Raw genomic sequence first — 571715 nt, 5'->3', positions numbered from 1 at the left:
TTAAATGATTTCTTTCTGCGTCATTAGCCGAAATAGCGTCAGATCAGAGAAAATAGTAATAGCACTTTTGCACTGTAACCTCCAGTAACCACGCCGAGGCTCCAGTTTGACCAACCTCACTAACACAAAAGCTTTCATTTACGTCTGATTGTCACAGTTGTATTTCAATGACCTCAATAGCTCCTTGTCCACAGTTAAAGGCTTTGCTTTATTTGGCCTTCAACTTAGCGGTGATATAAATGATCCACAGCCTCTCAAAAACAAGGCAATAAAAGTCTGTATTAGGGTTTGATTGTGCTGCACACGTAAATGTACACCCTGAATGCGAATTACTCAAAGTGCATGCCAAGGCAATTTTTTTTTTTTTTCAAAAATTGCTAGAGTTCAGTGTTTGCTGTGTTTTTGTCCCCCTCACTTGTTCATTCATTGTACATTGCTCAGGCACACCTTCCCCTGTGAGTAATTTGCCTCTGGATCGGTCTTGTTTTCTGGTGCAGAGCGAACTGTTCATCATTCTGTCACCAGCTACTGCAGGATAATGCTTCAGCGTCAAGCAGTTTTTAAAATTCAGACAGCACCGTTCCCTGCAAGGAGTAGAGCTTCATGGGCGGAAACAAGAATGGTAAAACAAACAAACAAAATAAAAAAAAAAAAATCTTCATTTTGCTTTTATTGTAACACATTAAAAGGATAATTCTTACAAAAAAAATGCAGATGACATTGATGACATGATAATGTGAATAGGCTCTAGTGTATAGTAATACTGGCATTGTTCAACAAGCAAAACAGCTCATGAATGGACAGTAAAGCTTCTCAAATACATAAAATATCATGTATAGCGTGTTGAAGTGGGTAGAGCCACACATATTATCCCAATTATCCCTCCCCTTTTGGAATTTTACTTTTTTACAATAACTGTACTCTTGGCAGAATTACTTGAGTCTCCTGGATAAATAAACAATATCCAGGGTTATGTTATGGCCTATTATCTGTTAAACTGTTTAAATGTTACAAATCACATTTTTCTGTCAGTTGCTACTAAATAGAACATTACCCATGAGCCTCAGCACCCACATTACTATGGAAAAGACGAGAGCTAAAGCCACAAAATATATTCTAATATATTCAGTATCATGTTATTTTGTATTCTAGATCGGTGATTGCGATTGGAAACAAAACATCGTAGCTGCTGAAGCCACAAAACTGAATTTTGACAGAAAGAGCAACACAATCTGAAGCTCATCGGCTCCATTGTTTCTTGAGATAACCGTCTATAAGACGTGTAGTTCATTTATTTCCCGAAATGACGTAAACCGTTTTGTACCTTGGGCTTTTGTCAATGAACTATTGAAACCCAGTCGTTATTTATTTGTTCTGAGGTTCACGCCAAACCATTTGTTGGAAATGCTCACATAACATGGCAATTGGAAAAATAAACAGGAATTTTCCTTCTGGAACTCTGGGTTTCCCATACAACCCTGCCGGCACTGCAACTCCGTTCTCTTGTGGATAGTATTTTGATGATGTTGTTGTTGTATTTGTTGTGGTTTAATTTTTTTTTTCTTTGTTAAATCTGTTTACTGTTGCTATTCAAAGCCGGCCAGCAGATCTCCAACCAGAAGACTCACTGCTTGAGTTTCTGTCCTTGCAACCATATCACCACTGGTCAGTAATTCATGACATAAACCTCATGTGAGAATATCCAAGCTATCCCTCACACATGTGATACTGACACAGTCGGCCTCACTTGCCCTCAATCATTCGCCCTATCGAACACTGAGTCGGCGTGGCACTCGATCCTTGCAGGAAATAGCAGTCAGTCCGTTGAGCGGTAAGTCGGTATACAGTATCACCCGGTGCCATTCCAGCTCAGACGAATCATTTCTCCCGTTAACTCGGGTGGTATCCCTGCAATGAGCTGTCGAGGATATCGACAGGGGTGCAATTTGTGGGTGATGATGCTTGATAATGTGTTGACACCTAGATTTCTACTGCAAGACGCCCTGCCTGGCTGGGAGCGTGATAAGGCCTCCGGTTGGCAAGGTGACAGACGGCGTGTCTTGACCCCCCCTTAGCTCTGTCTGATTGGAAAGCTCCGTGTGTGTTTGTGTGTGTGTGTTTGTGCACATGGCCGGTGTGCGTTTAGTGTGTATGCCGCATGTGATAAGGGGATATGTGAGTACATGCTGCTTTAATTACGACACTAATCCCACAGTGCTTTGAAGCAGCACCATTGTTAGTGTAACGCCGAGAGTGAAACAAGACACCTAAAGCTCATCTAAGGGCAATAAAGTTGTTTTTTAAGTGTGTGTGTGCACGCTTGAACACGTGTACTCGCATCGCTGTGTTTGTGTGCATTATTTCCAAATTATTCCGTGTCATGCTCCATCGCCTGACTTCATGAACTGCGAGGTGATCAGACTCTTTTCTCTTGACAAAAGGCATAACATGGCATGGCATATTATGTCAACACATTCTGATATTATAGATTTAGGATTAAATGCATAGGCATGTCACTTTAATCACATTTTCTCCCCCGCTATTTAGTGATATCCACTTTTTTTTTTTTTTTTTAACCCAGAGGCATGCCAAAGAAGTATCTGCCTGTGTGATGGATCCAGCACATTTGGACAGCTACTTTCAGAGAGAGGAGCGTCCAGCGCTTTGAAACAAAGCATGGAGAGAAAAACATAGTGGTTTTGGCTAAGCTCTGCTGGTTATTTATGGAGGGGATCCATCCATCCTTTGTGCTCTGTGGGCAGGGGCGATGCGGGTGGGAATTCTGGGAAGTGGGATCTATAAATGAGGCAACCCCCCTACAACGGTGGACGATGTGGACAGTGAAGACAGCCTGTGCCTCTGGCTTTGGAAATACACAAGCAGAAGCAGACACACACACATAAGCACACAGACATGTGCACAAGCATGTGTGTGTTGCAAGCACACACATACACACACACACACACACATGCTCATCTGCAGCACACACACAGAGACAAGAAACACCATTTAAATAGTAATTCTTGACCCCAGCCTCCACCTCCACTCCTGCCACTCTCCATTTTCTTGCAAGAAAAGGAGCCCTCTGCCAAGTGACCTACTTTCTGCCTCTTTTGCCTGCACTGTACACATTAACCTTTTCTCCCTCTCTCTTGCTTTATTTAGCCAGCACTTCTCATGTTCCCTATATGGCTTTGCTCCCCCGAGGTCGTACCTGCATGTGCGTAAACCCCGGGCATGTTTTGTTAACTTAATCTTACCAAAACACTCGGGACAAAGCACAATCACACACAAGAGCTCCGGCAAATGCCTGAAAATGTGGGAAGGAAAGTGCAGTGATACAATGCACGCCATCCGTTGCGGGAGTCATTGTGTGTGTGTGTGTGTGTGTGTGTGTGTGTGTGTGGCTGTCATAGGGCTGGCAGCTCTCTGGAAATGGGTCTCTGGTTTCCTGCATAGCCTGTGACTGAGATGAATGGGTGTAGTGTGGGTAGCTTCTTAATGAACTCATAGCAGGGTGTAGTCTGGACTGGCAGAGAGGAGCGCCTATTGCTCAACACCAAGTCTGGACCGAAACGCTGCAAATCTAATTGTGGCTCTCGAGAAGGGGTCTGACTGATTGCTTTCTGGTTGCTGTTGTCAGGACACAGAGCTCGGCTGCCTGGGCCAACATTTGGCTCACATCTGGCTTTGGTGGAGGGCCGAGGGCGGAGGACACATGATGAGACAATGGTGAGGCGAGGGACATCCCTGTGTTACTGATGCAGTGATTTATCTGTGCGAGGACTTGAGTAAACAGATGACATCAACTGGGTTTGAGCAGAGGCTTTGCAGTTGCGTCACAAATCGCCTAGCAACCACGTCTGGTCATCACGGAGGCCCAGTGGAGAGTTAGGTGTGTGCAAAATAATGACCATATATGTAACAACCAGGCTACAAATGGAAAAGTGCCTGAAAAAAAAAAACAGGCTGCCAGGAAACCCAAACTCAAAGCAATAAAAGATGTCGCCTGAGAAAAGCTATCTCAGTTAACCTACGGTTTTGGGAGCTGTTAGCTTTCCAACTTGCCACCAGACCAATTTAGCAAATGCCTGATTCAGAGTCCATCCCCAAAGCCATATGTTTCCTCCATCTAATGAAAACAGCCCTATATCCCAATAACACTGCAATATTAAAATATCAAATGTTTGTATCCTATAAATAATATCTGGAATGGTATAATAGTCAAGCTGCTTCCAAAGATATTGTCTTATTCACACCTTCGTTATTAACATTACAAAGCATTAAAGTGGTAGTCAGGCTCTTGCCCACATAGAGACATTTGTTACTTCATGTGAGTGAAGTATCTGACCCATCAAGTCCTTCCCTCTTACGAGAACAAACATTTTACTGGGACTGTCCTTCTCCAAAATGAATGAAGTGGATTTGGCCCAGCCAACAACATAATTTTGTGGGGCGACCCAAAGCCAAAAAAAAAAAAAAAAAGTTTTTAAGAATGCACAACAACACAATGTTTGTTTGGGATTCTTTATCAACACTCTTTCCAAGTCCCTCACTTCCAAATTGGTGGAGCCTTCCTGGAACTGCCACTGGATCACCACAGAGGGACACTACCTCCTGTATTCATGCATTTTTATGTAAACACACCAGTCAGGTGAATAAAGTGTTTGGTGTACCAGAGTCACTTGCACTTATTTTAGAGAATACTCCTGATGAAGCGCCCATTCTTCCAACAGGGAAGGAGTTGACAGGTCAAACATGGTAGATCTATTAAGATTTGCAAATAGCACCGGCCCAAGCTATCACTTCAACAACATTAGCCACATATACACGGTGTAGTGTAACATTAGCAACATATACATGCTATGTTTCCTAAACATTAGAAGAATAATGTCCATAATGTCTGCATCCTCCAGCGTATTAACAAAAACACATAATCCGGTGGCTCATGCTCAGGAAATAACATCTGAAATGGGGTTTGAAAATGGAGTATACAGAAAAAATACTTTTGGAGAACAAACTGTTGGTCCCTATTGGAACAAAGATACACTGAAACCCAGTGTGTGTAGTAGCCACAACTAATATTAACACTTTCCTCTACTCCATACATTAGCAGGAACATAAATCAGATTAAACAAGGTCACAATCATCAGATGTATCAGGGAGGAACTTATATTTCCATTATTAAAACAGTACAGGGATTAACTATATCTTTTTTTAATTATTATTTTTAGACAGCCAGGTGAATATTGTGTGATTAGAGATGCAATCAGCTATGAAGCTCCTGAAGTCTGAGGACCTCCAATATGTCCGCCACGTCACCTGAAACCCCTCTATTTATATTTTGCTCTCTCTGTCTGCCTCTTTCAGTCTCTCCAGCACACACACACACACACACACACACACAAACAAACACACAGCCAACTTGTGGTGAGCACTTTAACTCAGTTACTGCTCCTGGCCATCCGGAGTGGTTTCGTCTCAGTGCCATGTTCCAGTACGGCCAGAGTCAATCACCGAATAGAACCGGCTGCGACTCCACTTGCACTGTTACACACGGGCCCTCGGGTGCTTGCAGGGTGGAGTTCACTTGTTAATGAAGCTACCAGCCTTCATATTTCAATTCTGCTATTTGCAACCTGTTAAAGGGAGAAGCATCCATTTATGCAATTCAACGGCTGTCTCGGCCACCATCACGACAGACAAACACAATTACAAAATACTGTAAATCTTTAAATTTGATTTACCGGGAATCTAAAAAATGCAGTGTGGGCTGCTGGTGTGTTTAATGCTTTTTTTTTTTTTTTTCTTCCTTCACTCGGACCGGCCTCTCTGGGTGTGTGTTAAGCACTATAGACACGAGATCGCTGAAATCCTGAAATGCTATTCAGTGAAAATATTGATGCAGTCTGTTTGGTCTACTGAGCTGGAAAGAAACACAGTGTCATCGAGTGTTATTGGAAAAAAAAAAAAGAAGAAGTAGGAGATACAACATGAGGCGAGGGCTGTCGTTTTGCACTGTGCAGAGTTTAGTGTGTAGGACATTTGTTTATCCTGTTGCAAGACTCTCCTTCCCCCCAAAAAATACACAACTCTCTGACGTCTTTCTTATCAGATGTAATAAATACATATGGTGGTTCTTAGCAAGATATTTCTCTTCTTGGTCTCCCTGTTTTCACTGCAGGGCTGCCCAAGGCTTCCTCATAATTCATATCTCTTCATTTCTACCCAGAGCAAAAAGTAATTCCACTCCTTTCTCATCTCGTTGCCCCCACAGATGACTGTTAATTAGTATTTTTAGAGTGTCAAATCAGAAAACACCACCATCAATATTGTGTTATACAGCAGTAGATGTGTAGCTGGACATGTTTAGACGTGCCATGGAAACAGGGCCATTGATTTCTATGATTTATGGATATGTGTTTAATTTCATTACTGTGTGAAACACAGGCCGCATGTGAAATGGATAGAATTAAATCATTAATTTTGGTGCTTTTCACTTTTTTTTTTTTTTAATATGATGAATAATTTTAATTTCACTATGGTCCAGGAGACCCACTCCCATCAAAGTCATTCAGAATGAAAAATTCATGATTGCCATTCTGAACATTGAAAAATGCTTAACAATGCCAGCTTTCAACCACATTCTTTTCATTTCTCTACTTTATAATACTTTTTTTTATTTACAATGGTAAGGCTGATCAGGGTTGTGTACTCTGACATCACGGGAGCGTTTCCAGAAATCTCTGCTGGACCTCAGGCCGAGTCTGTGTTGAGATTTCCATGTAAGAGAAGCAACCGTTGCAGTGGATTATAAAAACATTTGCAAAAGAATGCACATAAGGCTTGGTGCCTGAGTAAACCAGCCATTTGTTTTTGCTTTCGAGTTCATCTGGGCACAGGAACCTTATGTGATATTTATATTTGTGTTCCTTCTGGCTCAGAGGATCAGATTAGAGTTTTGTAGGCGAGTGAGAAATGTGTCTCATTGCAAATCATTTGGTATTCCTAGTCATGGACGAAGCAACTGTAACTTGAGTCAGGGATGTGGTCTTTTATTTTCCCGGGAAATGATGCTTTGTAGTGTTATTCTTGCATGAAATGGGGTGCATGGAAATTTCTATCACATGCCATTCGGTGCGCAGTTTATCCAGAGCTCATTTCAGTGGCGTGTGCATGAAATGAAGCTCCAGTGAATAGCGCTGTCCACGCGCACACCAAAACACACACCTGATTATGTTTCTGGGATGTATAACATATTAACTGAGCAGAGGAAACATAAATCCATCATTTTAACTATACCATTCCATTAAAAAAAGATCCTGTAGTATCAGTCACTTAATTCATTTTAAAGGTCCCTTATCCAAACAGAAACAAAAGGATCTAGCTCACAGAACAGACTGGAAATTACTTTTACATCCTCAAATTAACACACAAGACTCTGGCAGAAGCTGGCAACAACTTCAATAGGCAGTTAAAATTTGTATATGGATGTGTTGTGTTCTATTATTTGTAAATATTGATCAAAAAATAATATTTTGCATAAATAATGATGCAAAAGGCTAACCTTCCATCCAGGATCTATGCACTTCAGGTTTCGACACTTTGGTGAGGTTATTCCTCAGAACAGCAGTGCAGATTTCCCTATTTAGCTGAAAATATGGATCCCTTATCCTGCACTACCTGGGGCTAAACTAATTCCACAGGAGCTGCTCCCCGAGCAGACGGCTGGTAGAGAGAGCCGGAATGAAAACAGGGCAGGATAGCGGCTCCAGGGCCGCTGGGCATCCTGCTCCGTCCTGACCTGATGTAACCCGCCTGCCTGCTCACAGCTCCCCTGCGGCCTCGCTGCTCCTCCACCGCTCCTGAACTCTGCCCGCCAGCCATCCCATATCTCCCCTCACCCATTTACCCAGGACCACACTTGATCTCATTATACACCTAAACTCAGTGAAGGCCAGAGGACAGCCACGGTACCTTTAAGCTGGGAGAAAATAGAAAACTGTGTGTGCCTGTTTGTGAGCGATAAGTCTTGAAGGGGTTGGTGGTGAACTCCCTAGAGGACCGTTAGATGTTCAGATTTAAAAGACTAGAATAGAAAGTATTCATGTGGTTTATTTGATCGCATGATCAATTCTGTTGATGGATTAACTCTCAGAAACTGTTTCTTAGCGTGTCAAGGTCCTATTGTGACCTCTTGCGAACAATCACGCTAATATTTCTCCGTCACATATCACAAATACAGAGCATGCTTTGGTTTGGTAGCGTAGAAGTCAAGGCTAAAATGGGAAAAAACTGCATGCATAGGTCATTCCATCTTGTGAAGTCTTGGCCAGGATGTACTTTCACTGAAACTACAGTAAAGCCATTGAAATTTGTGTATTAAAGGAGCTTTTCCCCCCCAGATGCATTCAAATTCTGCTCAGTGTCTCTCTTTGGCTTTGTTATGAGTGGACCTCAGGAACGTGAAGGTCAAACTATTAACCGAAAGCTGCACCACACAACAAGGAAACTAGAAATAGAGCGAGTGTTTGCTATTGAGGCATGCACCTAAACTAAGCAGCCAAACAAGCTCCAGCAAGGCCACTAACATCTCACCGGAGCATCAGGAGTTAACAACAAGTGATCCCAAGAACCTCTTCCAGCTTTGAACGCAGAGCACATTTGTTATTACTGTAATGCTTGAATTTTGTGCGATTATGATAGAGTAAAACAGTAATTTTAGCTGACACACGTGCAGGCCAGGTATTCACAAGAATGAATTACCCGTGTGTAGCAACTTTGAAGTTTCCCAGAGCAGTTTTTCACATTTTTTTCTAACATGAATGGGCATGAATTTGGGTATATTCACCTTTACTAACCAATATTTGCAATATTTGGCGAGATATGATCGTGACTGCTGCCGAGAAGTCAAAATATGACTGGTATGGTCCATTAAGTCATCTCTTTTATAAACCTAAAAAAAAATAAAATAAAATAGTATTTTCATTTATCCGCTTGTCTTCATACATCAGGAATGTAAACCATGGTCATAATAAATTCCTCAACACTTATCTCACTCCTGAAATGCCACACAAGTGACACTGTCGCCTTTGCTGTTGCTATTACGTGTATTTCATGATATCAGTGTTGTTTGGGCTAAGCGGCGGACAAGCCCATCTTGTATTTACGTCTTTTCTCTGCCAGGCACACTGGAACAATAGAGAGTTTATCAGCAGAATTTCCCATACGCATATTATGCAATTCTGGCCCTGGGTGCGCGCCAAGTCGAGCCACAAATGGCCACGTCCTCTTGTAATAACAAGTCTGGCACTCTCACATATCAATGCCAAACACCCCCCCGACCCCGCCTAGCTGTTTTCAGCCTGCAGGGGCGCGTATATCATTGTCGTGTTGAGGCTGGATTTGTCTGCCATTTGGGATACAACATTCTCATTATGAAATGACCCGATTTCATTCAGAGCTCTGAATATGATTTAATAAGCTTGTCAACCGCAGGCCCTTGTTGTCTGCCCAAACACTGAGCAATAATCCATGAGGTGGTTTCCTGACAAAACAATACATTACTGCACTGTAATGCTGCAACCTTTATATACAGTTATGTACATTGCAGATTTATTGCTCCCATCCTCCTCTCTCACTGTCCCGTCAGCCTCTTTTGGTGCTTTGCGCTCGTCTTTCTGTTGACTTTTGCACAACATGGAAGCCGCTGCATTTCAACCTGGCAGCTCTGTCGAGGTATGTTTCAGTAATACCACCACACCCTGCAGTTAGCACGGCCCCGCACAACAAAAGACCTCCGTTTGGAGATTATACTGTACAGGATGTAGTTGACTCAAAACAACAGGGTTAGTCTTTCACTCTCTTTGTTTACTTGCCATACTATCGCTGCGAGTGCATGGACACAGAGGGCAACATGAGCCGTTTTATGACCCTGAGCTCCAACGCGTCGTCTGAGTGCTATAATGTATCTCTGAGAGGAGATTGTGAGTGTGTTTCTGAGGCGGTGTAAGTCCTTAACCTAGATTGTAAGACATCGCACAGACAAAACCATCTGTTGGAGTTTAGCCCGGCTCCTGTTCCATGTCTGCTCAGCCCATTTCAGAGACAAGTGACCGGTGTCTGTACCGGCAGCAGAGAAGTGGGTCATGGCAGCTCTTTCTTCACCAGGAGAAGGCGAGTTTGTCTCGGCGAGGCCCGGGCCAGACTGCAGCCGTCCCACCGGCACGACAACCTCGGGCCTTTTCCACCGTTCAGGTTGGAGCTCGCAGGACGTGATCTCTTTCAAATCTGCTGCCTACCTTGTCACAGAAATTGGAAAAATCAATGAAATATTGGTCAGCGTTTGAGCAGAGGAGAGCAGACGGAGTCCGCAGAGGCCCGCTGGAATTCATACCTGCTCCCCTGCTGTTCTCAGATCCGTCTCTCTCTCCGACAGCAGAACAGATGCAGCTTTATTTCACAGAGCTGTCAGGATGTCTCCGTATCAGACAGAAAATTTCAAGGGTTATTTTTCAGCTGCAGCCTGTTTACTACCGTCTTCGTCTGCCTTACAGTTCCCCCAGTCGCTTTGCAATGCATGCAGCATGTAATTAGATTTGCAGCTCATGCACCCTTTTTTTTATTTTTTTAGATAAAAACTTTACAGTGTCAAACCTTGCTTGAAATTAACTGTCCTGACTAACAATGACGCCCCAATAAAACGACACGGACGTGACAGTAAAGCTTGCAAGGCGACGTGTCTCTGAAGGATTATTTCCTGGATGAGACTCCCATTTCTTCTCGTGGCCGTCAGGTGATTTACAGCTAGTGGAGCGAAACACAGTGATACGAAATGCGCGGCGGTGAAAACACTCAACTCGTGCACAATGAAATAACGATTAAGCACAAACTTTGACAAAAACAAATTGAATCGTCATGTTTGCTGTGATGGATTATCTCGCTCTGTGGAAGTTGTTTTTCATACTGAATGCATGGCAGCAAGTGGTTTCCTCTGACGGAAGGAAAACAACACCCTGATATCCTCCAACTTTTATGCCAATTGAGTTTTTTTTTTTTTTTATTAAGTTGCCTCTTTAAACACAAAACAAACAGACAACACAAGATCAAGAAAACAATACTACAACATGAAACACACCCGCTCACATTTCAGTCTATACGTTATAAATTCTACAATTTCTCTGGGTTCAAATCAACCTCAGAGAAACTCAGATGGGTCATAAACATCATCATGTTAATTTTATGTTTGTTTACTTTATGTTTGTCCCCATTAAATTAGGAATTTAATGGGGACAAACATTAAACACTGAATGGGGTCAAATAGCCCTCAGAGATAATAGTGAGGTTAAAAAAAAAAGAAAACACACCTGTATTATCATTTAAAATGATGTTAAATTGACTAGTTTGACTTGCTGGAGTGATGACATTTAGGGTCAGAAGGCACCAGACATCATGTTCGACTAATTTGTTCGTGCTCATCTTTATTTTCATTTCCTGATGCTGGCAGATGTGGTCTGTCTGTCTACAGTTTCTGTGTGTGTGTGTGTGTGTGTGTGTGTGTGTGTGTGTGTGTGCGCTCAATGAGGCGCACCATACACTGGGAAATCCCAGCAGCCTCGGGCCCACGGCTGAGGTCAGTGACCCTGCTTTCCTGCTGCACAGTCGACTGTAACAGACAAACATGAAGAGGGCCGAGGGGAGAGAAAAGTGGCCAACAAATACTCGAAGCCGCACGTTTTCTCTGTCAGCAGACACCGGCTGAGAGGACGCGGCTTCATGTCTCTTTGATTTAACATACACACTGCTGCTGATTTGAACATTTACCAAGAATTTCCAGCCCATTTGGCGTCACAACTCTGGGATTAATTGTTCATTGATGCAACCGGCTCAGTGCATCTGTTTTCTGCCTCTGGATTAAACTGAGAGCTCATCTGTCAGTGACGAAGCCAAGCCGCCATGTCAGGGCAACAGGTGCGCCCCGCCCCGACCGAGGTGGCGGAGGAAGCGTCTGTCCCCGTCGTGCCTGCGGCGCCTCTCCAACCTGCGCGTGTTATTTAGGAAACACACAGTGTTTGCACTGACGCAGTGTTCAGGTAAACTGCAGGCGTCCTGTTTCTGTCTGAGTCCTCCCGACCCTCAGCTGACCTTGGCCTTTCCATCCGAGCGTGTCCAGAAACTAAACAGTGTTTTCGTCGCTGCACCTTCCCCTCAGTGTTTTAGAATTAATGTCACAAACTGTGCAGCTTCTTATCTATGAACGTACTTGGTATTTAACAGATTATGAAGAAAATACTAAACTTTTCTAATACTTTTTGATATAAGTTTACTCATGTTTGTTTACCACTCACTATCAGCTTAAAAGTGTAATCCTCAAGTTTAATTTTGTTTTGTTTTGATGTTATTTTTTTCCTAAGCCATCATTATTGTGGTGCGTCTGCACTGCTCTTCACAGAGATTAACTGTCTGTCATTGTGGCCACTGACTATGACTTGCTTATTGTTGTTTATTTATGTACTTGGTTTTATTTATGTATGTATTTAATTGATTTTCTGCTGCTGCAGCACTCTTTTATGTATCTGTTCAGCCATGGTGGCTATCAATATTTGTGCGACCCACTGATTTCTCCCACTTGTGTGAAACAAATTACTGTTGCTGCTGCCAGAGAGGTAAAACACATCACCTCATGTGCAGCAAAATTATTTTTAACTTTGAAGGCTTAGGTGATGAAGAGTGTGACGTACAAGTGGTTCAGCTTCTGTGGACAAAAGTGTCTGCTAAAAAACATAAAATTAATTAATTTTATGGAAATGTTGCAGATTATTACTTGAGTGTTGAATGGCTGAACAGCAGTTAATGTTTTGGACAAAACATCCTTTTTCCAACTTATCTAGACTGAGACAAGACGATCGATACCATTTTCACCTCTGTACGTCCAGTAGTTCGGGTCCTTTGGGTAGCATTTCATGTTAGCTTAGCATAAAGACTTGAAGTCTATGGGAGTCGTTAGCCTAGCTCTGTCAAAGTGAAAAAATAAACCTTGCAGCAACTCTGAGGCCCGAGACTTGTTCACAAACTCATGAAATCACAAATTCACAAAATATGGATTATTCACAATTCATAACTGATAACTAAGCAACAGTTAACAGCTCATTTGACAATGCATCAAATCAGAAAACACACACACACACACACACACACACACACACACACACACACACACACACACACAAAAGAGCCGGTACAATATGTCCTCAGTCCTGGTTATCATCTGAGGTTTAACTCAGGCTGTCAATATTCACTCACAGTGTGAAGAATGTCCTTCATTCACCGGTCGGGTTTATTGCATAACAAAGCCAAAGAGTAACCCGCTGGTTTTGTTTTCATCCCCTTTTGTCATGTTGGTGAAGCCCATAGAAATCCTGCAGCAAGATGAATTAACAAGCTCGTTTCCCACGTACTACTCTTTCTAGCCAGGAGCCCATTAGCAGGACTAAGTAAAGCAGCTCTTAGGGAGGAAACCTGGGGATCCCTGCATTAATCTGGAGCTGGTTCACTGTAAAAAAAAAAAAAAAAAAAAAAAAAAAAAACAGTTTCTAAACTGAAGTTGTAATCCAAGGAATTCGCCTGGCACATGGCGGTGGGAATGTGGGGTGTTTTTGTTTTTGTAGAAAGAGGAAATTATGGGGGAGTGCCCCGCTGATTAACTGAAGCCTCAAAATGTTTGATCTGTGATGTTCTGCAGATGTGATGTGTTGCTGCAAGATTTCAGAGTAAATGTTACACAGAATTAAAGCTAAAATCACTTTGCAGTGGCTGGACCATTATTTCTCTACGGACAGAGCAGCGGCACTCAACCCTGCAGCAGTGCTAATTTTTTCTTTTTAACCAAACCCTTATCTGTCTGTGTCTCAGCTGAAAAATTAAACATCATTCATGCTGAACCATACAATTCCTGCTTTATAGTAAAAGACCAAAATGTAGGTGCAATGCCTCGCTGCATTTTCATCTTTTGACTTTGATGAAGATGCAGCCAGCATCGAACTGTTAGTCACATTGTTTTTGCACCTTTGTCACAAATAAAGGCTTAGAAAGTTCGTGCTGCTCCAGTTATTCTCCTTTTAGCCTCTCCTGCTGTCAAGTGATGCACCAATCTGCGTTTTTCTAAGAGGCTGATGCATGGTGGAATTACTTGATGTTTAAGATTTTGTTTTTTAATCTGTTAGGAAGCACTCATATTAATGACGTGAAGGTAGAAACCATAACAAACACGAACCCATGCACGCTGACGATGGCTCATTGTTCATTGACGTTTCTCAGTCTATGCATCAAAAGACCATTTCCCACATTATTCATGAGTGCTGGTAATAATTTCCTTCTGAAATTTTCATTAAGATAAACTTTTGGTCAAGCAGCTGGACTTGTGCATCCACCTTCTTTATTTCTCAGCACTGACCCTGTTTGCTGCTGACCTTTCAGAGGCACGAACAGCAGGAAAGGAGCAGAGTGAGGCCTAACCTAGACTTTATAACAACATTAAAATCAAATCCTGACGCAGGACGAAATAGCACAGCGAGGCAACATGTCAGCAGCCGACAGGGCTACCAGACAGTTAGCGATGATGTTTCAAACACAGCTAAGAAATAATCTGCACAACAAATGAAATTTTAGCCTAAACAACAAAATATTACCAACATAACAGCATCACTTTTTGTCTTTACAGGCAGAGGTGATTGCATTGGGCAGGTAAGGCAGGCAGCTGCTTGGGACCACCATTTTTCAGTTGCCCCTGACAATTATCGGCATTTTTAAAAGTCATTGCTTAAAAAAGCATGAGGAGCTCTGACATATTAATAGGGGATTTGCTCCTTTACAGCAACCATTTACATTTTCATTAAAGTTTGAAAGGCACTGATATGGGGAAGTAAAATGTGTGCTGTTTGCAAAATTTATTTGCTGCATGATTACTTAAATATGAGTTGTGCATAACATCGTGGCAGTGCATGGCTCTCAGAAGGGCCTGATGGGTTTTTTTCTGCCTGGGGCCCCAACAGAGCCTAGGATTACCTCTGATTACAGGTTAAACTAACGGATAACATGAAGACAACATCATGCACGAGGCTGCAAGAGCTGAAGGCCGATCATCTGCAAAGGAAGTCACACAGGCTGGACTGGTAAGTAGCTGGTTAAAAGATGGGCAGATTTTTTCTTCTTTTGAAAACCATTGAAGAATTCTGCAGTACTATGGCACGATAAAAACGTTGAGAGTGGCTTTTGAAATTGCTTCCATTGTGGGAATCGATGTAAAAAGATACATAAATTATGAACACTCTGGGTCTGACAGAGGATTATGTCACAGGGCCAGCAGCCGAGGTCAGCTCCATGTGAGAGCCAGTGTGTGTTTGACTGGAATCGCTCTGACATGTGACAGTAACTCACGCTGAGGTCAGGACTTAGAAAGACAGAGCAGCCAGTCAGACAGTCGGGGTGAATGTCGCATAACCGTGTGAGAAATCCACTTCCATAACAGTGGCTGGTTTGTTGCCTTGTACCAACACCTGCTATTGCATGTGCACACATGCACACACACAAAACCCACTTACCTAACCCTTATCTGTCTGTGTCTCTGCTGAAAAATAAAACATCTCATTTGTGCTGAAGCATAAAATTCCTGCTTTACAATAAGAACCAAAGTGTGAGGGTTCTGCCAAGTGCTTATTAGCTCTCTATTCACCTCACAAACAAAGGAAGAACGGAGGTTGTAAATCCCCTTCATAAAGCACAGGCAGAGATGTTGTGGAAAATAAAAAGGCAGTCAGTGTTTATCATAAGCTAAGCACCCACATATATAAGGAAAAATCAAGTACATTTTTTCCCCTTTAAAAGCCTGTCCTAACCCACCATCCTCATTCAACAGTTATTCCATTTTAATGCTACTTACTACAATATATATTACAAACTCAGGCCATAAACATTTTTGTCAGCTGAAAAAAAAAGCGGGTGAGCTGTGTTTAGTTGGTTTTCCTCGCCACCGCATTGCTGAATGTAGGTTTTTAAAGGCTTCAGAAAAACTGTTCTCAAAGGCAGAAGCCCTGATCCACAGCTATTTATATCATTTACAGCACTGCGATCCAGACGCAGTTGTCCTCCAGGAGAATTCAGGATTGGTCATGGGTGAAAAATATCGCTGTTGAGGTTTCTGTCTGTCATTTGGCTATGTGGAGCTCCATCCTGCCCAAGTAGGCTATAGTTGACTGTATAGTCTCAGCAGAAAGAGACTCAATCTGGGTTTTCGTTGACGATGAAACGCTGAGACGGAAATATCTGATGGCAAAAACACCTGCTGAGCCGTGATGGGCTGCGGTGAACTGAGCTGAAGGCCAGATGCATCAAATAAAAAGTCCTGTCCACTTGCACCCGCTTTGACCGGGTTTTATTTGGCGGTTTTTAAGAAGATCACCTCGCACACCTATTTCAGGAGACAGGTGTTTAAGAGAGGGATGAGTTGCAAATATGGTTATTATTAGCTATTAGCTAGTGAACAGGAGTCTGTTGGTTTTTGAAATGGTCTGCAAATTATTTGACTTTTAATCAAAATCCCAGCAAAAAACAAAGCATGAATTGAATTTGATATGATTTAAATCTGAAGTATGCTTTACATTTACATAATTTGACGCTCGGAGTTATGCATACATTACAAGGCTCCCGAGCAGCAATTCCCGAGGTGTTTTCACTTGAACAACAGTAAACAAATTACTACATTAAAGGGGTAATAACAGAACTGGAAACTCATTTCAGCTATGTACATGAATAAGCCTCATTCCTGAACCAAGAAAGCAATGACAGAGCATTATTTTTTATTCTAGTATTTTGCATGTGGCTCTATTACATCTTCTCCACATATTTCTGCTCATTTTTGGTGGATTACTTCACTCTGTCATCTTGCAGTTTGTCTTACATGCCACCACAGGCTTTTGCTGGAGGTGTACTACAGTGTGTAAGAGACAAGTTAGTTTTTGTACCTCCTGCTGCCATTTGATTGACAGCCTTCAGCTGCACCTGTTATTAACTGCACCTGCTATTAACTCGGCAATTTCCTGGATGTAAAACCACCAATTTACTGAGGATTATTTTACCAGTCTAAAATTATATCAGAAGAGGCTAAGGCTAGCAAAGCACTCCAGTCCAGGCCTTTTAGCAACTGGGAGGGTGCACCATTGATGGGGGACAGTTTACTTGTTTAAAGGCTATTGGTATCAGTCGAGATGCTGCTTCTACTGCTGCCACTGTTACACAATCAAGGCAGGGTGAAAAATGCAGTGTAAGTGCATTCTGGTAGAGACGTTTTCAAGAAAACAATCCTAATGTCCCTTTAAACTATTTCAGCCGCTACAACTGAGGCCAGTGCTTCACTCGGTACGCACAGAAGGAGGTGATAAGTCTCATTCGGCACGGCACTTTCAGGTGAACCCGCTCTCAGACATGGGAGCGGAAAGACGATATGCTTGCGTGCTCCGATCTCCTCAGCCTGGATCCTGGAGAAGAGTCTCTGGTTTCCAATGTCCCAACCAGGACAACGAGGGAATATGGCTTCTCCGCACTGAGGTTCTGTGGGAAAACTGGGAACAATGTGCAAGCACCTCACCCCCAGCAGAGACTGCAACCTGAGAGTGAACCACTTAAAGCACAAGGGAGATCAGGTATCCAGCACCTTGTTAAAAGAAGGCCCATGGGCTCCCCGGGGAGGGTGGTGGGGACGCACAAACAATAAGCATGACATATGCCACTGTGGAGCTCAATGAGCTGCTGACACGTGTGGCCCAAAGGGAGAGAGGGGGTTGTTCAGTTGTGGTGAGGAACATGGCGGTTTGTCGTGCAAAAAGCTGCAGCCACTGAATACACTGTGTGTCTTTTATGACGCATTTACAGAGAAAAACAGACATACGGCCATTCTTATGAATCATGGGAAGCTCTGAGGCGCTCGTGCAACATGATACTCTGAACGCGGTCCAGCTTCACGGTCTGTGTCATGGACTTCTTTCCAGCATCTCTGGCATCAAGATCTGACCACAGGAAGAATATCAACACTGGTGGATGAAAACCCCGTAACTACAGTGCTGGTGATTTTCATGATTTCTGTCAGTAGTTTTCAAACTGGGGCTCAGGGACCCACGAGGACCTTGACAGGGCACCAGGGGATCCTCAGCAAAACAAGGAATAGATTCAAAGAATGCATGAATATCTTAACATTGTTTTATTCTCATGACTTTGCCTATGACAGCTATACTTAACACAAAACAAATCATCTTCGGAAATCACTTCAAACATGGGGTTCATGGCTCAATGAGAATCATCTTTGGGGTATGGAACATGAATACATTTGAAAACCCCTCATTTACTTCAGCTGCAGAATGACATTCTCCTTTTTGATTCTACAATTTGTACGTCTTTTCAAAAGCAGTCACGACAGGCCATGTCATGTGACAGCGGCGATATTCTTCATTACTCGTCTGCAAACACTGAAAACAGCAATGGCATTATGAATGAGGGCACTCTGTGTCCATGTATAGATATGAGTGCATGCATTTTCAACAAGTTTGGGTGTGTTTAACAGGTCGCTCTCCAGCCATCTGTGTGTTTGTGTGACTAAACGTGTGACGTCTGAGGCGGCGCAGGTACAGGCATCGTTTAAAGTCACAGTGAAATGACACATGACTCACCTCGTTAGCTCATTTTCCATGACATAATATGCACCTAAGTAACAATAAATGCAAAAAAGGGTACAAACTTCATATTTTCTGGTAGTTTAATGTCAAAATCTCATTACTCCTGGAAAGTGGTGGGTCTTAAGTGACTTCTTGGTCATGTACCAGCAGGAGTACATAATGATTCCAGCCAATAATACCAAAATAAAAGTCCCTGAAAGGTTATCTACTTTAATTGGTTTAGAATTTTTAATGATCTGCTTGTTCATAATGTCTGAGCACAGCTTCATGTCTCAACAGGAAATACATCAAGTTACAAAATCGAAATGTGTGTGTGTGTGTGTGTGTGTGTGTGTGTGTGTGTGTGTGTGTATGTGTGTGTGTGTGTGTGTGTGTCTGTGTGTGTGTGTGTGTGTCTGTGTATGTGACTTAAAGTTTATACAAGCTGTGGACTTCCTGTGAAAGTCACACTTCACTGCAGAATGCTCATCTACAAACCCTGCAGGCCCCTGACCTCCAGACCTATGCACTCAGCACCTCTCTCTCTCTCTCTCTCTCTCTCTCTCTCTCCCTCCCTCTCTCTCTCCCTCCCTCTCTCTCTCTCTCTCTCTCTCTCTCTCTCTCTCTCTCTCTCTCTCTCTCCTCTTCTGTCCTCTGAAGCGACCCTTGGGACCAATCAGCAGAAAGACGGACGGCACAACCTTTTCTCAGAGCTGCTGTGGGACCTGATACAAACCTGAGCTGATAGCGCAGCTCTAGGAGAATATTTTCTTAAAGGGATATGCCACCCATTTAAAAACAAACAAACAAACAAACATGTATGTTATTCCTCTGCCCCTGGATGGTTCAGTCAATAAACTGGAGAAACTGGCAGAGCTGACCCCTTGGAATCTGGTTCTGCTCTATAGACACTCAATGGGACACCAACTTTGTTGACCCATACAATCTAATGAGTTCTTATGCACAAATTTACTTTAAATTGTGGTTCAGACCTGTTAGGGATCATCCCTCATTTAATGGGGTGGAAATGCTAGTTCAAAAAGAGGGAGCCATTATTTTTTTCTCTCATGCAACTCATTTTTTTTTTTTTTTTTTTTTTTGCCTGCACAGGACATTTTGTGATGGTTTATGGTCTGTGTTGGTCCTCAGGTTTGCACACAGATTTTGGAAAACCTCACAGCCAGTAAAGTCTGATTATTATTTTGCTTTCTCTCGTTAAATTGTCTTTAATGTTAAATACTGGTTATTCCAAAAAAAAAAAAAAAAAAAAAAAAAAATTGCATGTTAAAAAAATAATAAAATTATCTGTAAAATACTGTGAAAGTGAAAAAACATGCATTCTGTATTTTTTTTATTCAAAGTGACACATTAATTTAATTTAATTTTTTTAAATAAATGTATATAAAACACAGGGGAGGACAGGATATGTGCAATTCTCTGTATGCTATTTTTTATTTTGCATGTCTGTCTGTTTTTTAAACGCTTGGTGGAAGTCAAAAGTGCTCAAAATATACACAATATTGAGGAATGATTACAGCGGCGGTTTGAGCCCATCTGGTGATCGTCAATGCAAAAAAACTTCATTATTTTGCACTTTTTTTTTTTTAAAGCGCTTTTTGCACTGATTAGAGAACTCGTTTTGCCATCTCAGCTTCCTGATTTTCCATTTTGAGGCGTTTTTATGTCCTGGCGCATCAGTGTGTAATCATATTCCTGCGCCGTCTCACGTTGTCATCCCTCAGCGATCACACACACTCACTCAGCAGATGTTACCATGACGACAAGGTGTTTTAACATTTAATAGCTACGTTTGACTATCCGGGACTGACATTACAGATATCACCGTCATTTTGTGCTCAGTCAGAAGTTTCATTCAAGATATCTGTAACGTCATTCTCACGAGTCAAAACAACAGTTAGAGGTAATTTAATGTCATTTCAGCAACCCTGTCTCCTAAAAATAACATCATCCTTCCCAGGACAAATGATGCCACTTTTGCCAATCATGTGTGTTGGGCTTTCAATTTCAGATATCCACAGTTCAGCTGAAGATTTCTGCAGTAACTGAATTACGACTCAATCATAATTCCCCTTCAAGATATGTACAACATCACTCTGACTAGTTAAAAGTTAATTTTACATATCTGAAAAGGACACATCTTGAATTGAGGGGAATTAAAGATATCCTGAACTGGAATCCTGAACTGAATTATAACAAGTCACATATCTGAAACTGGGATTTCGCCTAGTCCTTATTCAGTTCACATTGCAGATATCTGAAACTGAAATGTTGATATCTTTAATGAGAAACCCCATATACATAAAAGGCAATAATGATGTCATTTGTCATAACAAGGATGACGTTGTAGATATCTAAAATGTCCTGTTTAGGAATAACTATCTGTAATACATGCCCAGTCTACATGCAGTCTAGCTATTATATGTTAGAATGGCTTGCCATACTACAATAACGGTGCAGACATGCATTCCCTCATCCTGCAGCCTTTGGTCACAGACTACCACTTATCTTTCTCGCTGTCTCCTTCACGCCACTCGCGGGGCAGTTTGTTTCTCCAGGAGACGTTACACACGTGTGCGATTTATCATTCGGCAAGAGGCAGGCCACTCCTTCACCGTGAGATGTCTAAGATTAGTCATGAGGGACAGATCACTGCCCAGGATGTGCGTGGAAACAGGGTGGGGGGAAAAAAAATACATGAACCTCGCAGGATAACGGATGGAAACTCTCAGAGGTGGAGGTGGGGAAGGAAACGCACAAAAGAGAAAAAACTGATTAGAGGAAGACTTTTTTTTTTTTTTTTCCTGGCTGTGTTATGGTCCTGAGCACTGATGGAGGTGAAGCACCTGATTTGTAACAAAGAGCATCTGAAATGTGAACCAGCCAACCTGTCACTCAGAAGCATCAGCGTTTCATTATTGATGTTTGTGGTTTAGCGCTGGAAAGTGAATACAGATTGGTGGTCAGACAGACGGTGACTGATACAGGGAGAGGGAGAGAGAGAGAGAGAGAGAGAGAGAGAGAGAGAGAGAGAGAGAAGCTGTTTGTTGATTCATAAGACCCCTGGTTTCGTGGAAAGCGAGAGGTTGTTGACCATCAAGACCACCCACGGGTTTGTGTCATCACAGCGGCTTTTTAGAGGGGATTATCTAGCTTCACCGATGAGTGTCTCTCTCTCTCTGTGTGTGTGTGTGTGTGTGTGTGTGTCAGAGAGAGAGAGAGAGAGAGAGAGAGAGACAAACAGCTTGCAGACAGTCAGGAGAAACAGACAAAGAGAGAGTGCATGTGTGTGTTTATGTCATTAGGAGGGATAAACTCTCCTGTCTAGCACATCTCCCTCTGCACAGAGAGAGCCAATCAGAGGCCCTTAAGTTAGAATTTGACCATATATACGAATATTGGCAAATTATTGGCAACAGTAACAGCCATCCAAAAACGTTCAAAAGTCAATAAACTTGCAGCAGGTTTAGGTAAGATCATTTTCTGTAGGATGCAGTGGGATTACTATCTGCATAGTCGGCTACAGTACTATAGGACTATAACCAAATAGCCTACATATCTGTATAAATTTTTGTAATTGTTTTAGTAATCAATCTATCAATATATGGTGTGATGATAATGCATAGATGGGTGGAGAATATGGCAGTGCTTTATCCTGTCTGAATAGGTCAAACGCATTACAAAGGTCCTGTGATAATTATTACTTTACTGACATTGTCGTGAACCCTGATCCTGTCTGAATAGGCCTTTGGTGCACAGGTAACCTAAATGAAATAACTGGGTACTGATTGTTCCAGGTTTAAATGTCATCTCTCAACCAAGACCGTAACCGGGATAAGGCTCGTATTCAGAACATGAATATGCATGCAAATGGCAGACAAATGGTAATTTCACATAGCTGCAGTCAGGAAGGATCCTCTGGCATACTGAAGGTGGACAACAATGACTGGCCAACATCCAATGAAAGCCCCGGTATCAGCGAGCCGATATATCGGTCCACTGACTCTCATGTCAAGCTGCAGCGGGGCGGGAGAAGAGGGAGCAGCGGTGGGTGGAGGGACCGAGGCCGCCGTCTGTGTCTGACCTGAGCAACTGTCTGTGGTTCCACCTGAAAAAGCAAAAAGCCAGCCATCACAATTACAGCCCGAGCGTCTGTCAGCCTCCGGGACGAGCCTGACTAAACACGGACACAGGTTCGTCTTTGTCAGCGGCTGGACCTGCGTGGGACACAAACACAGACACACACACACACGACACAGCTGGTAATCCATATTTAAGGAAGCAGTCGAGACAGTAGTGGCTAATATCCATAATACACAACTGTAAGTGAATCCATACCTGTAAGCAGCCTAATTCATACTCTTGCAGTAACATGCTGAAGTTATCAGTAGTGCACCACATTACCACATCAAAGTTTAGTTTAATTACTTTTATTGTTTTGTTTTTAATTATTTTTACTGTTGCAATAGCTTATGGTCGCCGTGAATACTTGACTGTGATTGGCTGGAGGATATCTGTTACTAAGACTCACTAAGGGTCTCATACATTCAGCTCATGTAAAACTTATTATAACCATAACAACAATAAACCAGACCAGTTGCATTATGTTAGGGTAACTATGCTGATGACTACCTACTACATGAACTTGGCCCCATTTTTAAAATCCTGATTATTTCAAAACGATTATGACTATTTTCCATCAGTCAGCATTGGTGTAACATTAACAAGAAAACTGAGGAAGTTGAGCCATTTTTGTATATGTGCCATATTTCCTGCAATTCCATGTTTTCAATTTGAATCACCAAAATAGTACAAAAAAGTAGAAATAGTCTTTTTCACACCATAAATGAATTATTTCTCCTTTTTAAAGCAGTTGGCAAATGGACAAGGGGCAAGTGTAATAATGCACAGCATGCCATTTTTTCCCCCATTAATTGCTATTCTATTTATGTGCTTATACTCTCTTTTCTTTTTTGCTGATTCTTATTACTTTTTCTGCTGCAGTGACCTCATATCCTCCTGACTGTGGGTACCAGTGAAGTTTGATACTGTAGCAGGGCGTACACCCTCCAAAGTATCTTTTGCACAGTCTCTTTTTGTAGTTAAGATCTTATTTTCTTTGTTGCATGGATGCCAGTGAGTGCTATAAAAGTGTGAATTGTTAAAATGTCACCGAATCAACGACATTAAGGCAAATTCCTGTACATTTCTGGGACTTGGTGATTACAGCGAGTGCGATTAACATACGTTTGTGCTTCAGGGCTTTCGCTGTGGAGGAAGAATTAGGCTGGGGATATGTCTGTTTGGAAACTGAGATTACTCTCACACCAATCTGCTAAAAACCACATGGATCTGAGTCACATTCACCAGTGGTTTACTTTAACAAAGACAGGCTAATTGCTAGTTAATGAACTTTTCTCTTAGGGGCAAACAATTCATCAGAGGCAGAGACAGAAAAAAGGAGAGACAGAGAGACGGAGAGAAAGAGATTTTATAGATTAATAAAAAATAATGTCCCATCCTATTTGTTCTGGATGGTGCCATTAGTATGCAGATGGAGTCGATATGCCACCGTGCGGCAAATTTCTTCCAAGGCTTAATTATATCGGAGATTTGCATTTTAAATTCAATTTCCTCTCACGGAAGACAGATTACTTTTGCTTCTTTTTTTTTTTTCCTTGTCATAAATAATTCCACATTTAGTTTCACAGACAGCAGTATAATGACATGTAAATGAGTTCATCTGACTGGGGAAAAAAAAAACGATGATGAGGAACAGATAGGAGAAATTTCGTCTTCGCACGACTGATAATTTGGGAGACTCATGAGTTTATTTTACTCCGATTGATTGAGTCAAATGAATTTCAATGAGCTTCATTCCAAAACGCAGCATGTCCACTCTGAAAAAAGGACAATTCCAGTGGATATTTCAAAAGCACCGATTGTTCCCTCTTCAGAAACGTAATTATTTCACGAGCAAAGGTCTGATAATGACTTTTAACTTCATAATGTGCTGCACTTTCATGACGGCACTCGCTTTGTAAAAGTAATTATCGCCACTTTTAAATGGTGGGATACCTTATAAAGAAACTCTTCAAACACATTTTGGTCTTCTGACTCAGAGGGTCTCCCTCAAATTACCCAGAATGCACTTCAAAGCGTCCGGCCCCAGCTCTGATGTGCATGATGTGGTGCACATGTCCCTTGGCTTTCCACGCACCACTATTACATGAAGAAGTTCTTAAAATGTCACGACACACACACACAAACACACACACACACATACACACCAGAGAGCAGTGCATTGACGATCTCAGCATCCCCACCAACTGCAGCCTCACAACAGGAACTAAAACACTAATGCGTATTGATTTGCTTTAATTGAGGGGATGAAATGAGAGTGTCCTGGCCGAGGACACGCTCGGGTTAGAAGGTGAACGACTTCTAGCCCCTCCGCAAACACACGACCCACTTTGCTGTAACTCAAGTCACCCACTCATTGTCGTCGAAAATAGCTCAGGCAGGCAGGGTGGGCTGGATAATTAGGCCTGTTTTTAATAAACAGAGCCGAGGATGTCACCGCTGCTGCCTGGCCTACTCTACATGAATAAACGTCCTTTTCCATCTTCTGTAAAACTGCTGGCCCGTCGTGACTTCCAGACACACAGGAACAGAATGTGCCTTGCAGATCCCCCCCCCTCCACTACCACCACCACCACCATCAAAAAAAAAAAAAAAAAACACTCACACACACACACACACACACACAGCGGCTGCCTAACCTCACTGCCTGCCTCTCGTCACATCACCGCCGGGCCCTGATTAAACTGGTTTTGAGGCTTTGCCGTATGTTTATCCAATCATATTCCTGTGCCATGACCGCAAAGCCGGGCTTCCTCGTCGTGTCCAGTTTGATTTTTTTTTTTTCCACGGGGGCTCGCTGGTGAAAGCTCTGCGGCTTCGGGTTCAGAAGTGTCATGGAGTTAAGATGTGCTGCCTGGCTGGTGAGCTGTGAGGGTGGATCCCTCACTGAAGGGAGGGGGTGGGGGTGAGGGGGGTAAAGAGGAGTGATTTACAATGGGAACCCTGTTATTATGGGCATCTGGCTCACTAGTTATAGTGTTGGTGCTGTATTAAACATATTGCTGTCGCTGTGTGGAAACCTCCTAACTCCACATTTCAGTTTGTCGTGGGAGTTTTTGCTTGGCTGTCTCTCCGATAGGTGCCGTTTTTTCATTAACTGTGTTTTAATATGCCAAATGTAGACCAGTGATCTGATTAGCTAGACAGATACACCTGATTCAGGGATCCACATGTTCTCACTTTAACTAAACGGCCTTCATGGTTTGAGGAAACTCTCCAACCTCCTCGTCTGATGAAACCCTTTCAAAAGGCCATTGGACAAACTCAGAAATGGAATTGAATTAAGTATTTTTTCTCAAATTCACTTGAGTAAGTAAGTGCAATTTTGAGGTACTGAAGGTTTGCTCGAGTATTATCACTTTATGAGACTTTTTACTTTTTATCAACTATATTATATTATTGTATGACATCACATTTATCTGATGGCTGCAGATACATGTTACTTTGCAGAAGAGGCTTTTCCATGCAAAACATCAGAGGTGATTGTGCATTGTTAGAGGATAGGGAGCAGTTACAGCTATGACATTAAAATACTTCTTACAGGTTAATGCATCAATAAATTAATACTCTGTGAAAAGGAGGGTTGTGTTCTTGGATGCTCACAGTCTTCAGGTTTGCAGAGTGCAGAAACCGGGACATTTCAGGTGGGGTTGGTTTGTTGAACTGGTCTGCAAAAACGGCAGACGCCTGTCCAAATAACCTCACCCAGCTGTGCCAAACAATTACTCTCAAAATTACATGTCGCCATTCGCTGGATAGTAAATGGCGTTCAGTGGTTTCCGTCGGCCTTTTTACACTCTAAAAGGAGTCATTCTTCACCACTATTCATACTTAACCACATTTTACTGCAAATACTTTAATACATTTACTTTAGCAACACTTTGAAAGCAGGACATTTAATGGAGTACTTTTCCATTGTGGCATTACTAAGCTTTTACTTTTACTTACTTTTGCTTACTTTTACTTTTGCTTTTACTTAAGCCGAAGAATTTAGGACTTTTTCCACCACTGGATAAACTCATAAATGCGTTTCTGTCAAGCTGAAAACAAACAGCATCTTGTCTCAAGCTGACATTTTGGAGATGCAAGGTTTTTAAGTCTGACCAAATACACATCTCAATGAGTTTTTTTTTTTTTTTTTTTTTCTATTGGACCTGCTTTTCTTCAGCTGACAAAAGCGAACGGTTCTGCCACTTTCACCAATGATTACAGGAAAAGATAAGTGCCTTGGCGGCTTGCAGGGAGATTTGTGGACTGTATCCCACCAGCTGAGGTCTTGCTCTGTGAGGAGGCATAAAGACGGGCTCATACCTCAGAACCTGACTCACTCCTTGACGGGCCGGTGCCGTCGGCCCTGTCTGGGTACCTCGGGTCCTGACTCAGACGGGCAGCCAGGCAGAATAATCACTCAAACCAGCAGACACACACACACAGAGGTATGCATGCAAGCACACTTCTCAATCAGTCAGTCACTTTCTGTGCTTTCTGACAGTGTGTTCACGCACACACACTCAGCTGGGCGGTGTCCTCATCAGTTTTTGAGCCTGCATGGTGACCCTGGGATCAAGGCCTGCATGCCTTCCCCTTGAGCTCAGCCTAGATCAAGAAAATACCCGGCATTCTGGGGGCTTTGAGGTAGGGCAACTCTGCTAAACATATCAGATGGTGAAGCGGGACGTTTCATGCCTTGGAATGTCTCTGTTCTTACACACAAAAACCATTTTCCTACACAGTTTTGGCCAAACGGGCCCGCCGTGCCTGACCAGAAGGTTTCTAATACTCTCTGAGGGAGAGCAGGAGGGCTCAGACTGCAGAGAGAGTAGCAGGCTTCATCCTTTATGTTTGATCCCATTCTGTTACACAGAGCCGGTTTGGGGATCCATGGGCACTTTGTGCTCTTAAAGACACCGAGGGGCTGTAAGTGAGAGTGCAGCCACCATTTCAAGGCCCCAGAGCTGCAGGTAATGGCAGATGGAGGAAGCAGCCATCCTCGCCATCTCCTCCTTTCCTCCTCATTTGAAGCTGCACCGCTGAACTGTGACACATCAAGCCGCTCAGCCGAGATGCATAAGGACCCTCCTGTTGGTCCCCGCCACATGCACACAAAAATAACGGCGAAATGAGAAGGGGGCATCTGCTGTTACCTGATCCCTCGTTAAATATTTGAAAGGAGAGCGGCAAAAAAAAGGAGTAAAAATAGAGGGTTGTGAGAACGCTGAATCACAAAGATCCCATTTTGCCTTGAGACAGTTATTTTGACTGGACACTGTGTGCGATTGTGCAGTTTGGTGTTATGCGGCTTAAGGAAGCACATGGCAAGTGTTTTGAGAACATTGGATTAATGTGGGTCATCTGCCTCAGGTCAGAAAGAGAAGTTGATCTTATGCGCTGTAATTAGTACAGGCCTGTTAAGAAAAACTGAATTATCCCACGTATTCAGTTTAAGTGTCACTCACATGCACAAGTTCATATGAAAATTTAAATTGCACATAACAAGTGTTTAAAGAGCAATAACTGCCTTAGACCAAAACGGAGTGAAATGGAGAAATGTTACATCATTATCTCCTGCCCTAAAAAAATGTATTCAGTCTACAAAAATGGATCATAATTGTTTAGCAGCAAACACGGCTCTACTTTCAGTCAAAACAAAATCTAAATTTGAGATGAGAAGAAGGTCTGGTTTGACCTTTAAAGACCTCTTAATCCCCGTGAGGCAGAGTTTTCCTCATCACTGAGGTTTTCCATATAAAATGTTTTAGCTCAGTTCTCCCATTCTCAGAAAACACACGCACACACACACACACACGGGCATAAGTCACGCCTTAAATATTCTGGCTATTACTTATTTATTATGAAGCATTAATACAACTATCTGCATGAGCCTCCATTACTTAGTTTGATCATGTTGATTAAATTCTGAATTTGGCAGGTTATTTAATAATCATTTAATAACTTATGACTTTATCCACTTCAGACACTGACTCTACTGTGCAGGAGAAGTGCGAGCAGATCGTCACTGTTTGTTTGTTTGTTTGTCCACACAGTGTATCCATGTTAGCGAGTGTTGCTGGCGACTGCCCTGTAATTTTCAACTGCGCCGCCGCTTGGTGGCTGGCAGGCCGGCACCGCTCGGCTTCCATGACATCAGCTCTCCGGGCATGCTCGAGAAACCCAAGGAAACAATGTTTACCCAGAGCCCTTTCATTGAACACGACACAGGCAGATGCACCAGCCCAGTTTTACATGTTTCGGATGGTTCCTGCGAAGGGGGGGAGGAAATAACCAGAATGTGCTCCAAGTTTGACTCTCTGAGTGTTTGTGCAGGTATGAGGCAGTTGTGGTGTGCGCTGGGTTATGCAAGAACGCTAATATAGAGGCCTTATATGGAGCTGACTCGGCCCTAAGGTGCTGGTCTAGTTAGTACATATCCAACAGTTCCCGCAAATTATTAAAAAAAAAAAGGTAACTTGGAAATCTGGTGATGAAGGAACCAATGAGGCCCTGAAGACACATCATCTGAAACTTTATATGCCCTCGTTTCATAACTTCAGGTAAAACAGTGTGCACTTTTACCAGAGAACTAGATTTATTTCCCAATAACAACCGACATAGTTTCTGCTCTACCATGTACGCCAGGGAGAAAAAAACATCACCCTCTGTGGTTCGTAAGCCTCACAATCCTCCTTTCACTCTCAATTTTCTTCTAAAGATTAATAACGGCTTTTCCGTGAAGTCAATAGGTTTCGTGCTTTTTGCAAAATCAAGATCGATGTGTTTGTGTGTCGAGCGCTCGAGCGTGATAAGCTGCATGTTACACTAAGAAAAAAAGGCAACGTGACTGTGTTTATTCTTTTTTTTTTTTTTTTTTTAACCCGGTTATACTTTAATGCACGTGCTCATGATTATATCAGCGAGAAGTCATTACCCCCAACTATCTGCTTCCGCGTCTTCTATACAATATTCAACTGCTTTTAATAATTGACAGACGTGCTTGCTTTAGCTTTTTCCCTGTGTGTCTCCACTGTTTGAACAAGTCCTCGTCTCACCTGGAATGAAAAGCTGCACCTGCCCGAGGCTTCCTGTCTGATTCGACTGGCCTGGCATGAAACGAAAGCCCATCAGAAGTTTGTAATGAGAAAAAGAAATTAAATCAATCCGGGTAATGTTTCACCACCAGCACGTCTGTGTAGGCGCACAAATAGTAGTGGAATTCAATCCGAGCGGGAAGTGCATTGTGCTTTTCTGAGACATTCACAAGCTGTGTGAAATGACGTGGGCAGATTTTTTTTTTTTTTTTGAAAGATAGCCGGGAAGTATCGCATTGTGTGACTGGTTTTATTTTTTTTGTCAAGTGGGTTCACAGAGGTGAAGGCAAGAAAATGCTCAGATGAACTGGCTCGTTGTGGCCATACAGTAAAAAAAAAAAAAACTCAGTAAGTCATTTAGTTTCATATTGAGTCTTAAATCTTGTTTTTCTTCAGCTAAGTGAAAAAAAATCCACCAGTGGAATGAGGTAATCCCATTTTCCCAATTAACTTCTTTCCAGCCTTCTCTTGAATCCAGTGTCATTTTCCTGATGCCAGTGGGCTGACCTGCTGTATTCTGCCTTGTTTCAACATATTTTGCTTGCTTCCCAGAAAAATTCCTGAAATAAGTGAAACTGTACTGGAAACAAGTGGGATTACCTCATCCCACTGTTAGTTTTTTTCCACTTGTTTAAAAAAAAACAAAAAAAAAACACTATTTTTTAAGAGTGAAAATGAGAGTAAAGGACTTGTTAAGACGGATATTTTTTTGGAATGTGTGTCTTAGTACAGAGAACGAGAAAAGAGAAACAAGAACTAGGACTGGAGGATACAGGCCCTCATGAATGACATCAGCGTCCAAAGTGGCTGAGACTTTGTTTAGTCTGTCCATTACTAACCTAAAGGCTGGAGCAGCCTGGGTTTTATGTGGTAATAGACTCAGAGGGAAACTTACTGTTTGATTCAGAATAAATATCTCCATGGAGACAGATACAGTTTTACCCTGCGTGTCAGGTATGTAGGCTGCATGTAGCCTGTATGTATCACATCCACTCAGACCAAAACAAAACCTGCAGACAGGAAGTCGACTGCAGGACAGTGTCTCACTCTGTCACAGCCGCTCTGACAGACAGACAGACATCTGTGAAGATGGGATCGCTGAGCCACAAGCAGAGACTGATGGAGTGATGAGACAGAGTGAAATACCTCCCTGTCACATCTCCTAATCTGTCAGATTAGCAAGATTAGCAAGGTCTGAGTCTGTTTTGCAAACAGTTAACAGTGTTTTTACAAAAGCAACAAAAACGAGCGGCGTTGTTTCATGATAACGAAATGTAAACAATATTCTACAGTGGCCTTATTCTCCTATGTTAGCCTGTGCATTAACCCATTGAGTTAACTACCTTTGCACTTACATATCTTAATTTCATACAAATACAATTTAAAGTGTTTTACACAGATGCAGCAGTTGTAGTGAAAATGATAAAAGCACATATAATAGAAGGATCACTAATTAATTAGGATCATTATAAAAAAAAATCATAATAAAAAAGATGAAAGATGGAAAGAGCAGTATTTCCCTCTGGGAGGTAAATAGCAAACCTGTATTCTGTGTATTAGTTGCATTTCTCTCTTCTGCCCCCATGTAATTCTGCATTATGTGTTATTCACATGAGCCAACATGCAGTTTGTTGTTGATCAGTAGGACTCAAATTGATTAATTTAGAATAATAAATCAGAGCAGCAGTCTGAAATATCCACGTGTGGAATTGGGTTATATTGACATAAGCAAAGTAGTAATCCAGCCCGCATGAGGTCTCATTTGAATGAATGTGGCCCACTATACCTAACATGTCTCTGACACCGCTACAGCCATGACAGCAGGTCTGGATATTGGCAAGAACCTCACGAAACAATATTACAATACATGGGCCATGATATGATTTGTATCATGATACATTACAAAACCTCACAGCAAAGACTGAGAATTTATAAATAGCGTAAAGAGCGTAAAATACAGAATACTGTGTAACATCTGGGTAGACTAATAAACTATACAACATATGACAAACTGGGTGACACACTCACTCAAAACAATTTAATTCAATGTACATGTTATGACATAAGAACATAAATAATATACATATCAATACAGTATTCTGAAAAGGTTTTTTTTTTTGTTATTGAAACAGATACGTATATTAGGTGGTATAATTATTGTGTACATCCACTTTATATATATATACAGTACAGGCCAAAGTTTGGACACACCTTCTCATTCAATGTGGACTGACTGACCTTCATTTCTTAAAGTAATGATGGCCACTCGTTTTTCTTTAGTTAGCTGATTGGTTCTTGCCATAATATGAATTTTAACAGTTGTCCAATAGGGCTGTCGGCTGTGTAGTAACCTGACTTCTGCACAACACAACTGATGGTCCCAACCCCATTGATAAAGCAAGAAATTCCACTAATTAACCCTGATAAGGCACACCTGTGAAGTGAAAACCATTTCAGGTGACCACCTCTTGAAGCTCATGGAGAGAATGCCAAGAGTGTGCAAAGCAGTAATCAGAGCAAAGGGTGGCTATTTTGAAGAAACTAGAATATAAAACATGTTTTCAGTTATTTCACCTTTTTTTGTTAAGTACATAACTCCACATGTGTTCATTCATAGTTTTGATGCCTTCAGTGAGAATCTACAATGTAAATAGTCATGAAAATAAAGAAAACGCATTGAATGAGAAGGTGTGTCCAAACTTTTGGCCTGTACTGTATATATATGTATATATATGTATATATGTGTGTGTATATATATATATATATATATATATAATACACAGGAATAATTGAAGAGTGCTATCCAAAACACTGCTGAATACTTTTTCACAGGTGGTAAGAAATTCGTTGTGTTTTCAGCATTAGTGACTGGCGACAAGTCAGAATTTGAAGGGCTACTTGGACAGCCGGTCTGGGTTTTGGCAAGGACCCCAAGACAGGGCTAAAGCGAGTTTACACCTCCTAAGAGTGCATTAGTGGCATAATAACTAACCTAATTACAGACATAATCACTCACTGGTGTTAAATCCAGACGCTTGTGTGTGTGTGAGTTAATGAAGTTTCAGTGTGATGTGGAGCGCTGCACCCTCCCATCACTCACCTCTGACTGCCTCTGTTTGTTTAATGCTCAGTGGAGTCTATCCCAGAGTCTATCGATAAGACTCTGACACATTCTTAGTGAGTGATGTGCGCACTGCTGAGGTATCCCGCCACCTAAATCACACTCATCTCCTGTCCTCCTGTCCGCCAGCCTCCAGGTAAACATGAGGGCCCTTATCTCTGTCTTCGCTGTTGATTCAAGAGCCTTTTGTCACAGACAATGGACACCCAATCAGTGGAAACCGTGCCCGCCTCGGTGTTGCTGAGGCTGCGTTTAGTGCCACTGGTGTTAAAACCGACACAGCCCACCGCCTTTCATTTCTCATACCCTGGACTTCCCTGACTTTGAAAAGGCCTGCGAGTGAAAAAGCCCAGAGCCTTGATAGCCTGAGCTTAATCTACGCAGCAGTTTTATATGGGTCATTGTGTCCCCTCACTCCTGGATCTCGAAGGCCAGATCCCAGACGCTGATAGGCCTGTTGGGGCTTGATGGTTTCGGCTGCTTGCGGGAACATTGACTCGCAATGTGCCGGGAATTTTTATGCTTCTGGAAATCACGGTGTAAAGATCGTCTTCATTACACACATACCGCATGCCTCAGTACCTTCTCCTTGCTCAGGTGATTTACAGTGACCCTTGCACGGATAGAGGCTTCAAACAGAAAGTTAAAATAAAGGGATTTGCATTGTTTCACTGGATGTACTTAAAAGGGGACCCATGACCAAACCACAGGCTGCAATGCTTTATAGCACCTTAAAGTAAAATATGAGAGACCTTTCATCTTCACTGTATGATAGTATGCACTGGTAATCAACACAACAGTCAAACAGTCCTTCCCCTTTTCCCTGCCGTAACAACTGTTCCTTTGAAATCGAAAGCATCAGAGTAAAACATCATTAAGAGCGTAAATTACAAGCCTCCAGGAATGGCTAAGCCACTGGCATTGACAAAGACAGAAATCTGTGCCCTGAGGAGCAGTTTGTTCACGGATAGACCGGATCCTCCCACGTGCAGGAACATGAAGCAGCGTGCCCCCCCATCACCATAACGACACACCCTCTGCTGGAGCCTCGGCCCCTTGCGAAACAACGCTAGCTTTAGCTAAAGATGAGCTGCTTTTCCCTGGAAATGCAGTGGCAGCTTTCTGGAGCTGGATCTCAGTGCAGGTTTCCAAGGTAAAACATCTAAACTCTGAACTCTGCCAGCTTCTGTCACCCAGCTTTTCCAGTAAAGCCTTAGAAATCAGTTGCATCATTTTAAGACTTAACAATGACTGGCAGAGAGTTTATTTTCATGTGCCATGACACATTTTGAAGTAATAACATTACATCTTTCCTGACAAAAAAATAAAATAAAATAAACACAGTGTATTGCATCTTTAAACATTATTTGGATGGCCTTCATGCAGTTGGATAGTTTAATTAAGCCGCTTGAAGCTTTCATCTTCTGTCGATTTGAACCTCCGAATTGCCGCTTCTGGCTTTATTCACTAACTAATTTGTATGAACTGTATATATGTGGTATGTATGTTTTTTTGTATTTATGTATAATGCTGTCTCTTGGTGCCCAAGACAAATTTCTCCTTGGAGACAATAAAGGCTAATTGAATTGAATTGAATAGAATTATTATAAGCAATAGTTACAACTTTATAATAGACAGTCAAATAATGTTTATACACTATTTGCAAACCATTTATTACCCACTGACAAAGTGTTATAAAATATCTGTTTCATATATCTATGTAATGTTTGTAGATGTATAACAAAACATTTCTTAAAGGCTTACAAATTATTAGGTAATAATTAACAAATACTAAATATTGTGTCTAAAATGTCACAGTGGGTGCAACAATAAACCACTAGTAGGTAAACATTATTAATTATCATTTCATGGTTTGTTAATTGTAACATAACTATTAACTAAAGTTTAATTAACCATCAATTTAGCATTTATTTATGATGGTTATTACCATAAACAGAGTATTTGGCTTGGAGGTGAGACTATGATGAGACTTTTAAAGGGACCAAACGCCGTTACAGGGTTTGTTTGTGGGAGACAGACAGGAGCGTCCTGAGGGCAGACAGGTGTGGCCGCTGATTGTGGTCAAGCGCTGGTCTCCCTCAGGTGCAGCCATTTTCATGTAGAAGCCAAAGAGAGATCAAAACCCGGCTCAGTCCCTCGGTTTAACCCGCGCTACATCAAACAAAGTCCTGCTTTAAACTGTGATGGCGAACACCTGCCTTTAGTGAACCATCAAAGGTGAGCTAAACATCGCTGCTTGTGATCTCATGGGAACTGCTTGTTCTCCCCACAAAGGGATGTGGAGTACCTGCCCTGGTGAACTTTGCCTGACTTTGTTTAACTTTGCACTCGTTTGCACAAAACACAGTTGAGTTTGTGTGCTTTCATCAGGTATACACACAGTTTTAATCTATTTCTGTAAGTTTCCGTCGTGATGTAATTTAACAATAGATTTTTTTTTTAAGGCGAATGAAAACAGCTCAGAAAGGATTGCATGTCTTGGTGCAATAGTAAGGCAGCGATGTCTTGAGTCATCACACAGCCGGTCGGTTCCTGTTTGTCTTCTTGTGTCTGTGACAGGGATGTTAGCCAGATGAGGGGGCTCTGCTGATGACTCACCTGAGCCGTGGCCATCTGCCTGAAGGGGGCAGAGGCGTAAGAAAAAAAAACAAAAAAACAGAGAGGACGGGAAGAAACAATGGCAGACAGAGCACAGCACCCACAGATGAATAGGTTCAAGGGAGTGAAAGCATTTGAGGTGATATCTCAGCTCGCAGATTCAGTTACAGTGACGGGGGAGGGTGTGGGGAAAAAACAGAGAGGGAGATCAAAACAACTGCAGATAATAGGTCCAAAACGCTGCAGGTCCATGCAGAACCCCAGGCTGCGTTTGTGGGCGAGCACAATGCCAGCGAGGATCCGCGCGGGATACAGTGACTTCTCATGTTGCCCCCAAAAATCCCCGTTTCAAACAAAAACATTTGTCAAGGCCACTCATCGCGGGGGAGAGGGGGATTCACACTCACGGCTTTGCAGATTTCAAAAGGTGAGATTGACTGCTCTGAAGTCTGTAATGATAGATGCACCAAAGCCTTTACATGGTGATGACTAACAAGAACATGAAGAAAAAATATGACAGCATTAAAAAACAGCTGGTTAGTCCAAAAGTCCTAAATCAACATTTGTCACCAAACAAGTTGGGGGTGAAAAAAACCCCATAAGAAATAGATGCTAATATTAGAGTAACCGTGTAACCCCACCTTCACCTTTTGTTGTAGACATATAAGTATGTTCATGACTGCCAGAAACACCATCCCAGCTCCATTATGGAAAACTACAAGCTGGGAGAGAAGTGAGAAAAGTGGAGAGAGGAATCCACCTGCTGGACAACGCAGGGAAACATCAACTCGAGAGAGCAGGCAATTTTCAAGGGAAAGAGGAAAGAGGTGACATTTTAATCTGCCGGCTGCCCTATTCAGCAGGTCTCATTAATTATGTTTCTGACCTAATTCTTGTATGACCTTTATTTCAGCATTCAGCCAGTGGTTCATTAAATCTACAGAAGGGGAAAAAAACAAAACAATCTGACTGCATTTGATATGCTAATAACTTGTTTGGCTCCCATGTACTGAAAATTCTTGCCTCAATAAACAAAGTTGAATTCCTTTGAGGATTAAAAAAATAAACATCAAAAAGGGAATATATATCTTGAGATGAATACATTCAATAAATTATCTTTCACAGCTGCTATTAGTGGTAATTTGCTGACAGTCAACTAAAAGACAAACAGTCCCGCAAAGTAAATTAATCTCTTGTTCTCGCCTCCATTAGGGTTTTGCTGTGCGCAGATGGCTCGGATCAATTCAAAGACGCAGCAAGCTGTGGGAAAGTCAAAGGACTCTTTCATCCCACTGCCATGACCATTGATGTGTCTGCTCCTTCATCTTCACCACCCACGTAGCTCCGCAGCTCTCGCCACATTTCATTTTACCCTGACGGACCCTCCAGATCAGCTGACGCCAGGGAGCAAAGAACAACTTCCCAAATTAAATGATACACTCCAATAGAGAACAGCTGATCAAAGAGGGTCAGGGGGTGAAGTAAAGGAGCTGTGAACTTTAGCAAAAAAGTTAGAAATCCTCTGTTAGGTTGAGTGCATGGTGGATAAAACACAACAACATGTTTTAACTGAGCAGGGTCACAATGTAAAGTGAGGAAAGATATTTTCCTCCAGGAAGTAGACAACAAAGTCCAACAAATAAACATATGAAATTTAAAAAAAGTTAAATAAACCTATTAAATCCAATCATTTCACTGCTAAACCACCACTAAATGATTACTGGTCCCTTTCCTAATTAATCTAAATGTTGAGGCTGTGGTGTTGGTTAAGGTTAGTGTAAAAGTTAAGTCAGATTAAGGTTAAGGTTAAGGTTAACATAACATGTGGGACCAGTGTCAACAGGCAACTTCATCAAGGAGTGAAAGTAAAACACTGGATTATCTGTCATTTTGGGTTATCTGTTACCTTTCATTCAGGAGCCCCTCTTAACAAAATTTATTTTATTTATTTTTTATTTAATTTATTATTGATTTCATTATTTATTACTTATTTATTATTGTTTCTGGGGTAATCTTTTAGTAAATTTAGGGCAATTTAATTTAAAATGTATATTTAGAATAATTATAACTAGTTCTAATTTTTTGCTTATTTAGTGGTAATGTTTTTTTTTTGGTATTTTTTAAAGTTTTTTTGCGAACTTTCTGGTCCTTTTTTGTTCATTGTCCTCTTTTTTTTTTTTTTTTTTTACTCAATTCTGCCCTCTAAGATGCAGCCCTTCACATTATGCTCATTAAACCACTGACATCCTTATCTGAACTGTAACACTGATGCTGACCTTGATACATTCAAGATCAACACTTGATGATATTTTTATTACGTGGCAAAATCTTCACTGCTGAAAATCAACACTATGCAGGTGTTTCTATAAGTTCATTTAACACTTTTTGATAACTCTGAAGAATATTTCAGAGTCATGTCAGCTCTGCGATTAAACAAACACCTCTCCGGTCAGCACTTGCCAACTTGAAATTGCTGCCATTGAAAAAGCATAAAAAAACTGCTGTGTCCATGACTTTTTAAACTTATTACAGCGACAATTTGGGATCATGACTTTGATTTTCAAGATTGGACCAATTCCAAAAAAAAAAAAAAAAAAAATGTCATGGTGGACAGTTGAGCTTTGGTGAATTTTGTTTTAAATGTCAAGCTTTAATAGATAGACACCTTTTATTTTTGGAAACCAAAAGACGACTTTGTAGCCTTTTTTCTCTCTGTGCCAAAGCATTCAGTGCTCACACAAAAATTCTTGAGAACAGCATGATATAGCGCATAAAAAAATGCCAGGACCTCAACATTTAAAAACTGTCTTTTATGGTTACCAATCTCTGTAGGCCCCTTAGGTCAGAGTTTGCAGCTGATACGTGCAGGAAATAAAATTTCAAAGTTGGAATGAAACAGAATGGATGAAGGCTTTGAGGGGAAGCAAGTACTTCATCATTTTTGACCACACTTTGCATCACAATGGTCTTATCTCAGTGTATAAACCAATGCAAAGCACCATAAGAGCCCAATATTACAATCTAAATAGACTACATGAGAAAAAAACACTACCAAGTCCATAATATACATTTTTGTGTGTTTTATGCTTGCGTTTTCATTTCAAAACAAGATTATCATTGCACTTACAATGCTTTTCCACAGGTTGTTGCTGACACATTGCAGTGCCAAAAATTTCTATCAATTTACTGCCTTTCTGAAAGTAATAGCTGCACTTAGGAATCTGTGATGGACTCCCCCATGAATGCTTCCCCTGTCAGTGAGCAGGTCTATTAAATCTTATGCAGCCACCTTTTACATCTGGAGGGAAAAAAAACACATGCAAAACGCAAAAGATGTCAAATGTCAGATGTTTTCTCACCCTCATACCTCTGAACTGGGACACGTCTTAAAATACTGCACTCCTTGGAGGATTGTGCCAGAACATTCAGAGTCTACATAACAGTCTCCCTCCCTCCCTCCCTCTCTCCTCCAACTATATGACGCTCAACGTGTGAGAAAAGATGTCAAGACTCTAAAAGCTCTTTCACACCATTCAAAATAGATTTCATCTGTTCCCAGAATCTGTCTTGATCCAGTTAAATATAGGCTGTTTGTATAGGCTTAGGTGTGCAGGACTGTGTTCAAGTCCTCCTCAGCACCCCCTCAAAAAAGTTGATTTATGTCTACATTCAGGCTTGTTGTGCTCACACACACACACACACACACACACACACACACACAAACATCCTATCATATAATTTCAGTTGTCAGGCGTTTTGGGGTGACGCGGCAGGAGCGAATCAGCACCGCGGACAGCTCCTGCATCCATCCGTCGTCACGGGTAACGCCCCGGTAGTAGACTGGCACTTATGAATGGCTTTTTTGCCTTTATTTTTATTTATTTATTTATTATTTTTAACAACATGTGCATTTTTTATTGTATAGATATTAACATAACAATATTTAAAAAAGAAAAAAGAAAAAAAAACGTATACTACGGTTGTGATTGGCTGAGTCACGTTCGAAACCGTTGTTTGAAAAAAAAAAAAAAAAAAAAAAAAAAAGGTCATAACACACCTTTGACCGCATAACACCTCATGTAAGTATGTAAATATTAATGCGCCGCCTGAGATTCTACACTTAGGCGTCGCTTAGCAACCACGTTGTTTGGCTGCTGGTCAAGAACTATTTTGCTTGGCGGAAAACAACAACAAAAATATCTCGGTTATTCTTTATAAAATGAGCGATTTCCTCAACAGTTGTCTTTTTTTTTTTTTTTTTTTGAATCACAAATTGCGTTTCGCTTTAGTTTTATCAAATCATAATGTACATAGCGACTGTGTTGTCGTTTAACAGTTTTTATGCCGGACAGTGCCCAAATGATTACGCACATTTTCTGCGCAAACGCCACCGCCTGATCATATCTTTTGTCTCCCATTCATAAGCGGCTACGGTAGCGGCAGGATTCAGTGGGACAGCTCGTCTCTGTAAACTGTAAACTCTTCCGTTTAGAAAGCAGGCGACGGGCCCTTTAAGGGTTATGTAGCGAGGTTGGCCGATGTAGGACGACCGTGCGCGCCGCGATCCCGCTGCCATCCCCATCATGGCCTCCTCACAGCCGCCGACACCACCGAGGATGAACCGACCAGCCGGTGGCCCTTCCCTTCCCGGAGCGGAGACGGACGTCAAGCCGAAGCAGAGGCACCGGTAGAGGCGAGCCGCGCCGGGGAGAAGCCGCCTCGCCTCACATGCCACCCCGGTCTCCTCCATGTCTTCGTCTAAAGCCACGTACAGCTATCTGATAAAGAGGGGTGCGAACCCGGGCAGCGGCGGCGGCGGCGGCAGCGGCGGCAGAAACATGAACACGAACAGGGATTATTCTATTAATCTATCGGTGCAGCAAGTGCTGAGCCTTTGGGTGCAAGGCACAACGCTGCAGCACTTCACAGGTATGCAGAATAACGGGGGTGCTCGTTGCTGCCGGTATGCTACTGTTTTCATGTGTTTCACCAGAAGTCATCATCAGCATCTACGGTAGAGTTGTAGCCTATCGCCCGTAACGGTGTCTGTGGGGCAGCTCTGCGCGTCCATTTTAAAGGAGAATAACCGGGATATTACACCCCCCCCCCCAAACCCTAAGGTGTTATCGGTAAAGGACAACAGGCATCCGTATCACCTCAGCCTCCCTCCACTTGTGAATTATTGTAGGAGAATGTGATGCTGGGCCACAACAAAAATGCCACGCCTCTGACCATGCGTGCGGAGTCAGTGGACGACATGAATAACATCATAACATGCAGCTAATTAATCTTTCCTGTGCGATGAAGGCTGTGTAGTAAATAGAAGTGTTGTCATATCTGTTCCAGTCATAGCCGTCACCATCCTCCCCTTCTTGCCCCCCTTCCTTTGTCTCGCAGGGCAGTTTGAGGCATCATCCTCACCTTTGGGACAGGGCATCTTGTCTGGGATGGTCCAGACTCTGGAGGTAGTGATGTGAATATGGAGGTACAGCTGGAGACCTGCTGATTATGGGTGTGCTTGTGCTTCTCTAATGGTTATTATAGAAAGTCCCATCACAAAAATGCTGTTGGAACATATTTAATGATGCACTGATAGCGAGTGTCAGCTCTTGCTGCAGAAAACAGGGTGTTAAGGTGATTGCTCAACAAGCAGGCCATACTTTTTCCTCATTAAGAACTTGTCACAACATTTTTTTTGAGTCATTTTCATGCTGTTGCTACCAAATGGTTGGAAATGCTGAGAGATATTAACGCAGTTAGAACAACAGGGATTGGTGTGTTGTATAAACAAAAGATAAAGAACTACTTGTCTTTAATTCCTCCCTGCAAAGTGAAGAGGAACATAGCTGACATGGCACAGAGCCATTTTATGAAATGGAGCTGACATCCTGTGTTGAGAAACACATCAAGCAAAAAAAAAAAAAAAAAAAAAAAAAAAAAAAAAAGACACAAGAGGTAGTTAATGGTGCTGAGTCAGCAGCAGGAAGCTGATGCACATGTAGAAGTTTGCGGAAGCAGAGTTGCAGAAGCGAAAAAAGAAAAGAGTTTGAGTTGACACAGGGACGTTGGCAGGGCGCACAAAACTGCCATCCGATCCTCTCAACCTCACAGTTCAGCAGCCAGGTGAAAAATGACCTCCTGAGATATTGGATAGGGTCAGTGGACAGTGATGTGAGCCTCGATCAACATGAGCAGTAGATCCCTGAAGCAGATTTTTAAGAAACAACAGCCCTCAGCCCCTTTTTCTTTCAGGCCCCACAGGGTTGCTTTAAACAAATGGATTTCCTGTTTGTGTTTCACTTCTCATTTCCGCAAGTTCAATTTCTCAGCAAACCACAAGAACAAGATGTTTGCACATAGGAGGAGATAGTCAGAAACATGCTGTGCTGTCCTGAACACAGTACGCTACCACAGCTATATTTGCACGCTCTGCATTTCTTGTAGGTCAGATATTTAAAAAAAAAAACACATACATCTTCAAACTTTGCCTTCAAACTACTGGGCTTCATTGTTGTAACTTTGACTTGTCAGAGATCTATTTTTGTAGCGTCCTCTCAGGCTTACTTCACTTTCAGAGTGCTGGCTTTAACATCATGTCACACACACACATACAGACATGCTTGTAGGGGCATGCTCTCACTGGTAACTTTAAAGAAGATTCACCTCATATTTGCTGCACCTGGCATGGTGCAGAATCTTCATTTCCTGGGGGTTTAATACAAGACAGCATCACTGGTTTTGCTGCTAGCCAGCCATATCCTTCCTCTCTTTCTCTGTGCCCTCCATGTTTGGAAGAGGACCATCAATTTTCCCTCCTGAGGGGTGAAGGCCGAGCTTCACCAGCTCAGCACCCCTGCCGGTCCTCCTCTCTCCGGTGCGGTGCTTTGGGACTTTGTGGCCTTGCTCCTTTTGACTGTTTTTGTTCTGCAGCAGCCTGTGTGGTTGTGTTAAAACTTTGACCTCTTATCACAGGACCAGAAACATAATTCCCTGCTCCATTTTTTGTGGTTCATGTTGACACGCGGGCCCTAAAGCTGCCGTGCTGTCAAAGACTCGGGTCCGTGGCAGGGGATTAGCAGAAATTAATGCTGTGCTCTTGACTGTGGGCCTGTGCTCGGTAGTATCTCTGAACATGACACAGCACTTGAGCTACAGACTTCTCTCACCCTCGGTCCTATTTCTGAAATGTGATCGTGTTCACACACACCCACACACACTCATACAGTACATATGTGCAAAGGTGTCAGAACATGCATATGCTTGTTTTTTCTGCTGTCTCATCGCCCAAAAAAGTACCTACCAAGAGTCATTTTCAACATCTTAAATAATCAATATTACTTTTTCACATCACCTACACCATCCTCGTCGCTATTTCATATGGGGATGCTCTGATAACACTTTTTCAGTGCTGATACTCAGTACAAAACTTACTGTATTGATCGATCCATTTCTCAATAGTGTAGGCTTGAGCCATTAGTTTGAGGTCAGTGGACAAAAGAACTGATATAAAACCATTCTTTGTGTCAAAAATGCAGAAAATGAGGACTTCATGCCAGACATGTCAGAAATATCAATCTTGGGTTAAGTCTGCAATACTGATACTTCATTTTAGCCTGGTATCAGCACAGTGCATTCCTAATTTCATGTCTAGAATTACATACTGTGTGATCATTTGAAGCCTGATCACCCTCTCACACAATTTGTCAGGTCAGTAATTCATCATGAAGGAACCTCAGAAAGTCACCAGCCATCGTGGCAGGTGACACTTCTCATTGATTCATCCACCAAAGACAAATATGAGAGGCATTCGGTGCTTGATAGGTGTTCATTTAGGACCCTCGCCACATGTTGTTTAGGGCGTAGTGCCAGTCAAAGTGGTCATGGGATACGACAGAGGTGGGGGTCTGTGGGACGTGTCCTCCCGCGCCCCTGCTACCACCTATGGAGGGCATTCTGTAAATCCATCCAGGCTTAAGTTGGGTGACAGATACCCGGCCTGTGAAACTCAGACCCGGTGTGGAATCCTAATGGAGCTGGCTGGGATGCCGTCCACCCCCCACCCCCCTCGCCCATCTCCCTCTCTGCCTCTGTTTCTCTTTTACCCCGTCCCTGTCCCGTGTGAGACATCTCCCTCTCTCTCTCTCTCGGTCTCTGCTGGACGGGTGATGGCCGTAGTGGCGGATGGAACCGTGTGACCTCACTGGGCGTCGTAGCGGCCAGTCGGGCAGAACAAAGGGCCGTTGTGTCACCGTGCTGTCACGTCTCTCTCTGCCTGGCCTGACAGCTGATGGCTGGATCGATACTGGAGTGTGGGCAGCCAGTAGAGTGTGCAACAACGAGGTTAAACGGTTATGTTAAAGAGCTCCCCATGGGCTCAGCTTGTGCTGGAAAAAAAAAAAAAAAAAAAACTTTAGAGAAGAACGGGGCTTCAGATATTTCCATCGCACAACAACATTTCCTGTTTATGTCCCGGCATCCAAACAAAACATTCGGAGGCATTCCTCTGCTTCTCGCTGGTTAATGGTCATTCTTATCCCTCGACGTTCCCACTCCATCTCTTTTCTTCTAGAATAATCTCTCGGCCAACTGGCTTTTCCTTGCTCCTGCTGTGCCAGTGGGGCCGAGAGAGGCTCCTCGCTGGAAAGTGCGATGAGGCCCAGGGCTCTTTATGCAAAGCCCGTCTGTGAGAGCTGGTGGCCCACCAAAAGAGGGAGCGAGGGATGAGGAGGGAGAGCTTGAATGGAGCTCTCTCTGCAGCCTGACCTCCGATTTGGTCCTTGCTCCTCTGTAAAGCTGTTTACTGTTTTTTTTTTTTTTTGTTTGTTTTGTTTTGTTTTATTTATTTATTTTTTATATATGCCACAAAGCAGTTATTAAGGCAGAGCTGTCTACGCCCTGCAGGGATGCATGAATGGTATTTTCAGAGATAACAGTTGTGCATAATTTGTCGCTTTTGGGTTTAATTGAACAACTTAAGCATTTTTTCCCCGTATTACTCTAAAGAGCAGGGTAAGCGTGTGAGGACAGATTTAGAAATGCTGAATTGTTTATCTGTGCACTCACACTCCAACAAAAGGCTCATGTAAGGTGCATTGTTTTGCGCAAGATACTCCATTTAACAGGCTAATCTCTGGCTCCTCTGTGCTCCAGACAAAAATTTCACTGCAAGCGGTGTTATACATCTCACCTCAGGTCCATTACCATGCACGGCTGCCTCCTTGATGAGCCCTAACTTAGCTTGTGTCTGTGCTAGATTGAAATCCTCCCGGCCTTGCAGAGGTGAGGTGTGCAACTCCCATCTCTCTCTCTCTCTGTCCTGATCTGTAGCTGCTGTACGCTCTGAACCAAGGACTGTAATTTGTAAATCTGTAAACGGCTTCAGTAAATCTGCCAGTGGTCAACATAGTGGGGAGTTTTTTTCTGACCATGACAAGGACAGTGTACCTTCTTCGTTTCCTGCTGCAATAATCTGTGAGGATCAATCATTTTCACCCTGTCCTATCTCAGTCGTGTTTAGCCACCTACCAGTGTGTGGTGTAATTTACTGTATACTGCTTACAGGTTGTTGTTTTTTTTTTCACATATTGAATCTGTGCTGTCGAATCACCCATCTGTTCAGTCAGACACTCTTGAAAGACACTGACATTCTGCAGCCCTCTTTTGAATTTTTTTCTTTCAAAATTGCACTTGCTTCAGGCCGTATCTGATCCACCTGTCTGCATTCTCTGTGTTTCCTCTCTCTCCCCCCCTGTCAGAGATGTGGTACTGGGTGTTCCTGTGGTGTCTCTTCTCCTCGCTCTTTGTCCACGGGGCGGTGGGGCTGCTCATGTTAGTCATGCTGCAGCGCCACAAGAGGGGCCGCCTCATCACCCTGGTGCTGGTCAGTGTGGGTTTCCTGGCCTCCCTCTCTGGAGGGGTCATCACCAGTAAGTCTGCTTGCTCCCTTTTTGTTTTTTTTTTTTGTTTTTTTTTGTACCCGTTTTGCAGTGTGTTTTCTTTTTTTAGACTGACCTCACAGGGTTCACACCCGCTCAACCAGAAGAAGATGGGAGGTGACTGAAAGAGAGAGAGAGAGAGAGAGAGGGGGAGAGAAAGAGAGCAGGATGTGGGGACTTTGTGTGTCAACTCCTGTCAACCAGAGGAAGAAAGGATTTGACACAGAGAGACAAAGGAGGAGGGAGAGAGAAAGGAAGAGAAAGATGAAAGGTCCTGCCATTTCCGTGTTCAGCCGTTTTGTTTAGTGAAGGGAGTTACAGCCGGTATTATCCCCATCTGTATTTCTATGCCCTTAAGTCAGTGTCTAGCTGCACACAGGGTAACATTTATCTACCTGCTCCCTGTTAATACTCTCTGAGCATCTATTATTATTATTTTTTTATTCTTAATGTATACCACTATTTGTGTCTTTTTTATCTGAGAAAGGGAGAGAAAGGAAAAATGCCTGAAAAGAAAAAAAAAAAAAACAGACAACAAAACAAGACACAGTAATGCAAAATAAACAACTGTAACTTAAAGTGACAGTTAACCTTAAAACATTTGACCCGTGAAACATCTCCATCCAGACACTGCAGGTCACACAGATAGTTTTTAACCACCAAGGTCCATGCAAAAAACATGAGATCCACGGAGGAGGAATTTCTGGACTTTACTGCATCTTTTGACGCAAACAAGGGACGAACAGGCGTCTCGTACTTTCTAGAAGAATTCCACTGGGCGGAGGGCGGTAGTGCAACCCTAAAAATAAATCGTGTGCACGTTGTGTAGGAGAGTGAGACCTATATCATATAAATGCAATATTAGAATTTTGAATCATAGAATTGTATGGTATGGCGTTTTTAATTGATGTATATTTTATATTGTACTGCAATGTTGTGAGTGGGTGAGAGTTTTATGTTATATAATGCAATATTAGATTGTTGAATTGTATGCTTTGTATATTTTGTATTGTACTCCAATGTTGTGGAAGAGCCCAACCGGGGACTGGAGTTGAGAATTAGCACTAGCTATAAACTCTATATGCATCACATCAGCTGCAAGCCTGTAACTATGTTTGACTGCATTTTCGCTGTCCAATAAATGAAAAAAAAAAAAAAAAAAAAAAAATCCAGATGTATGACTCTCAAACTCTTACAATCCAATTTGTTTCCCCCACTTCATAAACATTTAATGCTGTATTAGGTTACAAAGACATAGGGTTTCCAATTCAACACTGGTTATGAGCTGAAGAGAGTATCTTTAGTCTCAGCTGAAAAAAAATTGTGGAATAAGCAGATAATCTATCAGTCATGAAATGTATTTCAAGTTCAAGTCTAACCAGGCCTCATTTTGATTGACCTTTTGCAGTTTTGCATCATTTACCTCTAAAACTAAAATACATTTCTATCCAGAATAAATGCAAATATACACAAAATTGCATACAATCACGTACACAAGAAAAAATTCTCACAATTTGTTTGAATTTTCCTATTATTTTCTGTTTGTTCCAGCGGAGTCCCTGTAACAACAGAGTGCGGTCAGAGGGTTTGTAAATAGACCTAAATCTCTCTCAGTGTATGACAGGAGCTCTTGAGGACATGCTGAATGAATCACTCTCAATCGCGGATGCAAGCCAGCCCCAAAATAGAAAGACACTTTATTATTAATGTGTAGCAAGCGGGGAGAGCAGACTATTGACTGTGTGCACCCCCCACCATGTGAAGACTAGATTGGCCCGAAACTCGCTGCTTGGCCTCAGCCGGGCAGACGTGAGGGAGAGGTGAGGCCTCAACATTTACAACCAAGCCCTATTAAGTATGCAGGGACCAAAATTAGGCCACTCGCTTTCGATCCCGAGATTATAGATTTGGAAGCAAAAAAAAAAAAAAAAAAAAAGTTTCCTTGCGATGCTCTGTTGCTGTCTGTTTCCATGGCGATGCTCCAAGCGGCATATTGTGAGGATAAGCGTGACAAATTCTCATAGGAAGAGTGTCGAGTCAACACAGTATGTGGGCAGACATTCAATAACACCCCCCACTAGCTGTGTGGAACCACAGATGAATACTGCTCATCTTTTAACGGTGCCGCCTTTTTAAATATGCACACACAGAACATTATTGGCTTTTGTGGGAAACGCTCGACTTCCTGCTGGGAGATGCGCAGATACGCAGAAAAGACGAGGAAGGAGAGATGTGTTTGTCCTTTGGTGTCATTATTGTAAACAGACAGTGTGGGGTAAATGTTGACAGGCCCTGACGGACAGGCGTGTTTGTATCCTCGCCCATCTGTTTACTCGCTGTGTGTTCATGCTCATGATGTGTGTGTTTTTCTCCTCCCAGGCGCGGCCGTAGCCGGGGTCTACCGCGTGGCGGCGAAGGACATGGCCCCCCTGGAGGCACTGGTGTTCGGGGTTGGCCAGACCACCCTGTCCGTCATCATCTCCTTCTCACGCATCCTGGCCACCCTGTGAAGGAAAAACACTCCACCGCACGGACAGATGAATCTGCAAGGACAGAGAGAGGAGAGGAGAGGAGAGGAGAGGGAACCGAGCCAATCAGAGACTTTACAGGTGTCGAAACGCGTGTTTGCAGGAAGAGAGAGAGAGCGGACGGAGGTGCTCTGTGGACTTTTGGAGGGGCTGAATGCCTCAGGGCGCCCCCCAGTGTCTCTGTGCTGTTACTGCCACAATCACAAGAGCCCCTTCACTGCAGTTCAGAGGGAACTCAATGCAGGCCTGCTGTCTTCATGTCAAAGAGGCGACAACAAGGCAGCACCAACCATCCTCAGCTTCTGTCAAGCAACGCCACATTTTGGACTGAAAGCCATGTTTTGGGTGTTTTCCAGAGTTCTATCAGTTTTCTGTGCCAACGGCCCTCTCTGGGACATCCGGATGCCTTTGTGGCCACCTCCACTCACTGACTCTTGAAGGCTTTCTGTTTCTGCACTTGTGGGGAGATATTTTTTTTTTTTTTTTTTTTTTTGGATGAAGCAAAAGCGAAGCAACAGTGACGGCCTGTAACTTAACTGTGGTGATCGTTGGGTGATCGTAATGCACTTTAAGTGCCGCTGTGAGAACAAAAAGTCGAGCAATGAGAAGCGTTCATCAGCAAAAACAACTCTTTCAGTATTAAGATCAGCCTCGCCAACTAGGTCTCCTCCACTTTCGATTACAGATGATCATAATCATTCCTTTTTCTTGAGTGGTTTAACGACTGCTGCAGCGGCTGTTTCACCAACCTACTCAAAATAGCGAGATGCAGCTGTGAATTTGCACTTTCTAAATGTTGGAAATCCCCCTGCGCCTAAGACGCCTGAGTAGTGAAATCAATAGAAAATGAAGGAGGAGATAACGAGCATCCATGCTACATCGAGTTTGTCTTGTTGAAATTACTGTATCATTGTGTGCCAATAAGAACTCTGATCATTGATTTAAAAGAGACAGGGGAAAGCCAAGAAGTGAGGAAAAGGTTGAATTTTCCTTGAGCAGTTTCATTCAGGTCTGGGCGGTATTAGATCAGCGTTAGGTTTCTCATATTCAGGTTTATGGGACAGGGTGTTGGTATTACCTGTGGTGAAAATGAATGCAGTCCCCTGCTTGTTTGTTGTCGAGAGCTCTGACATATTTTCAGACAAACTATTCTGTGTCCGTGAGTGATCGTGCAGATTTACTGTATGAGGTTGGAATCCGTCCCTCCTTGGCCCGCCATAGTGTTAATAACTTTGTCTGCACTGCTGTAAATTTCCCAAGGAAAGCCATCTCTCCCTGGAGAAGGTCAGACAGATTCTGCTGCTCAAATAGCCGTTTTTTATGGCTCCCTCTTCCTTTTTTTGCTCAACCCATGTTCCTTAAGTTTAACTTTGCGTATTGCACTGGAATTAATCTGCCTTGTTTTAACACAGTGTGCGATGATAGATGCTCTTCTGGTGGGTGACCCCTAATGAATCCAGTGAACATACCTAATCTGCACAGGAACCTGTGATTACATTTTGCTTCAGAGAGGTTTTTTTTTCAGTCTCAGAGGACTGCATTGCCAATACCATTTGGTAAAGCATTCTGTGACGAATGTGGTTGAAACTACTGTATTAACAAGCTCCATTGGAAGTAATGTTGCTGATACACTGAAGAAAAGGAAGGTACATTGACTCCTTACCTTACTATTTATTCACCTTAAATGCCCACTACTTGTTTAATTGGCCCATAAATCCTCCCAGCACTAAAGCAGTTTCCCCATCTGGGCCATGATAAATTAGTATACTGCACCAGACCCGGGGTGGGAAGTGTTAGATTGTAATGCCAAAGTATCTCTCACATTCTAGCTTTATTTGTTGTCTTCTCCTAGTTTGATTATTGCCATTGCCAAGAATTATTCATCTGAATTTTGTTCAGTTGTAGAAACATTTGCACAACGGCATGGGTATCAAGTCGCCCTTAGACCTGTGGTACAAGTTCACAAGACTGTAGTTGGGATGAACTGATATCATATTTGTGATAAATGTGTGAGCTTTGAGATTTTGTAGCTCTAAAAGGTAATTTTTTTTAAAAGGTAAGAGTTTTTTTTTTTTTTTTTTTTTTTTTTCCAGTTATGTAATTGACACAACTCACCTTCAGTACCAGCTTAGCACACATGAGGGCAATATTGCACAGAAATAAGATAGTAACAGTAGCCTGAGAGGAGAGTTGATTGTGGACTTGAAAATGTTGAAAATTGCTACAGAGTGTTTTGATACCGTCATTTGACAAAGTATTTTCTAATCTTTTTGTTTCTTCACTGGACTGTTGAGCCTTTCCCCAAAATTAAAAGTATATAAGAGTCATTTCTTATATGGAAAGTCATCTGAAAGTCCCCTTTATCAACTGAATTGTCTGCACATAGCCCACACTACTCATTTGAATGTTTTTGCTCAATTTCAGGGACCAAAACCTGAGTTACTGGTGATGACTCACCCGCTGTCATGGCAGCGATATCTATGTGAAACTGCGTCCGTGCAAAACAGTTTCTGCTTATGTGGTTCATAGGACATGTGACATTTGAGTGTCGTTTTGCTGTATTTTGTGTAGGTCTGTGTGATTGTGCATGTGAGTACTACTAGTATAACATTACATTAATTTATTTTTGTTTCTCGTTAGGGGTCGGACACATTCCTTACCAGGCCTCTAAAGCGCTTTTGATCAAAAAGGGTAATTGTAAGTGACACTGTGTTCAGAGAGGCAGTCACAGCAGTTCACTGAGCAATGTCTTACATAATGTGTTTGGAAACCTTTTTTTTTTTTTTTTTTTATTTACCGTTACAAGGTATTAAGAACGACTTTTCTGCCAACAAAGTTCCAAGCACTGTTCGACTAATGACAGGCTGACGTCGTTAGATCAGTGCACTTACTTACTGTACATCCTGTACTGTATATAGCCATAGTGTACAAAGTCTTCACCGTGAGGGTAACCAGACAAGATGTAACCAACAGCTGACGTGATCAAATTAACCTTTCCAATAGCATTTTGATATTCACACACACACATGCGTTCGTCTGCTACAGTACAGTGACCGTGCTTTGGAGTATTAATGCTTGTTGGCTATGAGTTTGATGAGTGAGAGAGTTGGTTTTTCTGCTTCAGGCTCTGTGATTTGGCCTTCATCAAAGGGGGTGGATGAAACCATGTGTACTGCAATACCTAAGGAAACACCCGGCAACTAATAATCCTCCCTAGACTTTAAAATGCCATCGCACAGCAGCGAGATACGCAGCTCAATAATCCTGTCTCTCTCGTAGGCTTATAACTACTTCTGCCCCCTCAGTCCACTGTTGTACAAATGCCACATATTCTCCATGGATCCGTACTATGTACCCCCTGTGATTGCATGTGCAGTGCAACTCAGATAATGTGTGAATGGATTATGGACAATCCAACAAGAGACAATGTTGTACAAAAACCCAAAGTGGCACTTGTAGATAATGTACAATATGTTCTTTTTTTAATTTTGTACCAGCCACACAGCTGATGTTTATAACTATTGCCTATTTATGTACAAATTGTTCTCCTGTACATACTCAACAGTCAGTTGAAATAAAAAATGTTTTGCAGTATAAACACCCAGGGGTGCTGTTTCCATTTCCTCAGATGTATCGAGCAGGTTCTCTGCCGCTGCCATATATTCACCTTATCTCGTTATAAGTGCTGCAGCAGTGTCAGCCGAGCCTGTTTGTTCGCTTTCCACATCACTCTTATACACAGGAGCAGTCGAGAGGCTCCCTGGTGATAACATCCACAGAGTCCGTGGTGCTTTTTCCCCGCTCTCAGCCCTCCCTCCATCCATCTGCTGTCTAACCTCCTCTGTGCCCTTGCCATTACCATCACTCTCCCTCCAATCTCTCGCTGCCTTTCCACCTTCTCCTTCCAGGTTTTTGTCCTTTCCCCTCACTCCTCCTGTTTCCATTCATTACTTAGAGGTGGAAAGAGCATGGAAATATATCACTCAAGGAAAAAGTTTGTTCTCCTACTTCAGCTCGATTTCACTTCACGTCAGAGCACAACAAACTTTAACTGTGTTTAAAATCAGCACTTCTATAACTCCATACACATAAGAGGAACTTTTTGGTTGTTTTGAAGCCCCATCCAAGAACCATATCAGCTCTATGAGGGCTGCAAATTGGCTGTGTATTGTGGACTCAGTCCAGTATTGAAAATCAGCCGTGATGCCAAATGTGACTGTTATCAGCCTAAAAGTCATGCATTCATAAAATGTGGATTTTGCAGGGTCGATTATTTGGGGTTGTTGATGCTTCTTGATTTTCAGAACTGTTTGTCCCAGAGCCACATCAGTGTAAGTGGACAAACTGTTAGAAACTAAAAGTGTCAAAGCTGCAATGCTTGAAAGAACAGATATGAAGACAAAGGCTGACCTTAAGTCAACCTTTGGCAATTTTGGTTAAAGGTACTCAAAGTAGTTCTTATAAAAAAAAAAAAAATAATAACTTGGATTTGTTTGCATTCAAAATTTCTCACTAAAAGGCATTGTGTGTCTTATTGAGGCCTAATAAACATGTACTATGCACTTGCTACCTCAAAAAACATTTGCAAAGCCTTGTTTTGGAATATCTTGAAAGTTCCAGTGGGCTCCATCACGAATGGCATGATCGAAGTTACTAAACAAAATGGGACCCAGCAGCACCACTAGTGGTCACAAACTATTTTGGGAACCTTGAATGCAACTTTAAATTATCCCTCAAGAATATGGACTTAAAGAAAGCCGGGCATGGTGTTGATTTTATGACTCTGAAAATTAGAAAAAATTAGCTCTCACAGTTTTGTTTGAGTAGAAAGTTATTCAAGGTAAAAGAATAACTCAGTACAATACAGAAGCACTTAATTGCTTTTGCACACAAAAATAAAAAAACATTTCCCAAAGCTCCAATAGTTTCCAAAACCCCTAAAAAAAAAAAATTGTTCCTTTTGGCATGCTTCTTTGCAAATAATTTGATTGGTCATGAATCCAAACTCACTAAGGGACAACTGAAGTGAGGACCATTTACAATCAACTGACAAAGACGCGGAATAACTATGCAATATATCAGATAATGAAAACCATTAAATGCTTATTCCATTTTTTTTTTTTTTTTTTTTTTTTGCAGAGGCTTCATTTAAATCAACTCTTGACATTTTTGCACAATGGAGAGTCACAATAAAGTCCCACTAAAAATAGGGTTTCATGCAACTGCTCCATTTCACGTAAAAGTACAGTAACTACAGCAGATTTAGCTGGTCACACCCCTCTTCTATGAATAGCCCCCATGGAGAGGGAGTACCAGGCTGGCACTCTGACTCCTTTTGAGTCATTGTCCATTGTGCGTCTGTGTCTGCCCTGTTGTTCAGAGTCAGATCTCCATCCCCGGCCCGTCTCCTGGTGGCGCTCCGACCGGGGGTGGCCAGTCAGACGTGCATCCAGAGACCAGAGTCCACTGCTACTTATGCCCCTGCTGGCACAGCGGCAGGCCACTCTCGGTACGTGCTCTCCTGCAGCGACCAGTTCCACAGGAGAAGAAGATGTGTTGTGGCTACTCTTGATTTGAGGAAGCTGGCTGTTTTTATTGGAGGGTATAATATCCAGGAATAGCGTCCAGTACGTGATGCTCTGTCATTGTACTGACCAGGGCAGGACCTTCTAAAGGTTTATGAGCAGGGGCCGTGACTCCCTGACAGAACAAAACACAAGTCAGACCTGGGTACAATCGGTTATTCATACATCCGATTTGACATTTCATTGCTATTTGAGCCGTGTGATGTGCTCTCCCTCCCACCAGCCGGCTTTTTCAAGGCTGCATAACATTTCCACACCTCATTACAGTCAGTTGTCCATGCTGTTGAATGTAATGTGATTGTAGGATGGAAGGAGGGGGGGGTATCTATGAATCACAGTGATGGAATTTAATCAGCCTGCTTGTGGGTTCAAAAAGACAAAAGGTCGCGAGTTGTTATCACCATGTTTTTGTTATTTTTATTCTTTAATGGCGGAGAACAGCGTGCTGACCGTGCCTCTGGTTTCCACTCAGCCACTGTGAGGATTTCAGTTTTATAACCAATAAGAGAGCAGCTGAGCAGAGCTGATAAGGGGTCAGCGGCTGCTCCGTGGCTCGGTCAGGACAACGAGGGCAGGAAGTGTTTCATAAGAGCCTCTGACTTTATACATAATCTGACTATACAATGTATGGTAATCTGGATGACGAACAGATTAGTGTGTGTGTGCACTGTATAGTGGAAACAATGCTTTTTGTACACATAAATGTCCTTAAACCCACATTTAACATTTGCAATATGCAAATTGCTTTCTTGTTTTTACTCCACCTCTCCTGGAATCCAGAGTGGCCTGCAAATCAGAATCTGAATTCCTGGAAATATCAATTAGTGGACTTTTAATTTTCCAGGGGTATGTTTGTTATCCCGATGCTGGAAGTCATGTTTCTGTGATCGACTTCAAATAGACAGCTCGTGCACGACAAAAAGCCTGCAGACTGTTTTTCTGGATTCATACAGTTATGGGTCACAGCTCTCTAAAAGCCATGTGTTGTTATGTCATCATGGTCTCCAACTGCTCATTTGGCAGGGGGGCCTGATAATCATGACACACACACACACACACACACATAGAAGAAAACACAGGCAAACAGAGACCATTGCAATGCAAAAAAAAAAAAAAAAAAAAAAAAAAAAAAAAAAAGTACCACAGTCTCATACTGTGTCTGAAAATCTTTTTTCTTAAACCAAGTGGAATCAGCCTTGGAGATGGAATAATCACATTTGTTTCCAATGCAGTATCACATGGATTTTTTTTTTTTTTTTTTTTTTTTGAGAGCAAGTATAAATATGTTTAAACAAGGTGGAACAAGCCAGATCAGCCCATAGTTATTAAGAAAATTATTCTTTATTCAAGGAAATTCTGGAAACAAGTTGATTAGCATTGGAAACACGTGGAATTATCTCATCCCACAAGCAGTTTTTTTTTTTTTTTTTTTGACTTTTTGACTTTTTCTGCAAAAACAAGATTGTTAAGACTGAATACGACTTGTTAAGGTAGAGATTTTTGTGATTCCTAGGTAATCTAGTATACCATCCTCAGCGCATCAAAGTCCCCTTAGCTGAACCAACACTTCACCTCATCGGTCCAAAACAAGCTATCATAAAGTAAAGGCTCCTGACTCCTTAGAATAGCCGTCTCATTATGCTGACCACCAGGCCACTCGCTGCTATTGTCTTATTGTTTCCTCCGCAGGAAATACTCAAGAGTTGAGCATGAGTGCAGACAAGGGGATTGCATGCTTGCTTTGAAAAAAAGAAACACCGGTTGAACAATGGCTGGAGTCGGACCAAGTCTTTTGACCCGGCAGATCACTTCGCATTATTGACCTTGCTTTTGTGTTGGGTGACTCGACTCCAGTTGTTCAGAACGCATATTGAGTGTAGACAATAAGACAAACAGTTCATGAGTCCTGTCTCCAATCAGAGGCCGGGCCCGCTGTCACTGCAGCGCCTGTCGTCTGCACAGAGCTGCGATCTCTGCGTTGGTTCACTTTATGAAACTGAATTGAAAACAAAACACCAGTAAAAATGAATGAAAAATATAAAAACTATGATAACTCTGGTGTGGATACAATGCACTCGGGGCAAGGCTGGGGAGTGTATGTAGTTGGTTTACAGTCAACTGAATGCCAAAAAATTTCATGAGTCATTCTGAATTTAAGATTTGATGATGTGATTGCAATGGGCAGATCCTCTGTTCTGGTTAATAATGGCAGCATTTGCAAGGAAAAAATAGGTATTAATTGTTTGATGATTGAAAAAAGAGTTTGTGGCTATAAAGGTTAGCAGATGGTGGTAATAATAAACAGTGACATATTATTATCTAGATTTTGAGGAAATTTGATCTAAGTGAAGTAAAGTAAGTGAAAGCAATGATGAGATTATGCTTCTGAATCGGGGTAATTAAATTTCAGTTTAAGAGGAATCAGCAAACTGCAATGAAACTGAAGGACCTTGAGTCTTCCGTGGTGAAATTTTGTCTCTGGGACATTTTTAGAACGCCTGACGGTTTGTCTTCTAATATTACCAGATGATTTAAAAAATAGCTTCTTCCTTCAGCCCCATTGTTTCTATAAAAGCATCTCTCTGACACTCCCTTTCTTTTCTTTCTTGGCGTGAACAATGTGGGATCCTGGCCCCCTCTGGGCTTCCTCTACAGGGGATCCCTCCTTTTTTTTGATGATTAGCTCCTGATGAGGGACTATTGTCTGGACCAGCGGCGGTCGCGTGCGACAGACAGTACAGCCGACATCAGCCAACACCCCTGGGTTTGGCTCAGACAGCGACACAAGACAGGATTATCAACTTGCAGAATGACAGTAAGGCCTTATAAAACCTCTTGAAAATGAACAGATGACCTGTGAAGTATTTGATTTTTTTGTTCTTTTAAAACATAGCACCCAAATCCATCAGTATTCTTCAGCCTTCCGGGCCTTTCCTCCAGCCTCACGATATCAGATCTTGAGGAACAGCTCTGTGATGGATCATTTGAACAATTTCACCTTGATTTCTTGACTTGACAAGATCATGAACGAACCATGAGATGTCCATGATGCTTAATTTTGACCAGTTTCATGTCTTACCTCCAAGACATGCGAATATTACGAATTAAGAATTTCACCAAAGGCCTTGAAAGCTACTAAAAAGTCAAGTTTCATTTGATTTCCAGTTGAGTGTTGGAGTCTTAAATTATATTATCACTCGGTATGGAATGTGATATGGAAAACTGATTATAATGGATAGTTAAGTGGCTCTTACAGGAGTGGTAATTGTAGATAATGTAAATGATCAGATAGAGGCTCCATATGAAAATTATCTATGGACATTATTAAATCCCAGACAACACTTGAAAAAAACATTTACAACATGCAGAATGAGCAAATGAAGGTTTAGGATCCATGGTGGACACCCAGCAGATTTCACAGTTGTGTTTTTTTTTTTTTACCATTATAAATGGACTTGAGCAGCCTCAGTGCTTCATTGCTGTAGATGAAGTGTTATTCTCCATAAAAGCCACAAGAGAGCAGCATCACATTCTTCATTCTCTGCTTGTTGGCTCTCTGGCACCTACAGCTTCTCCCACTGGGATCCCCACAGTGATTCATCACCCTCAGAGGCACGGGGACTGATGACTGAGTCAAAGACCCCCATCACTCATTGGGCCAGTCAATAGTAAATCCAAGCAGTGATGATCTGGTGTAAATTGAAGCATTAGCCTTTCATTCACCTGTAGCAGAGTGGGAATGATGGACTGCTCCCAGATCTGGGCATCTGTTGAGACAGCTCCCTCTTACACACACGGTGTATCAGGATGACATGGAAGAATAATCAAGAAGGCGAATAGGAGAAGAGTCCTGTTAGTATACTGGCATTTTTTTTAAAACTTAATTTATCCAAGAAAAAATGGAGGATTAAGCACACATACTTGATTTCTACAGAAAAGGCGAGGTGACATGCAGCAGTTCAGTTAGTTATGTTAAAGGACCACAAAAACAAAAGATAGGACCATTTAAATCTTGTGTTTGCTGTGGGAACATGTTGTCGTGCCACGTGATTGGCTCACGTGGGGATGAGCTTGTATCACGTGGCAACATGATAATTAAATGGAATCACGCAATCTATTGCATGACAACGATATCTGTTAAGGCGCGGTCACAAATGCAGGATGCTATTCAAACTGGTGGCAACAAGATGCCAAGTTGAACGTGCAGTTTTGTGACTTTGTGCCAGGAATTTGCACTGAGACAGCTTCAGAAAGGAAAAGAACAACACACACCACATATCGATGAGGTGCCGGCTGACCGGTGTGATAGCACCTGAAATGGAGGCAGTCGATCGGAGCTAGAGCGTGCATCGACTCCCTCCTTTTCAATTTACACTGAGATGGAGCTTTTTTTTCCCTTAACTTAATGCTTATTTCAAATCACATATCCTACAACAGGCAATAGAAAATACACATTACATGGCACATTACACAGGTTAAAGAGAGAAAAACAAAACAAACAATAAAGACATAAGGTGGCACATGGTCATCTCTTCAGGTAAATTCTGCAAGCATGAAATAAAAGGGCACAGTAACAACATAACTGCATATGTTTGCGATAAGCAGACATCCCTTTTTGCACATGCATGCCTTTACTTGTGTTAGCAATGGAAATGATTGATATTACAATATTTCTTTCGGCATTTGAAGTGTATCTTCAAAGCATACAGTCTCCAAAGGCTCTTCTTGGATCAGTGCATTGTAATGAAAGTCACATGAGGTTGATCCATGCTTAATGTTGCCACAAGAAAGGATCCACTTTCCATGTGATAGGGCCATGCTCCCGTGTAAATTTTAAGTTGTGGGAGAAGTTAAGGATCACATTCCCACTATTTATCATTTTGAGGCCACAAGATAAATAAATAAAAAAAAAATAGTTCCCAACTTTTTAGCAACTAGAACTGCAAGGTATCCTCATCAGAGAGAATCTTGTGGCCATGAGGTGAGGATGTCATGGCCACATCTTTTATTTTGTGGCCCAAACATAACAAACTAAACTGCTCCATGTCACCTCTCCTCCTCTGTCGTTTTCAGCCAGGCCCTGATTCATATTCACACAGTTGTACACAAATCAAACGCCTGACGCTGATAGTTCAGAGCAAGCACTGGCATTAAATCTGTTTCCTTGGCCTTTTCCCATTTTCCCTCTGATTGAATCTGTTTTTATTATTTATTTTCGGTTGGACAAAAGCTATCCGAAGCATCACGATAAGAATCTCTGCTAGATGGGATCCGTGTCTGTGCGGATCACGGAGACACGTTTTGCTCAGTGTGATAAGGCAAGGCATGTCTCACAGCTGAGATAGCATCATGCTGCACAAACGTGTTGGATGCTTTTCCAGACACTAGACTAAAGGATTCCCCTCCTTCATCCATTTCAGTGCTCCGTTATGTAACGCTTTCACTTCACTGTAACACACACACACACAAAAAGTGTTTGGTGATTTCTTGATCCAAATGAGTTGTGCCATAAACGTGCGTCACCCACATCAATAATGGATGAAAACCAACATGAAAATGTTTGTCCACCCCCCCTCCCCGTCCCTCCGTTCCTCAAAATCAGCCTGCCTACCCTTCGTCCAGCTTGGGTAGTTATGTAACTCTGTGCTGGCAGACAGCTGAAATGCCACAGACAAGCAAGATGGCATTCTTCAAGATGGTGGGGACAATGGAGGACCCCTATCAGGTCCCCCCAGACCTGCTTGCCCGGTCCCCCCTGCTTTCCTGCTGGACCCGGCCCTGACATTTTGATTGAGTGCGCCGGGGCCTGTAGTAACAAGCCACTGCTGCGATGTCGCCGCTGATTTGAGCTGCGTCTGCCATCCTGTGACTTCCACAACAAGGGGAGACCATTTTTATCCCGGCCATTACTCTCAGTCCTCTGGCTGGGATGCTGACCTTTCCACCGGCGCTCATTGAAGAGTAAATGCCGATTAGTGTTGTTGTGCTGAACAGGAATGTGACAGTGACGGCTGGCAGGTGTGAGCTGAGGCAGCAGGTTGCTGTGGACCGGATGAGAGATTTCCAGGCAGGTGTGTTGTTATGTAATAAAACATAATGCTAGTTTATGCTGACTGCAGTCTGTGTAAATGGTGGCAGTGCACCAAATCTGGTCATTTTTTTCATCTTAATCCTCGTTAGAGCCCAGACGGGGGGAACAGGGTAAGCTGAGCCTGTGGATGAGATGAGCCAGCCCTTGTTTCTAGGCAACCATACACAAAATTAATCATGCGATTTCAGATATAACAAGAGGAATTCATTTGCCTCATTTTTGATAAAGCAGTTATAAACACTTAAATACTTGCTAAAACATTAACATTCATAACATAATGGAAAACACCTACAAGAATAAATGTATTATATAAAAGTGGCAAGTTTGCAACATTTTGCATCATTTGGCATGCTCTGCAAAACTGTGAATGCACTTTCTAAAACATGTTCTTAAAAACAGCATGTTACAGTGTGTTAGAAAGCATTTGTAAACTGGAGGTTAAAGTCAAGTGTTACTTATTTGTCAGTGTCAGATTGTTTTATTTATCAGCATAAAAAATATCTTGTATCTAAACAGAAGTGGACACATTTAATGCTTTATTTTGAACTTCCTCTACTTTTCTGCGAATGCCCAGAAATAATAATAATAAAAAAAAAAAAAGAAAATGCAAAGTGTCCCTATAAATACATATAACAAGACATTTAGCTGAGAACCTTGTAGCACATTTATTTCACTGACTTTTTCCTGTTGTTTGATTCTGTTCAGTTTTCTGTGATTTCTGAGATTTGATTCAACACAGTAGAGCCTTTAAAGCGCCCCAAACTAGGAAAAGAGCGATGTGTATGATCATTAAACTCGTCATGTATCTGGACAACACCAAGGTTTGCAGAGCTGAAATCTAATTGGTCCTTATACCTTTTTTGATTGCTAATATTTTACCCTGCAGCGCTTTAATGTGATAACATGGGCCTACAGGAGGCCAGTCAACCTTATGATATTCATTTGCAGCATCACACCAGAGCATATTTTCTTCTCAAGTAAATGTGAAAAACATCACCCTCAGCTTGAGAGAAAGTGGAGCTGTGACAACACTGTACAGTTGGGAAATGTCAAAGCTAATATTCTTTTTTTTTTTTTTTTTAATCTTTAGAAATAGGCGGTGGGTGGGTGGGCAGATTGTGGGGTAAAAATAAAGAGCAAAGGGAATGAGTCACCGTTCCCTCAATCCCAAGTCTGGATATAAATACACACACGTACACACATACGCTTTTCCACGCGTGGCTGACATTACATAAACTGGAGCGTGGGAGGTGCGATGCGAGGCATGTATAATTCATCGATGTGGGACTGAACTGAGGAGTCACTTTCACCCAAGCAGCCCCCAAACATCACCGATGTTTTGGTTGAATTTCGATGGTTGATTCATTGTGGACATACAGTACCACTTTACTATTAAATCAATCACTTTTGCATTGATATTAAAGTGCAAAGTGACAGATGGCCCAGAGGCATCCCAATGAATCTTAAAGCAGCTGTGAAACATGACAGAAAGTGAGGAGAAAGATCAGACTGTCATGATTGTGGGGCAAAGGTGAAAATAATAAGGCTTTCCTGCAGTAGGAGTGCTGTAACATCAGCTAAAATCCACCCAATTAACTTGCTTAGAAAATTAAACAAGTAAATACAGCAGCTAAGACTCCCTGGGTGGAGAGTTTTTGTGCATTTTCCAAAACTGCCATCGCAAAAAATTATGACTCTCATTGCCAGAGGCCTTGCAAAAAAGAAAAAAAAAAAAAAAAAAAAAAAAAAAAAAGATCAGCTCAAGGACTGGAGCTGCTCTCTTCTTTAGAGATATTTCGACAACACTGCATGGCAGCCAAAGTCCAAACTGGGTGTTTTACTATAAATGACAGATCTCATCACACTCACGACTTTTATTGCTTAAAATTGCAGCCTGCTCTATTAACAGTCAGAGTAAATACCTCTCATTCAGAAATTGAGCATTTCTCTCTCTCTCTCTCTCTTTTTGTCCACAGAGGGCGCAAGAGTGTGTGTAATCCTGTTCTGTGGGCTGCCGTGACTCTCCACTGCAGTTGTCTCCAAACAGCCAAGTAGAGTCCTTACCCACAAATGAAACAATATATATGATTTATACGATCCCCTCTTTATGTTGTGTCTTCTCGTCATCACTTTAAGACATATTCGCTCGAGTCGGAGGAGTTTGCGTTCAATATCAGTGTCTTTTTTTACTTGTCTGTCTATTAGAAAGAATTGAAAACACATGAAAGCCTGAGGAAACTGCCAGCTGCGGTATCGAGAGGGCAATAAAGACTTAAGAAAGCTGTGCTGGGGAATGCCTGCATTTGATTTTGATTACAACAAATATAAACATCCACTTAAAATCCCATGTCTCCACTTCACAATTTCAGATGTCAATGATTTATCACCAGTGAAACAAATATGGAGTGAAATATGATAGCACTTTTGTACATTTTAAGTTGACGTAAAAAGGAAATACGTTTTAACACTATAATTGCTCTCATATTTGACTGCCAAACTATCAAATGGATTACAGTCCATTAATCATGTGTGACCCTGAGAGTGAAGAGTGATTTCACACACAGAAGTCTCTTCAGGGAGAGATTTCAACAGCAGTGGCCTCGGCAGTTTCACTTCTCCCTATCAGATTACACCGAGGGTCGATGAAAAGGAAATAAAAGCAAAATAAACGAAACTATGTCAAACTAAACAAAACCAAAATAAAGCAAAACAAACTGTCACGTCAATTAAACCAAACGGAGCAAATCCACTTACACCAAGCCAAACCAAACCAAACCTAATCAAACTAAAGCAAACAAATTACACCAAAACAAAGCAAATTAAATCGGTTAACCCAGTCCAAGTCAAACTGAACGGAACCAAACCAGTTAAACCAATTAAACCAAGCCATGCTGAACCAAACAAAACAGGACCAAACCAAACCAAGCCAGGCCAAGCCAAAGGCACATCAAACCAATTAAATCAAATCAAAGAAAATCAAACTGGAGCAATCTGAACCAAACCAAACCAAACTAATTAAACCAAGCCAAGCCAATCCAAATTGAGCTGAGCCAAACCAAACCAAACCAATTAAAGGAAACCAAACAAATTAAACCAATTAAACCAAGCCGAGCTGAACTAAAGCAATCCAAACCAAACCAAATCAGATTCATCATTTTTTCTCAGTTCAGTCCAGCTCAGTTTGTCGGGCTCTCTGCTCATTTCTCTTGCGAAACTCCAACACATGCAACCTGAGGTATATTAAATCCTACGAGTTTGAGTGCCATGTCTCTCGTCTTACACCTCAAACGCCCGTCGGCGTGGAGCTGGGGGGGAAAGCTGCACTCCAGAGCGCTCTGCTCAGCCCTCAGGCACGACACGGCTACCTTCCAGCTCGCAGGGAACTCAATCAGGGATCAATAGAGTGTGTGGTGGTGGAGGAAACAACACAAACACAGTGACCTATAGGTCTCTTTCCTCTGCTTTAGGCGCGTTCTGCTCTGCCGCTCCCCTGGGCCGTGCACACAGGGACAGCGCAGCCATACATGACGGTTATTAAGTGCTATGTGTAAGCCATAAATCAGCTGATGTATCAACTACCAGGGGAACTGCGTCCGGCACCACCACTCCTCCCTGCAAACACAGCTTTTTTTTATTACCCCGAGCAAGCCAAGTGTTTCTGTGCGAGTGTTTTTCTCCTCTTTTTTTTTTTTTTTCCAGTGATGGGTATAAAAGAAGCAACGACACAGCCATAAGTTTTCATGACATGATTTTCCCCTGTTTTTTCCCCCCATAAATGCTTTCCAGTAAAACACACTGCAAGCGTTTCAACATGATGCACCAGCGCTGGGTTGGTTTCTCCAACATAAAATTAGGCACAGTGCAAACATGTGGAAAGTGCATGTGAGGACTGCGAAAGACATATGAGGACTTAAAATGAAAGATGAAATGGGGTGTTTTGAGTTTTGTGGCTTTAGAAATGCATCCTATTACACTTACCAGTTACCTCATCAAAACTGTGATCAGTAACACAATCCATATTGAATAATGCATGCTGATTACTTTCAAATTAATTTGCCATATGTGAGGTGTAACGATGCAGATTGTGGAAAATCCCAAAGATCAGGAAATTTCTGTGAGGTTTACATGCAAACACAAATTTTATAAAAGGATATAACACCTTCACTTTAAAATTACTCCCAGCAGTAATCCTTAAAAAAATTCACAAGTACCTGCACTGAGTATAAATCATTGTTTTAAGCAACATAATGGAATATAATTGCATTCTTTTTCTTTTTTTTAATTATGCAACAATAGAATAGTACAAGATAAGGACCCATCATTACAATGACCAGGATGAAACAAAACAAAACAAAACATAGCAAAAGAGGAATGAATTGATGGAACATAAAACACACACACACACACACACACACACACACACATGCATGCATACACACACACAATGACTACAGTATGGAACAAAGGGCACCAAATGTGAAATGTTGCCCATCATATGTGCTTACTTACAGTCTTTTTAAAATTTAGAATAAGTATTGTAATTCAAGTGTACTGTCTCTACCCAACTCTGTTTATGATATTATTGAACTTTTGCTCTGCACGTCTCTTCCCTGCTCTAAAAGCAGTTGATTAACAAGGAGCTGTCATCTATTTAGGCAGAAACTCTGTGCATTTTCCCTTATTAGCAGAGCCCGGTCTTCCGAAAGGCAGGGATTTTTCCCTCTGAGGTAATGTCACTGGAAACGTTGACACAGTATCAGGCTTCTCCCAAAACACTCGACTTTAGCATCCAGGGTTCCAGTCTCCTCTCCCTCATCCCACATCCTATTCAGCAGTGCTGTCGGGGTGTTGTCACAGCTCCAGTTTTCAGTGTCGTACCCTCGTCTGGCCGGCCTGCACTTCGGTGTCTGCAGCTGGATGGAAACACTGCACGACTGTAGTAATCCACTGGCACCGAGTCTGTGGCAGTGACTCTCAGCAGGAGGGGAACAGGAGCCCGGAGAAGTAGGCCACTTCCTTAAAAACCTGGCCATGCTTGAAAGGGCTGCTTTAAAAAATATAGATTTTTTTTCTCTTTCATTTTTTTCCTGACTATATGTAGGTCACATGAGGACACTGAAAAAGGAGGGATTTGTTTTTCCAAAAGGCTCATTTTGTGGGGCACTGGGAGCTGGATCGAGCCATCGGGGTCGAAGGGGGCACAGAAAGCGGGTTTACCACAGCCATACTTTTCCGGGAAATGCTGTGTTTAAAGCTGGCACTGGGCAAAGTCATTTTCTCACCAGGGATTAATGTAAGGCAGAGGAGTTTTTCCCTGCAGGCTGAACGACATCTCTCCTCTCCTGCTCTGCTGGTTCAAAGGAAAATCAAATCCACAAAGTTGGGCCTTACCCGTCCTATTTTGACTTCTCGTCAACAATTTTGATTATATCTGTCCATCACAAATATCAGTTGCATATGTGTGCAGAATATGCTTTGCAAGCTTATAAGACAACACTAATTTACCCGCAAATTCACTCCCATTCATGTTCAAAAAAATGTGGAAAATGCTCTATTAAACATTAAAGTTGCTACACATAGGTAATATCATTGTAAATACTTGGATGGCACATGTGTTTGATAAAAATTAAACTATTTTTTCCAGGGTAATTTTTCCATTGAAGGTTACTTGTGAGTGGTTGTGACTGACAGCTCGGGGAGCAGGCCAAAGAACAGTGGAGGTCAGTTATTGGCTGTAAGTTGTGCGTTTAAATTAAAAACCAGAAACAGAGCAAGCGCTTGCTATTCATTTACTGAGTGGCTAGCTCCAGCTTGGCCACTTATGTCTCATCAGTGCATCAGCAGTTGACAAGCGGACCCAGAAACCTCCTACAAAACACATGTGGTATATTTATATAAGATCTTTAAGTGATCATATTAAAGTAAAACAGTATTTTAGGGAACAAATGTGCTGACCAAGTATTCGGGGGATAGAATTACCCATGTGTGGCAACTTTAATGTAGTTTTTCACATTTTTTGAACATGAATGGGAGTGAATTGAGGTAAGTTAACTTTGACTTCTATATGCCAAAGCATATTCTGTGCACATGTAATGCAACCGGTATTTGTGATGGAGAGGTAGAGATATGATCAAGACTGTCGATGAGAAGTCAAAAGAGGACAGTTATGGGCCTTTTAAAGTGTATTTATGTCGAACAGATTTCATATGCAAACACAGTTTTCTTCCTGTTGCTCCATGCAGCTTGTTGAAGGAATATTTGGAGCACATTTCCAGGGTAGGAATAAAGGCAGATGCTGCTCACCGCCGTTCCATCATGTATTCACTGCACAGCTCCGAGCAACCTGCACGGCCATGATGGATGACATGGGGGTGCCATCAAATGTTTCCTCTATAAGGGCTAACATCGGGTCTTTGCATTCTGTCATTCTCTGTGTTTTTATCAATAAGAATCTCTGGATCCGTGCCTGGGAGCTTCAGGGCAATTTTTTACGATTTGTGCGTGCCAGAAAAACTGTAAAAGACCTTGACAGTCCATGGTTTTATTTATTTACGGTGTATGCGTGTGTGTGTGTGTGTGTGTATGTGTGTGAAGATGCTCTTTCTGCAATGCAACACATACCACACATTCTGTAAACATTACGCAAGTGTACGTTTCACTATGACAATTCATTCAGAGGCACTGTGCTTCGCCAGTATGGCCTTTTAAAGGTGCAGTATGCAAAATTTAAGGCTGATTAAAGTGAGGAACAGATCACCTGACAAAAACGGACAAAGCAACTAGTTTATCAGTGAATCAAGTGAGAACCATGTTGTCTCAACTATAAAAATCTGGGGTCTAAACAGTCCTGAACATTGGTAGTTTTGTATAATGCACCCTTAAGAGTGTGACCTGAGTAAAACGTTCCCTGTTTAGGAAAATGGTGAACCACAACAAATTTAAATCTCTAGCTCCTAAGATTTTCCTTTGCAACAAATTGCACTGAAAAATGTGACAGCCTCGCCATTATATATATCAAGGATGTGAGGAGGCAGCGCAGATGTCAACATTATTCGATGAGTGAACATTTGATTGCTGTTTTTGAAACTAGAGATGGGCGAAAATTGTCCAGGGGGGGAAAATGGCTTTTAATTGATTATTTCATTGACAGACAGAGCAGCGGGGGAATGCTTGGATATTGAAAACGAGGAAGTTTCTATTTCTGCCTAGACCAGCAGATGGTTCGATGGACGGTCACATGGCATGTGAATGGAGCTTTGAGACGGCGTCGAGAGCGAAGAGAGCACTCAGCGCTGCACCCTGCAACACAAAGAGACAGCTCTTGTGCGGGGATGACTGGTGTTGTTACTGTATGGCTCAGGATGGCAGGAGTGCCTCTCTGACCTTGAATTCATCTAGCGGAGCCGATTGCTCACACAAAGTAATGAAAACTGACTCACACTGCTGCCATTCAGCCATTGACAGCGTGGACATTGTGCGGCCCGGCCAAGAGCTCTCATCACATTTCATTGGTTTTCCTTAAAGGTATACAGGACGTGGCCATATTGTTGGGATAAGCAGCCATAAATAACTGGATTGTTTCGGGTTGCAGGTCGTAAAACGAGGTGAATGTTTAATTTGTGCATCAACAACACCGGTGTGAACCATCACTGTTGAGACGCTTGCCCTCCCGCTGTGTGTAAAGTACATTTCCGGACACCAGAGAGAAGCCATCTCATTAACAGCGTGCATCAGCAAGCATTAAATCAGCCAGTCAAGTCATGTGGGTGAGAGGTTGTGCGTGTGTGTATGTGTGTGCACGGAGGAGGACGAGGAGGAGGAGGTGGTGGTGGTGTTGTTGGCAGGGGGTGGGTGGGTGGGTGGAGTCAGAGCGTTACCAGGGCAACAGTCTCAGTTATGTAACATCATATGGTGCGGTGTAAACAAAGCATCCAGCAGTGTGTACACCCCGCCTTCCTTCACTGCCTTGGAGAATATATATGGAAACAGACGGCTCGAACTCAGCTACATTTAAAACAGCAGCCTGTCTCTGTACCACCTTTGGTGATAAAAAGAAACAAATTACACACAGAGACTGCAGTGGACATTATAGCCTCATAATTTACAGTTTACAACCAGGCACGGCACCTTTAATTGAAAATGCTGAAATACAGTTTGTTAGAGAACCCAGCAAGTGTTTGTTCTCTGGTTCTGGTTTCTATAATGATGTTTAAATGGAAAACTGTCCTGTGTGATATGTGTATATGTGTAGAGCTTATCTCTAGAGAACAGCTTGGATGCCAAAACCATTGGATTTATATAGGGTGTGTAAAGCCAGTTACTTTTGTATCTACGGCGATAGGAAATGTAAGGAGAAAGGAGATGAAAGGACACCATCCTATAAATACTTCAACAACATCAATCCTTCCCCAAAAGCTGAACCATGTGCCAAGAGAAATCGGACACAAACACATTCCCTTATGAATACTCTCTTTCTTTGGAAGGTCGCGTTCAATAAATATCTATTTTTGATACAAAGGAAAACAAAGATGGGGAAAAAAAGCACAAAAGCCTCATGAACATTGGCTGCAGAAGGCTCCAACCATAAGTGCCTTCCCTTCAACGCAGTGACATAAAAAGGCTATTGTTCAGGGGACAGTTCTGGTGGGCAGCTGTGCTTATTTTCTGTAACCACTCCAGGATATTTATAGTCTCGCTGCCATTCACTAACATTGTGGAAGCAAGCTGAGGAAGTCCCCTTCTTCAAACTGACCAAATCAAGATTAAATTGCTGCACTGACAAAAGTTTTACTGACATGGCAGAGTTTAGGAATGTTGGGGACTCCAAACAGAGCTGCCCTGCGGTCAAGAAAATCCCTCCAGAGCCTCAGAAACACAAGAAAGAAAGAAAAGGAGAGAATATGAGCCTCCAATCCAGCCCCAGTATTGTAAGTTGACACTATCTGCAAGAGGGTGAGGTGTTTGTCGAGGCAACCAGATCACCTCTTTCTCCCAGGGATTTCCATTAGGCTAAAGCTACAAACATGTGTTCAAAGCAATCCCACATTTCTGCTGAACTTAAAAGAGCCAACCAGCTCTGGAAATGGATCCAGTCCAGCTCTCACAGCAGAAAAACTCAGATTTGGCCTGTGTTTGCATTGACTTAAATGCATTGGCGCTGCCAGCAGAACAAACACACTGCACTTTTACTTATATCCTCTGCACATAATGATGTCAAGTTGTAATGTTTCAACCTGGTTGATGCTGACACTCTCGGGGAAATAGTACAGAATTGAGGCCCTCCACATGTTCCCTTGGCCAATTCCTACCTTCCTTTTTAAAACTATTTTTAATTCTGTCTCTCAAGACATCCATGCCATAGTAAATCACTCCCTACAGCTTGGTGTCTTCCCTATCTGTAGATGCCCACTCCTCCAAACAGTATGAAGTTACCTGTGGTGTGCCACAAGGATCAATTTTAGGACTGTTGCTTTTTAATCTGTACATGCTAATCCTGGGCAATGTCAACAGGAGGCACAACATCTCTCCACAGTGGTTTTGGATTCTGATTTTAATTCTAAGGGCCGTGGGTGGAGTGTCACAAAAACAGCATTTTATCATCTGCAGAATATCTCCAAAGTGAGGCCATTTCTCTCCCAGAGCAACACAAAGAGAGTGGTGCAAACTTTTTTTTTTTTTTTTTTTTATCCAGCAGAATAGACTATTGTAATGCTCTAATTTCTGGTGTACTGAAGAATGCAATAAATGTGTCACCATTCATTCACAATTCTGATTTTAAATTTTGGTATTATTTTATAAGGCACTACATGGCCTTGCACCAGACCACGTCCCAGAAATGCCTGTGGTTTATGAAACAGGAAGGCCCCTCAGATCCTCGGGTTTTTTTTTTTTTTTTTTTTTTTAATTTTATTTTAGCCGTTCCACAAAGCAGAGCAAAAACATTTGGTAATGCAACTTTCAAACATTACACTCCAAGCCACTGGAGCAGCCTTCCAGAGGATCTGAGAGGAGCTGAGAATATTGATATTTTTACTCTGAAAACCCATCTATCTAGTCTGGCTTTCATGTAGTGTTTAATAACTTTATGACTTCATTATTTATACTTATTTTATACTTATTTCATTATTATCATCATCATATTATTATTTTATTTATTCAATCAGTCATTTAGCTGTTGATCGTGATGATTTATTTTATTTTATTTTATGATTTTACTGTTTTACTAATCTATTTTGAGTAGTATTTCATATTTTTGCCCTTGTTTTTTTTTTTTTTTTTTTTTTTTGCTTGTACCATTGTTTTTTTTTTTTTAATATTTATCTTTTATTATCGTCACTACAAATATTTTATTTATTTATTATTTATTTTATTTATTTTTTTTTTAAGTTGTTTTGGTGTGCTTTAGTCTCAATATCCACTTTTAAAATTCTATGCTTCAGTCGCTTGCAAAGCATTTTGAATTGCGATTTAATTTGTTTCAACGTCACTATGTAAGTGGGGGCTCAATTCATAAAGAGCTGTTCCATCGCTGGCATTGCTCAAAGCAAATAAGCTGCCCTATCACGAGAAAAATAAATAAATAAAAATAAGACAAAAAAAAAAAAAAAAAATAGGGTTATGTAAAAAGTTTTCACATCACACTCTGCCTATTCTCACTTCACCCCCTCTTTGGCTTTCATCCTGCATAAAAAAACCCAAAACATCTTCTCTATGTGGGTGTGCAGACAAATGCAAATATAGCAGCCTCAGACAAAACCGAGAAACTTGTGTGACTGGCAGGGGTGCCGCCAGGGATTTTGGGCCCCATGAAAAGAAATCTTATTGGGCCCTTGTATAGCCGGCCAAACCTTTTTATTTCAGGCCTTTCGAGGGCCCCCTCCCCCATTGTGGCCCTGGGTAATCAGTCCCGCTTTTCCCCCCACTACGACGCCCCTGGTGACTGGCGGTGACCTCTTAAATTATTTTAATTGTCAAAAGCCTTGTGGTTGTGTTAGAGACACAAACTCCTCATTACGTCCTATGATTTTAAATGATTTTACTTGCATGAAGTCACTGGCACCTATTGTCCATTCATACAAAACAAATCCCCAACGCGGACAGAAATGCCGCATTGACTCCAATTCTGGCTGAGAAAAGACAACACCTCATTCCTACTCTCACAAAAAATGTTCCACTATTCAAATGTGCCATTTTAAGTTGTTGCAGTTGAAACAGGTGAGTCATAAAGCTCAACTGAGCCAGGAGTCCCACTCTGCAGTCTGCGGGAAGCCTGTGATATGATGGTGGGTGGCTGTCACACAATCACTTATTAATGGGTAGATTTGCCTCACTGCAGCAAAGTTTCTTTGGGTGACAGTGTGTTTCTCTGTAGCAGTTTGCAGCTACTGCAGCTATTGACTGGATATGAAAATTACAAACTGTTCAGGCTCTGGATCACTTCAGTATTCTAGGTCATCTGCTCTCACACACCGCAAACTCGAAGGAAAATATCCATTTGGTGTTATCTGCTCGTTATTATTTCATCCTGAATTAGTTCCGAATTAGTAGCTGTGTTTTTCCATTAATACAGCCAGCCAACGAGGTTGTACTGTAATGTTTTTTTCCCCTACACACACACATGTATATATATATACATATGTATATCATTTTGTAATCTTATGCCACTGTGAATAAACAATGTTGTATGTGAATGTTGCTGGGCGAAACATTTCCATTTATTCATGCATTTATCTGAGAGCTATTTCTATCTATATGGCAAAAAATAGCATGACCTTTTTCACTGGGTGATGTGTCACAGCTGAACCCACTCACACTCACGATGGTCATAATTCGAGGAATACAGACACAGGATAAAAATAACGACACCACGTCTTGGCACCAGACACACCACTGTGCCCAGCTCACTGCTGCAGCTTCTTTATCAGCCTGGGTTTCTTCACAATGCAGGCTAATGCCAGGCTGCAGGAACATAGAAATAGGAAGACTTTATTCCAAAATGACAATTAAAACTGATGCCCCTGCTGGCAAATTGACTGTTGTCATGAAGGTAAAGCATTATGAGCTACTATTAGATTTAGGAGCCACCTTAAGACCCTTTATTACAAATAGTTACACAGCCAAAAATATCCATCTCGACAACTCCTCCTCTACTGTCTTAAAATCTGCCTTTTCTACAACAGATGTAAAAATGTGCAAATGGGGCGAGATCATTTCACTTATTTCCATTGCAAATCAGCTCATTTTCAGTGCTATTAGTGATCTGCCTTTTTTGTCCAAAATATTGCTGAATCTCCTTACAAGTGAAACTGCTCTGGAAATGAAATTGTCCCACCTTGATGTTTTTTTTCACTTGTTTTAAGGAAAATAAAATTTTCAGATTACATGGTTTGTTAGTTGCTTTACTGTGTGTGCTTTTAAGGTTGGTGTAAGCTATTTTTTATTGACTGCACACATTTATCCATGTTTCTTCCAGGATGCACTGCATCACGCTGTATGGACTGGAATGAAAAGCTTCATATATCATTTGGCCACTATTGATTACAACTAGTGAGTGTTAGCTGGGTGTCAAGAAGGTAAAAAGGTGTTTAAAAAGGCACAGGCCCGTCTGAGCCACCATTAAGAGTTAAATTAAAAAGGATACTTCAAACATAACCTGCTTTATTACATCACGCCCATGTTGTTTGATTGTGATTATCAGTTCAGATTGTGGATCAAGGTTATCTAGTCTACCAAAGAGGAAAGTAAGCCCTACCCTAAATTTGACCCAGCAAATCCCTGTCCTTATCAGGGGTGTAGCTGAGGATAAGCCCACCTAAACCCACCTGAGTTTACCCACCTTTAAGCCTTTTAGGCTGGCCATTTTTATTTTATATAAATGAATAGAATCCATCAAGGTAAATATAGTCAACTCGGTGTGAATTATATAAGATGTGGAATTTTGCACAGAAAATACCATAAATTAAGGAGTATTATTGGTTTTTGTGTATACTGATGGTTGCATGCCTCACGACGAACACCCACTGGAGGTCACGGCTCGCTCACCTGTTCAATTTTATTTTTTTAATCACCACCACAAGCGCCGATCCTGGTGGAGAAAGAGCCTCAATTATATCCCTACAAGCGGGTATGTGCATGGGAAAGCCCAGTCGGTAGTGGTGGAGGGGCACAACGTGACCTGACAACAAGGAACCTCCGGGAAAACCGTCAGTCCTAAACTATGTGCAGCACAGAGGAGGAGGGGAGGAGTGGGGGCCGCCGAGGGGGGTTCACGACCAACGACACGGTCACGGCTCCTCAACGGGCGGCTAAGACGAGTCGTAATGAACTCCTGCCATGAAGGGAGGCGTAATTTAACAAACTCGTACTGACACCCGGGCGACTTCTCGCCTTTTCTGGATTGATAAAGCAAGATAAGCCGCAATTTAGCCATCCGTCGGAATCCCCCCTGGAGTTGACATCCCGCGGCAGGGAGGCGGAGACGGGACCCCCGCTGACGTCAGTGGGCCTGTCTGTTTCCTGCAATAGAAAGTGAGAGAGAAGGGTGAAGGGAGAAAATACAAGACCTCCCCCCCTCCTTACCCCAAAGGTGTGTTACAACAGAATGCCTGACAGTAGCTAAAACTGCACTTGTGAGTATGAATAAATTCAGCTTGGGTGTATATCTTTCTTTCTTTCTTTCTTGATTTGGTTTGCTTTCTTTAGCGGGGCTGCTAGAAGTGCTCAGTCAGTGGGGAGAGAGCAGTGATAGGTCGCTCTCGCTCGGCTGCATCGCCTGTCGGACATGAGTAAGGTGCTTTATCAGTGTCCTCACGGCTCGTCTTTCACTTGAAACCTGCTGTAAACTTTGCGACGCTGAAATGTCACGTTTCGGCCGTGCGTAAACACGGCGGAGAAGCTCGCTGGTTGTTTGGCGCATCGTTGTTTGGCCGTGGACTTGTGCAGCGCTCCGTGTGTCTGTGTCTGTGGCAACTTGAGCTCCTCTGCGCAACGTGTTAACCGACTCGTCTCCGCTCTTTTGTCGCTTTACCAGCCTCCTAGGTAAGCCACAAGCTACCCCCGTCCGCCTCGTAAATATCTGCCGTTGCTAATGTGGTGCTAAATCTGCGTTATGTAGAGGCTGCCTTGGGTTTTGTTCAACAGGGGAAGTGTCCCGTTCAGCGCTGTTGCAGAGACAGCGAGGGGTTTTCCCTGGCTCCTCCCTCCCTCACACAGCGTTCATGTGTTGCAACAGGCACAAAAAATACGCTATTCCCACGCATTGTTTTTGCCGATTGTATTTCCCGTCCAATTATCTGCAGCGGCTTAATTAATGTTTACTCTGCGGTGCCTGTTTTTTTTCTGCCTGCACTCGTTCACTGCAACGTGGGCAAATTACACGAACACCGCACCAAGTTATCTAAATATTATTTCATTATTTGTGATTTGTACGTGTTGAGAACTGTAACACACACACACACACACGGCTGTGGTAAACACATCGCTATCTCTACGCTGTGGTGTTTATTTATTTATTTTTTTATTTACATAAGGCTTATTGGGTCTTGTGTTCCTCCTCAGGTGTGAACGGACGGGAAGCATGACTCAGTCACCTGCCAGCGCATTCCTATCTGACAGCTTTAGGACATACCGTTACGGTGTGTAGCGCTGGCGTGAAGCATCGTTTTGCTTCCTCATGTCAGTATTAGGGTGTTTCCTCAAATATCTATGTGCTTACAGATAGAGAGTGAGAGAGGGAGAGACAGCAAGAGAGAGAGAAAAGAGAGGGAGAGAGAGAGAGGCAGGCAGGCAGGCAGGCAGGCAAGCAAGCAGGCGGACAGACACGCCAGACAAAAATGTGCATGTCTCTTTTCTCCACCTCATCCGCGCCGTCGGACGTGTAATGCCATTTTTGCATCATTTGCACCGGCCAGGTGAGAGCGTGTGCATGTTTAAAATCGTTTGGCTTTAGCCGTCCGTGTGTGTTTTGTGTGACCTGGTGCATGCGCTGTACATTCTACCGAAATCCACCGTGAGATGATGTCATTGCTCTAGCGCCACATGTAGCTACCACTGTATGCTGGAAAATCATCATCCAGTTGTAGTAAGTGTTATGTAATATTGGTGAGCGAGACAAAGGCTGGTTCCTGAAGCACCGCGTTCATTGCAACGTGCATTGGACTGGCAGTGGGGGTTTAGCACCCAGGGAGTATCTATGGAGAGTATGGATGATGTGGGGCGCAAAGATTGCATCCAGATGTAATAAAATAAGAGGGTAGTTTCATGATCAGATGCCCTCTTCTCATGTGTTCTGTCCAGGCAGAGGTGAGATGTTCTCCTGCGGATGATTATGCATATCAGGCAGCGTACAGAGGCATTTGCGGTGCTGTGGGTTTGAAAGGTCGAGGTCTTGGTAACATTTAACTTGAACAACCCCTTTTTTTTCCCACCCGATGTTGCCTTTACCAAACCAGAATTTGCATGCAGCCCTAAATTTAACCTCTAATCTTCCAGTGCAAAAAGGGCATCGAAAACCCGTACAGAGTGAAAACAGTGCTATTGCCTGGTTGAGTTCATGTTGCCCTTTTGATGTTTGCATAGACCTTATGGATTTGTCTGTGAGTGCTAACTTTTGCAAGGAGATTGGTCTGATAGTAACCTCTGTTATTGGCTGCCCAGGTAGCCCCGAGCATTCACGGCCCTCCACACACAGGACCTTATTGTTTGCACCTTTCGTCATCCGGACTGACAGTTGGCAAAGTGAAGGGCAGGCGCTCCGTATCAGATGCTGACATGTCAATCAGACGTTTCCCAAAAACAACAGCCATCTGTCTCCCCTTACCGTCTTTGTCGAGATCAGGATGGCTGATAGTGGCTGCTGCAGAGGTTATATTGATATGGAGAGAACATATTCACACCTCCTCCCACTGACAGCAGACAGTACCTCCAGCCGCACTGCACATTATTATAAAACTGCTCCGAGGAGAGAGGCTTGTATTTGGCCTGAAATGAGAAGTCAGACCGGGGCACCTGTTTGAGAGAGCAACTCAATCAACAGCAGTGTCCTGAGCTGCCAGACAGCTGCCAAGCGAGAGCAGGGGAGACTAGTACACACTTGGTGGGAGTTCTGCAAGGCCTGCATAGTGCTTATTGATCTGTGGCGTTTATGTTTAGCTGATGCTGACTCTCTCTCTGTGTGTGTGTGTGTGTTCTGTAGATGCACCCAGAGCGTGGAACAGGAGTCTGCTCTTCTTCTCAAGACCCAACCTTTGAATCTACTTTCCCCAAGATGCACCAGTGAACTCGGGCGGAAAGATGCCACGCACCAAGCAGAACAACCCGAAAAATTTAAAGGGTGAGTTGCGTAGTCTCTTGACTTATGATGGAGGCATCCTCGGGATTTACTCACATCCACAATGTGTTGTGAAAGCTCCTCTGAATCTATAATGCTGGTTGGATTTGTTGGTTTGGACAGTTGTGTAATGGCAACAACTGGAAGAGAATGGCCTCTTCAAATATGTCGCCAAATAACACAGGCCCTTATGTGTAACTACCGTAATGTAATTACTTCCTTATTATGCATGCTTTGAGATTACCACTAAAGGAAGAGATGAATCAGACTGTGCAGGGGACCAGACAGGTTTTTGCAAGAATTGGTGGTTGAGCTTTTGCAGACGAAATGTCCACTGAGTCTGCTGAGACTCTTGGTTTCCACCTCTGACATATTGCTAAATTTTTTTTTGCTTCACTGTAAGAGTCTTCCTCTCCTCATAGCAACACTGTTTACAACATTTTCCCCTCTTGAGTTCATCCGTGTGAACAGACAATCCTGGCTTTTATTCATCTCTACAAATGCATGCTTATTAATAAACAGCAGAGATTGTCTGTAGCTGCACTACTCGCCTTTGATCTCCCTCAATGGTTATCATGTGCTAATTCTTGTACGACTGCACCGGCACTGCAGCGATAGGCTGCAGGTCTGTTGTATTTAAAGACGTGGACTTGTGGTGTGTTTGAAGGTGTTGATATGAATGTAAAGTCCAAGTGTTGGATAAGGAAAAAAGCTCATTGAGATGAGATGAGGTGAAACTTTTATGATCCCCAAGGGGAAATTGCATCTCTGCAGCAGTGAAGACTTGCATATAAATTAGAATATAACAAATAAAACAACAGCACACACTGAAGACAACATAACAGACAGGACATGCTGAGGATATAGCAGCTTCCTGTGCTAATACAGGGCACCTATTTGCTTGAAGGATTTGGTGTAATGTTGACTATTGACAGATTTACATGTTAACAGATGTTTGCAGTTCACAGATCCACAAATTTACAGGATATATGCGGAGTGTGAAAATGTGCATCACTGCCATTCTCCATCAGTAGAATCACAGGGCAGATTTACTAATGTGTTTGAGTTGCCAGCCAGATTTTACTGTTTATTTATCATATAAACACTTCCTGCATGCGTTTTTTTTTTCATTGAACTTACTTGGCCAAACAACATAAATAATTAAGTTTTAGAACAGCACATTGCCCAGTAGATAGAAATCCCCGCCAAATTATACTTGATGCTATTTATATTCTATTCACTTTATTTTCTTAAAAAAATACTGCATCTGGTGCAGTGTTGCTGATTTATTTATTAATTTGTTAAGCTGATGATCTTTTGTTTGAGATGGCGGTTCTTAAATTGTGAACCAGTGTTGGAGGCACAGCTGCCGTTATATTTTGGAATTATTCTTGATTTTTCGGCTCTTATCAGGGTGTCTGCAGGTCCTGAGAACGTCTTAAAACGTCTTTACAGCATCTCAAATACTGTAAACCAAGGCATTTTGAGTCATAAACACAAGATGCCTTAAAAATGCTGTGGTTTTCTTGGTGCACTGTTTCCCCAATGAGAAATTGTCCCAGTGTGCAGATTTATATTCTGATAGGTATACGGATGTCTTCATTTTTGTTTATTTTTAAAGCCTGATTTAACTTGATCTCCACGTCCAGGCAGACTCCCACAAAAATTTCTCAATATTCTCCTGTGAATAAGACGTTTCCTCATCACCTCATAACTTGTTCAAACCATCTGTGTTGTTCCTTTTAACCCAGTTCATCATCTGTCCTCCAGGCCTCCACTAAAGGCGTTTCCTTCATCAGACAGGAAATGCTAATTGTGTGGCATGCTATCACATGCTTAGATTCTGCCGTGTCTTTCTCAGGAACTCGAAATATCCCCCCCCCCAATCCTCCCCGTCACCGCCTGAAGCAATCACATGATGATGCTTAGCGCTCAAAACAAAGATAAAGTGTTTCTTTAAAAAAAAAAAAAACATTCAACTTGAGGCTAAGTAACCCTTTAACCCCGCCATAAATATTTTCCCATTACTGTTATTTACCGAATAACTGCACAGTAATTACTCTTAGTGCACAGATAGTAATCGGCTCAGGTGACATTTAATTCTTGGCTGGTAGAGAGGAAGCCTGTGCCTCTCTCCTCTCTGCCTTGAAGTGCTTGGCAGCGATCTCGACTCTGACAATGTGGTAACCAGCGATCGTGTCAAAGGAAATACCTGCGCCGTTTCCCTCCCGGCCTTCTGAAAGGCGACTTCACACACTCTGCCCTGTCAAAAGATACAAAGAATGAATTGTTTCGTTGACACCGTCCCAGCCCAGCTGCATTTCTGACGCCTCTCCAGGTGCACTTGTGGCAAGGTGGAGAGTACTGTGTTTCTCAGTGTGTGTGTGTGTGTGTGTGTGTGTGTGGGCGGGTGCATGTGCATGGTTGCTGTCATTAAAGCTATAGCTCCATCTAAAATCAGCTGTAGGCCAGGGTAAGAAATTATTTTTTGCCCCATTGGTTTTTAAGCACATTTCAGTCCTTTTCAGGGGCAATTAGTTTTTCACTGCATATTGGCAACTCAATTTGCAGCTTCTACAATTTGTTTTATTTTAAATCATATTGCACAATCACATACTGTAGTGTAAACAAAATAACGAGTTATTGTCCATCTGCTTCAGACTGTGTGCTCACTTGTTTTCTGATCAAAAACTGCCTCATTTCTCTCCCCAGAGAGCAGTAAAATAATCCCCTGGCCATAAGCTCACATTAATCACTGACATTAGCTGTTTTGTCACACACATGCATGAATATTGCCAGTTCAATGCAAAAAATGTGAACAAGGTGAAATGCAAAAAGCGGGTTCTTCTAATTATTTTGGGCATTTTCTGCTTCTTGTTTTTTTTTTTTTTTAATTTCAAAGGCACTTCATAAACTATCAAGGAATGTTTTGCCCCAAGTTAATTCTGGCTTTGCTATGGGGCGCATTTGTGAGTGTGTACTCCATGAGCTCCGGTGTGTGTGTGTGTGTGTGTGTGTGTGTGTGTGTTCAGCATCAGGAATGATCCTATGACGCAGTTTGTGGGTAATAAGGCAGGAAGTTAGGAACTCCTGCCCCCCTCCTCCAAGTCCTTTGTTTACTTTTCTCAAACAGCTGGTCTCCAAGCAGCTCTGGCGGGATGTGCAGTAGTTTCCCCTACCTCCCGTTCCCCTTCAGAGACAGACTCGCTCTCTGTGGACATCTGCAGAAATATACAGCTCCTCGCTCGCTGGCAGGCAAACTTTGAAATAATAAAATTCGAGGGTTTCCTAATATAGGACAGTTATTGTTGTGTAGCGTAAGATGTGTGGCCTAGTTACTTGCAACGGAAAAGTCTAACCCAGAGTTTGATTTAAAAAAAAAAAAAAAAAAAATTTGGAAATGTTGGAATGGGTGTAATAACCTTTTCCACATTCTGTGTTTTTTTTTTTTTTTTTTTTTTTTTTTACTTCTCCCACTGGTGTAAGTGGGCTCCCAGTTTCATCGTGATAGTGCATTCATTGGTCACGCTGTGTTTGTCATCCGTCTGTGTGGCGCGTTTGGTTTTTCTCACCCGTCCCCCCCCCACCGCCTCCTACTCCAGCCTCGCGGCCCGCTCCTCCTCAAAGTGCCCCTGAAAATGCCCAGACTTGTTAGCAATAGCAATGTTTATAGAACCAACTCTGCATTCCTCTTGTCTTATAAAAGTCGCCTCGCACCAGAGCCCCGGTACGTCTGGTCTCCTGCTTTTTCGTGAAGACGGCGCGGTGTGATAAATGGTGAACAACTGCAGTGAAAGGGGCTACATTTAACAAGGTGGAAAATGTTTACCCTGTAAAGTCAAAGCAGGGAGAACGAGATGGAGTTTCCCTTCTCTCCAACATCCTTGTGCCGCTCTGCAGACACGGATGAAAATGCATTGTTATCCCGAGGCTTTTCTGTAGTTTTATTTTTCCTGTTGTGTTCTACTGGGTCAGGGATTATAGATTTTGCACTTTAAATGTAAGTTGGTCTGTTTTATGGTTTTACCCATCCATTATTTTAAGATTTCACTCCTTTTATTTAATTCATCTGCTCGTCCGTTTTATTCTGACCTGCGTTTTTGTGTCCTGTATCATTTTATTTTTTTATTTTTTCATGTACTTGGTTTTAATCAGCTCTATGCAAATAAACTTTATTGGCCTGACAGCAGATAACAGGTCAGATCTGTAATTTACACGGATGGAAAACGTGTTATCCTGTTAGCGAGGTTGTGTTTTCTGGCTTTGCATCAGGGGTGTCGTGATGCACCAATACTGACGATAACCGTGATCTTTAAAAAATGAAATATTGGTATTATGTTATTAATATGCATATGATGAAACTGTGTAAACAATCCAGCGCCTGTTAAATAATTTCTGCTTCTTTCGGTTCTCGCTTTGTCTCCCTCCATCTGATGCTACACACACACACACACACACACACACACCTGACGTGGTTACATACCCTCTCTCCACTTCCCTTGACTGACATTTAAGTGTAATTCATTTGCCAAAAAATAGACAAAGCACACAGTAAACAAAGGCAAAGATGAATTTGACTGATACCATTAGTACTGCTTTTTAAAATCTCACTAATATCGTTTTTAATGAATTATTTTGGCCTTGATAATCGTGTAGTGAAACTCTGATATTGTGGCAGCCCTACTTCACATGTGCAAAAATTGCCCTTTAATAGCCAGAAGGTTGAATGGAAGCAAAAAAGGAAATAGTGTAGATGACAGACAGGAGTCGAAACACCTTCAAGTTCAGATTCCTGTCTTTTAAATCAAGGGAACAGAGAAAAGAGTAAAGAAAAGCAGAGGCAGTGAGCACTCCGCTGAGCCCGTGGTGCGTCTCACCGCCTCGGTAATTTGCAACAAACAACAGTTTTTCTGTTAATGATCAACCATCAACTCTGACCTCATCTCTGGCTGCAGCTGAATATTCAGGGGTCAGAATAAACTGCTGCTATAGTCCTGTCTGATCAAAGTTGCATGGCGACGTAGAGATGGCCTGATACACACACACACACACACACACACACACACACTTATGGGCGTTTGTCTGTGGCTTTAAAGGTACAGCACAAGTTGGGACTTTCCTGGCATCAGCACCTTTTTTTTTTTTTTTTTTTTTTGCCCGTTCAGTGAAGTGAGCAGAGATGAATCTAACCTTGGCCCTGGCAAAGCTCGGCCCGTCAAGAAGGTGACAATGTTTCTGCCTTTTTGTGTCTTGCGAGTAAGGTCACAGATTAAGTGAGGTTACCGATGCAGCTGGTCTGGTGTCTGACCTGCTGTGACCTCCCTCCCGATCCTTTGTAATCCAGGCCACGGTCAGGATCTCCTACATACCACACTGCCCATGTTAAAAACCAAAATACAAATCATGAGCAGTTTTAGCCCTCCAGCTGCTAAATTTGGTACGGTAACAAGCATGCCTTGGTATAATTTATGCTAGAAAAACACATTTTGAGTTTGTTTATTGAAGGTTTGGAGAGGTGCAGAGAAAGAGTTAGCCTCCTGGCTCCGGCGAATTGGATTTTTACATGTTGTGTCATGCTTGGGCAGCCAAACCAGTATTTCCGTACTGTACCTTCAAATTACAGTGTGTGAACGCAACGAGATTCACACAAAGGGAACCTCTCTCCCGGAGGCAGGAATAAACCAGGGTTTTAGCAACAGTAACTACAACAGACAGGCTGAAACTAGCTTAGGGATGTCTGTTTAACTTAGTGGTAACCTCAGAGAAGCTTTCACTTTGAGAGAGAGAGAGAGAGAGAAAGAGAGAGAGAGAGAGAGGCAGGGAAGGAGCCGGGACAGGGAGGGACCAGGGAAGGAGGAATTTTTATGGCCATATTTTGTGTGAATGAAATTGAATATGGTGAAAAAAGAGGGCTGCTGCTCTCTTTGCCATCCTGAAATGTGGGTTAATGTCTATTCCTGCTTTTTAATGGAGGAAAAAACATATATTTAAGTCCTTGCTCGCTGTGTGCTGGCTTTTTATGGCAGGCAATTAGGCCTATAGTTCAGCAACTGTGAAAAATAGAATCTTGATGATGGAAAATATGATTATCAGGGAGCAGTTTCAGCTTGTCGCAATTTTAAAGTATCTTGTGCCCTTTTTCCATTTTGAGTGAACTGTAATTATTAGGTGTATCGCACAAATGGCAGTGTTTTTAATCACCCGGGGGCCTTTCCTAAGAGGAGGGCGGTCGGCCTCTGACACACCAGCAGGCCCTCAGGCCAACTCCACCACAGAGGTGAGGAGAACCTCCCCAACACCTGGGAACATCTGGTTTTGAGGAAACCAATTTGTCAGTCAGCTAATTTGCAAAGATCTCCGACAGCAGCTTGCTCAGGTAATGAGAGATTTTTTTTTGGCGTCAGAGTTTCCTAGGGTTGATGAGCTTTTGCCAGAAGCTGGATGTGAACCCCTTCCTCCTTCTCATGCAGGGCCACATTGAGTTGATTCTTATTCTGTATGTCGTTGTCTCTTCTTCCTCTCCGTCTGTGAGAGGCATACTTTTGGTTTTCTCCCTCCCACCTCGTCTCAACCCCTTTGCCCTACTAAGACTTTCAGTTTGAATGTCTGTCATGCCCTGACTGTTTATCAGACGGTGGTGACTAATACCGTAGCTAACACCGCCCGCCTGCTTCTTGTGCAGAAAAAGGTCTTGTGTTTGTCTTCATGTGTGTGTGTGTGCGCGCTCGTGTCTCTGCTCATTTGTTTGTCGTGTGTGTGTGTAATCTCATGCACTTCCCCGTGAAACAAAATGTTCTACAAATGATCAAGGCATCACTCATTAACAGGCTGCCAGAGCCGTTTACCTGTCGGCACTCAGACCTCCTGCGCAGAGGCAGATGTACGTTTGTCTCTTACCCACTCTGCCATTTACGCACAACCCCCTGATGATCGAGGACCTGAGTGTTTATAGCTTGTGTGTGTGTGTGTGTGTGTGTGTCTGCGTGGGTCAGCAACAAGGACCAAAGCCCAATCAGTCAAATTATTTGGCTTAAACTTTTCAAACTGAAGCATTAGTGAAGGGCTCAGGCGGGCCGACTTAAATTGGAACTAACGAACGGTGACCTTCTCGGACTTGTTAGCCTCACACACACACACACACACACATGCACGTACACATACACACATCTTTTCCTCCACAGGTGAGCTTTGCGGCCTGGGGTGCCACTTCCTGGAAAATTGGTTGAGCAGCACTGATGTTGGCAACTTAGAAAGGTGAGCGTTGGCGTTGCAGCGGGAATGATGAGGGGAAAAACAGGGTGGGGGCAGGCAGGATTTGCCTCTGCTGGCGTCAGCACACAAACTTAAAACGGTGGAAGCGAGCAATCCCCTGCGGTAGTGAAATGGACCCACGCCGCGGCTGGGTGTCACAGTATTTGGAGACATGCTCATGACACACTGAGGGGGCGGAGAGCTCCCGCATTGTATGTGTCGTGCAGAGAAATGCCTCAACAAAACCTGCCTCTGTTAGAAGGGGGACGCTTATTCCTGGGGTTCCTTTTTTACAACGGCGGGGGGGAAAATGTGACGATGGAGTTCGGGTTGAAAAAAAATGGCTTTGGAAAATCTGCTCAAGTCAAAAAAAAAAAAAAAAAAAAAAAAAAAAAACAACAACAACAAAAAGCAAAGAAGCAAAGCTAACGTCTGCCAGCCGGAAACCCTTAAAAGGGAGGCTGTGTGGGGGCGCTTTTCTGTTTGTGTTTAAGTATGTGCGCAGCTGCATGTGTGTGTGTGTGTGTGTGTGTGTGTGTGTGTGTGTGTGTGTGTGTGTGTGTGTGTGTGTGTGTATGTGCAGAGCTGGCATTGCTTAATGGTTTGCACAAGCAAAGCCCAATGTAGGGGTTGCCAGGGAAACAGAGCAGCATGAGTCTTGGTCTGCAGGTGCTGTTCCTTGTGTCCTACTGCTGGAACCTCCTACGACGATGGAGGGAGGGAAAAAAAAAAAAAAAAAAAAAAAGAGGAGGCAGACAGACGAGGGTAGGAAGGAGTTCTGGGAAAATCTCAGGAAAGCGGGCTGACAGATATAAAAATGTAAATAGCAGGGGAAGTTGGGTTTATTATGACAGTAACGTCAGATGACAAGAGGAAGGAGAGCGGGGAGATGGATCAAACGAGGCATGGGTGAAGGCAGAAGGATGGAGGAGGTTGATTTCATACCAAAGCAGCCCTCGAATGTAGCCCTGGACCTTGGCAGCCGTGCACTTTAGGGGACCGTAACCAAAGTCACACTCATGCTGTCAGAGGAGGTTAAGAGAGGGGGGGGTGAGAGAGGAAGAATAGCTGCAACAATGAGAGGCAACAATGCTGTCAATTCAGCCAGAGTCGCTGGCAAAGGACGGCCAATGAGGTTTGGTTAGGGAGAAGGCGAGCGCCTGCACTGATGGAGAAACGGGGGGTGGCGGCTCCATAACAATAGTGGGAATGTGTGGATGTCAGTTTAGATCCAGCGGCTGGAGGGAATGCCGCTGTCCCCCCTCCTCCCCCACCTCCCTCCCTTGTTTTCGTCCTGGCTCTGCTTGGGAGTGAGTGACAAGCCCGCAGGAAAATTCAGACATTCCTATCTGGTACGAAAACACGCCTCTCTCAGCCCTTGATTTCCCTCTGCTGGGCTGTGAATCCCCCTTTCTTCCCGTCATCCCTTTTTCCAGTCAACATTCGTCTGGTCCAGCAAGGCTCCACTTAGATCATGCATTGATTCATAGGGCGTTTTTTTGAGTGCTTACCGTCTGCTGACTGTGATTTTCCATACATCTGTTTGTGAAACCCGCGATTCCACCATTAGTATTAACGACGGCAGTCATTTGCAGCGACCTAATGGCTCAGCACATAATTCGGTGTCAGCGTCTTTATTCTGCACACCGCGCACACGTTAGACGGCATTCATCGCATGCCCGTGACATACATTAACCCTGCAGCATGCATTGTCTTGCACGCAGCACGGTGTGTGTACGCGGTGATGATTTACATTAAAGCTTCAGCCTGTCAGTCAGACGAGAGGTTACACACACACGCACACACTCAAGAGTCTTCAAGAGGCCCTGTCCTTGACTCAAAGCGACAGCTCTTTTGCCGGCATGTCCAGGCATCAGTAGGTGGCCTTTGCCCACCAGATGTTGAGGTGGAGGATAGGGCAGGTGGGCAGACGGGTGGGCAGATGGGTGGGAAGCTAGAGGTTATTCTGCGGTTTCCTTAAGGTCAGGCAGTGGGCTGTATTTATCAACACTGACACTTGCTGACTTGCCGCTGTGTGGGATGACTACCACCATCACTGCTGCACACCAGCCTATCAGGGCACAGCTGTGTTTGTCTATGAGGAGTCACACACGCACACGCGCACACACACATCAGGCCAGTGAGGGACTGACGATCAGGCCACATGGGAACGGAAGCTGTTGCTTTGCTACAGGCGACAAATGGCCCTGTGAAGCACCCCCACATTAAAACCCCGTCTAAAGACATGTCACTTTGCTTTTTTAAAAAACCGACCCACAACAATTCTCTGCTCCATTAGAGATTATGCCATCGCCTCGCCTCACTGGCTCTCTCCAGTTTTCACTTTTTTACACTTAGCAATCTTCTGGAAGGGAGGAGGGCAGTCTTTTTTTTTTCTTTTTTCTTTTTCTTTTTCTTTTCTTTTTTTTTTTTTTTTTGGAGCTCCGGCTTTAAGGAGGCTCTGCAATTAGCAGCACAACAAGCAATTTGACATGATTGGAGAAAATTGCACCGAGCCTGTTGTGGTGTGCAGAGAGGATGTTCCTCCAGCGTGTGTTTGTTGATACACAGCACTGTTAAGACAATAGTTGCCTCTGTTGGTGCCACTAAAAACATCCTGTCTGCTTTTACTTAAAGATGTTACTCTGCTCTGCGATGTGGCCTCACTTTGTCTAAGTGCTGGATTTGCGTTCACATAGATCTTCACTCATATAGATCCACATGAGCTCGAGGGCTGAACGATATGGTTAAAAAAATCATATTGTGATTGTTTTGACAGATTTTGTGATGGTGATATGATTCATGATTTTAGTGGAAATGAATGTTTGCATCACAGTTTTCATTTCTCACTGAGAAACTATTTAAATCATGTGATTTTTTTTTTTTTTTTGCTGGGGTCTGTACCAAACAAACCCATTTTCTTACATTTGTAGTTCAGGGCATGTAGTGTCACTCTGTGTATAATGGTGTTTGTCACACATTTTACCGTCATAAAAAAAACTGCCGCTCCTGCAATGTCGATAATATTTTGATACATTTTTCAGCCCTAATAGTTTTCCTGAGAACCGGGAGGAGGGCCAGCAATCTGCGGCGGTGTGTGGAAATCAGTGGAAAGTAGGCTGCTGAGTTAAGACCTGACAGCTCTATAACTCCATCATGCAGATTTGTGGGTGTTTTACTGGAAACAGCGGACCCTCCGCAGGTCAGAAAACAAGTCTCCTCTGTATGGTCTCTTTAAAAAGGCCCGGCTCCGCCTCTTTAATTCATTCATAAACACCGCACTTTGTTTTGATCTCTGCTCTCGGGGCGCAACTGCGTGTGTAGGCTGGTTTTTCGCCAGGAAATGCGTCATTTTATCTGTTTTTTTGTGCATTTTTTGTGCTTTGTGTGTATGTAGGGTATTGACTTGAGCGAGGAGGTGGAGGAGTGGGAGGAAAGGAGTGTGTATGCCCTGAAGTGTCTGTCGGTATTGGGGCGGTGAGGATGGGGGGGGGGCTATGTGTCGTCCTTGGCTGTCCAGTCCCGATGGATTCCAGCGGGTCGATGGTGAAAGATTGAAAGCCCCCAGCAGTGTGTGAGTCATCAGGAAGGTGTGTGTGGGGTCAGCGAGGTCAGATCAATATTTTAAGCATGCACACTTACACAAACACACACACAGAGCGGGGTCAGAGGTTTCCCGGCCTCAGAGTAGCCACCCTCCTCTCAGCGCAAACGTGGAGTGCGGTAGTGACAGGTGGCAGTCAGGTGTGAGGACTTGATGCATTGGCCGGGCGAGGGGTTTTATGATGGGAAAGTCACGCTCCATTCCGCTCAGCGGGTCAAGCGGTCACGTCGAGCGCCCCATCAAGCGATTGCATCAAGCACGCCATCAGGTCTGTTGACCGTAGAAATGGCTTTTTCAAATGGAAAAGCCGCTCAGCCGTGCAAGCGCCGCGTTTCTGCAGGCACGGCCGGAGATAAACGCCGCCCACCATCATCAACGCCGGCCAAGAGGCTCCACCTGTTGATGAGAGAGTGAACGGGGAGAAAATGAAACGACAAAGAGGGGATACGGCGGTGGAGAAAAGTGAGGGGGGAAAACGGGGCGGCGGCGGCCCGGGACAAGAAGAGAGAGGGTGTGAAAGAGAGCATGAAAGAGGTCAGGGAGGGATGTGGAGTTAAGAGAGCGATGCGGACAAATGTGAAGAGGGTTAAAGAGCGGAGGCTGTTGGAAATAGGCGAACGCGTTCGGGAGGAGAAGAGGGGGAAGAGAGTGGGGTGTGAAGAGGAGGAGGAAGGGAGGGAGGGGGGTGCCTGCCTGCCTGCTGGCAAAGCTTCATCCTCTTGCATAACAGGAGCCGTCTCTTCCTTTAGCCGCTGTTGCCATGGGGAGAGATGGTGAGGGGGTGGCGGGGTGGGTTTCTGAGCTCACCACGCCTCACAGGGGAGAGACTCTCTGGGGAACTCTAAGCTGCGACTATCCCCGGCCGACTTCCCTCTTCTGCAACAGCGCAGCACTCACAACGGAGGAAGAGCCGGAGGAGAAGAGGTGGTTTGGGAGCTTCTGGTTTCATTTTGAGGCTCGTATTTTTAGACAAAGAACCAAGAGGCTGATGGTCAACCAAAAAAAAAAACAAAAAAACAAACAAAAAAAAAAAACAAATTAAAACAGCGCTTGTGATTGCCGTTTGAATGTGCAAGAGAGACACCGTGTTTGTGGGAGTCGCTGGGATTGATGTGTGACTCAGCGCTCGCTCAGGTGTGCCCTGTAAAATAAAATCAAGGCATTGTGTGTAACTATGTGATGGGAGAGTGTGTGTGTGAGTGTGTGTGTGTGTGTGTGCACGCCCGGCATGACTAACGCTGAGCCTCGGCAAGACGTGCAGGTGTTGGTCAGGTGTTGTCAGTCACCGTGCGTCTGAGTGTGTGACTGTGTGTGTGTGTGTGTGTGTCTTACCCAGCAGTGCCCAGCAGCTACGAGGAGACAAACCAGTCTGCTATGAACAACAAGAGTACACTGTGTTCACATCCTCAGCACTCCCTTCTCTGTTTACTGGTGCTTGTGTGGGGGCGGCGACACACACACACACACACACACACACACACACACACACAGGCCCAGGTTAACTCCATGCGTCACATGTCTCTCCCTGTGTCCAACGACATGGTTTGTTTGTATCTTGTGCGCCTATTAGTGCCTTCATTAGTCCCGCCGCGTGTGTTGCGGCTGTCCCCGGGAATGGCGAGCCTGCCCTTCGCAGATAGGATCAATGTACAGAACGGATGGAGACGTATTTATAGCCGCTGTGGGGGCGTGGGAGGTTGCACACCACAAGTAGGTTAGCAGCTAATCTGATGTTGACAGCGCGTCACGTAGAGTTGTGTGTGTACGGCTGCGTGTGTGCGTGGCTCCTCAACACATGCAGAGGAATTAGCGACGGTGCTGTTTTTAGACGCTCCATCCTGCTTTGTTTTGCTTTTTCTGTTTTTGTTGCTTTTTTTGCAAGAGGGAGAAGGAGAGGGAGAGAGAGAGAGAGAGAGAGAGAGAGAGCAGTGCTGCTCAGCAAGGGGAAGTCAGCACAGAGGCAGGCAGGCAGGCAGGCAGGCAGGCAAGGAGGGCTTTCCCTGATTTAGAGTAGGGATTAAAAAAAAAAAAAAAAAAAAAAAAGGAGGACGAGGAGAGGGGAGGAGGAGGAGGAGGAGGGAGGAGGAACACGAAGGCAGGCAGGGAGGAGAAGCGTGGTTGCTACACCAACAGCGGAGAGGCAGAAGTGAGAAGTGAAAGCTCGGCTCTCAGCACCGAGTAGCAGACACAGCTCCTGTATGTGTGTATGTGTGTGTGTGTGTGTGTGAGTCTGTGCGTGTGTGTGTGTGTGAGTGTGTGCGCCCGTGTCTATCTATGAGTGTGTGAGGTTGACTGAGCTTGGAGACAGACAGCGGCCAGACGCTCAGCCTTTTTTGCTCTGCTGTGGCATTTCAGAGTTTTTTTGGGGGGGTGGTGGTGGTGGGGGGGGGGGGTCGGTGGGCCCAGGAATGTCAGCGGTTATTGGTCGGGAAAGTGTCTGTCTGGGTCGGGAATGTCAGGTGTTCCCCCCGTAAGCACGTCTGACGCCGGGGGGGAAAGCCAGCCACTCTGAAAAAGTGTCGACTTGAAAACCCAGCAGAGTTCTTTGGTCCTGCTCTCCTCACAGGTACAGTGCAGTGCAACCAGACCTCCTCTCTGTGTGTCTTCTTAATCTGTTTTTATTTTTCTTTTTACTGCAGCCTTTTGTTTCACTGCGGGCTCGATACGAGTAGCTCAGTTTCCTTGTTTATTTCCCTGTTTTTTTTTTGTTTTTGTTTTTTTTTTGCCTGGTTATTTCTTTCATTTTTTTTTTTTATTCCTCTTGTGCTGCTGCATTGTATCCTTTTGCCTTCATTTGTTTAACATGGACGCGCTCCCTTTGTTGTCTTTCTGATTTGAATGCATCTTCTGTTTGTTTGACCTTTCCTGTTTACCTGTTCCTGCACTAATGACGTTCTTTTTTTTTTTTTTTTTGGGAACATTTTAATTTTTACTTTAATTTCATTTCTAAACAGTTTTAACTGAAAAGAAAACAAAAAATGTGGAGCTGATGAGGAGTGTTTCCTTTTTAAAATTGCCACTTGTTTAAATGCTGTGCTGTCTATCCAATTTGGCACCGCCTGCCTATCTGCTCAGTCTGTTCTCCGACGGTTTTAGGTAATGACAATGTCGGTCAAGGGGTTAACAGCTTCGGCGACTCACTAACCCCGGCCCTAACGCGGCTCAGTGACTCAGGCTTGAACGCATGTATGTGTCTGTGGCTTGTTCCTCCACGGCTGGGGAGCTGACGTACCGCATGACAAGGACGACAGGATAAGCCTATGTACTGCGTCCGGGATGAGCTGGAGGTGTTATGCAACAGCCCGGTCCAGAGATAGAGCAGAGCCGAGCTTAGACACTCCTGACTTCTTCCACACACACACACCATGAGATCATCAGGCTCACTTAGCTTCCCTCCTGCTCGCGGCCCCCCCGCTGGGTGGCTTCATGCAAGAATAGACGTCCCTATTATAGAGGAGAAATATGACGAGGTCAGTCATGAATGCTGATGCGCGCACTCTGGGCTGTCTATTTATTTAGGATATCCTCTGCTAATTGCTTTGCCTTTGTCTTTCTGCTGTAATTTCATTAAGGTCTTTTAATTGCATCGTGATCTTATTAGCTCTCCTGGAAGCATCCACCTAAGTGCCAGCCTTGGTTAATCCCCTGTTCTGCTGGATTTCCTGGACATGCAGAGCTGTTTACCACATCCACTTATTGTCTTTGAGAAGTGGGTACTGGCATTGGCACTGGCACTTTGTGTTGAGATGGATGGATGGACGGTACAGCTGTGTAATGCTTTTATTACCGGATGAGCCGCGGTGGAGCGGTTCGGTGGTTTTATAAGACGTGGACACGATGTTCGTGACCACGTCTCTTTGTTCTGATTTTTTTTTTTTTTTTACTCTGATGAGATGGAAACGGAGGAGAGACGAGTGGGCAGCGGGGGGCTTGGAGGCAGAAGGGAGAAGGGGAAGAGGGGAGTAAAGAGGCAAAAGCAGAGGAGAGTGATGACGACAGAGGCAGAGGGTGGGGAAAGGGATGGCAAGGTGGGGGAAAAGTGGGAAACGAGAGGAGGAGGAGTAAGAGTGAGATAAAACGGGAACGGCATGTTTCTTCACTCCCATTTTCAGCAGCCTCGGCGTGGTTATGTAACATTACCTCCTGCTTATTGGTGATGGCAGAGGAAAGCACGGAGTAACAGCAGTGAATGGCGTGGAGGTGGGCGGCAACAACATCACAGAGGAAGAAGCAGCAAAGTGAAGCGAAGCCCCCTCCTCTTGTTCGTACGCAAAAAAATATCGAAAGTCAAAAACGCTTCAACTCCGGTTTGTGCTTTAAACCACCTGCGGATTCCTAACATCAAACTCGGCTGGGGCTTATAGCCGATTATATTGAATATCATGATATTTACAGCTTTATGTGATACTTCCTCAGTATAGAGCCAAGTTATTATTCTGAAACGTTTGTATCAATGGGTGAAAATCACATATGTCTGGTAATGGCAGGGTTTCCCCCAGACAAACAGGAGCTCTGTTGATGCTGTCCTGCCTGTAATTAGCGTGAGGTATCACTATAAAGGCTCTCTCAGAAGCTTCCTGCTTTACTCTCTGTAGCTTACACAATATGTACAGGACCATGAATGCATACCGTTTCAGTGCTGGTAGACCCGGTTGGAGTCAAACTGCTGAGCCTGGCAGTCTTAGTGCAACGCAGGATCCAACAAGCCACCAAGCACAGATACTTCTGAAAATTTGTCTTCGTTGTATTAATAAAAAAAGGTGACCTGTCACACTGGCCAGTAGGTTTTTGAGACAATAACAAGCCCCCGTTATTCATAGTCTTTGTTCGGAGCAGATTCTGATATGTTGTCACTGCTATAATTAGGGCTGCGTGATAAATTGTGATTATACTGCTAATGATACTGTAATAGGAGACTAGATGTCGTCTGAGATTTTGGATGCCACATGGTGATGCAGTATAAGTGTTGTTTTTTTTTTTTTCTTGGTTTTAATGGTTGCATGGCAGTAAAGAGATGTGATTTTCTGAACTGAAATTATGTAGCAGTTCTGTTATGTGTTTGCCTGGTCCTCCATTTCTAATGATTATTTATCAAATATCTCTTGTATGTAAATATGTTATGAAAGAAACAATAGTCATGCCTACAATATTGATAATGAGGCATTCAGCTAAAGACATGGTGATATTTGATTTGTCTGTCACCCGGCCCTACTGTATACTCTCTGTGATCCTATTTTATTAACAAGATGGCTCTGAAAATGATGTAAAATGACATGTTTCTGTACAAAAAAATGTGGTTATTATTAAATTTATTATTTTGGCTTGTAAAAATGAATCTTGGTATATTTTGAAGTTTTTGGCAGGCAAGCCAGCAGGTTAATTCTGCGACGCGGTGCCGTGCTTTACTGGTTGAACTACACAAGACTGTTTGTGGCCACTATTGAGGTGTTTCACCCGTGTTTACGTGGAGGACCAGTCATCGGTGTGTGAATGTGTGTATGCGCTAAATGAGGTATAAAAGCAGATGGTTGTCTGGCAGCATCCAGAGAGAGAAACAAGAGAGCAAGGAGAGTGAGAACCACAGAGCAGCTGCAGGAAAGCCCAGAGGGAGTCTACTGAGCCGGCCACCAGTCTCTCTGGGCAAACCCTCAGCGCACTGTAACAACACACTGCACAGGCACACAGGCCTAAATGAAGAGCTCCAGTCCACAACAAGCATCTATGAGGGGGGAAAAATACAATTACCTAACGCTCATCGTGCCTCAAAAATTCAGAAGATCTAGTCCTCTAGCCGTATCTTTGGTCATTGCTGTTGTTGACTTTGTTTCCCTTGCATTTCCTGTTGATAAAAATGAGTTTACGTAGGTGGAACTTTTTTTTTTTTTTTTCCTCTGCCTGCTTCGCCATGGTGGCTATCGCTGCTCATGCTACATTACCCAGTAATTCTTCGGTGTGTTCCAAACAATCTTTTGTCAGCGGTGCCAGAAACATGAAACACATCACTTCCTGTGACTCAGAGGATTTTTCCCAGGAACGACCTGCCACAAATTGGCCGTTATACAGTAGCAGCGAATTTAAAAGCTCAAATTAACTGGCCAAGTTTGCATCACCATTGACAGACAGTAGTAGAATGAACATTTACTGATATAAAAAATGTTTAGTTTTCAGTCATTTTGTGAGATAACACGTCTCAAACGATTCAAATAATCATTTCATTTGTTACAAGACTCTCCACATGCACTTACACCGAACACAACAGCACTAATTAACATGTTTAGCTCCTCCCTTGAGGCCCAGCTGTGGGAAGTAGAGGATGGTGGAAAGTGTGGTGGTTAGAGAGAGCCTTGTTTTGCAGTCTGAACAGAGGAAAGGAAGAGAGGGGAGAAAAGGGAATAGCGAGAAATGGGAGGAGAATGGATGAGAGAGAGAGAGAGAGAGAGAGCCAAGATTCAGTAGCTGGGACTGCGCGGGATCCGACAAGTGTTTGGTAACATGATCAAACCGTCCTCGTCTACCTTTAGACCCTCGCTGTGCCTCCTACATAGGCTCACTGCCTTTCTTGTACCCTGCGCCTGTCAGTGTGTGAAGAGCCTCATAAGCCCCAGGTCTAATTAAGAGCCGTCTCTTTCCTAGGAGGCCTGGCGGTTGCAGCAGCCTCTCCTCCTGTAGCGAGGATGGCACAGAGTCCCACTGTGATTAGACTCTGAAACACAAGAGCAACATCTGTCAACCAGATGAAACTCGCTGGCCAGCGCCGTGTTAGATTCCACCGACTGGACTCGAGTTTTTCACTTGTTCCCCTGGGTATTTGTGTCTCTGGATGGTAAGCGGTAATCTACACCCGTCTCTGTGAGCATTTATTGGAATGATGTGCTGTTATGAATCTCTGAGGATTTCTACCAAAGACGGTCTAAAATGGCCGGCCATTAGTGACCTTACTACTTTTAGACTGCGGTTTACCATTTCAGCCCTGATAAAAAAGTGCAAGCCTTGTGCCAAGAGGAGCTGCTCATTTCACATGCATAAAGACCATTTGAATGTGGTCTTTGTGTCGGGTTCAATGCGGTTCGGATCGCGACTGTATGCGTGAAAGTCTTGAGATGTGGCCAAGTGAAAAGGAGGTTGTGATGGGACCTTCCTGAATAGAGATGGAGATAAAAGAGTGCCTGACTCCCGGAATGAGCTTTGTTATTCATTGATCCTCCCTACGTGGTTTTGGATTGGCCTCAGATTGGCATTCAGAGTGGAGTACTAAGGGTTGGAGTGCGCTGCTTGTGTGCATGCAGAGAGGATTGAATATTGAAATTTTGGCAACACAGACGGTTCAATTGAAGCCGAAGGATTGTGAGGTTTTTGTGTCTGAGCCTGCGTGCGCAATCGCAGCCACTTGTGTGTGTGTGTGTGTGTAACCCTGATTATGTGTGTGTTTGTAGACATCTTTAACCTAATGGACACCCGGCACACAGAGGGCAGAGTATTAGAGGTTACTAGCTGGATTAGTTCATTCAGGCTGTTGCATTATCACCAGCTCAGCTGTCATTAACTCAGATGTTCCCACAGGGATGAAGAGGCGTCCTCCACTGCCCTCTTCACTTTTCTGCTAATGCACCCCATGTACACATAGGCACACACAGACATGTAAAAACACGCACAAGGCATACATTGTTTACAGAGCGAGCCTTGCCTCGGCCATTATATTTTTAAAAACAGTCGAGATTCTGTGCGGAGCCTTCAAAGTGACTCAGTGCTTATTTTTGCTTTCAACTCGCCAACACCAACTTTAGGCTGTTGGTTTAGCCAGCCTAATTACAGGCCGTGATGTTGATCCTGGAGATTTTGCCTGTGAAGTATTTATCAAATACACCCTGGCAGTGACATTGCAATAAGTGCCTGGTCGCGCTGTTTGTTGTCCCTGGCCTCGGTAAATATTTATCTGATTTGCTGAACCCATTTTGTGGCCAAACTGTAAAACCTTTTCGCAGCCCTCAGAATTCCCCTTAATGACTACTCCAAAAATAAAAGCAGAAGGAGCTTCCCCTTTTGAAGTGTCCTGAGCGGCGTCGGTACAGTACAGCGGGGCTAAGTGTACCAGCTAACGTCAGTCGGGGCAGAAGCTCTTGTCATTTAAAACCTCTCAGCTCGGCTTGCCGTGTTTATGTAACGCAGCGGGGCTTAGCTCTGGACGCTCTTGGCCCCAGCGTGCGCTTGTCACTCGTCTGCGTCGTGAATCCCCCTCCTTTTAAATGTTGACCCCTGCTCTGTTTTCCCAAGCTCATGGCCGGCCCGTCCAGAATAACCCGGAGACTGGATCTGTCTGAGACCCCGCGGCATTATCTCAGCCTGTCAGAGAGACGACATCTCCCCGTCAGCCGGTGTTTACCAGGCAGCTGATTACCACGCTACCACAATTCATGTTGAAGAAAACAAACAAACAGTATAAATCATCAAGATCCTGCAGTTTCATGGCCACTTTTCAGGTTTTTTTTTTACCCTACATGCAGCCTTGATAGTATTCTCCTAAAAGCAGAAAAAAGAGACCTGTTTAGCTGCTGGAGGTCTCCATTTTTCTCAGTCAAGACAAAGAGCAGCAGAGGTTTGCTGTTACTCAGAATCAAAATTGAAAGAGTTTGGTGAACCCTTCTACGAGGGTGGTGTGTGAGCTGTTGGGCAATCAGCAGTTGGCAGGACACATTCGTTTCCTCCCCCATCTGCCCCCCCCCTGGAAGTTCAGAGGGATGGGAGAGAGACACTGAGAGAGGCATAGAGAGAAAGAAAGAGAGAGAGAGAGAGAGAGAGAGAGAGAGAGAGAGAGAGAGAAGGATCCCCTGGAGAGTGCCAAAGCCGGTTTCAGTGACGTCACCCTCCCTGCTCTGTTTGGGCAGGCCCTCCCTCCCCCCCGCCTTCACCCCCCCCCCCCTCCTCTCTTCCTGGGCCTTACAGGAATTCCCCTCCTCGTCACATTATTCTGAGGAAACCGCTGGCAACGCCCCGGCCGCTGCAGAGCCAGCTGATAGGCCGGAAACGCAGACTTGTGACGGCTTGTGTTGACACAGGAGTGTGCAGTTGTTTTTCTGCTGCGAACAAAAGGAGTCGCTGAGTTGTTTGTCCCGCGATGAAAGATCCGCAAAGTCAGGGGTAAGAGGCGAACATTTTGTCCTGCACAGACTGTTGTGAATCACATACAGCACACACATGTAACTTCCTGTTTGACTGCGTGTTGTCAGGCTGCGAGGAAAAGCTCAGTGTTTGAGGGGACAGCAGCGTGGCAGAGGTCAGTGTGAGGTCGGGGTTGTGTGTACACAGCATGCAGCTCCAGTTTAGTGGGAACTCTTTGCTGTCAAGTGTTTCCCTCAGGCCTGTGTAAGGGAGAGGGGCCGGCCTGTACAGCCATGTGGGTTGGATTGGATGGGGTAGGGAGGTGGAGGGGTGGGGGGGGTGGGGGGGCAGAGGCAGGGCTGTGGAGGTTTGACTGCTGCTAAGTGCCACAGTCCACAGGAACATGTTTGACGAGAGCTGAACCGACAGGAAGCAGTCAGCGGGCTGTCACTCAACCTTGGCGCTACGGCAACAAGGCAGACAACAAGAAGCGGACAGTGGGACCGTCGGGGGGCCGAGGGAGCCACGCTGACGTGTGTTTTTTTTTTTTTTTTGAATGTGTTTTTTCCGTGTTGTTGTAAGTACAGTTCCTTTAACGGCAGGCAGTACCGCTTTCAGTTTTGATTTGACAGGCTCTGTGGGGAACAAGGCTGCTCTGTAGCAAAGCTGCAGCAGACGACTGATATTTAACTCCGGGATTTAACCTGGGCTGAAGTTTGATTTTGACTTCTGTTAAATTTAATAAGTACTTAGGCAGCCCCGTGTTCTCCAGTGTGAGTGGCAGACTCCTCTATTTTAATTGCCGTGGCTAATGGCTGTATTGATGAAGCTCTTAGCTTTTGTGCACAAAGGCAAGAAAAACCTCGGGCAAAGTGTTTTTAATTAATTAACATGATTAAGCAACACATGAAGGTTTTATTTGTGTCTGAGCGGGGTGCGACAACCCTCGCCCCGGCCACTCTTCCTCTCCTCCTTGGCCGATGCACAGAGCTTGTGTGTGCAAAGTTTGTTTTCACACTGGAGCTAATGAAACGTGCTTCCTGCCCCGGTAGGCCCCTGCGTCGTTTGACGACACGCTGGCCGTCACTCACTGGGCTCAGTTAAGTGGAACCGCCGGCTCGCTGTTAGTTCTGTGTCACAGCCTTTAGAACCCAGGGGGAACTTGAGACGCTGACTGGATGGAGTTTGACGTGCAGCTTGTTTTACTTCCAGTTTTTCACCCTCCGCAAAGAAAGATGTGGGTGTTTGTGTACAGCCCAGGCATTTCAATGACTGTTTCACGTCTTATCCGAAACAATTAGGCTCAAAAAGTGACAAAAATCAAAAGTGAAGAGTTTTTTCCTTTAAGTTACTCAAGTATTTTTTGCTGTTGCTGTTGTTTTATATTGTTGTTGCTCCCTGTATTTCACAATGACTTTATAACAGTGAATACCTGATTGCCCTCTTACTTTTTGTTGGCTTTTTTAAATGCTGACAGCGTAATACAACTTGTGATTTATTTTGCTAAAGGCTAAAACAGCCTTTACAGTCTTCGCACCCTGCATGATTTGTGACAGCAAGGGAAGGAAATGATTATTTAGCGTTTCTTGGCACCGCGAGTGTCCGCATTGTGCTGGAGCTCTGGCTCCTCTTTGTCTATTTTGGTGCAGGCCGGAGTTTTTGTGAGGTTAAATGTGCACGGTCTAAAAAAGATGGACGAGGTAATATTCACATTCACATTCATCTCCGCCTGCACCATTAAGTCCCCTTACGCACACATTCACACGCACACACACTCCTACCCACCCATTGGATTTCTCGTTATATCAGTTTTTCACAAGGGTGCCCACGCAGTCCCAACAATCAGTGGCCTCCAGTCTGCTGCTTCTTCCACCTACAGTTTCCTGCGGGGGCAGCAGTACTGTACAGATACCGCACCAAACCACTGTCTGTGTGTGTGTGTGTGTGTGTGTGTGTGTGTGTGTGTGTGTGCAGGGGAGTGAGTGTGATCAATATTTAATATATATATTTGTGGGCTGGGTGTTTGCAGGGTCGTCACGATTCGCGATGCGGCGCTCGAAGCAGTGACTGCGCCTCGTAACGCGTGTCTGCTAATTAGTGTCGGAACCGGGACAGGTAGCATCTGAATGCCTGTGCTGCACTGTTCGAGTTGTGTGTGTGTGTGTGTGTGTGTGTGATGATTTGCATTCAAAAGTCTGCCACTCCCCGTACACCATCTACACACACACTCTTCCCCCCTTTTTAGCCATACATTATTAAATGGTGCCTGCCCGAAGCTGTGGTTAAGGCTCCGTGTTTTTACTCACACCTGCCCTGGCAGCATCATTATCATTCTGCATGCTGCTTCATACCCCACACAAACAATCCCCCCCCCCCAGTCTTTCCCAATGGAGGGCAACAGCTAGACCGCCTCACTCAAACCGCTGCCTCACCTCGTCTCCAGCTCCCTCTTTTTACCTTGCCTCCCCCCAGTAGTGGGATGCTTAGTAGTCAGAAGCCGATCCCCAGGCTGCAGAGAGAGCAGGACTTGCTTCACTGCTTTGTTTATGCTGCGCCAAGCAATTGGGAACCCCGAACCCTTTCCTGTTTAAAGGAACAGTTCACCCGAAATGCAAAAAAAAAAAAGAAGAAAAAAATTTGTCCCATTTACCCCTTAGTGCAGTCTGTCCATCCATATAGTTACTGTGTGATCTTAGAAAGTTAATGTAGAAGGACTTCAGAAGAGCACACCTCGTTGTTAAAACCAGCACGTTTCTGCAGATAGCCTTTATCGGGAAGTTACCAGTATTACAACCAGTCATTCCCTGATGAAGGCTATCTGCCTAAATGTGTGGGTTTTCACAATGAAGTGTGTTCTTCTGAGTTTTTGCAAGTGGTGCTGGAATCCTTTTGTTCCTAATTTGGCAAGGTTTCCAGGCTGCCATGACTTTCTCCATCTCCCTTCTCTCTAATACAATGGGGCTGGATGGGCATTCTTTTTTTGGAGCGCAGACCGTCAAAAATTAATGTGAAAAACTCAACAGGAACAGTTCTTTCCAGAAACAATGACACGGATACCCGGCGAAATCCATAACCCTCGGGGGTGAAGAATTTTTTTGCCGGGCACTATTTCCAGCCAAGAACACCGGCAAACTGTATCTATTCATACTGAATTTGTACTCGTTGGGGATGGATACATACAGTTTGCCAGTGGCCTTTGGCCCAAAATATGTATCTGGAGGGAGAGATGGCGCTATGGGTAAGTGAGAAAATATCTTTTTTGGTCATTTTGGATGAGCTGTTTCTTTAATTCCACAAGAAGCCAGAACTCTCCCGTCTCTGTATTTCTGTCTTCCTTTCTCCCTCCCTCTGCCTCTGCCTTTTTATCTGCCAGTCTCTCCCTCTATCTCTGTCCCTCTGTGTATATTAGATTTGATAAAGAGCGAGCCACTCCAGTGCCCAGGCTGGCTAATGTGTGGAAGGAGAGAGAGGGAGGGAAGTCACTTTGCGCTCCTTTCTGGGCCGACTGATGATGATAGACTGCAGGGTAATGGGACACTCTCACTGTAGCAGGGGATTCCTCCGCTCCCATGGATCAGCCCTGACTGACTGTGTCATCCTCTGACCGTGAGCCGCAAGGGAGAGCACACTTCCTGTAACACTTGCCCTTTTGTGCGTGCGGCTGTGTGTGTTTCTGTGTGTGTTTTTGTCTCGACTCTCCATTCTGATTGGGTCATCTCTTGGAAGACCACTGGGAGTCTCTTTGTACGGGTGTGTCCGCAAAGATAAACCATGTGTCAAACACAGACAGTAGCTCTTATGGCCACTTATTGCATGGGTCAGCTGCTGAGGGCTGCAAAAACGCAACAGCTCATTCACAGACCGCAGGAAGAAAGCCCGGATAACATCAGCAGTCTTTCCTCAGTATGGCAGGAATTGTGCAATATTCATGTTACAGCTTGTCGGGATTATTGCAGCAGGATTTGTCTTTGTGTAACAGGTTAATCGCAATATTCTTATTTCGTATTTTGTTCACTGAGTGATGTTAAGGGGAATGCCGTTTACTAGGAAAGCAAGATCAGGCTTCATACAGTCATGAAAAACCTGGAAAAGTCAGTAAATCTGGAACTACATTTCCCAGTTCCTGTGAACGTTATGGAAAATAATCATTTTATAAAGGTGTTGGAACGGTCGTAGAAATTGGACTAAATCAGAATCACATCTTAATGAATTTAATGAAATAGCAGAGAGGTGGAACCATTGTTGTAGCACTTTACAATTTCTACTGTGTGTGTTTGTGCATTGTTTTGTCTCAGTCTGGTGAAGAAAGTTGAAAATAGCCTGTTTTACCTCTGTGGACTAAATACAATCAACATTTTTGGTCAAACCACAGATGCAGATTGCAGATTGTGAAATTAAAAAATGAGGAATCTCATCAGGCTGTAGGCTATGTCTCGTAATGAGTCATTCTAGAGAGGCTCATACACAGTACATTTCAAACATGGACCAATTTTCACAACATATACTGTTAAAATGTTTCTTCAGTAGCAGCTCTAAAAAATGCTTTATGGTTTGGTAAATTGTGCTAAAATTTATGGAGAAGTCCTGGAAAAGTAATGGAAAGCCACTGAGAAAAAAAAATGAAGCCTGTTGCTTTTAAATCTGTGATTACAAAAATCCAATCCGGTCCATATATGAAACAATAAATGAGCTGTTTATCGAAAGTGTTACATAACAGTGCCTAGTATTTGGCTGTAAACTGCCTTTTTCCTGTAACTTACAGAAACCGGATGGGCCCCTGGCAACCTGACAGCCTTTTGGTCTATTTCTCCTTCTCTGATCAGAGCAGGCAAAGCAAAAACACTGATAGTAAGAGCCATGCAGGGTTTTCAGCTACACCACTGCATTACAGGATGTGTCCAGCGTGTGTGTCTGTTTTGTTGAGGTGGATAATGTTTCTCTGTGTGACTGTTCTATATATGCATCAGGCTGCGTGAGTGTGTGTGTGTGTGTGTGTGTCTGTGTGTATGTTTGTACACAAGCGGGTGTGTGCAGCAGGCTGGTGGAGGTGCTCAAGTTACATAATCTCCATCTCCCTCCCGCACAGTGACAGGGAAGAGGGGGGCAGCTGCCGACTCCTATCTCATCTCCAGCCTGCTGAGGCATCTCTCCTCTCCTCTCCTCTCCTGTCCTCTCCTCACCACTCCTCTCCTCACCTCTCCTTTCCTCTCCTCTCCTCTCCTCAGCCTGATGAAACCCAGCTATGGCCTTGCTATGCTGCACAGTACAGCCATCATCCAGCTGGCAGTGCACCCATCCTTCTGTCCCCAGACATCAACCTGATATCATCCACACATCAAACCCAATCACCTACTGTTCCTATCTTTAGTGTGTGTGTGTGTGTGTGTGTGTGTCTGTTTCTGTTTTATCTCAACACGATCTATCACAGCTCAGTGTTTAAGAGCCTGCTACACACTATCAGGCAAATGACTTTAACCTTTCACCACCTACAATGCTATTTGTCATAATACAATATGTGGGTACATTAAACATGGTGTGACAAAGTAACTAGAGTTGCACCAAGAAGGGGATCCTCTCAGTGTCCCACTGTAATATGACTTATTACTGACATTTGACTTATTATTGGCTGTAGACGACCATCTGCCCACAGACTGTGGTTCACTGGCATTGTTATAGCTTGTTGTTGGTGTACTGGCATAGTGTCATGCATAGTGATCACACCACAACCTCGCAGATGCTGTTTTTGCAAAACAACTAGTGCTTTTCCCTAACACATATCTTTGATGCTCGAGGGAAAAGCAGCACCATTCTGAAGCCAAGCCATCAGAGCCATCTGAAACACATGAATGCCATGCATATGGACTCTGTGCACTGCCATGAAAAGCTGCCACTATGCCGCTGATGGGCGCCATTTGGCATAGTGAGGCCCAGCAGGGCAGGCTGTTGAGCAAAATATGAATGTGTTACAGGCTGGCAGTGAGGAGAGGTGGGTGTGCGGAGCCTGGGACTTATCTGACAGAGACGGCCAGCAGGCAGAGGGGGGCACTGCCTCTCTCAGGGAGAACCCAGTGCCAGCGCTATGCAGATGTGATGCCGCTCCATGTGGGCTGATGTTCCCAGTTCTTCATAGTGTAATATCGTTATTCATTATGCAGTCAGGGGCCTGGTTCCATGCAGGAAATTGGCTATATTAGGTCCGATTTCCAGAGGCGAGGCGCTGGTGCTCCACTCATTAGAATGTGTTTGGATCTACAGCTATTATGGCCATGTCTTGCATGATTATTGTCTGTCAAACACCTTAATGGAGTTTGGATGGGTTTCCCCACCTACGGAGCAATCCCTAGTCAGAGCCGGTGGGTCGTAAATTCACATCAGGTGTGTTTTGGAACTCAAAAGCATGCACATTTTCCCTGTGATGACGCCACTTTGGGCCTTAGGGGACTAGTAATCACATTTCCCACTCATCCAAGAAAGCGTAGAGACAGGGAGCACGGTGGATTTGGAGGGGGGGGGCGTTGTTGGAGGCTGCAGGGGGGCATATTAAAGATTCCTGGTTGTCATGACAGCAGCTACGAGAAGACTGACTCCCTGCCCACATATCCCTGCCTAATTGACATGCACCCCACCCACACCAGCCCCTCCCAACCTGATCCTTGCATATCCTTGGGTATCACGTTGCAAAGATCAAAGATGACATGAGTCGGCCACCTCGAGACGGAGGGCTTAGATCGGCCTCGGTTTGCATTTCACCGCCCTACCTTTGGCTTTGTCTGTCCAAAGCCCCATATTTGGAGGACTCTTGTCAAACAATACTGCATTAGAAGAGAAAGTTGTTTGGAGATGGGAAGACTCGGGGGGGGTCGGGGTTACAAGTCAGGAAGTGAAAGGAATGAAAGATTAGGAAGGAAATGCAGCCACCCCTCTGCAGCTGCTCTGTCTTCACTGAAGCGCTCGCTCTCATTTGGGACAGCCCCATGCCCAACACACCTGTCTGGCAGACAGCGGAGGATTTTCTAAGCAAATCCAGACATTTATGATGAACACCATCTCTCTTTTTTAACTGGCCTGCTGTTTATGGTAAACACTGCATGTAATGGTTATCAGATGCAGATCCATTTGTGTTGCAGTTTGGTTAAGTGTATCGATGGAGTGTCTTCCACATGTTTGTTACATTAGTAGGGCGTATTGATTGAGTGTATTGATTCATAGTGTATCAAATTATTGAATTATTTCTGGGAGCCAGTCAGAATCTTCATTTGCTTACAATACAGCCTGTGTCAGCATACCGAGCCCCTAAGGCGAAGGGTTCTGTGTGCTTTTATTGAGCCTCGGTCATTTTTGTGTCACTTACTGGTTGGAAATAGCTCTAACTCTGGCAAAGAGAATTACAGTGTGGGTTTTCAAAGGACCTGTCTGCAATATGTACAGTACCCTTAAAATGTTCAAGCATTCTATGAACTGGGGATTTTCTCTGTTTTGTTTAAGACCACACTTGTAAACAGCAGAGTTTTTGGCAGCAGTTTAAGCAGGGCCTCATGAGTTTAGTGCCCTCAATCAGTGTTTTCTCTCTCCGTCCTTGAATTCCACGGTCATGGAGATATTCCACAATGTCCTCTGGTTTTCATCATGGGCAACATGCAACATTTATTTGCATTCCTTTTTTTGTTTTCCCCTGAGTACAGGACAATTACACGCATCTGAGATGGCGCGCTCCGTGGACCAGATGCAGCAACATTCTCCTGAATTTGTCTTATATTTTCTCTTATTTTTCTCTTAAGAGTAAAAAAAAAGTCAACTCCAGATGCACCAAATGTTGTTTACCATCCAAATCTGCTCTTACCCAGGAGTCCCGAATGATGAATCCCACCTGTACGTAAACTGGAGGTGTGTGTCTGAGCGTTTGTTATTAGCATAAGGTAACATGCCAATACTCCGCCCAAGACTTGGAGATCCCTCCAAACAAGGCTGTGGGACGAAAACAAAGTTCAGCAGCTGAAATCAGAGTTGATTGTGATTGTGCGGTTTGTGCAGAGCCAAGTCAGTAAAGGTCTGAACTGAGCTTAACTAAAGTAAACTGAATTTCTGTTAAATGAACTTGAAAAAAAAAAGCAAATGTGATTTTTCCAGAGTGTTACTGGTGTTAAACAAAGTCTAAAGGCCAACAATGGAAAAAAAAAAAAGGCTGTTGAAATAAAATGAAAACGGTTCAATATTAAAATGCAAACCAAAAAACACTCTACCCATGCCGAGTGCTCCAAGGTGACAACTGCAGGAGGACAGGACAGTTTCTGCAGCCACGACACCGACAAAAACACAGTTTCTTTTTATAAACACTAAACACTAAATAAATGTATGCGTATATATATTTTTAATACCTGTTGTAGTCTGTAGGTTTTTTTTCCTGTTATTTTGCCAAACTCGAATCCTCATAATTGCTCTAAAACATAAAATAATCAAAATGTGATTATACATTCATATTAATTTAATGGATTTTTTTATGTTCTTCAGTTTTATCAATCCTAGTAAGAGTGCTCTTGACCACCAAATTTTACCTTATAGAAAAAGAAAAGCGTTAATGAGAAAATGTTGATGGATCACTAACAAAAGAACAAATTTTGCATACGAACAAAAAATAGGAAGAAATTTGCTGGTGTATCACTTCCTACATGTGACCCAGTGTCTTTGAGCCCAGCGGTGAAATATGCAGCTGTTGTCCCGGCCACCTCAGACCCCCTTCTAAACGCTGGCCCGTGTCCTTTCATAACAGCGGTGCAGTAATAACAACAGCAACCCCACCAGCCGTAATGAAGGAAACATGAACAGCCCTATAATCATTCCCTGCTGTCTTAATAACTCCGGCACGCTGACAGAATATTTTTGGTGCTCTCTAAGGCGAGGGATGGAGGGAATGCTGCCTCGTCTTCCCCTTTCCAGCCAGTTGGCCTGTTGATTCCCGGTGTTTCCTGTTCTTTTCCATGGTTGAGAGCTCGTAGCGCATTCAGATGTGGGCGTAGCATTCCTGACTTAATGGTTGTCATTCAGCATGAGGGGGTCCTGTTTGTGGTTTATTATGTAATAGCTGCAATCTGATATATAATAACTTATACCCCGGTCTCCTACCATACACAACCACTAATAAGATTTTTGTTGGGCAGTAATCACTTACGCTTAGGTTTGCCAGTGTGGTCTAATACAAGACATATGTATCAAGCTGTGCAAACAATAAAGCATATACCAGTGAAAATCTATCTCCAAATCTCCTAACCACTAAAATAAGCATTTATTATCTCAAATTGGGTTGCAATAACATCAACTTTTGCTTGAGGAAGCTGTGGGGTTGAGCCGTACAACACGGTAAATATTAATCTGAGGCGCGATGAGGGTTCAGATGCATCCTCTCTAAAAAGGTTACTGATCCTCTTCTTTTGGACACATATCAAAACGGTGTCTGTGCCAGGAAAACACAGCCTGCCCCGTTCCTCTGTCAGAGGGCGCGCTCAGTTCACATGGTCATTCATATGCAAACGCACACTCCATGCTCGAGATGATTTGATGCTAAATGATACGCACAGACAAAGAGGGACTCTCTCCCTCTCTGGCTACCTTTCTTGCACATGCATGCTCACATACAGAAACAAACACACTCTGCCCTCTCCCCATGTGCCTCGGTTGCTGTGTTTCTGCTGGCAGGGTGCCTTTGTTTTGCTCCACGGCCGTGCAGGGGTGGGGACGCATTATGTAATCTGTGGCGTGTGCCTGGGATAAGAGAGCGAGAGAGATGGAGCAGGGTGTGACAACAGTAACACACACTCACGATGACATAATCCACTGACCTCGTCCGTGGCCTGATTGTGCCCCCTCCCACGCACATACACACATACCCCACCCCCCTTCTCAGAGTATTCCCGGCATCGTGCTGTGATTTTGGAAACCACAGAAGAACATCCTCTTTCACCCTCAATTTGCATTTGTGCAATCTAGGACAAAATTGTTACCATGGGTGCTTGAGGCCTCTTTCTGCATGCTGGTGTAATGTGCAGGGCACAGAAATTGGTTTATTTTTCCATCAAGTTTCCATGGTCAGTGAGGGCAAAAACATGCTACAGCTTTGCTATGCTTCTCTAGTAACTATGTGTGTTTCCATGTGCTTATATGTGTGTGTGTGTGTGTGTGTGTGTGTGTGTGCACGCTCGTTTACACACTCTCAAGGTGTGCACGTGCCCTCTTGCCTCCTCCCACGTCCAGCCTGTGGAAGCTGCCCTGCGGGAGCGGGAAAACAGAGGGTTTACTCAGCCCTCTCCCTCTGTTACACTGCGAACACCCCATGCAGGCCACATTAAACCTGCTTATATAATTAAAATTGATTACAATAATACACAGTCGGTGCTCATGTGTCGCCTCCCACACATCCATATGGTGCATACTGAAACAGGTTCTTCACCTGCTGGATTGTAGGTGATGATGATTGTGACGTATATAAAAGGCCTGAATGGAATAAATTTGTCTCCCCCGGCGGGTGTAAGCAGCATTTGAATATGTAAATAGATCTGCGGGTAAGCACTTGCTTAGTAATAATGAGAATGAACCCACCTATATTTACTTGTTTGTGCACTTAAACCTCATATTCGTCATACATTTTTACACAGTGGTACTCCTGTAGGTGTGCGTGTGTGCGCACATGCACATGCACATACAAACACTGTGCAATGCCCTGTTTATGATTATGGTAGTTTCCATAATGCTCTGGTGCACTCCCTCTGCCATGGAAGAATATCTGTTTTTCATTAGAAAGACCTTCATCCTGCTGCAGCCGTGTGGGAAGCATCCCCAGTATCATTAGTTACATTCTGCATTGCCTTTGGTGTGGAGTATGCGTCTCCTTGCATCTGTACAGTGCTGTTTGCTCTGCTGAAAATGGTATCTGCCCTTGTTTTGCAGATAAAATCGAAGAGGCACAGAAAGAGCTCAAAGACCCTAAAAGCTCACAGAAAGGTAAGAGACCTTTTATCAAGACCTTGGATAAAAATCAGTGAGTTACATATTTTCAAAGGGGGAAGTGAGAATGCCTTCACTTTCAATAGGATTGAGGTTTTGTTAGGGAATTTCTCTCTTCCTCTTCACCACCTGGTAGACTGAAAAGAAGGCACTGTGTGATGCAACTTAAAATAATTATTTTATTGGAAGCGCACAAGGAGTTTAGTCCACAGATCTTAATTGGAAACCACTCACAGAAGTTAGTTTGTGTTTTGTACTAGCGGTCCAAAAATAATTTATGATATACTGTGTTTATTCTTGCACTGTTAGTTTGTCAAATAGTTCATATTTTTGTTTCCTGTATTTGTTTTTATTTAGCCATGATTTACTCTGTCCTCATTGTTGTTTTATTTATTTAACCGCATCAGTAAACTCTTTATTTATAGTTAAAGAATGTATCTCTGCAGTCCTGTTTGGCTAGTACTTCTACGTCAGAAGCAGATCCCATTGCTGTTTCAGATTGGTATTTTGCAGCTGCCCTAACACGCAAATATTTCTCCAGTGCTTCCTGTTTCAGTAAGATTCACTAAGACCATTTGTAATAGTTTCTGTTTGGTTTCTACATTCCTCAGTCAGTGTTTGACAATAGCAGAGCTTTAGATTAGTGGTCACAAAGTTTGTTTTTCATGCCACAGCCCTGAATATGCCGTTGTATTTCAACAGTGATTGCCCTAGAGATGGTTTTATGTTTGTGTTGTGAAACATTGAAATTAGGCCAACTGCATGATCACATGTGCTGGTGTGACAGATAAACGTATTAGAGCGATTGTGACCTTCATGTTACGTGGTAGAAAGATGGTCCGTTTTTGTCAAATGAAATTACATTTTTACATTTTTTTTTTTTATTTGATGTATGTTTACAGTTCTTATGAATGGCAATACCACTACAGTGACAGCATTGTTATTACACACAAAGAACATCTTGCTTAGCTGAGTGGCTTGTTATGTAACTACTTTCAGTCAGGAGAACAGGTTAGGTTAACCCATGACAGCTTTATGTTGCCTGTTTAAACTGTACCTGAGAAATAACCAGCTAAGCTTACCTCATCCTTACAACATGTGTCCTTTGGCGGGGAAAAAATACCCGGGCTATTTGCAGGACATGCACGTTTGTTTGTTTTTTTAAATCACCCGCTGCAAATGAGATTGGGTGGTGATGTGTTAAATAGAAAGGATTGACACCTAGTAAGAATATCTCCATCCCTTCCCAAAATACAGCAGGACTGATGTCAGTGTTTGCCAGAGGTTAATCTTTTTGACAAGCCACATTTAAAACAAGTGTATCCTATCAATAGCTGCTCTATTCTGGACTACCACAGCACAGGCGTTTTTCTGTTGCAAACTATATGGTTCCAGCAATCATGGATAAATCATGGAATTTCAATATTGTGTTTCCCAGGCCCAGAAGTTATGGAAAATGACCCGTCATGCAGTTTCCATGCAATTGGAATTGACTGGTTGGAAGTGTTTTGTTGCAGGGGAAAAATCAAGTCAATGTTAGCTACCAGTTGATACAGGCACCTTTGGAAGAAAAAAAAAAATCTCCTGATTCAATACGTTTCAGATGGTAGCGGAGTCCATTCAAAACAACCTTTTAGCAATAACAGTTACATTTGTACATAGATACTGGCAAATATTTGTTTATGGTGCATTTTTTGTGATGGAAAAGTCTTTAAGACGTCATGGAAATATAATTTGCAGACATGTTAAGGAACCCTCAAACTGACCCCTTTTCTATGCCTTTAAGTGACTCTGTTTTCCTCTGTGTACATACAAAGGTCTGTCTTTGTAATGCATGATTTAGTATGGTTTATTTCAGGAACATCATAGGGTCTGCCCAGAGAACAGGTTGTGTTGGCTGTATGCTGTTTTAAAGCTCTTTTTTAGTGCATGTTTGTGTGGAGAATGGATTAACTTATGTAAAGACAAGGCGTTCCTCAATCTAATTATGCCAGAGACCCAGAGGAATCCTGACCTCATCTTGGGAAATACCTACACAAGCCAGGAAACTGTGACAGGGCAATGCTACACTTACGCAATATGTCCTCAAAAACCACATGCCTCAATAACCATTGTAGGGCCAATATGACAAATTATAGGACACCCTGCTTTGGGTGCGGTTTGGGCGCTGTTTTATTATTGGAGCACAGTGTTTACAGCATGCAGATTCAGTGTGCCTGGAGCATGGTAGCATATAGCCAATATTATCAACTGCAGAAGGGTTTCTTTTTTGAACAGCCAAGCCTCCACAGCTCGACATTATTAGACAAGCATGAAAAGGAAGAAAGGACATTTTTCCATGTAATGAAGCGTGGGCCTCAGTGGCTTCAGACACATGGCAGAAGAGGAGAACGCTAAAGGGAGTGGCAATGGTGAACTTGTATCCGTATAAAAACTGTATCTTCAACGATTCCAAAAGGCCAGCTAGCAATGAAACACTGATGAAATGGCAGGGTACAGGCAATGGCCTTTGGTGAAGGGATTTTTAGATCCTTATGGAAGGTTATGCTCTTTAACTGATTTATAACACTTAAACGGCTGCAGAGCACAACATTTTTGTTATGTAACAGCCTTGAATGTTATAAATTCATTATGTAATGCACTAGTATTAAACTGATGTTTTTCTGCATGTATGTCTTTAGGAAAACCAGCAAATCAAATATGGTATTAGGCTGTAGCTGTGTAGTATTTTGTTAAAAAATTATGTAAACTAAACTTTTGTATTATTTTTTTAATAACTGATGAAACAGGAGGTCTTAGTAGTGAACATTTGGACACAAAGCAAAAGCAATCACAACAAGAATATTAATCCTCTTTCAGCCTTAAAAGGGCATAAAGTAATCTGTGGCTTTTAGCTGCTTCTATTGGCAACCAAGGCATTGCAAGATCGATAGATTTCTCGTGCAGCTTACAGTTGCCTGGAATTGACGTGAATAATAAAGCCACATTTCTGCATTATACATGACTAAGTTAGGCGTAATAAAGTGGAGGTAAAATCATGCAAAATACTGTAATAAACAGTGTTAGGGACAACATCTTACAAAGTAATGTGTTATTGCACATTACTTTTTCTATAGTGGTGTAAAGTAAGGATTTACTTATACACCATTGTATCTATCATTATTTAAAATACTTCTGTAAGCTTAGTAATTTAAGGTCTAAAACAAATGTATTGTTACAAGTAGTGTAATTAATTTAATAGTGTAGATAATTGTGTAATTAATTTTTGAGAGTAATTAGTACAGTAATTAAATACTTTGAAGGAAAGTAAAAGTAATTTATTACTTTTTTCCAGTAATGACCCCCACATTTGCAACAATAATTATGCTATTTTGTCATTTGCTTTTTTTGGTATGAGTACAAAAATGCACAAATGAAAAGTAACACTGCTGTGCCACAATTTGTATCGTCTAAAAAAATGTATTTCCAGGGTGGTATGTCCTCATTTTGTCCTGTTTGTTTTTCTTTAAACGCTGCACAAGGAAATTATACTAGGGGAAGTGCACTTAACAGATGACAAGTACACTAAACTTACTCTATGGGCTGATAATTTCCTTGCAGAATCAATGGATGCTTGTGGTTTCAGATAATAAGACACAAACAAGCACAATCCCAGTTCATTATGTAGGAATTAAAGCACACTACAGCATTCTAGTTCTGACCATAGTATTGACTTATAAACAGCAATGCTGAGTTAAATAAGAGGCGGGTCAACTATTCATTGATTAAACTGATCATTAGCAGACAAAGCAACCAAAAAATCATGTAAGGCTAAAAAGGTGGGTAAATTATATGTGCAAAATAAAAAGGTGTGTAAACTTAGACTTGGGTGTGTTAAGTTGGGAAAAAATGTGTTTGCTGTGTAGTGTTGATTCCAGTGCTTTTAGTTTCGTGAGTCCATAAGGAAGTTCAACCAGCACAGGAAATAAAATGTATTTTCCCACTAGTAAGATTTTGCTCACTCTGGCCATATTGTAGAGTGATTGGAAGGTATTGAAAAAAAGACAGCTTGATTGTGCACATTCCATTTTTCTTATTTTGAAATTGATATGTGAGGAATATTGTCTTTTTCATTTCACTGACACCACTTTATGCTTGACATGACATAACAGGTTATGAAATCATATTCTTGTATCTGTATCCACAGGGACATCTGAAAGCTGCCGAAGACATGCAGATAACATAAAAGGCCTTAAGAGGAAAAAGGTCGTTGGAGAGAATCAGCTCAAGAAAATTCCTAAATCGCCAGTGAAGAAGCCCCTCCAGTCAAAAACATCAGGAACTCCCCTCCAAGGAGCATCATCCAAGGAAACTACACCATCCTGCTCCTCATACTCAAACAGCCCTTCCCACAGTCCCTCTAGGTCACCCAGTGGGAACAGAGACCCAGAATATGCCCAAACAGTTTCAGCATCACCTAAAGATGAATCATCAGCCACTGGTCATGAAAGGTTGAATCAGGTAGAACCATCCTCTTCAAGGCCACCATCTCTTCATCCCATCAGTGGTGAAAAGGAGTGTTCAACTGCAGTTGAAGTGTCTCAGCCAAAAGACAGTGAGAGCAGCAACCCTAGTTTTGAGGGGGATTCCTACCACACCAGTGCCCCCCTTGAAGTTCTACTAAAGGCCATGGAGCAAGACTTTAGTACACTGGCTGAGAGGAAAAACTCCTTGCAAATTGCAGCTATTGGAAAACCAGCTTCCACCATCACTGCTCAGCCCGGTAGTGAAACAAAAGCGATGCCAGCTGTCAATTTTGGTCTCCAGACTCAACCGTCCCATATGCAGACTTACTATGTTGACAAACAAGGTAACTTCATTGGCATTGCAGCACCACTACAAGGAAATATACAGACATCTGCACATGGTGCTCCCTTGCAGCCTTCTCAGCATTCTGCACCACATTATATACCTGTTGCTTCGAATCAGGAAAAGCCCAGCTTGCACATGAGTTTCAGTGCCGGACCATCCACCATAACTCATGCCCCTGTCCCGTCAGGCTCCAATTCCTTGCCACAAAGTCAGCCACCAGTTGTGCACACTTGCCAGTCCCTCTCAGCCAGTGTTCCCAGCACCATTCAGGTCCCAGTTACACCAGGCTGTAACCAAGTTCAGATGGCAACAGTTATGAACTTTAGTGCTGAGCAGGTGGCTAAAGACCAGAAGCCCAAGAAGCCGGGGAAGTATGTGTGTGAGTATTGCAATCGTGCATGTGCAAAGCCCAGTGTGCTGCTCAAACATATAAGATCTCACACAGGAGAAAGACCGTACCCTTGTGTTACATGTGGTTTCTCATTCAAAACAAAGAGCAACTTGTACAAGCATAAGAAATCACATGCCCATGCTATAAAACTAGGTCTTGTGGCACGCTCCGAATCTAGTGGCGGGTCTCTCTCCCAAGAATCTGACAAAGCCCTTGGGACACATTCAGAGGCAGAGGACAGTGGGGACAGTGATGAGGATGGTAGCACTGCAGATTTGGACCCCGATTCATCACAAAGCAGTGTGACAGCTTTGTCTGAAAGTAGTTTGCATAGTGCAGGTACAGCCCAAGCAAGCCATGGAGAGGTGGATTTATCAGCTGTCATTGAGTCTATCAAACCAGCCTCTGGTCAGAGGAGTTATGAGCCCAAAGTGACAGCTGCACTTCCAAAGGTAGTTGTTTACCCAGTTAATGTCTCCCCTCTGAGGGCTGATAGTCCACGAGTGACAGATTCAGCACCTGAGCAAGCTGCTGCACAACGGCAACGAGAGTTCCAAACAGCCAATCTGAGATCCAGCATCACAGTCCTGTCATCTCTGAAAGAGGTAGACTGTACAAATCCCTCACTAGACACTGTGAGCGAAGACGAGGACCAGCACTGCAAGTCTCCGCTGATAGGTGGACATGCTCAGCTTCAGAGACAACAAGCAACAGACTTTTCCCAGCAGCAACAGGCAAAGTGCCTACTTAGCCCACGCAGTTTAGGAAGTACAGACTCTGGCTACTTTTCACGCTCTGAAAGTGCCGACCAGGCAATGAGTCCCCCTAGCCCATTTGTAAAGATAACTCCACCAGGAGACATAGATGTTTCCAAGAACACTCTACCCAATGTCCCTCCTGTGGTTGCCACAGTAATGCATGTAGCAGCTGAGGAAAAGCCAAGAGACACACAGGGACAGATGCGTCCACCACTGGAAGCAAAAACACTCTCACTGGAAGAGCGAATTTCAAAGTTGATATCTGACAATGAGGCAGTGGTTGACAACAAGCAGTTGGACAGTGTCAAGCCAAGAAGGACCTCTCTCTCAAGGAGAGGTAGCATAGACTCCCCTAAATCATACATATTCAAAGACTCTTTTCAGTTTGACTTAAAACCAATGGGAAGAAGGTCTAGCTCCAGCTCAGATATCCCCAAGTCCCCATTTACCCCCACAGATAAATCAAAGCCAGTATTTCTTCTCTCTGTACCTCCTCAATACCCACCAATGGATTGCTTGCCAATAACAAGGAGTAACTCTATGCCTACTACACCAGGACACTCTGCTCTTCCCATTAATGTTGCCCCCCAGCCACATCCTTTGCGAATTTGTCAGTCATTTGATGACAAAATTAGTTCATTTAATGATGATGTGTTTTCATCAGCCCCATCTACCCCAAATCCAGCAATACACTCTCGTACCTTAGTCAGGCAAGTAGCAGTGGAGGACTTTTCCACAAGTGAGGGGCATGGCCTCCCTTCTGTCCGCTCCATGGATGAGGGCTATCATGGTCCAATTAATTCCACAGAGATGATGCAAAGAAGCAGATCCTTTGAACATAGTCAGGACAGAAACAGAAAGCCTCTGCAGAGTAAAGGCACAATGTATGAATGTGAGACCTGTCGTAACCGGTACAGAAAATTAGAAAATTTTGAAAATCACAAGAAATTTTATTGCTCTGAGCTCCATGGTCCAAAAAACAAGCCAGTCCCTCTTAAAGAAACTGACCAAGATGTTTTTCAGAGTAACACACAGCAGCCCATAATTCACAGATCACCGGGCATTTCAGGAGTACTTGATAAACAGACATCAATTAGAAAGAGAAGGAAAATGAAGAGTGTTGGTGATGATGATGACCAGTCTCCAACTGACACCATTCCTCCTTGTTCTGTCAGTTTTGATTCATGTCAGCTACCAACAGCTTTGGCAGGTCGGGCATTTTCTCAGCATGCTGTCATGGTGGACATACAGCCTAAAAACAACCAGACAAACCTACCTCAGCCCCAACTTGTAGCAAGAGGTATAGACACTTCAGATTCCAGACTGTCACCAATAAGAGAAGCCCAGATCAGCACTTCTACAAAAGGAGACTTGCAGAGGCAAGGCAGCGGTACTTCAGTCATCAGACACACCAACTCTCTCAGCAGACCCAATTCATTTGAGACATCAGAATCTTTCGACAGGACCTCTCCTGTTGATAGTATGGAAAAGGATGCCCTCAACAAGGGCAAAACAGATGCTACGGCAAATGCTACAGTTGACAGCTACCATGACAAAATACCCAAGAGTGCTGACTATGGAAAACAAAGGATGGAACAGTGCACCGATGGCACACTAGCAGCAATTGGTGAAAACTGTACCCCCGTCCACCAGTCTCGTCTGGTTCGTCAAAATAACATCCAGGTTCCTGAAATTCTGGTCACAGAGGAGCCTGACAGAGAACATGAGACACAGACTGCTGAACCGGCAGATAAGCCAGCAGATCCATTCAACTGGCCTCAGAGAAGTGAGAGTTTGTCCAAGTTGCCAGCAGAAAAACTTCCTCCTAAAAAGAAGAGAATTCGTCTTGCTCAAATGGACCACTCCTCAGGTGAATCCAGTTTTGAGTCTAGCCTCTCACGAAGCCTCAGCAGGGACAGCAGTCTTTCTCGTTGCTCAAGTGTTTCAGCCTCTTTTGACAGAGATGAGCCAACCAGATCAGAGAGCCCTTCTAGAGGGGAGTGTGTCAGCAAGATTCCAGAGTCTCAAGGGTTACCAACTGCCTTCAATACACTTGGTGTACCTGGCATGATGAGGCGCGCTGCATCTGAACAGATCACTTGTACACCATCTGTGGAGATTTCATGTGACTACCGTAGCAAATCCTTTGATTGTGGAAATGTATCTCCCAGCAGATCCTTGTCCCCAGTTGCTCAGCCAAAAACTACACAAATGTCCCAAGTTGCCCAGGTGCCACTCATTGAGAGGCGACGGGGGCCATTAGTGCGCCAGATGTCTTTAAAGATAGGTCCAGAGAATCAGCAACCTGTCCGGAAAAATATCATCCCTCTGGAGAAACTTTCCATCACTAATGTAAGCTCTTTAATTCAAAACAGATCCCAACAGATTCATATTGCCAATAAGCCCACCATGGCCCAGTCTTTTGTCCTGCATTCTGGAGAAGCAGCCTTGCAGAAGAATGAGCAAATGGTGCAAAGTATTAATTTGGGTAGCCCAACTCAGCAGCCTCAAGTCCATGGCCTTCCACACCCTTGGCATCAAACATCAAGGGTTCAAATATGCCAAAAGATACAGCAACCTCTGAGCCAAATTTTGGTCCGTCGTGAAAATATCCAAAATAAGTCAGCTGACTCTGAAGAAAAGAAAAGTTTTGTGCCCAAATACCAGCTACAATGTCCTGCTCTGAGACCAGGCCAAACATTTTCATTCTCTAGCACCCAGGGGACTCAGATAGCCATGCCAGTTTTAACAATACCTATTGCCAATCAGATTTTGAGTGTTTCAAAGTCTTCTGATGTGCTCCAAAATGTCTATGTTGCTCAACAGAGTCATCAGGCTTCTGAGATTAAGACACAGAGTGTTGTTTTGCCAGGTGCACAACAAAGGGACCCATTTAATCAGGTCCAAGCAAGTGCTGCCCCACTGCCACAGATCCTGATAACCCATGAACAAATTAACCCTGCTCCCTCTGTGTCCAGTAAAAACAGCCTACCATCCATTCCTAGTGTAGATGGTGACATCCATCCTGCACCGACTGTAAGTAAGGATAGACCCCAAACTCAACGAGTCAGCACTTACAACCATACTGGAGAAAGATTACCTTCTCTTGGGTCTTTACATTGCACACAGAAACTGGCATCAGTGACCTTATGCCCACAGCAGGAACCAACTGCCTCCAGCAAAAGAATGCTATCCCCTGCTAATAGCTTAGACATCTACATGGAAAAACACCAAAAGCGGGCTAAGGATGAGCATGGTGTCGCATGTCTCACTGATGGCAGGTCAGTCAACTATCTCAACTCCAAGGTGGCAGAGGTGACTCGACAGCGGAAATTAACACTTGTCAGACAAATTTGCACCACTGAACCAGTAGACAGTCCCATTGAAACTGAGGCCCCACCACTACCCCAGGATAAACTAGACGGGGAGAGGGACTCAGAGGCTACTGATGACTGCAAACCTATGTCACCTGATAGCACTGGACTGGAAAAAGGCACAACTACTGTAGTTCCCCAGGTGCCAGTCTCTGTGCTGAATACACCAGGCAGCCATGGCACTTCCATCCAAGCTAACAACTCTCTGAAGCCTCAAGACAAAGCTGAGGAACTGAGATGGACTCCTGCCAAATCACCGATAAGGCCCTCCAGTTTCCATGGTGGTCAGGTGAAACTGACCTCATCTGTTTCTGTTTCTGTGGTTAACACAAAAGACAGTCATCGCTTGTCTTTTCCCAGCCTGAAGACTGCCACCACCTTCACATGGTGTTTCTTGATGAAAAGGAAACCTCTCCATGTTCCACAGACGGACCTGAAGATTTCAGCATATGCTGCCTGGACAGTAAGCCCCAACAACCCTAACCCACTTGGGTTGCCCACCAAGGTGTTCATGTCTCTTTTTGACTCCAAGCAGAGCTCCAAGAAAATACTCTACACCTCAGCGATAAGGACAAGTGGAAAATCTGATATATTGTCTTACTCAGGCAAGCTGAAAGACATCATGCCCAGGGTAAGAGTGTTATGTTGTGTTGTTGTGTTGATTCTTTAATCAAGGATACTGATAATTGCATGGTAATTGTGAATACATAACATATACTGCAGTAGATCCTTTATACTCTCTGCAGGTGCTAATAACCCAGAAGTCTATAACAGCTGAAAACCGAAGCAAAGTGCAACCAGAGACTCAGCCCAACAATGAGTCAGACAAAGACTTGTCATCCAAAACAGAACCAAGGCGGATCAAAATATTTGATGGCGGGTATGAAGATAAGCAATGAAGAAGTCTTACAAGATAATTACTCGCTGACCTATTTACTTGCTGAATTACATAGGCTATATATTCAAAATACAAATATGTACTTTTCTGTGCTTGTCTTCTGAATTTATATCTCCCTAATTCTTTTCACTAACTTTACAGATACAAATCTAATGAAGAGTATGTTTATGTGCGTGGACGTGGACGTGGTAAATACATCTGTGAGGAGTGTGGGATCCGCTGCAAGAAACCCAGCATGCTGCGCAAACACATCCGCACCCACTCCGATGTCCGGCCATACCACTGCGTCCACTGCAACTTCTCCTTCAAGACAAAAGGTTAGAGCTCAGTATGCCAGTATCCAGGCTGCAGTGTTTAAACACCATAAATCTGAAACCATGGCTGTATTAACACCGTGCATCAAGATAAATGTGTTTTTTATGGTTTCCCTATTGACCTCTGGGGAAATTTGCAAGTTAGAACCACTTGATTAATTAGCTTTTTTATGCAGAGGAGAGGGAGTGACTGTTAGTACTTAAACATTCACATCAGTCAATTACATGAAAAACAAAAAAGTCTGGAACGTCCAGTGAGATGTATTCACAGGTGTTAAAATTTATTTATGTTTAATAGATTGGATTTTTTTTCAAGCTTTAAACTTTTACAGAGCAATAGCTTTGGAGTGGAAAAAAAAATTGCATATAGTAAATAATTAATCTATTGAGAACCACAAGGTTCAGTCAAACTTCAAACATCTGCACTTTCAGTTTGCTAAATTTTCATAATCACAGTTGAAATTCTGGAGCTATTTTCTCTATCTTAAATTTTGTGAGTGACTTTTTTCCTGTTAAGAGCTATGGAATTAAAGATGTTGTTGCACCATCTCAGAAAACGAAGACAGTATGATTCACCAGTCTTTATCGAACTTGCCTACCCACGCGACACTGCAGAACAGTACTTGGTGTCAGAGCAACCCACGTTCCTTTAAAAATGTCTTTATCAGTTACTCACCCTTTACATACAGCTTGCCCAAAGACAGCATTCTCTTACATAAAGTCCTTCTGTGCTATTGTTCAAGTTTCACCCACCCTAAGAGTGTGTTGCCTCTCCTCTTGCAGGAAATCTGACCAAGCACATGAAATCCAAGGCCCACAGCAAGAAATGCATGGAGATGGGGGTGCCTGAGGGTCTCATTGAGGATCAGGATGCAGAGGATTCGGGTACAGTGTTTCACTGCTCACTCTTGACTTGGAGGGGAAATACACAGCAGATATTGTGCTTTGGAGCCATATCTACCAAATATAGAAAAAATGCTTGGAATCTAAAGTATTAAACGGGAATAAAGGCTTTTTGTATTAGTTCAGGGGTTTATTGCCAGTACATTGTTACATGCATAGTAGTGGGTGAACACTGCAGAATCTTGTTTACCCCATTTTCCTATAGAAACAAACAACAGGATTGTCCTTCTTTAAATAGTAAAGATGTGAAATGCGGATTGTCCCTGCTTGTGCTCTGTAGCTATGCCGATCAATAGCTGTGCCATGGTCTAATTACAAATTCTAAATGCAGCTTCTTCCCCTGTTAACTCAGAGTGCATGTGGGCGGCATGCACAGCGTTTAGAAAGAGGAAATTGCTGCGTCTAATTTTAGAAAAAAAAGAGAGAAGCTGCCTGAAAGCATTCTATGGTCCCAGTCTCTAAGAGCATATTTGTTTTTCCTTCTCTGCCTGTGATGGAGCTCAGGGGCTTGTGGTGGTCTAGGCTGTGAAACACCACTGCTGCAGCAGTACAACACATGAAATGTTATTCCAGAGTGGTAGATTTTTTCATTATGTCAGAGAAACAGATGAGAATATTGGATTTTTAATGAATGAAAGTGGTTTAAATGCTGCCTAATAGCTTATCTTTTATGCATTAGCACTGATGACGAAAATGTAGAATATAAAGACAGTCTTCCTACTTACTTTTTCTCTCAACTGCAGGAGACCGCAGTCAGGTGAGCAGTGCTGATCGTCCAGATTCAGACGGTGATGACTCTGATGGCCCTGACGATGAGGAGAATGATGATAACGAGGAGGAAGAGGAGGACAGCCAGGCAGAGTCGGGCCTGTCCACCAACCCCTCTGTCTCTGCCAGCCCTCAACACATCCCCTCCAACCAGGCCGAGGTCCCTCCTAGTGCTCTCCTAGCCCAGATGTCCATCAGTTCAGCTCCCCTCCCTCTGTCCCAACCTCCAATTCCTGACTCCTACACTTCAGACTTCGAGTCTGTACCCATGATGAGCCCCGTGTCCCTGTGCAAGCAGATGTCCATCTCTGGGTCTTGCTCCAGCCCAGGCCCCCTCCTTAGCTCTCCTCCGCCTGTTGTCCCCACCTCAGATTTCTACACCTCAGACACAGAGTCAGTGCACATGATGAGCCCTGTGTCACCATGCAGGCAGATGTCAATCGACTACCCTGACTTTGATGTGCCCCCTAGTCCCCCAGTACCGGGCAAGGGCTCAAAGCTCAGCCAGGTGAGACCCATGTATTCTCATTGTGTGTCTCTCCACCCCTCCCTGCCTGTCTCCCTTCGTTTTCTTTCCTATCCATACCCTTACCTTGATTCCCGCATGCAACACTCTTCCACAGAGCTCCTCTGAAAGCTCTGAAAAGGTGAATAGTCTTCTGGTAAATTTTTCTTAGCTTGGAGGCTTCGTTCAAATAGTATTGCGCTTCTCATCCCCTTCAAATCCTATGACTGGGATTTTGTTTAAGTCAAGAATGAAATTGATGATCCTTTTGCTCTCTTTCCTCTTACAGGACAGCTCATCCACCCTTCCCACTGTGTCGACAAGTGAGTCAGGAATACCAGTGGACCGCAGCACCCAGACCTCCTCCTATGCTTCCCAAGGTCCCATGCACTTTCCCCCACAGGGCCTATCCCATGCACCAGGAGCAGGGACCCAGACACATCTGTTTAGCCACCTGCCCCTGCACTCCCAGCAGCCTTCTCGTTCCCCCTACAACATGGTCCCGGTCGGGGGGATCCAGCTGGTTCCTGCTGGGCTGGCAGCTTACTCCACCTTTGTACCAATTCAGGCTGGCCCTGTCCAGCTCACCATCCCAGCAGTGAGTGTCATCCACAGGAACACCAGCCCGTTACCGGCTCCCAACACTTCACCCCAGCCAGAGAGCTCTCATGCCCAGCCCCTTGTGGTCCAGGAACCAATCAGTAGCGTTGTGCCCTGTTTCCCCCTTGGGCAGGTCGCTGGCCTGCAGGCTCAGACTCTGCAGCCTGTGGGTCTGGAGACACTTAACCTCATGGGGCTGACCAACACAGGCTTGGCATCCACCCAACTGCTTCCCCAGCAAGGGCTCACCCTCAATGCCACCCTGGGCCTGCAGGTTTTAGCTGCAAGCCCCACCTCCCAAAGCAGTATCGGCCCCCAGACACATATCCCTGGCCTGCAAATAGTCAACATCGCCTTGCCTGCTCTCATTCCCTCCCTCAGCCCTCTCTCCACCCTAAGTCCTCTCCCCGGGCCCTCAGAGAGGCAGAGCAGTCCAGAAGCTCTGGGAGCCCAGCCTTCTCAAACTGATCATGGACTTGGTCCCTCAAGGAGCTGCATGTCTGCTTCACCACCCATCCCTGTGATGGTCAGCAGCCCTCCAGAAGGGACATCAGGCAGTAGGTTGAGTCCAGGGAGTGAAAGCAGACCAGAGGTCACACAGACTGTGGAGAAGGAGGACAGGGGTACATCCCCACAGCACCACCCATCACTAGAACCTGAGAGTGGAGCAGACAATGTTAAGCAGTTACCAGTTGGGGTAGGCAGCGATCCTGCACCTCCAAGGCCGCCACTGGTGTCCTCCTGGCAGAAGGGAACTGATGACTATAATGAGGTGTCCAGTGATGATGAGGACAGACTGGTCATCGCCACCTGAATAGCCCCAGTTGGAAAGCTCTTCTTTGTTTTCTTTTTGTAATGCTTGTCACTTTGTAAGACTGAAAACACTTCTTCAGGGGTTTGTTTCTTTGCAAATCGCCTTTCAAAGCACAGATACTGACGTTCATATTGTATGTGCAATCATATGATGACTATGATTTTGATGATGACCAATCACTTTATTTTTACTTTTTTGTCAGCTCCAGACAGTTTCTTTTTTGTACATGTTGTACAGACAATTGTGCCTTTTTGGAGTTTCTTGTTTAGGAACCTGTACATAATACCTTAAAAATTCAGTAGTTGGTTGTGTTTATTTCAAAAATGAAAGTAGAAGGAGAGATGAAAATTGAGGATATCAGTTTTATTTTGGAGAATTTGTCATTCGTAAATTTATGGAAAAATAAATGTTGTACTGGTATATGTACATTTCTATGGATTTTGGGGCAATATTTCTGTGTACAGATGTTGTGTTCAAATATTTATTATATTCCATCTAGTGCCCATTACGATTCATAAGTCCATAGGTATGTGCATTATGGTAGCTTTACATTATGGTATCAATATTATTAACTGTATCAGTAAAAATTTATTTACAAACATTGAAGTGGTGTCAATCTATTTTGTTTTCCAAACACCAGAAAGCACATTTCCACCATATATTTTACAATGTTCTTTGGACTGTGTCCCAGTCAACATACCAAGGATGACAAATATTCATTCAAACTGTACAATCTCAAATTGTAGGCTGTCAGAAAATATTGTTTAACAGTCAGCAGACAAATTTAACCCAATAAAAGCATCTACTGTAAATGCAGTCAGTGGCATCACTGGGACAGTCATGTGAAATTGATTCTGTTTGATGTATCCTCATGAATTTCACATTAATTCAACTGATGAATATAAAGCAAGTGTGGACTGTCACCTATTGATTAAGTCTGACATTGCAGTTAACATGTGACATCGTCCTATAACATAAATTAAATTTGCCAAAGTCAGGTCTACCAGTTTTAGCTGAATTAATGTATAGACAAACATCCCTCCAGATGAGATTTGAAATAAATGGCACCTTCTCTGATGATGTGATTTATATAGGGCACTTTTTAATATATAGTGAGCAACCTAAGCATGAGGTTGACCAAAAAACACCACCACTTAACAGATTGGATGTGCTATAAGCTAGATCCCCCAGGAAAATGATTTGTAACATCTGAATAGCACTCAAATTATTCTCAAGTAAACAAAAAAAGTTTTATTTATTCATTTTTCTCCAATATATACAGTAACTGCATGGCATCTGGTCTATCGTTACCACCAGATTCTTGACATCCTCCTTTGAGATCCTCTGCTCAGCGCAAAATGAAGCTTCTTGCATAACAGTGAATCTCACAGGGATTTCAGCCGCCTGATGGACTTTCTTTTAAAATATGCTACTCTACTGAATGGCTGACTCTGTGATTGTCTCAATAAGAAAAATTGCTTTGCAAGCCAAAGACTCATCTGCTACTGCTTTGCCTGTGACAACACAGGGCTCCTTCAGCAGTGAGATCCTCACTAATTCAGTGGAAATATTGTGAACAGTTACGCAAAGATAATTTTTATTCACGTCGATCTTCTGGGGACATTGTAGTGATCCTCTCAGCGTCACAATAATACACTTCATTAAAATTACAATTTGTCAATTGAACCTATAGCGAGTGGCACTTGACCAAAAGATTTTATTTGTCCACTGTTTTTTTTTTTTTTAATATTTAATAGGGAAAATCATGATTGAGAGCTCTCGAAGGATCAGGGTCAAACATAGCAATCTGGCCTCAATGAGGAATACTTCACTTTCATCTCAATGAGGGAACTTCGCTCTCATCTCAAGAGGCTTACAGTGAAAACCTCCTCATTCCACCATTCAGAGGGTGAGTCATCCATCTACAGTACAGCAGCGTCTTCCCCCCCTCAGGTCTGCAACCTCTGGGGGAGGCTATAGTGAGCTAACAGAGACACCTAGAGGTCAAAAGCTGCCACTGCTGAGCACACAAGGAAAGGCTGGTGAAGAGGGCCAGAGCAAAATCAGCCTTCTTCCCAAACCTTTGCTTGTGTGACACCATGCACAATCACTGTAACATCACAGCGGCTCCACAGCCACATTGAAATCTTTAATGAAGACAAAGCTTGCTCTAATGCTGCACTACTGGCTACTGGGTTGCTGCTGTCCTGACTGGAGAGAGGCCAAATAGGTTTCTCCTGCCAGTAGTACAAGCTGTTCCCCAGGCCAATGGAAACTCTTAACACCAGTCTCTGATTAGGGACCTCAGAAGTATGTCAGGATGCTTTACCTAACGTTTTTCCACTTCAGGCATGCATACACATGCTTGCACACACTAACACAGCCAATATATGTTTTCCATCATTGCCTAAAGCACTACTATAGCACAACTCAGTGTATGGCAACTGGTGGTGGAGGGAAAACATTTGCATCAGCACACACTGTGGAGAACATGTTTGAACTTTCATGATCAGCGTCACTTCATTCACCAATTACAACACAGAGGGTCACTGGTGACGTGGAGCTTCATATTCATCAAACAAACAATGTAACACACAAGAAAACAGATATATAAATTGCTATTGAAATATACTTTAAGAATTCAGGCAGATTTGATGATCTATTGAGAAGACATTTCATCAAATGCTCCTTTATTAACCACTGCCAGCTAAACGTTTTACCTACAGCAAGAGAAAGTGATCATAGTCAAACAGTATTAAAGATAAAGATATTTGTACTTCTTATGTAATACTGGGTGTGGAGCTCAGTCTAAGTTTTAACTCTCTACAACGTTTATACAATTATATATTCATATCAAGACTTTTTAAATTATTTCAACATTTTGCCAATGCTCTGCAGTCATGCAGCTCATGCACACTGAGGGGACAAACACTAACAAGGCAACATTTTGTCTACAGCAGTCCAAATTATAGGATATGTTTGTTGAAATTTCAATCTGTAATATGAGACTTGATAAATGGTTTACAACTATGGTCATCCACTGAAATTAATTCCATGGTTTGCCCGGGTTATAATTTTTTTTTTTTTTTTTTTTTCCCATGAACGATTCACCATGAAACTCTCAAACTTGCCGCTTGACCGCCATCTGCTGTTTGATAAACGCAACTCCTCATCCAGGTTACTCCAATAAGAGTTTGGCACAGGTCGCAGTCACCCGGCGTCTCCTCCATCCCATACCTCGGAACCGAGGAATTTTCAAAGTCCTTATCTTGGCCTGCACGACTGCTTATCAGTGACTATTAACAAACAGCATTGTCTGGGAATCAGCCAGAGGACAAAACTGTTCAACACGGGACTGCAGGAGGAGGAGGGGAGGTGGGAAGCACTTGTATAAAGTCAAAGGGCTGCACATGTGGAGCCGCACTGTCAAACAGACTGCGTACTAATGTCTATGCGCGCTGGGGACGCAAACTGAAGCTCTGCTCTTTGGTTTCCCGCTGGAATTTGCCACTCGAGGATTATTGATTTTCGTGAACATTTTTAATCTAAAAGGATAAAGGAAATTTAAAATTAAAAAAGAAAAAAAATGGATTTACACTTTTTGCTTTCCATGTTGTCAGTGATGTATTCTGGGATTTTGCACACAGGTGAGTTCTGGCAAGGCTTACTTTTTAGTTGTCTGAACTGATCGACATGTTTTATCACTCGTGTGAAAACTTTTATAATTGAGTTATAAGAAACAGCTTAAAATTTGATTACTAGGCTACCTTTTCACAAGGATAATTATAAGACACAATATTGTTCATACCTATAGATGATCTCTGCGCCCAAATATCTACTCAACAAACGAAACCTAAAGGACTCTTTTTTGCTGATTTTATTTGCAGTCCTATCAGCACCAGCTGGCGAGACACCCGCTGCCCCCGCTGCCACCCCGGGGCGCCATGTGAGGACCAAGCGCTGCTCCTGCGCTACGTTCCTGGACAAGGAGTGTGTCTACTTCTGCCACCTGGACATCATCTGGGTCAACACACCTGAGTAAGCCCCCTTTACTGCATATAATTGTGATAATGTTAACTTTACTTCCCCAGCAGCAAGTATAGTTGCAGGAACTCAGTTTAGAATGACTATTTCAGTGTCATATCTACTCATAAAAGTCGTTACTTTGTAGGCGTTCCTTCTAAATATCATATGGAAGCTGATTTGTTTAGAGAGGCAAAAGGGGGTAAAGCCTGATTCCCCGGAGATGCCACTTACTAATTTAACCTGATTTATGAAGGGAAAGAGACCGATGGTCACTTTTTGGGGCGATGTAACGGGAAAGTAATTTACTGTCCATTGTGTAACGCGCCACTGCTTCCAGGGCTTGTAAGCCGCTGAGTTACTTTACACCGAGTGATGGATTACTTCTGAATACACAGCACAACGCTTTTTACATCGAAATATTGTCGGTCATTTCTTGCTTCTAATTTATTGTGTGTCCATTTCTTCTAGACGCGTGGTCTCTTACGGACTGGGAAACGCGCCGAGGATGAGGCGCGCGGTCGCCGACTCCATGGCAACCGACTCGGGGCTTCGCTGCAAGTGCCTCCGTGAAAACGACCAAACCTGCACCAGCTTCTGCCATGTGGAAAAGCCCCTCAGGTACAAATTATGTAATGTTGCATTTTATCTCAGTTCGAGCTTGTCCCACGCGCACTTTGGCTATTTGCATCCCGAGGAGCGCATGTGCCGGTAACACAACGCCTTGCGCCTGTTGTGTGCGCACTGTCAGTGAGCTACTTAGGCTGTCGTCTAATCCATCTTTCTCCTGCTCTCCCTCTCACACTCTCTTTTCACTCTGTTTCCACCACATGTGCAAACAAGCTTTGCTACTTAAATGCCCCTTAATGTTTCGAAACCACGGGCTGAATAATTGAAACATGACTCCATTCTCACGTCTTGTGCACTTTTGCCCACAGATATAAGACTTCGCCAGACAAGGTGATCCTCTCTGCCGAGGGCGATGATTGTGCTGAGGCGCAGTGCAAACACAGGCTGGCAGCCAAGGCGGGCTGGATTAAAAGGTAAGACAACCCGCTCAGACTGAAGAGGGCGAATACCACAGGTCTATTTGCAAAATAAATGGACACGATAATTATAACCTCACGCAACACAGAGATCTTTTGTGGGACAAAATATCTCAGGGCACATAATTTCTAAGTGAGTAAAACCAGTGAGCCTGCGAGATAAATGTAAATGGCACGTGTTGAGCAGGCATCCCACAGGCGCACAGTTCATGATTACCACCCCTCAAGCCATGAATTCTCCATATATTATGATGGAAGATTATTTTTCTTTCTGGGGCAGGGTAAACTCGTGACATTTTATGGAATTTCCCAAAAGCAAATTGTATCAATTTCCTTCACCGAGCTGTCAAAGTGATGTGGGTAATAGAGCCCTTCTCTGGCACAGCTCCACTCATGTACCATCACGTTTCAAAATCAAGCGCACTCACAGTGTGCGGCGCCGCGCATCTCCACTCTCTGACACATTAATGCATGGAAACATAAACTTCAATCTGCTGTGCCCACTCCAAAGGCTGTTGTGCATGACACTCAGCATGCTTGATGATTTGGGTTTGAGTGACTGGCAGCTTGAATCCGCCCTGCTGTATAGTCTTACCTTTTTACATAACCTGAGAAACTGATGGTCTGCATGTCAGAATGCTGACTGGCTTCCTTATCTGTCTCTGTCTGCAGGATGAAGAATGGCAGGAAGAGACCGCTGTCGCCTTCAGCGCTCAGGGCTGTGCTGAAAACACATCTGCTGCTGGAGAAGTGGAGGGTGAGACAGCGCCACAGGACAAGAGCCTGGGAGGGGGAGAGCACAGCTTCCTAGAGGAGACGGATGACCTGCACACCTTGTCAGACATAGAGGGAAGGGATTTCATGCAGCATGGAACCTCTCTCCAGCCATCTGCCATTAGGGGGCCATGTGCAGCGGCCCCTCAGAAAGGCATTGGACAGTCCACACAAGGCCAGCGAACTGAAACTCCATGTTGGCTTCAGCAGCTGTGGTGTTATGAAGTGTCTGCTGCTGGTAGTGCACAGTGCATTTTACCACCAAGCTGGTTTTGCACCCCAGAGAGATGACACCAGGTCAGAGACAATCCAGGGCGTTCAGGTGGGAGAGATAAGCTGAACTGAAGACTTGACCCTGGCTTACTAAACCAAGGACTTTCACTGGTCTTTTCAGGTGTCATGGTCATATGAGAGGCTCTCTGGTCAGTGTCTGTATGGCGTCACTCCTTCAAACCCAAAAGACCATCAAGTGGAATTTCACAACACTGACTTTCACTGGGAGAACTGACTAATTTTAATTCCTCTAAGCCTACTGCAGAAAATGAATCTCTGGCATGAATGGATGAGGCTGTTCTACTTACATTTCAACATACCAATATGCTCTCCTGTGCATTTGCATTGAGACACTGTCAGGCTGTCTATTGTATATGATTATGTGCTTTGTCATCGTCGTGCGCAAGTTGTTTTGTAATTGACTGAAACCAGTTACTGCATTTACATAACACAGGACACAGGTCACTGTAACTATGCAATAGCTCTTGGGAGTTTTTCTTGCTGACGTCAAACTCATCTATCATCACAGATTTCTCTACATATATTGTAATTTAATTCTTCACTAAATATTTTATGCACATTGTTGCAAGTATGTGCTTTGTTTTTATTTATTCATGTTTACTGGCCATATTGGTCCATTGTGTCATATTTTGCTTTGTCATTTCAATGAAATGTGTTCTCATCAAAATGCCAAATCCTGGCAAACCTATTGACAAATAAATTTTTACATGCTTATTTAAAAACACTGAATCAAACTCCTTCGTTCTTATTGTTTTGTATTCTCTGCAATGTTTCAAATGCACTGGATTTTTATCTTTGAAGCTGAAATAGGCCAGTGACCTTAGAAAGGCAATGTTTCAACAACTAAAGTGGGAGATAATTATCTTGGAATAGGGAAATGAGAACACCAGGAATAATCACCACGGAGGGGAAAAAAAAGCCCTAATCTTCACTAACACTGTCAACACACAGGTATCGCACAGACCAGTCATTTGTGAATAATGAGATACATGAATTATGTGCATAAAAAGGCAGCCTTTTGAGTTCACAGTGTTGGAAGATTTGAAGTAGGTCAAAACAGAGCAAAAGAAACAGTGAGAGAGGGAGAGAGAGACTCTGCGGGTGTGAGACAGTGAGATAGAGAGAGCCTCAGCCAGATGTGATGACTGCACAGTGTTGATGTGGAAGCCAGCAAGGCAAAGTGCAATAAAAACCCACTAACCCCTGCTTTTATCTCGGTGCCAAACCAATGTATACACTGCAATTTCTAAAGCATCTCAAAGTGGATTTTAAATTTCTTTCAGCCTAGGTGTTTTGGATTTCAAAGGAGTATCAAACACAATGTTCCCTTTCAGTGTTTTTTTTTTTTTTTTTTTTTTTAAAGACTTGATATCATCTATGCCAGTTGGTCCTCTCCAACCAAAACTCCTTTGGTTTTTGCTGACATGTGACTCAGCAAAAATCTAATGCCTGCCAGTCTCAATTAAAGCTGAGTCACTCTGAGGTTATTCTCTTTCCTATACCTGCCTCGTCCTTTAGAGATCCACCTTCCCTCTCCCCTCTGAAGATTATAGGTGATGAAGGCCATTATTTACCACTACTGCCCCTTGTTCACCCCATACTGTGCCTCAAGGATCTCATGTGTCGGTGTTTTTTTCTCTCACAATGCACCACAGCCTCCTGACAATTCTGCTTATATCCTCGATTTCATCTCCTTTCAATCAGCCACTACTATCCTCCCGTCTTGCTAGCCTTTCTGTGAAGACTGCCTTATTAAGACTTCAGCAAGGAGCTTGATTATAGTTCGAGGGACACAGTTTAGAAATTCACACTTAAACCATAAATCAGGAAGGCTGTACATTCCTTCATGCATGTGGATTTTGCTTGCATAAAGTATTGGAGACTTTAAATATTTCATCTAAATTGAACTGTTTATCAATAACCAGCAGCCCTCTGGTTATCAGGCATCACTGCAGCACATAGCAGAAGATGGCTCCCTGTTGCATTACAGCATAAAACACTGTTTATGGTATTGCAGCCAGGAGAAGGGAGTTTAGGGATTTAGTTCACATGCCAGACTATTTTAATTCCAACTTCAAAGTAGACAGTCCTTAAAAGTCATTCTTTATCACCTCAAGCATTTTTTTTTTTTTTTGAGTCATAAAGCAGAGATTAAGGCAGTGTGAATTCTTCGCTTCAGTCTGTCAAATTTGTCCATTTAAATCTCTCTTTGTGTGTGATGAATGTTATACAAGATGTCCTCTCAGTTCAAACATTTGTTTGTCTCAAACTTGCTCCCATCACTCATCGGAGAGCTGCTTGAGCTGGCAGCAGCCAACAGTCCAATACAAATTGGTTGAAAAGTCTTATCTAACCAGCCCATTTAGCAAACAAATCCATGGCAAATTTTCTGCCCCCGGTTTATTCTACAAAATAATCTCATGTCCTCCTGTGTGCAGAAGCCAATAACAATAGTGGTATAATATTTTCCAGACAGACCTACTTTATTTGCAGGGCAATTGTAAGACATGTGTGCCTCAGCAGATAGCATATAGACTAAAGACGGTGTTAAAATGGGAAAAAGTAGATATAACCTGCAACAAAAGGCGGAGGGCTGGATTTGAATCCATACTTCAGATCCATTAACATTATACTGAATTGAGCCATCAGGAATCCATGGACAAGCCCATAGATGGAATGAGATCAGCCTGATATCTAAATCTCTAGCGGAAAATGTTATCAAGTTGACAAGAAACCATGATATAGAAGCTTGATATAGCAGGTATTTGTTCAAAATATGTTACATAATGACAAAAGGTGAGTATATAACACTATGGTTGTCCAATTAGAATCGCTGTCTTTCAGCCTTTTAATCCATATATGGTCATCTGAGGACTATGGTCAATAGGATATGAGATGAAGTGATCCACTACATGTTTAAGTCCTTTGTCTTAGCAAACCTGCTGTGAATAACCATTTCTCTGCTGCCATTTAAACCATCTTTAGCTCTATAACCTCTTATCAGAACTCCTTTATTAAAGCGACAGCTGCATGTTTTTCTTTCATCTGGCTCCTCCTACAGTCTGCACTATTTTCAAATCATTATATGCCCTCTCTTGCATGAGTCACCGCTGGGCATATCAGGTCTTTAATCCTGCAGAATCAGTGCTAAACAGAAAGTTCTCCATGTACCTGGACCCTGAAGAGGTTAACAGCATGCAGACGGGCCAGGGGCCCCAGCACAATGGCACTAACCCTCTGAGCTGTGCAGCTCTATGCAGGGAACTCCCCTGAGACATTAGCTTTTGGCGTAACTCATTAGTCTATTGAATAGGCCCAGTGCTAACATAATAGCCCATTACACAGCAAGGAATCTCCTCGACTCGACAGGAATTCTCGAGCTCAGGAGCTGAACAATAGGACTATGTGAAAAAATTGTCTGGGAGGGGCGGACTGGCCTCAGCCTCTGACGTCTGACCAACGCCCTATGCTACCTCCACACACCCTGTTTTCCAACTAAAAGGCCTGCCCGTGCCAATGCATCTCACGAAACCCCGCCGTAGGTTGACTAGAGGGGATTAATTACATTGGGCTGGATGAATCAATCAAAGGATTTGGCTGGATAGGTGATCGGGAGTCACTGGGACAACTGAGCACCATGAGAAATCTGTCAGGAATGCTCGGGGGGTATTGTTGCCCTTTTAACCTTGTGAACTCTGATATTCCCTTAAAATTACCCTTAAGTAGTTTTTTTTTTCCCAATATTGAACAACAATGGCACATATATGTATATATTGTACCTGCTAGTTGCAGCACTTCATTGAGGAAACATCACACTTACACTGAGTGAAATATCCAAACCCAAGATGCCATTGTTGCATGGTTGCAGAATTACATGAAACAAAAATATCTAAATTTCCTGTTCATCATTTTATACACATTTCCCTGTAATTCAGCAGGACATGTTTGGTATCTTTGGAAACCCTGAGATCGCCACTAAAGTTTGAATTTAATTGTGTGGGTTTGAACAAAGGCAGGTCATGCAGCATGCATTTGTACTGACAAACCCAATGATGGGGCAAGCGGAGCTAGAAAGGTTTGGAGTAGACCTTGCCCCCATTCCCCCCATCTACCTCTGTTCTTCCTCAACCGTGAAATCTGTCGCAAGAGGCAACAGAGAGTCAGAATTAGGGCAGTTTCAGCCTGAAGTGATTCCCCTCTTTGGGTGAATCTGATTCATCCTCCCAGCTGAGTCAAGGAGATGACACACGTCTCAGAACGCTGATTATGGGAATCTGTGCAGGTATCTCTCAGCACTCTTGTCTGCCAGCACCACCCATCACCCAGCTACTCACTGCAGACAGTCATCTCAATCAGGGACATGACGACTGCTCAAGTATTGTGGGAATATCTGCTAATTTTTTTTTTTTTTTAATTCTTTGCTGACAGACATGAATGCGAAACCAGTCAAAGCTCTGTCTGCAGTCGAGCCTGTGCTCCTCCGTGACTGTACTTACCCTTACTGTAGCTCGAAATCAAAGCGAGTAGGAGCCCTGTCATCCATCGCTCATATGCACATTTGGAGGGAATGTTCAGAACGTTAGGAATTATACACCAGGTTTCACGAATATATCACAGAATAAGATATGTTCACCAACACAGGTTCACTCTAACATGTGGAGGATGATGTATGCAATAATGAATGCTCTGTAAAGCATGTGTCTATATGGAAATAAACATAACTATTTGCATTTTTGTTTTAGTGCTCAGCAGGTGTTAGTCTGAGAGCATTCCACATGAACTAATTCAGCTCTCTAAAGTTGCTCATTGCCTGACAAGGAAAAGCCCAGGGGCCTGCTATGCAGTGATAAATTTTTCTCTGAGTGAAAGCACCAAACAGAGGAATTAGCTGCAGGTAGTCGAATTTTTGGAACTGTGAGTTCACACCGTAAAACAGACTTAGTGTCACGCTCAGCATTTATAACAGAGGCCAAGTATGTTTACATGCAAATTCATTCTTATATAGAATTAAATTGGCACTTGACTTGATAAACATTTGTTATCACGACTGCAAAAACACTTCTCTACTGATGACCATGTGCTCCAGATAGAGCTGTCCTTGCATTTGTTTGAAATATCTTGACCCATATTTTTCTTACGGCCATATTTGTCAATACTCGGTCGAGATACTGGGCCTAGAATAAACATGTCATTATCTGAACCAACACTGCGAGCAAATAGGCTTCGACCTGAACCGGCTCTCCAAGGAAAATACACAGAGAAGTGTTTCATGCTCATTTACAGTGCCGTGCATGGCAACACTTTGTGGTAAAAGAGCTTCTGTGTTGCTGTTTGCTTTGCTCTCCTTTGCCGTCGTGTTTGCTTACATTGCTAGGCAGGTGGAGATTAAGCTCTTGATCTGTCATTCGTCCCTCTCTCTTCGCCTGTTTTGGCAAATAACTAAGTCTGATATCCCCGATGTTGTTTTTACCCCCGTCTTCTGCGCTTTTCTCCCCCCATTTTATCCTTGTCATCACTTTTATTGTTGTTTTTATCCCCTTTTATTTGTATTGTACTTTTTACTGCCATTTTATACTGCAAGGCACTTTGTAACTCTGTTTCAAAGCAAAAAGGTGCTTTATAAATGAAGATTATCATCACCGTCATCATCATTATTCTTAGTAATAGTTGTAGTAGTATTTAATATTTAGTATTTAGTTTTCAACCGTTGCCTTTCTCTCTCAGACCAACACATAAAGGTTAAATGAGGTCAGTAGTCGCAGTGTAAATTGAGCAGTAGACACTTGCTTCATAATAACAGTGTGTGTTGCAATCCCTGCACAATTGTTTGCTTATCAGTGATTTACACCGCTGTCACTTACGGCTTTATAATGCATGCAACATGTCAAATCTGCACCTCCGTCTTCAAAATAGGTTGGTTAAAAAACACATTTTATGCTCTGTGCTAAACAATCAAATTTGTACTTGCAGCAATGGGGTTGCATTCAAATTAATTTGAGGAAATATATCAACTAACAATTACCAGGTATCATTTTTCTGCCTTTCCCCTCCGGCATTTTGGAATCCAACCTGAAGAACAGTAGCATCCTTGTTTTAACAACAGCCTCACGCTGTTTACGAGGCTGTCATTGACCAAATAACATGCATCACTCAATCTGTTAATAAGGGCACAAACTGGGCATGCATTCACAGTCTTCTCTATCACGCTGCCAACAACAGCCAACCTGGGCTGGGACAACAGCAACACCAAGATCCCTGGGTTGTTGTTTTGACGGGACGGCTGCCAAGTGATAAACTTCTGGGTTAGACTCATTGTGTCATTTCTTTTTAATACTCCATCATCATCCTCTTCAGCACGGCCTTTCATTGTCTATGGTCCTGCCAAGATGATTGTTCATGTCGGAGCTTGGAATTTTGCGCGCCCCTCCTTTGTCAGTGAAACAATTTGTGGCTGCATCCAACATCATTCACAACCAAAACGATAAGAAAGGCCACCGATTTTACTGGGCAGAGACAGAATTCCTAATATCTGTGGATACAATTACTCAGACTCATAAATTCAGCGGTATTTTTTTGCACATTAGTGTTGATATTGCCTAAAGAAAAACAGTGCAATAGAGAATATTCTTGAATCATTCATCATGAAGTATTTGAGTGCTAATCCAGGGCCAATCTGATTACATGAAATGTTGACGCAGTTATGCTCATAATTAATGTTGTGTTAAGAGTCAGACCTCTTTCCAAGCCTTTGTTGCAACAAGAATAACACAGTCACAGGCTTGTTCTGGTGTTTGAAGCAGAATTCATAGAATGAGTTGACTAGCTGGTGCAGAATTAACAGAAATAAAAAATAAAAAAAAAAAAAAAGAAGCTGGCCAGTGTAGACTTCAACATGGTTGCAAGCTGAAATTTGTTTGACGTGCTCACTTGGCTCTGTGTAGTTCAGTGGAAGGTCATACATTTAATCCCATCCTGAGGCAGGGAAATATGGGAGCAACAACAATACGGGATGTGCAGTAGAATGGGCTCTCAAAATACGGGATCTCGCAGGAATGAGGGGATCGCTGACATGTAAGCACTGGCGCGGTGTGGATGCAACCGGGATGTAAACACCCAGCCTCTTTGAAGTGAGGAGCGGTGCAGGCCAACAGGTCCATGCAAAGTGCATTCACAAGAAAGAGCTGTGGCGCCTACAGGTGACGAGGCCCACGGTGCACACACAGCCTGTTGAAATTCAACTGTTTCCAAGGTGATTTGATGCAGAGAGAGACAGTCGTCGCTTTTGGGCCTAAAACATATCAACATGGAGGATTAATCTATGTTTGGACAATAGTTGCAAAGGCACGGCTCCTTCATACTTCTATATTTATTTCTAATGATTTCTCACCGTGATAGACAGAATAGGGAACATTCTTAAGAAGTAGTTTTCAAAGTGAGGTTTAGGTACCTGTAGGAGTCTTTGAAGGTTTTCATGGGGGTCCTCCGCAAACAGTTATCATTTAATTTCACTATAATTCAATTCTCTACAAATTAAGACATTTTTTTTCACATTTAATGTCACCACATTGAATCTATTTCTCAGTGTTCAAGTAAGACAATTGAACTATTTAGCACTTAACACACCAAAATCTCTTTTCACAGCATAGCATAGATCCCCGGAGCAAAATCACCTCGAAAGGGGCATTAGTGCTTTAACTTGGAAGTCCACAACATGAAAAGGTCCAAAACCCCCTGACTTAAGAGGGCCTGGGTTCAAACCCCCGTGGCGGACATCCATCTTGCTGAAGTGTCCTTTAGCAAGACACTGAACACCAACCAGCTGCAGGGATGCTGCTCTGCCGCTCAACCTGCATCCTGCTCTGCTGTGTTTGTGGTGCAGGAGGCATTAAAACAGAAAAGAAAATTTGGCTGCAGGGATCAACAAAAATTAATAACTAACTAACTAAATAAATAATATTACTAATGTTGTTGTTGTTTTTACTAATAATGCACTTTTTATTAAGAGCAAATCTTAAAGCAGAACAAGAAGTAAGAAAAAAAGGACAGTTATCAGACAGTTTTGCTCACTGAGGGCACTGTGCTGATCACACACATGAACCCAAATGCAGGGATTCTTACCAGTTTATGTGCACAACCACACACACACACACACACACACACACACACACACACACACACACACACACACACACACATACACATTAATATGCACTTTCCAAAGGATGAACCTCAATATTAGTGTCGAACAGATCCTCTAGAAAGGAATGGCTAATCCCATCTCGCTCTCTCTGTCTCTCTCTCTCTCTCTCTCTCACACACACACACACACACACATCTCATGGAAACCTCAAAATTATGACTAACCTTGGTGGTATTAATCGGCTTCACCGCGGTTTGTTGTAGGGAATTACTTTCCAAAACACGTTCTCAAGGATTCAGCATTACATAACTGCAACTTCCAACTGTGCAGAATATTTAATCTCAGACACATAACTCAAACCTGAAAATAAGCCACACCGAAGACATGACCTACAGCCTTGAACCCATTAAGCCTCCATTACTGTAGTCACTGTAAATGTATATAATGCAAACAGTCTGGCTAAGATCCTTGAAAATTATCTGCAAGGCTAAAGGGTCACTTAAATACTGATAAAAGGAGTAATTCCTGTACCTGTTACCTGATAACTTTTGTTATGAAAGTTGCTCTGCTCTCTATATCTGTCTCTGCTTATCTACCTGAGTAATGGCATATTCCCCAAATGAGATGCAACACATTCCAGACATATTTGTTTCTACCCTCTGTCCCATTTCCCAATCCGGCCGTCAGTCTCCACCTCGGCTCCCACATCCCCACTCGCATACCAGACAGACAGAATCACACGCATGTGGAGTGACGGGCACTAAATGAGAGATGTTTACATGTTCTGCCGTCACTCTGTCACGTCCAAGTCCAGCTCCGACCAGGGCGCAGTCTTTTGTCACTTTGCTCTGTGGCTGTGTCGTATGCTCTTTTCCACACTGCTTTATTTCTAACTGCCCGAACCAAAACAAGATTGTGTGCACCTGCGAAATGTCGTCCCCAAACAAAGAACTCTATCTGTGACAGTACAGAGTGAGTCAGCTGATCGCTGACACGTATCTGTCGCGAGTAACCCAAACAACATGGAGGATCACCACAACTCAACAAAGCAAAATCACCTCTGATGTCACACACGACTGTAGTGTATCTGTAAAACTGCAATACAATAATAAAATAATGCTGATACCGACACAACTACTTCTACTACTACTATGTATCCTATTGCTTCTACAACTACAGCTGTTACTGCTACTACTATAGCTGGGTGATATCAAGAAAATCAAATATCACAGTATGCAGTGGTGGAAAGAATACTACAAATTCTCGAGTAGAAGTACAGTTACTTTGCTGATATTTGACTGCAGTAGAAGTTGAGGTTGTGCCGTAAAAATCTACTGGAGAAAAAGTAAAAAGTGTCTCATTTAAAATGTCCTGCCAGTTTCTTTTTCCAAACAGTAACTGTGTTCGCTGTGATCTTTTGCATGCAGTTAGAAAAGGAGGAGAGAACACGCTGCAAACTACATGATTTAAAGGGGTATTACACTAAACTGAGCTGAGGAGCCTGTAGACTCAACTGACACATGTGGAATAAGTACGTAATTAAGATGGTTGAATCCACATGGCTCTCATCATCACACTAACTCACTAATATTATTCCACATTTTTTTGCCAGTTGAGTCTAAATGGCCCTAGCTGCAGATTTTCATTGTGCAGCTTTTAATGCGAAATTTGGAAAATGACCAAAAGTCAAGCCAACAAAGCAGAAGCAGATTCCTCTTCTCATCTCTGCTGACTGAGCTTTTATTGTGAAAGCTGCTAGAATCTGTCAATGGTCATTTGTTCCCTGTAATGGTAGTAAAATACTCAAGCAAAAATGTACTTCAATAAAAGTAAAATTACTGACTTAAGCACACAAATAAGCTCATCCATTACAGTAACATGAGTAAATGTAATTAGTTACTTCCACTTCTGACAGTGTTGAGGTATTTGGTCAAAGATCTAAAAAAAATAAAAAAATAAAGCCACACTATACTGACTTCTATTAAAAGTGAGCAACATGTTTCTCAGTGTGTGGTGTGAAATTGATGTGAAAGGATGACTACTGTTGCTTTCATAAGACCTTAAGACACAAGAGATTTCACAAAGTCAGAAAGTCACAGACCAAACAGGCAGAACAGCTACAAGTTCAGAAAACTGCGTCCTTTTATTAAATGAACGATATTGTGATATTCAAAATCCCAGACGATATCCAGTCTCATATCACACTATTGCTGTAATGTTGATACGTTACCCAGCCTTCACTACTCCTGCAACAGCAGGAGTAGTGAAGGCTGGCAAGAGTAAACATGTCGTCCTGCATATATCAGAGGCAGAAACCAGAGAAACAAACAACAACAAGATGCATTGTCCTTTCAAGTTTCACCAAAACAGGTAAACAACTGGCGACTGAGATATTGTGCACAAGAGATAGATGGACAAACAGCTGAGCCTGACCCAGAGCCCATGTTTATGACAAATGACGTTATACAATTCCTAAGAAGAGGCATGACCCGACAACACTAGGATGGTGAGTAACACACGTCCTTTGTCTCCTGGCTGTTAGTTTTAGGTGGGTTGCTTTATTTCAGGGGCCGTATTGCTCAACACTCAATTACTGTACATTTCAGTTTCACTGTTGACCATTATTCATTCCTTGATTCAACAATGACTGTTTCTCTCAATGACCTGAAAAACAATTTATCACTTTGCTACAGTTACCCGTTATGCTCAATACCATCACACTCTGATTTAAAGTTTTGCAGGTAAATTCAGTGCAGTGGATAGTAAACCCACTTACACTCTGTTCTGGAAGTGAAATTTTAGCCTGACATTAAAGTTTAAGACTAAAAGCTCTGGGTAGTAAATACTGTAATAAGTAGTAATGGGGGAAAAGCATGGATTAATGTCGCTGTAACAGTATAATTTTATATTGGTGCCATTTATTTACCAATACATGTCATTTTGGACCAAACTAAATTATTTCTATGATGCTGTAAAGCCAAATTTCTCAATCCTAAGAAGCAATGTAAACTCTGACACAGTCATGGGGGTAAGTTCCTTCCCAGCACAGCCAATCGTTTGGTTTTGGCTGTGAAATTGGCCACAAAACGATGGCATAACCTCCTGTTTCCTTTCAGGTCTGACTGACGGAGAGGAAGCAGCGCTCTCCCTCCAAGCTTTCATGCGCGGTGCGAGCTCAGCCTCGTCCGCCGGCCCCTGTCTCACTACCTGATCCCCTCTGGGGTCCTGAACCCACGGTGCCTTTATGAGGGCTATTTGGGATGCCATTCAGGCCTTGATGACCCTCCCTGCGGGGACACGCCTCAGGGCAGAGAGGGAGGTGCAGGGGAACAACAGGGTCAGCCTAATCCTCTGCTGCTCTGAATGGCCTCCAATCGTCAAACCTTCACTGGCGGTGGAGAAATATGGAGGGCGAGCTCTGGGACCGGAGGCGGGAGGGTAGCAATTGTGCTGCCGCTGCCCTTTAGAGACATTCAAACTTTAAAAGGCCACAATCGAGCTGTGTGGCAATATTTACAGGACCAAGTCACGTTCTGATAAAAGAGCAGCGTCTGGAGCGAAGGTGAAGCCTTACTGTATATCGGCTGGTGGGACGCAGCTGCGAGATACTGGAGCACCTGCGGTTTGTAGGTGCTAAGGTGACCCCACACGCTCTCTGAGACTATCTGACATGTCGCCGCCCGCAGATAAGGAATTAGACTCGGTTAGCTCTCTGGAAGTTTTTGTTTTGGTCTGCAATTCGGGTGCTGTAATAAAGCAAATTATTGGAGGAGCGTGGTGCTCTGATATAACATATTGTACCAAAACATGGCTCCTTTTGATGACTACTTCAAATAAAACTGTTGCTCTTCAACTGATCGTAAACACTGAGCGCCTTGTTCCATAACAGCTCACTTGCTCATGTCACCGTAGCACAGAAGTGTGTGCGTGTGTGTGTGTTTCAACTGTGAGGTTTTCAGCTGCATGTATGAGTGGCATACACCAGAGGTTCTCAATGTGAGGTCCAGGGGCCACTCATGGGTCCTTGAGGGGCCTCCAGGAGGCCCACTGAGCAAATGAGGAATGGATTAATTTCACTATACAAAATGTCTGAGTGATTATTTTGGCATTGTTTTAATTTCACTTCTTGAATCTACGACAGCGTATTAGGGCCATTGTGGGAGGAAAAAAATTACGGTGTTGGTTTATGAGAAAACGTTAAAGAAATATGAGCTCATGAGTAAAAAAGTTTTTAAATTAATTCATTTTAAAAAATCCCAAATTTCTGAGAAAAAAAACTCAAAATTCTGAGATTAAAAGTCAGAAATTTATGTGAAAAAAGTTTCTTTTTTTAAATATATATATTTATTTATTTTATTAATTAATTTATTTATCAATTTATTTATCGCTTCACTTTGCTGAATCTGGTTCTTGGTTCTTAGTATAGTATCATAAAAGTAGTATAAAAAAATAGAGACAATTTTTTCTGAGTTTTTTTCTCATAAATTTGTGACTTTTTAATATCAGAATTTTAGGGTTTTTTTCTCATAAATTTGTGAGATTTTTCTCATAAATTTACCACTTTAATATCAGAGATTATGTGAGTTTTTTTCTCATAAATTTACAACCTTAATCTCGGAAATTCAGAGTTTTTTTTTTTTTTCCTTGGAATATTTCCCAGCCTATGCTGCTGTAAAATTATGCCCTGTAAAACTACAAATCTGAAAATATTTGACTCTGACAAATAAACAAAAGAGATTAACCGCCTAATCCTGTCCAAAAATAGTAAAGCCCAAATTTATTTTATTGTCAGCTCTTTTGTCCAGTTTGTGTGGCTGAACGCAGAGCAGGTTGTGTGGCTCCGTGTCACCGAGAGTTTATTCAGCGATAACAACCATCACTGCTCTTTGTCTTCCTTTCAGTCCCTGTGCTTCTGTGTGTGACAGCAGCAAATCATGTGGCTCATCTGACAGCCAGCACACTAAAAAAACACTTCATCAACAGATGTCAAAGTTGTATTATGCTCGGTCCACCTGCAGTATTTCGTGCACTGGACGCCTAGCAACCACTGATATTTATGTCGCTTTCTCTTATGCAAACAAATAAAATGGCCAACATATGATGAAAATTAATTTGCCTCGCCCAGCGCTGCGGTAAATGATGATGCACTTCTCATGAAAAAGCAAACAAACTTGTCTGGCTGGTTGTGAATTACACGGCTCTGTGCCACATTATAGCAGATGGCCTCCCATGTCTGGTTATGCAGAGCATTTTATTAGCACGCTGATGTAATTTCTCTGATTTTGTCTTTGAAATGGCAATTTTAGCTCATCTGCTTTGTAATTAGACCTCGTTCAGGCATCAAAATTTTATAACTAACTCACAAGAAGACTGAACAGTGGCACCACTGACTTTTCACAATCTTGTTTTGACGTACTTAGTCCCCTTTTTTCTCTCATTTCGTCTCTGCTCAACACTACAGCCATCTAATAGGGTCGTATATTTGCCATTGTCATTCGAGAGCCGAGTAAGGCCTGTATAGTTCCTCCTGACCCCTAAATATCCACTCCTTTCCGCAAAGGTCATCACACTTTTGCCCCACAGAGAAACCTGTGTGGCAAAGAGCAGACCACCATCAGCGAAGTGGAGGAGGAAAAAAAACAGCGAAGGCCGAGCTGCGTAGGAAAACCTCCTCTGGTGGTCATCATGGAAGCATCCTTTGTTCACAACAGAAAGATGGCATGCCAAGTATTTCTACTGTAGTTTGATGAATGTGATAAGCGTGATCTTATCGGTGCTTTTCCTTTTTATACTCTCTGCTTTTATAGCGTTATAAACAGAGTCTTGGAAAGATTTCTTCAAAGGGCTTTTCCTGAACGAGGGGGGTAAATACATCAGTGAATAGAGGTCAGTCACAACATTGTGCTATTGTGTTGTATAGCGGTCGCTCCCAATACTCCAATCGGCTTTTTCTTTGAAGACTAGTACAGTATGGCCAGGCAGCACCAAATCTATGCGAGCAGGGTTCCCTCTCTGTGACATTTTCCGTGACCTCCCGTGACTGAAATGTAGAATTTCCAAGACCTACAGAAATGTAACATGACGTTTTTTATCCTTGACTTAAATTTAAAACATGTGGGAGTAGTGATGTGAACACAATGGCAAATAAATATTACATTTGGTGAAATACTAGTCACTGATTTTTTAACTTAAAGATGAAAAAATCCACAATTTGTCCCAGGAATTCATTAAATTCCCTAAATTCCTCTATCTGGAACTGATTTTTCAAATTTCCCTGACCTGTGGGAACCCTCAGTAACTATTAATGATAATCCAATTATAGTCTACCTGGATTTTATTTATTTTAAGTCTATTCGGAAGACCTTATTTTGTCCCGGGACACAATATCCTCAGTCACGCCAGCTCGGTTTTATTTAGGTCAAAAACAGGAAACAAAATTCACAACCCACCACATTTTTAAGAACTGAAGTTCACCGGCTGTCCAAAGGCCAAGCGTAACACAAAGACCTTCGTGTTATTACAGCAATAACCTAATGAGCCACATGTTTTTTGAACAATTTGACATACGTGCAGCATTTCAAAGATGCACATCGAGTTATGACACCGTTTGAGTTTGGAATTTCAAGATTGTAAGAGGGGCAGCGAGGTTGTGTTGTCCTCCGGCGTGAGTGGGAGTGATAGTGGCTCTGTGATACATTTATCAATGTGCGGGTCCTATTTGTTTAGCCGAGTGTATCCTGTCTCAACACATTTGCTGCCATTCAGTCCTGTTATGTTGTCGAGGCTGCCGTCTGCGGCTCGGCCCTTTTATCTCCTTAGCTAAACACCTCATATCAACATTCTGCTCGCGGCAATGCAGACATCCGGACAAAATCGACGTAAATTTCCCGTTCATGCTCATTTGCCAAAAAGTACAGACGAGGAGGACGCAGAGTGGCTGTGGTGTTGTGAATGAAGCTGAAGGACGGGCTGCTCTCTTCCCCCTCTCTCAGCCTCTTAGTTAACCACTTATCTGCCTCAGGAAGTGCACTGCCAGGATGATCCCGGCATGATGAAATAGCAGCTTTTAGACCAGGCTTTATCTGGACAACTTGTTTGTTATTCTTAATGAGGCGTCCATAGACCCAAAAAAGCAACAACTAATGTCCTTTGGCGGGATGGGAGTAATTTCTCCAGAATAAAAACAGCCCGAGGAACGTTGATGTCTCTCGTCACCTCAGTGGCTTGTTTCGTTTTAGGAGCAGCGGCGAATGAAAGAGAGCTGATGATGTGACAGTTTAAGGTGCAGTGGACGAGCTTCAGTCCCTACTCCTCTCCAAACCGTCTGCTCCGTGCACACACAGCTACAGCTTTTGTGACACCCAAGTCCCACATTTTCACTGCAGTTTTTGTGCTGCATCGCAACGACAAAACACCTGGAGGAAACCGATCAAACTTTACTCTCTTTTACTCTCTTTACATACAATCAGGGAACAAATGCCTCTTGTATAATTATCAGACTGATAAATCGATCAAACGGCCAGCTAGTTTGTTAGTTAGTTAATAGTTTATACTCCACATGTAATGAGTCAAAACCTAACTCAAATATCACTAACGCCCTCTCTCTACAAGAAGCATTTCAATATTTCAATCTATCATTTTTATTTTTCTGTATCTCTAAGTGCAGAAACAATCAGCCTGCTTTTAAATATTTCTTGGGTGTGTTTACACTTGTATTTTTCTGTGGTTGGATACAGCTGGATGGCTATCTGATGTACTTTGTTTGCCAACTGTGAACAGAGCGACTGATTAAAATTTTGATAACATAAATACCGGTATATAATAAAAAAAAACACTTTCTTTTTCAAACTGGTGAAGGTCTAGCACTCCCTGCATTTTGACCAAGTTGAAGCGTGTTTCTCAGACTCACACCGTTGTGTCTGATCCCCTCTGCTTGTTGGTTGCTGAACCTGAAACGAGCAGATTGCACTGAAAGGACGGTGAGGACAACAGTGCGGGACAAAAGACTGAAAGAAAGAGGGGAATGTAGTGAGCGAGGGAAGGAAAAAAAAAAAAAAAACTCGACCGCAGAGGTTATAGTGTTAAGTGCCAGCGTGGGGTCGAGTGAAAATCAAGTGAAGTGGGCTCACAGATGATCCTGTAAAAGTTCAGGCTCACAGTTCAGGAGCATGCTTGTTTAAATTTAAACTTTTGCTTATTATCATGATGTTATAACTGCTAATAACTGGATTCATAGTGGGCAATGTGTATAGTGATTTTAGCAAACTAAAACCATCAGGGTTCCCATTGCTTGTCAAATGTAGAATTCCTTGACTTTTCCATGACTTTCTAAAAAGCTGACTTTCCATGACCTTTACCATATTTTTTTTCTTTTATTTATTTTTCCCCCTTGCTCATCCAGCATTGTAGTTTATTATTTTGTTTCATTCTGCAGTTCTGCATTCTGCAAAATGCGAACACAGCAGAAAATATAAGCTTGATGGATGAGGCTGGTAAAATTCCATGAAGACCATGATTTGTATTTATCAAATTCCCTGACTTTCCCGAAATTCCAGGAGCCGTGGGAACCGTGCGCTTCCAAAGCACTCGACTGTCTGTTTGCCTGCAGCATTTTCTCCTTGGCAATGATTAGAGCACATCACTAACCTGTTATTATTTAAGCATTCAGTTTTTTAAACTGGCGCATGTCAACATTACCCCTTGTTTACAGTAACTACAGTGAGGTCTAACCCAGGTAATTAAAAAAATGCTTAAGATCCCAGCGGTGCACCAACAGTTTAGTGGAAAGTACATGCCACACGGTTTTGGTCGTCTCAGTATGCTCAGTGTTCACCGTAATATGCAGATTAGTGACTGATTGATTGATCATTAATAAGTAACAGACAGTTTAATCCTAAAGGCGACCTTGATTTTGATATCCTTCCTGACTCACTCATAAAACTGAATTTAAACAAGTTTGAGCAAAAATGTTCACAAAATTGTACGATTTTCCACCAAATGAACAGAGACACTCATAAATACATCTTAAAATGATCATGTTAATTATCGGTCTCGGGGGCTCCTAATAACACTCAGTGAATACATAAAAGGTACTCTGCAAAACTGACAAAGGTCTCTGGTCACGCCTCTGAATAAGCCATACGCTGCAAACTCCCAACACATGCAGGGAGTTCACACATTATTCTCTGTACAAATGGCTTAATTAGATAAAAATGAATTCATTGAGCTCAGCTTCACTCATGTTCTGACTCATTTGACTTGTTGAATGGCAGGCTGATGCAGGGCCTGCTCGATATGATTCACCTGCCAGTTATGACAAACAATTTCTGTTGCTAACCTCAATGCATTTTGTTTATTGGGTAACAGGAAGTTTTTAGATGTCCATACAAAGCTTACGGTAGAGCTGCTTTGATGTCAGTCTTAACAGCATGCAACTCAAGTGATTTTTTTTAATTGCGGGTGTCACATGAAAAACCTTAAGTTAAAGAATTTCGCACTCTTCTGTCATACTTTGCCTGGTGTAAACTTAAAGAATGATACAGTTGAGTATTGCAATATTATTTTTTTCAATACTGTGTCAATTCTTGGGATCATAATATCGATACGTATCATTTATGTACTTGATTATGCGCATTTTAGTGCACTGCCTCAAGTAAGTGCATTGCGCTAATTGTATTTTAATGAACTGGCATGTACATTTTCAATCAAATTGTGAGTCAGTTTGTTACCTTATTTATCATATGATATGATGTACATATTGTGTTAGTCTGCCCAGATGTTATGCAATAGGCTGCAGTTTATATATTTTCACTTGGTTCTGTGGAAGTGCATGGTATCGAGATATCAAACTGCATTGTGACCCATGTGTTGTGACATGTATTGCATTGTGAGGTACTTGCCAACAGCCACTTCCACTGAAAAATAAGGATTTTATCTTACAATATGTAATGTGGTTCTTTGCTGGAAACAGACACCTGCCAAATATCTTATAACTCCAGATGACTCAGTTTAGGCATTTGTTATTTTTAATTTTCTATGCAGGCAGATCCTTAAAAACACTGTTATCCACATTCTTCATCTCGGTCTGATGGTGGTATCACCGGCAGCACTCTTTCCCTCTCGCTCCCTCCCTGGAGATACGTGGGTAATGAGCTTCGGCAAAGCCTGGCCAAGCGTGAAATATTTTGGCAAGACGCTGGTTTCCCTGTCTGTTTGTGGAATGAGCCTAAACTCTCTGCTAATTCCCGAGCGGACCCTAAGAGACCCATGGCAACACGACCATGGATCAAAGCTAGGCCTTGAGGTCACAGAGTTCAGGCCCCTGGTGGGCTGATTACTGCATCAAAGACACTGCGGAAACAACTGCAACACACTCCCATCATAAACTTTATAGTTTCTCACTAGAACTGAAATATTCCTTCTTTTGCAGAGGGAATAAGTAGAGCCAATGGCTGCATTAAGGCTTCACCAACAATGAGGTCAGCCAGTCAACCCAAATATGAGGAAGCAGCCCCTTTGCTCTTCTGTCACGCTAATCCCAAAGCCGCGAGCCTGCAGCACCCCACGCCGCCTGACAGATACACACCTCAAAATACTCCTAACTGCTCCATTACCGTGCTGCCACAGGCCACAGGCGTCGACAGACAGCTTCTTACTGGCTAATCCTGCTGCTGACGGTGGGCTCAGCGCGATGAAGGGGTAAAAGAGTTTAGAGGGGTGGAGGAGATTTGGAGTGAAAGGAGCTGGAGGCTCCAGTGATGCCCAGAGGGAGCAGGGATGACTGACGCCCCTCAGCTCCTAACATCTGCTCCTCTTGTACAGGACTTATTTAATGATAATAACATAATGCAAGTCATTTTACGTAACACTCCAAAACAGAGCTGCCAAACAAAGGATAAAGAAAAAATCACTTAATGGAAGCGTTGAAAACAGTGTATGAGATGTAAAAGCATGGCAAGAGCCATAACAGAGGATTACGACATAAGCATAGGCGAATTAAAAAGATTTTTAAGAAGTGACTTAATTGATGATAAAGATTTAGGTATTTTCAAAGTCAAAAACTGCTAATGGCAAGAGCCTCCTCACCTCTTGTTTTTTAAATTACCTTTTGGAACAGCTAATAGGAACCTGTCCAGGACTTCAGGCTAAAATGTGGTGCAAAATGAGGTACACAGAGGTTACACCCACAGAGGTTATACAAAGTGCTGTACAGATAAAGGTTTGGGGAAAACAGATTTAAAAGATAAAAAGTATAAAATAAGACAAATCAAAGTACAGACAATTTTATACATGTTTAAAACCAAATTCATAAAATAAGTAAGTATCATAAGTACCATACAAACCAATTAATTAAAAGCACCGGAAAACAGAAGTCTTTAGTCGTTAACTTAATTTTAAAAGTGGCTGCAGGTGGGGGATATCTTCTGCTGATTCCAGCAGCATAGCAGCTAAAAGCCATTTCACAACATTTGCTCAAACTCCAGGCACCACAAACTGACCAGTCCATGCAAAGCTGAGAAACCTGCCCAGTTTGTGCACAGCAAAAATATTTGCAATATTTTTTGGGTCCAGACCATTGAGACACTTATAGTCAATAAGTAGGGACTTGAAATCAATCCTTTATGTGGACAATTTCACTAAGAGGAAACATGTAAAAGTTGAAAAGGAGGGGCCCAAGAACTGATCCTTGTGGGACTCCATACATCATGGCAGGGCTTTCACATTCATAATTACCAATACTGACTACATATCACCTGCTTTTTAAATATGGCCTGAACCACCTGAGGGCTGTTCTTAATAGCCCAGTTTATCTGGAAATATTTTATAATCCACAGTGTCAAATACTGCAGGAAGATCCAATAACACCAGGACTGTTAGACTCCTTGAATCATTTTTCAAGCAAATGCCATTTAAAATCGTTTTAGAGCAGCCTCAGTGGTATGATGTGGACGGAAACCTGAATGAATTAGTCCAGATTTGAGATGGGACTATAATTATTTAGTATTGAAGCATCCATGCTTCTCTTTCAGAAGGGGCCTGACAACTGCAGTGTCTAGCGATGCCGGAAAGATGCCTGAGAGTAGTGAACCATTTACAATGTGCAACAAATCCACTGCCAAAGACCTAAAGACCTCCCAATGACTGAGTCTAGTGTGTGACTTCTAATGTGATTTGGGTGAGTTACATGTTGTGACAGCTCACAAGTATAAGATAAGATACAAAGTTCTTTAGCTGTGCCGTCATTGGGAGTCATTAGAGTTAGAAAGTTGTCAATCCTCAATCAGTTGTCAGTCTTCATTTTGGTGCTTGATCTTACATTTGACAGACAGACAGAGATAATTAACCGCAGAGGAAATTTAGCCAACCAGTCACTCTGTAATGTAATCACGATATGATGAATACACTCAATACACATTGGTGATGCAATATCTGTAGCCTGTAACCGTAGTAATAAAAATGAGGCTGTAACAATAAGCATTAAATAATGAATGAAATGAAATGTGCGAATTAGACTATAACAATCAGCATAGACCTGCATGGCGAAAATTAGCCTGTAACAAAAAAAAAAAAAAAAGAAGAAGAATTATCCAGTAACCACAAATTAGCCTGAACAGTAAACTTTGGCCTGTACAATACAAATTAGCCTATAACAATTACTTGAAATGTTGAGAGAATGAAAAGAGGAGGAACAACATGAGAAGCAAAACCTAAAAATCAACCCAGCAACAAAGAGGTAGTAGGTAACGCACTTTGTTTTAGTTGGAGACAAAAGACAGACTTTTGACTGGAACAGGCTCAAATTACTTTTCTACAGTGTTGCTCCACTTGTGAGCTGAGAGGAAGAAGAAAAGGAGATGGGATTGAACAGCAGGAACCTTGGCAGTGCCTGGTTTGTGGACTGGAACTTGTGAGGTCCGCTCAGTGCAGATCGACACCACCTGGCATCATTCACTCACGACCACACCGCCAACAGCATCCCCTTCCTCAGCCCGCTGCCTGCCCCGGCTTCATGAGTTTGTTTGCTCACTAGACTGTTACAGATCGACCGACCTCCCCTGAGCTGCAACTTTCCATGAGCTGCTGCATTCAGGTGGAGCGAAATCAGCCGAAAAATGTGCACATTCTCTTGCATAACCGCATGTGTCAATCCACTTTTCAAGCACTCTGAACATTTTATGTTTCAGTTTCGGTGCAAACTGCCCCTCTGGAGGACTTTCAACATAGCAGGTGGGGTTAATGACCGGGCTGTTTTCCAATACTTTAGGAATCCACTTCAAAGGTGGCATCTGGCACACCCAAGAGAGTGTGGTACAAGTCACTCTGCTGTCTAACTCTGCTCGGCTTAATGTTTAGCACGCAGATACGCTGGGAGTCAGAGAGAACGCAGGTGAAGCAGACATGAAGGATGACATGAGTAAGAGTCGCACGGAGCCTCGCATGATATCAGGGGCGCCACAGTCCCCTCAGGAAGATTACATGTACAGTAAGTATGCTCGTAGGCACCTGCTAAGGATTTTGGAAAAAGAAATTCCTTGCATTCATGTTCTTCGTGCTCTGCAGTGACCCCTCAGTTCACACACCAGCATTCCAGAGGCGCTGGAGTAAGGAACGATAATTTCTTTCCAGCTTCGCTAATGCAACAAACCGCAGCCTTTGTCCTGTGCACATTCCACTGACACATGGAGCAGATTTGGAGAACGATGGCCTGACAGCTGATCTTAAGCTGATGATGTCTGGAGCCACAAGTGGGTCTTACAGATGTGGCAGACCGACACGCTGTCAGGTTCTGTAAACATAAGCAGTGCAGAGTTAACCAAATAACCAAGCAATATCATCTCTGATATGATCCTATTATAACAACATGAAGCACCCGAGGAGCCTAATGTCCCACCAAAATCATCATGAAATCAGGACTGGGTGATATGTCAAAATTTTCCCATCGGCCTGTCAATCAGTGACTGACAAGGTATTCACCTGGTGGGTGGGTGGGGTCATCATAATAATGATAATTCATGATTCATGCTATGAATTATCAACTTACTGTGTAGAAACACTATTACCAGCACTTACCAGTTTGTCAGAGCTTAAGATTCACTTCAATTTTCATAGCTTACAGCACATTGGTCTCTGTTGTGATAGAGAACATGAAGTAGAGTAGAGTAGAGTAGAGTAGAGTAAACTTTATTGTCCCTAATGGGAAATTTGTCTTGAGCACTGTGCTAAAACAAAAATCACAAAACCTCACAAAAACAGAAGAAACTTAAAAACATAAAACAGAGATTTAACTGTACCTTTGAGCCGTCCAACATGACAGCTTAACAAGAAACTGTAAGAATTAAAGCGCTTAAGTGCTTGTGTATTTATTACAAATTGCTCTGCTGCACTAAAGTTTAGCTTTAGAGTTCAGCAGCCTGATGGAGCCTGGAACAAAGGACAGCTTCAGCCGGTTTGATTTACACTCTGGGGCTCAGAGTCTTCTTCTTGACAGCAGAGGCTCATATCCAGTGAAGGGATGCACTCATCACACAACACGATGAGCAGCAATAGGGACTGATTTAGATCCACTCTATACTTCCATACGTTGACCAGCTTTTGGTGGCAATGCTGCAGATGACCCCACTTTTGGAAAACACTATAATTGCAATATTGTGGCAGCAGAAAATAAACTCTGTGGAGCTGCCACAATATAGTGCATTGATGGGAAACACCGAGGGCCTTGAAACCAGTGAAAAATAAATAAATAAATAAATAAATAAATCCACCAGCAGTGGATTGAACCCGTCATTCCTGATTTATTCATCCTATCCCCCGCCTACATGTTATGGTAACCTGCCAGTGAGGTCATCAGGTAAGCTAATAAATGCATTGAGTTACTAATATTTCTGTGTCAACATATACAGTCTATGTCTTCACTTAACACTTAACAATTAACATCTTGACAATTGTTATTGTGACAGTCAGATGATCATTCAAAATGCCATCAGTGTACCGGAGGATTTAATTTTTCACGCATGACCATGCAGCATTTTTGAGTGGTCAGGTCATTCTTTATGAAGGGCAAGAATGTGTGTGTGTGTGTGTGTGTGTGTGTGTGTGTGTGTGTGCCTGCCTACAGGAGGTCTCTGTGCTGTGACGGGGGTGACACCAGAGAGGCCCCACCTGGAAGTACTTCTCCTGAGGTCAAAGGTCAATGCTATTGAACCTGAGTGACAACGTCTACACATAAACAAAGACACACACACACACACACACACACACACACACACACACACACGCACACACACTGGTGTAACAGGAGAGACATTGGGTTCAAGGCAACAAAAGAAGATGTAGCCTCCCCTTGCTGGATAGTCTTTCAGCCTGTTTGTTTTTCCAAGAGAGTTTTTTTTTTTTTAAAGAATATACAACATAATGCAATGACAGTTAATCACCAATTTACATCTAAGATTTATCCCATTTTCATCTCACGATTACAAGAAATGATAATAGTAAGGGGGCTGAGTCTAGACTAAACAAATTATTCAGCGCTGCGGGAAACAATGTTGTGGTTGTGACTGGAAATGAAACAGTCGATCCATCAGTAATAATAATAATTTCTCTTGGTGGCAGTGACCTTGAAAGGGCGCTGATAGCTTGATAAAACCTGATTGTCATCCACAATAATAGGAAAATTTAATCTCCCATCTTTCAACCTGTTTGTTTTGCCAAGAGAGTTTTTAATTAATACAATACACAAATGACAGTCCATTCATTATTTTAACATCTAAGGTTCATTCTATTTTTATGTAACAATGACAAGAAATAATAGTCAAGGTAAATTTGTCATCAACGGATGCAGATGGATCCAGACTTGTCATATTATTCTACATGGGGGGATGAAAAATGGCACAGAAAAAAGAAAAAAATTGTTGATTGATGGCTTTAACTGGAAATAAAACAATTGATGTATCAATAACAAGGCGGGCCGCCCCTCTCTTGGTGGCAATGACCTTGGGAGAGCTTCAATAGCCTGATGAAACCCGATCGCGGTGCACAATAATAGGAAGCATTAAATAGTTTAATATCAGGACATGGCATCTCGCTTGACATTGTGCTGTAGGAGTTAAGGAGTCAAAAAGTGACAGCCACAGGAAGGCATCCGCCAGGGTGGCTCCCTCGCTCAAGCAGAGAAGAATAGGTGTCACCCTTTGTGTGGTAGGCCTGTTGTCAGGGTGTGGAGGATGCCGCCTAACCTCTACGACATAAAGTCCATGATAAACACACTACGCTTGGATGCCTTTTGTGCCTAAACAAGATCACGGGTTGATGCACTAAGAAAGGAGGACAGCCTTGTCGAACTAAGAACAACAACAAGTAGCGGCAGCAAGTGCTCTCAAAGCCTTTTCAAAACAACAACAGGACTCGTTCCAGCAGGTACAATACATCTTATTGTGTACTGTGTCTGCCGGTGGTGATAAGACACTTTCCAAGAAGCCTTGCTCTTTGCTTGTGTGCATTTCCAAAAACAAGAAGCCGAGATAACTCCAAGAACATGAATAGATAAAGCCCGGGATAGCGTAAAGTTTACATTGCATAAAAAAAAAAAAAAAAAACGGGTCATGCTCCTTTTTGAACTCGTTAGCCAAAATCATTAAGACACAGGCATCAACAGCACTTTGGCCCATATAGAGCATGAATCCAGATTCGAGCAAGGTCACCCCACCACCTCGGCGGGTCCACTTATTTAGTCTATTCGCCGATCGCTCCTCATAACATCCCTCGGGGGTTCGCAGTCTTCGTGTCTCTGCTTATCGTGGCATGCCAGACATTCTCTCCACTGTGTGTGTGTGTGTGTGTGTGTGTGTGTATGTGTGTGCGTGCATATACGGTTGTGTGTGTGTGTGTGTGCATGAATGCTTGTGTGCATGCATGCTCTGACCTGAGCGCAGACATGAGAATAACATGTGAATTCACCTCCTCAAAATTCCAAACACTTGTAGCACCCACGAGCCAAAACAAGGGGATGGTTTCCTGTTTTGTTCTCGGCCCTTTTGAAAGGAGAGACTCCCACCTTTCCACCACCCACCGGCCACCTAACACCCCCCCCCCCGTCCCCAACACACACACACACACACACACACACACACACCTCCCCTCTTCAGCCTCATAGAAAACGATGGAAAGTTTGGAGAGGAAAGTTGAAAAGCTTTCAAACTCTCCATCAGTGAGTACTTTTCCATCTCAGGCTGTTTCTCGTCCAGGGCAATTTCATTAACAAGCTTTTGTGTTTCTTTATCTTGCTTACAAAGGGTTACTCATCTATATGCTACCTGTTCCATAAACATTGCTTCCTGTTGTGCACTCTGACTTTCCAGAGATCGAGCAAAGCGATATTGCCTCTGTGGTTTTGTGATATTTAAAAAAAAAAAAAAAAAAAGGTGAAACAGGTACAGTAAATCACGCATGAATTTTCAAAATCCATTCAGATGCTTCTCGTCAACGGCTGGCAAAACCAGGAGCTTTTGTTCTGCTTGATTCCTACAAATTGCGATGATAGTGGCATTTCCCTTGTTCCCGTAAAACCATTCAATAAGGATCCAACTGTGGCATTTTTAGAGGAATCCTTGCTGTAAATAAACAGGGAAGGGAAGAGGGTGAGAGTGGAGAGGAGAGGAGAGGAGGGAGGACGGCTGGGGAGGGAAGGGGCTGTTTTATTGCAACATTTGATTGTTCTCCGAGTCAAAACAACGCACGCTCAAGCCACTGTGGACTGGCATTGTAATAACAAACAATCCTTATTTTCTGCCATCGACGTTTATACAATCTGAATTGTCAGGCGGTGAAAAAGGCTAGCAGGGTGACTGCAGCCAAAGTGGGTGCATGTATCTGCCTGCACAACATGGATCGCAATAACAGGAACCGCAGTGTAGCTCCTGCAGACCTGCAGATAAGAGCCACGCTGAATGAGGAGCTCGGGCTGTTCTAGCTGTCCACAGCCTCATAAAAACTTCCACTAATGACTGCCTCATAATAATAATGTACTATTTAAAACAATGCGCTGACTGGAATCGCCAGAACGAAGCCAAAATGTACAGCCCATTACACATCAAAATTACAATCACGTTGTGTCATTCCTGAATGTGAGCTTGGTTATTTAATGGGAACACTGGGAGCCAACTGGCATATCTACAGAAATGATTTTTTAAAATTTTTTCCCTTTAATGTTTCACAAATTTTCTGGCTTTTTTTTTTTTCTTGGTAATTTTCTATGTTCTTTATTCATTTTTGGTCATTTTCTGTTAACTTAATTTTCAATTTTGTTTAAATGTTTGTGAAAGGTTTTTATTCTTGCTACTTTTTGCTGTTTCGATCGTTTTACCTATCACCTTACTTCCCACGCGTTTAAAAGATATCAAGTTAGTTTGCACAAGACAACATGTGTTGTGGCTTGGAAGGACCTGTCCTGTCATGGCCATCAACTGCTGGCAAGGAGCCAAAAGAGAATGAAGGAAAAAAAAAAAAAAAAAAAGCTTTTGAGCTTTCTGTGTTTCTGATTAATTCAGCTTCCTCTATTTCTGTCCCATGAGGCCAGTTTCCTTCCATTAAAATGAACGCCAATGCTTATTTTTAGATTTTGGGGATGCAGTGAGATGGCAAAACTGCAGCCTGTTAGCTGGAGATGGGTGACATTTAACTGATAACATTAATTACTTTGTTTTTAGAAAGGAGGAGCAGATTCAAAAGCCCCTTCTGTGACAAGAAATCCTTACTGTTTTGGCTAAAAGTTGAATATTTATTGCAGGATAACGGGGATGTGGAAGACAACAGAGTGGAGGGCTGATGGAGGAAAGTGGAGTGAAGAGTGAAGGCAGGCTGAGCCGACAGACTGATTTCCAGTAAACTAGACAGGCAGGCAGAAGTGGCGTGGGCGAGCAGGGAGACACTGAGGAAGAGGGCACGAGGGATTCCTGGACACAATGAGACACAGACAGACAGACAGAAACCACAGGCATGAGGAAACACTCAAGGAAGTCGCTGTTGTGGAGTTACCCGGCACTAAAGCAGCTCCGGGTGCTGGTACCAGAGCAGACTGAACAATCAGGTGAGGAACAGACGGGGTGCCGGCGTTCCTACACAGCAGAGGTGATGAGAGGGTTGATTGAAGGCAGGTGAGGTGATGAAGCAGGAGCCGGGGAGAGAGTGAGCCACACCCACACACACACATACATGGGTATTTTTAAAAACAGAGACATTTCCCTTCGTTTGTGCCCTTCTTTTACACACAAACCTCTGAAAACGATTCTTTCTAAAAACTCCAGCCAGAGTGGAGATTTAGGAAAACTCCCGTTTCGCGTTTGCATGTAAACTGAGAAAAACAGAGAAAAACAGAGTTTTAGGCAGCCGACGGCACATTATGCGCCATCTGATTGGCTTGCATGGCTTTCTCCTTCTTCCTGCACTGCCGCCCATAGCCTTGGCGTAGTTATGATGACGCTCGACGGCGTATTTATGCGGGTTGATGTAAATGAAAACTTTTTTTGAAAACTATGCTGTGTGCACGATGTTATTTTGGAAAACAGAGGGAGGGAAATATCCGTTTCTCAAAATACCCGACTATGTGTAAACGTGGCCACAGACAAACAGGGCAGGAGGAGAACACAAGGGAAATAATACAAATAACACCAGATTTCTGCACATAAAATCAGTCATGCCTCACAGTTATTTAGGAAACATAAGAGACCATCACAGTCAATGAAACAGCTTAAAATCACCTTAAAACGGCACATTAGCATCAATATGTCCATGCAGATAAACATCCACATACTCCCACAGTGTTTAATTTCAGCATCAGGCAGCAAAAATCCCCTGTCTCATTAAAACAAAGATAAATAGCAATCTAGCTGTATAGATTTTATCATAACAAATGCAATACAAAATCGAGTTATTTTGGTCATTAGAAGTGATGGCTGTGCAGAAATACCAAGTATAGATCACAGTGTCACTAACCTTTGCCAAAACAACTAAATATGATCATTATCAAAGAGCTATTTTGGAGCTGAGAGAGCTGACTCTTATAAATGAGCTTAGCCAAAATGCTCTGACTCACCACACAGAGCTGTAATTATACCATTAATGCCAATCTTAGAAAAGGTACAGCCACTCGTGGAAACAAGAGGTTGCTCGGTTTCTTAATGAGGTAAGAAAATGACGTTGACATGTGTTTGACAAGATGTATTTGTCTCTCTAATTGAGTTTTCTCCCATACTGTATGCACCTCACATGGCTCTGAGGTAATGGAAAGCCATACGATGACACCAGCTATTGGAATGCCGCTCGCTTTAAATCCTTTTCTTGTATCTCCTTCTCCGCCCGAGCAAAGGCAAAACCTCAAAGGGCAATTACTGCGAATGTGGAGCAAAGGTGAAATAATGCGCCAGACCGATTTCCCGTTCCCCTCCGCCTGTTTCTGATTGTCTGTGTCTTCTGAACTGTGCTCTGTTTCGGTGAACTTCCAGGATGACTTCCAATTCATGTCAAATGTCTTGGTTGTTGGTCTCCCCGAGTGAAAATATTATGGCAATGCTCACCAGAATTTCAAAAACAAACAAGATGGTTATCAACTTTTATCATCACCAAGCAAAGGAGTTCTGAGGAAAAAGAGACAGAAGGGTAATGTCACTTTAATATAAAAAAGCCCTTTAAAAGTAGTCACTTTTAGGCCATGCAGTGCATATTTTTAACATACTGTTTGCTGTGTAATGCAGGTTGGAATGGATGGGACAAGCTCTTGATGACAAACTGGGGTGCTAAATGTTGACAGCGTGCGCCATGGTTACGAGCAGGGAAATGAAGCACGCCTGGCATAAACAAACCTGCGGTCTGCACCGACTTGCATCTCAACGCCTCGCGATCATCACTAACCTAGGCAAATTATTTCAAGCATAGACACCAGCTCTCACATGACGCTTTTCTCCTCTTGCCGGAGCCCCGCCAAAATAACACCGGTCGCATTCACTGAAAAAAAAAAAAAAAAGGGGCTGAGGATGAACTTGGCATCGTTTTGAAAATGCTGAAATGCGCTTACAAGCAATGCATTAAACTAAAATTCATGTTAAAACTGATTACTGTGGCCTGGAGGCTGTAATTCAGGTTGGCCATATTTATAGATACCCAACGCAGTGCGCAATGATGCTATAATGTGATGGGAGTAATTTCAACTGTCTTGTATGCGATTCAAGAAAGACAAACAAAGTACCTTTCCACTGAGTCAGTGCCAGTCAACAGCTTATTAGTGAGAATTCAATCTCGGTTAACTCCAGATGCCCTGCAGACTTTGGCACACATGCCAAAACCACATCACCACTCCTCATGAGCAGATCGCACCCAAGAAAAATAATAAAAACGTGTCAAGTGGGATGTGCAACTCACGAGGAAGAGGAAATAACAGGAGAGCACCCCTCAGACCGAGCACCTCAAAGAATTTGAGGGGAAAGAGAGTGAACGCGGGTCGACAGGCTGACAGTCAGCTGGCTTAGAGGAACGCCGCCTTCTTACACGCCACTTTCCTCACCCTGAAAAACATCTCAACCACATTTCTCCTCCCTCCCTCTTTCTCTCATTCTCTTTGCTCATTCGTGCCGGTGTTTACTGTTTGGTTGCTATTCAGGTTGTACAGGAACACTCTCACCCTGTGTGCCACTTTATCAAGGCATCTGCAACCAGCTACAAGGAAATGACCCATATTTTGACTGGCGGACAGACAGGTTCTGTTGGGTTTCAGGTCTGTGGTTACCACCAACTTCCAACCCAGTTTTATTCCTTTTTTGGTTTCGAAATGAGCAAGTGTGACGGTAAAAAAAAAAAAAAAAAAAAAATACAGCCATTTTTCTTTGGCTGGCTGGGCGGTGACAAAACATGAATTCAAATTTTAAACACGATATGGGACTCTCTCACAACACACTGAGCACCAGAGGTGAAGATTCACCTGCAAGCTGCTACATGTGCGCCACAGTTTGGACTGATCTCTATCAGTGGTGGAAAGCAAACTAAAATCCATCACTTAATTAAAAGTAGCAATATCATGATGGAAAAATACTGGAGTAAAAATAAAAGCCCTGCATTCAAAATGTTACTTAAGCAAAAGTCTAGACAAAGTAGTTGTTAAAAATGCTTAAGTATGAGAAGTAAACATCGTCATTGCAAAGAAAGACTTTTCAAAGTGTTAAAATTACTAATGCACGTCGGCTAGTTCACACAAAGGCTGAGAGTCTGCAGGTTTTATTCCAACCAAAACCTCCACCGGGTGATTTCACTGATTAGTCCCTCCTCTCTGCTTGAAGGTGAGGTGATCAGTGAAATCACCCGCTGGAGGTTTTGGTTGGAATAAAAACCTGCAGACTCTCAGACATGGTTTCCTACCCCTTGTTTGCACTCCAACAACATATCAGATCTGCTATTTTGTAAAAGCTTGTTCTGCAAAGTAACTACTTCCTACAGCCGTCAGATAAACGCACTGCAGTAAAAAGTAAAAGATTTCTGTCTGAAATCTGGCGCTGTAAAAGTAAAGAGTCTCATAATTGCATACACACACACACACACATACTGTGCCATGATGATCCTAGAGCTGCCCTCCTTATATTGTTGACCTTCTACTTGTTGTTTGAGTTTGTGTTCCCGGGTGAGGGGCTGGTCTTTGGACGTGATGTGGGACAACTGCTCCCCTGGGCTCAGGATTATTTAAGATGGCCACCAGACAATGCACCGCCTCCCTCACACACCCATGCTTCTCTCTGTGGACACCTCAGACCTGCCTTTCCCATTTATTTTTAGTTCTTACTTTCTATACATGCAACATACACTCACTCATACAGTCTTTGCACCACTGATCTTACTGATCCTTGTTGATTAGACTTTTGTTGCATCATGTTATTGGCAGAATAAAAACCCTTAAAGGTAAATTTGTGTGGGCTTCCTTTTTTGCCACTGAGCAAAATTGTAAATTGTTGATGCATGTCGGCTAGTTCAACCTCTATCAAAATATCACATTTGATGTTTTGCATGTAAAAGCGTTTTCTGCAGTGCAGTAAAAAGTACAAGATTTTTGTCTGAAATCTGGTGCTGCAAAAGAAAAAAAAAATCTCAAAAAACTGCAAAGTGCCAGCACCTTTTTTAAAATTGTATTTTAATTTAATTGAGTAAATGTACTTAGTTACTTGCCACATCTAATCCCCATACACATCTGCACTTCTGGTCAAAATACCTCCGGGAGGCCTGATTACACAAACCTCTTCCATGCAATGTCTGTTCCTCACGCTCTTCTGGTAAATACACACGCGCACACACACACACACACACACACACACACACACACACGGAGCTCTATTAATAACATTGCGTGTCGGCAGTTTCTCTCATGCCATGACATCACAGGGTTGAACATATTCGCAGAGTTACAGAGCAGCTCGCATTAACTCGGCCTGACAAACGGTGACATTAAGCAGCATTCCTTACATGCTGCCCTGTTGGGGAAAGCAGTTAGAGGATCACAGCATAGTTGAGTGAAGGTTGACGGGCGTGCAGAGCTGAGCAGAAGAAGCTTAACAGGATTTCACTGATGATGGTCGAAGCATATGAAAAGTGTCCCCTAAGTTCAGAGGAGCGGCAGATGTGGGGGGAAAAAAATCGCCGGATGGAGCCGAAGCAATAATGAAACGTTCAGTTTTTGGGTGTTTCAAAATCCCAGGTGTCGTGTCGGGATGCAAGGCACTGGGTCAGTGTGTTCGAAATCATTTTTCCCTGACATAATCGCGTCTAATTTTACAGCCGTTTGACTCGTGTCAAAGTGGTGAAACCCACAGGCAATAATGTCTGTAAGTACAACAGATGCATGCCAAAAATGTCTTCCACAAGGACTCAGACAGGCAGACAGGAAGGCAGACAGTCTCAGCTGACATCAGTGGAAATGTCAGAGGATTTCAGCACCATCTAAGATAAGAGATCACCCCCAATGATTGTCTACCTCCATAACTTAATTTGATATGGGGGGGGAAGATTTGATGCTGATTATCCACGATGAGGTAAGTAAAGACAAACAGAGTAAAATGTGGTGAAATATTCATCATCGAAAGCAACACCGCAAGCAATCAAGCCTCAGCTGTGAAAACCTGTCGCTACATTGCGATTGCCGTGTTTGTGGCTGTTTGTCACGCGTGGGATCGGTTGTATAGGGGCACTTGAGATAACAACCTGATCTCAAGTATATCCGAGGGTGAATACACCCCAGCCGAGTTGCATGCATCCGGTGTGCCACCTGATCACACTCAGTCCAGAGGGCGTGAAAAGTCCTCGGCATGACGAGATACGGGATGAATCCTCAGGGGAAAGTGTACAGTCACGAATACCCTCATCAAATTCCAGTTTCGTCCATATCTAGTGTCTCCTAGCTGAGCTCCCAGAGAATATCTAGGTATAGTATGTACCTTGAGACTGGAGCTGAATGATATGTTGGAAAAAAATACACACACACACACACACACACACACACACACACACACACACACAATCACAATCATATTGCAATTATTTTGATATACGTTGCAATTGCAGTATGATTCATTTTGCTAGGAATGACAACTTTTGCATTATTTTCATTTATTTTTTTTTACTGAAAATGATGATAATGCTGATCATTTTTTTTTTTTTTTTTTTTTTTTTACATCTGGAGAATCCAAACTGTAGGCTAGAACATCTCTGTAGCTTGTCTATGGATATTCTCATTTATCCAGGTCATTGTTCTCTTTGGGTAAATTGACTAGAAAGACCGATGCACATGAACTGATGAAGCCCCTTGGATAAGAGGCGAAACGTCTTCCTAAGACAAATACAAGTCCAGTTGCCTATGAATCACTTAGCCCAAAGAGATCTCTGTAGCTGTACAACGCTTCATTTTTTGGATATTTTACCTATTAAAAATTGCAACTCCTACAATTTAGATTCAGTTTTGTCTGTATTGTGATTTCAATAATCTTCCAAATAATTGCTCAGCCCTAAATTAGACCCAAGGCCAAGCTTTGGAGCTTTTGGAAATATTTTTTTTTTGAAAAACAAACAAAAATCCATTCGCATGTCAGCAATGATGTTACATAATGTGGACAATTAACTGGATCATTCAGGAGAAAGATGGGGCAATTAAATCGCCCCTTGAGAACTGAGAGAGCATTTTATTTGTTGTCCCAGAAGACAAGGATGAGGTGCAATGAGATGTTTCCTGAAAGCCTCTGGGAATTTGGCACTCAGACGTACTGTAGAAAGAGTTTCTTATGCCTCGTCGTCCCAAGTGGGTGCAGCCCAAGCCGCCGTCTGAATGATAAAACAAACTAAACAGAGTCTGAACATTCCTGCGCTAATGCAAGGAGAGGCGGCGTCAGGCGTGCGCTGCCTGCTGGCATGCAGGTTGACCTCAGCCGGAGGCGCGGCGTTTTCCCCCTCCTGACGCATGATGTCATGGACCGCCACCTCTGCCTGCTATCTCCGTCCATTCCAAATAACCGCTCATCCTCATCCCATCAGGGCATGAGGGCTTGTAACATCGCTCCTCTATTTACAAAGCCTGCGTTAAGTGACAGGAGGTTTGCAGGTGAGCTTCACATGGAATGACGGTTACAAACGGCCCAAAAATTCTCACACATGGTAATCTACGAAACCACAATGGAGCTCAATTTGCTGCCGACTAGCCTCTGAAACAGGGCCGATTTTATTGACCTGCTGCACGTCTCTTTAAATGGGCCTGCTGCCAGTCTTATTTCCCCTGCCTTGAGGACTCTTGGAAAGACACACCAGTGCAGGAAGTCAAACTGAATGCCTCTCCCCAGGGAGACAATATACCCAGGAGACATTGCTTTCTTTTTGCCCTCTCTTTCTCGCTCCCTGACAGAGAGGGATGAAAGTTTGGCCAGGAGTGCCATGCCTTAAGCTAAAAAATGAATGCCGGGCTGGCAGCAAGAATGTGATTATGAAACATCTATCCAAACACAGTGCAGAACTAGTCTAATGAAGCTTTAACATGGCACGTCACACACAGCACAAACACAAAATGCACAGACACACACGAGCCCAAGTATGTGCACCAGCATGTACACACAGGCGCACAGCACATGCTCATGTCGTCGGGAGAGTGACTGACAGGTGAAGTGTTAGTGTGCCGTGTAACCACAGAGCTCCAGCAGGCGAAAGACAACAAAAAGTGATACCTGCTCCAGTTGTGTGCATCAGGATTCCTGGCAGGATCAAACCAGGTCATAAAATAAGAATTATATAAACCATTATACTTCCTGTGACACACATTTACCTGCACTGTAATGTCAGATACCAAGCTACCAGGTCAATACCATTAACATTTTTAAAATTATTCTAATACAAGTGTGTTTTTTATGGAAATCCAAACTCATATGCAGTCTTTTTTTTTTTTTTTTTTTTTTTTTTTTTTTTCAGAGAACTTAATTCTGATCTCTTTTTTTTTTTTTTCTCCAATTGTGGTTTAATGATAATTTGGAGTATTTTTTTTCTTTTCTTTTATTGTAGCTGTAACTCAATAGTTGAGAATTGTGAGCTTGACTCATAAATGTGATTTTTTTTGTAATTATTATGAAGATGTTCATTGTTAAAAAATCTCAGTTGTGAGAAAAAAAACTCAATTCTTTTGCATTAAGTAATTCTCAATTCTGGCTTAAGTTACTATTGTAAGCCAGAATATCCATAATTCTGGGTTATTAAGTCTCAATTTTGAAAGCCAATAATTGTTAGTTATTAAATCACAAATGTGAGATAAAACCCAGCATTCAGCCCTTTTTTAAAAATCTTCCCATGTGGCTGGAGTGAGCTGCCACAGTTTTTTTTTTTTTTTTTTTTTTTTTTTTCATACCTGTGGTACTGACACAACTTGACACCTCACTCTGTAACTCAGTGCTCTTGTTCTAACGTAACCTGAATGTTTAAATAGTTGAAATGCTTAAAGCTATCGTCATGCCCACATGACTGTAAATCAAAAGTAGAGCGCATGATCACAACTTTATTTACTGTCACAGCAGGACATTTTCATACAGCTCCTCTCATATGAAATGACTATTCTGTTGGGCTTCTTTTTTTGGTTTTCTACTTGAGGGCTTCATGTAGCACTTGTGACGCAGTGATCTTATTCGAATGTAGCCTGTATGTTTCCATACTTGAAACACAAAGTTTTAATGTTTATTCAAAGTTTTTAAATAAAACAGTGTGTGCTGAACAGGATTTTTGTTTTTGCAGTGGTATCGCGGTATCGAGAATTATGGATTTTCACTGATACCGCTGCCAGCTACCAAAACCCTTGTATTACTGTATGTCACCCCTAAATTATACAACTAAAAATACAGGCTGAAGGGTTATGAAATTGCACAGGGAAGCCAGAATGCAAACTGATGCCACCGTGACCCAAGAGTGGAAGTCCTGCCAGACGAACTCATGCTGTATCTGTCTTTAAAAGCACAGCACAGCTTCTTCCCTTCACGATCATCTCAGCGTTATCTGCTGTCAGGCCTGTGGACCGCCGCGCTGCACAGCGGTCCAGTGTTTTCCAGTGGCCATGGCAACGAGGAAGACTGATTGAGCTCCATGAGCAGGAAGTCCTGCAAGGACAACAGGATGTGCCCTGGCTCCGCCGTCGAGGGTCTAAGAATTCTAGGAAGTTATTGTACTTTGTGGAATGGCCTCAGGAATGTAAGATGTCTGCCGTTTTTTGAGGTCCTGGCCGTATCACATGTTGGAGGCGACAGACTTTGAAGATAATGTGACTGTTTGATGCATGTGTGGCATTGTGCTGGCACAGGGATGTTTGTGGTCACCCACCTCTCCACCCCTATCCATTCTCCCGACAGCGAGAATGTTAAACAGACGAGAATAAAAATACCTTCGGCGCATATCTGGTCGGCGGTCACATGTCAGCAGCGCAAACTGACATTAATGTCACCTGAAGAAAAACAATGAATGACAAATACGGACCTTTATAACCTCCCTGTAAGGTGACTTTCAGCACAAATGAAAAGAATGGTGATAAAATTTAGTGAGCCGTCAAAAAGTGGTGCGTGCACAGTCCCTGATAAAACAAACATGGTTCAGTAAAAGCAGGAACCTTATAGGATTACACAGACTTTTTTTTTTTTTTTTTTGGCAGAGGAGCTTTTTGATTACCTTTAAAACTGTGCACTTAGAAGAACAACACCGTTTCCTGTGTGATAAACTTCAAAATAAAATTGTTACATTACATTCCTTTAAAATGTTTTATAGCTAATTCTTTAGCTTTTGTTTTTAGTTTTTTCAATTAAAATGTTTGCATTGAGCACAATTGTGTGTCATGATTAGAGCTATGCTAAAAAAAAAAAAAAAAAAAAAAAACAGCACTCTCAATATTCAGTATCTCAAAATTTTTGGCTGTATCTCTAATCCATTGTATTGTATATATTGTTTATCTTCATCATCTTCATTTTCAGATGATGGCATGCCATCGAAATTTTAGTGCAATGTGTTCAGTGCATTGTGCTGATTTGTTTTCATGAACTGGATTTTGAATTAAATTGTTCTTAGCTGTCCATCTGTCACCTGATTTACCATCTAATATGTTGCACATTTTATCAGTGTGCCCTGGTGTTATGCAGTAGGTGCATTTTTTAAGCTCTATACATTTTCAGTCAGTTTTGTACTGCAATGTATTATGATACAAATGGTGTCATATTTCATATATTTAAGTTCAAGTTCAGTTAACTTTATTTGTCCCAGTAAGGTGATTCACTTTTGCAGTCTGAGTATACATAAAACATAAAACAGCAACATCCAGGGCAGCATTCGGTGATATTTCAGATAATATAGCTGTACCAACATATGAAGGAAAAGAGTCAGTGTAGGATTTGTAAAAAAGAGACATCAGGGACCCGTCCACCTGAAATTTGGCTTGGTTTTCGGATGCCGTAAAATCACTGCTGAACTATCTTGCACGACATGCTTGTGTTACACTCAAAGATCAGTTCATTGTCGATCACAGTGCCAAAGTATTTGTAGTTCGCCACACTACTTGGCCCTCTATAGCGGCACTTTGGGATGGAGGTGACTGGCGCCGGAAGTCACTCACCAGCTCTTTTGTCTTTGCCATGAAAAACTCTGTTGCACCAGTTTGTGAAGAAGTCCACAACCGGCCCGTGACCAGCTTCATCACCCTGAAGGAGGCTGACTGTAACAGAGTTATCTGCAAACTTCAGCACACGGCTGTCCTTGATCTGACTACAGTCTTTATAGGGGATATAAACCTGTGGGGAGAGGAGAGCTGTTGTGATCCTGTCGAAGAGGAGGTCTCCACGCCTTCTGTGTCCTATTTGTGAGGAAGTCCAAGATGTTGTATCTTAAAATCTTTGGCAACACACAGCCCTAGTCACGATATCCCAAAAATCACCATATCTGCATGAAATCATTCTACTCAAAGACAATAAATGATCATTTTGAATTATTGCCCATCCCTACTGCTACCTATCATCTTGATGCTCAGCGGTAACACGACTAAAGATTTGTTTTTGCTGCAAAAATGAGGGACTGTTTGCATATCAAAACAGTGTGATCTTAATCAAGTTGTCAGTCATTCAGTCAGTTCACTGAACAGATCATTGGTTCTGAGAAGCCTTATGCAAGGTCAATCTCTTAATCCACAGGCTCCCCTCAGCCAGCGGTATCCACTCGCGCTTTTCCTCCAGACAGATAATGCATCCGGTGGCCTGCATTCTTAACAAGCGCGGTGCATTTGATCCCGCTCGAGCTACACCTACCCAGTTGTCCCCTCACTGCCTCACCCCCCGGCCCCCCTATCAGGCCGGCCCATGATCTGGATGTTTCCGCTGTGACAGCCCTTCTCCCTGACGCGTGGATGGAGCTGTCGTCCTGAGGGTCAAGGGGCACCGGGGTCATGGGTTAACACCACCGGCTGCTCTGCAATAACAAACAAATTGTCCAAAAATCCAAAAAAAAAAAAAACAGGGGGTGAAAGGCTGCACTATCTGGTGTGCCATAAATCCCCTTCCAACCTCAACACACAGCTAATGTCATTTACCTGTTACCACGCTGAAGTCGCAGCCTCGAATGTCTCTCGAATGTCTGACATGTTTTGGTAATTGATGATATTTTTTCAGAAGATAAATCTCAGGAGTTTTCCTCATGCTGCCATCACATCGACCCAGTCTATTCAGTCTGCACGCCAATGGAGTGAAACACGCTCAACTGATGGGGGATGAGGGTTTAACTGGGAGGGTGTGGGGGTGTGGGGGGGGGGGGTCGATCCCCTGACAGATTTACTGTTTACTCGGTGCTGAAAGGTACGTTCTGCCTGTGGGATCGGGGTGTCCGGTTGTGCGCCTTAGGTGTAGTGAACTGCATGTTGTCTCCGCCTGATGATGTGCTGTTCAATGGAGAGGTTAACAGCTTTGACCCCCACCCCGCTCCAGGTCAGGACTGTCATGAACAAAGGCACACAGGTAGGCCGAAACAGACACAAATGCGTACAGAAGGACACACACACACACACACACACACCTACACACAGAGAGAGTCATGAGGCAAGGCATCTAGAAACATAATGCCGAATTAAGAAATGCAAAGTCATCGTGAATATTTTAAAACCAGCTCTTTCTTATAGAAGACATACATCAGCACGTTTGAGGTGGTGTGTGTGTGTGTGTGTGTGTGTGTGTGTAATAGATCCCCATTAGACCCCAATGGAGACCCCAAGGAACATCATCTGAGAGGGCATTTAGTGTGTGACTGTGTGTTAGTGGAGTTCTTCAACTTCTCCAAGTCCTTTTTTTTTTTTTTTCCCCAAACCAAACACACATCAGGCTCTGGCCCCCATTTGATTAAATCCTTCCCATTTCGTCCTAAGCGTTGAATTGTGCAGCTGTCTACACCGTACTCAGGGAGATAGTAGTGTTCAGGAGCCCGAAGCCAAAAATTTAAATTGTCATGCTAATACTTTCTCCAGCCCGGGTAATTTAAGTGATTTATAATGATATTAAACTATTTCTGATTTTTGCAGGGGGATATGAACCCCTTGAACCGCCTCAAGGCTCCAGCTTTGGGAGACTTTGCATAGCAGTCAGTAATCATACAGCAGTATGTGGTGTGACTTTATCTATCTGCCCTTTCCTGCGCAGCCTCTTCTCATATAAACTATAATATATTGATGACTAACTTATAAAGTGTCATATAGTATGTGGGATATAATGTTGACGAAAGCTCTACTGGCAACAGAAAGTGTAGATGGGGACAGTTTCTGAACTTTACTACTGTTGTCATGCTCAGTGGGACTATAAAAACACACTTAATTTATAGCCTGTGTGTATTAAGTCCAAGATAAACAGGCACCTGAGGAATTCAAATAAATCAGCGCACAGAGCAGCAATGGCACACAGCCAAGGGAGTGAATCATTAAAAGTATCTAGCGCCCTCTAGTGTTTAGTCTCTCATGCTAAGTTGCTCTTGAAGGCCCAGGCTTCAGTTTTTTATCACTGTTAAGAGTCTACAGGGATCCACTCAAAGAGACGCATATCTTTTGACTTAAATAAAAGCTAAACAATGACAAAAGCACACATTTTAAGTCACAATTTAGGATTTGTCAGCCAAAGTGTTAAACTGCCTCAGGCTTCAAAAACAACTGCTCAGTATTTCTCATCACATTTTGCTCAGATTTTAGAAAGATTACTCCTTCCTAATCATTTTAAAAGTTCTTCCCTCTCTGGACAATTTCCATCCCTGTTAGAGCAGAATGCTTGAGCTGACCAGCTAACATTCATAATATCATGAAAAGCTGCAATCTTCATCTTTTCAGATTACATGGCATTACATATCATTTAAAGTAAATGATCAGCTTTGACTCTCCATAATAGGTAAAACCTGTGCTCTGTCCAGCATATAAAACCATTAGGAGTTAAAACATCTATTTTATAGAAAATAATGTTAAGCAGCTACAGAGTTTCCTGTTTTGGTGACAGATATCCAGCCTGTGCTGTTGCAGGGCAGTGACATGTAATGAAATAAAAAGTCATCATACCTAAAATAAAGTTTGCAAATAATAACTAAAAATTGAAAAAGGGCAAGACAGAAAGTTAATCAGGATAAATGAGAGTGGAGGTCATATAAAGAATCACAGTTTTCTTCTAAAATTGTAAAATATGAATTCAATCATATTTATCAACACAGCTATAATAAATTTAATAGAGTTGGTTGAGTCAAAATATAGTCCATGTTAACACTCAAATGTTACTACTGTAAAATTTAATCTTAATTAATGTTAATTTACAGAGCTCTTAGGCTGACATAAATATTTTTCATGGTTATATAGGACTATCTAATGCAGAGGGTTGGGAGGGGGAGGGGTTGACCTTTGTTTACAAATTGTTTGCCTTGATGATCATCACTGATTGGAGATCAAAATTTAGACAGGAGGGAGACTTAACCATGTTTTCACTGCTGCAGTGTTCAGTTCAGTCTTTTGCCAGTTTCAGTAAATCATTATTATAAACCATTTCCAACAGACATGAATGTTTATACGCAGAACCCACTTCTCTGCCCCTGTGTATTATGTTGCTGTACTGAGGAGAACAGGGATCTCACTTGACAGGCTATGGGCAGGAGCATTAATTTTGTATATGTGGACCCTATTTGATAACATAAATTGAATTACATTTGCTCATCATATTTATTCAAAACTCTGGATCCATTTGAAGGGCTGAAAAAAAAGCAAGGAAGCCCATAATGTGGACTTTCCCTTCTGATCAACTCGCACGCACTCAGAATCAGTCTAAATTATCTTTGTCATCATTGCAAGCCGAAGATTTGAACCACATCTGTCCTTATTGGACACGCATTTAGAAAGCATAGACATATATTGTCCACTAGAGTGCAATATCACCTCACGTGTGAGCAGAGCATTATCTCAGGCCGTGCACTGCATGCTCTTTGACTCAAGTTCAAACACGCAGTCAAGCCGCTACAGTAGAGTCTCAGAAACAGAATCAGAAATATTTTATTGATCCCTGAGGGGAAATAGAGTCAGTTGCAGTTGCTCAAATTCACAAGAGAAGAATTCAATTATAAGGAATAGAAAGAAAAGCAAAATGTAAAAATATTTGCCTTACAAATAGAGAGATATGAGCTAAAAGCAATATTTTCCCCCATCAGTTTCCAGTTAAATGGTGAATCATCTTAGTGTCTGGGTTTAACTACTGAGCCAACATGAATTACTCCTCATGCACAGTGAACATCCCCACATTCACAGAGGGATGAAAAATATTGATAAAATGGTGCAGCATTCGACCGATATGGCTTCTGAGGGTGAATACCAGTGCCAATATTTCTTAAATGCAAATGCTGGTGGTATTTTGCTGGGATGTTGTTGTTCAGTAATCTTAAATTTGAGTAATTTCATGATGAAATGTATTTATTCAGTGTTCCCCCAAAAAGCATTTAACATTTTGCAGCATTTAGACTATCACGGGACCCAAAGGTCTCCACTGAAACCCAGGCTCATTAAAGACCCAGACTACCAGCTCTTTAATGCACAGTGACCCGCCACTCCTACTCACTGGCAGGCATTTAAATGAAAAAATTATTTAACTAAAAACAGACTGTTTTTTGTGTAGCCGTGGTGAGAGAATCAGTCTAACCCTGCCGCTGTGTATTGTCTCTCTGCGCCCCGCACCGTCTGCTGCTCTGCGGGTCTTTAAGAGGGAGATTACAGTCTGGTCAGTCAGACAGACAGATGTGTCATCAGGTGAACCTGTCTGACTCCAGCGGCTACAGCTGAGCTTACTGTGCCCGTCTGTGCCCTCGTTCTCTCTCCCCATTATTCTCTCGTTCCCTTTCTATCCATCTTCTCTCTCCGGTCTGTCCTCTTTTTTCCCCCCTCACCATTTTTCCTGCTTTTCTCCATCTCGCTCACTCCATTTCCCTCTGTTTGTGTCCTCTTTTCATGTCTTTCACTCACTCCTTTCTGTTAAGTCACTGCCCTGGTTTTCTTGCTTTTCTCATTCCCCCTTATCCTCCCCGCATCCTTTTTCTTTCTTGTTCTCATTTTGATTACTGTTTTTCTGCTCTTGTAAATGCTGTGCATCATTTGTGTTTTGATGTGACTTTTTTTTGTGGCTCTCTCCAAAGAGCTGTGGGTAGACTCTTTGCCAACCTGATGTGCCCTGGTTGTTGCTGTGCATGAACTGACTGAAACCAAAGAGGCTGCAGCGATAAAGTCAAGACGAAAAGGTAGCAGTCAAGAAAACAGCATGGAGCTCAGCAGGGAACCAGGTGGTAACTTAACAAGACAGATAATTAACAGCTCAGTGGCCTTTACAACAGATATATTCAGCAATGTGCAATACACCTAGGTTTAATTTCAGTGAAATCATACTGCTCTGTTCCAAAAAAAAAAAAAAAAAAAAAAAAAAACACACTGGGTGAGTGGAAAAAAGGCAATACAGATCCACTGTGTATGTAGAAGTGAAGTGCTGCTGCTGTGCCTCATTTGCAAAAGCCACAGTGGTGCAAAAAAAAAAAAAAAAAGAAAAGAAAAGAAAAGGAATGCTGGAAAAACAAAGCACAAAACAGCTAGTTTCATTGATTGCACCAGTCTTTTCTCCTACAGCGAGATGCGGGACATGAACATGACAGCATAAATCGCAATTACACTGTGCAACTAGGTCAAACAACAGACAATTACACCAACTGATATCTTACCCAACATTAGAGTAAGAAACAAAAAATGCAAACTATCTTTGCAAAAACAGGGCAAGTTTACAGAAAAGCAAGAACAAAAAAAAAAAATTAAGACAAGTCCCTTCAAGGAAACAGTGGAAACATTATATTTCTCTTGATTCCATACATAGACATAATCCCAAGCCTGTGCATACACATTTAATCAAATGTGAAAAAATGTTATAGAATAGGAAGCTGACTCTATATGATATCAGCAGCCATCAACAGATACTCGCTCCTATTTCTATTTCCTGTGTTGGTGATGTTGTGGCTGGTGGTGGGGAGGGTGATGGTGATGTTTGTCTCTGGAGTGTATGTGTGTGTGTGTGTGTGTGTGTGTGTGTATGGAGTGTGTGGAGGGTGGGTGGGGGGTGGAGTTGTGGTGGGGTTTGGGGTGTCAGTGGACAACAACAGCCTCTTTTCATAGCTGTCAGTATCCGGGTCAGCTGTGCAGGAGACGCCGGGAGTGCTGCAGCTGTCGGAGGGAGAGAGGGGAGAGAAAAAGAGAGAGAAAGAGAGTAGGGTGGTGGGTGGGGGGTGAGGGGGGGGGGGGGGGGTAGTGGGTGCGTCTGGTGAATGAGGAGATCTCCCCTATACAACCCTGCTGGCCAATCAGCCAGCTCACACTGACATAAAACAAAATTGAGGAGTAAACAAAGATGGGTTTATGTCACGAGGGCATGCAAAAACTGCCTCTCTGCATCTTTCTCATGCTGGAGCTGGTCATGTTTCTGCACTGGCGTACGGGCATATGTCCCTCACACAGAATTACTAATGGCACAGTGGGTGGGGGTGGTGGGGGGTTAGGTAGATAAAAGTAAGGTTTCACTCTACCGGGGAGAGTCGGTAATGAATGCAGTGGACAGCTGTGGGTTTGACAGCACGTTTGAAATGCAGCTAAACAAGCTTTTAGACATACTCGACAAGGGCACGGAGTGAATCATGCTCAGTCATGTGACTCGCTTTAATCAACATGCTGTTGGCAAAAAGACCCTTAAGAAGTGCTTTGTTACGGCTGTCTTATTCACTGTTATGGTTGTTTTATTCGCTGTTTTTTTTTTTTTCTTTTTCTTTTTCTTTTTTTTTTTTTTTTTAGCTTTGGGAAAGAATGCCGGTTCATTCTGTTATTCATTTTCAGGATTTCTTAATGCTCTTCTCTCTCTCTTTTCTTCAGTATCTGCTTTTACTTTTTTTTTTTTTGCATTTCTTTTTGTTGCATTTTACCCTGCAAACTACTGGCTCTCTTATGTCCACTCCCTATTTTTATTAGTATTAACATTCAAATATAATTCCTCATCTACAGGGAATTTAACCATCCATAGTCAACCTCTACATGTCAAATTGCCCTTTATAGACTGTTGGAATTGATAACACAGAATTTAAATGAGTTTAATCACCAAATGCCATTTAAAAAAGGCACTTTGCCACTTTTTTACTGACTTCAAGACAACTTAGGTCACACAGCATCAACAGAACCTCAAAAGACAATGCAAGACAAGCTATGAACTGTAGACCGCATGTTACGAGATAATGTCTGAAGAAGAAATCTGAATGACGGCATATTTCAATTTCACTACTTCTGCCCCCACAGGAATAAGTGTTGCAGACAAATCCGGCGCTGCAGAGGAAGAAATGATTTGTTCATTGATATTTCATTGCCTGTGTGTTCCCAGTAGCTGTGATCCTCTTACTCACAGCTCAGGGAGTGTCATGGCCTACAATACAGGATGACCTTATCAGGATGGTTGCATAATCATACCTGACCTGCCACCATGTGAGGGAGGCTTATTCTCTCTAACATAAACAACCTGACACAGACGTGGGTTGAAGCTATTTACTGTCATTTTATCTTGATTTAACATTTTATTGTAATTTAATATTTGTGATTTGATGTTCCTATAATTCAATAAGAGCCCATGGTGTTACCACCCTATAGTTTCCAGGCTTGAGAAGGAATGTGATATAACTTTCAAAGCATAAAGGTTTTATTGTCCCGGGTAGCATATCACTGATAGTATCTATAGTTTATGTTGCCTATAGCATTTATTGTTAAACAAACTAATTGTTTAGTAAACAATGTGGAAATGCTACTTTGTGTAGCGCTGTCAGAATGATTTATGCAAGTGTGCCTAATTCATAAAAATAAAAATCTTACAAATTAGAGAGCCTGTACTATAATGTAAATCCTGTTAGTAGACATATGCTATTATTACTACCACTACTACTAACTACAACTACTATTAATACTCCTACTGTTACTATAATAATTATTACTACTAGAGAAGGAGAAGGACAACTAATAACTACCATTGCTATACTATACTATACTGTACTATACTATTACTACTAACTACGACTATTACTATCATTACTACTGTTGCTACTACTACCACTGCCAATACTGTAGTAGTAGTAGTAGTAGTAGTACTAGTGGTAGTAGTAGTTGTAGCAGTAGTAGTAGTAATAATAATAATAATATTGTTATTGTTATTATTATTATTATTAGTAGTAGTATTATTATTGTTATTATTATTATTATATTGTTGTTGTTGTTATTATTTAATTTTTACCTCTATTTTTTACCTCTTTAATAATAATCATCATCATCATCATCATTATCATTAGTATTGTAACAATTATTTATTATTATCATATAAATAATGTGATTTAAGGGAAAGCATTCATTTGGTCAAGTCAAGTCCTCTGGAGTTTGGCAGAAGGTGTGTGTTGTGTTTGTGTTTGTGCGTCAGGTGGCAGCTGAGCCCCGCTAGGAGGAGTCTGTGAGGGGAGGGGGCGGTGTGTGATGAGCTGCTCTGTGCGCTCACTGGCTGGAGAGCTTAATGTCTTAGAGCCGATACGGACGACCGGGACCGATCACCGGTTAGTAGGCTGCTGAAGCCTGCCACACGGGCTCCCAACTAAACGAGAGCGCTGGATTGGAGAGGCAAAAAAAAAAAAAAAGGGACTTTACGCACGGACCTCTGTGTTTGTGAGAAAAGAGATGGAATGCATTGAAAGGACTCAGATATTGCTGTGAAAGTTTGCATTTCGTCTTGAATCGCCGGCATGGAGACGCAGATGACAGGGGGAGATATCTCAATGTTTTCAACAGTCACTCTCGCCTGGGTTTAGGGTGCAGCGGAGGATGACACCTGCACCCCGCCTGGCGAGACCGACGCGTTATTCCACACTTGGCATCTCTGAGGAAGAGTAGGTCAGCCCGTCTACAAAGAGTGACTTTCTGCTTTTTAAATCTGCAGCCAGCTCATTCGCCATCTCAGCGACTGTCAGCGGCACACTTTGGTTTACAGCCTGCCGCATGAACGGTGCATTTGTTGCGCTTTATTGCATTTCTTCTACCTTTGCACCATCGCAGACTGCGGCAGTCGTCTCGTACCCGCACATCTCCCAGTAAACAGGTGAGCTTCAGAGCATCCCGCATCAGAAGACAATATTAAATGTGCGCATTTAATACTAATTAAGTTTCTTTTGTAACATCACAACTGTAGTAGTTTTCAACTGAAAATACGTATCGGGAATTGAAAGTAGACTTTTTTTTGTACTACATTTTATTACAGACAGAATTGCCTCTAGGTTTTTCTCCATTGCGCACTAAACTAAAGTAGTCTCCTTCTCGGTAAAAGCATCTTGCAGTTGATCAGCATGAGCAAGATATTCATCATTTTAATAGCTGAAACTTTACGAGTCCCACTAGAATAATATCACAAAATGGAAGTGCATTGCATAGATTTCCCTGGGCTGTAGAGTAATAGCTACTAGGAGATGTTATGTTTTGCAGGTTTGTTTTACTGCTCATGTATTAAAACTCCCCTTATTTGTGTTTCTGTTTTACAGGTAATGTCTGTGTTACCACAGTCATTTAAATTGTGTCTACCGTTCATCGTGGAGACCAGTCCAGCTTACCCTGACATGTCTGTACCACTCATCTTTTCAACCGGTTTTTCTGTTGTGATTTTACATCCTCTGGATTTTAAGAAATAAAAGAGGAGAGAGCTGTACCTCAAACATCCTCACCTCTCTCCAACGTCTTTTGCATAATCTCTGTAGCTCTGACTCACCATGGGCACTGTACTATCACTGTCGCCTGGCTCTCGGAAGTCAGGCTACTATGACAACCGGCCAGGCTCCCTCAGCCACTACCCGAGCCTCAGCAGCCGCTCTCTCAACACCCAGAAGGATCGCGGCCTGAAACGGGGGCAGTCGATCTTCCTCCCGGCACTGACATGGAAGAGACTGGTTGCCTCTACGAAGAAGAGAGGCAACTCCAAAAAAGGCCCGGGTGGCCCAGCGGCCCTCGGCGACCCGCTCAACAACAACAACAACATCAACATCTACCAAAAGGATGCTGTGCTGCACCTCAACCGTGAGAATGTGAAGAAGTCTCTGTCATGTGCCAACCTGTCCAGCTATGAGGGTCCAGCAGGACTGGGCCTGGGGCTCGGCTACGGGCTAGGGATTGGCCAGGGGCACGGCTATGGCTACAGCAAGTCCCAACAGCTTTCCTCTGTGAAGAAGGTTCCCCAAAGCACGGTGACCTCATCTCCCAAGCGTGTCATCGTCCAGGCCTCCACCAGCGAGCTCCTCCGTTGCCTGGGGGAGTTCCTGTGCGGCCGCTGCTACCGCCTGAAACACCTTTCCCCGGCCGACCCGGTGCTGTGGCTGCGGGCCGTGGACCGCTCGCTGCTGCTGCAGGGCTGGCAGGACCAGGCCTTCGTCACGCCGGCCAACGTGGTCTTTGTCTACATGCTGTGCCGGGACGTTGTAGACGGGGATTTGGTGGCATCAGAGCATGAGCTGCAGGCCACACTGCTCACCTGCCTCTACCTGTCCTACTCCTACATGGGCAATGAGATCTCCTACCCGCTCAAGCCCTTCCTGGTTGAGGCCGGCAAGGAGGCCTTCTGGGACCGCTGCCTCGCCATCATCGACGCCACCAGCGCCAAGATGCTGCGCATCAATGCAGACCCGCACTTTTTTACGCAGGTGTTCGCTGAACTCAAGAGTGAGGGTGGCTGTGGCCCTCAGGACTACAGCCGGGTGCTGGATCGGTGAGAGGAGGCGTAAACTTTTCCTCCAACACCCCTAGCCGACCGCATGCCTTTTTGTACACACACATACATGCACACACGTCTGTTTTGTCTCGTAGGAACACTTCTTCTCCCCCTTTTCACCGCTTCTGATGTTCTACAGGACAGCATAAGGACCTTAACAACCTGACAACCTATCTTGATAGAGTTGTGTACAGTCTTCAAATCATTCCATCAGATGTTTTGATGTCTCCACCATCCACCGAGAGACTTAAGGAATTCAAAGGTTTTTTCAAAACTATGATTACTGGCATATTTCACCAACACAGGGAGGCTTACAGCATGTTTATTTCCCCAACCTGTTTTTGTTCTGGAATACTCACCTGAGTTTACTTGAATTCGGGAGCCATTTGGTCCACCTGTCCCGTCCGATGTGACTGCCACCCCATACGTCTGGTTAGTCATCCCAGCTGCCCTGCTGCAGCTGCTAGATACATCCCGTCCCCCAGCCGGGTGTCCTAACATCCCCACCCACCTACCTGAATGTGATCAATCAGTGTGCGTGGGCCATCTTTACTCTCAGCTAAAAAGAAGCTGCCATCATCCCCGATGAAATGTCTCGGAGAAATTTTCCATGAAGACAATGGTTATTTACGATCAGCCAAATGGATTTCAAATGACATTTTCATCAATGCCATTGTTCCCGTGGAAGAAAATTTGTATCTTGGCTAGACAATGAGGCACAGACAACAACACATACACCAAGCAAGTATTTTCCTGGACAATGCGAGGAGAATTACTGACATTCAGTGCCGGGTAAGCCTGGTTTGCCAGCAATGAAAAGCAACTCAGACTGATGGGAACAGCTGAGAAATCCATGTTAGGTCCCTCTGGTCCTACTGTGTGCTTTGTAATCAGTACAGCAAAACAAAGGGTTTGTTTTGCAGCGCCTTTTGAGGGTCATCTGGCCTAAGGGGACAGTTGCCAGTTATTATCTTAACAGCTATTCACTCAAACCAGTCTGTGGGGTCCTCTGTGGTTTTCTCTATCTTATCTCATCTAAGGAGACTTACAAGGTGGAAGCGGAACACACCCTGCTTTAACTTTAATGTGTGTTTGAGTGAGAGCATGTGTGCGTGTGTGTTTATGTCGCATGCGAGTGTGTGCATTGTGCTGTGGGCAGCAGTGAGGGTCATCAGCTGTTTTACCCCAGCCTTTGTTTGCTGCCTCTTGTTGACAGGGCACCCACAGCCGGTGTATTAATGAGATTACCAGATTACTGCAGCCCCTCCCCTCCTTCAAACTCTGCCCCCTTCTTGTCCACTCCACAGCCGTGGAGAGCCTCTGTGGCTAATCCAGGCCAGGCTCGGACTGGACTGTGAGCACACATACCCATACATGCTCTTAAATACCTTATCGTATGCACTTTATTTTCTGAGGACAATGTGCTTGTGTGATGGCATGAATACGAGACTGTGTGCTGTCCCGGGTCAGAGGTAGAGATAGTAAGTGTGTCTCGGAGTGAGGGGGGCGGGGCGGTGGGGAAATGAAAGCTGAAGGGGCTTGTTGTTGAACTGCAGTTGTTTTTGAATTTGTCCCAGTTGCTCATTAGTCACCTGCGCATCCTCGTCTGCCATGAAAAGGCTTCTAGGGACAGACAGTTGTTTGTCTCTCTCTCTCTCTTTCTCTCTCTCACTCATGCACACCATATTATTTCTCTGAATGAAAACCTTGCCATTTGTGCACTCAAGCACTCTAATCTCTAATTCCCATGTGTTTTCATGTGTGTTTGTTCATGTCAGAGATAGGTCACAGATGAGCCCATAGTCTGCACTGTTATTCTGCCTCCCTCTTTCATGTTTTTTTTTTTTTCCATTTTGAAATCCAACGTACTTTTCCCCACTCCCTCCCCACTCTGTCTCTCTCTACTGGGGGTGCAATGCATACAAAACATGCATAGAGGTCAGTCCACTGCAGCCCGAGCATAACAAATATGATTTGACAAAGGAGCACGGTGAGCGTGGAATAAATACAAATCAGTCACCAAGGGGTCCAGTCAGCACAGTTGAATCCGCTGTGGCCCCTCGCTGACGACTCGGAGGCAAACAACTGGTCTCCGTTCAGCTACAGCAACCGCGGTGGAATGTGTTTCCTTGTCACATCTGCAGAGAGAAAGAGAGAGAGAAAGAGAGAGAGAGAGAGAAATGCCCGCTGTGTGGAGCGTTTCCACCAAGTCATTCATGTCAGAAAGGGTGACGGGTCAGGCTCCTGACAGGGGGGCTAATGTTCAATTTGTATGAGTCAGCTCACAGCCTGCTGTTAGTCGAGAGCGCCATTTCGGGCCTATGGACATCAATGCTCCAGTTCCACCAAGACGTGTGGCCCACAATACCATGTGGCAAAGCAGGTGGGCCTTAATCTTATTGTGTGGGCATCTGGAGGTTTGGGCATCTGACCTCCCTCCCCCGTGCGACAATCTTTTTTTTTTTTTACACCCTCTGCTTTGCCAGGATACCCACCCACACACACACGTCTTCTGTGTGATGAAGAAACAAGCACATTGGACGTTTTCACACATGCATATACACACCACACATTCACCCGTGGGTAATCCAGCCATAATCCACCAATGCACCAATCAAACAGAGAGAGGTAGCAAGGGATGAAAACACGGGGAAATACGTAAACGTTTCAGAATCCGATGAGATTTGGTGTCACACTTCCCCTGCAGTTTTGGCCCTGTAAGCTCAGCCCTAAAATCCGACCGCCGCAAACTCCTGTAACAACCTGGAGGCCTCTCAAAGCGAAGCGCAGCAGCTCACCCGGGCTTATTAGAGGCAAGCCAGTGGCAACTCTCTGCCTGAAGGATCTTGGATTAGTTTACGCCAGCCAACCAGAGAGGGAAGCGATGGGAGATAGAGCAGGAAGTGGGCACCGCTGTCTCTTTTTTGGCAGCTTTGATTGGCAGCCATGTTGGGCTCGTTCTTGCAGTCAGCGTCGCTTCACTGCAGCTCCGGCCAGGCCTGCTCTCACAAGGACACTTGTGTGTCGACTCCACCCCGCACCCCCCCCCCCCCTCATCCCCCCATCTCACTTTCCCCACACACTCAGCTGTTGTTCCCTGCCTGTTTCATTTGATTTGACACCCTGCAACCCTCCCCCAGCCATTGTGAGGAGAGGAGAGGAGAGAATAGGGTTGTTTGTTGGCATCAGATTTGCAGGCAAAGTGATGGGAGTGTTGTGTTGTGCATGTGTCGGAGTGAATGTGGGTCATAGTTCTGGGCGAGATCTGCTTCCACCATTAGTCTCCTAGGCCTGGACATTTGTTGTGTAATACCGCTAAGTTAAGAGATACTGTATATTAACTCATGGAGTGACGTGAATGACAATGAAGTGTGGAAAATCAGCAAATTCAAATTTCCTGCCAGATGCCAGAAGGATTCCATTTGTTGTACAGTTTGCCCATTGCTTTGTGGAAAACAAGTCTTATGTCATGCTGATTCCCCATCCTCATTTGTGGCAGAGACACGGAGGCCCCATGTATGTTTAAGCGTAATTGCCTATGAGTGCACGTGTCATAAACTGGTCTGTTTCCCCCACCGGGCTAAAAGACAGGTATTCTCTGATTCTGTGTTTGTGTCCAATCAGTCACCGAGCTGGATCATACTACTGTTCCTCCAATCATATCACAGAACGGAGTGGCTTCCGAGCCAATCAACGCGCATCTCAACCTCAGACCCTCCCCACCCATCGGCATGAATCCTGAACTCTGCCTGACTCAATGTACTTATTTGCAGCGGACAGACACATGATGCCTGTGAAAACCCTGTGGAAAATCCATGTGTCTGCTTATGTACAAATTGAGTCAATCCAAATATTGAAACAGCATTGAACATGGCATACAGTAAGACCTAGACAGTCAGACTTCACTCTGTGGACGGGACCTCATCTGGGACTTAAACAACTCTGCCATACAGAATATTTCAGATGGGCCAGGTGTTAGTTTGGCTGTGACGGGACACTTTTGGGTTTGGGCGAACAACGTGATGAAGGATTACATCACCACAACTCTGTGAGTTGTGCTAAGTTATTTTCAGTATGTTGCTGCTGCTGTAGGTTAATGTTTTGAAAGCGCACCTCGGACGACTTTAGTTTGGGGTTCGGACATGAGGAAAGTAGATATTGTTTGATGTAAATATGTTGATGTGTAACAAAAGGAGCCACCAAGAAAGAAAGAAACAACAAAAAGAATATGTCTTGCTGTGTAGTAGCATGCATGCCAGCCAGTTAGACTAGAAACCTTTTTTTTTTTTTTTTTTTTTTTTTTTTACCTCTGCTTTTGTTTGATTTGCTTTTTATATGTAATGTTTTCAATGAAAGATTACTTCCTTTGGTAACTTAAACCAGGATCTCACTGGATTGTTCCTTTTATGGGAAATCTGATGTCAACAGTATTGTCGAAGTCTCTGACGACTGCAAATGTAGCTATCACATCGTCACTGTGGTGGTTTGTTCATTTTTTTTTTAGAAACTACGGAGACAAAAAGAGTCTACTTTCATTTTCTCAGTCTTGAAATAGCAAAGCATGTGAACTCCAGCCGTGAGAGAATTATATCATTAAGACAACCCCCCCACTCACCCCCAGCAAACCTCTCTTACAGCTGTCTTATACCTGACTTTGTCACCTTGCCATGTTAGATATAGTCAGAGTGACGGCTGGAGGTTTTGTCACCAGGTTTTGGAACTGAATGCTAATCAGTTTTTACAGGAATGTATAATCTGACGTCTTGTAACACAACAAATAAAAGGGCAGTTCAATCTCACGGCCCACTCAAGAGTCAGAGAGGCGTTTTGTTGTGGCTGTAAGTGTAGAAATGATCAAATTAGCGGCGATCAATAGCCTTCCTCATCAATGCACCAGATGGTGACACAAAGGGGGCCATTGTGCGTGTCGTGTTTGTCCCAGGCGGCTCCAGCCCAGCCTGCATCCTCAGTGATTGTAGCTTCGCCTCCAAAGCAAAAACAGCTTCAGCTTTCCTCACGATGCTTGATATTTTACAGCTTCATTCTCCTCACAGCGGAAGTCGTCTCGCAACTTCCGTGCTGTCTTGTGTCAACACTGGTCACAGTGTTTAAAACAGAGATTAATCCACACTGCCTGTGACCCGTCCTTTTACTCCTGCCTGCTCCCATCTCGCCCCCCTCTCCCAGCCATCCCGAGTTTCCATGGTTACCTCCCTCAGCCGTCAATGTAACTGTCAGAACAAAATGAAGCGGCGTACCACCTTGACTGACTTTTGTAAAGCCACCTCAGATGTGTATGTAGCTCTAAAAAGTATAATACTGTTGTTGGGGAAAACTTGAAGATAAACAAATGTGACTGTTTTCATTTTTTCATGTTTTTTTTTCTCCTTTTTCATGATGATGATGATGATGATGTTGACTATGTTGATTATTTAATAAAGTATTGAGCTGAAATCCAAAATCTGCAGTGTGAATGCTGTTTGGGAGATGGCATTGGGTCATCTTTATATTATATATACTCTCTTTGTCTTTCATACAGAGACATAAACCCATGCAGGGCTGGGCGATATATTGATTTTACATCAATATTGTGATATGAGATTGTGTTGGATTTTGGATATTGTATTATCGTGATACAACATTGTCCTTTCCTGGTTTTAAAGGCAGCATTGCAGTAAATCAATACAATTTTATGAACTTAATAGACTATTGTAGCAGTTATAATATATGGCTGTACCCGCTTGTTCATCTAATACACATTACTATTGATCTCTAGTGTGTAAACATCTCATGAAAGCACCAACAGTGATTCCTACAGTCAGTCAAAGACATCATTTTATTTGATGTTGTCCATATGACCCAGCCCTACACACACATATATATACACACACACACATAAACATGCAGTTATCATACCCTCACCAGTCTTCCACACTTTAACATCCGCAAGCCTCACACTTCCTAAAACTGCCTTTGCTTCCTCCCCCCCGGTGCACACAAGATACTCTCTGCCCACAAACCGGCTAACTTAAGGCGAGCAGTAAATCCATGCAGGACATAAAATAGCTTAATGCACAGTCACACAATAGCCTGGCAGCGCAGATGGCCTTTTGGCTTTCTGTCAGGGGGGCTGCGCTCCATCTGAGCATGTCTCTGCAGTAAATCACCACCCACTGCTCTGAGCCCCAGCAGCCTGCATGACCACAGGTGGGACTGCTGTGATGCTGCCTCTGTTCGCTCACAGCAAGAGCCTCTTCCCAACCTGATATGGAAAACATGGACACAGTAATGGTACATGTACTGTATGATGACTGCAGAGTCCACGTGCTTTGTTTCATGAGTGTGTGTCTAATATGAGAGGCGGGGAGAGGAGAGCACAGCAGGTCTTGTGTGCAGATTTAGCACCAATGCAGTGGTCAGTGGAGCGGCTGCCTTAGGCCGCCTTGCTCTGTCACTGTGTATTACCACTGATCTGCACTGTCCCATGCTGATACACTGCAAAAAAAATCTACATCTCCATCTAAACAAGTCTCTTTTTCAGAATTAACATCTTGCCTCTCTTTAAACAAGAGAAAAATCTGCCACCCGGATCAGATAATCCCACTTATTTCCAATGTTAATCAGATTATTTCCAGAATTTTCTTAAGTGGAGCATTATCTTGATAGTTCATAATTCTGCCTTGCTTCATTATATTTATACTTGTTTCCAGAAAAATCCCTGAAACAAGTCAAACTGCACTGGAAACAAATGGGAGCATCTTATCTCACAGCAGCTATTATTTATTTATTTTTTTTCATTTGTTTTAATTAACAACAAAAAAAGATTTTAGCACTGACTATGATGCTACATTACTTGTTAAGATGGAGATTTTTTTTTGCAGTGTTGAGACAAACCTTTAAGCAACTGCGTGCACACACGCATACAAAGATGTATGCTTTAACTGGTCTTATCTTCCTGGAATCTGTCTTATCTCTACCTCTTTTTGTGTGCAAAAGTGACAGTAAACAAATACCACAATCACACCTGAATAGAAACGGAGGGTTTATAGTGCTTCATTTTTTATCAGATACATTACATCTGCCTCTGTTGGGTAACAGATGTCTGCCATAAAGCTGACTCTGAAAATAACTTTGCAGCCAATACGGTTTATTCGGTGACGCTCGACGTGTCCGTCTGGTCTGCCTGTGACGGTATTGTCAGATTATTTTTTTTTTTAAACATGTCATTTATAATCTGTTCACAATGCTGAGGTGAGAGGACAGCAGAGAAAAACCATATGGCTGTGGTCAGAGAGGGGGTCAGCGGCTGAGGCTGGCGAAACCTCTGGGGGCACGGAGGCCAGGACAAGGCCTTGATGAAGAAAGGGACAGAGTGAGAAGGACAGAGGAGAGGAGGCGAGGAGGCTTTGCTGCAGATGGCTGCTTCAGCTCAGGCGATTCCTCTGCAGCTTTCTCCTGTCCTCTCAGCACACAAATCACCCAGTGTTGGGTTTCTATTGTGCTGCTGTGTGTCCCCAGTGTCTCTCTGAAAGCCTGCGCTGCTGTTCTCTGCCCTTTATCAGCCCTCTGGGATCTCCCACTACCACGGTTTCTAATGGGGTAGGGCTCACAGACAATATCAAGTCAAATCATGTCTCAAATAACTACTAATGTCAGCTTACACTGCAAAAAAAAGCTCCATCTTAATTTTTTTTTTTCTCATATTCAGTGTTAAAAATAAGATAATCCTAGTTATTTCCAGTGCAGCTGTACTTGTTTCAGGAATGTTTCTGTGAACGTTTATAAATATGTTAAGGCAGAATACGGCAGATCAGCCCACTTATATCACAAATGTGACACTTGAGTCAATAAAATTCTGTAAAGACGCTGATCAGCTTTGGGAGCAAGTGGGATTATCTCATGCCACTTGCAGATATTTTGTTTGAAGTAAAAAAAAAAAAAAAAAAAAAAAAAAAGATTATAAGACTGAATATACTTTAAGACTAAATGCCTTGTTTAAATGGAGATTCTTTGCAGTGTATAACCTGACAAAACTGGGTCTTAATCATATATGCACATGCATTCACAGTCTTGGAATTTTATGTAGTTGTTGCCCTGCAGGATTTAATTCTTGATCTAATTGGCATAGATGCACTGTAATCTACATATGCATATATGAAACATTAATTTATCTACTTAGACTGCAAGTCTGGAATAGCTTCAACCACCAAGGTTATGAATAAAGGATTTTCTTAGGATTTTACTACTATGCGAGGAGTATGGATCATGTATCGCAGCTGAGATAAAAAGGAGCTATCATGTAATATCGGGGTCAGTCTCTGCAGTGAGTTGATTTACTGATCATGGTACAGTTTGGGACCCTGGGGAGCAGCAGCCTGGGGCAGGTCCTGACTGAATGAGCAGATGGTTCCCGCTCTATCAAGTATCAAAGCCATGCACCCATAAGTAGTGGGCTGAGGATAGTGCCAGGGGGGACTCCAGTGGAGCCCAAGGGGACTGTCAGGGAAGTCAAAATCTGTGAAGAGCCATCAGTCTGTCTGTGCAGCAAGGAACACTTTGATTCATCATGAATGGTGAACTACATGTTATAATTCAGTCATGCTCTTGCAAAATAGATGTTTCTGTGATTTCATAGTGCAGCCAATGGTTTGTCAAATATTTCCTGATTAGTAGGCAGTCAAGCTGATGGCATGTTGATTCAGAGCAACCCAAGCAAAAACCAATCTCCCCCTCATGTTACAGTAATCTCCAGCATGTGACCTCCCCTCGGGCTGATGGAGAGATGCTGGAAAACCTGCAGCACTCACCAAACCAGTGGCCGGCAAGCCCTGAGAGGATTTAGAGGTAAAAACACAGCGGCTCTGGGACACATATTATACTCCCACTAGTAAATCCTCTCCAACTCATTACCAAATCCTCACTGCAGGGTCGCTAATCTCTAAAGAGAGACCGGCCAGGTGCCAGTCATTTTGTAATGGAATTGCACGCCTCTTTAAGTGATTGCATCAACAATTGCCAGTCCTGATAAACTAGATTAGAATTAGAAGAATCCTATTTGTGCCGCACTGCAGAAAGAAACCAAGAACTTCATCAACATCGGATGAGAACCAACTAGGATTGACTTACATGTGTCAAAATTGTAACGCCGGAGTTGCTGCCACACGCGGGTGGCGGTAAAATCTAATACTGTGATTGTGTTTCCTTGTCATTCAGCAAATGGAACAGCGAGTCTGCTTTTCATTCTGAGTAACAACTCAGGCCTGTCACGCAGAGAAGGGGTGTGAACAAGTCTGCCAGCAATATATGTGAATGTGACGAGGAAACAATTGGAAAAATAATTGTTGCTCTGCTGTGGTTGGAAAAGCTGTCACAAATCTGAACTTTTCATAGTTTGTAAGGGAGAAAAACAATATAATGAATGCAATTTTGAGTTATTGTGAGTCTGAAAAAGAGTCTGCTTTGCTGGATCCAAATGTCCTTGTTTGATTGGAAGAATTATACTCGCCTATTATTAATCTGCTGTGAAAATTTCTATTTGTGCCAGACAGAAAGCCACAATCATCACCAATCAATGGTGGAGTGGATAGGCTTGAATTTATGTTTCTATAGATTGCTTTCTAACCTAATTTAGACAGCATGACTTGTACACCAGTGATTAAGAGATCCAATGAAAACAATTCAGTTATAGAATGAGCATCTGCTTTTCTGATTAAATATGACTTATAATGCGCAGTATAAATGAATGATTCATCTGATTGGCGGAGCTGTCACTGGGAACAGGAGTCCACCGGAGGAAAGCAGCAAGCTCCAGTTTATCAACAAGCAGCTGATGGTCCCAGCAGGAGAGAGACTCCAGATTAGCACAGAGAAATCTCGAGGACTCTGGATGGCTTCATTTGGCTCAGGAACGCAGAGCTTCCCCTGTAAGAGAAACCGGTCTGGGGCTGAGAGGATGAGACGACATTTGTGGTGTTTAAATAAACCCGGCTTTGCCATTTGCATGAGTAAGAGTTCCCTGTGCAGCTCCAGTGATATCAGCATTTGGATTTTCTCTTGTCTGTCAGTGAAAGTGAAGCCTCGGACGAGTTCGAGCGGCTGGCTCCCTGGCACCAGAGAGGTGTGAGCTCTCTGGCCGAGTCAGAGTTGAAACAAGAGTCACAATTAAGTTTGTTTGCCAGTAAACAGAATATACTGTCAAAATAGGACAAGAGAGGCGAGGGAGGGGAGTGTGTAGGATAGTTATTTCTGCTGCATGTTTACTTGCACTTTACTCTTGACTAATGAGATCTCAAAATAACTAAGCAAGCCAAAACTGCAGGAAAATGAATGTGTTTCTGCACGGCTGCTGACTTAGGTCACCTAGTTAATAGAACCCAAAGGCCTGGGGCATTGTGGGTAATGTTGAGCACTGTCCTGCCGCTGTGTCCTCTTCTTGGTGTTGCTGGAAAAAGTAGCTTATCAAGTGAAAAGAGACGAGAGAGGTAAAATCCATAGCAGTAGATACAACACACACACACAAGTAAAATGAACTGAAAAGACGTGGAAACAGAAACATAGATAAGGCAAACAGACAAAAAACCCACAGCACAGTAAACACAGACGGGCCCTCGTGTTTGCACAGACAGGTGTACACAGCAAAGTTTCCAGTGTTAAACGACCTAATTCACACGGCAGTCACGCTCCTCTCGACAGAAACTCGGCCTGGAAGAGCAGGTGTAGCTCAGCGAAGATGCACAAGATGCAGGGGGAAACAGGATCACTTCATTTTAATCATTCTAATCATTTTAATCTTAAAATATTCTTAACTGGATCCAGTAAATAAATAAATAAGAAATGGCTTTTGTGCATGGAGTAAGACATTTTGAATCCACCAAGAAAGTTTAATTTATGTGATTTTAAAAGGGTCACTCGCTCAGCTCCTGAAATAGTAAATGAAGTTATTAATTGCTCCTTGGTTTTTACCTTAGTTTGTTACATTTTGTAGAATTATTCCTGAGCTATCCTTGAAAAAACATTTAGAACATAAAAGCCCGAATTTACCCTTAAATGGAAGGTAACAGTTGCAGCATAATTAAATTAACTTAAAAATAAAAACTCGGTAACACTTTACAATAAGAGTACAACAATTAATGTTAGTTAATGCCATAATAAACATTAAGTAACAGGTAATAAACATTAAGTAACAGTTAAGTAACAGTTAACTATTGTAGCTATTGTAACTATTGTAGATATTATTAACATTAGGAAATGCCATAATAATCATTAACTAAGAGTTAATTAACCATTACGGCATTAACTAGCGTTAACTGACGTTAATTATTGTACTCTTATTGTAAAGTGTTACCAAAAACTCTTAAGTCCTGATATGCTATATTTAGGGATATTAAGCACTGAATGTCCCTTAAATTAAACTAAGATTGACATTCCCCTGAAATATGCCTTAAATTTGTAAAGTAAGTCCTCACTTATGTGAAATTAAAAGCCTTAAACTTAAAATTATGCACTTACCAGGGCGTGTGGTGCGTTTTCAAGTGAAGACTAAAAACTAAGGACATATTAAGGGTTTTGTGATTCATAGTGACGCAAACTTATATCATTTCACAGCTTTCCCAATGAAAAACACCACAAAGAATCGAGCGGGAAACAAGTTATTTGACTCATTATTGCTACCTGAGTTCAGCGTGGTAGCTAGTAGATATTAAATAATAAGGTAGCAATCTAACTTCCCTGTTTAGTTCAGTCAGTTATTTGTGATGCCCAAATTTATTTGCTAATTTGATGTTTGAAGTCTTCCCCTATGTGTTGTAGTCGCTCTAGTTTTGCTACTGTGTATATTTCCCACTCAGTGTGTTGAAAGTGGCCGCTGTGTGAATAAAATCAATAAGGTTTATTTTTGCAGAGAGAATTACTTGGAGTACTTTTCCCGCTCATGGAGCTGATGTGGCTCTGAGTGTTGAAAAAGAAATTGGTTTAAAATGGTTAAAGGAGAAGTTGATTTTTAACACTATTAACACTGATGACTGCTGTGATGTGGTGTGACTGCATTCGACACAATTCATCCTGTGTTTTCTCAGAATGGACACACACACACACACACAAACATCATATGGCAGTGAGAGCGGGGCAGTCTCAGCGGGGTTCATGTCACAGCGAGGCCAGGCCGTCACTGAGTCGCACATCAGGTCACTGCGCACAGAGACGGGATGAACTGGCAGAGGAAGAGAGAATTAAGCTCCCTCACTAAACTGTCTGACATATGAGGAGTTTCATTCCAAATTGAAATGTCTCCCATTTGGAAAATGTGCGATCTGCTGCTGCAAAATCATTGCTGCTGGTATTAAAGTAAAACTGGAGCCTGAATTCTGCCAAGGCTATTAGGCTACTTTTGACATACTGAGCAGATTAAACATGAAACATGAATAAATATAAAACGCTCTGTTTTAAAATAGATGCTTTAGAAGGAAAAACTAACTCTAGGCTTCAAAATAGTCCTTTCTGTTCATTGAGTGAACCTCTGCTGAGAATCTTTGCCTGTTTCCAAATGGCAGCAAAGACTTGGTCGTGTCTGGATGGTAAGTCTAGATTTGCAAAAGTGCCGCACACTCCTGCACATGTCCACTTGATTCTGTCTGTGGTAGCGATAAATGTCAGGTTTACTGGGAGCCACTTCATAATATCCCTGTCTCTCTAAGTTTATAGGTGAGGGGATTTTTCACATTTTGGGTGGTCATTTTGGACTGAAAAGTTCTGAGACATTTACAGTAAAACACTGGCAACCACAGCTGCCAGTGTTTTACAGTGACACAATGCAGTGACAATGTAAACGCCATTACAGTACGCTGTTTTGATAACCGTAAATTTCACAATCAAGAAGTATGGCTCCTCCACGGTAAATTACCATGATAACAGCAGATATACTGTAACCCTGTTTACAGTAACTCTCTTTAAAACCAACAGCTGTGATATAAACTTGTTTACAGTATATTACAGTATATATTTATGGTTTAGGTATGTTTTCACTGAATGGCGAAAGGTTTTATACTGCAAATTTACATGTACACATGAGCAAAATCTGTAAAGAATTTAGTGTATTATTTGAAATTATAGTATTTACCCACTAATTTTACCCAACGTGTTATATTTTCACAGTAAGAATGTGTGTTTTCTACACATTATGACAGTAATTAAAGAAATGTACTGTTTATTGCTTTAGGGTAATTTAATGTATCTACTTCGATGATATACTATTTGGATTTTATGGTCTTTTACTGTTGCTATTTGACATTTTTTTTATCATAATGATTTTTTTACAGTGTGGCTTATTGGTTAAGGTTAGGCACAAACTGGTTTTGGCTAACATTAGTGCACAAGTGTGGTGAATTTAAAAAAAAAAAAAAAAGAGATTCTTTTACCTTGCTTGGAGAAAAAAACCTCAGTAAGTGACAGAGTTTTTCTCATTGTGGGTGGTCATTTTGGCTTATTGGTTAAGGTTAGTGTTAGGGTAAGGTTTAGTTTACACACACTGACAAACCACACACACAATGAAGAAACAACGCATAAAAACACCCCACTTGTTTCACAAATGTAGCGTTACCATCTAGACGCGACCCAGAAACGTGTGTGTCGACACCCAGAAGTCGTGTAACATGGTGCTGGTGAGCTGCACACACTCCTGTCTGCCAGCTCTGCCTGTGATCACTCCACAGCAAACAGGATGAAGGAGGGTGCAGATGTGACGCTGGATGGAGCGTTGCTACTATTTCTGTTTAATGTTTTGCTCTGAAGTTGTGACTCATCATCAAGTCTTTGGGAGGACAAGTATCTACTCCTGATACACCTGACACTAAAATTTACTTCAGGCAAATGAGGCCAACTTACAGTGCAATATTTTTTCATATATATATATTTTTCATCTGCCATGAGAGGCACATTGCATTTTCAGAATCAGAAATACTTTCTTGATCCCTGAGGGGAAATTGGAAATTAATGTATGAAATATGCCATTAAAACAAAATAAACAAAACAAAACAAAAACAGATTAATTGATTGACTGATTGCAGCCACACTTTGTGATTTCAGGTAATAAGTCAGGTGTATTTTAATACAAAAATCTTGCCTCGGGCAGCTTTGTGTTCATCTACAGGAATGAATCAACACAACATACATTATGTGCACCGTGCGTTTCCAAGGCAAAGAGCTAACGGAGCAGGAATACGTGTCTACACGACAATTAAAGTAATTTATGACCCAGAAAGCGCCGGCCTCTTTCATCTTCTCCTATCTTCCTTCAGAGCAACACCAAATACATTGGAGAAGACTGTTATCAGTGTGTGATGTAGACTTTATTAGCGTCTGCAGCTACAGTTGAGATTACTGTATATTCATGTGGAAACGCATTAGGAAGAAATTCCCAACCACACAGAGAATGTGAGTACACTGTGAATAATTTATTTCATTCTACTTTTTTGTTTTTCTTTCTCCTCTTTATTACTTCTGACGTGCAGTAATTTTCACAGCCTTCCTTTTGCAGCCAGCAACGTGAGGCAGTGCATTAAAAATAGGAACTCGTTTTGCAAAGACAGTGAAATAATTCGGCTGGATGTACAAAAATATATATGTGAGATGTGCTGTCTTCTTCTGTGCTTTACAGTATTTCCTCATCACACACAGTAGCTTCACTCATTCATTCTATCACTCATTCTTTTTGAAAAATATTTTAAAAAAAAGTCTTCATGTTTAACAGCAAAAAATTATATGTAAAAGCAAAGACAATATTATGCATACTGCAACAGAGTCTCTTTTTGAAGCTAAAATCTTAAGCCGTGAGCCTCTGCACATAATAACCTGGTAATTCCTCTCAAATTTGCCTCCAAAACTATTCGGCGCTTTGCTTATTGTCCATGAAAATATTTTATTCCCGCAGCTCAGGATTAAAGAAAGCGCACAATGCCAGTAATTCTGCTCTGGGATAATACTTTAAAACCTCAATTTCTTTAAAAGTTTCAAACAATCCTTACAAGTAAGTCTTTTAAGGCAAAGCAGGAATGACAACGGCTTCCCGCCAGCTGAGAAAGACAATCGTGGAAGACAGCCGTGCATCCCTGCCCGGATTTATTCGCTGCGTACCTGAACCTCGCTGTGATCGCATTCATACGCCATGTTTTGAGAGGCACCGTTTTCAGAAAAGCTCGACCGGAGGTGCAGAGGTCTCAGGGAAACACCTTTTTAAACTCCTTAATTCCTCGGAGAAGCTCCTGGAAGCTGCGGCGACGGGCTAGCCGCCAACGCAGAGCCACGGCGGTCTCGTCCGAGGTCGTGAGGTAAGGCTGCTGCTGCTCGGGTGGATGGCCTCAGTTGGCGGGCAGCAGCAGCGTAAAGCCGTCCTTGCTCTTCTTGAAATCTGCGATGGTTTGGCCCGCCTTGGTTTCCACGGTGACAGTCTTGGGTTTACCCCGCATGTGTAGCTGGACGGCTGAACGGCACACCTTCACTGGAAAGGACGTCTTCCTTATACTGAAAGCAAATAAAGACAAACATTACTACACTGAGAGGGATCTTCACTAACTACATTCACTGCCAAACCCCCTATTTCTAACCTTATAGCATGGTTTATAGTGTAATTCCATTTTTCTGTTGGTAAAATCACCTTTACTCATTTTTTTAGGCTTTGACATTAAACCTGACAGCTAATATTTCTGTTTTAGATTCCTATTTATTTCCCTATTCAGTGATTCAGGGATTTAGCTTTTGTTTGACAGTCACAACAGAGACACTAAAGGTTCAGGGGAGAGAGAGGGGATGACATGCAGGACTCAGCCTTAACAAGTGGTACCCAGCCTCTTACCAGGTGAGCTACTGGGGCGCCCAGGTTCATTGTTTTTAACCCTAGAAGAATTGGCAGAAAATTCCAATTTTTTGAAACTGAAACCTTTATTTAGTCCTATAACAAAATATATATATATAAAAAAAATTTCAAAAAATAGGTTATTACACAACCTTTCTGGTGTATGATATATGATATGTACTTGAAGTGCCAATGGTATGGTCCAGGGTGAACAGGGGAAGTGTTCAAAGGTATACAACAGTATTTGGTATTGATTAAACTGAAAACGAAAAACAGAATTGAAAATGTGTATCATATATGATACAAATGGCTTTATAGGGTTAAATAGTGTTAATATTTTGTAGACTGGGTTTTCAGTGACTACTTCACTGCTACTAGATCCACAGCAGTGAACCTGGAAGCAGAAAGTAGGTCGTAGGATGTGCAGGAAGAGTTTATTTACAAATTCAGGAGGTCAGAAATCGCTTACTGCAGCTCTAAACCTTTTAACCTCAGCCTGTGAGACTTTGCACAAAGAACCCAGACAGAAGCTGAATTACCATGTCTGACAACCTGAAAGCACTAAAATTCGACTTCTTATGAAGCATACTAGGTATTTAAGGTTCTCACCACTGAAGCCAGCAGTGTGACTGTGCTATGTACAATCACAAATGAGTATATCGACATTTTAACAGAGCCTGGTTTGAAAGAGTCGGCGAAATGTCACCATGGCAGATTCTTCTCATCTTTTCATCCTCGTGTGGATGTTTGTTCCCACTTAAAGAGCACGCAGAACGATCGGGCCAAGTCAAGTCGACACGGAAATATCCAGTTTGTTATTCATCACCTAACACCTCACGCTGCCATATGACTGGTTTGAGTGACCGCCATCAGTCACATCCTGGGTGTAGGCGCTGTGGTGCCACACACCCAATCCCTTTGCTGACAGCTGGGACGAGGAAATGGCTCTGCCTTCCTGCCTGACTGCCTGACTGGCTGGCTGACTGGCTGACTGGCTGACTGGCTGCTGCACAGTCAGCTGAAGATGATCCTGTGTGAAGGCCGCGCTCATGCTCAGCCCTCAGGGATCCTGCAGCCTCAGCCCGGCCCCGGCGACCCCGCTGCGCTCCCTCTCCTCTGCCGAGCACACGCCGGACCGGCACATGGCTCGGTGACTGCAGCGCACACACAAAGAGCTCTCTGTCTCACAACGTCATCCACTCAGACCTGGGGGACCATGAGCTCATGGTTGATATTCACGCTCGTGCACATATTTATTTTTGTGTTTTTTATTTGCATATTGTTTTTCTATAAGTCGCTGCACTTTATTTGAACTCGAGAGGGAGGCTTTGGAAGGCAGATGCAGAACAATAATTGGAAACGCAGCCAAACAGCTACTGCAGTGCCTTTGAATGTAAATGGATCCAGCTCACATCCAGACAATAGAAACACAAATAAGTTTGCTGTGGTGTAAAAGAAGGCTCAAGCTCAGTTGGAAGGGGGAAATATTCATAAAGCCTATTTCCGAGGCTGGTTTGTACAGAAAGTGGGTCGAAGAGAAGTCAAGGAGTGACATTTTGAAAGCGGAGATACTTCAGGCCTAAAATTCAGGACAGCAGTTACTTGATGCTGCCAAATCGGCGGCTTGGCTTGTCGAGTGTTAAACAATTTGAACACAGGAAAGAGAGTAAGCCAGGACTTCTCCGTCACCCCTCACTCACGAAGCTGTGTTGTTGTTCATCATAAGCCACGGTAACAGGTGTAGCCTTGGTCTCCATTTTCCAAAGTCACACTCATCCACCTCCAGCCCCCCTAATGCCCCCCTCAGCCAGCTGTCTTCCCCTGCTGCGCTGGGGACAAACGCGTCCCCGAAACCCACTGACCCTCTCAGGGTTTTGATTCGCATACGATCCTGATCTCGACACAGTAACAACCGAAGTCCCGGTGAAACTCAACACCGGCAGAGCATGATCAGACTGAAGCCTCCGGCGATGCCTCAGGACAGATGATAATATGAGCTGCGATGGTCTGTGTGCAGCGATGTGCTGTGTTTTCTCCTGCGTACGTGCAGAGCCAAAGGCTGTGGTGGCCAAGGCTGTCTCAGTAAACCCCCATTTCCACAATTATGAACTATGAAGTTTTGATTGGGCCTGAAAATTTGGACCAACACAATATTTGCTCAAACGAGTCAAGTCAAACACTGTGCAAACCCAAACAGCATGTGCATTTTCTAAATCTGTATCTACAAGAAAAAAGCCAAATCAGCCAAACTGCGTGACTTTTCTCTCCGCCTTCTTATTTCTTTTTGGCGGTTTAACACTCGAAATGTGTCGCCACATCTCTAATAACCTATAACGCAGATGTTGCTTACGGCAAAAACATAGACAGACACGGTGTAGAAAATGCCAAATACTTGTAAGTAGCTTTGATTTGATTGGCTGGCGTCAAAGTAGGTACGGTGGACAGTGAAGGTACACATAAAAAAACAGCAATGTAAACCACGCCCTACACTGTATTTCCAAATTATTCACTGGCCATCTGGCTGGTGACTGCAATTTATTTAATCGCCAAACTGAAACTATACCCACATTTGGCAGGTAAATGGTGTTAATTTTGGGGCCTGTGTGTGTGTGTGTGAGAGTGTTTTGTGCGTAGAGGGACTCGGTAAATAAACATGGCCCACGGCCTGCTGTCTGCCAACCAGTCCTCATGCCGCAGTCGAATAATTCATCACCGTGGAGACGATGACGCAGACAGAACTGGGGCGCAACAGCAACAGCAGCTCCTGGAGGAGCATATGGACCCCCATCTCCCTCCTGTCTCCATCACCTCCTTCTCCATCTTCCCATCTCAACCTATAAAACACTTCTCCTCCGTCTTCTCTCGCCATTTTTCCCTGTCATCTCCTCGGTGTTGCCGGATGCTGCTAATCCAATGTGAACATATGCCTCTGGTGTCTCCATTATAGAGAATTATGGACCATTTTGTGTGCAGCTGTGAGTGTGTGTGTGTGTGTGTGTGTGTGTGGTAAGGCATTGCCAGCGAGTCCCGATGCCACACCGTGTTACCGAAGCGGCTGAGCTCGAGAGGCCGGCGCTGTTGGTCCCATTGTGTGGAAATCAAATCACCAGCAGGCCTGTGCAGAATCGCTCCTGGGGAATAATGTGCCATTGCAGATAAAAGATGTTTGCGCTGACACCATTACTTTGTTTGCGTACGTCTTTCTCTCCCGCTTGTAGGACTGTGCTTGGAATTTTCCCTCGATAAAATGAGAATGTGTGTGTTTATATGTGTGTGTGTTTGTGTGTTTCTCCTTTCTATTTCAGGATATCATCAGCCGTCCAAAAATCGCAGGCTTTCCCTCGGCGCTCACCTCGTTATCACGTCGTCTGGCTGACAGCTAAACAAAACAATGGCGGGGATCAAGGCGCGCTTTTTACGCCAAGTTGTTACATAACGAGCCGACGCATCCTTAATGATAAGTTAACGTATTATCACTCCTATTGTTCAAAGACAGAGAGACAGAAAACAGTCTGCGGGGATGACGACGTGTTTGTGAAAATGAGCCCTCCCTGTCCCATTAAAGCACACAGCCAAACGCTGCGTCCCAGTTTCCGACGAACAAACGAAGAATCACTTGTTGATGGAGTTCAGACAAAATCAGACATCAGTGCACCAGCCCGGCTGTCATCGCCGTCGCTGGATCTTAACGTCACTAACATGCACTTTTGACTTTACAGGTCCTGAAAGTGTTTTCCTTACTCCAAGAGCTCGGAAAACTCCATTAATCAGAATAGAAGCATGAAATCCTTCAGATGAATTTAAAGGTGCAGTATCCAAAACTGCCAAGAGTCGACTGAAGTTCGGACTCAGCTGATAAAGCAGATAATTTGATGGTCCCTCGTCATCACACCAGCTCATTGATAGATTATGTGCTTATTTCACGATTTTATCAGTCGAATCTAAAAATGTCCTCACTTGAGCTGACCCTCAGCAATTTTGCAACTTTACAACATGAAAGTTCAGGAAAGATGCCGTTGAGGTTTTCATGTGGCAGCAGCTTAGGGGCTGAAATGCAGCATTGCTATTGAAGCTTTTACCCTCGACTAATACCCGATACCAAAAGCCATGAGAAACATGACAGAAAGAGAAGCAACTGTTTTTATTTTCTGCATTTCTGACACACAGAATCCTGTATTTCTCCAACAGAAAAAGGGAAAAGAAGGATTTTCATTCCATTATTTTGCACAATGAAACCAGCCTACTGGTCCAAGCTGCGCTGTAAATATTCAAAGTTTTGTGCTCAGTATTAGCATATTTTTTCAAAAAAAAGTGTTATCGGTGTATCGGAAACAGCTTCTGACAGCACGATGGAGAAATCAAGCATTTGTAAGTAAATGTATAATTCTCAGATGCAAACGTTTTCCAGCAGAGGTCTGTCAGATTAGTTAACAGGCATGAGTGTGATGCCGCCTGTTCCAAATAATCCCACACATCCCAGACCAGCAGGACCAGAAAGCCACTGTCTAAAAAAAAACATGACTGGCTTCACTGACTCTCCACCAACATGTGCTGAGGCACACACACATGCAAGGAGACATAGTTTATATACAGTATAGACAAGTATGCACACACATATATCACACATTATGCAGAAACTTGCTCTCTCACACACACACACCACACACGCACACACACACACCCTTCAAACAACACTTTCAGTTTCTGAAGACGTGGCTATGAATAGACAAATGGCAAAGGAAGCAGCTTTGCACCTAAAACAGTATTAGTCATACAGTAGCACCTTCTCAGCATCAGACAGTGCATTAAAGAGACTGAGAGGCAGTTTAAAAAAAAAAAAAAAAAAGTGTCAGGGGTATTTCACAGCCAGACTCAAAGTTTTAGACTGTGCAAAAGGTCAAAGAAAGAAAGACAACGCATCAATTCAGTTCATCGCCCTGTCCTCCGATATCCCCTCATAACAATTCCTGAGCCAAACCTCAGCACCTCCCTCTTCACTCTCTCCCCTGCCTCTTCCTGACATCCCCTCTCCCTCTCCTCCATCCTCCGTCTCCATCAGCCTCTCCCGATTCAGGTATAATTGGGTCTCAGGAGGGGATCAAACAGCAGAGGTGCCAAAGACTGACAGAGCGGTGCAAAATCACAGAGAGGTCAGTGATCTCGGCACAGACCTCAGTCCCAACAGGAGACAGAGGGACAGACGAGAGAAAAGATGTAGTAGGAGGAGTTGAGGATGAACATGATGGACAATAATTGGAGAGGAATGAATTTGTCTCATGGCAAGAAAGCTGTACGATGGTCAGCTGGATTAAAGGAAACCAGACCTTGACTCTTTTCATAGCTTTATTACAGGTTACGTGTTTCTTACATAGCAAATGCAATTTCACCAGCTGACTCACATGCAATGCTGTGCAAAGCTGGGACTTGAGCTCAGTGTGAACATGTTAACCTGGCGTGTCAGCCCCATGCTCTGAACTCTGCAACTGTTCTAATTATCGACTTCCATCAGCAGAGATGTAAAAGGGTCACCCGCTAAGTTGCGAGCTGCATAGGCACAACAATACAGGACATCCTCTGCATGTAATGACGTGAAATTACTGACAAATTATCATATTTTGGATTGGGTTCTGACTTAAGTTCAGACTAAATGTAAAACCTAACTTATATTTACCTGGATCTTTCTGTCCATCATCTCCACATAGTCCTCTGTACTCCTGTCCACCCAACTCAAACCCCCCTCATCAACTCAAGCCCGCAATTTCCCCTGCAATCTTAACTGGCACTTCGTCAGCTGCCTGGCAACTATTGCTGAGGCAACAGCAGCATCTGCGGCCTGACAGTGTGCGGCCGAGGCTGTCTGAGCCCTCGGGTGTGAGGCTGGACAGTGTGGAGCGGGGGGGGGGCCGTGATCAGGCTGTCCGCTGCCTCCCGCAGCGTTACCACTGGCCTCAGCATGTTGATCATCACCGGCGTCATCCATTATAATTATCATCGTCGTCATCAGAAACAACGGGCCCCTCTCAACCAGCTGCGCTCTGCATCTTGAGTCTCCTCAGGGTACATTCTGGGAAAAACTGACTCATGCCAAAACAACAGAGCAATTATGGACTTCCATATCCACTGCAGCAATTATAGTATCAAAACTAACATTCTGTATTTGGTGGTCTTACAGAAGAAAACGTCTTGAATAATAAACAGTATACAGAGTAATAATGCTGGCTTTGATCATTTATCCTTGGAGTTGATCAATTCTGGAGAGAATCCACACGTTTTACACCTTACACATACACGTAATCGGCTCTAGATGGCTGCTATAGAGCCGATTATATTGGACCACATATCTGCTGGGTGACAAGAGTAGATACCACATGCACCAGCCCAAAACATATTCCTTCTAAAAAGATAAAAATATGCAATAGACAATATTTTACTACTGTCTGGTTGATGGTGATGAAACACGGAGCCTTGTGCGGAGCAGCCGTGGACTACAGCGAGAGGAGGTGGTTGAAAACGCTGCTGAGGAATCTATTTGTTTCAATCTGAAGTCGACTAAGTGAATCAGTAGATCAGTCACGTTAGAATCCACAAAGACGTCTTTTGATGCTGAGACACTTCTGAGGCCGGTCGCTGGCTCTGGGAATGCGCTCAAGAGGCTCCAACTGAAAGTCCCCAAGAATTAAAAGGACTGGGCGGGCTGCATAGTAAGAATGACTTTATTAAATCTGCTCCTCCAGGCCCGAGCTCTTTGATGTAAACTTGTGGGAACGTTCACGTTGGAAAGAGATGACAGAGCACTCACTCTCTTTGACTACCTCTCCTCTCGCCTCGCTCTCTCTCGCTCTCTCATTCTCTCTACACCTCTCTGGAAACTTTCAGAAGACACTTTCACAGCACAATCCATCGTTCACACCCGTCCCATGGCTCTGTCAAATCCCCCTCGTCTCCCTTTTGAATTTCTTCCATGAAATGTTCTCTTTTGCAACATTTTTCGTCTAGAACTTGTAATAGTATTGTCAAATCTATTACACCGAGGACATTAATTCCACTTTATGAACCTCAACACATATTTGCATACATATAGACAGCTCAAATACATACGCACAGTGTCTGAAATTAACTTACTTAAGAAATATTTAATAGAAATATGTCACCCTACCCATTTTAAATTGTGTATTAACTTCATTTGCTCATGGATATACTGTAAGAGATCATGCTAATAGTTTACAAACTGAGTTCAACTTGCAAGAGAGGATTTTAAAATCTTATGTTATTATCATAAGCCAGCATCAGAGAGCAAATTTGACTTGACTATACTGATTTATCGACATCCATACAGACACAAAGACCGAAAGACGTATATGCCTATTCACAGCAACAGTGTGCAGTTTTAGTCCCATGCTGTCAAGATACATTTCTCATTATATTTTTCCTCACACCTCATTATGGCTTGTGTACAGTAAAACTGTACCGATGGAGCACAAGGTCAACAGTCTGTTACCACTGTGTTGTTTTTTTTTTTTTTTTTTTTTTTTTTTACATCTCCAGCTGGTGGAAATAAACAGAGCACTAAACGGAAAGTCAGAGAAAGTTCAGAGACAACACATAAATAAACAACAGAAAATGGTGTCTACCTGTGTGTGTGTGTGTGTGTGTGTGTGTGTGTGTGTGGGAGGGGGTATCACTGAACGGTAAGCAAAAGAGTGCAGAATAATCGCAATGCCAATGTGTGCCATACAGAAGTGCTTTAAAAACTAAGTTGACTGAATATTTCATTTCATCATTTTAAACTAATGATAAAAAAAATATTTATGGATGTCCAGGAAATGATTAGACTACATTTGGTTTGAATGTGAAAGTTCAGTAGCTGCCTATATCTGCTGCTGTACACGACAAAAATAAAACATTACCTTGTACATCTGGAGCTGCATGTCAAGCATTCAACAATGTGATTCTCCTCAAGATTTAAATCTCCCTTCCCTTTTATTCCCAACAGCCAATGCTCTCAAACATATTTTAAAGGACAATAAAGACAGATGTAACCATGCATGTATTTGGGTCTATTTATGAATTGTTTAAATGTGTAATAAAGTATTGACTGCTTGGTCTACAATGGCAGAACTCTATTGAAATGATGCCGAGTGCTTAGTCGGTAACAAGAGGATGGGATTTGGGTCGGAAACACATTACACAATCAAATGTTGAAGGACATATCACACTTCCCAAGCTGCCAAATCCCATCCTGCAGCGCGAGTTTACACATTATACGACTCGACAACAAGAGGAGCGAGCCCTCGACGGTCTGGACTCACGGAACTAGACCCCGCAAGACGGAAAGCCAAATGGGTCATTAATGAAGAAGCTTGTGCCTTAGCGATCAATAAAGTCAAAAGCAATGATGCACTAAGTGACTGCAGTTTTTGTTTGTGCACGTGAAGACGGAAAGAAAAAGGCGACTCCTAGGGTTTGTGAAGTGTACATCAAAATTAAATCAAAATTACGATGTATGTATTTGCATTTGGCTGTGCTAAACAGAGGGATAGCATATAGAGCCTCAATGAAATTCATCAGTGTGACAAATCCACCCTCTAACGCTACAAGAACAACAACAAAAATTTCAAGCATGTTGGAAAATGATCAGGATGTCTGAGACGGCATCAAGAAACCGGGACACGATGTGCTGATCATTTCTCACTGTGAGCAGAAACATCGAGTTTGCACTGCCTAAATCAGCTGTGGTATTGTACGGCGTGCACCTGGACTTGGAAGGAAATGTCACCATTTACGCCCACCTACTGTTGGTTAAGAGCTACTACTGCAGTTGGAGGTTTGTGTTCTGGACAGGGTCCAATGTCATCAAAATTACAATCGAAAGCAGCAGGTGCCAATCCTACGCCAACCTGTTCGCTGGCCCAGCACAGGTTTGGCACAGACTTGGTGCAGTGGAGAGGCTGTCAGACAAAACGAGGGACGCAGTCAGCAAAAAGGGGGACAAGCTGACCGTGGAAAGTGTGCGGGACACAGGCTGCCTCTCCTGTTGCTCCGGCAGGCCGGGCCAGAACTGTCTGAGAAACGAGCACATTGAGGACAGCCACTGAGGGAGTGAGGGGATGAAAAAAGAGCAGAGGAAGAGCAACAGAAACAGAGGAGGCTATTTCAGGCAGGGCTGACGCCTTTCACGACCTAAAAAGCGAGCTGAGTTTAGAATAGAGCGGGCCGATTAGTCCTACAGTAACCGCCTGCACGGTGACTTCTGTCGTCCAACCGGGTCAAAAGAGAAAGTCAACAAGTCCTCTCACATCAGTGACAGGTCAGTACCTCTGTGTGTGGGTGTGTGTGTGGGTGTGTGTGGGTGTGTGTGTGTGCTGGTGGTGTTGAGACGCTCTCTGTTCATTAAAGCCACATCACCAGACCATGCACATATGCTTTGAGGTTAATGAAATCACTTTTTTTTCTGCTACAGTGAGAAGGGAGGGGTGACCCAGAAGACTGCTATTAATGCAACACCATCCCAGGTCTTTCCATATTCATAAATGAAACTGCTGATTTAGAAAGAAGAGCGCAGGAAACGCAGGAAAAAGACACAGAGGTTGGGCGAGAGTGAAGAGACTGAGCAAATGAAAGCAAATTAAAGGCAGATGAGGGGAAGACAATTGTAGAAAGAGAGCGAGAGAGAGGACAAAGAACAGGAAGATAAATAGAGATTTTAAATAAAGGCTCTACCGCATAAGAAGCCAGTCGTGGGACATCGAAACAGGGTTTTCAAATCCTTTATTTGAGTAACAGCAGCAATACCATAATGGGAAAACTGCTCTATTAAAAGTGAAGGTCTTACTTTAAAAATTTCACTTAGTCAGTAATAGGTAGTTACTGTGAAGAATGGTTCCCTCCAGAGAGTTAAATTATTGATGCGTCAATCTGTAAGAGGGATTTTAATGTAGCTCTAACTGCTCCATATACTGTAGACGAGTTTACACTCAAAGTCATATTAAATGTTTTTGCATGTGTAGCAGTAACTACAGCCGCCTGAAAAAAATACTTCTCTCTTAAACACAGTGCTGGGAAAGTCTCACTAAATTGAATTAGTCAAGTAAAGGCCCAGTAAATGTATTTAGTTACTATACATCCATGTAAGAATCTGAGTTTATTCATCATGAGAGGTTCCTCAAGTCTGTTTTTGAGATTTCTACTGCATTGTTGCTCCATTTAGTCAGACACATTGTAGTAGCTTTTTTTCATAGTAGGTTTTTATTGTTTGCATACATTAACAGTGCTACTGTTCACATCAAAGAGCTGCCGAAAAACCCGACCGGTGTAAAAACTTTCATTACGAGCTGAAAACTGTCTTTGGCAGTGAACAGTGAGACAATAAAACCCCCAAATTGCCTTTTAAGGATCAAATCCTCCTCAATCGTTTAAGGCTCGGCCAGATCATATCCTAAATCCCTCCTTCAGCCCAGTCATATTCTCCCAGCTGTCCCAGCAGATGGCCCATGAGTTTACCCCCTGCCCCCTCCCTCAGTGAGCGCACACACACTCACACTCACACACTCGCACACACATGCCAACGCACACGTACACATGCCTCATTCATGCTGACAGCTAAGATCCAGGTGACAGGAAGAGAAAAGCCAGCGAGCGAGATGAGAGAGGATGGAGGGAAGGAGGTGTGTGCAGGAAAGAGAGGCAGATGAAGGGGAGTGAGCGGAGGAAGGCGCTCTGTGGAGGGAGCCAGAGACGGATGTGAAATGACAGCGAACCAGACAGCCTGTCTTTGCTGTCCTCGCCGACGACGGGGAGCAACTTTGAAGTCAGATTTTACCTGGCGCTGCTAACGCTGCCTTCGCTGACCCAGTTTTGTACAACTCTCTGCACCTTTACCACCACGCACTCTCTCAACTACAAACACCCAAAGGCCCACTGATCCCTTCCTGATGCTTGGATCGGGGGTGATGAAGAGAGTCGGAGAGCGAGGTGAATGGGTGGGTGGGAGGGGGGGCAACCACAATCGCTCCATTGACCAAGTCCTTCTCCTATAACCTTCACATGCAGACTAAAATGAGTTGTGCGTGACTCTCATAGTCTTTGAACTAATTTCCCCACAGAAGGAAGGGGAAGAGGAGTGTGCGTCTGTGTGTGAGTGTGTGTTTGTGTACATCGTCATCCGCCATCCTCCTCACACATGCTCGCACACTTCCCACGCCACACTTACACAGCTCGCCCCTGACTTTGTCTCTGAAGCCCTGCTTTTGATGAGTCCCCTGTAGGGGTCACGACCCCCTTCATTCACCCCAGATGGTGGCACAAAGACAGGCGGAGGCCGGCGGAGGCAGACGGAGCGGCGAGATGTTCAGGCCCCTCTCCTCTCCCTGACGCCTGCCGCTCCCCTGCCAGAGCCGGGCAGCTGCTGCAGGGTCCCGGGTGACACGGACACCCTCCCCCAATCCAAACCCGCACCAAAAGTCTAAGACACACACGCTCATAAAATCCACAAAAGCCTCACCGGGGATCCAGGATCGACTGACCGATTCCACCCCCCCTTTAAAACGCACACAGACTCATAAAAGAGGGAACACACACCCTGTTGCGGCTGCAGTCTGCCTGGCCTCTGAGCTTCACCCCGGGGAGCTCAGCACCCGCTAATAAAACAAATGACTGAACACAAGACATCGCTCCACATTAACACGGGGGCGAGCTGCCCGTCCGCAAAAAAGCAAGTAATTCAGCCTCACACTCGGCATTAAAAACTTATTTTTCTTAAACCAAGCCGGTGGGATGAGACAGATCCAATTGTAGTTTTTCAAGAATTTTCCTGGTAACAAGTATGAATATGCTGAAATGAGGCAAAATAAGGCCAATCAGCCCACTAGTATCAAAAAAAAAATGACACATGATTCCAAGCTTGGGAAAACACGTGGGCTTATCTCATCCCACTGGCACTCGGTTTGAGAAAAACAAGATCTGAGCATTTGAATATGAGACGAACTAACCTCTTAGCATGGAGGCTTTTTAAGTGTCAGTCTGTGATACTGGAAATACAAAAAATAATGACTGCGCTATGAAAAAAAAGCTGATTTCACACTTGATGCTTGTAAGGACGGCGTTTTGCAAAACGTACAATGCATTTACACGGGAGACGAGCTCTGCTGTGTGTTTGTATTGTGCGTTAGTCAGTGTGGTCCTGCCTGGATTTAGGGGATTAAGACTTAGGGAAGCAATCAATTTAAACTGGGTGCTGTTTCAGCGGGCAGCACACACACACACACGCACACACACACACACACACACACACGGACACAGACAGACAGTCACACAATCAAAACAGTCTGCTCTGCGTGAACACTTGTGGGTTGTTGCCATTCAAACGCGTCTGGCAGAGATGAATGTTGCGTAGATGTGAATCAGATTTATAAACAGCGATGACAAATCAAGTTCCTACGTGGCAGTGATAAATGTCACCGTGACGGATTCATTTCATGGCACTTATTCAGAGCAGGACACAAACACAGACAACTATGACAGTGATGAATGCCAACAATCAGACTCAGCCGCATTGTTATGCCGTATTAATAGACGACGCGTTCGCCACGGTCTTCATCCGCGGACAACGAGTCGAATGCAGAGGTGTTCGATCATGTGGCCCAAAACGCACCGACCAATCATCACACCGGCTAATTTCCACTAATGAGCTCCTCCTCGCCATTTCTGGCTCCGTGCTAATTAGTAAAATAAATCGTTATAGCTCCTGGTGGGGAAGAAATCCTTACATGTTTTGGGTCTCGGTGTTGCGAGATGGAAACCCAGCGATCTAAAGTGTGAAATGTCACGGAGACGCGGTGAATAATTCTTGATTTGCGATGCTGTTCTCAGTTTCAGAATCATCCGTCCGCACCAGTGACGGAGGATCAGCGTGAGCGAGCACTGAAGCTTGGTAAACATGTTTTCATTGTGGTACCATTGGCTTTCTTCACTATTGCATCAGATAAAAGGTCTTTCCATATTCAAATGCAGTTTCTGAGTTTTGGTAAGCCCCTCTGGACTCCTAAAGACTCTGTACTGAAGATCTTTGGAAAGACTTGGGAGCATGAAAGGCTGTATGTCTTCTCCATCTGTACTCCCTTTTTAATGTATTTTAATGTATTTTTAACATATTTGTTTTTATTTTTCATGTGTGTGAAGCACTTGTGTGTTTAAAAAGTGCCGAATAAATAAAGCCTAACACTCTCTTACTTACTTGCTGTTGAGCGCTGTGGGCATTAATAAAAGTCAGCAGCAAAAGTACTCCCTGCATTGCAGCTGGCATTTTGTTTTGCTCCATTTAAAGCACCTTGGTAAGTATATTAAAGGAAAATTCCACCCTAATGCACATTAACACTGTCTAAAAATAGGGATTGGTTACTTGCGTTGCACGGCTGGTATGATTTCGGGGTTGCAATTCTGCTTCTCTGCTGGCAGATTTGCCAAATGTGATGCCCAGAGAGAGCAGCTGAAGCTACAGTGGAGCATGATGGGAGAAAGAAGGGAGCTCTCCCTCCTCTGTGCTGCAAAGAAGCCTCTGTTTTTTCATTTTTACGTGACCACACTGAAACCTCACAATTGAGTTTGTTTCTATTAAGCACCACTGTAGCTGTGCTGTGGATGTCTCTGAGTGACATAACTGGAATAACCTTTGGCTGGTCAACCGCAAAATAACAAGAACACAATATCAAACAACAAAATGACAACAGAAACACAAGATAAATTGCCAGTTAAAGGTTTTACATAGTGTTATAGTTGTGTGGCAGTAGCAGTAATAATATAATAGTATACAGTAACAGCATAAGAAGAAAAGTGTTCTGCTAAATCTACTATACTAGAGTGCTATTTCTGCTGTATAAAAAGAAGCAGTAGTTGTAGTAAGAAATGAGGTATTAGTATTTGAAATTAGTATCAACACAGAACACATTTATATTATGTCGAGCCACATCAACACCAAAGGGCAACCCACACTCTGACTGCATATGTGTGTGTGTGTGTGTGTGTGTGTGTGTGTGTGTGCACTGAGAGCTTCATAAAGACAGATCCCGCTGTGCGGTTCTGTTTCAGCGTCTCTCTGTGACATGTCTGATGTGGTCCGTGAGCCCTACAGCTCATTTTCACATCACGCATGCAGAGGGAAGCCACGGGAGAACGGACATAAATAAATAATAAATAAATAAATAAATAAATAAATAAATAAAAACAGCATCTCATTGTGACGGCGGAGCAGCACTGACCGTGTGAAGTGGTCGACCAGCTCGCCCACCAGCTCGCCCACCCGGTCCTGGTTGGGGTGCAGCTGCCCCCGCTGCAGGCACAGCAGGATGTCGTCCTGGTTGGACGTGTGTAGCGCCACCATCTGGTCCACCCCACTGGTCACACTCAGGCCTGTCAACTGTGGGGCAAAGCAAAACGCAAAAGTCAGGCGCCGACAAAAAAACACACTGTGGATAAAAAATAATGAGCAGGAATATCTGAGAGGGCATTTTTCACTTGAACACACAATCGCAGTGAAGCACACACTGGTGGGAATTCTTGTTCTTTGTGGATTTTATTATACAGCAGTTTTACTCTGCAGTTACCAAAGTATGAGCGACTGAAGCGTTTTCCTCCCAAGCAGTGCACACACAAAAAGTTTATAATGAAGAGGGTTATTATGGGCTGTTCAGGGTCTCCTAGTTAAGATGGAAGGGGCTGTAATTCAGAGTAACTGAATAATATTTTTACATTTATAATGTACTGTTAAGTATTCGCCAGTGTTCATTGCAACATTTATACAATATTAATACAATATACATATTTTTCTTTTGATATTTGTTTATGACTATTGCTGCCTACAGGATGGCTGTGTTCATAAAAGTTAATGTTTGCCAATTATCTTTTTCTATACTGAAGTATTTTATGATAACTCATGGTAAAATCATTGCTTTAATGCTGCACTTTCTCGAATTTGGAGGAATTGTCACTTTTCTGTTTAAGCCACGCCTACTCTGTGTCAAGCTCCACCCACTTCTGAATCAATCCAATCACAGATACACATAATTTGGTTCGCTGAAGAAATGCAACACAGATATAAACAGCAGTAACCCATCTCTGAGCGCCTCGTGTGCATATTCGTAAGATTAAAAAAACAAATTTTAAAAGTAAAGATTTCCAACTCGCTCCTGGTTTATCGATGTAGTTGGCAAAGCAGCTAATAAAGTTTGCAGTTGGAGCCGAGGAGTGTAACAAAAGACAGACGAGCCGGGGCAAAACGAGGCAAAAGGCAAAGCCAAGGTGAAGAGGGTGGAAGTGTATAATTTTCCAATTAGGCCGATTTGGCCGTGAAGCAAAACAATCATCAACAAACTGTCAGCTCCAATGAGGGGAGGACTTTCGCTGCTGAGTTTTATTAATGCTCACAGCGCTCCAGAGTTACTTTCCAAACAGGGCTATTTGGTTATTTGCATTAGCAGACCAATTATAAGAGTTACAAAAAAACCCCAAACAAACAAAAAACAATATTCTTATTAAGTCCCTCTGTGTAATTGTAAGGAAAGTCCTACTTGCAGTCGCTAAAACGACATATGATCAGCAGAGAAATTAGTCTCAAAAGAAAACAGTGCAGACGGTCATTTCAGGACAAAACAAAAAGCACAAACAACGTCATCTAATCTAATTGGTGATGCATGGCCGAGCTGTCAATCACTTGGCAAACACAACCTCAAACAACCTTGCGCGATATTTTATATCCATTTAATGGTGGAACTATTTTGCCTGGGACAGAGACCAGCAAGAGGAGTGACTGTATCAGCTTTCTGCATCCGTGTGTAGGCTGTGTGTCAGCACTGCATGGCGTCAAGAGACAAACAAAACAGACATTTACTTATATGGGAAAGTGTGAATTATTACTTTAAAGTGATAATCTGTGGTGTTTTTTTTAATGTTGTCAATATTGCTGGTGCATTTCCCAGAGACTACCTGTCAATCAAACCATGTGGGCGGTACTGTCATGTCTTTTTCCTTGGATTTTTTTTCCTGGAGATAAAATTTTAGTTTATATCATAGAGCTTGTTTATTTCTTCATTCAGCCACAGCAGTCATCGCTGCTCATGCTAAGTACCCGATTCTTCCTCTATTTTCTTCCGAGCCATCCAGAGTTTAATTTTCTGATGCAAAATCAATTTGCATTAGCTCGTGTTTCCCTGTGGAAGCTCTGCATTCGTTGTTTAAGGAAACACTTTCCGGCTGTGGGTCGAATCACTACTTCGTTATGTCCAGCAGCGACAGGGAGAGGCAAAGTGGACGTTCATAATTATGGAAATGTCACCCCTCATTACTTTAATGTACAGTGTAACACCTGCTAAGTTGATGCAGCAGAGTATATCCTGGATAGAAAATGCAGGCATAGTATGACGTCAGTGGATTATTTCTCGGCGGAGTATGTAGGGTGAGAGTAATTCTGCCTGCGGTGCACGTGTATGTACAGTGTAGGCATGTGTGTGTGTGTGTGTGTGTGTGTGTGGGTGGGTGGCTGGGTCGGGAGGGGTCAGGCATTGTGACCCACTTGGAATGATGTACAGAATTATTGTGGCTGAGGGGAATGAGAGCCAGAGAAGGGGAGGTAGGGTGAATGAGGGAGTAAGAAAACGAGGAAAAAAGGCAGAAAGAGAGTGAAAGTGGTAGAAAATGAGCACGAGTGAGAGAGAGAGAGGGGCAGATGGAGGAAGAAAGCCAGCAAGCGGGAAAGTGAGGTTTGCCACAGATTGCACAATGAGAGAATGGGAATGGGAGAGAGAGTGGACTAAGCCTCTTAGGCCCCCAGCAAACTCAGGTTAATCCAGCGGGGCCGCCGGTACGTGCACTGTCCTTGTGCTGTCAAGGCCGGATTCTGGTACAACCTGTCCTTCGGGCGGAGGGAACAGTGCTGAGGCTGATGTTACCGCGCTCGCCCCCCGTCATCACAGACAGCACCGTGCTGATGTACTGTACTCCGTCCGTCCACGTGGACCACAGCGAGAGGAAGAGCACAAACACCAACGCAAAGTACAGCAGCACCGGCAAACCCCGCCTGAGGCATGTGAGCCACTTTAATGCTCCACAGAAATGTCTTCACCTACCATAAGACTTTTGGCGAGCAATAAAATATTCTACACTCCATTTGATGCATTTTTTTAAAAAAAATTTCTAGGGCTGACTCGAGAAAAACATCTTGCATATTACAGTTTTTTTGCTGGCCGGCCAAGAACAGGCCCACCGTGCAAAAAACCTCCACAGTCTAACATGTCATGTACCTCATATTCAGGCTTATAATCTTGGTTTTTGTGAACAAATCTCCGAAAAAAATGGGTTCCACTGGGTTCCAGTGCTAATCAAACAGTATTTTCTTGAATCAAGTGTCATTTTCTTGATGGCAATGGTCTAATCTGCCTTATTCTACCTTGTTTCAGCACATTTGTACTTCTCCCCAGAAAATCTCCTGCCAGTGAACCTGCACTGGAAACAATTGGGGTTACCTCCGCCCACTGGCAGATTTGTGCACTTGTTTTACGAAAAACAAAGCTTTGAACGCTGAACAAGTCACTAAATGAGACTCGGCCACTGGTTGAAATGGAGGTTTTTGTGCAGCGTAACTAGTACGTCCCTAAAACAGTGAGTGAGTGACTGAAACACACACATAGGTAAATCCCAGGTGATGACCTAAATCGTAATTTCATTGAGTTAATAGCTCGGTGTGCATCTGCTTCTCCGTACGAATGTGTGACGCTTCAGTCACAGTATTTAACCTCGACCGTGTTGACGTTTTAAATCTTTAGCGATTGCTGTATTTGAAAGTAGGTTGTCTCACTGCAGAGAGACATTTGTGACTTTCTGACAAATAGTACACAGCGGGATCTTACAAGAATTATATGCTCGCTTAGACGCTTCTGAAAGACTTACAAGAATTATAAGGTTGATCCAGCATCACTGACTAATTTTCAGGGATTATTATTATTAGTAGTAGTAGTAGTAGTAGTAGTATTAGTCATACAAAATTTTTCTGGTTATCCTCTTGTAATTTTTAGCAATTTTTTTCTAATTTTCATTTTTTGCCTGTTTGCTAATTGCCTTTTTTCCCATGTTTTTGGAAAAAATAAAAAATAAAAACAACTAAATTTGCCTGACGTCGACCAAGCGTCTCTGAGCTGTTTGGCCTTGCGCAGCTTATCCAAAGTCTGCAAATTGAGTTTCTGTCTTCCACTTTTGTGGCAGGAAGTTACCAACCAAAACGGAAAACTTTACGCTTCTTCTAACCCAAGCTCTTTAAAGCGAAACGCCCTCCTGGACAAGCAGCGCAGGATTCTTGTGGTCTCGAGATAAAAACTACGAATCACAAGACGTCCCCTGGTGATATCAGCGGCGCACAGAGAGGCTTGGGATCTGGGGACGGGTCAAGCATTAAATCGGGGGAATGTCCCATTTTTGCTTATATCCGTTTGCTGAACTTCATAGCATAGATAACATCTAGCGTGGCTGATCCCAAACCAAATGACCAGTACATGCATGAGCAAACTGAGTACCTACAGTTCATCATCCTCGTAATAAAAGTAACTGTAAAGAGAAAAAAAATGAGTGGCTCAATAGTCATGTAATGGCCTACGCATCGTGATAGTAAAAAACAAAAAGTTAGTCATATTTTCCACTTAACTCCAACAGTTTTTGCTCTCATCCCGTGACCACAGTGACATTTCAGGCCTTATCTCCTCTGGTCAGACAGTCTGGACGCTGTTATAGCTCCTTGTTTTGCAGAGTCTTGTGAGACACGGAGAGAAAAGAGCCGCACTGTTTCTTTCAGCGCTCGGCTCTCTCTTTCTGACCTGAATGCAACTGAAATCCCTCATTTTGAGCAGCAGTGCTTAATGGTATCAGCTATCTTTAGCCTTTCCATTGCCGCATAATGACGGTTTTTAACCCTCTGGCGTGTTTGCGCTCTCTCTCCGAAACCTTTCCTGCGTGCCCAGCTGTTCTGTCTCATTATGTAAGGTGGGTGTAATTGGTCTTTATGCAAAGCTACGGTGGACTGCACAGAAAGTAGAGCTTCCCGTGTGTGGACAGGTAGAGCACTGACCCGCACCGGTGCAGCATCTGGATGAAACTGCGGCAAGAGCTGCAACAAAAATCTTAACAAGTCATTCAGTCTGTGTTATTTCCCCAAAAAGAGTCCTTTGGTTTGCACAGCTCAACACTTTTGATTTGATCCCAGCCTCGACATCCAGTTTCTACCAGAGCAGATGCACTAAAAAACTACCAGTGTGACTTAAACATGAGTTCTCAGCTGCAAATCGACTGGAAAACATACAGAATAAGCCTTTACTCCCACTGCATCTCACATCACACACACGCACTGTGTCTATAGGCAGAGAGCACAATGTGCTGATGAGTGGGTAAAAAAGGAAATTATAATTGGTGTAGCAATAATGAGTGGATGTGTGTGGCGGCGTAACTCTGAGTGTGAATCTTTGGCTTCACAGAGACTGAATTCAATCCTCAGTTCATTAGCTGGCAATTTAATTGAAGAACTTTTTTTTCTGTCTCTCCTCTAACAGAGCTGAGGAGTTTGTCTGTTTGCTTGTTTGTTTGGAGGATTTCTCTCAAAGTTCTCAACAGATTTGCACGAAATTCGGTGGAAATGTTGATCGCGTGGCAGCGATTCAGTTTCCACGTCGATGGGCCAAAGTGAGATGCGGCGGTGGGCGTCGTTAGCTTCTGACGAATATCCAACATGTGCAAATCTTGACAAGTGCACGGTGTTGGCGGAGGTATGTGCCCCACTGAGTGCTGTTTTCTACTGTAGGTTTGGAATGATTTCAATAAATTTGTGTATTTGTGAATTTGTGAATCAGTTGAGAGCATTTCCTCCTGTTGCAGGCTGAAGTCGCTCAGTTTATTTCTCTTATTAGGTCAGTGCAGTTGATTTGGCAGAATTTGTAACTGATGCAATGAGTGACCTGTTGACTCTCCAAGTTGTGGCCTAAATCACAAATCTCTCTCTCTCTCTCTCTCTCTCTCTCTCTCTCTCTCTCTCTCTCTCTCTCTCTCGTCCATACCAGCCGATATTCCTGTGAGATCGCTGATCCAATTCCTCAGATCAGGGCGTGAAATGAGGCAGGTTTGCCCCAGACGGCAGAGCCCTAATGCTAAGCCAGGCTATTGTAGTGCGACCAAAGGCGCACATACCAAGCAACACCACCCCCCCCAACACACACACACACACACACACCTCTGCTGTATACCACCGAGTCGCGGCGTACCACTCTTCTCCTTCACCGGCAACCAGGGAATGTAGGTCAGACACCTCGTACTTTCTCCCAGCGGCACATTCGCCCTCTCCCCCTCCCTCTCCTCCTTCCGTCTGTCCCGTCCTGTCATTTCTCCCTCAGTACCTCTCCCCTCGTTTCTGCCACCCCCACCCCACCTAGCGCCCCCCGTCTTCCTCGACCCGGGTCACTGCCGTCCGTCTTTGACGCGGCTGCTTTTCATGCGATGCCGCTGCAGTGAAGTGTTGCCAAAGGTGCGACTTCATTTTGACTCAGGGGGCATGACCCGTTTCATGGGACGAGCAGTCAGTGACAAACCAGCAGGGAGTTGGGTGAATCAGTGGGTCGTCAGTGTGTGTGTGTGTGTGTGTGTGTGTGAGAGAGAGAGAGAGAGAGAGAGAGAGAGAGATGTTTCATGGGACACAGAGTGAGTGACAAACTGGTAAAGAGCTGGTTGGGTTGAGTTGAGTGGAGGTCAGTTGGTGCATTTCTATGTGTGTGTGTGTGTGTGTGTGTGTGTGTCCATGAGTGTATACAGGCCTCAGGAGCCATGTCATCATTTCTTAGCACAGTTTTCAGATTTTTCATGTTCTGGACCCCCAAAGTTGACTTTCAGTAACCTAAGGACCCCTGAAGTCATTTTGCCCTCTAGAGATCCTTAAACTGTATCAAGAGACACTTTGATTTGTGTTTGCTATTAAATGTTCTTGATTTTTTTTTTTTTAACTCATGTTCCAGTAATTTTTTTGCCTTTTCCCCACCTTTTTGAAAGAAATCAAGTGAATTTGCTCAGGTTTCAAAGAGTTAAAATACTTCAGCACTGACAAAAAAGTGATGAGATTAAACCAGAAAGAGGAAAATTAGTTAAAATGTTCCTGTATATGTTTTCTGCATTGCAACATTTTCTAGTGAATTAAATTACAGTGAAATGAACCTACTCCTCATTCTGCTGAGGGCCCCTCGGAGGCCCCAGAGGAGCCACTTTGAAAACCACTGTGTTTGCATTTTTGAGACTTTGGATCAAAAAATGGACTGTCTATGGGCGAAGTGAATGAGGTTTTCCTAATTTTTTTTCAAAATAATTTATGAACTTTGTTTAAATACAAAAGTCGGTGCAGTTTTAAAAATCAATATGCCAACACATGACAAAAGTTAGCTACTCTTCTCCTTTTTAATATGTTTGTTGAACAAATATAACAAATTGGCCACAAAATGGACGCATTAACTAGCTGACCAGGTATTTCTAAAGCGTCAGCAGCAATTTAGAATAATTCTTACCATAAATTTATCTGGCAAAGTCGCTCACACAGCAGCAAGCTACTGATTTCTTATGAGGAACAGTATTAACCAACTTTATGTTTGCAAAATAATGATTTCGGCTGGGAAGCAGTGGCTTTAAAGATGAAACATGAAAAAGCATCTTAAATCACAGACTGGGACGTGGATGATGATTTCAAAATGCCACGTATTTCCTCCATAATTGGGTAAATGTTTGTAGTGAACATTGCATCTGACGTCTGAGGGCCATTTGAGTGTATCCAGGTGTGTGTGTGTGTGTGTGTCTCTGCAGCATGTGTGTCGAGGGAATAAGCAAGGCCTAAGACAGACAGTGTGTCGATGTGTGTGCCATCATTCATATCCATGTGTGTGTGAGCGGGAGTGTGTGTTGGTGCCGCGCTCTCCCAGGTGAGTACTTACCGAGTCTAAGGGAAGCCTCTTCAGAACCTTGTACTGCTTCTTCGGCTCTAATTTGTAGACGTGCTTGTCTGTGACGAGCAGGCCGCGGTCTGTGCTTTTGTTGAATCGGTTCACCTGAGAGCGCAGGGGAAACACAAGAGAGAGAGCAAGTAAAGCTTCGCATTGTGTTCGGCGTTCAGTTTTTTTCACATGTGTGTGTGTGTGTGTGTGTGTGTGTGGAAGTGTGTGTTTGCTTTCACTCATCTCACACAGCGGGATCTTTCGGGTTTGTCACCGCTCTCTGTTCAAAAAGAGGTTTTTCTAGTGGAGCGCCACATACAAAAAAAGAAAGAAAGAAAGAAAGAAAGGCAAGACAAATGCTCCGTTGGATCTATTAATGTAGGAGGTTCTTTTATTCAGCTCCTTATATCCTCAAACACACTTTGGCTGAAGCAGTTTCCGGAATTGAGCGGGAAAACCTTCTCTCTAAAATCCCCCGATAAGGAAAATACGGCCATTATTATCCGCCGCTGCACAGCAATGATAAGAGCAAGTTCAGCGCGAGGTAAAATGACGTGTGCGCGGTTTGAGTTTACTCCGTTTCAACTGATTCCACTTGAAATTGAAATCTCGGATGCTGAGAAGACTTTGGGAATACATTCAAATAATTTTTTTTTTTTTCATGAGTAATCTCTCTTTTTTTTTTTTTTTTTTTTTGTAACTCACACTTCTTAAGGGGTCATTTATGCTCCCTGTACGTATGACAATAAACACATCCATTTCAAACGAACGTGCATCCTTCATGTCGGCATGGATGTTAAGCAGTAAATCCACTAGAGGGCAGCTCAGAGTCAAACGTTTCGGAGGAGGTCGTCATAATGGACCAGCTAAAAAACGAGGCAAAAGCGGAGGCAGCAGTGTGAGGTGATTAAATACATCAAGACAGGAGGACGCAGAATTTTTTTTACTCTAACATCAGTTTTTAAAATTTCCTCTTCGTGTCTCGCTTTAAGCACTGACTACACTGCCTCTGCGATTTCCAATGGTGCCGATCCATTTCGTCCGCATCCGTAATTTTTCTGAAAACATGCACAAATCCGGATGAAATGAACGCAGATTACGGACAGAAGGCTCCATCTGTATCCATATCCGTATTTTACAAGTACAGTGGTCCCTTGTTAATCGCGGGAGTTACGTTCTAAAAATAACCCACAATAGGCGAAATCCGCGAAGTAGTCAGCTTTATTTTTTGCAATTATTATAGATGTTTTAACACTGTGAAACCCCTCACTACACACTTTATACACTTTTCTCAGACAGGCATTAACATTTTCTCACTTTTCTCTCTTGTTTAAACTCTCAAAGTTCAAAACTTCGTAGAAAAATAAGTCCAGTAAAAAAAAAAAAAGCATGCAAAATTGTACTAAAAAAAATCTGTGAAACTGCGAGGCCGCGAAAGGTGAACCGCGTTATAACGAGGGACAACTGTGCTTTCAGATGGGTGCATTCACAGTTGGAGCTAATAATCTTGAAAGATAAGGTGATGCTAATCCCGAACCCTGTAGGAGAAATTGTGAGGGAATGGCGAATGACAAAACAACCCAAGGCTGAGAGAAAACAGTAAAGACAGAAACTCCTCACAGCTACAAACAGACATGATCACGGGTTCCACGTGTTCTCTCCACACGTACCTTCCTGCAGGAGCCGGAGAACAGGACCTGCCCGAACTGATCTTTGTTCCTCAGCTCCTTGGAAACCCTGACGAAGCTGGTGCTGGTCTGGGGGCAGTCTCGCACCTGTGGAAATCAAAGGCCCATATTACATGAAGCCGGCTGGTGCCACCAGCTACAAGTTGGGGATGGGATTGTATCTCCTCATTAGTCATAAAACTCTCCATAACCTCTCTCAGGCTCTTTCAAGCCTTTTTATCGCTCTGATTCCACAAGCAGCAGATCAAAGCCGCGAGCCTCGGGCTGCTGTTACCAGACACGCTCTTTGACGCACCGACGGAGAGCGAGCAGGGGTGCTGATACCGGAGTCGCACTCCTTGATGAGAAATGCAGCGGGGGGCCGCGAAGAAGAGGGAAAGCTAAAACTGTGTCAAGCAAGACTCCAGCAGAGGGTTAACTCTCATGAAAGTGAGGAGTCGATAAGGATGGAGGGTGTTCAGATGGCTGCTGTGTTGATGACCCAGAGAGCGCGGGCTTCGTTACAGATAATCGTGTTGAACTCCCGGGCGAAAAAGGGAAATAATCGCCGCCCGGCAGATGGCCGAATGCCAAAGCGACATGTAATTTGATTTTGTTGTCAGTCATCTGCTCTTTCTTTATCTCAGCTGCACAATTAATAAGATCAAGCAAAACTGCAATAACCAAACTGCATGTGGCTTCTTTTTTTTTTTAAATCATACTTGTAGCTGTGGACTTAAGTTACTTCATAGTTTTTCATGACAGGAATTCGGGAATTGTTTCCGGCCAAATCTCACTGGAAAACTGTATCCATCCCCAACAAATACAAATTAGAGGAAGATTCATACAGCCAGAGTTCTTCAGCAGGAGTTTGTTAAATCTGTGTCCTCTTTTGTATTTTGAGTGAAGTGTTCCTTTAAAGCGCCAATAAAAAGATAGCCAAGGGACAACTTTAAGTGAACACCATATAGACTCAGCTGACAAACACGAGGAACAAAGCACATAATCCGACAGCGGAGTCTGTTCGTTCTCATCGTTCATCGTTTGGTCCGAGTCGCCGATAATTACGTCTTTATCCCAAACGTATGATTGTAGCTTTAAAATGTTTCTAGTTTGCTGAGGATCTGAATATTGAAAAATGTGTGTCCTTGTATTCATTGCATTTTATGTCACAGCTGAAATACAAAGCTAAAAAAATCCCAGCATGATCGTTTGGCCTCCATGTGATCCCAAATCAGATCACTGTTCTAATTTCAAAAAAATCAGTCCAATGTGAAAGTAATGAGTAAAAAGTGTGATATTGTTCCTGAATCACTTGACTGTGGGGAATTCTCATGTCCTGCATTCATTTCTCTCTCTCTCTTTCTCCCTCTGTGTCTCGTTCCTCTCCCCCCCTCCTCCTCGACACTCCCTCCGTCCTCTGATAAGTTCTTCAGCGTCTAAAAACCGCCGAGTCGAAGAGAAAGTCACGACTCATGCCGGCCACATACCACATCACACACACTTACAGCATCTGTAGGTCTTTGTTTAGGTGACCAACGATCACGTGTAGCTGGAGCCGGGGGGAGTCAAACGAGGCCCACAAGTCACGGGCCGCCCAACAAAGTGAGAGAGGAAGTGAATCAGGGTCGGCGGTAGTCATGCTCTCCGTCCCTCAAGGCGTCTTTCATGCCCCGAGCAGCCAAACAACCTCAGATTAGCAGCTAAATGAGCCGACTGTGGGATTCATTACAGAGGGGCTGTGTTTACAGGCGCCGTCCTGCAGCCCTCGGTCATACGGCTGCTGTTTACCGTGAGGCTCGTCACATGCGCCGTATAGATTCGGGACAATGGGTGATTTTCAGCAAGATCATCCTGCACAAGTCTCACATTCAGCGCTGATCTCTGGCTCTGCTTAAAATAAGTGAAAAATTCTGCCACCGGGGTGAAATAAATCTGCTTGTGTACAGTGCAGTTTTTAGAAACACGAGTCTGTATCTGACCCCAGTGGCAGATTTTTTTCCCACTAAAACTAAAACTATAGGAGTCAAAATTAGGTCAGTTAAAGGTGCAATATGCAAAACTGTCCAGTGTCAACTGAATTCAGCACCATGTAAACGCAGCTTCAACTCAGCTTTTTTATTTTTTCTCTTCATCAGGTGAGTCTAAAGGGTCCTTACCTTTGGCATTTTTAAATAGTGCACCTTTAAACTTAGTAAAATTAATATTCAAAAACAATATCAAAGAAACTCAGAAGTTAATGACGTTCTAATTTTGAAATGATTGACTTAAATGGACTGATTATCACAAGCTTCAGTTAAAGGTGCAATATGCAAAACTGTCGAGTGTCAACTCAATTGAGAACCATGTAAACTCAGTTTAAAGGTGTTTATTTCATGCTTTTTTATTTTTTCTCTTCATCAAGTGAGCCTAAAGGGTCTTTCATCTCGGCATTTTTGAATACTGCACCTTTAAACTTAGTAAAATCAATATTCAGAAACAATATCAAAGAAACTCAAAAGTTAATGACGTTCTAACTTTGAAATGATTGACTTAAAATGAACTGATTATCACAAGCTTCAGGTTATTAGGGAATTAAATATCACTTGTCATGTGTGAGGCATATCGTGCCTCTATAAAGAGTTAACAAGGGATTCATAGACTAATGCTGAGTGGTTGATCAGCCTGGAAATGCATTGCTGATCGAACACAAGGGCTGCATTTTGTTTGCGTGGTGCTGTGAGTCTTACGTTGGCCAGATAGTCTCTCTCCCAGGCCCGGCTGACGCCCCAGTCCTTCCTCTCCCCGCTCAGAGCACCAAGAGCCGCCACTTTGGCCCGAACCTCCGGCATGTCAGACGGAGGGATGTTCTTCACGATCTGCCTCGCCCACCACCTGACACGAAGCATTAAGGCACCAGAGGATGCCGAGTGGGAAGAGTGAGACATCAAAGGTGCAACAAAGACGTGCAGTGGGAGGTACGGCTTCCAGTTAACCTCCGCAAAGCTAAAAATAGATTTTATCTGCAGTGGCAAAACATTTCCCGGTCGACCTCTGCACCTCTAAACACAAACACTGCACCCCTAAAGTTCAAGATTTCTCTTAAATTAAGCCTCATTTTCTTGATGGAAGTGATCAGACCTCTGAGAAAAATATGGCTAAAAACAAATCTGTTTCTTAAGACTGAAGTTTGTGCGGTGCAGGGGTATTTTATCTGTGTGTTAAGTACTGCTCAAGGTCTAACCTGCGATGCAGCATGAAGGTGACGCTGTGAAACTGGGCCAGGGCAGCAGGGGGGGCCGGCCACTCCACACTCTTGCCGTAGTCGGCCGTGGTGCGCACGTTCGCGAACCGGCGCTCCACCTCCCAGAAGTGAGCCTTGACCTTGTAGCGCTTATAGCAGCCCATGATGGTGTAGATGGCCTTCATACGCCGGCACCTCATACGAGCCAGAGCCCCACGCCACACCTGCGGGTCGAGAGAGAGAGAGAGATGTAGAAAGAGTCAAGCGTGTAAAAAGACAGAAATCAAGGGGATGGAGATGAAAAGTTAAATGAGAGCGGCGTGAGAGAGAGGGTTGAAAAGTGTCGGTGAAGATTTCAGGCGACGTCTCGGGTGCAGACATGAGATCAACAGAGACTCGCGCTGAGCTGGAGACAAACTCGTGCTCCAGTTTGAGATCTCAGACCTCACTGCAGTGTCATGAAAAGTGGGTCACAGAAAAGAGAGGAGGGAGCAGGGTATACAGTTTATTCTTTTGTTTTAGTTTTTTTTTTTTTTTTTTCTGCATTGTGCTTTATTGCGAAAGTGACAGTGGAGAGAGGCAGGAAAGGCAGGAGAGAGAGGGGATTACATGCAGCAAAGCACCGCGGTGGCACAGACCTGATATGTGGCAAATCCTCCACCAGGTGGGCCACCGGGTGGAGCATTTCACACAACAAGTCGAATAATTCATTTGTATTTAACTGTGCTCTGGTGGCTTTAATTACCCCAGCATACAGCATATTATGATTCAAGCTGGCAGAAGAATAGCATTTGGACATATAGGAGGAGCTATTTCACGAGGGCTAGAGGAGCAAACCACAACTCATTCATAGAACAAGACACAGAAATAGAAATTTATTGAAGAAAGGGAAATGAATCTAATGTGCTCTACACAGCAACATTTCCTAAAAATACCACATAACTTGGAAGCTTTCCAGGGAACTGGAAATGAAACCCCGTCATTCAAATGCTTCAAGTGTTTTCCATCGTCTAAAACAGCCAAGCAAAAAACTCCAAGCTTTTAACCTGCATGCTGAAGCTGAGGGGGGGAAATTTGACGATGACGATGATGACCACCAGTGACTAAAGCGATATTGGTTCTACCTCCAAGGCAACCACACCTTCACACTGTCAGAGCAGCTCACCTTCTGCAGGAAAAGCACCAGGATGGGGATGAGCGCCGCCCTCTCCTGCTCCAGGGTGAACAGTGAGCGAGGCGTTCGGACAAACAGCTTGCTGTGCCCGTAGGCCACGTCGTCCTGGAAACCGTGCTGGGTGACGATGGCCTCCACAGCCTCCCTGTCCGAGGCCATCAGGTGGTTCGGCCACGTGTACTCACATGTCATTTTATACCTGAGATCATACAGGAAGCAGTCAAGCAGCTGATGAAAACATATTTTGTTTTGGAGGTAAAAAAAAAAGATTTTTTTAATCAGTTACTTTAATGTTTTTAGTTAAGTTTGTACTAAGCTATTTTTTAAATCAAACCCATTACACAGCACAAATGTGGTAGACTCCATTACATCAGAGACTGGTAAGTCGTAAATTGGCCAGATGTGGAGCCATTTGCAGCAAATAGCCAGTCAGCCGAGAAGAGAGGACTAATCTGGCTTCACTTTGATTTGTGCTTAAAACTCTGATCTCTGTCCTTTTGTCATTTTTTAACTCTATTGAAAATATCACATGCCTCAACATAGTCCTTCATAAAGAAAGTTAAAAATTCAACTTTTCAATTACTGTTAATTTTCACTTATGTAGCTTTTTTACACCGGTAATTTTACTTCCACTTAAATAAAACTTCAGCAGAGTAACATTACTTCCTCTGGAGCAAAACAGTTTGGTGTTTCTTTTCCACCTCTGAAGTAGAAGACAGAGGAAACACTCTTGTCTCAGCTTTTCCACAAAGCCACTCAAAGAGCTGAAACAGTGCAGCAGTCTTGCCTCAGCCGCTCTGTTTGACTGACAACACCGGCGGGGCGGTGAAGCTGCTCCTTACCGCTGCAGGAAGCGTGCGTACAGCTGCCGGTAGGCAAAGCCGGCCCTGCGCACCCTGACGTTCTCCAGCAGGCCGAGGTAGGCCACCTGGTGCTGGCAGCGGGCGTCGTCGAACAACATGGGGGACTTCATCTCATTGGGCTTTATGCATCGGACGTAGTACGGCTCCTGAAAGACAAGACACACGAGTTACAGGCCGCACTTCACTCGGTGGTGACTTTACTCCACTGTGAGCAGGGAGACGGGTGTTAGTAGGCCTCCACCTTTCAAGGACTTTTCAGCGGCAGTCAATTTGTCAGTGTTTCAGTGTTGGCTGGACTTATATAAGAGCTGGCAAACTGACAAACACTGGAGTCAAGCGAAAGAGTTATTTCCCCATAGGGATCGATAAACTTTCACACTAAATTATTATCACTGACATGTGCATCCACCTAGAGTAAAGTATAGTAAGTACACATGAAATCTCCTCCATACATCAACACAGGGATGGAACAAAACACTGGAGGTACAGTTTTTATTATTGTGTAGTGCTTTTTCACAGGTTGAAACAAAGTGTTGTATTTTTGAGGCGAGAGCTCTTCAAAGGGCCGCTTGTTTCTTCTCACCTGCTAAAATGTATAATTTCCCTCTCTTTTTTTGCATGCTGTTATCACTGTTTTAATCACGGTTTTAATCACTTCTGTTTCATCACTCTGCAAATAAACTGAGCTTGTAAACAGTGATAGATGGAGCTGCGGCCGCGCTGCGTAACTGGCAAAACCTTAATCAGACTTGCAAAACATTTCCGCTCCAGCTCCAGTGAGCTGTGCTTCGGATCCAGCGCATCCATTTATTAACAGCACATTTAACTACACATTAAAACTGTGCGGACCATAAAGCCCGCCCGTGCTGAGCGATGGTTGGATGTCTGCAGCTTGACGGGATCTTAGGGACACATTTATTTTTCTGTCAGAGTACAGGGACTCCTGTGCTTTCCCTGTTATTCACTCGCTGTCCCTGAAAAATGAAGAGGCCAGGACGACGTGAGCCCTCTCCGAGCGCCGCCTGGCATCACCGTCCATCACATCAATGATGCAGGTGCACGTGTGCCCCCGGTTTTAACTCAGCTCAGCGGAGATTTTAAAAAGAGTCAGATAAAGGAGGGGGATTTTCAAGCGGTCAGACTGGGCTCAGGTGAGGAAAGCATCCGTTCTTCCAGTGAGATTTGGAGGAAAAACGGGAAAAAAAACATCACCAGGGGAGTTTCCTTTCACTCCACCTCGTTCACTCTGAGACACAACTACAGTGCAACAGCAGGCCGTCCCAAAATAACTGCAATGTCAGACTTCAGTCAGTGAGCTGCGACCCGGAGAGGTGAGCAGTGTTGTACATCCGCCCTCCCCCCCGCCCCCCCCGCCCGCCCCTGCGCTCCAAACACAGCCGGTGAGGATGGCGGGATCGGCGACCTACTAAAACCGTTGGCTCTCTGACACAAAAAGAGCACATGTGTGTTCCCGTCAGGCCGCCACGTACTCTCACTTGATCATAATCCACGGCTCGTTCGCTTCCTTCCAAAAAGAGCAGACACATCGGGCCGCCTCAGAATACCCTGTGACTCAGATCGCCGTGACAGAGACCAGAACGCCGGGCGCGCGGCGTCTTCCGGATCATGACAGGAAAGTAAACCAAACGCGAGATCTGGGTCAGGGCTGGATTCCGAGCCGGACATGAAAAAATATACAAACAAAAAGGGAGGGAGCCTCGAGTGTCCTTGATTTGGCGCTCGTTGCCTGGAAACAGTGTTTGGTGTAAATCTCCTTCCCAAACTTTTAGAGGTGGAGGATGGAAAAAAAAAACTGTTCAGAGCTATTATCAGCAAACTTTTTTTTTTTTTTTTTTTTTTTTTTCAAAGTCATCAGTGTAATTTGTTTTGCTCCCTATCCTATCAGAATGAGAGAATGCACGGTGAATGTAAATGACGCTATAATCAGTCTGGGATTTGCAAATGACATTTACTGATGATTCCCCCCCCGGGGGGTCAAAGGGGAGCGAGCAGGAAGTGGGCGCCGAGCGGGAAACACGGACCTTGCAAGCCAGTTTATCCACCAAGGCCACGATCGAGTTCTTGAAGAGCGTGGCGGCGGTCAGGGGCCGCTTGGTGACTTCTGTGATGCTCAGCTGACCATCTGGCCACATTTCCGTCAGGACCGGGTTGGCACTGCGAGAGACAGAAACAGAAAGAGAGAGAGAGAGATAGAGAGGGATGAAGCAGATGAAACACATAAAGGAGGGCAGACAGCATAGAAAGGACATCGTTAACTAGGGTAGCAGAGGAGCGAGGGGGGAAACAGGGCAACGAGGAGCGTGATGCAAACTCATTTATACACTTAACCCAGTTGCAGAACTTCATCGTGCGCGGAGGGGGGGGTAAAAAACGGCGAGGGGAAAAATGCATTTTGGCACCTGTTGTACATGAGACGCTTGAAATCTTGGAAGAGCAGGTCCTTGTTCTTGTCCAAAAAGCCCTCGACAGAATATCTGAAATAGACACAGAAAGACAAAGTGAGTGTAAAAGAGAGAGAGAAGAGGGAAAAGTAAAATGTTGCACCCGCCAGCTATTTCCATCGTCAGCTCTGGACAAAAGTAAGCCACAGCTCTCCAAATGAGTTTAGCTGGTTGGACTTATTTCTTCTACCAATACAAGCACACAAGGCTTATTTGTTTGAGCAACATATTTAAAAAAAAAAACAAAAAAAAAAAACACATGATCCTAGCCACTATTTGACATGTTTCATTCACAATGTCCCTCTCAAGAATTAAAACAGCACATGCAATCATAAGCATGAAAAAGGCCGTTGTATTCAATCAAAATCTGTGTTTCAAACGTTTTCAAGGTGTCTGCAAGGACTAGAGAGCTCAATTTAAAGCTTCTCAAGGCCTCTTAAAGACAGAAACTAAATGTAACGCTGATTTTTGGCTTTGCTTTTGGATATATTTGCTCCAGTGCCGAGGTAGATACATGGTCCGTCATTAACTATAATAAGTTAAAGTAGGTTCTAATAGGATTCAAACTGAGTTAAAGACAAAAAAAAGGGATATAATATTCATAAACATGCTGTAAAACATTAGCGTGCAACAACAAGAATTTGAGGAAACGCGGAAAAAGTCTTTTTAATCTTCATAAGTGCGTTTCCCGGTTCCCTCGCCATGTTTCTACAGTGGCTCAAACAGGACAAATCACCCCAAAGCACCGTTTTGTTGATTTCTGCCTTGTAACAATTAGGCACCACTAAATACTGCACACTGTTTAAAAATGCTCACTCTAAGTTTATGTATGTTTATGTTTGAAATTAAATTTCAAACATTTTTGAGGTGATTACCAAGAAAGCTTTTTTGCCTTTGCCATCAGGAGGTCATGACAGTGTGGATACCGGACAGAAAATGACACTGAATCCACATTTTTTGCAAAGATTTGGGATTTTAAAGGCCGTGGTCTTAAACTTTTGATCAGCTGATGAACAGCCTTAAGATCTTAAGATCCAACAGTGCAAAATGTAAATTCTTGCAATTTCTCGACTGGTCTTAAGATTTTGATCGGGAGTGTATGTATGCAACACCGCCTGTTATTGAATTTATGCAAAACAACAGAGGCGTGTCCGCAGCATATGAATGGCAAACATTAGCTTTAGACCCGAGATCTGTGTTGGGCAGCAGCTACCTCCAACACTGCACCACACTGAAGACACTGCCAGTGACCAAAAGTAGTTCAGAGGAAGGGGGAGGCCTCACTGATGGAGCAGCGTGTCGAGAAAAGAGTCAAGACGCTGAAAAGACAGAGGAAGTTACATCCAGACGTGAAGTGACACAGAGCAGAAATGTGTCATCAAAGAGGTCCTCGTCGTCGTCGCTCCCGCCGGCTGACAGCACCCTGCACCTCTCTTCACTTCACGTCCAGCCCTCCTCTTCCGCACACGGCACCTCTGATCCAAATGAAGCAGCACGTCCTCAGGCAGGGGATTAGAAAAACGGTCACGCTGCTTAGTTGATTTACAAATTAGGCACACGGACAAATTTCCCTGCGGCTCATATTTGAGGGGGGGAAAAAAAGAAAAAACGTAACTGCCTGCTAACTGAATTGTCATCGTTCCTTCAAACTGCTCAGTGCAGCCGTGGGTTTTGGGGAAGCGCGGGAAGAAGAGAGAAAATCAAGGCCAGTTTACACAAACTATTCAAGCCTATCAGCTGCAGGAGGGCACGCGAGGTAAGAGACTGTGGTGGTGATACTCCTGAGTTAGTATCGCCTCAAATGAACCTTCCCTCTCTTTCCTCCCCCCCCCACGTTTCGCTCCCTCGCACATCTGCAATGCAAACCCAATACAAGCCTTACGATGCATATTTTGCACGCCGCACACCATCTACAAAAACAACTTATCCCCTTTTGGTCTTTTAAATTTCCCTTTTCTTTTTAGCGGTTTCAAAGGTAGACTTGTTTTCATATTGTACGACAACGTCTCATATATTCTGTATCTGCTGGTTTCAACGCTTCACTGAAGCTACATCACACTTTTATTGAGTGAAATATTCAAACCCAACATGCCATTGTTTTCTGGCTGCACCGTCACATCAAATAGAAAATATTTTGATGTCTTGTGCACCATTTTAGACGCATTCCCCTTTAAATGAAAAGGATATATTTGGTATTGTTGGAAACTTTGGGACTTTAAAATGAAATGCTGTGGGTTTGAACAAAACTCGGCCACAGAGCAATGATGAAGCCATCAGTGGAACCAGCAAGGCTGAAGAGGTTTATGCATCCATTTTTTTTTTTTTTTTTTTTTTTTTTTTGGTGAAATGCACACAAATATACATACAGCGGTGGAAAAAAAGTTTTGGGACACCCCATGCATTTGTGAAATATTGCATTAACAAATCACTGTTAGGTCTTCAAATGCAATTTCTTTTAGTACAGTCACAGCCAAAATACTAAACAAATCCTAGAAAAGGCATTAAAAACTTAAAATTGATTGGTTCCATAAAAATACATAAGACATTTTGAGTATTGGGTCATTTTGGTACCAGTGATGAAGGTCGTTCTTTTTCTTAAAAGACACAATTTTTGTTGCCAAGCTTGGTGTCTATATAAAGCCAGCACATTCAAAAGTTCTTCAGACACAAAAATGGCTAAAACAAGGAATCTAACGCAGGAAACACGCCTGAAGATAAAGATTAAACTGTCAAGAATTTAGTTTTGTTAGTTTTTCTTGTAAACAATAAACAAAAAAAAATATAATTTGTATTTGTTTGTATCTGTCTAATGCAGCCACACCTTTTGAAACACAAAAAAGATTTCATGATAATATTTGAGATTGTGTAAAATTTTAAGGGTGCCCGAAAACTTTTTTCCACCACTGTAGAAATTGTGCAAGCTTTAGCATTTCGATCTCACTGTATTACTAACGCACACTCTCGGCCCTAATTTCTATACTGGCTTTCTTTCTCTGTCTCACACAAACCAATCAGACACACAAACAAAGTCGCAGCTTGTCACATGTATTCTGCACGGCCCTGTGACTGTGTCCTCGGCTGTCACATCTGGAGGCAAAGGAGAGGAGGCTCGGTGTGACAGATGTGTCCCCTTGGCTCATGGGTGCTGAAACCACCTGACCAGACTCTGGGAAGCTCAACAAAGAGAAAGGGAGGGAGACAAACACACACACACACACACACACACATGCACAAACACAAAACCGAGGGCACACACTGTCACAGCACAGCGTTTACAAGGACAGCACAGTGTCGGACAGGACAGACAGGAGAGGACGCAGAGAGATAAAGACAGCGGCTCTCCAGAGACTGGAAAATGATTTAGAGGAAGGTATATTTAAGTATGAAGGTCAAGGTTGATGCAAGAGTAGAGCCCCCGTTACACAAGGTGAAATGCAGCGTGCAGCATTAGTATTGAGAGAGAGAGAGAGAGAGAGAGGCAGGGTGAGGATGGGCAATTTCTTGCAATATAAAGTTGTACGGTAAGGGAATTCGATATATCCTATGGCAGAGTTTACAAAGCGTACTGCTGTTCAAAGTGCTGCATGTGCAGGTTGAAATACTGCAGGGAATTAAAAATGTGGATGGCAAAGGGAGCCAGGTGAGGAGTGCGGCACAGGAGGAGGAGGAAAGAAAGTAGAGAGCGCGAGAGAGAGAGAGAGAGAGAAACCGGAATGAGGAAAGGGAAGGAGGAGGAGGGAGCGAAGTAGGTCAAAGCTTGTGATGGTGATGGTTTGGTGAGGAGGGGTGGCTGGGACAGGGGTATATTTAGCCTGAGTACGGACAGGCTCGGGTAGGATAGGATGGGATGGGACGGCGTAGGATGGGGGGGCGCTGTCACCCAGGAGGTGTGGGGACCTTACAAGGGGTGACAGCTCGGCCGCAGCGGCCCTGGGAAGCAGCCGAGGCCCGGTGACAGGGACGCAAAGTGACAGGGACAGCCATCTGTCATCATGACCGCAGGTCTGTCGCACCGCTGCACGCTCTTCTCCAGCCCGTCATGTCGGACGCTGCGCTGACATGAAAGAGGTGCTGCGGGGGGGGACGGGGGCAGGGCAGAGGTACAGGACAATAATTGCGTGTGAGAGCTGCTCTCAGGACTCAGCGATGGATGATTGCGGAGCGAGATTTATGCGTGTTCGACATCGTGTTAGCCTGGATTTCCCCGAGTCAAAGACCCTTGGTAAAAAACCGACTCCAGTTCTCCTTGATTACTGCTGCTGCTGCTTCATCCTGCAGAGCCAGAATAGTCTCATCAGCTGCCTCCATCCCTCCCTGTCCTCCTCCTTTCTTGTTCCCCTGACATGCTTAAAGTCCCTCCCCTCGCTGTATCGAGGGCAGTACACGTGAGCGATGTGAATCTCGTGAAAGCTAAGAGCCGAGACGGGCGACTGGCGGCCAGCGGGCCTCATCTGGCCACCGCGCTCAAACGCAGCGCCCGCGTTCGCTTCGCGCTGGCAGAGGAAGTGGAGCAGTGGCGCAGAGGCAAATCGAGACGTGGCTAGAGAAACAACAAAAATAAAAATAACATAATTACGTAAAAGAGCACGTCCTCATAAAACCATAAAGCCATCAGTTTGCTAATGGGTACTATGATGTTAGGAATTTATCTCGCCCCTGTGTCCCAGTGGCTCAGTTGGCCGGCGTTCCCATGTGACTGCAACATCAGGGGTTTGAACGAATGAACCCTGGGACCTTTTAGCATGTCAACCCTCTCCCTGCCAATCCTACCTCTCCCTCTCTCTCTCTCTCTCTCTGTCACTCGCCCTTCACTGTGACTACTAAAATACCCCAAATATAATCTTTAAAAAAAAATCATTATCTCTTAAATTCTTCTAAGCCTCTATTCTGCAAACAAAAACACGAGTAAACTGTGTAAGATGGTGGGGATTTATCCTCTGGTACAATCCCTAAAGCCGAGGTATGACTTCAGCTACAATCTTAAGAACCTTACAAATAATAAAAACACAAGTTTCTGGTATTGTTAAAAAAAAAAAAAAATCAGTTTCTTATCTCTCAGCTGAACCTATTTTTTTTTGCCAATTTTGTCTGAGGTATTTGCTATTCCCAGGTTTGACCTGTGAGATTATCAGACGGCACATTTCAGCTGAAAAATTCGTCTACAATCATAATTCTTCAGCCTAAGCCTAGAGGGATAATTTCATTGTTGTCAAGGTGCCATAAATCATATAACCATAAGGATCTCCTGAATTCTAAGTAAAGTCTTCTGGGGGCCATTAGGGATAATTGTAACTCATGAATTTCAAACATTTCCTGGTCATAAAGCCTTCACTTTTAACACAAATGCTGCTGGGAACGCCTCCATATAATGCGCCCACTGCCAATGTCATAAATTGACCTCTTTTAATAGGATTATGGCTTATGCTTCTTAACTTTGCACAACAAGCCTGTCAGTTCTTCAGGCCCGGGCTGAGGCGGATGACTTATGATGAAGCGTGTAAATGTGGGACCAACTCACGTGACGTCGCCGGCGTAGTGGCGAATACGGAAGTGTTTCTGAAAGTCTAAGGTCTTGTCGGTGGGGTTGAGCTGCAAACAAGGAGACAGCTCTGTTAGTGCAGGGGCAGAGAGGGAGAGGGAAAAAAATAGCAATTTCCTGATTTACAACTCAAGAAACACAAGTTTGAATGTAAATTGCATACATTTACAGAACATATAAGTCGGCATTGAGAAAAGGGAATAATGACTGCCTTTTCATACGGTGTCATGCATTTAACAGCAAAGCATCTGAGGATGAAACAACACTGAGGGCAAAACAGGGGAAACTCTGCCCTCCACTGATGAAAACATGCATCTGTGTGGATGCTGCAAGATGAAATTAAAAATGACCTTTTAATATTGTTAGCTAGTTCTCCATATCAGAGCAAGATGCCTTTAACAGTTTACAACCAAGGCTAATAAAGGGGTAAACATTTTATTTCCTTGTGTTTTTAAAATCAAGAATGTATTGTTGTTACTTGCTGGGAAACAGTGCATTTGTGGGGACTTTGTGCTGAATTAGGCAAAAACAAAAATTATTTCAACCGATAATATCATAAGAGGCTTCTTAACAATGTCCTCTGCCTCGTTAAACGACATAAAACCTCCAGACCTCCTTGTTTTCTTTCCCTCAACACCATGTTTGTGTCCTGACGGCTGGAATTGATTAATTTTGGATAAATACGAGTGTGTGAAAGCTGAACATTTCACAGTGGATTGCATCACCAACTCTCTCTGCCCACGTCTGTTATATGATCCGGCCCCAAATAAGCCGTTCCAACCAGAAATATGTCAAATTACAGAGGCAAGACACCATCAAATATCATTCCGGTCCTTCGCCCAACCATTTCTTCCCTACGTCTGAAAAAAAATAGCTTTAAGTCAACAAATCAGCACTTTTCCTTACTGTCTTTCTTTCTTTTTTCTTTTTTTTTTGTTTTTTGGAAAATATTAACACCGTTTTTCTCAGTTTCACACCGAGCAATTACAGATTGCAGCTCAAGTGTCTGAAGAGCGACAGCTGGAAGTGACAAAAACACTTTCAGAGTTAAACCGCTGCTCTTCAGGTGACTCTGCAGATGTCGGGGGCGGGGCGGACCGACCTTGCGGGACGTGTAGTGGGGGTGCTGGGCCAGTTTGGTGTTCATGCTGTCCAGGCAGACGGTGTCGGTGACTTTGCCGACAGTGAGGCAGGCCTCGTCCAGAATGGAGATGATGCCTTTGTGCGGCTGCTCCACCAAGTCCACGATGATCTGGTTGTTGAAGTAGTCGATCTGCACGTGCACAACGTTTTCGTTACGCAAGAGGGAAGCGGATTTATGACTGTTCACTGATTCTGTTAAATGTGTGTGTGTGTGTGTGTGTGTGTGTGTGCATCGAGTCACTGTGTGTCACTTCTGCATGTGTGCGCACATATGTGTGTGGGTGTGTTCAAGTGTATGTGTGTGTGTGTGCTCACGTGGTGCTTCACATGTACAGCATGAGTATGTATGTGTGAGTCATGTCTGTGTGCGTAAGTGTGTTGTTGTGTGTTTGTGTGTGTGTGTATGTGTATGTGCTCACATTGGGCTTCACTTGTTTGCATACATGGCATGTGTGCATGTGTGTGTGCACAAATGTGTGTGTGTGTGTGTGTGGGTGTGGGTTCAAGTGCATGTGTGCGGTGCCTCACATCGACAGTTGTGTGAGTCAATGTCAGTGTTTATGTGTGTGTGTGTGTGTGTGTGTGTGGGCATGGGTAAAGAGAGTGGGTTCACATGGCACTTCATGTATAAATTTGTCATCATGAGTGTGTGTGTGTGTGTGTGTGTGTTTGAAAGAGAGAGAGAGAACGAGTGAAAGTGAGTTTTCGTATGCTGTCATGTGCACTACTTTGTGTGTGTGTGTGTGTGTGTGTGTGTGTGTGTGTGTGTGTGCTCTCACGTGCTGCCAGGTGATGCCCTCTCTCTGGTACTCGTCTTGCTCCTGGCGCAGGATCAGCTCGATGAAGAGCTGCTGCAGCTTCTCGTTGCAGTAGTTGATGCAGAACTGCTCGAAACTGACCGACCACACACACACACACACACACACACACACACACACACACACACACCTCAGCAACATCCTCACCAGCCACCGGGCTTCCAACCATTTAAATGAAGAGACACGAGAGACCAGACACACACCTGTTATTGTCAAAGATCTCGAAGCCGTAGATATCCAGCACGCCGATGACTGTGTTTTTCCCATGAAGCACCGGGTTGTAGTCTTTAACTTCGATGACCGAGTTGATGCGGCCGACGATCCAGCCAAAAAGTCTTTCATAGAGGGCCTGCAGAGCAAAAATAACACACACACACACAGAAAGAGAGAGCATAGCAGAGCCGGAGATTAAAATAATGTGACAACTGTGAACATCAAAGGCATCATGTTACCATCTTTGACCTCATGCAGCAGGATCTGTGGCCTGATTCATTTAGTGATCAAGCAAAAAAACGAATCCCAGTTATGTCAAACACAAATTGGGCCGTACGATGACGATTACGGGGGAAGTCACAGAAATCAATATTTTGGCGTAACACAAAGCGACATCCACACTAAAACTTTTAGTGTCTGACGCTTTTGATCCCTCGCTCCGTAACTCGGTGTCATCTCTCTAATGTCGCTCGCGGGACTGCAAATCAGAGTGAGAGCACATATTCATAAGCTTTTATTTCTGTATAGCGGGACATTTGAGACAGTTCCTCTGACCTGAAATGACCATGTTCTACGGCGTTGTCTTGTTCATGAAGGCTACAAATAAAGGAGTGTGTGTGGAGTGGCATTTCTAACATCCTGACATCGCTTGTAATCCGTGAGAAAAGAGAGAGAGGGCACGCGGCACCTTGGCGAAAGCGTCCCGTCCAAAGCAGGCGTCCTGCTCCGAGTGTCCCTTCTCGATGACCTCGCCGCCCCCGGTGGCCACGGTGCGGTACAGCAGGCCCTTGCTGACGTTGTCGGGCTCGGTGGCGGTCAGCTCGGCGATGTGGTTCACGGCGTCCAGGTCCACGATGCGCACATCCTCCCCGTCACTCTCAAACTGGATGTTTCCCTGGAGAGAGAGAGAGAGAGAGAGAGAGAGAGAGAGAGAGAGAGAGAGAGAGAGAGAGAGAGAAAGAGAGAGGACATCACAGTGGAGCAGGGGAAGCAGAGCCCCTCAGTATCTTGGGTTACTTTTTAAAGTTGGTGATCGCAAGAATCGCAGCTTATTCTTCAGCTGATGCAAAAAATAAAATGACCAAAGAAGATAAATACAACAGAATAAAGATAAAAAATAAAGTATTCATTATCGAGGTCCATGTGACAGTGTCATTTCATTTTATAACCAAACTAAGTTCATTAACTTTCACCTAAAATACACAAAAAAAGTTGGTAACACTTTACAATAAGAGTACAACAATTAACGTTAGTTAATGCCATAATAAACATTAAGTAACAGTTAATAAACATTAAGTAACAGTTAACTAACCGTTAACTAATGTGTCTAAGAATCATGTACTAATGCTGTTCATGCTAAGGTACTAATTTACATGTTATTTAAGGGTTATAGTAGATATTATTAACATTAGTAAATGCCATAATAATCATTAACTAACAGTTAATTAACCATTACGGCATTAACTAATGTTAACTAACGTTAATTGTTGTACTGTTATTGTAAAGTGTTACCAAAAAGTTATTTCCTCACTTACCCCTAAAGACAGCTATTCAATCTGCTGGGAACTACTTCCTGTCTAAGAACACCAACAAACAATATCCATCCACCCCCCCAAGCCAGAACAGATTAGAAAGCAGGCTGATAGTTTGCTGTTGTTCTTCAGCAGGAAATAGTCCCCGAGGAAACTCTTCACCCCGAGGACTGTGGATTATGTCGCTGTTTCTGGATAGAGCTTCTGCCGTCGAGTTTTTCACATGTAAATTTGTAACAATTGGAGCTCCACAAAAGAAAACCCATCCAGCCCCGTGGTTTGTGAGCGAAGGGAGACAGGGAGGACACAAACTGTCTGCATGGATAGACTGCACTATGTTGTTTTGTGTGAACTGTTCCTTTGACTCATTTGAACCAACATGGCTGTCACATACCAGAAGGAGGATGGTGGCCAGGATCCTGTAAACGGAGTCGATCTCCTCTTTAGAGAAGCCGATCACCTCCAGCGCCGTCATCACCGCTTTGTGGTTTGAACGATCGTTACTGGACGTCTGAAGAGAGGAGGTGCTGTTCACATTTTTGACTTTGACGGCAAAGATGAACCAGAATTCATCAAAATAACCGTGAAAAGCCCCATTCTTCACACACATTATAGAAAAAAGTCACTGGTTGAAGGCAATCGAACTATAAGGGATGTAAGTGGTACAGTTTTCTTAGGTATTTTGACAAGACACCATTTAAAAAAATTGAAAATAAATTTGTGCAGTCAGTCATTTTGCAACACTGTGTGTAATTTCCCAAGGGTTGTACTTTTTCAAAACTCAAATTTAACCCTATAAAGCCATTCGTATCATATATGATACACATTTTCAATTCCGTTTTCCGTTTTCAGTTTAATCAATACTTGACCAAAATACTGTTGTATACCTTTGGACACTTCCCCTGTTCACCCTGGACCATACCATTGGCACTTCAAGTACATATCATATATCATACACCAGAAAGGTCGTGTAATAACATATATATTTTTTTATTTTTTATCTATATATATTTTGTTATAGGACAAAAAATTGGAATTTTCTGCCAATTCTTTCATAGTTCAGGCTTTATAAGGTTAACTCAACAGAGCTTGAAACTAACTTTAGCAAGAAAAAAGAGGGGGCTCTTTGGTAAAGGTCATGAACTTGTGCTCAAAGAAAAAACAAAGATTTCAAGTTTTGAGTGAGAAAGGATAAAAAGAAAAGCCTGTTTGATTAATAAAAAACTCATTTCAGTGTTTTTTTCTGTTCCTCTCACTAATATGTGCTTTGGTTTTTCTCCTCTGTGAGTAAAAGCTGACGGTGCTGGACTCACAGTGGACTCGGCTCCCTCTCTGGTGTACACGTACAGAGCGGGGTTGCTCTGCAGGTGAAACGCCTCCAGCATCTCAGGAGAGCCTCCGCGCAGCAGCTGTGAAGACCCAAAGGACGCCGCAGTCAGAGTGAGCGAGAAACCCGCTACAGCCAGCGGAGTCGAATGTCAGAGACACAAACACAGAACACAGCAGCTGCTCAAGTGTAATCTGCATGGCGGCTGCTTTTCAGGGTTATTTTTGGACGCGGTGTTTCTAAGCGCCGTGGAGTCTCTGCACATCACCTGTCAGTCACACCGTGTGGGCGGGACCGGGACTCTCTGAGTTTTTGTAGGGGGTGCACTTTGTTGTTGTTGTTTAAAATCTGTATCAGTCACAGTATCATTTGTTATTCCTCTAATTATGAAAAAAAAATCATCATCATGAAACACAGAACGAATCCTTTGCTGTACATCAAAGTTTTCATAAATGGATTATAGATCGACTGAGAAACTGCTGTGTTGTGAAATTATAGCTGTATGATTGTGTCATGGACTATCACTTTAACTACTGGCTAATATTGGTGTAACAATTCTTTCAGTGCTTCGATAACATTGATTATGAATTCTGCTGATTCGACCTTGGCCTGAATCGATGTGAAATACTTGGAATCAAATCACATTTCGCCAGGATTTTGGAATTCATCAGCAGGTCTGACGTCTGTTTTTGTTTTTTTTGTTTTTTGTTTTTTTGTTCTTCACATTTAAGAAGACAAGGATAGTCTAATTGATGTCAAAGTTAAAGCGCTGAATCAAGTCCCTGATTGAAAAGGTGCTTCACATACTCAAATTGAACTGAGTGATTCCGAAATTGCTCTCAAATCAAATCGCCAGCTGAATCACAAATTAAACTCGATCTCTGCTCAACCAAAGATTTACATCCCTGCTCAAATCCTTTTTTTTTTTTTTCTTCATTATCAGCTGACATTAAAGCACCATTCTGTCTTTCTGCAGGTGAAATGTGCATCAGTTCCTTTAAATATCCTGATACTCTGATGTTTTGTTTGATCAGACATCCACAGTGTGCTTTACAGCCAATCCAGGAGCTGGAGGAGCGTCAGCGTTTACCTGGTAGAACGAGTGGAAGTTCCTCTCGCCGTTTTGCTGCTGGACCACCCGAGACTGGAGGGGAAAAAACACGTCACAGCGTTAAAGGAAAGTTCCACCCACTTACACCAGTCTTTCATGTTCAATGCATTCCAGTTAAGCAGCTTTGCAATCAAGTGTTGTGTCTGTATTTTTTTTAACTTTCCCTCAACCTGCCTCGGCCACTTTTACATCAGTTAGTGGTTTGCTACATTTCCCAGAATGCCTTTTGACGACCCTCAGAGGACTTGTTGCATTCACCTATGGGCTGTACGTCTACGTGGCGTATTTGCGTAATAAGAGCAAGAGCGAAAAACTTTCCACTGAAGGACAAATGAGTGGATTCTCCCTGTATGGTGGCTGAATGTTGGTGTAAAATGGCAACGGACACCAAAACCCGGTGGATACGGTTCATGTTTTAGCTGCTGACAAAAGCATGACGTCAAGATGTTGTGATGTCAAACTCCAGTGTTTCAGTGTGACTCGGTGGTGGGAGGTGGACTCAAATCCTTGACTTCATTATAGCTACTGTGAAAGATGTTACTTTAGTAAACGTAAAGGAGTTCTAGCAATAATGTGCTGAAGCAGGGCCAAAACCATCATTTCAGCATTGGGGGGGACAGACATTTTGGGAATGCCTGAACATTGAATTGCTAATATATTCCAGCAATATTTTGTGGGGGAGACATTTTTGGAGTGCCTGAACATTGGGGGAGACTCAGTGAGTACCTCTCAATGTATATGGGTGTTTGGGCCTTGTGCTGAAGTATAAAAAGTAAATGTAGTCATTCTTAAACTCAGCGTTACATTGTTGTTGTCATATTCATGTTTTGCATACAAAACAAAAAAACTTGATTAAATGCACTTTCCAATGTTACTTTCCACCTCTGGTTTTCATATCAACTATGTTTAACCTTTTATTTTTTAGAATAAGAAAAAATCCCACACAAATCAACAAAACAGGCCTTGAAATGCGGCGTGCATCACCAACAGCTGTTTTTAACATTTTTTTTAAAGCGATTTACTCCGTTTTTTTTTTTTTTTTTCACTGCAAACCAATCCATTAAAACAGTGTGAGGATAGCAGCTTCATCCTGACCGCCGACAAGGAGAGAGACGGGTCAGAGACAGACTGTAAGGCTATTTCTGCTCACTGAGGATGGATCACGGCACCATCGTTCACACCGGATCCGAGTGCCAGACGGTTCTTTAGCAGGGAGGATAAATACAGCAGCATCATGTAGCCCCAGGTGAGCTATTAATTAACACTAGTTCACAGGCACATCTATTCATAGGCGCTCCCTCACACCTCTTTTTCATCACCTTCATGAAACATTCATGCTCAGAAGGAATGATGTAATCTCAAAAACTACAAACGAGCAGAAACTTTTGAGTGCTTTTCCTCAGAGCACTTTTATTTTTGCAGTGTTTTTTTTCTCTCTGGGACCATAAAGGAGTCCGGTCCATTGTCCGCACACCTGCTATCATCCTCTCACCTTCTCCAGCAGGTAGTTGTTGATGTGGCCCCCGGTGGGATCGCCGTTGAAGTTGAAGTTGATGTCCATGTACTTGCCGAAGCGGCTGGAGTTGTCGTTGCGATTTGTCTTGGCGTTCCCGAAGGCCTCCAGCACACAGTTGGACTTGAGCAGCACATTCTTCACACTGATTTATCACGTTGGGGTAAGCAATGATGGAAACACGTGGGGAGTGAGAATAGAGTGAGACACAACATGAAGAAAGTGAGATGATGCATGGTAACAACCACTGACTCCTGCTTGATTTGAGAGGAAAAACAATCAGTGTCTCTGCATTTCGGTTTCCAACACTGAGTCACCGACTTCCATCACCTTAATACTCAATTATCTTACGTCTGTTCAGCGCCTCACCTCTCCACCTCAGCCCTCTGGCTCGGGTTTGTGATTGCTGCAATGTACTGCATGATGTACTTGCTCGCTTCAGTCTTTCCTGCCCCACTTTCACCTTTAACACAAAAAACACAAGGAAATCACAACGCTGCTCAGCTGAAGCAGAAATTGGAGCTGTGTATCGTGATATTATTGCAGTCTCTCATTAATTACATGTGCAGAGGGAGTGAAGGTGTTACCTAAAACATGACTTGTCTTTATAGCTTCATATTACCAATGTGTATTTTAATATCTGCTAAATTACTGATAGAAAGGCAGAGCAGAAATGCATGCACAGTGCAGACATGCCATTCTCTTTGGCCACAGACTGAACATGAACACGCTGCAAGTTGAAGCCAAAAAAGTAATAACACACAGCCTCTGTGACCCTGATAAATGATTTTCAATGTATTTAAGTTAAACCATTTTCATGCAATTAAATAATTTAAAAAAAATGTAATTCCTGTCAGGGTGGAAAAAATGAGAAACAGCACTGAGACCATCACTAAAACTGTCCAATTAAAACACAGACTAATGTGTGTGTGCAGAGCAACTTAAATATCTTCCAGGACTCCCTGGAAGAAGAGACCTTGTATCTCAGTGGGATCTTCCAGGATGAATTTCAGATTTCTTTATTGCCATTGTGCAAACACGCAACGAAATCCAGGTGCACTCAAGGACCGGGCTCATGTATAAAAATAAGCAATAAATAGTAATAAAATAGTAATAAAAATAAATAGGAGATAGATACACTTCATACACTCAGGTCACTGCAGTTTCACAGACTGTTTCTATGCAACAGCGATCAAAGAGGAAGCCCCACTGTATCAGCAGCAGACAGCACTGATTTATATCTGATATTAAACGGCCAATACACCAATTTAAGCAAAGTGCACGCTGCAGAGCACACCCACAGGAGGCTGATATGTCACAGAGGAGGCATAAATGAGAGATGTGCAAAATAGTTTAACTCTAATACAGCAACATAAACCCTTAAAAGAGATCTTTGGAAACACTGGATCCTGTCACATTTTATTTATCCTCCATCAGCTGACCACACAAGCAGGGCTGCTGTCACTCTCATCCGACGACAGCCCATCTGCATCACATCAGGTCATCCCACCGGTGCTGAAAATAACGAATCTGCAGTCACGAAGGGTCACAAAAATCTAAAGTTGTTCACTCGTGCATTTTGTGCACTGGCTCACACTCGGGTTTCCAGAAAAGGAAAACCGCACGAGTGTGGTTTTGCGAGACAAACCTGAAGAAACAGCTTTCATTCAACAAAGAAAAGACATGAAACTGCAAAACCTGAGCGAGAGCCGGTGCACAAAATGCACAAGTGACCCCTCAACACTGCAGATTCATTATACTCAGCACCCGTAGGTTAACTTGGTGTCATTTGATGATAGTGACGGTAGCCCTGTCTGTGTGGTCAACAGAGAAAAGAAGTGAAACTGGCATTGTATTTAGGGTTTCCGAGTTGGTGCTGAGACGTTTCCTACAGCGTCAGGCCACACGCAAGACACGTTTATTAATAGCAGGACTGCAGAGCAGGAGGTGACGGTTAGGGGGAGCAAAAGAGACGCACCTGATATGACGATGCAGGTGTCTTTGGCCCGTCTCTTCATGGCTTTGTAAGCTGCATCAGACACGGCGTAGAGGTGAGGAGGGTTTTCGTACAGCTCCCGTCCCCGGTAAGCCTCGATGTTCTCTTTCCCATAAATGTCCATGTGCCTGTACGGGTTGACGGAGACCACCACCTCGCCGATGAACGTGTAGATGCGGCCCTTTTCAAACCTGTGCAAGACACACAGACCAAAGTTGCACCATCAGATTTGTGCTGCAACACTTCACGCCTCTGAGCCAAGCGCTCCAAGTGGTGCAACAGTCAACATAAATGAAACTAGTAGTTTTCAAAGCCCCAGGACAGTTTAATTCACTACAAGTTGCGGCAATGCAAGAAAAACAAATGTGTGATTATCGTGGCATCATGTGTCAGTTTCACCACTTTGAATCTGTTTGTCAGCGTTCATGTCAGAGGTATTATAGTTTTGCGTTTTTCATTCATTTTTTTATTTTTTATTTTGATTTAAATTTTTGTTTCCAGTTCAGCGTAGTTTCAGTCTAGTTTCCAGAGTGGGTTTGCCTGTTTCAGTTTAGTTGTTATTCATTAAAAATGTGTACTTTAAGTTTAGTTCTTCTTGGTTTCAGTATTAGTTTTAGGTTTTTCATTATTATTATTATAAGGGTGGTATTTGTCAGCGACAAGATTTAAGAAATTCAGAATAGGAAATACAGTAGAAACACAACACTGTGTGCTGACAAATTTAACCAAATAAACAAAGATAAATACAAAAGACATTTTTTTTTTTTTTTTTTAATTTTTTTTTAGCTTGTTTTATAAGTATAAAATATTGTTTTGGTTAGTTTTCATTTTTTTCTAAAGTCTACTTTTCGTTTTTATTTTTATTTCAGTCAGCTAATATGTTTTTTTCACACCCACTTTTAGTTTTAATTTTGGTTATAATAATCTGTATTCCTGCATGGCACCTAAACAATTTACTACTCAACACAGGTCAAATATCTCTTCATGTGATGGTTCCACTTTAAATGGTTCAGGGCTTCATGAAAGTCAACCTGAAAATGTCTGAAAAACCTCAGTGTGTGTGTGTGTGTGATGTGTGTGTATGAATTTATGAATTTATTTCGCTGTTTCATCTGTTCATTCACTCAGTGAAGGCGGCGCAGAAACACACATGCTAAAATGAGAAATCTAAATAAATACATGCATAATAAATAAATAATAAAAGAACTACCACCCATCGGTGTGAGATAAAAAAAAAAAAAGTGTGATAAATGATCACACCACCTCCCACGAAAACACCTTCGTTTCTCATCAAGAACTTTAATCTGACAGGAAGTGACACAAGTGTGTGCGTCAAAAGCAGGAAGTGTAAGACTTTGCGGTGGGGAGGGGAGCTGCCATCTCGCTCTTGTGTAACCTCGTGTTCACTGGATGAAGTGGGAGGGCCGGCGAGCCGGGGCCCTGACGCCGACACACTCGGTTAATTAGCACTCGGCCAATCAGCAGCTGAAACACTGAAGTGAGGGGGTTCAGGACGTGAGGCGGGACCGACCCCCCGGGTGATAAAAAAAAAAGTGTGATAAATCCTTCTCACTGTATCTGAGAAGGAGAATACATCTTTTAATTTTTATAGCTAAAGCCTTAATGTTCAAATTACCCCGTTACATATGCAGCCTGTTATCCATCCGCCATCAAACATATACAAGGGCGCAAATTTCCCTTAGACATTGGGGGGGACACATTTAGTGGGGGGTCAAGGGGTCCTCCCCCTGGAAATTTTGAGTATCTTACATATAATTTCCTGCATTCTGGTGGATTTTTATGCACCCATTTACCATTTTTATGCATCAGTTTTTCTAGGAAAATCTTATTTTTAAAAATATCTACTATAAATTTTATAAATATCTATCTATCTTTTATAAATATTGCGCCCATGAACATATAATACACGTTCTTCAAATAAGCTTCTTCTTCAAACTCCTTCTCCACGGACAGAGTTGGGGAAATCTGCCTTCCATGCATGGAATGAGCCGCAAAGCCTTTTTAACTTAGATTCCCTACCTACAATTCATATTTTTAAAAGTCTGTTAAATACTGTCCTTACAGAACAATGTCATTGTCTGATATAGGCTTTGTCTTTGTGTAATGGTCCCCCTCTGTGTGTCTATGTGTAATTGGTGTCCTTCTGTGTTTTAAACTTTTTTTATGCTGCCATTTTGACCAGGACTCCCTGGAAGAAGAGACATTGTGTCTCAATGGGACCTTCCTGGTAAAATAAAGGATAAATAAATAAATAAAATAAATAAACAAGGCCATGATTGAGTTTCGGTCGGGTCAACATGGTGCACCTGTGCCTGCTTCATCTCTCCCTGTGTGTGTGTGTGTGTGTGTGTGCGCGCATCAAGGTAAACGCTGAGGGAGCCTGGGACCGACACACACACACATTCACACACACAGCAACTCACATCTGAGCAGCTGAACGTTCCTCCTGTTCCCACACCGCTGCAGTTTACCCTTGAGTGCGGTTTGTTTTGGTACCAAATAAAACATGGAGTTGAACCCGACAGCTCCTGCGTCTCTTTCCTGGTGATGTAATGAACTCTGCTACGTCTCTGTGCCGCTCAGCTGAGGCCCAGGTGACGCTAAAACTAATTTACACAGGAAAGGGGGTTTTCAAAGGGAGGCTGGGGGACTCGAGGGGCTTCCAGGGGCCCTCAGAAAAACGAATAACAGTTATATTCCGCTTTAACATCGTTCACTAGAAAGTGTCCCGATGTTTATTTTAACATTTTGTTTTAATTGTCAGTGATCAGGTATGGCATCTAGAGCTTTTAACACTCGCACAAACCAAGATATCTTTTCATATCAGGGCAAAAACCACTTCATTTGGGGTCTGCAACTCGATTACAGTTAATTAGGGGGTCTGAAACATGAAAAAGTTGGAAAACCCCTGCGCTGGCACACACTTGGAGAGCAAAAACCCACCGCCCACACCGAACTATTTTCTAATTTGCTGTTACACCCAAACAAATCCCTCCTCCCCCTCTTTAAATTTTAAGTCGACATCAAGGAGACTTAAGATGTGACGTCAAGCCTCTATTTGTGGCGAAGTTATAGCAAAAGAAAAATAAATGAATGAAAATGGCCTGATGACAGAAATCCCAGATTCAGATCATCACCCAAATTGAACGAATTATTCCTTGGTCTCAAACTGATCTGTTCACAAAATTTAAAGAGATCCCTTCATATGTTTTCGAGACATCCTGCTGACAGACTGAACCACAGCAAAAACTCCCCCTCCCTGATGGCAGCAGTGGCCACCGACCAATATGAACAAAAAGGGGAAAGAGTACAGGTGCAAAAAAAAAAAAAAAAAAGAAAAAGGGAAATCCCATAGTTTGCCTGAACTCATAGGTCGGCAGCACAATGTTTTTTTGGTTGCACCGCTTACACTGTTGCACCTGTGTGTCCAAATGTGTCACCGGGCAAGTCTGATCAAGTCGTGTGTGTGAAATCCTTGGGGTACCTACCGCATACTTTGGCAAAGAAAACAAAGCAATTGTGTAATAATAAGTGATGCACACATGTTAATTTGGAGCCATCTGCTGTTCACGTGTCAGCTGGAGAGGTAGGAGTTGTTTTGAAGTTCCCTAAATCCAGAATACGCTTCACGTTACTTTGAATTTTCAGTTTTTGTCTGAGTCCACCGATCTGTCAGGTGACCGCTGGGGGGGAAAAAGTGTTCGCGTTGTGTAATGTGTCCGTCCAAAGTGAGGACACGACAGCTGTTTTCAAACATGGAAGGAAGTGAGAACGTCTGGGGATGAAAAGCCATCTGGAGTCAGAGAGACTGAGAAGTGTAAAATCCCTGCGTTGAACAGATACACTGACACTACGACCAAAAGAGAATAGAAAGAAGGTCACTTGACTCATTCAAAACCCCCTGCAAGATGTCCCGACACGAAAAAAAAAAAAAAAAACACCAGAAAAGCCATCAAAAAGGTCAAATGATCCATCAGGTTATTCAGTTTCATTGAACCGAAGTGCTGCTTTATCCTTGATTTGTTATATGTATATACTGTGACAGCTGCACTGATGATCCTATCAACTTCAAGTTCATATCCGAACCCTGAGGGCGAGCGGGAAAGTTGACGCAGAAATGACTCATTTTTTTTCGGCTTACTTCACGCTAATTTCTCCCGTTGCTTCACTTTGAAGAAGTGGTCAGGAGCGATGTAACGTCAAATTGTTAAAACCCGGCTGTGGTCTGTGTGAGCTTCACACCGGCAACAGAAACCGTAAACTACAACATTAAACTCCACACACCTTATTTTCAGTCATTTTGTGGTTCTAAGAAGTGATATGAAGACCTACAAGACTCTTTCCCTTGTGTGTGTGTGTGTAGCGTTTCCCCCCCTGCATCTCTCACACCCATCTGTTCTCCTCCTCTCTACCGGCGTCTCAGGCCTTACCTCAACTTGAGATTTTCCATAAACTGCTCCATGGTCACCTCATCCAGGAGGACAAAGTCTGACTTCCCGAACTCGAGGCCCTCCAGCTCGGCCATCGCTGCACACAGATGGGAGCTCACACACTGACAAAACACACACGACAAGACGCAAGAGGGAACGAAAGCAACTCAAGGGAGAAGAAAGAGAAGTATGGTAAACGTCTGGGGCCCGGTAGTGCAGGCAGTGTGCGTGTGTGTGTGTGCATGTGTGTGTGTGTGTGCAGTGGGTGTGGCGTAACTGTGTTCTTTTGTGGATTCTAGGGTGTGCTTGAGTCAAGTCACTGAGAGCTGTGGTCTACATGCTGCAGCACGTCATGCTGTCAGTCAGCCTGTGTGTGTGCGCACACCATCGCGCACGCCTATATAAATAGCAAGAGCTATCATTAAATGCGCACACACACTTCTGCATCCTCCTCCTTCTCTCTCTTCCTGCCACAGCGCTCTCAGACCTCAATGTTTCGAGGCACAGCCGTTAGCCTCTCTTGCTTTCCCCCCCATCAGCCTCCGCCTTTCCTTCATGTGAATTTTCTAGTTTTTTTTCCCTCTCCTTTAAAAAAAAACTCCACATTAAGGCAGTGCTGACACGCCGCCAGACCAGACCAGACCTTGCAAATTTGGGGTAGAAAATAACCCTTATCTCCTGGGAAGGATCATGGCATTTCCTTTCTTAACTTGGCATTGGGCATCCGTCTTCCATAACGTTTGTCCTAAACTTTGGAGGTTTAGACTCCCAGCAGAGCCCAGCTGGAGTTGGGAAACTCCAAGTCAGAATGAGAAGGTCCAGAAAATCAACTTTGTAATGCAAAGATAAGACGTGCTGGTGTGAAGGTGTGTATGATTAAGCTCAGATGGCGCATGTGTTTGTACAGGGATGACAGCGGGAATACTGTAAAGCGAATCCAGTCCCACAGATAAACCTCTGTGGTTGGAGTTTAATTCCAGACGACAACACTCTCCCTGCGAGAGTGATTCTACGCACCGTTTCGGTTCAGTTTCATCATTCCCAGGTCTGAATAAATTAGGGAAATGCACCGAGACAGCGAGCCTGACCTCTTCATCCCCATCATCATGGGCTGCAGGCAGTCGGCCAACATGTTTCAGCAGCGCTGGGCTTATCTTTCCCAGCACAGGCCGAGCAACACGGCTCGGAACATGACTCAGATGTGTTTTTCCATGACTAGCACAATGATGGCCTGTGTTGTTTCTGTTTTATATAAAGATACCGTGATAAAGAGGAGCTTCTGCTTTGTATGAAAACCCTGAAAAAAGTTTCCATTCAAAAACTAGAGGGCACCGAGAGAGTCCATGCCACTTAGATTTTAGGTCCCATTTATTTCTTCATCCTGAAAACAGGCGATTTGATTCATAGTTATGCCTCCAAAACTGTGTATTAATGAATATTTTATGTTTCTGATTTCCCACTGACAGACACAGAAAACAAACAAAAACAAACCAGCAGTGGCAAAAGCAAAGTTGTTTGCCGAGGCAACAAAGATGTGCCGTTGTTCTAGTTTCTTTTTTAATTATCATTATTAGAATGAGCTCAAAACAGCCTGCAATAAAGTCCTATCGCAAGTCAAGCCAGTGTGCAGGATTTTTTCTTCACTAGTGATATTCTTACTCAAACAAAACTTTTAAGTCATCAGTATAGTTATTACTAAGAGCCTATTTGCATGGTTTTCTTATAAATTAGATTTGGTACAAGTAAAGTTTGGTATGAGTAAATTGACCTCACCATCAGGCCACATTGAAAAGATTGCAAATTTTTATTGATCAAAAATGCAATGCCGTGCTTCTGGGTCAGACACACCCTCACTAGAGTTACTGTAAGTAGGTTCTCAGTGGCCTGTTTTTTTTTTTGTTGTTTTGTTTTTCCATGGTTAACCATTTCACATAAGAGTCTTCTCTGTGTGATGAAACCTGCATCCAGTATTACAGTATACCCACTGCGTAGCACCCTCCACCATACGATATTGTCTTAACTTTTATTGTTAACCGCACTGTAAACTGCCCATTTCTTAGCAGATCCTAATCACACGTCAGTACTTCCTCTCTCAGCATGACTTCAGTCGACTGACAGCGACTGCCTCACTTCCTGTGCAGGGAGGGAGGAGACGGGCAACTCGAACTTCCTCTCCCATCTGTCTCTGCCTGCATCGACGTGCTGCGTTCAGGTGTTTCTGTGACAATGACAACTGAATGGGCCTAGAATAAAAACCAGGGCTGCCACAAGTCCATCACGTTTTCATGACTTTCTGCGACTAAAATGTTGAATTTCCTTCACATCTGTACCCAAATTTTAAACACACCTCTCATCCGGAGGGCTGATTAGTGTTTAATATTCAGTTTTATTCTGAGGAGGAAGTGAACATAACATGAACACAATGGAAAACAAATTTGGTCTCGTTTGGTGAATAACTAGTTACTATTACAATATGTATTTTTTATATAAATTCTTGTCCCAAGAATTTATAAATTTCCTGATTTTCCCTGTACATTCCCACAAGTACTGCCAGATACCCACTGAGAAGACTGCAGAACATGAGACAAATATGGAGATGAAAAAGGAAACAGGTATCAATTTACCATTTAATGAAAACCCCAAAAACCCTCAGTTGACTTCAGATGTTTTATTAGGCCAACATTACATTTGTTTAATGGCTTAAATGGATCGAGCATGTCGTTTGTGTGATTAAGTATGATTTTTTTTAGGCATTTAACTGTTGCTCTTACACAGTGATTCACAGTGAGTTAAAACATAGAATACGCTTAAATTCCCTTTTCATCAATATTGCAAGTAAATTATAGGCAGTGTTAGAGTGAGTTATTAAAGAGGTGTGCAGGCTTGAAGGAATATATGGGAAGAGTGGGCGCGAATCAACAGGGATGTGATATAATCTTCAGTTGGATTAGTCATGTCCTTCATTTCTTGTGTTGAGTGTTAACAAAAAAAAAAATCAGACGGCAGTGAGTAAAACAGAATTACAGAATCACATTCATGGATCTGACTTACCAATCAAAATTTTACACTTAATCAGTCAGCGTCTACTTAAAAGTGCTGAGTTTTAGACAAATTTAACGTCATGTCGTTATCTATTCAAACAAATTACTTATTGAGGCATCAGATCATCCATAAGTATTAGAAAAAATTTTAAACGCAACCCAACAAGTCAAGCTCTGGTTTTGCTGACCTTCACACACTATTCTCACTGGCCTCTTTATGCATTATTTCTTTTTATGTCTCTTAAACCCTTGCCTAATTTGATTGAAGATTTGGTTTTGTTTGAGTGACTGCATCATCTTGGATGATCCTGGAGGAAGTTGTTTGTTTTCCTTCTCGTGCCTGTGAGGGGCTTCCTTTTCTTCCTTTTCCTTTTCTCTTCCGAGGTTCGTCGACTGGCTTCTTCTCCTGAAAAGTCTGGTTTGACCAGCCCCAGCTGTGGGCTCAGCCTCAGCACCTTCCTCTTTATGATCCTCATACCTTGACGGAGAGTAACCGTGGGCGCCAGCAGGAAGTGGTTCATGGACGGCACCGTGAGCTCGTTCTGCTTTCCGCTTATCGCTGAGTCTGGGCAGAGAGCTACTCCTCAACTTGGAGCCTCTGTCCAATGTCCTCCCTCTGAGCATAGCCAGCGGCTGATCCACTGATTTTCCCAGAAGCCTCTGCTTTAACTCATAGCTGTCGGCAGACGGCCCGATGAGACGAACTGTATCGTCAAGCTGACTGATGAACACAGAGTTATAAATAGATTTGTACTTCTGAATCCGCTTAGCAACATCCACCTTAGTGTCATGATCGAGGTCCTCCAGGTTGATTTTCTGTGTGCGAAGGCTTTTCTCTAGTTTGCTTAAAAACTTCTGCAGTTCCTTCATGGCGATTTTTGCATTTTTCCCAGATAAAGAGACGTTGCTCAAATCGTTACCCACCTGGGACACCTCTAGTTTAGTGTTATTCCTCTGTAAGATTTCAGAAATGTCTTTGTTCCTTACGCGCTGAGCATAATCCATAACATCTGTACCAATGGGAAAGGACACAGCTGTGGACGGGTGATGGTCTTGTCTCTGTGACTGAGAAGCTCCGTACTCAGCAGAGTCGGGGTGGCCGTGTGAATTGGTGAACGCCATAGACGAGGAGCTAGTAAAGGGAGATGGAAACTCGTGCAAAGGTTTGTTTCGAGATGCCTGGGGGCTACTGTTGCCGTTTTCCCAGGGCCTGTCACTGGTGTAGTTTTTGGGTATAGCTCCGGAGGAAAGCTGGCGGCCTCTGGGAGCGGGTGAGGTGGAGTTCTGGGTGACCTGAGCTCGGGTTTGTGAGTGAAGAGGCTCCTCCAAACGGACCTTCACGGCTCTGAGCTGCTTGAACGAACCACTGACACGCACCTGATCTCTGCTCAGCTTAGTCACCTCAAATCCATGTGAGTGAAGGAGTTGCTGCACCTCCGCCTTATCAGGGAAATTTCTCAAATCCAGAGTGGCCTCCACTGGCAAATCCATCTGGGAAGAGACCAAACAAGCAAACATAAACCGACAGAACAACACACAAAAACACACAGGCATTTTTGAGCAAGCTAGTGATTAATCAGTTCTGTCTTCATTTTAGATAAGCATAATTGTGCATGTACAGTTACCTCAGGAGTGTCCACCGCATTAACTCTCAGAGGGAACTGCTCTTTATCCACCTTCAACATGTGAGCACTCTGCTGCAAGACACAAGCAGCAACTGAGGGAAGAAAAACACTGATTTTAGGAAGATAACACCAAAAACTGTCAAGGTAAAACAGATCTGACAGCTCCAACCATAAAAGAGCAGTTGGTGCACAGCTATCGCCTTATAAAAAATAATGCATCCATTTAATTAAACAAACCCTCTGGTACTTCTAAATCCCACTCCTGCAACCACGACGCCAATGTTTCGCAAACCAAGACATTTATTTATTCTAAAACAAACAGGAAATATCACCAAAGACATTTTATAGACTATAATACAACTTCTATTGTGTATCGCCTCACATGTGCATGCCATTGCATTTGCACAGGGCGCACTAAAAGACAGATAAAGGACAGATTTTCAGAACACAAATATGCAATGAAAAACCAGAATGTTGAGTACCACCTCACTTTAAACATTTAATGGAGGCACAAAACAGCAACATTTCCTTGTTGAGGATTAAGGGCATAAAGAGGATGAAACCATTTATTCGGGGTGGCGATTGGTTTTGATGACCTGCGCTGGTTTAAATCAGGAGGTTGATTAAAAACTGTTTTTAAAAATTTTCACTGTATGGATTCATGAAATGTATGATGTGATTTGTTGTTTTGGAGGCTCTTTTGGTGCCTGATGATATGGACTCTTATGTTCTTGAATTTATGGAGATCCTGTTGAAAAAGGATGTTTGGACAATGCAGGGAGGGATCATTCACAAGTACAAACCAATAGGATATCAGTTTGGGAGAGAAGCACAGTTTTATTTGGAGGGACAGGTGGATGAGAGAGGATTTGAAGATTTGTGAAGATTTTATTGGTTGCGATTTTAATTTAAAACCACGAGTGCAGGACAATGTCACTATTTAAGATCCTCAGTTTTACAGGAAGTAGAGGTCATGTGAGGTCATTTCATGGGGATGTGAAGATGATTTTTTTTGGCATTTCTGCTTTGTTAGACAGTCACAGTGGAGAGAGACAGGAGAGACAGGGCAGAGAGAGGAGATGACCTGCAGCGAAGGGTCTAGGCTGGATAACCCAGGCCACCGCAGAGGCACCTGTTCTCACCTCAAACCCTCATGAAAACCCATACAAGTCAAAATTGCCTCTTTTTTTTTTTTTTTTTAACTTCCGGTGAAGTCATGTCATAATAATAATTTTTAATTAAAGACAAGCTCCTTGCTCTGATACTCCACACTTAAGTGCCTAAAATTTGGGGGGGGTTTGGATGCATTTGTAAACAAATTTGTAACTCTCCCTCCTCAAGAGCAGCAGCATTTTCATTTTTTTGAAAGACATAATCACCCTGAGACCACACCGCTAATTTCCTTTAATATGCGTGTAAATTCACAAAATGCATCCTAGTATTAAACTGATACTAAATGAAGTTCAAATCAGTTCCAAAGAGTGACTGATTTGTTCCTCAGATGTTGTACTTTCAAATTCGCTTTGGGCTTGAACTCTGTTTTAGGACGAGCTGCCTCAGTGTCCAACTAGAACCAGTTTTTCTGGTTGAGAGGAGCTAAAGATGCAGATATTCAAGCTTTTATCGAGTGTGTCACAAGGAGACCTAGTGAGGAGTCTAAATGTAGTCTACAAATATTTCATGTCTGGGTGAGAGGTTTGATCTCAGGGCTGGAGCAAATGTTAGATACGAGGTCATGCTCGGATTATGAAAGAGTTTAGATTCATGGTGGTCATACAGACTCTTGAGGCACCGGCACACAACTGGAAATCTTAAAAACTGTGTCACAACCATTTGCCTTGTTGGGCCTTGGTTCTGTGCCCTGATTGGATAGGCCAGATATCTTACAAAGTTAAAAGCACAATGGAAGGAGGGAAAATCATCAAAAGTGGGGTATGAACCCTGGACTTCCATCTAAAGGATAAGGTAGTTAGGGTTGGCTAAGGTCAGTGTCAGTGGAAATGCACCAAATAGCTAAATCAGTCAACAATTCACTATACCAAAAAAAGTGCTGACAAATTTCCCTTTGGAGACAGAGATTTGTGCAGGAAAAACTGATGTTGTCCTCTTATTCGCCACTAGATGTCGACAAAGACAACAGATGACTTAATGCCCCTCTTAGGAATGCATAACCTGAAGTTTTCTTGAAATGATTTATATATTTGGTTGTTGTTTATTCCACTTTTTTTTTTGTTTGTTTTTTAACCACAGCATCACCGTCCTGAAATCGACTATTTGCTCCATAACTCACCCTCCGGCTCCTCAAATATGACGAAGGCCTGTCCGGGACTGCTGGTCGGATAAACCACCCAGAGCACCTCCCCTCCTCCATTGCGGGGTCGCAGGAAATGAATAAGCAGTTTATCTTTAATTCTGTCAGCTGATAATGCATGCGGGACTCCCAAAACCTCGATTCTGCTTCCCTGTTTCTCCATGGTCAGTGTCTGCAACACAGGGCAAACGTAAACACACCCAATGAGCAGCCTATATTCCCTCATATTCCCATATATTCCATATACTCTGTTTATGGGCTATATTTGTTGTGAAGTCTAATACTGTCATTAACACTGACTGTCAAACCCCGTTGCACTTCTTTGCCTCTATTTATTCACATTTTAGGCAGCAAAATCGGCCCATGTTACATTAATCGAAAGTGAAAGTAAATTCCGCTTTTAAACAAGTTAGGCAATATTAAAGTAGTAAATATTTCAAAGTTATGCCTGCTGGCCGTGGCGTCACTAAAGAAAGCAGCAGAAGGAATAAAATGCGGTCTAGATAAGAAATACTGTTTTGGGAAATTAAAAAAGGCTTCTTTATGGGAGTTATCCAGATTTCCAGGCATAAAGGCGACAGAAATTATTTTAAAGCAGAAGCAAAGTAACAACCTACCTCTGAGCTTGATAAGGCAAGCCCTATCTTACTTAAATGCTACTTGCCTGAATATATTTCTTGGTTGACTCCCATGAAGTCTGACAGGTAAAGAACAAAATCGAAAGTGAATGCCCTGTGCGCTCCGGGACGGTAAGTTTTTTTTTGTTTTGTTTTGTTTTTTCCTTAGCAAAGCGAGGGACGTTACATTCACAGTCATCCACCTGCAGCGAGCCAACTGAGGAGGCAGCAGTCTTGCACCGGACAGTAACTCCAAACTTTATAGTGACAAATATCATAACATATTCAAACAGAAATTAGTATTATTATTGTTAAAAACGTTTTGTCTTTTGAGAAGCTGCTGTCTGTCATCATCAGTATGATGTCATTTCCTGGTTTTCCTCTTTTTAAATCAGTGTTTCAAATGTTGTCCTCTGTAAGTAAACTGCTTGAAAACCTGAAAATAAAACCGTATGCAAAAGCAAATCCTCAGAGAAATATTACCTCATAAAGTTTAAATGCCATTGGTACAAGTGAAAACCTGAGGCATATAGCATTCAACTGTAGACCACGTGATGCGGCTGATACATTGACACACTGGGATTTTCAACAGTTTCTACATTTTAATTGTGTATTAAAGGTGGAACACCTTCAAAAGTAACTGTCAGTTTAATCACTGTGATTTACAGCCTCTGAAACGCTCAGTCATTGCAGTAGCATGGAGCTTTATCGCCCTCTACAGGATCTCTGGCGACATTACACCTGCCATGTGGCTTGCAGAGTGTGCCATAAAAATAAACCAAATGCAATATTCTATCAGCTGGAAATGAACGGGCAGAAGGGGTTTTGTTTCAAGGGGGAAATGTTAACCAGTGATCATTGCTCAGTATTTTAAAAATACATATATCCTAGTTTCTCCAATATTGCACCATGCCTTTGTCACACCGAGACCAGCGCTGCCTTGCTTTATATGTGAACATAAATACTGCATCAGAAAATTGAAGACTGACTCCGGTCTGTTCTTGGGCTTTCAACAAAAGAATCGGAAGCTAACACCTTATTAAACAGCAACCATTTGATGCTTCTTTAAAGCAGGCAGACACTGTGACGGCAGCTTTTGTCTTTTGTCAGATGATGGCAGACTTGTTGGGAAATTAAATTACAATTTTTCAAACTTGTCACTCACAGGTAAGCAAAGATTCTCCTTACTGTTTTACCATGATTTAGTGATGAGTTTAATCTAAAAAATATATGTAATGGCAGTTACCCAGTGGTTCATAGGCCCTGAATGAAGAAAAAGACAGCAAGGCAGGATTACCACAATTTAATGAAATACAGGTACAGAACAATCTGTGAAGTCTAGAAGAGTTGCATTCAATTCCATGATCATCCACTCCAACCTAAATCTTACTCTTGTAACACTGATGGTCAATTTACACTTCTGCATCAAAATGCCTCCCACACACTTCACCTAACCTTAACCACAGGAAAAACCTTGTTCATGTGCACCTCTCCAAAAAATTGTAACTGCAACTGATTGGTCTATTTTACCACTCTGTACTGCTCATATTTTCATTTTTACAAACACCTCATCTCTCCAAAGTATAAGGCCTACCAGTTGTCACTACAACGACACTACTGTCTGGTGCTTTCAGCGAGCCACGCTGACGCAGGAGACATCCTCAGGTCTTATTTGGTGCCCAAAAAGCTTCAGTCTTGCCAAACTCGTGCATCACACTGGGAATTTTCCGGCGGGTTTGGTTTTCCAAATATGGGCTTCATCTTCCTCACGCTCCTCCACCTCGCAGATGGCGCCTACAGAGAACAAACAAAAAGGCTGTCAATTAACACCACTTCAGCATCTCACACTGACAGCTGTGAAGGCGTACCGTCACTCTCTTAACACTTGGTGTGACAAGTTTTTACAACTTGTCCATTTGCAAACTGGTAGCTGGCCACGACTGTTGGCTTAAATAAGAACGCGACTGTAATGAGGCAGCCATGTTGTAGTATCTCGGCCTGAACCTACCTCCTGGCTTTGATACGACCAACGTCTGTCAAACAGAAGAGGTAGTCAGGACTTTCTCTGCTCCTAGAAACAAAAACAGGATTCAGTCAGCGATCTGATGGCGACAACAACATAAAGCAAAAAAATTTCATTTGGCATGATACCTACAATGACATTGTGTGAGGTTTACCTATAACCCTGCAGTGAAGAGCCACAGCAGGGCCTCAAACAGCCCCAACATCTCTCTAGCAGGCACTACAGGAAAGGACAGAGCCACGGCAGGCTCAGCCTCGCTGGAGGTCTGCACACATCTCACTCTTTTCCTCACTAAACCAAAACCAGAGTAGCTACTGACGAATCTCAATTTATTGTTTATTTACATATTTTTTAAATTGTATTATTAGCAGTGATCTTTATATTGCCGAAATGTTTGGAATTATGTTTATCCATTTTTTCTGTAAAGCATTTTGTACTGTGTTGCCAAAAAGGTGCTCTAAAAAGGTAAATTTATTACAGATGAACACATTTATATTCATTTGGGGTGGGTGGTGCTAATATACAATTGGGTGTACATAAGTAATCTGCACCCAATCCAGCACCACGCGCATACAACCTGTGTTAAAAGTAGAGCATGACCAAGTATTGCACAAAATTAGACAAGACAAAGCTGCTAAAAGTGGACATACAGCGATGTGAGCTCATAAAATCTTCCGTTTAAAGTCAGTTTGGTGTAAACTCACCTGACTTCACACCTGGTGGTCAATCTCCCACCTCAGCATCAGATGTCAGTCAGGGGCTCTGAGCGGGGCAACACGTGGCATCGTCTTTTTGGTCCTGTAGAAGAATATGCAACTTTGCTGAGTGATGAAATGCCAAAATGAAGCCAAGTATTGCCTCAGATTTACTGCGGAGGAAAAAGTAATTATGTCTGCAGGTTTTCAGCCCCAAAGGTCACATCACGAGTTTTTCCCAAATCTTTTAATCTGGATCAGAGAGTCAAATCCCTGATATCGCTGAATTTGACCCGGATTTCCAAAACAAAGTCAAATTGGACAATTCTGTCCCAGATGTTGGTCAGATCAAGATTTCAAAAGCTGAATTTGCAGCATTTTAATCGTCCTCTAGCTTTGCATCTGTTGGACAAAATGCTACACCAAAAAATGTGAAAGAAGCTTGACCTTCTTCCCATTTTCCGCTTCCCACTTTCATTTATGGGAATGTACAAACCAAGGTCTACTGTAATCTCTCTAAACCAGCTCCAAACCCACCTGGAAACCTAATTTCCAATCGCCAAATCCAATTTTGATCTTGAAAATCAAGTTGATGCATCAGCTTTGAGCTCACCAATTCTCTGACTTACTCCAATCAAGATCAGGATTATAATTTCAGATGAGTTTGGAAAAACTGGGCTCAAGAGCACTGCAGCTGTGTTACAACCTCAGACACAGTCATGATTTAATGCAGCAGTGACCAACGTGCTCTATCACCCCACAGCTCCACATGTTCACTGGACTAAGGCACATTACTACTACAAATAACATAATGACTAATCCTCAGTCTTACCTTTCCATTGTGCTGCCGTAGTTCACCATCAGTCTGTAGGAAAACATAAAATATATTTAATAAGAAACAGCAGTTTAAAATCTCACAAATGCATGCAAGCGTGAGAGTTGCAAAGGCGTCGACGTATCGCTACTTTAACCCTTTGAAACAACTTTTTCAGAACAATACAGCTACTTCCTCACAGTTCAGTACTTGCGTCACTATTTCTCAATGTTACATATTTAATAAGTTTGTTCATTTCTAATAGATGGCGACAGATACTTTGTGACAAACCTGAGCGCTCCGCGGCAAGCAGTAGATCCAAGAGAGCTGGGCTGCAGCGGATGTGACGTCAGGTTTATTTATGCGCAGGTTGAGTCGCTAGGGGGCGGTAGAGTCCGGCTGAGGGCTGTGTGTGCCGTGAACCAACTGAACTCACCTGGATGTTGGCTCATCTGTCTGCCAGCACTTCAGTCTGTGCCATCGCCCACAGGCATCATTACATGCAATAATCAAAGAAATGTATTTCTAATTTGGGAATATTTCTCTGCAGATATTTACTGTCTGCTGTGTGGAGTGTTATCAAACGCAATTCAGCCTTTATTATTCTGAATAGCAGTGGGTATCATCATCATTTTTCTTCTTACCATCATTATTGGTATGACATCATCATCAAGCAAAGATATAACAGTAGAGTTTGCACAGATTGTATCATCATTAATATTATTGTTATTATCGTTATTGTCGTTTTTCATTTTCTTTTTCTTCTTCTTATCCATTATCATCTATTATTATTATGCATTTAGGTCAAGATGTAAAAGCATAGTTTAAGTGCTTTACAAGAAGACATAGAAATGAAAGAATAAAAAATCTGAGACAAAGAAAGAAAGAAAGAAAGAAAGAAAGGGTGGCCCAAAGCATTAAAAAAGCATCTCTTTTCCTTAGGTTAGCCCTTATTGTACATTTTAGTTTTTAGTCTTTATAGTCTTTATTGTATATATTTAGCCTTTATTATTTTTTTTATTTAACTTTATTGTATGTTCAACTGTTGCTGCTGGAACACCAGAATTTCCCTGGTTGGGATCAATAAAGTATATCTATCTATCTATCTATCTAAAAAATGAATTGCAAGAAGTCTTTTAAGAGACTGAATCAGGCAGGTTGTTCCACGGTTTGAGGGCCCAGATGGCAAAAGCTCCATCACCTTTATCACGCAGCTGTGATACCGAGTTATTTGAAAAATGCTTTTAGGCCTCCATCGCTCGGTGAGGCTGGTACAGGGGCGGCTCTGCTGAGGAGGCCGCCCAGCTCGTGGTCGATGACTCAGACTTCATCGCTCCACAACAATACAGGCCATAGAGGAGCCTTCACTGGCTGTCTGTCTGCTGTGACCACCACCATCACCAGACACCCGCCATGAATTTCAGCTTTGTTCCTCTGCTGTGATGCCGACTGTCACGGCAGCTGGCGCGCTCTGCATGCAAACGGACACCCGAGTCTCAAAATCTGCATCTGGACTCGCTGGAAAACAAACTGATCGTTTTAGCCGCTCAAGTCCTCGCTTTATTCTGACGGGAAAACCTGGTGACTGAAGGAACTCTGTTTTGTACACACAAAATTGGAGCCTGCCTGCAGGGAGATTGCAGCAGGACACACACTACCTCAGAGTGTAGCAACTATAAATATGGCACAGCTGTACCTTGTAAACAGATTATCCCTTACTGTCTCACATGAGGCATTATGTCCACATGTACCAGACGATGTCCTGCAGACATATCATAACCTGATCTCTGTCTGAAATCCAATTTTGAAAACATGCCCTGTGATTAATCTGGACGCTGTCTGTTATGATGCATGAGCCAGCTCTGTCTCATACCAAAAACATAAACAGGTGAAGGCTGGTCAAGCATTAAATCATCTGATGATACATTACGTCTCCTAGGAGAAAAGTCTTAAACAGCTCTTACTTTACTGTGATGTCAGCATTTATTTCAGAGTAGATGTTCAGTCTGGAATGAAAGTCTTCACTCAGTTAAAGTACAGTAAATAAAGTATTAACTGGGGTTTGGGACAACAGGTGCCTAGTGAGTCCAAGTCAAGCTGATGGCAGAGAGGACAGACGGATCAATTTAACCTGTATCAGACAGGTGGCCCGAGTCCACAAACCACCCGACGACAGATTAAGAGCCGTAAGATACCTAAGAGTGTCGGTACAGTGAGGTTCACTCAGACTGTCGTCACCGCGCTGCGATTTGTTCAGCACTGACGCTCTTTGGAACACCAGCTGAGACTTACAGACACACCTCCACCCCTAAGTGTTTTATTTGAAACCCTCTCAGGTTATATCATATGTCCCCTTCCAGCTCTGGACCACATTCATCCTCTCCCTTTGTTTTTATTGTTTTTTTTTTTTGTTTTTTTTGTCTTGTTGTTGGAGGTTATGTAAGCAGCGGTGGGCCGCAGAGGTTGGGTGTGTGAATGATGCCTTTGTGTTGCACCCTCCGGTCAGCCTGCGCCCGACGAGGAGCTGCAGGGTGGGGCAGGGTGAGCAGGAGGTTGCCCTCTCCCTGAGTGGTCAGAGGAGGTGTGTGGCTGTTTAACCCAGTGGTTCTCAAAGTGGGGCCCAGGGACCCCCAGGGAGCCCTTAAGGGATTTCAAGGCCATCCTCAGGCAAATGAAGGATGATTTAATTTCACCATAATGACTAGGAATTGTTATAGTACAAAAATTATGAGTGACTATTTTAACTTTATGGCTTAATAAGCAATGCAGCGCTCGCATCTAATCAGGAAATTGGATCCATATGATATAAACAAGGACATTTTAGAGGCTGTTTACAGAGGGCTTGTTGAAAATGTTTTATTGTGTCTGATCCTGTTCATCCCCTCTTTAAAGAATTCATACAACTGAAGACGCTCTAGAGCTGCTGCAGCAACTGAGAGCATATACAAGAAGTCTTTCATACCAAATCCAGTAACTCGGCTAAACTGGGAAACACTCCTAAACTGGAACCATGTCCGTGATTGTTTTCTGTACTGTGCATGTTGTGCTTTTATTATTGTATGTGTTGTGATTTCACATGATGTGTTCCAACCAACTTGGGAAGCTGGAGGCAAATTTCCACATCTGAAGACAATAAAGATTATCTTATTTTAATCTTGCCACTTTGAATCATCAGTCAGTACAACTGCAGGTATCAGAGAGTTCAGCGTAATGCTTTTTAAGGCCCTTTTAAACGAATGGTAAATCCAGTTAAACACAAGGATTTTCTTATTTAGTATTACTGCCTGTCATAGTGGTTTAGGAGTTTCGTACAGTAATACATTCCTGTAGGGTTAGTTCCCCTTGTAGGGTAATAAAATGCCTGGAGGAATGTCTCCAGTTATAATGGAGAAAGAAAGGTGGACAAGAAGACCCATTCAACCTTCAAATCAGGGCGCCTAAGGCAAAAACAGTTCAAATGGGTTAAAGCCACAGGTTAACATAAGTCGGCTTTGGGGTCTGGATTACAAAAAACTTTGAAAACCCTAAGTTTAACCAATGAGTATTTATACTTGTGAGTTTTTCATGAAAATATCTGGGTTGCAGCCAATTGAGGGAGTGGATTTTCTTCCTAAAGAAATGGCAAGATGAGCTTGTTCTATCTTTTGCAACAAACCACACATTCATGTCATAACTTCAGCAAAAAAAACAAAAACAACAAAAAAAAAAAATGCAAGTTCTGGTCACATTTTGTTTTGAGTGAACTGAATTTCTCTTCCGTTCATGCATGTGCATTTAACTCGGTGTACTCATGCACGTTCATGCCAGTGGGCCCACAGTTCGGTTTAATCTGGATTGTACAGCAATGACAGATACACAAACAGAGTGGAGGTGCAGCTGAGGCTCCAGCTGGTTCACACATACAGCAGCTCCCAGCGACTCTTATGAAACCTTGCGGTGATCTGCGAGGCTGCACAAGGTTGCAGTCTGAGTACAACTGAGGTTTGATGCAGTTTAACAAGAGCATCGTCCATTTTGCTTGATCCCTGCCTGCTGAGATGAAATTTTACACTCTGGGGCAAGGGCCAAAGTGTGGCCATGACCCTCCCATCCCTTTGCATCATTTTCTCCACAAATATCCCAGCTTTTTCTGACGTTTGTTATGACATAAATCCAGGATTTTAGTTAAACCCTCAGCTGGACCTCATCAGACGACTCTATTCAAAGTAAATCAGCATCCAGGCTTAAGGCTCCTGTGTTTTGTGCCTGAGCTGCTGCAGGACAGACACTGACTGATAGCAAATGCAGATTCAGAGCCTATGGAACATTGTTTATGACTGTTTGCATGTACGTAAGTCGGGGGGAAGTGCGTTAGCTGTATCATCCCCTAAGAACTTTTCCAGAACATGATTTTCCCACCGCGCAGTGAGTCAGTCAGCCTCTTAGCACGGTGCAGTACCGAAGCGGGATGTTCTCTTTTTATTGCTCTCTATCCGAGCCTCCCACCATGTGTCATCATATATCCCTCCTCACCCTACCTGCCTCCCTTCCCCTCCCCAGGCAGCGTCTCCTGTCTCTTTCTCTCTCTCAGCGGCGCAATGGACAGCTAAGTCCAGGTTATTTCAGGAGCCAAGATCCCTCTCTAATAGCCTTATCGTGCCTGCACAATGACTCTGCAGGTATGCCCGCCCAAGCTCCCTGCACACCGTCAATCCACTAGAATTATTCTTGGAATCCAATGATGAATGAATGGCTGCAATCAGTGCTCAGTGCAGAGTGAGGACAGGCCTTACAGATCACAGAGTACAATGTGTCCTTTACATGTGAACACTTTCTTCCTTTCTGTCATCATCGGCGGCATTACTCAGCAGGATGCTTTCCAGTTCGGCCTTAGTCACATCGAGGGATGTTGTGCAAAATGCATGGCTGGAATTTAACCTCGTATTTCCAGGACACTGCTGTTGAGCATGTGCTGAGCAGCTGGACCAAAATGTTTTGTTCCTAAGCTAATAAAACAAGAACATTTCTCTGTGCATGCAGCGCTATCTGTAAGGGTGTTTCCAAAAGGACAGCACCAGTATTAGTGATAACAGTATTTTTATGATCAACAGCAGTAACATTATCCTACATGTAAATATTGCCCACGGTGTTATGACGCAACACAGTGCTTCCCATAAAAAGCAATACATGGGACGTGACTTTTTTTTTTTTTTTTTTTTTTTTTTATTGCACAGTTGCTGCTAGAAGTGATTCTGGTGTTTTTCCCACATAGCACGTGAATGAATCGCAGGTCATAAAATTGCCGGGAGCACATCAAGTGTCTGCAACTTCCGTCATAAAGTATGACCTTTCATCACAAGCATTTTATCCTCCTTTTCATTTTTGAATTAGTGCAACAAACAAGATTTATGAGCTTTTTGGAACATCGGGTCATCACAGCCACGCTGACAGAACAGTGACTGATGCGTCTGGGCATCTGGAAATATCCTCACGTTCAGAGCACGGTTTTTATCCAAATGCCGTTGACACACTTAATCTGATCCGTCTCGGCTGATGGAAAAACACTCTGATACGATCTGAGCGGCCGCGCTGCTAAAATGTTCCTCACTTTTTAAGCTGCCTCTCTGTCTCACTGGGTGTAATCAAAATGTGAAAGTTTCTTTTTTTATACATGCAGATTAAATGTTGACTGTTATCGCTGGGTGTGAGAGAACTGTTGGTAACTCTACACAGTGTCAGTCCATCTAACAACATGGTGTCTCAGGTGATATTTCAGACATCACTGCTCTCATTTTGACTAAATTAGGGAGACGATGCATTTTGACACTTAAATATCTTCTGATTAGGCCAGTGGGGCTATTATTATTGAAGGCCAGAATTTCTATTATACAATATTGTGTGATGCATTTTCACATTAATTACACTAATGAGCTAATGGCAACCATATGACTAAGAAGTAACATATCCCTAGCCCCTAACTACCATACTATTGATACTACCGACACAGATCTAGCTAATTGGCCCAATGGTGGCTCTATATTTGAAGGTTAAAATTTTCAACCTAAATGATATATCTCAGGATGCACTCAGATTACAACCTACAAAGAAACAGAAAACTATTAAACAAAAGCTCACTATAAACCCCAGTATACAAAACGTGGCAGCCACTGGGTAGCGGCATTATTTTCTTGGCATTTCTGCTTTATTGGACCGTGACAGTAGAGATAGAAAGGGGAGGGAGGGAGGATGATGTGCAGCATAACCCTAACCTGAAGCAAGGCTGGACCCAAAACTTAGGTTAACAGTCAATCTCATATTATACTCTTATGTGTTTACAAAGGAAAACCAACAGGATTTACTGTTGTCATGTTATAGATGATATTTCTAATCTGGAGAGTTTACAGTTTACTTTACTTTTGGAATTACGTTAATTACTTGAGTCAACGACTACCTTCCTCCGCCCCTTTGGCAATAGTGTACCTTTAGAGTCCAATTTTGTGGCTTTTGTACCCCAGTAGTTAACACAGCCAGCAACTAAAAGTGCAGTTTTGACCAAACTTGGACGAATGATGCATTGTGACAAAGAAAGTGACTGGCTGGCATGATGGCTCATCATTTTGTGTCCTACATTTTAAATTAGATCCATGACAGACAACAAATGATCAATGGAAGATTGTGGAACCTTTCACAATAAAAGCTCAGTCAGCAGAGGTGAGAGGAGGAATCTGCTTCCACTTTGTTGGTTCTACTTTTTTTTTTTTTTTTTTTTTTTTTTCCCCCCCAAATTTCACAATAAAAGTTGCACGATCAAAAACTGCAGATGGTCAATGGCAGCGAGGACCACTTAGACTCAACTAGCCAAAAATGTGGAATAAGTGTAGAAAAAAAGAGGAAAAATATCAGTGAGTTGGCCTGACAGTGAGAACCACATTTTCACTTCAGTCAACCCTCATCTGTTGAGCGTAATGCCCCTTTAAAAGACTTTGCAGCGTGTTCTCTCCTCCTTTTCTAACTGCATGGAAAAGATCCCAGCGAACACAGTTACTGTTTGAGAAAAAGGAGCTCAGTCACTTTTACTGCCAGGACATTTGAAATGAGACACTTTTACTGCAGTAGATTTTTACTGCACAACTTCTTCTTCTACTGCAGTCAAATATCAACAAAGTAGCAGTACTTCTACTTGAGTAGCAGTTTGCAGGACTCTCTCCACCTCTGCAGATTCCACAGCAGCCGACGAGAGATTAACTTGTTTCATCCAAAGTGCGCTGTTGACCCCGCTCGGGCCCCGTAAGCCAAGCCTGTGCAGTGGTTTTTAGCTGCGGTTAGATGGGATAACGGAGCACCAGACAGTAGAGGAATCCACCGGTAACAGCTGGAGGACTCGAAACGGGAACAAGCGGAGCCTCTTTCCGTCTGGGTCTCGTTCTCCGCTGGCTCACATGCTCCTCATGAGAGCGGCATCAACGTGGAGGGAGGGCCCGAGCACAATACAGGAGCCTGTGCCGGATCTGAGGCCTGATTTGATTGCTGCGGTGATTATCGCTTCATCAGTCAGGCACTAATTGTGATGTAGATGTGAGGAGGCAGGCGGAGGCAGGGGTTGAGTGCAGGCAGTTTGACAGCAGGCCAGGTTAGAGGGAGGTGGTCCGGCACAGAACATACTGGTCTGCTGCCGCGGCTGCTAATTGGACAGCTGTTTCTCGGCCTACCTGTAGGTGTTGTTCAAACCAAAGCCACAATGTCACTCCATCTCCTGTGAGGAGTCAAGCTGTCCCGGGCTTAATGGACCGCCAGTGCCGGAAAACTCACGTATTAGTGAGTGTGGAACATTTTTTGATCTGCACGGGGGCTCAACCAGGAAATCAATTAAGAGTGGCTAATGGTGGCAGGGATTTTTTTTTAATCCTTTTACATGCAATTGCTGGAAGAGAGAGGCTTTTGGGTCGATGGTTTCATCAGCCCTCCGCTCTACTTTTCATGTCTGACTGCACCACTACCTTTATCAGATTATCTTCCTCAGTTTTTGGACAGTTTTGTCTATGGTGCATCACGCATCTGAGGATAGGGAGCCATGTTCATGTGAAAGCACGTCTCCCTTACATTAAGACAAATCACATTCATCACATCCAGCTGATCATTTTTGACAACTTGTCTCTACACAAAGTTTGCTCTTCAACCTTCCCCGGAAAAGGTTACATGTCTCACTGGTTAAAAATAAACACAATAATAACTCTATGGTGCCCGGTGCCATAATATTACTTAACAAACTCTAACTCACTTAGTCCAGCTGGAATAACACACAGGCACTTTCTGTACTCTGCTTACTTCATAATTCTGTTGTAGGTACTATATACTGACACTGGAAAACCAATTTTCCCATGAGGTATAATAAAGTTTCCCGTTACAACGAATACCACTACTTTGTGTCTCCCTTGTGTGGCCAAAGCAGTTACATGCAGTTGCCCAAGCTGCGACCTTGAGGGTTTTCCAATCTCACAACTTGCCTAACTGCATTCCTTTAGATGTTGTGATCAACACGTGTCAGCCGATCAACTTGAGTCATCGTGTTACCTCTGATTTTTACGGTGAAGGAACCTCAAAACAGACTGAGAACTGGGCCTGATGCCTCTCTTTTTGTCAGTGAGCTAATCCCTTTAACTCGTTAGGCTGGCGGCCCATTTATTCTCAGCGCATGCTCTCCTTGACCTGTGTTAGGTAACTTACTCAAAAAAAAAGTAATTAATTAAAGGCATTCATTACGCTCTGCACTTGTAATCACATTCATTTACAAATTATTCTAATTACTTTAATTTTGCACATCTTTCTAAAACCCAGGCAAACCAGGGGGGGAAATGACACCAAATCATATTAGTACTGATCAGTTTTGCAACTTGTGTGAGCATGCATGTGTGTGTGTGTGTGTGTGTGTGTGTGTGTGTGTGTGTGTGTGTGTATTGTCCTGTGTTTCTCTGGTTCGATATCATGAGTGAAAAATAATATGGATTATTCTTAGTTACACTCACAGCAGGGTCAGTGGTGCTTGGAAGTGAGATCAGATTATGAAGTTACAGGAGTCAGAGGGATTAATAGTTGGGATTACAGGCTGTTTAACATGAAACTACCTGTTACCTGCGGCGGCCTGGAGGCAGACTGCTCAGGACAAACCTCCTTCAGACTCACTTCAGCTCATATGTTATATTGCTGAGAAATCATTGTATCTTTCAAAAATTAACCTTATGATCAGGAGGCGACAGCGGATTTTCCTGGTTTCTGAATAATCTTGAACAATCTCCCTAATCTGCCAACCCCTGTCACCTCATATCCGCTGCACTTGGGCAAGAGTGATTTTGATCATTTAGCCTATTTTTAAGTGATGTTTGACCCATTAAATTTGCCGTAACTCCACCTTTTTATTCAGAAAGTAATCTGATTATGTAAAATTCAAACTTATTAAAATGTAACTGGGTATACTGGGAAAGGTAACCTAATTACTTGAACCCCTCCTACAGTTTTACTCCCAAGCCTGTTTTTGACTCCCAACCTGCTGCAGCTGTGTGTCCAGCACCACACGGCAGAGGCTTTTCAGGTCAGGTGGAGATCCGGTTACTTCGAGCGCTGCCATCGGCCAATCAGCTGCAGCCACAGCCAGGTGAGTGGGCAGTAACCATGGAAACATAATGTAAAGAACTCCCATTCAGTGACTATTCCCACTGCCGCCTGTGTGCATCTGCAGCCACAACCAGCAACACATACAGACCCCAGTTAGACATTAGAGTTTATGGAAATAAATCGTATTTATGTCCAATGTGGCCCTAATTTTAAAGTCATAAAATGTATCAGGGATAATATAATCTAATAAAAACCACACTATAGGTAGGAAGTTGCACATGAACAGATCACAGATGAGAGTGAGCTCTGATTGGAAGCATCACGTTTTGCCTTACCAGTCATGATCATTTAATTTCAACTATTTAACATCAACTGTTTTTAAAAGTCATCATGATTTTTTTTTTTTTTTTGTGGTGTGGATGGCTTATGTCAGCGCTGAGCTTGAAAGTGGGAATGCACTGGAATTTTCCGACACTAATTAAAAGGGCAGGTCGATGCTGTGATCACAGCGCAACACCATTTGAATCTGTGATCCTCTGGCAGGTTTCCACACGAGTCAGCCGTGTGATTAAAGCGCTCATTGAGAAAAAAAAAAAGGGGCTCTCGCTGCATGGATCTATCTGTAAGTCTATTATCTCCACCCAAATCCGCCTGGATCCTCTGCTAGTGTGAGCTATATCCCCCGTCATCACCGCCACTTCCCGAGCCTGGCTGGCACAGTTACCAGCTTTTTACCAAGGTCGTGGTAACAAATCGCTGCTGTTGTATGGAAAAAACACACTATTCACTTTTTATTTTTTCAAAAACATCCCCTTTAATGCACCACTTTCTACTTATTCACATTCCTCTTTCGTTCTTTGTCCCAGGAATAATGTCAAACCACCATGGCTTTGACGCTTTGCACTCCTTTGTATTGTTTAAAACAAAAAAAAGGTATTGAATCTTGCTCTGATTTTCCCTGGAAAAGTAAAAGTAAAATCTACAAATGTGAAAGTATCTATTCCCTTTATGTGCTGGAAATTTTCACGACCCCAGAGCGAGTTTATACCCGTTCAAATGTCATGTGTGCTTTCAAAAACCCACAGCCTGGGGGTTAAAATGTTTCTGACTTCTTGTTTTTTTGGAGATACAGGACAGCGTTTTCATCCGACAGCCGTGAAATGAGAGCCAGTGGCGTGACCTCGTACCGTGTTATCGCAGCAAAACAGCAGAGAGTGCAGATTTAATAACAAAAACAAGGTGGTGTCTCCGAGTGAACTTCATCCAGCAGGTGCCATGCCAGAAGCGAGGGAGTAACAACTGCACATAACACCAGATGTTTGAAGCCATCTCCGCTGGCGAGCTGCTATAATTAGCCAGACACACTTGAGCCCGAGCCAAGGATTGAGCGTATCCATAGGAGGTAAAGTCCAAGACGATCACACACGGCGCTGCTGGGAACAGCTCGGCTCACTTTTGATCCTCCTGCGGGGAACACTTACAACACAAAAATACTCCCAGGCCTCGAGGGATCGTCTCCCGTTGTAAAAACACACACACAGGCCCAAAGGTAACATCTTTTTCCCAAGACAGCGCCATCTTAAAAGCCAAGCTGCAGGGCTCTCTTTGGACTCCATTAAGTCATTATGAGCTGCGAGGAGATCTGCTTAAAACTATACAAAGACTGTTAGTGTTATCAGTGCAGCCGGTACAAACCCCTGCGTCAATCTCTTAAAGTTTGGTGTGTTTGGTGTTTTTTGGTTGCCTGGTGACATTAAAACAAGCAGAGCTATGACACAAGCCACAAGCATGAAGGAGTGAGGAAGTCAGTTTAATGTGGTAATTATTTTAAGTCGGCTGATGCATTAGGTAAGTCCCTAACAAAGTTATAAAACTGTTCTCAGTGGGATAAGATATGCTTTACTGTCCCTGATCGGAAATTTGACCCGGGCTGCACACACTATGTCAACAGGAAACTTATTCTTCTTCTTCAAAAAAAAAAAATGATTAAGAGTAATCTGAATGCAGATGAGAGCTTGTAATGCGAGCTACACTTAGCATATAAGCCTTGTGGTCAAGAGGATTGTGTTTTTCTGAATGACGGTTTTGTCTTGGGATTATTTCAGAGAGCCATGCATAAAGGCTCAGCTAATCCCATTTACACAGAAGATTTATAATCCGACCAACGCCCACTCCCAGCTGTTGGGAGAAGTGTGACTTCATCAGTACAGTAGAAGAGCTCGATAGATAGATAAAGAATGCATTTAAAGGCACTCGCTTTACAGATGGGGGAAAAACAACAGAGCATCAACACCAGGAGGAGAAAGTGTATAACAACATAACACGAAGCATCTAGAGAAAATATACTGATTAAAACAAGTAATTAACATGTAAGCAAACAATAAAATAAAATAAGATGTGTAAACAAGGAGTAAACCAATTCAAAAGCTGAAAAAAAGTTGTGGTTTAGTGGCGTTTTTGAAGGATGAGAGTAAATTAGAGTTTATGATGAAGGTTGAGAGTCACGAGCAGGGGTTAAGTCCCAGTTCACAAAGAACTTTGAGCCTATTTAGCCCAGAAATAAAGGAACATGTGTGGTATTTACTAAGATTAGAGTGATATATCAAAGTATTAGCCCATTAATGGACTCTTATCACGTATCGGCTATGTGCTAGTGATGCATCTCTGACATGATGGTGTTTTCTCCTTGATCAAAGATAAATTAAAGCAATTTGAAAACCTGCACTTTTTTTTTCATTTAATTGTTCTAGTACACTTTTTAGAAAGTAATTTTATTTTAAGCACCAAATGTATCCCAGAGCATCTCCTATCATAACCCTAAACAAATTAAGTTTGGGTTTCAGTAGAGAGTTGTAGTGCCATACTAATACTGTTTAATAAGTTTTTCCACAAACACAAAAACAGTCAGATTTTAAAATATCTACGATTGGCAATGTTTAAAAGGCATCTTCAAAAGGCATGTAATGGTGCTTTTTAAACCTGTTTAAAACACTTTACACTTTTTTTTTTTTAAATGTTTGCAAGTCCAGCATACTTCTAAAATATTCCAGAGGCAACTTTGAGAGAAAAAGGAATGAGCTTTGTTATTGTAAAGCGACCCGCTCAAGAAAACTCCTGATTCCCCCACTTGTTGCACAGGGTTCACTGACATCAGAAAGCATTCCCTTGAGCCTGGCTGAGAGTCAAGAAAGCAAATAAAGGTTACGTGCCGGGTGCGTGCAGAAGAAACGACGCATTATATAACTCGATCATCGGATATTAGCCTAATTCCACTCATGTGGTTCAATACAGCTAAGAATATCAGGAATGTACTCATGAATTAGTTCTCATGAGCAGAGAGGTGTGTGTTTGTGTGTGTGGGGTAACAGATAAATTAATAGATGGACAGATAGATGGACAGATAGATACAGAGAGAGAGAGAGAGAGAGAGACAGAGAGAGAGAATGTGGGAAAGAGGAGATGAGGAATGTTGGTGTTTATAAAAGTGCATAACTTCGCCTCGGCTCCTGTCATATGATGTGTCTGTAACATTAGAGGCCAAGACGGCCCGAGTCTCTAGTCTGCACCACTGATCAGCCTCTGGTTCCCATGATAAGGCTCAGTGGCTCCCGCTCTCATGATCAACCTGCTGTAAATGCCTCGTTGAGGCACGTGAGGCTCACTGATAACTCACCGGCTGTCAGAAATTACAAGGCGGCTCCTTTCTCAAGCTGCAATGTAATCCCAAACAGCCCACCAGCGCTTTGACTTCTGTGTCTGACACCCACAGCAAAGGCACACACACCACGGGATGTGACACACTGCATCTCAGTGTCACATGGTTCGCTTTAAGCAATAAAATCACTTGGTTAAGGTTAGGGAACGGTTACGTTTAAGCACCAAAACCTGGAACTTGACGTGATCTCCGTCTCACTCGCTGTCTCCGACGCTTCCCATCCTGGAAACTGGAATTGCACCTGCGTCTCCTGCTTGAAGGTTTGGTGCCTTATACGCCCGTCATCCACCCCAACCACCTCCCTACACCCGAATTTCTCCCATCGTCACCACCCTCCACATTTCATACTGACGCCAAAGGATGCCTCTGCCTTCTAATGAGCGACTTATGAGAATGGGTTGTGCCATGCCACTCCCCATTTTGAGACCTCGTAGATTTGCTTACTCACCCAAATTAATCTATTGACACTAATCAACACTTGAAGTAACAGTGAAATACACGTTGTGAGCCTGTGTCAATATCAGGTGGCTTCCTCGCTGTGTGGGATATCTCATCAGACAATGCTGGGAGCTGAAAACCCGGACAGAAGCAGTGCTCGAAGGACAATTTGGAGTTAAAGTTAATTGAATTTGTCCCTTCAGGGGATTTTTTTTTGTTGTTGTTTCCTGTACAGTAACTTGCCCAAGCATAGCCACTAGTCATACCCAGAAGTAATCTAGCCGTAAACAATTACACTCCTTTTTTGAGTTCTACTTTCCTGAGAAAATTACCAGTGACTCTGCGCTGTGAGAAATGTTTTGCTTAACATGTGACGTTACCTTGTCAGGTTGGTTTTAAGCTTTTGGATTAAAAAAAAAAAAAAAAAAAAAGTTCCTGTTAAGGACTGTTCCCAAAGTCTTAAGAAGCCTCCTTGCAAATTGGTGTCATGTTTATTGATTTCCTGTCAAATTTTTCACTCTAACCTCTCTGCCACTTTTGAGCTGCAATGTGAAGTCGCACACTATATCTTTAATCAATAATGCTGGTCCTTTTTTTTTTTTTTTTTTTTGCACCTCCCTCCCTTCTCCCTTCAGAAGAAGCCATGTGCTGCCATTCATTCTCATACAACATGCGTCCACAGACTTGAAAATTTTTTTGACATAGGTAATCAATCGCAGTTCTTGTAATGTGTACGTCTCTGTTCTATCATTGTCTCCCTGGGTCCGGGTTCAGCGTGAGAATTTCTTCACACACTGAAGACCAGGAAATAATCCCTGAAACACATGTCATCTTCACAGTCTCGTCTTTGTTCGCCAGGAGGGCAGAAAAACTGGTGAATATGAAGGGTGTGCTCGCATACGGCACACGCTGCTTCAGGGAAATGCAAACTAGACACAGACAGTTATGACTGTAAATGACACCGATGTTATCTTTAGAAAGTAACCGGGAACTGCTCGGCCTGGTGAGCCACCTTAGCGAAGGCACTGTGTGTTCATATCTGCCTTGATGATGTCCTATCGAATTATGTCACATGCACCAACACACTCAGCAATAACTCAATATGTTCATAACTTGAAGTTCAGTCTGTTGTATCACACCCAGCCCGTGGCGCTTTCACACCAGCGCCACTGCTTGTTAATTTGTTGCCTCTGAAAGTTGAGCCGTGTTTTGAGTCTCCTTGGATTTTGGACAGTTACATAAGCCAATCAATTCCTGCCTTCCCCCTCACTCTTTATCCTCTCTAATGGAGTCAGGTTGATGCCAGGGAGGAGCGGACCGGCATGGCACTGCTCTGCACAGTTAAATTTAGGAGATGTAGGCCAATACAGGGGTTTTGGAGGGAGAAAAATTCAAAGGGCCTGGCGAAGAGGGCAGATGCTCTTTTATCTCATTCTGAGGCTGCATCTCGCAAACTTCAAAGGCTGTTGAGCATCAGCCAGCACAAGCAGAGGCCTTTCGCCGCGCGCGCTTTGATCTCTGATCTGCTTAAATGAAGCAGCTGCTCTGTGCGGAGCCACAAGAAACATCCACTTAAACATCCGCTTCCTTCGCCGGTTGCATTTATTCGGTGAGTTTATTGAGTTTAGCTGTCTTGTCACGACGCGGTGTGATCCCGGATCTGCCCGGTTTTCTGCCTGGAGAGAGACAGCGATGCAGCGAGTGTGATGAGAACAACCTGTTCTGTTCTGTTCGTGCACAAACACTTTGTTCCACCCATCTCTGTGAACGCGGCATTTGATATTGCCACCATTGTCTCGGAGTGTGCAAAGGTGCCAACACGAGGGTTGTGTTTCTGGTGAAAGATTACTCACTAGTGTGGAGTCATCCATTTATATTGCTTACTGCTATTTATCATCTGTGTATACTGTATATTTCTTCTAAATTTGCACATTGACCTACCTCTATGCACATTTTATACACCCATGCACACGTTTTTTTTTTTTTTTGCACATTGCTTTTTGCACACTGGGTTGTACTCAGATTTTATTCTTTCTTTCTTTCTTTCTTTCTTTCTTTCTTTAATCTGTAATCTGTGGATACTGCTGAAAAACTGCGAATTTCCTGCGGGATGAATAAAGTATCTATCTATCTATCTATCTATCTATCCATTAATTCATTCATTCATTCATTCATTCATCAGCTCTGCAGGTCATGGCTTCAAATAAGCTTGCCATGCCTGTGCCCTGCTCGCTGTGTGGTTAGTTTGGTTGTAAAACAGCTATAAAATGCTACATAAAAGGATATGACCCATTTACAGCTTGAAAACAGTACAATATGTTTTTTTTCCAACAATAAAACATCAATAACTAGTGAAGATATTCTCAACACTTTCCTTGCCACGCCTCGCTTTTGTCTCGTCACCATCAAAGCCAGCAAGGCCGGGCGAATGATCGACTTGTTACGTCAAACCAGTGGCACGGTGCTATTTTTAAATTGCATTGTAGCGCCACTGTCACTGTAAAAGAGAGGGGCGGTGGAATGCGCAGCTAAATTGAGTGTGACTTTTTAATCCCAGCGTGGTATTTTCATCCTATGTTTTCACGTCATAGAGGAAAACACTGCTTTGTGACCGGACTAGTCTTTCATGATTGTGACAGAAGTCATTTGCACACAACCACGTTCATGTGTCAGAACGAGAAGGCAAGACACAGATTTGAAAAACATAAACATGCGTAGACAAACCAGCAGATCATGTGTGCTTAAGCTGTGTGATAGTCGTCAAGGACTGCATGACAAATGGAAACCCACTAGACAAAACTACATCTTGCCATTAATATCCACGAGCAGATGCAACAATATTGCCTCAATCAAAACATTGTCACATGCACTGCGGTGACCCACTTCCACCTGTGTCTATAAAACAAGATAAGGGGCAAGCTGTTCTCCGCAGGGAGGGCACGGAATGGAAAATTCCTCCGTCAACGGCCAAACAAACAACGTGGAGCCCAGAAGACGCCTGGACAAACTCGGCATTGTTCAGAAGAATAGCGGCCTTATCTGTGGAATCCCTGGACTACACAGAAACAGGGGGAGTTGCAAAAGCGACTCTCAGCACAAAAAACATTTTGCATTCCACAGAGAAAGGACAGAGTGGGAGAGAGCGAGCGGAGTGGAACACATAGCAAGGTGTCCCATTGATCGTAAAACGTCCGTGACCTTTCACCAGCGGGACTTCCTTCTCGCTCTCTGTAAATGTTGAACAAAAGGTGAAGGATGAAGGTGATTTAATTGCAACATGTTGTTTGCATAATAGGCTTGGGATTACCGGAGAAAACGCACATGGGGTGTTCTAATTGACCTTTCACCTCGACTCTTCCAGTGAATCTGCGCACGACAAACAGGAAACACCTATTCAGCTCCATCGGTCCCATCAATGGGTCGATCTTCATAAATGTACACTGCTTTGTTCAAACCCACAGAGCTTTATTTTAAATTCTAGTGGAGATCCCAGCGTTTCCAAAGATACTACATATGTCCTAATGACTTACCGGGAAATGTTTATAAAATGATGCACAAGACATCTATATTTTCTGTCTTGTGTAATAGTGCCATAAAACAACGGCATGTTGGTTTTCAATATGTTACTCAATATGAGCATGACTCAATATGAGCATAACCCTACCCCTTCATGAACATCAAATGTTGCAACCAGCAGATACTACAGTATGTGCAGGTACACTACTCACAAAAAGTTAGGAATATTTGGCTTTTGGGGGAAATTTATGGAAAATGTAAAAAGTTCACGCTACAGTGATATTATATCATGAAAGTAGGGCATTTAAGTAGAAGCATACACTGGTGATTTCCTCATCTCAAACAATTTCTTGAAACAAAAGCCAACAACAGTGGTGGATATACCACAACAAAAAATGTCAGTGTCAATAACTTGTCATGTGCCCTTGAGCATCAATTACAGCTTGACAACGACGTCTCATGCTGTTCACAAGTCGACTTATTGTCTGCTGAGGCATGGCATCCCACTCTTCTTGAAGGGCGGCCCTCAGGACATTGAGGTTCTGGGGTACAGAGCTCCGAGCCTCTACACGGCGACTCAGCTGATCCCATAGGTTTTCTATGGGATTCAGGTCTGGAGAAAGTGCAGGCCACTCCATTTGAGGTACCCCAGTCTCCAGCAGCCGTTCCCTAATGATACGACTTCGATGAGCTGGAGCATCAAACATCTGATGTGAATTTTGCTGTTAAACTCCTTGTTAGAGAACAGCAACTTGTGCAAAAAGTACTGAAACATTGAACAGTTGGACATGTGCATTCAAAAGTTTACAGAAGGTCACATTAAGTTCACCTGTAAAGGTTATAATGCATTTTAGGTTCATCCTGAAATTTCACCCGAAAGCCGAATATCCCTAACTTTTTGTGAGTAGTGTATGTGACACTGTCATACAATGGAAAAACATATTATTGCTAACTTTGAAGACAGTTGTTGGGGTAATTTTATGGAAAAAATCTATTTTTAAGGAGTGACTAGATCCTTTGCCCTATGCCATATGCAAATTTCCTTGTAAGGGAACATGCATACGGCTTACTGGCAACACTTCACCACAGCTGTGAGCTTTGTTTAAGCACTACAAGTACAATTATCAGCGCACATCAGCAAAGTGGCTGTGTGTATAAGAAGAGTGTCAGAAAAAGAAGGCCTTACACTTAGCAGGCACTTAGCGCTGGATTCATGTCAGTGCATTTGGCCCGGGACATTGTACAGTGCGCCGACGATTCGATTACACCGTCGGAGCTGTTGCATAAGTGGGAATATGAGCAGCAGAGGAGATTGGGGTGAGATGCCAAGCGGTCCCTCCAGAGAGCCTCTCTCTTGTTGACTTTGGATGAATTAAAGCCAAGCTGGCGAAGGAGATTTAATCAAATTGCTTTTTGCAACATGTGCGGTGTATGTAACTTTGGCACCATCCGTGCAATAAACAGCGCACAAAGGAGCGCAGCTTCCAGCACAGTATACCACTTTGCAAACAGGCCAAAACTGTAGGATTCACATGAATAGGCGTGCAACTCATCTGAAGCGTTGAAACACAAGATATCACAAAACCTCACTAAGGAACTAGGGAAGAAATAGTCTTGTCTCTAGGTTGAAGACTGTACAGTTTTCAGTTTATATAATTCGTTTTGTAGAGGTTTCATAAGCCCAAAGGTTGTAGAAAATTTCTGAATCCATAAAGGAGCATGCAAATACTCAAATTAAGTTAAAACGTTAACCAAAAGTGGGCAGTGACAACATTTTCTGAGCTAAACATTGTAAATAATTGGAGGATTATTTCTTCTGGTGCTATTTCTCCTGCAAATAAAACTATACCTAAAACAGGTCATCAGTATTGCATTGTGTACTGTCTGAAAATAAGTATTTGGTGCTTAAAAAGTCTTTTTGACACCGTATTTTGTGTCCGCCGCCCTATTTTTTCTGTGATGATGAGAAAAGTAGGTCCATGAGGCAGCTTAGGAGAGCCAGTTAGTGTGTGATGCGTCCTGACATTTGGCAGGATGAGAAAGGGGGCATCGTGTAACGAGGGTGTGAGGCAGCATCTGACACAAAGGGGTACAGCTCCAGTTGCCTTGAGATGATCTTCCCGCTTTCATAATCTTTCCCGGTGTTCTTAATCCCCCCGTCAGACCTGGCATGACTTACGCCTGGTTTTAAACCCCCACCTGCTCTATCTTTTTCCACTTATTGTCCGCCCCCGCCCCCTCTCCCTCTGTCTATCTAGGTCTGACCATGACGCTGGCAGCGAAAACACTCTGGAATGACAATAAAAAACAAAGCTACAGAGATTAACATGTCCTCTGTCCTCTTCTCTCCCTGCTCTTCTGCTTTTCCAGAAGACAGAATGAAACTGTTTGCTCTCTGAATATGTTTTCTCTCGCCGCTCGGACTATGCACACTGTGTTTTTGAGTGTCCTGCATAATAATAAAAAAAATAATAAAAACAGCTGCAGGGGTTTTACATGGTGCATAGGCTCTCTGTCATGTGTGTCTGTGCACCCTTTGAACCTTTTGCTAAGTATGCAGTGATACACAAATTTAATGACCTCATTAAAATTAGAGAGGAAAACACTGAAACGGCTTCCTGCAATACTTTTCACAAGTGAACCACAAAAACTTTAACAATGATTTCTGCATTGAAGCCCATCTTACACTCCTCAGGGTGGTTGTCTTTCAAAGGCACTCACAGGAAATCTTACACCCCGTCAGCCCCACTGAGATTTACCGAGAAGACAAAGACGCTCTTTCAATTGCTTAATATCAGCTTCTCTTTACCTCTCTCCTCGGAGAAATAAAAGAATATAAAAACATAACTTACTGCCTTACTGTAGGAAGTTTTACACCAGTTTTCAAACTTTCTCATGTTCCGGATCCTCAAGTTGACTTACATTAAACAAAAGGCCTCCACTGGAAGAGATTTTACCCCAGGGTCCTTGATATGAAACGATATTTTTACTTATATCCAGTTTTAACAAATAGATAACAAATGGATTGAATGTTGTAACAGGAACACACAAGGCACAATTCAATTAAACAATTAAAATAATTCATAAATAAGTTCATACATTCCATATTGAGTTAAATTATAGTGAAGGACCTGAGGACCTTGGATGCTGGGGACCCCCTGGAACCCTCTCAAGGACCCCTGGGGGTCCCCGAACCTCAGTTTGAAAACGGCCAGTTTAGACTACCCTAACCCCATACAATACTGTAAGTCTAAGCAACATATCTAACAAACATTTGATGATGCAATGCATACCCGATTTTTGATTTTCATATCCCTCTCGTTTCAGTATTGCTCTATTCTGTGACATAAACTGGTGTGAAGACGCTGCACAGGACTCTGACACCGATCTGTCCAGGGTTTTGAATATCATGTGATGCTCTGAGCCTCACTGCTACAGACAGCTCTGGTACTTGGAGCTCACATCCAACATGAGGATACGGCAACGGCTCCTTGAAGGGCGAGCGTGTGTGTGTGTGTGTGTGTGTGTGTGCATTTCAGTACGAGGACACATTTCTGTCAGAAAACATAAACGCTGTTATGCATTTGTTGCAGGGTGACGCTGCGGGGTGACTCGAGCAGTGGGTCGTCACGGTGGGTTTCCTAATTCCTTCAGACAGTCGGGGTGTCAGAAAGTAAAACTGCTCTCTGGGTTCGTGTTCAGCTCCTCGATGCTGCCGGTCGTCGCCTGACACTCACAAACCGGCTGACCTGAATGGAAAAAGTGTTCAAGGCCAAGAACCTCCTCTGCTCTGCTCTGGCTATCATCTCAAATTTATACACATCAGGTCAAGATCAGATGGATCAGTAGTATTTATTATTTAGTACGTGATGGAAATAAAGTCAGTAAAGAAGCATAGAGAGAGAGACATATCATGTACAATACAAACTATATCAAAACAATGCAAATTTTTTTGAGATGTGGTAACATTTGCATTTGGTTCTACGTACACTGCAAAAACTCAAAATCTTACCAAGATTATTTGTCTTATTTCAAGTCAAAAATGTCTTATTACTAGTCAAAATATCTCATTACACTTAAAATAAGACATGATCACCTCAGAAATAACTTGTTTCTAGCTAATTTTCACTTATTTCAAGTGAATTTTCACTTTTTCCAGTGGCGAATTTTGCCAATGAAACAAGCAAATTTTCACTTGTTTCAGGTGAATTTTCACTTGAAACAAGTGAAAATTTTCACTTGTTTTTCACTTGAAACAAGTGAAAATTGTCTAAAAACAATTTACTTCTGAGGTGATCATGTCTTATTTTAAGTGTAATGAGATATTTTGACTAGGAATAAGACTTTTTTGACTTGAAATAAGACAAATAATCTTGGTAAGATTTTGCGTTTTTGCAGTGTACATCCCTGTGCAAGATATAATAGATTTATTAGTTTATTACCACATTAAAGGACCTGTTTGGCCTCTTCATCAACTGTTGTAATCATATCTGTCCGTCACAAATATCAGCTGGATGTGTACTGGATATGCTTTGGTAGCTTTTGGAAGTCAAAGCTAACTTACCCCAATTCACTCCTTTCATCTGCTCTTGGGGCGTCCCAGTGGCTCACCGGATCAGAGCGCATATCATGCACCGAGGATGAGTCCTGATCGCAGCGTCCCGAGTTCAAATCCGACCTCAGGCTCATTGCTGCATGTCATTCCCTCCCCTCTCTCTCCCCTGCCTTTCCTGTCTCTCTCCACTGTGACTGTCAAATAAAGCAAGAATTATCTTAAAACTGTGGTAGGAACTTTTTTTTCCCAGGCTCTGTTCAGCTCTGTCATTGAGTGGTTGTGACTGACACAGGGCAGATCCCGAGTACAGCAGAGATCAATGAGGAGATCAGTGATCGGCTGAAAGCTGCACCAAACAGGTTCCTCACAAATTAACTCGACACAGAGCAGGCGCTTGCTTTTGATTCCGGTGTATGGATAAACAAAGCAGGTAGCCCCAGTTAGGCTGCTCACATCTCAGCGTGCATCAGTAGTTAACAAGGAAACTCAAAACCCTCTGAGTTTTGAATGCATTTTTGGCATTAGAGTGTGAATCTGAAGTGATTACAACAGAGTAAAACAGTAATTTTAGGGAACTTGTGTGTCTGCAAAGTATTCAAAAGGTGGAATTACCTGCATGTAGAAACTTGAAAGCCAGACTATGCAGTTTCAAATGGGAGGCCACCTTGCTGTGACGTGGTGGAGATGATGAATGCCCCATCACTATCAGTGCATCATCTGTACATTTGACATCAAAACATCAGGCTCAAGACAGGCATTTAAAAGTGTTACATTGATTCTGTGGGTTATTAGTCTCGGCATGAACCTGAAGGGGGTTTTATCCTTCCTCAACCTCTTTGACCACGAAGCTACCAAAACATGTTCCGTGCACATTTATGCAACCAATATTTGAAACGGGCAGATGCGATCGCAGCTGTTGAGAAGAGGGCGAAACAGTTTGGCCCTTGAACTGAGGAATTTGATCCAGTCTGATCAAGACAGATATAAGTCAGGACGTCAGATAAAAATCTACATTTGCCCTTGTAACACCCGTTATCTATCACAATAAATACACAGCACAAACCTGCTATGCTGAATTCCCGAGGTGCTGGTTTTAGTCCCTTATTTTTAGTTTAATTTCATATTTTTTGGCGGTGGTGGCAATGTGTGTCCTGTTGTGGCTCAGTAATCATGGATGAACCACAGAGAAATGAATGTAAAAGCTACTGTTACCTGCATGTGCTTAAGTCTGATCACACAGAAACATCTTGTACCTAACCTCGATGGCAGGAGCGTTTCGTTTTGATGTTTGTATTTCCATCTGGCTTTGCATTTTAAGTCTGTAAAATGAGTTTGAAAAAAAAAAAAAACACACAGTCAAAATCCAGCATTATGCAATGGAGAGTCTTAGGCCTTAATCTTAAAACTCTCTGTTAAAAAGACCCTGGTGCAATAAAGACCCGAGGAGTGATGTGCAGACAGGACTGAGGACTGCATCAGAGATTTTATTCATGACGTAACCAAATCGTGTCAATGTGGCAAATACAGATCCACTTAATAGTCTAATCGATCCCAGTGTCCCAGAGTGACGTTGCTTTCCATTCTGGTCACATATTTATATCCTTTTGCATCCCTGCTTTATCCTGTGTTATATGATTGCCCTTCACATCACACGCAGGGAAGGAAAATCACGCCTGCCTCTCTTCCTGCCTCAAACTGGGACAATTGTATGTTGTCAATATGAGGATCAACCCACATCACTATTTTCAGCTTATCTGCAATTAGAGAGTGGCAGCAGGCACTCAGAGCAATTGCCTTCCGTCAATACTCTAGACATAACCATATTATGTTACATAATTCCCTGTATGTACAGTAGGGATCTGTGATACATAGGACAACATAATTTGTTTGCATTTTCCTTCCTTTTAGACCGTGACCTTACAGAGATTCAACTTGGTCTCAGAGAAAATCTACATTTGCATTTTAAGGCATTACTCAGAGCATCTTTTACAGACGGAGGGCTTCAAGGACACTTCAGCTGCTGCTCTTGTGGGATTGAATCTGTGATATTTCTGTTGCAGGATGGTTTCTTTTACCAAAAAACACATCAAAATATAAGCACATGTCCCTTGTCTTTATCAGCTGTGCGTGCAGTTTCTCCCCTCTGCCAAGCTGATGGTGGCATCGACCCAAATAAAGGACAGTGTAATTTGGTACAAAAAAAAAAAGCCAGCTACTTATGCAACCCATCATTAATGAATAGGGCAGCATCAGCAGCTATCTGAATGAAGATGAACAAAAAGAATGAAGGACGAGAACATCACAGATGGAAAGAAAAGAAAGCCACAGCAGGCGAAGAGGAAGTGGAAGCCAACATATTCACTGGCTGCTGCTCCTCGGGCCAAATGAAGCCCGTGTCTGAGGTCCAGTGCGCGGGCAGCCATGCATCAACGCAATTGAAAAGAGGCTAAAGAGCTTTCGTCTTTGACAAGGATTTGTGTTTTTTTTTTCTGCGCTGGCCTTGTGGTTTATATAAGAGTAAGAAACTGCAATCAAGCTGAATGACGTCAGTGGTCTTGGGCAATGAAGAGCGACTTAAACAAGAGAACCAGAGGCAAATTAAGGAGGAAACAGCAATCAGGAGAGTAAGACAAAGAGCGGCTCAATACATTGAAACGAGCGGCCGGTTCAACCTGAAATAATTCATTCGGTTTTCTTTGTCTTTAGTCTATCCATTTATTTGTCCGTTTTCATGCTGTTTTCATCCATCTGTCTAATTTCCATTCCTGCACAGGAGCACGGGAGGCTCTCCCAGCATGCAACGGGAGTGTCTTTTATTTAACGGATTAATTGTTTATTATTTATTTAATAATGATCCGATTATCCATTTGATGTTTATAATCTCTAAACACAGGTATTTCTCTATACGCTCTCCACCCAATGTGAAAATGTAACACATGGATAAACCATTTTGGCTTCATTGTAGCATTATGTTTAGGTGTCAAAACCGTATCTCATTAAACTCTTTTATGTAATTCACTAAGTCAATAAAATATGATTTGTTCCTGTTCACTGTTTCATAAAAATACAAATTCCACAGCCTGTTTTTTTTTTTTTTTTTTTTTTTTTCTGGGACACTTAAGCGTTCTCCTTTTGCAGATACTGTAAGTCCCTGAGCAAAACAGATGAACTCCAGGAGTTTGTGTAAGCTCTTCCATTGGTTGTAACTTCACCAAAGCTCCGTATCAGCACTTTTCCACTGAGACAGAGTTTGTGTTGAACGCACGGAGAGCATGTATGATGCATGCGGTGGAGTAAAATGCTGATTTTTTTTTTTTTTTCTTAGCATGTGATTTGTCACCATGTGGACTAGATACAAACACAAAGGATGCTGACATACGGCACACTGTTATGAACACAGAGAATGAAAATAAGGCTATTTCAAATTTTCCTGATATCAGGCAAATAATGTGACCACTGACGGCCCTTCATTTCAGGCCAATGGGTGTAAAGAACTAATCAGAGTTTAACCTTGTTCCTTTTTTCCCTTCCTTGACACCCGTTCCAAGTTTCAGCATTATTAATCCCTGTGTTACGTACCTCTGGGCTACATATCTGCCACAGCTGGCTGATCCAGTTCCCCTGGCACAGTGCCTCCCTCGGGTTGCACAACTGAGGTCCCGCTCCGGCGCTGGCATCGGCAAAGTTGAGAGTGAGTTCAGAGGGAAGGACATGCTCGCACGGTGAAGACCTGCTGGTGAAAAACTGGCCTGTAATGATCACAGATTCAACCCCTGCAACAGTCAACATGTCCAGCAGCAACCATGCATGTTTCATAAAAATGAGACCGTATCTGTATTAGTTATTTAAAGCTTTGACTTTTACTAATAGCACCATCACAAGGCCTGTCAGTGTATTTTTTAAAACCACAACATGCATCATCAGACCAAATTTTGTCAAATTGGACTAAAAGGGGGAGTTTAATGCCCTTTTTCCACCAAAACGCTCTTACATTTCCACAACTGCACCTGGAGAACAGGAGCGGTTTAGTCATTTTGCATGCAAGTGAATGCAGAAAAAAAAAATGGAAAATTTAGAGGTCTTCGTTATTTTCCTAATTATTTACCACGGTGCTGGGATTGACCCAAGAAAAGCAAAGCTGAAAACAGAAAACTGTTTTTATGTAGAGTACTGGACATCAGCTGTGACCTGCATGTAGTCACAAACAGAGACAAGCATGTTTTTCTCTCAAATACAAGCCAAATAAACTTTTGATAAAATCATATATTCATGTAATTTGTGTTTGCGTCTTCCTAAAAACATCGGGTGATATTTCCAGGCAGCTTGTGTGATTTGTTTAGCCAGTGAGGGATTATCAGCTCTAAAACTTTCAACCCGATGTTCCCCTTCACAGTGTGAAGACACATCATCCAAGTTTCATACAAATTGGACCAGTAATATCTGAATCAGCAGAGATTGCAGTTGGACAGACGGAAAATTTTTAAGTCTTATGGGACACATCTGTAGCTCTGCAGGAGGAATACATGGCCTGTGCCAGTGTGTGAGGTGAGTCACATCTAATCACTCAGCTGTAGGTTATTAATACATATTCAAATGTCCTGTCAGTTTCCTACGAACAGCCGCATACATTTTCCACCTGCCGGGAATCCAAATTGAGTTCTAGTCTATTTGTTCCTGAGTGTTTTGCATACTGTGACTGGCTCACCTGGTTTGTTGGCACAGCGCTGGAGCAACACACACTCTGCCTCACGCGGCCACTCAGAGCTCCGGGTTATTTTAATACTTGCATCACCACTGTTCTCGTCACGCTGAATTTCCCTGACAGGCCATAAACACTCAGAACTCTCTGGATATTTCTTTGAAAAGCTTTGCTCTGTTTTTTCCCCGTGGGTAACAAAGCTCCCATTTTTCTGTGCGAGTGTTTCCTTGCTGAACCTTAAGGCTTCTTCGGCTTTAATCTGTGATCCATCCTGGCTGACTTTACACAGGAGCCTTTAACGTCCTGTCACAGGATTCAAATGATGATAGATAAAAAACAAAAGGCCTATTCTCCGGGTATGCTCCACCTTGTGCATGTGCTCATAGTAGCTGGCTTGCACGACCTCAGAGTGGTAATATGATTGTATTGACCCTCTTTGTAGTACCACGAGATGAGCTGTGTGGTTTCACGTGTAACTCAGAAAACAGCGGAACAAGAAAAACAGAGAGTGTTTGTGTTTTTCCGATAAGAAAAACGGGATTCGGAGGGGGCCGGAGACAGCGATACGGCCAGGGCTGGATCCAAGCCGTTTCACATGTCACCGTGCAGTTCTCCCCTCGTGAATAATGGAGAGGTGCTCTTATCTGGCTCATCTTGAGGGCCTGTTGTCACACTGCACTAGCTTTTATTCACTGTTTTTGATTAAGAAGAAATGGCAGTATTTTTTCTGGCATATACGGCACTTTAAAAAACATGAAGGAGGTTCACAGATTCATTATTCACAAACCCGGATTTCTTTAAGTGCCGCTCTTTTATATCCACCGAAAAGCAAAGTAGACACTTGTTTATAAAAGGCTTTTAACAAGCAACAGTCTGTTAACTGTCAAGCACTGCCAATTCTTTGATCATGTTCAGGTTTTGCAGACTCGGCTGCATGTTTCATACTCAAGAGAGTAACGTTAGACAACCAGAGAGAGCAGGCTGGAGTTTTTGAGAGCTACTCTGGAGGTAGAAAAAATCTTGCTGGTTGAGTTGTGTCTCAATAGGTGAAATGATTAGATGACAAAAAGGAAGGAAGTTGTCAAAATAAAAATAAAAATGTAAATGTCAGTGACTTCCTTTTTTCATTCACTTGTGGCCATTGCTTTCATGATCTTGGATGGTCAGCACACTGGCTGAAGAGGTTCTGCTAGTTAGGCTGAGTAGCTAACCTGGATCAAGGGGTTTCCAATCTTTTTCACATTCGGCCCTGCAGGTTGACTTTAATTAAGTTTCAGAAACCAGTTTGAAGTGATTTTACCCCAAGGAATATGATATAAAGATATTTTGGGTCCTTTCAAGGATTAAGTTGATGATATAGATGTCATACCTGTACATTGACAAACATGTTCAGCGTGACAAGATTAAAACATAATGTCAAAATAATCATTCATACATATTTTGTGTCATAACAACTATAGTGATATTATTAAACTATTCCTAATTTTAGTGAAGAACCCGAGGAGGTCCCCAGACCCCACATGCATAACCACTGACCTTGATAACTTAGCATGACAGGTATCAGCAAGACAGCGAAACGTCATAATATCTCCACCTGGGTCTATTCACACATCAATTAATTATTTGAAAGTCTGAAGTTAGTTAGCAAAAATAATAAGTCTGACACACAGTAGTGACTCAGTGAAATGCCTCCAGTGCTGCCTGAGTGAAATGTTTGTATGGGTCAAACTCTGCCAGGCGAAAAAACAGATTCAGACCAGGAATCTTTTTTAGCAAGGGATAGACTCGCCCGTTTTCTCTGTTTGCATGAGCAGTATTTTTGATGTGCAGTGGAGTATGGTGTTAAAGCAGAGTCCAGACACTGGCAGTCAAAAACAGGGTGTCCGCCCACAACTGCTGCACCCGCAGGTCAGAGCCCCGCTCCCCTGCTGGCTTCATTCTTTACAGCCTCCTCTCGTTGGACATTACATAAGCAAACCAACTCCTCCACTGGCCAGGAGAACAGAAGGCAGTCAAAACATATGGATATCAAACCTTATTCTCTGTTGGCCATTTAAACTCAGTGACCCGTAAATCCCAGAGACAATAAACCTCAGTGATTTGACCAATCCTAGACCCAACTTGGCACTCATCCTCTCAAAGGTTTGGCCTTAAAATTAAGATATTATTATGGGGATCCCTTGAAAAACATTTTTGCCTTGAATAGATATTTTGGCACGCTCTGATTCTGGAGTGAGGTTTCCTGTTTTACACAAATCTAGGGCCATGAATTTTAAATGATGATGTAACGCTCTCTCATTTCACCCCCGCCGCTCTTTTAAGCCTCTCATGCCACAATAAATCGGCCAATGATGGACTGCACCAAAGTGGATTTAGAATCTGTGCTTTTTCCCCGATGAATTGACGACAGCATTAAAAGGCATATTAATAACACAAGACAGCTTGACAAAGATTAAATGCAAAGGGGAAGTAGATGAGAAAATGAAGAGGATGTGGCATAAGAAACCATGTCTGTGGAAAGTACTGACGTAGATTCAGAAGAAAGCAGTTTCCTCGTCTGAACTTGTCCTTCAACAACGTCATTAGATGGTCGGATTCACAACAGAGGGAAAGATCTTTCTCTGTTTCTTCTCCTGGCTCTCTATCTCTGTATATCCCTCTCAATTTTCACACTCATAGACAAGCATAGACACACACACACACACACACACACACACACAAGCACATATTATGTAAACGTTTAACACTCATGTTCTTGTGCAGTGATTCGTCATCACCACTAGCTGCTTTCAGCCTGCACCTGCTCCCCCTTTTCTTCTCGCTATTCCTCGTAGATACTCATATTTAGACAGACAGACACATCAATATCAAATTGCAATCTCATGGCAGCCCGATCTTCTTTTCTGACTCTCTCATAAGCCCCGTGACATGATGGGTACTCGAGCGGCAATGATGTCATGTAATCCCTGCCTGGTGGACATGTACTGTACATCTGGATTAAAACGTTCTGCACGATGATGCATCACCTCTTTGTTTTTCACACAACAAACTTTTGATGGGTCAACGGCAATGCTTGGCACCATCACCGCATCGTGTCTACTTCCTGACGGCCGGGGGCCTGTGCTGAGGAGATTCGTTCGGCACTGTTATGTAAAAAGCCTGTCTGCCTGCAGAATATGAGGCTGAAAAATGAAAAACAAAAGAGATAGATGATGTTTATAAATGAGTGGGTGCAGCCTTCAGCTCTCATTTGCTGAGTTACATTTGATAATTGCACCCCTGTGACTGCATTTAATGTAAAGCTACAAGAAGGGCAACAACAACAGAAAAGAAAAAAGGAATGAGCCTATAATTTGATGGTTGAGTCTACATGGTTGCATAGATGGTTTGAAAAACTTAACTTCTTTGCAAGGAACATGGACTTATATGGCCAGAAATGCAAAGCTATATGTATGGGAGGGAGCAATATGTATAAGTAAATGGTCATAAATCATATAAAAATAAAATAATCAAATATGGGGTACCCCAGGGATCCATTTTGGGCCCTCTTGATTCCTAATAATTTAGTAAATTGCTCTTGAAATCTACATATAGCATTATTTGCTGATGATACAAACTTATTTTTATCACATAAAGATCTAAATTATTTGTAATATGTATATATATGTTTATATATATATATATATATATATATATATATATCAGTGAGGAGGTTAAGGTGGTTACATGTTTCAAGTGCATTAAATTATCCTTAAAAATATTCTGATAAATTTATATAAGCTTATATGTAAGCTTGTAAGTTATTATAAATGTTTGTGCTGTGTTTTATGCTTTGTTTTGTTTTTGTTTTGTTTTCGTCCCTTTAAATATTAATTAAAAAAAAAAAATCAGAGTTTATACCAGCACTTTGTGCCTCCTATCAACTGGGTTGTTCACCACTGTTTAAGTACTGTACTGCATTTTATCATTATTAGTATTTATTAATAATTATGATAAGTAAAGTGTTGAACATTTGAATTCTTTCCAAAAGCCATGACATATTTTATGTTACATCACCTCATAGCTGTGTTAAAAACGCCGTAGGCTAAAAGCACAGGCTCTTGCTGAACTAAAAAAGAAGCCTTTGAATGGAAACGCTCACACACTCGTCAGCTCTCACTTATCTCACACAGGCAGCAGGCGCTCCACTTAGTGTGGGGCTCAATCATATAAACAACCTTTAAATTTCCTATGCTCTCTGAATAAACAAACCGGCTCCGCTCTGATAGGCATGGCATTGGATTCCGGCTCATGTCAGAGGAGAGAGAATAAAACAGATTCGCCGCCAGACGCAGAGGCAGATCAGAGTGGAGGAGGTACAGAACGGCTTCCTGCAGACGCAAACCCCACTGTGTGTTCGGCAGCACAAGTGGCTGATGGGAACGGAGCTGTGGCACAACAAACAAACCCTCATGACAACCATTTGATGGAAGATGACACTCACTTACAATAGAATGAGACTCAGAGTTTCACTTTGATGATGGTTGAGGTTTGGAATATGCCCACACACACACACACACACACACACACACACACACACACACACACACACACGTATAAAGAGGCACATCTATTGATTCACACACACTCACACTCACAAATGGTTCTGTGAATTCTGGTTTCCCTTAACAGCCCATCCATTTACATACATCCACTTATACACAAACACACTGACACACCAACACACTCACCTATACACACACACACACATACACCCAGAACAATGGTTTTGGCTGCCCTCAGCTAAGACTAATAGTGATATTGATTGATTTTTGTATTGAAGTTTATGATAGCTTTATCCATTTTCTAACTTAAAAATTCCATATTTTGAAACAGTTTTAATGGCCATTTAATAATAATAAGAAGAAGAATACAATAGTAAAATTATATATAGTATTAAGTGTCATAGAATTTTATTCTTGTCAGGATGGAAAAGCCTCTGAAAAAGCATCATATGATACGAAAACTCACCACTGACACCAAAAAATGCTCAAATTATTTTTGGGTTCGCAGCTGCTTAAGGCAAGGTGACCTATTACATGTATGCACAGGTAGGAGAAACTCTGGGATGCATGACTGCCTTTATATTAAAATTTGATTTTGAAGAAACGTGGATCAAAAGGTTGTTATGCACGCCTGAATGTCAGATGCTGGGAGAAATTTGTTATGTCTCTGCAAACCTTTATTTACAAAGAAACAATGCTGAAAAATTAAACAAATATGCATGAGGAAAAATAAAAATCCAGTGTTTTGATAGCTGTGGTCAAGTGAGCCGTGGGCGATACTGAAGGGCCATTGTACGATATTTAATTAAAGCCCAATATTGTCCTGCAAATCTAACCCCACAGTCATCCGTCCTACACACACACATACACACATACATAAAGCCACACATCGTTCCCAGTATCGCCCTCCTGGGAATGACTATATCCCTTTAATCCGACCTCTCCAGTAGCACGCCAGTTAGGTAAGACTATGAGAAGTGTTGTGTAACTTTGGCTGTACAGGGCCATTATGATGGACATTTCAACTCATTCTGCTCGCTGGTCTGCATCAGTGCACACAGGCAAGCGCACACACTTACTGTATACACACACATACACATACTCCCTCACTCAGAAATGCATGCAGGCGTGCACATGTGGACACAAATACACATACAAGCCCATACACGGCCTTAAACCCAAAGCTGCTGTTGTGGAATCAGCAGATGGAGGCTAAAAAATTACAGATCAGACTGACATTATCTTTCATATGATGCCATGTTGGGTGACGGTATTGGTGTCTCTGACCTGTTAAATATGTTTTGGGACTTCTGAGAATTACATGCAAGGGAGAACAGAGGGGGGCAGTGGGCTATTTTTATAAATTATATTTTCCATCCTGCTCTGTCCTCGCTGGCCACATGCCCCACTATAGCCTAAGCAAAGTGCAGTGTCCTCATTACTGACAGCAAAGTAGCTGGAGTCTGTCTCATTTTTAATGCTGCAATGACACAGTCAGCCTAAACTTTGCCTCCTGTCCTCCCGCCGTACAGGCCCTGTCACAGGCTAAACAGGCCCTGTGCTAAAAGAAGGTGGCCATATGTGACCCAGAGCACCTCTGAATGTCGCCTGAGCATTTGAAGCCCGACTGTCTTCGGTGCATTCACACTTCGACTTTGTTCACTTCTGACTGGATCACCCAAGACGCATTTTAATGCCAAGTGTGAACAGGGCAGTAGTGTCTTTGTGCAGCTTTCTGGATAGGTGCCCTGCCAAAACTATAAACTTTGACTTTGGAAAAAAAATTCACAAAAACATGGGAGTGCCAGCGCGCTAATAAAACTTTAAAAACAAGACTTGAGCTGACCTTGGTTATACTTTATTTTTATGATGCTTGAATTGAGCTAAAGTTTCATCATAACCCTCATCGCAGGATCATACACGTGAGATTTGGCCAAATTGATTTGCAAAGCCAGGTGAAGACAGATGGATAACAAAGCTGTAAAATGATCAAGGGAAAGGAGATTGTACTTACACCTTGTTGGTTTATTTTAGTTTCTCGAAAGGTGATTGGTGTGTGAAACTGTGTTGGTAACTGGAAGTGGCGTGACAAGAAAATTGAAAGAATCTTTATTGCTGCCAAATATCGCGTGTCCTTTGACCCTTTTGGTGAGTTTCTCAAAGTGATGGACACACTGATATACTACGAGGGAAAACAGAAAAGATGACATACAAGTTCAAATTTTGAAAATTACAATGACATGAAAAAAAAAAAGACACACACTTTTACATACACACTTCATGACTGCAAATGAAAGGATTTTACAGCGAAATTTAAGTGAAAATAGTGTGAGCTTTTTAAATTGAACTTTTGATAGCTTCCTGCTGTGACAGAAACAGCATTGTATCTGGTCGAATACAGTTTTCTCCAAGACGGAGCTAGGCTACTGACTCCCATAGATTTCAAGTGTTTATGCTAAGCTAACACGAAATGTTACAAACAGGAACCAAGCCACTGGACGTACAGAGGTGAGAATAGTATCGAACATCTTGTGTCAGTCTGGGAAAGTCGGAAAAAGGGTATTTTGCCCAAAATGTTGGAGTTCTCTTTCAATTCATTTTATTATCCATTATTCAGCACCTTAACTGTTTATTTATTATCCATCACCAGCACCATAACTGTTTATTTATTGGAAGTGGCGATTCCATGGGGCCAAATCGAGTCGGACAGTTCCCGAATCCCAGTACCGGGCGTCGGGTTCTGCCACTTGGTTTCCTGGTTTCCTGGTTTCAAGCTTACCCTGTGCCATACTATCTACTATCTGTATATTTCATTTTTCATGTCTGTTATTACCATCGGTATATCTCACATTTCAACATCTCATATTCTTAGGTTAGTTTATTGTATATACTTACTGTCTTTAGTGTATATATTTAGTATATTGAGTCTCTATTGTATATACTTCTTAATTTTAATTTTATTTTATGTTTTTTTTTTTTTATTGATGATGCTGCTGTAACGTGGGAATTTCCCAGTTTGGGATCAATAAAGTATACCTATCTATCTATCTATCTATCTATCTATCTATCTGTGTTTACCCTGCAATTTCATGTCAAAATGGCTGCTGTGATAAGGGTCTGCTGGCCAACACATGAACTGGGCAGTCACATATTGTTTTTCTTTCTTTCTCATTATGTTTATCGCTCATAGATACAGTGCAGTCTCTGAGGTGCTGGCTAATGTGATCAGCCGCCCATGCAGTGTTGCTAGCACAAGGTTTCTGAACTGCTGGCAGTCCCTAAATCATTTTGTGGGATTAGTGTAAAGCTACAGTGTACGTGCAGTGTGATGCAAAAAGCTCCAGGCGGTGAGAGCGGGTATAGAGGGAGGCGTCTGTGGGAAGCGTGGTGGTACAAATTCAACCGGGAGAGCGAGCGCTGCCCACTTGAGAGCTCAACGACAAACCTACACTCATCCTCATGTCTGACAGGCCGGCTTTCTATGGAGGCGTTCCCCTCACCATGCAGCAGCACAGAGTCAACACTGCTCCTGTGCATGCTTACATCCAACCGCAGCATGCACCAAAACACAAATTACAAGTAACTAGTAAACATCCACTAAGCAGTTTTAGACATTTAGCATCTGTCTGTCACTGCCAAGGCTGACATGACATTTTCCATTTGGGATCACACTGTCCTTAAGAAGACCAAAGTAGCCCTGGCAGTTTCTATTTATATGGCAGAGATAAGCTCTCCTGTGTCTCGAGTGCATCGCTTTAAATCCACCGTGCCTGGAGAGAATGAATTACCTACAGCACTCAACAAACTTCAGCCACAGAACACTGTTATCTTGTGGATTTCATGGGAACCGACCTCTCCGGCCTCTTTCACTTTTAGTCAGGAGGACTTGACATTCTCCCAGCACACACACAGACAGACAGACACAAACACAGACACACACACAGTCTTAACGGTCCGCCTGCACCATATGACCTGCTAATCAGGTTAAAGATAGCAACAGGTGAGCAGCCAGGGCTGTTCACTGAGTGACCCACTGTACAGACAGACTGAGCTCAATCCGTCACCTCCTCTGGCCCCTTTGAACCCGGTCAACAGTTTATTTTTATTTCTCATGATGTCAGCTGACTCCATGGTTAAGAATCTGCCGTTTAATGCTGCGGCAGGCGAAAGGTAGACGACCATCGGTGTCGATTTCTGAGGAGACGGGACGGAACAAATTCTTACTTAATTTTTACTCTGCTCTAAGCGGCACATTTTGCTGCACGTGGTTTTGTTTACAAATGCAAGCACCCTTACTCCTCGTAATGCACCTTTACAGGAACTTCAACCACAAATACACCGCCAAGTTTCATATTTTTATTGTCAAGCCTCTAGATTGGTGGCTCAGTCTTGCAATATCCTGCTGAATTTCACGCTGATCAACAATTTTCCCCACTCCCTCACATAACTGCATATTTTTCTCATGTAAATGTGTATCTGATGCCCATAGTGCATCCGTGTGATTTGTTGCCCACGGTTTGAATCAGACTGACGTTAAATTGAAACCTTCAAATCTCAAGGCTAAGACTTTGTTTTCAGGTAATTCCATGAATAAGAAAACAGTATCGTGTGTTTGAGGCTGTGTGCGGCAGTAAAGCCCTGGTAAATAGGCCTTCACTTAAATCATGTTTTGACTTATGGATCAAAAAATTGAGATAAACTCCTTTTAGTTTGCATGAGGAAAAAAAAGGAAGACTTACACACATGTTTTATAATCTGATACCAATCAGTGTGATCTATTTTAAAAACAAATTGCGAGCAGCTAAGCGGACAGCTGCATGTGCAAACCCGTCGCATATGCCAAGAGCAATTAATTTTGCTGTCATCTTTGGGAAAATAAAGACAGATTAGCCAAATAAACAGACATGGTAGCCGGATAACCAAATATATATTTATGCCTCAGCACTAGAGCGACAACAGTCATAGATGTATCGCACAAAGACGGTCACACAGCATGCGTGATGTATTGGGTGTGAGCAGCTGTTAGTCTATTAGTCAAAGTAATTATCATTATGAGGCGGCTGAATTCATTTAAGAAAAACGTGGTAATAAAAACGTCCAAGTTTCAAATGCCATCTCACAGGCTGTGACGAGGATGATGATTGTTGAAACCTACAAGTGTTTTCCCCACAGAGAAAATGGGTTTGATCAAGAACTGTGCAAAGGTTTGTACTGAAGGTAAGATGCAGCCACCTGTAGAGACATTAAAGGTTATCTGAGGCGAGGCATCATGTGTGATATAACATGCTGGATCCTGTTTCTGCGTGCGTCCGTCTCACAATAACTCATAATCTTGTTCCAGAGCCTCAGCTGTCCCGGCTGCTTGCCCTGCGCCGTAAATTACATGCAAATTTGTCCCGTCAGAGTGGCTTGACACAGATTGTCCCCGTGCCTCTGCAATGTCAAGAAGCCCACTCTATTTCTACTTCTGCAACCGTTTCCCAACGTTGCACAACATCAGGCCATATTTATTTTCACTTTCTCTGCAAACTGTGTTGCGCCGTGTCGTTCAAGGTGATGACCAGGCTGAGGGGATGTGTTTGTTGGCAGCATGACGGCTTCGACAAACACCGAAACTTTTTCGAGTGGAAGTGTGCTGCTTTTTGAAAGTGACTAAGACGTGTCAGAGGAGCAGCTCAGCTCTGAGTTTTACACACTGGTGAACTTTTCTCGACCTCTGCTAGTTTTGCATTCTAGTAGCGACAATGTATTCCAGTCGATTTGTGTTTGCTCTGAAGTTGGAGTTCAGCGCCGGGGCAGCTGGGAGTCCGTGCGTCAGCCGCAGTGGATATTGCCTCAGTATCAATACAAGCACAATGAATGGGCTGTGAAATGCGTAAATATGCATGTCGCCTCGGACAGAATCTTCTGATTAGGAATGTATCAGGACACTGAGTCCACTGCATTAGTCATTAAACCATTAGGCAGCTAGACAGACCGCTTTTAATCAGCGCTGCGGCCGTGATACTTCTCAGCACCGCCTATCGCACTCCATTTCCTGTCCTCAGATACAACAGACTCCATTACCACAACACCAATAACATAAAACAATTTCAGCCGTGTGTGAGGATGCTGCAGTAAAAATGTGAGAATGTCCTGTCAGGGCGAGGGTGGGAAATTTATGCTGTTATAAGAGGCAGACTGCCTCTGTTCATATTTGCAAAGTGCCATGAAACGTGATATTAAAGTTTAAAGAGCAGCCACAGACTTTTCCCTTTGTTTCCCTCTCTCTCTTTTCTTCCTTCACTCTCTTTCTTTTCATATCACCGCTTGTGCTTCATACTTTGTGATATTTGTGTGCTATTATATCTTCATTTTACTGTTTTGGCTGTCTGTAGCTTTGTGTGTTGCTGGCATAATGACCCCCTGTCACTTGAAAGAGAGATTTTGATTTCAGTGGCATGTACATAGTTAAAACATTAAAGGACTAGGTCACTAAAAATATATATATAAAAAAAGATATATTCCCACTTATGTCAATCTGTCCATCCAAATAGTATCTGTGCGATTTCCAGTTTGTCTTCCTTCCCCCCAGTACAATCGGGCTTGTAGAGCTCAAACTGTCAAACTGTGAAAAAACAGCAACAGTCCTTTCCAAAAACAATGAAACAGATACCGGATATAATCTGAAGTCCTGGGGGGCAAATACTTTGTTTGGGACTATTTCCTCCGAACGAACACAAAGTGTATCGGTCCACCTCTTATTTGTCCTCACTGGGGGTGGATAAATACAGTATGCCAGTGTTCTTCGGCAGGAAATAGTTCCCAAGAAAAACACTTTGCTGTTGAATTTTTCATGTGTAACTTTTGGGGGAGGTTTGGGTGAAACGTTCCTTTAAATAAACTAAGATTCCCACAGTTGGCAGGTGAACCACAGGACAATCTGATTTCATTTACATTATGGCCCTTTGAATATGTGTATACTAGAGTTATAAATCTATCAAAAAATGACCTAATTACTTCTTGTTAGAGAGGTTTACTGACCCACCATAACACAACAGAGTGTCTTCCTCATTGACTAAGCGTTCATCCCATCAATGAGGCTGTTGTGTCGCCTGTACAAACAGCCCCACAGACTAGTTCTTCATCAGATAGCACCTATTGTATCTAATGGCCTACAGCCCGAGGCAGTCGGCTAATAAGGCCTGCCAGTGTGGCTAACTGGATCATTTCCCTCAGCCTCCTTGGAGACGGTAAGTGAGGGAGCAGAGGGAGGCTGGCGAGCAGCGGGCGCATCACTAGAGCAACACCAGCCAATTAAAAACAGATTTAAAAAACTCGCCGCCTGCTCCGTGTGTTGTTCCTCAGGTGGTTCCTGTGTCGTGGAGACCGGTTTTCCCACAGGCGGGACTCCCATACTCACGGGAGCAGTAACCAGACACCTGCTTTTTTGTTTTGCATGTGGCTCTCAGGTAGATAAAAGAACACTGGGGGGAGGGAGGGGAGGGTGTTGCGAGGGTGGGGGGGGGTGAAGCAGGTGCGTCACAGATCTTTGGTTTCAGCTATTTGGTCTCATCGTTTTCAGCTCTGGCAGGGACAGAGGAGGAAGAAACAGAGAAGGCAGCAGAGTGAAGGGGAGTGAGAGGGAAGTGCGATGAGGGAAGTTATTCGCCAGTGAATTGTAGACTTTCCCAAGCCGTGCTGCAGTGAGAGAGACAGAGAGAGGAGAGAGGAGACGGTGAGGGAGGCATAATACACAAGGACTATAGTCGGAGACATCTTACTTATACACTCTGCCACCTGGACGCTCCGCATCCGGCACACACACACACACACACACACACACACATACAGTCATTCATCTGAGCCTCTGTGTCCAACGCACACGCAGGAAAGATAATTACAGAAACACACAGTCACACTGCACTCGAGTACGAGAGGACATGAAGACCGGCAAGAAATCCTTCATAGGTAGGAGCTCCTTTAATTCACCGTCTGTGTAACAAAGCCAGTGTTGAGAATTACGTACAGCATCTCAGTGTGGCGCAGGAGAGGATGATACACCTTGTGACGTCTAACTTTTCTGTTTCGTGGTTTAAGTGTCTCTATCTCAATCCGTCTCATCGGGTTCCCTATTGTTTTCCTGTCCCATCACGTGTCTCTGAAAATGATGAAGTTGACGTCTCTCTGTGTTTATTGCCTATTCGATTCCCTCGTCCCTCCGTGTTTGCCTTGATGTCACTGCCTTCGGTTTAGAGGTTGTTGTTTTTTTTTTCATTGCACAGACAACGGGACGACACGAATGCAAAGGCACTATCTACCCCACCTCCATCTATCCTAGCTGACATTATCTAGTTTATTCTGCAATATCCAACCCTAAGCCTCTCATCTCCTTCCTGCAGCTCCATCTCCTCCTCGCTTCATTTGTCATCGCCGCTTGACAGAAGCTATCATGAAACTTTGATATTATGACCAAATGGATGAGATAATTCTGATATCTAAGAACCTGAAAACGGTCTGACGCTTAGAAATAGACGGAGAGGTACGGGGCGAGGTATGAAAAATAAGACTGAGCCTTGTCCGCTTGCATTTCAAGACTGTCAATAAATCTGTTATGTTTTCATTTGTGTGTAAGGATGTTAGTCATGCAGCTGGGCCCCACTGATGGCAGACCGCGGAATGGTTAAATTCATAACCTAATAGTGCTACAGGTATATTGGGAGACTGATGGCTTTGGTAGCACGTTAGCTTCAGGCCACAGCTGGCCTATGGGTTTCAAAAGAAGGCGACAGTAATGATCAATGAACATCCTCTCTCCATTGCTTAACAGTGTAAATCTAGTCAGCGGTTGCCTCACACACATTCTACATTGTCGTAATGTAGGCCACGCATGCACGCACAGCGACGGGATTTAAGCGCTGCATGAAATACGTGCAATCACAACACACAGGCCATTGATTCAGTGATGCTTGTCTACATGGGCACTGCAGGCAGTCAATGGGAGTGGTGCTCTGAATGAGATGGGTTGTTCTGTCCTCTAATCTGCTGCCTCTTTGCTGAACAGTGATAGTTTCATTCATGCTAGCTAGCAAGCCCGCTGAGGCGTGAAAGACCTCATAGAGTCACCTGCAGCGCCGGGGTTTTGCACCACGAATGCAGATACAGGATGCTGGATTGGAGCACGTCAGAATAAAGGTCATCTTTCCATCATGACAGTAATTGTGCTGCATTAATAAAATTCATACCAGCTTTGCAGTTCCTAATAGGTAGGATCATCCCACTTGCTTGGAAGCATTTTAAAGCAATGCATCACATGTGATGATTTGGCAGCAGTGAGTCATCACATAAGGGAAGCAACATTTTTTTTATTTTTTTTTAATCTGATGAAGCAGATTCATGAGCAGCAATGTAATCCCCGTGGAGAGTTGAAAAACAGCCATCTTCTGCCCGGTAATCCAGGAGGGAGAACGAAGGAGTGTAATTCCAACTCCGGTTTTAATGAGCCAACCTCGCTCCCACTCACTAAGGCCTGAGGCGGCACCGCAATGTTGATGTAGGATCAGCCACCTCCAGTCCCGTCTCTGTGGTTTTCTGTATGAGTAATGCTCAAGTGCCAAGAGTGAGTAGATGCCTGGCACACATACCAGCTGAAACACAAAGAGGACTCAGAGAGAGAGGGGATTTTCGTGAGGGTCTGGTACCGAAAACACCGAGCAGAGACCAATAAAGTTGGCGTGACTGTGTGGGAGTGAAACCAAGGCCATGATCGCTCCTCCGAACCCGTCAATAATAATTCAAGATCCTCTTTTTTCAATTACCTAACCCCCCTCACAGTCAAGTAGTTGGTCACCAAGAACTTGTTTCTGGTACCTACTACTCACTAGACCAGGGCTCTGCACAAAGAAGGTGACCCTGGGACTCCTGCCACTTTGCCCTCTTCCCTATCCCACCCTTATTCCAACTATAAGCCCTTTCACACAGGTGCTCTGTTCTGGAAATGTTTGGGCATATGGTTGTGTGTGAACAGGAGCGGTATTGCTTATCCAGAATATTCTTCTAGTTGTGCCATGTGACAAAAGACACTTTTACATATACATCAGTACCAATTACAGCAGACTCAGCCGACACAAAACCAAATGGTGTCTTTGAAAATTCACAGCTGCAGAATCCTAGAAGCAGGCGACTATAACAACCAAGGAAGGTGATGGCACTAAGCCGAAAAGACCACGTCCTGAGTCAAACCAGACACGATAGGAAACAAAAACAAAACAAAAACACAAAGTTAGACATGGCGCTTGGCAAAGTTTGTCCTAGGCTGGCTTCCATACTGCTGTAAAGTACATTTTTTGAGGCAGGAGAGAGCGGTGGCTTTTGTGAAGAGTCTACATGCTTTTGTTAAGATGAATGGGCCACCATGTTTTACTTGTCATCAAAGTTTAACACATCCATGCAATTGACTACACTGCATGCTCTTCATACAATGTAGCAGTTATTGCATAGTTGATCATTTAATTTGATGATTTGTTCTCCTCGTTGGCACCTATTGCACCTCTGACTGTCCAGAAAGGGATCCTCTCTCTCTGTTGTCCTTCTCAAGAAAAGTCTTGCCAGATTTTATACCTGCTTGCTCTAGTTTGTCTGTGATAACACAGCGGTTCCTTTATAATACTTTTGAGAAAGCTTATTGGTTTCAAGTGTCGTATATTTCAACCTGTTTCAAAACAAAGTATAAACTAAAAGTCTACAAATCTTATAAAATAGACTAGAAGACCATGAAAGACCACTTTTGTAAAGGGCCAAGGATAGTCACTCCACCTATTCTCCCCTGCTATCGCACCCAGATAGGACAATGAGTGGTTCTCATAAAAGCTTTAGAAAGAGGCCCAGTCATGGTTTTAGTAAGCATGAGGCTGCGAAGGAATAAAAGATGGCACCCTGTCACAGTTGGAGGCTTTTCCTGGATCTGTTGGCAGGTTTCTTTGGTGACTCATGACTAACAACACTCACTGGCGGAAGTGCTGCCTGGTCCGCGCGACATTAATCACACGAGCAAACAGAGAAGCGGAAAGCAGGCCAGCTTTTGTGAAGGTGCTAAATAAAACCTGATTAATCTGTCATGTGGCTACACTGGCACTGAGATGTCATTTAAAGAGAGAGAGAGGGAGACAGACGGGAAAAGAGAGAGAGAGAGAGATAACGTGCCATTAGGTTAAGCAATGCACGTTCAGTTTCACTGTAATAAAACAGCCATGTGCAGCTGGCAAAAATAGCGGGCATAGCGTAGCATAGCAAAAAGTCTTTATTGCCAGAGGACAGGTTCAGATCAGATAACTGACTTGAAAGGGAAAGCCTTCTTTCATATCATATTTTGTAATATAGATGTATTCATTTTGCTATAGTCTGTGGTGGAATATTTTTAGACAGATACACTGAGTCTCAGGAAATTCCCGGAAACTCCACACCGGCATTATCTCATGTGACAGATGGGCATGGTCATTTGCAGCTTGATTAACCAGAAAAACGTCAAATTTTTAGGAAGGGAAATACCACGGAAACCAGAAACAGCTCTGTTTAACTCTTCGGCAAGCACCTGACTTTCTGTTCCACCCCGACGAAACAACCCATGCAAATCACCTAGAGAAGTGACAGAGATATAACACCGTACCAAGAAATTCCCCACTAAATGTTTGTCCTCATGTAAATGCTGTCAGAGATCATATGATGCACTTCCATAATTCGGGGCGAAGTTGTGTCTGCGAGCATACGGGGTCAGGAAAAAGCCCTGCCCGAGCTTGAGAGCGGTGTCGGTGTCATGCAATGGGATCTGGGCCGTGTGTAAACAGATCTGGGCCAGGAGTGTATGCTCAGGTAGCCGGCCAGGCGTGACAATGTAAGCTTTCGGCTCAGCACCAGCTAGTTTCCTCTATAGTGACAGAACACTTCACTTCCCCTTTCCCAATAACAGAACTACTCGTCATGTCAAGTCTAGTTTGAAATATGCATGACTGTCACATGTCAAACAAAGGGCTGAACCCGGGAGTTCCCCATTGATACCTCTCTGTTGGGGCTCTGCTCTGTGGTTCAGTGCATCTTGGAGAATAGGAGCAGCTATTCGTAACACAGCAGCGGTAATAAGAGAAACGTCTCCTTTGTGGATCTTCCTTGATGATCTGGCTCATTCTTCTCCCCAGGCGGTTTAGATGGCTGCGTTATGACACGGTTATATAACTTACAGGGTTAGTGGACCACATCTGTCACAGCTGGACTGATCATTGTCTGGGCTTAAGGGGAAGCATGATGTCATATATAATTTCACCGAGTTTATATAATTGTCAGTGTCCAGCCATTTCTGTAACCTTGACCTCCTCCGGCCCTGTTCGTCCATGTGTGCACTGCAACATACATCATGTGCCACCGAAAGCAAAGAGAGGATTTCAGTGACTATTTAGAATCCAAAGCACCATGGAAGATTTTGCAAACTGCATAACCTCCGACTTTCTTTCTTTCTTTTTCTTTTTCCACTGCTGAAATGTGGTTATCTGCATTAATTTGCATGTAGCCCCTAGTGGAGCACTACAGCACCATGTTGCACCATGAGTGTTTGCAGCTGCATGCAGGCAGAAGCTGAGATGCATTAAGCCTGAAATGTATTTTTCCCCCCCTGATCCTCACAAAATAGAGCGGCTGCAGAGAAACGAGAGAGCTGCTGAAATTGACCTATTTTTGTGGGGATGCAGCCACGATCCCAGAGGCATAAATCAGAAGGGAATCGACTCTGTTCCCGTTTTCTTTTCTTTTTTCCTTTTTTTTTTTTTTTTTTGAGCAAAGGGAGTGCGCTCCATAATGAGAGACTGATGTTAATCCTTTGCGCGCAGGAGATTACAGCCAGCTGTATCTTTCCATTGAGAGAAAACGAGGAGGAGGAGGTGGAGGAGGAGGGAGGGAAGAAGCCTGCCTCCTCCTCCTCCTCCACCTCCTCCTCCTCCTCTGCGGTGAGCTCTCCTCGTCATCCCCCGCCTCCTGCAGGCACGTTATGGTTGCAGCGGAATCCCGTGACATCACTTCTCTGCTAGTTGCCTTGGTTACTGCAGTGATGTCAACGCGGTTCGCCTCCGGTACCACGTGCTTCCTATATAATAACTGGCTGGCTCGCGCCGGAGACAGCGGCATTCAGAGCTCAGTGGTTTGTTGAGCGAACCGGAGCCGTGAACGGGACCAATACACAGTCACCGACATCTGACCAAAGGGGATTTTAAGTTTCTCTTTCTTTTTCCCCTCCGCATATTGGATTTATTTTTTCCGCTCAACATGGCTGTGACTCAAGCTGGATGTGATTTGACTTACTGCAAAATGAGGGGAATTGTCTCAGTTCTCGCCGGTGAGCGATGAAAAAACAATATGTTAGACTTGAGATGCGCATGTTTAATGTAGTTTATTGAAGAAAATGCAAATGGATTTAATTGTTGATTTATTAGGAAATTATGGGCGCGCTTCTTATTTTAGACTTCTCATAGAAAATATTGATTCAGATTGTTAATGTGCAATTTGTGGAGAAATAGTGACTTGAAATATGTAGGGGGGAAAAATCCAGGATGGAAACTGTTACGCTGGCCACCAAAAGAGCGTAACCTATGTGGTTGCGTAACGTATAAGCCCGCAGCATTAAGTCTATGCGGAAAGTGCAAATCTATTTAACAGGATGTTTGTAACTTAAAAAGCACGAATGGATTACAGATCATGCACAGATCTGCTATTCTCCTGTCTAATGGAGGACAAATTGTTTGCATGAGAATAAACCAGGGGAAACGCAGTGTGTGTGACGCTGTACTGGCTGTGCTCTCCTTTGACGTAAATGCTTGCCTTTTTTCCATTTACAGCTTTCATCAAGGAGAGAAAAATGGGGCTGAACGACTTCATCCAGAGGCTGGTGTCAACCCCACATATCTGCCAACAGTGAGTATATATATGAGCCATTATAAAGATATTCCTGTTCATCACTCCATAATGGGAAAAACGGTATCAGAGTTCAAATTGCCTCTAACTGTTGGACACAAACAGCATTGCTGTGCGCCAGTCTCCAGGCTTTGTGTCCCTAAGTGTTTATTTTTGATTATTAGCCCACTCTCAGTGTTCTGTGGTCAATCTAATCAGCCATTTGGGTTACACTGGACACTGTGAAAAGGGTAATCTGGGTCCAGGCAGCCAAATCCAGCAGCGTAAGAATAGGTCTTTCATGGGAAGCCCGCCACAACCTCTTCCAGCGCCTAATCACCTTTCGTGCAAATCCCTTCTGTACCCTAGACGAGGATAAAGTGCTAATTCAATTATTACATGATACAGCCTGACCCATCATAGCACACTGAACTCCCATTCACTCGGGCTCGGAGCTGGCCGCTGTGGGAAAATCCCCTGCGACAGCCTTCGTCCTCTGCAGGTGCTTCTGCAGAGCTGTCTGAACCTCTTGTTCCCAACATGCTGCTCAGCTTCTGGGCGACCAGATTAAGCCGTTTCTCAGACAGGTTAAGCAGTTACATGCCACCAAACCTGTCCCAAATTTGACCTGTCCGGATATGTCAAAGGTTGAGAAACACCATAGAAGGCAGCACTTTGATTTCAATGTAACTCGACAGAAAACTACACAAAGTCACCCATACAGAATCATTCAGTCTCAAAAAATCTCGTCATAATACATGCTGAAACATTCATGCATCCATGTGTAACAAGAATAAGAGCTAATATCACAACGCTGATGGGTTCGGTTTATTGCCCTTGAGTAATTGCTGGTCTTGTCTCGCAGTGCTGAGGTCAACAACTTCCTCAAGATTGATGAGAATCAGAACGAGGAGGTGGAAGTTGATCAGCTTCCTGATAGTCCGGTGAGAAGACACCACCTATCCAAAATTATTTCTTGATACTGTGATTGCACAATTTGTAATTTGTATTAATATGTCTGCCTTTTGCATTTTTCAGATGTTCCTGCATTCAAGAAGTTCCCTAGCTGAAGAGACTCAGTAAGTAAAGTTTTACATCTTAAATTATGAAAGCTGATACCTCCTGCTTTCTCTTGCAAATACACCTCCCAATGTGTATCAGTGTAATCCTAAATTGTTGTTCTTTGTCTTTTTCTCCACATTAGGATCAAACCCTGTGATTTTGACTACCTCAAAATCATTGGCAAAGGCAGTTTTGGAAAGGTGAGTGTCTGTCTTAGTGTGTAACTTGTTCGTCTGCTCATATCTCTTGCCATGAAGTTGCTACCACAGACGCAACAAGATCAGTGAGGAAAATGTCCTCTTGGTTGCAGGTTCTTCTGGCTCGACACAAGGAGACCACCAAGTACTACGCTATCAAAGTTCTCCAGAAGAAAATCATCTTGAAGAAGAAAGAGGTAAGATCCATAGTCCACAAATACATTCTCTAAAGAAAACCCTGAAAAGTAAAGCCGTAGAAATCATAATCAACCACAATACCTTTCAAACAACAAATTCCTATGGTGTAATGTCTAATCAGTGCCATTGTGATCGACATATCCTCTTCTCTCTGCCATCTCTTCTCCAGCAAAAGCATATCATGGCCGAGCGAAGTGTGCTGATGAAGAACATCAAGCATCCCTTCCTGGTGGGGTTACACTACTCCTTCCAGACTACTGACAAACTCTACTTTGTGCTGGACTATGTCAATGGTGGAGAGGTAAGCCACATCTCTCACACATACACAAATTAAAATCACACAACTGAGTCTGATCAGAATGATGGAATATATCTCAGTCAGCTGTTAACAGAAGCCGTCTGCTCTTTCTCCAGCTTTTCTACCATCTTCAGAGAGAGAGGGTCTTCCTGGAGCCCAGAGCCAGGTTCTACGCTGCTGAGATTGCCAGTGCCCTTGGCTACCTCCACTCCCTGCATATTGTTTACAGGTAAGGCATTGGCATGAAGTAGCCTGCAGCTCCCCCTGGTGGAGGTTTAAAAGCATGATCCATGCAGAAGTAAGACTCCAACTGAATGAATGAGGAAGTGCAGGGATGATTTAGTTAGGATTCATTTTGGTAATCCTTCCTTTTGTTTTTTGTTTTTTGTTTTTTTTCTACAGGGACCTCAAACCTGAGAACATCCTCTTAGAGTCACAGGGCCACATTGTCCTGACAGACTTTGGCCTCTGCAAAGAAGGCCTGGAAGCCAATGGAACCACAACGACCTTCTGCGGGACCCCCGAGGTACAAAACAAATCTTGTTTAGGCATCCTCACTATCACTGCAGCACCTCAAGTGAAGATTAATGACAAGTAGAGACTGACTTTTTCTTGACATGTTCTTCACAGTACCTTGCTCCTGAGGTTCTCCAGAAGCAGGCATATGACCGCACCGTCGACTGGTGGTGCCTGGGATCTGTGCTCTACGAGATGCTCTATGGACTTGTAAGTGAAATCAGCTGCTGTAATGACCCCATACCTCTTTATGCAATTTGCTGTGGTTGGTTCTGTGTTTGACCACAGAGGATAAACTCTGCTTTCTTTCCTTTCCTCTCCAGCCCCCTTTCTACAGCCGCAACACAGCTGAGATGTACAACAACATCCTGCACAAGGCTCCTGTGCTCAAGCCCAATGTGTCAAACGCAGGCAGGGAACTGTTGGAGGGGCTCCTGCAGAAGGACCGCACCAAGAGGCTGGGAGCAAAGGATGATTTTGTAAGCAGACCCTTATATGCACATAACATGGAGAATTTCTTAAGAGATCCATCCTTGTTATTGGCCTGCTGATCTAAAACTTCTATTTTCCCACAGCTTGAGCTCAAGCACCATTCCTTCTTCTCCCCGATCAACTGGGATGATCTGATGGCCAAGAAGATCACACCTCCATTTATCCCCACAGTGGTACGTTCATACATTGGAACGATGTGCCAAATGAGCGTCTGCTAGTGCCTAAGTGATGTTTATAAAAGCCAGCATGTATCTTAACTATTTCCTTCTTCTTGGTTTCAAACAGACCGGGCCCACAGACCTGCGACACTTTGACCCCGAGTTCACCCACCTGCCTGTGTCCTCATCCCTGTGCAACAATGAGGTCGTGGCTGTGACCAGCAGCATCAAGGAGGCGGCTGGAGCCTTTCCGGGTTTCTCGTACGGGCCACCGGCAGATCACTGCTTCATGTGAATGCCTGCGGCTCAGTCCTGATAATCCGGAGAATTGACTGGAAACAGGAAGCATGTTCTGGATTGAGAGACACACAGTCTGAGTCTGATGTAGGGACAACAGTGGAGCGGCCTGCCTGCAAAACAACACACGGTTTGCTCACAGGATCTAACAGACACAATAAACATGAATGCTGGGGGACAGATGTTGAGGGATCATGTGGATGACTACTGTACAGATTGGGATTCACCTCTTCCAACACCAATGGTCCGACTCTTCTGCCTTGAACCCCAAGACTGAAAAACTGTGTGCCAAGTTGAAAATTTGGATGCACTTTTGTACTTTGGGGTCATAAGTCATTGTGATCTGATGGCTATGGGCCCCGCCACTGTAGGTAAAGTGACATGAAGAAAAGTGCCTGAGGTTCAAAAGGCAGTTTCAGCAGCAGCAGCAGCAGCATTATGATAACCCGAAACCATCTAATATGTTTGGACTTCCAACTTGGGTGGTAGCCGTTGAGGCTGATGCCTTCATTATATGTCTGCATATGTAACCTTTTCAAAATTCATGGTGCGTTTAATACTGTTTTTTTGTTTGTTTGTTTTTTCACATAAATGCTCAGTTGCACTCAAGGAAACAAGGGTCAGGAAAAGTAAAATGCCCACTTTTAACACCCTTGGCTGTTGTAGCTTGGTTTGGACAGCTGCATATCGTTGCACCTCTGAAATCATATCTCTATTTTGGACAAATTAGTAAATTGCTATGGCATTTCATTGCTTCATACTATTAGAATTACTTGGACCAAACAATTAGGTACTCTATAAAAAAAAATCACTTAAAAAACACAAAAAATACTTCTTTTCTGACCAGTTTGTCCTCATACACTTAAGATCAAAGTTATACTATGTAGAAGAAAATGTTACAATATGTATTTTATTGCAACACCACTTTTCCATGTTCTTATATCCACGTCCATTCATTGTTTACTTTGACGTTTTAACAAAGTCCTGTATGTTATAAATGAGTTTTAAATGTTCTGTCGCATATGCTCCCATTGAAACGTACAGTTCCTGTGGGGGTATATGTCTTATTTTTGCTTTCCTGCAATTCTTTTTTCATTTGCAATCAGCGATCAGTGTGTAAATCCATAACGTCTGCTGTTTGTAGACTGAAATATTCTACTTTAACAATCCAGAGAATGCGATATATATAAAGTTCAACCAGCAATAATAGGCCCGCATAAATTCTAGCACATATGAATCTTGTTTCTTTCCATGTGATTGCAAACACTTTTATTGCAAACACTTCAGACAAATTATTAGAATCTGTTTTATGTTTTTGTGCTATGCATCATGTAAAAAAAACAAAGAAAAAGACAGAGTGCAAGTAGCTAGAAAAGAACTGTGAATGTCTTGTGCCTGTTCAAGGCGGCCTGACCCATGTGTATGTACATATCACTTCTCCCAGACACAAATCTGTATAAATGTTGTTAAAGAACCACTAGGTGGAGCAGGATCTCATACTAACTGTCCAGCCACTGTTGCACATGGTTCTGGAGAGTGCAATAATATCTCATTGGCTTTCAAAGAATAATGACCATTTTATCATTTCCTTCCATGGGACTGTAAATTGTAATTTATGACCTGACATTTACTGACGGAGGGTCTGTGCTCAGCATGTATTTGTAAAGAAACGGAGAGTCATCGTGCTTTGTTTTGCCCCTTGTCATGACTCCACAGTTAAGACTGACAAGCATACTATACTCTGAGTTTTCAAGCCTGCTGAGAATCACAAATAAGGCAACATACAGCTCTGTACCATTTTCTTCCATATTTGGAAGCTTTAATCACATGTTTTGTTTTGTTTTTAAATTAGTTTTTTATTTTATTTTATTCTATTTTCTTCATGTATATTTATTTACATGCCATTACATATATTGTACTTCTACTGTATAAAGACTGGAGGATACTTTCCTTGTATGGATCAAATAAAATATTAAACTGTAATCTGTTTCAGAAATGGTAAATAAATTCTCTAAACTGAAACACAACCTCATGCATTTGTCTTTGTCCTGCTTCGCTTAAGTCACAACATTTAATTTAATAGTTATAATAGTCAGTATTCATCATGTTTATTGAAATACTGAATTTAAAAAATGGCATTACATTAGAGTGAGGCAGTCCATAAGATGGCTGGTTAAGTTTAACAAGAGGGATCATCTGTTCAGATCATAAATGTTTACAAGTTTCTTCACACCTGTGTGGGAGTCCAGCCTCGGATCGTGCACACCTGTCGCCTCGCATCGCGCCAACGACTCCCATGAATGAACGTAGTGCGCCTGCGCAGTGGGCAAGCACCAAAACTTCCTGCAAAATAGTGCTCCCTGACAACAGACAAAGCTTGACACTGTGGATTCACTTTGAAGACGTTTAAATAAAAGCGTAGCTAATTTACTTCCTCAATGGTAAGATCCACATTGATCATTTTCAAGACTCATACGTGCTTGTTTTGCGATGGGGTTTGTAGCTGGCTGCGGTGAGAATGAGATGCTTTCACACGTTGCCATTACTCACTCCTATGGTTTGTCTCCGGCTATTCTCTGGAACAGAAAAGTTTCGTGTGTAAGCTAACTTAGTTAGCTCTTTAAGGCTGGATGCATTAGTGTGCATGCATGTAAATTAAACATCAAATTTAACTTTTTTGCCACTGGGAGCATGCAAAGTGGATGTTATGACCGCGGCCTTTAACATGTCTAAAGGTGGGCTACGTAACGCTCAGTGGCTAACGTTGACGCTGGGGAGCTTCAATGGTGGCGTTTAATTGCTGGCACGATAGGCCCGCTAAGTGTCTATTATAATAAATCAGATTGGTGTAATCTCTTAGTTATCATTACCTGTATGTGTGGCAATATGCTAATTGTGCTTCAGCGTTTCCGTGTTTGAATTACAACCGGAGTGGCGACTGTGTTTCAGGAAATAGTCATGTGCTAGCCCTCACCTTCACAGCAGCCGTCCTTGGCTGAGGTATTTGCTGGTTTCACCGAGCAGCTGAAACCAGTGCCCATGTGTGCAGACGAGACTGGTGGCGTTGAGTTAGTTAGTTAGTTAGTAGCAGCTTAACTCACGGTGAGTTAATGGCAGAAGCTGCACCGTGCCTGCAGCCTCTTACCAACCGAGTGGTTAATTTACAGCGTGCAGCCCGGACAGTGCTGAAGTGAGAGCAGCTGACATCTCACATGCCACAGAGGCGCCGAGAGCCTTGAATCATAACCAGAAGCAGACACCAAACACAAACTACAACATGAAAGATGATCTGAAGTGATGGATGTACAATCACAAACATGATGCAGACATTTTCATCCACAATGCATTTAGAGCCTGCACGCACTAAATTGATATTTTTGTGCCTCAGTGGCTGTGATGATCTGTAAATCAAAATTGGCAAGTCACTCAACAGTTAAGACTAAAGCACACAAGACACATAACATGGCTAGAAATATTTATAACTAATCATCCAGAGGAATACCTGTCCATCCTGTGTGACATGATGAGTGGCTGGTGGTAGAAACTCAGGGTTTCCCAGATCAACCCAGGAGTTTTTGTTTTAATGTTGGCAGAAGTGAGCGAGCTTTAGCTGAAGACCCCGAGCAGCTGGGATTTTGATGGCAGCTTTTAATGAGTGTGTCCAGTCAGTCAGAGGCAGCAGGACTGTTTAAGCTCTGCATGAGATCGTGGCCTTCATTTTGCTAAATTTGTCTGACAGTGCAGATTGAAACGTGATACTTTTTTTTTTCTTTTTGGACTTGTTGATATCAGATGTTTTTCATGCTTTCCTTTGTGATGACCACTTGGTTTTATGTAGTGTAAATACAGACAATTGTAGAACCGTGTGGAAATCAATCATAAGATTTATTTTTCGATATTGATCTCATGCAGAATCACATGCTAAATAATCAAATTGATGTTTATCACACTGAAAAGCATGGTATTAAGTAGTTAGATGTCGATATTTTATTGATGCCATGCTATAAGACTAGATATCATTTAGGATTTTGGATATTGTGATAACGGCATAAGTTCTGCCTTCTCATGGTTTAAAAGCTGGATTACAGTAAAGGGATGTCATTTCCAGATCTTAACAGACTGTTTTAGCTGTTCTCTTATTTGCCACTAACTTCCTCATATATTATCCACATTACTAATGGAGCCTATATCAAAGATATCATTTGTGTAAATGTTGTATGGAAGCACCAAAAGCCATTGCTATAATGTTATCACAATATTGATTTCAAGGTCAAAGATATTGTCATATTTGATTTTGTCCATATTGCCCAGCCTTAGTATTGATTGGGATGTCAAACAAAACTCAGTGACAGTGTACACAAAGCCAGCTGTACATGACGATATCACAATATTATCATACAATCTTTTTATTTCGTTGAAAGATAATAAAGGATATAAAATTATTGCCCAGCCCTTGGTTAAAACATAAATATGTTGTATAATTGTAAAGATGGCCTTATTTCCTTTTACCTGCAATACCTGTTTTGTGTCCAGTTACAAAGATCTTGCATAAGCTGACACATGCTTTAATTTGGCCCGGCCAATTCAGGTGGCACACCGCTGATTCAGAACGTGAGCCATTAACAAGTGCTTGACATATTAGAGGGCTTTGAATTTGCCATCTGACCTATTTTCTCCCTCTCTTGTCTACATTATGTCAGTTATATAAATGTTCTATCTTTCCAGCGGTGGAGAAAGGCCAGTTTGGCGAGCAGTGGACAAAACGAGGTTAGATCTTATCCCCCGGGGCACCTATTGATATGACAGCTTGCACCTGAGCACCTAATACTTCTGGAGAATACGTTTCTCCGAATGTAGGTTAGGTCACATGTAAGGTGGCACGCTCCCTTAATCCCACTGTAAACATTGAGTGGTGGGGACACGGGGCAACGTCAGTGCCACACGTGCCTCACCTGCAGCTCTCGTGCTGGAGGTGAGGGCAGGGTGCCCCACTTTGTCTGCCGCGCCGCCGCCGCGCCTCCCCGCTGATCACCCCAGCGATAGGAGGGGGGGAGGGCTGCATTGATGAATGCTTAGGGGACAAGGGGAGGGGAGTAGCACACCATGGAACAACTACATAAGGCTTTGCCCACGGCCGCTCACTCCGCGCCCATGTGCTTGTCTGCTTGTGATTGTGTGAAGCAGGGTCCAGACAGGCTCTCCAGGTGCAGACAGTAGGTCGAGCGTGCGGACATGTCGGGTCGCTCTGCTGCAGAGATGGATGACTCCCAGGAGCTGCCTGAGCTGCCGGTGAGAATGCAATCACACACACTCAAACATACACACACACAGTGATGACAACTTGGACTGGGGGAGGCAGGGGGTCCCATCAGTTATGCTCTACTCTTGTGATGCTGTCACCGACGATATTGTGTTGTGTTGATTTTAATATCAAGTATTACATTTAAATCTCTTTCCTCAGGTCTGTATCGTTTAGAGATGAAACAATTAGTTGGTTAACAGATTAGTCCATTGACAGAAAATTAATCAGTAAAAATTTGGATAATTGATTAATTGAAATAAAAAAAATCCCCAAAACATTCACTGCTCAGGTTTGCTTGCTTTTCATTATGTTATAAAAAAGTATTTTTTTTTCTTGGCTGCTGTTCAGACTAAGTAGCAATTTTAAGACATCAGTTTTGGATCTGCCAACTTGTGATCGGCATTTGCTGTTGTTTGTAATATTTTATAGATGGGAAAGAAAAAGGATTAGTGATTAAGCCTCAATGAAAATAGTTGTTATTTAGTTGCAGCTTTAATAGCTTATAGTAAATATGCCCAGTTCATTAAGTGAGCTATAAATATGACCTTTATAAGAGTTCTTGGAAATCAGAAAGCCAATCTGATTAATCATTTTATTCGTGACCAGTATTTTCTGACAGTATTTTGACAAATATTTTGTTGACCAAAGCAATTGCATTAACCTTTTTACTGCAGTCAAACGAAATGGATAATGTTAAATAATAAAGTCATGTATCACAGCATTGAGATTTTCCTCGACCAAACTGGCTACAACACAAATGACTCTGTCTCTTGCTGGTGCAAAACAGATCTTCATGGCTCAGAGAGGAAATTGACTCCGTTGCTGAAAGCAGAAGTAAACATTTCTCTTCAAATTAATTGCCTAATTTTATTTAATCTGAATTCATTGTTTACAGTCTAGAGTAAGATATTCAGTGCAGTGTAGAAGCACCAGAGAATAAGTCTCATTTCATGACATGATGCCTCTGATGGTTACTGCACTGCCAAAATGGTCTTTTTTAAAAATAATACCACAGTAGTCAATGGGAATGCTCATTGATTCAATATTATATTATGTGTAATAAATTGGCAGTGCTCCTCTCTGTTTCTCTCTCTCTCACACACACACAGTCTTTCACCATCTTCTTGTCAGGGAACTTTTCAGTAAATGCCTGTTTTTATCTCTGCAGGCAAAGAAAGCCAGGCTTGGGTTAGACGATGGACTAGAGAAAGAGCCAAGGTCAGTCTTCAATGATTCTACGCCTATTTTTGATCTTTCAAAGCTTTTAAATTGCTACTTACACTGTCTTATGGAAAAAGCCGCCAAGGATAAATCATAACTTTGAACAGGGTACAAGAGAGTTTTTTTTTTTCACAGCGGCTTGTTTTTATGTGTTTATTGTACTTTGCTTTTTTTGCCTGATGTAACTGTGTAGAGTGTCATTTCTTTAGATAACTGTAGCCTGGCAACAGAGCTTATAAAAATATAATGGATTTTCATTGGTGTTGCAGTAATTTGGGCGAAGACGGGAGCCCGACTGCTCTCCTAGGTCCAGCAGAGCAGGAAAGCTCCTTCCCTGCCCTGTCCAGCACCCCGCTTGATGGAGGTAAGTGGAAAATGCATAAAGAGCTGACAACTTTTATAAGCGGCGGTGCAGAGCATTAATAATTTGTTCCTGATTGTAGGAGACCACGAGCAGTCCAACCCAGAGAGAGGAGCAGCACCTCAAACCTGCGGTGACTCCCTCAACTCATATACACATTCTGGTAGGAACAAATCACTTTCATTGATTCTGCACAATCTGTGATAAAGGTTTGGAAAAGCGAAGCACTTAAATGTGACACTGAGTTGGATGCTTTTGCTTGAATGTAGTTGTGACCTGCAAAGAACCAGATACAACAGCAGCCTCTGAATATACTCCACTGGCATACCAAGGAAGCAAGTGAGTAACCTGCTTATATGCAACAGATGTAAATATTTTTTTACGTTTTATTATATCGCAATAGTAAAAGAATTACAGTACTTCTTATAGCACCCGTATTTCTGTTTGAAATATAACAGTTCAGTGTTTTCCTACAGCTCTGAAATATTTTATAAGATTAATATTAGATCTGAGCTGATTTGATCTGAAATATTCAAGTGGCACCTCAACAATGCTTTAACTGGTAATTCTGAACAGGGACTCAATGCAGCATATCAGTAATTCTGTGCTTCGTATGTCAGGATGTTTTTTGAGACAGTGCACAATGCAGTAGCTGTCACGGCACAGAACGATTTGTGTCACGATACACCGCAGCACTCTGCAGAATTAACTGGAATTAGATTAATAGATCTTAAAATGCAGCCTACTGTATTAACACCTGGGTAGACTTAAAATATACAAAGTGTTATGTATTGATGACAAAATAACTCAAAACAGTTTAATTTAAAATTCACCTGCCAAATTATTAAAGCTGTGTCAAGCAATATTACATGCATATTTTTTGCAGTAAAATGACCCATTGCAGTTTGAGAGTCACCATTGTGGGTCTTGTTCCCACCGTGTAATTTAGAGCCGGCCTGGCCCCGACGATCAGCTTCTCCTCTTCAACCACTCGCAGCATCAGCTTCATCTCAAATCAAACAGGAGCTTTGCAAGAGTAAATCATGTAGCTCATTTCCAACAAATTAATTTTTTTCTTTTCTTCGCTTTTGGTTTCTACAAGCAATCGGCTGGGAGCAGGAGTGGCTTTTTGTATTTAGAGTTTGTGCTCTCCATACCATCAAGTGATCAGAAAATCACTTTGTACAGCTTGAAAAACAAAATTAGCACAAATAACTTATTTAACACACAATGTGCTAAATGTGTTGTGCCGTATTATGTGAAAATGTACAACACACACAGCTCTGTATCGATATGAATACATGTTGATACAAAAGAATTGATGATAAAGTAAAATACGGCGCAGATCTATTGTATTTATGTGCACAAAGAGGATTTTTGGGCAGCTTTAGGCAGTGCATGATTTTTATAAGCATCTCAAAGAATAAGAGTACTGAGTTGAGCTGGTCTCACAAAGTCATAAAGTGGAAGTCAGCAGTTATTCAGTGGAACACTTTTTGTCTTATTGCAGAACTCTTTCCGTGTTTGCAACCAGTTACACAAGGAAGTAGTTCTGTAATGGATAAACAAAGCTTTTGGGGGAATACCCACTTGTGTTTGCATAATTTTTTTCTGTGAAATTGGTAAAGGGATTTCAGTTGAAGTTGAATTGAACTGGATGTTTAAATATGTCTAGCATCACACGCAAATTTGAAACGACGCTCTCTGTTTTCTCAGAACACAAACAAATGGTGTCGCCTCAGAAGGATTAATAAAATGTGCTGCTGAAACTGCAGTATGAAACTTTAGTTCTGTATGATTTGTCTCCCTTTTCTGGCAGTAAATTAAATTCTGCTTGAAAAAGACAATTTGTATTGCTCTCAGTGCCCATGTGCAAAGCAAAACAGGACTAAAAAAGCCTTTTTATAGATTCACAATTGCCAGATGAGGTAATTAGCAGGGATATAATTTTCAAATGCAAAATGCATGGAATTTTATCGGTAGTTATAGTGTTAATCATCATTATGTGATTTTGTTTAACACTAGATTGAGTGTAGCAAATGTTTATATGTAAAAGGCCCCCGCTATAGCTTTAAAGAGGTGGGAAACATTGTAGTTCTGTAGGTTCTTGTATAGGCATGATTGGCATGGTATACACAGTACAGATGATGTGATGCACATGATGTGACATACTGATTTTGTCTCTCTCAGCCCGACAGTGACGTCCTACACCAGCCAAGTGGCCTTTCCTCCTCTGGCCCAGTCCACTGTGTACTCGGCTTTCCCCCAGACAGGGCAGACCTATGGCCTCCCACCCTTTGGTTAGTCCCCCTTTTTCACTCTGATGGCCTGGTTTAACATTGTCTGCTCACTAAAAACGGCGCTGCGTTACTATGCTTCAGTAGCCTAAACTGTGCTTTTGCGCTGCAGATTCGATTCGCTTTTGATTTCTGCTGACACACCAAGCCCACATCTTCACTTTAAAGATCTGGTCTCTTCAATTTCCTCCTGTCTTCCCTCATCCTCTCCTCTCTCCTGCTATCTTTTTCTGCTTCCATTGCTCTCTCTTCATCTTCAGGTGCTATGTGGCCAGGCATAAAAACAGAGACAGGGCTGCCTGAGGCACCCTCTGTTGGCCAGCCTGGGTTTCTCAGCTTCAGCACCGCATATACCTCAACCCAGCCAGGCCAGCTGCACTACTCATACCCAAGCCAAGGCAAGCTGCGACCTCACTCTGTCTCACATCATAAAGCTGTTGTACCCTGTCCACAAATGTTAACTACACAGACGTGAAGGGGAATATTGGATTTGCCGTGGCACAGCTCTCTTCCTCTCATTCAGTCACTTAAAATGCTGTCTTAGGGTAGCAAAGCAGCAGTGTTTTTTTGTAGACAAAAATATGTTTTGATTGTTGTTTTGTTTTTTTAAAGTTTGTTTTCTGTCCATCAGGGTCGAGTTTCACAACATCCAGTGTGTACTCAAACATCCCTTCAGCCACGGCCGCCACCACAGCCTCCACCACAGTGGCACACCAGGTACAGAGACACATAACGCTCCTCAGGGAAATTAGACACAGAGCAAAACACTTTCTGCAACTCCGAGCTAATTTTTGTGTCTTCTCCTGTTGATCAGCTCAAAAATCAGAAGATTACATTTTCATATAGTGCAAAAGTGTCTTCATTTTTGCTGAAGCACACATGAAATCACAGTTATTTTTATGCACAGCTTTAAATCAACTAAAATACTGAAGGCACAAAAGGTAGGGCTGGGTGGATGCACAGTAGTGATTAGTAGTGATTATCAGTACAAAATATGTTTGGGGGGTTTGTTCTCCGGTGCTTTTTATTCAACAAAGCACTTATTTATGGGGTTTTTATTATTTTAACTTGAACACCTGACCTGTGGCTCTGTAGCACACTTGCGGAGAAGATAGCACCAGAACTGAAACATTGTTTTGGGGCTTCATTACTCATCATTTATTGCACAGAAAAATGTGTTACTAACATATGCCATAATGCTGTGAATGTAGCCTAAATTTAGTGATGATTCTTTGCTCAGTGTTCTGATAGTACTTTGATTTCAGGCTGGAAAAAGACAAAAAAATCACACTGTTAGCATTTAGGTTGGTTAGCAGCCAATCGTAATGTACGGCAGAGTTTTCAAAGGCAGCCCGAACCCGTCAGAACCCGCCTGGTTCTTTAAAAATAAATGCTGAAGTTGCTTTAGCCTTTACCTCTATCTGTGTGTGTGGAAATAGTTCTGTTACAGTGCGTACCCACCCCCTCTAATCCTGTGCTTGCTACCCTTTTCACCACCTTTCTCCTGCTGATCAGATTTTTTTTAATCCGTTCATCCAGGAGTTCAACAGCTATAACTCTGTGGGACAGAGTCAGTTCTCTCAGTACTACGCACCGCCCCCGAGCTATGTGCCTGCTGCGCTGCCAAACAGCAACGACCACGGTGTGAGTGTGGGCGTGGCCGGCTATCCAGCCATCAAGTCAGAGGACGCCTCGGCTGGACTGCCCACCAGAGGTGTTTGCACTGTTTGAGTTATATTTACTTCTCCTTAATGTCAGCTTCATGTCTTGCCCTTATCGTGTGTCAAGCTGTTTCTAGAGCACTCCGTGGGCTTACTAGGTTTTCATCGCCATTTATTTGTGGTACTTGTCACCACCGTGTCCTGCAGCGTGCATTGCACCAATATTTAGGATCCCTCCGTGGTAATCCCAGCATGTTTGTGTTTCAAGTTTTAAACGCCTGACAGAACTGATGCATTTATGAAGTGCTGAAGCCTTCGTGTCTGCTGTATGTTGTCACTAAGATGCTTCCCCGCGAGAGAACCTGCCGACGGGCGTCGCTCTCCCGACGGGTGTGGCTCTGCCCGCCGGGGCCAGAGAACAGGAGGAGCCGGGACGCAGGAACTCGGTGGGGAAATCAAAGGGGAAGGCCAAGAAGTCTGACAGCAGCCCGCCTGCTGACAGTGACCTGGAGGTAACGTGTTAACCAGCAGCGCTAAAGGCACCTCATCACTCACATGCATGGACAAAATGTTGACGTGATCGCAGGTTTTGAAAATGCTTTATTAGCATCATATTTAATCTCTTCACTAGCAAAACAGAAACAGGCATCAAAAACTAAAACATTGAAATATTGATTTTGAATTGAACATTGACATTTCTTTTAATTCATTTTAGTGATGAAGCTACTAACGTAAGGAATAATAACATTAAAAAATTACAGGATTTAATGACATGATGCTGTAAAAGGCTTGTTTACATTTTTCATGATAGCATGAACCTTAATTATATTGCAACAAAATATACAAATATTGTTATTATTATTGTTGTTTTGTGTTCATTTATCTATCCAAGAATACATGTGTAAAGACTAACAATCGACATAGAGGAAATGGACCTTTATTAAATATTACTTTATGACAGCTATGAACGTTTATGAATGGATTAGATCATTTTTTTAAATTCATGAAGTGAATTTTTTCTTGCCTGTTACTTTTAGCGCATCTTTCTGTGGGATCTCGACGAGACCATCATTATATTCCATTCGCTGCTCACAGGCTCCTTCGCACAAAAGTTTGGCAAGGTATTTATTGGTGTTTATTATTCTGCATAGAGCATAAAATCACCAAGATCAGTTTAAAGCAAGTATATTAACCGTGAGTTTATGTTGTATTTGCTCAGGATCCAGCCACCGTGTTGAACCTGGGCTTGCAGATGGAGGAGTTGATCTTTGAACTGGCAGATACTCACCTTTTCTTCAATGACCTGGAGGTACAGAGATTTTTTTTTTTTTTGGTCCGCAGGTTACAATCACTGGGATAACCCATAATACACCAGAAACTTCCCATATTTTACTGGCCACTTTTTTTCATGTTTTGCCAACTGCAAGAAAGTCTGTATATGACTAAGTTTGTAATACAGAATGGATAAGAATGATTATCTTTTTTTTTTTTTCCTTCCCAGGAGTGTGATCAGGTCCACGTTGAGGATGTGGCCTCTGACGACAACGGACAGGATCTGAGGTTTGAATTTTTCTGTCCAGTAGCTAACGCAGATACACTGTGGACTGTGACATTACTTTGCATGATCACACACCTGTTCTTATGCATTGAAGAAGTCTGAATGCGTTGGCCATGTTCATTGTCTTTCCATGTTAGGGCTAGATGTGTGTGTTTAACCATCAGAATCAGCCAACACTGTTTTAAGAGAGTTATAATGAAATCTGTGGTAGAATCAGTAGAAGTTGGATCTGTGTTTTTGCACATGATAAATAATGTGAACCTGTGGGTTTTGAACTAAATGTTTTAAGCAGGTAACTTCTTTGCCTTGGTGTCACAGCGGTCATTAAAACCCCTCTGTGTGTCTCCCCCTCCTCAGTAACTACAACTTCTTGGCGGACGGCTTCAACAGCCCCAGCGGCGGCGGCGGGGCCTCGGGAGCCACCACAGGGGTCCAGGGCGGCGTGGAGTGGATGCGCAAACTGGCCTTTCGCTACCGCCGGCTAAAAGAAATTTACAACGGCTACAAAGGGAATGTTGGAGGTGAGTTTGCATCATGTAAAATGTGGTTTTGATACTTTGAATCCCCTATTTGTTTGTTTTGCAGAGAAAAGTCTAGGAGCTCTTATGGCCCTGATTTATTTTGGCTGTTGTGCAAATCTGTTAATGTTTCTGTATAGTGGCCAAATGAACTGGTGAAATAGATATCTGTGTGTGTGTGTGTGTGTGTGTGTGTGTGTGTGTGTGTGTGTGTGTGTGTGTACTTCCTTTAACCTTTTGGACATTGGACTGTGGAAGTCTGTTTCAAATAGACACTGTCAACAAAAAAGGGAGGGTGCATGTTTTCAGACATCAAAAAACAGTCAGTATTTGTGTTGGTTGAGTAGTGACATGTCTTATTGTTATGCTAACTGTATTGTTCAGAACACATACTGTGTATAAACAGGGATTGTGTAAATGTGTCTGATAGCAGTGTGTAAACTTTGTAGTCATTCATCATGGTTGTCAGCTTTGAGGTTGTGTTCTTGCACCATCTGTGGGCCAAAGTTATAAATGCATCTTGTCGGCTCCTCCAGGCCTGTTGAGTCCCATGAAGAAGGAGCTGCTCCTGCGGCTGCAGTCTGAGATCGAGAACGTCACGGACGCCTGGCTCAGCACCGCGCTCAAGTCCCTGCTGCTCATCCAGTCCAGGTCTGTACACAGGAACTCTATCGGGGCAAACATCTGCTTTAGGCACGTCTCAAAAAATGAGCACAATTTCCTCATTCCTGCCTCACTGGTTGACCGGTGGTATGTTTACGCACAGCACTCTGGCTCTCTACTGTGAATACGTAGATTGAAGTGATGAGGAAGGTAACACCATTTCTCCCAGTTATCCTTACCCAAGTTAACATGGATTTATCTCATAAGTGTTAGTTTACTCAGCGAAGTCACTACTTGGATTTAGGTACATTTGCTCCCACTAAACTCCTTTGAGACATACTTTATTATGAAAAGCTACATGAATAATTCTTAGTTTACGTGATGTGTTTTGTACTTTTGTTTGATGCAAAAAAAACAAAAAAAAAAAAGAAGAACTAGAAAGTAAAAGTACTTTCTAATTCTCTAGGCCTATAATTTCACCCAGTACATTGTGCTTAAGGCCAAATAATTGGAAATATTTAGCAAAAAATTGGATTGGAGTGTGCTAATTGCTTATTCTTATATTGATTATGACTTTATTGAGTAAGCTGTCAAAAAATAAGCAACTTACAGCAGTCTAGTCTGAACATTGCCTCAGTCTAAAACTAGGTAAACCACTACCTTCCTTTTTCTTAATCTCCATATTACCTCTTGGAAAATTTTGTGGAAACCTTGTGTAATATCTCTCTTTAAACTAGAGGAACTAACAGGACTGATACTGGCTCACATGAGTCTGACCTAAATTAGTTTAAAAATGTCCTCCAGATGCAAAATGTGAGTTTTGATATTAGTTTTTACCCAGATCCCCGGGAACATCTGCATTTGGAAATGCCACATTGTGTCACCAATTTAGGGATGCTTTGTTTCTTTTAAATGGCTCAAATGAGGAAGTTAGCAAGTTAAATACACTTATTCCATGCAGAGTATTCAGATTAGCACATTTCTTCTTCATTTACATGTATGCTATTGTATGTTTTGAACTGCTCTGACTGTTGAGTGAATGATAAACAGCATAAACTATTGACTGTAAACAAGACCTCGCTCATCCTTAAAGCCTCTCTGTGTCTTGGTGTGTGTGTGTGTGTGTGTGTGTGTGTGTGTGTCTGACAGGGGTAAATGTATGAATGTCCTCGTGACCACAACTCAGCTGGTTCCTGCTCTGGCGAAGGTGCTGCTCTACGGCCTGGGAGACATCTTCCCCATCGAGAACATCTACAGTGCCACCAAAATAGGTGCATTTGATAACACCGAGCAAACATGTTACTATGTTAAAGCCGTTTCTTGACTCGATGCGTGTTGCACGAGGTCAGCCTCTGAAAGTCTGTAATTAAGTGTGAAATTTCCCCCCGTGTTTTTCTCTCTCTCACAGGGAAAGAGAGTTGCTTTGAGAGGATCGTCTCTCGCTTTGGGAAGAAAGTGACGTACGTGGTGATCGGCGATGGGAGAGACGAGGAGTTTGCAGCAAAACAGGTGAATGTCACACGTCTAAATAATGTTACCACATTATTTTTCACAATACAATCAATTATCCGTGCCCTTACATCAACATGCAGCGTTTATGCGCTTCATTTTCAGACGGTGTTGTGACAGCTGCATTGTTGTGCACCGTGTTAAAGCAAAAATGAGCTGTGTTCGAGTGCTGGGGTGTATATTTTCCTGTGTGTGATATGAGTTCACATGGTGTTGACATTTCTTATTTGGTTGCTCCATGCTCCACTGCTAATCCAGAATGCTTTATCAATAGCATGGCAAAACAGGTTCCACAATAACACTTTCTGCACATAAACAAACCAGATTATGCCACTATAAAAAAAAAAAAAAAAAACAAGTCTTCATGCTAATTTTTTTTAGGAAAGTCGATCAGCCTGGTAGCACCTGCAGGAAACCTCTGCATAGTGACCAGGACGAAACAAGCTGATAGCACTTTAAAAACAGTTGTAATTAGACAGGAAAAATGGATGCAACAACTTGCTGCTTTATATATTTGCATTATCTGCTTTGTTGGCGTTCATTCATGTGTTGAGTGTTATTTTTGGGCACTATTTTGCAATGGAACTGAATGCAGAGACAACTAATGAGGATATGTCAACACCATGTGGACTCAGGTAACACTCAGGAAACCACACAACCCATCATTCCAGCCCATCCAGTTCAGTTTTGAGACAGTTTTCACATGATTTATCATACAAGATGTTATGTGATGCATCATAAAAGCTCTTTTCAGACATTTCCATTCAGTTTTATAGAGTGCTGCAGTGTATGAGGATATCTTGACCCACATACGTGATATGTTATTGTATCATGATGGCCTTACACCGAGCCCTTCTCCGCTGTGTACGATCAGTATTGTTGTTGCTGATTTGTTTGTGTCTCCCTGTTGCAGCACAACATGCCTTTCTGGCGGATCTCCACCCACGGAGACCTCGTGTCCCTGCACCAAGCCCTGGAACTGGACTTCTTGTAAAGGAGGTGGCGTTGGATGTCACACAATAAAGGGAAAAAAAAAATAACAGTCGTCTTTTCGGTAGCTTGTGGAGTGACACTTGAGTTTCTGAGAATCCTCCCCGACCCCCAACGATACACACTCATACTTTGTAAAACGCCTACCTGCTCTCACTGGTGACCTGTGACTCACTGTGTGACGGTGACGTACTGAGGCGGACTTTGGGTTGGCGCCGACTGTGAGAAACAGACTGGACGCGCAGTCAGCCGAACGAAAGCTCCTCATGCCCAGCACTCCCACCTCTACGGCAGCTAACCTCACCAAGGCTGAACCTGGCACTGATTTGGACACAAAAGGGAAGGCACCTGCATCTGTTTCTTTCTGTCCCTCAGCTTCTTTGTCATTTATTATTTTTTTTTTTTTAAGTATGAAACGCCTAATGGGGCTGACGTTGTCCCTCTGGGTTTCTCCGCCAAATCCATGGATGGAAACAACCAAAGGGACTGAAAGGTGTTCTTCACCGGCTCGCTCTCTTTGGGTTGGTTGAACTTTCTGTTCAGATGTTCAGACGCTGTACAGTTCAGAGAATAATATCACAACAATTACCAAAAAAAATCATTTTTTTTCTAGGTTGTCTTGGACTACGCTGGAAAGCAGTCACGCACCGTTTTGCAGTCTTGTATGCAAACCATTGAGTTTCTGACAGTTGTCGATGAAATCAGCTCAGTTTAAGTAACAGATAATCAGATTTTTGTCTAATCAATTAGCCTCCTGTGAAGACAGCCTTGTATTTGACGTATGGTACTGATCGTTTCTGACTAAGCGTGAACTCCCCACCTGACCTGACCAAACCACAGCATCATGTCATTCAGCTGCCCTGACCTCTCCACTGTGTTGAAATGACAAACTTATGCGGTCCTTCGATGAGGTCAGACACTTAAAAAAAAAAAAAAAAAAAAAAAAGGAAGTGGCTCCCAGATTGCATGTGTTGCAGTTCAGGGGCCTCCGTGTGCAAGCAGGGTGAGAAACTAACACTAGCCACAAGACGAACACAGTTCAATTTCAGAAAACTACTCAGATTGGTAAAATAGTGACAGAGGCCTTTGAATTTTGGAAGTTAGTTTCCTGACCCATGTAGTATTAGTAAGGAAATCCAGTTTGTTGAGCATAATGGAAAGTGTATAATGTGTATATTGAGACAACCCGCTGTTTGGGTCCGCCGTTCCTCAGAGCACAGTCCTAAGTGTCCTTGAAATCCTGTGAGGAGACTTCCATTGATAAAGCTTTTCAAAGTGTAAAGACAAAAGTGTAAAATGAGTCGCACAATGTACGCATATTGTATTAAATACAATGCTTTTGTGGTTGGAGTTTGGTTATCCGTTTATGCTGTTTGATTGTATGAATAAGGATAACGTGAACCTGGTAACAAATATCCTACTTCATGTTTTCTGTATGTTCACTGTCTCTAAGTCATGGCAGATATATTTTAGGACTCGCACCTCCTAGCCTCCTAGAGATTTTATTTTATTGCATTTACTGGTGATTTGCTGGAAAGTTGCGACATCTCATCACAATATAGTAACGTGGTTGTGTTTGCATGTTTAATTGCAGAAAGAGAACAACGTAGGGGGAGCAGTTGGAAGAGTTTTGGGGTTAAATCAGCTCTTGACAAAACCAATGATTCTGTCTGGCAACTAAGAATTTGTTCGGGTATGGGTAACAAAATACTTTGTTGGCCACTTGCAGATTTACATTTATTTACTTTGACAAGTGCGCATGCTGTTGTTGTTCTGTTCAGCACAAAATCAAAAAAATGCTTTGTCAATGCAATTGAATGTCGTGGTCATTTACCAAAAAAAAAAAAACATTGCATCCATTTTTATTTTCCCAAAGACATGCAACGTATTTCCTCAGTTGCTTTTGAATCACGGGTAGTTTTCCCAAGTTCTGTTTAATTTAGCTGTCACAGGCTATATACCGCTGTTGGTTTTCATCAGTCACACTGCAGCCGTGAGTCATAATGGGAAATAAACGAGGGGTGACTGTGCAATACATGAATGGTTTGTTCACAGACTGTGTTTCAAGGGATTTGATTTGCCTGAAGCAGCTGGTCAAGAAAGCGGGAGGGTCGACTTTCCCTGGTCTGTTTGAGATTACGACTGAACAATACTGAGCCTGAAGATGATTTCGTATTTACACACATGCAGCTTGACCATTAAGAATGTGTTTTCTGTGTATTTGTCTTTCTTGAGTGACTGTGCATATTTATATTGTGCCTTTAACCATCATCTGTACGTATAATCTCAAAGGGAAATGCTTAAGATTTAGTCTAATACATTATCCTCACGTTATTGTTACATTATTTGAAGTGTTATGTTACTTTTTTTTTTTAACTCTATACTTTTTTTTTTAAAGTGCTGCCGAGACTTGTTATGCTTCATTAAGTTTTGTCACTAAGTTAGACGTTAGGTTTGACTGTCCTGTCTGCACTGTAATTGAAGGGTCTCCTTCCAGAAATCTCTGTATCCATTTTTGGGGGAAAAATATTCCCACGGGAGGGGATCGAGATTGGCGTACGCCGTCAGAGAATAGTGTTATGTCTTTCAAGTGGTGGATATCTCATTTTGGAGTGAAACAGTTCAGTTATTTTTCAGACTTTTACTTGTGAAACGCTCATCTCTCAACAATCATGTCTGCTTTGTAATACAGTTTTTTTTTCTTTCCTTTTGAAAAGGAAATTGCATTTTGTTGCTGTGAAACGCTTACATGGCTTAGAGACAATCAATCCGTAGGGACATGGTAACTTGAAGACAGATCAGATCAACGTAATGTGGTGAATCCCGTATATCACGAGCAGTCCTTTGCTTCTGTTTTGATTGTTCATTGCTGTACTACCTAAATGGGTCAAAGGGAAACGGGCCTGTTCACTCTCAGTCCTTTGTCTTTTGCAGAGTCAGTGTTGTGATACCTTTTTAGAAAACAGACCATATGCAATCTTGACTTTTTTTTCTGTACTAGCTTGTGGAATGTGTTTTCTTGTTAATATTTTCTTATACTTTTGTCTGCATGTCGGTCTGTTTTGAAGTATAACCTGGCATGGCTTAAAAAAAAAAAAAAAAAAAAGACCATGCAGTGTTTAAAGGGTGTATCCGCTAGATTTGACTTTTTTTTTTTTTTTTTTCCTCCAATGCCAAATACTGTTATGTTCAAAATGCTGGCTTTCTTTTTTCCTCCTCCCTGTTTTTTTATATATATATATGAATATATATTTCATCTCATTGTCGAGGACCTGTGAGGCTATGTAGGATCGTGTAAGGCTCAACAAGATCCTGTCAACTGAACACTATCTTACTACTCGGTAACTAATTTAATTACAGTAATCACTATTTCCCCACACTAGCTGTTTGGGACCGCAACACTGTTTCTGGTCCTGTATGGTTTTCCTGTGTATTTAAGACACTCATTACAATGTAAATAAATTTTAAAAAAAGGTTCAAGTGACACATTTACTGATTGAGCTCAATATTTTGTTTATACGTTACTGTAAACATTAAATAAAAATACAGTTGTATCAAATTGTCTGATAACAAAAGTGCCGTCTTCAAAACAAAACCGAAATATCTGTTTCCCAGTCCCTCAGTCACTTTCTGAATGATGCCACTTCCGTTCAGAGGAGAACCTCAGGTCAGACGTCACCAGTGGAAACCACAGAGGAAATGCTTCGTCACACACAAGCTCTTATTTTTCATAGAAACAGCGATGACAGAGCAATTTTCTTAATGCACTTGGTAAAAAAAAAATACAATAAATAAAAAATCTGCGGTTACATGGTAGAAAAAAATCCACATGAAAATCAGTTTCATACAGTTTTGTAAACCACTACCCTAGAATTACAAATCTGTGCCCTCGGATGCACGAGTCCGTATCCTCAGGTTGAACTTGGAGATCAAAAAAGGCGATGATTCGTGCGCTGAAGTGCACCAAAAACATCACAAACATCAGCAGTAATCCTCAAATCTAGATAAACTGGATTTGCCTAGGTGATGCTGTTTTACCGTGTGACTTTGAATTAGAGTGCATGTAGCCATATGGTCCGTTCTCCCAGCAGAAACAGGTAATTTAAGTGCATGAATTGTGAATCCGAGAATACTGTTTACAAATCCAAGGGAAACGGCTTTCAGATCTGAGGGTGCGGTTTACAGATCAGAGATCAGGCTCGTAATTCAGGGACACAGCTGAGTTTTCATATCTGAGGGTATCTAATCAAAGGCACAGGTTATAGATGTGAGGGTGCAGACTGATAATTTTAAGGAGCCCTTTACAAATCTAAAAGCTTACAGAGCGGAGGGTACAGTTTCAAATCAAATACAGATTCGTAATTCAGGGGCACATTTCACAAATCCAAAGGTACAGGTTTGTATCCGTGGACAGCTACCGAACATGAAAGCATGGGTTTGAAAGTGAAGGGTATGGTTTATGAATCTGTGTGTATGTATTTGGTCATGGATTTATTAATTCTACCATGTGACCCGCTGGGTGGCTCTGGAGATTTCCCTTTTTGTCATCTGAAACTGTTTCAGTCATTAAGCACCACAGAGCCGGTCAGACCCTTGAAAGCCCACGCAGTCCCATGACGCTGCGTCTGTCCTCTCTGCACCACGTCTGTGTGACTGTCCAGCCTCAGGTCCTGTGGCTGTCAAGTGATCAGGAGTAGAAGTTCACAGCCAGCTTCCTCATTCTTTTGTTCTCTCTCGTTCGGGCTGGCTGTGGTGGGCCATTCATGCTGCGCACCATAACCATCTCTGCGTCCACTGTGTCTGGTACTAAAGCTGGCATCACACTCAACATGGCAACTTTTGGATGAAAGAATCTGTAATATAATACTCTGAGTGAGAGACCGAGGATGTATACTGCAACAATGGCAACACTAATATATATGGCATAGACAGGTGTTCCTTCAAAATAAGGTTCTTTTCTGTAGACCTGCCAGCACCACAGACCACACAGCAGCCCCACATCCAGCACAATGTAAAGGTGGTAGAACAAAGCCTTGTACCTTGTTCTCCCATCCACCACATTGAACCAGCTGAAATACCAAATGAGGCCTATGGTGGCCTTGAAGAGCCACTCCCCACCGGTGCTGTCCATGAAGCTGGTCTTTGACCGCCAGGCAAAGAAGAACAAGGCCAGCCAGGAACACAAGAAGTGAGTGAAGATGTAGCAGGGCAGGACGGAGGTGAACAGGGCGAGGGCGGTGAGGCGAGGGCCGATCAGCAGCAGGTTCCACAGGAAGTAGATCACTGACGAGACGATCGTCTGCTGGTGCCTGTCGCGCAGGAAGGCGCGCAGGGAGCGGTGGTACATGGTCACGCTGCAGGCGATGGCCGAGGCCGAACCGACCATCTTGAGCACTGAGGAGAGACAGAGGTCATCATAGCAGCAGGATTCCTGCTCAATAGCAAATGTAAAATTCCCTGATTTTTCCATGACTTTCATTGACTAAAATGTTGAATTCCATGACCTAAATACATCAGTTTTTTTCTTTTACTTTAACCACCCTTCAGATTCAGAGGTCTTATCAAAGCTCATAATGTGACATCATGGAAAATAAATATTAGGTTTGGTGGATTAGAAGCCCCTTGTGTTCTAAACTGAAACAGACAAAATCCCCGAGTAGGCTATCCCATGACTTGTTCCATGAATCTGTTAAAATCCCTAACTTTCCCCCTCTACAATAGGCTCCCAGAAATTCCAGGACTTTCCAGAGTCCATAATCTGTGGGAACCCTGTCATAGAGAAGTTATGACAACAATTCGACGATCGAGGCGTGCACATGGCTGCAGCTGTTTTTTGCTTTGCAAACCAATTAAAGCGAGTAGAGCCAGCAGGGAAGTCTAAAAATGTAGGGCCGGTGAGACCTTGCGGGCTGATGAGGCTAATGGGTTCCCTGGTATTTAAACCATCTGACTCATTAAATTACACTTTACTGCAAAAATGAGTGTGGAAAGCCTCTTCTTTTATACATGTAATTTTCCTCTGGCATCACTGTTTTTATTCACTACTAAACGTGTGTATCATGGGCAGAGATTCGCATTTCTGTCCTGTGGCTACATACTTGTCATGGGGTCGAGCGTGCCCCTCTGCAGGACGACAGTGAGGATGAGGACGAGTTGGGGCGCGCTCTCGGTAAACGTCTCTATGAGCCGCAGCATGCAGAGGTCATGGCTCAGGGACACGGTGGCTTCCTCGGCGGGGTCACAGCTGTTGCTGGTGAAGCTCTTTACAGCGACCTCCATTACAGAGGCGTACCTGTGAGGGCAAAGAGTCACGTCACTTTACTGCACCTCCACCTCAGCAACCAAGTGTACAGTAAGAGGCACTTGAGTTTCCTGATGGCCAAAATAAATTATAACCAATCATCCCAGTGAGGTCATTCATTCTTTAAAATAAATGAATTAATTAATCTATATCTATATATCTATTGATCTATCTGTTGATCTATGTATATTAGTTGTCTAATCCCAACATTGTTCTACAAAGCTTGCAGAAACCTGTCATGAAAGTTGCATCACTACTCAGAAATTGAAAAAAAGAGGAAGTTGTGAGCATGAAGGCTACAACTGACCAGAAAAATCTTTTTACTGCTATTTTTTTGTTGTTGTTGTTAACAAAAAAATCAGATTTTCTGACTGAGACAGGCCTGTCCTGACACCAACTAGTAAACTCATTGTTCCAAAAGCCAATTAGTTCACCTTGAAAAACTGACTTATGCACATCTCTAAATCTAATAAGATCAGGGGAAGGGGAAAAGGACTAATCATGTAATCACTATCAAATATTCCTTTAGCCCTTGAGTCGGGTGCATTTCTTGTAAATGGGAATATTTCCATGAACAGCTGTATGGGCGGGACAAATATGACGCAAGGAATGCTAGTCAGAGACAATGCCCTTTTCAAACAAAGTAAATAGTTCAAACTTTTAAGCTGGCTGTATTTACACCCACTCTTCCACACACTTATTATGAACACAGTGAAATAAATGGTTGACACAGCCTGTGGCCATTTCAACACACACACACACACATGATCAGTCAACAGAGCTTACACAACCTGAGGTAGACTCCCAGCTGGATCACATGCAGAAGCTTGAGTGACAGCGGGTTCAGGCAGCTCTCAACACTCGTGTGTGTCGCGTAGTCGTCATAACGATACCACAGCCAGCTGTAGACCTGGGCCAGGAGCGAGGAGCCCAGCAGGAACAGCAGCAGCAGACCCAGGCATACGTAAGCCTCCTCCTGATAGAAAGTCACAACTGCCCATGCATCCAACCCGATATCAGCCAGGAAGAACAGCAGACCTCCAAAGGTGAACAGGAAGTCAATCCAAGAGTAGTGTGTGCCGTCCATGGTGTCTAAATTCCAAACGCTTCTCTCTGTTGCTCGTCCAACTACATACTGTCTGCTGCAGGGCTACTTATATGTGTGTGAGTATGTATTGTGAGTGAAAACGAAAGCAAGCAAACAGCCAAGGTTCAGTGTTCAAACATGACCCCGCCTTTCAAATTAACCCTCCAGTGGAGTCACATGAACTTTTAAAGGTACATACATGAGTGTACACAGACATTTCCACTTGAAACCTGGCACTTCAGTGTAGCTGCAGAATATTTTAAGCTGTAAAGGAAAAGTTGTTTAAGGTCTTTATGCGTCAAACAGACTTTCTTTGCTGCAAATGTTTTTACTTTTATAATAGTACCAACCATCTATGTAATGGACATTCAACAACAACAAAAGGTAATGCAGGAGACATGTATGGCTCTTATCTCTTTAATAGTCTTACATAACAAATGAGGTATGAGACAGATCAATAGCTACTACTGACCCTGACTTTTGAGTTCAGTAAATATGGCAAATAATTGCTTCAGTAAGGCTTCTACTCTGTATGAAAATACTTTAAAATACATTGTTTTTTTGGAAAAAGAGGTCTTACACAAAAACATGAAGCCCTGATTTAAAACAGAATGCAAACCTGAACAAATACCAAGACACCAAAAAAGATTCCAGTTTTTTTCTAGAATAATACTAATTGACCCAGTCTAATACCATTTTACTCTACACACTTAGCAGTAAGAATTTATCACCAACTCTCAACTGATACCAAAGTAAATACTTCATTTTGGCATGTGTAACATCTAAACAACCCATAAAAACTACGGCAGTAATCAACAGTAACATTTTTCTTCTACTGTTTCATTTTTAACACAAGGAAAAAAGCCTCACCACGGTCCAGTCACTGTTAGAGAGGTTATTATGTGAAGAAATTGGAGTATCCTGTCACACTGATCTAACATAGTGGCATGGCACAGTAATAGGACACGGATAAAAAGGGATGGTCTATTGTACATTCATTCATATAAAACTTCCAGCAGTTACAGGTGTAACAGTGTCTAAAAACACATAACTACATTAAAAATTACAATAATGTCCTGTAGAAACCTCACTGACACAGACAGATTACAGCATCTGAAAATATTGCAATGGCACTCAGCGGCAGGAAACAGGAAAAGGAAGCCACCAATGAATTCAAAGGGGGGAAAAAAAACAATGGATACTGAACAGACCAGTGAAGGCAAAGAAGCCGCTCACCTGAAGAAACCATTCAGTTAAACATATTGTTGCTTGTTTTTGTGTATCCACGTTATATCCCTAAGCCTTAATTAGAGAGATGCAGTCTGTTAAGCAACCAAATAAAATATGCAGTTCCTATATAAACCCTTGTGTTTTTCCCCTACATTTACTGGTGCCTCCTTTTCCCTGCTTTTTTTTTATGTAGAAGCCCTTTAAGTTCAATTTGGATGGTCATGTTTTGAAGAAATTCTCCAGCCTCTTGAGCTTGTGAAACCCTGACTGAATAATGTATGAAATGCATTTTCATCATGCTTTTCACAGTTTTCTTAATCCCTGAAAAGCTGACATTTTGGAAATACAAGGTTTTTCCTCAACATCGACAAAATGCTGTAGGGCCATTAGTACAGTAAAACAGAAACATTTTACTGGATATACAAAAAAGTAGAGTATAAGTATAAAAATAATAAAATACCTTTTGTTTTGCAGAACATGCATCCCTGTACTATTTTTTGAATAAGCTTATCAAAACAACCACAGCTTCATTCAGAGTATTTTGCCTCTTATAAAAAGCAGCATAAAGGGAAGACAGCTTTGAGGTGGACAGCAGGCTGGGAAGTAACATTTGAACTGTAGTGCATGGTTGGCTTTGACCCAAACAAATCAGACAACGGTGGTGGCCTCCTCTCCGTTTGTCTTTTTGACAATTCTAACGACTTCCTGCTCAGAGTAGAAGCGAGTGGCATGGCGGGCCATCCTCTTGTTGAGGAGCTGCGTGGACACGGTGCTGTCCTGGACGGATAAGTCTTTGAAGAGCACTTTTCCGTCAGGCACTTCGTCAGCCGCTCCTGGGTCTCTCACCGGGGGCCTCCACAGCTTAGGGTGGAAGCAGCAGTAGTAGAGAGCTTTAAATGCCAGGCCCAGGAAGTAAGAGAGAGTCAGAGCAGTGAGCAGGGCGGAGGCGTACGGTTGCGTGAGGACCGGGTCCCTGTAGCACCACCAAGTGGCCAACAGAATCCCTCCATCTGTAATCATGAAGGAGTGATAGATGATGCTCCTGCCTCGGGTCCGCCCCTCTGCCACGTTAAACCAGCTGAAATACCAAATAAGGCCTACGGTAGCCCGGTAGAGCCACTCCCCGCCTGCACTGTCCATGAAGTCCGTCTCCTGCCGCCAAGCCCAGAACACCAGAATGGGCCACAGTATCAAGAAGTGGCCGGCGATATACCGGGGCAGAACCGAGGCGAAGAGGGCGATGGCGGCCACACGTGGGGCGATCAGCAACAGGTTCCACAGGAAGTAGACCAAGGAGGAACCCCAGCCCTGCTTGGCCTTGTCCGGGAGGAAGGAGCGCAGAGAGCGGTGGTAGTCCACCACCATCCAGGCTATGGAAGTGGTCGATGCAGCCACACTCACACCTACAAATCAGAAGTTGTGACGTCAGTGAAGCAAAAAGAGGAAGCTTATGCTGATTGTAGCCATAGCAGAAGTCAAATAATAGTTTGTTCCTCTTTGATTCACAAATTACAAGACTGATCCCTATTTGAGGTCAGTAACTCACATTGTACGGTCCTGGCCTTGTTGGTGTGCAGCATGATGTAGGTCATGAGGGTGAGCTGCGGCGCGCTCTCGCAGAAGGTCTCAATGAGCCGCAGCATGCTGAGGTCATGTGTCAGGTAGATGGCGTACTCTGACCCCTGTTCTTTTCGCCACCAGACCCGGAAGCCTTGCCATATAGCAGAAATGTGCCTAGTGAGGACAGAAATTACTGTTAAATGGCACAATTCTCCTGAAATAATGTGACTGCAAGGCTCACATACCAACTCTGAGCAGCTGTGCAAGTCGCTTTGTCTGACATCAACTAACTCTTCAGCTTCTATTCACTCAATTACATGTGCATTTCGTGCATTAATGTATTTTCTGTGACACTGGATTTACTCGTTGGTGCACCTCAAAATTACCTTTATGGTTTCTGCACCAGTCCAATGCTATTAGATGCTTGAACTGCTCTGTATGAATGTCCACTTTCACATGAACAGGCACACTGACAAATAGCCTGTGGCGAATGTACAGATTATGATTGAGTTAAGACTTGACTCTGGTCCTGACTGGGCTTGTTTGTTTGCACCTCAGAGGCTGGGTCTTCAATTTTGTGTAACCTGTTGCTGAAATATTTCCCTTATCTTGAGAAACCACCATCGACTGGTTAGCTGAGCACATCTATCTGTCTAAATGTCTCTCTGTATATCTGTCTAAGAGAGTGAAGGATTTATGCCTCTATGGTTAACTATTTCCTCTCCTTTAGTGCTGTAAAACCACAAGGATTTAAATCAGTACCATTTAGACTCATGTGACAAAAACATGGAATCAGCATGTAATTTATCAGATGATGAAATGATGAAAACCATACTATACTCAACCATCAAATTACAGAGGCCTACTTATTAAAAAAAAACAAAAAAACAAGTCACTTTAGTCTAAACTTTAGTTGCATGCTAACTTTGCTATCACTTGAAATAATATGATCACCTGTGATTAAAATATTTTTAAATATTAAGCCATGATCATCACAGGAAATTTCATCTCAGTATAAAAGTAAAAAAACTAAAAGATGCACTAGGCTGAGGGTTGATTTAACAGTGACTTTCATGCCAGAATATATTGATACTGTTTCAATTAAATTGAAACTGCTGTCTATCTATCTATAAATCTACCTGTCTGTCTTTTGGTTAGGTTATTTTCCACTGCTGTTTAACTGTTATTACTTCTGTTTAACTGTTCATACTTCTGTTGAAATTGTTCATATTCCTATCTTTTTATAATCCTTGCTCATAGTGTCTATATTGCTTACTGCTATTTATCATGTGTATACTGTATATTTCTTCTAAATTTGCACATTGACCTACCTCTATGCACATTTTATACACCCATGCACACGGTTTTTTCTGTTTTTTTTTTTTTTGTTGCACATTGCTTTTTGCACACTGGGTTGTACTTAGGTTATTCTGTTGTACTCAAATCTTATTCTGTTATACTTAGATCTTATTCTTTATTTCTATTTTTTTATTTACTTAATTTGTAATCTGTGGATACTGCTGAAGAAAATGTGAATTTCCTGCGGGATGAATAAAGTATCTACCTACCTACCTACCTACTTCTGTCAATCTATCTATTGAACTATCAATCGATCTATCTACCTATCTCTATCTATTTATCCTTATAAATGATCCATAGTCATCCTGAGTCCTGAGTTATTAGACTGGTATAGCGAAAACTGAGACTGTTACATGATAAGCACTTCTTGACAACAACAACAATCAGAGAGGTGCCCTGATGACAACATGAGCACAGTAAGCTCAGGCCCACCTGCAGAAGAAGCCGAGCTGCAGCACATGCAACAGGCAGGAGACGTGCTCCCGGCCGCCGAACAGGACGGGGCCGGCCGGGCTCTGGGCGCTGAAGCCCTCCAGCTCCCGGTCGTACTTGAACCAGAACCAGCTGAACATCTGGACCACGACGGAGGACAGCACCATGAGGCCGACCAGAACCCCGAACCAGAAGAAGTCCCCGCGGCAGTAAAACTCGGTGGCCACCCACACGTCCGAGCCCCAGTCCAGCAGGAATGTACACACTCCGACCACGGAGAAAACAAAGTCCAGCCAGGAGTACTTGGAGAAACTCGGGCACTCCATGGCCGCCTGACGGGCTCCGCTAGCTGGACGCTGAGCTGTGGCTGTTAGCTAGCATGGAGCTAACCGGCTACACGGACCGTTATCTCCGCCCGAGCGGCTTCAGCCTCTTCAACCCATTGAAAACAACACTCACCTCGGTTTCCACGGGCAAGCGACAACATTAACCCACTGCATACGGGGGGATTTGACAAGAAATAACTCCAGTAAACTCTTTAAATTAACTCCCAAAACGAAGAAGAGCAGCAGCAGAAGAAAAGGATGCAGCGACCACAAAGTTACTAGTTAGCCGTTCCCACCACAACTCAAAACTGCACGCGGCACGTCGCAAAACCCGGAACGGAACCAACCGGCTGTTAGAAAAATAAATAAATAAATAAAACAAAAAATTTTTTAAATCATAGTATAGTAAAAGTATATTTCACTTCATGTCTTTAGAGATTCTGTAAACATTCTTCAGTGTAAAAATAAAATAAAAATAAAAAATAAAATACAATGACCAACATATAACAAAATATAGGGAAAAGAAAGAAAGAAAAAACAAAACTTCAGCGTCTGATAACTATGTCTAGGTTATTAAATGATTTTTGCCTGTGCTTAATATTTTTTTTTTTTTTTTTTTTTTTTTTAGAAAAAAGCTAAATCAATATTATGGATATAAGACAAAATTTCCGATGGTTAACATGAGATATATACCAGTCTTTGTTAGTATGAAATCTTTGTCTATTTTTTCAGATATTATTCTGTAATTAAAACAAAAGAGAAGTGCTATGAAAACAGTCCACGGTGAGGATAACAGGCTCAAAAGTTCTTCTATGTGTTTGCTTTGGGGATCACAAACCAGGTGCATACCGCCACCTACTGGTCGGAGTGTGTAGCTTCATGGCATGATTCAAGAATACATACCCTGACTAATCTTTCTTTAGAAAAAAAAAACAAAAAAAAAAACAAAAACAGAAAAGAAAATGACAGCCTGTTTCCTAATCTTGCATGTATTATGTAACCTATCAACCCCCTTCTAATATCCTGAAGTCCTGTCCTGTGGTGCTTGATATTGATTTTAAATGCACAATATTTCGTAATGTGTCCCTCACTGAATTATATTTACGGCAATGCATGATAATATATTCTATGTCTTCTAGAGTATAACACCACTGACAAATATGGTGTGGAGGGAGAACCTGTATGTCAGAGCCTTAGTCGTGTATTAACAAACCAAACCACTGACCTACTTTTTTATATACCACATGATCAGGGCTTATGCATATATGAGTTGCTATTATAGTGCATTGTGTGATGAAAAGTTATTCCAAAAATGCCGCCCTGTATTTTTTTTTTTAATGTTATTCAGTGAAATAATAAACTCAATTAAACTGACATTATGACCCAGGAGGATTTCACCATTCTCAGTTTTTGGGCTGCTTCCATTCTAGGTCAGAGCAGTCCCTCAGGCTGCAGTGCAATGTTTAAATTATAGGATGTCATGTGCCACAGATGGTTTATTTGTGTTTTGACGCCCTCTGTGTCTTCTCTTCATCTCAGGTTGTAGCAGGCATTGCAAGCAGGTTTGAACTGAGAACAGCTAAAAATGTACCACAATGTTTCAGGAAAACCTCAGTGGTGGTAAGATTGCCAGGATAAACAAAGAAGTGAAGTAGCTTGCAACTGCACAGGCCAACATCATGTTAACAGGTCTGTAAAACTCTAACTTTAGAACGTTAAAAATAACAAATCATTCACCCTGGTTACAAATATGAATGATTTATCATTATATTTAGAGATAAACAACCATTATCATAACATTTTTCTCCGTTTTTCTGTTTGTCAAAGAGCTTGCAGAGGTCATGGATCATGGGTCTTATTACTCAACTCCTCTGAAACCAGACACACGAGAGCTCACGCTGGAGAGAGACAATTTCCCTGCACAGTCTGTGATAAAAGATTCAAACAGACGGCAGACTTGTAGCAACACATGAGAACCCACAGTGGAGAGAGAGCACTTAGCTGCTCAGTCCATTTCAGAAGATTTAGCTGCAAAGATAACATGAAAACACACATGACTGAGTTGGTTAAGCTGCTCTTGGTATGGGAGAACTTCCTTCAGATGGGCAGATGTTAGCATTCAATCTCATACATACTGTATCCTTCCTCATAGTGGATAGAGATAGATCAAAAGCACAGACAATAACAGTCACGGTGCACAAAAAAAAAAAAAAAAAAAAAGAGAGAGAGAATAATATTATATATGTTTTGCAGAATACATGGTCATTAGAATGGCTCTCCTAAACCTATATAGTTTCAATATGCAGGAATTTCAGTCATTTTATATTTATCTGTTGTCAAAATCCAACCATTATTTTTTAAAATTAAATTAATCAAAGCAAACTGATTCTGCTCTTCATTCTCTGTTTTTAGATTTATTTAATGAATTCTTTGCGGTAAATAAGTTCACAGTAACATGTCTGTGTAGGTGTTCAGTCATCCAGGTCATGGCTCTCCATGTAGGGTTGAGTCAAGGTCAGCTGGACTCTGTGTAGATTATTCAAGACGTTTCACTTCTCATCCAAGAAGCTGCTTCAGTTCATAGTAACATAACAAAACACATAAATATTATGCGTCAGTGTATATACTGACAAGTGCATGGTTTGTTTTGTCACTGATTAACCACAGAGCTGCTCAGTGTACATGCCTACAGACAAATGTTGACCTCTATGGCATCAAACCACATGATGTATGCTATATCATTATAATCAATAAAGAACCTTTTTCAGAAGCTCAAAATAGTATTGACCATAATTTGATTCCATAGTTATGTTTTAGTTAAAGGGCGTAAACATGTGTAACAATTATTATTATTTTCTGGAGGTTTAAATAACTGCGGAAAAACTGCCCCCAGTTCATGTTGAATGTCAGTAAATCTGAAGGCAGCAGGAGGGCTCAGTCCAAGTCAAACAGTAAATCATGAAGGGAAATGATTAACTGATTAAATGATTAAATCAACAGCAGACAACGTGTCGGGAGCGCGGCTGCTCGAGTAGGGGGCTCGAGGCCACGCCCCCTCGCGTCTCTCGACCAATCGCGTCGAAGAGCCGCGCATAACCGATGTGTCTGTGCAAGTCTCGCGCCCGCCCGTTGTGCGCGTCCGCTCACGGATTTCTCCTTCCAGCCGCGTCGAACCTGGGGAAACCATGTCGAGGGTGTACATCGGACGGCTGAGCTACCGAGCCAGAGAGAAGGACGTCGAGAAGTTCTTCAAGGGCTACGGGAAGATACTCGAAGTCGACCTGAAAAACGGGTAACGTCGATGAAGCTTTCCGCGGCTGGCTAACGTCTTCGCAGGCCGCATCGTGTGTTTGGGCCTCGGCTGCAACAGGCCCGACCACACACTCAATTAGCTTAGGCTAGCTAGCAACCGCTTGATATCTAACTCTACCAGCCTCTTAAAGTATAATTACCAGCATCCCCATGTCTTTGTAAACGTGCTTGGTGTATTGTTGGGTACTTAAGTTAACTTTAAAGGTTAGCATCTGTTAGCATTAGCGTAACGGTCGCACACGGCGCTAGCGGTGAGCTAAGCTAACAGTTATTCTTCTGGATTATACGTGGCCATGTTACACAAGCGGGCTGCGTGTGTTTGCAGCGCCGTTCATGTTTATAACACTAAGCCGAGCAAGCGGCTGTAAGTAAGTTATGCACATGGCTAACGGTTAGATCGTGTAATGTTGTACTGTGTGTGATTTACGTGCAGGCCCTTTTGTTATGCCGTTGTGTGTTTTCCTCCTGCACAGTGTGTTTCCCCCTGGCGTGGCTTCGTTACACCATGGAACTAAATGAAATTTTAAGTTTTGTTAACTTCTTTTGTGAATCGGGGTCAGTTTTACCTCATATTTAATTATCAGGGAAAACTATAATAATAATAATAGTTACCCAAGTTTATGTGTCTTGTTGACTACCCAAATAGCCCTTTAAACACACACAACCTCCCCCACTTAACCCCCTTGTACATCAAATTTCTTGTGGGAATCATGTTTTCCCCTCCCAGATGGCACATTAACTAAATCAGTGGTTCTCACACTGCCACAGGTGTGGTTATGTTAGGTGGGGGTCATAAAGTTTTGTGACTGTTATAAATGGTTTGTTATAGTTCCAAGTTGCCATCTCAATTCAAGCAAATGTGTGTAAAATGTTTATTTCTTACATGTTCTTGGGCCAAGGAAACACCTATGCACACAAAATCTCAGGGTATTGAAAACAGGTTACTTGCATGTTTACCCATTTGTCCCCATTAAGTAGGGACAAATCTTTAGAGGCATCACATTTTGGATCAGGTGTAGATTGACCTGAAAGATAATAGAAGGTTAAATACATAAATATGTAATCCTGCGTGTCTTCACAAACTGAAAGCGATATCCCTGGTGTATCTAGTTCTCTGTAATAAACTATGATAAAAGTATTTCTAGGGTTATCGCAAGCTAACACTTGTGTTGAGCTTATCAGTTATAGGAAGTCTGCTTGTATATTGGCTTGTAGTTTTAAGTACATTTTCCACGCAAACAAACAAAAAAAATCCTTGTAGTGGCAGTACGGTCACACATTGGCAACATGTTATAGGAAATTTTGGCATAGCAGCTTTCAAACAAGTGATAATGAGGTGTGCATCTTTTCTTCAGTCATTCGTTTTTGTCTATAAAGTGTTGGTTAGTATACATGTAATGTGTGTGATAAGTAGTAATGGCTGTAATTGTACATGTCATTCTATCTTTTTGGACTGCACAGTCTCCAGTATCTTGTTATAATCTAGTCCTAATGTGTTTCTCTTCCTCTTAAGGTATGGGTTTGTTGAATTTGATGACCCCCGGGATGCAGATGATGCTGTGTATGACCTGAATGGCAAGGACTTGTGTGGGGAGAGGGTTATTGTGGAGCACACAAAGGGACCTCGTCGAGACGGGAGCTATGGCGGAAGGAGTAAGTGTCCCGTAAAATTTTGTTTTGTTACATATAAGGAATGTCATTCTGGAGGGCTTTCACTCACTTCACAGAACAAGTTATTGCAATTCCTTTTGCATACATTTTAAGCTTGTCCTTGGTGGCTGATGTGCATTCAATTTACATCCAAGTAGTCGGTATTGCAAATGGTGTGGTTGACAGAAGTGACTCAGTTCTTCACTTCTGGAGGCGTAGTTAGCGAGATATTTATTTATTAGCTCTACACAAGAACTTGCATTTGATCTCCATTATGCATGACTGAGCTGTGTCTACCTCCCTGCTGGACAATTAACCAAAGTGTCCTTAAGTGCAAGCCAATTGTATCCTCTAAAGTCTTTGGTTGTGCATATGGAACACACACACTCTCTCTCTCTCACACACACCCCTTTGTAATTCCATCATTAGTTTGGTATTGTCTGGTCTCTCTGAGCCTCCCAGGTATCTATTGGTGTATTTACCATTAAGGTGTGGCACTGTTTCTGGATAGGGCAGTTCCAGGAAGGAAGATTTGGATGATATTGTCTTGCAAATAGGCTGACAGTGTAGGTGCTAGGCAATATATCAGTATTATATTGTTGTGAGACTAGATATAGTCTTGGAATATGGATATCGTAATATTGTGATGTAGTATAAGTATTGTCTTTTCCAGGTTTAAAATGCTGCATTACAGTAAAGGGATGCAATTTTCTGAGCCTTTTCAACTGTTCTAGCTGTTCCATTGTCATATCCACATTACTAAAAAATATTAATCTAAAATTTCTTGTATTTGAATGTCTTATGAAAGCACCAGTAGTCATCCCCTCAGTAGTCACAATATCAAGATTTTCAGTCAACGATATATTTTTTTGTTCATGTCACCCAGCTCTAGTGTGAGCGCCACTCACTGACGTACTTCACAGCTCTTTTCAGCAGCAGGGGTGAGAGGAGGTTTTCTCATCAGTAGATGATGATTAAATTTGTGTGCACCAGAGCCACCAATGACTTGAAAAATATATTTGGGTTTCCAAATGCTGGATTGGAAAAGTATTTTGGTGAAACCAAGAATGCTGTTACTTGGGAATTTTTGCTGGGGGAACTGGCTTGGGATATAATATCTGATGGAAGAGAATAATTGTCTTGATTTGAATACTGTAAAAGTATTTTATTGTGAAGTATCTTGTAATCTATTGATGTTTTATTCCATTTTTTATTTTATTTAAAATGATTGTCAATTTAAAAGGTAAAGATTTAACAAAGAACCTCAATGTTTTAATTGAAAGAGTCCTTTGCTGACTGCCTGCCCCTATTGCTGGCCATGGTGTCCCCTTTCCAAGAGTGTGGTTTGACCATTCTGGGCCCCTGGGCAGACCAAAAAAGGGAGCCATTGTGAATGAAGACCGCTTTTCCCATTAGGCCCAGGCCGGGTGGTGAGGATGCCATGGGGTTAGGAACAGATGTGGGTTCAGCTCTTATAGGTGCCTGAAAAAAAGAACATGTTTATAACAGTGAAATGTTTTTAGATATGGTAGTTTAGAAACTTACTTTAGTTCACCGTAAGTACTTCCTCGGTCAGTTATAAGTTTGATTTCAGTTTTTTTTTTTTTTTAAGAGAATAGGACTATTCACTTATTTTTATTTATTTATATCTTTTTAACAATTTAAAAAGTTACAGTTGTGTAGGCCTAGGTTTTCATTGAAAAGACTTCGGCGATTTATAGGAAAGATGAGTTAGTTTTCCAAGGAGTTAATGCTTTTTGGTTTGATTACTTTAATTTCACATTTTGTGTAGCTCTTTCTCATCTTTGCTTTTCCCCTTTTGTTTCCTTTTCCCAGATTTATATGGACATTGTTTGTAGTGTGTAGCTTGGAGTTCAGTATTATGGCGCTGTCTCAGTCTGTCTTCGGTTCTCATTGCTCTTGGTCTTTCCTTGTTACCTTGAAAGGTGGATATGGGCGCGGGGGAAGAGACAGATACGGCCCACCAACACGGACAGATTACCGGCTCATTGTTGAGAACCTTTCCAGCCGCTGCAGCTGGCAGGACTTGAAGGTATGAAGTGACATTTTTCATACAGTTTTCCAATTTTTGCTATCGAAAGAATTTCTTTTTCAAATACACCTGGTAGTCTGCTTTCTTGGTATATAATGTTTAAATTTGGAAATGTGATGATATAGAAATGTCAGGCCAGCTTCATACAAGACCAGAGAGTGCCACAAAATAGTTCTAATTTATACTATTAATCTATTAGTGCTCTACGACAGTGTATTCTGCTCTGTTGGATATTTTTTGTTTGGCCACAAGGAAAGCAGTGAGATGTTGAAGGTTCTTGAGTTGTCATACTGTAACAATTGGCCGTATAGTTCAATGTTTCTTGCATTATCCAATGTATTACATAGTTCAGGGCAGCTTGGCTGCTAAGCAGAGGATAGACACAGCAGGAGCCAGATGTACTTTCTCTATCTTGTTATTTAGGCCTGTTGCATTAGATACACGACCAGTCAACATTCACACACATAGCATAGCACATTCCAGAAACAAGGCGTGGACAGCGGTTGGCCTGTCCATGTCCGGGTAACTGGCCAATTATTCTCGGTTGCATTTAAGTCCAACCTCTATACGGGGCAGGCCCAAGCCCAAGAACATAAATGTGTATCATTTCCTGATATCGCTGAGCTCAGTCACACTGAGACCAGCGCTTGCTTTATATGTGACCATAATAAATATTGCATCAGAAAATTGAAGACTGACTCCGGTCTGTACTTGGGCTTTCAACAAAAGAATCGGGAGCTAACAATACCCTCTAATCACCATGCTTGCTTTTGTGACTCCTCAGGACTACATGAGACAGGCAGGGGAGGTGACATATGCCGACACTAACAAGGGCCGGAGGAATGAGGGAGTGATCGAGTTCAGGCTCTACTCTGACATGAAGAGGGCCCTGGAGAAGCTGGATGGCACAGAGGTGAACGGCAGGAAAATCCGGCTCATTGAAGATCGCCCGGGTGCAAGACGCCGCCGCTCTTACTCCCGCAGTCGCAGCCGATCCAGGTGAGACACATCATTGTAACATGATCCAGTTTAGTGTTGCACATAAACAAACCTCTGACTCTTGCAATAGTGCCCAAGAGGACAGTTCTCTATTGTGAGAAACTGTTTTTTATTGAGCGTCTTCCAACATGTCCTGTCTTAAAGGTTGTCTGAAAAGCGGCATGCATGTGTAGAAATAAAACATTACAGAAGGCAAATTTCACGAAGTACATTGGGTACCGTGAGACTGGCAGCCAGTGAAGTACAGCTAGTCATGCTTCACAGCACAGTTGGAACCCAGTCCAGTGAGATTGCTGGCAGAAACCACCCGCATAATCATTTATCAATCTATGTGGGGCATTTGCACATCAAGATTGCATCGTCTGTGTTTTTGACAGCTCACATGTTCCTCTTTGTTCCCAGGTCCCGCTCCAGGAGCCGCAGGTCACGCAAGAGCCGCAGCCGTAGTGAGAGCAGCAGCCGCAGCCGCTCCCGCTCCAGGTGAGAGGTCAACCCTCTGCAGAAATAGAAACAGAGAGGCCAGCTTTGAGGGGAATACACCCCAAGAGTTCATGTTATTTCTGTTGTCCATCAGTACTTTTGGGCACGTGTACTTTCTCCAAAGGTTTAAACCAGAGAGTAAACTTGTTTGTTTTTTTGTTTGTTTTTTTGTTTGTTTGTTTTTTTTTCAAATGCGTGCCTTAAAAGGAAAGTGGGCAGTCATCTCGGTTTTTGTTTTATTTATTTTGGCCATTTTAAATCAGAGGGAGTCATATTTGAGGCAGGCAGTTTGATTTTTAAATGTCCAATTCAAAAAAAAAAAAAAAAAAAAAAAGGCTAGTGTACAAAGCAACCAAGTAGATGGGGGCATTAGTTGGAGATTATCTGAGATTATCAGTTTTGGTTCCCTTAGCTTTCTGTTGACATTGCTTTCATTTGCTATCTTTGTCCTCAGGGCTGCTTCCCGTTCCCGTAGCCGCTCCCGTAGCAAGAAGACTAAGAACAAGAGCAAGAAGGAGGACGAGGAGCGCAGCAACGGTGCTCACAAGGGCAAGGAGGGCCGCGGCCGCGACGAGGCGCGCAGTCGCAGCAGGAGCCGCAGCCCCAAGAGCAAAAAGAGCAAGAAAGAAGGGAAGAGGAGCCGGAAAGAGGAGTCCAGGTCCAGATCTCGCTCTCGCTCCAGATCTCGCTCTAGGTCAGGGGTCAAGGATCGCTCCAGGAAATCAGGCTCCAAGGGCCGCGAGCAGGCCAAGAGCGACGAAGAGGGGGGCGAGGCCGAGAGGGGCTCACGTTCCCGCTCCCGCAGTCCCCCTGAAGCCAAACCCAGAGCCAGGTCTAAATCAAAGTCCAAGTCCAAATCCCACTCCCCCTCACCTGCCAAAGCCAGCTCCCGCTCCCCATCCGTTTCCCGCTCAGAGTCCCGCTCCAAATCCCGCTCCCAGTCCCGTTCTCGTTCCCGTTCTCGATCCTAGTCCTGAGTTTGGAGCGTCTCTCGTGAGCTCTTATCCCAACGTGTCCCCCTGTTCTCCAATTACATTCCCCAAATCCCACGATCCTGTTCTGGTCTCTTTTTGTTTTTTGATAAATAGCTGTAGAATACCAGGCACTCATGCTCATTGTGTCCTTCATGCGCAAGCTTTTCCAGTTCATTTGATTTTTTTTTTCTCTACGTATATTTTCAGTAGAGCTGTCTTTTATGGAGGTGTTTGTAAAATAACAGGGTGCAATCTCAGTTTTATAAGTTTAAATGGATTGAATTATGCTATAGTATGTGTCTTAGCCTTTTTATCACACATGTAAAAAGCATACTGTTCCTCTGTGGATAGGCTGGGTAGGGGTGTTACTCTCCAACAACCCCTCGCATTTGTGAAATCCTTCTATCATTTTATTTCGGAATAAAGAAATGTGTGATCTGGATTTGTTTGTGTTTTGATGTTTTATCTCACACACAATGATAGTCACTTTAACTAGTGGGCAGTTAAATGCACATGCCATTGTACAAGAGCTGTAAATGGCTGTGTGTGTGTTTAATGTCTTCATAAAGCGGCACACATATTCCCTTGTAATAAAGAATGTAGTAAAAAATGTTAGTGAAAACCTGACTCCTGACCCAGTTATGGCCTTTCATGCCATTCTAAATTTACAAATGTTCTCTAAAAAGTGCATTTCTTTAGAAGTTTGTCTATAAAGCTGCAGGCAGGTTAGCTTTAATTTATTGTGCACTGTGTAATGCTGCCCACCCTAAATAATAAAGTGCCTATCCTTCATAATTTTGCCACTTGGTGTGGCTATAAGATCAAGTCCTTAACACGGTCATGCCTGGCCTGAATTTAGTTAATTTTTCTGCATATCTAACAAAACTCAATTTGCCAGTGCTTGTCTATAGAGTGGAAACACTGAAAATTAACATTAGATATCAGCACAGGCATTTTGTCTAGTCCTTGTTACTTGTCAGAATAATGATACCTGCAATTACAACTTGAAATATCTAATTTGAGTTTTGACTAGTCTAAATGTAATTAGATAATGTAATAAAAATTAAGTCTGGCTATGGATTTTTAAAACGGCTAACCATAGCAATGAGCCTGCTCTTTAGACTTTAAGATCAATAAAAAAACAAACATTTATATCAATGTGGTACAGCTACGGAAGTGTAAATATAATAAAACAGTGAAAACAACAGCATTTAGTATAAAATGCATTTAATTAGATATACAAAGTCATTCAGTGAAATGTAACCACAGTTCATTCACCGAGCTTCATCCATCCTCTTCTTCACATGTATATTCCTCTCAGGTCTGCATAGACGTCTTTGAATTCCCTTGGCCTCGTCACACTGATCATTCAAGATCTTTCAGAAACCGGCCAAATCCACCGGCTCCTCCCGATCGTATTGTTAGCTTTTGACAGATGTAATGAGTTCTTGGCGGGGAGATTATGAGTATGGTGGAGGTTCGTCTGTAATCCCAACAGTACAACACTGAAACTAACAACCACTTTGGATTATGTAACTTCGTAATCTGAACTCGCTTCCATGCAGCACTGACACTGCTGTGAGTGCAACTGAACATATTCCTTACAGTATTTATCATTTACATTCATCCAGAAAATCATAGGACAATGCACGCACACACATACACACACATACACACACATACACACACACACAGATAGATCGGGACAGTGCTAAAGTTATAGAGTGCATGAATGATGAGCTGTGACAATCTGTTTCAGGAGGATAATTTGGTGTCTTGTTCTTGTGATAAGGGCTGGTCTGGGTTTTAGAAAGTAACGCAGAAGTAATTAGTCTCCCAATTACTTTTTAGAGAGAATCACTGATTTAAAAAAAAAAAAAAGTGCTTACAATTTGTAGAAAGTAGAAACACTTCCTTTTCATCTTGGTATGGGCGACCACACACACATATACACACACAGACACACACACACACGGGGTTTACCAGTGCTGAATGCACACAGAGACCTGCAACACAGCAGATGGTCTGACATGGAGATCAGTCCATCCAGGTGATCATGGCCCTCAAATAAAGACACACTGTCAGAATGTCAGTTATCATCGTCATCTTCCTCTGAGGAGGACGAGCGCATCACGCCACCGCTGTCGTCGCGGTAACACCGAGCCAGGAGGCACAGCTGCTCCAGGGCGTCGCGGTAGTCGGCCATCTCGGGCCCCTGGGAGAGGAAGCTGGGGGCCACGCGGCGGATGTCGAGGGTGCTGACGCTGCGGTGGAGCTCCGAAAGCCACGGGCAGAGAGCAGGGCCGGACTGGAGGGACGTCAAGACGGGCACGGAGGAAACCACAGGGGCTGGACCTGCAAACGAGGAGAGGCAGAGATTTAAGATGTGGCCCAACTTAACTGAACCGTGTGCAGAGCAGGGCCAGGAAACAACAAGATACAAGACAGCCATGGTGATCCTCAGTATCCTTGTGCACACTATTAATCCACACTTGCGCAACGGCACAGAATCCGGTTCTCTTAATCTCATTCAGCCAAATCACATGACTTGTAACAAGTCCTTATTTGAATGTCAAACAATCCTTGGCACAGTGTGACAGGGAACAAGGAATAAAAATGGCACCTGAAAAAACTGAATGGAAGATAACATATTACTTAGTAATTTAGAGACTCGGCAATCAGAAAAACGTAAATCCACACCAGATTCTCTTTCTTTAAGTCGAAAACTTCCACATACTAGCCAGATGTGTAATCAGATATGGACAGAGAGGGCTGCAAGACCAGAGGGACCCCTCTCATAGAAAAGCACCTAAACAGTGACGTGGGATCGGGGTGTACTCACAGCCAGGGGGCAGGGACTCGCTCTGCAAAAAGCCCTGAGCACCGAGGGACTGGCTGAATATCTGTGGGAAAGGCGGCGTCAGCTTACTGGGGCTCGACACCAGCTGCAGAGCCCTGTGTGCAGGGAAGGAGAAATGGGAGAGCAGAGGTCAAAGAGATGTTTAATCTACCTGTAAACAACGACCAGCAGTTGCTTGTGCATGATCAATCAATCAAATTATTTATTTAGAGTGTGGAATCACCATGCAACATGGTCCAAACACACTTCACAGTTAAAAAGAACAACACACAGCAATCAATTAACAATAACTATTACAAGTGGAGCAACCACCTTAAAGCATCGGTGTTAAATAGATGTTAAAAGGTGATAGGCCATACAAGTTATAATGAATGTACTTGACAGTTAAAAAGTACAACATACAGCAGTCAGTTAACAATAATAACAATGAAAGTGAATCAGCAACACCACATTAAAAACATCAATGATAAATAAGTGTTAAAAAGTGATATGCCCAGCTAAGTTTTAGGGGAGGCTGTAATGTAGTGAGTAAAGGTGGGTTCTCAGTCTTGATTTAAAGATTTCCACTGAACGCGCTTCTTTGACATGTAACGGGAGGCGGCTCCAGAGATATGGGGCACGGTAGGAAAAAGCTCTGAAGCCAGCCGATTTTTTGTTAAAAGAAGGAGTGACCAGGAGACCAGCATTAAGAGAACGAAGAGGGCGTGCTGGTGTATATGGTGTAATTAGTTCTGGCCTTATAAGTTAAAAGAAGAACCTTAAAATCAGCTCTGGCTTGGACCGGTGACCAGTGAAGAGAGGCCAGGATAGGTGTGATATGGTCAAATTTTCTAGATTTTGTCAGGATTCTAGCCACAGAATTCTGGACAAGCTCAGTGTCCAGAAGATCAGTGTGGTAAACTGTGTGTGTGTGTGTGTGTGTGTGTGTGTGTGCAGACTCACAGAGGAGTGGTGGGGTAGAAAGATCTGATGTAGGATGCGAGGACGTCTTCCCCGCTGTGGAGGCTGTGCAGGGGAGTGGGCGGCTGCGTTCCTGGAGCCAGAGAGCTGCTGGCAACAAGCACAACATTTTACAACACGTTAAAAAAAAAAAAAATAGAATTCACATTTTACTGCACTGTGGTTTTCAGGGCCAAGTGGTGTAATCCTTTGTGTCTGTTCGTGAAGCTATTTTAGGCTTGGCTGGGACTTTATGTGACTTCAGCTACGTATGCTGTGAAACAAACACTGTACCACCCCGTCTGTAAACAATGACATGAAAAAAATACAAGAAACCTATTTCGAATAAATAACTTTGTTTTGTGCACATGATTCTTTTGCCCTGCATATGAGAAAATCCTGGACAAGACAAAGAAAGCACTTTGCAGACGGTTTATTTAAAAAAGGCTGACCTGACTAGTCTCTGGCCCTCGAAGCCTTTCAGAGTCACCAGCTGGCCGTAGCAGCGACTGTCACCGAGCTCCGGGCACGCCGATAGGGGTTTCCACGGTAACACATCTGCACAAGCACTCAGGGCGTCGGGGAGAGAGCCGCCGTGCATCATGGGGAAGGGAACGGCGCCGTAAGCAGCCACCACCTGGGTTTCAAATCAGCGTGTTCAGCACAAGACGGAGCCTTTTGCACATTTTTCCTTCACCGTTCTCAAGCCTCGCCTTTTCCTTCTGCACCGACTTTACTGGTTACAGGTCATGGCAAAGGTCATTTAGTGCATCTGGTTATCTCATTTGCACTGAACAAACCCAATGATGTGTGTTTAGTGCTGCTGGCTGATGCTACACTCATTTCACGTTAAATTTAGTACAAAAAAAACCTGCCAACGAGAAATAAAATAGACTGGTCGTGTTTTTCTAGGCTGCTTTTTGTTGGTTTTATTAATTCTGACTTGGTCTCACAAATTGTAAAAGCCCATTAAACTTGTCAGCAAATGTACAAATGTCGGCAATGAAGGATAATGAAAATCAAAATGAGCAGTTACGCTCAGAGTAGCACGTGTGTAGCAGTTGATTTGTGGTTTATTTTAAAATCAATGAAAAATATCTCACCTTTCTCCCAGACACGGCCAGTGCATCTGCCACCTGCCACATGGGGACGCTGTTGTGCCTCAGCCTGTAAGGAACAGTGACGGCGTCCAGGGCCAGAGCCAGGACTGAGCTGGAGTGGTACCACAGCGAGGGCTGGCACGGAGGAAACACACACCAAGAGACAAACGGCTTTAGATAAACAGAAGAATTACATATACCACATTTCATATATACACAAGAAAACACACTCGACAGTTTAAAATCATCTAAAAAGTGCACAATTATGTTTTCAGTCAACACAGAGGGGTTGAAACGACATCATTTCCTTTAGGCGGGAGAGCAAAAGCAGGAAATATTAAGTGAGGCTCACATCGTAGGTCAGGTGGGGGAAGGCTGTGTGAGGCGTGGGATGTCTGCTGAGCCCGCCACGCAGGGTCAGGGGGCAGAAGAAAGAGCTGTGATTGGCTAAGTGGACCATCCCTAACGCGTAGTTTATCAGGTGGTAGATGTCCTTCATTGGAGTCTGAATCAACAGAAATCAATTCTATTAGCACACCAGCAAATTCACACACACACACAAAAAAAGCCTTTTACATAACCTGCTCCCCAGCGGCTCTGTCACTCACTGAATTGGGGTGACTGACAGGCGCTAAACCCCACGTCAGGATGCCCCTCCCGCTGTAGGAGTCCTGCAGCATCTCGGTGACCTTTGACCCCAGGCCTGAAAAGCCATCGGCCAAATCACACAGCACCTGAAAGCCCTGGGAGGAGGAAGACGAAACAACAGAGGGAAGAAAGGAAGAAAGAAAATGTGTTGAGAGCAGATACCATGACTACAGTAAACACACTCTACTGCTGAAACAATACAGAAAAAAAATTAAAAAATAATAATTATAATTTTGATAAATCAACCTTTTTATCATTTATCATAAAAGTCCAAACACTGGCCGACTACAGCAGCATAAAGGTCACTAACATGCTACAGTTGGCTTACTTTTCTCCATTCATATCATAAAATTAAATCTTCGTTTTGGCTGCTGATTAAACTTATATGAGTACATCACTATTTCTGGCACTTGATTAACTGATTTATAAAAAACATGATTTATAGGTTAATACACAATGAATGCAATCATTAGTCGCAGCCCTAACACGAAAATAAAAATAAGAACAAAATAAAAATGGATTTGAATTCGGCAACAGCAGTCAGGTCTCAGTCACAGGCTTTTGTTTGTGCATTCATATAGCCATCCCAAGAAAAAAAAAAGATCACTGTCATTATTTATGAAGCTAATATTCTCCTAAGAGATTGTCATTCAAATTTAAAAACCAAAAACCCAACGAGGAGAGGTACCTGCAGGTAATCACACTCCTCCACAAAGAAGTGCAGTTTGTCCTCGAGCTCCTCCAGCACCGCCCCCTGCAGGAGAGCCTCGCCCTGGCCGAACGCCTCCAGACGATGAGCCTCCCTACACACACACACACACACACATACGTACACATAAAGGCTTTGTTGAGGCTCAATCCCATGAACATGTTTACTTTGTTAGTAAATGTCCTAAAACGACTCATATTAGTTAGAACCAACGATGGGCTTTACTTTCACCGTTTGGTAGTCGGGTATCTGAGCCTTTTCAAATACATTTTTGGATTGAAATAATCAATCTTCCCAAATCCCGGATCACTCCCAGCACGGTGTGTGAGAGCTGGCGTCGTGCTTTACCCGTCGTGGTTGTACTGGTGGATGATGGAGATGGTGCGGGGGTGCAGGTGGATCCTGAGGAAGTCGGACCACACCCTCACGCTGCCCTCCAGCCTGTAGACGCCCTGCACTCGCTCCAGGCGGCTGTTCACCGTCTCCACGCTCACCGGCCCTGAGAGGAGGAGAGATCACCGCCACGCTTAACTACGCATTTAGACTGAGGATAATAGTTCATGTTAAAAAAAAAAAAGTTACGTTATGTTTTGCTTACCTGAGCACTGAGGCTGGGACGTGGAGGGATAATCCGCCTCGGCCAAAATTTCTCCGTTCTGGAGACAGAGACAGCGTATTGGGCACATCAAGTTGGGCTTAAGTTTTGGCCTTTTACAAAACAAAAGACACCAGAAACTGCAGAGATGGAGGCAACAGTGAATCATCTCTGCATTTTTAGGAGCAGCAAAAAAAGATTAACATCAGCCACCGGGCAAACACTAGCAAACGATGGCTTTGGGTGGTAAGTTGTCCCTTTCGGCCACTTTGGCACATAAATATTCATTATTTGGTACTGATGTTGTTATAGCAACACTGTGAATCTGCTTGAATCTGCACAGCCAGCTCTCACTAAATACGTTCCAGCGCTCAGCAAAACCAGATTAAGGTGCGAGAGGGAAATAAACCGCATCTTTGCCATTAGAAGTAACAAAAATTAAAACTGTTTTTTTATTATTATTTTTTCTAAAGTGTGGACATGTTGAAAACCGATTTATCTCATTTTCAACATATCAGTGCATTTTGTGGACTTAAAGAACCTGTATATTCAAAAATGTGTTTTTTTCTTATGTTTATGTCGCCTAAAAATGAGAGATTCGCTGAAAATTTTTTTTTCCACAGTTAGATTATAAATACGGCGCAATTTTCACAAGTGACAGGGGACGGGACGGGTCTATTTGCATATTCAGAGTTAGATTTAAGGCATTTTAAGGCACTAAGGGGCAAAAATTCTAAATATGTAATACTGATATGTAATACTGAAAAGAGGTCGTTTTTAGTTGCTTGATAAACAGCTGGAGGAGGACTTTAAGTTAAAGACTATTAGACTGAAAAAAATAAATATATACAAAATAATTTGCATCAATGCCTCAAAGCAATATTATGGAACAACATATCAAGTCAATACTTTTTTTGCCAAGTCAACCTACTCACATCCAGCTTGTCCAGGTCTTGGAGGAAGGAGTTCTTCGACGGAGGACTTTCTTCATGCATCATGATGTCTCCCTCCCTGCCAGATGCAGCACATTTTCATGTTTCATGAGAGAAAATGATAAAAACACTCGGGCACAGCTAATACATTGGGTGGTTTAACACATAAATCTATGATCAGACAGGAAACTTTGTGATATCTGATATATCAAATGTTAACATGTTTCCAATATTTATTGATGCAGGCCATGGGACAAAGAAATGTTGTGCCGTTCGGTGTTTCAAGAAGCGAAGGGCAGGAGGTAAACACCAGCGTGAGTCATTTCACAGGAAAACACAATAATTTGTCTACAGGCGCACTGGAAAACCACATTATCTGAACACGCCTGAATTTCTGAACTCTATCTATAGTAACTGTGAAATGACAATATCTTCTGTGCCATAAAAGACGCACACTTGCATCTCCACACACTCACACACTCTTTTAATTACCATGTATAGGTGGTGGTGTCTTTGCCAGGGTCGTACAGACTTCCCTCTTGTCGGAGAGTCTGGAGGCTTCCTGTTACAGAGATAAACAGAGTGAAAAGAGAACCAGCGGCGTTAAAGGACGGATATTTAATAATGTCAAATCATCATACATGTCAGCATTGGAATACAAAACCATATTAATATCTTTCATTTAAAATGACAGCCTAAAAACTAAATCTTAAGTGACGGGTCACCTTTGAGATCCATGGCGATGAGGCGGGGCGTGTAGGTGACGTGACCCCCCAGAGTCTGTCCCTCACGAAACACGACATCGCTCTGGATCTCGCCCGGAGGGGTCTCGGGGTCGTACGACAGAGAGGCATCCTGCAAACACAGACAAACACGGCAGGGGTGAGTCAGACAGAGGGAGGCTCCTCTCCATTTAACCTGCGAGGTCTGTGCAGCCAGTATGACGCTGGACAACAGAGGGTTAATACAGCCTGGAGAGGTGGAGGAGGATCACAGGTTATGCTTTAATCACTCCACCAGGGACAAAGCAGTCATATCAAAATGGTTTAGCACAATTAAATTAACATTTGCAGACCTGACCAGTTCACTCCAAGCCTCACACCACATAATTAACAGACTGTGGCGTTATTAAAACAGAAATTAGGGATTAGTGCTAGTTAAAGGGATAGATAGGGGATGTTCCCCTGCTGTTTAAACTGGTCATATTCTATTTTTTATCCTCGTTTATAGAGTATATATTGCTGCTGCTATTTATTTATCATCTGTTTATACTGTGAATTTGGACATTGCCCACATCTATGCACATTGTATACATCGATGCACACTGGTTTTATTGGCTTTTTATCATCTATTTATCATCTGGGCGCTATTTATTTATTTATCATCTGTTTATACTGTAAATACATTGTATACATTGATGCACACTGTTTTTATTGGCTTTTTGCACATTGTTTTTTTTTTGCACATTGGTACTTAGATCCTTAGATCTCGAGGGTCATCTTTATTCTTTATTTTTGATTTACTTATTCTTTATTTTTGATTTACTTAATCTTGTACTCTGTGGATACTGCTGGAAACTGTGAATTTCCTTCGGGATGAATAAAGTATCTAACTAACTAACTAACTAACTAACTAAGACTGGGCTCCACACTGCAGCCCTGGATGGATCAATAGAGGCTGACTGATGCAGCTAAAGCCCAACATCACTCTGCTGCCTTGAATGGTGTAAAAAAAAAAAAAAAAAAAAAAAAAGATAAATATGATTCCTAGTGTGTCATTTTTATTTTCTTCCGCTCAAAAGTCTGTGGCCACTAAAAATATATGGATTTCTATTTTTTCATGCACGTCATCACCTTGTTATGGTTAACTGAAGTGATGAGTTAGCAGCATTAGCCCGCTAGCTAAAGCTAAAAGCGTGCTAATCTTCGCGCTCGCTCGCTCGCTACCTATGTCCATCTCAATCTGCTCGAGGATACATACACACACACTGTCGCTGCTGGCTAATCCTGCAGATTAGAGCAGAGGAGCAGGATGCGGGGTCTAAACACACACGCGTGCTTTCTGTTACTAAACTTTCCAGCAGCTAACGAAGCTAATGCTAGCCCAAAAACACCATCCTCCTCCTCACCTGCAGGTTCCACCAGTGCGTGCCGACAAAGTTGGAATAATGCCCGAGCTGGAGAGTGATCACCTCGCGACACACGCTGCTCATGGCGACACGGGATTAACAATCCGGATTGAGCATAAACCTCTGTTGTTTGGACATGATGAGCATGTTTTGAAATGACAACAATGCACAGCGTCGACCTAACCCGCTGCGTGTTCCGGGTGGAAACGACTACGTCATCCTCATACACAGTTTTCATTGGTTGGAAAACGGAGGCTGGAGAAATGTGATTGGCTGTGAAAGGCTACGTAATCGCGGTAGTTCGGTTTCACTGTGCCATAGCTTCACGTGCGGCGCACAACGTCGCGCTCCCATAGGCGCGCGCCTTGGTTGAACCAAAGATCATATATGGATATCTGGACCGAGATGGTTCACTGCCTGTCCTGGAAAACTGCGTGCAGCTCTGAATATGAGATGATAAAGCTCGTTAGCAGGAGCTCTGGTTGTCAAATTGTGGTCATGTGGTCCTCGCGTGGCAAAATAAGGAGCACACTAGAGTTTATTTTCACTAGAATTAAATTCAGAAGAGATTGTTGTGGTGCAAAAATGCGTGAGTCCATTGTTCAAGCCCGTCTGACATCTAAACAATTATCCCTCCTGGTACCTTCAAATGTACTAACATTTTTAAACAATTGGGGGCAATTTGACCTCAGAAATTAAAGGATTACCTTATAAATCAAAGTTCTTGTGGGAATCATGTTTTTCCTCCAAAATGTCACATTAGCTATCAGTGGTTCTCATATTATGTTAGCTGAGGGTCATAAAGCACAGGGATGTTTTTTTTTTTTTTTTTTTTTTTTTTGACAATTATAAATGACATGTTATAGCTCCTTAGTATCATCCAAAACAACTAAAGCAAGTTTGTGCAAAATGTTGATATTTCTTATATGTTTTATGCAGCCAAAACAACACGGGATCAAACTGACCGCAAAGAAACACCAGAATGTGTACAGGATACTGAAAACATATCATTGTGTTGATTTTATGTTTAACCCACTTGTCCCCTTTAAATTAGGAAAAGTCATGTCATATGAAGCAAAAAATAATGTTAATCATGTATTTAGATGAGTTAAACACTGAATGGGGATAAATCTGTCCACAAAGATAATAGAAAGGTTTAGGACCATCACAAATAGTTTTTCAGACAAGGTCAAAGGACGGAAAATCACTTCAAATAGGAGCCGGCAGCTTGATTAAAGTAAATCTGGGGGGTCTAGACCATAAACCAGCCACCGCCTGGGCTACCCACTGCAAACACAGTCTGATGTAATCACCTCTGAGACATCGGCCTCTGAAACAATGAACATTAGACTGGTTCACTTTTGTTTTCAGGAGCTTTTGCGCTTCCCGATGCGACGCAAAGCAAAAACGGAAGTAGGGCAGAGTGAAGCCTCTCGCTGCAGATGTACGACATGACAGCAGGAGGGCACCTCACTGAGACAGACAATGAAACATGTAAAAAGAAACAATGAAACACATGCATAAACATATAAAGTCAGTTTTATTGTGATTGCCTTATATTCCAATGCATAATAAACTATGAGTTTGCATCTGGAAGCCAATCTGTCCTGCAGGCTGCAGCGGGCTGGACTGCGGAGGAGGGCGGGGGGCTGAGGGAGGAGGAAGAGGAGGAGGAGGAGGAGAGGGTGGGCTCCAGTTTCCGGTCTGCTTCTCCTCCTCCTGCAGGAAAAACAACAGTGGAAGCATGCGAAATCAGATATATACACAAATGACATCTGAAACGCATGCGAGGCTCGTCTTTGCCGCGGAGATGACGGTGGAAATACTGAGGATCATCTAGCGTCTGATTGTTATGAGTGCGCACGGTAAGAATGAAGTCTGCACAGGCGGCATGCAAAACAATAGGACGGGAGCTTTGTCTCAAGTTTTCCCCAATTGGTGGTAGAAGAAAGTCTGCAGGGTGTCTGGTAATGCGAGCAGCTTTCAACCCTGTATGTGCACATCGCTATTCAGGACTAAAAAACGTGCATGACTCTCTCCACACACTTGCACATGTTGACTTTTGGTGAATAAGGCATCACCAAATCCACCCCACATCATGACTGTGAGGTCCTGCACATCTCCTCTCACCTCCCTGTCTCTTAACCATCCAACCAGCTCAGCTGCAGGAGGATGCCTCACAGTGTGTTATTATGACATATCCACATTTTCTGAAGCTTTTCTCTTTATAATTTGCACATTTGTCTCCATCAGGGTCACTTGTGCAGCTTTAAAAACAGATTAGATGACAGCAGATCAGAGGAAGGCAACACACGTGCGCTGTTTTCAACCTCTTTCTCTTACACATCACACGTGTGACTAGTCTAATCTCTGCCATCTCTGCTGTAAATGGAGGAATATGTGTGTGTGGGTGTGCATGCGCGCGCATGTGTGTGTGGCTAGATCTCCTCATTTATCTGATCGACTTCACACTTGGCACTATACTCCTTTGGGTCCCCTGCAGTACACCTCCCAAATTTGAGGTGGAGTGGATGAACGGCTCAAAAGCTGCATTTTTTAAAAAATGTAATCAACATAACGAGTGCAGTGCCTGAATGTTTGTTTAATTGAGCGGTGTAAAGACTGGTAGAACAGGCAGCAAGTTCACATAAAAATGGTTATAAAAATGGTTGTGTCTTCTTACGTTTATGGTTAAAGTCCCTATGAGATGCCCTCACATGACCTCTACTTCATGTAAAACAGAGGATCTCATGCAGTGACATCATCCTGCACCAGTGGGTGTCAATTAAAATTTCAGCCAATAAAACCTTTGCAAATCTTTAAACATCCTTTGCCATCCACCTCATCCCTCCAAAATAAAACTGTCTACCTCCTGAACTGACATTCTCTTGGTTTGCACTTGTGATCCGTCCCTGCACCGCGTCCCGCCCAAACTTCCTTTTTCAACAGGAAATACATCAAATCCAGAACGTAACAGTCCGTTTCAAGGGGTCTTTAGCTGTGGAAAAGAGGTTTTTGTTTTTAAACACAGCGATGCATATACACAACTGTACATCAATCTGACGCAGATTTCTTCGTTTGTGCGTACACACAGTCATGAATCTACACAAAGTTTTATGCATCGGTGAACGTTCAGGGCTTGGAAAGAAAAAGTATTCCTCGCATTGACTTCACGTTAAGTATATCACTATAAAAACGGTTTTTGCAGCTTCTGAACTGTTTACCTGATCGACTTCAAACTTGGCAGGTCGATGGCTGAGGACCCAAAGGAGTGAAGTGAAGTGAAGTGAGCGAAGTGTGAGGCTTGACATGTGAGATCAGGCCATGTTTTCTGCAAAACGACAACCCTGTGTTTCCTGCACGGGATGTGTAGGTTTTAGAGCATAGCTGCTTCTCATCCATGGAGCAAACCACCTCAAAACATGCCCCACTGACAGAGTGTTTATATCAGCTGTCACTTATTTGCACACTAAGGATTTTCTGTGTCATTTAGGATCTTCCTTATATGGATAATATACACTCTTGTATTCGATTTTGTGATAATACAGAGTTTTTCTGTCTTTTGTTCCCTTGTCGTGGAGGAGAGATGGGACAGCAGTGGTGAGTGCAGCAGGTTCGACCTCTGTTTGGCTGAGACTGGTGCACAGGAGTGGAGACTAAGAAAACTCAGGAGGCAAGAACAGAAGACCACATTATTTCCATCGTCCAAGAGGCGTCCCCAACAGTAACTCTTCAGAAAACCCCTGAATCAAAGGTGGGTAGCCCTCAGCTGAAGGTCAGCAGTAATTTATGGTTGGGATGTTCTTCTTAAGTGCTGAAGCTCATAAGCTTTGTTTTTTTATATATATTGCAGAAAATGGAAAGGTCTGATGTCTCACGTCGGAGCAAAGCAGACCATGTGGAGAGAAATACTGAGAAACAAAACATCCGCTCTCTGTCCAGAGTTACCGCCACAGAGAAACCAGCAACTTACATCATGCCAGAAAACTCCTCATCTCCTGTAGGGTGCTCTCATCCATCCTATCTAACAAATACAGAAACACAAGACACAGGTTATGAAGATGATGTAGTCATGAATACAGACGGGGAGGCGAGTGCTCCAAAGGAAAGCAAGGTGGATTTTTTGCCTCTTAGCAAACGGAAAAAGAAGAAGAAAGGAGACGCTCTGCACCCCAGTGAAATTGCTGAACCACAGCAGCGTCCCTTGAACGACCAGGAACACAAAATAAGACTGGCTGCAGATGATGGAAGCAGCTCCCCACATCAGGACCCACTCATTTCCACTGACAAGGAAGAGAAAATGACATATACCTCAATTCTTCATCAAATGCAGCAGCAGCAGAAACACAAAGCTGGCCGGCGATTCAAGAAGAAAACTCTCATGAAAATGGCCAAACTCTTATTAATCGCTCAAGGATGGGATTCAGAGAGCATGGAAATGCCAAGCAACTCTTTTGTAGAAAATGAGCTTTCAGTGGCCAAACAAGAAGACATGGTAAACCCAGTTGCTTCTCAGAACAACTTAACTAATGAAACAAATGACTGTGACAGAGAAACCATATCTCTAAATACTTCAGGAGATGTGATATCTTCAAGTCCAATGACAGCACCGAAGTCTTTGTATGACATGAACAAGACAAGCAAAGGAAAAAGGAAGTCTTCTGCCAGCAAAAAGCAGGAAAAAGTAGAATCAAGAGAAGGAGCTCATGCCATTTCCACAAATTTGCCAGATGTAGCTGTTTCGGCACAAGAAGCCCCATTGCTTCCTAGGCCAGTAAGAGATACAAAAGCACAAAGGAAATCAAGGAAAATGAGTCCAGGGGCTTTCAAAGAAGACAGTAAAATCGAAAGTGACAGCAGTGATTTAAGTATAAACAGTCTAGCAGCACTCAACAACTTTGATGTATGCAAAACAGGAGCACCCAAGCGGAAGAAAAAGACACCCAGTGACCCAAAAGACACAGGCAGCACAAAGAAACAAAACCTCTCACCTCAGGGATTGGCAGATAGTAACGATGCGATGCCACCGCCGCCAGTTACAGAGGGCTCGTTGGGGTTAGGTGTCACTCAGAGGGATGATGACGTAGCTTGCACAGCTGATGAAGAAGTACCCAATAAGGACCCTTTTGGAGTGAAGAGCATCGCAGAAGTGCTGAAAGTGAGGAGGAAAGCTGGCCGACCATTCAAGAAAAAGACACTGAGGAAAATTGCTAAATTGCTGGCAGCGGTTCAGGAGGGGGAATCGAACAATGAACCTAAACAGTGCGATGTCAGCACAGTGGACGCCCCATCCTCCCAACCGCCGTCTCTGTCTCAGGCATCATTCAAAGCAAAGACAAGAAAAAAGGAGACAAAAATGACAGCTACATCAACACCCCCTCAAAGAAGATCAACACGAGCAAGATTTTGTAGCCCAAAGTTAAAGTACGCTGCTGAATATATGGACATCCCTGTGCATGCATTTACTGAAAATTTACTGTTGCATTCACAAAGATGTATTGAATCTGTCGTCAAATCAGAGGATTCAGCAGATCCTCCTCTTTTGGATTCCCCTAATGATGAAAAGTTAGTTAAAACTGAAAACCAGGACTCTGTCATAGAAAATGTAATGGAAAAAATTAGACCCCCAAAGAAAAACCCAAAGTTTAGAAGGAATACAAAAGCTTATTTAGGTTTGTGTTCGCCTCCTCTAGACTTCATACCGGATGTCAAGGCCCTCCCTCTATCTGCAGAAAAAGACCCGACCAAGACCATGGTGGAAGACAGGAAAAAGAGAGTCACTGCCTCTGAATCCAAACGGTGTCAAAGCACAGTTCTTTCACGTTCAACAACTGGAATTTCACAGAAACAAACAGACACATGTGATGAAGTGGCTACGGACAATTCAACACCAACTTACGCAGCCTCAAAAACAAAAAAACATGCAGCTAGAAATAAAAAATGCAAAGAAGAGCCTATCAGTTTACCATTATCTGGTCAAACCGAGCTCTCTCTTTCATTTAGTGATTATGGAGTTAAGAATCAATGTGCGCTCTCTGAATCCTTCCTGCAGACATCACACATCAAGACTGAGCCAGCCTGGGAGCCACTGGAGCCACAATTAACTAATTACAGTAAAAGAAAGAAGAGCGGGCGAAAAAAGAAGCCACTAGTCAATACTAAGGATACAGGACCTTTAAAAATCCCTATTAAAGAAGAAAGTGGAAGTCCTGAGGTGGGGTATCACACGCTCAATCAAGAAAGGCAAGTGGAAGAGGAAACAACCAGGACTATGAATCCCAAGAAGCTGCCTAAAGGCAAAAATCGTAGGACACGTAAGAAAGCAAAAACGGTGAAAGAAAACACCAATAATGGGCAAACTGTAAATCCTGATTTGGGTGAAAAGAGTGAACCACCGGGGCAAGTTTCACTGCAGCAGACCAGTTTTCCTCCAGTAGAGGTAAAGAAAGAACCAGATGAGAGTCTTGTCACGACCATAAAAACCTCAAAAGCTCAACCACGGAGGAAAAGAAAACTCCCTAGAAAAGACAGCGGAAACGCTAAGAAACCCGCTACACTTACAGCTGTTTGTGGTAGTGTAGAGGAACGTGAATGCTCTGGTCACTTAGGGAGTCAGCTAGCTGATGAAAAAATCAATGATAAAGCAAAAGAAGATAGAGAAAAGGCAGTATCTTCAAAGAGCAGTGAAATACCAAATGCAACTCGCAAGTCGCTACAGCAAATTATAACCAGGAAGAGGCTAAAAGAGGAGCCTGGCCAAGCTTTCAGTGAAAATCCATTGGAGAAAAACAATAATGTCATAGATAAAGATTTGAATTGTCAAGATAACTTCAAAACTCCACTTGCTGAAGCAGCTAATTCTGATATGAAAATATTCAAGGGCAAAAGTAAACCGTTGGCAGTAAGAAGAAATCTAAAAATTGCAGCATCAGCTGAACATAACACAGGGGTGGCTAGTGTTGAACATGCCTTCACACCTCCATTACTTGAAAATTCATCAGAAAATTTAAAGGGCAAAAGGAACAAGCAAGGCAAAGCGAGAAAACAGAGGCTGGCATCGGTTGATTCTGTTAAGGGGTTCAGTGAAGTGGCTGATACTGTCCCAGATCCCTCTAAGATTTTAAATGAATATTTAGCCAAGGTTGTAAAAGGGAAGGGTAAGAGGAAATGTAAGAGATTAAAATCGGAACTGTCAGTGGTCAAATCAGTAGAGAATAACATAACTCAGACAGACATGGTCTCAAAACCTGAAGATAATACCACCACTTCTTTGAGAAGTCTCTCAAAGGAGAGTCAAGAAATCAAGCTCAGAGCCAGAGAGAGAAATAAATCACAGCGAGATCAACTCACAGGAGATGCAATAAAAAAGATGGGAAAGGTGCCAGCAACTAAGGTGGCAACCTGTAAGAATAGTGTCACTACTTTGGCAGAAACATCACGTGGAAATCTTAAAAGTAAAGGTAGGAAGAAAACATCAGAGAACACATTTGAGATAGAACATATGGTTTCAGATCGTGAAAAGGACCATACAGTTTCAACTGGGGTTGATTCTGAGATGCCAAAGGCCTTAACAAGTAAGGACCTTACGAAGAGCAAGGTGACAAAACGCAAGGGCAAAACAAAATGCATGCCAGTAAAAGAGGAACTGACAGTGACCACATTAGTTGAAGAAGAGGTGCCAGATAGTGCAATTAATGCAGTAAAATCAAAAAGGAAAGGTAAGCAAACACTGAAGGCAAGGCCATCGATGAAGAAATCTGAAAATGACACGGTTGTTCTTGCAAAACAAGAAACTGGCACCAAATCAAAGACAATAGGTGGAAGAAGGAAAATTAAAACAAAAGGCAAGACTCTCGCATCCAAAAGGTCTCGCAAAAGAGCGACGGTTATAAAGACTGAAGATGTGGACACTCCCTATGAGTCTGTTCATGCTGATAGCACTTCAATCCAAATCAAATCTATTTCCAGTGTGGATTTAAATATTGTCCAACCGGACCAGGATAAAAGTAAAGCTGTCTCACCAGCACATGAAGAAATCAGGCCAGTCCAGTTCATCCAATCAGATGTTCCTGCTGGAAAACCACAAGCTAAAGTAGCAAGGAAGAGACGTAGGAATAAAACAGGATGGGAAACTACAAAAAAGAAGTCCAAGCATCCTCGGGCCAGTCTGCTGGTGGTTCCTCCGTCCTCTAGTGAAATCTCTGGACTTTCATCCAAATCCAGTCTCTGTAATTCTACATCTGATGCCGAAATGCTAAATCACAAGATGGAGAGTACAATGGTCAATCCCATTGAGCACCAGACCACTGAGGCATTATGCACACAAATAAATACCATGCAAACACCTAACAAGGATCAAGCAAAGGAAATGACTTCTAGCACAAAACTAAAACACTTTGCTACACTGAAACACTTGATTGCTCCCCAAGAAAAACTGAAAACAAAAAAAACTCTTGAATGCTCTTTTTGTCGTCGCTCATTTCGCCATATCTCAGCGTTCACAGTCCACAAGCGCCTTCACACAGGTGAAAAACCTTACAGGTGCCTGAAGTGCGGCAAGAGTTTTGCTCAGCTCCCCAAACTGTGCTCGCATTCAGATCTTCACCAACAACATCAAGCGATTCCTTGCCCATGTTGTGCCAGCAAATTTCAAAATAAAGATGAACTGATTGCTCATTTCAGGACTCACATTAAACGCACAAAGAAATTCAGTTTGATTGATGACATTGCTGAAGGAAAAGACGCTAATAATCAACAGGAGGATGATTGTACAGATTCTGCAGTTATTTCTAAGGACAGGAAGTCCCTGAAGTGCCCCACCTGTCTCAAAGAGTTCATTAACAGGGCCACTTTTACAATGCACCAACAAGCCCACAGTGAAGCAAAGCCACACACCTGTCCTGTTTGTGGGAAGAGGTTCTGCAAGTCTTCGAGTTTAAATGTTCATGAAAAGTCACACTGGCCTGTAAAGCCTTACGCTTGCTCTGTTTGTGGTGAAGGATTTGTGAAGCTCCAGGAGCTAAAACGTCACTCTCAAATGCACTCAGGACCAACGCCTTTCTTCTGTGCCATGTGCAAGCAAGCCTTCAACAGTCTTGCATCACTACGCTCACATCAAGCCTCTCAAATATGCCTTGAGAAAGGTGACAACAGGGACGTAAATGGCTTCCTAGTAACTCAGAGTCTTGAGGGACAGATAAATACCCCAATGTATTACAAATGTCCAATTTGCAAGCAGCTATATCGTCACTGGTGCCAGTATACTCTGCATTTACAAACACACACTAACAGCCAGCCACAAATTTGTGATATCTGTGGACAACAATATGATCGCGCCCCTGAAGTGAACATTCATTGCAAAATTTGCTGCAAATCAAGTGGAGAGGAGAGGACATGTAGTTCATCCCTGTCTGAGATTTGGCAGGAACCAAAACAGCCAAACAGTCCGGCACGTGAACCTCCACTTGATTCTGTGTCCAGTGATGGTCAGCAAGTATCTCCGGATTCAGACCAAAACAAGCATAAGACTATTTCATTCCCAGTGGAGCCAGTTGAAAAGGAAATGATAGACATGCAGTCACCACCTCCACCACCAACTGGCAACCAAAGTGTGGATGGTCAGTCTGTAAATAATGACTTGGACATCAGTGCTCCCTCTCCAATTTCTGGTGGTGAGTGTCCCAGCCCAGCTTCCTGTTCTTTGATAAGCATCAGCAGTGACCGATCAGATGGACAGCCATCAAGATTTCGCCCTCGTTCACTAATCCGGAGCCGCTCTTGCAGATTCTCATGTGGAAAGTGTGGAAAGTCCTTTAACCTTTGGAAAAAGCTGTGGTTGCATCAGTGTCTACATCGCAAAAAGGGCAGGCCCTTCTCGTGCACTCAGTGTAATTTGGAGTTTAAGTTCTTCGGCTCGTATATCGACCACCTGCAGGAACATGCGGCCCAGAGGCCTTATGCATGTCCCTTGTGTCCTGACACCTTTGCCACTTCAGAAGACATCACTACCCATATTTCTGAATGTCACAAGCCACATGACTGTATGAAATGTAGCACATGTGGGAAGAATTTTTCCAGTCTAAGCAACTTAAAGAAACACAGTGTGCTCCACAAAGGGGCTAGCTCACATTTCTGCCTGCCATGCAACCTTTCATTTCGTAGCAGCAGTGCCTTAAAGACTCACATGAAGACTCACCGGGCACGTCTCAAAGTCCCTCAGCCTAAAGGCCTTACTGTGCCGTTTTCATTTCCTTATAACTGCAAAAAATGCACGGCCAAATTCACAAACGCAGATCTGCTCGAGGCACATCAGGTTTGCCATTTTACTGAAGAGGAGGAGCCAGCCAGCTCTCCAGCCAACATTGTGTCTTGTCTTCCCACTGGAGCCCGAGACATGCAGGGACTCGTTTCAGGGTCGTCTCGGCAAAAACGCAGTCTTCCAGTAAGCAATAAAAAATACTTGTTCAGGTACCCTCATCCAGACCGTCTGTATGTTGTACCGATCATCTCCTCAGCGCCACCTGTTTTCATATCAGATACAGAAGAATGCCAAGAAATGGATAGCCGAAGTTCCTCCATTCCTACCTCTACCAATAGTACTGTGCCATCTCATTTTACTGAAGAACAACCAGGCACGAGTAGTGACTCTTCTGGTCAGAATATGTCAAATATACCTCAGTCCTCAGCAGTTTCCACACATGTGGACAGGGATGAGTGCAGATCAGTGACTGAAACAGGTAGCACCCATCATTCAGATCAGGATCATTTACCGCCCTGCTCCTCAGACAAACCTCCCGTCCACAACGTCATCAGTGACTGTGATAACAATCCAGCTGAAGCCTCAACAGTCTTGACGACACCTGAGCAGAAGGAGGCTCTGAATGACATCTACGACTGTGCAGTTTGCATGGAGAAATTTACAGATGTGTCAAAGCTTCATGAACATTACCTAGATCACGCCAGGAAAGTGTAGACGTGGTAGAAATGGGACCTTATAGGTTGGATTAAAAAATGTAGACCCAGTTTCCCGCATCTGAATCCTTCAATCTGAGACATAAAAGACTTCTCTACACAGGTATCTTGGAAAAGAAAATTATAGCATATATACTGAAAAAAGCCCTTATAATAGTAGAGTATGTTCATAACCTTTTATATAGGCTTTCACAAAATTCATTACATTGTTCCCAACTCAAGAAGGCAGCTACTTTTCTTACTTCAGTTTGTGTAACATTGATTTTCTCAATTGGTTTCAGTGTGTGATGTAAAAAGTAAAACATACTTTTTTCTTCTTTTTTACAGTTACAGTTACTCTGATATACTGTTTACTTACTCTGACATACTGTTACTTTATCTGTTGAAAACCTTTTTATGTGATTCTGCTATGGTTAAAGTTGTATTTGTTCTTAGAAAAAGGATATTTCAAGCTATTTAATGCACATAATTTCTCAAACAGCTGTGTTGCTGATGCCTTTAGTTTTGCCTTAAAATCTATATTTATTAGATTTCATACATCATCATTCACAGAAGAAGCCGTGGTGTGATGATTTAAAATCACTGTTGTTCGATTGTAAATTTCCATTGAGATTTATTGTAAAGCATAATAAGGGTTCATTGTAACAAAATGTGAGTTCCTGTTTAATTTCTGTCAATGTGAACATTGTGATCGTGTGAACATCACCTCACTAACTGGTGTTGTGTGTTTTATGTCTCTCTCTTTGTATCTTCAGATGTTTAGAAAGTTCTTGTGAATATCCAGGTGCAGAAAGCATGTGAGATCCTGCACATATCATGTAGCACATTACTGTGAATGTTCTGTGGAAATCTTTTGTAATCTTTTGTGATAGGTTTTTTTTTCTGTGAAAATGAACACTCTTGATTGTTCTCACTTGCAATATGGGGTGCTGATTTTTTTTTTTTTTTTTCCAGATGTGACACATAAACCTCAGTGAAAAGTGACTTATGCATGTCATCAAACAATGCAAGCAGTTTACCAATAAAGGTGTCTTATGAACCAAGCAGAAAATGTGTTCTGCAGTATGATTGTTTAATGTTAATTCCAACAGTCAGTGATTTTCTTCACACATGTCAGCAGCTTGTTTTAATGCAGTGTTTTACAGTGATACAGAAAGATCCCATAAACACATGGACTGTGGGCGAAGCTAATGATGAAAACATGATATTGGTCTTCAAAGAGCTGCCCCTTTGGCATTTCACTTTACCAGTTTTCAAAAAAAACATTTCAGAGATTAGCTGTGGCAGCAGAAGGAGGCGGGTAAACAGTCCAGGTTGTGTTTCGTGTCAGTGGGTTTACAGGTTCAACTTCTCACTGATCATGGAGGTGAAAGGCTCAAACCACCTGCGAACTTCAGCCATCTTCTCCTCCAGGGTCGTGCGTAGGTCGTCGGTGGTGTCGTCCAAGCGTTCCCAGATGTCCTCTGCCGTGCTCTGGATCCTGCCCTTCATCTCCTCGGCCTGGTTCCTCAGCAGATCGTTGAAGGTGTTGATCTTGGCGCCGGCGTTTTCACGCACCTGGGCAAAGTAGGGCTCAATGCGCATCTTCACCGACTCCACGTTTTCAGAGGCGCGGGTCTGAAGCTCCTCCAGAAAGATCGTGATTTTCCTGAGAAATAGGACAGGAAGAGGAAAGAGCAGAGTTTCTGTTAAATGAAAAATGCTTTCTGATAAAACTGGGCCTAGAAATTCATCACAATGTGTCTGGTTTTGCTCATTCACTGAGCACTATGTAACGGAAAAAAATATATATATAGCTGTTACTATCATTAGATGTGTACAGGCATATAAAAGCTTGACCATCCCACAAGAAAGCTCTGCACAATTAAATAAATACATGTACGTGAAGTAGAATTAGATAATGCATGTATAGTCAACAAACAGCACTTGGTTAAAGGAAAACCTATCCGTATCAGATTAGTTCATCAAGGACTGTGAGTCACCTCAACTATAATTACTATGGTACATAAGAGGTTTCATAACAAGATTATTATCATTAAAAAAAAAAAAAAAAAAAAAAAAAAAAAAAAAAATTGGCGAAGATCCTGCACAAGGATTTGCACAAAGAAGTGCTAAGAATTTGTAAAGCTAAATTAAACTTCTTAAATTTCTGATAAGCCTCTGAAAGTTTTCCCTTGGCAAGCACCATAAAACAAAGATAAAGAAATCAATTCTCTTTGCAAACAATACAATAAATCCTTCTAGAAATCAGTTTGAACCCCTTACTCCGCAGCATTCCCCATCGTCCTGCAATGAATTCCTCTCCCAGTCCACCCCGGAGATTCACTCACTTGTTGATCTCCTGTTTGTCCTTGGTGAGACGTTTCATGAGCTTGCGGCTGTAGGCGCTGACCCTGATCCTGACGTCATCCACGTTCTGCTCCATCATGGTCTGCAGCTCCTGGGTGTACTGTGTGATGCGGTCCTTGGCCTCTTCCATGTGACCGCCAAGTTTGTCAATCAGCACCTGCAGGTCCTGACCCAGAAGCTGCGCGGTGTCCTGAGCGTAGGGGCCCAGCTTGGTCTGCAGGTCGTCCTTGTACATGGTCAGCTCAGCCGTGGTGTCTTGGATCAAGGTGCTGTGTGGAGACAAGCCAAGTAGTTTGATCGGTGTTTCTTTTTTTAATCACAGTTTCAGGGAATTTGCTATGAACTTGAACATACATTGGAATAGCTGGAAGCAAATAGAGTCTGATTCAAGAGCAAAACAGGCAATCAACAGTGTACAAATGTAAAAATAAGGCTTTTGAAGTTTCTTAAAGATCTCAGAGATTCCAAAGCTCTGCACTAACTGCTTTAAAGTCCAACAATAAAGTGTAAAGGATTACAGAAAAAAAAAATGTGTTAATGTGCCATAGCAGCTGAGACTGAAATAAGTTCAAAATGTCATAAAGTGGTTTAGAAACTTGAGTCCAGGCTCAGATTGTACTCCGATGTGTCACGCACATGGAGACATGTCTCACCTGAATGCGACATGCTGATTAGCCCTCGCACACCGCGGCATGTTGCAGCCGAGTGCAGAATGCACATTGCATAACAAAGCAGAGGTTAATCAGTTCTTTGTGTACGAAGCAAATGCTTATTATATCATATTTTTTGCACTGTCAGTATCTTAAACCTGGTTTCAGCAATTTTACTCATACATGTCAAAGGACCTGATCTTCGTTACCCAGAAATGCTGTGATGTGATGTCAGTAAACAGCACACAGCAAACCACAGCAAACGAAAGCCTGTTATGTTTTATACTAAAACGTGGCAAAGTGATGAGAGAGGCAAGTCTAACTTTAGTGAGTGCAGCTTCCTCTGGGTAGAGTGCTCACTCACTGATATTTACACTTCATGATTTGCTTTTAGGCTTTCAGTCACCACTTCTTGCAAATGCACAGGGCCTCGGTTATTTATGAAGTGGTACTGTTTCATTATTGCAGCCCGACTATGTGATATAGGTGAATAATACAGCTACATTTTTAAATAAATGTTTGCCTTATGTTGATTTTAAGAATTTCCTTGGGCAGGTGATGCAGCTCACAGGTCTATGAATATGACATGCACCCAAAACTATGACAAATATGTTCTGTGTAAGTGCATGAAAATCTATAAAAAGCAAGAATGTTAATTTTTAGGAATCTGCATTTCATAATAGTGCCTATACAGGAGGCTGTGCTGTATGAGCAGTAAGTTTCTGGCGTGTAAATATGCATTGTTAAAAAACAGCAGCAGCCAGGTAGATGATTGCGGCGAGATCAGAGCTGAATTTATGTGAAATTTCCGCATGCACTAATGTGAATGAACTCACTCCAGCTCTCTGCTGATCTGGGAGCTCCTGATGTCTTTCACCAGGTTGTCGACCCGGGAGCTCAGGTCTGTGAAATAGTCCCTGAACCTGCTGAGGCCCGTTTCCCAGGAGCTCCCCTCCTCGCCCAGTGGCAGCTGTCTTCCATGGCAGCCTAGATTAGGCAGAGATGAGCACACTTCATATGAAAACTGTCATCAACCAAAGTCCAAACCTAATCTTTCAGATGTGACATAAAACATAACAGACAGAATATTTTGTATTTCATCAGGGATTTTAAATTCTCAGTGAAAGCGGTGAACTCACCTGAGAAGACCGCCAGTGCAAGGATTACTGCAAATGCCCTCATGATGATTTGATGTGGAACAGCTGCAATAATGTATAACAACAATATTATAATCATATATGCATGCATGCTTATGTAGATTTAATTAAACATCAACCATTTGCAAAAGTTGAGCCATTGTCCTAAAACGTTTATGTTGGCATGTTGATATAATTTTTGAAGTCCGTTGCTATCATTTAATACCTTTACTTACTTAATAGTAATATTTAAATAATCTGAATCACGTTATTTATCATATTATTTGTATTGTGAAATCTTTTAAAATAATTTGGCAACATGCTTTTTTCTCATGCTTTTTTTTTTTTTTAATAAAGCTTTAATTTGAGTAACTATTGAGAGATCAGCTATAGCTATTGTTCAGGAAAACAAATGTAGAGAGGCTATGTTTTTGTCTTTACTTACCTCAGTGATCCTGTATGATGACGAACAAGAGGAACAGCTGAAAGTGTGACTCAGTATTTATACGGTTTATGTGGCGGTGATATGATCCAATAAATGTCTGATTTGCTGACCTGCGTCCGAAGTTCCCAACAAGAACTGCGTTGCTGTCATGTTTTATTGCTTTGTTTATGCTCCACGTTGCGTATCAAAAGTTCACATTGAAATACATATCAGATCATTAAAAATATCAAGCACATCAGAGTACAGTGTTATCAATCTGTGTTCGTGCCTGCAGCTCAGGCACAGGTGCTGAATTTCCTCCTTCATGATCAGTAATTATTGAACTTAATGAAATGGGATTCTGTCTTCCTTGAGCCATAGCTTCAGGTTCAATATAGAAATGTGATTTTATTTACCGTCAGAAACGAAACTGTGCACTAACTTTGTATGCCACACACCTTTTGGCGTGCTGCAGTCAAGCTGACTTTGCAGAACCTAAATACTAATTTAAACGATTGGACAACGGCATGAAAAAGCCTCAGCTCAGTATCACATCTTATCATGTCCAACTGATATGGGACCTTGTACTGAAATAATCACTGACTACCTTTGTATTGCACAGCATGGGAAACTGTCCAATGCACCCACTCAAAGGAGGGAGGAGTAAAATGAAAGGAACCCAGATAAAATAAATAAATAAATACTTGAATTAATCAAATAAAATTAAATCAAATATAAATGTGGAAATTTGCCTTTGCTCTTACCTTGGTGGAAATGAAAAACAGACTACTACTTGTAGAATTGTAGAATGGAATCTGAGGCACTAAAGAGGGTAATGAATTTAAAAAAAACTTTAATATCTCATGGTGATTTTGTTAAACACATGCCTGTGTTTTTCAGCTATATGGGCATTAAATATGTAGCCAAACAACACAAGATCCAGGAACATCATAACAGGGCTTTCAATGCATCTGTATGAACAGATGGAGTGTTTTTTGTTTTGTTTTGTTTTGTTTTTTTAATCTTTGATTTAGACAAAGTTTCACTGATCCTTGCTGGATGATGGCCCTGTAGTTTCTCACTAGTTACTTCTTTGATTTAACATTTAACATGTATAAATTAAATTAACTGGGGGGGCAGGTGGAATTAATACAGGGTTTTAAGTAATAAGAGGGAACACATGTACACAATTTCTTGCTTTAACCCAGCAACAGATCAATATAATTATGACAAACTGAAATGTATGAAGCTGAAGTGGAGCTCCACACAAAGCAGTCCGGGCCCTGCGCAATTATATGTCCTTATCCTAATATGCCTATCCTTATCCTAATTTCTACAATGAGCTCATTTCCTGAACTGAACCAATTTAACGCTGCAACTGGATAAGTTTTTGATAATTGCCCCACCCCCCTTTTAAATTTTGAATTAAGCTTACGTGTTGTGCAGCATATTGTGATATTTTGATCTCTATAATTATTGATCTATAGTTGTATTTAGGTAGCTGCTTTTCCTACAAATGTTATAAAGCACTTATACAAAGATATAAACACAAACTAAAACGAGTCAAACAGAGTTAAAGAATAGATTATCACATTGTAAAGGCACTTGTCTTATAGCAGCACATCACATTTTCTTATTTTATCCACTGGAGGGGTGCATCTCCATTAGTGGGGCACCTAATTTATTATGATTTATTATTTTTATTTATTGCATGAAGGGGTATCCTACAGGGCGTAGGATGCCCCCTTCATGCAATAAAAAAAATTTGGTTTTGTTTTGTTTTTGTTTTTTTTCTCATGACTTTGCATGAATCAGATGATATGGTCATCAAGTAAGTGGAGTGGCAGTTTTATAAATCCTTGTCATGTTTTTTCCAAGTTCTTCTGGAAACTAGAGAAAGAGCACTGGAAACTCATCCGTGTTACTTTGTTTTTTTCAATTGTTTGCAACTAAATGAGACTCAGCACTAATTTAAATAATGCTTGGCCCATTTGTTTTCTGACACTACTTTCATTTTGCCCAGTTTTCCTTCTATAATGCTACCTGTCTTTCTCATTTTTTTGTATTTGCAGGTGGATTGTCAGTGGCTGAATTGATGATCAGAGGGCTGATAGCTATAGCACTGTGACATGTGGCTGATTGGAAGCTGATATTCTTGAATCAGACCATCTTCTCCCACCTGCCCTTCAGCTCTCACTGGCTGTTTGTATATGCACTTTAAAAACTTTTATTTTTCTGTTTTTATTTGGTGCATTATTGGCTAAACTTGTATTTTCATTTCCAGTGTCCCAAAGAACTCCATAACAACAAAAATATAATTAACATGTTTATTTTTGTTTTACATAAAGCAGACACTTGTAAACACTTTCACAGCTGACTAAAAAATACTGACATTGCTCAAATTATTGCCTTTGATATCAAGAGCTTAGCAGCTAAGGTGTTAATATTGCACTTTTTATCTGTCCCACAGCCACGGCCATGATTCAACAGAGTTTGCTACAACAGGCAGTACGATGGGAAAAACACACACAGATCGTCTTTGAGCTGGTTCTAGCAGGTGTAGCGTAGATGTTCATCCATTTACTGGGTCATTTTGGTGAAGGACTCCCAGAGGGCGGTCAGCTGCTCCTTCAGGTTCTGGGTGTTGACGTCCAGCTTGGCCCTCAGCTCCTCTCCAAAGGGGGCCAGGTTCTGCTGGAGCTCCTGGCTTTTCTGGACCATCTGGCTCTGGAAGTTCTGCATCAGGGGGACCATGCTGCTCTGAAACTCCTCCAGGCTGTGCTCCATCTTCTGCCTCAGCTCCTCGGTGTAGGGAACCATCTGGGCCTGCAGCTGCTCCATGCTCCTGTCCAGGCTCTCCTTCAGCTGCTGGCTCTTCTGCAGCAGGGCGACCCTCATGGCCTCGGGGTCCATGGACTCGGCGTAGGGGGCCACTTCGCTCCTCAGCTCCTCCACCTGCCTCTGCAGGTCCGCTCTCAGCTGCTCGGCGAAGGGACTCAGGCTAGCGCTCACGCCGCTCAGGTCCTCCTCCAGACGGGCCTTCAGCTGCTCGGCCTCCTGGGAAAGCTGAGTCAGGAGGTTCTGGGTCAGAGGAGTCACCTGAGTGCGCAGGGCGTCGCTGAACTTGTTGACGGCATCGGTGCTCTCCACGATCAGGGCGCTGTAGAGAGACAGGGAGGGAGACACACTCTGAGTAACTCCTCAAACCACGTGGTTCTCTCTTCTTCTCATTCATTATTCTCTGTAGAGGAAAACTTACTTGACTTCCTTTCCCAGCTCCGACTGTCTGATCTTCTCCAGAGAGTCCTCAGCGGTGAGCGTTGCCTTGGCCACGTAGTCCCAGAAAGCATCTTTCACCATGTCCAGCTGCTGCTTGGGCTGCTCCTGCCATACGATGTTGGCATTGCAACCTGCTGAAGAAGTTGCAAACTTAATTAAAATCTAATAATATGGTCAAAAAACACTTCTGTACATATTACCTGGTGTTTGACCTCTGTGCTCTGTATGTTTCTATAGTTGTACTGATGAAAACTACTGACTTACCAGTGAAAGCAAAGATGGCGAGCACCGCGAAGACCTTCATGATTCACTCTGCAACTGGAATGTAAAGGAAACAGATGTCATTCAGCTGTGTTTTTTTCTGTCTTTGCAGTTTCCCCAAACATTTCAGAATCAAAAGTGACATCAGCCTGTCAGTGTCCTACCTGTGTGTGTGTGTGTGTGAGCTTGCTGCTGCTCAGTGAAGCTGCTGGCCGCTGTGTGTGCTCTGGGTGAGTGACGGCTCAGTATATATGGGGAGCTGAGTGATTCACACCGGAGCAAAGTCCGCCGTCGAGTGCCCTGCTGTTCGCCTCCCTTTCAACCGCTGCTTCCACATCATAACGCCTCGCCACCACAAATGGACTTTTGGAGGCAGAATGTGTGTCAGGAAGAGCCTGTGACGTCGTTTCAGCCTCATAAAACTGAAAGCATGCAGCGTGTCATCAAAAAGGCCCTGATAGCCTTACCTCTGTTTCTAAGACATGTTTTTAGTTATTGTGTCTGATCATGGAGGAAAATTGTTGCGGACGTAATAATTGTAAATGATAAAGTAAACACTATTCTAAGTCCACCCATAAAGGAAATGAGGAAATGCAGATAGTGCGAGGATAATACTAAAATGTTTTTTGTTGGCCCTTTGCTGATAGATTGGTGTTTTGTTTCCCTTTATCTCCAATATTCAACAACTATTTTGAAAATAATTATTAATATAAATAATAATGATTACACTATATAATACATTCTTATTTGAAAAAGTATTCATGTCTTATTTTTAAAGCTTTAGTCAGCTGTAACAACCTTAGGCATCAACATAATGTACTTCATTGCACTTCAGACATTAAAATAATAATGAGCTGTGTGTTGGTCATTATGCATTTCAGTTCATGCATTTCAGAGTTTTTTTTTTTTTACAAGATATTTGGGTTAATCCAATATAATATACCCAAACAAGGTAGTGATGATGCTGTAAACTCTGACAAAAGGAAAAAAAAAAAGCAATCAGGTTAGATAATGGGGTCACTGCTGCAGAGCTGATGTTTCACTCTGAACGTCTGTGGTGACGTACACACACTCTGCATCGTGTGTGGAGGTTAAGATACAAGATGCAACGTCACATGCACTCTCAAGTATGTAGGCTAACTCTCACTGTCAAAGGTGAGCAGCGTCGCAGGCCGGAGAAATGTCAGAGGGACTTTGATCCAGCTGTGCCATCTGACCCAGAGAGCGAGGCTTGTTATTTCACCTGATGTGGCAACTTCCTTGTGACTGATAAGACGGAGCAGCTGAGGTCTTCCTCAACAACTACTGTTTTCAAATGACCTGGACATGGACGACTAAATGGACCTGGAGGCAGGCTTGGATTGAGAGAAAGACTCTCAACACTCTGGGAAAACTCTGAAAATGACTTTAAAGATGATCCAAAATCTGTTATGGTCATTTAAAAAAATCCTCCCCACATGTTTCATTCAGCTTCTGTGAAGATACAGAAACTGAGGATCCTCTCACAATTCAATACGCATGCCACAACTCTACTGCATACCAGTGTATAATCATCATCATCATCATCATCATTTTATTACAGGTTTTATTTCATTTAAAACCTTGGAAAACACAATAACTGCAGACATATCTAAAATCAAAAAGCAATGAAAAAAGAATACATGGCTATATTAATTCAGAACGTCAAATTAAGAATGCTTAAAGGTTTAAGGAATTGACAGTGGGATAAATAAATTAATAAAACAATAACAATAATAAGAACATTTTTTAAATTAAAAGCAATGATGGTTATAATCAATACGATTAGCACCTTGGAACTGTCTCAACAGTATCAATGTCAACTTAAAATTCCCGTAAAGCTAAATTCCACGTGTGTGGGGTACAGTATCAAAAAAAGGATTTTCCTAAATATCTTTGAGTCCCGACATCAGTGTCACAGGAAACATTTTTGCTTTGCCTGTTGTTGTGTTTCACCTAAACCAGAGTAGCGCACTGTCCTGAATTCAACTCCCTCTGTGCTGCTGGCCATGCAGTCACACCCGGTGAGGAGCTGAGCTGCCTGAACATGACGTGGAGTGACACCAGACACAGGAGTGTGGACAGCAGGGCACCCGGCGAGGGACTTTGTCCTTCAGTGGAGCTATAAAACTTGAGAGGGGACATGAACAACGCACAGTCAACCAGACACAGCCTGGAAGAGACAAGCTCCCTCCACCAGGTGAGGCATTTTATTATCTCCAAACAGATTTCACATAATGAAACTCTCAGATCAAAGAATTTTATACTGAATGTATATTTACAAAGAAACTTTTTTTTTTCCATTTTCCATAGAATCAGCCATGAAGTTCCTTGTGGTTCTTGCACTTTGCGTTTTGTCCGGTGAGTAAATTTTGCCTTTGGATTCAAACAGTTTGAATCCAGGTGTTACAGCTGTGACTGATGTGCAGTGTCTGTTCCTGCTGTGTGATCCACAGGTTGCAATGCCAACATCGTGTGGCAGGAGCAGCCCAAGCAGCAGCTGGACATGGTGAAAGATGCTTTCTGGGACTACGTGGCCAAGGCAACGCTCACCGCTGAGGACTCTCTGGAGAAGATCAGACAGTCGGAGCTGGGAAAGGAAGTCAAGTAAGTTTTCCTCTACAGAGAATAATGAATGAGAAGAAGAGAGAACCACATGGTTTGAGGAGTTACTCAGAGTGTGTCTCCCTCCCTGTCTCTCTACAGCGCCCTGATCGTGGAGAGCACCGATGCCGTCAACAAGTTCAGCGACGCCCTGCGCACTCAGGTGACTCCTCTGACCCAGAACCTCCTGACTCAGCTTTCCCAGGAGGCCGAGCAGCTGAAGGCCCGTCTGGAGGAGGACCTGAGCGGCGTGAGCGCTAGCCTGAGTCCCTTCGCCGAGCAGCTGAGAGCGGACCTGCAGAGGCAGGTGGAGGAGCTGAGGAGCGAAGTGGCCCCCTATGCCGAGTCCATGGACCCCGAGGCCATGAGGGTCGCCCTGCTGCAGAAGAGCCAGCAGCTGAAGGAGAGCCTGGACAGGAGCATGGAGCAGCTGCAGGCCCAGATGGTTCCCTACACCGAGGAGCTGAGGCAGAAGATGGAGCACAGCCTGGAGGAGTTTCAGAGCAGCATGGTCCCCCTGATGCAGAACTTCCAGAGCCAGATGGTCCAGAAAAGCCAGGAGCTCCAGCAGAACCTGGCCCCCTTTGGAGAGGAGCTGAGGACCAAGCTGGACGTCAACACCCAGAACCTGAAGGAGCAGCTGACCGCCCTCTGGGAGTCCTTCACCAAAATGACCCAGTAAAACGACTTCTCGATCCCATCCAAACAGAGCTAGGAACAAAAACACCTACAAAAAAACCTGCACTTTTCCTCCAGCCTTAACCACTCTGCAAAATCCATGTCACACCAAATATTTATTTTTGTGGTCTGTACTAAATTTTTCTAAATAAACTTTGACAACTGAGTTCATTGCTTTTAGTGTCATAATTAGCATGTATGATGATGTGTGAGTGTTTTTCTGAACAGAGGTTGGGAAAAAAATAAAAGGCTACATGAGTTATTCCTATCTTGATGAACATTTCCCATAAGGAATGTGCCATTACAAGGGGATTTAGAAAGCTCCACCAAAAATGAACGTGTTGTACAACAGTGTTTCTCTGGACTCAGATCCTTGCCACTCTGGACATTTGTAGTCCATACTCAGGTTATCAGGTTGTGTTGTTGAAGCATTCATTGATACTAATCAATATTCCTAATAATCCATTGTTTTCTGGGTGAGACACTTGTTTGATTGTTAGGTTAACATTTAAAACCAGACAATGAAGAACAAAAGTGTACTTCAATTTTGGATGATCCAACTAATTTTGGTGTCTTACAGCCTCTTGATCTACAGAGATCAGGGTTATGGGTTTAAAAAAAAATTAAATAAACAACACACTAAGGGTAGAGAAGGTAATAGTATGTAATGTACTGGCTCACACCTCCTAAATCACTTTGTAGATCAACACACACACAGTGACTTACATATTGATCCACATAACTAGTACCATACCTAAGTGCATTGTTATGTTTAACCCTATGTTTAACCTGTTGGTACTGCTCATTGAAGATCCATATCGGGTTGAAATGCTTTGATAAATTCATTTTTCACTCACTGTTTGCTCACCAAATCAGTTTAGAGACGTTCACCCACAGGACACACACTGCGTCCCAACCAACTCCAGTATACACTCAGTGGTCTCTCTATCAGCTCCACCTGTACAGTCTCACGCAGTTCAATGCAACAGCTCTGCCATAAAATCAACCTTTTAACAAAGTTTATACTACTAAATTTAATTCTGTGTTTATTACTGAGGTTGTAGTTTGCAGAGGTCTTGTACTGAATTACATTATATTGAGAGGTGTTTCTGATTTTTTGTCCTTCCTATTCATATACAATGAGGGGGGACAGAATAGTGGAAACACCTCTCCATAAAATGCAGTCCAGTCCAACAGCAGCACTGACTATGAGCTCAATGCCAAACATAGAAGTGAATGAACACCTCTATTACTGTAACTAAAAGAAAACCTGAGCATTATAGGCAGCAGAAAAGGAAACTTTATGGCACAACAGGTGGACTGGGTTGGATTGTGTTAGATTGCACAGTGGCCACATTAAGTGTGTGTGTGTACATGTATTCTGAAATTGACCCTGCAACATGAGAGAAGGGGTTAAGTCTTTAATTTGCAGGACAAAAGATCACGTTCTACTCGAGATCTGTGCAACAGGCCATCAGAGTTTTCTCTATAAAAACTATTTTCAGATCTATACTTCAATGATTCATCATCTTCACCCACTGAAACCCCAGAAACATCTTCCAGACTGGGCATGAAAGACAATTAGACTACAAACTTAAGCGATCATGACAGCTGATATGCAGGTTTGTTTACTGAGCCTGAGTTTAGCGCCTCCTTGTGGCTAGTCAAGATAATACACCACTTTTTGGAAGAATTACTTTTCTAGTGATAAAAATGACTTAAGTCAAGAGACAAGACATCCAGCTGCTTTTTGTAAGAAATGGAATTTATCAGTTCCAAGAGATATATACAGGTAATATGCTGATCCATATATATGTACCATAAAAAAGGCGACAAAACAAAACGATGAATTGTGAGCCGTGACGTACACTCCGTCCTGGGACTACAACCCCTGCCTGTAACTGAGAAAATCCCCACCATGGACAAGCAAATGAGGACAATTTCATCCACTTCACGCAGAGACTGACTTTACAGTACAAAAACGCATAAAATTCAAAAACAGCAAAACCAAATGCGACAGGCACTGATTCAAGTGATAAAAACAAACGTAACTGGAATTCAGCAGCGCCTCCTGACAACAGATGTGTGTTCACGTCCGTCTACCGCCTACTGGCTGATGTTCTTGTGTTGAAGTCCACAGTCGACCGTCATCACCAGAGTCTGACAAACAACATTCTTACAATTAACTCGATTAATTTGGTGATTAATTTAACACGACTAGATGCATTTTATTTACATAATTACGTTCCAGTGATTCCGTTAAACCACATATTATGTAGCATCACTCAAACAACCGGGGGAACTGATAACATGATGAAGAGCCAATCTGTTTTGCTTTTTTTTTTCCCTAAGAGATGAGACAAATGGAGGTGATGCGATGCTGAGGTGCGTACATGGCATAGTCTGGTTGTCCACAGCTTGTGTCCACTCTGCGAGGTCCGCCTGGGGGCCGAGACCCCCTCGCTTCCAGTCCGTCTATCCGATGGTGACGCCGAAACCGCACTGGAACTTGTTCTTGCGGTGGTTGAGGAAGGAGCAGAGGACCAGCGAGAGCGGCAGGGGGAGCAACTTCTTTTCTAACGTAGCACCGACTACCCAGTTACTATCTAGTGATCCTGCAAAGGGGGGAGCAGAAAGAAACAAACAACTATAAATACATGGAATTCACAGGACTATACAAAAGGATAAAAACATTTTAATAAGAGTTCTCATAAGAATAAGAATCCTTTGTCACTGTTAACATCGTCACCAACATTACTGTGAAAATCAGCGTAGCAGCTCTACAGGCAGCGAAAAAGGACACTCAAAAACAGACAATAGGAAACTGAATATAAATAAAAACAATGTAACAATATGTACAGTAGTATCAAAAATAGATATAATAAATACAGGTTATGGGTGTGTGCTGTAAGTGGGGCAAATTAAGAGACATGAAACTATTTCTTAGCATAACTGACTTTTCTTTCAGTGTAGCCATTAAGGGTGGAGGGGGAGAAAAAAGCAGTTACAATTGCAGCTTTTTTTTTTTGTTTTTGAATGATTTTTATATTGCCATGCTGACCCGGGCCTGAATTTATGCTTGGTCCTTATGTGATTTTTTTTTTTTTTTTTAATTTGCAGTCACTTAGCAAATCATCACAGGAATCACTGACTGAAATTAGATTAAAAAAAAAAAAAAAAAGATTCATGCTGCGCCTCCACACTTTAAATCCAAAGTCTGGAAGAACTTTGGCTTGAATAATTTAGAAGGTACTGAAGAGTTATGCAAGGGCACTGCTGTATGTAAACAATGCCACAGAGGAAGTCAAGTATTTTGGTTAAAATACGACCAATACGTAAGCCCATGTTAGAAAAAATACACTAACTTTTATTGAGGCCCTTGTTTCTCATGTTTTGCTCTTTTTTTCTCATTTACATTTCTCTTGAGCTCTGTCAAAAAGCTGTATTTTCTCTTCCTCCTGTTTTTGTCTGTTCTCCAAATGAGGCCTCTTGTCAGATCTCAGATTTAAGACGTTTAACTGAATTGCCTAGATAAATAAACACACCTAAATCTCCAACTCATTTTAACTCTGGCTGGACAGTGTGTCACTTGGCAGACATCAGCAAATGTTTTGATTTTCTTTTCTATTTTTAAACATATTTAGCAGGTTAAAAAATGTCAAAGTGCAACTTAAATTTCCTGTTGTGGATATAACTGGATTAAAAGATGTTCTTTATAAACGGTTTGTATACAGATCATACCTTTGAATTGTAAATTGGCTTTAGGGACATCTAGCTGGTAGCCAAATGATACACTAGTGTCTTGCATACGGGTGCTCGCCTCAAACTCCACGCCGACCTGCAGCTGTAAAGACAAAGACAAGCCCAACACTCAGCCAGATCAAGGATAATGCAGATAGTGACATCCTGGCAAAATGCATGACAAAACACATGGATCTGATAGTAGCTGTGGATAACTTAATGTTTTCAAACTTGTAAACAAAGCCCTGATACATAAGAGACAAAGGTCAGACACTACCTGGTCATTAGCTTTGTGGTAGTATGAGGCGTGAGCTCCTGCGCCCCCTAATGTCAGTGTGGCGATGTAGTTACTGCCTGCACAGGGAAGAAATTGAACCCATCATTCAGACGCTGCAAATGAACACATTATCTTCTGGAGAAGTGAAGATGAAAACACTTGAACTCATAAATGATGGGTGCCTGCTGGTATATTGTGTCCAGTGTGAATGAATTCAACCACTGTGGCCATCAGCCCAGGCTCCACCGCGATCAAACTGCAGCTCACCTGTGTACCTGCCGGCTAGAGACATGACGGTGCCCTCCTCTCCCGGCCGGCGGTGGTAAACCAGCTCCCCTCCCAGTGCCAGGGCCGGGGTGATGGACTGGAGGTAGTGAGCTACAACAATACCTGAGAGCCGCACAGAAGCAAAACAACAGGCTGATCAGTTTCAGCTCGATTCAATTCCTGCTGAAAACAAACAGTAGGGGAATTTTGTTTGAATTACATATCAACCACTTGCAAATCACATATTGGAAAATGATCACCGACAGAAAATAATAAGTATTTTTTAAAGCATAGTAGGTAACATAAGTCCTTGATTGACAAATGTGACAAATAGGATCCTAAATTACAAATTTTATCCAAATAGCAGCTTTTCTTCATTTAACTGTGTACACTAAATTCAGTGATGTGCCATTTCTATTGAGAACAACAAATGGTATGTTAGTCTGGACATTTTTGCTGTAAGAGAGAACTGATGACGTACCGGAGCCTACAACAACATCTGGGTTTCCGAGAGTAACAGCAGCAGTGAAATCCTCTCCCCTGAACTCGGCATCGCCTTGCCAGTTCACAAACTTCTGCTGTTGTGTCTGACGACATGGGAGACAGAAGACAAACTTCACATCACTCACGGTGAAATGGAGGCAAACTAGCAGACCAACTTATTATGGCCAAGCAAGTTGTATCAGAGCTACATCGCACATCTGTGGGCTGTTAGACCTTAGACCCCATTAAATAGCCTCTTACTTTGTTGATTTGATGCATTTCCTGTTGAAACAGGATGTTTTGGCTGGACAGACCAAACCCTAACCCAACAGGATATCAGTTTGGGAGAGAAGCGCAATTTGATTTCAAGGGATATGTGGATGAGAGAGGATGTTTAAAGATTTGTGAAAGTTTTACGGGTTGAAATTTTAATTTACAACCATTAGTGCAGAGTGATGACGATAAGATAATGATTTAAAGGAAGAAGAGGTCATTGGAGGTCATTTCATGGGGACTTTAACCAAATATTGCGATGTTTAACAAAGCCCACCTGTCCTCATTAAAAAGGTGATACGGGGGGAAAAATCCAAGCGACTAAGAGAGCAGCTTAGAGCAGACAGTTTACCTGGAAGGCCACCTTGGATCGTATCCTGTCAGTGAGCTGGTGGATGACCTGGGCATTAAGGCTGCCGCTGTTGTCCATGTCTCCCACCATGACTGGAAACGACTGAGGAAAAGGGCCAGGACATTTATGACACAGTTGGAAAACTCCCAAGAGGAAAATACAAACCTTTCACAAACAGCGTACCTCTGCTGGACCCGTCTGCTTCGAGCCGACGTAGGTGGCACCAAACCTGTAGCTGGAATCTCCCAGGGTGCTCAGCATCACAGTATGGTTCACCTTGTAGGAAATAAAAAAACAAACAAGTAAAACATTAACCATTACCACACCCGCAGCTCATCGCCAGCTCGTCGCCATCATATCATCTATAGTTCAACTTTTGAGCAGGAAATGGACTGAATTTTTATTGGGACTGAACAATATGGCAAATAAACGAATCTTGATATGGTCCGGATAAGATTTACTATTTCATAAGGAAAAACAATTATAAATTATGTTCATTTTCACTGGAAACGTGGTTACAGTGATGATAGTATGATTTTTGCTGGAGTCTGTACCAAACAAACATGTTCTCTTACATTTGGGAAACAATTTTAGACCAATTTGTTTTACCTTTATCAAAAAACTACAGATCCTGCAATTAGATAGTGTTTCTTATATTTGTTCAGCCACTGACCACTACAAGCGCTTTGCAGTGTTTGCCTCACATTAACACACACACACACACACACAGATGGCAGGAGCTCTCATGCAAGGTGCCACGCTGCCCATGAGGAGCAGTTAGAGGTTCAGTGTCTTGCTCAAGGACCGCGGATTGAACCAGGAACCTTCTGATTACCAGCCCCTAGTCTGAGTGTAACACACTGATGAAAAGGGAGCTTTACTGACCTGGAAGTGATTACTAAGGCCCTTATTGACGATTAGCCTGACGCCCTCCATCTGCATAGGGAACACCTCTGTCAGGAGGAAACAAGAGATTTGTGATGTAGACAGCCAACATACGAAGGCAGTAACTGGCTAAACAGGCTTTTTCCACTTTAGTGGCAACAATATAACCTTGCTGAGGAGGCAGGTGACTGACCCTCCCTCGGTCCGTTCTTCTAAAAAACACAAAAACTCGAGCTGAAGTCTTGAATGCCAAATCGGACTATCTGACAGTTTATCTGCACGTACCTTTGCATTTGCGATGACACTCCTCGAACGCGCCCGGGTTGGGCAGAGAACTTTCTGCCTCCGGCTGCTGGCCCGAGGCCGAGCCAGCAGGGGAGATGACTGGGGACACCGGGGGCATGCCGAAACCCGGTGGCACTGTCAGCCCCGGGCCGGCGGCACCAGAGGCCGGGGGTGGGTTGGGGGAGCTGGCAGCCAAAACACTGCCCATGCTGAGAGGGCAAAAAAATAAGGGAGAAATTCAGACAGTGGATTGGTGGCTGAGACAAGCATAATGTGGGTGAGACCTAGTGTTGCCAAGTCAGCTTATTATGAGCGACTTTGGGCTTTTACATAGAAACTAAAGGCCACCAATGTATCTTTGTTCTGCATGCATTGATTTAATTACTTGGCCAGCTTGTAATAGTCATAGACAACTTCTTAATTTTCATTTTCATTCATTCATTCTTCATGGCCAGCTGGTTTGGACCAACTTCTTTAGAGTAAAATTACAAGTTAGAGAATTTTTTTTTTTTTTTTTAAAGGATGCTCATGAAATCCCAAATAAATGTCAGGTAAGGTCGCCTGTTTGGGGCTTGTTTCCATAAACCCGGCTGCTTTTCTCTTTTCTCTCGCGATTTCTGGCAAACATTTAGTGACGTGAAGCTTGGTAACGTGATTGTGCCTCAAACTCAGATCAACAGTGAATCAAACATTGCTTCCAACAGCTACAATCGGCCATATAGTCCAGTAATTTTAGGCCAAAATTGGGGTCAACCTAGGACAAATTGCAAGAGAAGCAAACTCAACTGATTTTGGATCCTCAGTTTGTCCTGAGTGAGGGAAAAAAAAGTCCCAGGAAATCGCATTGGTGAAAAGTTTTGAAAATCACCTATTTATGACCACATATTACCAAAAAAACACTGTTTTTAACACACAGGGGAAAGGGGTTCATAATTTTACTTTCAGATATCACTATAAAAATTCACAAGATGATTACACACACAAAGACAAGAAAAAAAGTCAATTACAAGTTTTTTGAATTATTCTGTTTACACATGCATATCACACATTATCTGATTTGATATGCGCTAATAAGGAATATAAGGAATAAATGCCAGAACACATATTTAAACAGTGAATTAAAAGGTTACTATGTATATAGTAACCTTTTAATTCACTGTTACATAGTAACCTTTTAATTCACTGTTTAAATGTCTCTTCTGGCAGAATAATTCAAAGAACTTGTAATTGACTTTTTTTCTTGTCTTTGTGTGTGTAATCAACTTGTGAATTTTTACAGTGATATCTGAAAGTAAAATTTGGAACCTCTTTCCCCTGTGTTTTTAAAAACAGTGTTTTTTGGTAATATGTGGTCATAAATAGGTGATTTTCAAAACTTTCCACCAATGGGATTTCTTGGGACTTTTTTTCCCTCACTCAGGACAAACTGAGGATCCAAAATCAGTTGAGTTTGCTTCTCTTGCAATTTGTCCTAGGTTTTTTTTGTAAAATGACTGGACTAATATATGTAGTGACCAGCAGCGCAGCATGAATGACAGCCTGAGCCACACAGATTAGCCGAGCCCATTCATTTGAAACAAGCAGCTAGCAGCTAGGAAAAAAACAACAAACAGCTAAAACAGCGAGACAAGATAAACTCAAATGACGGCAGCCACTTTGTTGATTTTCATTTGGTTCATAACTTACACGTGATGCTCTGAATGAAACCTGGTTAGCTCGCGAGCTGCTTATCCAACGTTAGCCAAGCTGCGGCTAACGTCAGGCGGCTAGCTCGCTTGCTAGCGTTTGAATGAGCATTTAAAGTGCCTGACAGCGTCCCGACAAACAAAGCGCCGCCGCTATGAACCGAAATAAAGAGCAAATCTGCCTTAAATCCGCTGCTGAAAATTGGATGCGGTAAATATCTAGCGCCAATGAAGCCTCGTGGTAGAAATGCAGAGCTAATGTTAGCTAATGGTACTCACGTCGTGATTTCCAGAGGACGATGCAGCCGGAAGTGCCACCGGGTTCTAACCATAGAAGAAGACACGTTAACGCTAAGTCCCGCCTATTTTTTTACTAAACGACGCGTTGATTGGATAAAGGTCCTCGACTCTGGAGCGTGGTTGGCAGAAACGCCTGTCAATCGTCTCATCTACAGCCAGCAAGTCCGGCCATGCTGAAGAGTCGGAGGCGGGGTTTACCGCCCGGGCTACGCCTCCACTCAAAGATAATTGGCTAATGGAAGCGTAGTCACACGAGGAGGGGCGGGGCGATGGGCTCTGAGGGTCACGATTGGCGCAGAACTTCAGCGTCGTTTGGTTGAAGCGCAATCGAGTAAAATTTAAAGGAAAAAAAACGGTTTCAAGGTCAAATGGCAGCACGAGGGGCTTAAAATTATCTGGAAAACAAATGTCCAATCCAACTGTTTCCCCATAAAGTTCATTTTCCTGCTGCCTGTAATGCTTAGGGTTTCTTTTGTCACAGTAACAGAGGTGTTCATTCACCTCTATGTTTGGCTTTGAGCTCATAATACTGCATTTTATTAAGAGGTGTTTCCACGATTCTGTCCCTCCTCATTGTATATGATTTTTTTTTTTTCTTTTATGCTGTGCGGGCAGTGCATTTTACATTATTTTATTCTATTAAAATTATAATTGTATTATTACTTTATTTTATTTTTTATTTTAGTATTTTATTTTATTTTAATATTTTTAATTTTAATATTTTAATATATTTTATTTATTATATCCTATTTTGTTTTATTTTATTATTATTATTATTATTTACTTTATCTGATTTTATTTTTAATTGATCTTATCTTATTTTATCGTGTTATCCTACTGTGTTTTTTTTAACCTTTTTATTCTGCTTTTGTTGTGTTATTTTGTGGTGTTTTATCTTGCTGTGCAGCACTTTGGAAAACCTTGTGTTTGTTAAATTGTGCTATATAAATAAAGTGGATTGGATTGGATTGGATTGAATGAGGAGGACAAAAAATCGGAAACACCTCTCAGTATAATGTAGTCCAGTACGAGATTTCCGCAAACTACAACCTCAGTTTATTTATAGTTTACACATTCTCCACATAAACTGAACAGTATAAACTTTGTTAAAAGGTAGAATTTATGGTAGAGCTGTTGCATTGAACTGCATTACTCAATTTCATATTTCTGTATCTATTGTAATATTGTGTAGGATTTATGATTAACAGCTCTCTAGCGCACGTGTTTCGATTGTTTCTTTTTCTATTTCTTATAGTGCAACTTCAATAATTTGAGAATCTGCCCCCTTTCCCTTGTGATAAATAAAGTGTTTCTGATTCTGATACCCTGCATCCTTTCCAATTGATCAATCAATTATAAAATCAACATGCTTTGATTGTTCATTGGCCTGAATCACAAGTCAGCTAAAGCCTGTAAAGATAAAAAAGCAAACAAACACAGCACAGACGAGGTCATCTTCAGATCAGTTTTATTCAGTTTCATAACCCCTGCGTTTATTTCCATGTTATCAGAGCAGTAGAGGACAGAGTTATCAGCACAAGTCACTGAAAACACCTCCTGCCTCTTCACTGCATTTTACAGGGACACTAAAAAGGGACAAACATTAACAAAACATTAACATTTTCGAATGACATTTCCATTTGTTGCAATGCCAAGCCAATCAGACATGTTACTTTTTTCCCTTTCTTTCTTTCTCTTTTTTTTTTTTAACCTAATGACCTACATGGCAAAGAGAACTACTGGACACTGAAAAAACAGAAAGAAACATTTACCGACTACGTGAACACAGATGAGGTTTTAGGCTGATGTAATTCTTCCAAATAATAATAATAAAAAAAAAAAAGTCTGTGATTTTGTACCTTGAGTCGACTCGGGGCTGAACACTGGATTAGGAAAGGGGGGGATTTAGCCGCTAAGGTACAAAAACTACAGAAGATACAGAACAACTGAACTCTAAAATGACCTCAAACGTCTTGTTTTGTGACTGCAGGAGAACATTTTGAAATAAAGAGAATACTTAAGTTGTTTTCCAGGGATGAGGGGAGGGGTTTTTCTGGAAGTAAAAAAATTTTGACAGCCAATTTACACTCATAGCCACTGTTTTCCATCCGTATGGCAGGAAAAAAAAACACTGCTGTAACTCTCTCCCCAGCATACCGGACTATTTTGTTACCGAGTTTCTCATTAAATTTGGCTGAAATCGTCTGAGAGCATGATCGTATCTGTATTTATTTATTTATTAGTGCAGCACAAATAGAGCTCCAATTAAATTTCACGATGCACCGAAGAAATATTCGGGACGATTCAGCCTTTAATACAATTTCACGTGGGGGGTGTGCATTTATTTATCATTTCCGCCGATTAACAATGTGCCAAATTTCAATTCAAGCAGCAATTTCTACTTCGTATCCCAAATCCAAACCCTTTAGCTGCTGCTATTACAAAATATTTTTTTTGAATTTTTTTGAATAAGTTACCCCAAACTGGTTTATGACGACATCCCACCCCCCACCCCCCCATCAGCACGCCTGACTCCACAGTTCAGAGTGCACACATTGAGACAGAAGACATTTTGACAAACTCAACATTCACTTCACACACGCGGCCTCCTCTGTGACCGGAGCATCAGAAACCAGACAGGGACAGAGCGATGGATCGATGCATTTTCTGTTGAAATCTGAGAAATCTGTCTGAGCAATACAGAGTCTGAAACGGTGGAGGGTTTTAGGAGCCAAACTTTGACAAAAGTTGGAAATAGGCTTAAACTTATTATGACTAATTGCTCATAACAGTTCCTTTATTTTTTTTTGGAAATCCAGACAGTTGAAAGCCTGATCAATTAATAATACTATTATTATTATTATTATTAATAATAATAATAATAATAATAATAATAATAATAATAATGCATCAAGTCTTGATGGTTCAGACGTGACACTGTTGTTTTCCTGCTGGTTCACAGAGGAGATTATGTAAATCAGGGATGTGGATCGGGAAAAACAAAACATGGAAAAGAAAAGGGAAAGTGGAAATTTCCCAGGGATAAAAAAAAAAAAAAAAATCAGATTTATGTCACTACCCTCTTGCTCCTCAAATAGGGTATGGAAAAAAAAAAAAAAACAACAACAACAAAATAAATAAAATCGCCATCCCTGACACATGGACACACACACACACACACACAGATATTTAAGACGTTGTATGTCGCCAACATGAACACGACAAATTCTGTGCGTGTGAGCACAACAGAAAGCCGACATACACCTTTTACACGCCTACATGCAGCTTCAACCTGCTGACAGGACAGATTCCCTCTCACTCTGTGTTTATGGCCCTGAAACATGTCAGCCGGACGTCCAGCCGCCTAAAACCCGACAGAAACTCCAAGAAACGCCTTTTCATTCCAATCCAATGACATCAGCTGGAATAAGATGGAAACTTAAACATGAAGCTGCATGTAAACGTCTTTTTTAAGTCACAGCCATCAACACACAGCTCATCCTCTCACACACACACCTTATTCATACAGATGTCTCGCTCTCTCGCTCACACACTCTCACACTCACACACACTCATCACTCACACACCCAGTGTCTCTCACACAACATTCCGCTTTTTTGGTTTTGCTTCAATGTAAATCCTGAAAAATCTATTTTAAAAAAAGAGGGAAACAAAATTCTACCTCCACCGTTATGAAGCAAATATTCTTTTTTCTGTTTTTTTTTTTTTTAGTTAATTGTAAACGAGCTGTGTAAACAATGAATCATTTACAATTTGTTTCCTCAAAATGATCCTGAACACCTCGTATAAAGATTGCCCTAGTGGAATTTGGAGGGAGCCGTCGTCGAAAACGAAACCACAAACACTCGGATCGTCCATCGCGGGAACGTGGAACGGCGTCCGGAGGATCACAGTGCTTCAACGCTTTCGAGAAAACTCTCTCCTGTGTGTCGCCGCGCTCTCTCCAGCACTTAAAACACAAAGCAAACAGCTGCTCGGAGGAATTTTACTGTTTGCCGTCTTCACTTTCCAATCAAAACGACGGGCTGTGCTCCACTGTTGTGCTGAAGTTTTTAAGAACCGGAGAGAAGGAAAGATTCAAGATGCCCTGAGAGCACCTTTTTAAAGACTTGGCTTATGCAAACCCACCCAAACTTCACCCCAGTGCTAAAGCCTCACAATGCCCCCCCCCCCCCGACCTGCTTTAAGCATTGTCAAAAATAAAAATTTTAAAAGCAAAAATACTATATTTTTTCTGTCTTTTATCATTAGTGAAGCTTTTTAAGGGGGGGACATACACACACACAAAGAGTCACAGCTGCCTGTTCAAAGATGCTACAAGTCTGCTTTCAAAACAAAACCCACCCTTCACAAACTCCCTCACGTTTTTCACAATAAAACATAGCTGTGCCGGGGGAAAATAATAAAAAAAAATAAAAATAAATAAAAACCTCTCACACTTGTGAAGATATTACTGCTGTTGCAGAAAAAAAAATGCATTTTCGTGGTTTTAGCACAATCATGGGTTTATGTGGTCCTTTTTTGTTTCAGCTACTTTCACGACCCGAAGGTTCGAGAAACCGTTTCAAACCCAGAATTTCAAAAGAGCATGGCTGCCAGAGAGCAAATTTTTCCCCCTTTTAAATCTCTTTAAATCTTTAGAGTTTACACTTTGGAGATGCAAATTTCAATCCAACAGCAGAAATATGTACAAAACTTGCAAGTGAGAGGTTTCAAAAATGCTTTAGAGTTTGGCATTCAACCACTGGGCTGCAAAGTGTACTCTGGCATCAAATACATTCACAGACTTGAACTGGTCAGCACGGGGCTTAAAAAGAAAAATGCAAAACAAGGAAATTGTAACTTAGGAGGGCTTCCAAAATGCATATTTAAATCAACTCCACTGTATATTTTCACAATATTGTTTTGACAAACCTAAAGATGGGGTGGGGAAAAAAAAAAAAAAGTCAAACCATTGTTTTGCACCAACCACCCGACAGAGGCCATCCATCCACCATGTTCAGCAGCTCTGCGTCTCATCTAACTGAGCCTGTGATGACCATCGATACAAAACTGATCAGTTCTGTGCATCAAGTTTATTGACGAGCCCTAGTAGCTGATCAAAACTGTTGTGAACCAGTTTCAGATGCAGGACAGGAAACCAATTTTCATCACCGACCACAGTGCTGATGGATTACAATAATCAACAGCCAAATAATTTTTGTTTTTAAATGGAAAAAGAACGTCACGATGGCGTCTGGCTACAGGCTAAAAACGGCTGGTTCAGTAGATTAACTCATCAAGTGACAGCCGTAATTATCCAGCATGTGGCTGGTGTTAATTTCCCACCCCGTTCGTTCGGTTGTGGGCTACCATCCGTATTATCAGTAAGGGACCTAAAGCCTTTAGGCCGTCTCTGCACGTATGGAATTCATAGTGAAAGGGAAAACAGTCACGCAGTGTTTAAATAAAGCTGCCCTTTTTATTGCAACATTCACATTCAGGATGGTGTTCAAGGAGTTTGAGCCATGTTTCTGCATGTCCCAGCAGGACGGTGAGCAACGTTTTGTTCCTTGCATAACGAATGTCTAAATAAATTCGGGTTACCGTATAACTCACTTTGTTTGTGCTCGTACTCTGCTGCATGACAGAAGACAGCAGGTTATGAATGGATGGGTGCACACAGGAGTAAGTAAGGCACTTAAGTGACGACAGCAGTTTAAGTGGACAGGACGACGGCTGGTGTTAAGTGCACCACTGTAACATTACGAAGAGACCGACCTTTCTGCTGGCAATGAAAATAGTTTCGAAGGACAAGGTTTTATACGGGTTCAAAACAGCTTTGATAACCATTTGCACTGCTGCATAAATAGCATTGCTTTAACAAAAATACATTTTAGGAAGGAGGGACTGTGACAAGTAGGCTCAAATACAAGATGCATGGGCCAATTCAAGTTTGGTGCAAAACAATATGGTTCAATGGTTTCTCAACTGATTTAAAAAAAAAAAAAAAGAAAAGAACAGTAGGCAGCTCATTGAGGAAAAGCCTAAGAAATGCTTAAAAATAAACAGCCTTTACATCCATTTGACAGGCTCTGAAATTAACTGAGGTTGTGAAATGTGAAGCTGAAGAGTTGCCTGAAGCCTGTGTGCAAGCGCTGATGTTTGTGCAAAAGCCTGGTGTGTCCTACTGTCCTGGATGGAAGACAAAACTGAGATTAGAAAGACTTACTTGACACAATTGAGTCACCATGTAAGCTACGAGCATGCTGACGTTACTCAGCCGTTTATTCTCACCTGTTTTAAGAGCCGTCCTGTTGGCGCCCCGACTTCTCCTCGACCTCCTCCACCTCGCAGTCGGGGTTGGTGGAGTGGAACTCGGCCACGTACAGGCTCTTGTCAATGCTGCTGGGAATGGGCTTGATGTCGGTCACCAACTGGTCTTCAATGGCCTTCAGGTTGAAGCGGTCCTCAGACGTGATCAGGTTGATGGCCAAGCCGAGGTGACCAAACCTCCCTGAGAACAAGAGAACATGAATGTATAGACAAAAACAGTCATGTGTCCACTATCGTATTCACTTTTAAGCAGCTGAATATGTGCTCATCTGATTCACAGCACATCAGATTCTGATTACTGGTAAATTTCCAAGTCCCCCCCCATAAAAATCAAATTATGGCCAAGTCCACAATAATCTGGAGAAACATGAAAAAGGCATTTTCATGCAAATGCAGAGTGAGAAGTTGGACATTCATACCAAAAGACTGAAATCTCTGTAACAGCAATGCACAAAACAACACTGAGGACAGCATAAAAAAAACCCTCCGTTTACATTGGATAAAAGCGGAGTTTTAGTGTGGATAAAAGGGCACAGTGGAGAAATAAAGATGCATTTTCAGATTCCTCAAAATTAATGTGGACTTGGCTTAAAGTATACAATTGGTATTTATACCCCTGCACATGAAGACCACACTGGTTTTGCCTCAGTGTAGACACTAAGGGACATTACACCAACCTGTACTGCATTACACGGAGCTAATGAGTCTCTGTCTGTTGGTTTTCTGTACATTCTGATTTGTTACTATTTTTTTATTTTTACTGGTAACACTGTTTACAAACTCCTTTTCCCTCAAGACACAAAGAGACTACTGTTTAACAGAACAGTACAATGCATCTTACCTGATCTTCCAATGCGATGGAGGTAAGTCTCGGCGTTCTTGGGGAAGTCGAAGTTGATGACGACATTGACGGCCTGGATGTCAATACCTCTGGTGAACAGATCTACAGGAAGTCGACAGAAAGTCAGACACATGTGGCTCTTTCACAGCCGACTGCTCACAATGAAATATCTCAGTAAACGACAGAAACTCACCGGTGCAGACCAGGTTTCTACACAGTCCATTTCTGAAGTCGTGGAACACACGGTTTCTGTATTCCTGAAAATAAAAAAAGCAAAAAACTTCTTAAATTGCCATCTAAGACTATAAAGTCAATTAACATCATTATTTATGATATATATATTATTATATTTTAAAAAATTCTGTGATGTGCCTGGTCCTCACCTGCATCATCTTAGCGTGGATGTAGAAGCAGGAGTAGCCCAGCTGGGTGATCTTCTTGGCCAGGAGCTCCACCCTCTGAGTGGAGTTACAGAAGATGATGGACTGGTTGATCTGAAGCTGTTACAGACAGAGGGGGAAAAATATATATATATATATATATAATACTCAATCATGGTTTGACTGAAAAGCTCCCTCTGCTATAAGACCTGCAATCTGTTTCTGGTCAAAATCACAGGGAAATGTCATTATGATGACAGTATGATTTAATGCAAGGACGGACTCTTCGGAAACGTGTCGAACATATTCTTAAGTTTCTTAGAACGACTAAATTCGATTAACCAGGACACAACCCTGGTGTTCTGAGAGAAAGGAGATCGGGTTTCAGCAGTGGACATTAAAAATGAAGCACTGCATCATTTTAGTGGTCAACATTAGTGGTTCCACAGTTTTCCAGGAGGCTAAAGACACAGATTTTTCACATGTACATTCTGGAAATGTCTTGAATTGGGCAGTTGTGACTGTATTAGGCGAAAAGTATGGCTTGTTAAGTTTAAGGCTAAAGGAGTATGTTTGTGCCCAGAAGATGCTGTGTGCACTTCATCTTTTTTTTTTTTTTTACATTGGTTATTCATTTACCCTGGAGAAGAGTGTGTTGAGGCAGTGGACTTTCTGCCTCTCTGTGACGTAGGCGTAGTACTGAGTAATGCCCTTCAGAGTCAGCTCCTCCATCAGGTTTATCTCGTAAGGTTTCTGAAGGTGCTTGGCCTGGAGCAAAAACAAAAGGAAAGAATGAGGGTGGGTGGGTGGTAGTGCATCGGCGTACTCAGACAGTATGTATGTTAGCTTTGATAACTATACACAGCACTAACAGGCATCTAGGATGTCATTTAAGCATTTTAACAGCATTGAAATGGTTCATTAGTTATCAAACAGTAAAGTCGGTTGCTTTTATCCAACATCAAAACAGTATTAAATATTTACTCTGATTTACATGATTGCAACATAGTTTGCAAGAAATACATGAAGAAATTTAACAGATTTGTCAATAACAGAAAATTTAATCAAATATGTTCATTTGACTTTTAGTAAACACAATTACTATAGTCCAGGACTACAGTAATGTGAACCACACACACAAACAAGCACACAGACATGCAGGGCTGAGGCACAGTGTCAGAACAGCTTGGTCTGCAGTGTGAGCTCAGCGTTGCCAAGTGGCTCTGGGCCATCAGTTTGGCTGGGAGGTGCGGCCAATAGCTGACCACTCACCATGAACTTCTGCACACTGATCGGGAAGGTTGCAGAGTAGAGCAGGATCTGCCTGTTCTTGGCCAGGAAGCCAATGATATCCTCGATGAGCACCACAAAGTCCTGAGACAGCAGCTTATCCGCCTGAGAGCAAGCAAAGAGGGTTTAACATTAAGACCTGTTGCAACTTTAAAAATAAATAAATAAATAAGAAACAAAAAGGCTAGATTTGATCATTTTATTTGTATTATTTTTATTCACCTCATCCATCACCATCATCTGGACTTTATCCACTTTGGCCACTCCCTTCTTTATCAAGTCCAGGATCCTACCAGGCGTGGCGATGACCACATGCACTGATAAGGAGGCAGAAAGCAGCACATTTAGACTGAATATACAAAGTGTTAAGACCAAGTGATGTTTCTATGAAATGTACTGCGGTTCGCTTTAATCATGAAGTGGAAGGGAAGAGACACAAGGCAGGAGAAAAGTTTTTAAGCCTCGAGACAACTGAGACTTACTGATATAACATAAAATATATCTGGCTTTTTTGACTGACAGCGGAGTGCTCACGTCTTTCCTCTCTAACATCAAAGGTTATTCTCTAGGTCTTTTTAAAAAAAGATTTGAGAGTATGCCATCTTATTTTGCAGTTACAATATTCTTTGGTCATTCAGTTTAATCAAACACATTAATGAAAAAGAACTGTTCCAAGTAATTTTTTTTTTTTTTTTTTTTTGCAAGGCAATTCTTAAAAAAAAAAAAAAAAAAAAAAAAAGCTGATCTTGATTAGCCAATATGCCTACATATCAGCTTGTATATCTGTTGGCACACGATGCAGCCCTCCAGATCTGTGCGGGCACGGTCCTTACCGGTCTCGTCCAGGCGCATGATGTCATCTCGCAGGTTGGTGCCTCCTGTGGTGGCCATGACTTTGACTCCTCCCAGGTGTTTGCTGATCTGGATGCTGATCTGGCTCACCTGCAGGGCGAGCTCACGGGTCGGCACCATGACGATGGCTACGGCAAGGAAAAGTATTCAAGCTCATTACGACTGATGTAGGAATATAGACAAACAGATGGAAGACATATCACAATTGCAAATATAATTCATCTGAACAAACCAGACAGAAGACAAGCAGGCTACTTGCTGAGGATAAAAACAGAACAGGAAAGAATCAAGTGCTGGACAGGCGGACTGAATGTAAGGAGATGGAGGAGTGGTGGCTTCATTGAGGAACAAAGTGCAAACAGAGAGGCAGGAGAGTCTGGCAGGCAGAATAAAACACGTTTTAAGTATATGCCCAACATCCCCCGTCGGTGTCTCACCCTGTATGTGGTCCTTTTTCAGGTCTATTCTCTCCAGCAAAGGGATAAGGTATGCTCCGCTCTTCCCGGTACCATTCTTAGCCCGGGCCAGAATGTCCCGTCCAGACAGGGCGATGGGAATGCTCTCCTCCTGCGGGGGATCAACAGTTTGAGTCTCACACTGTGACAGCAGTGCGCTGCCCTTTACTGGACAAAACACCGCTCTGACATCGTCTTTAATATAGTAATGTTTTGTTTTCCCTCACACTTTAACATGTTGTCTCACTTTTTTAAATTTTTAACCTTTTTAACTATGCCTGTCATTGCAGCAAAGCTTTGTTTAGAACCAGTCTTTTATTTTGAATTTGGGTCAAGATGCCCGTAAATGCTAAGATGTCAAATATGTCTAGATGAATTGCATGGAAATGTGCATACAATGATGCTAAACCATCAAATAATGTACACTTTGATGTACTGATGCAGCAATTAAAAAATAAATTAAAAAAAGTGTAGGCATGATATAGTTTTGATGAGGCACCGAAACAAGTAGATGCAGAAAATGCATAATAGGGAGGGAAAAAAATCTGCATTTGAAGCTACCTGAGGGGAAATTTAAGGGGGGGGGGATTGTTATTGGGGGGATGAGCTCTGAAGTAACGCACACCAGTTTTAAGGTAAGATGGGTCAAAAAAGTTCTGAAAACTATATTCCAGCTGTAATTTAAACTTCTAAAAAATAAATCCAGCCAAACATTGCTAGTCAAATGAAGCCCCAAATTTATTTTGTTTCAGACACTGCTATTAGATTAAATCCTATAACAACATGGGGGAAAATACAGTTTTCTACTGTTACTTTAAATATGTTTTCAAGATTTTTCTATCAAGGCATAATACAGCTCACTTTAGGCTCATAATCATGATGAAAAGTGATTTTTATTCATACCTGGATAGGTGACGGCTTCTCCCAACCCATCTCAAAGATGCCCATCAGGAGTTCTCGTTTCAGACAGTAGTCCTCAAATTCATTCCCCTTGGTGGATGTCACATCCTGCGGCAGACACAAAATTTAAAGTTAAAAAGGTTAAAGGTTAAAAAGGCAACAGTGAAGAACTGAGTGTGAGTGAGATCAGGAACCTTTGGAGTTCAACTCACTGAGGTTTTGACCCTGTTGTCTTTGGGAGGGAGCTGTAGGCTCTTTTTCCAGTCGTCTCCAAACTTGATACCTCCTCCTTCCTGGGGGGCGCTGCCTGCTTTCTGGGGCGTGCTCGCGGCCTTTCCTTGAGTTGTGGGTCCTGACTGGATGGTGGCTGGTTTGGTCTGTCCTCTGAGCTGCCCGTTCTGCTTGTTCAGTCCCATGACAACCGGGCCAACATTTTCTGTTCTAGCAGTTGCCATTTTCTTCTTTGTTTTTTTGAGTTTTTTTGAGTTTTTTTTTCTTCAAGGTTTAAATTTTTGCCTCTTAGATTTTTGTTTTTAAAAATTCTCTTCAAAAGTAGAAAAGTTTAATAAAGCATTAACAAACAATATTCTCTCTCCTTTTTAAGTCCAAAGCTTTACAACAGAAGTCAATTTGTAGTATTTACATATACACACGTACGTGCAGTTCGGTCCCCCTCAACAAGAGTGACTGACGTACGAACAATAACAACAAAAAAGTCTTTATACAAGAGCTCTTCAAAATGAAGAGAAATTTGCAATCATGTGCATAAATATACCTGCCCACAATATAGAAAATTATATGTGAACAAGTATCAAAGCAGTTCAAGTCCTGAAATAGAACTAAGGCAATCTGAACATGGGGAATAGCTTCTTCAATATAATCTTGGTTCAATAGTTAAAATTCTCCTTTGCTATATTCCAACGATGCTTCTTGCTTTAGCTTCCAGTTCATAAGAAATGCTCAGTATCTTTGTCCGTGAAAATAAGATTTCCAACTTTTGCACAAATATTCCCCAAAATCATAGAGTCTGTAATGTTCAATATTTATTTTCCCACTGTGTGAGAACACGTCACTCCACATGTGAAAGAGCAGTTTCCTGAAAAGCAAAAAACCATACAAGGGGTACTATAGTCCAAAGCAAAACAGCTTTAAGTCTCCCTCGGAGTCCTCTGGGTGTGTGTGTGTCTGTGTGTGTGTGTTTCCTTTACGCTGCAGGTGTTAGACCTTCTCTGCCCTGAGATCACAGGCCTGCCTCGGTGTGTGAAGTGTACGAGAGTGGGCGTGATCAACCCGCTTGCTCCTCCAAGTCAGCCAAGTACTGAAGCTTGTCACCTGAACAGGAAGAGGGCAACAGAAATGTTTTGTAAGCAGCGTGAAAACGAAACAAACACGTCAGCTAATGATACAAACACCAACAAACACCAGAGCTCAGAACTGAGGTTACATTTGTTTTACGTTGGACCGTCGCTGAACAGTCCCACTTGAACCGTGTTATGCACAAAACTGCGGCCTATTTCATCCCTACTCTCTTTGTACACTACAAGCAAGATCTCAGCATATTAAAATTGTGTTATTTCCTTATGGACTAAGCTTGAAATGTGTGCATCTGGCCTACAAGACTGTCAGAAATAAATAAAATCAGTGGTTGTAGATAGGAGAATGGACTACAAGAGGTTTGGTGTGGATAAATGAGATCATTTTGACTTACAATGGATTTATAATTTAGAGAAAATACTTTTGCATACATTCTTATTAAATACATACAGAGAAATGGCAAAACTGCAATGTATCTTTCACTGATGTGTCAGTATATTTTCATATCATGATACACAATACTGATATCTCAAAAGGCAAAAGTGTGGACGACAGAGTTCAGGGTTAAGGTTAGCCTAAGATGCTGACTGATCTGATCAATAAAATACTCTTTAGTAGCTGCATTTTTACACTGTTTTTTTTTTTTTTTGAAGCATGCCTGATTTTAACTGCTGCTACACTTCAACTTTGATCCCACAGTCATATCGTGTATTGTATCACTATCGAGATATGGCAAAAATATCGCGGTATGACACACGGTTGCCAAGTCCGCCGTTTTTCCGCCAAATTGGGCTACTTTTTAAGTGTCGCCGCGGGTAACAAATTTTGTCTGCGGGTTGGGCTTGGGCAGACATGAATAAAGATTCATATTTTGAATGACCAATGTTTATACCAAAATCCTGTCAAACTGACTCCAGGCCAGAACAGCATATAAACTATCCACATATGTCACACGCTCCACAGACAAATAATATGCCAATGCTGTGTGAGGCCACTCAGCACATGACCAATCACATCATCAGCACCACTCAGCTGAAGTAAGGTATCCCATATTATATTTTAAGTTCTGATATACTGTAAATTAAATAGGTGAAAGAACTGTTTCGTGAAATTGCCTTTAATGTTTACGGTGTTATTTTACAGATATTATAGTGCATTTTGCAATTATAGCAATGCTGTTGGACTTTAAAAGCAACATATATGGAATTTTATGGGCATATTTTGAGCTCTGGTATTGGGCTGATTTTTGGGCCCTTTTTATACCAGGTTGGGCGGGTTTTGGGCTGGTTTTGAGTTGTTGTTTGGCTGCTTTTGTCTCACCGACCTGGCAACCCTGGTATGACATTTCGTCCACACTGTACAGTCCTGAACTATAAAACAAACGTAACCTCGTGAAGTTTAAGGCCTTGGCTAACAGTAACTCTACAAGTGACCTTGCAAAGTGTTAGACTGAGCCCAAGTTGGTGTGATTTTCCACTACCAGTGTCTAAAAACCTCGACTTTTGACCGTAACTGTCATAATGTCAACTAATACCATCAATTATCAGTCGTTTCATGTCGGTCAGAACAGGCTATTAATACAGACTTTATCTGAGTTAACTTCAGTTGGCTGGGACGAACTTCTGCCCAGCTCTTTCCTTTCAACCGACGTCAACTTACTTTTGCTGCCGTTTTTTTCCCCTCACTTTTTCAAAACTAGTCTACAAAATTATACCCATCAATTAGCATCAAGCGGCGTTAACTTGGTAAATTAACCCTTTTATTTTAACTATTTGCTGAAGTTAATCCCCCAAGCGAAGAGTTAGCATAGCGATATCGTCTACAACGTTGCGTCTCGTGAGAAGTACGGAGTTAAGCCACGGTTAGCATTCAGCAAGCTAATTGCTAAAATAGTGCAACATACGCTTGACGTATTTTCATAAACTTTCGGGTTAGTTAGCGGATGAATGGTGCTGATAAAATTCACGTTGTGCTTGTTGACATTGTTTGTGGTGTTTAGGTTACACGCCGCGATAAACACGATCGCCAACATAATGCGTCTGCCGTTAGCCTAGCACGGGCTGGGCTAAAGTTAGCTGCGCGCTAGCTAGCTCGCTAACAACACTCGGGCTGTTTTTTTAATCGAAAGTGAAGTGTTTGGACGCGCCGTAAACCTACCTTATTTTCGCGATGGTTTGACACGTCGTACGCTGTTTGCGGCTGATTGTTTGCTGCCTCCGCAGTTCACGTTATTATCAGGATTTGCTTGAAATAAATCGCCTCTATTGTGTTTCTTCTTCCTTTAAATCAACATGGTCGCCTTCCTCTTCGTCTTCTCTTCCTCGCCGTCCCTCTTCTGTTTACCAGGTGCGAAGCCTCACAGCTCTACTGCCCTCTACCGCCAGCTGGTAGTACGACGTTAACCCTTTTGCTTTCTTGTGCTTCAATGCTTGTGGGAAAACTCCTGACCTGAAAATTATCTTTTTAAAAATTACCAAAAAATCTAGAAAATGATATTATAATGAATATAATTCTATATTTGAAATTATATCACAAGAAAACCAACCGTCAAAAATGTAAAAAATAATTAAATGATTTAATAAATTAAATTAATACCATATATTACTTTCAAAAATGTTTTGAAAATCAGCAAAAAAAAAAAAAAAAAAAGACAAATAAAGACAAATTTTGTTCAGAGGCTAAAATAAAACCTAAAAAAAAAAAAAAAAAAACACTGCCCATGGGCTCCTGGATTTCAAACATCAAGTTATTGTAAGCCTACATATTAACTTAAGAGACAATGGTGTTTTTCTTTATGACAGTACTGATATATTTTATATTATGGAGACTGGAATAGGATTTATGTGGACAGAAACACCTCACAGTGTGCACTTGTTTATCACTGTTATGTTTTATTGTGAAATCGTAACCACTGAGCCACAGCCAGTAAATAAAACCATGAGCTGGTCAGATAAACTGTTTAGCAGCAGGAGACGCAGTGTGTGTTTTAGAAAGCCTGGAGCTCAGTGGGAGGCCATGGTGGAGCGGATCCAGTCGGTGAACTTGCACACCTGTGAATGATAAATCAAAAATAATTTCAGAAGGAGAGGCAAGTTTTATTTGACAAATTCCACCTCGATACACTGGGATGCTGAAGGCCCACTCACAGAAATACTCACTTTTACTCACTCACTTATTTAAAAAAAAAAAAAAAAAAAAAAATCTATTCTAATGTTCTGTGTCACATTTTCAAATTTACTGGATTCAAAGCAAAATTTCCTCACATATTTCTTGCTTGAAAACAAAACCTAGACAGATTTGCAGACAGTTTTCTGGATATTAATAACAAAACCAAATTTCCAGTTTTTTTATGCTATTACACAAAAGTGGGTCAATTTTGTGTTAAGTGTAATGAGAGTGTACCAACCTTGGCATAGACACCAGGGCGGTTTTCCTCAGCACAGCCCCATCCCCAAGACACCACACCCTGCAGCTCCCCGTTACACACCAGAGGGCCACCAGAATCTCCCTGATGAAGACAGAGAAAACACTTTGTCTAGTGAAACAAAATTAAATAAAATAACGCTTTATTAAGAAGGCATGATGATACTAAATTACCAGAATGAAATTCCTACAGGCAAACCAATGTGGAGCATGTGAATTAATACTCATTAATACATGTTTATGTCTTCATGTACCTGGCAGGAGTCCTTTCCTCCCTCCAGGAAGCCGGCGCAGAACATGGAGGAGGTGATCCTGTTGGGGTAGGAGCGCTCACAGTCCTCCTGGGACAGGACGGGCAGATCCAGGCAGTGCAGACACTTCAGACAGCCGACTGGAGGAGGGAAACACGGGCAGAGGTGTTTTTTAGAGACGCATTTGTCCTGTTTGTTTTACATCGTCATCTACAGTCACAGTACTTTAATTTCCTTTAAAGGGTCATTAAGTAATCCAGGGCATTTATCAGCCTCTAGTGGCAGCCAGTAGGAACTGCAACAGCGCTTTAGAGGTTTTCCCAAGTGTCTGACAGATTGCTCCCACGCCACCCCACAGATCCATTAACACATCTCATGAAGAGGAAATGTCCATGCTAAATACTGGAATATATACTTATTTGTCTTCTTCTTCTTCTTTTTTTTTTGCTTAAGAGTAAGTTAGTTTATTAGCACTGTAGAGCACAAGCCCAAAAGTAAGTTTTTAAAGTCAGAAATCTGTTTTTGTTGAATAATAATGCTGGGTAACTGTTGAATTGTCGGTATTGATCATTAAATCAAAAAAACTTCCACATACATAATGGTATTTTCATGCCAGGTAGCAGGTAAACATATGGCTTATTTCCTCTTTTATTCTTTTTTCCTTTCCTTTCCTTTCCTTTCCTTTCCTTTCCTTTCCTTTCCTTTCCTCTAACCGATCCCTGCTGCAGAGACTTACAGGGGCTCTTGGTGGCTCCCCAGCCAGACACCAGGCACTGTGTGCCAGCCGAGGCACAGCTGCTGGGCAGGGCGATGGGCTGGACGTACTCATCAAACTTTGCTGGCTCGGCAAGTTTGATCAGCATGATGTCATTGTTGATGGTGTAACGGTCATAGTCTGGATGGGGGATGATAGCAGCCGGAGCAATGAACTGCTCAGGGCCGTCCTTGTATCTGATGTGGTGCTCACCCAAACGCACCTCGATGTCTTCATTTCTGTGGCAAAATGCAGAAAGACAGACAGAGAGTGAGTAAGAGAGAGAGAGAGAGAGAGAGAGAGAGAGAGAGAGAGAGAGAGAGAGAGAGCGAGAGAGAGATGGAAGAAGTGCCAAGGCAGCAGAGAGACTATGAGTTTGGTAATTACATATTAGCAGTAATCCCTGCAGACCCACAGGGCACCACGTGCAGCGTGCTGGTTCCTGTGAAGTCCAGCATGTGGCTGCAGGTGTGATGTGGCTGGGACTCACTTCAGGCAGTGTGCAGCGCTGACAACCCAGCGGTCGCTGATCAGTGTTCCTCCACAGTAGTGCCAGCCGTTGTTGAGCGACACCTGCCAGGGGACGGAGTGAGGCCTGCACTCCTCCCCTCCAACTATCCTGTCATCATAACCAAGAGCCACTGTGCAGGGGACATCGAATGAAAAAAGGAGAGTTAGAGGAACAAAATAAAACACAAAGAACAGACTGGAGGAATTAAAATGTGTCAAATTAACTAGCAAATAACATACGTAGCTCCAATTTTTGATTGATTGTTGAATTTTGCTTTCCTTAGAGGTGAAGTTTAAGTTTGGTCTTAGTACCTGTGATGCATCTTGAAAAACTACTTCTTATCATCCATTTGGAATCAGTTTCTTTAGTTTATCTCAGACTCACCATTGGTAGCCACCAACACGAGGAAAATGGGGAACAACATTGTTGGATTGGATGTCTGCCGACAGGAAGGTGTCAAGCTCAGCTCCTCTAATTTAAATTGGCTGTTTAACCCGAACCCACTGACGTCACCGACAGCTGATATCGAGGAACAACCAATAGAAGATGGTTTGGAAGAGGGAACTGGTGTCAGGAAAATGTCCAAAAAAGAAAAAAAAAAAAAAATCATATCTGGGAAACCACATCAGTGACACAGGTGCAAATAGTACAAACAGCCAGTGTCAGCATGAGGGATGGGAAATCTAAAGCTGTGCAGAAAAACTCAAATTCAGTGGTAATTTGCCTGTTAGATTGGATCATATTGATTGTCTGGGGTTGAAATATGATGTGCCTACTTTGTCAGCAATGCAAAAACCAACAAAGTGTTTTTTACTGGCAAGTTGTTACTCATACAAAGTTTGTGTACAGTAATAACGGCAGTATGTTGTACAATAAACCTAATTCAGCATGGCGTTGCTAGTGTTTACACATAATACATGTTAAAACACACACACACACACACACACACACAGTGTCCCTGAAGTGTGCCATAACTTTACATTTTGTACATTTTCTATTTGCATGTCAACATAAGTGGAAGTGCAAAAGCTTCAAATGAGCACACAGTTTCCAGCTGAGCAATGTTCATATTTTTGGTTTTAATACAGGCTTTAAATATTACAGTGCACGTTACATGTTTAGGATTTCCATTTACAGTACAACAAGTCACACTCACACACTGCTGGTCAATATTAGGTGAAGGCCACCTTATCAATAGCTGTATGCTGTAAACATGAAAAAAAAAAAAAATCAGGCGACATCAGACCAAACGCTTCTCGCCAACACATTACACCACATCTTCCCTGTAGACCTTGATCCTGTACAATCTGTTAATGTAGGCAAAGTTTTTTTTTTTTCATACACAAATATAATTTTATACAGTACGGCTGTAATTTCAAGGCACGACGAGTGAGATGGTAGTTCAAAAAATTATTGCAAAGGCTCGTTTAGTGATTTATTTAATCTCTTCTGTGTTATCCAGTGTGAAGTTTCTGGTAAGGTACAACTATACTTTAATGTGAGTTTGACCTGGATATTAAACATATAAATCTGACTAGAAAAAATACCTTTAAGTCCTGTTTTCTCATCTTTCAGTGTGATGTTAGACTAATTTGTTATGTTTGAATTTTTGGTTAATTTTTCAACAAAGTGAATGGTTACAGTGGCTCTCGAATCTTTGCCTGCAGAAAATATATTTTCTTCACAAAAATATGAGCTCCAAGTGCAATATCCTTCTTTTGCCTCCACATTTATTTTTGTTGTCACTGTTTCTCCTTAATTTAAATTTATGTATCTCACACATTTTTTTTTTTTAACTCTACATGTTTCCAAGATGAGAGATAAATCAACCAGAGGGGCCGGTTTTGTGATTAGTCCTGTCCAACTTTGGTCTCTTGTGAGGACCGGGGGGCGGGCCCTGCTGCTGGAAGATCTCTCTTATTTGCTCCACACAGATGTTTGAGGCGACCTCCGTCTCCTTGGCGAGCTGGGACAGGCTGAGGAAGCCGTGCGGGAGGTCCTCCACCACCGTCAGACTCACGGGCTGGCCCATGTCCCGCAGCTTCTTGGCAAACATCACCGAGTCGTCCAGCAAGGCGTCCAGAGCAGAGGCCTGAGTGAACGCATGGAGGGAAATCAGAGGACAAGCGCTGAAAAATCACGAAACAGTGAGCAGGTGAAACTCAAGCTTTACCAAAATAAAAGACACAGAAAGTAAGAAGAATAGGCCACTTATTAATTTCTGAGTTAACACAAGCGTTTCTTATTTAAACAAGAATATACAGGCAAACGAGAATCAGGTGCTCTTTGGAGAGGGTTAGATCGATGGAAAATATATTTACGTTTGTCTTCTTTTTCAATAAACATCCTGTGTAGAATATGACCGGCATGCTTATTATCAGCAAAGCCTTTTAAAATATTTTTTCCAAAGTTTGCCCATTGAATTCTACACAGGATGTTTGATTAAAAAGGAGGCAAACTTAAATATATCTGCCATAATCATGTCTTCATTGGTCACTGGTCAACCTCCCGGTGGCCCAGGGGTTCAGGCCCAGTTTGTGGGTAGCCTCACCCACTTTTCAGTTTAATGTTGTATTGGTGAATCCTAAAAATGGCTAGAAAACCCAGGCTCAGCACCTGGTGAAATAATCACTGGTTTATTGGTTACTGATCAACCCCTGGCAGACATATTAGGGTCATTTTGTGCTATGGCTCAATTAAAATCCTATTATTGCACATTTAATTTCTTTTCACCACATTGTATTGTTTTGGTTGGTTTTGACTCAAGCTTTTCACAGCAGGGCAAATCATGGTGAGGAAATAAATTAGTGATTGAATTGTCTTTGGGATGTAGATCAGGTTTTGAATTAAACCCTGTCTAATAAACATTAACTCCTTCACCCACTGACTTCCTCACTCCCATTCCCCGCCTCTCACCACGATGTGTACGGGCGGCAGGCCTCTCAGCAGGTTATTTGGAGCCAGCAGGGGCGACACAAACGGGTTCTTGATAATGGGGCAGGAAGTTGGGTGAACAAAAGCCAGGCACTCGGAGCGCAGGGGCTCAAAGCCCTCTGGGTAATCCATGGGATCTCTGCAGCTTGTTGCGGAGGTGCAGGAGAACGTCCTGCGGGTCTCGCCGCCCGAGGAGCTTCTCTGTGAGCGGCCTCCAATTGAATTCCGCGTGGGACCCAGAAACGACTGGATCCAGTTGGCGGCGCCCTGGGTGAGGTCGCTGAGCAGCAGGGCCGTGTCTCGGCCCAGGGCGCTCAGGTTGGTGGGCCCCATTTCAGGCTGCACCGTCTGAGACTCTGCGCCTGGAACGATGAGATGGTGTGAGGACAGGGAAAAAAAATCAGAAGAGGAAAGGAAATAGGAAGGAAGAAAGAACATGATGCTGATGTTTACATGTGATACTGTGACTCATTTCATTTAAGGAATATCACAGCAGAGGGAGTGCTGTATATAAGCACGGCTAGGATTCTGACATCCTCCTTTAAAATCTCCACAAATATGAGAATTAAAAATGTATGTACAGTTTGACTCTTTTGACTCTTGCCAGAATCAGTTTGCCACAAATAACAACCGTGCTCAGGACAAGAGCATGACCTCGAGCGAGATATTGCTTTTACACAACAGCGGCATTCATCAGTTATCATTTATAACGGTAATAAGTGCCAAGTGAGTATAATCCATTTAGTAAATCAATTTTTCGGCTCCACCAACACACGCACACACAGCTCCAGCAGGGTTCCAGCAGCTGAACTGAACAGAAATGATTTTCTGGTTGCAAGACGGAGGTTTCCACCGTGACTCATGGTAGGAGTCTGCAGGGCCACTAGGTGCCGCCATAATTCAAACGGGTTTATTCAAAAGGTTTATTTACTCAAAATGACTCTTTCTATTCCTATTGTCAGGAATCTTTCATGTTTTACCAAACTAAACGGTGTGTTCACTGCGAGCCTGAACACACTGGCACCCAGCTGAAGTGTTTGTCCTGTGTTTGTTCAGTGTGGCTCTGCTGGCCGCCTCACAGTGTGCTGTGTGTAACTCACTGTTTACAAAGGCAGTGAATGATATCACACTGACCAGAGAAACCTGTTTGCAAACCAGCCACCACGCCACCGTCAAAACGAGCCAAGTCAGACCACAGCTTGACCCGGATTTGCATGTACATGGATGGATTCTTGGCATATTTCCTTCCTCGCGTGCTATCTGGACTGCAGCCCTGTGACGTTCTGCTCTCTGTGCCGGTGGAGCCACAAGGTGCTTGGTTTTAAATGAGGCGTGAAACAGCATACACACACACACATATATACGTACACACTCGAGGCCCACATACCTGCATAGGCATTCAGGCACTTGGCGAGCACACCCAGAGGTAACAGCGGGTCAATGAGCGTGAGCAGGCGGGAGGGCGAGGCGTCAGTGGTGAGCAAGGTGGCGGGGTAGGCGGCCATGATGCCATCGGGGACTCGGATGCCGCTGGCTATCGCCTTCATCGATACGGTGATGCAGAGATTTCCCCCGGCGCTGTCCCCCGCCAGACAAACTCGCTCTGCCGTGGAGCCTAAAACACAAAAGACAAAATCCTTCAGGGGGTAAATGAGTGCTACCAACCCCACTGACAGGTAGGGGTGTAAAACTGAACCCCCCCCAAAAAAACCTGAAGTGTTCAATACAGTTCTCACCACTGATGGTTGGACCTCCAGGACAAAAAGAGTTACCTGACCATGAGCGTATTAAGTATTTTTATGTTTGTTTTAAACAGTCTAAGTAGCATTTTCCCAGGTGAAAGAATATTTGTTGATTTTATACTGTTATCCCCAAATCTCTGAATGAAAATAGTTATTTTTGCCAATAAGACAAAATACAGAGAACACGGGAAATAGTGTTTTTTTTTTCTCCATGAAATACAAAACAAGCCAAAATCGAAATTGTGACCCAAAAAATACATTACAACCCACACCATGGGTTTATTGAACCACTGCACCCCTACTAATAGGAACTCAGAAACATGTTTGGTGGACATTTTTACCCTGAACACCCAGTACTCGAGTTGAGGGGGGATGAGGGTGGATGGCATCCCCCTGAAATAAAAACGGTCAAAATCATCCCACCTGTAAAACTGCCATCCTCAGTTTTCATCAAGTGAAAAAAATTGACCATCCCCCCTGAATTTTTTTTTACAACTCGACTACTGTGAACACCTATAACCCTGGCAGAGTCAGTGCTACGCTGTCCTCTGTCTCTGCATATCTCTGCATGTTCCCTGCAGCTGAAACAGCACATATGACTTCTCCTGTGCCAAGTTCTGATAATATGCCAATACTGTGAACAGATAAACGATGCACATGTGTTTTGCACACTGCTGTATTTCTGCATGTCGGATCCCTCCGCCCTGAAGCTCTGTCAAAAGCGGCAAATAGCAATGTGCATATCCAAAAGACTAATCCTGTACACATACTATCCACATCTGTGTAGTAGATATAGAGTATGTGTTGAGATGTTTAGTTTTAGTGGCACATGTTTAAACGCCATGACACTTGAAATACAATTCAAATATCTCCCTCATTGGTATATTCTACTCGTTTATACTGGTTCCACTACTTTATACTGTATTAGATGTGATATTTTCTGCTCTCTTATGTAATAGTTGCTATGTTTATACAGCATACGCTTAAACCAAATTTGTAATCAATACTGCTTTCCTGCTTATTTTATTCCTCTCTGTGTTTATAATGTGATTTATATTCTGCGGCTGAATCCTTTTACTTCTGTTGTCCACACAGGGCTCGTTAAAGTTTCATTTATATTTAGTTTATGTTTCTCAAATGATGATGGATTCACAGATGAAACTGTTGAAATATGTTAAATAGATTCTGTGTAATGTGCCGCTACAGTCCTGTGCTGTGTCTCTGTCGGTGTGTGGCGCTGTGCACTGACCCAGCAGATGACAGTTTTTCAGGGCCCAGCAGTAGGCGTAGAAACACTCCTCCAGCGCTCTGGGAAACGGAGCCTCGGGTGACAGAGAGTAGTCCACAGACAGGATAGGGACACTCAAAACCTTCGACCAGCTCCTGAGGTAATTCTGGTGTAGGAGACGGTGGATGGAAAATGGAATAAAATATGTGAGAGGCAAAAAAAATGCAAGTTGTCAAAAAAGCGTGGTGTACATATTGCATGAACTCAAAAATAAGAAATGCAGGAAATTGTTGTTTCATTGCCATTTTTTCTGCTATTACTGCTATTTTACATTTGTTCCTCACTGATTCCGGTCATTTGACTATTGTAGATAAAATTACTTTACTACAGATTGCTGTTTTCCATTAGTACTGTATATTAATAGTACAGTAGTGGCATCAATACTATGACAGAAGCTGCAAACACCTACTAAAGATTCAACAACTATTGACGTCATTATCTTTATTCTACTCAAGTGCACCTCGTGGGATTTGGAGGTCTGGGCCACAAAGCCGCCGCCGTGGAAGTGGATGAGCAGCCAGGGGGAGAGAGGGCCTCTCTGAGCCCAGGGGGCGATGGAGAGAGAGATGGGTGGAGGATCGGTCCGAGAGAAGGACTGCAGCTCCTCACTGTCCTGAGAAGCAAAACATTAAGTAATAATGTAATAAGTTCACGTATAAATATCTGACACTCACCAGACTGTAAACAGGAGTCGAGATTTAAAAAAAAAGAGAGGAATGTGTTTTTAGTGTGATCAAAGTTTGGATAAATAGCTCCCAGTGATTCCAGTGATTTCTCATGGCTGGTTACACTGCAAAAACTCAAAATCTTACCAAGATTATTTGTCTTATTTCAAGTCAAAAATGTCTTATTCCTAGTCAAAATATCTCATTACAATTAAAATAACTTAAAATAAGTAACTTGTTTTCAGACAATTGTCTCTTGTTTCAAGTGAAAATTTGCTTGTTTCATTGGCAAAATTTGTTTCTTGTTTCTAGCTAATTTTCACTTATTGCAAGTGATTTTCCACTTTTTCCACTGGCAAATTTTGCCAATGAAACAAGCAAATTTTCACTTGTTTCAAGTGAAAATTGTCTAAAAACAATTTACTTCTGAGGTGATTATGTCTTATTTTAAGTGTAATGAGATATTTTGACTAGAAATAAGACATTTTTGACTTGAAATAAGACAAATAATCTTGGTAAGATTTTGCAGTGTGTTTGTTTTCTGCCATTTTTGTGTGTTTCTCATCATCAACTGCCTAACCCGCGGAGCCTCACCTGTCCCTCTCTGAGCCGGTGTGAGATCAGACGCATGTGGACTGGCCCCGGGCCCCAGTGGGCCAGAGGAGGAGACACGGAGGCAGAGAGGTTGGGGTCTGAGGCCAGAGGGAGGCGTAGCGGCACAGGAGGCACAGTCAGGGTGAGGTTCACCTGAACCGGGTTAGAGGCTATTCTGTTCAAGCCCTGGGAGGGGAAGAGGAGAAACGCCAGGAAATTAGTAGTGGGAAAAATATGTAGATCTCAGGAACAGACTGGGAAGTTTTTATCACATAATAAGAGAGCAATGGGATCAGTGTTTGCCCCTGCCTACTGTTATAAGGCCCGACTCTGTGAGGTTCCAGAAAGACTTCCAAAACTGCAGGTCCAGGTTCTGGGTTATGCGCTCAAACTCATCCCCCCTCAACTCTGGATCAATGACGTACTTCCCTGATGTGAGGAGTGAAAGGGCCGCCTTGCCTGGAAGAAAAAGAAGAAGGAGGAGACAAAGAAGAAGAAGAAGAAGGAGAGGGAGAAGACGAGGGAGAAGGAGAAGACAGGAGGGAGATTTTCAGAACAAACATGACTCAAGAATTTTAGTTCGCTCAATAAAACAAAATCAAGACAAAAAATTAAGACCCACCCATCCCAGACTGCTGTTTGCCATAGCTCTCTCCGTATGAAACCATGCTTATGACGACAGTCTGGAGAAATGGACGCAGGGTTGGCAAGAACTATCAAAAGAAATGATGAGAGTAAGAACAACATTTTAAACAAGTGAAGACAACTTTTTCACATTTTTTGAGTGTTGGTAATGTGAAATCTTGGTTGCCAAATTCTATAAACACTATATTGGATATTCTATATTTTACATTTGTTCAGGACCACATGTTGTGATTGGATGACAGAGGAACTGTAATATACAGTATTAAAGTAAAAACTGAGATTTTCCAGTTAATCACAAATTTCATTCATTCTTAAAATCTCCAGATCAATGTTTGAATCAGTCGATGTGTGAATTTTTTTGCAAAATGTTATTTGTAGCGTGCCTCCTGTCCTGCAGATGTCAAGCCTACGGAAACTCAGATGACCAAAATAAATGTTTTACATGAATGAACAAGCCACAGAGGGACCACCATCATCATCACGGCTTTTTAGGATTTAAAAGCCATGATGGGAAAAAGGAGCTGCCCAAATACAAAGCTACAGGAAAGCTGAGAAACTGGTATTGTAACTGAAATATTTTTAACAGAATTGACAAGGAACCAAATTGAAATCTTTATGGAATTGAATTGGGACTTTTGAAAATTGCAACTGGAATTAAATCAAATCAGGAAATCAGTGCAAATGTGCAGTAATATACAACTTGAAATAACTTATTTGAATCACATCTCAGTGACATAATTCAGTGAAGTGTTAATAGATGTGTCTCAGGGCTCTCGACCGACCTGAAAGCCCAGGCAGCGTCCGTAGAAACAGGCTTTGTGCATGGAGCTGTACTCCTGCACGAAACTGCGGCTCAGGTCCCCGTCCTGCAGGGAGTACAGCTGGCCGTAGTCGTTGTCGTTGATGAGCCGCTGGGCGAGGTAGAGCAGGGCTCGCAGCTGGCACAGCGCGCTGCAGTACGCCTCCATCTCAGCGGCGTTGTGGTCGGCCCTGAAGAAGGCACCGTGGCAGTTGGAGGCGATGTAGCGGCCCTTGTGGATGATGTGCAAAAGACAGGAGAGCAAGACCTGGTTTACAGCAGAGAGGGAAGGAAGGAAGAAAGAAAGAAAGAAAGAAAGAAAGAAAGAAAGAAAAAATCTGGTTTACTTTATGGCACAAAACAAGATATGCACCCCTTTTTTCCAGCACAAATGGAGGAAATGTGTTGTTATAGTGTACTAAAACTAAACTGAAAACTAACACTAGGTTTGACAGAACATTTTAGTTAGCTGAAATAAAAACTAAAAACTAAACTAAAACACGGGGAGATCAGTGAGGGAGAGAAAGGCAGTTTTATATGATGGGGTGGGTTTAATTATTCAAATGTGAGATGATTTTATTAATTGAAAATTTGTTCACGCCTACTGCTTTCCAATATGTATAAGTGATGGAATTTTCATATTTTAAAACTCGAATTCTTTGGCATTTTTTGTTAAATAGGTGAATATTTTGGTTTGGAAAATTAACTACCAAGCTGAAAAAATGATTTATATATTTCATTGTGATTTAAATGTGCTTGATAAAGCCTGAATGCGGCCCCTGTTTAGTCTAACAAGCATCTATCCCTTCCTCTGTACACAGTATTGACATTTTACAGAAACAAGACTAAGTGGGGAGTGTAATACCTTGACCAAGGTGCGGTATCCATTCCCAGGCGTTTGTGCGTCAAAATCATAATGGTGGTAAACTGCGGTGAAGCTGCCGACCACAGGCTCCAGAGCGCGGCCGTGCTCCTGGATCTGCCTCATGGATGTGACCAAGCGCTCGGCAACATCACCGTACGGCAAGTCAGGAGGCCCACACAGAGCAGAGGCGATGTCTTCACACACGGTGTCCAAGGCTGCGAACACAACCTTGTAATCCATGGCTGAGGCAAGAAAAGAGAAAGACACGACACATATATCCTGTTAAACCTCGACAAGCCTCTAACATCCCGGCATCTGCACTGAACTCGGCTCAGACACAACAAACACGTGACATTCCCTCACGAAATGGACATCAACCTAAGTGCAAACACACAAATCATTATGACCTTATCGCCTAAAGCCAGCCTCACAGCTTCTGCCATATAATCCTGTTATCTGTTTGGTCAAGGGTTGAAGCCACAGGACAGCACTGTGAAACTAGGCTGGTGTGTGTGTCGACCCTGGAAGGCCAGCTGACTGCAGTGATGTCAGCCAGTGGAGACCTCGCTCATGGCCGTAAAAACACAAACACATCGTGTAAAAGTGACAGAAACAGCCCATTACCTGTTCAGGAGCTTCTAAAAACGAAATGACTGCCAAAGAAATATGACTAAACTCCTGCAGTGCACCTTGAGAGAACAGCAGAGCCTTCTGATTATAATCAAGTACAGTTTGGTTGGACTTTTGCTTCTTAATTTTTGTTTCCTTACACCTGAACGTGTTCACATAATAATGACAAAGTGACTGCATACTTAAATGAGTTTTCTTCATTTTACTTTAAAGAGTCATGTGTGGGCTCCAGGCTTTGTCCTTCCTTGGAGCCGGGTCTCGACATCCATCAAGATTAAGAGAAAAATACAACACACTGCTCCTCTTTTGTTCTCTTTTGTCACTTGATAGAGATGAAAAAGGACGAAAGCGAGGGAAAGTGGAGGCCATTTGGGACATTTTACTGGAAATCTGCTGTTGGTGAAGTGGCTCAGTCATGGCTGGTGAAACCCAAGCCCACAACAGACCTCACAACAAGTTTTTATAAACAAACAGCACAAAAAAGTCCATATTACTGCGAAACTTGTGAAAATAAAAGTTAGAAACCAGCACTGACTGTACTTTGGGTGAAGTTCACGGTTAGGTTTATGAGCCGTTAGTTCCCCTGTCCTGGGTTTTCCAGCTTTTGGGAATGATGTCATATTCTGGGTGTGGGTTTCCACGTCACAGAGGGAAGGAGAGATTGTTTCAGAGTGTTGGCGTTAACCCCTTGTCTGCCTAAACAACCTCACCAGAGAAGCTGGAGTCACCACTTCTGCTTCTCCTCTCTTCCCTTTGTTATCTTTTGTTATAAAGCCTAACAGACTGGCTGGGTAGGTAAACATGAGCGTGGAAAATCTCTATGTAATCAACAGAAGCTGAGGCAGCAGTTCATGCAGACGGCCCGGGGCAGAGAGTGAAATCAGGACAGTGTCCTAGTTACGGCAATGTTCGTAAACACTGTTAGCTTTACCACAACTCTGACGCCTCCTTGATTTATTTTTTCCTTTTCTAAATCTCTCAACATGTAAAGTTTCTGGCTTTATCGATGGCATCTTCTTTCATTTTATTCATTGTATAATCATTTGGCTGCATCTGGATTAATCACTGAGACGTGCATCAGACCACAGGCACCATCTGATAAACTTTATTCCATGAAACCGCACCAGAGGAGATGAATTTCTCGGTGGCTGCGTCTTAAGATGCAGCTGAGAAGCACTTTGCACCACAGATGGGGCGATAAAAGTGATCACATCAGCCACCTCTGGATTATCTGACTGTCTTCATCAATTATTCTGGAGGGTGGGAGGAGGTCCTGGGACACTGCACAGCCTACTTGACACTGCCTCCCTTTTGTTGTGAAAAGAAAAAGTCCATTGATTTACACATACAGGTGCAATTTAGACCTATTAACTCTGTATACACTTGTGTACAATTAAATAACTCAACTTCAGTGTCCTGGGAATGAGCGTGGACTTCTTCAATTCGTGTTTCAGTTTCTGTTCGTCTTTTTTTCATTTGGGTTCCGCCCACTAATAGAGCACTTGACATGCAAACTATATATTTCCAGCTGTCTTACATGGAGCCGTTTAACCAAAACAGCTGACGCATGACGCAAAACTGGCACCAGGCTCCCCACTGTCCACTGTCTCCATACAATATCAGCTTTCAGCGGCGATATCGGCTTCCCATACGCTTCAAACGACTCGCTCCTCACACTTGAGACGCGCTTTGTGGCGACGTTTTGTTTGAATGTTGTCGCCGGCTACACAGGGTTCAGGGTTTACGGCTTGAAACTTGACTGTCAAAATAAGACAGGAAACACAACAGCTTCGGCACAATGGAAACACGCAGATCAAGTTGTGTGTCACTTTCCTTCCTTCTCTCTCTCTCTCTCTCTCTCTCTCTCTCTCTCTCTCTCTCTCTCTCTCTCTCTCTCTCTCTCTCTCTCTCTCTCTCTCTCTCTCTCTCTCTCTCTCTCTCTCTCTCAGTGAAAACAGAGCAGGAACAAGCAGCGCTCCGTGTCTGTCACCTCTCTCTCTGCCATTCACACCCACGCTGGGCCAGCACGACACACACACACACACACACACACACACACACACACACACACACACACACACACACGCCGGACATTACCGTCAGCCTGCGGGTCTGTGTGAGCCCCGTCGCTGGTTGAACTCCGCTCCCCGGTGAACATCCTCCTCCTTCATGTGCGCTGCGCGGTGCGCCGTGGCCCGCAGAATGCTGGGTAGTGCGGGGCGTCATGTGAGCGGAGCGGCGCTGCGCCACAGGCTCCGCCGCTCACACACACATACACACATACTCACATACACACTCACACACAACAGGTAGCACCACGCAGGCCGCTTTGTGAACTGTAGCTGGGAAGATGATTTTTTTTTTTGGGCTTTTGGAAAATATAATAAATAAATAAATAAATAAATAAATACAATAAATATAAGTCCGCTGCGCAAACTGACTTTAATTAAACCGTGGACCCTGTGACGCCACGGTATAATTAATGCAGCTACTCCTTCTTTCATACCAAAAAGAATAATAATTATTATTACTAGCATTATTATTATTACCATTATTACCACTTTATCATATTATCATCATCATCTTCATCATCATGAAGCTGCCAACATCAAGGTCATCAAGACAAATTAATGTGCATTTTTGGTTGTTCATAATTTCAAATCACTTTACTACCTCTATCATTTATTTTTGTTCATTTGAATTTGCTTGTTCATGAATACCTCTCTCTCTCTCTCTCACACACACACACACACACACAGACATACACATCTGCACACACATACACATGCTATTATTATGAGTAGTATTGTTGTTGTTATTATTAGCATTCTTCTTCTTTATTTATTTATTTATTTTATGGTATGAATGTATGATTTACTTGGTGGGCTGGTGTTTATCTGATTTGGATCAGGATGCCTCTGTTAATAGAAGGGCGATACATCTGTATCTTATCGATATCATGATATGAAACCGATATATCGTCTGTTGTTGCAGATTTTGTAATATCATAAGGCAAAAGTGATGTCTTTTCCTGGCTCTAAAGGCTGCATCACAGTAAAAAAAAAAAAAAAAATCCCTGAACTCATTATTCTGTTGTAGCTGTTTTATTATTTGTCTCTTCCTGCTTGGTTGTCATATCAACATTGTTTATCAGAAATCTTTTGTTTGTAAATATCTTTTGAAAGCACCAACAGTCATCCATACAATGTCGTCACAATATTGACATTGAGGTATTTGGTTAAAGATATTGTGATATTTGATTTTGTCCATATCCCCCAGTCCTAGCGAATAGTGCATAAATTGTATAATGATTTTTTTGTGAGTTGGTCTGCATGTTGTGTTAGATGTGGTGTTTTTGTGTCTGCAGTGTAAGCCTGCGATGAGTTTCCCTTCTAGTCATCCATCCATTTGTTTTGTAGAGCCACTGGAAGCCCCTCCGGTTAACAAACACTGCGTTATGCTACTGATGTGATTTTTATCAGTGCTGACAAAGGTGATGCATCCTCACACTGTGTCACAGGCACTGGTCGGCCTGGTGGGGGCGCTCTAAAAGAGAGAACACTTCACAAGGTTGACTCCTGCATGCAGATAATGATAAACCACTGGACTGGAGCGATGATGCAGCTCCACACTGCAGCCCGGCATTCACAAAACTGAAGGGGTTTTAAGTTTTAATAGAAATCTGATAGACATCACTGTTCTGGCATCTGTCCAGGAATTTAAAAATATTACAGTGATTGATGATACAGTGGAGTGGCTGATTAAAGCTCAAAATGATCATGTTCAAATGTGATACATGCCTGATCTTAAAGGGGATGATGTGTCGTGGCACTGTTTTGATATTTCAGAGAAATGACTCTGTCCTAAAGGGGGCGCTATAGTTAAAGGTCTACATTTATAACTCAGTGTGACATATCAGACAGCACCGGTCTGGTTTGGACAAAACTCATAGGGATTTTGACAGCTTGTTGTTGTGTGCTGTGTTTTTGAATTACAGATGTTGCGCTGATTGGCCTGAAGGGGGCGATATAATTAAGGGACAAAATTTCAAACTGATAATACTATGACAACCACACCACCTGTCTGAATTTTACAGAATCTGAAGGTGGAAGTGATGGATGACTTTTTAAATCTCTCATAGCTCTTTGGAAATGTACATGCTCTGAGCATTTTACCTGTTGTAAATGTTGCTGTAATATTTATATAATGATCCTTTAAAGTTTATTCAGACTAGAAATAAAACAGACGAAAGTGCCTGGTCATCCACTTATGGTCCTCCTTATGAACCTGATTATTTATTCTTATGTAGCTGCTATGTTCATGGCTGAGAGTATTTTATGAGCACACTGGAGCCAAACAAAACAAAACAAGTGTTGCAGTCCTAAATATGCCTGCAGAAATCATTTGCTGTGGTTTGAAAGATTTAGTTTTGGATAAGGAGATGTGAAAATTGGACACTGAACGAGTGAATGAGCCCAAGACCGAGGGCAAAACTGATTTACCAGGAAGATCTTTGCTTTACAAGTCAGAATTAAAGTCAAAGGAATGGGGAAAAAAGAACAAAAGGTACTTCACTGTCTCACTGTTCCAACAATTTGATAAACTGGGAGGAACTAGGAAATATTTTACCATGTAAATATACGGATATAGCTCATGGGGTCAATTTAAGTTTCTTCAGTAACTGGCTTGCAGCCCAGTCGGTAGGAAACATACAAACTCACGTTAGTTTGAACAATATTACAAGGATAGATGATTCATTTGACAGACTAGTGGATCTCAGATGGCCAAACTCCAGAGGTAAGGCCGAGCAATCTTTAAAAAACACAGAGGCCACAAAGGTAAGGAACTGTTGCTCTCACAGTAAAAATGATCAGACTCAGACTTAAACTTAGGATCTTCATCAGGATGAGAAAAAATAAGAAGAGGTTCACCAGTGGCGTGGTGGTTGCTGATGAGCTCTGCATCCTGTTCAGTAAACAGGAACAGAGGAAGTGGTTATAATCCTCTTTATTTAAATGGCTCTTTGGCTGATATGTAAATTCGTACAGTAATTTACCAGAAATAGAGGCGGGAAAACCCTCCACTAAGAGTGGAAAAAACAAAACAAAAAAACAAAACAAAAACAAAAACAAAAAGAAAAACACAAGGTGTATTAAAATGTATTTCCTCTTACTTATCTCTCTGGTGAAGAGCATTATGTGGAGCGAGATTGATTTCAGTGTGCAGACTTTGTGATCAGGGCTGTTCCTAAATATCTGGGGGCCCAGGTAATAAGCAAATAAATAAATGAATAAATAAAAATAAATAAATAAAATAAAATAATTTGGGGGCCCTTTTATTGTACCATTAATGGATAAATGTAGGCCCAAAAGATTAACAACATGGACTTATTTTATAAAACCCTCCCTCTGGACCAAATTCACTTTAATTGTCTTTTTTCTCTCATTTTGGGGGGATTTTTTTTCCCACACAAGTTTTTGAGGTAACTTTATGTTAATTTTTCTTGTAATTATATAATATAGATTTTGATACTGGTCAACTTAGATTTCAAAAATAATAAAAAAAATAAAATAATTAAATAATTAAAAAATAAAGATCTGCTTGGTTGTGTGGTCCCTATATTGAGGAAGCTGGAGCCCTTGGTGCTGTACCTGAGCTGTTTAATGGCCTGACAGCTCTCTCTGTGTTTTTTTTTTTTTTTTTTTTTTTTACTGCTGCTTCTGAGTGTTTGATTGGCTGTGCCTGCTCTAATTCTTATGGCAGCGGTGTGATGTCACTTTCCAGATAAAACATGCAGCTCAGATGATTCACCTGTCTGTCAGATCTGGTTAGATGACGTGTTGTGGGCGCAGTGACTGGGCTTGTGCGTCCTATAAATAATCATGTAGGCGCTTGATGCATATGACTCAACAGACTGATGTGCTGAAAGGCAATTTACTAGGTTGGCTGGGTTTTATTTTGCAGATAACAACACCGTTCAGTGGAAGTTTATCAAGGAAACGTGAAATTGTGAATACTGAGGAATATGAGTTTGTTGGAAAGAGGAAGGTCACATCCCTGGCCTCATGTTGATGCAGCATTTCTGTGTCACTTGAACCATAAACTCATCCTGACTGATGTCCATGCAGGTGCAGCTGCTCTCATTCTGCACTCTGAATTTCCCCTGCACTGTGACAGCATTAAAAAAACAGTCTGTGGCACATGAACACAGGATTTAAGCAACATTTCCCCCACAAAAAAGTACCGAGAGAGACACTGTTTCTATTGTGCAAAGTCGTTTCTGTTTTGACATGACAGAAACTTAAACATAGCATCCTCATGGAAAAGATCAAAATGCATAAGCTACAAGGATGTTTAAAATAACTTTACCCAAAATTAAAACTACTTCACAGTGTCAAAAATGTTACAATAATTTAGAACAAAAATTGATTCTGTTAACTTTGTGCAATACAGTAATTTTATGTGATAATGGGAATAGCTGAGTCAGTGGACATTTCACATTATCCACTAATAATAGCCCTCTCAGTTTTATCAGTGGGGTATTGTTTGGGTATTGGCATGACATCCCAATCCAAATATGCAAACACTCTCTCTTTATATGGAAAACCTCTAATTGATTGTGATCATAGGAATGAGGAAGGTGAACAGGAGGTTTGAGTTTTCTGGGACAGAGGACGTTTTATTGTGTTTGTGTTCAATATAATGGGAGAGTCCAATTCTCGTTGGCAGTTCTTCCTCTGTGTGACTCAGCACCGTCGTCACTGTCATTAAAAGTGCAAATCATCACTCGGGATCACTGAGGTGTTTTTTCATGGATGTGAAAAGGTATAGAAAGTTTAGTGTATATCAACAGGCTGATATTTACCATCTGATGTCCATTATTTCTCATTACTTGTATTTTCAGTTTATTTCATTTTGAGTACATTTCACACAACAAAGTGCCCCAGTGCACCTTTCACGTTAAAAACACAGAGCACGTACACACACGTTTTTCCATGTGTGTGTACGTCTCTCTGCCAACATCAATCAAGGTCACCAAGACTAATTCATTTGCACTTTCTGTAGTTCATAACTTAAAATCATTCTGATTCTACTTATATGATTTATTTGAATTTGCTCATAAATGAATATCACACACACGCACACACTCACACATACACAAACAAACACACATGCACTAACACTACACATACACATGCTATTATTATGATCATTATTATTATTGTTATTGTTGTTCTTTAGGTTAGAGTTTGGTTTTATTTAGCCAGAAAGGCCAGAAATTATGCCAGAAATTTTATTATATCAGGATAAATCACTTAAGATAACTTATCTTGTTTTCAAGAGTCCCAAACAAACCCATGCACATTTGTTACTTATTCATTCATTTATCGATAACATTACTGAAATATCATGCATTTACAGCTAAACCCTGATAGTTCCTGACCGGCTGTGAGTCTGATCGAGTCCTTCCCACCAAGACGCTTCCTGATGATGGCTAACCTGAGAGGTCATGTCAGAGTCACAGACACTTTATTTGACCACTGCCCTTGCCCCGGTGCTCGACTCTCTGATTAGGGCTGACCTTCCAGATTTAGGGCCCGGAGCCCGTCCTGAGCCGGGGCCACAATAGACACAGCCGGTTTACTCATAAACTGTCAACACTGCTGCCGTGCAAACAGCCGCCTGACAGCCATGCTGGTGTCCTGCGAGAGCTTTTAATGCCAGCATGAACGTGACAGCGCCGGTCTCTGCGCTGTTTAGTCTGAAAATCTGTTGCACAACAGAAAATTATTATTTCCCCCCAGTTATGAAATATACACCGTAGAGTGACAGGAAAGGAGGGAGAAAGAGAACAACAGTGGCAATGGCAATCTTATTTATATGGCACATTTTGTCACAATGAAGCTCAATGTGCTTTACATTGAAAAAATATGAAAATAAAATCATAAGCAGTAGTGCATTAGTAACATAATACCATATATTATAAGAATATAAATGATTAAAAAGCAGAAACTGAATCAGTGAATGAGTCACATACAGATGATTGATCATGGACTAAAATTCTAGTTTTATGCTGTTTTCCTCAGACGCACAAAGTCATGTCCATAAAAAGCACTAATAATTTAACAGTAAGATTACCAGTAAAAGCCCAAATCATATAAATTCACTCCAAGATTTCAAAAATTAGAGAGCCACTGTAAGCTAAGAATTCAAATCAATTTTTGTCATCTAACCTCAGCAGATTAAATGGTCTAGTATCTTTACTTTACTTTACTTCTATAGATTTATTGCTCAATCTGGGACTTTCCCATAAATGTGCACCGCTCAGGAGAACAAGCACACCAGGAAACTAACTATTTAAACAATATTCGGTGCGTATATATGTCTTTTTAGGATTTCTGATAAAATACGGGACCTCACATTTCCTCAAATTTGCAATCAAAGATCCCCTGATAAACCAGCTGAGAGTGTCCCGTGGTGCCCTTCAATAAGAATAGCAGCTGATACGGCTGTAACCACAGGGATCGTGCTCAGTGGGAATGTAAACCTTGATTAACGGCTCATGGAAAAGAAACGCCATGTCCAAACTAAGGTTCATTTACAAGTCTCTGTGGCCTAAACACACATGTATAGTGGCAATGAAGGCTAAACACAGTGGCTGTTATGTTGTGTGGCAGGGAGAGAGAGAGGGGGGATGCAGGGGTGCAGGTGCTCCTCTCCAATGAGGGAGACAAACGGGTCAAACTGCATCCCTGTCCTCCTCATAACGTCAGATATTCATACATACCTGCACATATAAAATAAAGACAAACTCATGCAAACACACAGAGGCACACAAACTAATGAGGGATGAATGGAAGGGTTTGGTTTAGCCAATGTTGGTGGAGAAATCTTTCTTTTATTGACATTCCCAGTGCAAGATTTACTCTAACAAATCAAACAAATCAAAAAGCAGTCCCAGACAAGCACAAGAGGATGGGAGTAAAATCAAATCTTTCATTGAAGAAGTGGCCAGACCAGCTGGTCAGGTACAAGGGGGCGGAGACAGTCAAGCATCACTATGGGTTGAGCCTCACCTGTGTGAAAAAGCAGTATCCTTGGCAGAGAGAGAGCAGAGCAGAGGCCAACCATGCTTGGACCAGGAAGAGAGGTGGATGGATATGTGGACAGTGCAGTGAGAAGGAAGGAGACATAGGGAAGGACTCTGAGACTGATCTGAGCTCCTAAGTCCTGATAGCACTCGCCTGAGAGGCTGTGAAGTAGTTTACCCCAACAATGGCAGCTGTGTGGCGATTTGCACTTGTCCTGTGTGTGTTGCTGATGGTCTCCAGCAGGACGACCCTTGGCGGTGAAGCCAGGAGTGAGGACGACCACAGCACTGAGACCAGCACCGGCAGTGAGCACGGGACAAGCACCAGCGCCGACTCTGGTGCTGATCACGGGACAAACTCGAGCTCAGGCCACGGGACGGGCACCGGGGCCGGCAGTGGCACGGACTCCCACGGGGACTCCCACGGGGACTCCCACGGAGAGCATGGACACGGGGAGCCCATCACCACCCTGCCCATAGTCAGCTGGAAGTGGCACCACGTCACCACACCTTACCTGGTGGCCCTGTGGGTGCTGGTCTCCTGGCTCTGCAAACTCAGTGAGTTCCACCAGCCTCTGATCCATGCCCACCTACATCAAATAAAGGCTCCACACTCTACAAACACAGCTCTCTTAGTGCTAAATACCACGGTGCTTTATGATGAATCAGGCAAACTTACAGGTCATATTGAATACAGCTTCAGCTCAGTTTTTTTTTTTTTTTGTTATGATGCACCTGGTGTTAGACCAGGCACTTCATACATGATTACATATTTAACAACGATATTGAATGACAATGCATAAATAAATTTTAAAAAATCAAAAATATGCAACAAAGAGGTCCATATGAACAAGATAATAGTTTTGTGGCGATGTCTTTCTATTTTGCTTCTACTTTGACTCTCTCTTTTGCCATTTTTATCTTTCAACATCCCTCAGTTTTCTCCCTATTGTGTTTTGTGTCTGTTTTTGTTTGTTTTCCTGTTCTAATCTTAATTTTACCTTAATTTTCTCATGTTTGATCTTACTGTGCAGCTTTCTGTTGTTATTTTGCTCTCTGAATATTCTGACTTACCTGGGCCTAGACATCTATGTGTAACCACTGATATTATAAAAGGTTATTAATGGTTAATCAAGGTAAAATTGCTCTCAAAGACATTTTATCCTGTAGCACAGTACAATATTGACCTATTACCCCAGGTGTTGATGGCCATTAGGTCAGCCCATATGAAAAATACATTCATGTTACTATGAGGCAGTTTGGATAATAGCATCCAAAAAATGGGGCATGGTAAATATTTTGTGAGATTTATTCAACTTAAACTCAGATGTTCTGATTGGAAATTGTTATTAAGACTTATATATTATATATCTAACCACAGGGGCCCAGAGTGAGCTTGACCTCTGTGATTAATGAAGTCTTATTAAGCGTCTTTGCTGTCCTGTGCAGATACGGGCAGCATCTCATGTCTTCACTGCTGGTAAATGTGTGAGCAGGCATGCATGGCGTGTGTGTGCTGCCTGTATTTGTTTGTGTGTAAATATGGGACTGTGGCTGCCTGCATGTTATGGAGGAAATATGTCTGTGGATACCAAAGCAAATGAGCAGACACAACAGGCTGTTTCTTTTTCTTTTCTTTTCTTTTCTTTTTTTTTTTTTTTTTTTTACTCAAATGCTACAGTATGAATGTCAGTTTCAGCACTTTCATTGTTACTTTCCACTGCCATTGGCATAACAGACCCTAAAATGTTACACGAGTGTTTGTACTGACAGTAACCGGCGGCGTGAGAGATTATCAGTGATAACAGAGAAAAATGTCACAGATGTCCTAAACAGACCTTTCTGCAGAGATTTGATTTGATTCATTTTCACAGTAAAAATTCAATTTCAGTTTCAGTTTGATTCAAGTCAACATTAGTTCAAATTGCTGCCGTGGTCCCATAGCGCATAAATGGGTCTGTTAAAAATTGTTAAAAGTTAAAATAATCTTCTCTCATGGAAAAAAAGAGGCACAAAACACCAACTTACAAAAACAGTTGGTCCATCATAATCTAAATCCACAGAAGCGGCATCATCAACAACAATAACAACAAAAATGGTAGGAATCAGCTCCAAAAAGGGAAAATGCATTTCCATAAGGCAATGCAGAGTTCCCAGTTCATATAATTTAATCATCCATATTGTGTAAACAGAGCAAGAGCCATGCAGAGTGCAAACATTTGCATGAAAGTTCAGAGGCCAGCTCTAAGTGTTATCTCTACGCCTGTTATTTCATTCACACATAATCCTTTTATGGATGTTGAGATAATCATTTCCTCTTTAAGTGTTTTTTCTTTTTCAGTCAAGGGACCAAAAAAGTGGCTAAAATTCACTCAGCAAGGGCATAGAGTCCATGAAAATGTTACAAATAAAAAAAAAAGAAAAAGAAATCAAGGAGTCCTAGAAAAAGATATATTTAAAAGAATAAATAAAACTGTCTTGAGGAAAAAAGCCCTCCAGCATCATTGGAAATTAAGTTATATGAGTATGATATTGTGATAATGGTTGGAAAAAAAGTAGAAAAGAACACATGACACACTTTATATATTTGCTTTGCTGCTGTGCACTGAACAGCATATTTCTTTTTTTTTTTTTTTCAGAATGAGCAAAAACTGCAGCCTCTATCTCCCTTCTTACAGATTTACAATGTCTGCTTTCTTCCACCTTCCCCGCTGCAGGTGTTCCTCCGACTTCTTTCCCTCTGTTCGATTTTATTTCTAGAACAATGGGCAGCAAATGGAGGAGGAGGCTGGTTTTACCCATCCTGTGGGCTGGGAGTCTCTCTTCACTACTAACGGCAAACAAATCAATTTCTCTCATCCAAAAAAAAAAAAAAGGGAAAATTATCAAGTCACATTCCTGAAGTTCAACCAGTTTTTACCCTCTATTTCTTATTTCTGACCTTCATACTTACTTGGCCACTTGTCAACTAACAGAATCAGGCAGGTGACAGAGGAATATGTGCCACATTTATTGTAAAGTTGCTGTCCCATTCGTTGTTGTTCACTCATTTGAAGTTGCGCAATACCTGAAATATAAAGTCATTTGACACTACTTTTATCATGAGTCACTGGAGCTTTTTTTTGGTCTGGTGAAATCAGAGATGATGCTTCTCGTTGTGTAGAGATGGATCATTTGCCCTCTCGCTTTTCAAACTACAGTATTAACACAACAAACACAAAAATGTCATTCAGACCCACAGGAGCGTCTGAAACTTCCCGTCCTTCAACAACCTTTATCTGAAGTTGACCTTTCTTTACAGGTGTTAAACACACACAGATCCGTGGTCACTTTATAACGATTAAAAGTATCAAGTTATGGCCTGGTCACCATTCAGAATGATGAATTAGATCATTAGTTGTTAAGTTAGTTAAATAATTTACCTGGTAATATCTGAATGTGCCAACCCATGCATCACGTCGGTTCTTTTTTTTTTATGCGTCTGTGGAGCTGAATGTTCTCATGAAGCTGTAAATAATTATCCTAATGCTCTTTCATGGCATTTATGTAAATTAGGAAATATGCCACTCTTCCACAGACAGACTGATTCATTGATTTTGATCAGCTGACAGGGGAAACGGCTTGGTGTGCACCCTCACACATGTCTGCTTACATCACGGTCTGTGTAAAGGCACTGCAGCTCACACCTGTGTGGGAGCCTGGGTGTCAAATCATTGAACCAAGCCATCTCTCCGCTTGTGTTGCCTCATAATATCAATTGAGCCATTGTGCCTTGTCTGGCTTAAATAGGACGTGGCGACAGGGTGCAGATAACACCCAGTCATCAAACAACTTCAGCTAATGGGAAAAAAACATGGAGAGGAGGAATCCTGTTTCACAATATATATATTTATATATATTTTAGGAAAATAACCTACTCTTCATTCAATATTTCCATAATATACAGGATCCACTATGGAAGTTTTGTAAGTCAAGTCCTTTAAACAGTGCCATTGTCTGGGTTTTTATCATTATTATTATGAGTATTATTTCACAGTTCATCATTTAGAAGAGCAGGTGTCATATTTGTCAAAAGGTGGTGGTGTCACTTTAAAACCAAACTCAGTGATGTGTTATTTTCAGTACAGTTCTTAAATGAATCACAGCAGTCCATTATGTCCTAGTATCAGTTAGTTCATTGTTGCTCAACTGGAGGAAAAGCGGATTTGTCTTCCAAAGATGTCACAATTCTCTCACCTCGAGGCTTCAGCTGGAGGCTTTAACCAATGTTGAGTAAAGACATTGTCAATCATTACTAAAGCAAAGCTATGAGACAGTACTGAGATGCAGTGGAAAAGTTTCTAAGAACATGCAAGTATTGGTTTAAAACTGGTTTCCATCCGAAGCCACTGCACGAACAATGAGAAAATTCACTCTTTGTACCTTAGAAAATATGATTTGATTATGTTTTTAGTAGAAAACAAAAGAAAAATCCTCATTAAATGAATCATAGCAGCTCATTATTATCCTTGTAGCAGAAATATTATTGTAACAGCTCTTTTATCTTTTTAAATAATTTTTTACAGACTTGTTTCCATAGATTTGGGGCAAAACAAATGGAAAAAATGAATTAAATGAGTCTCTGTTTTGCATTGTTTATATAATTGGGTGTAATGACAAGCTTGAGTGGATATAGTAGAGGTTGAAAAGGTTAAACAATGCTTTACGTGGTGAGTGTTTTAAACCTTGCTTGCACATCCGCTAGTGCCATCCACTCACCCTCCCCTCCATACCCACACACACACACACACACACACATGCACAGACACACACACACACACACATCCTTGGCCAGGGAACAGATATATAAAAGGCAGAGTTCATGGTCGTGCACACCTCTACACTCACTGCACCGCTGACCACAGACAGTAGGAGGGAAGAGGATACAAAGTCTCTGAGAGAGAAAAGAGATAAAAAGATGGAGAGCTCGGCAGAAAATTAGTGTGAGAAAGAGAGAGAGAGGAGGTGAAAGAGAGAGAGAGAGAGAGAGAGAGAGAGAGGACAGTGGTGGGAAGCAGGAGCGAGTGAGACAGGAGAAGAAGACAATTACAACCCACACAAAAAAGGAGAGGAGAAGGAGCTTAACAGACTGTCCCGTTGGTTCAGTGTGGCCCGGGTGCAGACTGATCGCCTCCTCGCTGCTCTGTGATGCCAGGACAGGACTCCAGCTGACGTCCGGGGGCGTGAGGGCGACGGGACAGGTCAACTCAGAGGACTTTTCTCTCAGCGGGACCACGGCACTGTCTTCCATCTATTCTACTTAGATATATGATCCAATGCAAGGCCGCAGGTGCTCATCCCTCCTGCTGGTGGGGTTGCTGCTCCTTGTCTCAGAGGTCACGGGGGTGAGGGGTGAAGTAACACGTCAAAGTTCACACCCGGAGCCAGAGGCGTCCGGGGCGAACCCCAACCACACTGGACAGGGGCACGACTCCGGCATCACAGGGATACCAATTGTAACCTTTAAGTGGCACCATGTGGAGACTCCTTATCTAATTGCATTATGGGTGCTGGTGGCCGGTGTGGCCAAAATGGGTATGTAATGGCAGGAAAGTGTTTTTATTGATGTACACTGGTAGATAAATTGAACTGAATCGTAAAAAATGGGAACAAAATTTAACAAAACAGGTGCTCAGACTTTGCAGAGTCAACCTCTGTTAGTTGAGTTACAGTCTGATATTTGCTTTGTCAGAGAAAACAGTGACACCAGCTTTTACACCAGCTGACCTACAGCATTCAGACTTCATTATGTGGGTAGAAGATGCTGTGCAGTCACACTCAAAAACCCAATGCAAATTACTAGTAAACATCCAATTATCCCAATGTTGTCATATATAAGAGTAAGAGTAAAGTAAGTAATGTAAAACCCGTGCACAATAAATAAGTTGTATATCTGCTGAAAGAGAACAATGATTTGATATAATGATGTGCTATTAATAGCCTGACTGTAACAAATAGTACTACTGGTGGTAACAGTAGGCAGCACAAGTGTGTGTCAGCGTTATCAGCGCAGCACGCTGTTCCAGAGAACAAGAGCTTCTTCCGTAAAAAAAAAAAAAAAACGCATGTCTGTGGCATATTTCACATTCCAGTGATTGTCAAGAGGCGAGCTGAGAACGCTGAATCATTTAGATGTCTAAAATTAGTGTTAAATGTAAATTTTGAACTCGTTTTTAATATTAAATGTCACAAACCTCTTGTGCTTTAGTGTAGCTGATACGCAAAATGCAGACAATTCATAAACAAATGCTGTTTTTGCTTCTGTTTTCTTTTGAACTATCTCTGCTTCTGAGAGGGTGCATGACTCTCTGGAGTATAAGTAACATATGCATCAACCAGTAACTTTCCAAATAGTTTTGGAAACAAGCACTGTGTTTTCTTTTGGGTTACACTGTTCTGCAGGAATATACGAATGAGGTTATGGAAGATTTGACACCATTGTTCCAGTGTTCCTTAACTTAATCTTTAACTTTGCCTGCGTGGGACATCTCAACAAAGCCCAACCCAGCGGCGTTGAGTGAGAAAGCATAATTTTGAAGTTGCCGCATTGTGCCGCTTGAGTATGCTTGATAATTAAATAAGATGTGGTGAGACTGTGTCCGAGAAAAAGCCATTAAGGCCAGTAACCTTCACTGAAAGTCTCTGTTTAGTTACGCAGGCAGATTCTTGTACCTTCATACACGCCACCACACTGGTTAATAATACGCTGAGAGCAACAAGTGACACTTTCTCAGTCCAATGCAACAGTTGATCATTTGCAAATTTTGAGTTAGACTTTTAACACCACCCTTAGGAAGCAGCAGAGAGGGATTATTTGAACTTTAGATCTAATATTGAATACATTTTGTCCTGATCTGAACTGAACTCAGGCTATTGATGCATATTTGAAGTCTTATTTATTAAGAATCCACATGAGCTGACTTTACCATTTTGTTTTTGTAACTGATTTTATGTAATAATAGTACCACTTTACAGCAAAACTACCCTTATAAAGGCTTTAGGAATGGTTTAATCAGGTTGTAAAAACTTTATATATAATTAATAAGCAATTATAAACAGGTTTTCATCCATTGATGCAGGTTCACTGTTTGGCAAAGTCAGGTTCCTGCTGCACTGCATCTGTTCTGTTAAACCTCAGATCCTGCCAAATAGTGTCAATGTATGAAAACTGCTATACTAATTGTTTATCCATAATTTATAGTGTTTACAATTAAATTAATAACCTAATTATAAACCCTTTATAAAGGTTGTCTGAAGCAATAAACACTTCACCTCCACACTGATGTCAGTAGGGATTGAGTGTTATGATTGTTTTTGACCCAATTCTAAACCAATAGAGGGTTTTAGGTGCATATTGACTTATTAGGGGTGTAGCAGTTTTGCACCAAAACTATTAAAAATGAAGAAGTTGAACCATGGGGCGCCCCAGTAGCTTACCTGGTAGAGCGTGTACCACTTATCAAGGCCCTTTGCTGCAAGTCTTCTCCTCTCTCTCCTTTGCCCTGCCTTTCCTGTCTCTCTCTATTGTCACTATCAATTAAGCAGAAATGTCAGAAAAAGGAAAAGGTGAACCACTACACCCCTGAACATTGGTCTCATAGAGATTTCCCTGTCAGCGATGTTCTCTGTGTCAGTTTTGGTTCCCATTTTCCTGATTCCTCGTCTTTATCTCCGCAGTCATCGAGGCCAACCACCATGTGACCAGCGTGATCCCAGAGAGCGCCCTGCTGATCTGCTTCGGATTCATCCTGGGTGGGATCATCTGGGGGGCGGACAAGGTGCAGACCTTCACTCTGACTCCGACCGTCTTCTTCTTCTACCTGCTGCCCCAGATCATCCTGGACGCGGGCTACTTTATGCCAAACAAGCTCTTCTTCAGCAACATGGGCGCCATCCTGACCTACGCCGTCATCGGGACGTGCTGGAACGCCGCCACTGTGGGGCTCTCGCTGTGGGGCTGTCACATGGGAGGGGCCATGGGTAAGAGAGGCCTTCCCGTCACTGTTGAACAGACCTGGACCTGGACCTAATCAATTAATTGTTTTGGTTACTTATTGTAAACGCCAAACATATGCTATCTGGATATTAAGTATCAATGTGAAATGAAATGTGAAATTTTTCAAAATTCACGATAGATGTTGGACAGGTGTGTGTTCCCAAATTTACATGGATCTTTTCTGATACGTTAAACCCGAGTCCAGAATTTTTGACACTAATAATGTTTTTATCAGGGTTTATTCAGTCCATAGATCAAAATCTTTGTCAAGTGGAAACATGACTTCAGTCCAGTGAATCAAAACATAAACAAAGCCGATAGAGGCACAACATTGATTCATTAGAGGCTGTTGTGGCTCGATTATGGTGCTTGATGATGGCTTTATCTCACTGTTGCATGATGAGCAGCCCTCAGAGATCACTAGGCCTGATATATAGAGATACCACGTCTGTGTCTAATCTAGATTAGACTGAAAATACCTACAATTATGAGTGCATGGGCAACAAGGCTCAAGCTTGCTGCCCTGGTTGAGAACGGCAGCTAAATGTGTCTTCTGACCCTCACCCTGCAGGTGACCTGGACATCGGCCTGCTGCAGTACCTGCTCTTCGGCAGTCTGATTGCTGCCGTGGATCCTGTGGCTGTGATCGCCGTGTTTGAGGAGGTGCATGTCAACGAGGTCCTCTTCATCATGGTGTTCGGAGAGTCGCTGCTCAACGACGGCGTAACAGTGGTGCGTATGCTACCAAGGTGAAGTGTTAAAGGAACTGTTCATCCAAAATACAAAAAAAATCTGCATTTTTCCCACTCAGTCCTTGTGCAATCTATCCATCCATATAGTTTTTGTGTGATTTGGTGACGTTTCCAGTCTGCTGCAATCATACCCTGTGTCAACTGTGGAAATTAAACAGTGGTCAAAAAATTACAACAAATCTAATCTAAAAAAATCTAAAAGCAATGACGGGGTACCTGGCTTAATCTACAGCACTCAGAATGAAAGAGTTGTGTTGCTAGCAATTTGTAGCCAAAGAACACTGGGCAAACTGTATACATGCACTCAAACTGGAAACCCTACTAAATCACACAGAAACTACCTGAATGGACAAGTGAGAAAATACCCTTTTTTTGTATTTTGGGTGAACTGTTCCTTTAAGTTTCCCAAAAAGCCTTAACTAGTGGAATAGCACAGAGCAGGATAGAGTGCTTACCTTGTCCTTTGGTTGCCACTCTCCACAAGCGATGTCCTCAGCATTTCCTGGTGTTGCATAAGAAGCAGAACAGTTTGTGAATTTGCACACACATCCATCACTGAGAACACACACCTCGAAGGCGTGAAGTACACACAACGCAAACACTCTGCATTTGAAAATAAGGGCTTCTACCTTGCCTGAAGTCTTGGCAGCTTGCATGAACTTTGCTCCACTCAGTGCTCTTTGAGGCGCCTTGATTAAAAAATTGTAGCAATATCCCACTGTATTTATATTATGAATCATATATTTATGCACAATTCATTGGGGATAAGTGAAAGGGAATGGAAAGGGAATTTGGTTCTGACCTTTCCAGAGACTGTGTCCTGAGCTCTGACCTGCCTGAGAGAGTGCATAAGAGCAGGAGGCTGAGGAAGCATACTGAAGTTAAACACTGTAATTCCTTTTTTTTTTTTTTTTGTTTATTGATTTTCATAATGCAACTTCTCTGTGGTAAGCGACTCATATGAGCCTGGAGCTTCTGTAACCTTCTAAAAAATGGGTGATCAATATAACAACTGTGCAGCTGTTTTAGTTTCTGAAAAGCTGAGATATGGGAGATACAAGGCTTCCATCCGACAAGGCAGCACAAAGGAAAACTAATTAATTTCCCTCTTTCTTTAGGTCCTGTTCAACGTGTTTGATGCATTCGTGTCCCTGGGAGGAGCTCAAATCGATGCGGTGGAGATCATCAAAGGAATAAGTATGAACTGAACTCATTCATTCACTCAGTCATGGTGAAAAATGCTTCTTCTCTGTTTCTTAACTGAGCATGTTGTGGAAATCATGTAAAACCTCGTGGCCTAACATGGCTCAGTGGGTACAATATCAAACAGTGAGGCCTTAATGCAATAAATGATGATGTCCCCATTTCTCTCTTTCTCAGTTTCCTTCTTCGTGGTTGCGTTCGGCGGCTCCCTCGTGGGCTTTGTGTTCGGCCTGCTGATCTCTCTGCTGACCAGATGCACCAAGAACATCCAGATCATCGAGCCGGGCTTCATCTTCGTCTTGGGATACCTCTCCTACCTGACAGCCGAGATGCTCTCCCTGTCTGCCATCCTTTCGTAAGGGCCTCAAAAACATGTCTCGCTGTTTTTGTTTTTGTTATTATCCCGTATTACATTTAAAAGGGGAATTCTGATCATTTTAAGCAAATGAAAAGTAACCAGCAAGGTATAGGAATAATGCAGAGATTCTTCTTCTTTCAGCCTTGGAAGTTATTCCTTATCATCTGTGTATTTCCACTAGGAGCAGAAATTAATCTCCCGTTTTGTTTTATTTTTCTGCAGGATTGTCTTCTGCGGCATGTGCTGCCAGAAGTACATCAATGCGAACATGGACGAGAAGTCTGTCACCACCGTCAGATACGCCATGAAGGTTTTTGCTAATGGCTCAGAAACCATCATCTTTGTCTTCCTCGGCATCTCGGCCATTGATAAGGCATTATGGGTGTGGAACACAGGCTTCATCCTCCTCACCCTCCTCTTCATCTTCGTGTACAGATTCATAGGTGAGACGGAGTTTGTCTTCTGGTCAGTTTAGTGTCTAATCTGTGTCAGAAGTCCCAAGACTGATGGTTTGTGTATACATATGTCACTAATTTTGTGCATTACAGGTGTGTTTTTCCTGACCTGGATCCTGAACAAATTCAGGCTGGTCCCCTTGGAGATCATCGATCAGGTGATTATGAGCTACGGTGGCCTGCGAGGGGCTGTTGCGTACGGCCTGGCAATGATGCTTGATGAGAGCAAGATAAAGGAGAAGAATTTGATGGTCTGCACGACGCTTATCGTGGTGTACTTCACTGTCATCATTCAGGTAACATCCTCAGCAAAGATCCATGGCTCAAGTGCTGCCTCATGATGTAATTTAGCACAGAAACTTTATGTGATTCTCAGGAAATATGTGATTGTGACACGGCAGCTGAAATACAGGAAACATATCATCCAAATTTTGCATGTAAAAGACAATAATAATTTCTCTGTCACCTACAGGGAATAACGATGAAACCTCTGGTAACCTGGCTGAAAGTGAAGAGAGCTGGAATATCCGAGCTCACACTGATAGAAAAAGTACAGAATAAGGTAAAGCTCCAAATAAAGCAGTTCAACCATTTGCAGGTACAAGAAACATAAACCGTCTCTTTGTGATCCAGCTACAACAGGATATGTTCTTTTTTATTTTGTGAAGGTCTTTGACCACATGCTCGTTGCCATAGAAGACATATCTGGACAAATAGGACACAACTACATGAGGGACAAGTGAGTGAAGGATCGTCTTAAAATGATTATGCAGTTATGATTATTGTGGTGTGTGAACAAACTAAGAGCATCTTCTCATTTCATGGTGAAGGTGGAAGAACTTTGAGGAGAAGTGGATGTCCGGGCTTTTGATGAAACCATCAGCGAGGAAGAATCGTGACTACCTCTTCAATGTCTTCCACCAGCTCAATCTCAAAGATGCTGTGAGCTACGTGACTGAGGTGAGGGCAATATATCACTGTTTATTTAATGGTATACCCCACATGAAATTATAACTGCCCACATCATGACAAAAAAAAAACATGGCTAAAGTGAATTTTGGATCCTCAATGTCAATACATAGCAAGCCCCTGAAGACCAAAATTAAAGGATAAAGACATAATATTCATTACACTTAAAAACTGCTTGGTTAAAAATAATCCAGTATGGGCTATTTTGGTTACTCAGTGCTGGGTCAAAAGTTATAAAGCAGGTTTGGGTTATGGGTTTGTTTTCTCCTCCAAAATGGGTAAAAAATGACCACATTGTTGAGTTAAATCTACCAAAAACTGGGTTGAAAAATTCTGGGTTATCATTACCAAGCAGGTTAAAATTACTTATTTTATTTTAACTGACTTCTGCATTAAGAAATTAGTTGACGAAAGTAAATTGTTATGAAGTGCAACAATGAAACAAGCACATAATGTCCATAATGGTGTTGCTACACGCAAAAAATATCAAGTTAGTGACATATTTCCTATACATGTTTAAGAATTTCCCAGTTTATCTATCTATCTATCACTCCAATAAATAAAATGTATAAACTGTAAAAAAAGGAACACAATTAATTTCTGACACCAAAGATTTGGCATATAAAGATATAAAGGCAGTTTTCAGTACTGGTCATAGACTAATTAGTCACCAGAAAAATAATAATTTGCCCTTTACACATCATGAAGATTTAAACAATTGCACCAAGAGGAAACCCATTTTTGAAATCATGCAAACCACTCAGCTCCTACCAGGCGCCTTAATCAGTGAAATTTCATTTTCACATCTCAGCAAATGAGCTCTTATGAACTGAATTGATTTTTTTCGTGGGATTTCAAAGATGACGGTCCAAACAGACTCCCAAACCTGCTAATCAACAGCAGATCAAGAGGTTTTTGTCTCCTCTCCTGGTTTCAGGGTGAACGCAGAGGCTCCCTGGAATTCATCCGCAATGAAACAGCATTCGTCGACTTCAAGAAGAAGTTTGGTGACGACTTCTCAGAGGTCATGCCTGACGTCACGGCCGACACATCCGGCGATCACGTGCCAGTCTCCTCCATCCTGTGAGCAAAACCTTTACAGCCTATTTACACCGTAATCACAGGAGGAACTGAAACCGGACAGTCCCATATAGCAAGTGTAAATAGCTGCCAGCATAGCATGAGCGAGCAGGAACAAGCCTCAGCAATGTCCAGCACTTATTTACAAGAAACACTTCCAATTCCTGTCACTTTTTCCTTCATGTGCTCTTCAGTTTGCAAACACAGGAATATTTTAATATAAACAGACGTAGAGGCATGTCAGCTTTCAACACCTTGATGTATTGGTATTGATGCATTCAACAAATGCAGTTACAAATTCAGATCAAGTGGATTATATTGCCTCCTTATGAACATTAAGACTCTGCCCCCTGGTGGCCGCAAGCTGTCACAGCACTTGGCTTTTTTATCATTTCTCCAACAAACCAAGCTGTACTGGTGTGCGATGAAGGCATATAATAAGTGATGTACATTTTTTTATGTCCTTCAGAAGAGACAATGTACCATCAGTGAGCTTGGAAATGCACGAGCTAGACATGAAGGGTATGAGGGAAACAGAGGACGTCAACTCTCACCACCTGCTGCAGCAGCACCTCTACAAGGGCAGGAAACAGGTAAGCTTGCTGTGTCACATTTGTCACAAACATTTTGGATTCATAATTGTTGGATTTATCCACATCTTCTTAAGGTTCCTCTTCTTAAAGTCATCTTTTTTTTTTTTTTGGCTTATAGCACAGGCACAGGTACAGCAGAAGCCACTTTGAAGTCAACAAAGACGAAAATGAGGTGCAGGAGATCTTCCAGAGGACCATGAGGAACCGTTTGGAGTCCTTCAAGTCTGCAAAGATGGGTATTGCACCGCCAAAGACGATAAGCAAACACCAAAAGAAGGACCAGCAACAAAAGGTTACAGCCTCAGTAGTTTTTTTTTTTTTTTTTTTTATGGGATAATGTGCATATAATTTCTCAGAATAGTCACTCAGAACTTATATGAGACGTTTTACCCTCCACACTTTGAATTTGTGTGTCAGTGTTTAAGCACCTAAACCATTAAACACTTCACATAAATCAGAAAGATCTTTTCACATCAGGGTCCTGAGAGCAAAATCACTTCAAATGCAGCTTAATTAAAGCAAGTGAGAGTCAACATAGGACTCCAGAATAATATGAAAGAGTTTGAAAACCACTGTATTTATTGCTCACCTTGTCATTTTTTAACACTTTGTAATTTAGTTTGAACAAGTGATTTATACATTAAATGATGAATTTTTTATGTTTCTCTGATGCAGATGCCAAATGGAAAATCGATGGACAAAAGTAAAAGCCACCCGTTTGGTGATGAAGGTATCTGTGTTTTTGCCAAGTAAATACAACTATATGCTTATTATGGTACTTTGTGAAAACCTATTTTTAAAACCTGTGTGTTTTCTTGCAGATTTTGAGTTCTCAGAGGGAGACAGCGCCTCTGGTGGCGAGGCGTCCGGTGGGTCATACCCCATGAGGGTCACCTACAGAGCAGGAGGTAAAACAGAAACATAAACCTCGCAACTTCACCCTCCTCTCTGAGCTTTAAACCTCATCAAACACTCCCAATCTCTTTCCTTCCTCTTCTGTCCAGCTGGCATCGAGAACCCAGCCTTCATGCCAGATTTGGACCCCATGGCGCCCATGCAGATCCCACCCTGGCTGGCCGAGGCGGCGGTGGACAGCGACACGGTGGCCCCGTCCCAGAGGGCCCAGCTCAGTCTGCCCTGGACGCCCAGCAACCTGCGCCGCCTGGCTCCTCTTCGCATCAGCACCCACTCCACAGACTCCTTCGTGATGGCCGACTCCCCCGCCATACAGGAGGGAAGTGACAGACGGCCTCCGCCACCGCCTCCGCCTCAGGGAGGAGGCTCCCACATGTAGCACCCACCCACCCTGCCCTCCAAAACACCCACGGACCAAACACACCCACCGCCTTCGACTCCTCACCCGGCTGCCAAAGACGCAGGACTCGAGCTCAGACTTTGAACCGCCTCAGAATATTTACCAGGCGCTGTTTTCTTTTCCATTCCATAGTTTAATCATAGTCCTGCATTTCGTCACAAAACATTCACAAACCCCATGACCTTTGCACTCCGGTAGCTGTGGCGTCACCCTCGGGTGAGCACAAGGACGAGACAGAGGTGGCGTGTTATTTACCAGCGCACGTTGAACATTATTCCCTCCTGTGGTTCATGATTGTTCTGGTCCTCTCAGACATTTCAATCCAAATGTCAAACCTAACGAGCCTCGGTTCAGTCCGTCTATAATTTGATATGGACGGATGATATCAAATGCAAAAAGTGTGATATGTAACACACCTGTAAATGGGATGCAACAAAGTCTTCGAACACAATGTAGATATGTAGATTTTTTTGTTGATAAAGTTAAAAAAAAAAACAGAGCAGAGAAATAAGAAGGGAGGAATGAGAAACCGATTGTACTTCCACAGTTAAAAATCAACGACTTTTTTTTTGTGTGTGCATTTCTGCTCATTTGTCCAAAAGCAATACTTGAGGTCATATGTTAAACTTGAAGGATAAGACTATTGTAAATGTCACTTGTATGATAAAGGAATATTTATTCACGAGTAACGTTACTGTATTAATGAATATATCCAACATCTCAAATCTGTGCACAACAGGTACTAGGTTACACGCTCCCAATAAAGAGTACATGGGCATTGTTTTGGATTGTACCTTTTTAAATGTGGGTTTAGCAATAAAAATGAAGTATGTTTAAGAAAATGTCTTTTGTGGACTCAGTTATACTGTTTATGATCAGATGTACAGCCACTGAAGGGCATGGAATGACTTCCTAAATATCGCCAGACATTTGTGGCAGTTCTCCAAAGTAAAATTATGATGTCAGATTTTTTCTAGTTTGAGATAGTATTTATGATACTATTGAAAAATATATATTCAGTTTTATTCTGTCACATAGAATTAGCGACAAAGAACAAAAAACATTTAAGACATTAAATATATACTGTGTTTTGTTATGTATTTCACTACAAATAGTCCATTTCTGATGTTTCTAGGTGTTTTGTGATGTAGTCTAATATAATTTTTTCATTTTCAGCATCTTTCAAGTAAAAATGCGATCCATCTAGCATCCGAACTGTGAAGTCTCCGGATGAAATGTCCTTCCAAGCTGTGAACAAAACAATAAGAAAACAAAAAGAAAGTTAATTACATAATGAAAAGTAAAGTAACACACACATTCATCCACTCATTCATTGTCTTTAGGTGCTTATTGCTATTTAAAGCCACAGGCTTGTTGTTGGAGGAGAACAGTGAACCACCGCCTGTTGTGAAGTGTGCATGCAGTGTTTTTGGGGAATATGAACAAGTTTCTGATGCTTGTGCTTGTTTTGGTCCGCGCTGTGCACCTGGGCTCCATTTCATCTACCTCCCTGCATCTCCAACCAACCTTGACAACTTTTACCACTAATTAGGAGCGAGACACGAAGCAGCACAAGTCCTCTAGATGCTCCTGTTGGGTTTTCCATGTCTAAGTTTTCTGTCCCTGTGCATTTTACTCTGCTGATGTTTTACTGCAGTAGAAGTAAAAATCTACTGCGGTAAAAGTAAAAAGTGTCTCATTTCAAATGTCCTGGCAGTAAAAGTGACTGAGCTCCTTTTTCCAAACAGTAACTGTGTTAGCTGTGATCTTTTCCATGCAGTTAGAAAAGGAGGGGAGAACACGCTGCACACTACATGCTTTTAAAGGGACATTACACTAAACTGAGCTGAGGAGCCTGCAGACTCAACTGACACATGTGGAATAAACACATGATGGTTGAGTCTAAATGGTTCTCTGATATTTTTATCCTTTTTTCCCCACTCTTATTCCACATTTTTGCCAGCTGAGTCTAAATGGTCCTCGCTGCAGTTTTTCATGGTGCAGCTTTTATTGTGAAATTTGGCATGACCAAAAATAGAACCAACAAAGTTGAAGCTGATTCCTCTACTCATCTCCACTGACCGAGCTTTTATTGTGAAAGCTCCCACAATCTATCACTGATCATTTTGTTCTTTGTAATAGATCTGATTTAAAATGTAGTGAAGGACAAAACTCGAGCAAAAATGAACTGAAATAAAATTATGAATTTTTAAAAAATACTCAATTGGATTCTGTTTATTTTGTCAGTGATTTTGGTTGGTATAAGCATTTAATTATCTATTTACTCACCTATTTATTTTAGTCACTTTTTTAGTCTAAATATAAGGCCTTGACTTCCAGCACCTACTTAGACTACTCCAGTGACCAAGTGCCTTTTATTGTACTTTATGTGGAAAACACCGACTTGTTAATGGGATCAGTTGGGGTGGGGGGTGACTGGGACACTGTTTTGTAAATCTGATGTACACCCAACAACATAAATCATAATTTTCTTCACATGTTCAAAAATGAAATAAATAAAATAAAAAATATTCTTGAGAATAGTACACAAAAAAGCTACTAAACTACAGTAACATGAATAAATGTAATTAGTTACTTCCACTTCTGCATTAAAGTCATGAAGCATGTTGCATATCAGAGCACGTAATGTTATGGCTGGGCAAAATGCTTCTGAAAGGCATCACATGGAAAATCAGTCATGCAGGACGCATCAAGGAGCTGACCTTGTAAGTCATGAGGAATGTCCTGCTTCCCATCAAAGCACGTGACCGGACAGGAGAGGAACGGCCTGTCGGGCTTGTTGTACCTGCAGCAGCACCACAACCAGGACTTAAACGATGCAGTGATGTTTCGGTGAACACAGGCGGTCAGATATGAAGTGTTGAGTATCGCTGAAACTGAGAGACCCACCTGTAGCTTTCCACGACGTGCAGGTCGGCCTTCAGAGCAGGCAGGAAGAGCTTGAGCACCTCGGGGTTGGCCAGCAGCTCGGGGGGAGTGCCTCCGATCGCCATCAGCCACTTCAGGAAATCCTCATCTGACAGCTCGCTCCTCTTTGGGGCTTTGATGCGCGTCTCTGACTGCAACAGAGAGGGGTTGATGTGCCTTGAACTGTCCTGTATTAAAGGGGCCCTATTATGAGGATTCAAACTCTCCTCTTCTTATTTTCATACACACACACACAGCATCAGACTAACTCCACCAACTCCAGTCCATATATTTATTATCACAATTTTATATTTTTCATTAGTCCTTACTTTTATTTCATTTTTAACTTTATTTTCAAATCGTTTTAGTTCCAGTTAGTTTCCAGAGGGGGTTTGCTCATTTCAGTCTAATTTTTATTCTTTTATCCAGCTATTTATTTTTATTTTTTTTTAAATTACAATAAAGGCGGTATTCGTCAGGGACTAGATTTAATTTTTTCATAATAGGTATTTCAATCCAAACCCAACACTTTGGGTCATGTCGACATCCCAGGCTCAAGAAACATCAGCACCAATTCCTCCTCGTGCTTATTGCATTTACAAACTTAACCAAACTGACATAGACAATAACTAAAGAAATATTCTGTATATATATATATATTTTACTTTATTTTATTTTAGTTCGTTTTTTTTTTTTCTAAAGTCTGATTTTCGTTTGTATTCCAGTTAGTTTTAGTTTTTAGTTTGGTTACTATAATAACCCTGGTCCATACATCATTAAGGAACTTCATTGTGAATTATTTGGGCTCCATTCACTGCACAGTTATTAAAATCCTGCAGATCAAATCAGATCGGTTTGCAGCATTTGAACCAACACATCCTCTGGAAAGCTTGCAGTAAACAGTTTGGCATAATTTGAATTAGAGGAAGGTTTTGCCTAATAAGAGTTCTTTGGTGCAACTATTCTGCTTAGTTGATCTTCATATTAATTCAAATTCAACATTTATTTGCCAAACAGCGAGGAAAACATGAATATCTTACCCTGAGCCAACCAAAACCATGAAAACTGAACAGTGGTGGGACTGAGTTAAGCAGGTTAACTCACATAAGGTGCAGAGGCGCCAGACAGGAAGATGTGAACTGGTTCAAGGTTGTGGACTCTCTTCAGTGCATCTGCTACAGCGAAGCTTGTCATGGCGCCGAAACTAAGCCAGACCAGAACAGTGCAACACATGGCATAAACAAAACATGTTGTGGACTGCAAACAAAGCACAGAAAGGAGACAGGAGGAAGAAAGACAAGCAAAGAAAAACTGTGACTGTGACTCAGTATCACCTCTGAAGCCCTATTCTCATCATACCTGTGGCCAAAAAGGGCGAATGGCTTCTCTCTCAGCTCTGGTAGCAACACACCAATAACCTCATCCACAATCTGCTGCATGTCCTGAAAGAACGCCTCTTTGGCTCGACTCTCTCTGCCTGGAAGCTTAACGGCGTACACTGAAAATGAGATAAAGTGATGCAAACAAATCATTTTCCGGTCAGGTAGATATACAGCCCTGTTATGGCATACCTACACTCTGAATCCAGGATACAAGCCGTAACAGGTGCACGGTACAAAGTGCAAGAATATCCCACAGCTGTGTTACCTTCAATAGAGCCGTCGAGGACGTTTCCCCAGCGTGCATAGTGAATGGAGCCTCCACCTGCCCAGGGGAAGCAAATCAGCCTGGCCACAGCATCTGGTTTCTTGCAGAAACAGTTGATCACCTTCTCCATCCTGTTTGAAGTAAGAACAGGTGAAGATGTGTGTGCAGATCATGGGCCTGCATTGAACATATGTGCAGCAGGAGAGCACACATCCACCACAAACAATTCATCTCATGGTAAAGAGGAGCTGAAAATTTTAGATAGGATTATAATAACACTGTGTCACACCTTTGTGTTGCTGTCTCATCGATTTCTCCCATGCACAGAGCTTAAAAAACAATTCCCATGACAGTCCCTCTGCCTCAAGAATACAGCTTCCTGGTTATTTTCTTCTATGGTTCTTGGGTGTAGTATTTATTCAATTTGATAAGCGTAGAGACATCTACAGACTGGAGTGTGTATTTCCACGTAAGCATCTTAATTATTTAGTCTTACACAGTGCAGCTTACATCAGGTCATGTTGTGCAACACTGTGGCTTATGCACAACATCAGTCTGGAAAACATATAGACACTTTCAAGAGGTAATTACAAAGGTGTAAATGACTACTTTATTTAAAAAAAAAAAAAAAAATGACGTACAAAGTTGAGAAAAAACTTTATAGGATGTGACGTTGCTGTCTGTAGTTGGTATTTCCTGACGGATTTCCCTCGTAGGAGGAGGCGAGGAAAGAGAGCTCTCTGTCAAGTTAGCCAGAAATCAACACAACCCTACCGGAAGTGTAATGACTTTTCAACAACATTAAAGCGTGGCGATCATTTTTAGGGTGTACACGGGGCAATAAACATCGTTTAAAAATACGGTGGGATGATCTTAATTGTGGAATGAAGCTGTGACGGTACGAATGCTACGGAAGTGATAATGTTACATTGTGGTGAATCGTACTTACATTACCTTTACTGATTTTATTTTGAAATATACACCGGAAGTGTTATATTTTATTCTGCGTAACTTGACACGGACAGAGGGCGGCGTAAGTGGAGATTTCAGACCGGTTTATCACCGACAGCGAGGACACCGGGGTGTGTAGCCCTCATATTCGTTTGACAAAGTAAATAAAACACCGGATTGTCACGTTAACCGGTCTGAAAAAAGGAAAACCAGACGCTGGCCAGGTAAACGTTCATGTCAGTTTTGTGTTTGGCGTTACGAGCGAGCGGCTAGTTGTCGGCTAGCCGAAGCTAACGTTGACGCTGTTAGCCGCTGCTAACGTTAGCGACACGGATCCAACTCCGTAGCTCAGCTGTCACAACCATTTCCAGAACTGAAAATAATGTTGTTCTGTTTCAGCTTCAACAAATAGAGCTTCGAAGAACGGAAGGGGGACATATTTTGTGTTCACCTTTGAGCTGTCAGTCGCGGCAAGGCGAGAGAAGGGAGGACCTCCGGCCAAGCGGACCCCCCAAGCGGCCCGGTTCCATATCAGCAGCCGAATCAGGGGAGCGGGGATCGGGAAAGTGTTGAGGCTGACAGCGGCCACTGCTCGACCCCCAGCTACAGAGTGACCTGCCTAAGATTTGATAATTGGGAGCCGGGTCATCCGGACAGAGACCTCATGAATGGAAATCGGAACAGGTGGGGATCTTCCACGGTGGTCTTAAAATTGCACACAAGTTTGATGTCCAGGTGCTCTGGTTTCATCACTCCCAGGAAGTGTCAGTGACTTTTTACAGTTAACCCCATTTCCATTTTGATCTGACGTTAGCTCCACAGAGCTGTAGGTCAAGCCGTTTCCTTGGAAATCAACGTTTCTCTGGTGGTTTTGGCCGGACACCGTGCGTGTGCGCGAGTGTCCGTGCGCGTGTACCCGTCTCACTGGCTTCTGTCGACGTCATTCTTTGGCGGCTGTCAGAGGCAGGTGGTGATCCCGTCAGGTGTGCCTGAAGCCCGAGAGAGGCTGGCACACTTGCCTGGCTACTTCATGCAGGGAGGTGTGTGTGTGTGTGTGTGTGTGTGTGTGTGTGTGTGTGTATGCATGTGTGCGCGTACTCGTTCATGTCCGTTGGAAGGGGTGCCTTTCACACCAGCTGCTGCCATGGTTACCCTGACTGCTGAATAGTGTTCATGTCACTGTGCCCTCTGTTAATTACCAATCAATTGAGCCTGACATGGCATAAGTCAATTTACTTTTGCCCAAGGGCACCAAATGCAATTTGTGAGTCGTCACCATCACAGCTTGCATATTATTGATGTTGAGGCTGTGGTTATAGACAGGGTGAACACGAAAGCCTGAAATCTGTCATTGTTTTTTTTAGCAGGTTGATAGCTGAAATAGGCTCAATTTTACATCGTCACTATTCTTTTAGGGATAGTTACACCTATCTCGTCAATTGCTAAAAATACTCAGATCAGCCTAGTCTTATGCTGTTTGATTTCCAGAGTAGCGGTGAAGTAGACTCGGTGTGTGGGTTGGATGTCAGGTCTGTGGACTGCTTCTACTTGCGCTGTGCATTTGTAGAATGAGACAGCTCAATTCCTCTGTTGCTGCCCACTCAATGCAACCAGTTGTCTCATTAGGTCATTGCTTCGGTACAGCGGTTGCTACCTGTCTTGTATGTCTGGTGCAGGTGTCTACCTGAGCATGTTTTCTACACATTAGTCCCTGAAGAAAATATGTTGGATTCTTTCAGCTGTCACTTAATTGCCTCATCTTACCTATTAATTGGTCAAAATGATGTAAATGAAAATAGGCTGTTTATTTCACAGGTATCAGAGATAAACAAGATAAATCTGGAAGCACTTGTTTTTCCTTCTATTGTCAGTATGCCTTTCGTTGCCATGGAGAAACTGTAGCCACATGGGTGCCATTGGCATGGCAACAACACATGGGAGGAAGCAACCTGGGGACACATCAGCAGAAAATACACTCTTACTGAACAATACCTCCTTATGGCAGGGTCAGTGCTTGACCCCTCACACTTGTTGCTGCAAGCTGTGACAATTTAAGATTTCCCCCCCAATGACCCTCTCTCTCGCTCATTCCAAGGCCATATTTGTTCATAGTTAATACAGGACATTTTTAACACATAATCTCCCAGTGACTTTAGATTTCCTGTGACAACTAAGTAGACTTGCTATTTTTAATTTGTTGAGCTCTATGTATGTGCGAGACTGCATGTCGCTCTGGCCATTGTGCCGTGGGAGTCACCGTCAACTTTGCTGCCGTAGGTCGTGTGTGGATCCTCTGAGTCATATTCGTGGGACGTGCGTAGCTGTGTGATGTCATTGTTTGGCTGAGCAGTTTCCAGTTCGGCATTTATGAAAATTGGTAGCAAATTGATGTGGCGTGACACCCTCCCACTTCTCCTCTTGTCTGACAAAGGCCTTGTCAGTCAGAAGAAATCTACGACTGCTGAATCAGTCTGTATGGAAATGTCACCAAAGTCTTTAATCTTTTATATAGTCAATATTAGATTGATGTGGAACAACATGACCGGCATACTTCTTACAGTTTTGGCCATTTTTGTATAATAATGGAGCAATCTTTCCCTTGACTGTTTTTGCCCTGAGGCCCTCCTCTTTCTGCTCTTACCTCCTTATCAACCACTTCCTTCCTCCATAGTTGGCTTCCTCTCAAAAGTCTTGGCTTGTCTGAAAACATTCAAACGACTGCATGATATGAATGATGATGGTTTCAGGCTCGGCCCATTAGGACTGCAAAAAAATCCCTGACTTAGAGTGATCTCAAACATTGATGCTGTTTTAGTGAAAGTCAAAACAATTAAATGCAACTGTACAATAAAAAAAAATAAAAAATAAGACTGGTACTTCTTATAGATTTGGATTACAGAGGTCGATGCTGTAATATATTCATCCATTAATCCAACCGCCACAAATTAGTACTGTTATTATTACAACAATTTTATTGAATTTTCTTGACAAAATTGCAAAGTTCTGATGTTTAGTTTTGTGATTTGTCTGCTTATTTAGTTATTGTTGTTTTGTATGTATTGCTGTAGGAGCCGTTGGAGCCCAAGCGCTCTTCTCGCTGCCACGGCGACCTGGCTATGGCACCATGGGGAAGCCCATCAAGCTTCTGGCCAACTGCTTCCAGGTGGAAATTCCCAAGATCGACGTCTACCTGTATGAGGTGGACATCAAACCTGAGAAGTGTCCACGCCGTGTCAACAGGTACCGAACAGGCTGAAACTTGTCGAGGCCTTTAGGCTCATGAGTCCTGTCCAGACATAGACTGTGAAGTTTCTTCTTTGAAAACATTTTCTAGTAGATCTGTCAGGACTGTGAAAGTAAGATTTCTTGTCTTTACATAACTTTTATTTCATATTAAGGTCTTGAGTTTTGTGCTGACGTGATGGCTTTTCTCCTGGTGGTCTCTTTAGGGAGGTGGTGGACTCCATGGTTCAGCACTTCAAGGTGACCATCTTTGGGGACCACAGGCCAGTTTACGATGGAAAGAAGAGCCTCTACACTGCTAACCCGCTTCCTGTTGCCACCAGCGGGGTAAGACTCAGTACTAATTTTGTGATGCTGATTTTTTTGTATGCAAAATCAAAGTGCACTTTGACCGTGAGAGTCAGGCTCACAAAAAATGTTCTTCCTGTGAAGTGGTGTGTGAGTGATTGTGGCTGAGTCTGCTTTGTTGGTCATCACTGATGTCAAGAAAAGTCATGTTCTGGAAAATTGAGAAAATTTCAGAAAAAAATTTCCAGTCATAAAAAGATCATGGGAAATGAGAAGAATGGTGAAATGTCCTACAATATTTACACGTTTATTTTGTGTGGAGCATCCCGCCTGAAGTCCCAGGCAACAGCTGGCAGCTGAAATTAGGGCAACATTAAGTTCAAATGGTATGGGCTAGGGCTGCATGATATATTGTTTCAGCATTGTCATTGCGGTGTGCGCATGTGCAGTTGTTATGTTGTAGGATGTGTCATGTCAAGTCAAAGAAAACTCCCAAGGTTTTCATTTTCAGTGACTAAAAGAAAAGTCAGTCTGATATAACATCATTTTGTCTGATTTAAGGGTTCTTGGATACAGAGGTTGTTGCTAGAGACATGAAGGCTTTACAATTGCAGCGGCCAGTTTGCCATGTGGACTGGTGAAAGTGTGTACTTGGTCAGTTTGTCACACACCCAAAGCAGGCCTCACTAGTCACCGACCACAGCCTGAAAATGCCCGTTTTGTTTGTTTGATTAAATGATGGAGGTCCTGTGAAGTTGAGAGTTTTTGAATGCACCAGGTCATGTCCTGGTTGTCGCAGATTGTGTACTTGGCAGTTGTGGGATTGTAAAAATACAAAGGATAAATGTCAAAGAGGAGAGGAATATCCCAGAAATGTAGCCTATGTTGATTTATTCCTCAAATGGAAATGTTGGTCACTGTTAGTCATGAAAACCAGTTTGAAACCAGTTTGTTGGTGCACACTACCCTGCTCTGTTAGTTGCACCTCTTAATGTTGTACTACAGTCCATATATAAGGTTCTATTGCTTAAGTTGACATGCTGTGTGTGTGATTTAACTCTAGCAAGTAATGTTGGTGTTCTGCACAAAGTTTTTATTGAGAGAGCGTGATGAATGCGAGCAGTGTGTGCATCTGTTTATGTTGGTGTGAGTTTGAGCATCTTTTTTCAATTTTTGATAACTGGCTCGTCTTTATAATGTTAGAATGCGTGAAAAGGTACAGAACACCTAATTTAATTTAGCCTTTTTCAGTAGGTTTTCTTTTTTTGTATTTTATAGCTCAGCAGCAGAATCTATCTTCAACTTAGATTTTTAGATTTTGTGCTGTTGATATTTAGGGTACTGTAGTTGCAGAAATTAAAAAATCTGTTTGGTTTCTCCTCATATGTGTCAGTAAGAGTTCCACTTTAAATACACACATGAATGACAGTAAGACAGCAGTTTGGAGAAGTGATATCCAGCATTTAGCTTTTGAGGCTATGAAACAAGTTTGTAGCTGCAGACACTAGACTCTTGTTCAGGCTTATTTAGCCTAACTTATACAATATTATGACTCCTGTGAAATTTTTCTGACGGATGTGTGTATGTTTGAGTTTGTAACTGTGAAACCGACACAGAGAAGGTGTCAGGTGTGATCTTTTGACCTCTAAGTCTTTGAAAATTTCCTGGAAGATGATTTCTTGCAAAGGGTGGGTCATAAAATGGATTTGTGTGAACAAAGTGTATTCATAGGAAACCCTGAAAGGATTAAGATCTGTTAACATAAAAGTAGTAAGCAAACGTAAAGTCGTGTACCTCAGTGGTTGTCTTATTGATAGAAATCTTTCACAGAGTAAGGTGACCTTTGTTTTCCTCTTCAGGTTGATCTTGATGTCACTCTGCCAGGCGAAGGTGGGAAGGACCGCCCCTTTAAAGTCTCCATCAAGTTTGTGTCGTTGGTTAGCTGGCACATGCTGCACGAGGTCCTGACAGGCCGCGGCATGTCTGAGCCGCTGGACCTGGAGAAACCCCTCAGCACCAACCCTGTTCACGCTGTGGACGTTGTCCTTCGCCACCTGCCCTCCATGAAGTGAGTTCCCTTTTTTCCACAGTGCTCAGAGTGTGAGCACAGGGGAGAAATTTAGGAGCATGATATAATAATGGAATAATGGAGATGTCAAAAATCAAACTGGTATATTGGCAATATTCAAACATGTCATTTTATTTTTGAAATTTGCTGTAGTCAAGAAAAAAAGACACTGGTTTAAGATGTAAAAAGTAGATTAAAATAAATTTGTTCTTCAAATCATAGTACAAACAAAGTAAACCCATGCACTTTTTCACATTAGGCAATCATTTATTAGAAGGCAATTTTTTTGAGCCACGAAGGGCTTTGTCAGGTCAAGGTTCCTCCATTTCATAAACATCGGTCAATATGATTATAATATCCATGACTAGGATGGTCACCATTCTCCAAATCCATGATTCGATTTGACTTTCAATTTTAAGGCCACAATTCAATTCCATTCGATCAATAGATCATTGGTTTTATGCCCTGTCAACTGTCATTCTTATTTTCAGATTCATCTTAAAAAATATAGGCTACATGGTATCAAGTGTGATAGAATCGCCATATTTTTGTTTATTTATATTTTTTAAAATGTACAACATTGGCTACCGTACAGTAAGAGAGCCATAGTTACTCCTGCTGTTTTTTTGCCCAAGTCTGAGCATTGCATTTTCCCAATTTGGACTCCTAATCCTGGCAGTGTGTGTTTTGTCCTACCTGGTGAGTCACAGAGGGAACAGAGCTGCCAGCCCTGGTAGTATTAGCCTGTGCTTACCTGTGTTTGATCTGTTTATCTCCCTGCTCCAGGTACACCCCAGTCGGACGTTCCTTCTTCTCCTCCCCAGAGGGCTACGACCACCCGCTGGGCGGAGGCAGGGAGGTTTGGTTTGGTTTCCATCAGTCAGTACGGCCAGCCATGTGGAAAATGATGCTTAACATTGATGGTGAGTAAATTTGTCTTCAGAACATTTGACTTGCTGGTTAGCTCCATCCAGAGATGAAGTGATAAAGGGAAAAAAAAACAACAACCCTGCTGATGCATTTCTGTCATAAATTCAGCCTACCTATAAATATAATAAATGTGTACATTTTGCCACAAAGAGCAATCTATATGTTTTTTTTGTCTAAATAAATATGATGTCCTCAACCTTTTCAGTGTCAGCCACGGCTTTCTACAAAGCCCAGCAGGTCATCCAGTTCATGTGCGAGGTCCTAGACATTCACAACATAGACGAGCAGCCCCGGCCTCTCACTGACTCGCACAGAGTCAAGTTCACCAAAGAGATCAAAGGTACAATCACCAAGAAATAGCAGTTTTCTGTGCAGTACAACTGTATGTCTGTATTACTTAAAGTGTTGACTGATGTTTAAGTGCACTACTGAGTGTTAAATGTACATGTATTGGTTTATGTACGGAGTGTAAAGGAGGTGCAGAATTATTGTTAAATACTGGTGATCTTGGAATCAAATCTTATTCAGTTGTTTCACTTATTCTAAGTCACTCTGGATAAGAGCATCAGACTAAAACATTAGATGATACATGTTCATGCGAATTCTGCCATGGTCTTTGCAGGTCTTAAAGTAGAAGTGACACACTGTGGAACAATGCGCAGGAAATACAGAGTCTGCAACGTAACACGACGCCCTGCCAGCCACCAGACGTGAGTTTCTACATCTTAACCAGCAGCTATTAACTCATATCTTTTATAAATAGGAGTGGCTTTTCTAATAATATATTCAACCTTTCCCATGTTCTTGTTCCCCTGAAATCCCCAGATTTCCTTTGCAACTGGAGAACGGTCAGACAGTTGAACGCACAGTTGCTCAGTACTTCAGAGAGAAGTACAATCTGCAGCTGAAGTACCCCCACCTCCCCTGTCTGCAGGTGGGACAGGAACAGAAACACACCTACCTGCCCCTGGAGGTAAGGACTAGTGGCGGCAGTATCTGCCAGATAAGTGAAGGATCATGGGTACAATCACAGTATTCCACAAGGACTGCAATTAATGCCCTCCAAATTACAATAATTTTTTCTTTGACAGATACAGTAAATTAGTAAGAGTTGCTTGTCTTACATACTAGTTTTTGAGATGACAACATCTAAATGATTTGTTGTATAGAGTTGTTTTTTTTTTTTTTTTTTTTTTTTTGTCGTCTGTTCTCAAACTTTGTCCTGGCTGACCACTGAACATGCTCTATGTGCATGAGCCAATCAAAGCAGAACAAAACAAAAGCTCTGTGTCAAACAGGCCCCTGATTGGCTGCCTTTACACAAATTGGCTACTTCTAAACTTGTTTCTTCACTGTCTGGATGGTTAACCAGCCAGATATTAGTAGAAAATGAATGTGATTGTCACATTGTGATACTTAAGATCCACGGAAAAGAAAACACAAAATTGTTGTTGTGTAAGTGAGTGAGCAAGGTTAAGTGTAAGTTTACATACACATGACCTGACACAGTAGACAAAATAGTGTTTATAACAGGTATGATGGTGTATTTGTATGAAAAATATGTATCTTAACAAATGTCGCCAGTTAAAAAAAATATTCTTGGCAATTCATTTTTTACAATCAGATTTTTATACTCTACTGATTAATGATGGACATCTGCATTTTTTAACAGCTCAGTTAACCTGCCTTCCCTTCATTCCATTTAGGTGTGTAACATCGTTGCAGGACAGCGCTGTATTAAAAAGCTAACAGATAACCAGACATCTACTATGATCAAAGCCACCGCTCGCTCTGCCCCAGACAGACAGGAGGAGATCAGCAGGCTGGTGAGTGTCCTGTGAGCAAAAATATAGCTTGTGGACTAAATTTCTGTTGCATCTTATTCTCCACTTAAAGCTTTATCTCCCTTCTTCTGCTACCTCACTTTTTCTGTCTTTACTCCTCCTTTTTTCTTTTTTTAATACTGGTTGTATTGTTTATGTTGTATTTGTATTGGCACTTTGCGACTCTATTTAGAAAAGCACTTTACAAATAACAAGTATTTCCTTGCAACTGTCAGGTGCGGAGTGCGAACTACGAGTCCGACCCCTTCGTCCAGGAGTTCCAGTTTCGTGTGCGAGATGAAATGGCTCAGGTGACGGGCCGTGTCCTGCCGGCCCCCATGCTGCAATATGGCGGCAGGGTGAGCTCTGAACACTTTATGGTACCTTCCCTTTAAATCACGCTCCATACGCATGTGTGTCCCTCAACATCTGTCTGTGTGTGTGTGTGTGTGTGTGTGTGTGTTTTTGACAGCAGGGTTTCCCCCAGGTTGTTACAGCTGGACAACCTGCACTAATTAACATGGCCTGGTTATTGGAACATAGATTTATAAAGCATCTAACATTTTTAACATGACTTTTTCACGTCTGTGCCAGAGGTGAAAACCCAGATGATTCATTTGTGCTTTCAAATAACCCTTCTGATTTTTGCATTGCATCAGGGTAGGGCTATAGTAGGGAAGTAGTTTGCTTTTCTGTGTCATCGATACACCTTAACTCTGCCAGTGAGCATTTTTTGGTCTTGCTCAGTTATCTCTGACCTAACAGCTTTTCGGGGGAAAACCCTGTTATTGATATCTGTAGCTTCTTCTTTCACTTTTGATTTGCTTCCACATCGCACTCATGTCTCTACTCATCTTTCTGTCAGTCCCTCTCTCACTCTGTCGATGAATGAATCTTAATTGTTGTGGATTTGTATTGTGCTTTTACTCAGTATTATTAACTTTGTGCATGCATGCTGTTTTCAAAGAGGATTTTGAGTAGCTTTGTTTGTTTTAATTGGACTGTTTTGTATTGTGCCTTGACATGAAGATAGCTTTTTGTAATCTATAGTATATTCTAAACCCAATTAGAAACTGATGAATGATAACTTTCTGATGTATTAGTACTAGCTGATCAATCACTCAGCCATCTACACTGATCATTAGCCCACCGTCATGAGAGCCTGCTGCCCCTATCTTTTGAACCCAATCAGTGTCTATGTGTCCATGTATGTGTCTGTGTGACTGCCAGCCCCAGCAGATCAACCCTGCGCTGTCGTTGCAGAACCGCACGGTGGCCACACCCAGCCATGGGGTGTGGGACATGAGGGGAAAGCAATTCCATACAGGAGTGGAGATCAAGATGTGGGCCATCGCCTGCTTTGCCACCCAGAGGCAGTGCCGGGAAGAGATTCTCAAGTGAGTTCACAGTGGGGGAAAAAAAATAGTTTGTTGTAATTTATTTTTACTGTGGTAAAAGTCTGAGAAAAGCAAAGACATTTCACAGTTTGTGTTTAGGTAAAAAAAAAAAAAAAAAAAAAAAAAAAAAAAAAAAGCCTGATGAGCTTACAGAAGGTTCATATTAAAAGAAAAAAAATTCTAACAAGCAAAACAGAATCAAGAATTTTTATCCCCATACTTAATTCTCATCAATTAATTATAGTCATAGTCTGTCACACATTTATTGCATCCATGTTCTCAACACAATTTATGGCATGAAATTGAAGTGCTACTTCTATTATCAATAAATTCTTGGCACAATAATACAGAGATATTTGTATAAATGCCATAAACAGATGAGGCCATTGCAGAGCAGATTATCAGCATCAGTCTACACTGCATTTTACTTTACATGCCAACGGGAAAATTGGGTAAATCTGCTACATTGCTTTTCGGCACCAGACACAACAGCGCAACATCCTCTTTGTAATTATGAGAAACATTATTGCTGGTGAGAGATAGAGACCACCAATCACTTTCATCAGTCTCATTTGTGTACAGTGATTATCCTTTGTTATCATAAGTAATTTGATAACATCGGTTTTAATGTTCAAATATGTCTCATATTTAATAAGTCGTTTGCCTTTTGCTCGCATTGGTTTCTCTTCTTTATTTCCTCTTCATTTCCAATAATATCTTGTTTTTTTGTGTTGTTTTTTTTTTTAAACCCGGTTTCCATCACAGGGGCTTCACTGACCAGCTGCGGAAAATCTCTAAGGATGCTGGGATGCCAATCCAAGGCCAGCCGTGTTTCTGTAAATACGCCCAGGGAGCCGACAGCGTGGAGCCCATGTTCAGACACCTGAAGAACACCTACGCCGGCCTGCAGCTCATCATCGTAATCCTGCCTGGCAAGACACCTGTCTATGGTATGATGGTGGTAATCACTCCTAAAGCAAATACAGTGTGTAAAATCAGAGCAACAAAACAAAAAACACAAAATCAGGAAACTACCGCAGCAAAATCTAGACATTTATTTTATTTTATTTGAATCATTTTTTTCCTGGAGCTTCTCAGTACTGTATAAAGAGTAACAAGTTCACGTTTTGTCCTAAGGCTCATGATTACTTTAGCAGTATAAAGTGTTTTTGTGAGGCATTTGAACATAAGACTGTATGTAGCAATGATGAATGTAAAATTAAAAGGCATGAAGGTAAATTGTCCATTCTCTCTGGTCCCCAGCTGAGGTGAAGCGAGTGGGCGACACCCTCCTCGGCATGGCCACCCAGTGCGTCCAGGTGAAGAACGTAGTGAAGACGTCGCCTCAGACCCTGTCCAACCTCTGCCTCAAAATCAACGTCAAACTGGGAGGCATCAACAACATCCTGGTTCCACACCAACGGTAAAATCACAGCAGCAACAACAGGATGACAGGAAGATAAACACACTTGTTGGGTATCGCTGACTTGCAGGTCCTCTTTCCGTCGCAGTTGGTTGTGGGTGGTTTGTTTGGTTCACTGATGATCATTGATGTTGTTTTTAATTTATTGGTAATATTTTGTTTAAATGGGAAAGTATAAGTGCTGAACATATGTGTGCTCCTCAGTGTACTCATTTGAGTATCTTTCTGTAGCCTGTTAAGAAACAAAACAGCCCTTGCTAAATTGTCTCACTTCATGACAGACTGATCCGAAGATAAAGTAAGATGTCTCCTCTTTATCGTCCATGCAGACCCTCTGTGTTCCAGCAGCCTGTCATCTTTCTCGGGGCTGATGTCACCCACCCTCCAGCAGGAGATGGGAAGAAGCCGTCTATTGCAGCGGTGAGACTTTCCGTCAACAAATGCCATTTTCCCATCAAATAGCTCTTTGTTCTTCCCTCCCAGTTATAGTGTGCAGTCACTGTGAACACAGGATTTACAATGCCTCTTCCCAAAAGGCATACAGACTGCTACCTTCTACATTAATGCTGTTGTCCACTGAGCTGTCTTTAGTGTCATAGCGCTTTGTAATATATCAAATCATATATCAAAGCTACAAAGTGATAGGCTGCTCAACAGTGCAGTTCAAAAGGTCCACTGTGGCCCACTTTTCCTTGTGAGGAAACAAGGTGTACAGACTTCACTTCTTTGTACTATGTATTAAAAAAAATTCTTACACCAAAAACGTTTGGCTGCAGTGCTCACAAGATGTCCCTCTTTTCAACTGTCTGTGGGATTGCTGTTGATTTTGCGTAGACTTTCCAGAAGTTTGTGTCTGACCTTTCTGACCACCACTGTCCCTCTGCAGGTGGTGGGCAGTATGGACGCCCACCCCAGCAGGTACTGTGCTACGGTGCGGGTGCAGAGGCCCAGACAAGAGGTCATCCAGGACCTGGCATCCATGGTCCGGGAGCTCTTGATCCAGTTCTACAAGTCGACTCGCTACAAGCCCACCAGAATCATCTTCTACAGGGACGGTGTCTCGGAGGGCCAATTCAGACAGGTATTTTTCTCTACTAGTTTTCTGAAGGGCCCTTAAAAGTCCAGCTTACTACAGTTTATGTTGTGTATTGGCTGACTGAGTCACAGCTATAATAATTACTATATTTGTGTTGTTATATGTTACAAGCATATATGTAGACATGTGTAGTCTACTGCTTCGCACTGTATGTGAGTTTCCTTGTACCATTTGATATCTTATAATTTGTCAATATGTTTATGTGCCAACAAAAGTACTTTTGTAGTATTTGATGTCTTTGTAATTATTGTACTTGGCTAAGTGATATTAATATTGAAAACTTCATCTTCCTGTGAAGGTGCTGTACTACGAGCTGCTGGCTATCAGGGAGGCCTGTATCAGTCTGGAGAAGGAGTACCAGCCGGGGATTACCTACATCGTGGTGCAGAAACGACACCACACACGTCTCTTCTGTGCAGATCGCAACGAGCGGGTGAGCAATACAAAGGATTTCTGTTTGTAGCTCGTATTCATGAATGGATATTAGTGAAAACATTTAACGTAAAAAAAAAAAAAAAAAAAAAAGTTACTAAGTCAACCTACTCTTTCCATCAGTTGAACTAGCCATTATTTATTTTAAAGATGCATAAAACAGGGAAGGAAGAAAGATAATTTTTTTTTAATTTTTGGGACAAAACAACTGGATACTGAGCCAGTATCCTACTATACAGGGTATTTGTCAGTGTTTGTCATATTCTCTTATTTCAGTTTCTTGATTTCTGCTTCCTTGTCAGGTTGGGCGAAGCGGAAACATTCCTGCTGGCACCACAGTGGACACAGACATCACTCACCCCTATGAGTTTGACTTTTACCTCTGCAGTCACGCTGGAATACAGGTAAGTCCCCTGGGAACAACTCAGACCCTGAAGAACCGTTTCTTAGTCTGCATAATTTCTGAATCACCTGACCTGTTGATCTACATTTCTACTATCTCGAGAGACATCATTTTAACTTCACTTCATTTCAGCATATTTTAGAATCAAGAGCCCAAATTCTTTTTTAAAAAAAAAAACTGCATTACAGGTATTGTCACTTTCCAGTGTGTAGACCGAACAACTTTTAAGGTTGTCTGGGGAACTCGATGATGTTCACACACTGATGAAACCCTACTCATATGTGCCTTGCTTTTTACTGCTGCTCTTATCTGCAGCAAATTGTGAAATTGTGTAGGAGTAGTGTATCTTGGTCAGAGACATTTCAGCAACATGTATCTGTCGCAAGAAATCTGTGACCTCTCCATTACTGTTGGTCTGTCAAAGTACCAGGCCACACTGCCACACCCAAGTTTAGCAGCTCTCTGTACTCGGTGTGCTCTCCCTCGGCTGCGACTAACTTGGCTTGCTCTCCTCAGGGTACGAGCCGGCCCTCTCACTACCACGTCCTGTGGGACGACAACTGCTTCACCGCTGACGAGTTCCAGCTCCTCACCTACCAGCTGTGCCACACCTACGTCCGCTGCACACGCTCCGTCTCCATCCCAGCACCGGCCTACTACGCCCACCTGGTGGCCTTCCGCGCCCGCTACCACCTGGTCGACAAAGAGCATGACAGGTGGGGAGAAACTCTTCATTATTATTTTGAAGTAGTCCTTTAGAAGCCAGTATCCCTACACTGAAGCTCACTGATCACTGAAAATAAAAATTTCCTCTGTCTTGCAAAAAATATTTTCTGTTGAGGCTGTTGCTCGTGATCAATATTTTTAGACCTCTGGACAGAAAATTAGAAACATGATCTTTAAAAAAAAAGGACAGATTTTGTACAGTCCCACTGCAAATGAAGACATATCAACCTATTTAATAAAGAAAAGAAAAGAACTACACAAGGTGACTCTCCACAATGAAAAAGTGGGATGCGTGTAAACAGAAGTTGTCACTGGTTGGCTGTGCGTTCGGTTTTCTGCATTGCTTCTCAAAAGTTGAACTATGTCCAACTTCTGAGACTTTTTTCAGACTGCGCTCTGCAGCAAAAACTCAGCCACGTCTCATTGTTCCCCCGCAGTGAAAGAGCACCAGGGCTTGCATCATTCTGTTGAATTACATGGAGTTCAAAGTGTTTCTCTTAAGCAATGCATCTTTGTCTGAGTGGCCCCTTAGTCTGTATGTAGCATTAGGGGAGCACTAGGGGGTGGGCAAAATAACACAAGCCCCAACAGTTCATCGCATGTTTCTTTGAAATTCCTTTTAGAAACACACATACTGACACCTAATGCTAATTGACATTTTGCTTCATGTCTGGCCTGTATAGCTGTTTTCTTATTGGGATTTAGTTTGTTCACTAGTCATTTAGTTTGTAATTTTTCATCTGAGGTTTTTATGTCCACCTCATGTATATCACAGTATGTTATTATATGGCAACAGTCCTTGCAAACTACAAGATAAAGAACCCTGATTTATAAGGAATTTATATATTAGTTAGTGCTCAGTAAAAAAATAACTTCATTTGTGCACATTTTTTTCTCACTCTCTTTGCCAGGCATAACTTTGGCTCTTTAATTGGCTCTAGTTTCCTTGGTTGCGAGAATTTATTTTTGGGAGCTGATGCTACTAAAATGGCAATGCAGTAGATCCTTTTCTGTTTTCATTGTTTTATAGTCCCTTATTTCCCTTCTCTTGAATTGCTCCTCTTCCTCCCTGATGCAGTGCGGAGGGCAGCCACGTCTCAGGGCAGAGTAACGGCAGGGACCCGCAGGCGCTGGCCAAGGCTGTTCAGATTCACCACGACACACTGAGGACCATGTACTTCGCCTGAGCACTCCTCCACCTTTCCCAAGATACAACTCAGCCAGTCCCACTCAGATCAGCAGGCTCGCCTCATCATGCAGGAGGGCGCTGTGCTGGTGCAGCTTTGGTCACTGAAACAAGAGGACGCCGGGCTGCTGAAGGATATCATAAGCCAGAGAGGAGTACAGCCACATTATGCAATTTGAAACCAGCCAATCGTTTCTGTGCTCCCGCCCATGCATCCCCCCCCTCCACTCTCCTCTGCTGTATTTTAAATCATGATGGATTCTGTGTTTCCATTTTAATGCTCGCTGGGCTTGCAAGTCATGTCCTCGCCTTACAGTTTTGACAGCAGCTCATAAGTTTTATTTTGCTGTTTTTCGTTCATTGTCAGAACAACAGAGCGTAGAGAGGTGATGGGGAGTACAGTGAATATGAGTGATGGGTGCGTGGGTGGGGGCCAAGCAGCACCAGTGAGGATCTGACTTGCTCTGCAGCCTGTGAGCCTAATCTTGCTGGTTTATATTGTAGATTGTTTTACATGTTTGTGTGTTTCAGCTTGTGTTGATACGATACTGTATGTGTGTGTGTGTGTGTGTGTGTGTGTGTGTGTGTGTGTATGTGTGTGTGTTTTTGTCTGTTCAGCAAAAATGTGATTGCCATGGCAACACCTGTTATAGTCGAGAAGGCTCGTAAAACACAGCTTAGCCCGTTTATCTCAGAATCGGCAAGCTGCCTTACCAGTTACTCTTCTCCCTCCCTTTAAGCCAATGGTTACTCACAGTCACACCGCCAGACAAAACAAAGCGCAACTCTGCACTCTACCGATTTAAACACTGAATGAAATCTTGATATCGTTTTTGAATACAAAGCCACATACAGCCATTGTTTGAGGGATTGTGTTATCGCTTGATGCCTTACTGAAAAAAAGGCGAGGGTGCATTTAGAGGACTGTTAGACTACGACGCCATGGCCATGTAACGGACACTTTCAAAACTCTTTCACTTAGAGTTCGGCTTGGTACATAGTGTTATACCAAACTTTCCTTGTGTGTTTTATTCCTCTTGCTATTTATGAGATTTTGTTTTAACTTAAATAACATTCATGTTCAGCAATAGAGCACAGTGGACAGTTTATATCTTTTAGTGACCACAGATTTTTTTTTTTCTTCCCAATTTTTACATGAGGAACTGACCAATTATGTTGTCAGGAACTCCTTCAGTGCAATAAGGTGTTACAGCAGAGAGCGCGGGATCTGTGGTGAATGTTTTCGAAGAGTATTTAAGTGCTAAGATGGTTCTTCCCCCGTGAAGATGGGGGTGTGTGTGTTTTGGTTGAGTTTGGGCAAGTGACAATGAATTTGGATTCAGGAATGTCCAGTATTTGACATTCTTGTGAACAAACAGGATTGATGCCACAGACTGGATGTGTAGATGGGCCGTAGGGTCTGATGGTATTTGGACGACGGGAGGAGATGAGATTAAAAAGTGCCTGATTTGGTTAGAGAGTGAACGGAAGGTTTTGTGTTGTATGTTGGTTTGGGTGCCTCTGTTAATGCATTTAGTGAAACGGTCTCAGAATCTCATTGAAGCATACTGTAAAAAATAATAATAATAATGATTATCTCTTGCTGCCCATCACGAGGGTCTGGACAGCACGGAGGATGTCTGCTTTGACCTCACGAAGAGGTTGTAAATGTGAATTTCCAAGTAGGCTTACATCTGACCAATTGAAGGTGGAGATAGTCATCTTGGCTGTGTGTCCTCACATGGTGCACTGGTAGGACTCACTGTTTGCACTGTTCCAGTCAAAGCCTTCATAGTTCAGATTTCAGAGTTTTTATCACCGTGTTCTCTTGTGTTTGTTTTCAAGGGGATTAGGGCTGGGTATCACTGGCAATTTTTCGACACCAATACCAGTTCAACACATTACCAAAACAATACGTTTTTTATAAAATGCCTTTCTATTTTGGATAAGACAATGTTTCATTATGCAATGAAGGAAATCATTTTCTGTGCTGCATTTGTACATACTGTTGGCTTACCAAACTACCATCATAACCATGCTGTTACTATTCTCAGTAAAAGTTCAGAGAAATTAAGAAAAAAACGGACATCTTCTTGCAAGAATCCAAATCGTGAAGCTTATCAGTACCTTTCGATGCCTTCAAACAGTCGTCGATGCCAAAAAATTGGTTATGGTGTCGATATTTTTTCGATGCCCAGCCCTAGAGGGCATTGTCTTTCATGACCTTGCAGTGCAGTATACTTCAGATGAAGCCTTCAGGTTTTGTCACGTTCCACTTGGACCAAACCAATGTGCCTGGAGGGGGTGAGAGGAGGGGAGCAGATTGGGGTCATCTGGCCAGGCCCGGGGCTGCGGGCTGCAGCGCGGCCTGGATACAGTTGCTCTCCACCCTCACAGCCTTAAAGCGTAGGCAGGAGCATTGTACCAATGGGCTCTGTACTTCACTTACTGTGCTAGCCACATCATCAGAACCAAACTAGCTGCTGTAAGTAAACATCTATTAGAATAAAATGTTTATTTAATACATTGAATACATATAGGCTATATATTCATACAAAGAGAGACTAAGAGGTATGGTATTTAACTGCACTTAAAAAGATGCATGTATTTAAAGCTGAACAGACACAAGGTGCTCAGATGTGCATTGTGTCTTGGCAAAGAGACCATCCGTGTGCTTGGAAATACTTTTTATTTGATTAAAATAAACATAGAGCAGACCCCCCCCCCCCCCCCCCCCCCCCCCCCCCCCCCCAAGACTTCAGATGTTTGTATACTGAAATCTGGAGTATAGTAATAGACAAATATATACAGATTGCCCCTGCCCTTTTTTTTTTCTTTTTCTTTTTTTGTTTTGTTTTGTTTTTGGTCAAGTTTTGAAGCAAAGCAGTTTCTTGATGTCAGACATTACCAGCATTTGATTTTACTTGAAGAACAGTGATGGTAGTTGTGGGCATGTTTAACATTGTGGGCTAGTGTGTAGCTAGCTGTGTATCCTGCTTGCGTGATTAATATTGAACGTCTACACAGCCTTAGGACAGGAATAATTTCCACTCATAATGCCACGTAATTGACCTCTGGAGCCTTTGCAGGGCACTGCATATGAGAATAATGGCCTTGCTTGTCTTACAGCGCTGGACATCAGATGCCTTTTCCCCCCCACACCATTCAAAAGCATTTTTAATTCTGAATGGAGATATATTTATATTTAAAGATATTAATGTAATGCACACACCACTTATTTTTTCTAACAAAATCCTATGAGACAGAACCATAATGGCTGTAATAAAAAATGACACATTAATAATCATACTATAGTCTCTAATAATTTGATAATGCAATAGGTTTACTTATGTGGAAGCAAAGCTGATGTGTTTGCTGCATTGACCTACTGTGTGGAGACTGTTGGGTTTTTCAGGGGGAAGGTTGTTTTGTCATGTAGTGAACCGATGAACTTTCACACCTCCTCTGTTATTTCTTTTTTTTTTTTTTCTTTTTTTTCTTTTTTTTTTTTTTTTACATTTTTAATCGCTGAACTAACAACCTGTGAAGAGTTTCCCTCTACTCTGAATTTCTTTCTTTTTTTTTTTTTTTTTTATCATCTCTTGACAGCTCGCCATGGAAGTAAATCACTTTGATTGGCCTGCTTCTGGTGAGGCATATTAACATTTGTTGATGCTGTAAGGTGCGGGGAAGAATTTCAAAGGCAGTTCTTTTCTTTGCATTTAACATTTATTGCCTAACTAGAAGCATGCAGTCAGTAGGGTGCAGATCTCCGCCAGGCGTGTTGTCTTACCTTAGCGTGCAAATCTGGATCAATTCCAACACTCGATTCCTAAACCCCTTTTTCCGCCTATACCAGGAGAAGGGGAAATATGGAGGCACTGCCTGCTTATTACTCCTTTATCACTCATCTCCTTGTGTATGGTTCTCTCTTGGCTGCCGCCTGGTGGAGATAATTAGTTACAACCTTAACGTTTGGGGAAAGGGGACGGGGTTCAATGGAGCGATGTGTGTCACGCAGCAGGTAGACGGGACTCCTCTCCTTTGAAAGAGGTAACAGATGCCTATATACTGTACATTGCACATTAGACTGTTTTTCATGTTTGTGTCAATCTGTTTGCTTTTGCATATTCATGAGAGGAGGGTTGAAAGTTCATCCTCGGACAGAGTTGTCCTTAACAGACTGTGCCTTTCCTGATGGTGCTGAAAACAAGTAAATCAAAGAAGAAATCTTAACATTTAAAAAAAAAAAAAAAAACAAACAACAAAAAAAAAAAACAACGTTTAGGGCCACGTGCCCGTGTCTACATTGATAAGTATATATTGATACATGACAATACTGTAAGGTGTGAGTGTGCGTACATGTGTGGTTTGTATGTGTGTGTGTGTGTGTGTGTGTGTGCGCGTGTGAGTGTATGTCTATACCTCTGACATATGCCAAGAACACAAAATATGCAGAACTGATCAGTTTGGAGCTGACAGGACCAAAAGGCCTGTGGGGATTGGTTAAGTGGACGGGCACTCGAAGCACAACCCACAAGTTAACATTTCTAAAATTAGGGGTGGGGGTGGGGTGGGGGGACTCATGCAGGAACACTCATGGCTCCACAGGTAACGAGTAGCTCAATGTACATGTAGCATTATTTATTTAATGTTGTCGGGACATGACCCCTCCACTCCCGTCTGCAAACGGTTTGTTTTCCTCCTCCATGACTTAGACATTGTTTGAGGTGTTCATTTTCAGTGGATAGCAATAACTAAGCAAAGTTTCTGTGCAATTAGTTTGGGTTGTGTCACACTTGGCCAACATAGACAGCATCTTTCCCCAACATCCGGTGTGATTTAAGGATAACTTCCATGTAGAAACTCATCTTGGCTGAAGGTGAAGCCAATATAGTTGCATGTCCTCGTGTTTTGAAAGCTCGGCCTTTCCGGAATGTGTGCATGTTGCTATCTTGACCCCCCTGCTGTTTTTTTATTTCATTTTTTTTTCCTTTGTAAGTTTTCTGATGTGATATTTAGATGTTTACAGAGATGAGATGGTTCTGTGTTTGAGTTTTGACCCCATGAGTGCCCGTTTCCCATGTAAGGGATCCCCCCACCTCCCCACAAAAATGAATCTGTAAACCCTACACCTCTGTGGTTGGCTGCATATCATATTCAAAAAGAAACGAAAAGTGATGTTTTGGTTTCATGGTATAATAATGTGCTTTTTATTTGCCTGATTATGGAATTGTGTCACTTTTAGAAGTAAAATTGTATGTCAAGACCTTTTTTTTTTTTTTTTTTTTTGTCTTAACACTTATCTGATCCTGGTCCTAAGTTGAGCCTTTTTATTTGGTTGTCATATTTAATTGTTTTGATTAAATACTCTGTGTATGAAACGTGAGTGTGTCTTGATATTTATACATGTGGATAACTTTCGGGGGGAACATCATTGATTTAAAAAAAAAAAAAAAAAACTCCACTCTGAAAAATAAAAAGTTAAAAAAAAAAAAAAAAAAAAGCTCCTTTAAACGAGCGATTTTATGTCAATCAACGAAACGCCCTTTTACTCGTGGCCGTTTCAACGTTGCCATGGTGTCTTTAATTATTAAGTAGATTGGTTTGACAGGTGCGTCGGCTCGTTGCTTGGAAACCGCCCGATTGGTTGCTAGGTAACCCGAACAGTCCAGAACGCCAGCACAGCCGACTGTCAGCAAACTCCAGCTCTCCCGGTGAGTAATAATCGAAAAAAAGAAAGAAAAAAAACCCGGCTTTGTCTCATTTGTTAGCGCTGTTTGGGATCAGGTTTCATATTTGGCGACAGACCTGGCATAAATTCAAGTTACATAAGTTGTGTGAACAGCTGTAGTGTGTCTCCATCAGTCACCACCCGCTGTGTTATGATAAATTTGTTCCTATAATGTTACAGCCTACACGTTTTTCCTTTTCCAAGTCACTTTCTGGGTGAAAAACACACACACACACACACACACACACACACACAGCTTGTCTCTATTTCACCACCAAGAATTCCCCTCTTGGTCATTTCTCACTGATATCTGCATCATAATTTCCCTTTAGCAGTGACAAGAGGTCTTTCTCACCTCCACCTTTACGGTTATATATTTCATCATCATCAATTTTTGCAAGTTATTTGTTTGAGACAAAGAAGTGTGGTTTAGGATGGTGGTTTCCAAAATAGTTTACAGGACATCCAGGGCTCCTCTTCAAAATAAGGGACAGGTTAATGTCATTATCACTGAATTCACTAGAAACTCATACTAAAGATATATTTATAGATATATTTTTACATTGTGTTCTGTGTTCCCATTCTGTATGTATTTGTTAATGTCCAAGTATGCACAATTTAATACTTAAAACATTATTATATCAGGGTCTGTGTGACAAAACCACATTAAATGAGCAGAATGAAAGTCAGTTGGAAACAGTTTCCAAAACAAACCTAGTTCTTCCATCCATCTGTTTTTTTCCCTTATGTGTCATGTGTGTCATATCTGGTATCAATTACAAGTCACATTTGGCAGACACTTTATCCAAAGCGGCGTACATATGAGATTTCTTTATGCACCACAAGCAAAGATCTCTGCAGGTGTCACTATGTTTCTGCATCACTGACGCGTGAAACAAATCCCCGTGCCGTGTGGTTTGACGCGGTGGTGCTCCGTTCCCATGTTGCCACAGCAGCTGGGATGTCGACTATCCCTGCAAAGCCCGGCCTGCGCCACAGTGTGTCAGAGTGGTGCAGCAACAACCAGCAGCTGTCGGCCACAGCAGAGCACGAGCGGCGGGTGTCCAACGTGATCCGGCAGGAGGGGAGGGCCCTGCGCAACGAGACCAGCAGCAAGGTGGGTTTTGCTGGGAGGAAGCCGAGCACAACTCCAAGAAACACCCGACAAATGACTGTTCACATATTCCCATCCTCCTCTCCTTCAGTCGTTTTTTTCCTCGTGTCTTTTCCTCCTCCTCCTCCTCCTCCTCCTCTCCAGACATTCTGGGACGAGAGTGATAACTCTGGCAGGCTGAGAGACAGAGTCCAGGATGTTGCTCGGTGGAAGGAGGCGTTGGAGGCCTGCGCACAGGAAGTGGACAAAGAAATGGAGGCTCTGACCCTGGTGACCTCACACGTTGAAAACTTTAAAATAAGAATTAATTTGCACTTGTTTTGGTTCTTTTCACCCTGTCAGTGATGGAAAAAGTACCTAAAAAAAAAAAAAACCACGACTGAAGCAAAAGTGGCAGTAAAATAATTGAAACATACTCCATTAGATGTAAAAGTGGTGCATTTCAAATGTCACCTAAATAAAATAATGTGAATAATAGCAGTAAGATGGGGGTGAATATGAAAATCAAGACTGGTTCCTTTCATAGCATTAGGTTACTGATGCATTAACCTGTAAGAGGTATTTTAATGTTGTAGCTCAAACCTATTGGCTAGTTTACACCCAAACAACACATAATATTTAATATTTTGCATGGAAAATCTTCCTCCGTAGGAATAAACCAGTAATTATAGTCATGAGATAAATGCTGGTGCAGTAAAAAGTACAATATTCTTCCTTCTGAAATGTTCTTAATCAAGGAAGGAGTGGGTAGAAAAGCTTTCAGATTGTGGATTTTAAATAAAAATGACATCCTGATTTGATTGGAAGCAAAGTGGCCTCATCCTCTGTGTGTGTGTTTGTGTGTGTGTGTGTTGGCACAGTGCAAAGAGCAGACGGAGCAGGCTCTGGCTGCGACCGCCGTGCCTCTGGAGGTCAGCCTGGAGTGCCTGACGCTCAGGGAGGGCCGGCGAGGCTGCGAGCTGGTCAGCGACCCGGTGGACGAGCAGCTGAGGAAGGAGGTGGAGCTGATCGAGAGGGTGAAGCAGACTCTGCAGCAGCACATAGACAAGGCCTTCGAGCAGCTGTGGTGAGGGACGTTTAGATGGGATGGTGACATGTCGGGTTAAATCCAGGGAAATTCAGGGTGCAGGACGTTTGTGGATCTCTCTCTCTCTTACTGCCTTTGTTTCCTCGCTGTTCCCCAGTGTTCTGCAGGAGGCCCGGCACCAGCTGACCCTTGACCTCCAGAACAAGATGGAGGCCCTGGACATTGACTTGGCCTGCCTGTCGCTGTCAGTGAAGTCACCTCAGATCTCCCTGAAAACCAACCCGACTCGCATACCCACCGGGTAAGTGAGGTGGGACGACATGAGGGATGAATTGGAGTGAATGGATACTCATTTTGCTGAACTTCCTTTCCAGAACATCTTAAGCTGCAAACTCACTACACATTATACACAAGTGTGATAAGGTATATCCAAACTGTTTGAAAAAAAAAAATAAAGCATGGGGCTCATTCATAAAAGGAACTCTGGAGATCTTCATGCAGATTTCCAGGCGCACATTTTGGCGCGTATGAAAAACAAGAACTCCAGTGGCAAAGTCGTGAAATACCTGAAATAATGTCTAAATCAGCCTTTACTCAGTGAATTTCAAATACACAACCTTATGATGGATGTATCTCTGGCTATGGGACGTTAGGTGGATCCAGGTTGGGTGCATTGCTCCGTCATCTTTCAGTGAAAGCAGGAGAAAATGTTTGTAGGGTTTCTGCATTAAAATATATAGTAGTTTTGAGCTTCGGTAGCTTTTTAGTGTGGAATCCATGCACAGTTTTATAAATGAGGCTTCGAGTGAGGAAAAATAAATGTTCTCTATTTTTAGAAGGCAGGAGAAGGCTGAAGTGAAGGTTGAGTGAAAACAGACAAGGGACTGAGAGGCGTCCAAGATGTCAGGAAAGTGGCCTCGAGACTCGACTCAGGTGCTACAGCTCTGTGAAACTGGGTCATTGGTGAACGGTCTTCCAGTAGTCAGCTAAAGGGTTTCAAAATATGCTCTGTAGCTAACTTGAGAAATGCAGAGATGTTTAAATGTGCCCCTCTGTTGCAGCTCCATCACCCCGCAGGAGTGGCTCCAGTACAGCCAGCACAATGTGGCTCGAGCCCGGGAGGCCATGCACGTGTCCCTGCTAATGAGGGAGGACATGAGCCTCACCAGAGCCCAGGTGTGTTTACTGAAATCCCACCGGTCAGACAGCACCTGCAAATCATTTTCAGGGTTTGTTTTAGCCTGATGGTAGTCCAGATGGGTGGGGTTTACCTCATCAGAGGAATTCAGAGTGTCAGTCAAATCACCAATCACAGAAAATTATAATTTGGCATTGATTATGTAAACCTGGGCACCAAATCTTTTCACCATTTAGGCCGAAATTATTTGGCCCAAAACTGTTTTAAACACACACATTGAAGCAGGGTAGATCATAATAAGTTTCTCTCATTCCAGGTTTATGAAACTGATTATGTGAGAAACCTCATAATGTATAAAAACAAACCAAAAAAACAAACAAGTGAAACTGTATCTCTCACTGTTAGTGCTCTAAGTAACAAGCATTTCGAAGCAAGAAATTAGGATGTGCTGAGGTGCTTGTTGCTTATAGAATTTGTTATAGCATGAAAAACAAATTGTGAATTATATTGTTTTCCACCTGTTCTATCTCACAGCCTCTAACCAACTGGAAACTGTTTCTTTCCACTGTCTTTTTTTTTTTTTTTTTTCCAGGGCTAAATATATTTTCCTCTGTCACTGCCTTAACTGTAGAATGCACCTTTTCTGTCTCCCTCTGCTTGATGGTGACAGCGGTTCTCAAATGTTGGTGCGTGTACTCCTAGGGGGTACGTGGGAGTACTGCAGGGGATACGTGAGATTTTTAAAAATGTTAATTTAAACACTATGAGTCATGCACAGTTCCTAAAGTAATTAGCCTATGATACAATTTCCCAAAGGTGTCAGCGTTTGTCTGCTGCCGTTGTCGTCAAGCGAGGATGTTTGTTCACTATGATGCCACAGGAGCTGGACTGTACCTCTTTATATTGACTTTTTCTTCTGCCAGTGTTTTTTTTTTTGTTTGGTTTTTTTTGCACTGGTCAGGGGATACTTGGCTGAAAAAATATTTCAACAGGGGTACATTATTGAAAAAAAGCTTGAGAAACACTGGTGTAAGATACTGTACAGCAGACTGGGGCTGAAAAGTTTTTTTTTTTTTTTTTAATTTTTTGTAGCTGCAGAATGAGCTGGAGACTCAGCGCCGTGCCACAGAGTTTGCCCTCCGCAAGCGCACTCACCGCGAGGAGCAGGCCCGCGATGACCTGGAGTGGCAGCTGAGGAACGTGAGTGACCTCAACACTTTCACAATAAAGCTGTTTTAATGGAGGTTATTTTAATCAGTGTCAATACCAGTTTGTTTTCAGGTGACTGTGTGTCTGTTTCTGTCAGACTGAGGATGAAATGGCAGAAATGCAGAGCGACATCCGCGGCCTGGACGATGACCTGCAGGTGAAGGCGGCCTCGCTGAAGCTGGCCCACACCAGACTGGAGAACAGGACCAGCAGACCCGGCATGGACCTGTGCAGAGACGAGGTGCACCAGCATACGAGTTTTTAGCTACACACACGTTTCTCATGAAGTTAGGGTTAGGGTGAATGAGTTAAAAAAAAAAAAAAAAAAGCTCTTGTCATTACAAAAAGATTAAAAACAAACTATTCAAATCGAAAACCTGCTGAAAAGTGCAGTAATATGACCTTGTGAAGCAGATTAGGTAGCCTGGGAATTATTGTTGTAATTAGACTGAGCAGAGCAGCTTCTGATTGGCTGCTTACTTCCTGTCGGTGTCCAGGTGCAGCGTGGTCTGGTCGATGAGGTCGGTCAGCTGGAGGCGACCGTCAAGGCTCTGACACACAAGCTGTCAGAGGCTCGGTGAGTCACAGCTTTTTACTACAGCATCATGACGTAAATTCATAGTACACATGATAGTAAGTAAAGAGTGTGTATCTCATCCAGGTTGTAATAATAACATTTACTGGGAGGATAAAGCCCTTGAGATGAATCATCTGGTTTACAGGGAGGTCCTTAATACAGAAATACAGAAAATACATAAAGAGAGCAGAGCAGCAGAAATACACCAACACATACACAACACCCACTGGTTTCACTGAGGTGTCAAAATTCATATGCACACATACCGATACAAAGCAAAATGCATACAGTGACGTGCACCCACATGTTAGAGAAAAAACATTTCATTATCTCAAGTGCAATCAGAGGCAAGAACAGGCTGTTTGAAGAGAAGTAAAAAGAGATGCCTTAAAGTAAAGAAAGGAGGTGATGGATGTGAGTGAACTGGGCAGGTTGTTCCAATCAAACGGAGCCTTAAATTTAACCAGTTTCTTTCGAAAATCCAGGAACTAAGGAGAAATGATGCTCAGTTTGTCTTAGGCTATGTGATGACCTATATGGGATTAAAACTTTTTTTTTTTTTTTTTTTTAGAAAAAAGGATAATTAAAGAAAAATAATTAAAAGAATTTTAAAAGAAATGTGAGGATACAGGAAAGGGGTAATGCTTATTTAATGCTTATTTGAAACTAACAAACTTTTTGCTTCAATAGTTTGGTAGTTTATGATGTTCACCATAAAATATCATGTCACTTATTGGCTGCTACATGACTGGTGAGCAACAACTGTGGTATTTTGGACTGAATCCAACAAAAACTGGCCAGAATCAGACTCATGGAGATCGGACAAATGGCGGAGTTTAACATGCTGGGTTACTCATGCGGATCAAATTAAAGACAACACAAATTATGTAAGTAGTATATGAAATTAGGGATTAGGTCTCATTTATATGTCTCTAACAAAGTAACATGTTATGTGTGTTACATAGTTAAAGACTTTGCTCCCATAAGGAAATTAAACCACTGGCATAAAAAGTAGACCTGACCCTGACTCATGGTACATAACACGAATCACAGATCTTGCTGTGAGATGATCAAAAATAAATAACTAATTAAATAAATATCACCATAAAATGTCATCCTCAGTACACAGATAGTATGTAAGAATGCACATGGCTGACTAATTGCACTGAAAGGAAACTAAACGACAGAAAAACTGAAATAAAAACAGAGCAAGAGAGCACTGGAGGAGGAAAGGAAAGGAAAAAAGAGAACAAATATGTGTAAAAAGTTCATTCCTTATGCGTCCAGACACTCCCTGCAGAGGATGCAGCTCCATCACTCTCGCATGCTGCAGGATCTTTCCAGAAAACAGGAAGCTCTGTCGCTGGAGCAGCGCAGCATGAACACTCGCGGCCGCCTGACCTCGGCCGCCCACGCCGACAAAACGCCGGTGCTGCTGGTGCCGCTCACAAACTCCAGTGGGAGGAGCAACCTGCAGCTGCTGGCTCAGTAGCACCGCAGCAGGAAAGAGTGAATGTTTGGATATTCCTTTTATTTTCATGATGTGCAAAACCAGTTTTCAAACCCTCGTCAATAACTAGAAATGACACAGAGGACCGAAAATGCTCTGTTCATTTTGAAAACTACTTATTGAAACATGACCATCAGTGGTGTGAATGCTGCCCTCTGGTTGAAAATCGCGCTTTAAAGTTTTAAAGCTTTAAAACGCCGCGCTAAAATGCCCTCCTAGTTGAAATTGACACGCTAAATTGCCCCCTTGGTGTACCCCTTGTGCCCTCTGGTTGAAAATGTCGCTGCTGCTGTGTATTTGGTCACAGTAGAGTTGCAATTCATGAGGTTTTTTTGCACCTGTATTTTCACATAGTCCTAGACCTATAGGTCGGAGCACCACTGTTATTCTATCTAGCTTGATTTTGCTTTCAAAAGGCACCAGAGTGATGGATTTAAATGTACAATTTTCAAAAATGTTCTCCTGGGGGAGCATGCCCCTGGACCCCCCTGAGGGAGAGTGCCCTTTTTTTCATTTTCGCCCCTGCCCTTCAAACATCCTGTGCACACCACTGATGACCATAGCTGCCTTAGGACGTTAAAATGGACAGAGCACATCCAGAAAATTTTTCATTCACTAATAATTGTTCTCATCTGGTTATAATGTTCCTCTGACGTGACTTTTCAGACGTTCATTGCGTGGGAAACAGTAGATTAAATAGATTAACAGAGATTTGCATTGTATTGTATTGCATTATGAACAATGGCATGTTTTAGTTCTGTCTATGTATATTAGATTAATGTAAGTTTAAATGTGTTGAATTGTTTGCCTAAATAAAACGTTTACTTAACAAGATATTGACTTCACTGGTAATTTAATGTATTCATCCATTGGACTTATCTGCTTCAGGCTTTAGTTCCTGGCTGGATGTGATTTGATCAGTGGCAGACGGAGGGCAAGTGAAAGCGCTCACGTTCATGTCTGCTTATTGTCATCATGACTTTTATCGACCATTAGCCTTAATGGCCTTGTTTATCCTCGTCATAATGTTTGATCAGCGTGCACTGTTTGCAGCATGTAGGCAGCGATTACGATGTGAACTTTGTCTCTTACAATATGCGCGGTTTAGATAAAAAAAAAAAAAAAAGGTAAACATGCGGGAGCCCGGGACAGTAAAGGCCTGTAAGCGCCACCTCGCTCGGCTGTAATGTCTTCAAATGGATTTGTTTTGGACAGTCGCTGTGTCGCTTTACGAGGATTAGGAGCAGACAGAAGGGAGATCTGGTTTTAAAAAGGGTTGGGCCACAATTTTGATGACGTTCTGAGCCGTAATCAAACTATAAAATAAAACAGACAACACCTTCCAGACAACACAGAGATCTTAAAGGTTTTCTTGTGTCCAGCTGGTTTTATGTGGATTTTTTAATGTTTCTGCTCATTAGAGATAAGAAATCCTATAGGCCGTTGCTTCATTTTCACTCTATCTTGCACCTGTTAAAAGGTGCATTACGTAAAGTTGCAGGGGGTTGATTGAGGTGAGAGACTTTCAAACTCAACTAATTTGGCGGTTGAGTCTTCATTGTTCTCATTGTCAGCCCAACTCACAACTAAATTACATGCTTTTTCCATTTTTTTTTCTTTTTTTGTCAGTTAATTCGAAACAGTCCTCACCTCAGACTTTCAATCAACCTCTCTCCTCTTCCTCCAACCTCTCTTCCTAAGGCTTATACAACTGTGGTTAATCCGTTTTTACCTCATCAGCTACAGCTTTTGAAATATTTCCTGGGGTGTCTTTTAACGTCTGTTTTCCCCATCAGAGTACATAATACAACAAGCTAGGAAGTTCAGACAATCACTTAAGTGCACTTAAATTTGAATTTGCCATTGCCATTTTGAGAATGACAGCTTACCAAAAGCACTAAATGAAAGGTCCAGCTGTGGGAAACCGCACTGTGCCCAGACCATGACACTAAAATATGACATTTTACAACCGTCTGATGCTTCATATAAAGGAAGTCCTGACAAGATAAGATATACAGGCTGTGGTAAAATCACCATCAATTCAGCCGTTAAATAAAGTAAAATATAACTGCAGGCAGTGATTCCAAAGACATTTCACTGCAAAAATTCAAAATCTTACCAAGATTATTTGTCTTATTTCAAGTCAAAAATATCTTATTTCTAGTCAAAATATCTCATTACACTTAAAATAAGACATGATCACCTCAGAAGTAAATTGTTTTTAGACAATTGTCTCTTGTTTCAAGTGAAAATTCACTTGAAACAAGTAAAAATTTGCTTGTTTCATTGGCAAAATTTGTTTCTTGTTTCAAGCTAATTTTCACTTATTTCAAGTGAATTTTCACTTTTTCCACTGGCAAATTTTGCCAATGAAACAAGCAAATTTTCACTTGTTTCAAGCAAATTTTCACTTGAAACAAGAGAAAATTGTCTAAAAAAAAGTTGCTTCTGAGGTGATCATGTCTTATTTTAAGTGTAATGAGATATTTTGACTAGAAATAAGACATTTTTGACTTGAAATAAGACAAATAATCTTGGTAAGATTTTGAGTTTTTGCAGTGTTGAAGGATTTATTGAACGGACAGAAGCTCTGTTTTGTTTTGTACTGTTGAGGCTCTTCTCTAGGAAAGGTGTTTCTTGGTAAGTGTCATTTTGTTGTGCAAATAATAAAAATGCCCCTGCATCGAGTCCCGTTGATTTTCTGCTCCATTTTCTTCCCCGCCAAAAGGCCTTTCTCATGACATGTGACTCTCACTCTCTCTCTCTCTGCTCTGGCACCATAAAAAAAAAAAAAAAAAAAAGGCGAGGAGCACCTTCACGCCACAAACAAACAAAAGTCACCTCATCCCACGAAGCCCAGCGTGTCCATCAACTTCAGCGCTTTATGGCGTTACTGCCCGGCCCGCCAGTTCATTTACACTGGCTCTGTTTTAACGGGACGGCCATTTGCTTCCTGACAGGCTGAATTATTCTGAATCATTTCACTAAAGGGCCCAGATAATACCTGTCTGTTGCCCTCCACTGACTCCATTGAGAGGGTAATTAAGTCAGCCTGGTGCCTCCTAAATGCCGCCGCTTCCGCATGAGTGGACATCTCGCCTTATCTGCCTGTCCGGCATGACGTCGTGTGCACCTCGCCCCGACCATGCCCACATGCATCAGCCCCGTCACCGGCGCTGCGTCCTTTTTACTGTCACCTGGCTGAGAGCGGCTGCCTCTGTCTCAGTCTGAACATGACAGAGGGAGAGACGCCTGTCCTACGTCCTGGATCGCGTTGCCTCTGATGAGGAACCTGCCTTTCAGAGGATGTAGTTCATAAAAGGAGAGCAAGGAAGGGCTCATCTTAAATGTCTTGACTTTCTTCTTTTGTGTTGCCATGGTGATTTGGACCCACTGAGACCATGTGTTGAACTTCCTGTGCCTCGATGTCCATGTCCTGAGCTGAAGAGATGCCATTAGATGCAGATGACTGCGTCGCTCTCTCCGTCTACTGCTTCACCTTTCTGCTGGGCCTTCCCGCCAACCTCCTGGTGCTCTTCGTGTACGTGCGAAAGGCCCGCAAGCGTGGCGCCACCCCCAACGTGGTCTACGCCCTCAACCTGTGCCTGGCCAACCTGGCGCTGGTGGCCTGGCTGCCCGTCAAGGCCTTGGAGACGTTCCTTCAGGACTGGAGGCTGCCGGCGCCCCTCTGCCCCGTTTACAGCTTCTTCCTCTTCTCCTCGCTCTACGGCAGCTGCCTGTTCCTCGCCGCCGTGACGGTGGGCCGCTACCTCAGCATCGCGTTCCCGATTAGCTACAAGCGATACCGCCGTGCCCGTATCTCTTGCTTCATCAGCGCCGCCTTGTGGGCCGTGGTGGTTCTACACCTCGGCTTCGGCTTGGTGGCTGAAGGAGGGGCGAACTTTGTCTCCTCGATCAACGATGACGCCTCGGCCTGCTACGACCACTTCAACGCGTCCCAGCTGGACGTGCTGCTGCCGCTGCGCCTGGAAATGGCGGTCGTCCTGTTCCTGCTGCCCCTGATGGTCACGGCCTTCTGCACCCTGCGCTGCGTTGCTCTGGTTTGGCGCTCCAATCTGCCCGCTATGGGAAAGAAGAGGGTGCTGACGGTGGCCCTGTCCACGCTGGCGGTGTTCGTGGTGTGCTACGCGCCGTACAACGCCTCGCACATCGTGGGCTTCGTGCTGTGGGAAAACGTGGCGTGGAGGAGAGACGCTATGCTGACCAGCTCCTGTAATGTTTTCCTGGAGCCTGTGATCATGCTGATGCTGTCACCGGCGATGTCGCGGGGCATCATGGGAAGGATCTGCGGGCGGCCGAGCCGATACAGCAGGACAGAGGGGCATCGTCAGCGGCGTAACACCTTCACACCGTACGCTGTGGCAAACGTCCCGCCTACGATGTCTGAAAAAAGCCAACCTGGGCCCGAGCTGACTAAAGAAAGTCAAGAATAATGATAATCTGACACGTTTGAAAGGAGAAATTAAGATTGAAGGACAAATTCATGGACAGCATGGACAGAAGGTAACCCACTCACAGAGGGTGTATGCTGGGGGCTCGGGGGGGTCGGGTGGGTCACAATACCTCAGAAATTTTAGCACCGGCACTGCTGTCTGACCCCAGTCTGCCTCGTCCTGGCAGCAAAATTTACATTCCTTTTCTCTTAATCTCTCTGCCTCCCTTTTGTCAAGGCAGAATGACTCAGCCACTCAGCCATAATCTGCCTTTCCTTTTTGCTCTGAATGTGAATAAAGACAGAAGATGTTGACAAAATCCATCGCTTCTGAAGCCTGAGGAAGTACAGAAGCGACAGAGCCTGTGTTCTCTCAGCGATGACGAGAAGTGACTCATGATTTATTGTTTTATGTGAGTTAATATGCTGGGAACGGCTGAATCTGCTGCCAACTTGTCAGTGAAAAGAAACAGTTAGCAGAGATGTAAATGTTTTTTTAGTCGCAGGAGCAGTTTTTAAAAGGGAAATACATCAAAATGTTTCTATTACTCGTTCGGAAATGATGATAATTTCAATTTTTCCATGAAATCCGAATGCAAAAGGTGCATTTTCAAGTAGATTTTTGGAGATCCACATACTTTAAGTGAAGAAGTAAGAATAATAATCAGCATGATCATAAGATAATTAGATAATCATTAAAACGAAAAAAAAAAAAGGTTGGGTAAAAAAATCTGAGAGGCTGGTTACATAGATTGTTCCTCTTTTTTGTGAGTAACCACTGTGGTTGTGAAAAATGTGTCTGCCTTTTGTTCCTTTTTGTAATCACATGACTGCACATGATGCCAGCTGACAGTAAAAACATCACGGGAGTCGACTATTTTTTTCACAAAACAGTAAAACCCCAAATCTCCTGTTACAGTGCCCTTTATTTTGCGAGAGCTCACTGTGCAACACAACAAAATAAATCCTGAGTTTTATTGTCTTACTGACTGACTGAGCATTTTTAAAATGTTTGAGAGATGGATTGAAGACATTTTTAGTTAACTGAGTCTAAGGCTGTTTTTAAGGATGCATGGACACCCTGTAAACTTCTTACAGAGTGGAAATTTTAATGTTTTCTTCTTTCTGTTGTAATCTCATCACAATTTGTCACAACACATTCAACATGGCAGAAGGTCACCCAAGTATGACACAGAAGCAATTTAACCCTCTGGAACATGAGCAAGTTCACTTTTTTCTTTCCAAAACACAGGAAAAAGGGTGAATAACAAATTAACTAAATATTATGGGAGCAAAAATAATAATAATAAGAAGAAGAAGAAGAAGAAGAGGAAAACCAGAAAATCAGTAAACAAATTACCAGAAAATCTGAAAAACAAAATAAAGTCCCCCCCCCCCCCCCCCCCCCCCCCAAAAAAAACAAGGAAAACTATGTTATAATGACTAAAATGATATGTTTTAGCATCAGATCACACCAGACTGATGTTATTAAATGCTTGTGAAAGGCCCTTTACAATAATTTAATACTTTAATACACAAGGTCCCCACAGAGACAGATCCAGAGTCAGTAGCACGTGTGCAGCTCTGTGTATGACACACAGCTGGACGGAGCGTTTAGCTGCTCTGTAAAGTATGAGCTGTTTGTGTGGTTGTGGAGGTAAACTGCTGCTGGTAATAAAAGTATTTTCTGGTTGGAAAAGCTTCAAGGCAGACCCGACTTCACCTCACCTCGCTGCACATTTGCTCTGTCTGGTTGTCGACTGAGCGGCTTGGCCTGCCGCCCGGAGGACGGCCTCGTCTCTGCTGCTGCCGTCTGACCTCGGCCTGTCGGTGTCACGGCTGACAGTCTGACTGAAGTGAACCAAAAGCTTTCCCCCGGAGCTCGGCTCTCTCCTCACCATCACAGCCTCAGCTCAGCCCTCTGCGATGCCGCTGTCTTCACTCCTGATGCATCAAATTCAAATCAAGAGAACTAACTGGGTGTAGAGGAGAATAAACTAGGTGTTGCAGTTTCCCAGTGACAGCTTCAGCTCTGTTTTACATTTTCATCAGCTCATTTACTTCCTCTACCGTTTTCCTCCTGCTCAGTTTCTTTGAAGCTCGAGCCAATTACACACTGAGACAAGGGATCTGGGAATCAAACCTGGGACTTTCTGGAAATTTTTGTCAGGGTAACACTTTACAATAAGAGTACAACAATTAACATTAGTTAATGCCGTAATAAACATTAAGTAACAGTTAATAACATTAAGTAACAGTTAATAAACATTAAGTAACAGGTAATAAACATTAAGTAACAGTTAATAAACATTAAGTAACAGTTAATAACATTAAGTAACAGTTAATAAACATTAAGTAACAGGTAATAAACATTAAGTAACAGTTAATAACATTAAGTAACAGTTAATAAACATTAAGTAACAGGTAATAAACATTAAGTAACAGTTAACTAACCGTTAACTGATGCGTCTAAGAATCATGTACTAATGCTGTTCATGCTAAGGTATTAATTTATATGTTATTTAAGGGTTATTGTTGATATTATTAACACTAGTGAATGCCATAATAATCATTAACTAACAGTTAATTAACCATTACGGCATTAACTAACGTTAACTAACTTTAATTGTTGTACTTTTATTGTAAAGTGTTACTTTTGTCAGTAAAATATTTGGGAAAGAGGAAAACAACAACAGTTAGCCATACTAACTAGTGGTTTGTTGTCATAAACTAAATATATAGTCATGGATAACAAGTAGCCTGTGCTGACTGATCAATGCAGTGCTATTAAAATCCTCATTTTGAAGTAGAACAAGTATAATCAATGTTTTAGCTAGTTCTTTACACAGGCTGAAATATGCAATAGAGAAGAAAGCAAACACTCAACAACATGTAAGACGATCTGAGCCGAGATTTAAGGGTATTTTGCAAAATGAGCTCAAAAAATCCAGCCTTCGCTAACAAGGCCTGACATGAGTTAGCCTGAGCTTTTGAACAGAGAGGTCAGTCTAATTCAATCATGGCTGGCACAATCCACACGACCAGATTTTGTACAATAAATCAGACATGACGCAGAAACGTGGAAAAAGTTTCACGTGAGTCCCTCCAGCTGATTCTGAAATATATTTTTTAAATTTTTTAGTGTTATAGCTCCACCTGTTGTTACACCTGGAAGAGATTTTTTCACATATAGTCAGAAAACTGTGTTTTGAGTTTCGTGTTGATTCAACAAATTATTGATGAGTGAAAAATGTTGAGGTGAGTGAATCGGTTTTGATCCTAAACAAAGGAAATGTAAAGACTGGAACTCCCAGCGCTCCATGAAGGCTCCTTAGAGATACTTGCCGTCAATACTAATGTCTTTATCTTATTCATTAATTTAGGATGAAAGTCTTGACTCTAAAAAAAAGTCAACTTTTCAGGCAAACGTAGATGCTCGATTAATTATGAAATGACTCCAAGTGTTAAATGTGAGTTGAATGAAACCGAGAACAGAAACACAGTGAAGTTTAAAAGGGTTTTGCCTAAAAACACACACCCATTGACTTTGTGAGCAGGTTTTTAAGAAGGTGGCTCTACATGGATGTCCTCCCCTCCAACATGTGAAAATGTAGATGTGTCTGATATTTGAGCGCCGTTCTGTTGTAAACCAAACTAACAACAGTTTGTAAGTTTTAGAAATGCTGGACTGAACTCAGCTGATTCTTATTTCCAGTGTTAATTTGCCAAATGATTATTTTGTGTGTTGCCGTGCCTTTATTGCCTCACCATGCATGCCTGTAAAACGTCCTCATTTTTCTGATGATGAATCCTCCGTGCTACCGTTCCTGTGAGCGCATCACTTCACGCCTCAGCAGTAGTAGTAGTAGTAGTAGTAGTAGTAGTTATTTATTCCGAGTAAGCAAAACAAATAAACAAATAAAAAGAAAAGAAAAGTAATCACACAATAATGGACAAACATAACATAAATAAGCATAAAAATGAAACAACACATAATAATTTAATTTTACCTATCCGGAAGGGAGTGGGAAGAAGTAAAACTTATCTAGTCCCACCCCTCGTCCATAAGTCAATTACATATACAGACACGTGATCGTTCGTCACACACAACCCCGACTCTCAGCCGAGGATGCAGCTTTTTCACCAGCCAGCAGTTTTATTTAATGTTTGTTTTTTCCAATCTTATTTTTGAGAGATTAATAGATTATAGATGGGCTTCATGTGCAAGAACATGTCAAATAAAAAGGGGTGGAAGATCGATGAACTCCGGGGTTTTCTGGGGATTCGTTTGTGCTCCAGACGGATCCTCATGTCAAGCAGCTTTGCCCCTGAAAACCACTGATGAAAATATTTGCTTTGTGTTAAATACTGAAATATTTAGTTGTCAAAACTGAACACTGACAAATAGACGTAAAACGTAATGTTAAAAGAACCACATGCACATTATTGTGTATCGTCACAATTTGTAGTTAATTAAATTACTGGGAGATTAAGATTTTCTTCACGTTTCTGAGGACCCCCTTGGAGCCCCTCAGGGAGCCCAGTGGGTCCCCGGACCGCACTTTGAACAGCCCTGCCTCAGACAATAATCACCACAAGCTAAACAACAAACAACACAACCAAAAAACTGAAACATGCTTTCAGACTACTCCAAATACATGGTTTATTCTTCAAAAAGACCCTCTTATATATCTTATACATATATTCTTCTATAACTTGCTTCTCTGCATACTAAGAATTTACGTCATGACGTTGCATATTAACCCTGAAAATATGGTTAAATTGTATTTCATAGAGGTGAGTGCTGATGACTTTAGTGGACAGTGATGATGATGATGTCCCCTGTTTACACTCGGCATATAAAATGCATCTTCAGTAATCAGACAGCTATCTGAACATAAAATCACATAAAGCGTAACAGTGTTGCTGCACACTTTCTGAAATCAGATTCAACGCTGTGTAAGACCTTTTTATGACTTCGACAGAGAAAATGCACATTAGGACTGAGCTTCATGTTTGAAATGAATTTATTAGTAGGGATATTTTACTGGATTATTTTGTATCTCCATTAAAAATCATATAGCATAATCAAATTAATGTAAAATGCAATGAACTGTGTCTCATTGTTACATGTCACATCAGATAAAACTTGAAACGTGTAATTTCAGTCACAATATGCTTGGAATTATTAATTTTGACACCACTGTGTAAAACAGTAAGGCTGCTCTGGTCACTCCTGCTCCCACAGAGTCGGCTGGACTTACTTCTTCCCATTAATGCACACACACACATCACAGTATATCTACCTTTTATCCACTTTAACAGTCCATTAAATCTGCAAACTCCAGCTCCGCCGTACTCCTTCACCTCGCGTGGCCATTACAAACATCGTCATGCAGATTCAAGCAGCTATCAGAAATAACAGAGGACTCGGTGTCTCCTCTGAACCCCCAGCCCACCTCCCCTCCCTCTTTTTCGCCCCGTTTTCTTTGTTACTCCCTGTGGAAAGTAATTTGGTATGTTATTATATTATGTGTTATATTACTTAACCCCCTGAGATGCATTGGTACATAACTGCCAGTTAACAATATAATGTTAAACCTTACATCTGCCCACGTATCAGCACAAATCCCCACCCTAATATGAAGGAAATATAGAAGATATTTCTTTTATGTTCTTTGATAAAGTAACACCACAAACCGGTGAGAAGCAGCCAGCTGGATGTTTTGTTTGCAGCAGCGGAGCGATGTTTCTGCACTTTACCGGCACATTCTTCTCCTTTCGCACAACAAATTCAAAGTAATGTGCAGATCTCCTCCCCTCAAAAGTTTGTCCTCTCTCCTGCAGGAGCTGTAGCCGAGGTGAGGTGACGACTGGCGAGAGGTCAGAGGTCAGGTGACTGTCACACGAGCATGAAGACACAGTAGACTTTTTTTTTCTCTCCATCCATTATGCAGATGATTTGAGAACTTATGTGATGCGAGTAATGCCACTACTGTAATCTGATCACTGGATTTAGAAAGAGTAATGCCTTACTGTACTGCGTTACAAATGAATGTAGTGTGATTGCAGTAATGCATTACTTTGTTATGTGTTACCCCCAACACTGGTGGTGTTTACACATGTTTTTTATGTGGTTTGCCACAACTGAAGAGCTGTCTGATTGCTCCACACCCATTCTGTGTGCAAAGTGTAAACATGGTAATGGTCTTGTTTTTGAGAACATTGCCACTCAGAGAGACGGCATTAAAAAAAAAAAAAGGTTGAGATTGGTGGACGGGGTTTTTTGGCAAAAACAAGACTCGGCGTGGGGCTCTGGAGGCGTTGAGGCGAAGCCGCTGAACCCCCTCCTGACACGAGTCACGCTCCGACCCACACCTGCACAGGCTGGAGTCAACAGCAGTCACCTGCCAGCTCAGGTGAGGCTTCTCTGAAACACTTCAACAGGTAAGCCAGACTGTGTTCACTCAGTCTTTTCTGTAGCTGCAGCTTTAAAATCAATTTGCTTTTGAAATTATGAAAATACACTTTAGCACATTAACTGTGGTCTCATGTGCTGTACATAAGGCACAAGAGCCAAAATTTAAAACTCTGTAGCTTTGGGCATTTGTGCATTTTTAGTCACGTGAAATAAAAGCTGCAGGACTGTATTAGGTGTAATGTATAGCTCATTTTGGGGTAACACTTTACAACAAGAGTACAACAATTAACGTTAGTTAATGCCGTAATAAACATTAAGTAACAGTTAACTAACTGTTAACTAATGTGTCTAAGAATCATTTACTAATGCTGTTCATGCTAAGGTATTAATTTATATGTTATTTATTAATAATAATAATAATAATAACTTTATTTGTATAGCACTTTTCAAAACACACAGTTACAAAGTGCTTCACAATAAAATAAAATAAAATAAAATAAAATAACAACATAAAAATAATAAAATAATAAAATACAATAAAATTTTAAAAAAATAAAAACAGAAGTGAGGATAAAACAAAATGAAATTACAATAAAACCAGAAGGGGTCCCCATAAAATAGTAAAAGACCATAAAAGACAGAACCAGCAACTAAGAAAAGGCCAAACGGTAAAAGTGAGTTTTAAGAAGGGATTTAAAAGATGACAGAGAGTTTGCCTGCCTGAGGCCCTCCGGCAGGGCGTTCCAGAGTCTGGGGCCCCGGACAGCAAAGGCACGGTAAGGGTTGTTGTGGATATTATTAACAGTAAATGTCACAATAATCATTAATTAACAGTTAATTAACCATTACGGCATTAACTAACGTTAACTGACATAAATTTTTGTACTCTTATTGTAAAGTGTTACCCCCATTTTGGTGTCTTTAATCAATCTTTAAGTAGATCTGTCATGCATGCATGCAACACTTATTAATAACACTCATTATTGATTTTATATAACGTCATTCATTTGAACTTGATCATAAAAACTGGCATGTGATTGAAGCTCCAGATTTGGTCACACACAGTGTATGAAGCTTCCCTGCAAAGCTGCTATATATTATTAATGACTGTGTACTTCATACTGCATAGTTAAGTACAAACATATATTTTCTGGAGAGGGTCCTTGGAGTAAAATACACACTTGACTAAATCCATTCTGCTCTGCCCTCTGGTGGGCAGCCTGGGATGATAAAGCCTCCTGTCTCCTCTGTTATTAGAAACTGCAAATAATGTGACATCTGCCCTTCCTTTTGTGTCTGTCAAGTCCTTAAACAAAACAAGCATTTATTGCAACGCATTCAGACACACATCGCGCGGCGTGTGTGAGCGGTTGCCGGGAGATGATGTTTGGAGAGCAATGCAGAGCAAAGATTGTGTCAGAAAGCTTATTCAATTTCCGCTGCGTGAGGGATGATGGCAGATACTCAGGAGGACATGCAAATGAAGGGGAGTCTCCTGATTCGATCAAACCCTGTGCTTCCCAAAGACAAAGCACGCTGCCGCTGGGCTGCGGGACCAGAGGGACGACGACTCAGGGATGAAGAGATGATCCTCTTTTTTTAAAGCCCATATAGGTGAGTAACTTTTTCTTTTACAATAAGCATTTTTTAAACTTCTATTCCTTTCAGCAGTGTTAATGTGCTTCTTACTCATTGTGTGAATAAGTTTATTTGTCATTGTTGGGGAGGCTCCTGTGTCATGGCCAGGCTGTATCTAACACTGGAAAAAGTTTTGTTTTTGGTGTCAAAAATAGTAAGAACAGGTGTGTTTTGAATGATATTGGATAAAAAAAAGATAGATTTTAATGTCCCTGTGGGGAATTTTGTTCTGGGCTCCTCTGTCCTGCACTTTCATCAACACATAGCTCCATAAAATGATACTGCAATAGGTGTCCGACCTCACCCGTCAGGGTTAATGGATGTGAGCAGGAGTGAATGTTTACAGCGGCTCTGGAGGGCCAGCCCTTAAATCTTCCACCAGAATCCAAGAGCTCTGGCTGGAGGCTGTGAGGATAATCGCCTGCTCAGAGATCGTTTGCAGGGACGGGTATTTTTTTTTAACCCCCATCATTTTCACTGCAGCTGATCAAGTGCCAGTGTCAGGCCTCTTGTTCAGTCAAACATTATAATAACACACTGAAGCCCAAAACCTCCTCTTTTCTTCCATAACAGAACTTTATTTTTTCACTATTTTCTCAATATTTCCTTCTGCAGTCAGTATAACCTAGGACACATTCGAGGATATAACCCTGACGTCCCATGTGTTAGTTCACTCTAAACATTTCCCTTAACAGGATGAGATTTTTTTCTCTCCAAAAAAAAAAAAGACGTTAGAAACACAAGTTTTCAACCTTTTGCTTGTAGAAAACAGTGTCTTTGAAGAATAATATTTAAATGCTGCTAGTTAGTGAATAATATTGTAATAAAAAAAAAAAGGCTGCTTACATTACATGGATTTTTTCAGTGTTTATCACTCCTGACAGTTTTTATTACCTTTGACTTCCCTGCTCTTTGCTGAGGAATGTTAACAAGGCGTGCCTTCTCTCTTTTCAATCCCAACAAACACCAAAGTAACCTCAGAGAGGGGTTGTGTGATCGCTCCTGTCCTTGTTTGATCCGTCTTTGCGGCACAAGTCAGAAGGTACGGGACAAACTGGCACAGGACACAAGACGGGCGGTGGGTGAGGCTTCGCACAGGGCCGTAGTTTCCACGTTCATAAATCATCGTGAAACCTTTTGGGGAGACTGATCATAGCTAAAGCAGCACTGACCAGCTTTCCTCATTGATTGGCTGAAAGGAAGCAGCATTGAGAGGGGGCGGGGCTTAAAGACACAGGGCTATATCGTCCAGCTGGCAGCTTGGTGGAGGTCTACGCTCTCCTTCTTGTTGTGGTAAGCTTTCCTTTATTGAATCACTAATGATTTCCTCCTCTGTCCAGTGTTTGCGAGTCTGTATCTGCTGGAATGGCCGACATGCCAAACAGTCACCTGCTGCTCTCCGTCTACATCCTCACCTTCCTCATGGGGGTCCCCGCCAACATCCTGGCATTTTGCACCTTCTGCCGCAAGGTGAGGCGCAAGGCGGCTCCGATCGACATCCTCCTCCTCAACCTCACCATCTCAGACCTCATCTTCCTGGCTTTCCTGCCGTTCAAGATGAAGGAGGCCGCGGACGACATGATCTGGAAGCTGCCCTACGTCCTGTGCCCCTTCACCGGCTTCCTCTTCTACTGCACCATCTACAACAGCACGCTGCTGCTGACCGCCGTGAGCGTGGAGCGCTACCTGGGCGTGGCCTTCCCGCTCAGGTACTCGCTGTGCCGCCGGCCGCGTTACGCCGTGCTGGCGAGCATCCTCTTCTGGGTGGTGACCTCTCTGAACCTCAGCATCGTCTACATCGTGCCCTTCTCCCAGTGGTTTAATAGCGCAGGCGACACCGAGGAGGGCATCAACTCCACTGGCACGTCTCTTCTCGCCCCAGCGACCTGCTACCTGGATTTCACTGAGGACGACCTCAAAATCCTGCTGCCGGTGCGTCTGGAGCTCTTCCTGGTCCTCTTCTGCATCCCCTTCCTCATCTGCTGCTTCTGTTACGTCAACTTCATCCTCATCCTGTCCCGGCTCCCCAACATTAGCAGACGCCGGAGGCTGCGCGCCATCGGCCTGGCCCTCGGCACCCTGCTGGTGTTCGCCGTCTGCTTCGGCCCGTACAACGCCTCCCACGTGGTCGGGTTTGTGCGAAAGGAGAGCGAGAAATGGAGGAACGTGGCGCTCCTCTCCAGCACCTTCAACGCCTGTCTGGATCCGTTCATCTTCTACTTCTCCTCTGCGGCGGTGAGGAGCATGCTGAACACCTGCTGCAAGAGCGTCGTGGCAAAGCTGCACATCCTGAGGTGTGGAGGGGCTCGCTGCTGCTCTCACCTGGGACACCCCGACGCCGACAAGTACAGGGAAGGTGCTCCGCTCTAAACGCTCTGAAGAAATGATCCATTCGTGTGTGTTTTGTGTATTTCATTTGCAGAAAATGGACACAATGAAAGTCGAGGTAGACGGCGATGATTAGAACGGATTATTTAATTCTAATTGAAGCTCGCTGGGGAAATTCGAGATGTGCTGGCAGACAAATTGCTTTCCTGTCCTGCATAATGGCAGTAACTTGATCGTTAATTATTGAGGTTTTCATTGCCACAGAAATGTGATTAACATGTCAGATTGCAAGTTTCCCCTTTAAGTCTTAACTGTTTCAATTGCCTTAACACTGAAAATCCAAGATGAGTGCCTACATTTCCGAGGTCAGTGCAGGTTAATGCAATAATTATCTGCTGATGTTGTCTTCTTTGAGCTGCAAAAAATGTCCCACCCATCCGTGAATTATCTTGATTTTTTTTTTCCTTAGCTATCAAGGCATTATAGATATTATCAGAGCCCTCAAAACACTAACTTTTAAGTTCATGTTGACTGCTGTAAATGTGGTATACATTTACATTACATCCTTTAAAATGTCCTCAGATGTACAGTTTAAAAAGAGAATATTTACAGGTTTTCATGCTTCATTCTTCCCATCCATCATCACTGTCAGCAACCCTGGGATTAAAAATAGAAAATATTCAGTATGTAGGATATGCTTTTGCTGCAAGTGACAGTGTGACATACAGCAGAGGCAAATCCAGCCAAAACACACATTATGTAACACACAGGCTGCTCAAATCCAATTAAAATGAACTGCTGAGTAAGAAGCCAGAGGTGTAATGATACATAAAATTAAATGTTGGGTAAATAATGATCGTCAGATGAGCAACCAGCGATCTGAAAATAACTACAGGAAGAAAGCCTTTGCAAAATGAGACATGAACCATTTGGCAAAAACGACGTGACATTACAGTGTGACAGTATATTAGCAATTATTATCAAAGTTACGAGTCATCCAAAGACCTTTTCTTCCTTTTTATGACACCATCGGCTCCCTTTTAGATACATCACTTTTGACTTTCAGATGACAATTTATAAATAGTGTATAAACAGTTAACAAATGTTCTTTAACACACTATAACTGCAAATATAAGGATGTCAGTAAAACATGTTTTAAATAGTGAATTCAAAGGTTTGCTCTCCAGAAATTGTGAATTCACTGTTTATGAATTTTAAAGTTTTCCTTGCACTCACTGCTGTGTTACAGTGTGTAAAATCCATTTGTTAACTAAAACACACACACACACACACACACACACACACACACACATAGATAGATAGATAGATAGATAGATGTCAAAAGGGGTGGATGGGAGGGTTAAAATAATGTTTTCCTCACATAATTTGAACTGCAGTGATCGCTCTACTCCATTCAGCTTCCGTTGTTTTCCTACCATGAATATAAATGCTTTGGAACGACAGCTTCTGAATGTAAGTTCATTAAATCAGGCCAAAGAGGCTGACAAACTGCAGTGCAAAAATAAAACAGAGAGTAAACTCAGTTTGGGTGGCTTCACCCTACACTGACCTCCCTGCTTGTGACTCTGATGAATCGAAGATGGGTGTTTTATGGCGTCATGGGATAATACAATTAGCGCCCCGGGCTGCTGAGACTACACAGGCAGGTGTGAGAGATTGCCCGCTGCCGAGCCCAGTTCAGTGTTATAAGCATGGACAGCCGGAAGTGCAAACAGATTACACAACGCTGTGATGAAGCGCAGCCGCCTGCCCGGTGACTGATAGCTGTCCTCCGGCCATTTCCTGTCAGTAATGAGCTCGCCGTCCTCGCTGCCGTCCACGCAGATGAAGCAGCGCTCCTATGCAGCCGGAGTGCACGAATAAACACAGATAACATGGCTTTATAGTGTCCTGCCGGTGTATATGGTGGTGTATGTTGGTTTATTAGTGCATTCGGTTCATTTGTTATTAGTTTACAGTTTGTGGCCACAATTTATAAAAGGTGTAATGAATTCAAGCGGCCGAAGTGATTGCTTAGTAAAAGTCAACAGAGCGCTCCATATGACTCATCTCAGGACGAGGCCTCAGCTTCCACTCGGCAGGTGAAGCTGCCGAGGTGAAAGATCAAAAGTGCAAGAGGCACATGTCAGCCACCATCGGCAGATAATAAGATACAAATTGGTGAATGCATCCATGCACGGGAAGTCTTTCTAAATATGCATTAATATCCACTTAAAACTAGCAGGTCCAAGGTGTTTGATCTTATCACAAAAATTATTTAAAAAAAAAACAAACAAAAAAAACCAGTCCATAGTCTACTGATGTAATGCATTTAATCTGCTACTTTTATATGAAATAAAGGCGTCATTATTTTCACAGTGAGACAAAGTGCACTGAAAACCCGATTTACCAGGGCCTTTAAAGGTGCACTGCACAAAATTGAGGGTTTAAGTTTTAATGTGTTTTAGTAAATCTCCTTTGCTTCAGGGATGTGATAATTTTGATTGAATCTTTTTGCACTTTTTTTTGACAAACTGTCTGTTCTTCTACATGAAGGAGTGAATGCAGTGCTCCTTGTCTTCTCATTTTGTCTGTGGAATAAACACGCAGCTGTACTTTAACTCATCCAGGGAAGATTTGCTAACTCTTTGTGCTTTTTTTTTTTTTAGCTCTGTATCACACATTTAAACTGCCCTGTCAACAGGCTTCCCATCCTTATCTCAAGGTCAAATTGATTGTTTGATTGATTGATTAATTGATTTATAGAGCACTGAATCAGTGGTAAAATCCCCTGACTTCCTGTGGCTAAACTGTTGGAACTACCTTGCCGAAAGTTTCATGATATTCGGTGACTTGTCCCAAGAATTTATGAAATTTATTTATCTGATTTTCAATGCCTGGACTACACTTTTCAAAGCTCCATGACTTTCCAGAATTTCCATGACCTGCAGGGAACCCGGGATAAAACTGCAGTCCATTATCGTTATCACCACTGATCTACTCTTAATAGAGCATTCAAAACCACAGACCCTGTTTCCACCTGGTATTAACATCCGTCCTGCACACTCCGATCACCAGCTGACACCTCTAACACTACATTTACACTGTCAATGTAATGTGACCCAATTCCGATTTTTTGCTCTTATGTGGCACAGATCGGATATGCTCGCTGACAGTGTAATCAGGAAAAAGACGCATGCATTCGGATATTTTCAGATCGGATACAGGCCTCATTCATATATGGAAATAAATCAGATATGTGCCAATGCGACCGCCGTGTAAACAGGCTGATCGGATTTTCTTACACGTTGTGTCTCTAACGTCATCAAATCTGCGAACAATTAGCTTATTTTGTCGCATAAATAGTGAACACGTGGTAAACGACAGACTGAACATGGAGGCTAACCTGCAGAGAAAGATGAGAGATGAGGAGGAAAATTCGGCACAGTGGTCAGCTGAAGAGGTCAGATGTCTTCTCAGTCTTTGGGGAGAGGAGAAAATTCAGGAGAAAATAAAAGGGACCTACAGAAATAAAGCCGTGTTCCAAGGCATGCGCGATGTTTCAGATGTTGTAGGCAAGTGTAATCACGTGAATCAGATATGGGTCACTTGATAAAATACGTGTAACCGCACAGTAAAAAAAAATCAGATTCAGGCAGCAAATCCGATCTGGGCATCAAGACTTGCAATGTAAATGCAGCCTAAGTTCAGGTGTAAACAGCACCGATGTGTCCTCAATGCGTCTAGAGATCCAGAAGTGGTCTGGGACGCTTTTGTCTGCATCACATTTGAAGTGTAAACAGACGTGTCCCAGGACGGATTGAAGGACCGCCCACTCACCTGACGTCCTCTGTCTTGTCCCGCCCAACACCCCCGACACCCGCCAGAACGCCACTTTTCCAACAAAAAAAATATCTTAGGTGACTCTGCCCAGTGCAGCTGCACTGTCAGCTGATCAAATGCTAACTGAAGTGCAGGCTGACTATAAAGCAGCTGGTTAATGAAGAAAACACTACCTGCAGGGTGGGATGTGTATCGACAACATGAAGGGTTTTTCCTCCATTTAAAATTGAATCATGCCCCGGCATGATTACACACATTCTTTCTAACCCTAGATGTGATAGAAATACTTTGTCTTAAGCTCATTAAAATGAGGCTGGAGTGAGCAAGGATGCCTCCTTTTGTGAAATTCCTGGTAAATAACATTTCATTTTTACCTTATTTATTAATTTTGTGAAGGAGGACTAGAAAAGTCAGAATTTCATTGTACGGTGTTACCATGTTTTACCGTGCATGACAATACATCTCTTTCTCTCCTTAAAAAAAAAAAAAAAAAAAAATACAGCCTGCAAATGGAAATGATGCATGAGATCCAATCACAAATGAGCAGGCGAGACGCACATGGAGACGCATTTTAAGGCCAGGTGTGGGCGGACGGACTGAGAGCTGTCCGCTTGTAATCGGATCACCAAGGACACATTTTAATAGCAGGTAGAGACGCAGCCATGATCTTCTGTTGTCCTCTTGAAATAACGACCGACACCGGGGTATAAACATTGCTGTTTTATTGTATCAGAATTAGTCATGCCAGTGGTTAGAGTTCCATGCTGTGGTTGCTTTCAGTGTAGACAAAAGCTGGTTAGTTACAACTATCATCACTCGCGTCCAAATGTCCCTCAGCGCTCTCCGGATCAGGGTCGGTTTGCAATCTTCAGTCTTTACATCATAAGCAGCAAGGGTTCCCAAACTTTAAAAATAAAATTAAATAAAAAAAAAAAAAAAGATAAAACTGTGAATATCATCATCATCATTGTCGTCGTCGTTGTCGTCAACATCATCATCATCTACAACGCTACCTCAGGTCTCCACTAAAATGCAGCTGGACTGCTGAGCCACAAAGAGGCCGACGCTCCACATCAGTGCATTAACATCAGTGACCTTTGAAAATAAGCAGATAAAACAAACCCAGATTTAATGCCTGATATAAACGCTGATATTCTTATTTGTCTCCAGACGTGGCACCCGGAGACTCGGTTGAGTTTGGGAACCGCTGCCAGTGCACTATCCCAATTACCTGAGCTACATTTAACACCTAACGTCTCCCAACAGGCTTCTATTAAGGCCTTGCACTAAAAATAAAAACTCACTGCCTGTCCTATCAAAGTTCTTTACACTTTGATTGCCAGAGAAGTATTACCTTAACTGAATATACTGACATTGGACCATGTTTATTGAGAGTTATGTGCTCTGCCCGGCGCTCAGACTGTCAATATCGAGAGTCAGTAGACCAAAAACTTAAGGAATACTCCCATGTTTTGTGCAAAATACCCTTTTTGTGACTTACACAGACTGAGATAAGATGTTTGATACCACTCTCACCTCTGTACATCCAGTAGTTTGGTTCCTATGGGTAGCATTTCATGTTAGCTTAGCATAAAGACTTGAAGTCTATGGGAGTCGTTAGCCTGGCTCCATCAAAGTGAAAAAAAAAAACAAAAAAACTTCCTTTTAAAATTCCAAGATGTATATTTCAAATCCACATGATAAACTGTGTAAATAAGACAGCATTGGATTTGCTGTAAGGTTTATTTTTTTCACTTTGACGGAGCCAGGCTAACGACTCCTATAGACTTCAAGTCTTTATGCTAAGCTAACATGAAATGCTACCCATAGGAACTGAACGAGTGGACGTACAGAGGTGAAAATGGTATCAAACATCTTGTCTCAGCCTGGGTGAGCTGTAAGAAGGGTATTTTGCCCGAAACTGAACAGCTAACTATATACACACACACATACATGGTCCACTGACAGTAAAACTAACCTTAGTAACAGTGATGACGATGGATCAAAGTACCTGATTTGCTTGTTGTTTGTTCATCGTCTATTAGGAGGGAAGGAAGTGGGAAGAAAAAAAAAATCAGCTTTATGGTTTTGTATTATGATCTTTACCGCATCTGTCTGTCTTTTCTTCCTGTATACATGTTCACTAATAAATTAAAGTACAAAACAAAAAAAAGGGAGTTTTTCCATTCATGTCACACTTAGTAGTTTTCAAACACAGCAAATGTCAAAAGAGAGTGAAAGGAAAAACTGCAGTCGAGTAAAAAGGTGAATTCTGTTGTGATGCTTGCTAAGAGTGAATTTTTTTTCCATAGTGGGTTCATGATTTCGACGTAGAAAGAAAGCTGGGGTGCGAGCGTGGCGGCGTGACGAGGTTTTCCTTTGAGTGGAGGTGACAGTTTCAGTCAGCTACAGAGTTATGAGCTTCAGCATTCAGCTTGGAGGAGGAGGAGGAGGAGGAGGAGGATTAGGCCTCGTCAGTTTTCAGTCCTTCAATGTTCGTCTCTTCTTGAGCTGTGTGTGTGTGTGTGTGTGTTTATGTGTGTGTGTGTGTGTGTTTGTCCAATTTCAGATGCCAAGTGGCTCCTCTTGTGTTTTTTTTCCTTTCAGTTTTCTTTCCTGGTTTTGTTCAGGCAGGTGGGAGTCTGCGACGTGCTCGTGACGTGACGTGTGCCGAGTCCCATCAGTCTGTCATCACTGTGGTGTCGCATCCCCGTTCACCTCCACGCCGTGCTGCTGTAGCTGCGCTCGAAGCAGTGCGTTGTCGTTCTTCAGCTCCTCGATCTAGGAAAAAAAAAAAAGAAAGAAGAAATTAAGGAAAAACAGATTAGAAGATAACACGTGCTTTTATTTTCCTCCCTGTAACATTTAGGAATAATAAAATCAAAGTTTCACAGTTTAGAGCCATTTACTGAGTTTAGCTGGGTGCTTAAAAAAAACAAACAAAAAAAACTCCCTCAGATACTCTTGGACTATTACACTGCAAAAACTCAAAATCTTACCAAAATTATTTGTCTTATTTCAAGTCAAAAATGTCTTATTTCTAGTCAAAATATCTCATTACACTTAAAATAAGACATGATCACCTCAGAAGTAACTTGTTTTTAGACAATTGTCTCTCGTTTCAAGTGAAAATTTGCTTGTTTCATTGGCAAAATTTGTTTCTTGTTTCTAGCTAATTGCCACTTATTTCAAGTGAATTTTCACTTTTTCCACTGGCAAATTTTGCCAATGAAACATTGCGTTTTTGCAGTGTACATGACTAACTTTTACTTTCTTAGCGGACACAGTCTCCATAAACCTCACTGCACTTGAAGTTATCTTTGCAGCGTAGCTTTTCCTTTCAAAAACTGTAAGCATCTTCTTCCTCGCTCACTCTCGACATCACAGTGAGTGCTGCTCTCACACCAGGCCTCTGTCAAATGATTGATTTGTCTGATTGGACAAGTTAGCTAATATGGGATCAGGTGGTTGATCCAGCCTCCAGTGATATCTTTTTGTTGCTGCCCTGCTTCCAAATGGTCTGATCCCAACAGATTCTGATTTTATTTCCATGTATGCCTATGCTCGCAACAGGAAAAATACACCATTAAAACAGCAACATGGGTGGATTTTCCTTTTCTCCTCTCAGCTCAAAGGCCTTGACAGAAGCTGATGTGGGCGTTACGTCTCCACATCTCCTGCTCAAACCTGCGTCTCTTAATCTGGGGAAACTAGACCTGCAACCTCCTGGCTGGCTCGTCTAACATGGCGAGCTCCCTTAACCCAAAATGAACAAATAAAACGGCTGAACACTGAGAGGTGGGAGTGAAAGAGGAGGACGGGAGGTGCACCTGTTGTCTCAGCAGCTCGTTGTCCATCTGGACTCGCTCCACCTCTTTGTAACTCTCCTGCAGTCGCTGGTTGCTCTGACGCAGCTCCCGGATGTAGTCGCACGCTTTGGACAGGATGCCTCCTTTACTCTGAGCAACGACACAACGTGACACTGGATTACCAAACGGGTTTAAAAAAAAAGCATCACATGATTTTGCTTGTGATCAAGTCCCCTTCCACTTATTTTCAAATAAACCTTTTAAGTGAATTTTAGGTTGCAAGGCACATTTTGAGCTACAGCTGACTCGACTGAAAGGCACGGCCCTGATCCACTTCCTGACTGGTGGAGGTGATCACAGGCTGCAGTCACACGTTTCAGTGCAACTTTTTGCCATTGTGAATAAGCCACGATGCATTTGGCACAAAAATACAGTCACAGTGTGCATTAAAACAAGATGGAGGAGACAGATTTAAAAAGGACTGAACCAGTTGTTTTGCATGTTTAACGCAATATCTACAAAATTAAAATACTTCATGTTTCTGCTAATCTTTTCTCAAAGCAAGCAGTCGTGTTTTAGAACTGTGGTATCATTCTTCCCGTCTTTTATCCAGCCGCTGGTTTCATTTCTCTATGATATGAAAATGAACCCTCTGAGACTTCACACTTTCTTCACACCAGTATTCCCTCACCGTAATAGAGTCATCCACATTAATTTTCCTACAAGCAGCAGCACTGTTGTGTTTTGATGATTTAAAAACTAGTGCTGAGTGAAACGCTCCCTCCGCCAGGGAAAACAGTCCCTGGAGAAACATTTGCTTTATCATCAAATTATCAGGCCTGTGTTTTGTGAATGCTGACGACTTTATTAGCCACAGAAGCAGAATTATAATTTATAAAAGGTGGGAGATTTAATCAAAAATTCAAATTTGGAAATCAGGGGATTTTCTTTGTATTTTGTGAAATCTTCAGTCAGGCTTTGCAGAATTGCTCGTTGCACTGTAAGTTGAGGCTAAACTGTAATAAAACATTCAAAAAAATCACTGGAATGGTCCTTTAAATTGTCATACAGCAAAGTGAACTCAAGTCTCTTTGGAAAGGCAGAGCTCAGTCTCATCAAAATGTTCAGCGTTCCTGTTAATCAGACCGTTCTCACATTCAATTTGGAGACTAAATACAGGGAAACGGTGCAGGGAGGATTCCTCTGAGCATCAGAGGGAAACGTGTCGGTGTTTGAGCTGTGTGTTACACGCACCGCTCCAGTTTTACTGCTGTCGATGTTGCAGTCAGGTATGATTTTTGACAGCGTGACGATCCAGTTGTTAATCTTGTCTCTCCTCCGTCTCTCCACTGCAGAAAGAAAGAAAGAAAGAAAGAAAGAAAGAAAGAAAGAAAGAAAGAAAGGAAGAAAGAAAGACACCCGGGGGTCTCACTGTCAAATCTGTGCTTGTTCACTGTATATCCTCTATAAAACCTTTCCTACCTCCAAGCATGCATCAGTATCAAATAATACCTATCTCTATGGCATTTCACATGGGGTTGTAAAGGAAGAGGGAACATAAATATTTACAGACGATCAGCCATAATAAAGGCACCATCATGACTCAGATTATTTTCATGTACCTTCATTGTGCTGTGCTCGTCGTCTTTCATCCCTCGGTGCCCGCGGCCCGTCCATCTTCCTGCAGAGACAGCAAGGGAAAAAAAAACAAATTGGAGGGACGGACTTTCTGTTTACCATGTAGAGGCCATGGCTTGAATGACACATACAAGTTAGAAATTAAAAAAAAAAAAAAAAAGCTGTCCCATTTCTATATGATGGTAAGATTTTGATTATGTGGTGCATTAGCATTAACCCAATCAAGCTGACCCTTTCAGAGCTGTGCATACAGACTAAAACCAAAAGAGAAGTACAGTCTTCATGTATGAGCATCGAACCAGAGAGCCATCGGATTACTGATGAACCCACTGGTCGACCGCTGGCCTGCAACTGGTTTACATGCACAAACAACACCATAAGCCGGTCACTCGGGGCTCAGTTTGTGGCCGACACATGGAAACATGATGATTCAGAGTACGGCCGCTCCCCAGGTGGACTGATCGGGTCACGGCGACACTATAAACACACTCTGTTAATATCACAGGCTGAGGTAAACAGCGTGTGCTAGCTTTAGTTCAGGGGGTTAGCCTGTTAGCCTGGCCCACACTACGGCCCTGTAGAGGAAAAATGGAAAAGGCTTTTGTCAGACTCCTCTCTGCCTGTCCTTTAGTGAGTCTCATCATTTCTATATACATTCACACATTAAAATGTCGTTTTTTATTATATCCTCAGCCATTTATAAATACTGTTTAATATTTTATTATTACCCTCAGTGGCCACTTCATCCGCTCCACCTGTACAGTCTAATGCAGTTCAATACAGCAGCTCTGCCATAAATTCTACCTTTTAACAAAGTTTATACTGTTCAATTTATGTGGAGAATGTGTAAATTTAATTCTGTGTTTATTATAGGTCTTATACTGGACTACATTATACTGAGAGGTGTTTCTAATTTTTTGTCCTCCCCTATTTATATACATGAAGGGGGACAGAATAGTGGAAACACCTCTTAATAAAATGCAGTCCAGTCCAACAGCAGCACTAACTATGAGCTCAGTGCCAAACATAGAAGTGAATGAACACCTCTATTACTGTGACAACAAGAAAACCTGAGCATTATAGGCAGCAGGAAAGGAAACTTTATGGCAGAACAGCTGGACTGGATTCTATTAGATTGTGCAGGTGGACCTAATTAAGTGGCCACTGAGTGTATATACTTTATTATAAATATTTTAATTTTGTTAAATGACTCTTTCCAACAACAAAAAAGGCATATCTAAAGGTCAGAGTAGTATTTTTCATTATTTTTGAAACCCTAAACCTTAACAAAATGAGGGCGATTTTGTTCTTAGTGTTGGATAAAAGCCCTTCTGACTGCGCTTGTATATCCACAATGTTATTTCCCATTTCCAGTGTGGCTAGGCTAACCTGCTAACCACGAACCCGCCGGCCCACAGCCGAGTGTGACCGGGGGCGGGACCTCGAGCGGCTGCAGGGTTCCTCTGTGCATGTAAACGCAGCGTCCGGCCCTAAAACATCAAACCACCACACAGGGACGCTGACAACACCTAGCACCGGTCACGACTAGCGAGGCACCAAAGGTCTGTCTCTACCACACGTGATGGGGGCGAGGGGTGTGCTTCTTCGTATGGGATGTGAAAGTTCTTCTCACCAGTTTGTACTGCCATGCTGCAACATCTCGCTTTCACCAAGGTCTCTGGGGATGGCAGGTAAGTGGGACAGATTTTTGTTTTTCAAATGTCGAGCGTTTGGAATGATGAATATTGCTTTTTTTCTTTTCTTTTCTTTTCTTTTTTTTTTTTGTACACACAATCACAAACCAATCATGCCAAAACGGGAAGTAAGAGGTAAAGAATATCCGATCCAGTGTGGAGTTTGCAGGGGAGGGGTGGGAATATGTGGGGGGGTGAGAAGTCGACCAACCGTATGGAGAGGAATTCTGGTGGTACGGCAATGATGAATGAACTGGAAAGACTGGGACGGGAGGTTTTAATCGTATACTCACGCAGTGTAGGTGTGTGTGCGTGGTGCGATGGTGCGAGGGGTTGTAGTCTGCAGCACGTCAGGTGGGCTCATCATCACGTAAAACTGCCCTGGATTTGAAAGAAGTGATATTTAGTGATATCTGAAATTGACATTCGTGGATTTTTTGATGTGATCAGAGACACAGAAGCAAGAGAAAGTGGAAATCACAGTGAATTCTCTTTGATAATGAGGGGAAAAGTTGATAAACCCTCACCAAAAAAACTCAAAAAATGCACGAGGACTTCAATATGTGCAGTATTTAAAGTTGGCAACCGGGAGCAAAGACAATTTTCATCACACCATAATTTTAGCATTTTAGCAGAGAGATTTTTGTGCAGTCCTGCATTTTGTGAGAGGAGGTGTTACTTTCCCCCCAGGTGGCCGAGATCTGCTTTTGGATCGAGTTCTGCTGCCGCCGGCTCACCTCCAGCCTGTGTGAGCGTCGGGTCGGTGGTGGCCTGCACCGACACGGCCGTGGCTGTCCCGTCGCTGACCGTGGCTGCGGGGAAGTAGGCGAAACGCGTCTCTCCGCCCACCGTCTCGCCCGCGGGACTGCCCCCGTTGCTGAAGGGGTTCTGGATGACGGCCTGGCAAAGTGGCGTTCAGGATCGAGTCAAAACAACAGTGAGGAAGACCACCGAACGCTGCAATCTGCTACATTTTCCACATTAAAAAAATATATATTATCAGCCATGGATCTGTGTCTGTCTTCATCTCCATGGCAGGATCCCTCATGTGTATGAGACTGGCATTTTAGTAACATTTTAGTGTGTTTGAGCTGCATTTTATGTCATGAAAGTTGCTATATAAATAATAATTATGATATTAGTATTATTATTTATACCACTACATGAAAAGGTGGCATATTGTAGTTTCAACACTTGCTGTAATTCCAGATTTTTCTCTCTTTAGCTCTTTAAAATCAGTGTAGAACATAATATAACCTGCATAACTTCAACATGAAAGCCTGCCAACATGACTGAAAAATAAAAACATGCGACTACAGCCGAACCAATCTATCAGCTGGTTGATATCGGCTCATCAGATATACTGATATCAGCAGATACCAAAAGACAGCACATATTTAGCAGAAACAAAACAGTGTTATAATTAATTAATTTGTCCATCTTGCTCCTTTGTTTATAACACTAAGCATACCTGTGAGTTGGAAGAGCAGCTGGGCAGATAGTGTGGATTTAAATTAAGACATATTACTAATTTCAGGGCACAAATTATTAAAATATTCTAGGGGGGAGAATACCTACAAAAGTGTGTTTTTATATGCAAAGAAATACTGGCTAACATTATCATTGCAATACGTTTTTTTCTTCCTATCGATATCCAAACTGCAGTATGAGTGTTTCAGTGCCACGTGTGTTTTTACCGACCTGTGCCACCGCCTGAGGGGCTCCAGCGAACGCCGCCGTGGAGACGACGCTGACGGCTCCGGTTCCATCCGCCGTGGCCTCGATGTGGTCGTCTGTCACCTGAACCACCCGATACGTCACCTGAGGCCGGGGCACAGGAAACGACGGGTTTAACACTCTGAACGTGTGATCGCCAAGAAAAAGTGTCATATCTTGATATCTCTGTCATCATATGAGCAGCTCAGACACACACACACACACACACACACAGTCTGAAACATGTCATTAGCACCTTAAACGCCTCACTGCTCCAGATTACCAGACAAAGGAAGTGCCATTCAGTCCCACGTTACTTTCCACCGTTTTGATCTGTCAGTCACAACAAACACAGCTCACCTGGCGGTCGTGGAAAATGGAGTCGCGGGTTAAACAAAATTCAGGAGACAGGTTGTGTTTTTTGGGTTTGAGGGCGGGGCAAGCAACGTGAGCTGGATAAACACTAAATTAAGGAGGAGGATTAACTAGAGGATTAACTACAAGTAAGATGGTGAAACTGTTCCTCCCCCCGCTGTGCAGTGTCATTCTGTGGGAAAACACTGTAGTTGTTGTCATTTTTTCCCCCATGTCGTCTTGCATATCGTTACCGCAAATTACCATGAAATAATGGAATATTATTTTAGGTCTGTATCACCCACGCCTGGATCACAGCCGCACTTTGTTTTCTTTGGGTTGTGTAGGTTCACACAGCACAGCTACAATCAAACCGGGGCTTTTAAACAAAACTCACACACACAGGCGGTGTGTTCACTGCACGGAGTTTTAGGAACCGCTCGTTCTGCCAGGTTGGGGATTTTGGTGGCAAATCCCATTCCAGAAACTTCAGCTGAGCTTGATGGACCCGCCTGTGCTCTCTGGCGTATTTCTGCCTCCTGATCACATGACCTCTGCACATGCACTGAGGAGGCATTTCACCTCACCTTCACTCCCAAGATTTATTCTTTTTTTTTTTTTTGCGCTAACCATAAAGCCTTGTGTTTTGGGGTTGTTTCCTGTAGTTAGTTTGGATTATGTTCTTAATCCTGATGAACTGCATCTAGGTCCACCTCTGTGGTGAAAACACAGGTTGTAGCTGCTGCAGTTGTGCAGGCGATCCTGTTTATTATTGTCTAAGAGACAGACATGATAACAATATTACTGATAATAAACTCTCCAAATTCCCAGAAGATGTCTGTCCATCCCAAACACATTTTTTTCTGCAACAGGACAACATTAATCCCAAGCCCTGGACAAAAATGGACAGATTAATATCGCCCACTGCCATCGGTGAATGTCATCTTATTGGCTGATAGGCTGACAGCTGATATCAACCGATACAATATTCTCAATAAACCCGTACATCCCTAAACCAAAGCAAGCACAAAGGATAAAACATAACTGTCCACATTAGTGATGCACCTATATCACTAATGAGGAAAATATTAATTACATTCTCTAAAGTGTGAACATATTTTAGGCTTCACCTTTCCGCAGAAACAACAGGTGCATCTCCTCATTAAGAGAGAGGCGGTGCAGATCCACGCATGAGGCGCACGGGTGTAACTTCATTCATTTTTTAAAACTTCAGACACACCGACAGGATCGGTCCCAATCTAATGTTACTTAAAGTCCCCATGAAATGACCTCACATGGCCTCTACGTCCTGTAAAACACAGCATCGTAAATGGTGACATCATCCCGCACTAGTGGGTGTGAATTAAAATCTCAACCAATAAAACCTTCACAAATATTTAAACATCCTCTCATCCACCTCATCCCTTCTAATAAAACTGTGCTCCTCTCCCCAACTGAGATCCGATTGGTGTGCAATCAATTTCATGGGGTCTTTAATGTTCTGTGTTCCTCTACATGTCCAAAAGGTCACACACAAACACACTCACACACACAGTGCAGGTTCATACAGATACACCATCTGAATAAAGCAGCTGTCCTCCTGATAAATCCTGAGCTCCATCACAGCTAAAAGTTTCATTCTGTTTCCCGTTGAGTTTCCTCCGTCCTGTCATGTTGCTTTTGCTGCTTAAACGTCCCACAGGATTTGCTGCAGTGACATTACTGCGCACGTGGAAATGTTTACAATTCCTGAAACAGCCTGTCTAATCTTAAACGTAAATCATTAAAGAAAACACTCATAACACACAGTAAAGAAATCACCGGGAAAACTCATGCTGCTCGGCACAATTTAAAAAAAAAAAAAAAACATGACCTACAGGAAGAGGCAGAGCTGGACTAAACGCTCCATGCGGCTGCAGATCTCTGAATCTGAGAGAATAATTCATTTGGGTGGTTGGCAGGTGAATGATTTATGTGAACACCAATTTGGATAAAGTGAGAGCTCATCCGCTCATCACTCGTCCACACAGCAGATAAAAAACAAATATTCTTGAGCCCTTAAAATGCAGATAAAGTAAAGAAGTTCAAGCTCGGGGTAGGAGACGGGATGAAAACAGATCAAGAAGGCTCTTATTCTCCTCAACAAAACTGAGCTTCTTAAAATCACCTGGTAACACACCCGAGGAGGGAGAAATCAGGTGCTCGGTCAAACTAAAGGCTGTAGGCTGGTGTGGCTTTTGTGCAGCGGGGAGATATCAGCTCCTCGGCTGATTGCTGGTCATCGCTTGTGAGGACAGAGGCTGTGTGACACCAGCTGGTGGGCTACTAGAAGAGCAGCTGATACCCAGAAGCATGTGGCTCAGGGTTTACATGTTGTGTTGGAGCAGATGAGACGACATGAGAGTGACTGGCACAGGGATTATTGATCCTGCCACTAATAATGAAACTACTGCCACCACTACTGTTGATGCTGCAAATAATACTACTACTATTGACCATACTGGTGTTGCTACAAACACTACTCATACTACTGCAAGAAATACTGCCGCCAATACTGCTAATGTTAACACGACTTCTGGGCTACAAATACTACTACAGTAAAAACAGTGCCACCACTACTGTTAATACTACAACTACTACTACTACAACAACTATTACTACCACTACTACTACAACAACAACAACAAGTATCAAGAGAAACTGTAAAACTGTAATTTTTTAAAATACCTTTGTTGGAAAAATATTAATGAATTCATGACTGATTTTTGGTTAAAACACCTTCTAATTTAAAAAAACAAACAAAAAAACAACACAGCAGCAAAGTATAAAGGTAAAAACGTCACATCTGGTCCAGGTCAGAGGTCAGTATTTAGGTCGATATATGGCCAATTGGTACTTATTTAATTTGATGAACTGTTATTATCTCCGCCAGGCATAATCTGCCAATAAGACTTCAGGGAAAGAGCCGGAAATGTATTGTGAGTTAAAGGCTCCCATCCACTGGTGTAATAAAGTAAAACAGATACAGAGACAGCAAGATACAGCTAAACTCGAGAGGATCTCAGAGCTTTACGTTATGTTTTCTATATTGCACTGTATTATATTTAGATCATACAGTAATTTAATCTGTCATTTGTTCAGCGTTTGACAATACAGATGGCTGCTGAGTCCCTCCTGCCTATGGTCTGGAAAAGTGGAGATTCGCCAGATGGAGATCACTTTCCAAGTTAAACAGTTTCTTTAGGTTAGACGGCGAGGTAATGCAGTAATAAATCTAACCAGGACATTTTTTTCCACCACAAAACTTGGGAGAGATAAAGTGTGACAGGTGAGTATACAGCGAGCTGGGTTTATCTGGAAAGGTCATCAGAAATAAAGATGATTTAATGACCTTTAACTCACAACATTTGAATTTAAAACTTTTTTTTAGACTTTTTAGGGACCTGCAAACAGGCTGTGCCACCGCTGCTCTTATAGCTGCTGCTGCTCCTGTTAGAAAACAGTGCACAGCAGAATGCACCTTTATTTAAAAAGACACGTGTCAAAATGCTGCAAGGGGCTCCTCACCTGCCCGCCGCTGTTCTCTGTGCGGAACTGGTACTGGACATTGTGGTCTGCAAACGCAGCCTGCTGAACACTGGCGATGGTCACCGCAGTCGGCTCCTCCGTCCCCACCACCGCTTCTCCTGCAAAACACACACACACACACACACACACACACACACACACACACACACACACACACACTTCAGCCTGTGACCTTGCACAAAGGCAGGCCATAAAAAAACAGATGTGCGCACAAAAGAAAAGCCTGCAGGCGTGTTTCACAGAAGGAACCGGACAAGGAGAGTGTAACTGTTACTGCGCCTGTCGTACAGCAGCACTGCTTCTCCTCCGCCGCAGATTTTATTTTCCTAAGCAGATTGTTATTTTTACTTGTTTGCAGAAGGTTGAAGAGATGAGGCTCCTACCTTCCTGTAACTGGACAACCTCTTCTGTTTCCTGTTTCTCGTGACTGCAAAAGAGAAGAGAGAGAGAGAGAAAAAAAAAACAGGGCAATTTCAAAGCTGCCCTCAAAACACCAATTTCCCAGAAGTCACACCAATCATGATGCTCTGTAAATAGGCAGGCTACGGGTCAGGAGCGCCCCCATGCGGTGGGATGAGGCGCTAATACAGGAATTAGGAATAAGTAAAGTAATAAATCAAAATTGGCGTGGGAGAAGTGTAGAGGAATTCACGTTTTCCCAAGTGAGAGTCCAAACAGAGACATTTCCCTCACTGGACAAATTAAAATTCACCTGTTTGGACTTTGGGTGGCAACAAATTACAGGTGCAAAATTTCCAAATAACAGGATTTAAAATAACGTTACTCGCAACAACGCCCACTCTAGTTGACATTTTTAACCAGCTTTGCATCAAGCAGAGTATATAAATATAAAACTGAACCGGACTGCACAATTCAGTGTGCACTTAACCTGAAAAGAAACACAAGTTGCTGTCGTGCATTTGCTTGTCTAGTATGCAATATAGCAGAGGTAATGTTACAACTCTACAAAAAAAAAAGGGCGCTCGTTTTGTGCGAGATGCCTCTTTTAGGAGCGGATAAATGCCAAATACAACACACACCCCCGCCGGGCTGCACACTGCCGGGCTCCTCGGGGGATAAAACAGTGCAGAAAATATAAAAGTTACTCGAGCACACGGCTTAAACATTGCATTGCGCTGCAGGGAGAAAATGGTTGACTTTGTCGGGCCAGGCCGGGGAAGCCATGGCGAGCAGGAAGCAGCCTCACCTCGTCGAGCTGTCCAGACTCTGTTCAAGCATATCCATGAAGGTTTGCGGGTTTAAAACGCGATATTCAACGACACTGATATACGGAGATGGAAGTGCTGATCACGGGGACAAACACACGGGTCATGTGAGAAAGACAGTCCAGGACACGTGAGGTACCGACCGGGCAAGGAGGTAAAATGGAGACCGCTGCAGAGCACGGAGCCGTCTGCGTCTGTGCAGGAAAAAAACTCGCAGTTTGTGCGGTTTTTTCGACGGAGGCGGCGGGGCTGAAGGGAGGCGGATGAAGCCGGCTACTTTTTGCTATCAAATTCACCGGATACAGCCTCGATGGGTGCACAAATCGGTTAATATTTTGGTTCAGTATGCGTTTTGGGGGTCTTTGCCTGCGTTTTTTTTCGCTCCTCGGTTTCCTTATTGTTCCCTGTCGGCCTCGGCGCACAGCTGCTGTTTATCCGCGCAGGGCTGCGGAGCGCACTTGCGCCTAATAAGACATGGAGTGGACTATTTTGTTGAATACAGTGCGGGCTAAAATGTGCTTTTCCTCAGATTTTTTCACTCCTATCACCTTGTTTTGTTCCAAATTTCCATGTACCATTTCGTGTGACTCATTGGTTGCAAAAGCTGCTGGTTGTATATGAGTTGTGCCGCCTTGATCTGGCTTCATTTGACCATTAAAAACACCGATAGGCATGGTGTGTTTGTGTGTGAATTATTGCAGCGGGGTGCCCGGTGTTTCGGGCTAGTTTTTGGGCAGGTTTATGAATGCGCTCGGCTGTGGGCGCGCTGCCAGCCGACGGTCCTTACCCAGGTGACCAGAGAGATCCAATACGGGTTTTCCCACAAACCACATGACAGACGCTGCCTGTGCCGTGCCATAAACCAGCGAAGCACACGCACCTCGCATGAACCGTTGTGCTCTATTTATATTGATGCGTTGTTTTGGTGCCACGGATTAAATCAACCTCGCATTAAAATGAGTACATGATGAGTGTGAGATCAGTTTGAGGGTATTTTATAATAAAATAGAGGCTGGAGCTTTCTCATGAGGTCCCACCAGATGATGTGTCTCCTCATGTCATGTCAGTAGTGATTGATGCCATCACTTCTATCAGAGAGCAAAACCTTTTCTTTTCTTTTCTTTTTTTTTTTTTTTAAATATTAAACTCAATAATATTTCAAGCAGCATGAATCTTGTCACTGTACACTGTTCTGCAGCAAAAATGTTTTTTTTTTTTTTTTTCCATTGAAGGCTGAGTCACACCAATCCTCCCCTCACATGCTGTGCCCCATTCTCTGTTTATTCTCTGTTGATGTGCTGAGAAATGCACTGAAACAGCCTCGTCACTGGTGAACTGCACACTGAGCAACGGCGTGTATGTTTTTAATAAAGCAGAGGAGAGAAGAACAGGATTCGCCCCGTCCAGAGTGCAAAAACATCAATTATATGCAGCGTCAAAGCATACACATTAAAATAGTTAAACACATGTTATGCTTTTTAGCCCTATTAATGTTTTGATGTGCACTTTAAAGTCATTTAGAGTGCAGAGCTGAAACTGAAGTTGCAGCATCTTGTTAAAAGCACATTATACACACCATAAGACCAACATAAATTAAGACAATGTAAAACAACCTAGAGCATCTGACTTACTGGAATAGCGAGGCTTGGAAAAATGGGTCCGATTCAACATTGAGGCTGTAGCTTTATTTTCAGTTTGTGTCGTTTTTGCATGGGTCATGTAGTATTTCTTGGGGCTTTCCTAAGGTACAGGACCAGTCACGCTTTGAGATTGCACTCCCATTACACAGAAGCAGGGGTGACGGGGAGAGAGAGAGAGAGAGAGGGAGAGGGAGGGGGAGAGAAGGAGGGAGAGAGAGAGAGAGAGAGAGCAAGAGCTACCACCAACCAGTGCCAAACTTGAGGCCAACCTCTTTCTCTCCTCCCATCTCATTCTTTCCTATATGGGCACTCACAGATGGATTTTCAGACAGTACAGTATTACACTGACGAGCACTGGAGGACTGAGAGGAGCTCAAAGGTTACAGGACGACTGAAAGTATCAGAAACCCGTCTGATATCCTCGGAGCATATCTTTTTTCTACTTTAGACCCTCGTTCAAAAGGTAAATTTTACTTTACTTTTAACGGGCATTGTTCTGTAAAGGGACATTGCTGTCATTTTGGGTGGAGCTGACAACCCCTCCCGTGTCTTAAGATTGATTGGGCTATTTGTCTTTTGTGTTTACGTCTTTCTAATTGTGGGAACTTTTACTGAGTCATGCTGTCAGTGAGGTTTGTAAAAATTGCATCACTCCAGTTTGTTGTGCTTGAAAGAATGTCTCATCTCTGATTTGTGTATGGGCATGGCTTCAGATTCTGAAAAATCATGCGTGTTTCATAGCAAAATATGTTTTTGTCCTCTTATAAGCTTGCTCTATTCATTTTATTATACTTAAATGAGGGTTCCTAGCTATAATTACTTTCACTTTCCCTGCAAAAAGGCAATGATGTCTTATAAGGGGAAAGGTGAGAAAGTTTTCCATGGTTGTTTTCTGAACTTTACTGATAATTTCAGTGATGGATGTAGATTAATACACTGCCTGTATTGCAATGTCTCCTTGCACCATATGTAAGATCCTATTGGCACTGCATTGCTCTGTAATTCATCAGATATCTGTGGACCAGCAAGACAAATTCTTGCACATAAAATGATATTCAGATTCTCATATCAGAGCGATAATGATGCATGATAACCTACAGGTGCCATGGCAACACCAAGTCAGAAAAATACCCCCCGGGGTGCGAGCACACCCCTGTCCCCCAACCGTATCACGAGGCTTCAGGAGAAGGAGGACCTGTCCAACCTCAACGATCGCCTGGCTGTCTACATCGACAAGGTCCGCTCTCTGGAGGCCGAGAACGCCGGCCTGCGTCTGCGCATCACCGAGTCGGAAACAGAGATCAGCCGCGAGCTGACGGGCCTGAAGGCCGCCTATGAGACCGAGCTGGCCGATGCCCGCCAGACTCTGGACTCCGTGGCCAAGGAGCGCGCACGTCTGCAGCTGGAGCTGGGCAAGCTGCGAGACGACTACAAGGAGCTTAAAGCCAGGTGGGTTTCAGCGTGCCACCCCGGTCCAAATTTAGAAACAGCTCCAGTACGCTGGGTTTGTCCTGTGTACATGTGTGCTGGGGCACTGCCAGTAGTTGGAAAGGGAGGATTATGTCTGTGGGAGGGGCAAAAATGGGGGCCATCAGACAGGAGAGGTAGCACAGAACTAAATCACATGGATTGAGCTGGGTGGGGGGGGGTCATCATGTCAGGAGAACCAGAATTTCTACTAACACCCCTGTCTGCGTTTCCCTTTTTTGCTCAGAATTAAAGTCAAAGTTTCCATGCCTCTTTGGAAAGCACTGACATTCTGACTGCAATTCAAAGTAGCTTTCAAGATCTAAGATAATTTCCTCTGCAGTTGTTGCAAAGATTGTGATTGTGCAACATGGAGAACATAAAAGGTTTTGGTCAAAGATTTAAAAAAAAAAAAATAAAAAAAAAGAAATGAATTGGCCTGATATGCCCTTTCTAGCCAAAATGAAAAGATAGCAAAGATCCAGATTATTTTGCATGATCATGTGAGGGAACATTTGCCTCGAGGCGTCTCAAACCTCCCTTTCCTCCGCTTTATCTTTGACAAACTCTTATTCAGCTAAGCCCGGCGAGCCTGATATGGTTTGTTCATTGTGCACACGTCAGAGGGTGTTTGATGAGAGTTTTATCATGCTCGCTCTAAATCATTGCTCTGCTGCTTGTGCAAAGTTTGCTTGCACTCTGCGAGCTCCACGGCCCAGCCCAGGCCACTCCCTTGGTAGCATACCCTCCTCATTGCTCACTGCAGTTTTTGCATTAAACTTCCATCCCAACTTTCTTCCCGTGCTCCCACATCCAGATCCTGATGACTAACTCTTTCCCGTCTCTCCTCCTTCGGCAGAGTACTCATTATGCACACAATACGTGGCAGTGTTTAGAGGGCTCCGCGCTTGCCTCCATTATTTTTCCATAAATATTGGGATGACGGCCGTTGTGTGTTTGGCAAGGCCAGGCTGTTGCCATAGCAGCAGCTCAGCCAAACAGCAACGGCTGTGGCTTGTGGCTACCAGACACATCAGGCTGGATGAAGATCACTGTGGCCTATGAGTCATACGCAGGATTGGAAACACCAGGGCCTTTCCCCTCTTTCTGCGTCTTCCAGGCTACATCCTTGTCCAAAAATAACTCCTTTTCTTTTTCTTTTTTTTTTCTTTGCATCAGACCATGTAAAGGAAACTGTAGTAATCCGATTTCCATTTGGTTCTCCATTGACGATGTATAGGAAAATAAATTGCAAAATACATTTTTTTCCATCCAAGTGCTCTCTAAAGCTCCTGCAGTACTCAACCAGCAGTCTACCTATAAAAATACATATCATGACATCCAGAAACATGTAACTTAACATTCGAGCCCCTTCCTCTGTCTCTCAGGAATACAAAAAAGGAGTCTGATTTGGCGGGAGCACTGCTGAGGCTCAAAGACCTGGAGGCTTTGCTGAACTCTAAGGATGCGTCTTTGACCACAGCCCTGGGAGAGAAGCGTAACCTGGAGGCGGAAAACAGAGACCTGAAGGCCCAGGTTGCTAAGGTAAACTCAGTCCATGCCAGATTAAAACTCAGCTGAACATCTGGTCTCATTCCCTCTGCAGTCCTCTTGTAAAATCGTCAGCTTTTCTTTGCTGCCGTTTAACTGGCGACCTTATATTACACTTACGAGCCTGGATCTTTTTCCTGAAAAATGATGTCCCTTTGCATCACACTGCCCTGCTGCATGCTTATGTGGATGTTTGTGCATCACTCGTCTGCTCCTGTTGGCTTTCTCAGCTGGAGAACAGCTTGAGCGATGCCAAGAAGCAGCTGCAGGACGAGATGCTGAGGAGGGTGGACGGAGAGAATCGCATCCAGACCCTCAAAGAGGAGCTGGAGTTCCAGAAGAACCTCTACTCCGAGGTCAGACTCCCTGAGAAAAGTCACAGCTATTTCTCTCTCTCTCTTTTTTTTTCCTATGTTCACATCCTTTTATGAACCTGTTGAGTTCATATCCAGGTAGCTGCACCTGTAAGTGACGCTGAATTTGTTGGCACCTCTCCAACAGGAGCTGAGAGAGACGAAGCGGCGCCATGAGTCTCGTATGGTTGAGATTGATAACAGCCACCAGCAAGACTTTGAGAGCAAGCTGGCCGAGGCTCTGATGGAGATGCGTAACCAGCATGAAGTGCAGATCAAAATGTACAAGGACGAGATTGAGAAGACCTACAATTCTAAGGTACTCGATGGATTTATGTGTACGGCAATAAACATAACTTGAACAATTGAGTTGATCTCGGTAAAGGACATGGTGGTCAATATTTATCCATAAAAAAATTGCCTTTGCAGATTTTATTGAGCAAAAGGCTGTGTGTCCACTCACCATCTGTATTCTATGTGCACTTTTTGAAGTACTTTCAACCAGTACTGCTGATCGGGGGGAGTTTTAGTATGGGACATGGATCAAGCCAACGATTTATAAAGCACATTTAAAAACACCCAGTCTTGACTAAAGTGAAAATAAGTTAAAGCTCTTAAAACACACAATGAAAGCCAGGTGCAACGAGCATAAAACTTCTTTAAAAACAGCTCTGGATGGACAGTGTTTCATTTGCAGGAGGAGGCGGTTCCACCAAATGATTCTGAAATGCAAAACTCAAACTCAAGACCTACCTTTTTAGTATGGCTTTTAATTAAATGTTATTCTACAATTTTTTTTTATTTATTTATTATTTTTGACCTTTTAGTCTGGTTTTTAACTGAATTTTATTTATTTTATTATTTACTTGTCTGTTTATTTATTTTACCTTTTTTTTAGACTGGTTTTCAATTGAATTTTATTTATTTGATTATTTTACCAATTTAGTCTAGCCTTTAACTGGATTGTATTTATTTTATTTACTTTTATTTATTTATTTATTTTTATTGATATTTACTGAATTTTAATCTTTAATATGGATTATCTTCTCTCTAGTGTTTCCTCACTTCGAAGTGGCGAGTGTAGGATAGCGTTTCCTTAGTGTTTTTAATTCCTTAGTGTTTTTACATTTGTGTGTGTGTGTGTGTGTGTGTGTGTGTGGGGGGGGGGGGGGGGGGGGGTATATCTTGTGTCTATTGTTTGTTGTATAGTTTTCATGTGTTGCATTGTTTTTATGTGTTTTCATGTAAAGCACTTTGGGCTGCTCCTTTGGCATGAAAAGTGCTCTATAAATAAAGTTTGATTGATTGATTGATTGAAAACAAGTTTTTGTATGCAGAGTTGAGGTTTTTAACACACTGTGTTGTTTCTCTCCGTCAGCTGGAGAACGCTCGTCAGTCGGCGGACAGGAGCAGCCACCTGGTGGGAGCCGCCCACGAGGAGCTCCAGCAGACCCGGATCCGCCTCGAGTCCGCATCTGCTCAGCTCAGCCAGCTGCAGAAACAGGTACCTGAACCACGCACCTTACCGCCATGTTCCTCTCACAAATTGAGACATTTGGTAGATGCTTTTAACCAAAATGCCATATAATGTGACCATGAGCTTGTACCTTTCTCAGGGTTCAGAGCAAAAGAGGTGTGTGTGACATTTTTCTAATTTTATTCCAAAGCAAAATCAAACTTGACATGGGTGCATCTTTGTTTTTAATAACACAGGAAGCTTTTACAGATGTTAAGATTAAGAAAAAATGTTAAAAGCTATTAAGTGCACCAAATTTAATATAAATAAATTCAAACAGCAGGTCCATTTTAGGTCCAACATTTGCATTACTATCCTATACAGTCACTACTTATATTCCCAGCTCCGTTCTGGCTGTATAGTTATATATTTATAAATATTTATCAGCTGTTTATACAATTCAACACGTGTCCAGATTCCTTCTGTTTTGTTTTGCTGTCTTTTTCTCCCTTGGGACGTTCAAACACTATACTGCAATATATGCTGGATCTGCATATATTTTTGTGCATATTATTACATATGCACTGCTTTCTTTCCTATATGTTACAGCTTCTAAAAGACACCTATTCCCTAAATTTCAACATTTGAACTTTTATTATACTACATGTTTATTATTTTGTGTTGTTATATTTACACGAGCGACCCAATGAATCACATTCCTTGTGTGTGCAAACATTCTCGGCCTAAAAACCTATTCTGATGCTTAATCTAAGAGTGATTGTGTGATTTTTGTATGTAACTCAGCTGGCGGCCCGTGAGGCGAAGGTGCGGGACCTGGAGGACGCCCTGTCTCGAGAGCGGGACACCACCCGCCGCCTGCTGGGTGAGAAGGACCGAGAGATGGCTGAGATGAGGCAGCAGATGCAGCAGCAGCTGGACGAGTACCAGGAGCTCCTGGACGTCAAGCTGGCCCTGGACATGGAGATCGCTGCGTACAGGAAACTGATCGAGGGAGAGGAGCAGAGGTATGTGGCTTAGCGGACCAGAGGTTAGAGAGAGAGAGAGAGACTGTCCCGTGACCTAAATGTATTTTTAGATCATAATAGTATGATTTAAAAACTAAAACTATACCAGAAGAACCAGTCCAAAAGAAAAAACCCAAATCACCGTCTTACTGAAGTGTTAAAATAAATCTGCTCCCGAGGCACTAACTGCAACTTTTTCAGACCATTTCTTATTTGTAATGTTAGTTTCTTCAAAAGGTCATTTATTGCATGATAGCCGTGGTTTTCTGTTGCTGTTTTCTGTGCAAAATGTTGTAGTCAAGTAAGGGGGACTCTTGCATTCAGAAATCAGGGAAAGGGGGAACTGATGAGAAAAAAAGTTTCAAAACCACTGAGTTACAGTAATAATATGTGTGATATTTTGATATCAGTATATTTCTGTATTGATACTCTGATTCATACATTCTGATTCATACTTTCTGATTCATACTATAACTGCTTCATGAAAGCTTTTACATTTGCTGCTCTATAAACAGTCAGATCCTCTTCCGCACAGGAAGTCATGTGTTGTTCATCTCTGGCAACAGAAAAAGAGATTTGTTTGGAATAAACAGAAGAAGAAACTGGCTTATTAGCATGAGCGGGGAAACTGCCATGGGTGGGCACACAAAGAAAAGAGCGCCACCTACAGGAACTCTAATTCCTTCAGTAGAAAATCCAAGATAAAAGACGTCAAAGTCCCGGCCACACTGTTTGATTGACGGGTGATTGTCAGGGAACAGCAATGCAAAGACACCGCAAAAACACCTCAAAAACAAGAGAGAAAAAATCTTTTGTATTATTACAGCAAATACCTAATCTGTAAAGTGTTTGGAGGAGTAGTTTACAACAGTGTCTCTCAAATCCACAGTGACTGCACAACCTGTTTCTGCTTGTAAATCTTGTAAAAAGTTTACCCAATATGAGTCTTGGTGTGAAAGAGTTTAAAAGCCATAGTGCACTAATGTTAGATCTCATCACACCCTGATACACACACATACTTCTCTCTCTGTCATGGGTCTCCCTGTCTTCCCCCTGCAGGCTTCGTCTCTCCCCCAGCCCTCCGCCCTCCAGAGGGACGGGAGCTCGCTCCTCCGCCTCGGGAGCACATTCCCGTACGGTCCACTACAGCTCCTCCGCCAAGAGACGCCGCCCCAACGACACCGACAGCGAGGCGTCCAGCTTCGCGGGGGGCGCCGTGGCCCGAACACGCATCACCCAGCAGGCCTCGGCCAGCGGGCGCATCACCGTGGACGAGGTGGACCTGGATGGGAAATACGTGAGGCTGAGCAACAAGTCAGACGAGGTGAGAGAGGGAGCGATATCGTGGTGGGGAAAATATTTGAGAGAGGCAGTTTTATTTGACTGGAGGGGAGTAATGATTCTAGCAAAGTGAGAAAAAAACATTTTTCATTTCACTGTGACATTAAAGGTGCATGATGTAAAATTGCAGAAGGTCAGTTTAAATGATGCCCCTTTAAACTTGATCCTAATTCCATGTTGCTGTTTTTTTGCTGTTAATTTTGCACAGTGCACCTTTAAAGTTCCTCCAGGTGAGATTTCTCTGTGATAATACAACTGTCTCCAGCCTAAATCACCAAGTGAGGCTGCAACAGGGAAAAATGTCCCATCCCCACTAATTCAGATGCAGTAAATTCACCCTGTTCACCCAAATGAAATTGTGGTATCAGATATTTACACGCCTTCACCCACAGAAGTTGACAGATAAAAACTTTAGAGTGAAAAATAAATGTGTTTTTAAACAACACAGAGCGCTCCGTCCAGAGAAAGCTGAACTCAACAAAGTCAGACTTTTTCCCTTTGTTGTCTCTTTTCCATTTGATATTGAGGATTTTTCATTACAAAAAAAAAGCTCCTGACATCTTGATTTGCCTCTGCAGGACCAGAACGTGGCCAACTGGCAGCTGAAGCGGCAGGTGGGAAATGGTGCAGCCATTACCTTCAAGTTCCCCTCCAAGTTCACCATGAAGGCCGGCCAGAGGGTCACGGTAAGCAGCACCTGGTTTATGGTTTGTGTCAGCAAGTCTCAGTGAGGAGCACAGCTGTTGACACCTCGTCTCTTTCGCCTGTCGCTCAAAGATCTGGGCGTCTGGTGCCGGTGGAAGCCACAACCCCCCCTCTGACCTGGTGTGGAAGAACCAGCCGACCTGGGGCACCGGAGACGTTTTCCAGACCACGCTGATCAGCGCCAGCGGAGAGGTGCTTTTATTTATCCTAGAACTGAGGCACTATTTTATTAAGAAATAACATGATTACACACATACATATTGATCCTGGGTGATTTACATCAGCATAAGCGCATACACTTTCATTATGGCTGCATCGCAAGTGTAACAAACTATATAAGATTATATAAGATTATAAATGATTGCAGAAGAACCACAGCAGCAAGAAAAGACTCTAAATAAACCTTCTGCCCTGTTTTAATCCAGGAAATGGCAATGAGGAAGGTCACTCGCACACACCTTGAAGACGATGATGATGACATGGTAAGAAAAACAACATGACATAACATGATATGACATAACGGCATGAAAAAAAATAGCAGTGTAACAAAACATAACGGAACATATTATTGCACATTTTATCAGTTTCCTGTGATGATCTAGAGGCTTTTTCAAAGGAGCAAGACTAAAATTCGCACTCTTTGCACCTCTACTCAAGTAGAAGTACTGTTTCTCTGCTGATGTTGTACTGCAGTAGAAGTAGAAGTTGTGCTGTAAAAATCTACCACAGTGACAGTAAAAAGTGTCTCTAAACTGAAGTGAGGACCCTGTAGACTCAACTGACACGTGTGCAATATGCATAACCATGGTCAGACAAGAGGTTATTGATCAGTGGTGCAACATATCAGGTACTGGTGGCTGCAGCCTAAAAATACTGATACCGGAATAAGAATCAGATATACTTTATTGATCCCTGAGGGGAAACTGGGTCAATTCAAGTTTCTCAAATTCTCAAGAGAGGAATATATTATAAGCCTAAAAGAAATAATAAGAAATAGAAAAAGAAATAAGAAATATGTGCATTAGAAATTTTAAAAAAATATGTGCATTATGTATAAATATGTGTTTTTATCCTAGTTATAAAAAACTATGTTCATACAAAGATAGTAAATAAGGCTTATTACTGGTATCAACTTTCCAAGCCAGTTGAAAAGCACCATCAGTGTCGTCGCCCTGGCCATGCGGGCAGATTTCCTTTGAGCCCTCAACACAACAGCTGAATGTGTGTGTGTACCTGTGCAGGTGGCCCACAGCACCTGCGGGGACAGCGAGTACAACCTGCGCAGCCGGACGGTGGTGTGCGGCTCCTGCGGCCTTCCCTCAGACAAGTCCAGCAACTGCTCCGTGTCCTCGGCCTCCCGCTCCTTTCGCAGCGGTGGCATCTCCGAGGGCCTCCTCCCTCACTCCTACGTGATCAGCACCAGCACGCCTCGCAAGGTGGGCCCTGCACGCCGCACAGCACAAACATGGCCGCATTCAGGTTTCATGACATAAACAGGAAGGAGGAACAAATTCAGCCACTCCTTGAGGCTAACCCAAATCCTAATGCCTAACTTTAACCTTCACAAGTGTTACATGATAAGTGTTGGTTTCTTTATATTCATTCTCTCTCTGAAAATTTTCTGCCAAATCATATTCATTTTTTTGAATCAACAAAAATATGATGCTTTTTGGAAAATCCTTATCCACCGGCTTCCAAGAGAATCTGAAATGTCATGTTTTATTATTTTCCTCCTCATTTCTAACCTTTTCTGAATCATGCATTATGCTTATAAGCTAATAATCAATAACTAGAAAAATGAGAAATCTATCAGTTGCACAGGGAAAAAATATGATCATCAATGCAAATTTGTGATCCAGTATTTCTAAAATATATATGGTTTATGTTATTATATATTACCATTTTATCAACCCTAGGAAATAAGTTATCTTCTGTCTTTTACAAAATTGTTTATTAACAATTTTACTACCAAGAATTCTCTTTTTCTGTATAATGATCTTACAATAAAACGTCAATAGTTAGGTGAATGTTACATGTTATAGCCACTAATTTTATTTTATTTTATTTTTTTATTCTCTCTCTGTCAGAGTGGAGCCAGAATGGAGAGCTGCCCGATCATGTGAAGCCCGGATCCTCGCTGGAGCTCCTAAACTCAATCAGCAGTCCAATAATATCCATATACAACTTTCATTATAATGTTCAAGATGATATAGGCAATGAAGGGTTATTCTGTTTTTTATAATGTATATAGGCATGCATATGAAATATTTTCTTAAAGACATGATTGAGACACTCAGAGACAATTTACTTTCGTGATATTTAGAGAAATTCCAACCTGAAGATAAAGTTCTCATCTCTGCCAGTTTGTTTTCTTTTCTACAAACAGTGAAAGTGGCTGATCTGCACAGCGACTGTGATCGTCAAATTACAAATACTTTCCTGCTCTGCTCTGCTTATATCAGACATTTTATCAGGTTTTTTTTCATTATCCTCCATTTATTATTCTCTCAGCAGCGTTTCCTGTTTTTCTCTTGACATCACTGCAGCATCCGACTCAGCAGGGCTGGGGTCAGGTCACCTTCAGGCCGCTCACTTTGGAAATAAATTTAAAATTGAGAATCAAACCAAAGTAAATTGATTTAGAATAAGATCCTTGCCCTAAGTAAACTCCCTGAAGTAAACTGACCCCAGCCTTGCTACAGAACTACGGCATTTAAGTTGTGTATTTGTCTGCGATCAATAAACTCATGTTTTCATAAATCTGCCTCATTTGTTTTGTACAACACTAATGATTTGATCAAGAGGTTGTTTCATTACATGTAGGAAAATCTAATTCATGCATCCTCCTGCAGGATAGCATATTTATAACAGACTAATTGAATTTTGGATGAAACCTAAAATGCAATCTTGAGGCCATTTGTGTTGGTTTCTTTCTTTATAAAAATGGAGGCTGCAAGAAACAAATATATTTTATAATTTTTGATAATGTCAGGCAGCATTACACGTGTTTATTTACACAAATCACCCATGTTATTTGAATCAGATACACTTCACTTAAATGACCACAAAGCACAGTAATGACGTTTTCAGTACATGGTGCAGCATTTGGTGTTGGCGCAGATTCCCACACTTTTTCCAAACCCACCCAATATTTTGTGAGGAGAAATACAGTTTTCAAAAAGTGCACTTATGTCCACAATTACGGTGAGTTGTCTGTTTGGTTTATATCTAGATGTAGATGTCTGACATGGGCTTTGAGCAAGTCACTAAAATTTATCATCATCATCATCATTATTATTATTATTATTATTATTATTATTATTATTTGGTGGACAACACGTGTTATTTAAATTTCTGGGAAATACAAATGTTAGCACATGACAGCTTCTCCAGCAGAGGAAACACTATACACTGCAATGGCAACAATGACAATAAATACAATCTGTTTACTATTATTATTATTATTTATATTAGTAGTAGTAGTAGTAGTAGTAGTAGTAGTGGTGGTGGTCGTAGTAGTAGTAGTAGTAGTAGTAATGGTACTAGTAATGGTAGTGGTAGTAGTAGTAGTAGTGGTAATGGTAGTAGTAATGGTAGTAGTAGAAGTAGTAGTAGTAGTGGTGGTGGTGGTGGTGGTAGTAGTTGGTAGTAGTAGTAGTAATGGTAGTAGTAGAAGTAGTAGTAGTAGTAGTAGTAGTGGTGGTGGTGGTGGAGTAGGTAGTAGTAATGGTAGTAGTAGTAGTAGTAGTAGTAGTAGTAGTATTACTACTACTGCTACTTAGTGGTAGTATTAGTAGTGGTAGTAGTGGTAGTAGTAGTGGTGGTAAGAGTAGTAGTAGTGGTAGTATTTTTATTATTTTGTATTCAGAGACGGACTCTAACTCTCTGCTGTAGGTTTTATAAATATTGTCATCCAGCTGAAATGCTCCTCCCCATTCTCCACTGCTACTTGTACCTGCACTGTGTTTCACCAGTTTGCATTTTGCATAACAAAATCGCTCAGACCGAGGGCTTTTATTTTGAAACATGCGCAGCCTCTTTATGATGTTTCTGTCCAAAGCAGGAAGTGTCGCGAGCTGCTGATGCAGGAGTGTCTGCCCGGCCCCTGAGCCTTACTATTAAAGTGCATTATTTGCTTCGTAAGTGCTGCCATTGCTTTATTTACATGGACAAAGGTGCATTTAAAGTTAACCGGGGAAAACTAACGTCTGGTGAGTGTCACTAATTCAATTCGTCGTGAAGTTTTTTTTTTGTTAGCAGCTCGTTACAACCTGCAAACTAAAATCATAAGTGACCTCTTGAGTGTGCGACTGAACAAGCCTCTTTAATGTAAATATAAGCCATTTATTCGCCTCGTACGTAATATTACAACGAAATGAAGGTGAAACGTCGTGGTTCCTGTCTTGCATGTGTGGTTTTACAGAAGTCAGTGAAGTCGCTGCAGTTGCTCAGAGGGATTTATTAAGCCAGTCAGCGTGTGTGCATGTTGTGTTTGGGTGCACTATTCAGCAGCCTAACACCTACTGCATGGGACAGATAGATGATCACAAGAAATCAAGTGTTAATCAATACCTGATAACCTAATTTGCAAAAACACTGGTTAAGAATTCAGCTTGATATGCATCACGTTGAATTGCAGGGTGTCATAATGTTAAATAAAGCTCAAAAATTAAAATAATGTTGCCTGATTTGGGATTTAATCCGTCATCAGTATCTTAGACTGAATGCATGGATGTTGATAGCAATGACAGTCTGTGTTTTTATGGGATATTTAAGAAATAGAGCAGTTGAAAAGTTAAGAAAAGTGCGTCCTTGTTCTGTAATGCAGCCTTTAAAATCTAGAAAAGTCAACACATACGCCACAACACATGAGGCTACTACGTATAAAATCCCAAAAGATATTGTAGATAGTGTAAAATAGTGTAGTATTTTCTCTTTATTATCAATTTAGACAGCACAATTATGTGTCATAATAACCCAGTCTTCAGTATTCCTCATTATTTATATTGAAAGATGAGAAATAATGATGAAAGATAATAGGTGACTGACTTATTGCCCAAATTATAAATAATATGCTATAGGGTGCAGCTATATGATAAACAGTCTGTGTGTGCTTCTCTCAGTAACGCATGAAATCTGATGTGCTCCAGGTTTTTGACCCACCTGGATGTTGGGTGTTCGGGCTCTGTTTGGGATCGGGTTCCTGGTGACCTCACGGGCCACAGCAGTCCTCGCTCGGACCGGGACATGCCCGCTGGCCGCTGCAGCGAGTAGCCACCAGACACAGTGTTTGAGCAGGAGACACACATCCACCATGGCTCAGACGATTAAATACCTCGGGTAAAAGAGAGATCTTTATGCGATGGTATAGTTAGAGAGCCAGAGAGAGTCAAACGGGCGTGCCAGAGCCCAGAGTGTTGCCTCTTTGTGGCTGTGGATCATGTGAGCTGCTCTGTGGTTGTCTGCAGGCAGGAGGAGGCCCAGCACATCGATGAGGAGCTCTTCAGTGAATACGGCTTCAGCGTGGACCAGCTGATGGAGCTGGCCGGGCTCAGCTGCGCCACCGCAGTCACCAGGGTGAGAGAGAGGGCTTACTGGAGGCTCTTGTTTTGAAATGTAAACCAGTTGCTTAAAGGAATTTTGGGGCGAAACACCCCTTTTTTTTGGACCTACCCAGACTGAGACAAGATGTTAGATACCATTTTCACCTCTGTACATCCGTGCTACCCATAAGAACCGAACCAGTGGATGCACAGAGGTTAAAATGGCATCAAACATCTTGTCTCAGTCCGTATTGCTTGTTGTTTTGTTGTTTAAGTTGTTTATTTCGGATCAAAACTGTTTGTCCACCTTTGGTAGTAGTGACGTGAGCATCACTCTCGATCAGTAGGGTTTCTGGGAAATCTTTTTAATTTTAAGAGGGGTTTTCCACACAGAGGAAGTCAGGGGATATTTGTGACTTTTACAAATGTGTCCTTTCCCAGCAGCACGCCAGAAAGTGTTTTCCAACCTGTTTCACACCTTCTTTGCATCAGATGCTGGTCATCACCTGTTTTTATAAAATAGCGCAGCCGCTTCACTAATACAAGCCCAGCTCTAGAGGAAACCAGGGTGTTTATATTCCTTTTCTGAGCTGGAAAAAAGAAACAGAAATGAACACGGCCTTTTGGTCATGGATGCATTTAGATGTAGTTTTGAAAAAAAAAAAAAAAAAAAAAAAAAAAACCGAAGACAAGGCATTTCTGACGAACTAAAACATTGTGATGTTTTTTACATTGAGAAGACATCATTGTAAGAGCTCTCTCTCTCAGTCCTGCTGCAAATAAAATGCTTGCACGGTCTCTTTGCCCGGTCAGTGTTGCTCTGACGTCTCCTCTGACCTCCAGGCGTATCCTGCCAGCTCTCTGCTCAAGGCCAGACCCACACTGCTCGTGATCTGCGGCCCAGGAAACAACGGGGGCGACGGCCTGGTCTGCGCAAGACATCTCAAACTTTTTGTGAGTGTCCCAACCTCGGTTCACTTTCTGTTTCGAGGAAATGGAGGAAATTCAAGTAAAACCACTAAGATAGCACTCAACCAGTGTGCTGGTATTTTTTCCCTTCATATCAAAGCCTTGGATGTAGATAAATACACAACTTTTAACTCTTAGTGGGGTAAGAAATCAACCTTTTTTCCTTCTCAGTATTCCATGCCCTCCTGATTAACTTAATGGGTGATTTTTGCCATAAAGAGAAAGATTTTTCACAAAAAAAAATATTTTCTGCTGCTTCTGCTTCTAATCAAAAACTTAACCATTTTTCCCTCTCACTTAAAGAATCTCTTGGTGTTGTGAGTCTGAAAAGGAGCCCTAGTCACATTCATACCAGAATATTTGAATTATAAAATGTGAACATTGTGAATTTGTGTGTTTTGGCTCCCTTTCTTAATTTGTGACCCCGACTGTTAGTATTGAGGCAGGTGTAAAGGCTGTATTTTTCCTAAAGTTACCTGGAAGCAACTTGTTCTATGCTTCATTCCATCAAATTGATCAGCTAATAACTCTTTATTTATCCATATTTTTCTCGTGGTCTTGTGTGCGTTCTTGCAGGGTTACGAGCCCACCATCCTGTACCCAAAGAGGCCAAACAAACCGCTGTTCCAGGGTCTGACCACGCAGTGCGAGAAAATGGAGATTCCTTTCCTGACCGAGATGCCTGAGGTTTGATGATGGATCCATTATGCAGCAGCGTTTCTCACAGGAAGCTGTTTGTGTGTTGTGTTTATGATTATGAGGTTACATAAAGGAATACTCCAACGTTTTGGGCAAGACTGTTATTTCAATTACACATGATACGCTGTGTAAATAAGACAGCTTTGGAGTTGCTGTAAGGTTTATTTTTTCACTTTGATGGAGCGAGGCTAACGACTCCTATAGACTTCAAGTCTTTATGCTAAGCTAACACGAAATGCTACCCACAGGAACTGAACCACTGGACGCACAGAGGTGAAAATGCTATCAGACATCTTGTCTCAGGCTGGGAAAGTCAGGAAAAGGATATTTTACCCAAAAGGTCGGAGTATTCCTTTAAAAGCATGTGCTCTATCTTGTCTGGCTGCTTAGATCCATGCAGTTTAATAAACGATACTGATGCCTAAGTTTAAATAATTTACATGACATGAAACTTTAATGGGAATATAATAAATAACTAAAAATAAAGTGGTTGGATCCGCCAGTGCTTGCAGCTTGCACATCTACAGTTTGCAGTGTATTTCAGCAGAAGAGACCCTGTGTCAGTGTAAAAGGGGTGGATGTTTGTCGGTGTTTGAGGCCGTGCAGCCAAACACATGCTTTATTAATGCAGATGGCAAATGTCTTCCCAGGCCAAGGTGATCGATGAGGCTTACAACCTGGTGATAGACGCCATCTTCGGCTTCAGCTTCAAGGGGGCGGTGAGGGAGCCTTTCGGGTCCATCCTGGACGTGCTGAAGAAAACCACCGTGCCCGTGGCCAGCATCGACATCCCCTCAGGTGGGTCTGCCTCATCAGTTCTCACTCGTACGCTCTGAAATCTAGGAAACCAGGCTGATTCTGCTTGACTTTTTGCATTCACTATAAATTATTCTGGATATGAACTTCAGGCAAATGTATCGTATGTCAAATGTAAATTATAAAAACTAAAACATTAATTGGAAAGCACAAGCATCCATAATTTTATGAGGGGGATGTAAAAAAATTAAAGTCTGGATTTTTTTCTAATATACATCTACTAGGTTAGTTTTAGCACTTCTACCTTGCCTCCTCTGTCTGGGAACATAATAATAATAAACTCTATTTATATAGCACCTTTCATAGGCACAGTGCAACTCAGACGGGTTAAAAAAAAATAAAAACAGAATAGAAGTAAATAAATCTAGCAAAGATAAAGTAAAATTCTAAATAAAAACGAATCTAAGCAATTCTAAAATATTTTTTTTTAAATTATAACTAAAAAAAGAAGCTAGAAATTGAATGACAATCAAAAGTTAAAGTTAAAAAAAAAAAAAAAAAAAGGTTTTCTACTTATGGAGCTCAGCACCTTAATATTTGTTGGCAAACTATTCCATGTTTTTGTGACATGATATTTTAACCTGAGATTTTTGATATTTGTGACCACTGTAATGCTGATATGATAATTTAACAGCTAAAACAGTCCGAAAATTGGATCCCTTTACTGCCGTGGTTCTCAAACGAGGGCGCAAGATGATTGAGATATAAGCAAAAGAGAATAATATGACAACAAAAACAAAAAAGATGACTGGTTGCTCTACATGATCGAAGAAAATGGGGGAAACAGAGCACTTGAGAGGGCGATCAAGGCGCTCCAAATATCAGGAAATGTGACAACAAAAGTTATAAAGCCTTTATTTTAGTGGCTGAAATATAAGAAAACCAACATGTTTCAGCCACTGATGGTCTTCGTCAGGGCTTTAAAAACATCTGTAATATGCAAAATCATCATGAGTGTTTATTCATCTTGCTCTTTTTTCTGTTTTCTAGTGAAATACCGTGCAGGTTTAACGCCTCCTCTGATAAAAGGCTACATGAGGTTTTAAAACCAGGAGGAGACGAGACGACTTCCAGCCTCATATCGCAATAATGATATTAATGATAATACTGATGCTGATGGTAATGTCTGGTGTGTGTGTGTCCTGCAGGCTGGGACGTGGAGCAGGGCAGTGCCGATGGGCTCCAGCCCGACATGCTCATCTCTCTCACGGCGCCCAAGAAATCCGCCTCGCTCTTCAGAGGACGCTACCACTTCCTGGGAGGGCGCTTCGTCCCGCCGGCCCTGGAGAGGAAATACCAGCTCAACCTGCCTCGGTACCCCGACACGGACTGTGTGTTACAGCTGTAGGAGATCCGGCGAAACGGTGAAAACATTTTAGGGCTCGTGCTGAGAAGTTTCTCGGGATGCAGGAAGGGTGTTGTCTTCCAATCTGGTTTGGCTGGCGCACGCTCAGCGACTGGTTGTGACCCCACAGCTGTAAATCTGTATCATCCCTTTAATCAGGGCCTGGTTTTTCTCTTTTTTTTTTTTCTTTTTTTTTCTGTGAGAGCACATTCACCACCAAGCTGACCCCCTTGTATGTCTGCTTGAGCAAATTAAAAATAATAAATTTAAATTAAAATCAAATTCGCTTGCGTTGTCGTTATTGTGTCTCTTGTTCTTCTTTTCCCAGTTAAACCGCTCATCATGCTCAAACCAACAGCCAAATCAAAGCAGATCCTCACGTGTAAATGCACTGCTGACGTCAAAAAGTGGTGTATTTTCTCGGTTTTTATTAGTACATCTTCAGATTTCATTGAATGTACCACTAGAGAGACTAATTAAACTGGAGAGACAGTCTATCATAGTCTACCACATTCTATTTCATGAATAACCTTATCAATAACCTTACAGTGGATGTCGTTTCTTTTTCTTATTTATACATTGGATGGTGTCGAGGATTCAGTAAAAAGCTTTATTTCACAATCGATCTCTAGGAGTACCAACACACTCCCACAGTACCATGTATATTTTCTATAATGTAGTACTACATACACTTAAAGAAATATTGCACGTAATATGCTCTTATTAGTGAGGCTCATCGATGCATTATGGTTTATAGTATAAGTGCAGAACATGCTTTTGCGCGCAATTTTAGATATATACAAGTGCTGGTACCATGCTCTGTTTGAAGGTCATATCCGTTTGTGAGTCTGTGTCGTGGAAAAAGAGAGGAAGAGGAGGAAGAACGAGTTTCCTTTTTTGTCTTCATGCAGTCCAAACAGTAGAGGATGTCGCTTTCAGTCCGTGGATGAAGCCCTAAAAATAAAAATACTATTAATAAAAAGAGGCCAATGCACTTTTTCTGAGGCACAGTATTTGCTAACAGCCACTTGTGAATGCAAACCTAATAATAATTTAATATTGTTTCCAGCAGTTAATGCCAAACATTACATCGCTCTAAATGACAATCTCTAAAAACAAATATACCTCTGAATTATAGGTGATGATCTTTTAAGGTGTTATAATTTGTCAACAAAGACTTAAATTACACACTCTGCTTTAAAAGGTACCGTGTTTTGTGTGTGTGTGTGTGTGTGTGTGACAGTGAAATGAGTCACAACATACCTGTGCTATTCTCCAACCTGCACCCCGGCACAGTTATCTTTACTTTCCGAGGCTATCGCTAAGTACTCCGCATTTCTGAAGGGAATAAAACAAAACAAAAACAAAACCAAACATAAAATTGGCATCACACATTCAAAAGTTCGACCTCAGCACATTGACATGCTACAATGATGATGGTGGAATAATGCAAAAACAAAAAACAAAAAGTAGGTATAACTGTAACACAACCAACCATTTTTTTCGTTTTCCTTTTTTGCTTACAGGAGGGAGGTTTTTGTTTTGACTAGGGAGGAGGATGACAGGACGGTAAGGACGAGACGACAAACACAAGTGGAGAGAGCGAGCATGAGACGTTAGACAAAAAACACACACACACACACGTGGAGACACATGAAATGAACGGAGACAGTAAATAGGCTTAAAAGTAAGTAGGTAAGGGGGAGGGAGGGAGGGAGGGGAGGACAAAAGGGACGTGGCTGGACGAGAGGGAGGTTATAATAACGTCGACACAGTGGAAATTATAGGCATGCATTCAACAAGAGGGCAGGAGATGTGCAGGGGAATAACACAGGGAAAACCTACACTCTGAAGAACAATGTGCCATTTTAAAGGAATACTCCAACATTTTGGGCGGAATGCTCCTTTTCTCTGACTTTCCCAGACGGGGACAAGATGTTTGACACCATTTCCACCTCTGTACATCCACTGGTTCAGTTCCTTTGGGTATTTTTTTTTTTTTTTTTTCACTTTGACGGAGCGAGGCTAACGACTCCTATAGACTTCAAGTGTTTATGCTAAGCTAACACAAAATGCTACCCATAGGAACCGAACCACTGGACGTACAGAGGCGAAAATGGTCTTAAACATCTTGTCTCAGGCTGGGAAAGTCGGAAGAGGGATATTTTGCCCAAAGCGATGAATAATTCCTTTAAACACATCTGTATTAAAAAAGAGGACCATTTAGACTCAACTGAAAAAATCTGTAAAATAAACTATGAGAGCCCTGTTGACTCACATTGTGTTTTTAGTCAGCTGGGTTTAACTGGTCCTCACTCAAACTGATCCTCTGCTGTTTTGATTGTGGCGGCGTTAATAACTACACACACTCACACAACGTACATTGTGCTGAGAGAGGGAGCACAGGTGTGTGTGTTGTTCCGAGCTTCACAACACACCTACATACTTTTGTTGTTGTCGGGTAGAAACCTTGCATCTCCAAAAACTAAGACGCACAGCTTTGTTTTCAGCTTGGCTACCATGCACTGTTGTTGTTGTTATTGCTGTTGTTTTTTTTCTTTCTTTGGGTTTTGAAAATATTTAACCAGCATACAGGGGTGTGGAGTTTTCTCCACAGAGGAACATGATATTCCTCAGCCAAAGTTACAGTCACAATGAAATGAAAAGACATTGTAAACTAATTTTCGACTAATTCTGAAAAACTGTGTATCTTCAAAGGTGACACCATGGTGAACCAGTAGCAGCAGTGAACAAAGATTTAATCCAATAACAGTAAAAAAAAAAAGTAAGATTTCTGAGGAATCACGGCTTTCTTTACCAAATGGCTCACCCACTGGTTTACACTTTTGAAAGATGCCTCCCTGCATTAAGAGAGGCTCTCCAGTGTCGCTTCATTGTGACTTCAAAGCATGAACATAAGCAGAAGAGTGGAGTTACAAGGTTTTGAGGTGACAACAGCACACCGTATGTGTATTTAGCTGTATGTAACCAATATTTACGCGGCTTCTCGTAAGGCTTCTTCTCCGGCTGCTGCTATTTTCCTGTAACAGTATATCATCTCTATGAGGAGCCAGAGCTGCAGGCCGATGATGGACACATACATCATCACCTCGGACACGATGGAGGCCATCCCCCTGGTGGCTGCACGGGGGAGGGGAGAGAGAGAGAGAAGGAGGAAATGAAATGAAATCAGACAGCCCCACCGAGGCGGTCTGACGACGCACTCGGTAAGCAGAAACCGTGTGGCATCTCAGCACCATTCACAAAAAAAAAAACAAACAAAAAAAAAAACGCAAGGAATGGATTTTTTTTCTGCCTTTAATTAAGTCCAGAGACACTGAATGCAGTTTAGCAGACGTCTCATATGTCTTCATAAAGGTAAAACACATAAAACACATTCTACAGTATTATATTAGTCCTGATTCCTTTATTGCTGAGGAGCCTCTTGTGGAAGACTGTGAAGGATGTGGGTTAGGGGTTAGATCTAAACCATCCATTAACACCACAGACGATTCTACTATTAAACACAAAACTATTTTATAGTCTTTGGTCGACCTGCACCTTTAATACTAACCTTGAAAACATTTTCACGTTGAGTAGATGCGATTTAGATGTAGTCCTTGAGATTCACTATGAAAAACAGCTGTTTGAAGTTGATTTTTTTTTTTTCCTGTGGTAAGGTGGTTTTGTGAAATTAATGTGCATAATTGCTTGCCGGGTCTCCGCTGACATGATGTCTTCTGCAGACGTTGCTCACAAATCTTCCCTCTGCTACGTTCAGCGCCAGCATCGCAAATAAAGCAGTTTGTTATGGTGCCTCTGGTCTACATCTGCCAATCATCGTGCCCCTCCACCCATCCGCTCTCGAGCCGTTTCCTTCACTCACTGCTTTAACTTTCACTCTCCATCCTTTCATCCCCTAACCCTGCACCCTTCATCCCCCTCCCCTCCACCCTCATCCTTCCCTCATCCTTCCCTCTGGACCCTCAATAATACATCACCTTGGTTTTCCACCAACTATTTCAAATTTGTGTCCAACTGGATGAAAATGTGCATTAATCCTTGCTGGGTCTCCGTTAACATGATTTCCTTTGCAGGCCATGTTCACAAATCTTCCCCCTGCTACATTCTGTGCTAACATCTCAAATAAAACAGTTAACTGTGGCTTTGCTCGGCCGGTTACGTCGTACCTTTAGCCACCACGGTGAGATGGATGACCTTGCTGACCACCGTCTGGTACTCGTAGTACGGGTAGGTGAGGATGCGGTTGAAGTAGCAGCGGTAGGTGCCCGAGTCGTTGAAGGTGACGTTGAAGAGATATATGGATGCATCTTGGATGTCGTTGCTCCTCTTACTGCCGTTCCAGTCCACGCGGTCCTCGAAGCGCTCGTCTTTAATGGTGGGACTGCCCTCGTCGTAGTTGTAGATCTGATGGCACAGTGACATGAGGGTTATTCAGAAAGCTGCTGCTGAGAGCAAGGTTCAGGTTTCTTTTTTGATTCATGCTCTGTGCTGCATATGAGGGAGAGGGCATATTCCCATACCTCCCATACATACATACACATACATTTATTATTGATACTAGTGGGCTGCTGTGTTTCCACATATTTATACTTCCCTGAGAAAAATGTACGAAACAACTCAAACTGAAGAGGAAAGGAGTGGGATTATCTCATTCACAGATTTTTTTCACCTTGATTGAAGAAAAACAAGATTTTAAGCCTGAATATGAGACTTAACTTTTTAAGATGGATTTTGTTTTTTTTTTTTTTTGGTATGTTTATGTGTGCATGCATGGGAGATCATGTGTTTTTATAGATATCTGAAGGGGCTGTACTCAAGGTAGCAACTCTGAGGAAAAAAAACAAAAAACATCCCAACTGAAATTCATCACCAAAACCTCAAAAAGCCAGATGACCCTCATAATCAAACATGGTGATATTTTGTTGGTAAATGTATTATAATGACTCCTGTCTTTCTCACAGTGCTGGCATCACTTTTTCTGAATGAAAAACATCTGGAAAGAGGTATTTGATATTTTCATCTCATTAGAGGCTGCTGTCTTATTTTGGAATGAAACTTGAAGCTCTTTACATATTTGTGCTGGGTGGCGCTGCAAAGAGACATGCATGCAGTTGATTGTCATTATCACGGCATGCGGTTCGGTGACAAAGGGAGGCTCCAGCACAAGGTCAACACAGCTGTGTGTGCCAGCCTCCGACCTGCCGCCCCTCGGGCTTTAATGATCTCTGAGGTCTACGGTGTCAGAATTGATTCCATCTGAACATCATGCTGACCTCAGCACTGGGCCATATCATGTGATGAGGATGGTATGTGTGTATCACGGTGTGTGTGTGAGGGAGAGACATACAAAGTGAAGCATTGCTTAAAAAAAAAAAAAAAAAACCTGATTACTTCACGTGTCTTTTCAATTAAAGTCATACTAGCTGGATTTAAAATATTGCAACAGAGCTGGGGAAGTTCACTTTTGATTTTTTTATGCCCCGCAAATACGGCACAGCACGTACATGACACACTGATTCACTTTAATGAATTTAAACTTCTTCTGTCTAACAATATGTAGTTTGAATGTGTGTGTGTGTGTGTGTGTCCTGTGAGCTGACTTCTGCTGGTCTGTTTTAACTGCATGAGTTCATCACATTGCTTATTTATCTCTTGTTTTGCGTGGCATTACCCCGCCTGTTTAAAGCTGCTTTTATGTCTGTGTAATTGCATCAGGGCTCCATTGAAAAAGAGCTTGCACTGAATAAATAAAGATGATGAATGAATAAAAGACAGGAAGAGGGCTTGGGCGTATGCTTTGTGTGCATCTACATGCAAGTAAGTGGTGTATTAAGGGATAGGCTCCAGTGAAGCCTTGTATTGACTTACTCCCCCAAGCCTGATAGTGCTAGTGACAGAATAGAAAAACAAAAAAATAATTTGCACTTACATGAATAAAGTCTGGCTCTCCTTTGGGCCTAAAGTACCAGTCGACAGTGGCCGAACCCTCCACTTCACTCCTCATCTTGCAGGAGATGCAGCCCAGCTTGAATCCCTTTCCTGCCACTGCCTCTGTGTCTGAGTCCACTTCTGCACAGGCCGCATGGCTCTGGTACACTGTTGAGACAGACCAAAACAGACTTTACAGTTCATAAATTCAGATTTCAGCCTGTATGATCCTTCTGCAAGACTTCAAACACACGACAAATCGACTTAAACTCACCACAAAGAGTGCACAGCAGGGACAGGAACAGTAAGTGCGCAGCTGCCATTTCACCAGATGTTTGCGAAAGCTGATTTCTGGGAGGTGCCTCAAAAAATTTAACTCTCCTGTGTACGTCTTCCTGGATGGAGTTCCAGGGGATCTTGCTGAGGGTTTAAATGACTCTATTCATGCATTCTTATCACAATCCAAGCAAATCAAAAGGGGGAAATAATTGAACGGATATTGACAAAGGTTTTCTTCTCGTTTGTAGGAAGACCAGAGTTGTGCGTCATTAAATTTTAAATGTCAACACTGACCAGTAAAGTGCGAGCTAGAATCAGATATATGTTAGTATATAGGCCAGGCAACTAGCAGCTGATTAGTCAGCTAAACATGCATTGTAAAGTGCAAAATATATATCTTCTTTCCGTCTATAGGCCTCTATACCTGTAAATTTGTGATATGCTATCCTAAAAATCTTCAGGAACCACTAATAGTGCCTTGGTTCTTTGGCTCGAGCCAGCAGCAGCTTCATACCAGTTACAGTGTTTATTGCCTATGTTGAACTGCTCACTGCTGCTTTGAGACAGGCCTCTGCTCAAAGCATCCAACAGGGTTTTTGCTTCAAATGATCAAGTAGCATATGCAACTAATCCGAATATCTGGTGACTCACAGTGCTCCCAGATCTACACCCTGAGATTTTAGTATCTGTTTCCCTGAGCTCCAAATATCAAATGCTCTAATAAACCATTAGACCTGCCTGGGGCCACATGCTCTAGAAAGAGAGAGATGAAATTGGGACGTCTCTTTAAATGTTGGCAGATCACAGGGACAGCAAGGGCGCACAAGGTTATTATTGATCTGTTTATATAAGCTGTTTATATAATCATCATGTGCAACATGCCAATATTCGCCTTACTGAGGTTCTACATGGAAAAATTCACGTGCTACTGCATAAATAAATAATTGCATGCTCTAAGAAAAGTATCAAAGGGCTACCTCTTATAGGCTACCAAGATTTTAGGCTATAATAGGCCAAATATAATGGCCTAAAGATTTTTTTTTCTTATAATGACTAGGATCACTGAAATCAAAGCCTACTGTCCTGAATTATAGGCCTCCCTCCTTTCCTCGAGGTGAGTCGTCTCTTCGGCAAAAATAAAAATAAAAATATATAGTCTGTCCTCTCCTGTGATCGAGCAGTGATTGAGTCGGCGACGGCAGGTGAAAGTGGAAATATTAATTTCACCTATCTAATGACCCCCGGCTCGTAGAAGAGATGCGTCGGCCGCGCTGGCATTGCAGATAAAATTGCGCGCGCGTGCACAGGCCCATTAAACGTGACAAATCAGCCCAAAAACAGCGCGAGGAAAAAGGCTGCCATCCCGCCCCGGTGCGCACCGACAAGCCTCCTGATGCGGGCGACACGAGCGGCTCCTGCAGCGGCACCTCTGTCTGCGGCTCGGTTCAGAGGATGCTGCAGATGCACTGCGGTAAAAACACACGCCTGTGTGTGTGTGAGTGTGTGTGTGTGTGTGAGAGAGAGAGAGAGAGACAGAGCAGAGCACGAGCGCTCCCGTGCAACGCTGGCCTCTCGTGTCGGGTTGCATCCACTGCCAGTGAAATACTCAGATCCAGCCGCTGATATTAGATGAGTGGTGACAGCAGGGCCTCACATAACATCACAGCACATTCACCGTAAAACAGAAGAGAGAGGCTGTAAATACGGCGGTGCAAGTGATGTAAATGCCGTGATGTTACGCGAACTGTCCCTTTAAGTGCACTCCGGAGGGGGCGGGGGGACGAAGCGTCTTTTGGAGAACAAAAGTTGTGTCCACATGCTCCAACAGCAGCGGCTTCAAAGTGCGCACACGGACACGCATGCAGGCTGCAGGCGGTACCGGTACCGGTGTCGGTGTCGGTGTCGGTGTCGGTGTGTGTGGCCGCTGTGGTGCAGCCTGAGCCCGGCCTCGCAGCTCACACCCACTCGTGTTGTCGCTCAGGATGCGGATGCTGACAGCAGCTAGTGTCACCCAGCTAGCATTAGCTACGCCTACGGACAAGCCGGAGCGCTGTTAGCCCCCTCTCTCTCTGCTAGCTCGCTCATTTTGCACCAGGCGCACCATGGCACTTTGCGCACCGCGTTGCGAAATAACGATGTGAAGCGGCGCATCGCTCGCAGCCTCACGCGCCCCGGTAAAAAGCTCGGACACGACACGACACAGGTAAAAAGAGAGCGAGCTACACGTTAGCTAGCCTGCTAGCCGGGAAGCCTGTTTGCTAACGCGAGTATGCTAGGTGACTTCCAGCGCTAAATTTAGAAAAAAATAGACGAGCGGTCACATGAGGATATAGCTGTTTTTCCTGTGCATTGATATTATAACAATCAGACTTAGTTGGTTTACTTGTTATAAAGAAAACAGTTTATGGGTAGAGTTAAAAGAGTTGATGATGGCTAATGTTAGCTTGAGACGCCACTGATCATCAGGTGAGAGCAAGTGTCAGACAGCTGGTCATCTGATTCACATGGAAAGTTTAGCACAGATACACTGTACATTGCATATGCAGCAGCAGTCATCACACTGTACACTTCTCACTGGTGCAAAGGACGGATCTTTCAAGATAAATGTTCTTATTTCATGCAGAATTGAAGAAGATATCTAAGTTTGCAGTTGACAGTGTTTGTTGTTCCTGTAGATCAGTGGGATCATGGACCCGACCTGCAGTGCCTCAGCCGGGCCAGCAGGTTTAATCGTCCAAGTTTGCTTTCCTGGTGCCCGAGCCGCCGTTTTGGACAATCTGAACCGGCAGCGGGAGGAGGGCAGGCTGTGTGACCTCTCCATCCAGGTGCAAGGTCAAGTGTTCAGAGCCCACCGCTGTGTGCTCGCCGCCTCCTCGCCTTACTTCCACGACCAGGTAGGCCAGGTCACATCCGACAGCGGTACATTCACACTGATGTGATTCGAGAGGCTTTCAAATTCGACCAAGTGTTGTTTCTGTGTCTGTTTGTGATCGCTCGCCCACATTGAGTCCAGATGTTCAAATCTCAGTCAGCTGTTTTGTTCTCTTGCTTGTGCAGGTGTTACTGAAGAATGTCACAACTGTGTCTCTGCCCTCGGTTATGGACCCAGTGGCCTTTGAGAGCGTCCTGAGTTCTGCCTACACGGGCCAGCTGAGCATCGTGCACGATGACATTGTCAACTACGTCACAGTGGCCAGTTTCCTGCAGATGTGGCACATTGTGGATAAGTGCACCGAGATCCTGAAGAGGCCCCGGCCCCCGGCAGAAGCTGCTCCCGGAGAGGCCGCCGCCGCTCACCCGGGCACTTCATCAAGACAGCAGTCCCCCAGCAGCACCGACTGCTTATACCTGGAGAGGGAGGGGAGGAAGAAGGAGAGGAAGCCGGACGCCCTGCCTCCCCTGGCTACATGGAGAAGGCCGCAGCAGTTTCCCAGATGGGGCCGCTCACGACCGTCATCAGCCCAGCACTTAGCCGACTCTCAGCTGGACACCCTCCCTGGCTATGCCGAGAGTGATTACTCCAGCTGTGAAGAGGCGTGGGTATCCAGCCATGCCAAAGCTAGCCACTTGGGTCATGATGGACCCGGCTACAATAGCAGGCATCACGGGGGTTTCCCCGGCGGCGAGGCATTAAAGCAGAAAGTCAGATTTCAGCAGCGGGGAGCGCCTCCAGGCTCTGAGAGACTGCTTGATAGGAATCGTGAGAGCGGGGAGAGTGATGAGACTCAAGAAAAGAGGAGAAATGAGAAAAGAGAGATTGAGGCAGATGAAGGGATAGGAGAAGAAGTGGTGGAGAAGAAGGGAGGAATAGCACAAATGGGACATTCTGGTGAGACACAGCTACCTTATTTTAATACACACCTATCCACAGTATATTCCCAGTATAGAGATATATACTGAGGACAAAGAAATTAAAGTGTGCTCTTTTATCTTAACAAGGATCTCTGTTAACATCAGATTAGAATACTCTTTTCATTCATTAATAATAGTTTCAAAAGTAATGTTTATCCTGTATATAGTCTACAATTTTTATGCTGTGAAAAGAAAGGTCATAATCTACAGTGTGCTTGTTTTTCCATGTTTGGTCACCAATTTTCCCCCTCTCTGTTTTCTCTTTTTGAAATAATATAATTAATATAGTCTGCTTGTATTTGCTTTTTTTTTTTTTTTTTTTTTTTTTGCATTTCTCCAGGAAATCTCCATCCCAGTGCAAATGAGGATGTAGAAGCAGGGCAGGTCATGGGGAAAGTGAGTGCCGAGGAGATCAAGCAAAAAGATCAGAGAGATTTGGAGGGCAGCAACCCCTCCTCAGGTGTTGCTTCAGTCCACGCATGCCAGACAGACGAAGGAATCGCTGGCCCTTCCTGCCCGGCTCCCGCTCCCTCAAGCCGGCTGCAGTGGCAGGCCGGTCCCTGGTCTCAGCAGGAGCCAAGGCCACAAGAGGGAGGGGACAGCAGCTACAGAAAGGACGAGGATGAAGATGAAGAGGAGGACGACGTGGACTTTGAACGTTTCACAGAGGGGACCTTTGGTGCCGACACCTACGATGAGATTGAAGACGGCACGGGGCAGGTTTCCCAGAGGCCTTTGGTGCCGGCGTCCCCTGATGACAGCAGCTTCACAATGGCAGGCTCGGAGGTGAACTGGCCTTCCACCAACATGGGACAGGGCGGTTCATTAACCCCCACGTCCAGTCGCCACTTGTCCCCCTCCTCCGCCGTGTTCCCGCCTTCCTCTTCACCCCCAACCCCGTCTTCATCATCCTCGCTTTCCATTGCGGGGGCCCCTTACACAGGAAAAGTTCACTTCTGCCACTGTGGGAAAGCCTACACCCTGAAGAGCATGCGCGACCGGCACGTGAAGATGCAGCATCTCAATCTGCGGCCCTTCGGCTGTCCTGTTTGCACCAAGTCCTTCAAGATGAAGCACCATCTAACCAAGCACCTTAAAACCCACGGGGGGCTGCGGCCCTACGAGTGCGGCTTGTGTGGGAAGAAAGTCATTTGGAGAGACAGCTTCCTGAGGCATCAGGCCCGATGCGAGAGACTGGCCTCCAGCTCCTCGGCCAACAGCAACAACGCAGGCACGGCGGCGGCAGACCTGGACGACGGCTACAGTTATGGATTTGACGAATCCGAGGCCTTTCTCACAGGCGGAGGGCAGGTCAAAGTGGAGGAGGTGGACTTCCACGGGGAGATGGAAGATGGGATGGGTGGGTTGCTGGGCAGCGTGTCGGGGATCGTGGATGAGCTGAGAACTCAGACACGAAATCTGGATAGTCATGTTTTTAAACAGGAAGCAAGTGAGAGTTTTAGCTGAGATCTGTGAAGCGGACGTTAAAAGCCCTAACATTATTTGTGCATAAGTACAGACGAGAGGGGTCGTGATCAAACTGAAGACTTCAAGAGCCTGCACACACAAATCACAGCATATTTCTTTGTGACCAGCCATGCAATTTACAATCTATCTTGTTTTTTTTTTGTTGTTGTTGTTGTTGGGTTTTTTTTTTTTGTTCACTTTCAGTATTTTGAATGTGAAAGTGTTTTGAGAAGTTAAAAAAGGAACATATGTTGTGCTTCATGTGAACCGTTTTCTTTAATTTTGTGCAATGTCATATAGGCTCAGTTGATGTTTAAGTGAAGCTGTATACTGTACATGTATGAGGAGCAGTGTTGTGAATGTACTTCAGTTTGATTAAAGTGACGTTGCATTTTGCACATGGAAATATTTGAAAATGCCATTCACCTGCTTTAGCAAAAAAAAAAAAATTACTATAAAAACAGTTTTTAATGCCATACTGGTGTCTCTTGACATTATCAGCAAAAAAGAAAACCTTGATATGGTAATAAAAGCAACTCCTTTTTTCGGATTCTACGTTGGTGTGAGTCAGTCTAGAGTAGTGTGACTCAATATGAAATAGCTGCTTTGCAGAACTTTAATGATGCACAAGAGGTCTCTCTTGCTCAACACTGTGCCATCCTGTTGATTAATATTTCCAGCAAATAACAGATCATAATTATGCAAAAGGTCTTCAATATATTTGAAGAAGGCCTCTAGCACCAACTGTAAACCCCACAGTGATGCTGAAAGATGGAGAGACAGCGCCCCGTGTTTTGATGTATTCACAGGATTAGCCTACATAGATTTCCATCTCAAAGGGAAATATGAAGGTGTCGCCATCAAAGAGCAATATCACAATGGCGAACAAAAGGTCCGATTAGGTAAGCACACAGATCGAGAAATGAGGGCTTGGAAGGGGAATTACACAACATACGTGTCAGGTGTTGGGATGTTTTGGGTGAAGCGTGGGTTTGCACCAGGGCAAGGTTATGTTTGCTAAAATGATTTTATGTTGCTGAAATCTGGTGAAGGTCATGTCTTTTAGGGTTGAAGTGATATTTGGGATTTTAATTAACCTATTCTACAATTTCATGTTGACATAAATGCATAAACCTTATTACATGATGGGTTATTTTTTCTCCTGTGGCAAACATTTTTGGGCCAAAGACAAGAATAGAGGCTGAGTAGGTGTTACGTTCTTTATCTGACAAATGTGTCAAGCTTTTGAAACTTGCTTTTTTTTTTTTTTTTTTTTACGAGCCACTGAGCCAATTATCTCAGGAAGCGTGGGAGGTGGCATCGTTAATTGCAGTTTCTGGGGCAGATGTCCTTGAAAACTCAAATCTCAGCAGTATTTCTAATGATGTGAACATTGTCTTTCCCACTCTTTAAATATTGACGCGGGAATCTAATGAGGATGACTCATTCTTCTGTATGAATTTCCAAGTAGGGCAGAAGGCACAGCTTGACGTCGTGTAAGAACTTTTTTTTTTTTTTTTTTTTTTTTTTTTTTGGATAAGTCTTGAACGCTGTAATTATTGTGTATGCACGATCGGCCCTGAGAGCATATTGCTCGAGTGAGTGGGAGTGTTTTTGAGTGAAGGGGTCATGGCTGGAGGGAAATACATTTCTATTTATTCCCTCAGTTATTCAGCTGCACAATAATCCTGATATTGCAGAGTCCATGTTCATTAACGTCAGACTGCACATTAGGTTTGAAAAGCTTTGTTGAGAAACCCGACTGCAGCCCGATGTGTTTATGCGAGATGTGATTCTTAGAGACAATAAAGTCTTTCCGGTTAGGAAGTTATGAAGAGAACGATTTAAATATAAAGAAGAGTAACTTCTTATTTCCCATCATAACATGAAAATGTTTCTCTTCCAAATTCTCTAGACACTGTGACCATAACCGTTGCACTCTTTTTATTGGTTTCTTGTGATATTGGAAACTCTAATTTTATTGCACTTCACCTCCTGCATTCACTGTAAGACGTTATGAGTGTCAGCTATTTCCCTAAAATGTAAAAATGAAGGTGTAATATGAGAGTAGATGGCGCATCGAGTGTATGGCCACGCCAAAATGCATTATTCTGTCAGATTTCAAAGCAGTTAACAGCTCGTCTATCTAAGAGAAGACAAAGGATGTTTATTTCAAGTTAGGCTGAACATCACAAAACAGTTTTACATTATGAGGAAACACAACACTCAGTTTTCTAAGTATCAGTTCCTATCCCTATAGCACCATCGCATGTCAGCAACCTCAGAAAAAACATCTTAATAATTCTTTTATTGACTACTCAATTACAGTGAACGTATACACGCAGCCCATGTACAGTGAGAAGTGGCAATCTGATTAATCATGCACAAAATGAAGAAGATTTGCAAGATAACACGCTGTCGTTCAGTCCCATGCTCCTGATGCCACCACGCCGCCACCGCCGAGACCTTTGAGCAACTTACCATCTGACCATCGAGTAAAACAAACCCTCTGTTGTTTACCATTTCCACATAAAAAGTGAAGGACATGAAAACTTCAAAAAATACACTTTAAAAAGGCAAACAAATGAGCTGCAATAACTACAAAGGTACAAAAGCAGAGCAGTTGTATTTAGGACATTTTTCAATTATACAACAGTGCACTAAGAAAGGGCTTTTTTTTTTTATCCATTTGACAGATCTGAATAGTATAATACTATACATGCATTAATTACACTGAGGCATAACTGAACAAAAACCGTTAAACAATATTAGAGTCCGTACTACTTACGTATAAGGTTTCCAAGTCATATTTTCAAATGCATTTCTTGGCAACGTACTTTACACTCATGCACAACAGCAACGACAACCACAAATGCTCCCAGTCTAGATTTCACACAGATGCACAAAACAAAAAAAACAAAGAGGCAAACTTGTGAGTGGCGTTTTTTTTTTTCCCGAAAGCTGACGAGGCAAATCAAGCGTCACTCGTGTACAAAATGCAGACAGTGGGAGACAAACAGAGTGAAACAAAACACCTGCCACGAACCCATGAGCAAACCTCGGACACCGGACAGCAGACAGTAGCACCATCAGACCAAGATAGTGGAAAAATGGGCGAGGTGAGAAGATTTTACAGTAGAGTGTTTTGCAATAGCACGACCAAACCTCTCAACACCTTAAATAGCTAATAATAACAACAGAGATCTAGAGAAAGTATCCTTGGAATTAGGATTAAAAAAAAAAAAAAAAAAAAAAAGACAACTACAACAAGTATATTTCAGTGTGGAACAGCTCGCGTACAGGAGATGTATTTATTAGATGATGAGGCATAACAATGGGTTTGACTGCGGCACACATTTAATTTCATAAATCGCTGCTGCATATACATATTTTGCAGGGGATAAAGGCAATAACCCCTGGAACATAAGACAGATCTAAGCAGGTGGAGCAGGGAAAAGAGGGGGGTGGGGGGTAAAAGAAGCAGCGGCAGGGCAGCGAGACTGCCACCAGGTGAGCCAACGATTTTGAATTTAGGGAAGTGAGATGATGATTGGTTAACTATAAAAAGCACGCCAGTCGGGAGCCAATCAGCTGATGGTACCTGGAGAGTTTCCTGACTGGACTGGCTTTGCTCATTTGGGATGTATGTGTGCAGCCCCCCCCACACACACACACACCACCACTGACCCCTCAGTGACCACCTACATCCCAAAAGACTAAATATTACCGCACCAATATCGTGTCACTACCTCAATATATAAGAGACTCGTGTTAGTGGGTTAACATTTCTTGAGGTTGTGAGTCCGCCACATGCAGATCTGTTTGCTCTCCTTCGTCCTGTCCCATCTGTGTTGGATCTGTGGTCTGGTCCTCGGCGGAGAGCTTAGAAGATGGTGCTCCAGCGTTTAGGGGGAGGACGGGACTTGGGGTCTCCCTGGAAAGAGACGTGCAGCGAGGAAAGTGAGGCCACTGACAAAAAGACACTTATCTTCTAGCAGCAGCGACGGCGTCCAAGCGTCAATCTGGAGTGATGCAGTTTTCAGTGAAAAAAAAAAAAAAATCATGTTGCAATGATAATTTGATTGTCGCTGTCATATATTTTCACATTTACTGGGATTCAGAGAGCTCATCCAAAGTGGAGATGAACCCTGAGGTAGACTGCATGCACAGAATCAACACAACATCAATGAATATGTAAATGAGAGATGGAATACATGTGGTATTAGCCGTGTACCAATGCTGCATATGAGCTTGTTAATTCATTATGGTGATATGTTGCTGTAAAAGCATGTGGAGGCTGTATAACTAATAAAAAATAATAAATAATAATAATAAAAAAGATGAATGAGGACTACATGAACTGAAATGATGAATCATCGTGGTTATGGCTTGTCGCACACAAAACTACTCACTGATCTCTGATGATAGCATCACTGTTGCATTCAGGCAAACACAGATAAGAAAAACAACATTCGTCAGTTTTCTTTACTGTTACTGCTCTTTACAGGTGAGAGGAGTAAATGCATGTGAAGGGAAGGAGGGGAAACGTCAGGCGAGCTCACCAGGTTGAAGAGTCTGGACAGTGTGCTTTGGTCTCTGCGTCGTCTGAGGGGCGACTTCGTGCTCTCAACACGCGGCGACGAGGCCTAGAAAAAGATGCTTTATAAGCACAGATGGAGAAAAGCTTGACCCGAAACCAGGACCTGAAACCATGTTGCTTAACTCTACAGTGAGAGCCTGCTTTGGCCTTTGTGGGGTTGAGACACATCCGACCAAAGGGCATCCCAGAGTTGTTGGACTAATTTAACAAACGACGCATAATTGATTTTAAAAACTTTATTCTCCAAGTGCTGATCAGAAATGCATAGTATTGCTGTTGTCAGCTGAAAAACACACACGCCTACAAAAGTGCCTTTTAAGGATGAAGGAAAGAATACTTATTTTCTTAATGATGGCCGAAATTTTCTACTTCATCTCTGTGTTTGTATCTGTTTTGGAGTTTTTGCAACAGCCTGATTTTCCAATACGGACGGTAAAAGCAAACTGAATTCGATGTAGATTCAAGGGCACAAGGGACATGAAATTCATTCGGTGCATAAGCGACCACAGCCTAACTAACACTGTCATTCAGGAGGTGTGGTTCAACCGATGAGGTGTGGAAACAGGTTGAGGAGACGCAACAAAAGGTGCAGGTGTGTGGTTTCTCCACAACAGCAACACTGTGGCATGACAGGAGAAACAGGCGCGTCTATTCTGTGCGCTGTTATAATGAGAGAGTAACATGAAAGAGACATGAAAGGAGGAAAACACAGGTAACGGCGACCTTTAGGGGGAAGAAAATCGATTACAGGCACATACACAATGATCTGGACGACACAAAAGGGGACATGAGAGGATCGCTGCCGACAACATCTGACACACATACAGCTGTGCAGCTCGCTCTCCGCACAAATGGGAAGACGAGGAGGAGGAGGAGGAGGTAGGAAACCAAAACAGATGGATTAGTGAGTCATCGCTGGCACAGAGGGATGGAGAGCTCGCAGGAAACCAGAGGCGAGAGAGGAAGAAGAAGAAGAGGAGGAGGAGGAGGAGGAGAGGGATAATGAGGAGGAGGAGAAGGAGTGAGGTGTGATGCAGGTCAAGAGTTCCTGAGAGAAAATGTTTACCGGCTGTGGTTCATAAATAGCTGAGCAGTTTCAAAGTCATCCAGGAGCAGCGAGTCGCTCTGGATTGAAGCAGAAGGGGGGGATGGTGAGGTTGAAATATAATAAATTCACCAATAATATATGATAATAGGATCCAATGACCGATTACAAGAAAAAGATTTGATTGAATGAATTAAATCACTCATTCAGGCATAATGGATGGCAGTGATTTATACCAGTGGACATTAAGGATGTAGAATAAGTTTGTCCAAATTAGATCTCACTGGCTGAGATATGATTTTTTTCTTTCTTTAAGGAGCAAAGCAGTGGCACAGAAAAGACGGAGACACACAACCAGAGGAGTGCACACGGTTAGGTAACGGGCGCAGACAAAGGAGTGTTGCGAAAGAGCTCCGCAGAGGGCGGCTTTCACAGGGGCCATCATTGTCTACTCCGGTTACACACAGAGCAGTGAAGTCAGCAGAGGGGTTTTGTTCAATCTGAGAAGCAAGAGTGCATGACGTACCAAGCCCAAGACTTCCCTCCACTGGACATGAAAGAGAAACAGACAGTGGCATGATGAGATGATTCAGTGGTGGAGGGGCAGGGGGGGCCACTCTGGCACCAGCAGCTGCTATGAGAAAATGTGGCTACGACACTTCTGAGGCTCCTGCAGCTTTGGGCAGGAGGTGCAATTACAGCAGTAAATTAAAAAACGAATAAAGTGTAATGTCTGGTTGGTGATCAGCTGGAAAAAGCTCTCGACAAAACCAAATGTACATCATGACTCGATATGATTTATACTATCATATATATTTATCAGCCACAGAGAGGATTGTACAGTGGCCTTGGAGTGCAAAAACACAACATTAAAGAAAACAATTTATCAAAACCAAAAATACGACCAGATTTCAAAATGGAAAAGCCAGAGGGGGCCGTAGTTCTTCCTGGAATTTCCTATTTTCAGTTTTGTTAAATTGCTCACTTAAATGTCATTTTCTCTCTCTCTCTCTCTCTCTCTATATATATATATATTTTTTTTTTTTTTTCTTGGTCTGTTTATTTGTTTACCGAGAAGTGTAATATTTTCAGTTTTGTGATTTCTTTCGTAATTGTTGTTTCCGCTTCACAGCCTCAGTATTTTACCCCCCACTACATCCGAAATGCAGCTGTGCATGTCACCATGTAGCATTTCAAAAGACAGGCTGATAAAAAAAAAATTGTGTGTCTTATTCCCTCACAAATATTAAAGATGATGATCCTGTCACCACACTGTGCAACTCTGCATCGTAACTCTGCGGCTAAACCACTGCAATGATTGACAGAACGAATATTGGGGAAAAATGAGACTCACCCTGGATTTGGGAGGAGGAGAGGATACCTGAGAAACACCAAGCAACAACAACAGTGTGACTGACGGCACAGGGCAGCAAACAGAACAACAAACTCCACTTTGAAACAGAAATGATTGAGTCTGAGTTTGTGATTGAGCCGCTGCGAGGGACTCATGCGGCGCTGCAATCAGCGAGGGAGCTGGGCAAAACACAAACACTGTCACTGTGATGATGCCACACGTTCACTCCAATCGAAACCAAAAGAAAACACGGTGACAACTTACGCCGGGAATAAAGAATATCCCATTTCCTGACTGATGAAACCCAAAGCAATGCATCAGAATCAATCACATTCATAAACACATGACCTTGAAAGTTTGTACAGAAGTAAAACTCAGGATGGTGGCGTCAGATAAGGAAAAAATGACATTATATAGAAGCTCCAAGATATGTATAAATGTATATATGTTATTTTAAAGACTCAAATATGATCAGCTGTTGCTACAAAAGGTATTTAATCTGGGAAACTTACAATGCTCCTGAAGAAATGCACAACAGCGTTTTCATTGGCCCGACGACGGGAGGAGGACTGCTGGGGCGAGGTGGACAGGTGACCCCGGAACGACCCCTGGAAAGGTCAGCAGAGGTCAAGCAACTGTAAACGTTTACATGGGAGGGTACACCATAATGCAAAAAATAAATGAATTAATTACAATAAAATAACATAAAATTAAATTAATTAAATAAATATTAAATAAAAATTAAATTAAATTAAATTAAATAAATATTAAATAAAAATTAAATTAAATTAAATTAAATACATGCACAGAAAAAACAAAATGAATTAAAATTAAATTAAATAATGAATGCCATATATGTGTATAATGGAATCAGGAATGTTTGCCATGGAAAAACATCTTATTGCATGTTGCAAAAAGCAGCTGCAGTGTAGGCTTCCCAATCACCGTTTTCACGCTGTCATTATCAAACTAACTTAGTCTCTATCCCAAAACTAAGCTTTTTTTTTACATAATGCCTTCCTGAAACACGGTCCCAGCTGCCGTCTAATGCATCAAGGCTCAGAAAGTCTGAGAGAAAGTAACAAAATGAAAAATAAGAAGTAAGAACTGACAACATCAAAGACGGTTTCAAAGCTAAAAGGCTGGATCGCTGCAGGTTCAAATCAGTTTAAGGCAGTTAATAGTGAAGATATGTTTGAAAACGAGTGTCACATGTCATGTTCAGCTAAAACATGTTGTCTAATGGAAATGAGGGGACACACCATCACACCACTCAGTGTGAAGTCACTGCTTCACGTGTCTCTCCTCTTAGTGGGAGTTTGGATTTCAGTGTGAATCCAACCTTCAGCTTCAGAGCCGCCTGACAGTCTCTACCAACCCGGCCTCTGCACAAAACAGCGGATGCTCACTTTTCTGTTCACTTTTTCTTTTCAACTTAATGTTTCATCAGTGCACTTAATTAAACCAAAACAAAAAAAGTCAGCAGATATATGGACATCTTTGGTATTTTCATGCCTGCCTACTGACACTGCATCCAATTACAGTGCATAAAAGGACCCTGATGTGCCAGAATAAATGTTAAAAATCAGGAACATCTGCCAGAACAGTGAATGTGGAGCGTCACTGTCTGACCTCCCCTGTGCCTCGGAGTGAACGCCCAGGCAGGAAACAGGCCTGGGTGTGTGCATGAAGGGGGAGCGGGTGAGAGTGGGTGTGACATTTGGAGCGATCCAGCGGCAGCTCCTGTCAAAGAGCCTCTTTCGGTCTCCGTTGTGAGGTCGAGGAGCAAACGCCTTCAACTTCAACGCAACACACATCACACGACCGAAATTCACCTTCAACATTTTGGCAGTGGATGTGCGCTTGGCTCAGGCTCACACTTCCCCCACAGCGCCTCAGAGGGTGTGTGTGTGTTAAGATGTTTTCTGTTATTTTAATAGGACAGGACACAAAGCTGACTTATTTACTGAATGGGATAAGAAACTCCTCATGTAGTTGAGACTCCAGCTGCTTTTAAAACGATCTGAACCGAACAACAAAGAATGAGAATTAAATGAGCTGCTTCAAATGCTTGTACTGTTATCCTATTTCATGCACTCAAATAAAATACAGTTGAAACAATCTATCTAGTGACGCCTCTGCAATTGTGTTTTATAATTGTATTACTCACTGCAATTATTGGCATTAACGGACTGATTTTCTATCATTTATGACTGGATGATTCATTTTCATTCTCTGCTTGGAGGATGATCTTCTGATTATCTTATTATTTGATTTTTTTTTTTTTAGTCTCTTCATTTGCTTTTTTGTCACATTTGGTATTGCTTCACTGTCTTGTTATCTTTGTTCTTTGTTAAATCTTGGAGGTTGGTCCCAGTAAAGAATTTCAGTTGTTTGACAGAGGGTCCAATAGGGTCTATTAGCTGGAAGACAACAGTCATTTATAAACTGGACAGACTATAAGTCAAAGTATTTTGCTCACTTGTGACTGATACCAGAAACACCTCTATACTACGAAAGCATCACCATAAAATTGCAACCAGAGAAATTACAGCCACTTGTGGATTGCAGTCTGTTGTCTCAGATAAATCTATCCACTCAGAAAATTTGTTCAACCTAAAATCAGCAAGAATGCTGGTTTGGTCAAAGGAAATAAATCAGATTGTTATTAATCTTCATCCAGTGGAAGCTTTTCTGAGCATGGATGCTGTTTTTCAGCAACACATTGTTTCAAACTCAGCGTTCAAACTCGCAGGCTGGCAAAAACAATTCATGTCTGAGTTTAAGGAGAGTCTGTTTGCTGTCAGCGCTCCCCCGTCCCACAGCACCTCAGACCAAAAGCCTTTTAGCAAGGCAATAAACCCTCAGACTGGCGGTTCACGACTCCCTGGTGTGAATGTGTGAATGTGTGTGTGACCCTCCATACACATGCAGTTGTTTTTCCATGATGTGACTGAAAATACATCAGAAGTTCAAGTCTAATTTTTAAAGAAGTCTAATTTTTCCATCAAATGCAACGCACAGCCAGCAGTCGTGCATTCATTACACTTATCGAGGACACCACTTGGTTTTTTTAATCACATTTCCACTGGGATCCTCTAATTCCAGCTGTTCCAGTTTCCTTGTCTTATTTTATGTGGCTCCTTCCAAGCAACTTCCTGTTTGATCACATATTTAATAAAACACTGCAGACAGATTAAAATAAGATTTGCAAACAAATGCAAACAATTTCTGCTTCAGGTATCTTAAAAAAGAAAAAGGAAAAGACTGTTAAAGGTGTTTTTGCTCGTTTGTTTGTTTGTGTGTTGTCATTTTGGGCAAAAAGCGCCAGTTGCAGACATTTAATACCTGAGCCATCCCTTTAAATGAGTGTCTTGAAATGCACAGGTGCTCACCTTGCTCCTTTTCTTTTTGTCCCCTCCAAAGAACTTGCTAATCTGATCCATGAGACCAGGGCTCTTCTTTTTCCTGCCCAGCCCGAAGGTGCTCTGCCCTGAGGTGCTCGCCGTGGCCATGCTGTTTGCTGAGGTTGGGTGGGGTTGACCACTCTGTGTCTGCTTTAGTGCTGCTAGTCCTCTTCCAGGCCAATCCAAAGCCCACAGTGCCAACGCCCGGTCGTGCTCCTTCAGGGTGGTTTGCAGCCCATCTGACGCAGAGGGGCCGTCTTTGAAGGTGTCGTCGCCCAGTCCCGGGGCACCATGGGAAACGAGGAGGGTCAGGTGGGGGTAGGCGGCGGCGGTTGCAGCGGCAGCGGGGTCCGTGGCTCTGGCTCGGCTCCAGGCATTCTTTGGACCTTCAGTGCCTGTGGAGTCAGTCACTGCCGCCCTCTGCATGGGCCAGCCATTGTTCCTCTCCCCATCTGCCTCACCCCGGCCGCAGGGACAACAAGGGTTATCTATGAGTCTGAACTCAGACCCTGATGCAAAGCAAACCGCAGCACTGTGATGCCTTTGTTACAGTGACCCCATATATCTTTTTAACGGATAATGTTTAAATTGGACGTACAGTCACCCAGATTAACATATGGAGTGGACTAGAAGATAGGAAAATGCCTATTGTGTGTGGAAGATGTTGAACCCTATGACCACAGGTCACGCATCTGGGGTCAAATGGTAACATTAGCTTGCATGTCTTGTTACGCATTTTATTCTTTTTATATTAAAATTCAACAAAAACCACACCTTAAAGCTGTAGCTGTAGCAAGCTCATGATTCATTGAGCTTAAATCAACATTGAATTTGGAAATGCAGTGTGAGGAGTTACAGTAATTAAGCTCAGTTTGTGTATTTTCTTTTCCAAGATGGACACCGAAGGCAACATGAGTACTGCTGTTGCAATACAACATCACTGATCCGCAATCATTTTTAATGTGGTTATATTGTGAGAGCAATGTGTTGTCGTGGTGTTTCCTTCATCTTGGATCCTGGGTGCTTTATTCCAAATACCCAAGGAGGCTTGGATGTGTGAGATTTGCTGTGAGTTTTTATCTCATTTGCCAGCTCTGGATGTGTTGTTTTATCCGGAGAGGCTGCAGCAGCCAGCGAACAAAGCAGGATCTGTTGCAGGCTAAGTTGTGTTAGAAAACACCCATGCATCAGAATATTAATATTTTGGAACAGATGCCTTTTGTTACCGCTGCTCAGAAAGCAACTTTCAAACAAGGAAAAAAAAAAAAAAGTTTTCAACTGAAATGTGGAGGAGTGAGGTCACAAACGAACCAATTTTCAAATCTAAACATAACCCAGTGAAAAACAAGTGAAGAGATCAAACAGAGTCTACCAAAAAGGCTTCTCTGAGGTCGAAAATATGAAATGAAATTAATCAAGCAATATTTGAAAACCATAAGCAATTCTGTCTTGCAAAACTGAATTATTTTATAAGCAAAAATAATGACACTCCGAACTTAAATACTAACCCATGTGTACTTTAATGCAGCATCCAACAAGCCAATATTTTTTTGTTTCTTTAAATGTTGGGCATTTCATTTAAGAGTGAAACTCTTTGCTGATGATTTTTTTTTTTAAAGGTTATTCTTTCTGTTGAGTAGAAGCTAAACAATAATAATAATAATACTTGACATTAGACAAAACAGGACAAAGGACAGCGGTCAGTCCAGTAGACTTAGGATTTTTTTCCTCTTTATTAAGAAAGCAGAGTAGAGGCGCACACGAGACGCTATTCTGGTTGGATCTGATTCAGGCCTGCAGGGTTTATGTGGTTTCAGAGGCATCCTGGGAACTGAAGTATGAACTGGGACACAGAATGAATAATATCACCTTGATCTAATTTCCTTTTTTTTTTTTTTTTTTTTTTTTTTTTTTTCCAAAATAAGAGCGTGTTCCTGACTCAGGGCCCCCTCAGCATGGCCAGTTTTGGTGGCTGACCAATCACAAAGTCCCACAGAGGCGCAGCATGTACTAAAAAAGGAAAAGTAAGATAAAAATGAGAGAAAGCTGATTCTGCCAGGGTGAAATATCACTTCAAGGAAAGTGTTGGGCTCTGAGCAGGAGAGGCCACTCCACTGCTGTGTCATGGTGACTGCTTCTTCATTAAAGGACAATACTGGTTTGTGCCAATCATCAAGGTTGCCTTTCTCCAGTTGGTCTGCGCTCAGTTCCCTGAGGGAAACCCATTTACTGTCTTTCAGATAATCCTTCATAGTAAACATGAAACCTTCATTTTGTTTTATTAAGTCTCTGTATTACTGTCATTTTGTTGTGTTTTTATGTTTGTGCTGCACTACATTACGCTCTGCTTCCTGTCAGGAAGACGTTTCCCCTGTGATATAATCCCTCAAAAACAGGTGTGCATTCAAGGTTGTGTTTTTTCAGTTATTGATGTTTTTTTCCTTGTTATATTGCACCACTTTTAAAAGTCTTCACACATTGTGGAAACTCACATAATGCACATAATGCTGGCTGCTCCGGAGGTGAAATTATTCTTCGATGACGCCGAGATTGCTCACCTTTCGTGTCATTAACATCGCTCGCACTTTTCATGAGAGATTTGACCCAAGTCTGCTAAACACCGGGCTCAGCGGTTATTCCCTGCTCGTCCATAATGTCGACAACAATATGAAACAATTTATCTTTTAGCGACCGTATTTGACTCCCATACAGCTCATTCAGCATAAACCAGCCACAGTGACTCAGAGGAAAAAAGCAAGATCCTCAGCGTAAATGTGAAGACACCCGAGGCCTTGTGAACTCATCCAGCAATGCCGAATGGGTGGGTGAAGCCCTTCATCTCCACATGTGCCTCCATACCATACTATGTGACCTAGATGGAGCCAACATGGCATCACGGCTCCCTCTATAAATGGAGTGACATGGGGAGGCACAAGGAGGGAGACATGTTTGTCCACTCCGCCGTGCACACAGTGCTCCATCTGTTCGGCCCGGAGGGACGCGGCTCAACACGGCGCCCACAGGCCTGACAGAGATAGGGTGCAGGAATGCAGAGAGTGGGCTGACCACACTGCCTGTGCCCTCGTGTCCAGAAGACTCTTGGATTTGTTCCTGGGGCTGGGAGGTCGACATGGAGGACACTGGAGACAATAGCAGCCATGGAAGAGAGCTGTGGGACACAAACACGGGAGATATCCTTGAACCCCGGGAGGAATGTTGATCTAGACCAAGACACCCACCTCGAGAGGCAGCTGAATATCTGCTACTTCACTGGGCATTGTGGAGAGAGGAACCCACCAGGCAGGCACTGAGGAAGAAAGCCCCCCTCTGTTCCATCACATGTGGCAAAAAATGAAAGCACAAGACAGTTCGGAAAGGTTCAATTAGTGCGGATAGCTACAAACATTTGTATAAGCTGTATAACCTCGATGTCAGGTGCAACCCACAGGCAGGCTGGTCTCAGAGTTACTGAATGTCACCGTGTTAGATTATCCTCCCTTGTTTAAATTATTAGTATTCAGATAAAGAAAAAATCGGAGGTGTCACTCCAACATTGAGTCCCTGAATCTCTGAGCACAGGTGAGGTTGACTTTACACGGTGCAACTCTCACACAATTAGCTGCAAATTAAACTTTTACTGTTGCTAGAGCACCAAATCAATACAGAACATTCCCAACAATGATAGCAAATCCACATCGTGATTTTTATTGAAATGCTTTTCACTTGCACCATGGAAACCCAGGATAAGAGGCAAAAACTGATTCAAAATCATTAGTGTGTGACATTTAAAATCAGAATTCACCTTTTTTCTTTTTTTGCCCTCTTTAATTTGCAGCCACAGCAACAGCGCCTCAAAATTAGCCTCTGGCCCTTTGGTTTAAAACAAGAGAGGCATGATATTGTTGGGATGCTAAACAAGTGGCAGCATTATACTCAAGCCCTGTACTGTGGCCGCTGCCAAATGTTGATGGAATCATTGGCTTTCTACCACCACAGCATTTGCATTGAGTTGTTTACCAGCCAAAAGGATCGCTCTTAGGACTAGCTGTGGGGAAAAGGGAAAAAAAAAAAAAAAAAAAAAAAAAAAAAAAAACGCTTGCATCTTACAGCTGATCCTATTAGTCCAAACAATGGGAATTTTCAGAGACAATCAAGATAGAAAATGCCACAGCAAATCAGCGTAACATCAAGCCTCCGAGCAACACGTATCGGCTTTGAGCGTCCTGGTTGTTTATCATTGCTGATGAGATCCAAATGCACAGTCGGATACAATTCGATATTGTTTCATAAGGATGCAGGAAGCCTTTTCTTGGCCTCAGCGCCCACAGAATACTGTCCTCGATAGTTTACAATGACTGGATACAACAAGGCAAAGAGGTCATCTGAGGTTACGCAGGCAGAATCACACAAGCGCTGTGCAACTTTAAAGTCAGTCAGTGGAGAATTAATTGAGTTTTGATGCAGAATCTTTTTTTTTTTTTTTTTTTTTTTTTTTTTTCTTGAGATGAGGATCTCATCACTCCTGGCTTAGAGCGAAACACACTTGAACCGAGTTTAGGAGACGATGTCGTAATTTGACACATCAACAATGAACTTAATGTGATGCCGTCTGATGTCATCGACACAGTGCCGGACTTGTTGCTTCACTTGTGGCTGTCATTGAACAAATTTACTGGTACAGTGAGAGAAACTCTGATTAATAACCAGGCAGACAGTTTTATTTCAACTGAAGCACAAGTTTGACAGTTTTAATGCTGTTTTTGGTGGCATCAGTACACTGCCACCCTTCTGTTTGTTGTTTCACTACATTACTGGATGTGTCTGTCAAATGTTGATCCAAAAGAGCGAGTTACCTAAACTAGTTCAAACTTCTGACACAATGTGTAGAAAATGTATTCATGTATTCACTTTAAATCCACTCACCTCTTAAGAAATCCTATTATCCCTGCAACTGGGGGGTTTAAAATGAATTTTCCAGCTCAAGAGGTGTCATGGAGACAGTTGAATTTAACCACAGATACCCCCATCGAAGCCTAAATGAATAAAAATGACATCTTGCAGCAGTTATGATAGCAGGTATTTTTCCATTACACTTATTTAATACTTATGAACTCCGCTGGTTTTGCCTCAGTGTGTCTCTGATTCCTCTCCCGGCTGAACTGCATGTTGTGAATGTTATGAATCAAACAGGGCATGAAACAGGCTTGTTAGGGAGTGAAACCCTTATCTTATTTACCATTCAGGTGGCTTAATCCCCATTTGCCTTCCTGGTGCAGCTTTCGGGGGCCAGTTGTCGCAGACTGGGGCTACACCGGGCAGTTCCCAGTTTCCATTTGTGAGGCAGGTTGTTGCTGATATCGAGCATACAGGCTGAGCAAATTTTCTTGGGTAAATAAAGGTTCAAAATCGCCCTCAACTCCAAATGGCATTTACTGACACGTTTGTCATGGCATGTCAAATCACATATGTGCTGTAAGGTAAGTTATATTGCTGCTACTTGAAATGTGGCAGTGGCAGGTGGGGTTACAGGCCACAGAGAGCTGTACATGTGAGAAGGGGCAGAGGCAAACCTCCCTCACTCCCTCTACTGTTGTGTTTAGGAACTGCAATAAAATTACAGAGGTGAAAAACCACCAGTATTTAAAAGTAATAATAATAAAATACATTTAAAAAGAAGATTTTTGATGATATAAAAAAAAAATAATAATAGAAGTCATTGATATCATGCATTTATTTATTGTTCTTTTTAACGTGTGTTATGGTGTTTTATCATGGAGATCAGTGTCAGCTCTCACAGAAACAAATGAGCACCCAGGACCTGTCGATTTATGACAAACAAGTTCGAATTAAGGGCAAAAAGTCAAGTCAAAACAAAAACAAACAGCGCCGCCAATCAAAAGTAAATCACCCAAATGGAAAGGCCCTGCTTCGACTTATTTGAGCGGTGAAGAGGTATAAGCCTGTTTCACATTATTGGGCAAATGGGTCTGCCGGTGCTGCGATGTCCTCTCATGGCTCAGTGTCATGGTAACCACAGGACCGACTCTGGTTTGAAGGACTAACAACCTCTGAGGAAAAGCAGCAGGGTCCAAAGCAGAAGGTGCTCACTCAGTCTAAAGACAATCATGGGGGTTGTGAAAAAATAATGCAGTAGCGCCAGTTTTTTGTATTTGGTGTGCTATGAATAATTCCTCACAAAATGTGTTGATTGTACAGCAGAGACGCCTCACACAGCCTCACAATCTGCTGTGAAATTCACCTCCTCTTGACTCCCTCCCATAAGAGCTTAATTAACAATTTGATTGGAAAATAGACCTGTAATGGCTTCTTGACTGCTAATTTAATCATTTCATATGCTTCCTTGGTGCAGATACTCCTGTTGTTTAGATTGTTCCCATATACAACAAGTGGAAAGCTCCCTGATAAAGAGAGAGCTCCTCTTTTCAGTCTCCGGGCTCTGGAGGTTGGCAAGCAGCATGAAGAGGCTTTAAAGGACAAAATAAACAAGAGCTGCAACCTGGAACAGGAGACACAGCTTTTAAAGTTGCTATTAGAGATTTCATTCCCTTTTCAAACACTTTTGTATTGAACTGTTCATGTTATCAGAAAGTCAAGACAATACAAGGACATCATCATTTTGAAGTGAACAAACAAAAACTCAAAGCATACATGACACTTGAACATTTCCAGACAGCTTAGATAGGATTTCAGTTCCAAGCCTGACAGTTTAGTTGCATACTCTTTCGGAAGGTCCCAGATTTATTTATTTCTCATAGTTTATCATTTTTCAGCAATCATATCGGAGACACTGACTTCTGTCTTGAGGGGAGGCAGGAAAGCTTCTCTCCGCCTGGAAATAAACTGAAACAGAGGAGTGCAGGTTGACAGCTGAGCTGTCCGTGGTGCTGAAATTATTCACACTGGCAGGACATTAAATATGACAACTTCTTGGCTGGTGCTATTTTTCAAAGCAAGACTTTCATAATCTCTACTTGCCTTAATGGCAAGATGCTGAGCCAATAATCAACAGTGATTTTGAGGCACATGGTCATATAGTTTGGTGTCACATTTTGCCTCAGTGAACCTCGGACTTTTCCTCTCCTCAACAGAAAGAGGGATAACATCTCGATCGATGGAGTTGGGAGTCACCATGGAAACTTGAGGGCCCTTCAGGACACGGGCTGAGATAAACAACTGTTACGTGCTCCCAAAACTATAATAACCCAATGATAAAAGTCATATAATGACTATGATTAAATTTAAGAGAGGCTAAGTAGGAGTATTGGCCACAGACATTCTAATTATGTGGCTTTTTGTGTTTTTTTGTGTGTGTGTTTTGTGTGTGTGTGTGTGTTTTATAATCCCAAAAAGCATCAGCATCACCACCACCACCACCACTATCATCATCATCATCACCATCAGGGTGTTTCAGAATGGCCACATGTGGCTTCTATGATGGCTGCAGATGTTACCTGATAAACCCCTGAAAAATAACCGAGCCTGTAAACAATAAAAGCTTCAAATGTCCGCAAACGTCTGAGGACAACCTGGCCGGCCGATAACATCGGGCCCTGCTCTCAGATTACATAGCATCTGCATCATCTCCGCCGTCATTTCCAGATGGTTATCCCATGAGCAAATCTCTAGTTATCGGTCAGTCTGAAACTCACATGCTTGGATGATGATAATACACCTTTGTTCTGAAAGCTGATCAATAACATAGAAGGTATAGGACCACTGACGGAAACTGGAAAGGTGATCAAGGAGCTTTAGACTATTTTTTCCAACCCTATCTCTGCAATATCTATATTTTTGAGGTAGCACTTTATTTTTCAGCAGCTGTTTTGTAGTTATGGGGAAATTACAGGACAAATAAAACCAAATTCTAGGGAATTAAGAAGTAACAATTTTGTAATAATGAGGGACACTGTCTGTAGTCATGGTGTAATTACAATGTAAGTCTTTTGTAATGAACAAGCATAATTTTATTTTACAGCCTGTAATCCTGTAGTTACTCTGCAATTACCCTGCAAGTACAACATGGAAAAAAAAACTATTAAAAACTGCACAAGGATATGAGCATTAAATGAAAATCACAGTCATGTCATAATAAAATTAACTAATTGAATTATAAATAAAACAATTAATAAATGATATAGGCTAATGTACATTTGTAAAAATACCACAAAATTTGAAAAGGACTCAAACTTACTGACTACAACAGACACACAAGTGCCAGTGGGAGGACTGATAGATTTTGTAATGGTTTCAGTCAGTGAATTGATTATAAGATGTAATGAAAATGACACACCTACAGTTTCTCTCTGATGCTGCCTCACAAACACATTTGACGGAAGGACAAGAGCCTCGGGCAAATATTTCCTTTAAAAAGCCTCAGTTTCATGTCAGAGATGTGAAAGGTGGCACCTAAATCCATTTGGACTTTAGCAGTCACCAACATGACTTATGGACAAATGCAAAGGTTTTTGTGTGGTCCTGACAGGCAGACAGGGAGAAAAACCAACAAAATATCTCTCTCTTGAGAAGCCACTTGCTCTTTCATTCAGGCTTAAAACAGCCTCTGAGGAAATGGAAAAAAAAAAAAAAAAATCTGCAAATGGGGTGAAATAATTCAACTGTTTTCAATGGAAGTTGTTTGGTGAATTTTCAAGAAAAAAGTGACAGCATCTTGAAACAACACGAAATAAAGCAGTCAGTCTGCAGTCAACAGAATTATTCCTGATAAAAAAAAAAAAAAATACACAAGTTGATTGGCATCGTAGAAAAAAGTATTATCTATTGCCACCAACTGATGTTTGTCATTTCTTTTATGAAAAACAATGCTCGGTACTGGGTTAAATTTCTTGTCATTATGGATGTTTTGTGCTGTGTAAAAAAAGAGCGCAGTCGTATTTATTCCTATGTAATGCCTGCAGGGCGCTGGCAAGGTAGGCTATTGGTGGGATCCGGTGCGCACAGCATGGTGACGTTGCTTGGAGAGGCAGGGAGCAGCCCGGCACAGGCACCGGCTCTGTGCAAACTTTGTCGAGGAGATAACCCGTGGGAAGAGCTCTGCCAGGTGAGGCACGGCCACCACCTGAGCTTCATGTGAGCGCGCAGCTTCTTCAATGGCGACATGTAATTTTCCCACCTCCTCCAAACTAACGACACATGCGAGAAGATGGATTTATTAACGGATAATCAAAGCCAACCACTCAGTGACAACACCGTGAGAGTGCCAGCTAAACTTTTGCTGGGGGTGGGGGTGGATAACTTCATTTCCCTTCTTGTGTTTGGGCTCATTTTCATCCTCGGCGTGCTTGGCAACACGCTGGTGATCACGGTGCTGGCGCGCAGCAAGCCCGGCCAGCCGAGGAGCACCACCAACATCTTCATCCTCAACCTGAGCGTGGCGGACCTGTCCTACCTCCTCTTCTGCGTCCCGTTCCAGTCCACCATCTACATGCTGCCGACCTGGGTCCTCGGGGCGTTCATCTGCAAGTTCATCCACTACTTCTTCACTGTCTCCATGCTGGTGAGCATCTTCACCCTGTCCGCAATGTCAGTGGACCGCTACGTGGCCATCGTCCACGCCAGGAAGTCCTCGTCCATCCGGGTGGCGAGGCATGCCCTACTGGGAGTGCTGCTGATCTGGGTGCTGTCTCTGGCCATGGCAGCGCCTGTGGCTCACTACCAGAGCATCGTGGAGAGAGAGGACAACACCACCTTCTGCTGGGAGGTTTGGCCGGACCACCAGAGGAAGGTCTACGTGCTGTGCACCTTCGTTTTTGGTTACCTCCTGCCTCTGGCTTTAATATCTGTCTGCTATGCAAAGGTGGGTATGCAGCCAGGCTTCACAGTTACATGTGTAATCAGCCTGTGAGTGATGCCACACCTGATTTTCCAGTGATTAAAAGTGTGAATATTTCAATGATGGTGCTAATTGGAGGGTCCATTCTTGGAGCTGATGTGGCTGGTGTAAAAGTGTTTAATTATGTGTTAATAAGTGTTAAATTACACTCTTCCACTCCACTAGCCCCCTATTCCCATGCCCAATTATACTGCATGATTTTTGCAGCAATTTCTGGGGTTGATATCATTAGTTACACAGGTTTGGCACAAAATGTAACCTTTTTTGTCCATTTGTGAACTGATAAACATTTTCAAAAATCCCTCCAAAACACCACATTAGAACGATGATGATTTTTGATTTGGTATAAAAAGCCTTTGACATTTGGAGACTTCTGTAAGAATAGCATTTTTCAGCGATTGGATGGCGAGCATTCCCTTCTGGAAATTGCTCAAAAACTTCCCGTTATTGTCAATATACTGGGAAAATCATGCATCCTCTGAACAACCCCGCTCTCTAGTTTGTGGCTGTAAAGTTTCATGCGGCTGTGATTATCCTAAAGTTCACAGTAGGTCATTTTATATGGTGATGTCTAGTTTTTTAAAAAATGGCCTCACTGCAATGAAATGGCTCCTATGGGGTCTAACATCATCACACATGAATCAAATGTGGTTCATTGAATCCACAAGAGTCTCAGCTTTCCAGTCAAAGCTGATTGATGCAACTCCAAGACTGTTAAGGCCCCAGTCTACTCAAATACACCATTTTACAACAGACCACAAGAATACATTTGTTATCCATGCAAAAACCTGCATGGCTTTTGCCCCAAACTGCATGGGATTAGCATAAGGTGGGCATGTCTGCAAAGGGGAGACCCATGGGTGCCCAGAGAACCCATTTTCATTCACAGATCTGGAGGTCAGACGTCAAGAGACCCCTTTGAAAGTGACAGTTTTTCCCTCGCCTAACTTTGCAGCGGTATTTAGCCTGCGTGCTGACAGCCTAGTCAGTCTTATTAAGATCTTTTCACATGTTGTAAAAAAAGTTTGGTCTGTTCTTTGTAATACCCAAGCAACCCCTCATCATGATGTATCTCCTCTGCTGCAGGTTTTGAACCATTTGCACAAAAAGCTGAGGAATGTGTCCAAAAAATCTGAGACTTCCAAGAAGAAGGTCAGTGGGAGAAATTCTTTCCGTCGCCTCATGTGGAGAGTCAAATGCTGACACTCAACTCACTGCCACTGTGATGTGCAACCAAAAGTCAAGAGTCTTTTTAAGACCAATACCGATTCCCTTTTCTTCCTTTTTTTTTCACACTGAAGCTGGAGATAGTTGATATTTGTGCTGATACTCAGCATCTTTCAATAGTAAAATTGCCATGCACAAAAGAAATCTCTTTTTAATGATGTTTGATCAAGCAAAATTAACCAAGAGAATATTGAAAATGCAAAATAAAGAGATTCTGTCCGACCAAAAAAAAAGAGAGATAGACATGAATAGGACATGGATACATCAATTGCCCTATCTTTTTCAAACACAGATATCAGCCTGATATACTGATAAACCAATAAATCTGTCTAAACCTAATTCAGTGTCTTGTATAGGGTTGGGGTAAGGCTAAGATCAGGTCAACATCACCTTTTAGTGACCTGATAGTTGAGTATCAACCGTGGACTATCCAAATTAAGTGTTCTCCTCTTTCTCTTATGTAATAAAATTCCATTATATGTCATTTTATTCTTTACACCATCATCTTCTCCCTCGCTTTGCCCGTCCAGACGGCCCAGACGGTCTTCGTGGTGGTCGTGGTCTTCTGTCTGTCCTGGCTGCCCCACCACATCGTCCACCTGTGGGTCGAGTTCGGCTCCTTCCCGCTCAACCAGGCCTCCTTCGTGTTCAGGATGGTGGCCCACTGCCTGGCCTACAGCAACTCCTCCGTCAACCCCATCATTTACGCCTTCCTGTCGGAGAACTTCAGGAAGTCCTACAGGCAGGTGTTCTGGTGCCGGGCGCCCAGCGAGTGTCCGCTCAACGACACGCGGGAGCTTCGCAGCAAAATGGAGACCGGACCCTCTATTAACATCAGCGTAAGTTACAAGGGTCATGACGCTCAGTTCAGTAAGATGCTATGATGACCCCGCTGATGTTGAGAGCATTTTCTGTAACCGGTAGGAAGCCCATTCACACAAATATTGACCCTCCTCTAACTCTGGAAAGACACTGGTGCAGGAAAAGAATTAAAAACTGAATTTGTATGACACAATTTAAAATGCAGTGCAACAGCCAGAAATTTATAAGCGATCATTAGGCTACAGCAGGTAACGGCAGAATGAGAAGGATTTGTCAGATGCCGTTTGTAAACACAACTTAGCCGCCGGTGATGAGGATAGTAACAGAATAAAACAACTGCCCCAAATGTAAAACATTCCCTCGCTGTCCTACAAAAAAATTATATTTCCTTTTTTCCCACAGTCTGCGTCTGTGATTTTCGCAGCTTCTGGCACCGTGCGCTGTGATTGGCTGGGAGATACACACACACTGCTCGAAGGCCGGCACCCAGAACAGATCACACACCAACACACGCTTCTAGTGGGTCACATGTGATGACTGAGTGGGTTATGCGTTATGGGTCTAAATATTTTGTGTATCCGGAAAATCCTACTCATTCTGCATTTAACCTTTAACCCAATAAAGCCATTCGTATCATATATGATACACATTTTCAATTCCGTTTTTCGTTTTCAGTTTAATCAATACTTGACCAAAATACTGTTGTATACCTTTGAACATTTCCCCTGTTCACCCTGGACCATACTATTGGCACTTCAAGTACATATCATATATCATACAACAGAAAGATCATGTAATAACATATTTTTTGATTTTTTATATATATATATATATTGTTATAGGACTAAATAAAGGGTTCAGTTTCAAAAAAATGGAATTTTCTTTATAGGGTTAAAGGTGCACTATGTAATTTTGCAAGGAGTCAACTAAAGTGAGGACCGATTAGGCTCAGCTGTTAAAAAACCACGGAGCAGGCGTTTAATGTATCAGGGGGGTAAAGCGACAAGGAAAGAAATTTGAAAATTGTCTTCTTATTCCATGTTGTTTGTCAGTTGAGTCAGCATGGCCCTTACCCATCATTACAAATTCACTTTCGTCAAGTCAGCTATTTTTCTCAATCCAGACGGAGCACTGCAATGCACAGGGCAAGCAAAATGAGGAAAGATCGAATCAAAATAACGACCGAGGCCAGTTCTCGGCACACAGTCTGCGACCGGGTCTCCAGTCCTTTGCTGCAGATGTGTTGATGAACCCCAGACTGACGGGGAGCGAGAGAGAGGAGAAACCTTCAGCTAGCCTTTAAAAACTAACTGACTTCATACCAGTGCACCATCCAAGTGGGAATAAATCTCTGCTGTTTTGCTTTTCTTGAATCCCTGAACTGTCGGCAAACGTTAAAATTCAGTCAGTTCAATTTTTTTATTCAGTCAATCGAAAAAATCTCTTTTTTAGTTCAACAGTTCAATGTGAGCCTGGCAAATTCAATTTATGCAAGTCAGTACAATCTCTGCATGTCACTAATGCACACAGGGGATCAGGATTATGACTGTGCTCTTATTGTGTAGGATAGCTGCAGGCCAAGTTACCATGTAGCCAACATATGTTGGCTGCACACTTGAGAATATTGCATGCATGTATATACAAGAGTAAATAACTGTATAGCGTTTAAATGATGCAGATAAACGTCCTCTCGTCAAATGGGTAAAGGGGTAAAAAAGTCTGAATGAAGCGCCTGGTTCACACCTCACCTACCGGAGACTGTTCACAAGAAAAAAAAAAAAGTCCCTCACTTGCTGTTATTTTCATCGGTGGTTCCCTATCTGTTGTCCTCAGGGCCCAGATTCACCACAGTCCAGTGTGTGAGATAAAGGCCCACGTGGTGTTTGCGTCAGTCTAACACACAATTCATGTCATCCACACCGCTAAAACCCGGCGAAAACAGAACGTTAACGCTGCTTTCTTTTGTGGGTTTTGCAGAAATAATGCATGGAAATGATAATATAATATACCAAGGTTTTTTGTCTGTTTTTTTTTTTTTTTTAATTTTATTTAATCTGCTGATTTAGTGTTTGTGTGCTTAATGATTCACAGTGTGCTTTCTCTTCTACATGTGACACACTCAGGTTTGCTTTTCTCCTTAATGCAAAACAAAACAAATGCATAAATAGCCAAATTAATACGTGCATGGGTGGTTGTGTATATAATGAATGAATAAATGCATTGCATGAACAGATGAAAATCACTAAACTCTATAAACCAGATGAATCATTTTGCTCATTTTGTGTAAAATACTGTATAATAAAGCTGCTTGTGCATACATGCAGCATAATTTCTTTCTTTTTCCTTCAATGAGCAGTGCCAGGTATTGTGATATAATCAGTTGTAGCAGGCCGGTGTTGATTTGGTTTACCTGCCTCTCTGCTCTCAGAGATTACGTCTTACTTCCTGTTTATCCTTTAGGGCTGAATTGGATTAAGATGACATTTGCAAACAGGTAATGCTCTTTTCTGTTCATCCAGCCCCCCTGCAGCCATGATTATACTGGAAAAACGGAGCAGCTTGGACTTTCTTTCATATTGCACCAGAAAAGGCTGCTTCAAATAGGATTCGAAAATAATTCTTAGCACCAAAATGGGTCAAAGGTCATTTCAGACACCAGGTGGTTCGGTGTCCATATCAGAAGGCAGCACTAAACTATCTGGAACACACATTTTATTGTTTTTTAATTGAAAACATTTGCCTGCCGACCCCCAACACTAAGTTACTGTAATGTGATTTGAGCCTGTTGACTGTACAGTGTAAGTCAAAGCGCTTGTTGTGGTTGGTTGTTGCTTTGCACAGCTTTTCTCACATTTTTGTACAGAGTAAATAACAAATGCATGAAGGAAAAAAATCTCCCTCTTGATTTCAAACGTGTTGTTTTTCTTTGGATGTCGGTGTCAGCCTTTCTTTACATGTTGTCTTGTCTCTCTGTGCCCTCTAAATAAAGACGTTTCACAGTGAACTGGCAAAGTCTCAAGTTTTACACATTTACACGGCAAAAATTACCTTTAATATTCTGATTTTTTTTTTTATGGTTACTGTGCATCCGCCCTGGTCTCCCCTGATGAATTTATAATAATCAGCAATAAAAGATCCCAATTTTGGGAAATTTTGTGTCATTCACTTGAGTGCTTGAGATGAACAATAGAGGGAGTGAATGATGGCTGGGAGAAAAATGATAAAGCAACAGGAAATGGGAGGAAAAACTGTCTTTTTCTGCTTCCACAGCATAGTGACATAAAACCATAGAACTAGTTTACAGCAGAAGAACAACACAAAAGTAAATCTAGGCATGCATTCCAGGAGAAAAGGCATTTTGTCGTCAATTATGAAATGGTGCTTTTATGTGGAAGGGAAAAAAGACACTTATTCCCAAAAGATCCCAGAAGATAATGTGTGTATGAAATACTATTGCAACTCAGAACAAAAATGCCGAGCAACAGTAATTCATGCTGAACAATAAGTGGTTGATTGGCTTCTGATCACAGGGAGATTGTTTTTGAATCCATAATGAAAGAAAAAATGAAAAGGATTTTTAAGTGAACCAACTGGCTCCACCGAGAGCTACTTTGAAAATGATCTTTTTTGATTTAAGAATCATGTCTGGTTTTTCAAAAACCCTTTTCTTCTTCTTCTTCTTCTTTTTTTTTTTTTTTTTGGTGGGTCTAAGAAGCACCTTTGGGGATTGTGAAGATGATGGAGTAGAAGAGCTGCTGGGTCTTTGTTGTGGTCTAATTCCATCTTGTGAGGGACTCGTTGCATGGTTGGAGTAAAAAAAAAAAAGTAAAGTTCAAACAATCCAAGACACACTGTGGTGTTTATGCAAAATGAAAATGCCTTTATTTTACATGACAGTGTGTATTTAAAATAAGCAGTGTGTTGCCCCCTGTCATTTTCAGCAGTACACACCTGCAGCGTTGCACCAATGAATTCACTTATTAAAAGCTCTGTGAAAGATCATGGGAAAGGCAAAGAGTTCCACTTATAAATTCAAGGTGGGAGAAATAATAAAGTAATAAATACACAGAATCTCAGGCATTTTAGTGGCATTTGGAGGAATTCCTGTTTGTGTGAATGAATTATTATGGTCTCCTCAAAATTTGGCGCACAGTTTCCTATGTGTTACCTGATTAAGAGTATAGTGCTTTGGATGAATATTATCTTAAATAGCTATAATCAGTCAGCCTGCTCATTACAAGCAACAAATCCAGCGCGGGCCTGTTTCATTTCCGTCTTTGTGTACCTGCCGTTACTTTTATTTATTTATTAATTTCCTCCCTATTGATTGTAATTAAATAAATCAACAAGTCTGACCCAGTTGCGCTCAATTGCTGCAGGTTACTGTCCATTAGTCAGGCAGTGAATTACCGGCCCGCTGACTACAGAAGTGATGAAAAGGCAGCAGGCACTTGAACATGATTCTGGAAAATGTCATGTTCATTACGAGGCTGCTGTCTGGGGGGAGGAGGAGGAGGGGGAGGAGGAGGAGGAGGGGGAGGAGGAGGAGGAGGAGGTGTGTTGTATCCTGCTGGAGGCTGTTTCTCCTGCAGGAGCCGCTCTGCCTGACGCTGGAGGGAGACTCAGACTGGAGGAGCCGCAGTAACCAGAGCTGGACAGCAGGTGGCAGGCTTGGACAAGCAGTCCATTCAAATGTCCTTTCTTTCTTTCTTTCTTTCTTTCTTTCTTTCTTTCTTTCTTTCTTTCTTTCCTTCCTTCCTTCCTTCCTTCCTTCCTCCTTCCTTCCTTCCTTCTTGCCTTCCTTCCTTCCTTCCTTTCTTTCTTTCTTTCTTTCTTTCTTTCTTTCCTTCCTTCCTTCCTTCTTGCCTTCCTTCCTTCCTTCCTTTCTTTCTTCTTTCTTTCTTTCTTTCTTTCTTTCTTTCTTTCTTTCTTCTTTCTCTCTCGCTTTCTTTCTTTCTTCTTTTCCTTTTTCCTTTCTTTCTTCCTTTCTATCTTCCTTCCTTCCTTCCTTCCTTCCTTCCTTCTTTCTTTCTTTCTTTCTTTCTTTCTTTCTTTCTTTGTTCCTTCGTTTCTTCCCTCTTTCCATCCTTCCTTCCTTCCTTCCTTTCTTTCTTTCTTTTTCTTTCTTTCTTTCTTCTTTCCTTCCTTCCCTTCTTCCTTCCTTCTTTCTGTCTTTCTTTGTTTCTCTCTCTCTCTCCTTTATCTCTCCCCCCTGTCCGTGTGTTAGAATGAAAGTGGTGTGTGTGTGTGTGTGTGTGTGTGTGTGTAAGACTGTGCACCTTTTTATGAATGACTCTGCATGTGATTTTGGGAGATGGGAGGGGCCCCCTCCCAAACACACACACACACACACACACACACACACACACACGCACACACACACACACACCCTTCATCTCATTTCTTGGCGCTGTATGCTAATCGATGGCTTGGCCCTCCCTGCCTCTAAATGCACTCACTTCCTGATAAGCTCCCCCATCCCTCATTTCCCTCGGTGGCAGCTGAGGTCTCTATTCCTCCCCTGGGACTCCCGCCCCGGCAGTGTAAGTGTCATAAATAATATGGGCTAATTAGATATGAATTGATTGTGTGTAGGTGGCTGACATATTCATCCATCACTCTAAAAGCTGTTTAACAATAGATTACCGCCCGATAATTCCCGGCGGAGCCAGAATGAATGGAGTGGCAGCTGCTTGAGTCCTGTTTGTGATGTGGGAAACGTCATAAATCTGCTGAATAGTAAATATTATACACCGGTCCATTCTCTCAGAGCTCGGGGTGTTGTTATTAATACAGAGGTGGCTATGAATCATCACATGACCTCATGTGAGGGTGCTGCTGTGCTGAGCTGCAGCTGTATGTTATAAAATGACAGTGACAGGCTGAACCACAAGAAATATACTTTAATTACTTTTTTTTCACCAAAAGTTGTCAAGTGCATGCATACATATGTTTTCTGCTTTTTTCTTGCTTTCTGGATTCTGTCTTTAGACACATTTTCTGAGGCCTTTGGTTTCAGAAAGATGCTAAAAGACAGTCACAGTTTTTCTCTATATGATTGGTTAATCTAGACTTGTCTCATTTCACAGCTGAGGAAAACACACAGTGATGCATTAATAAGCAAATGGAGCACATGAATCTACACACACAAGGTATAGGGGTGCACTTATTTCGCTATTATTTTTTGTTTGGTTAGTTTGTCTATTTATGTAACGTCTGTTTCACCAGGATAGTCCCACTGAGATTAAAAATCTCTTTTTCAAGGGAGTCCAAGCCACCATGACCAAATTACACATTTTTCAGAATATACCAACGTGCACTACATGTCAATAAAATGGATCTAAATGAAGCAAAGAGAGCAATGACTTATGAACACCAAGAAGGATTTTGGTGAATTTGACATTTTAACTTAAGAGAATTACACATATGAAATGACATATTGATAATAAAAATATATATATATATATATGTTTTATATATTTCTATAAAGCCTTTTAGAGTTGGAAAAAATAAAAGAACACAAAAGAAAAAGGAAAGGGGAAAAAATCAAAAATCTGTATTTCATAGCTGCTGACAAAGACAAGGATTGAAAGATTGAGGGACTGAAAATGCTGTTTGGTTTGACTTTTTTTTTTTCTTCCTCTTGTTAAAAGAATATTTCTACAAGGCCTTTCAAAGTTAAAAACAATGCTGTTTTTCTTTGTTCCTGGAAAGTTTTTCAAGATTCAAGGCTTTTACAAGTCAAGTCATAGTCATGAGAGTATTAAAAATATATATTCTTAAGTTTGAATCCTTCCAAATCCAGTGGGGAAGTGAAGGACTGTGCAGGCGCTGGCTCTGATCTTTGAGTCTGCTGCGGTTCAGATATTCCTCGGCATAAGAGACGTGACGGCAGGGATGCAGAGAGAGCAGAGTTGTTGAGAAAGAAATGTTTGGGCTCTTGTTGTGACAGAGATGACACAGGAGAAGCCTGGAAGTTTGATCTCTATCCAGCGGCGCCGCAGTCCACAGTTTCCTCTGCTTGTGAGTGCAGCAGATGAAAAGGTGTGGTGCTCTTGGCTGCAGACAAGCGGAGGTTTGGCTGTCACCCCTCTGATTAATGGCCCTGTTGAAACATGTCCAGCCACATTAGAGGCCCATGTATCTCCCAGAGTCCACACAGGCCTGGCTCTTTGTTCTGATGGGAAATGGTGTCAGCGGCTCACTGCTGCTCGCCCAGAAACAGATAAAGATTTACTGTCATCAGAGGCCAGATTAAAGCGCACAAACGCAGACATTGATTTCTGAGAAAGAGAGAGGGGGAGAAAAAAAAAGCCACATTTTGGGTAGGAAACTCATTCCAGGGCCAGCGGAGATATGATCAGCTTATTTGGGAGGTGGATAATATGGAGCCCTCTCCCAGAATGAACTTTGAAAGAAGTAAATTGTAAATATTGATTTCTGAAATGAACTGTCAATCTCACTTGGCAAGATTATTCCTATCATCTTGTCGAGAGGAGCCAATGAATTCAGAAGTGCTGACAAAGTGGGGGTGCGCGGGGTTTCTGTTAGGGAGCAGTCAAGGGAGCTTTATTCGTGAGGGCCTCGCTTAGTAATGGTTGCTCAATTTCATCAGATAGCAGCTGAGATCTCATCGACGGTGAAAAATGAAATGAACTGTGACTCCACGTCTACATCGCCGCTCTCATCCAGGCAGAGATCGTGGCAGGAGAGGGGGCCGGAGGGTCCGCAGCAGCAGCCCGGGCCACTTCATTACCAGCCGGCGCGAGGAGTAAAATTGGTGGGAACAAAGCTATCTTTCCTGTGTCACCCCGAGGTCAAGTCCAAGGGCCGGTTTGACGGGCTGTCGACACGCTGAGGGGTCATCCTATTACAGCCTAAGAGGAATGTGGGAAAGATGCAGAAACCTAAAACATGAATCCGAACCTGATGTGCATTTCCTACTGCTACTCAGCTCCCGATACTGGGAAAAAAATCCACTCCAGCTGGTGCATAACTACCATACTCCATTACAAGTTAAAGTCCTGCTATCAAAATTTGACTTAAATAGAAGTATAGAAGCATTAGCAGCAGCATATAATTCAGAATCAGAGTCACTGTAAAGAATGGCTCGTATCAGAGAGTTAAATTATCAAAGCATTAGCCTGTAAGAAGTATTTTCATGTTGTAGCTCCATATCCTCTAACTTATATTCTAACAATGCAGCACATTTGATGTTTTGGGTGGAAAAGCTTCTGCAAAGTGACTGGTAGGCAGTTAAAAAAAAAAAAAAAAAACAGTGCAAGATTTCCCTCTGAGGTATAGTGCCGAAAAAGTATAAAGTCTGACAAAATGGTAAGACTCAAATAAAATGTCAATGCATAACTGAGGTGTTTGACACTGTGAGTCTTTTCCAACTTATGGCTCAAACTAGATTCAACGCTGGAGTGAAAGATGAGGATTAAGAAAAAAAAAATCTTAGGTAACATGATCCCAGATGGATTATTTCCATTACAGTTTAAAGAGAATAAATGTCATCTTGTCAGCTTGTATGGAGGAGAAAGGGCGATAAGGGTGTTTCAGGGTTGAAAATGGTAAAAAAAAAAAAAAAAAAGAAAGAAAAAAAAAGAAAAAAAAAGAAAAAAAAAGAAAAAAGCCATTTCACTTTCCTCTTAAAAGCACATAAATCATTGGCTTGAGTAAGAGGAATAGGAAGTAAAAGCTCATGCTCAGGTGTCAGGTTTATTTTCTCATTTCCATGGTTTTGCATGTAAACTCTCACTAGGTGGCAGTGCACACCTATGCAAATCATTTGCAAATGCCTGTGACGAGCTCTCACAATGTTTGTGTCAAGAGATATAGCCCACGTCGACGTGGATTTACCCAGATCATGTGCGTCCGCTGATGCTCGCTTGGTCGTCAGTGGTCTTTTCCTCTCCACTCGTTCCCTGGTTTTCTGTCCCTCAACAGCGCAGCCTCCTTTCAATTACACCGAAAGCCCTTTGAGTTAAAGTGAAACTAATGGTGCCCATTTTCGGCCGCTGCATCGAAGCGTTCTCCATCCCATTTCCATCATTTATCAGCATTTTGCTTAGATTGTGTTGAATAAGCCCAAAAGTTTTCCTCTTAAACAAGTTAAGGAAACAGGTTTTGTGCAGAGCAAATAAATGATAGTATACAGTTACCAGCTGCCATTATGAGCATCAGTTTGTGTGTGTGTGTGTGTGTGTGTGTGCATGTGTGTGTGTAAGGGTGGCTGCACATGCCCATCCTATGCATGCACGGGCGGCTGGAGGGCTGGGTGCTACTGTATAACCCCTCATTCATTTAGACAAACAACAGGAACCACTCTGATCACTTTTTCCATTAAACTTAATTGATCTAATGCGCACTGCCAGATTTTTTACTCCGTCTCGTTTTGACAAATGAGTGTCAGAGGCCAATAGCTCTCAGCATCTGGGTGTGTTCCTATCAAAACCAACAGCGAAATGCAAGGACAGCGCCTGCAGCACTTAGTGTCCTTTAATTGCCATTTACATACTAGGCTAATCATTATTTTTTTATGTCCCCTCTTACCCAGTATTGCTGCACTTCACCATAGGGACATTCTCTCCCTCCCTCTCTCTCTCTCTCTCTCTCTCTCACACACACACACACACACGCACACACACACACCCTGGGCTAAAACAATAAGCTGTTAGTCAAAAGTTATGCTCTAATGGGCAGGTCAGTGATGGAGGAAATGGTTTTGGGGGAAAGACAAGTGGCTATTTAAGAGTGACACACTGTCGGAGCAGAGCGGCGCTCACTTCACAAAGGATCATTTCATTTCCACTCTGCAAAATAGGTGTACAATTAATTTCTTTATGACTGTGATGTTTTTTTGCTTTTTTTTTTTTTTTTTTTTTTTTTTTACAGCTCCTTGCTCCCACACCCTCCCCTTCCCTCTCTCTCCCTCTCTCTCCCTCTCTCTCTCTCACACACACACACACACACACTCCCCCTGTGATTTCATTTCCTTCATGAGGGGATGCTTGAATTTGTTTTCCATTTTATGCATATTTACCATCCCACCATTTCCCCTCAGCATTGTTGTTGAGATTCTGCTGTCCGATCCGGTTGTGTGTCACCATGTCATCTTCATTTTGTGATTATTTTAGACTTTTAGGTTTGAGATAAATCAGTAATGTGGGCTGATGACTGATGACTTACTGCAAAAGTGTCTGCCCAAAAATATAATGTAATTACTGTATATGCAATTTTTTGGGTCACTTTATCATATTTTATCACTTTCTTCATTTTTCTAATCTACACGACACTCCCTCATCCCCTGGCTGATTCTATGAGGTAATATCTGGGCTATCATGGCAATCAGATTCTCACTCCAAAAAGTCTGACAGGGCTGCACGGCGGCTCGGTCAATGCCAGAGCCGACCCGTGTTGATCTGCTGTCCACGCGCCACAGAGTAATAATGACAAACCGAGGATGTTTACTAATGATTAGCAGAGACGGTTTCAGCTCACTTGTAAAGGCCGCGTTTAAGAGCCATATTTATTGTTCCATTTGCACATTTTGTGAGTGAGTTTGAGGGAGAACTAATCGTTATTAATTAGGGTCATTGTTCTAATGCAAGTGTGTGTGTGCCTCTTTGTGTGTGTGTGTGTGTGTGTGTGTACGCATTTCTCACATGCACTTTTCTGTGTGAGTGCGTGGGCAAGTGTGATGTAAGTGTATTTGTGTGTGTGTGTGTGTGTGTGTGTCAGGGACAGAGGGGAGCCCTGCAGCCATATTCAGCAAGCTGTGACAAAGGTCCATTACCTTGTCTGATCACAACGGCCGGTGATCTATTAGCATCATCTAAAAGCTACATTAGGATGAAGTGGAGACACTCATAAACAGAGCAGTCTGATCAGGCCTTTTAATGGGTTCATTGGTTTTACATGTAACCTCGCTGGCTTATTCCCCTGGTTTGTAGGTTAATGCATTTTCAAGTACCCACCAGACAACACTCAATTTACAATGAGGCGTATACATTAGCCATTCAATCCAAAACGAGTGGGGATCCAGCAGTGAATTCAGATGGAAAATGAATAACAGCTCTTAATAAAGTATTGAGCTATTAGTCCTGAATCTGGTCATATACAAACCCAATTAGTGCATCAGAAAAACGCACACAGCAACACCTCGCACTCAAATAGATAGATAGATAGATAGATAGATAGTTGTACTTTATGGATCCCAAACTGTCAAATTCTAGTTCTGTTGTACATTTATACTTCCATAAAAACAATTAATATTGAATTAATTAATTTACTTTCAAATGATTAATTAAATGAATATCATGTGGATGTTTATAAGTTAAGTTACATTAAATGTATATTTTATTCATTCATTTGTTAATTTATTCATTCGTTCATTCATTTTACAAGCTGTTTATCCTAGTTAGGGTTGCAGGGAAAAGTTTATTTTTAAATGGAACTGAATTAATACTCGAGTATTGCAAAGGATTAAACTGACTAGTTATCATCTGAATCTTCTAAGTTATGGGAGAGATTAAATGACAGAAAAGTTTAATCCGGTGAGGAAACTAGCTTTTTTTTTTTTTTTTTTTTTTTTTTTTTTTTGCAGCAAATCGTAATAGGATACAGGAAAGAAAAAATGAAAAGAAAATATAAACAAACAAAAATTAATTATAGACATTAGTATTAGTAAATTGGAGTAATATAAGCACACAAAAGCTTCCTCACAAGAAAACATTGGATAAAATGCATTAATGAAAAATTAATTTAAAAAAACAAAAACAAAAACGTACCTACTGATAATTTACTGATGCAAAGAAAAAAATTAGTGTGGATTATGGACAATATAAAACCATACAAATAATATTATATTTATAACATATTTGTTTTTATTATGAAATAGAGAGGGACACATTTGAAGACATGAATATATATATGCAGATTTCTATTTTTCTGTGAAAGCACAACACGTTCTCAGAGGCCCATCAGGTGAAATATTTCCTTTGGATTTTTTTTTTTTTTTATGGTCAGATTTGAGAGATCAGGGTTTGTTTTTGAATTCTGCTCCCTCTTTATGGGATTTCACTGAAACTTATTTAAAACTAGACTAACTCAAGAAAGAGCTGGTTTTGCTGTGTTTTTTCCAGATTTAAATAAGTTCAATCCATAAGCCTGATGTTTTGATAAAGATTTACACTTAATTACACAGAAAACCTCACATTTGTCTTTCCATGTAACTTTGATTGCATTTTATTTCTATGTTGCATCCGGACTTTTTATATTTTGTGCTGCTGCTGCCGCTTTGCGTAGGCCTCACTTCAAAAAGATGCTCTTGTACTAGTGTAAAGAAAGTTTAGCTAAAATGATCCAATCATATTCACATACTTCAAAGCTTTTATCGTGTCATTTTAGCAGGATAGCATTAGGCAGAAACGTACCTGTTTGTGTAATCTGCCTGTGAATCTATTCTTTTGTGCAGCTTTAGAGCTGAAAGTAAATGAGACCACACAGACTAATGCATGAGGTCTGACAGACATAAAAGAAATGTTATCAAGAGGGCACGACATTTGGAAATCAATAGATCGAGCTTGAAACACGTCAGAATACACTGGACGATGATACGATAATTAGCACGCAGAGCTCAAATCTGCAGCATGAAATCCCTTTTATTATTTTTTAAATGAGTTTAGAGGTCTTTTTCAAAACTGTATTGGTCGGACGAGTCTTCAGATGAGGGAGGCCAAAGGAGACCTTTGCGGTTCAATTCTGCGGTCTTTAAATGGTTGTTTTTGATATGCAGAGAAGGAGCATTGAGGTGCGCTTATGTTATAAGGTTCACAGCAGCCTCATTGTCTGTAAAATTATCATAAAGCTACCTTCAGTGTCATAAAAGATGGTGCTTTGAGCAGTTGCTAAGAGCTGTACTGTTACAGGAAATGCAAATGGCTGTGTTTGCAAATTGGATTCTCGTAAAGAGAGGCAGGAAGAAGTCCGGGGTTATGCTGTCAAAACCTGGCAACACGGACGTGGCTGATATGTGATGTCAGTTAATGAAAATAACAACTTTGGCAACACGGCGACATCAGCACACATTTTAAAATAGTAAAACCTGAAGAGCATTACTCTGTTTTTCATGACATGTGTCTCAGTGCGAAAAGAGGCCGGCGAAGAGCCCGGCTGGCATATTTGCTGATTGATATACTACAGTGAACCATATGGACACAGTGTTATCCGAATGAGGGAGACATCTGCGAGCTGATTTATGAATCTGTTCTGATTTGTAAGCTGTGGGTTACATCAATGACATCATCAGCATTACCCAACCTTGCCTGTGATGCCAATACATTTCCTAATTGATGAAGACATTTCTAGAGGAGAGGCTGGAGGCTGTGACAACTACAGTGGACATGACAGACGACTTGTTTCGCCAAAAAATACAACGTATACAGTAATATCATGGTAAACCCATTGAGGAACATAATACCTGCACGAGCAGGGGATTGGCATACAGTATAAGTTCATATTAAATACTCATACATATTAAATATCCAGCATTTTCATATGCACTCTGAGAAAATAAAGCTCTTAATTGTACCTTTAGGGGTGCAACAGCCTGTCACTGGGACAGTACCCTCTGAGATCTACAAAACCTCCCTTATAACAAAATAACATGTAAAATCACCTGTGAAATAAACCACATGTGGCTTAATTATTTCACATGTGATTTTCATGTTCAGGTTTTTCCACATGTGGTCCGAAACCACGTGTTACTATTTCACATGTGAAAAAGCAACATGAGAAAGACGTGTTCGCATTGTACGTGGTTTAATTCACATGTGATTTCATGTGAAATGTGCTGTTTTCACATGTGACATTATTTTCTTTTCACATGTGAAAATATTAAGTCACATGTGAAATGTCTCGTGTGAAAATGGTAAATTCACACATGAGTTCAAATTTTCACACAATTTTTGGAAGGGTCATTTCATTTCAGGGTTTCTCAACGAAAGCCTAAAGTCCTAAAAGCCCAAAGTTAAAATCTACCTTAAATTAATATTTTACCATATTTATTTATTTATTTATTTATTTCATTGTATTTGGCCTAACAGATGCTGTCTCCTGATAATGTACCATAACATTTAGAGGAAACAGTACACATATGTACCTTTTACTGCTTGGGAACATACATGTACCTTTTTGGCTCTGAAAAAGTTTCACATAATTACCCTTGAGGTCCAGTAATCAGCCCTGTAGGGGGATACATTTGTGTAGACTGTACCTTAGGGGACAGAAACATATCCCTGTTTCTGACAGTGTGTGGAGAAAGAGCTACATGTCTCATACAAAGTCCAAACAAATCCAGCCCAGTTTGTTTGAGGACGCTGCATGGATTAAACGTATTTAGTTGGCAGGTACACGTGCACATGTGTGACTGTATAAGATACATGGTAAATGGACATTTCTATGGGTCTGTAGTCTACTGACCACTCAGAGAGCTTTACCATGTTTGCCTCACATCCACACACACATTCACACACTGATGGCAGGAGCGGCCCATCAGGAGCGGTTAGGGGTTCAATGCCTTGCTCAAGGACACTTTGACATGCTTTCTGGAGGAGCTGGGGATCAAACCAGGAACCCAATTACCAGACAACCTCTTCCTCCTGAGCCACACCGCCCCACTCATAAGGACAATGTGTTTTCTTTATGTAAGAGACGATGAAAAACTCACACACATCCCAAATGGCTGGTTGCTAGATAAAAAAAAAACAAAAAAAAAAACTTGCAGACTTCAACGGGTAGAACCACACACCAAATATCTCCCGTAAAAAAGGACGTTGATTTTTATTTTTTGGCCAGGCCATGGTAACCACTGAGCTCACTGGTAATACAAAGGGTTAAAAAAGGCGGGACAAAGGCTGGTCAGTCAGCACTGACAGCTGATCTGCTGATGCCAGTTTGACATTTCCAACAAGCTCACAGTTGAAGGGTGGGAGGTAAGCACAGACAGACTGCACCATGGCTGACAAAGAAATGTGATAAAGCAATTACACTAAGTCTTGAAAAAGGCTAAAGCTTTTATAATGTTCAAAAAGAATCAGTTTTCAGGATCCTATTGAATACAAAAGGCTGCAAGCAAATAGAACAATCATAAAAAAAAATAAAATGAAAAGAAAAGGACTTGGAGGAAATTTGGTGACTCAGTGGGAAGGGAAACAGAAACTGATTAAAGTTGGAGAATGATAAAAAAAAAAAAATGAATGGGATTAAAGGTGAGTATGTGAGTCTGGTCTTAAAAGTTTTTGAGAGATGCTGGCAAAAATGAAAATTCACAGTTTGGAAAGTATTAATGAAGAGGAGGGAAGAGGAAAGGAGATTACGATAGTGGAGAATGAAGACACCAGTGACCGAGTGAACCATTTTCAAAGACAAACCTGAACTAAGACATCAGGCAAAGATCAGATTTGTTATTTCATGCTAAACCGTCTCAGTGAATCATCCAAGGATATTTTACTGGAAACGGGAAACTGCCAAAAAGCTGGATGGAGGCTATGAGGACATTACTGCAGCAAAATTATTTGCAAATGTGTGTGAAGAGTTATATAATCAGATTTGTAAATGTGCAAAATAATCTGTAATTGTGTAAAAAGAATAAATGCGTACTAAAATTCCTGAATGTGTACAGGGTTCTGCAAGTGTGTACTCAGGATCCATGTGTGCTTAATCAGATTTGTAAATGTGTGATAAAATCCCTAAATCTGTTCTCAGATTTTCAAGTGTATACAAATTTGTGAATGTGTGGAGTAATTTGTAAACGCGTAAATGCATAGATACAAATGCAAACATAGATCTGTGGATGCACAGGCAAATCTGTAATTATGCATTAGATATTAATGGCTGAGAAGTCTAAGTTGCTGCACTTTGAGATCTGGAAATGCATGTGGAGATTTGTCTTATCATTTCTTTGCCCTGAGTTCAGACTCACAGGCTGCCAGGCCGACATCCCTCACTGAAGAACTTCCCCTGCCAACATGGACGTCTGAAGTTGGTTCCCCCAGCGCACAGCAGGAGACCGGGCGGCCACTAAAGTCACTCTGCTGTTCCTTACCGCTTTACCAACAAGCAGGAACAGGTGCACCTACGTTTCCGTGACCCTCCATCTCAGCTGGACCTGTAACGTTTTAGCCTCGCTACAAACTGCTGGCGAGGGCTAAGTCGTCTTACCACGTCGTCATCTCATGAATTAGGAGTGGGACCTTATTCGCTTCACTCGTTATCCTGCAGCAGGTTGTGTCACTGTGTTTCATCTATCGTCTTCTCCCTCTCCAACTCTTGAAAAAAATGTGTGAATCTGTTGCCACATTTACAAATTTGACAACAGCCATTTGATTTGTGTCACTATGACATCACGACGTTAACGGGAGAAACTGCCAATCGAAAGCAAAGCAGGAAAAAGAGCTATAAATATGGAAACTCCTGCAAAACTCGGGGGTGTTGGCAGGTATGCAAATTATTTTTAATAGTGAATCTCATAGTTACATTAATATGTTTCATGTGAAGCAGCCATTTCGAGTTGGTCTTGTTGCAGACGTATTGCAAAGCGTAAAATCATGGACGTGCAGGAGCTTGGCTGTTCACATCAGAGTGTGTTTCTCAGCACCGGTTACAACACTCGCTCTCTCTCTCGAACGTCTCCTTAAATGACTCTCGTTTTGTAAAAAAAAATCCTAATCTGTGCATTTTAAATACACGCTACTCTGTGAAAATAAGACAGCTTTGGTTTATTTTAAGGTTTATGTTTCACTTTGCAGAGCCAGGCTAACGACTCCCATAGACTAAAGTTTTTACACCATGCTAACATGAAGTGTTACACATAGGATCTTAATCACTGGGCGTGCAGAGGTGAAAATGGTATATCGAACATCTTATCTCCGTCTGGGTAAGTCAGAGAAAAGGGATATTTTGACCGAAACATTGGATTTTTCCTATAAGTGTCGCTGCTCAACACATTAGTGCTGCTAAATCGTGGTGCCGCTACACAAGATGGCGCTGTAACCCAAACCACGTCACCACCATAAGGCGTCACCCAAATTACCGCTGTGTTACCGTAGACACACACTCACACACTCACACACTCAACTGTGAGCAATAGATGTATTTCATTTTTATTTTTAAGGGCCTTCACTGAGGGTGCGATGTTTCGTATTTATCTTGAGCTCAGAACAACGACCAGATAATAAGAAATTTGATATAAATAAGTAGAGCTGCAACAGTTAGTCAAATAATTGATTAGCTGCCAAATATTAAAGCAATAACCAATTATTTTGATAATCAATTGATCGTAAAGAGTCATTCTTAAGAGGAAAATTTCCAAATTCCCTGACTGCAGTTCCTAAATTGGGATTATTTTCTGGTTTCTTTCGTCCTCTATGAGAGTAAACTAAATATCTTTGGGTTGTGGACTGCTGGTTGGTCATCTTGGGCTGTGGGACATTGTGATCAACATTTTTCATTGCACTGAGCGAAATGATCTTGCCCTCACTTTAATCAAGCCACCCTCATTTCCCCTCACTGCAAGTAAAATCACTGCAGTCCATCAGCGTATCATAAATAGATTTATTATCACGAAATCTTTGCAGAAAAACAGGCTCCCATTACCGCAGATACACCAGGAAACAAGTGGGAGGAAAAAAAATGATTTACACATGCTTCATTTGATCCTCAGGAAGAAAACGCTCACTTTTTCGGTTTAAGTTATGCATAAAAAGCCTAATATTGTCAAATGTTTGAGTGTTTGAGACCCAGATATTTTTCATTTCCCTCTTGAGTGAGTTTGGCAGGGCATCCGTAGAAGCTGAGCTCTTGGCTGCCCTTCCATGTCTTCTGTTGTTGTTTTCTGGAGGCCTCAATGGGATGGGTAGTTTGTGAAATGACAGGACATGCCAACAAATTGCATCACTTCTGGCTCAGCGGCCAAGGACAATGCCATGCCATATGCCAATCGGGGGGGTTACGGGTGGAGGGATGAATAGGTTCATTTCCATGTGCTCCCTTCGAAGCCTGACTGCCCCCCACCACCACTACCGCCGCCACCACTCCACCTCTTCTTCTATAACCCCCATCCAAACTCTCAGCCGCCCCCCCTCCTCCCTCCAGCCCCCAAAACCCAGTCGGGAGGCTGCCTTGGCCAGTGGTGTGACACAGACATACGAGCTGACACATAGCCATTAGCCAAAACAAAACATCCAGAGATTCATTTCAATACACGGGCGGGCCTGAGGAGCGTCATTGTCTCTGCTGATCTGTCCCTGCCTGAAGTTGACAGAGACATCAGCTCCGTACTGTACACACTGCCACCCGCTCGCGCTTTCCAAAACTTTCCTCAACACGCCGCTGGATTGTTTCTAACCAGGACACATTTTAAAAAAAAAAAAAAAAAAGAAAATTTGTTCTTTAGTAATTCAGCTCTGACTTGAATAAATTCTTCTTCCTCAAAAAAGTCAATGTTCATCAGTTTATAGATGAAAAAAAAATCATCATTCCAATCACTCAGTGCAGAAAGCAGACGTTTATGTATTTGCATATGTGGGGCATGTTTGGCTAAGAGATAATGGAAGCAGATCACATTTTCTCCTCAGGTCAAAATAAGACATTCACCGATAGGCTCATCATAATCTCATATAGAAAATGGTTTCCTGCTAATGGCCCAGAATGAATTTTACAACAAAAAATAATATATCCACATTTTTTTTTTTTTTTTTTTTAAAAGGAAAGATAGCTCAAATAACAAAGTAACTTAAGTCCTTAATTAACTGAAAAACTAATACATTTGAACATTTGAATGGATCTAAAACAGTAAATATCCCTGCTATGATTGTTTAATTTTATCTCAGTGTTTCTGCAGGACATGATCACACTTCTCCATTAACAGTGTGTGTGTGTGTGTGTGTGTGTGTGTGTGTGTGTGTGCGTGCTGCATGTTTGTCTTTGGGATCCTCGCTGTAAACAGTGTGTGGTGAGTGTGGGCTGACTAAGGAGTGAAAGGCGGTGATTTAGGAGCTGCCTCTCGCTTGACACGATACAAATGAGGATGGTATGAGAAGGTCAATCCGCCTGTGCCATCGCCATAATCGTGCTAATTAGGACAATATGTGCATGATAAATCACCGCGGCCTGGCATCTCCTCGGACCTTTTTTCGCCGCTTTTATTAGAACGTATCACTGCATTTGTCAGTTTAGGCTCAAAGCGGGTACTTTCATTTTTTTTTTTTTTTTTTGTCACAGAAGAAGTTTTGTTTCTCGCCATATGTTTTTGAAGAACATATGTTGTGTGCTGCCGGTGAGGGAGGCAGGGAGGGAGGGAGGCAGGACGCTGGGAAGAGGTTTTAACCTTCTGTGTGGGGGAAGTTGTGCGGTTAATACTCCTGCCACCTCCTCACTGGGCCTTTGCCAAGTGCTCCTCCAAGCCCGGCTCGACGAGGGGGGACGAGACCTCACAGATGCTTTCCCGGTCCCCTCCACCTCGCAGCCAGATGCCGAGAGGATAAACCCTGCTAGCTCCAGGACTACAACACCAAGGTTGTGTCCAAAAGTGAATCCTGTGGTATTAGTCACAGAGAGGGCTTGATGTATGACGCCGGTTTATGTCCTGGCACAGCCGCATTTACACGGCGATGGTGAAAATCAGTGCAGCATCACCGGGTAACATAAAGAAATGAGAATGAGGTAATAAGTAGTGCACCAAAATTACTTTACGGACATTTTACTCGAGTCAAAGTAAGAAATCTGCTGTAAAAAATAAAATAAAATAAAAAAATAAAATATAGCTACAACAGTGACTCTTTTGCTATTATGCAACTAGCAAGGCTAAACTAGCTGTAGCAACAACAAGCTAAAAAGTAAAAAAAAAAAAAAAAAAAAAAAAAAAAAACAGACAAAGAAATTATTATAGCTAAGTGGAAATTAAATAAGATGCTGTTATGGTTAAATTTGAGCATTAAATGTTTAAAAATAAATAAATAGAAATGAAAAGACCCATTTTCTGTGTTGATAATGTTTTCTTTGTCGCCTGTCTGTCAAGGTAGCAAAGGCTAGCAAACTAGCATTAGCAACGACGAGCCAAAAAAGTAACAAAAAATAAAAATAAAAACACTGTAGCTGGATGGAAGTTAACTAAACTCTTATTATGGCTAAATTTGAGCATTAAATTAAAAAAAAAAGAAAGAATGAAAAGACCCATTTTCTTTGTTCACAAGCTTTCATTTGCTATCTTTCAGGGTAGCATGGCTAGCAAACTAACCCAACTGTAACTACAACAACATGCCAAAATAAATATATATATAAATGCTGTAGTTAGGTGTTAATTATGTCTAAATTTGAGCGTTAAATGGCTCACGTAATTACTTTTACATTCCCTCCATATGCTCTCAGGGGCTTGGGTTTGAAAAGGCAATTCACAATTGTTCCTAATCAACTTGTTGCCAGAATTTTCTTGAATGAAATCTCATTTTCTTGATATTAGTGTCTTATTCTGCCTTGTTTCAACATATTTACTCTTGTATTATTTATTCCTAAACTATAAAAAATCCTCAATTCTATTTTTTTTTTTTTTTTTACTCTATCAGAAGTTATTGAAATGCCACTTTATATTGTTGTTGCTTAGCTGGTCAATGAATTTCATATTTCCTTGCAAAGTAACTTGTGGCCCACTGACGAGTGTGTAAAAACTGAAACAGAGGAATTAACAGCCTCTGTCGAAGAAGCTGTCCTGTGAATGGGGTAAAACAAGTGCGCAAATGTGGGAACGCGTCATAATTATACATGCAGATTTATTCTATCAATCTTACATAATCTTTTTTTTTCTCTTTTTATTTACAGATAACTATAGGGAGGGAGGGAGGGAGGGAGCGAGAGAGAGGGAGAGAGAGAGGGAGGGGGGAGGGAGACCTGTGGATGATTAGCTTCTTTTTGTGCTCTGTTTTTTCTCTGCTTTATTTTCCCTGAGAAGATTAAATATTTCTGCTTGAGAAAATCTTTTTAAACTGCCACTGACTGCTGTCCTGGCCCCCTCTGTCACTGCTTGTGCACACAGAATCCCCCTCCAAAAACCCATAGTTCTCCCCCATTTTGTCATTCCAAAATGTGGTGAAAAAATGTAATCTTCTAACAAAGAATAGAAAAGAAGGCTATAAAGGAATTTTTCTGCAAGTGGCCTCTTTATTGGGTGGGGGATGGGCGGTGGAGGGGTCCTTCACAGTGTCTACACACAACAGGGCTCCAATCTGTCAAATAATTAGCCAGTGTGGGAGGACAAAGGTTTTTATTTGCCCGAATTTCATACATCACTGCTTGAATACATCATCACTGTATTGTGACGGGTCATGGGAACCTCAACTTAAAGAGAGAGAGGTCTAGAAAATTGATAATGAAAAGACCATATTGAAGTGAGGAATTTACAAGGGTTTATGCGGCCTCTGTAAAGATCTTGTAGTCATTTTTTTTTTTTTTTTTACTTTAATGCAAATCCTAAATGGTCATAATTTTGCAACATAGCATTGCACGGTCCTCAGCTTTCTCGGTGCTGGGCTTCTGCGAGGAAAAGAGAGAGAAAAGGTAGAGGAGGAGAGGAAAAAAAAAGCACCTTTACCTGAGCTGAATCGAGAACAGTCAATAGTAAAAAAGATGGATTGCCTGAATTCTTAGCCAATCACACCGTCTCATACCGGCCCCTCGCATTGATTGATGAAGTGTTTAAAGTCAGCCCTCTCCGATCACAGAGGCTGTCCTTGGAAACGGCCAGGAGGTCCACAGCCACTCAGCGTGACTGACTGATACTACAGTCGGTCGCAGTAA

The 571715-nt window shown here is 42.4% G+C and overlaps 33 protein-coding genes, 1 long non-coding RNA gene and 1 other non-coding gene across 54 annotated transcripts; 18 read left to right on the top strand and 17 right to left on the bottom strand.

Moving 5' to 3' along the window:
- The first annotated feature begins 40060 nt into the window (after positions 1-40060).
- tmem170b (transmembrane protein 170B) lies at positions 40061-51750 on the top strand. Its single transcript, XM_030064162.1, has 3 exons — positions 40061-40616; positions 45443-45613; positions 48002-51750. The coding sequence occupies exons 1-3, from the start codon at positions 40436-40438 to the stop codon at positions 48130-48132; spliced, it is 483 nt and encodes a 160-aa protein (XP_029920022.1). The 5' UTR covers positions 40061-40435; the 3' UTR covers positions 48133-51750.
- Positions 51751-73342: 21592 nt separating this feature from the next.
- On the top strand, positions 73343-121275 carry hivep1 (HIVEP zinc finger 1). Of its 3 annotated transcripts, none has more exons than XM_030062890.1 (9): positions 73343-73454; positions 76019-76156; positions 107043-107096; positions 111286-117104; positions 117220-117353; positions 117513-117688; positions 118469-118570; positions 119332-119864; positions 120151-121275. In XM_030062890.1, exons 2-9 carry the CDS (start codon positions 76117-76119, stop codon positions 121273-121275), a joined length of 7983 nt encoding a protein of 2660 aa, XP_029918750.1. In that variant the 5' UTR covers positions 73343-73454; positions 76019-76116. The 3 variants fall into 3 exon arrangements, with proteins under 3 accessions (XP_029918750.1, XP_029918751.1, XP_029918752.1); XM_030062891.1 differs by having other exon boundaries at positions 73395-73411; XM_030062892.1 differs by lacking the exon at positions 73343-73454 and adding an exon at positions 74719-74735.
- A 3459-nt stretch (positions 121276-124734) lies between these two features.
- Positions 124735-128108, top strand: edn1 (endothelin 1). The gene is made up of 5 exons (XM_030062905.1): positions 124735-124922; positions 125163-125313; positions 125770-125919; positions 126237-126341; positions 127017-128108. Exons 1-5 carry the CDS (start codon positions 124862-124864, stop codon positions 127153-127155), a joined length of 606 nt encoding a protein of 201 aa, XP_029918765.1. The 5' UTR covers positions 124735-124861; the 3' UTR covers positions 127156-128108.
- Positions 128109-173198: 45090 nt separating this feature from the next.
- On the top strand, positions 173199-180866 carry LOC115367237 (cyclin-dependent kinase 5 activator 1). The gene is made up of 2 exons (XM_030062904.1): positions 173199-173759; positions 174196-180866. The coding sequence occupies exon 2, from the start codon at positions 174421-174423 to the stop codon at positions 175411-175413; it is 993 nt and encodes a 330-aa protein (XP_029918764.1). The 5' UTR covers positions 173199-173759; positions 174196-174420; the 3' UTR covers positions 175414-180866.
- Positions 180867-189676: 8810 nt separating this feature from the next.
- On the bottom strand, positions 189677-242456 carry myo1g (myosin IG). The gene is made up of 22 exons (XM_030062893.1): positions 242278-242456; positions 237809-238017; positions 236200-236293; positions 235810-235975; positions 234297-234350; positions 233193-233288; positions 232274-232390; positions 231036-231242; positions 230338-230483; positions 230096-230210; positions 229276-229446; positions 228153-228223; positions 222593-222667; positions 222215-222347; positions 220152-220318; positions 219301-219508; positions 218136-218359; positions 217642-217786; positions 214916-215020; positions 213246-213359; positions 205509-205666; positions 189677-190925 (listed from the first exon to the last, which is right to left on the bottom strand). The coding sequence occupies exons 1-22, from the start codon at positions 242370-242372 to the stop codon at positions 190763-190765; spliced, it is 3033 nt and encodes a 1010-aa protein (XP_029918753.1). The 5' UTR covers positions 242373-242456; the 3' UTR covers positions 189677-190762.
- Positions 242457-244989: 2533 nt separating this feature from the next.
- rbm43 (RNA binding motif protein 43) lies at positions 244990-249448 on the bottom strand. The gene is made up of 3 exons (XM_030062898.1): positions 249234-249448; positions 246944-247035; positions 244990-246809 (listed from the first exon to the last, which is right to left on the bottom strand). The coding sequence occupies exons 1-3, from the start codon at positions 249415-249417 to the stop codon at positions 245541-245543; spliced, it is 1545 nt and encodes a 514-aa protein (XP_029918758.1). The 5' UTR covers positions 249418-249448; the 3' UTR covers positions 244990-245540.
- A 1711-nt stretch (positions 249449-251159) lies between these two features.
- On the bottom strand, positions 251160-253774 carry LOC115367240 (uncharacterized). The gene is made up of 5 exons (XR_003928895.1): positions 253695-253774; positions 253422-253454; positions 252599-252692; positions 251880-251942; positions 251160-251665 (listed from the first exon to the last, which is right to left on the bottom strand). It is a non-coding gene; the product is annotated as an uncharacterized LOC115367240 (long non-coding RNA).
- On the bottom strand, positions 252032-252165 carry LOC115368452 (small nucleolar RNA SNORA9). The gene has a single exon (XR_003929031.1). It is a non-coding gene; the product is annotated as a small nucleolar RNA SNORA9 (small nucleolar RNA).
- Positions 253775-292321: 38547 nt separating the features above from the next.
- LOC115367233 (serine/threonine-protein kinase Sgk1) lies at positions 292322-303609 on the top strand. 2 transcript variants are annotated; one of them, XM_030062900.1, is made up of 13 exons: positions 292322-292408; positions 298315-298390; positions 299235-299313; positions 299408-299448; positions 299574-299631; positions 299742-299825; positions 299996-300127; positions 300241-300353; positions 300527-300650; positions 300755-300850; positions 300964-301119; positions 301216-301305; positions 301418-303609. In XM_030062900.1, the coding sequence occupies exons 1-13, from the start codon at positions 292381-292383 to the stop codon at positions 301583-301585; spliced, it is 1245 nt and encodes a 414-aa protein (XP_029918760.1). In that variant the 5' UTR covers positions 292322-292380; the 3' UTR covers positions 301586-303609. The 2 variants fall into 2 exon arrangements, with proteins under 2 accessions (XP_029918760.1, XP_029918759.1); XM_030062899.1 differs by lacking the exon at positions 292322-292408 and adding an exon at positions 297587-297815.
- A 311-nt stretch (positions 303610-303920) lies between these two features.
- On the top strand, positions 303921-320727 carry eya3 (EYA transcriptional coactivator and phosphatase 3). Of its 2 annotated transcripts, XM_030062894.1 has the most exons (19): positions 303921-304028; positions 306772-306876; positions 308058-308107; positions 308380-308474; positions 308554-308634; positions 308741-308810; positions 310662-310771; positions 311029-311166; positions 311400-311485; positions 312308-312482; positions 312772-312941; positions 313467-313550; positions 313649-313738; positions 313931-313989; positions 314345-314508; positions 315042-315156; positions 316258-316379; positions 316517-316617; positions 317531-320727. In XM_030062894.1, the coding sequence occupies exons 2-19, from the start codon at positions 306820-306822 to the stop codon at positions 317609-317611; spliced, it is 1848 nt and encodes a 615-aa protein (XP_029918754.1). In that variant the 5' UTR covers positions 303921-304028; positions 306772-306819; the 3' UTR covers positions 317612-320727. The 2 variants fall into 2 exon arrangements, with proteins under 2 accessions (XP_029918754.1, XP_029918755.1); XM_030062895.1 differs by lacking the exon at positions 311029-311166.
- Positions 320728-321106: 379 nt separating this feature from the next.
- On the bottom strand, positions 321107-325028 carry LOC115367235 (XK-related protein 8-like). Its single transcript, XM_030062902.1, has 3 exons — positions 324700-325028; positions 323706-323899; positions 321107-323001 (listed from the first exon to the last, which is right to left on the bottom strand). The coding sequence occupies exons 1-3, from the start codon at positions 324993-324995 to the stop codon at positions 322295-322297; spliced, it is 1197 nt and encodes a 398-aa protein (XP_029918762.1). The 5' UTR covers positions 324996-325028; the 3' UTR covers positions 321107-322294.
- A 523-nt stretch (positions 325029-325551) lies between these two features.
- Positions 325552-330227, bottom strand: xkr8.3 (XK related 8, tandem duplicate 3). Its single transcript, XM_030062901.1, has 3 exons — positions 329577-330227; positions 327772-327959; positions 325552-327628 (listed from the first exon to the last, which is right to left on the bottom strand). The coding sequence occupies exons 1-3, from the start codon at positions 329900-329902 to the stop codon at positions 326874-326876; spliced, it is 1269 nt and encodes a 422-aa protein (XP_029918761.1). The 5' UTR covers positions 329903-330227; the 3' UTR covers positions 325552-326873.
- Positions 330228-333011: 2784 nt separating this feature from the next.
- Positions 333012-339812, top strand: srsf4 (serine and arginine rich splicing factor 4). Its single transcript, XM_030062903.1, has 6 exons — positions 333012-333194; positions 334728-334867; positions 336811-336917; positions 337702-337916; positions 338319-338396; positions 338851-339812. The coding sequence occupies exons 1-6, from the start codon at positions 333088-333090 to the stop codon at positions 339365-339367; spliced, it is 1164 nt and encodes a 387-aa protein (XP_029918763.1). The 5' UTR covers positions 333012-333087; the 3' UTR covers positions 339368-339812.
- Positions 339813-340580: 768 nt separating this feature from the next.
- On the bottom strand, positions 340581-349476 carry msto1 (misato mitochondrial distribution and morphology regulator 1). The gene is made up of 14 exons (XM_030062896.1): positions 349282-349476; positions 347879-348008; positions 347646-347715; positions 347157-347232; positions 346225-346282; positions 345975-346125; positions 345606-345720; positions 344878-345012; positions 344622-344774; positions 344273-344404; positions 343622-343806; positions 343173-343277; positions 342213-342325; positions 340581-341725 (listed from the first exon to the last, which is right to left on the bottom strand). Exons 1-14 carry the CDS (start codon positions 349363-349365, stop codon positions 341460-341462), a joined length of 1773 nt encoding a protein of 590 aa, XP_029918756.1. The 5' UTR covers positions 349366-349476; the 3' UTR covers positions 340581-341459.
- An 8056-nt stretch (positions 349477-357532) lies between these two features.
- Positions 357533-361256, top strand: LOC115367275 (zinc finger protein 420). The gene has a single exon (XM_030062945.1). The coding sequence runs from the start codon at positions 357533-357535 to the stop codon at positions 360251-360253; it is 2721 nt and encodes a 906-aa protein (XP_029918805.1). The 3' UTR covers positions 360254-361256.
- A 331-nt stretch (positions 361257-361587) lies between these two features.
- On the bottom strand, positions 361588-364433 carry apoea (apolipoprotein Ea). Its single transcript, XM_030062944.1, has 4 exons — positions 364391-364433; positions 364088-364238; positions 362583-362870; positions 361588-361900 (listed from the first exon to the last, which is right to left on the bottom strand). The coding sequence occupies exons 1-4, from the start codon at positions 364431-364433 to the stop codon at positions 361588-361590; spliced, it is 795 nt and encodes a 264-aa protein (XP_029918804.1).
- A 2698-nt stretch (positions 364434-367131) lies between these two features.
- LOC115367272 (apolipoprotein A-IV-like) lies at positions 367132-368394 on the bottom strand. The gene is made up of 3 exons (XM_030062943.1): positions 368355-368394; positions 368071-368221; positions 367132-367971 (listed from the first exon to the last, which is right to left on the bottom strand). Exons 1-3 carry the CDS (start codon positions 368392-368394, stop codon positions 367392-367394), a joined length of 771 nt encoding a protein of 256 aa, XP_029918803.1. The 3' UTR covers positions 367132-367391.
- Positions 368395-370690: 2296 nt separating this feature from the next.
- Positions 370691-371692, top strand: LOC115367271 (apolipoprotein A-I-like). Its single transcript, XM_030062942.1, has 3 exons — positions 370691-370730; positions 370826-370976; positions 371076-371692. The coding sequence occupies exons 1-3, from the start codon at positions 370691-370693 to the stop codon at positions 371653-371655; spliced, it is 771 nt and encodes a 256-aa protein (XP_029918802.1). The 3' UTR covers positions 371656-371692.
- A 1706-nt stretch (positions 371693-373398) lies between these two features.
- On the bottom strand, positions 373399-380284 carry tomm40l (translocase of outer mitochondrial membrane 40 homolog, like). Of its 2 annotated transcripts, none has more exons than XM_030063800.1 (10): positions 380179-380284; positions 378215-378423; positions 377930-377997; positions 377228-377320; positions 377045-377146; positions 376418-376523; positions 375937-376059; positions 375670-375746; positions 375393-375495; positions 373399-374266 (listed from the first exon to the last, which is right to left on the bottom strand). In XM_030063800.1, exons 1-10 carry the CDS (start codon positions 380229-380231, stop codon positions 374127-374129), a joined length of 1074 nt encoding a protein of 357 aa, XP_029919660.1. In that variant the 5' UTR covers positions 380232-380284; the 3' UTR covers positions 373399-374126. The 2 variants fall into 2 exon arrangements, with proteins under 2 accessions (XP_029919660.1, XP_029919661.1); XM_030063801.1 differs by lacking the exon at positions 380179-380284 and adding an exon at positions 379901-380043 and having other exon boundaries at positions 374127-374266.
- A 1366-nt stretch (positions 380285-381650) lies between these two features.
- On the bottom strand, positions 381651-394885 carry LOC115367848 (probable ATP-dependent RNA helicase ddx6). 3 transcript variants are annotated; one of them, XM_030063799.1, is made up of 13 exons: positions 394725-394885; positions 391466-392585; positions 391257-391361; positions 390336-390465; positions 389880-390026; positions 389269-389363; positions 389029-389151; positions 388396-388524; positions 387760-387876; positions 387570-387633; positions 387377-387478; positions 386497-386716; positions 381651-386411 (listed from the first exon to the last, which is right to left on the bottom strand). In XM_030063799.1, exons 2-12 carry the CDS (start codon positions 391706-391708, stop codon positions 386502-386504), a joined length of 1470 nt encoding a protein of 489 aa, XP_029919659.1. In that variant the 5' UTR covers positions 391709-392585; positions 394725-394885; the 3' UTR covers positions 381651-386411; positions 386497-386501. The 3 variants fall into 3 exon arrangements, with proteins under 3 accessions (XP_029919659.1, XP_029919657.1, XP_029919658.1); XM_030063797.1 differs by having other exon boundaries at positions 381651-386394; XM_030063798.1 differs by having other exon boundaries at positions 381651-386389.
- A 650-nt stretch (positions 394886-395535) lies between these two features.
- LOC115367270 (trypsin-2-like) lies at positions 395536-397930 on the bottom strand. The gene is made up of 6 exons (XM_030062941.1): positions 397891-397930; positions 397486-397636; positions 396978-397234; positions 396245-396381; positions 395974-396075; positions 395536-395617 (listed from the first exon to the last, which is right to left on the bottom strand). The coding sequence occupies exons 1-6, from the start codon at positions 397928-397930 to the stop codon at positions 395570-395572; spliced, it is 735 nt and encodes a 244-aa protein (XP_029918801.1). The 3' UTR covers positions 395536-395569.
- A 636-nt stretch (positions 397931-398566) lies between these two features.
- On the bottom strand, positions 398567-409876 carry lipea (lipase, hormone-sensitive a). The gene is made up of 11 exons (XM_030063795.1): positions 409766-409876; positions 407039-407280; positions 406157-406441; positions 405352-405442; positions 405043-405188; positions 404730-404915; positions 403931-404083; positions 403432-403576; positions 401828-402055; positions 400423-400802; positions 398567-399598 (listed from the first exon to the last, which is right to left on the bottom strand). The coding sequence occupies exons 1-11, from the start codon at positions 409824-409826 to the stop codon at positions 399332-399334; spliced, it is 2184 nt and encodes a 727-aa protein (XP_029919655.1). The 5' UTR covers positions 409827-409876; the 3' UTR covers positions 398567-399331.
- Positions 409877-416652: 6776 nt separating this feature from the next.
- On the top strand, positions 416653-431753 carry LOC115368026 (sodium/hydrogen exchanger 3). Its single transcript, XM_030063984.1, has 16 exons — positions 416653-417317; positions 424476-424778; positions 425366-425526; positions 426665-426743; positions 426927-427104; positions 427330-427550; positions 427656-427858; positions 428035-428124; positions 428231-428301; positions 428393-428522; positions 429469-429614; positions 430081-430204; positions 430323-430496; positions 430880-430934; positions 431026-431112; positions 431209-431753. Exons 1-16 carry the CDS (start codon positions 416945-416947, stop codon positions 431496-431498), a joined length of 2685 nt encoding a protein of 894 aa, XP_029919844.1. The 5' UTR covers positions 416653-416944; the 3' UTR covers positions 431499-431753.
- Positions 431754-432081: 328 nt separating this feature from the next.
- Positions 432082-436520, bottom strand: olah (oleoyl-ACP hydrolase). Its single transcript, XM_030063985.1, has 7 exons — positions 436384-436520; positions 436095-436225; positions 435807-435945; positions 435552-435651; positions 434430-434599; positions 434243-434325; positions 432082-432767 (listed from the first exon to the last, which is right to left on the bottom strand). The coding sequence occupies exons 1-7, from the start codon at positions 436413-436415 to the stop codon at positions 432625-432627; spliced, it is 798 nt and encodes a 265-aa protein (XP_029919845.1). The 5' UTR covers positions 436416-436520; the 3' UTR covers positions 432082-432624.
- A 607-nt stretch (positions 436521-437127) lies between these two features.
- ago3b (argonaute RISC catalytic component 3b) lies at positions 437128-454224 on the top strand. 4 transcript variants are annotated; one of them, XM_030063328.1, is made up of 21 exons: positions 437128-437269; positions 437445-437729; positions 438410-438412; positions 440114-440285; positions 440495-440615; positions 442436-442644; positions 443431-443567; positions 443780-443914; positions 444197-444284; positions 444400-444547; positions 445281-445400; positions 445634-445777; positions 446628-446794; positions 447560-447744; positions 448058-448217; positions 448547-448637; positions 449104-449298; positions 449612-449746; positions 450048-450149; positions 450665-450864; positions 451953-454224. In XM_030063328.1, the coding sequence occupies exons 2-21, from the start codon at positions 437714-437716 to the stop codon at positions 452059-452061; spliced, it is 2637 nt and encodes an 878-aa protein (XP_029919188.1). In that variant the 5' UTR covers positions 437128-437269; positions 437445-437713; the 3' UTR covers positions 452062-454224. The 4 variants fall into 4 exon arrangements, with proteins under 4 accessions (XP_029919188.1, XP_029919191.1, XP_029919190.1 ...); XM_030063331.1 differs by lacking the exon at positions 438410-438412 and having other exon boundaries at positions 445634-445756; positions 446661-446794; XM_030063330.1 differs by lacking the exon at positions 438410-438412 and having other exon boundaries at positions 446661-446794.
- A 4531-nt stretch (positions 454225-458755) lies between these two features.
- On the top strand, positions 458756-464351 carry tekt2 (tektin 2 (testicular)). The gene is made up of 9 exons (XM_030064140.1): positions 458756-458911; positions 459053-459178; positions 459769-459974; positions 460093-460236; positions 460997-461111; positions 462166-462273; positions 462380-462523; positions 462780-462859; positions 464147-464351. Exons 1-9 carry the CDS (start codon positions 458756-458758, stop codon positions 464349-464351), a joined length of 1284 nt encoding a protein of 427 aa, XP_029920000.1.
- A 3467-nt stretch (positions 464352-467818) lies between these two features.
- LOC115367269 (free fatty acid receptor 3) lies at positions 467819-468823 on the top strand. The gene has a single exon (XM_030062940.1). The coding sequence runs from the start codon at positions 467819-467821 to the stop codon at positions 468821-468823; it is 1005 nt and encodes a 334-aa protein (XP_029918800.1).
- Positions 468824-478246: 9423 nt separating this feature from the next.
- Positions 478247-479251, top strand: LOC115367268 (free fatty acid receptor 3-like). Its single transcript, XM_030062939.1, has one exon. It carries the CDS (start codon positions 478247-478249, stop codon positions 479249-479251), a length of 1005 nt encoding a protein of 334 aa, XP_029918799.1.
- Positions 479252-483757: 4506 nt separating this feature from the next.
- usf2 (upstream transcription factor 2, c-fos interacting) lies at positions 483758-497729 on the bottom strand. Of its 7 annotated transcripts, none has more exons than XR_003928964.1 (13): positions 497059-497729; positions 496235-496278; positions 495831-495949; positions 491895-492014; positions 490931-491093; positions 490487-490574; positions 490133-490177; positions 488484-488542; positions 488116-488210; positions 486883-487011; positions 485031-485833; positions 484066-484147; positions 483758-483956 (listed from the first exon to the last, which is right to left on the bottom strand). XR_003928964.1 is itself a non-coding variant. In XM_030063724.1 (11 exons), exons 1-11 carry the CDS (start codon positions 497094-497096, stop codon positions 485744-485746), a joined length of 990 nt encoding a protein of 329 aa, XP_029919584.1. In that variant the 5' UTR covers positions 497097-497729; the 3' UTR covers positions 483758-485743. The 7 variants fall into 7 exon arrangements, 2 of the variants coding, with proteins under 2 accessions (XP_029919584.1, XP_029919585.1); XR_003928965.1 differs by having other exon boundaries at positions 485064-485833; XR_003928961.1 differs by having other exon boundaries at positions 484066-485833.
- A 520-nt stretch (positions 497730-498249) lies between these two features.
- LOC115368420 (lamin-A-like) lies at positions 498250-509350 on the top strand. The gene is made up of 13 exons (XM_030064535.1): positions 498250-499180; positions 499818-500166; positions 501573-501729; positions 501966-502091; positions 502237-502407; positions 503467-503592; positions 504349-504569; positions 505629-505893; positions 506489-506596; positions 506688-506807; positions 507041-507097; positions 507857-508051; positions 508703-509350. The coding sequence occupies exons 2-13, from the start codon at positions 499823-499825 to the stop codon at positions 508736-508738; spliced, it is 1926 nt and encodes a 641-aa protein (XP_029920395.1). The 5' UTR covers positions 498250-499180; positions 499818-499822; the 3' UTR covers positions 508739-509350.
- A 1319-nt stretch (positions 509351-510669) lies between these two features.
- On the top strand, positions 510670-516269 carry naxe (NAD(P)HX epimerase). Its single transcript, XM_030063137.1, has 7 exons — positions 510670-510826; positions 511766-511955; positions 512084-512192; positions 513002-513112; positions 513704-513814; positions 514477-514624; positions 515791-516269. Exons 2-7 carry the CDS (start codon positions 511783-511785, stop codon positions 515988-515990), a joined length of 852 nt encoding a protein of 283 aa, XP_029918997.1. The 5' UTR covers positions 510670-510826; positions 511766-511782; the 3' UTR covers positions 515991-516269.
- A 129-nt stretch (positions 516270-516398) lies between these two features.
- On the bottom strand, positions 516399-523596 carry scn1bb (sodium channel, voltage-gated, type I, beta b). Of its 2 annotated transcripts, XM_030063139.1 has the most exons (7): positions 523196-523206; positions 522214-522636; positions 521941-522107; positions 520178-520415; positions 518987-519128; positions 517251-517325; positions 516399-516941 (listed from the first exon to the last, which is right to left on the bottom strand). In XM_030063139.1, the coding sequence occupies exons 2-6, from the start codon at positions 522260-522262 to the stop codon at positions 517256-517258; spliced, it is 666 nt and encodes a 221-aa protein (XP_029918999.1). In that variant the 5' UTR covers positions 522263-522636; positions 523196-523206; the 3' UTR covers positions 516399-516941; positions 517251-517255. The 2 variants fall into 2 exon arrangements, with proteins under 2 accessions (XP_029918999.1, XP_029918998.1); XM_030063138.1 differs by having other exon boundaries at positions 522214-523596.
- On the top strand, positions 523551-528092 carry zbtb22a (zinc finger and BTB domain containing 22a). Of its 3 annotated transcripts, none has more exons than XM_030063134.1 (4): positions 523551-523689; positions 524894-525112; positions 525276-526047; positions 526411-528092. In XM_030063134.1, the coding sequence occupies exons 1-4, from the start codon at positions 523612-523614 to the stop codon at positions 527535-527537; spliced, it is 2196 nt and encodes a 731-aa protein (XP_029918994.1). In that variant the 5' UTR covers positions 523551-523611; the 3' UTR covers positions 527538-528092. The 3 variants fall into 3 exon arrangements, with proteins under 3 accessions (XP_029918994.1, XP_029918996.1, XP_029918995.1); XM_030063136.1 differs by lacking the exon at positions 523551-523689 and adding an exon at positions 524007-524392; XM_030063135.1 differs by lacking the exon at positions 523551-523689 and adding an exon at positions 524007-524421.
- A 2090-nt stretch (positions 528093-530182) lies between these two features.
- Positions 530183-538161, bottom strand: mbpa (myelin basic protein a). The gene is made up of 6 exons (XM_030063140.1): positions 537932-538161; positions 535049-535144; positions 534537-534563; positions 533709-533729; positions 532100-532183; positions 530183-531471 (listed from the first exon to the last, which is right to left on the bottom strand). The coding sequence occupies exons 1-6, from the start codon at positions 538049-538051 to the stop codon at positions 531421-531423; spliced, it is 399 nt and encodes a 132-aa protein (XP_029919000.1). The 5' UTR covers positions 538052-538161; the 3' UTR covers positions 530183-531420.
- Positions 538162-547124: 8963 nt separating this feature from the next.
- Positions 547125-549925, top strand: galr1a (galanin receptor 1a). Its single transcript, XM_030064008.1, has 3 exons — positions 547125-547778; positions 548901-548966; positions 549572-549925. Exons 1-3 carry the CDS (start codon positions 547125-547127, stop codon positions 549923-549925), a joined length of 1074 nt encoding a protein of 357 aa, XP_029919868.1.
- Positions 549926-571715: the final 21790 nt, after the last annotated feature.

Source organism: Myripristis murdjan, chromosome 11, assembly GCF_902150065.1.
Source record: "Myripristis murdjan chromosome 11, fMyrMur1.1, whole genome shotgun sequence".
Taxonomy (NCBI): Eukaryota; Metazoa; Chordata; class Actinopteri; order Holocentriformes; family Holocentridae; genus Myripristis; species Myripristis murdjan.
Note: the sequence above shows the minus strand (reverse complement) of the source record. Positions and strands in the feature narration are given on the sequence as shown.

Excerpts from the sequence above, each read along its gene's own strand:
- tmem170b (XM_030064162.1), top strand. The coding sequence starts at position 40,436 with ATGTCTTCGTCTAAAGCCACGTACAGCTATCTGATAAAGAGGGGTGCG. Across the intron at positions 40,617-45,442 it reads AACGCTGCAGCACTTCACAG|AGATGTGGTACTGGGTGTTC; the intron begins GTATGCAGAATA and ends CCCCCCTGTCAG. Across the intron at positions 45,614-48,001 it reads CTCTGGAGGGGTCATCACCA|GCGCGGCCGTAGCCGGGGTC; the intron begins GTAAGTCTGCTT and ends TTCTCCTCCCAG.
- hivep1 (XM_030062890.1), top strand. The coding sequence starts at position 76,117 with ATGCCACGCACCAAGCAGAACAACCCGAAAAATTTAAAGG. Across the intron at positions 107,097-111,285 it reads CCCTAAAAGCTCACAGAAAG|GGACATCTGAAAGCTGCCGA; the intron begins GTAAGAGACCTT and ends CTGTATCCACAG. Across the intron at positions 117,689-118,468 it reads CTTCTCCTTCAAGACAAAAG|GAAATCTGACCAAGCACATG; the intron begins GTTAGAGCTCAG and ends CTCCTCTTGCAG.
- edn1 (XM_030062905.1), top strand. The coding sequence starts at position 124,862 with ATGGATTTACACTTTTTGCTTTCCATGTTGTCAGTGATGTATTCTGGG. Across the intron at positions 124,923-125,162 it reads TTCTGGGATTTTGCACACAG|TCCTATCAGCACCAGCTGGC; the intron begins GTGAGTTCTGGC and ends TTTTATTTGCAG. Across the intron at positions 125,920-126,236 it reads CATGTGGAAAAGCCCCTCAG|ATATAAGACTTCGCCAGACA; the intron begins GTACAAATTATG and ends TTTTGCCCACAG.
- LOC115367237 (XM_030062904.1), top strand. The coding sequence starts at position 174,421 with ATGGGCACTGTACTATCACTGTCGCCTGGCTCTCGGAAGTCAGGCTAC.
- myo1g (XM_030062893.1), bottom strand. The coding sequence starts at position 242,372 with ATGGCCGAGCTGGAGGGCCTCGAGTTCGGGAAGTCAGACTTTGTCCTC. Across the intron at positions 234,351-235,809 it reads ACAACTACCTGCTGGAGAAG|TCTCGGGTGGTCCAGCAGCA; the intron begins GTGAGAGGATGA and ends TTTCCCCTCCAG. Across the intron at positions 213,360-214,915 it reads TCTCCGGCTCCTGCAGGAAG|GTGAACCGATTCAACAAAAG; the intron begins GTACGTGTGGAG and ends CTGCGCTCTCAG.
- rbm43 (XM_030062898.1), bottom strand. The coding sequence starts at position 249,417 with ATGGAGAAACAGGGAAGCAGAATCGAGGTTTTGGGAGTCCCGCATGCA. Across the intron at positions 247,036-249,233 it reads CATATTTGAGGAGCCGGAGG|TTGCTGCTTGTGTCTTGCAG; the intron begins GTGAGTTATGGA and ends TTCTTCCCTCAG. Across the intron at positions 246,810-246,943 it reads ATGCGGTGGACACTCCTGAG|ATGGATTTGCCAGTGGAGGC; the intron begins GTAACTGTACAT and ends GTCTCTTCCCAG.
- LOC115367233 (XM_030062899.1), top strand. The coding sequence starts at position 297,746 with ATGGCTGTGACTCAAGCTGGATGTGATTTGACTTACTGCAAAATGAGG. Across the intron at positions 298,391-299,234 it reads ACCCCACATATCTGCCAACA|TGCTGAGGTCAACAACTTCC; the intron begins GTGAGTATATAT and ends CTTGTCTCGCAG. Across the intron at positions 301,306-301,417 it reads CTCCATTTATCCCCACAGTG|ACCGGGCCCACAGACCTGCG; the intron begins GTACGTTCATAC and ends GGTTTCAAACAG.
- eya3 (XM_030062894.1), top strand. The coding sequence starts at position 306,820 with ATGTCGGGTCGCTCTGCTGCAGAGATGGATGACTCCCAGGAGCTGCCT. Across the intron at positions 311,167-311,399 it reads CTACTCATACCCAAGCCAAG|GGTCGAGTTTCACAACATCC; the intron begins GCAAGCTGCGAC and ends TCTGTCCATCAG. Across the intron at positions 311,486-312,307 it reads CCACCACAGTGGCACACCAG|GAGTTCAACAGCTATAACTC; the intron begins GTACAGAGACAC and ends CCGTTCATCCAG.
- LOC115367235 (XM_030062902.1), bottom strand. The coding sequence starts at position 324,995 with ATGGACGGCACACACTACTCTTGGATTGACTTCCTGTTCACCTTTGGA. Across the intron at positions 323,900-324,699 it reads CAGCTGGGAGTCTACCTCAG|GTACGCCTCTGTAATGGAGG; the intron begins GTTGTGTAAGCT and ends TTGCCCTCACAG. Across the intron at positions 323,002-323,705 it reads CACGCTCGACCCCATGACAA|TGCTCAAGATGGTCGGTTCG; the intron begins GTATGTAGCCAC and ends GTCTCTCCTCAG.
- xkr8.3 (XM_030062901.1), bottom strand. The coding sequence starts at position 329,902 with ATGGAGTGCCCGAGTTTCTCCAAGTACTCCTGGCTGGACTTTGTTTTC. Across the intron at positions 327,960-329,576 it reads CAGCTCGGCTTCTTCTGCAG|GCACATTTCTGCTATATGGC; the intron begins GTGGGCCTGAGC and ends TGTCCTCACTAG. Across the intron at positions 327,629-327,771 it reads CAAGGCCAGGACCGTACAAT|GTGTGAGTGTGGCTGCATCG; the intron begins GTGAGTTACTGA and ends TCTGATTTGTAG.
- srsf4 (XM_030062903.1), top strand. The coding sequence starts at position 333,088 with ATGTCGAGGGTGTACATCGGACGGCTGAGCTACCGAGCCAGAGAGAAG. Across the intron at positions 333,195-334,727 it reads GAAGTCGACCTGAAAAACGG|GTATGGGTTTGTTGAATTTG; the intron begins GTAACGTCGATG and ends CTTCCTCTTAAG. Across the intron at positions 334,868-336,810 it reads CGGGAGCTATGGCGGAAGGA|GTGGATATGGGCGCGGGGGA; the intron begins GTAAGTGTCCCG and ends TTACCTTGAAAG.
- msto1 (XM_030062896.1), bottom strand. The coding sequence starts at position 349,365 with ATGAGCAGCGTGTGTCGCGAGGTGATCACTCTCCAGCTCGGGCATTAT. Across the intron at positions 347,716-347,878 it reads CATCGCCATGGATCTCAAAG|GAAGCCTCCAGACTCTCCGA; the intron begins GTGACCCGTCAC and ends TCTCTGTAACAG. Across the intron at positions 345,013-345,605 it reads AGGAGTGTGATTACCTGCAG|GGCTTTCAGGTGCTGTGTGA; the intron begins GTACCTCTCCTC and ends TCCTCCTCCCAG.
- LOC115367275 (XM_030062945.1), top strand. The coding sequence starts at position 357,533 with ATGCTAAATCACAAGATGGAGAGTACAATGGTCAATCCCATTGAGCAC.
- apoea (XM_030062944.1), bottom strand. The coding sequence starts at position 364,433 with ATGAGGGCATTTGCAGTAATCCTTGCACTGGCGGTCTTCTCAG. Across the intron at positions 364,239-364,390 it reads TGCACTGGCGGTCTTCTCAG|GCTGCCATGGAAGACAGCTG; the intron begins GTGAGTTCACCG and ends TGCCTAATCTAG. Across the intron at positions 362,871-364,087 it reads CAGATCAGCAGAGAGCTGGA|CACCTTGATCCAAGACACCA; the intron begins GTGAGTTCATTC and ends GTCTCCACACAG.
- LOC115367272 (XM_030062943.1), bottom strand. The coding sequence starts at position 368,394 with ATGAAGGTCTTCGCGGTGCTCGCCATCTTTGCTTTCACTG. Across the intron at positions 368,222-368,354 it reads CGCCATCTTTGCTTTCACTG|GTTGCAATGCCAACATCGTA; the intron begins GTAAGTCAGTAG and ends CTTCTTCAGCAG. Across the intron at positions 367,972-368,070 it reads GAGCTGGGAAAGGAAGTCAA|CGCCCTGATCGTGGAGAGCA; the intron begins GTAAGTTTTCCT and ends GTCTCTCTACAG.
- LOC115367271 (XM_030062942.1), top strand. The coding sequence starts at position 370,691 with ATGAAGTTCCTTGTGGTTCTTGCACTTTGCGTTTTGTCCG. Across the intron at positions 370,731-370,825 it reads TGCACTTTGCGTTTTGTCCG|GTTGCAATGCCAACATCGTG; the intron begins GTGAGTAAATTT and ends TGTGATCCACAG. Across the intron at positions 370,977-371,075 it reads GAGCTGGGAAAGGAAGTCAA|CGCCCTGATCGTGGAGAGCA; the intron begins GTAAGTTTTCCT and ends GTCTCTCTACAG.
- tomm40l (XM_030063800.1), bottom strand. The coding sequence starts at position 380,231 with ATGGTTAGAACCCGGTGGCACTTCCGGCTGCATCGTCCTCTGGAAATC. Across the intron at positions 377,147-377,227 it reads AGCAGACGGGTCCAGCAGAG|TCGTTTCCAGTCATGGTGGG; the intron begins GTACGCTGTTTG and ends CCTTTTCCTCAG. Across the intron at positions 375,747-375,936 it reads TCTAGCCGGCAGGTACACAG|GCAGTAACTACATCGCCACA; the intron begins GTGAGCTGCAGT and ends TTCCCTGTGCAG.
- LOC115367848 (XM_030063799.1), bottom strand. The coding sequence starts at position 391,708 with ATGGCAACTGCTAGAACAGAAAATGTTGGCCCGGTTGTCATGGGACTG. Across the intron at positions 391,362-391,465 it reads ACAACAGGGTCAAAACCTCA|GATGTGACATCCACCAAGGG; the intron begins GTGAGTTGAACT and ends TGTCTGCCGCAG. Across the intron at positions 389,152-389,268 it reads AGATGATGGTGATGGATGAG|GCGGATAAGCTGCTGTCTCA; the intron begins GTGAATAAAAAT and ends GCTTGCTCTCAG.
- LOC115367270 (XM_030062941.1), bottom strand. The coding sequence starts at position 397,930 with ATGTTGTTCCCCATTTTCCTCGTGTTGGTGGCTACCAATG. Across the intron at positions 397,637-397,890 it reads CGTGTTGGTGGCTACCAATG|TGGCTCTTGGTTATGATGAC; the intron begins GTGAGTCTGAGA and ends TCCCCTGCACAG. Across the intron at positions 396,076-396,244 it reads GAGGAAAGGACTCCTGCCAG|GGAGATTCTGGTGGCCCTCT; the intron begins GTACATGAAGAC and ends TGTCTTCATCAG.
- lipea (XM_030063795.1), bottom strand. The coding sequence starts at position 409,826 with ATGTTCACCGGGGAGCGGAGTTCAACCAGCGACGGGGCTCACACAGAC. Across the intron at positions 405,189-405,351 it reads CAAACAGCAGTCTGGGATGG|GCAAGGCGGCCCTTTCACTC; the intron begins GTGGGTCTTAAT and ends TTTTTCTTCCAG. Across the intron at positions 403,577-403,930 it reads AGACCTCCAAATCCCACGAG|AATTACCTCAGGAGCTGGTC; the intron begins GTGCACTTGAGT and ends CTCCTACACCAG.
- LOC115368026 (XM_030063984.1), top strand. The coding sequence starts at position 416,945 with ATGGCAGCTGTGTGGCGATTTGCACTTGTCCTGTGTGTGTTGCTGATG. Across the intron at positions 426,744-426,926 it reads GGAGATCATCAAAGGAATAA|TTTCCTTCTTCGTGGTTGCG; the intron begins GTATGAACTGAA and ends TCTCTTTCTCAG. Across the intron at positions 427,551-427,655 it reads CTTCGTGTACAGATTCATAG|GTGTGTTTTTCCTGACCTGG; the intron begins GTGAGACGGAGT and ends TGTGCATTACAG.
- olah (XM_030063985.1), bottom strand. The coding sequence starts at position 436,415 with ATGGGAGAAATCGATGAGACAGCAACACAAAG. Across the intron at positions 434,326-434,429 it reads CACGTCGTGGAAAGCTACAG|GTACAACAAGCCCGACAGGC; the intron begins GTGGGTCTCTCA and ends GTGCTGCTGCAG. Across the intron at positions 432,768-434,242 it reads CATTCCTCATGACTTACAAG|CTTGGAAGGACATTTCATCC; the intron begins GTCAGCTCCTTG and ends TTTTGTTCACAG.
- ago3b (XM_030063328.1), top strand. Across the intron at positions 440,616-442,435 it reads TTCCTGTTGCCACCAGCGGG|GTTGATCTTGATGTCACTCT; the intron begins GTAAGACTCAGT and ends TTTCCTCTTCAG. Across the intron at positions 450,150-450,664 it reads GCAGTCACGCTGGAATACAG|GGTACGAGCCGGCCCTCTCA; the intron begins GTAAGTCCCCTG and ends TGCTCTCCTCAG.
- tekt2 (XM_030064140.1), top strand. The coding sequence starts at position 458,756 with ATGTCGACTATCCCTGCAAAGCCCGGCCTGCGCCACAGTGTGTCAGAG. Across the intron at positions 458,912-459,052 it reads GCAACGAGACCAGCAGCAAG|ACATTCTGGGACGAGAGTGA; the intron begins GTGGGTTTTGCT and ends CCTCCTCTCCAG. Across the intron at positions 459,179-459,768 it reads AAATGGAGGCTCTGACCCTG|TGCAAAGAGCAGACGGAGCA; the intron begins GTGACCTCACAC and ends GTGTTGGCACAG.
- LOC115367269 (XM_030062940.1), top strand. The coding sequence starts at position 467,819 with ATGCCATTAGATGCAGATGACTGCGTCGCTCTCTCCGTCTACTGCTTC.
- LOC115367268 (XM_030062939.1), top strand. The coding sequence starts at position 478,247 with ATGGCCGACATGCCAAACAGTCACCTGCTGCTCTCCGTCTACATCCTC.
- usf2 (XM_030063724.1), bottom strand. The coding sequence starts at position 497,096 with ATGGATATGCTTGAACAGAGTCTGGACAGCTCGACGAG. Across the intron at positions 492,015-495,830 it reads CAGAGAACAGCGGCGGGCAG|GTGACGTATCGGGTGGTTCA; the intron begins GTGAGGAGCCCC and ends CCCCGGCCTCAG. Across the intron at positions 487,012-488,115 it reads ACAGCAGTAAAACTGGAGCG|AGTAAAGGAGGCATCCTGTC; the intron begins GTGCGTGTAACA and ends GTCGTTGCTCAG.
- LOC115368420 (XM_030064535.1), top strand. The coding sequence starts at position 499,823 with ATGGCAACACCAAGTCAGAAAAATACCCCCCGGGGTGCGAGCACACCC. Across the intron at positions 506,808-507,040 it reads TGATCAGCGCCAGCGGAGAG|GAAATGGCAATGAGGAAGGT; the intron begins GTGCTTTTATTT and ends GTTTTAATCCAG. Across the intron at positions 508,052-508,702 it reads GCACCAGCACGCCTCGCAAG|AGTGGAGCCAGAATGGAGAG; the intron begins GTGGGCCCTGCA and ends TCTCTCTGTCAG.
- naxe (XM_030063137.1), top strand. The coding sequence starts at position 511,783 with ATGTTGGGTGTTCGGGCTCTGTTTGGGATCGGGTTCCTGGTGACCTCA. Across the intron at positions 512,193-513,001 it reads GCGCCACCGCAGTCACCAGG|GCGTATCCTGCCAGCTCTCT; the intron begins GTGAGAGAGAGG and ends TCTGACCTCCAG. Across the intron at positions 513,815-514,476 it reads TCCTGACCGAGATGCCTGAG|GCCAAGGTGATCGATGAGGC; the intron begins GTTTGATGATGG and ends ATGTCTTCCCAG.
- scn1bb (XM_030063138.1), bottom strand. The coding sequence starts at position 522,262 with ATGGCAGCTGCGCACTTACTGTTCCTGTCCCTGCTGTGCACTCTTTGT. Across the intron at positions 522,108-522,213 it reads CCTGCTGTGCACTCTTTGTG|TGTACCAGAGCCATGCGGCC; the intron begins GTGAGTTTAAGT and ends CTGTCTCAACAG. Across the intron at positions 517,326-518,986 it reads GAAGCCTTACGAGAAGCCGC|AAATGCGGAGTACTTAGCGA; the intron begins GTAAATATTGGT and ends TATTCCCTTCAG.
- zbtb22a (XM_030063134.1), top strand. The coding sequence starts at position 523,612 with ATGCGGGCGACACGAGCGGCTCCTGCAGCGGCACCTCTGTCTGCGGCT. Across the intron at positions 525,113-525,275 it reads CGCCTTACTTCCACGACCAG|GTGTTACTGAAGAATGTCAC; the intron begins GTAGGCCAGGTC and ends TTGCTTGTGCAG. Across the intron at positions 526,048-526,410 it reads AGCACAAATGGGACATTCTG|GAAATCTCCATCCCAGTGCA; the intron begins GTGAGACACAGC and ends GCATTTCTCCAG.
- mbpa (XM_030063140.1), bottom strand. The coding sequence starts at position 538,051 with ATGGCCACGGCGAGCACCTCAGGGCAGAGCACCTTCGGGCTGGGCAGG. Across the intron at positions 534,564-535,048 it reads TGCATTTCTTCAGGAGCATT|GTATCCTCTCCTCCTCCCAA; the intron begins GTAAGTTTCCCA and ends GGTGTTTCTCAG. Across the intron at positions 533,730-534,536 it reads CTCCTCCTCCCAAATCCAGG|TGGAGGGAAGTCTTGGGCTT; the intron begins GTGAGTCTCATT and ends TTTCATGTCCAG.
- galr1a (XM_030064008.1), top strand. The coding sequence starts at position 547,125 with ATGGATTTATTAACGGATAATCAAAGCCAACCACTCAGTGACAACACC. Across the intron at positions 547,779-548,900 it reads TATCTGTCTGCTATGCAAAG|GTTTTGAACCATTTGCACAA; the intron begins GTGGGTATGCAG and ends CCTCTGCTGCAG. Across the intron at positions 548,967-549,571 it reads CTGAGACTTCCAAGAAGAAG|ACGGCCCAGACGGTCTTCGT; the intron begins GTCAGTGGGAGA and ends TTGCCCGTCCAG.